The sequence below is a fragment of the Cololabis saira genome, chromosome 16 (genome assembly GCF_033807715.1).
Source record: "Cololabis saira isolate AMF1-May2022 chromosome 16, fColSai1.1, whole genome shotgun sequence".
NCBI classification, from domain to species: domain Eukaryota; kingdom Metazoa; phylum Chordata; class Actinopteri; order Beloniformes; family Belonidae; genus Cololabis; species Cololabis saira.
The window spans coordinates 30,329,051-30,872,623 of record NC_084602.1 but is presented as its reverse complement, the minus strand read 5'-3'; the positions used below and the strand labels follow the sequence as shown (position 1 = coordinate 30,872,623).

Here is a 543,573-nt window from a genome sequence, read left to right as displayed (position 1 = left end):
AGAATTTCGGTATGAGGTCGTGGTCTCGAAGCCCCAAACAGGAACTCAACCGAACAGACGACACTTCAGTCCCCGGACACCAACTGAACACAGCCGTTTGTTTGTGGGAATGTTTGTCTTTGTACCGGTAATTGTTTTTGTTTGTCAGACTTTGTCCCAAGCGTCTCAAGTTACCAAAATTTAAAAAGTAATATTGCTAGAAATGAGCAGAGCTGGGTAGAGTAGCCAAAAATTGTACTCAAGTAAAAGTACTGTTACTTCAGAATAATATGACTCAAGTAGAAGTAAAAAGTAGTCATCCAAATAATTACTTGAGTAAAAGTAAAAAAGTACCTGGTGAAAAAACTACTCAAGTACTGAGTAACTGTTGAATAACGTCTGATTTATTTTTTTAACACAACCATTCAAACAGACAAAAGTACAAAATTATCTTCAGGCAAATTAAATCAATAAAATAATAAAATAAATTAAAATGAATAAAGAATAAAAAATAGCTTAAATTAAAATAAGCTAAAAGTAAATTCAGGTACTTTAATAAATAATAAAATAAATAAAATAACAGAATAAAAAATAAATTAAGCACAAGTAGCACAAAATTTCAAGCCTTTGTACTTTTCTTTTTAAACCAGGCAGAACTAGAACAAGCCCATGAACTCATAGGAACTCTGTGTGTGTTTGAGTCTGTGTAAATGTGACAAAACATGCAGAAACAAACATTTTTCCCAAAGAATCACCCAGTGATGTCATGAGATTGACACGTACACGGATAAAAGGGATAAAAGAAAAGTAACGAGCTCAACGTAGCCTAATGTAGCGGAGTAAGAGTAACAGTTTCTTCTTCACAAATCTACTCAAGTAAAAGTAAAAAGTATAGTGATTCAAAACTACTCCTAAAAGTACAAAACTCGTTACTACCCACCTCTGGAAATGAGCAGTATATTGCCTTTTGGGATATTTTGGGAGCCTGCATATACATATTACTGTATATTATTACATTGACTTTTCACCTTTTCTTCTGTGAACGAATATCCGTAAAACAGACACATTCTCCAAAATAAACGAGGGGTGATGAGGGCAGGTCAAGAGGTGCTTTAATTTTCTTTTCCTTTTTCTAGGACTATGCTCTGATGTTGCTCCTGGACTCTGCTGGAGCTGCCCGCTCAGTTCAAGCAGGTCACAGTTCTGAGTGTTCCAGTTACCGCTTGCACCAATGTTGCTTTCCGTTCCACATCCTTTCTACCTCCTCTTTTGACCCATGTTTTTATTTATTTCACATTTCTTATCTACTTTCTGCTTGGTATTGCCATCACTTGAGGTGGGTACAGTTATAATAACAATACATCTTTATTTCTAAAGCACTTTTCAATCATAAAAAATGTAGCACAAAGTGCACATATTTAAACATATTTAAAAATAATACAAGTTTTTAAAAAAGCCCTCGCCGACTTACATGCACATAAATACGGAGTATTAGGGCCATGCAGGAGAAAAAATATTTGAGAGGGGAAGATTTTTTTTTATTGTGCACTTCGAGAAAAGAGTCGAAATGTTGAGAAAAAAGTTGAAATGTCGAGATTAATGTTGAAATACAATTTCAAGAATAAAGTCGAATTTTCGCCTTTTTTCTCAACATTTCGACTTTTTTCTCGAAATTGTACTTCAACATTATTCTCGACATTTCGACTTTTTTCTCCACATTTTCACTTTTTTCTCGAAGTGCATAATGAAAAAAAAATGTTCCTCCTCTAAAATATTATTTTTATTTTTCTCCTGACTGGCCCTAATAGTTTTCCGTACATATAACAAACACAAATTCAAATCCAACCCTACAATAAACTGATAATAACAAAGCTGAGCACGCATCAAATATATTTGAATAGAAAAATATTTTCATCCCTTCAGGAAAATTACAGAGTTGCTCTATAAAATATTGGGGAAAAATAAATTAAAGTAAAAGTTCAACGATATAAGAACAATAGAAATCAGTTTAGAAATTGTGAGAGAGCGACATCTTTGAAATCTTCATGGTCCCCAAGGATCGACAGGGCTCGTGTGTTTGCAGCCTGGCAACAACTCAGCTGATGATATCGTCAGGAAGGTAACCCTCTTAGATAACAGGGACAGAAACTCGGTTAACAGTTCTGTTTCTGCGGTGCACAGACGCTCCTTTACAGTGACGTATCCAGGAAGACGACATCTGCTGTAAACGGCCCTGTCTGTGTCTTCGTCTGCCAGTTGCCCGGCAACGATATTGAAAGAAGACGATGATGTGTTTCTGCGGTCGTGTCTCAGTGAAATGTTAAACACTTCCATCCTGGTAAATCCTCGTCAGCGCCTCAAAGTTTTCCCATTTTCTTTCATTTCTTCCATTTCCCTGACAGTCAAAGAAAGAAAGTCCTTCTCTGGCGCTGCTCTTTGCTCCTGCTCTCCTTCCTCAACATGTCTTCTTCGGCTCATCTAGATTTATCATCTTATTCCAAGCATTACCTAGTACTACTACTAATACTAATACTACTACTGTCATTTAGCAGACACTTTTATCCAAAGCAACTTACATCTGAGAGAACAAACTTACATCTGAGAGAACAAGCCCTCAGATGTAAGAACCTTAGCTTTGCAGGACTTCAACAGCTGATCCCACGTGTGAACAACTTTCTGTTGTCATGGTTACTCATCATAATGGACATCAAAAGCTTCAAGACTTACTGGCAGAAATCTCTTAAGTACCACAGAAATGTGAAGAAGATAGCAAGAAAAACACGATGCGACTACAGATTATTCTGCAGTTTTTCCTGTTTAGATTTCCACCAGAATAAAGATTTCAGACATATCAAACAAACGGGATGCAGCCAGCCGTAATATGGACGCAGCAAGAGACTGTTGCTGCTAAAAAGAGTCACAAATGTCATCCTCCAAAAAACGTCATAGATGTCTTTTAACACTTTTATAATCCTTAATTGTTTTCTAATATTATGAAGGAGAAAGTATTTGAAACACCTCTTCACTGAGTCGGGCTCATAATATTTTGGATATTCAGTGTGATAAAGCAACCTTATGCATTGCTGCAAAATTAATTAGTTAGTTAGTTAGTTTTATTTGGTCCATTAGTAAATCAAAACATGCACCACAGTAAAGCTGGATATATAAATAAATGAACCAAAAAAGGTGTAGACTGAAGCCGTAGCTTATATGATGCCTACCCTTTTTTTTACAATACATCACATCACAACAAATCAAAATAAAATGTATTACAGAGATCAATTACAACAAGAGCATGTGATATAGAGGATTTACAGGAGAAGCTGCTCTTGGTCATAGTTTATATTTATCAATTGCCCTAAGTTTAAATATTTTTTTGAATTTGCGGATAGAACTACACATTTTTAGCTCATCACAGAGACTATTCCACAAGTTTACCCCTTTAACAGAAACACATCTACTTTTAAAGTTTGTCCTTACCTTTATTTTTTTAAACATACAAGTTCCCCTGAGTTCATACCGACTTTTTCTGGGTGAAAACATTTCCTGAATGCAGTAAGGAAGTAGGTTGTTGTGTGCCTTATACATTATAAGAGAAGTATGCAATTGTACTGCTAGCTGTAAAGCTAAGGCTTAAATAAAGCCTCAGTGCAGTTTTGAGAAGGACTGCATGTAATAAACAATCCCCTAATGCAGAAATTCATTCTTCTGACTCTTCTGTGAATAGCAATAAAAGAAAAAGTCCCAGACGGAGCAGAGAGGAGACCTCTGGTCTACTTACGCGGCCACTTCATAAGGTTACAGACCAACCATGTCAGTAATAAATCCGGTCATTGTGGCAAACTGAATTGAACATATTTCTCTGCATCTCCAGATGGCTCCGGCAGCCCCAGAGTCTTCTTATTTACCGATCAGAGGCACTTATCAAAATCCCAAATCCTCCAGTGTGGGTCGATCTGTCCTGTGAATTCCGCAGAAGGAGATAGTGAGGGTCGCCACAGCGGATCCTCCCAGTCTTCTACAGCTTCCTCTCTCCCACAACCATCTGCATATTCTCTTTCACAACATCCAGACATGTCCTCTTCAGTCTTTCCCCTTTTGTTCTGCCAGCTAGGTCCTTCTCCAGCATCCTTCCAGACCATCGGAATCTCTCTTCTCTTGCTGGATCTCCAAAGCGCCAAAGCTCCAGATCTGGACCACGTTGAACCAGCTGCAGTTGTACACGTTTCCCTGCAGGTCACGGAGCGCTGCTATCCTCCACCAACTCAAAACCCATACAGAACACCTCGGATTTGTCTGATAGTAACAGCCCTTCATTTTCAACTGTCAGTGTTCACCTCTTTTCATAACAGCTGGTTTTATGGGATGGACTGAACCCCTCAACCCTTCTCCACCCCTATCTTCTGCCTTATTTAAGATGGTGAAACAGCTCTGACCTACGATAAAAAAAAGCAAATATAGATAAAGAAATACCCTCACTAACAATACTAGATTATTTCCATTTGAGAGAGCATGAAGTAACTCTCAGAACACACACACACACACTGAGCTCAGACAAAACCATACCAAACAGGCCGTAGACATTCTTATTTCCAATATAATCTTGTCACAAGTCACGCCTTGTGGACATTTCAAAGGTTATTGAAACACCACGAAGCAGCCGACATCAGAAATCGTTGGGATGATAAAACGCAATGAGATTCAAGGAATATGGAGGACTTTCAATGCATAAATGAAAAGGGCACGAGCCTGAGCTGGACTCCTCGTCGCTAATCCTCGCTGCGAGGCATCGAGAGCCCACTTGTCATCAATAACTGACATAACCAGGTGGTCACACAGGGATTTGGGGCCGGCCTGCCTGCAGTCCTGAGCTGTCCTCCACAGAGAACTTCAAAAAGTTCTCCGGTACTAAAACACAGCTGAAAACGTGTTTGCTGGAGGAATGTGGTTGTATTATTGTATATTGATTATGTATCCACCTGACTTGCTTTGGGTCTGCAGAGAGTATTTCTGTCTGTCACAATGGTAGTAGGAGTTAGGCCTGTGTTGAAAAAATGTATTTTCCGATTCTAAATCTATTCTCATATTAATTCCTACAAATCGATTCTTATGTCTAAAGATCGATTTTTTTTTTTTTTTTTTTTTTTTTTTTCATCATTTTCGCCAGGTGAACTTTAATCCCAGTAGTCGGACACACAGTTTGTCATGACACTTCTGAAAAATGCCAGGTGCTTCATGGCAATATGTGTGCGTGGTGACAGAATAAATTAGATAAGCTAAAATGATTTGTTTACTGCATGAACTGTTGCAATTTCTTTCTTTTTTGCACTTTAAATGGATATTGAAAGGCCTGTTTGACTTATTTATTTCTTAGTTATTTCACAATAATTATTGTGAAATTATTATTTCACTAGTTATTTTACAGTCATATAATTCAGGCAACAGCTCAAAAAACATTTTAAATAACACTAAGCCAAATCAATATCAAATCGGATCGAATCGAATCATGATAGCCTAATCGATTCTGAATATTAAGAATCGGAATCGAATCGATTCTTGACATTTGAATCGATACCCAGCCCTAGTAGGAGTAAATATAACCATTTTGACCATTGCTTGTTATATAGGGGCTATGCAGTCCTTTTTAACTCCAGGCAGTAAACGTATCCATCCCTGTGATGTGGAACAGCTTTACAGACACCAGTTCGGAGTCTGCATCCCTCAGGCTTTCGTCTCAAAAGTTAGTGATTTAGGAGCTCGGTGCTGTGTGAATCATCACTCCTGCTTCCGGCTCTCATGATAGAATCTCCCAATTCAGAAGAACAGAGGAACAGAGAAAAGTCAGGGAGCTGAAAACGCCTTTGCAGAGAGGTAAAGAGTGAAATTAAACCGTCAGCAGAAGCGCAAAGCATCTAAAAGGCAACTTTGCTCATTTGTTTTCACAGCTGTCGAAGCTTTTGTGATATGACTCTGGAGCATCGCAGGTAGAAGATTTCTCAAACTTCATCAAAGAAATGCTCCATATGGTGCATGTTTCCACCTGCTATCAGATTATAATACCTTTACAGCTGACGGATCAAAGGAAAGGGCCCCTTGTTATGCTGCTATACGTCAGTATTCTGTGGACGACTCACCAGTTTCCTCAGATCCCATTCAGGAACAGGCTTTGGGATTTTTTTCATTTATTTATTTATTCCTTTTATTGATCAAAAACTCTACAAATGCCAGTTTGAGTTAGTCTCTTGGCAGTCAGCTCAGAAGTAACATCAACATACCCCCATGTGAGCTCACAGGGCAGGACAGGATTGATTTGAACGTGTATTGATCAACTGGAAGATGAACACTGGGTTATCTCTCTCATCTGTGAGATCCAAGCGCTTCGGTGCTCTGTGCTCTTTAGCATTCAGTCTCTCAAAACATTAAAAATGACTTCAAGAAGCATTTGTACTACATTTCTAAGTGAAGGTTTGACATTTGTGTTGTTAACGTCGACTCTAACGGACGCCATCGCGAGGAGAAAGCACGGGGAAAACATTAGCTTCACAGGACCATTTAGTTAAGCTAATGGAGTCCGAGCATTATCTTTCTTGTGCCGTGTGTCTGTTTAATCACTACAAACCACTTTACCCTTTTCTCCTCCTCTTGCTAATTGAAAAAGTGACATTTAGTTTACATCCCATTAATTAACGGCACAAGCGTTTTCTCTTCAACAACAGCCGTCCTCAGGACCCGCACGCTGCTGATCATCTGTCTTATCGGCTGGCTAATTGCAGCTAATTGCATTCACCTGGCGTAGCAGGTGTCAATTAGTCCTGTTTTAGATGGCTGAAATAAAAAAACAAACAACAAAAAAACAGCAGGGAAACAGCCGTGGAAAGCCAACGCTGCGAAGATCTGAACAACAACAAAAATGATAAGGTAAAGGTTATTTTCTCTTTAAAGTAGAGGCTAAGTCAATTAATTTAAACCATTTCCAAACAGTTTCAAAATACGCAATCAATAGTTTCTCATTAATTTGAGCCTTGCGTTCATCTCACTTTCAAAGGCGAGGTTTCAAGCAGCAGGGTTCACACAAACCCGGGATAATTAGCGCAGCCCCTTGTGATGTTGCATGGTGTTTGCACCAGCAGTTATGTATTAAACCGGCTGGAAACAATAACCGCTCTGCGCTCACTGCGTCATTCATCTGTTGCAAACGAGCTCAGGAGATTCAGCAGGCACATTTATTAGTTGTCATCGGATTTCACTGCATTTTTGAACTGAGACCCTCGCAGCTCGCTGTTCCCCCACCCCACAGTCTGCTGGTATAACAGTGGCAGCGATGTGCAGTCATGTATTTCCAACTCTTCCTCAAACATTACCCTGGAAAACATCTGTCCAAGTGGCACTCGCTTCCTCTGAGTCTCTGATATCAGGCTGAGGTGGATGTTAGCATGCACGCTGTGCAGCCCGACCACAGAGCAAGTGGCAAAGTTTCAAAGTTCAAGGTTCAAGGTTCACTTTATTGTCATTCCAAAAGTCCAAGTACAAGTGGAACGAAATTTCGTTGCCACTGGCTCAAAGCAATAAAAAAAAGCTCAATAAAAACAATTAAAACACTAAAAACTCTAAACACTAAAAAATAAGGACACTAGGCTAAAAACTCAAACGTACTCAAAAGTGCATAAGGATAGAGTTCAAAGTGCTTGGTGCAGTACTAGACAGTTTGTGTTTCTGTAAAAGGTATCAGTTTATGGAAAAATCTGGATACAGAAGCCAAAGAATGCAAATCAAACATTACATTTAACAGAATAATAAAAGCCAGTTTGCAGTTTGATGAAGAAATATCATGATAATTGTTAAGTTAGGTGGGTTTTCTTTTTTTTCTCTCTCTCTTTTTAGCACCATTTTCATATTCTTTTTCTTTGAATCAAAAAAGAACACGACTATCTGTGTTTGACGACAGCTGTTTTTTTTTTTTTTTAATTAAGTTTATTGGAAAGTGTTTTTTTTATTGCGTAATTTGTAATTTTTGTAATTTTTTTATTATTACATTAATAATTTTTTTTTTTTAATATCTTTTTATTGTTTTATAATTATTTTATAATAGGAGCCCCAACAAGCATTGACAAAACAAAATGAGAAAAAAAAAAAACAAAAAAAAAAAAACATCCAAACACAGACAAAAAATAGACGCCGACAATGGTTAATAAATACAGAGAATATATATACAGTGAATACATGAGATAGCAGCAACTTTTTTTGACAAATGGTCAACTCAATTAGTGAGTCATGTCAGTCCATATTTTCTCCCCCTAATTGATTTAGGAGTGGAGACCACAGTTCATGGAACATTTGTTCTCGGCCGTATCCTTTGAGAGTTAGCCTCTCCAATGGGAGGAATTGTATTATTTGTTCTTTGAACATTTCAAAGGTGGGCAGCTGTTCCCCTTTCCAAAGTAGAAGAATACATTTTTTTGCGTAATATGTTATCATAATTAGCAGTCTGTATTTCTTATTAATTGAAATTTGATTTCTTAGTAAAAAGGGACAGATAAAATAAGCGTAGTCTTCTTTCTGTTCCCTTTCATTCAAGGAAAGAGATTTGTTGTAATTATATTGAACTGTTTTGTTTTTCTTTTAATGAATGAGATAAAGAATAAAATGAAAATGAAATGAAGTGCATCCCAAACACTCTGTTGCCTGGGCGCGTGTGGCCTCCTTCCATGTTTAAACTTATGTCAGACCTGGGGACGAGAATAGGAAGCTTGAGGGGGAGAGCTGGGGTTAATGGTAACCCAACTAAAGATGGAGAAACACTTCTTATATGAGCTCTCAGAGGAATTCCGAGCAGCCAAACATGTATGCACAATATGTCGCCTGAACAGTTCTCCAAAGTGGACTATGAAATGTGTAAATCATTTTATGAGCTCTTTGATACAGACATAAAGTCTAAGTATGGCTTTAAACTCTAATATACTGATCCCACTTCCCACTTCCACAGAATACTAATTCAGAGTAATGTACTATACGTGGGTTCACTTGGTAAAATGACTCCACCGTGACAAGTTAACGCAGCGCTGCATTTTCATTGTGCTGCTCATGTAACACAATTATGCCACGACAATAAAAGCAGAGGTTAAAGAGGGTATTGTAAAGATACTGCAAAAAAAAAAAAAAAAAAAAATGACAGTCTTTCAGCTTACGCAGCATAGAGCACAGTTCATCCTTCTAAAATACATCTAAAAGAAGTGAGTATCAGGCTGTCTGCCGCACCGTTGGGGATTACACAACTACAGGTGAGTACTACTGTTACAAAGACTTTGCCAACATTATTGCTTTTTTTTTTTAGAGACACAAAGATATAGCTGAGACTTCACGGTGGTTCAGCCCAAACCTTCAAACCCCTGACGGCTCATACTTCCATGACAACAGCAGCTGTCAGCAGGTGAGATAGTTTTGGTAGGAAATTAAAAGCTCTTGACATTTATGTGTTGGAAGTGCAAGGAAATTGACATAGAGATACAGTAACTGCCAAAAGTAGCGCAGGAGGAGTTAACCAGCCACTAGGAGCCAGAAAGAGAAGCCTTAACGCAAGCGAGGATGGACAGGTTTCAGAGCAGACAGTATCGTGCTTGATGTGTTTGGTATTATCTCACCACAGAGCAGTCAGAGCCCCTGCTAACCCTCGCTGACCCCTGCTGACCCCTGCTGACCCGTGTTGACCTGTGCTGACCCGTGCTGACCCGTGTCCACTGCTGAAAGAACCAACGATGTGCACATAAGCATCAGATTGGAAGAAAAGGATCTGGTCAGATGAATCAGATGAATCCTCCTTATTACGAGCCACAGCAGCTGGATTCATCCCTGTAAGAAGAGAAGATTCAGTTCTTGGTATTGGGGGCTTGTCCGGGAAAAGCACCTATAGAGGATACAGGAATACAACCTGTGTGGATACTACCTACCACACCTTTGCTGGAGACCACCAACAACCCTACATACGATCAATGTACCCATTGTTTGTTTATTCAGAAAGATAACAAAGACGTAAAGCACCATAAAAGGGCGTTGTTTTCATATAAATACATTTTCAAGTTGAAGTTAAAAAACAAAGAACAGAACGGATGTCAAACATAGATGTGTTTCAGTTTATGGGGTTAATTTGTGGAATGTTTTGGAAATGGAAATTAAAGAGTGCAGTACATACCAAATATTTAAAAAAATACAAGATGCTCATTAAATATGATTGCATTGTATGAGTGTTTATGTAAGTGTCAAAACTTAAATAGATAATAGGTTTATAGATTATAATGAATGTTTTCAATATACAAAAGTATATGAAATGTTTTTCTATTAATTGATTTACTGCTCTGTATCAGTATATGTAGGATCTGACAGAACTTGATTATAAAAGGGTAATAAGCTAAGCTTCAGCCTACACCTTTTTGGTCTTGTTTTGTTTATATATTCTGGTCTAATGCAATATTAACATTAACTTCCTGTTTATTTGTTGTTTTCTTTTCTTTCATTTCTTTTGTATTTGAATTCTTAATTTGGAAATGACCTGAATAAACAAACAACCAAACAAATAAACAAACAAGTAGGGTAAGAGTTATGCGGCCTCCTGTCCCTACCATCAGTATAAACCAGTGGTCTCGGTCGCTTCTTGTGACAACTGCTTCACAGCTCGGTGTCACACACGAACACTGATGAAACGAGCTTGCAGAGCTACAGTGGACATCGTGTCAGAAGCAATAAGAGATTCAAGAAACGTAAAGACAGAGGAGAAAATGAGAACCTCCACTGCTACGGGAGGACCTGGTGGGCTAAAAATGGCAAATGTTTCTTCCCGCTGCTGTAAAAGTGTTGATTTTCCGCTGATTTCAGTCCTGCTGGGCAACCGTGGGATGTGCTGTGAATGCAAGCGTGATCCGTAGGAGTCCTAATTAATAACTGACATGGGTTTGAAGATGTCAGTGTGAAGACATCGCCACCTTTAGAGGTCTCTATGAGAGCATGAGAGGTGTGTTGCCATCGCTCACACGTAACCTTTCGTTTGTAGATACATGTTCTCCCGTATGTGTCTGCCATTGCCTGAGCACACAGACGGTGTATTTTTGACATTTCCCTGGGGACGGGTATATCTTTGTACTTTGCCTTTCTGGAAAATATTAAATAATTGATTCGTTTGAACAAAATGTTTTATTTGTAATATGCATAGATCATTCTTTTAAGTTGCAGTTTGTGACAGAGACACGTGGACTAGCACAAGGGCTAACAGAGACATTGTACACACAGCTGGATTTGTTTGGCTCTTTATTTTGTCTGCTTTTGAAGCTTTGAGCACTTTGCAGTCACTCACTGGCTGTGCGTGCTGGGCTTGCGTTCACCCACCGATGCAGTCTGTGTCTATTCAACGCCCACCTCTGAGCTACTTGTCACTTTGTCACGGTTGCTATTTAATTCCCAAGCAAGAGAAATCGTGCACGACCGTATACCAGATCAGGCTGAGTGAATTGAAAGTACACAATAAAGAGGCTTTGTTTTTCGTTTAATTGCTCCTCCCAGGCATATACAGCACAAAATTATGCATGAGTTACATGAGTACAGCTGAAATTATAGAAAACTTTGGGCATAACTCTGGATAATGAGCAGTGCCAGTAATTAGGAATATTTGAGTTGCAACAAGGAAGGAAAGCTTAATAAAAGTTTATATTTACACCCATTTAAACACTGTCCGGAAAATACAAATTCATGAGGCAGACAAAACATTTTCCATTCATCATTGAGTTCTTATTAGGCTGAGTGCCTACTCCTTTATTATGACGTTAATAGCCTGTTTGTCACTTTGAGGTCTGAATCCTCATCCTGAGATTGTTGTCCCCAACCTCTCATACAGCCTGTTATTCAGCCCGGCTTCATTATGCGCCCATGCAGCCTAAAGTGCTCTTTTGTGTTCAAATGAGAATCAGGGTTAAAAATAAATTGAAAAAAGAGCAAAACAGATTCATGAATCAGTTATTGTAAAAGAAAAGATCGTGAGTTTTAATATAAAACTGTTCTAGGCTCTGTCTTATAGCCTAAGAGGAGATGGCATCCTGTATCCAAACACACTGCCGGTTCAGCAGGAGCCAGAGACGTAAAGGCTCTTCATCCTACTCTTCTCTTCCAAATTCAGGGATCAACAGTCAAGCTTTTGTTCTGGGAGCAAAGACGTCTGGTGGGCCAACGGAGAACAAGGAGGTCGTTCAAAAATGTAGTTGAGTCTTTTGTATCTTTTGTATTTGTAAAAAAGGCTTGACATTCAGTAATAATCAAACAATCCTAGTAATCTCAACCTAAAATTTAGGTTGAATTCATCAAGGAAGTATAGTTAACTGCAGTCCCTCAACTAACCACTAGGGGCAGTTCCCCCAGACTTCATCGGAGCTGGAGCCCGGCTCACCTGGAGCCGGGACCTCGGCCTCCCGGTCCGCAGCAGGACCCTCTACAAGCCTTTGCAGTGCGCATATTGGATCTTGCCAACGACATGACATTTGAAACAGGAGGTCCTGCCGGGGAACTCTGCCGGGAACTCCCTGATGAAGCTCCTGCACACTGCAGCGCTATGACTTAGCGTTAGTTTGAATGTCTCAATGCCATTTCTATTAGTTCTTGTTTTAACTTTAGCATTATTCATTTTAACTTTACGTTTGGTGGCAACATTAAAGATCAGGATTAATTGACAGATTTGATCAAACATATATTAAAGTAATATAAGTTATCACAGTTTAGCATGATCTAAGTAAAGCTAGCATAGGTAACTTGTAGTACTGAACTAGATTGATCTTACTTATTTTTGGTGTCAATGGCATAAAAATCTCTCAAGTGGTGAACAAGAGAGTGGATACATTTTCTGAGCAATTATGAAAAGCTTTTAATAAAGAGAATGTCAATTTCAGCATCAACTTAATTATAAAGGCGCAAGGCATTATAAGACGCAATATCAATGAACGGGTCTATTTTCATACACGAGACGAACCAGGTTATAAGGCGCATGATAAAACATTTATAAAGCGAAACAAAACAATCTGATGAGTCGAACTTTATTAAACTCATAATATTGTTCAGTTGTAACTAATAAAAAAGTGGCAGAGGTAAGCGTTGTACTACGTCCTGTTCTCTGATTGGTTCATCGTTGCCAGCGATAGCGGAAACCTGAGGTTAGTGTGAGGTTGGAACAATGTTATTATCCAACATTTGATTATAACTGGATTATGATATAGATTGTAAAATTGGGTTTACTCTAAAAACCTAACGTTGGCTTGACGTCTAATTACAGTTAGGTAACATGGACTAGATGTTGGATGTTGGTTGCCAGCCAGCACTACATAATTAGTTATCTAACATTGTCTGACGTTGCAACTCGTATCCAACCAAGGACCGACTCTAATGTGTCAGCTGAACGGTCCGACCATCAGTCAAGCGGAGCGGCTCCGTCGCTACCAAAGTCGCACTAAAACATTTTAACAGATTTGAGTGCAGTGTACCAAACAAAACTTGTTCGAGGTCAGTACGCACAACAAGAATTCATACATAAGGTCCACTGGATTATAGGGTGCACTGCTGATTTTTGAGAAAATGTAAGGATTTTAAGTGCGCCTTGTAGTGCAGAAAATATGGTAAGACTGGTTTTATGAATGTTCTAATAAGGGGGAAAAGATGAGTGTGAGGCTTACCAAAGATCTATGATTGTCTTTTGCTTTTATATTTGATTAAATTCTTGGACTGAGAAGAATTTGTAAATTACTCATGAACGTCACTCCTCCTGTTTGAGCAGGGTTATAAGTAAAGTGATGTTATCAGGGATCTGTATTTAATATTGTGGGAGTGGGCCGTAAGTCACTGCAGGACTGAGTGTTTACATGCCATTTTGAAAACTTGTACCAAGTTGATTAGTTAATGTTTTGCTGGGTGTGTGGCAGAGGTTATTAACGGCTAAATGATTTTGTTGCTCATGTTTAACACCCAGCCAGCTTGTTATTGTGAGAGGATGCTGGGTTCTCACTGCTCCCTCCTGACCAATTTACCTTCCACAACTCTATAAATGAGAAGAGGTTGTGCTGTTTTTTTCTTACAGAAGTCACAGAGTAGCTCGACTAGCGATACCTGTAAACACGCGTTCTCTCTTCAACCATCATGCAGCTCGTTTTCTAAATAGTTTATTATTCAAATGTAAATCCAACTTTTATATTTAAAGACTGTTTAGACATATCTGCATGTAAATACAAAATATGTTTCAGTTTTTGTTTTGTAGTCTGCTTGTCTCCCAAGGTTTCCAGAATCACAGGGGTGTATCAGGAAGTGAGAGAAATGGGTTGGTGAGCTCTGTCAAGTCTAAGACCAGGATTTCCAGTACCGCAGAGGTGGCTCTCTTTTAATCTGGCTGGATCACCATGGTAATTTATGTTGAGCTCCTAATCTGCTACTGCAGATTTTGTTCAGAGTTTCAGATTAAATGTTCCTTCAAATCTTTAACAGATTCTTTTTGGGATCATATCTCAGATACAACCATGCTGAAAAATCAGTACAATATCATCAGATGTTGTCTTAGATTTAATCCAAATACTTAGCTCTTGACTCGGTGTTGAATAAAAATCACATCGTCAAATGACTGACAGAGATTCAGTTAATCCACATGACATGTAAAAAAATCAATCAGCACCTTTACATGATGCTTTTTACAAGAAGCCAACACTAAAGGGAATTATAATATATGAAAATCCATTTAGCTGCACGTTATGCCTCCGAAGAAGTTTTGCATTATAGTTAAAGGTAGGTCTAAGGGATTTCTGGATGGTGTCATGTATGTCGATGTTTCAACAAAAATGTAAACAAAATACTGTGAGCTAGCCCCCCCCCCCCCCCCTCTTACTTCTCTCCTGTGCCCCTGAGAAAACACATTATCATGAACTCACCCAAGCCTCTCCCCACGTCCCACTCTGACAGCGGCTTCTTGTTCATTTTATTCGACCAGCAATGGCAGTGCAAAAGTCTGTTTGGTGATCCAACTCTGAGGTGCAGATGTTCATAAACCTGGTGCTGAGGAGAGAATTAAAAAGGGATCTAGACGGCGATAAGGAACGACCAGATCCACCAGGAGCTCTGTCACTTCATAGCTGCTTGCGGCTCCCAACGGACTTTTCAGCAGCGCCGAGACAAACTAAAAAAATTAAAAAGCATCGCCATTGGAAGCTTCTCTCTCTCTCATTTTTAACTTGATATCAAACACAAGCCACAGACCCAGCAGCACATATATCATCTCCTCCAGGTTCTACATCTTTAGTGTTGTTGTCTTCTCCGTTTAGATCACACAATCAAATACGTCACAGCAGCTTTGCTCCAACCCTCCTACTTCTGCTCCAGGTGCTGAATTGTTATGGAATAGAAACCAGGCCAAGTTGAGTAGAGCAGAGTAGGTACTAGTGGAAAAGTGCCATAAGAAGTGCAGGCCCTACTGGGCTTTCTTGTCCTTGATGTGTTTTAAGACCAACCGTTTCAGACATTTAGTGATAACTGGTGCAAATGCAACTGGGCGATAATCGCTAAGCCAGGCTGTGAAGGATTTCTTTGGTACCAGGGCTTTGGTTGGTCAGGCTGGCATGTACTAATATCTTGTCTTTTGTACATTTGACAGTGTGTTTGTGTCTCTCCTCTCTCTGTTCTTCATCCTCTCAAGTTTTCCTTGCCACTGTTTGGCTTAAGGTTTTTTTCCCACTAGGGGAGTTTTTACCTGACATTTTTTTGTAATAATTGCTCAGGGGTCATGTTCTGGGTCTCTGGAAACGCCTAGAGACAACTTCTGTCGTAATAGACGCTATAGAAATAAAATTGAATTGAATTACTTTCCCAGGAAGACCATCCAGTCCGGCTGCTTTCCTGGTGTTCACCCTGCTGAGTATCTTTGCCACATCCTGGTCCTACTCTCCAGTTAGGGGCTGGAGACTGAAGGCTGGTTGATGCAGGGCTGGAGTGGCTGCAGCCTGGTGGGGATGTGATCTCCAAGCGTGCAAAGTACAGGTTCAATTCTTCCACCAGTGCAGCACTTGAGTCCACTGCTGGGTTGGTCCGTCCCCTGAAGTGGGTCGGCTTCTGTGTCCCCTGCCACTGGTTATTGTTGGAGAGGTGGTTTTCGATGTTCCTCCTGTAGTCTCCTTTGGCTTTCTTGATGCGTTTCTTTAGTTCCGCTCTCGTGGACCCTGCACACTTATCTATCCCCCGACCTGAAAGCGGTGTTGCAGTTCCTGAGGAGTGTTCTCGTGTTTTTGACCACAGTGACCAGTTTCCATGCAGAACCTTATAGAACAGAGCACAGCCTCTGTGTAAGTAAACAGAACCTGGTGCTCTGTCACATGTCTAATAACAGTGTGACTGGCTTGGGTAATGTTTGTCATGGTTTGATCTGCTTCCATTTTGCACTGTTTCAAGTTTACAGAGCCAGGGCTGTTTATAAACACAGTTTTTTTTCAACTGTGTACTCATAAGATGGGCAGCTAGTAGATTTGAGGATATATTCACTGAATGCGACTAAACAGTTCCAGTTTTGAAATCACATAGAATTACTTACCCTACCTTTAAACTGTACACTATGTCATGTTAGTAAGGGAACCGTGACGGCAGAATAGGGTATGCTTTTATACTCCCATTCTGTTGACAAGTCCATTCTCAGTGGTTTATCAATAAAAAACATGATACCTAACACAGAGTAGAGAGTGACTTAGCAGGTCTATATGAGTCAATATTCAATCAATAATTTTCCATACCCTCATTAATCCTATTCATGATCATGGGGATTCCGGAGCCAATCAACCAATAGCAGATGAGATAATTCTGCTTTAAAGGTATAGTCTGTAATCGTATTCAAAAACATTTATTGTTATACTGGGTGAAATGGTCCTTCCATCCTGAGAGTAGCCAGTGAATAATGTGTTCCGAAAAGGGAAAGAAAAAAATCCGACCTCTCTGACAGCTTTAATCCTGTAAAAACTCTGACCAATCTGTTTTTTGCTGTCCGAATGGCACGGATTGGTCAGAGGACCAGAGGATTGGCAGGGAGGAAAGAACCAATCAGGCTTGCCTTCATTTTAAGTCCCGCCCACGCCCCCCTCTGTCCCATGCGCGCACTCCTCACGTCGAAAATCTTGCCGGAAAACTTCACACACTCGAGTCACGTTTGCTGAAGAATGGCGCAGAAAACGAGAAAACGCAGCCAAAAATCCTCCATCCCGGCGAGGGCGGAGAGCGCCGGTGCGGGTGGCGGTGCGCTGCGGTGCCATGCAGGCTCTGTTGCCACGGCTACGCCGTAACCTACGGCGTAGGGTACGCGGCGACGCGCAACATTCTGCGTTGGTGTAACGCAGAACCATAAATCAGCTTTCAGTGTGTGCGCTGTTCTGAACACTTCTCTGTTGTGCTTATTTTGCTGGGACGTTGGGTCCCTCCGCCGAGACACAACTTTTGCGGTATGCGTTCATTGTTCTGTCTAAAAATGATGCGCAGTGCCCACCCAATCAGAAACGGTACAGATATTCTGTGATATTTTTTTATATTTATAAAAAATAAAGTTATAAAAAAATAAAGGATCCCCATAACTTTGATTGGGTGGGCAGGACGCACGTTTGGGTGGGCACAGCCCACCCCTGCCCCCCCCTAAAACCGGCCTCGCTTACAGGTGAATGAGACATGGGGTAGTTTTGTTGAAAATGTGCTGTCCAAAATGTCCTGGAAAACTCGACTCCTGCAAATGCGCGTTCCCCAAAGTTTGTGGGGGTGTGACTTTGGACGGAGCACTGACAGAGGGGGGGGGGCTAAAAGGAGGTGCCACTTTCAAATCTTGCTAGCTCTCCAACATTACAGACTATACCTTTAACTGCAGCAGCATTATCATTTTTATTTTTCATACATTCCATTATTTTCCATTCACACAATCTGTGTTTTTTTATGAATTTAATGCCAGAAGATCCATGAATTTAGTCTGGAGTAGACTGATATGATTCGTCTTACACCACTTCTCATATGAGCTTCAAGCATAAAACTAGGTTTTAGAAAAATGTAGTTGATTATCCCCACCAAAGTCCCAATAATCGCTCATTTCCGCTTCTGCATTTCTATTCCACTCTCCCAAGGAAAGCCTGGCTTTGCTGCACATGCTTTGTAGTACATCTGCCTGATCTCTTCCTCTGCTTGACTTGTGTTTTAAATTTCAGCTTTGGGTTTCCTGCTGCTGCACCACCTTAGGTTTTGTTTGTTATATAAAGGTAATGTGGTTTTCTTCTGCTGCCCCCCAGCTGTTCATCCTCCTCCACATACTACACAATTCATGACACAAACACAATGTGGTGTCTACTTGCAACTTGAGAAGTGTGGTTGATCATATCCATATGGTCTTGTAAAGTCTGATAATGTGTGTAAACAGTATGTGTGATCATGTGGGTGACCTCAGGATAAGACTTCATCTAAGTTTATGGAAGTGAAAAAAGATGATTCCATTTGCTGACGATGGTAGAATAATCGAATGGTTCTGGCAGTTGTTTGAACACGCCCACATTGCCTCACCAAAGGATAACTATCTTAGCTTAGCTCATACTAACGTATGAGGCTTATGTTTTATTATAATCATTCTGTTAAAGTCTGTCCATTTATTGTCTCGGATTACACGACTGAAGAGTGAAACAAGGTGAAACGAGGACTGCTGGAACTCCAGCGGAGCTCCGCTGGGGCTGCATCAGTTCAACAATTAAAGCAGCACAATGTAACTTTCAGCTTTTGTTGAGTTTGGCAGCTCCTTTGGACAAAAGCGGTAGTGCTTTACCTGAAAGAACACTACGTTTCCCATGAGCACCAGCACGTACTGCCGGAAAGATCCTGTCCCCGTCGCGTGCAAGGACGGATTATCATGACCACGGGCCCTGGACACAAACTCGCTATGGGCCCCTACCTACAATAATATCCTACGTGCACGGTGCATGCCCTCCCCAATCACTCATTTTGGTCACACAATGGCACAGAGAATCCACAATCACACCGTGTGATTGTGATGGCGGAGTGGCGGAGCGTGGGTCTCAGTACAGAGGGGGCGGAGCATTCTCCATGGGCCCTTATGATAGTCATTTTAACGTTCAACAACACCTCATCCTACCCCTCAAACTACATTTATTCTCACTTTTATTGAGCCAAGCATATAGGCCTATGCTGCAGAAAGCAGAGTAAAGTCACAAACTTGTTCAGAAGCACACACACACACACACACACACACACACACACACACACACACACACACCGGCCTGACAGCTGTCAATCACACGCCGCTGACTCGGACTGACTCAGTTCCATCTTTGATACAGTTTAAATACAAAAAAAAAACATTACACATATTTAGAAAGATAGACACAGCGGTCTATAACATAATTTCTGAGCTCTATAATATAGTAATAATAATAGACTCGGCGGTCTCGTTGACAACAACACAAAGCTCATTCAAATAAGTAGGTGGTCAAGAATACCACAACTTTCTGATAAAGAAATTATTTATGAAGGTTACACTGACTCACCAATGGTAGTTGACTCTTCCATAAAACTTTGTACATGCTTAGTCCTCTTTTAAAGTTTAGCGCTCATCTCTTTCATGGCCGCAAATTTGCCGAGTCGGCAAATTGGCTCTAACTGTTAAGGCTGATTTATGGTTCCGCGTTACACCAACGCAGCGCCTACGGCGTAGGGTACGCGGCGATGCGCGGAGGCGATGCGTCGATTTAACGCGGAACCATAAACAGGCTTTACAGCAAATCAGCGTTTGCTCACGGCCCTGATGCGTTCAGGACAGTTGTAAAGTAAGAATTAGTCTACACCGACCGCACAATGCACATTTTATCGTAATAATAGCCTACAATTTACGATTATATATGAACGTATCACACAAAACGGGGCCCTATCATTGGGCCCTATGAGTTTGTAAATTTATTTTAATTTACACATAAAAAAAAAAAAAAAAAAAAATGTTTGAAAGCCGAGGGCCCCCATTGGCTCCAGGGCCCTGGGCACTCGCCCACTTTGCCCATGCGGTAATCCGTCTATGGTCGCGTGCATTTGTTTTGGTAGTGAATGAACGGGACAGACTTTCAAAACTACTTTTCTGTTTTCAGCGGTCGTTTGCAGGATGTATAGCGAAGAGGTAATGGATCTATTTTTGGCTAAACAAATATGATGATGTTGAAAATCACTAAGTTCAACTTGGTTTTATTAGTGAAGTCACCCCCGCCCCCCTGTCCTGTTTCAGTTGAGATAATGTGCCCCAAATTACTACTGCACCTTTTTCCTGTCACATTTTTTAGAGGGACTTCGTCATAAATTAGTAGTCCAACATACTTACTGACAAAATAAAAAAATACTTTATAACCTGTGAATAACTGAATGCCCATTCCCTATATTTTGCAGATCAGCCTCCTCCAATAAAACGTTTATTTTCTTCGGTTTTTTCGCTGCTTCGGCCATGATACCAGCTTCTCCTGAGCTCTGCGCTCCACGCCCCGCCCAGCTTTCGTCTCGACTACGAATCGGGACGGAGGGGGACGTGACGTATTCCGTAAAGCAGTCAAAGCCGTAAAAATGTGTAGTTTTTTAGTGTGGCAGGGTTCCTACCATGCACCTCAAAGTTACATAGTGCCAGTGAAGGCGACACAGACCCCCCAGACCATGACAGAGGTTCATTAAACCTGTTGGAAGTTGATGTACCATCACAATGACTCTGGAAATATGATATTAAGGTGGAAAAGTTACATAGTGCTGCTTTAACACCACAAAAGACCATATCATCTTTAGATTAAAGCTGATTAAGTGTTCATACCTCTTAATTCACAGCTCAGATGTCAAGTTCACCAATATGCTGAGCACTAAGAAGCAACAAAGGTGATTGCCACTGATGTGAACTCCAGCAACAGAGACCAAAACTAATTTTTGTACGAGGCTGTAAATAGATTTATTTTCGTTTGGACATTTGAGAATGGGGTTCAGCGGAGATGGAGCCAGTTCCTGGTGGTCATTTTATGACTTGGACTTATCTCATGTTCCCCAATGGCTTCAGCTTCACTTCTTCTACAAAACCATCACTGGCTCACTACTTAATTTCAAGATCAGTAATCAGAACCTATGTTCAAGCAGTTACATGAACCTGGTCATTCCAAAAGCCCGCACCTCCTTTGGCCATAATTAATTTCAGTTCGCTGCTGCTAGTTATTGGAATCATCTGCAGCAAACACTTAAACTTCACACATTCATCCCATTGTCCACCTTCAAAAATACACTCCCAACATTCATCTGTGATCATTGCACATGTTTGTAACTCTTCCGGACCAGCGCTGCCACTTTTTACTCATATTTTTTTTATGTGTTGTGTGTTTTTTATACATCGTGTTTGATTGTTTGTTTCACTGTGATTGTATGTGCTTGAGTCTTTGTGCTGCCTTTTGCCCAGGTAGTCATTGTAAATGAGAAACTGTTCTCAACTGACTTACCTAAAAATAAAAAGACAGCAACTGTAAAGGAATTCAGCATCACTAAAGCTCCTTCACTAACCCTTTTATAAGTTTTGATGTTGAATCCATCCATCCATCCATCCATCCATCCATCCATCCATCCATCCATCCATCCATCCCTGTTTTCTCTTGGTTTTTCCTTTCCAGGTCCAACTCCTCCATAATGAATCATCAAGGGAGAGCAGCAGACAAATTTAATGACTGTAAAAGTGATATTTAATTCATCTATTCATCCACCCACTCATCCATCCATCCATCCATCCATCCATCCATCCATCCATCCATCCATCCATCCATCCATCCATCCATCCATCCATCCATCCATCCATCCATCCATCCATCCATCCATCCATCCATCCATCCATCCATCCATCCATCATCTTATTCCTATTCGGGGTCACAGGGCTCTGCTGGAGTCTGAAGATTACGGGCGGTTTCTGTCCTGATTTTCTCCTTCCCGACCGACTCCCGATTATCTTAAGTCTTATAAAATAATCCTATCAGATTATCCTGTGGTCTGAGATGAGTTAAGAGTGAGTTTCTCCTGATAATCGGCTCCGAAACAGGAAGCCGATGATCGGGGCCAGCAATCACAAGTATTGAACTTGTTCAATATCTACAACAAAAAATCTTCCTGTGTGTGGGGGACAGCCGACAACGATGGGGACGTGGAACAGAATGTAGCTAATCGAGAGAGCGAGAGCTGGCCGGGCAACATAATACATACACAATACATACAACATAATACAAATGAACGGCATTAACACACTGAACATGCACGATAATAATAATAATAATAATAAACTTTATTTATATAGCACCTTTCATACGAAAGTCGCAGCTCAAGGTGCTTTACAGTAACAGTACAAATAAGAAACGACAACAGCAAATAAAAAAAAAACACAAATATTTAAATGCAGTGATCAATCAATCAATCAAATTTTATTTATATAGCACCTTTCGTCCAAGTACATGAAATACAAGGTGCTTTGACATTGTGATTGAAAAATAAGCATAATAAACAAATAAAAACTGGGAGACCAAAAAAGATAAAAACTGGGAGACCAATGCACCCTGACATACAATATAAAATATATAAAATTTATAAAAAGATAAAGGTTCAAGGATTAAGGCTAAAAAAAAAATAATCAGTCCACAACAATAAAAATAGTAAAAACATTATAAGAGATAGATAAATAAATAAAACAGATACCTTTAAAAAATTTTAAACGGAATAAAACTAAAACTATAAAATGTGATGCTACATAAAAGCCAGACCAAAGAGATGAGTTTTTAATCTACGTTTAAAAATGTCCACATTTCCAGCTCCTCTCAGATCCTCCGGCAGGCTGTTCCACAGTTTTGGAGCATAGTGGTTAAAAGCAGCATCACCAAATGTTTTAGTTCTACTCTGTGGAACAGCTAGAAAAGAAGAGCCAGAGGATCTGAGGGGCCTTCCTGGTTCATAGAATAAAAACATTTCTGTAATATACTCTGGCGCAAGCCCATGTAGCGCTTTATAAACTAATAAAAGAACTTTAAAATCAACACGAAAACTAACAGGTAGCCAGTGTAAGGTTTTTAAAATGGGCCTAATGTGTGCTCTCCTTCTGGTCTGAGTCAGAAGTCGTGCTGCAGCGTTTTGAACCAGTTGCAGCTTGTTGATGGTATTCTTGGGCAGACCAGTAAGGAGAGCATTACAGTAGTCTATCCTGCTAGTTATAAAGGCGTGCATTAGTCTCTCCGTGTTGCCCAGAGAGAGAAACGGCCTCACCTTAGAAATATTTTTTAAATGATAAAATGCTGTTTTTGTGACACAGCGTACGTGTGATTTGAAATTAAAATCTGAGTCAAATATGACTCCTAGGTTTCTTGCCTCTTTGCTCGGGTTTACTCCATATGTATTTAGTTTAGAGGCCAGTTTCTCTCTCTGGGCTTTTGAACCGACGATCAGTACTTCAGTTTTTTCCTGGTTTAGCTGTAAAAAATTCTGCGACATCCAGGCCTTAATATCTAAAATACAGTTAAAAAGTGAGTCAATCGGCCCAGTGTCATCAGGAGACACGGCCACATAGAGCTGTGTGTCATCAGCATAACTGTGGAAAGAGATGCCGTGTCTCCTGATGACACTGCCCAGGGGTAACATGTATAAATTAAAAAGTAATGGTCCTAAAATCGACCCTTGTGGTACTCCATAGGTAGCCTCATAGTGTTTGGAGACATTATTATCTATTGAGATGAAGAATTTTCTTCCACAAAGATATGAAGTGAACCACTTTAAAACAGTTTCAGCTAGGCCAACACGCTTGCTTAATCTATCTAAAAGAATTTGATGATCAATAGTATCAAAGGCAGCACTCAGGTCAAGTAGTACCAGAACCGAGGGTTTATTCTTGTCAAGGTTTGTTCTGATGTCATTTACTACTTTTAGCAGGGCTGTCTCTGTACTGTGATTTGTTCTAAAACCAGATTGAAACATTTCTAATGTAGCGTTTGAATTTAAATAGGCACTTAACTGAATAAAAACTAATTTCTCTAAAATTTTACTTAAAAATGGAAGATTAGAAATTGGTCTATAATTGCTGGGTGATAAAATGTCCAGGTTCCCTTTCTTTAAAATAGGTTTAACTAAAGCAGTTTTAAAATCAGTGGGGAAGACGCCTAGCTGTAGGGAATGGTTTACAATGGCCAGTATGTCTTCAGATAGTGAGTTAAAAATTGTTTTAAAAAGGGAGGTTGGGATTGGATCAAGGGAACACGTGGAGGATTTCAGTTCTGTTACTACTTTCCTCAGGGTGTCAGCATCAACCAGGTCAAAACATTCATACCTCACGTCACATTCCATACAGGATATTGGTAAAAGTGCAGCGTGCTTGTTTTGCTGGCAGATACCAGACCTGATGTTTATTATTTTCTCCCTGAAGTAGCCAGCAAACTCTTCACATTTAGAAGCTGGAAGCTTACAGCTATTATTTGTTTTTGGATTTAAAATATAATCTATTGTATTAAAAAGCAGTCTGGGGTTATGGATATTGGTATTAATCAAATTTGAAAAATAATCCTGGCGAGACTTTCGAATTTCTTTGTTGTAGTTTTTAAGTTTTTCAGTAAGTATGTTTTGATGAATTTCTAGTTTTGTTTTTCGCCATCTGCGCTCTGCAGCTCTACATTCTCTTTTTAACTTCATAGTAAGATTATTTTTCCATGGAACAACACTTTTTGTAGTTAGTTTCTTGATTTTAATAGGAGCGACTGCATCAAGTACTGTTTTCATTTTAAGATTAAAATCATGGACTAAAATTTCACAAGATGATGGTAGGACTGTATTTTTGCAAGCTATAACATGTGATGAGAAAGTTGTGGCTACTTGAGGGGTAATGTATCGTTTTCTAACAATGCGTTCTGTGGTGTTTTGTACAGCATGATAAAGACTATTAAAAAATACACAGCTGTGGTCAGAAAGAGCCAGATCTGTAACAGATGATATGTTGATGCTCAAACCATATGATATGACTAAATCTAATGTATGTCCATATTTGTGAGTAGGTACGTTTACATGCTGTTTAAAATCCATGTATTCCAATAATTCTAAGAAATCTTTGGCTCTGGTATCTGCCAGATTATCAATATGTATGTTAAAATCTCCAATTAAAATACAAGAGTTGTAACTCGTGTGAATGACAGACAATAGTTCTGAAAATTCTGTTAAAAAAGAAGGGATAGATAACTTAGGAGCTCTGTATATGGTAACTGCCAGGAAGCGAGGCTGAGAGTTTAAAATAGTTGCATTGTATTCAAATGTGTTAAAAGTGCCCAAATCCACATCCCTGCCCTTCAGTGCCTCTCTGTATATTGAGGCTGTGCCTCCACCTTTTTTCCCTTCTCTGCATGAGAAGGAAAAGGTGTAGCTGGGTGGACAGGCCTCTAGTAGTGTGGCAGGAGCATCTGCGCCCAGCCAAGTCTCAGTTAAAAAGAGGCAGTCAAGATTATTGTCACTGATGAGTTCATTTATGCAAAAAGATTTGTTTGCCAGTGCCCTTATGTTGAACAGAGCCATTTTAATTTCCGTCTGCCTTGAAAATGAAAATAAGTTTCTGTCAATGTTAACTGTAATCAAATTGTTTACAATTTTTCCTCTAGTAGCTCGTGTTGCAGTATTATGTCTAGTTGATATAATGGGTTTGATAAAACTAGCAGGGGTGGGTGGGGTATTAATTAGTCATGATGTAATGCAGTGCATTATGTTTTGTGCCAGTATCTGTGTGCCCCTATGGTTGGGGTGCAATCCATCCCGTTTAAAAAATGCAGGGCGGCCCCAGAAAAGGTCAAAATGGTCAATAAAAGTAAACTTAAAATTTTCACATGTCGTTTTTAGCCAAGAGTTTAAGTAGACAAGACGACTGAATCTTTCCATGCCTCTTTTGTAGGTAGGCAAGTGATATAAAACATAAACAACAAAATTCAGTTCCAAATTCCTCCACAGAACAACTACTAAGATAGGATAATATAAGGAAGGAAAAGAATATAAAAATTGAATATATGAATATAAAAAGGTAAAAATGCTGCACGAGTCTTAGGCATATGAAAAAAATAAAAATATAGAAATATCAACAAATAAGAGTACAAGATAAAAATGATCATATAAAAATATTTAAAAGTATAAAAGTAATGCAGACAGTAAAAATCAATGATATATAGATAAAAGGAAAGTGGCAACTAAAGCGCGGTTAACTTATGTTTAAGATTTCGCTCTTGATGTTGCCACATTTTTTTTATGCTAATGGAACCTGCAACTCACCTGACGCCCACTCAGTAGACTGCTCAGTAGTCCGTGTTTTTTCCAGTCTTTTCTTTTTTTTTTCCGGGACTTTTCCGAGCACAACAGTCCCAAGACTACCATCGTTTCCTCGTCTTCGTCCATCGTGTCGTAGCTTCCGGTTGTTATGGCTGTTGTTATGTTTTGTTCTTCCTTGTTTATCAGATCACATTTGATCACGCAAGATTTCTGGCTCGGAGGACGAGATTCTTGACCGGAGCACACCAGACACACAGAGAGATAAATGCCTGATTATTTTATCTTCATGCGTGGGGTCTCTGCAGAGAAAAGAAATCTCTTCAGATGTGAAAACAATCCTTATCTGTGTACTTGCTTATCCCAGCTCTTTTTAGGCAGTTGCCAGTTTTACAAGTAAACGCATTGTACAGTAGGTATACTGTACAGCTTTGCTGGACACAAATAACTAAATGAAACATATCAGTGCTCTCACCTTTAAAAAGTCACACTAGAGGGAAAGTAAATTTCCCTTTCTAAATGCCAAATGAAAAGACCATGGGCATATAGTTTTCTTCTAGACCCATTAAAACAGTTTCACATAAATCGTCAATATTCAGCAGCAATCTAAATGTCACTAACATTTGGCTTTTTACCAAAGTCATATGAAATCTCAAAATATGCCTCTGTTGTGTGTTTACTGTGGAACGTGACCTTTAAGTAGTGGCAAATCCCCACGCTGACTCAGCCCTGGGAAAGCAGCAGCGGCGTCGGCGGTGACAGAGCACATCAGCCCTGTCGTACGAGGCCTTACGTAACCCCGCTGTATTTCAGGAGATGACCAGGAGACCGAGCAGACGTCAGTGATCTCAGCTCTCAGTGGAGGGCAAATGGATCCGTGGAAAGAGGAAGGTTTATATAACTGTTCCACTTTGAAGCCTCAATACATGCAGTTTGTGAAGGATGTTGACAGTTTCAATAAGACCACAAGAGGGAGAATTAATATTCCAAGGTTTGTCTGTGGGAGGTGGGGATTGTTAGCAAAGACAGCTGTGATCTTGAGTGTTCTTACCAGAGTATATCTGTATATCTGTGCTCTGAGCACTCCATGACTGTGTTGTCCAGACAGCGCTGGATCATTCACAGCACTTTTAGCACGAAGTTAATGTTGTCTCAGAGACTCGGAGAAAAATTTTGCACCTCTTGTGATGATTGTTTCTGCCTGTGTGCACAACCCCTTCGTGAGGACGGATGTAAGTCAGATGCCTGTCACCCTTAGGCGCCACTGCCATCAAAGAAACAGTGTTGAGGAGGACGGGCCAGCCTCCACCGGTCTGCCACTTCACATCTTCATTACATCCTTTGCTTCTAAGCTGGTTTAGGTGTGAGGAGCAGCTACTACAGTTGTTTAGCAATAACTGAAGCCCGAAAATGTATTCAGTATACAACTATAAAGACCGAGCATACATACAGCACAATCATTTTGTGTTATGGGCCAAATACTAAAATCATAGCTACATTTTAAGTATTGTCACCCTTTTGAAATAATGACGTAAGTTACCTTTTTTTCAGAAAACATTTAAACAAAATATTTGTTTCCATTGTTTTTGTTTTTCAAAAAACCTGAAGATAATATGACTTAGTCCATTATTTTATTTGAATATATGGCAGCAGTAGTGGTGGAATAATTATAAAAAATTGTCATAGTGGAAAAATATACTGTTTATATTTTGTAATTATATATTTTTGACTTTTTATCCCTCTTTTGCTGCATGTGTGTGTTGTGTGCTGCTGCGCAAAGCGAATTTCCCCACTGTGGGATGAATAAAGGACAATCTAATCTAATCTAATCTAATCTAATCTGAATAAGAAGATATCCAAAACACAGAATCAAAGGCATACCAAGATGTATTTATTTTTTTGTTTTTTTAAACAGAGGCACAAAATGATTGTCATTAAAATACACTTGGTTGGAATTTGGCAAAATCATTTTTTATTTTTATTTTTATGAGGAACTAGGGGCTTTTTCAGGGTCCTTTTCTACACCCTTAATGTTTTCATTCAGCAGCTAGAGGTGAAAATATATTCATCAAGTATACCCAGCACACTCTTTCTGCCAAATTGTTAGTCCTAGGAGAAAGTAACCTAAAGTAAAATGATAGAAATGATGCATCTGCTCAAGATCTGCTCAAAAAGCTTGGATGTTGACATAGAAGAGTATCATTCCAAAAATAGTTTAGATGGTAAAACCTTCACATTTGACTTTTGTCCATTCATTCTTCACCCTTAGAACACATTGTGGCGTTAAGGATACCAAGAGGTGAAGCACTACAAGTGTTATTTTTGTCACATCCCTTCTGCGAACATCAGGTGCACAGCAATACAGGGCTGCCGTTGCATTTTTCATTGAGAGGTTCTCTGTTGGGGACAGGTCAGGGCTGCAGGCAGGACAGTTCAGGACCCGTACGCCCCTCTTCCTCACTACATGCCTCTGTACTGTGTGCCCGAATATGGTTTTGTCTTTTCTTGTTGAAAAATGCATGGTCGTCCCTGGATAATATGTCTCCTTGAATTCAACATGTGCTGCAATAAAATCTCATCTTTTCTTCGTTAATGCTGCCATCACAGACGCGTCAATCGTCTTTGCCAAGGGCGATGACACATTTTCCTACCATTGCAGAGCCTGGCTTCTGGACATGTTGCTGGTTACAGTCTGGAAGGATCCTTTTGAACAGTCAAAAAAACAACTAAAGTAGATACTGTATCGGTTTGTGTGCAATACACGTTTCTGCTGTGTGATGCTTCACCCATACAAACTCCAACCCAACGAGAATGTTGAAGGACGTTCTTATCTTTAAATACTTTAAAATTGAACAATCTGCAGGACGTAGGGGCTATTTATTGCTGGCTATTAAGGTTGCTGCAATTAAACCTTTACTTCAAATAAATGTGATCTGTGAGTGCAGGTCAAATGATGTGTTATATATGAATGACAGCCATAGACTGTATATAACGGGTGGGTGATGGCTGGGTTGACCGCAGTTGGTCTTCCACGGTGAAAAAGCACATTGAACTGATTACGACTGCCAGTATTATTCTGGCCTGTACATGCCTTCGTCTTCACTGTTTAGGAGTTCTACAACAAGATTTTGTGCTGACTCTTTCATATGTACTTTTTGCAACATCCATACGAAGATAATGCAATGCACAGAAAAACAAGATGGCGCAAGACTAGGTGATGATCGTCTCGTCAAGCCTTCTGTGTATATCTTGTCTTGTCTTTCCCTTGCTCCCTGCTGGTCCGCACTGTCTACCTTCCATGTGTCAGGTCAGGATTTTGTATTTTGGCATGTTCGTGTTCGTTTTTTTTTTTTTTTTTTGTAATCCTGCTTATCAGTGCTTTTTGTTTGCTTAAGTTTGGAATAAACATGTTTTTTTTGGAACTCCTGGACATCCTAGTCTCCTGCATCTGGGTCCTACTCAGCCACAACCCTGACAGTATTCAGATTTCATTCCATATCTATTACTAAATCAATCAAACTTTATTTATAAAGCACTTGTCGTACATGAATGTAGCACAAAGTGCTTTGCATGTTTTAAAAATTGTACAACTTAAAAACAGGGCCCACACCCCCAATCCTCGCATACACACAACAAACACATCATGATAATAAAAAATATATATATTAACCCTCCTGTTATGTTCCGGGTCAAATTGACCCGTTTTAAAGTTTGAAGATCTGGGAAAAATAGTTAAAAGTATTTTTTCAGTATGAAACTTCTTCTGCTTGCCTTAATTAGTGTAATCAACATATAATATGAAAATGGTTCATCTCACATATTTGCAACCCCCCCCTGCATGATTATATAACATAGATACTGTTCGGGTCAGTTTGACCCGGCAGTCAATCTGGAGGTAAAAGAGTGTCAGAAATGTCAGACTATTTCTTTCTTTGCAACTGTGAGACATGTTTCACCCCAATCTCTCTCTCTCTCTCTCTCTCTCTCTCTCTCTCTCTCTCTCTCTCTCTCTCTCACACACACACACACACACACACACACAGGTGCTACAAACATTCAGGTTTTCGCGGGAAAAATCCACAGACACACACACACACACACACACACACACACACACACACACACACAGAGGTGCTACAAACATTCAGGTTTTCGTGGGAAAAATCCACACACAGACACACACACACACACACACACACACACACACACACACACACACACACACACTGGATGTTCTCGCGGGAAAACTCCAGCCACACTCACTGGACACTCAACAGGGGAGGGGCAAAACATATAAAAGATTCTCTGCATGGGAATCCTACCAACATTACACTCAAAAACATGTCAAAAAATGGTGAAATACAGTGGTCGTCATCCCCAAATGTGCGTCAGGCAAAACTGTCTGCAGAAAACATAATAAAGACAGTGCCAGGGCCCACTAGGATGGCAGTGACTCGTGTGACTGACATCAAGTCAGCTTTTGAGCTGGTCATGCCAGATTCAATAAAGAAAATAATTCTGGAAATGACCAATCTAGAAGGGAGGCGTGTGTTGGGGGAGAAGTGGAAGGAGCTGGACAAAACACATTTCGATGCGTATTTGGGGGTCCTCATCCTGGCTGGTCTATAAGTCGAAGGATGAATCGACAGCCAGTCTTTGGGATGCTGAGACGGGCAGGGCTATATTTCGAGCGACAATGTCTCTGGAAACTTTTCACATTTTCTCCAGAGTAATCCGGTTTGATAATCGAGAGACAAGGGCTGGTAGACGGGAGAGAGACAAGCTGGCAGCTATTAGGACATTGTGGGACAAGTGGGTAGAGCAACTTCCACTACTCTATAACCCAGGCCCTAATATCACAGTGGATGAAAGGCTGGTGGCATTCAGAGGTCGCTGCCCATTTAGGCAATACATGCCTTCCAAACCAGCTAAATATGGCATCAAAATCTGGGCAGCATGTGATGCAAACTATTGTGTTTTATATGTTGGTCTTTCAAAAGTAATAAAGTGGTGAAACATTAAAAAAAAAGTTTAAACATGTATTTTTTATGAAAAACGAGTGAATCATATAATAATTGAACCATTACCTGTCAGAGGTAAGGAACACCATTGCACTAAATATTGATAGAATAGTTAGTAATGGAGTTAGTAATGACATATTAACAATGTTTGTTTGGATTTTTTTGGTTTCTGACATCTTTTGGGTATTTAAACATGCACCGGGTCAAATTGACCCGGGAACAGCATTGATGTACCTGAGAAACGAACATAACAGGAGGGTTAAATAGGGATATGCACAGAGGGACCAGAGAGGAAACCCCACCTTACGGAGCCATCTGGGGGTCTGGGGGTCTGTTGCTGAAAGAGCTTCTGCTCAAGGTTAGCACCCGGTGGAGAGGGTGAGCGTTGTTGTCCAGGATACTTTACGCACCATCCTCCTCTCAGACACCACCAAGGAGTCCAGCTGAACCCCTAGGATGTAACCAGCCTTCATGATGATCCTGCTCAACCTGCTGCCCCACCACACAACAGCAAAGAAAATGGTACTGGCTACCACCGCATGGTAGAACATTTTCAGCATGATGTTACAAACGTTGAATGACCGAAGCCTCCTCAGGAAATATATGACTCTGGCCCTTCTTGCACACAGCCTCAGTGTTCTTGGCCCAATTCAGTTTGTATTCCAGGCAAACTCCAAGGTGTTTGTAATCCTGGACAACATACAGTTACACTATTGATGGGGATGGGTTTGGGGACAGATTTCCTCCTGCAAAAATCCCCCAACGGCTCCTTTGTCTTGGTGGAATTTAGGTGCAGATGGTTTGTTGCACACAACTCAACGAAGGACTCCACAACACCCCTGTTCTCCTCATCCTTCCTCTCACTGACTGCATTTACATGCAGTCAATAACCCTTTTAAAACCCGAATATTGGCAATAACCCGAATTTGCACGGCCATGTAAACACCAATAACCCCTTTGATTATCCCGAATTTGCTCATATTCGGGTTTTTGAAAACCCGAATATGACCCCTGGGTTTCTGTTTTTAAAACCCGAATATTCGGTCATGTAAACGCCAAACGGAATAACCCGATCAAACGGAACATTAATTTTTTTTCTGTGCATGCTCTGTTTGCAAGGAATCCTGGTCTCTTGGGTCCAGGAAGTTCTTATAAACACAGGGAAACGCAAGACCACGCCACACTTTTGGAGTGAGGAGGAGACTAATCACTTCATAAATGTAATGAAGGATATGAACATTTTGGCATTTGTAGATGGTAGAAAGTTCGGGGATAGCGAGATTTAAAAGAAGGTGAGCGAAAAGTTGCGCGAAGCAGCATTTGTTTTGAATTTGGATACAGGAAGAAGAAGCGGAAATGATAGGATTGCGTCATCACATTCTCCGCGTGTCACTGGTTTGATCGAGATATCCCGAATGATTAATTACCATGTAAACGGAATATTCCGAATGTTTCAGTAACCGGAATATTAGCAATAACCCAAATTTTGACTGCACGTAAACGTAGTCACTGACACAGCCAACGATTGCAGAGTCGTCCAGTAACTTCTGCAGGTGGCAGGACTCAGAGCGGAACTGAAAGTCTGAGGTGTACAGGATGAACAGAAAGGGGGGCAGAACAGTTCCCTGTAGAGCCCCAGCACTGCTGGCCACAGTGTCAGACACACCGTCCGGCAGTCTGAAAAACTGGTACGGTAAGGTAACTTTATTGATACCCGAAGGTAGATTTGTTTGCAGGTAAAAAGTAGAAACTTACAACAACACCATACAGTACAGTGACACGAGACAAACAGGAGAATAACAAAACAACACATTGACGGACAAACAAAACAAATGCTCCAGATTGAATAAGCAATACAATAGATAAATAAATAAATAGACCTAGATGGAGGATGGGAAATCATGTCCTATTTAGGTCATTAATAGCTGAGGGGACAAGACTACATATATAGCTTCTAGTTTTGCACAAAGGCCTTTTAAACCTACGGCCAGAAGGGAGATACTGGAATTCACCAGAATAGTTCACCTCCACCAAGTATGAATGAGGAGGGGATGAATAATGTGACCATTGTGAGCACTTTGAGTGTCCTTAAAAAAAGCGTAATAAAAATCCAATCCATTATCGTTATTCTAAATATATTTTATTTTCCCGAACAGCTTGCCATGATATGGCAGACTGTTCATGAATATGTGCATGCATACAATATTCAAATCCTTTCCAAGATTTCCTTAAAGAACATTGCTTTTTAAACATTTCAATGGTTTTATCACAACTTTGTTAAGAAACTGGAGATCCTCTGCTCATTTTTCCTCCTTGGAGACTCAAACGTTCATGGATTTTAGATACTTGATTTCATGGGTCCTGCCTGTTGGCATCATCTTTGTCTAATTGCATTATTTTTCATGTATTGATTTTATTTCGTTTAATTTAATCACCTGATTTCTGGAAATAAATTACCACTTTTTTCAGTTTTTTGCAGGAATAGATGTGGATTAAATGAAAGTAATTATATCCATCTATCCATCCATCCATCCATCCATCCATCCATCCATCCATCCATCCATCCATCCATCCATCCATCCATCCATCCCTGTTTTCTCTTGGTTTTTCCTTTCCAGATCCAACTCCTCCATAATGAATCATCAAGGGAAACCAGCAGACAAATTTAATGACTGTAAAAGTGATATTTAATTCATAAAGCATGATTACTGCCATGTATTTGTGGTGATATCTGCGCTCTCAGATATGAAAGAAGAGCCTCACTCTTAAATTCAATTAGCATCTTCCTCATCTGACCTTTGGAGTAGCATTAAAAAAAAATGAATACATGAAAATAGAAATAAAAAATCATCTCTTGTGTGCTGCATTTCTGTTATTATTCAGAATGCAGATGCCTATGTTTCTAATTTTGCCTCAGTCATTATTTGCCTCCAAGTAAAGAGAACATTTGCTATTCAACCTCAGATGAACAACCTTCACATAACATTACACTGTGATCGTCATTTGTGTGTGCATATCTCATGATGGAATAGATTATAGATCCACCTTTAGCAGGAATAAATTGAATTAGTTGTTTGCAGTGTGACTTCATCAGTCCTAACATCATTGTGCCAAGGGAGGAACCGTGTCAATGCATCAGGAAGTTTGATAGAAATACATTAGAGGTATAGGACATGTATGAGCGCAGCACGACTTTGGTGAGGTGCGCAGTTGGAGAAACAGTGCAGACAGGAAAGAACCATGGGGTATGAGGGTTGGGGGGCAAATAAAACAGACTAGCCTGCAATTCACATATAAGCCGAACATGCATGTTTTAGGACTATGGGAAGAAACTGGAGCTGCAAACCAGAGGAAACCCACACAGGCGCCAGGTGAAGATCCCCCTCTTGTTCTCTACTGTAATTAACTTTCAAATGAGCCGAGCTGCTGATTTCAGATCAGTGCATGGAACCGTGAAGGACATCATGCTACGTTCTCATCTTAAGCGGTGAAATATGAATTATGAAGCAATTAAAAGACTAAAGGGCTGCAGACATTTCCCATTACACTTTATTTCTTCCTCAGCGTGGTTGCCGTAGGTGCCCGGACTGGTTTTATTCTCAGCTGCTTCTATTTTGGTATCTCTCTCCGTCCAACATGTCAGGCAGCGCAGGAGGGGACTGGCAATCCAGTCCTTCTCCACGGGGAGGGAAACGGAGAGCCGGCTTGTCTAGCCAGAACCCCGCGGAGACGTTAGCCCCACAGGTACATGGTAATGAAGACGGGGGAATCAATATTCCTGCCATCCTCCACACACACACACACACACACACACACACACACAGACACACACAGACACACACACACACACACACACACACACACACACACACACACACACACACACACACACACACACACACACACACACACACACACACACACACACACACACACACACACACACACACACACACGTCTGCATCCTTGTTTCTCATCTGTTAGATCTCGAGAGCCAACCTTAGATTGTTCATTACAACAAAATGATGCCTGTCAGGCTGATATTTTCTCTTAAGCTAGATTCTTTATGAACGTTGTAATTTAGTTATCGACTTTTTAAACATTTTTTTGGAACCTCTACAGCCACATGGATTTTTCTTTTAGTTCCTTGACACAAATGTAGACAGACTAAGTCTTTTTAAAAGAATAGCTTGACATTTTCTTGGCAGTCCGGGGGTGCACGTCGGACAAAGCATCACAACACAGTAGAATTTCAATACCTCAGAAATAGCAAATGCTGCACTCTTGTTGCTTGTATGAACTTCTTTCGGACTTTTGTGTCGTATTAATGCGGCATTTTAAGTTTTCTATTGTTTTTGAAATACCTGTGCTTGAATTTCATCTGAACATGTATTCAAATACACGTGCACAATGAGAGTTACAGTTGTGTGAAAGTTAGCACCCCCCATTAATCCTGTTTTAACACCTATTTAGTGTGGGTTTCAGGCCAGATGAATTCTGATGAATATTTTTTCACCATCCCATTATTTATTTAAAATAATAAATAAATAAATCTTTAGCAATGCTAAGTAACCCCATGGTCATAGTTTGTACATCAACCTTTGACAGCAATAACTCGAAGTACGTATTTCCCGCTTGACTTTATCAGCCTCCCACATTTTGCGGGAATTTTAATCTGTTCTGCTGTACGGCATACTGTAGCCAGTATTCCAGTTGAGGGGGGATGAGGGGGGATGGCATCCCCCCTGAAATAAAAACTGTCAAAATCCTCACCCCTGCAAAACTCCCATCCCCCCTTTCCATCCCTTATGTCATTTCATCAACGAATGTGGTTTTACTGCTATTTCAACATTTAGAGTCATCACCAGAAAAATAACACCAGAAAAATAACTTATTTGACAATTTTCACCTGTTTCAAGTAAATTTTCACTTGAAATAAGTAGAAAAATCTGCCAGTGGGACAAGATTTATCTTCTCATTACAAGCAAAAAACTCTTGTTCCACTGGCAGATTTTTCTACTTATTTCAAGTGAAAATCTACTTGAAACAGGTGAAAATTGATGTTTTTTCCAGTGATGAGTCTTGTTTTAAGTGTAATGAGATTTTTTTTACTAAAATGAGACATTTTAACTAGAAATAGGACAAATATTCTTATTTTTAGTTTTTGCAGTGATCCATTTTACTTATCCTGTGAAGGACAGAGTCATATTGATAAGTTCAGAAAACTGTATTTTATTATTTGATGTAAGCCCAGTGGATATTTAAAGCTTACAGAAGGCTGCATTTAACTGCTGCTATGTCATTCCTGCAGTATTTCTGCAGGTGTTTTGGTCACTGCTATTATTTGTAATATATATTATATTATTTGTAATCAGCACAAATTATCTGTCCCCTCATGATAAAATCCACCATCCCCCTGATTTTTTTTTACAAATCGAGTACTGACTGTAGCTTTAGTTCAGCGGGCTTCAGCCCCGGTGGTTTGAACCCCCTGTCTGGTGTGTTTTAGACGTCTGCCGGCCTCATAACACCCTGATACAAATCTCTGAAAGAATGAAAAGTGTCATCAGCAGACTTGACCATGATGACAAGCTGACGATGACCACTAACTAGAATCAAATGTGTTGATGCAGGGAACCATCTAAAACATGCAGGACAGGCGTCCTGAGCACCAGGATCGAAGGCCACTGATGTTTGCTCCTTCTGATTTTTGGAAACGTGATGATACACATTTCCTCGAAGGTTGCGTCACAGCACTTTAGGTGCGTCAAGTTCCAGATGCTGAGTAGGACATTCCAGCAGCTGGTGTGCTCATGAGCCTGTTAGATGTTCCAGTTTACACTGAACTTTAGCGAAAGAACATAAGCTTCATATTTGTCAAGAACACTCTGGAGTACGGAGTCGTTCCTGGTCAGCTCACTGACCGAAACCCAGGTGGTTTTGCTGCAACACAATCCCACTCCACCACCGCCGTGCTTACTGTAACAGCAGGTACGAAGATTTTCTGCTGAAAAGTTTCTGAAACGCATGAGACCAGGAGGCACAAGTAATCAACAACAATACAATACAACAATACAATAAATTGCTTTATTGTAAATTAAAACTGAGTCCGAAAACCAGGTAGAGAATGAAAATGTAAACTATGCTGACACACGTTTCTCTCACTTTTGAGCCTTATCGTGACCTATACTTTTAATTCCTATTTTTTCAGTAGAAGTTTTAATACTGTGCTAAACTTTATTTATAGATCACTTTTCTTTTCAAAACATCTTGCTGATAAAAGTATTATAAAATGAGGTACCAGAATTTCATTAAAACAAAAAGAACTACAACAGTACAACTGAAGTTAACAGCTTGAGTCGACTAGTAAAAATGGAAACAGAAGCTACAATCAGTACAATCAGGAACTGCTCCCTGATATATTTTAGGAAGAGATTTAAAAGAGGTCTCTGAATCTGCTGGCCTGATTTCCTCAGGCAGCCGACTCCACAGCTGAGGGGCTTTGATCGCAAACGCTTCGTCACCTCAGGTCTTCAGCCTCCACTCTGGAACAAGTGAAAGTCCTCCGCCTGAGGATCTCAGTCCACACACAGACTCGTGTGATAATAAAGTGTAGCTAAAAGGTGAGAGCCAAGCCAGTGGTAAGATCTCACAATCAGTGTAAAACATCCTTGGAGCCAGCCCAAGGGTGCTAAAACAGGTGTGAAGTGCTCATTTTTCTTGGTGTGGCTGTGAGCAGCGTGCTGCACCATCTGGAGCTAACGTATGTAAGAAAGGTAACAGCACTTTGAAACAGCAGCTGAGGAATCTCTTTCAAGGAAACAAACTGAAAGTAACCCGGCTGGCGTGCTGTGAGCTGGACTCTACCTTCCTCTTACCCCGCGTGGTCTAACAGTGGGTGCCGGCTGCGGCGTAATCAAACGCATTAAAGGAGAGCGTAGTGCCGAGGCCACTGTGATAAGGTTTTCTGTGTGCAACACAGACGGACCACTTCTCCTGGCTGTTTTCATTTTGTTCTGAAGCCTGAACCCACTTTGCTGCCTCACTAGAGACGGGAATTATCAGCACAATTTCAGCCAGTGTTTTGAAGTCGGGGGACATTTCTCCCGGGGACATTAACAAGGATCATGATTTACAGATTCTGCAAGTACTTACTTCAGTGGGAAGAAATCCCGTAGCGTGCATTCCGTCTGCACCAAGGGGGACGCTGCACCCTCTGTAGCCTACAGATGTCAAATGCGCCCAAAGGTCTCCACTCCATAGCGCTTCAAGCCTAAACAGGATTTTAAAAATCCTATGTAAGGTAAAAAAAAAAAAAAAAAAAACCTGTAGTACCATACGGAAGAGTATTTGGGCCAGGCAGGAGAAAAATAAATATAATATTTTAGAGGAAGAAGATTTTTTTTTTCATTATGCAATGTCGAGAAAAAAGTCGAAATGTCGAGAAAAAACTTGTGATTAATGTTGAAGTACAATTTCGAGAAAAAAGTCAAAATGTGGAGAAAAAAGTCGAAATGTCGAGAAAAAAGTCAAGATTAATGTTGAAGTACAATTTTGAGAAAAAAGTCGAAATTTCGTGAATAAAGTTGAAATGTTGAGAAAAAAGGCGAAATTTCGACTTTACGCACGAAATTTCGACTTTATTCTTGAAATTGTACTTCAACATTAATCTCAACATTTTGACTTTTTTCTCGACATTTCGACTTTTTTCTCGGAGTGCACAATAAAAAAAAATCTTCCCCTCTCAAATATTTTTTCTCCTGCATGGCGCTGATACTCTTTCGTATTTATGAGCTAAAAGAGAAAGAATGTCTTTGTTACTGAAGCCGATCCTGAAGTACAGTTTCACCAGTTCATCTATAGTAGGCATTTTGTAAAGACAGTCACATGCGCTGTTTGTTATAGTCTTAGAAGGTTGACTTTTTTCTCAACATTTCGAATTTATTCACGAAATTGTATTTCAACTTTATTCTCGCAATTTTGACTTTATTCACGAAATTTCGACTTTAATCACGAAATTGTATTTCAACTTTATTCACGATATTTCGACTTTATTCACAAAATTTCGACTTTTTTCTCGATGTGCACAATAAAAAGAAATCTTCCCTTCTCAAATATTTTTTTTCCTGCCTGGCCCTAATACTCTTCCGTAGTACCATGACATTTCATCTTGTTTTTTTCCTCTCAGATTTACCGGTGTTCTGGGTTTTGCATCCTATATTGATATTTCAATTAAATTCCATTCACTTCAGTTGTAATCAATTCAATTTCATAATATTTGGAGCCACCTTTAAGGTTTACAGCCTGACAAGAGGTGTAAGGACATCCTTAGAGCCTTAGTTAACTACCAAAATATTTCACATTATATTGCAACTTAACAAAAAGCCCAACAGTCATAAGCAGAAACACCTCCATATAATCATTAGGCTAAAATTAACCATTACCAAACTCTCAAAAGCTACATATGATGCATATGATCCATGATGGGGGGCAGTAAAACCACAGGCAAGTTGGTTAGACTGTGGAGAGGTCTTTACAGACAGGGTGCACAGAGAAGACGGATGGTAGAAACGAAGCAGTGGTTGAACATGGGGGAAACCAACTCTGTGACAAGATAGCGGGGAACATAAACCCGACCAAAACACAGGCGGGTGAAGACAACACCAAACAGCACACAGGAGTTTTCAAAAACTTCAGACTAAGCAACACATTTGTCATCCCTACATGACGAATGACGACTCAGGTAGATCGTTTTAGTGCTCAGTCGTTCATAAATCAGCGCGCTATGTGGGCTTCTTCTGCACTGCAAAGTCACACAAGTGCATCCAGTTAAGTCAAAATGATTTGTCCCATGGTCTCGGCTGGACAAAAATGGTTGTACCATTGGTATTAGGGGTTGCTCTGATAAGTTTTCTTATATTTGGGAACCTATTCTTTCTTTTGTTAATTCTTTGGCATCCTTGGAAGATTAATTTAATTTGATTTAATTTCATTATAGGGAAGTATGATATTGCTAACCATGTCTATTTTTTTAGGGTTCCTCTTATGTCTGTTTATTTTAATTTTTATTTATTAATCTTATTTCATTTTATGTATTTATTTATTTATTTATTTATTTATTTATTTATTTAATTTATTTTTTTGTTGTTGTTGTTTTGTGTGTCCTGTATTTTCTATTATTACTTTATTTTTCCTATTATTATTGTCTTCAGTCAGAGTTTGATTGGTAATTGGTACTTACTTTGGGACCTGTTTATAATTACGTATTTTACAGTGTGTGTGTTTTGGGGTGTTTGTTATGTTAAGTTTTGTGCCCTTATTTATTTTACTTTTTTTGTTTTTTTTTGTTTTGTGTGCATGTGGTAAAATATAAAACGGGGTATTCTGTCGAATCCTTTAAAAAATGTTTATTGTGTAATATGCATAACATCGACTACCCAATAAAGAAAAAAAGAAAAAAAAAATGGTTGTACCTTTTTTTAATAGCACCAAATTGTGTAGTTCTTCTGCTATGCTAATCAACTACTCTATAGGATTGAAATATATCAGAATGATTGAATTATCTTTTTTTATTTATCTAAATTTAAAACTAATCCAAAAAGCAGTTTTGGTAACATCTATGTCTTTGATAGTTTGTGAAACTGTTTAATTTGGTACAAAAAAACATCAGTTTCTCAGAAGCAACTCATAATAAGATCTCAGCCATGAACCTATTAAAAATGCATGAGACATGATTAGTTCTATCACTTGTTGGACTTGTGGTGCATCGACGCCTCCCTCCAATATCAACCAGTTAGTGGGAATGCAGCGTTATCTCTCACAGCAGTTTGTGAGACAGACATGAAATTGAGTCTATTGATTGGAGCCAGGCAACACGGCGCTGCGGCGGTAACACTTGTAGCTCTGCTCTGCAGGTGATGCCGGAGCGCTAGCATGCAGTGGCCATTTCAAAAGGGCATATACTCTCAAGAGGAATCATGGAAGTGAGCTTTGAAATGTTTTAAATGTTTTTGCATTTTGAGACTTAGCAAGTGGAGGCTAACATCTCTGTCTGAATCCTGAACCAAGCTGTGCGTGTTTTAAATGTTTCCCTGCTTGATGTTGTATGAATTCTTCATTATCCCGTGGTTAAATTACAGCTACGTACACCACTCTGGAAAGGTGGGGCTCAATTTAAGGAGCAAAACTAGGAAAACTTAAACAGTGAAACAGTCATAAAGAGATTTATTTATTACTATCTGATAAGATCCATGTAACTGACAAGGTTATTGTTCTATAAAAAGAGCCACAAAATCAAATCCTCCTCCTAGCAGGAAAGATTGGATCGGGGCCGCACACAAGCCAGATACTGATCTTATCATCACCGTGATACACTTATCTGGGACTGTCAACTGTGTCTTCCTCTCACATCATATTTTATTTGATTCAAAGGAAATAGATCAGAAAACTGATTCGCTCTGCTTTTGTATGGAGCCTTTAGTTGACACTGGAGTGATGTTTTCATCTAATTTCATGCAGGCAAAAGTAAATAGTGTCTCTTGTTTATTCCTCTTGTGTGGAGATTGAAAAATATTTTTTTCAAGGATTTCTAAGGAATATATATATATATATATATATATATATATATATATATATATATATATATATATATATATATATATATATATATATATATATATATATATATATATATATTCACATATACTGTATGTCTTAATGATGGAGATGCAAAAAGTTAGATCAATCAATTTCCCTTTGGGGATTGTTGTGGAAAAACCTGCCAAACGTCTCTCTCAAGACTTGAGAGATGATCCAGATTTCAGTAGATTTAATTAAACAATTGCATGCAAAAGGGTCAGAACATCCATCAGGCGTCTCCAGGCAGAATGACACTGAAACAGAGGAGTGTACTGATATCAAAGCGTAGAGGATTATATATACTATTAGAGAAAACATTGGTGTTTCACCGCTAATCTTTGTTTGGGCAGAGTACCGGTAGTAGTCTGAATCTGCATCCAAGTCTATACTCTGAGCTTCACAGCAGTTTTGTTTTCATCAAGTATGAGAAACACTTTTTTCCCATCACAGGGATTAGTAAAATATTTTGAATTGAATGGAATTGAAATGAGTCTCATTGTGGAGAATTTCATAATAGTCTGTGTAGAAACTAGTGGATAATAAGGAAACTGACATGGTGAACCCAAGTGCAGATACAATGAGACACAATGATATTCTTGGGTTATTTATTGAATGAACAAGTAGCCGATGTGTAAAGGGTGTCTGAACTGGGAGGCGAGCTGTGGGGGAGCAGAGCTGAGGGCAGGTCCGGAGGGGCCGGCTGGATGGGGAGGCTGGCTTAACAGGCAAGGGAGCAAGAAACAAGTAGTGGAGCTGCAAATAACAAGGCTGCCGGGGAGATATAACAGGGCTAGGTCAGAGCCAACAAACAGAATGCTGAAAAGCAGAGGAGGTGGTACGGTCATGTGAAAAAGGAAAACACACGCTTGCTCAAATCAAAAATGTTGTGTATCACTAAATAATAATACCCAAAAAAATCATCTGGTCATTACAAAGACTGAGAATTGGGTACATACAACTTCAGATGAGCAATAAAATATTATGTTTTGTATTGTCATCAAACTAAACCCAAATGTGCAAACAGTGTGTGAAAACTAAGTACACTCAATAATTCAGTAGATCGACAAGTAAACATCTTCTGGATCAATACCTCCAATGATCATTTTCTGTATCATTATGGTAACTTTGCTTTAGTCATTGAGATTTGAAGGCATAAATTCATTTAAAAAAGCTCTTTTAAGGTCCTCCCATAGCACTAAAATACTCTGGTGTACCGAGGAATTCATGATTGAGTGAGGGCTGTTGCACAAATACAAGAGATTGAGCCAGGATATGTCAGTTATCATGTGTGAACTTAACTTTGAAACAATTGCACCAAGGCAAGGCAAGGCAAAGCAATGCAAGGCAAGTTTATTTGTATAGCACAATTCAGCAACAAGGTGATTCAAAGTGCTTCACGAGGACATAAAAACATTGCATAGTAGAAATAAAAAGCACGAGGCGGGTGCAGATAAGTTACCGTAGAGAATTATTCTGCACAAATAGCCGTTGCTAGCTGTTCAGTGTGTTGTCAATGCCATCAGAAATAAATTGAACTGACAATTATCAATGATCGTCTGTGTGTATGATGAAAATAAACTGTTGCTCAAGTGCTTTAAGGTTGTTTTTCAAGGGCAGATTGGGATTTAATTATTGTTGCAGGCTTTTTTGTGTAAATTTTAAATCAAGCCAACACTCAAAGTTTATCATGTGTGAAGTGTTTAATGTTGTCTTACATTTCCATTATGAGCTGTTGATCGCTTGGTGAGACATAAGCAACACGTGTCTACATCAGTAAATCTGTGACCAATCGCTCGGTCTACTTGAAAAAGGCACGAACGCCCCTGTACTAGGATCAATCCAGCCTGGCTTGATGTAGCTGCACACTCTCATCCTGGCTGGGTGTTTGTTTAACACAGGGGTCGGCAACCCGTGGCTCTAGAGCCGCATGCGGCTCTTTAGCGCCGCCCTAGCGGCTCCTGGAGCTTTTTCAAAAAAGTTTGACCTTGTTTTTCCTTTTTCTTTTTTCTTCCTTTTTTTCTTCTTTTTTTCCTTTTTTTCTTCCTTTTTCCTTTCCTTTTTAATCTCGACATTTCGACTTTTGTCTCAACATTTCGACTTTTTTCTCGACATTTTGACTTTTTTCTCAACATTTCAACTTTTTTCTCGAGATTGTACTTCAACATTAATCTCGACATTTCGACTTTTTTCTCGACATTTCGACTTTTACCAGTTATAGCTAATATAGAAACATGCAGCATGTGTTGCCTTCATTCTAAGGCTTTTACAAGACTTTTCATTTTTTGCGGCTCCAGACATATTTGTTTCTTGTGTTTTTGGTCCAATATGGCTCTAAAACATTTTGGGTTGCCGACCCCTGGTTTAACAGAATAGGTCGGGATGAACTCAGTAGATATGTCAAGCCCTGCTTTCTCCGACATCCTGGATTTCTTCATTCTTCTTTTGAGCCAGGTCTCTTGCCAAGAAGAGGATAGGTTTTATGTTTTTTTTTTATTCTATTGTTTTATTTTATCATCTATGACTTAAAAGCATGGTCATTGAACAGTACATATTTTATCAGTGTCCTAGACACCCATCTTCACATTTATAATACAGACAGATAAGTCAAAGTATTGCATTCTGCTGCTAAATGTGTTGCCAGAAGACTGATATGACTGGATCTAAAAGTAGACAACAGAGGGGTCAAGGTTTGAAAGGCATTTATTTTTATTTTTTTTACTTTGGAACTTTTTGATCTGAGGAGGCGTAGTGACGATGTGACTGATGAGGGCATCTGCGCGGTGAGCTGGTGGGCAGGTGGTAGATGGACCAGAATCATGACAGTTGGTCTGAGACAGGAGGCAAAATGTTACTAGACTGGACTGACAACGATCTGGCAATGAGTGGTGAGAAGACCAGGGTAGATAGCTGTATAAAGGCACACACACACACACACACACACACACACACACACACACACACACACACACACACACACACACACACACACACACACACTGGGAAAGCAGAGAACCACACAATGATGACGCAGGACACAGAAACGTGGAGGGAAGAAACCCGACAGCCTGCAGACACGGTCAGGTTTTACATGACATTTATTTAACAGAGATACAGTAGATGTAGTTCAGCTTTACACAAATCTGTAATTAGTTGATCTGACCTTTTCACATTTTTTCTTTTGATTTTTCCATTTAGCGCCACATTTCCATCTTACCCTTTCTTCTGCACCTTCTTCTGTTATACCATGTCCTCTTTCACCTCATCTGGAAATCTCCTCTTTGGTCTTCTCACTTTTCTCCATCTTCTATCGAAGCAATCACCATCTCTGCTCTTCATTTGTCCAAACCATGTCAATCTATCCTCTCTTACTTTATGTCAAAGATCTCTAACTCTGGCTGTTCCTCTGCTTCTGTAATTTGATCATTATTCTTATTCCCATCCATCCTTATCTCTCCCAAAGGAAATCTTGATACTTTCAACTCTGCCACCTTGTGGCCATTATATCTGAGTCGTAATCTTCTGGTCTCACTCGCTTGTAAACTTTTCCCTTTATGCTCACTGCTACTCTTCTATCACAGATAAGTCCAGATACTCTTCTCCATCCACCCCATCCTCGCACTCTCTTCTTTAGCTTGTTTCCACACTTCCCCTTGCTCTGCACGGTTGAGCCCATGCATTTAAATTCTTGTGAATCCTTCACCACTGCGTTCTTACCGTTCTTCCTTCTTCCTTACGCACCTGCATTGTTCTTCCTGCATCTGACCTTCAATCATTTTCTCTCTACGTCTCCAGGTTTGTGCCCCATACTCTCACTAAATAAGGCAATCCCATATGCTAACATCAGCGGCATTAAATGTGTAGTGACCTAAGGGATGTGCCAGTAATCAAACTATGCACTTTAACAAACTTGGAATATGAAAGTAATATTCGAAAGCACATTATATCAACACCTTAACTGGAATACTGTTTCATTTAGAATAAAGTACTGTAGCAAGGCTAGTGCTACGGGGGTCGACCGACAGGACAGAGGACAGAGGACACAGGGTTTAGTGCAGGAACTCTTTATTCTCTTCTTTCACCAAAGACACGTGCCGTCACCTTCAGCAGCTTCCTCCAGCAGAGACCTTGCTAGTGTGCAGCTGCTCTTTATGAAGGCAGGCAGGGTGGAGAGGCTGATTGGGCACAGGTGTGCCCAATCAGCCTCTCCACCCTGCCACAAGTACACAATTACATTTTTGCTGTAAACATAATCAATGGGATGATTTACCCTGTTCTGCCATATTCATATGATGTGATATTTTAAGTATCGAGCCATTTTTGAATATATACATTGAATCAATGTCTTCAAAAATGTATTATTCACTGATGACCACAGCTGTCTTTTAGGCTGGCTTTACAGCAACAGTGGAGTCTGTCTTGAGTGGGTTGAACATGACTTTTATTTCAGCTCCTACAACAACAGGTTAGAGCATCCATACCTCACATCTCACACACTGTGAGAAGCAGAATCCCCCTGTTCAGGTTCTGTATATTTTTGGTGTGAAGGATAAGCCTCATGGAAACTGTTTTCAGAAAAACTAAGATGCATTTAGTGCCAATTAAAGACCGAAAAGTTACTTAGATGCGGACTACTAAATATATGATCTCTAAGCTCCAAGTCTCTATTAGTAAACAATCTAATTACCAACACCCGGAGTGATATTTTCTGTTTATCCGAAATGTGGCTACAGGAAGAAGAGTAGTTTAGATGAATCGACGCCGCCTGGTTACTTTAATTATATTCCCTGATGCGCGAGCCAAGGCGGAGGAGTAGCGGCTGTCTATAACTCCAGCCTTCAAATAATATCTAATGGGCATTTCACAAAAAGTAAACAAACCACCACACCGTTTTCATAATACCCTCGATCTCGTCCTCGCCTACAGTGTAGAACCCGATAATCTGTTAGTGTTGCCTGTAAACTCCTTCGTATCCGATCACTATTTGATAACGTTTGAATTTAACATTGTCGACATTAAAGCGCAAAGTAGAAGTAGAAGATGTTTATCCGATAAAAGCTATTGTTAAATTTAGGTAGGCCATCGCTTCTCATATTCCTACAGAGGACAGTGAAGCAGTTGAGGGCGTAATTTAGGTTCTACCTCTCCAGATGTTGATATCCTTGTCTGTCACAAAGCAGATTTGCTTCACTCAGCTTTAGACGCAGTTGCTCCTTTGAGAAAGAGTCCTCCCTGGTATAATTCACATATCCGCATGCTGAAACAAAAATTGCGTAAAATGGAAAGAAAGTAGATGGAAAGATGGTCTAATAGTATATAAAAAAGCCCTTCGCCAAGCTAGAACAGCTTATTATTCATTATTATTCATAGTTTTTAAAGGATAATAAAAAATTGATAAAGGATAATAAAAAATAACCAATGTTTTCTGTTCAGCACTGTAGCCGGGCGGACAGAGTCACAACTCTGTTGGATTCCTGCAGCTCTCAGTAGTGAAGACTTTATGAGCTACTTAAGCAGTTAAATCATAAGAACTGGAGAGGAAATCAACCAGGCCCACCCGGTAGCAGCTGTGGGCATTTCTTCAGCTGTAGCTTCCTTAGGCTCTAACTTGATTATAGACTGCCTTGTTCCTGTAGACCTCCCTGAGCTGACATCAGTCGTCAATAAAGCTAAATCATCCACAAGTCTGTTAGACCCCATCCTGACTTGACTACTCAATAATGTTTTTTCTCTTATTGGTACAACAATACTGGACCAGATCAACATATCCCTAAACTTAAGATATTTTTATTTTATTTTATTTATCCTTTATTTATACAGATAAAACACTTGAGTCCGAAGACTCATTTTCAAGTGTGACCTGTTCACATCCACACAGTTGCATAAAACATAAAAATGAGACATGACAAGATATGACAGGACATAACACTTGAAACTGATGCAGAGTGGAAATGACAATACACTATAACCGTTAAATAGCTGAAAAATAGAGATATCAGGTTAGTACACTAGCCCCAGACAAAAATAAAACTTGTAGAACACAGACTAGCTTATGTGCTTTAAATGCTTAGCTGCGGCAGAGGTCATCTAGTGCAAGTACAAGATAAAGATGCACTCTCCATGTCTCTAAGCAAAAGTTTAAAACTAGCAAGGGGAATCAGGTTCGTCAACTTCAGACTCTGTTGCAAGGAGTTCCAAGCGGACGGGGCTGCAAAAGAGAACGCCCTTTTGCCTTTCTCTGTGCGGACCAAGGGGATGGAGTAAGTAATGATATCCTGCGTACGGAGAGCGTATCTGGATTGCTTGCGTGAAAAGTAGACAGAGAGGTAGGGTGGGAGCAGACCAAGAATGGATTTGTAAATGAGAGTGTACCAGTGGAGGGTTCGGCGGATGGAAAGAGATGGCCAGTTAACCAGACAGTAAAGCACACAATGGTGTGTAAGTGGTTTACAACCGGTTATGAAGCGCAGCGCTCCATGGTACGCAGCATCCAGAAGTTGGAGACAGCTTGCAGATGCATTCATGTAGAGGACATCACCATAGTCCAAAAGAGGCAAGAAGGTGGCAGTAACCAGCCGTTTCCTAGCAAGAGCTGAAAAGCAGGACTTGTTTCTGAGGAAAAAGCTCAGTTTCAACTTTAGTTTCTTCAAGAGCATATTGATGTGAAGTTGGAAGGTGAGAGTGTCGTCAAGAACAACGCCAAGATATTTGTAGTTTGACACAATCTCAATAGGTGTACCCTGACGAGACACAATGCCAGGAAGTGCCGCTGACGCCTGCTTGCTGTTGGAGAAGAGCATGACCTTGGTCTTCCCTGCATTCACCACCAGTCTAAGCTGAGACAACTGGGACTGAAGGGTGTCAAAAGCAGTCTGTAGAGACTCCAAGGCACGGGAGATGGAAGAAGCAAAGCAGTACATAATTGTGTCATCCGCGTAAAGATGAACAGCAGCATTTGAGGTTGATCCTATTTCATTTATGTAAATGGTGAATAGGGTTGGCCCTAAGACCGAACCCTGTGGCACCCCATTAGAGGTAGTAAGCATGTTGGAGGACAGATCACCAAACTGCACAGCCTGTTTACGCTGAGACAGGTAGTTTGTAAACCAGCCAACAGCATGGGAGGAAAAACCAATGTCCGAGAGGCGCTGACATAAGATGGAGTGGTCGACGGTGTCGAATGCCTTTGACAAGTCGACAAAGAGTGCGGCACAGTGGTTCTTCCTGTCCAAGGCCTCGGTGATGTCGTTGACCACTTTAAGAGCAGCGGATACTGTGCTGTGCTGCTTCCTAAAACCAGACTGCAGGGGTGAAAGGATATTGTGTAAGTCCAGGAAGTCCTTGATCTGTACATTGATTAATTGCTCAAGAACCTTAGCAAGAATAGGAAGTTTGGAAATTGGCCTGTAGTTGTTCAAACATTTGGGGTCACCACCTTTCAGGAGTGGGACCACAAAGGCAGATTTCCATACCTCTGGGATCTCGTTGTTGGCGATGGATAAGTTAAAGATGTGCGAAACAGGTTCTGCAATGAAGTCTGCAGCAAGGCGCAGAAAGAAAGGGGGAAGATTATCAGGACCTGCTGATTTCCTATGGTCGAGCTTCCTCAGGACTTTCCAAACATCACCAACAGTGAGATGGCAGAACGAGAAGGAGTGATGCCCAGGGAGACTACCGGAGGCCATCCCCAAAGGAGGAGGAGAACTGGGGGGTGGAGAGTTGGCTCCTGGCAAGGAATCAAATAATGAACCAGAGGCTATAAAGTGTTTGTTGAAGCAATTTAGCATCTCTGATTTATCGAACACTGGTACTGAGTCATGGATGATATGAGGAGGTAGCTCAGCAGGGCCAGAGTTGGCAGAGAGAGACTTAACAGTCTTCCAAAATCTTCTAGGATCATTCAAACTGTCAGTAGAGCAGGAAAGATAGAAGTCATTTTTAGCTTTTTTGATGGAGGCAGTAAAGCTATTTCTAGCCTGCCGAAAAGAAAGCCAATCGGTTTCAGAGTCGGATTTCCTGGCAACAGCCCAAAGCCGGTTCCTTTCGTGAAGGAGAGAGGACAGCTCGCTAGAGAACCAGGGAGTGTTCCGACCTTTAATCCTGAAGCGCCGGAAAGGAGCGTGCTTGTTAATGAGATAGGTGAAAATGTCACAAAAGTAGTTCCAGGCAAGGTGAACATCACCAATCAGGAAAATGCGGTCCCATCGAAACTGCTGCAGGTCGTGGAGGAAAGCTTGCTCTGAGAAGTTCTTCAAATCTCTCTTGTGAACGATACGGGGCTTAGAACGGGGGATTTTACAATCCCTGATAGCTCCGATCACACAATGATCACTGAGATCATTAGCAAAAACACTGGATGCCGTGAATTTGTGAGGCCTGTTAGTGATGAGTAGGTCAAGAAGCGTTGATTTGTCCGGTCGTTTGGGATTAAGCCGAGTGGGACCTTCAATGATTTGAGTGAAATCAAAAGACAGGCAATGGGCTTTAAAGTCATCTGAAGCTGAGGAGAGCCAGTCCCAATTTAGGTCCCCTAGGAGGACCATTTCGTTAGAATGAAGCTGAGACAGGAGCTGCATTAAAGAAGACAGTGTGTCTGAGGGGGCTGATGGAGGCCTATAACAGCCAACAACAGTTAGGTGCTGACCTCCAGACAAATCTACATTCAAGGCTAACAGTTCAAATTGTTTACTAGCAGATGTAGAAAGCAGGACATGAGCAGCGAGAAATGATCTAACATAGATGGCCACGCCCCCCCCTCTACGAGGACGATCAGTGCGGTAGATATCAAACCCATCTATGGCAACATCCCTATCTAATATGGACTTTGAGAGCCAGGTTTCGGAGACAACAATAATATGTGCACCAGTCGATTCAGCCCAAATACGCATCATATCCATCTTAGGTTGGAGACTGCGTGCATTAATATGAATGAAGCGTAACCCATGCATGTTTTTAAAATCATCTGGCGTGTTACAAATGGTAGGACCAGACATGGGGCCAGGATTTGAGTGAATATTTCCAGAAATCAAAAGCATTAAAAGGACAAACAGTCTCTTTTTAGCCATGGATGGAGGGGTCAGTCGAGGTTTGGAGTCATTGAAGGTTATGACGTCCAGGAGAGTGTCCACAGAGGTGATTGTGCAGCAGTCTTTTAGGACAAGGAGGCTGAGAAGCTGCCGCCAACTTGCAAAGACTGCGTAGCTGAGAGTGTTAGGGACACAATGGAGTGGAGACTGGGATGGAACACCATAAACAAGGGTTTCACCCCTTGGAGTGACCAACTGGGACATTTCTTCTTTCAAGTCGTATGTCTGACAGTTGTCACTAGTAGTAGAGTCCCACCCAGTTAACAAAAGCATGACAAGAGCAAAGAACAACATTGTTCCTAAGCTAAGGCAATACTTAAAGCAAACAAGAGAGCAGCCACCAGGCAAGCCAAACTAACTCTGCATAGCCTACCAGCCCAGATGGAGAGCCGGATCACAGATGGAGTAGACTAGCAGGGTGGAGCAGGCTAGCTATTGCAGGTCGGGTAGAGGCCAGCTGGGGGGCTAGCTGCAGCAAGAATGGTAACTAGCTGCAGGGCTGGTTGCTAGCTCCTGTTAGCTAGTTGCTGCTGGTAGCTAGCTCCAGGTAGCTGGTTGCTGCAGGACTGATGCTAGCTCCAGCTAGTTGCTGCAGGACTGATGCTAGCTCCAGCTAGTTGCTGCAGAACTGATGCTAGCTCCAGCTAGTTGCTGCAGGACTGATGCTAGCTCCAGCTAGTTGCTGCAGGACTGATGCTAGCTCCAGCTAGTTGCTGCAGGACTGATGCTAGCTCCAGCTAGTTGCTGCAGGACTGATGCCAGCTCCAGCTAGTTGCTGCAGGACTGATGCTAGCTCCAGCTAGTTGCTGGAGGACTGTTGCTAGCTCCAGCTAGTTGCTGGAGGACTGGTGCTAGCTCCAGCTAGTTGCTGCAGGACTGATGCTAGCTCCAGCTAGTTGCTGCAGGACTGGTGCTAGCTCCAGCTAGATGCTACAGGGCAATGCTAGCTCCAGATAGCTAGTTTTTGCTGGCTGTTAGCTTCAAAAAGCTTAGTTAGGCTACTGCGGGTTGCTAGTTCCAGGATATGAGCACCCAAAAAACTCTCAAAACATTGGATGATATAGCCACGGAGGGTCTGGGCCAGTTTGCAACACGCCTCAGACCATCAGGATCAGAGTAGAGCAGAGCTGTACACAGGTGTAGCCCACACAGAGCTCACACATCCCCCCCCAAAAAAATTGATGTAGCTAGGAAAATCCCGGTTAAAGGCGAACCACACTTCCAGTGTTAAAAAAAAAATTGCGAACAGAGAAAACTGGGAAGACAAAAAGGCTAGGGGCAAGCCTATGGGGCTATCTCAGGGCTAGCTAGCTCAGGGCTATAGTCAATGGAGCTAGGCTAGTAGCCAAGCATGGAGAGCAGAGTGTCTTCTCAATTGGACAAAAATATGCACTGATCCACTGACCTTAGTGTAGATTTCCAGATTGTATCATGCAATGATAGCTCAGCAGCGCAGGCAACATAAAAGAAGCTGTTAAAAGTGAATAAAATCCAATAAAAACTGCCAAAAACCAACAAACATTTAGCAGAGAGACACTGGGCATGCTGTGCAACTCTTCTAAAGGTGAGACATGCATTTGTTAAGATATGTGCTACAGGTTTTTTTGCAGTAATTAAACCTTTAAAAACCTCTCTTATACAGACATTTTAGCTAATTATAGACCAATTTTCAACCTCCATTTGTATCTAAAATTCTGGAAAAGATGGTTGCAAGCCAGTCATGTGTCCATTTGTATATAAATGATCTGTTCAAAGTTTTTCAGTCAAGGTTCAGGATGCATCATAGCACAGAGACAGCACTGGTTTGAGTCATGAATTACCATCTTATAGCCTCAGATAAGGGATTAGTGTCCATACTAGTTCTGCTGGATCTCAGTGCTGCTTTTGACACTGTTGATCACAGCATTTTACTGCACTGGTAAGAGTATGTTGGTAGGATCAAAGGGACAGCTCTAGATTGGTTTTAATCATATCTATCTGGCAGATTCCAGTTTGTTCATGTTCATGAGTTTTCTTCAAAACAGAAGAGGGTCTAGTACGGTGTCCCGCAGGGTTCAGTGCTAGGACCAATCTTGTTCAGTTTATACATGGAGCCCTTGGGAAGTATTATCCAGAATCACAGCATTAATTTTCATTGCTATGCTGATGAAACACAGCTGAATTTTTCTAAGAAGCCAGATGAAACAGAACCATTAGCCAAACTTCAGGCATGTCTTAGGAACATCAAAGACTGGATATCCACTAATCTTTTAACCCTAAAAAATTTTTGTTTTTGGTCCCAAACACCTTAGGAAGGGATTTGATGGTGTTATGATGGCCCCCAGTACTACTGTGTGAAACCTTGGTGTTATTTTTGATTAGGATTTGTCGTTTAAGCAGCATATTAATCACGTTTGCATGACAGTGTTTTTCCATCTCAGTAATATTGCAGAGATTAGTTCCTAATCATTAGGAGCGACCTCTCCTGGAGTGATGTAGAAAAACTAATTCATGTGTTTGTATCTTCCAGACTATATTACTGTAATGTATTATTAGCAGGATGTCCAAGTAATTCTCTGAATATCTGAGGAGAGACCACGTCTCTCATGTGTTAACCTCCCTCCATTGGCTCCACATAAAACTCAGAATACAATTCAAAATTGTATTACTTGAGTATAAAGCCCAAAATGGCCTACTGTAGCTCTGCAATATTTGCAAGACTTAATAGTGCCTAATGTTCCTAATAGAACCAAACCAACATTTCTGTTTAGTAAAGCCAATAGTTAGTGTAAACTCTAGTGTGTTAGAGCCAGTATTCGCAGTTACAGCTACAGGACAACACAAAAGCTGTTCATCTTAAACATAGCTTTGTTGTAGATATGCTGCTATAGGCCTAAGATGCAGGGCAACACCAACATGATTCACTGAGCGGTGTCCATCACCCCTTCTTCTCTTTCCTTCCTTCAGATCAACCCTCAGTTATTCATAAGAAGTATCTCATCACCATAATTGTTCTTCCAGGCCAACACACGGCCAAAGTTCCGGGGGCCGTCCTCGGGACCGGGCAGACCGGCGAGACAGTTCCCGGGGGTCGCCCAAGAGACCGAGCAGACCAGCGAGACAACTCGGGGGGTCGTCCATGAGGCCTAGGCTTGGGCCTTGGCGTGGGGCTTGGACGACTTGGCGTGGGACTTGGACGACTTGGTGTGGGGCTTGAACCTTGACTTGGCGCGGGGCTTGAACCTTGACTTGGCGGGGAACCTTGACTTGGCGGGGAACTTGGACGACTTGGACGACTTGGCGGGGAACTTGGACGACTTGGCAGGGAACTTGGACGACTTGGCGGGGAACTTGGACGACTTGGCGGGGAACTTTGACTTGGCAGGGAACTTTGACTTGGCGGAGAACTTTGACTTGGCGGGGAACTTTGACTTGGCGGGGAACTTTGACTTGGCGGGGAGCACAGGATATGAGGAGCCGGCTGCGGGGGAAGCCGGGTCTGTGGCGCTGGCTGCGGGGGAAGCCGGGTCTGTGGCGCTGGCTGCGGGGGGTCCGGGACCATCACCGGAGCAGGGGCTGATGCGTCCGGGACCACCGCCGACGATGCGCCCAAGACCACCGCCAGAACAGCGGTTAGCTGGGGCCGGCGCCAACGCCGTCGACATCGTCACTCCAGAGCCTGAATGCTCCTGGGCCCACCCCGAGCCAGGCGTGTTCCCCGGAAGGGGGATTCCAGCTCCTCCGGGTGCCGCGAACCAGGAATAGAGAGTTCCGCCTCCCGGTACACGTAATCCCAGAAGGCGAAACTCTCTCCCGCTGGGTCCATACTGGTGGTTCTGTTCTGTCACGACGTGGTTGGTTGATGACCCAGATGCAGGAGAGCAAGAGGCAGGAGTTCAGCAAAAAGGTTTATTTAAAAAAAAGGCAAGAACCAAAAACGCTGCAGAGCAGGATTAACAAAAAACACTGGATCAAAAACCGAAAACTTGGCAGGACACATGGAGGAAGGAAACAGGACGGAACCACAAGGAGCAAGGGAAAGACAAGACCAGATATACACAAGGGGGTAACGAGACACAGGTGTGAACAATCAGGGCAGATGGAAGACAGGCGGGGCAAAACAAAAACACAAACTGGGGGAAATGTCAACCACTGACATCTGTGACGTCATGCGCTTCCCTCAATTGCTCAACACCCTTACGTATTTCAGCATATTAAATTATGCAATCTTTTAACCTAAGGAAAACTTGTAAAAATTATCAGGTGAGCGCTTATCAAAAATTAGTCTTTCTGTATAGGCCTACAACACATCTGAAAATTACATGGAAAGTCACTCAAAAGTTTAATCGTTCAGTTATCATTCTTTGGGGCACATGTGGAATCAGATTTTTTTTCTCTCTTTCTTTTTGTGTGTCTGCATGTCCTCTTGTCATCCAGGCATTGAAGGGAAGAAAAAAAACATCTGTTCATAATTATTATCAGTCACTCATCTCATTTTCTGTCTTTAAGCCTTGGTGTCACATCTTGTGAGGGGGTAATTTCTTAACCCCTTTCTTGGTTATTGCAGCTAATGTGGTCACATGATGCATTAGTCACACTATAGATGAGGGAAATGGCGCGTCATGGAACTTATTGAATGCTTTTACTTTGAAGGCATCCATCCTCTCAGCCCGCGGAGCCTCAGCTTGTGGCTTGACGCATCTCTGTCAGCATCTCTCTCTCTCCTCCTCCTCCTCCTCCTCCTCCTCCTCCTCCTCCTCCTCCTCCTCCTCCTCCTCCTCCTCCTCCTCCTCCTCCTCCTCCTCTGCGCGGGCCGACACCTCGTCAAACCCGGAGCCGCCGTCAGGAGGGATGAGCTGCCTTCAACCCAGAAACAGAACCACATAAAAAATATATCAGATAAAAAAGAAAAACTCAACTAACAAAACGATTTTTTTTTCATTATTTTTTTTTTTTTTTTTGCTGCGAATGTATCTTTTTTCTCCCTCTCTTGATGCAAGAGAAAGAGACTGAAGGGACACAAACTCAGAGAGAGGATTGCGTTCAGACTATAGTCAGGAGTGTGCGCGCCTCGGACTCCCGGTCTGCGACGCGGAGCTGGATTTTGGGATGTGGAGCGCCAGGTGAAAGGTAAGACTTCACCACTGGAATTCAACTGAAAATACACATTTGTTGAACATGAAGTTGTTTTTGCTGCCGCCGTTTTGAATCCTGTTGATCAGGAGGGGGTGAAAGTATTTTTTTTCCCCTCACGACTCACTCATTAACTGGTTTTTAACTCGCAGGAAAAAAAAAAACGTGTTGACGCTTGGTTTCATCAGCAGACTATAGGCGTTGTCCTTATCCGGGGATGAGGTGAGAGGATGCACGAGATTCAAAAGCATGAATGAATACATAAGAACATGAGACCTGATCCCCACGAGGTCTGTGGGGATGAATGAATGTGGATGAAAGCTCAGCCTCACAGTGGAAGAATGCAGGTGCTGCATTCAGTGCTTTATACAAAGACAAAAATGAGTCATTAAAGTGACATTGATTTTTGGAAAAAGATTAAAGATGTGGGAGAAAAATGGATTTGGTAATTGGATGAGGGGGATGTCTGTGGATTTGACTGTATTTATTTAATTCCACTTGAGCTTGTTGCGTCTGGATGACAGGGTGACACAAATCCGCTCCGCAGGGGGGTTAGATAAAACCCTGTGGGCTGCACAGCGGGAGACAACCCATGCACTGCGCGAAGTTGGCAGCTGGAGCGCTGCTGTGGGTCAAAGTGGCCCTGCAGTGGAGTAGCTTTTTTATTTTGTGCCACCACCCCACTATCCCTACCAGGCCCCCTGGACCTCTAAAAAGCCTGCAGGGGGAAGGCACAGTGCTGATATCCTTTCATGTGGACGAGTGCTTGCAAAAGAAACGAAGAATAAGAAAAACTTCACACACTCCTTTGCTTTCTTGACCTCAAGTACGAGAAATATGACTGAATTATAAATGAGTTATAGTCAAGCTAAGGGACTCTCCAGCTCCTGCCTCTCCTCTTTCTGACTTCCACAGGCATTAATTGAGTATGGCCTGGCAATGGTAATTGTGTGCAAATTCAATCTGGCCCCTCTTATCTACATAATGGGGATCAAAGTTCAGGGGAAATAGCCAGAAATGTTTTCTGTAAGCTACAGCTAAAAATAAAGAAGGCTTTGCTGGGGAACAATAAACTGGTGAGCACGCTGAGCAAATTCTTACATCTCACAGTAACACATTTGGAATGTATTTAAAAAAGATATTGAAGGGGAATTTCAGTGGGAAGTTTTCTCAGGATGAATGGATTCAGGTACAGGGAAGGTTCAACAGCACCTCTGGGTTTTGGGCAAGTGTTGCCGCTTGCCTTTCTCCAAGCGAGAGAGGGATGCTAATGGAGGGGAGGAGAGGATGCTGGCTTCACCGCTGCAAGATCGAGAGACGGAATGAGTGTGTGCCCACTGGAGAGTGTGTGCACGCGCGCGGGCATGAATGTGTATGTGTGGGTCTATGTGTCTGTGTGTGGCGTTTCCATGGCAACCCGTCAGGGGTGTGTTTGTTCCCTCGAGATGCCGAGGAAAGCAGGATGAGGGAGAGAGAGAGGAGAGAGATGAGAAGCGAGGAGAAAACTATCCCTCATTAAGAGAGTGTTTGTGAAGGGGAAGCAGAGGAAATAAGATAATAGAAGAGGGAAAGGTGGGACTGCCTCTGCTCCTCCTTCCTCTTCTGCACCTCCAACCCTTGACCCTTCCATCTTCATTTGCTTATTTGCTCCAATCTTGGCAATCCTGGCTTTTGATGGTGGTGGTCTTATTGATTTCTGCTAAATTGGATCAGGTCTGGATCTCCACACGCGTTTCGCAGCAGCCCATCCTTCCAGCTGATCCAATCTAGATTTAGTGCTTCCTGTCTCTTTTTCATCACTCGACTTGCTTGGAAGCAGCTCACGGAGCTTGTCATGCCTTTCTTGACTACATGTTTTCACTATGAAGTGAAGTAAAGTTTTGTTCTGAACATCATGCCACAGAAAGCTCTTTTGACTGATTTTCTTTTTGTCTTTTTTGGGTGTTAGTTGATGTAATTGACTGTTTAGCCACAGCAAGGCCTGTATCCCACCAACAGACTAATCCCTGGCGCATACCCCATTGTCTTGCGAGACAGAAGGAAGCCAATAAATAGTTGATGTAATTGTCACTTTGCATTCTAATTGTGAGTTAATTTTTGAGCTGTGCAACCTTGCTGATTTTTTTTCTTTAGCCTATAGCACCTTTGAAGCTGCACACAAGCCACCTGGTTTCTTCATGTCCACCTCCATTACCTTCAGCTGCTGGCACCAATGTAAACTGGAATGCCAGTCACAGGCGTAAATATTGGCGTTGCAACCGGTGCAACTGCACCGGGGCCCAGACCCGTCAAATAAAAGTTTTTGTGAATGGACTAGTCCAATCACCTTAAAGGAGCTTGAGGCTCCTTTTAAGAAATGAGACTCTCTAGTGCCACCCTTCACCACGACGGCCGTTGGGGGTACTGCAGCCAACAGTGAAGCCGGCACGGGAGAACGGGGAGAACGCACATGCAGCGTCATGTGACGTCACATCCGCAGCCCAGCGCGGGAAATTCGGGACCGAATTGCAGCACATTTTGCAGCACACAGCCTGTTCAAGGCAAAGGAGAGATACACTAGAGGACTCATTCTTTTGGGTTTGGAACGCTTCATCTGACATTATTACTAGAAAACTTAAAATGTATACGGATTTTTTTCATAAATCTTGCCACAATCCGGCCTCAAGCTCCTTTAATAGGCTACCTGTCAGTCATGTTAAGTGCATGATGATGACGTGACGTGACATGAGTCAGCAAGAAAAAAAATTAAACAAAAGAAAATACACAACAAAAATGGGGTAGCATCATGTTTAGCAAGCCCAAACAAAAAAGTGGCGCACAAAAGAGAAGAAAAAAAGAGCCAGGATTATGTTACAGCAAAAAATGACTTATATTTAAATTAGTTTTTTACTGGAACCAAGGATAAAACCAGCGTCCTGCCGGAGCGTAACTTACCAGCTACTTCCATAAATGAAACGGCATTGACCCGACCGCCGGGGGCCAGGAGGTGACCAGTCACAACGTTAGCCTACAGGGCGACAATAGCAGTTCTCTATAGTGGTTGTGTATGTGTGTCTTGTGTGCGCTTTTTTTTAGGGCAGGGGGCAATACAAAAATATTCGATGTCTGTCAGTGGTTGACATTTCCCCCAGTTTGTTTCTGTTTTGCCCCGCCTGTGTCCCATCTGCCCTGATTGTCTGCACCTGTGTCTCGTTATCCCCTGTGTATATCTGGTCTTGTCATTCCCTTGCTCCTTGTGGTTCCGTACTGTGCTTTCCTCCATGTGTCCTGCCAAGTTTTTCCTCCAGTTTTTTGATCACTGTTTCTGTGTTATTGATCCTGCTAAGCAGCGCTTTGATTTTTGGTCCTTACCCTTTTTGTGGAATAAACCCTTTTTTGTTGAACTCCTGCCTCTCGCTCTCCTGCATCTGGGTCCTCACCACACCAGTCGTGACAATGTCACGCCACTGATGCCAGTGATTTGAATTTATGCGCCGACTGTTAAAGGACACACATTATGATCCTTTTTTTTCAAAAGTTGGTCAAGTTTTCTGTGACGTGCCTTGAAAGTACCACAGAGATACAGTACAAGAGCTCCTTGTTCAACTATGACTTTACAGCTCTGCTCAAAGCAGTTGGTTTTGACGTGGCCCCATTCGAAATGATCATTACAGCTTTGTGATTCCCTTATTTAAAAGTAAAGCAAATGCATTAAAGGGAAAGTTTGTTTTTTTACAACCTGGACCTTATTTCTGGCATTTTTTATGTTCGTATACTCACCCAGGCAAGTTTGGTGTCATTTGGAGTCCTTCGGAAGATATTAGGGGTTTTTTTGCGAGCCGCTTCTCCATATAACGGTAGTGAACGGGGCACAGCGGGACACAGACGATGCAGCGTCTAAATAACACATGATTGCCGCGAAACTCGTTCATTTATTTTATGAATCACTAGATCACTAGACCTCTGAACTCAGTTCAGAGGTCTTGTTTACAAACTGATTTATTTGTTACACACACAGCCCCAGATGTAGACAACAGGTCCTGGAAGCAGATCTAGTGATTCATAAAATAAATGAACGAGTTTCGCGGCAATCATGTGTTATTTAGACGCTGCATCGTCTGTGTCCCGCTGTGCCCCGTTCACTACCGTTATATGGAGAAGCGGCTCGCAAAAAAACCCCTAATATCTTCCGAAGGACTCCAAATGACACCAAACTTGCCTGGGTGAGTATACGACCATAAAAATGCCAGAAATAAGGTCCAGGTTGTAAAAAACCAAACTTTCCCTTTAATGCATTTGCTTTACTTTTAAATAAGGGAATCACAAAGCTGTAATGATCATTTCAAATGGGGCCACGTCAAAACCAACTGCTTTGAGCAGAGCTGTAAAGTCATAGTTGAACAAGGAGCTCTTGTACTGTATCTCTGTGGTACTTTCAAGGCACGTCACAGAAAACTTGACCAACTTTTGAAAAAAAAGGATCATAATGTGTGTCCTTTAACAGTCGGCGCATAAATTCAAATCACTGGCATCAGTGGCGTGACATTGTCACGACTGGTGTGGTGAGGACCCAGATGCAGGAGAGCGAGAGGCAGGAGTTCAACAAAAAAGGGTTTATTCCACAAAAAGGGTAAGGACCAAAAATCAAAGCGCTGCTTAGCAGGATCAATAACACAGAAACAGTGATCAAAAAACTGGAGGAAAAACTTGGCAGGACACATGGAGGAAAGCACAGTACGGAACCACAAGGAGCAAGACCAGATATACACAGGGGATAACGAGACACAGGTGCAGACAATCAGGGCAGATGGGACACAGGCGGGGCAAAACAGAAACAAACTGGGGGAAATGTCAACCACTGACAGACATCGAATATTTTTGTATTGCCCCCTGCCCTAAACAAAAGCGCACACAAGACACACATACACAACCACTATAGAGAACTGCTATTGTCGCCCTGTAGGCTAACGTTGTGACTGGTCACCTCCTGGCCCCCGGCGGTCGGGTCAATGCCGTTTCATTTATTCTTCTAACTCTTCCAGTGATTTGGATCTGTGATTTCAGAGTACCCTGTATTGCTGAAAAACTGATTTAGGCAGCCTCAGACAACATGACAGGATTACGTGATGCCAGAGTTTTTCATTTAGTAGTCACTTAAAGCAGTTAAACATAAACCTTCAAAGACTTTTTACTTTATCCTTTCAATATACGTCCCCTCCAGGAGCTGTGTCAATTCTTTGGGTTTAATTTATTAGTGTAAAGCAGATTATATTATAAATCCAACTTGCTACAAAAGAAAAATATGGGCACAATCACACAAGCTCATGATCTGATTATGTAAAGGTATTACTGTAATAGGATAAATGCCACATTTTGCCGCAAACGTGAGAGCAAAAACACTTTGTTCTAATAAATCATAAGTGAGTTTGTGGTAAATATAACGTGTGGGATTAGAGGAAAAAGACAGGTGGAGACAGGGATTGAAATGATGAAGTGGCGGCAGCGTGCGGGCCCGGAAAACATATTTGTAGTAAAACTGGCACAGTTAATAGGAAGGGGAAAAGAAAACAGACATCTGGGATAGTCAGCACACCCCATGACCCTGAGTAGCACTGAAGTGAAATGAAAAATACCAAGGCAACGAGTGACCAATAGTGTCTTGGTTGATTGGGAGCAATTATTACTTCAAATAAATAACCTCAGTAATCATCTGGATCAAGTGTCTTGGATAGTTTGAAACATTGGTTATGTAACCCATAAGAGACAGGCCTGTACCTGTCATTGGCCTGTTACTCTTAAACAGTTTGACAAGTTACTTTAAGGTTTGTCATTTATCCTGTCCATAGGATGTACAGCACATTTTGTGACAAATGGGGAAAAAAAACAACAACAGTAATTATGAAACTTTAAATATAATACTGAAGGAATAGAAATGTGATTATAAAGCATTTTGATTTGCAACAGAAGTAAGAGCAAAAACCTACCTAAGTCTTCTATTTGTACGCTATCAGATTGCTGATGTTACGTGTATTTCTGACAAACAAAATGTAGAGCTTTTAAAATAAAAAAATATATGGTACCAACAGTAAGGTTAGCACATTTAATTAAGGAATTTTTGACTGACATTAAGTAGTTTGCAGCCACCTTCCACATTAGTGACTGGTTCACGTGCCTCTTCACCAGTTGTTCAGATCATCGAAACCCATCTGAAATGATTAGCAAAATACACCTACAGATACTCTGCATTCATATTAATAGCTGCCTTCTTCTACACTTCAGAATCACTAGAGAGTAACTAGATTGCTGCTACTAACAACAGTGAGCTGAATCATCAAACGTGACGGAGGTTCAAATCATTGTGGAGAAATATGAATGAGCCTGACCTGTTAACACATTAAAATTGTATTTGTTTCTTCCCGACTGTGAGTTATGAGGTGTTGGATGCGGACAGCAGCACACATTTTATACACAGTCCTCAATTTAAGAAAAAAAAAAGATAAAGTAGAAAGCAACAAATCAGATACAGCCTCATTACGTAGTTTATGAGCCGGGGTAAAGTTACAAGCTTTCCAAATATCCATGGTGTTAATGATGAATTTTGGAAGTAAATGTATGATCAGGCACATCAATTCTTAAAATTGTGTGGTTTGGCAACTTGGCAAGAAGAATCAAGTGTGAAACCCTCCTCACATTTAACTGGCTGTCCTGTAATCACCTTTTTAGAATAGCAATTAAACAGCAGATGGCTGCTTGATTAATGCAAGGGCTTGGCCAACTCACATAAAGAAACTTTAATTGTTTGTTAATTATTATATGACTTACATTTTTCTACAAGGTAAATAATGAATAAAATCCTTATCAGATGGTAGAGTTAAATCAATTTTCTGGAAACTCCTACCAAGAAAAAGCACCATACTTCAGTGTAAACCAGCATATCATGTTTTTACATTAAAGGATTAAGTGACTTCATGCTTGTACGATGACATAACACATGTTTCAAGTGTCTGCGGTTGAATTACAATGAGTTCATTCCTGTGCTTTTCTAAAATCCTATTTCAATGAACGGAATATGTGACCTGTATGACTCAAACGTGCAAAAACTTTTGAGTTTCAACACATGTTTTTTGCAATGCACTATTTAAGCGGGTTTCCATTAGCGTGGGGTCAAACCAAGGAGGCTTGAACTGTAAAAGCACCGACCTGCCCTCTCGATCTTTTTAGACATTTTGACTCCATTTTGCATGATGGACCTGTTAGGATCAACTGGTTTATCAAACTACCCCTCCATACCAGTTGGTGGCAGTAGTACACCACTTTCATGTTTACCAACCAGTAATAAATAAAAGGACAAGAAGAAGAAAATGGAAGAATAACTTCAGCCAGAGACGTTCAATAAACGAGACAGCCCACTCCGGTTGTGTTTCCTGTATAGTGTCAGGTGGGTTTCCCCACTGCCCCGCCCCTTTAGGAGACTAAAGCAGCTCCTGAGTCTATTGAGTCCTATGGGAAAAGTGAACGTGAGCACAGATTATTACCAATTCCTTCGCCCCATAGTAACCTAAGTAAATATGGGACCCATTTTTCAAGAGCCGCAAACCTTCTGAACATTCTGACACCAAAATGGCAATTTTCAGACCGACAGATTAGGAGAAAATTAACTTTGTTTGAGACCTGTCTCTGTCTGAGCAACACACTCTCGCGAGATCTGGCTCTCATAGCTCTCCTCAGAGTCGTCGGTCACTGCAGAACTGCCAAAGTCGTTTTCCCATCGGATAAAATAAAGTTTAAAACTAAAATAAAACTTGCTTCTTTGCTTAATAATACTGTTATTGTTATTATTAAAGTCTTTTTGGAAGGGAAAAAAAATATTAGACTTATCCGATAATTTTGTACTGGGTGGGCGACCATGCCCACTTAGGAGACAGGAAGTGTATACCATTTCATACCATTGGCAGTAATGGTAATGCGCTATCTTCTGTTTAGAGTATCTTTGCTTCAGGACAGGGGGAGCTGAGACAGTTGCAGTGTCTCTGTCTGCTGTTTGGATGAGATGGGATGTTGGCCATGAATGAGAGGAGGCGACTCGTTCTCGGAGGGGTCATTGAGAAGGCTAAGCAGCATCCTCTCCTGCCCACAGCAGATCCGGTCAGCAATGCATCAAGATTACTTCTAGAGAGCGTCGTGTTTCATACCTGCTACTGGCACAATCTTGGGACTCCTGTCCTGGCCGTCTGCATATTGCTTTATGATGCTGTGTCACTAATCAGTAATGATGAAATGAGCTCACAGAGCTACAGTGGACCTCATTATTAGAGGCAAGGAAGAGAGTCAACAAAGTAATAATGGAAGATAAAATAGGAGTGAGTGACCAAGCAAAGAGACCAAAGAAGAGTAAATCTTATGTCATAAAAGCCAATTTCCCTCTATTCCTATCAGGGGGATCACTGAGCTAAAAAAGATGCAAAAGTTGTATTGTGTGCTCCAGTCTGATACTGCCTAATCCTATTGGAAAGAAGATACTAATCTTTTTAACCTATTTACAGCCCTCAAGGCAAAACATAATATTAGGTTTTGAGTGGAAAATGTTTTATAAAAAAGATTTTCCTGAGCTTTTAGAGCCATATAAACTATTGAGCCAGCAGATATAAACATTGATTTAGAATATCCTCCCTTTTTTTGTGGAGCTGTCATTTACTCAATAAAACAGAAAGTGACAGCAACAGGTGGTTATCAGAAAAACAAAGATGTAACCATGAATACAGTGCACAAGAAACCAAGTTGTTCATTCTGTGCTTTGCAGAAATAGAATAAACCCTACGGATTTAAATGTTTTGGGGGAAAAAACAAAACAGCTTTGCACCAAAAATAATTGCCCTGCTGATCTCTTACTGATCTCTTATGGAAACTCAGGTAGAGATCGAGGACAAATGTAACTGTAAAGAAGAATGTGAAGCTTCACAGCATATTAGAAGAAGCTGATTCCAGTTAGTCTGCATCGCAGTCAGAGCGGCGGCTTACTGATCTGCACAGCCCTATTCTGAATACAGATTTGTCCAAAGTACCAGGACAGTGACGACTCCTTCTAAATGCAGCCCAGCAACACATTTAGGATTACTGGGTGCTCAGCTGTTGTTACAAACGTTATTTCTTTCTTCTTTCCTTATACAGTATGTAACTGGACAGGGAAGCCGGGGCTTGTGTTGCAGCAGGGCATGTTGCTAGAGTCTGATCAGATTTGCAGAAGCTGGTTTTTCTGTGGGCGTCAGTTTTAGCTAATATCCAGACTCCCCCCGTCCCCAGTATATGATTAAAACGTAACATGAGAGTGGGGGAAATTCACACGAACAGAATGATGTTGCTGCGTTCAAAAGAGCCTATTTTTTGCTCAGGTGTATGTTGCACCTCCTCCTCCTCTTCCATGCGCTCTCTCTCGCTCTCTCTCCTGAACATAGATACTCACCGGGGACTCGACCCACACACTTTTTCAGCGATGGAGCCCAAATAGTCTCCCGGCTGCCAACAGATATTATCTTTCCCAGGATTTTGAATATCAAAAATTAATGTGTGAATGTGGAGGAGGACGTTGCTGGAAATGAGACTGATGGAGAAAACAAATGAAAAGACAAAATCAATTGTGTCAGAAAGGGAATGTATCGCAGTCGGAGACACTCTCAGCCACGACTAAGATAACAATAACTATTGATATAATGTGATAATCATCATAGCTCATACATCGCAACACCACTGTGCAGTATTTCAGACTCCTGCAGTTAATAGCCTTCTCACAATAGCGTGGTATTGATCATTTTTAAATGAATTACTGTATGTGATTAATCAAACAGCATCATGTCAATTATAGTAGACCACAGAGAGAAGCTAAATCTTTATAAAAGCCTGTAGCATCAGGTCTATTTTACTGTATTGGTGTCTCTTTAATGTGTGTGCATAAGCAGCTATCCTTGTTTTACTGTCACTGTGGGGACATGACGTGGGGACCTGACTGTGGGGACCTCACTCTTATCTCCGTCATCAAAGTGAACGTCCATCCCCACCCGCAGAGACCACACACGTGAAGACTTGCAGACCACAAATACAGGGAGGAGTAATGGCTTCAAGTGCAGATGGGCTGCCAAGTTAAGGATGAGCTACATTTCTTACCGTGTAACGTGGTATCTGGAGATCCGGTTCCCGCCAGGCCCAGAACCAGTGTGGTTTGGCACAACCATCGCAGCCGCTGTTAAACATAGCCACTACTCAGAGAGCGGTCCCACCAGACGCCCCACGGCGCGCGGACAGAATTGGCCCGGCAATGACCCTCTGAGGAAAAAACAGCGTTTTACTGTTTCTCTCTCATAGAGAGCACAGGCACAGTTTAAAATAAAACACTGTGACTCCCACACCATAGGGGGAAGGCCTCAGGTAAACAAGTCAGAGTGTTTCAGGTGAGCTGCGGTTCATTTTGAATGTGGAAAATGCTGAGGATGAAAAAATAAAAGGCAGTAATCCAGTGCTTCTGTATCTGCTGGGGCCCAGGAGTAAGAGTTTCTTTTTTTAAATACATTTTTCATGGAATAAACTTTTATCTAGCAAGTCAATATACATGACTGTCTCAGAAAATTAGAATATTGTGATAAAGTTCTTTTTTTTCTGTAATGCAATTAAAAAAAAAAAAAAGTCATACATTCTGGATTCATTACAAATCAACTGAAATATTGCAAGCCTTTTATTATTTTAATATTGCTGATTATGGCTTACAGTTTAAGATTAAGATTCCCCAGAATATTCTGATTTTTTGAGATAGGATATTTGAGTTTTCTTAAGCTGTAAGCCATGATCAGCAATATTAAAATAATAAAAAGCTTGCAATATTTCAGTTGATTTGTAATGAATCCAGAATGTATGACATTTTTGCATTACAGAAAATAAAGGACTTTATCACAATATTCTAATTTTCTGAGACAGTCCTATACTTTGATTTACTTACTTCTCTCAGATATTTGTGCATTATTTATTGATATCTCTGAAATAAAATGCCATACTGAAAGGGCATGGACTGTACACAACAGCACTCATCATGATGCCACGCTGGTCCGTGGGCTTCCGTCTGAGACCTGGAGCCTCCAGTCATTAGGCTGTTGCTATCTTTGGTTTGTTTTGCCCGAGGCATGGACCTGACTAAGAACAGGAGTGTGTCTCACATGGCCAGTGGGCACACACTCATTCTAAAAGTGACTGCGTGTTATCCGTATCGTTATTGAAACACACTTAAGTCAGCGGGGGGTTGTCTGTCACCCCTGGTGCTTCAACACGGACCAGTATCCGGAGGTGAGCTACTGCAAGGGCACGTTTGAAAGTGCTTCATCGTTAGAATTTTCAAAGAACAGGCTTTTTTTTTACCAAGGACGGCGTAATTATGTCAGTTTCATCCCTGGCTTTTCAATCAGTAAGATCTGCAAGTTTGTGCCGCTTTGAAATCACTTTTCCTGTTCAAGAGCCAATTCATTATGCTTACCCTTGAAAGTTTGGGCTCGTCTGGCACCCACAGGACCTGGCTAATTTCCAGCTATTGAGCCAAGCATGTACTCCTCTGTATACCAAAGTATTTTAGAGGCAAATGCGAGGCCATCTGTCCGACAGCTCAAGCACCTGTGGAACCGGGTCATGCGACAGGACAGTGATCCCAAACATACCGGCAAGTTTACAACAGAATAAGTTAGAAAATAGAAAAAAAAGAGTCAAAGTGTTTCAATAGAAGAAACAGATAAAATAGAGCTGTTTGCAAAAATAATGTTACTGAAATGATCTCTGTCCGTAAATGTTTTAACACAATGAGCATTTAAAATATTTGTCCAGCTGCTCCCCATGTCAGTATGATTTACATGTAGACGGCTGCCCATTGGCTCTTATGATACAATACAATCTGATACAATAAAATGATAACTTCTGTTACAATAAATGAATGAAATGATGTGTAAAATGATAACATAACATAACACTGCATTTTGCCTCAGAGTTTGTTCAAATATTTCTCGTTTCTATAACTGATTGAGAGAAATAGGAGATTGGAGGTCTGCATTGACTAACACTCATGAAAAAGATTTTTGTAATTTTACTGTTTCATTACAGACACTTTAAAACCCTCCTTAATCACCCTGGTTGGGTTGAGGGTGTAAAAGACATCGGTTCATGGGTTAGATGTCACTATTGTTTCAGTGTGTTCTTATAATGTCTGGTAGGAGTTTTTGTGGCATTTTGTGACGCCAAATGACCCACAAGCAATTGCAAAATTAACATTCATCCCTCGGTGTCTACTAGCACATGTGTAACTCAAAATACAAAGCTGATGTTTTGCACCACACCCCTCACTGCAGTTGGTGCATCAGATCGTGGAGGGAACGTCAGATGAAAGGCAGGAGATGTAAGAGATGGCTCGACAGATTTCTGACTCAGTCTGGCAACAGTGATGTAAAGTATTAGGCCTGTTTGCGTCTCTTCTATAGAGGGCTTCCTTATGTGTTATACTAATATGAATATGGGGATTAAACCATTTTAGGAGAAGAAGAAGCCTTGAGTGACGTCTTGATGAGTCGCGGTTTTTGGGGTTTCTGCATCGGCTTCATTTCATACCTTCACTTGTTGCTGCTTGGCCTTCAGCCACTACTGTTACACACGGCATTCTTGTCATGATTCAAGTCATGTTTTTTTTTCTACACACCTAATTACTGTTTGACAGAATGTAGCGGAATGTAGCGTTTCCGATGTTGTGGTAAAGTCTAAATGTTTTTAAGCGTGAGTCACTCACGCAGCTATATATAAATGTACTCAGCTCTCAGCAATGTCAAGAGCACATAATGGCAAACATCCCTCCCATTAAGAGCTGGGAAAACATAGCAACAGGAAGGCCTCAGGAGAAAAAAAACAGCCTGTGACAGAAGTGAGTAAAACAGGTGAAGAGGCTCTCAGCTTCATCTGGCGTTAGCACAAACTTAGGAGAGGTGTTACATTAAAATCTCACATTTCTTGATCATTTATTAGCAACGGCTGCAGATAAAGGCAGCCCTTTACTTTTAAATGCATCTATTCATTAACAGAGTGAATGCAAGTTTCCTCCGTTGTGAACTTAGTTTCCTGAACCTAGCTGACGGAGAGCGTACGCTAATGAGCAGCATTAACGTGTAGTTTGTTTCCGCTTGATTAAAAGCTAAACATCAAAGAATATCACTACTTCACAACATGTGTAGCCCTTGGATTTGTTAGACGATAGGATTGTGACTTAATGTAGAGTAGGGATGGGCGGTATGGACTAAAAAATGTATCACGATCATTTCTGGCATTTATCCCGATAACGATAAAAATGACGATTAAAAAAATACCAATTCAACTCCATCTTTTTAACTATAAATCTATCACCACATTCAGTCTTTGGAGCCTCCAAAACACTGCTCTAAAAGAATACTAAATGCTACTAAACTACACCAATTAAATTGAATTAATAAAAACCAATTAAATTAGTACACCTGTACTGCAAAACTGTAATGACTCAAATGAAACAAGTTTGAAATGTAAGAACAGATTCAACATTTATTCAAACTGTATGGCTTAAACAGTGGGATAACAGTGCAAACAGCAAAAGTACCATTGTCCTTCAAGTTTTTTAGCTTATAAAATCACAAAGTAGAAAAAAATACAACCTGATAAATAAAGAAACAGTATTGCCATCCTTTGCACTCAGTGTTTTTTTGCACACTCTGCATGTAATAGATGATGTTTGCTCCTTGTCACTCCTTTTAAATCCAAACCAGTTCCGGATAACGGAGCTGGAGCCTCGTTTAACAACAAGCTCCTCGCTCTCAGATCCGCCTTCCGCCATGTTTGTTACACAAAAACGTCATCAACGGGAATTTATCGTTTTTACCGCGAGATGACAAATTCTTACCGTGGGGAATTTTTTTGACGGTATATTGTGAACGGTAAAATATCGCCCATTCCTAATGTAGAGTTTAAATGGCAATATCCAGGGTAACATAAGTGATAAAGTTGTCCCCAAAAACTGGCTGACAGCACATAGACAGGACAGCGACACAATCATGAACGATTTTCACAAAACTAAGGACAACAGGATAAACACCCGCATATTGTGTTGTATTATAATTTAATACCATGCATACAGCTCCGGCTAATCCATCAGTCAGTCCTTCTCCCCTTTTGCACCATCTCCCCTTTTTTCCGCCCGCACACATATGCAGGAGTTAAAGCCAGTTACCATGGTAACACTGCATTGTGTCTCATTTGCTCTGAAATGTTACTTCTCTGTTTTCATCTAATTTTTACAAGCTGGTGGTTGCTAAAGTTTCAGGATGGCCTAAGGATGACTGAAAATAGCCGGTTCAACACTGCTAAAACAGGTTCAGTGATTTAAATTCAAACATGGAAGTTTTTGAAAGGTAATCTCATGTATATTACTTGATTGTACTAATTTAATTGTGGTCTACTGCTAAGTTGTAACAAAATGGTTAGGCCTCTCTGAAAAGATTTAACACATAAAAGTATTTTTTTTAAATCATCATATATTTCCAAGTTGTACCCAGAAATTAACTTGACATTGGTTTATTTAATACCCAGGACCCTCCTCTGCAAATTATGTTTCTTTTCAAGTTTACCCCTTATATAATGATAACCAGACTGCCATCAGAGGAGTTATTTTTCCTTTTGTGACTCATTAAAAAGAAAAAGAGAAAAAAAAAACATTATGAAAGAGAGTGCTTATTGAATCCTGTTCCTCTCTTTAAGGATTTGTTCCCATTTTACAAGAGCCACAAAAGCATAATTGTATTCTGTATTTTTTTTTCTTTATGACTATAAAAAACCTCATTATTAAAAATATTCACAACTAAAAAAAAACAGCCTCGAGTTTTCTTGATCATTTTAATTTGAGTGTATTCAATATTTTACTTTTATCACAAGTTATATCACTACTAGGTTGCGACAAACAATATCTTTTTTTTCTTTATAAAACAGGATACCACCATGTGTAGCTGCCAAATTGATCCACAAGTAGTAATCCAACAAAAGTTCTTCAGCTGTTATTTTGATGTGATGTATTATCAAATGAAACTTTTTACGTCCCAGTTCAAACTGGAATCATGTTTTCTCAGGAACCCCAGTTTTTAACATTCATTGTGAACATCACAGAGTAACATGAACAGCTCTGAAAATGACATTATGGGAACCTGTAAAATGTGTTTTCAAGATTCCAATAAGTTGATATGGCTTCAGCTACGGTTGGAACCCAAAACATAAAACATAACCGTACGGGGGGGGAGAGAGCTCTGTCACTTCATAGCTGCTCGTGGCTCCAGCTGACTTGTCAGCAGCGTCAAAACGAGCTAAAATAAATTAAAAAGCGTCGCTGCTTGATGCTTCTTTCACTCTCATTTTTTAACTTGATATCGAACACAAGTCACAGACCCAGCAGCACATACAGGACTGTCTCAGAAAATTAGAATATTGTGATAAAGTTCTTTATTTTCTGTAATTTAGTTTATGTGATTTACTGAACCAAGCTGAGTGTTTTTCAAGGCTCAGGAAACCCTTGCTGCTGTTTCGAGTTAATTAGACAATTCAAATGATTAGTTGAATACCCCTACTAGTATACTTTTTCATGATATTCTAATATTTTTAGATAGGATATTTGAGTTTTCTTAAGCTGTAAGCCATAATCAGCAATATTAAAATAATAAAAGGCTTGCAATATTTCAGTTGATTTGTAATGAATCCAGAATGTATGACATTTTAGTTTTTTTTTAATTGCATAGAAAATAAAGAACTTTATCACAATATTCTAATTTTCTGAGACAGTCCTGTATATCATCTCCTCCAGGTTCTACATCTTTAGTGTTGTTGTCTTCTTCGTTCAGATCACACAAATACGTCACAGCAGCTTCGCTCCAACCTCCTACTTCTGCTCCAGCTGCTGGATTGTTATGGAAAAGAAACCGGGCCGAGTTGAGATGAGTATGGCAGAGTAGGTACTAGTGGAATAGTTTCCCTCTTGCAACCCTGGTTTGGGGTTCTTATAGCTTGCGCTCAACACTTCATTTGGGCAGAACCTTTTTTTTGCGTGTGGTGTCCAACAATTATGGATTGGTTCAACATTTAAAGGGGGCTACACCCTGTGAGGATTCCCTGCAGTTCTGCACTTGAGTTTCTTGTGAAGTATGAAATGTCCTAGCGAGACTTTGTTCTTGCTACCTCAAGAAAAACAAATGTATCTGCTCTTGTATGTACAACCCTTAATTCATAAGTGTGACTTCTTATCTTCTCTTCCCTTGTTCTTCTCTGTCCTGCTGTGTCCCATAAGCCTCAGTGTTTATATACATATGATCTCGCATTTCCTCCCTTCCCATCATTCTTTTCTATTGTCTGTTGTGTTTCTTTGCTTCCTGCCCCCTTTAAATGCTTTCGTAATTTGGATTTTTTTTGTCCAGTTTTGTACAATGTTATTGTTAATAAATGACTTTGAGTACTCCTGCCTCCTGGACTTGAGTCGTACTTCTCTAAACCTGACACTACTACATTCTAACGTAGCGCTTGTTCAAGCAATAATAAAGTAATCTGTCATGTGTCATTCAATTCATCAAATTAATTATTATTCAAATATATGTTTATTGATTTTCCAATTATATTTACATTAGAACTTGGTACCCCAGACCCATAAAATAAGTACAAATAAATGCAAACATCATGAAAATAAAACCGCAGCAATACATGCAAAAACTGATACAAAGTATGCATATGGTATGGCATGTAAAGACAATGTAATGTATAAAAACACATACCCATAAAGAAATGTAATCGAATAATCTATATGCATACATACAGACACACACAAAAAAAGGGGGGGGTACACTGTCAGAAATTTCTCTTCAAAATAAGATAAAAATAGCTTCCAAACTTTACAATATCTGTGCGTATCACCCCGTGCAGTGTACTTCAGTTGTTCCAGTTTAATTTATCAAATTAATGTTTTTTTTTCCAATAAAGTGAATCTTTGGGATGCAAAGAAGAAGGAAAAAAATACATGTGAATTATGTCCAGGTTTTGGCAGAGAGACAGAAAGTGGAGACCAAAAAATTAAACATGACATAAGCCAAGAGTCAGATTTGATATGAGAAGATCACCTGCTGGCCTTCCCGCCCTCACTTTCATCTCTTTCTATTCTCATATTTATTTCAACAGCGAGGTCCGTAACCCTCCATCTCCAGGAGTTCTGCCTTCATCTTGGCCCATATTCTATCATTAGCTCCTCCGACCCCTCCATCTCTGCTGCTCCGACCTCCCTCCATCTCTGCTACTGCAAATTTACTTTGGTCACATATACAGTGAAACTGATGGGAACGCATGTGAGCAAAGTAGATCCCGTCTCATGTAGGTGGTAGAAAAATAAAAGCCTACAGGGATGTTTGAAACGTGGGTAAAAGGAGACAAAACTGTACTGAAGTGATAGAGCAGGAATAATGTCAAAAGTCCACAGGGAGGGCTCTTTGTAATGTCCTCTCAGGTTCACTAATGGTGCAGTCTAAAGGAAATTGATCCTGCCGTTAAAAGTAAGTGTGCTACAATCTAATGTTTTGACTTAAATACATAATAAAGACAAAATAAATCTCCCGCTGGTCTGAATTTCCGGTTTCATAATTAAGGGGTGCCGATGTGAAAAGCATTGACGAGCCCCTTATTACTACCCCTCATATTTACTTTTCATTCCAATCTGAAATTAATGTCTGAAGCAGCAGCGTGGCTCAAATTGCTTTTTTTCTTTCTTTTCTTTTATGATTTACACCTGCAATAAAGATAAATGAAACACCACAGCGATGCATATACAACAGTTATTATTATGCAACATAAAGCATCATTCAGCAAAAGTAAAACCCTCTTATAAATAGACACAATCAAGCTTTCTGGCCTCGACAGGTGAAACAAATGACACCAGGTGATAGACCGACACGCATCAATATATCCTGATATCCTATGCAGGGTAATAAAATAGAAGAAGTGCTGATTGCCTCCCATCTGTGAGCAAGGGAACCAGGGTGCCTCTTACAGCTCATTTCAGGACAGATATTCCAACCTGAAATGGTTGAAATGTTTTTATTCACTTCTGCAGCAGGATGTCGGAGTGCTTTGCCAAAGTGCTCAGCAACACACAAATAAAAGCAGCGGGGATACAAACAGGTTGTTTGTTCAAGGATATCACGCCACACCGTTATAATGGCCCCGTCAATGCCGTTGGCTCTGAGAGCTGCCATCCTAATGCACTTGCCTTCTCGTCATTACAGAGCACTTCAAAGAACATGAAATCCTCAGAGCTGCGCTGGGTGTCCAGTTGTGGAGCCCGTGGCATCTCATCAGCCCTGTAGTGAGGATGCCAGCGCTCTGGCTGATCCCACGTCTGAGAGCACACTGCTTGCCATAGGGGACACATGGCTGGTTGACGGCCAAAGCTGCAGCTTCAGTAGCTTTTTACTGTAGGAGGACAATATAAGCACTGAATGCTTTGAAATGTCCTTTTGTGCATCTGAAATAGAGCTGATGTGCAGAGAGATCTTTGGTGGCTCTATATGCAATCATGTAAACCTGTATCCTCACCGTGGCTTAGCCTATGACAGATTACCTTTATCATCTAGAATGGTTTTCATTACCTCTGGAAAATAACTTGGGATGACTTATGCAATTATTTAGATACATAATCATAACGACAAATTTGTCTTCGTTCCTGTTATTGTGCCCTTCATTGTCTGCCGCATTGTTTCATATGGAGACTCTGTGGGGCCCGGGATGTCGTGCTGGAGAAAAAGTTATTTTTACTGATGTGGGTTTTATGCCTCAGTAAATCAAAGGTGGCAGACAAAACCACGAATGACTTTTCATCAATAACTTACACTTTACCTGACTGAGCAGAAAACCTATTTACAGCGTAAGACAGGCACAGTAGAAGATGACAAAAGAGCAGCAGAAGGAGAAATTAAATTCAAATTCCATTCACCGCAGTTTATATTGAGACGGCGGGAATCACAGCAGCACACATCTGCGATGTTCAACAAAAAAAAAGTGAGAATAGACAAGCAACACGGAGAATGTGAGCGTTGTAACCGTCAGAGAGATCAGAAGAGTCGTACTTGTAAGACTGGCCGGCAGGGAGGTCACGCCACTGTGACGCGCTCTGGAGACCACCAAACATCACTCCAGCAAGGTAAGATATTTTAGAGGTATTGGATTTACACTTGACAATATTTAGAACCACCTCGGGAACAGGAAGAGGTGCGTCCAGGACCCCCACTAGGACAGGCTGGGGCTGGTGCCGCCGTTTCTCCTGAAGCTGGAGACTTCTGGGCCCAACTTGAGCCAAGCGTGTTCCCCAGAAGGGGGGTAAGAGGCTGGGGTGCGTCCGAGACCACCTTGGGAACAGGAAGAGGTATGTCCAGGACCCCCACCAGGACAGGCTGGGGCTGGCGGCAGGTCCCTGTCCTCTTCACCATACGGTGGTAGAACGCCACTTGGTCACTGTAAAAGAACTCCCACAGATCCACGTTCTTTCCTGGTGGGTCCATGCTGGCTGGCCCGTTCTGTTGGGCCAGAGGGTGCGCTGGGTCCACGACTGGCCAGATCGTACTGTTACAAAGTGAGGTTTTGGACCCAAATGCAGCACACGGAGCACACGGTGGAATGCAAGACAAGGATCAGGCAGCAATCAGTGTCAAGTTCAGAGGACAATGTCAGGCAACGGAGAGCAGGAGAAAAGGCAGGATCCAGGAACAGGCAGGGTCAGGAACGGGAGGTCAAGACAGGGAATGCTGGAGGGTCTTGCATCTACAAACATACAGTGACGATCTGGCAGTGAGTGTGCAGGAGTGAGGAGCTTTTATGCTGTCCTGATTGTTGAGGAGCTGCAGCTGGGAGAGCAGGTGAAAGGAGTGAGTGACGAGGTGGGCGTGGCTGGCAGATGTAGTGAGCAGGAGAGAGGGGAGTGGAAAACCATTGAAAACTGGAGGACCAACCATGACAAAAGGAAGATATGCAAGGTGTTGTACTTCTACACCTAATAACTAAATATCCACGGTGCAAGGCTTTCTGTCAGGACTTCCAGTATTCATGTCGTTAAGTGAGGATCGAGGGGTCAGATTCTACGTGCTGAAGCCGTTTATGAGCTGTGGGAAACTGCAATAAAGCTGGTCTAAAAAATTTAGACCAGCTTTATTGCAGTTTCCCACAGCTCATACATTTTCAACTAAGCACCAATGAAGGATTGATCAGCTTCTACTTTGTACTTTGTGCTTTGTGTTTTTTTTTTTTTTTTTTTTTAATCTCCATGTATGTACAAATGTCATAGTTTGGCTTGTTCCATTGCTGACTATCAACAGGCATTGAGCACATTAATGAGGCGCCCCCGTCCCTCACAGGAAGCGCTTAAGACGGCAACCCATCGTTTTCTAGGAAGTTGTATCTCTTGTGACATTTTTCTTTATCGTTCTAAAGTAATTGTTAAGTATGTGGAGGTGCAAATTAGTACAGAATCAGTACAGAAACTCCCTAGAAAAAGACAAACGTGTCTGAAATGGCCACTAATGTCCATTTTCAAAACGGTCTGCTAACCTAAACCACCCCCTTGTAATATCGTATTTGTCTCTCTCAGTACCTAAGATGCCCCAACTCTCACCAAATGACAAGTGGGAGGGGCTTCATTATGAAGGTTTTCAGAAAAGTACCTCCCTCTGACATGGGAAATTTACCCACTATATCTCTGGGTGTATGGGTCATATCCCGGTGGTTAAAAGATTCTCATCATAACACAACATAACAAAAAACATTGACCTTTTATATTACATTTATATGACTTAATTGACTATGAATGGTAACTTGTAAATAACTACATATTGGAAGCAGAAATCATCTTCAGATCTGGAAGTATTACAAGTGTTGCCATGGTAGAACGGAGAAATGTTTTTTACCTTTATGGATTACAATGGCAAAACAGCTTTTCCAAACAAAAAGCAGTGTTTGAAAAATTGTATGACTCAGTCACGTACAGACGCAAACAAAAGAGAACAACAATGATCTCAAAGTGTTAAAAAAGGGAAAGTATTTTCAAATTCTTCTTTAAAAACCACCTTCTACCACAAGAGGGTTTTCTGAAAGCTATGTCATGATAGACATTTTTAAACCATTGAGGCATATAAAAACATGGACTTTAAAAAGAAAACATCTTTTTAAAATCTTAATTATTTACATTTGTCCTAATATATATCAGTTTACAAAATCTGGGTTTTTCACATGTATTTCATTCAGTCTTAGTGTGCCTAATGTGCCAGTTACTAAAGGATACTAAATCCAAACATTTGTCTTAAATTTCAGCTGCATTATTCAGACAAACTTCTCAGAAACAACAGCAGAAAAGTTGAGCTTTGTAAACTGAACACTGCGAACCCACATTGTGATTTAAACAGATGAAATGGCACAGTAACATCTTGGAGCTTTATTCCAGGCTCTGCAAATGATGCGTAATCTGTTCTTTATGCCTCTTTGGCAGAATAAGTGCATGCTCTCACATGCTTTAAGATTCTTTCAGCCCACTTGGCAAACACACTGGAATAAATCAGAGCATCCCAGTGTGTAATCTTGGAAGAGCACAGTGTCTGGCGAAAGACATGTTTCTGCAGAACAAATATTGCAGAACGAATGTCGCACTTTGGAGTGGCTGAGCCAACGCAGAACAGCTGCCGGGACGGTGACAATTTCACGAGAGAACGGGAGTTTGTTGCAGTTTTCTAATCTTTCGAACTCTGTGAGCGCTCCTTCTCGCTGTGTTGCTGCTTTGGGGATTAATTAGTATGGCTGAGTCGAAATGGATCCACTGCAGAAAAGGAGGAGGACCGTTTCTTATTTCGCTCCCTGTTAGTGTTTGAAATGGAGAGAACCCAGAAAATATTCAAATATGGGTTCGTCATCAGAATGCAGAGAGTTTCTCACATAACTCTGTGCATATACGTATAACACATCTTAACTAATATTCTGAGCCTTTCAGGTTGAAATAAATCAATGTTAAAAATGTTGGCTGTTAAGTGGAAAGCTGGTTGTCTAACATGAGGTGTAAAGTTCAAGCTTTGACATTAAAATTACACTTATTACTCTCCCTTTAAGCATGAAAATGTTTTATTGGTGAATGATTTGGTCTGGACAGCATGCTGACCAGTTAAACACCTGCACTCTTGTTACAGTACTTGGCATAAATTTCCCCAAATTAGGACTTTAGTGCGATTTTAGTGATCTCTCTATGCCCCGGGGCGATAATACTAAAAGTGGGGTTTAGCGTGTAATATCCTTAGATTTTGAGTGTCGTAAAACAGTGGATTAGGATCATGTTTTTAGTCATATATACAAACTCTCCCGACACCCATCATACCAACACATAAAAAATAAAGGAAAAAAATGTATTACAAATATCAACTTGTAGTACACAAAATATAAATGGTACATTATATATATTTTTATTTATTTATTTAGCACATATTAAAAAGTCAGTTATACAATTACCATAAAAAAAAAAATAGACAGCATATATGCAAGGAGGTCCAAAAAACCCTCTAGGGGCTTGACAAGAAGACTTCCTTAAATGAGCATAAAAATTATCATTATCATTATCATGGACATAAATGCATATCATACGCAGCACACACACACCACACACACACGCCACAAGCACATACACTCCCGCGCACAGCACGCTCACACACTGCACACTCGCACGCACACATAATACATCATATTATTAACCCTTGTGCTGTCTTCGGGTCAAGGAAGGAGGAATAGAAGAAGGGAGGAAAAAAGGAAGGAAGAAAAGAAGGGAGAAAAGAAGGAAGGAAGGAAGGAAGGAAGGAAGGAAGGAAGGAAGGAAGGAAGGAAGGAAGGAAGGAAGGAAGGAAGGAAGGAAGGAAGGAAGGAAGGAAGGAAGGAAGGAAGGAAGGAAAGAAGGAAGGGAGAAAACAAGGAAGGAAGGGAGAAAAGAGGAAGGGAAGAAGGAAGGAGAGAGCAGGAGGAAGGAAGGAAGGAAGGAAGGAAGGAAGGAAGGAAGGAAGGAAGGAAGGGAGAAAACAAGGGAAGAAGGACGGAAGGGAGAAAAGAGGAAGGGAAGAAGGAAGGAGAGAGCAGGAGGAAAGAAGGAAGGGAGGATGGAAACAAGGAAGGAAGGGAGAAAAGAGGAAAGGAAGAAGGAAGGAGAGAGCAGGAGGAAAGAAGGAAGGAAGGGAAAAAAGAAGGAATGAAGGAAGCAAGGAAGGAAGGAAGGAAGGGAGAAAAGAGGAAGGGAGAAGGAAGGAGAGAGCAGGAGGAAAGAAGGAAGGAGAATTAGGTCATTTTGACCCAAAGACAATACAAGGGTTAAGCTATTGATATAGCAAAGTATTTTTCACTGAGTTTTTAAAGTAATTGATGAGAAAGTTTGACAAGGTGGGGAGGAAGTGAATTCTATATCTTGGAACTTCTGTAAGAGATCTTAAATTGTGATGAAATAGTTTGCGATTGTGGGGGCCGAAGCTGGGATGCTTTACGGGTTGAATAATTATGAAATTCATTGTTCGGGGGGAAAGAAATACATACATTGCAGTGCAGGGATGACGAAACGGAGTCGTTAGTGGAGCTGCAGAGTCCACAGTATCAATGTGAAACTGTCACAGCAGACCAGAGTGAACCCACTCACACGTGTCTGTTTGTGGCGTAAGCTACAGCATTGGCTGACGACTTGGTAACAAGCCGTCACCCACTACTACAAAACCAACTGTCCGCATGCTGCCTGTCTATGTCCTCTGTTGTCCCACAGGTCATCTTAGCTCAGGTATGACCGCGCTGCCTTGTCACTGGAAGAGTTATCTCCCGCAGGAAGCGGTGTCCCGTATTGACTGTCCTGCTAATGCAGCGTTCTTGTCTGTGTTGGAGGCGATGCTTATTAAGCACACTTTTGACATGTGTGCCGCTACTTTAGTGCTCTGACCCGTGACCAGCATGTCATCTCTGTCGGCAAGTTTGTAAGCTTATATATCCTTTAACGATACAGAACGCAAAGTATGCATTTTTATGTGACCAGGAAAATGTTGCCGAGCCTCCATCCAGTCACCTCAAACAAATGACCGTCGTGGATCAGGGTAAGGCAAGGCAAGTTTATTTGTATAGCACAATTCAACACAAGGTAATTCAAAGTGCTTTACATCAACATTAAAAATGGCAGGACACAATTAAACAGTAAATAACAAATAAAATGAAATAAAATGATCAGAAAAGAGGTAAAATAATAAAAAGCACAAGTTGTTCAAAAGTAAGGGCAGTAGGGTTCAGCAGGTAAGTATTGAATTTAAGAGTACTGTACGCTTCAGTAAAAAGTAATGTTTTTAGGCCTGATTTAAAGGAGCTGACAATTTGAGTAGATCTCAGATCTACAGGAAGTTTGTTCCACCGGTGAGGAGCAGAATAACTGAACGCTGCCTCACCTTGCTTGGTTCTTGTTCTTGGGAATCACAACAAACCAGATCCAGATGAACCTCAGGGGTCTGGGAGCTTCATAGGGAACTAACAGATCAAGCATGTATTTTGGTCCAGGACCATTCAGGTCTTTGTAGACCAGCAGGAAGATTTTAAACTCTATCCTTTGACTTACTGGAAGCCAGTGTAGTGATTTCATGACCGGTGTAATGTGGTCCAGTTTCCTGGTGTTTGTAAGGACACTGGCGGCAGCGTTCTGGATCAGCTGCCTGATTGATTTCTTGTTAAGGCCTGTAAAGATGCCATTGCAATAATCCAACCCACTGAAAATGAAGCACGAATATGTTTTTTCCATGTCTTGTTTAGACAGAAACCTCTTAATTCTAGCAATGTGGATCAGGGTGCCCTCGACCAATCAGAAGGTTTGTGGTCACGGGGAGGTGTCCTTGGGCAAGACATTGACTTGCATGAGTACATGTATATCCATCCATCCATCGTCCGCCGCTTATCCGTTCCCGGGTCGCGGGGGCAGCAGCCTCAGCAGAGATGCCCAGACTTCCTTCACCCAAGACACTTCCCCCAGCTCTTCCGGGGGGAGTACGAGGCGTTCCCAGGCCAGCCGAGAGACATAGTCTCTCCAGCGTGTCCTGGGTCTCACCCCGGGTCTGCTCCCAGAGGGACATGCCTGGAACACCTCCCTAGGGAGGAGGGACATGCCTGGAACACCTCCCTAGGGAGGCGTCCAGGAGGATCCGGTACAGAAGCCCAAGCCACCTCAGCTGACTCCTCTCAATGTGAAGGAGCAGCGGCTCGACTCCGAGCTCCTCCCGGGTGACTGAACTCCTCACTCTATCTCTAAGGGACATGTACATGTATATGTATATATATAAAAAGGAGTGTTATATCAGTTTTTTGAGGGTTAATGGGTGAATGAACACACATTGTAAAGTGCTCTCTAGGACCTAGATGAAGTTAAAAGGTGCTATATAAGCGTGGGCCATTTACCGTTTATCTTCCTAACATTAGAGGGAGACAAAAGATCAAACCGCCAGGTTCAATACTGCAAATCCCAGACTTCTAAGAAGTAAGCATTTATCAATCAATGGGGGGGAAGAAAAGAGTTTTATTTGGTTGTTCCATTAGGGAAAAGAAAATTGATCAGCCCATGTAAATTCTGTTTAGCGAGTGAATGCAGCAGCTCTTCTTTTCCAGATTTTGCCCACTATTTTTTATAGGTCCATTGATTTCCATGCACCCAATTAGTGACCCAATCTTGGTCGGTAATTTCATCATGAGAGTGGACTGATGACGCAAACTGCTACGTCTATAGCTTAATAATTGACGGCCATAAATAGCAGCAAGACACAGCGGGCCAAAAAAGCACTCAGATATAATTGGAAGCCAAAGGGAACTTCAAGTTTCAGCATCATAACTTTGGTTTGTTGCTGTTGTTCTTCTTGAGAGAGTTGTGGATTGTCATGTTGGATTCTGAAAAACATTAAATACCAGGAAACATCAATAAATACCCCAATTAACCATTGCCAAACAGATCGTGTAAAACGTGGCGTGTAGAGTGGAAAATGGTATGGTAAATTCAAAAGGAAATTTGCGGCTAATTGCTCTTTGAGAAGTAAGAGTGCAGCATCTGTGAATGACTTAGAGGTTTAAACGGTTCCGGCCACTTGTCAGGGTTAATGGACAGCTAATGCAGATGGACCTAGCGAGGCGCGTTGTGGTTGCCAAGACATGTGCTAAAAGGCACTCAGCCTCTCTGCATTGACTCGTCTCAGTCAGTGAGCTTTGCTTTTCATTGGTTGATCATTTGCAGAGCTGCTCGTCTGCTTTTAAAACGATCAATGCTCATTTTGTTTTACAGCTACCTTTGGTGTGTGCAAGAATATTCACAGGATTTGGTGGTTTGGTGAAAAAAGCAGTCAAATGTGTAGCCCTTTCTTTAAGATTGGTCTATTTTGCTTGAGTAAGATCTGCTCTAGTAAAGTAGACATAATAAAAGCTGCAGCTTTTATGCCACTTATGTCACTTAAAGCCTCCTATTCTGAGTTATTTTTCTTCTTTACCTTTTAAAAAGCAGCACTTCCTGTCTGAGGTTGCGTGCACTGCGTCTACTTTGGGAGTTAGGACGCTGCCACAGGGAGAAGAAGAAATTGCAGTCCTCAAAAAGAAAGTCCCTTATCGTTGAGAGACAGGTGGATAGCTGAGTCTCAACCTGTGGCACCTGTTTTGTTTGTTCGTGTTTTTCATACTAATGTTATCAAGGTTGTTGTTCAGTAAAATGAGATTTATGCTTTGTACCTAGTAACTATGCAGATAGTCACTACGTAACTGTTTATTGTTGTTCCTTGTCATACAAGCAGGAGTAGCAGGACATATGTAGAAGGAAATAGAATACTACTAGCCAAAAGTAAAAGCATAATCACAAATCGGAGGCTCAGTGGACTGATCCGTGTCAAAACACTTTTAATGTTTGCCCTGAACCACGCAAACAACTTTTGTAGTGTGATGATTGTGGTTGATTCTGTTCTACTTTCATAGCGGCCGTGTTTATCCATCCTCTTTCGACACACCAACTAGGCATAAGCTTCCAGATCAAGAGGTGAATCATTCCTGCACAATATTCAGATGTTTTCAGAAATGTCTTTATTTTCCTGCCTGTCTCTTATCCACTGAAGCCACTCAGTGCTTCTCTTAAAGGGGACCTATTATGAAAAACACGTTTTTTCTTGTTTTAACATATATAAAGTGGTCTCCCCTCACCCTGCCAGCACAGGGGAGACAAAATACCATGGAATTCTGCAGGGTCTGCTCCCCCCCCTGACTGAGTCTTCCAGTGTCACGTGACCTTTTTTTGAGCCATTCTGAATCTGCGCCTATGGTGACGTCACCATAGGCGCTCATTTCCATAGGTTCAGCCTCCGCTGCTGAAACCACGCCCACAACCAGCTCTCTCTACAGGCTGGAGCGGTCCATCGTTGAGCCAGTCGGACGCGGCGCCACGGCGGAGCGGATCCGGGTTAAATCATCCAGGTTCCCGGGTGGTTTGGGAGCTGGGTCCTCGGAGGTCCGTCCCAGCTTCATCCTCCGAGATTTTCAGCCAAATCTGTCGGTTTGATCACCGGTAATGGGCGATGCGCCGCGGATGCGCTCCGGAGCCGATCCGTGCGCCATGCGCCTGCCGTGGGGTTGCGGCGCCCGTCGCGCAGCATCCGCCGGGCAGATCCGGCTGAAATTCCACTGGTCGGTCCCCGGGAGTCCCTGCTACCAGTCAAGGCCGGTTCCTGCGGTCCCGGCCGGTCGGAACCGGCCAGATTTCCCGGTTAAAGCCGCGGTGATGCGCGATGCGCCCCGGAGCCATGCTGGGCGCCCGGCGTGGCTCCGGGGCCAGCGTTCAGCATCCGCCGGGCAAATCCGGCTGAAATAGTGCATAAATGTTATGTATATACAACTCATATTTTATTTTTTTAACAATAAAGTTGCCATTTGTGAAAATTCAGTGTTGATTTATTTACAGGCTCGGGCTGCTCTGACGGAGCGAGGTTTATTCTCCTCCCCTGCTACACGTCATTCAGGGAGCCAATCAGCACAGAGCCTCATTATCATACCCCCCCCCCTTCCCTAAAAATGAGGCACAGAAAAAGAGGTTAGAAGCGGTAAAACTAGTGACATGGCCCACAGGGTGGATTTCTGATTTATGTAGAAAAAACAAGCTTTAGATTGTTTTTAAGACATTCAAGGCCTGTTTAAAATATACATTAAATGCCATAATAGGTCTCCTTTAAACACACTTAAGCATATGTATGTTGCTCTTTGCACTTGTCCTGCTTTTTCTTGCATCTGAAGCTTCGTCACCAGATGCGACGCTCAGAACATCAAAAGTTCAGCTGCTCCGTTTCTTGTCTGTTGACTTGTTTTTCTCTTGGAGGGCTTTATTCTCCTCCTGCAGCTGAGGTGTTTTAACCAGAGATGCTCTTGAAAAGAGAGAAAAGAGAGAAAAAGAGAAAAAGGATGAAGACAGAACAAAAGAGATGTTGGGGAGAAATTTGGAGAGGAGGAGGAGAGGAGGTGAAGTCGCTGAGCTACTGGTTCCCAGCAGCCTTCTCTCTGCTGGACTTTCTGAAAATCCGGCTGAGCAAACTTTTCTTCTTCACCACCTTTTCTTTCTTTTTGTTCTCTCCTCTTTCCATTTCTTTAAGATGTTCTTCATCTTTTTCTTTGATGTGATTCAATTCTTTCTGTACTTTTTCATCTCTTCTCTCCTCATCTGCCTTTTGTTTCTTGAAGATCTTTAAGAAACTTCTCCTCTTTTTCTCCTTTTTAACAATCTTCTCCTTCACCAGGATTCTGTCTTTCTTCTTTCTTTGGTTGTAATTCAGTAAAAATCATGTAGTGCAAACTACATGAAAACTGCTATATATGTTTTATCTAGGGCCCGCGCACTTACAGTGCGAAGGCCCTATTGTATCTGTAGGAAATGTTGTTGTTTTTTTTTTTCTCCTTCTTCCGACGAAATTAGGGCCTTTTTGCCCCCCTAAACGTACCCCAAAAGTCACCAAATTTTGCACGCAAGCCAGGCCTGGTGAAAAATTTGAATTTAATGGTTTGCAATAATGGGCGTGGCAAAATGGCTTAACAGCGCCCCCTAGAAAAATTTGTGCCTCAAGCCCCACAATACGGTTTGACGTACATGCACGAAAATTGGTACACACATGTATCATGTCGCAACTTAAAGAAAAGTCTCTTGGCGCCATGGCCTAAACCGAACAGGAAGTCGGCCATTTTGAATTAATCGTGTAATTTTGGCGCAATTTATGCCATTGCTTCGGCAGTTAATGTGGCCCGAACCCGAACTGTAACGTGCACCCAGGTGTGTTATACATCAAAATGTGCGTCTCGATTCTGCAACGATGTGCATTACTTTTCTCATTCAAAAGCGTTACCGTGGCGATGCTAGACGCCAAAAAGCGCGCCCTCCCTTCATCTGTTTGGTCCATATTTGATAGTTCCTACTTTCTGCCATAACTTTTGAATGGTTTTATATAAAGAGTCGTGGGTGGAGTCCTCGGACTCGGTTTTGACTCCTTGAACTGTAATTGGTGCAAATTAGCCCCGCCCCTTTTTCTGATTGGTCAATATTTGATAGTCCCTATTCTCTGCCATAACTTTTAAACAGGCTGTGATAAAAACATGTACTTGACCTTCATTGGCATGAATTATCCCCGCCCCTTTTTCTGATTGGTCGATATTTGATAGATCCTATTTTCTGCCATAACTTTTGAATGGTATGACATACAGAGTCGTGGGTGGTGTCATCGGACTCCGTTTTGACTCCTTCACCTTAATTGGTGCAAATTAGCCCCGCCCCTTCTTCTGATTGGTCGGTATGTGATAGTTTCGATTTTCTGCAATAACTTTTGAATGCTTTGACATAAAGACTTGTGGGTGTTGTCATCGGACATGGTTTTGAGTCATTGAACATAATTGCTGCAAATTAGCCCGCCCCTTCATCTGATTGGTCGATATCTGATAGTTCCTACTTTCTGCCATAACTTTTGAATGGTTTGATATAGAGAGTCGTGTGTGGTGTCATCCCCTAAATGTCCAGGCCTGAATAATCTACATGCAAGTCATACAAGCGTTTCCACTGCAGCACGCCTGAACGTGCACAAGCGTGTGAGGGCCCGTTCATCGCTGCTTGCAGCTTTAATTATTATTATTATTATAAAACACGAACAACCCTTAAAATTCCTCAATATTCAGAAGTCTTCACCGACCTGAAGAACCAAGAGAAGAAACTCAATTGATTTCTACTCAAGCTTTCTAAGAGTACGGCGCTTTTCCTCTAGTACTGTACCTACCCAACTTGCCTCGCCTCGGTTTGGTGCTTTCCCACTAGGGGTCTAACCGTGCCGAGTAGATACTTTTTCTGTAACTACTCTGTTGAGGTTCTAAGCGGCTGAGTCGGCTGTATCTGACGTCATCACACTACACGCCACCGAGTGGTCGGGGGGTTGGGAGTCAGACATCTGAGTCAGGAGGCGGAAATCACGGAAAGAGCAACTCTGACAGCTTCTTCTTCATTTTATTTGACAGGCAATGGCAGCGCAAAAGTCTGTTTGGTGATCCAACTCTGAGGTGCAGATGTTCATAAACCTGGAGAGGAGAATTAAAAAGGGATCTAGACGGGCAATAAGGAACGACCAGATCCACCAGGAGCTCTGTCACTTCATAGCTGCTCGCGGCTCCCAACGGACTTTTCAGCAGCTGCTTGAAGCTTCTCTCACTCTCATTTTTTAACTTGATATCGAACACAAGCCACAGACTCAGCAGCACATATATCATCTCCTCCATGTTCTACACCTTTAGTGCTGTTGTCTTCTTTGTTTAGATCACACAATCAAATACGTCACAGCAGCTTCTCTCCAACCTCCTACTTCTGCTCCACGTGCTGAATTGTTATGGAAAAGAAACCAGGCCGAGTTGACTCGAGCCGAGCTGATATGAGTAGAGCAGAGAGTAGGTACTAGTGGAAAAGCGCCATCAGAGTCCGGTAAGCTGTATGATAGAGGATCCAGACCGGCACAGAAATGTCCCTTTTTCTTTTCATCTTTGAAGTGGATCTCAGTCTTTCCACGGTGTTTCTGCAAATTCATGCATGGATGCGAGTACGAGTCATCTTGGTATTTAAGCACAGGAGTGGGCCACTTAAGTGGTCCGTTTCCCGGAAGAGTCTACGTTTCTCAGGCTGTGTTTGCAGACAACCAATTACGTGGCAGGTGCACAAGGCAGGTAAAATCTTGTGAAAGCATTCAATAAATTCACACACACACACGTTTTGGGCTCCTACATTAACTGCGTGGCTGCCAACGTTAGTTATTCACAGGAGAGGAGCGTCTGCTTCAGTCACAGAGAGCTTCAGGCTTTGTCACTATTGAGGCTATCAGTACTTTGACTGCAGGAATGGTTTCCTCTAAAAACACATCCACCCGGGAAATTAAGCAGGCTTTGGCTGTTAACGCTAGCCAGGATTAAGTGCAGCAGTACTGAGATGCAGATCTCCTGAGAAATCCTTGGACTTGCTAGTTATAATTTAAGTATTTAAAAATTCAGTTAATATCTTTGGATTTTATTCTGTCAGCTGGACAAAGCATATATGATAACATCACAGGTTTGGAAATATCATAAAACTATTCTTATGATCTTTTGCGTGTTAAATTTGCTATCGTTTAATGGTTCTCAGACCATGAGTATGTTTGAAGCAAAGTGTCATAATGCCAAATTTGCTCTTGCAGTTATTTGAATTGGGATGTTCTGCATCTTAGTTAACTTGGCTCCCTATCTGCCTCTAAAAGGATTTCTTCACCTGTGAAGCATCTGAGTTTAGCGTTCTGCCTCTACCAGATCCAGCCCTGCTTTGGGTTGATTTCAGCTTGGCTCGGTTCCCGCCACACACCTCTTTACCATTAGTCATCACCGCCCTCTGTATTTACTCTCCTTGGTTTTCCTGGTCCTCTGCCAGATCCTTGAAGTCGTCTCTGGGTTTCTCCTGTTCCCGCCGTGCCCGGGCGTCGGCCTCATTTTTATTCATGTTTGTCTTCTATTTTGCTTCCGTCTTTCCCGACTGCTGTAATTCAGAGCGAGATAAGTAGATTTGTGTGGTTTGTTGAATCTGAAGGATTTCCAGTGACACGAAGGTGACTCTCATTTTACCTTGCTTGATTGCCCAGGTGATTTCTGCTGCAAGCTTAACCCGGACCGCAGCAAGTTAGGCTCCCACATTTTTTTCTTAAATTGGCTTGCTGGAGTAGATTTTGCTCCAGGTAATAGCTAAATTTTCCCACAGCATAGTTCAATATCTTCATGCTTTTTGTTTTTTAAATAATAACAAAAAAGAGTTAAAGAAAATGATGACCTGTGCTCATGAATTGTGAGTAGTGACTGAAAGAGTGAGATTGTGAATACAAGCAGCTGGAATTGCTTTTTTTCTGCAGGGTGGACTCTTGCTTTGGGCAGTTCAGTCATCTGGGAGGGAGTCGATTCAGAGTTGCTGTTCCTCCACATCGAGAGGAGCCAATTGAGGGAATTTGAACACCTGGTTAGGATGCCTCAGGTGGTTTCCCCGGGGAGGTGTTTCAGGAATATCCAACTGGGAGAAGGCCTCTGGGCAGGCCCAGGACACGCTGGAGGGATTAGATTCCTCAGCCCACTTGGAAATGGCTCGCTGTTCTCCCGGAGGAGCTGGAGGGGATGATCTGGGAAGTCTGGGGCTCTCACAGAAATCCTGAGAAATCCTTATACTTCCATGCAAATTAGTCACATCTTTTAACTGAAAAACCTGAAGGATTATTCAGTAAAACCCTTATGAGGGTTGATTTGACCTCATATCTGCTCAGGACTCAGTCAGGGAGGTCTGGTCTGGTCAGGGAGGTAAGCAACAAGCCGACGATCAACATGAGTGAGAGCCAGAAGTCCTTTGTGGCGATGGGACAGCTCCACCAGCCAGGTCTTACTGGATGAGGAGCCAGATAAAAGCCATTTCCTACTAAAAGGCACATAAATGCCTGCTGGAAATATGCCAAACTTTCCTTTCGCCGCAGAATTTATCTCCCCGGTGTCTGGAGGAAATCAGACATCACATGGTGATGTCAGTATCATCCTGGCTGCCTCGTATATCATCTTCCCCACCTTTGATTTTCATGCGCAGGTCATGAAAGATATTAAGATTTGTTGATTTGTTGGTCTTTTTTGCTGGTTATTGTGACATAGCCACAAATCAGAGCAGAATAATCCTGCCTCCCCGTCTTTTACTGAAGTTCACATCACGCTGCATTCGCTCTTCACTCTGAAGTCAGCAGCACAAGGCTGTATGACAGATTGAGGTACAGTGTGTTGGGGAGAGAAGGGTTTAGTGGTTTTATCCTTGAAACCATCCTCTATGAAAGGGGTGGAGGGACGTGGCTGTAATGCGAGCCATTATGCTGCATCTCTGTTGTCCCAACTTTTTATATGGCATAATGTTGTCCGCTTCAAAATACTTTACTTTGAAATTTGTAAAAGAAGAAATTTGCTAAATATATTCTGATTGTCATAGCAGGGCAGTTTTCTATAGACCTCATGCCTCCTTGTTGCTGATGTTGCTGATGCAGGGATGTGAACAGATGGCTGAAGAAGACTTTGGCTGACGCCCCTCTGACAACCGGGATGAGGTGCAGGTGGGAAGGAAAATCCTGCAGAACGACAGAATAGCAATGCATTTTAAAGAACTGGGATCATTGATGATGCATGGGGCTAAAAAAAGAAAAGAAAAGTGAGGCTTTGTCCAGGTTCCAGGTTGACAGCAAATCTGAGATGAGTGCGGCAGCATAGAAAAGCCTCAGAGAATAAAAACAGGAATGTCCCACATTCCCACCTATTGATGCAGCCATGGGAGAACAGGTTTTTAATGATCCCAAAAAAAGAAAAGCTTCATGTCATAACCAGTACTGGAGTTGAGGGGGGATGAGGGGGGATGGCATCCCCCCCTGAAATAAAAACGGTCAAAATCATCCCCCTGTAAAACTGCCATCCCCCCTTTCCATCCCTTATGTCATTTCATCAATGAATGTGGTTTTACTGCTATTTCAACATTTAGTCATCACCAGAAAAATAAACCACCAGAAAAATAACTTATTTGACAATTTTCACCTGTTTCAAGTACATTTCCACTTTAATAAGTAGGAAAATCTGCCAGTGGGACAAGATTTATCTTCTCATTACAAGCAAAAAAATCTTGTTCCACTGGCAGATTTTTCTACTTATTTTAAGTGAAAATCGACTTGAAACAGGTGAAAATTGTTTTTTTTTCCAGTGATGAGTCTTGTTTTAAGTGTAATGAGATTTCTTTTACTAAAATGAGACATTTTAACTAGAAATAAGACAAATATTCTAGTTAAGATTTTGAGTTTTTGCAGTGATCCATTGTACTTATCCTGCGAAGGACAGAGTCATATTGATAAGTTCAGAAAACTGTTTTTTATTTTTGTGTTTTGATGTATTTGATGTAAGCCCAGTGGATATTTAAAGCTTACAGAAGGCTGCATTTAACTGCTGCTATGTCATTCCTGCAGTATTTCTGCAGGTGTTTTGGTCAGTGCTATTATTTGTAATATATTATATTATTTGTAATCAGCACAAATTATCTGTCCCCCCTGATTTTGTTTTACAACTCGAGTACTGTATATAACACATAAGGAGAGGGTGTTTTACTACAATGACTGTGAGTTTATAATATAACAACATGGAAAAAATGCTGCTGTGATACTGTTATCTAATTAATTTACTTTTTTAATTTTTGTTAAATGACCCATAAAAGGTTTTTTTAGGGGGAAAAAAAGGACAGCTGTAAATAATTTGTTGACAGTTCAAACTGCATTAATACAAACCACAGGAAGGGAGAGAGAGAGTGGCGCGGCTGGAGCTGCAGCAGCAGTTTTGGGTTGAACGAGTAAAAAGGCATCAGACTGGGCTCGGTGTGGTGAATGACGAGAGCAGCGTTCTGACAGGCTCTTCTGAGCCGCGCTTGAGGTTTGCCTTGTTCTCGTTGCCACTTGCTGAGCGGGAAGAGAAGAATATTTGACAACTTATGAAGGTTTAAATGTCTCAAAATGTGATAGTTAAACCTGCTTACTCAAAAAGAATAAATAGGTAAAGGATTTCTTCCTTCCACCCTTCCTCAGTTCCAGGAAGTACATACAGGACTGTCTCAGAAAATTAGAATATTGTGATAAAGTCCTTTATTTTCTGCAATGCAATAAAAAAAAAAAAAAATGTCATACATTCTGGATTCATTACAAATCAACTGAAATATTGCAAGCCTTTTATTATTTTAATATTGCTAATTACGGCTCAGAATATTCAAATTTTTTGAGATAGGATATTTGAGTTTTCTTAAGCTGTAAGCCATGATCAGCAATATTAAAATAATAAAAGGCCTGCAATATTATATAATAATGTATGACATTTTTGCATTACAGAAACACAGTCTTAGCATCAATGTCAATGGAAATGTCCACGGTTTTTAAATGATCAAAATACTCCTGTATACAATCTGTGGAAAACTGTGTTTAGGGAAAAAAAATATTATTATTTTTTTTTGGGGGGTTTTTTCATAAGGGTTTTACTGAATAATCCTTCAGAGCCTGAACTATATAAAAGTATGGAAGTCTATTGTTTTTGAATTTGGTAAAAGAGAAAAAAGATCTTTTCTCCCTCTACTGTATGTAAGCCCACCTGACGACTAACACCGACGTAATCACATTGTTCATGCACAGCTTGGTGCCAGACTCGGCCAGAAGGGGCTGACAAAAAGGTTCAATGTCACCTTGGCTGTCACGCTGACAGGAATTCCTTTGGAGTGCGAGCGAATTCTCACGGGTGACGATGCAGACTGCTAATCCGTCAGACTGATTTGGTGACTAGCACAAGTGCTAATCCTCACATGTTACTCGGTGCCAGTGAGGACTGCTCAGTGCTTTGTTGAGGGTTCGGTACTATAAAAAATGACATGAATGAACCATTACTCCTGGAAAAATCATCAGAAAGTCTGGGTGTATTTTGGTTTGATTTTTGAGACTCTTGTTCATGTTGTTGATCGACCGCAAAAGAAAACATTTTAAGGTATTCCAACTGGACTCACAGCAGTCTGACCAGCACTTATCCAGCTGTACCCTCATGTGTGATTTTGTGCTTGTGTTGTTCTATCAGATGTAAGTCGCTTTGGATAAAAGCGTCTGCTAAATGACAGTAGTAGTAGTAGTATTTAAACAAGGAAAGAGATTTTAGGATTTTGCCTTTTATATACCACTGCAAAGGATTTGATGCAAAGATGTGATCAAGAGTAGACTTCCGGCTTTGATTTGAAATGAAGCACCAAATGAAGCAGACAACAGGTCAAGAGTTGATATCAGGTCCTGAGTTGGCAGCTGTTTGACTGAAGGTCCCAATATGAAGTTCAATGAGAACAACATAAATCTGTCAAACAAAAGCCATACTGTAGGTGTTGACAAATCAACAGTTTGTTTTTTTCTTAAAGAGAAAGAAATCTGTGCTTAGTTCAACCACATCAAAAGGCCTGGAAGACCACAGAAAACAACTACAGGAGAATAACAGTAGCAGTACCCTTTCCTCTGTGAAAAAGACTCCTTCACGACATCAACACGGGTCAAGAACTCCAGAGGAAATAGTCATAGTAGTCGGTGCAAACCACCGGTAACGTTCAAGAATAAGAACGGCAGTCTAGCCTCTGTCAGAGGACATCTGAAGATGGAATCAGACTCTTTGAACAGATGAAACTAAGATCAATTTGAGTTGAGGATGGGAAGAGAACAGCATGGAGAAGGAAAGAAACAGCTCATGATCCAAAGCAGACTACCAGAGGTGTCAAGTAACAAAGTACAAATACTTCGTTACCTTACTTAAGTAGAAATTTTGGTTACCGGTATCTATACTTCACTGGAGTAATTATTTTTCAGACGACTTTTTACTTTTGCTCCTTACATTTTCACGCAATTATCTGTACTTTTTACTCCTTACATTTTAAAAACAGCCTTGTTACTCTATTTCATTTTGGCCTTTAAAACAAATCTATCCAGTTAAATTTCTCCATCCGGATAGGGTGAATTTGGTTGTGGTTGTTTCAGATGTTCTTGTCCAGTTTTGTTCTTACATCCGTTCCCTCAGATTCCTGCAACTAAACTTGGATGTACATTCCAATAAAGGTTAGGATAAATGATAACATGCCTCTGAAGTTTGACTTTTTGCACCATTACAATACTTATAGGCAACTAGTCACCATATCTTCTGCTCTCTGAAACACATGTTAATGCTCAATAGTACACATATATGGTTCTTTAATATATTTGCATTATACTAAGATGCATTCATTTTCAATGGCTTTTGTCCTTAATGGCTTTTTTCCCCCTTACATTACTTTTACTTTTATACTTTAAGTAGTTTTGAAACCAGTACTTTTATACTTTTACTTGAGTAAAAAACTTTAGTTGATACTTCAACTTCTACAGGAGTATTTTTAAACTCTAGTATCTATACTTCTACCTGAGTAATGAATGTGAATACTTTTGACACCTCTGATAAATTTGAGTTAGAAGGATGGGAAGAGAACAGCATGGAGAAGGAAAGAAACAGCTCATGATCCAAAGCAGACTACATCAGGAGTCACACACGGTGGAGGAACTGTTATGGTATGGGCAGGTTTGGCTCCCAGTGGGACGGGTCGTTGGTGTTTAATGATGTGACTGCTGACAGAAGCAGCGAGAGAATTCAGAGGTGTACAGGGCTGTACTCTCTCCTCTGAAACTGATGGGGCGGTGCTTCACAGTGCAGATGGGTTATGACCCTGAACATGCTGTGATAGCAGCTCAAGACCTTTTGAAAGCAAAGAAATGGACCAAGTTAGCCACCTGATCTCAAACTAACACCAGGCAAAACAGATGGCAGAAAGACCCACATACAAGTAGCATGGCAGGTTTTTACAGTGAAGTCCCTCACTGTAAAAACCTCCCATGCAACTATTAAACATTATTTTTAGGTGTACAATTAAGTCACTTTGGCCAAATGTTTTGGAGCCCCTGACGCCTGAGGTACTTTATGGGAGAATATTCATCAATAGGATCCAAAACATTTTGTGAGTTTTTAGCAAAGTACCTATCTTTTAAAACATCTTTTCCTCATGAAATCCCAAGTGTGTGATAAGCTCTGTAACAAAACTTTGACTAAAGTCAAAATAGACGTTTTAAAAAGACATCACTTTTTATGAGTGAAATTAGAAATAGATTCAAAGCATTGCTGGTGAATTGAGAGGCTCTTCTGCAGTTCAGTCGTCTCACTCCCAGCTTTCACACAAGCTGATCTAAAGCCCCGGAAAACCTATCACAGCTTCAGCGCTAACCAGCGACACAAGTTCAAACATCTCTCTGATAAACGAAATGCCCCCTGAGATTTACCCATGATTCATGGTTTAATCAGAATCATGTTGTAATAATTCCAAAGAGGCTAAAAAGAGAGAAAAAATGTCAGTTTGGATGCAAAAATACACTTTAAATAATATTTTTTTTTAAATTCATGGTACTGGAGAGGTTAAAGATTGGACTCCGGAGCAACTGAAAAAAAGTAACCCGCGGCTCCAGAGTCGCATGCAGCTCTTTAGCGCCGCCCTAGTGGCTCCCTGGAGCTTTTTCAAAAATGTTTGACCTTTTTTTTCCTTTTTTTCTCTATTTTCTCTTTTTTTCTTTTCTTTTTCTTCTTTTTTCTTTTTTTTCTTTTTTTCTTTTTTTCTTTTTTTCTTCTTTTTTTCTTTTTTTTTCTTCTTTTTTCTTTTTTTTCTTCTTTCTTCTTTTTTTCCTTTTCTCAACATTTTGACTTTTTTCTCGACATTTTCGACTTTTTTCTTGACATTTCGACTTTTTTCTCAACATTTTGAATATTTCCTCGACATTTCAACTTTTTTCTCAACATTTGACTTTTTTCTCGACATTTTGACTTTTTTCTCAACATTTCTACTTTTTTCTCGACATTTTGACTTTTTTCTCGACATTTTAACTTTTTTCTCTAAGTGCATAATGAAAAAAAAATCTTTCCCCAGTTATAACTAATATAGATACATGCAGCATGTGTTGACTTCATTCTAAGGCTTAGACAAGATTTTTTTGCGGTTCCAGACATATTTGTTTTTTGTGTTTTTGGTCCAATATGGCTCTTTCAACATTTTGGGTTGCCGACCCCTGGTCTAGATCTTTGCTGCTCCAGATGGATGGGGGCAGCAAATAAATGCACCCATCATGCCGAGGGGTAACAGTGCGAGCCTGTTGGGGCAGTATTATGATCTGGGATTACTTCATTTGGCCAGGTCTCAGTCCAGCATTATGAGGTCAGCTGACTTTCTGAGCATCCAGTATGACAAGGTTTTACCATCGATAGATTTTTCTTGTCTGCCGGAACAGGCATGATCCAAGAAAACAATATGAGGATTTATCAAGTTCAAAGTGTAAAAGAGCGGCTCAGGGAGCATGAAGACATCAATTTTTACTCATGGATTAGTCTCGGCAGAGTCTGGACCTTAACCCCATTGAGAATTTTTATACTTTATGGGAGATCAGTACAAGATCTTGATGAAAAATAAATGTTGCCACATTGCAAAGGATTATCTAAACAATGCCATAAGTGCAAGTGTGATGTAATCAAATCTCAAGGGGGGGAGGAATAGAGGGAGCAAATCTCCTCACAAACCCTGGGAATCACCTGTAAATTACAGTTTGTGTTAATTATAAAAGTGGCAGGAGAATGTTGATGCATTTCGAGGTAGCTAATGCAAATAGAGGTCATGATTTCTGTCAGATGAAATTATTTATTTCTATAAGGAATTGACAGAAATTGGTCACGCAGTCCTAGCTACTGCTTTTAATTACAGAAAGGAGAAGTTAGATGTGTTCAGACATTATCTTTGAACCCACGAGTCGGCTGGGAGAATCTTTTAAGATGCACATGTTAATCACCTAATTAATTGCCCTCTGATGTAACTACAGTATTCTCAAGTGTGAACCTCTCTTTCACGCAGATGAATCTTTTTTTTTTCTGACTGAGTGAACGGGCTGAATCTGGAAGGATGAACAGGCCTGAGAGAGCTGACATTAAAAAGAGTCTAAAATATATCCAAATGTACTGCAGGTGGTAGAAACGGAAGTAAAAATACGCCTGACATTTTGAGGAATAAGCTGTTTTGCCTTTTCTCCAGTTAGGTGAACGACTGTTTTAAATCCAGTATATATGTCAAACTTAACCCCTTTTCCTTTACCTTTTCACCCCTGAAGCTCACAAATGAGTAAGCTATGTTCTTTTTTTTTTTTAATTCATACAAAAGGGAGCGTGCTGAAATATTAATAAGAGGTTTCTGAGCAGTGACTTTGATACTAAATGTTGAAGCTGTGAACTACAGAAGTCTCCGTTCACTGACTTAACTTCTGCCTGGCACAATGCGGCACATTTCAGCAGTCCATCAAATATTCTTCCAAAATTAATTCAAACAAACAAAAAATCCAGTATTGTGTTGATGAATGAGATCCGTTACGTTTTAGCTGGCTGCTCTATTTTTTTTTATCTTTGGGGATAAAAAAGGGATGTCACAAAGTGTGACATCATGATTCATGAGCTGATGTCGAGAAGCCTCAAAATCCATGTTTTGCTCTCATCATCCTTATCTTTTGGAAATAAAAGTTGCAAAATGGCATAAGAAATGTTTGACCTAGCAGCCAATCAAGTAAGAGGGACAGGTATTTGTTTCCTCTCATAAACGTCCCTTGACCCGCCTCTGCTGGTCATTCATATAATGGACGTTTTGGCCCTTGTGTGTGGATGTAATGGGAGCCTTGGCACTGAGCGTGGAGGGTTGGATGAAGTCACTCTCCTCCAAATGTCATTTCAGCCAGCTCATTTGCTTTCATTGTCTACCCATGGCGTCTCATTTTTCTGAAAGTTCACTTCTGGGCAAACCCGAATTCACAGATAAAGACATTGGGACGTTTGCAGCTACATTTAAAAAGGACAAAGGAAAGCATTTTACATTTAGCAGTGATACTGGTCAAGTGTCATAACATCGGCGTTGTGGATGAAGCACCTATGTCAATCCAGCAAATGATGTCCAGCACAGCTGTGCTGTGACCTCCAGCGTGGCCCGGCGTGGCCCGGCGTGCACCGTCCCAGAACTGTAGAAACATATGGAGTCGATAGCAGCCACATCGAATGTGATTGGTCCACCTGGTAGCATTATTTTTTCCTCCTTATACAGTAGCTACTTCCAGCTGCGATTCCTTGTTCACAAAGACCACCACAAATGTTTCTGGTCCTTTTTGCATCCATACATCTACTCCTTCATAATTTAAAAAACTGGAACTACAGATGCAAAATGTACTGGTTCTCCACATTTACCAGTTTAATTTCGCATTAAATATATGGTTCTTTTTTTTTGTCTGCATATATGCATATATATTAATGGTGAATACAAAGTTGGTAAAAACCTAAGGCATATATATATATATATACACACATATACACACACACAATTCAATTCAATTTTATTTGTATAGCGTCTAATACAACAAAAGTTGTCTCTAGACGCTTTCCAGAGACCAGAACATGAACATAAACCCCTGAGCAGTTATTACATAAACAATGGCAGGTAAAAACTCCCCTAGTGGGAGAAAAGCCTTAACAGCCACACAACGGGCACACAAGCCTTTAAAATCTGTAAGAGTAAAAACCTAATATATGGTTCAATGGATCCACTGCCATGCCTCAGGTGAAGGAAGTAAACAGGAAGTGGAATACTGCAGGCTACAGCGCTACAGCGCTGCAATGCCCACTCCACTACTGTATAGTGACGTTTTATAGAACAGCACAAACAACAACAAATAAGGATAAACACCAACTATCAGATTTGGTTCCTGTATGAATGTCCATGTTTGCTACGTAGAAGCACAAATCACGCTTTGATCTCAGATTCCAGCGAGTATTTGATGACAGGGAAGATAAAAGAACTGAATGCTGCAGATCAATGAAGAAAAGCTTCTTCAGATCATGTTCTCCTTCCCCAGACTTCTCGCCCTCGGTGGTGAGGAACAGACAAATGGTTCCTCTCAAACAAAGTCAAAGCTGTTCCATCTTCTCACATGTGCCATCTGGCCTCGGATGATGATGATGATGATGATGGCTCATGGGCATCTTTGTTCGAAGATATCTTACTGTAAATTCAAGTATCAGTGTTATCCATTGATCCATTTTTACGAGTGTTCTACATTTGAGGGAAATGTATGACGGATTAGTAGTTTTATATACTTTGACACATTATGACACAGATATATGTTCACTGTCGAGCTCCAGTTTGTTTGAAAGTGTCTGGTAACAAGGTAAGTAAAACTACAAGAGCTGTAAGGTGGAAATTAGCCCACATTTCAAAGAGAGCGCGACTACCACTGTGTGCAAATTGCATATTGATTGTTGATGAAGGTAATTCTGGCTGAAAGGAAAAATTGCGAGACATGCTGTATTTTGGAGCCTCATAAAATAATCCAGATTAAAACAGTTTAGCTTCACAACAGGCAACAGATTATTACATCTTTTTTTTTTTTCTTTTAATCACAGCCCGCTTAACTCAGCAGACTGTAAGAACGTTTGCAGACTAACAGCGTGCTAACAGCTGTGTAGTTACTTTTATCAAAGCTCTTGCCCTTATGAATATAACTAATACGAGGGACTAATATTTCACTGCTTACTATATTAGTAAATGTCTCATTCATGCTGTTTCTTGCAGCCGTCAAAATGAAGTATCTCCCATAATTCTAATTTCCTCTGAAGTCCTAAGAAACATCTATTGAATCTTAAGACTTGGACTGAATCAATATTTAGAATCAATAAGCACAATGTAATTGCAGCAGGCTCCTATTAGAACAGTACAAATGCCTCCCAAGAGTTTTGTGGCTAGCATTAAGACATTGACAACAGCAGATGAGCTATATCTGCCAGCCACTTTTGCTCTTTTATTTTTAGAGAGAAAGAGCAGATGAAAGTTAACACTTGGCCTTTAAAGGATTAATGGTGCTACGTCGGTGTCATTTGGCGTCAACATTTTCCTCTCTTTTAGAAGACATATATAACATTGTGTGCTGCTTTCCTCCAATTGAGTGCAGCCTGTGTTATATGTGTTATATGTGGTGCTGTTGGATGACTTTAATATGTATCGTAAGCAGTACTGGAGTTGAGGGGGGATGAGGGGGGATCGCATCCCTCCTGAAATAAAAACGGTCCAAATCATCCCCCCCCTGTAAAACTGCCATCCCCCCTTTCCATCCCTTATGTCATTTCATCAATGAATGTGGTTTTACTGCTATTTCAACATTTAGAATCATCACCAGAAAAATAACACCAGAAAAATAACTTATTTGACAATTTTCACCTGTTACAAGTAAAATTTCACTTGAAATAAGTAGGAAAATCTGCCAGTGGGACAAGATTTATCTTCTCATTACAAGCAAAAAAATCTTGTTCCACTGGCAGATTTTTCTACTTATTTTAAGTGAAAATCTACTTGAAACAGGTGAAAATTGTTGTTTTTTCCAGTGATGACTCTTGTTTTAAGTGTAATGAGATTTTTTTTACTAAAATGAGACATTTTAACTAGAAATAGGACAAATATTCTTATTTTGAGTTTTTGCAGTGATCCATTTCACTTATCCTGTGAAGGACAGAATCATATTGATAAGTTCAGAAAAGTGTTTTTTATTGTTGTGTTTTGATGTATTTGATGTAAGCCCAGTGGATATTTAAAGCTTACAGAAGGCTGTATTTAACTGCTGCTATGTCATTCCTGCAGTATTTCTGCAGGTGTTTTGGTCAGTGATTTGTAATATATTATATTATTTGTAATCAGCACAAATGATCTGTCCCCATATGATAAAATCCACCATCCCCCCTGAATTCTTTTTACAACTCGAGTACTGCGTACAGTAGCTTACTTCTGACCCCTGTCCCGGCACCAGTAAGCCTGGGATGCAACGATGCAAACTGCTCAGTGATAAATGAGAGAGTTTGATACATAGGACAAGGAACTTTTTAGCAGAAAATATGATGCTCAAAATGTGGAACAAACTAGTGTAACATACTCCGACAAATCTTGTTTTTGGAGATTAAGGAGGACGCCTATGAATCGGTGTTGGTATACGTATACCATGAAAAATGCATGAGCTCTACCTCCTGAGACTAAAATTAGACCGAAACTGAATATGGTGAGTGCCCTTCAAGTATCACAGATCCACGAGCAAAAATAACAGGCAAAAGGAGAGGAGAGGAAAGGAGGAAAACCTGCCGCTCTGCCACACACTCGCTGAAACATGTAGGACAGGTTGGTCAACACTCGGAAGCAAATCCGATTATTCCTTTTGGTCCGGAGCGGAAGTCGTCACTGCAAAGAGTCGGCGGCAGCGTGATTGCCGTGACTGTCCTTCAACAACAAAGGCTCTGAGGTGGAATATAAAGCAGCGTAAAGACTGACTCACAGTGCAGCAGGAACACGGACGCACGCGTTACAGTCACCACAGATTTGAGCCTCTGAGTTCTCATTTAAAATAAACAGGAAAAAACGGAAGGCATCAGTTGGAAACATTTTGATAGCAGGCTGCTGCTTCCCGAGGGGATTCATTCATGAAGAAGGACCTGAGTGGACATGTCTGTCCCTTAAGCTCCTGAAAAAACAAAAAACTGCACTGTATAATTAGCAAAAAGCACCTATAAACAACGCCTTTACAATAAAAGCAGCAAGGTTAATGTCAGTTAAAAAGGCTTCAAAACTGCCTCTTATCTAATATTCACCACAGATTGAAATCATGACTGGATCTCAGCACTGTTATTGGAGTGTGTGTGTGTGTGTGTGTGTGTGTGTGTGTGTGTGTGTGTGTGTGTGTGTGTGTGTGTGTGTGTGTGTGTGTGTGTGTGTGTGTGTGTGATCTCTCTCTTTTAAGAATGAATTATTTCACGATTACAGGGGGAGTTTAGTAGGGGAGTGTTCCTGTTATACCAGGGGAGAGTCTTTGGGGTTAATGACTTATTATCCCAGTGACTAAATGGTTGTCAAATCACATTTGAAACTAATAATAAGAATAAGAATAAATATCACGTTTAAAACATAATAATGGCAGTTTACCTGCTCTTATCGGTCTGGTTCAAGGATGTTTTGGCAAGCGTTTTTGCAGCATCTTTTAGTACTTCACACCTAATGACTGAGAGCAGACAGGTGAGCGCTCATCCCTTGCTGATTTGCCTCTGATTAAGGATTCTTTTTGTCAGTAATCTTACCTAGACTCCCTTTTCTTGGTTCTTAAATACGTTTCATCTTCTATCAGGAGACGTTGCTCCACGATGAAATGAAGCGAGTGTTCGGGAGACGTTTCCACTTTTGAAGACCTGTTACCGTCGAGATGAAGGCCAAAGGTCGTCAAGAACCAATAAAAGCAGGTCCAGTCTCCTTGATTCAGAACTCGGAGAGCCATCGTGACCTGGATTACTGAGCGTCTCCACCAACGTTAGCAACTTGCAAATCAGACACTAAATCACATTGCGTGAAGGTGACTTTGGGTTGTTGGTTTAATAACTTTGTGAGTTACATATTGTGGCTAACAATTAAAAAAAAAAAAGGGAACAATTTCCAAGAAGTCCAGTTGAAAACAATACCAGTGATTACTGAATGAGATGGGACAAACACATTGAGCCCACCTGCTCATTGCCTGTCCACACAGGCAGGGAGGCTTTTAGCCCAATTGCAGGGCTTTGAGGACTCCTGCATTCACAATCAGGCAGCTGGCCTGTTTCTCTCAGTTTGGAGAAATGAGTCCGGCCTAACACAAGCTCACACTGTCACTCATGAATAAATTTACTCACTTCTATAGGCTGTTGTGTTGCTTTTTGCAACCAAATTCACCTTTTCAGCACCACCCTCACGCTCACCTGCATGTGGATTATAGTAATATTCGGTATTTACTTGTGAGTTTATATAATTTAGGGTGATTTAAATAAAGGATTCAGAGTGATTTACCTGCCTCAAAATGGCACAGTATGAGTATAAATTAAAGAAGAGGAGGTTGGATTTTTTTCCCCTTTGAAATGTATTTTTCTTAGTTTGTGTTGCATTTTAAATGCAAAAGATCAATAGTTGGGCCTGTTTTTCTCTAATCAGACGCCCTTGGTGAGGCGCTTGAGAAATACAAACTATAATAAAAGCAGAATCTGATTTTCTAGGTTAAATGATGTCAAATTAAAACTACACTGCAAGAATAAATAGTCGCTGATTTGTTTGTTTGTTTTGTACTGTTTTTTTGTTTTTTTTTTAGTGTTAGTTTTTGCAGGAAAGATCAGCTGGGAAAATCCTGGCTCCCAGTAAACCAACCTGATCTCACAAAAATCCGTGAAATGCCCACGACCTCTCACCACTATTTTCCGTGGTACCAACACGGAAACTGGTAAAATTACGTGTGGGCACCACGGATATTGTACCATGCAAAGTCAATGGGATCCGTGGTCGTGATATATACACGGATTATGACATTATTATTATTTATATATTATTCTTTGTTATAGTGGCTAAATTATGCGTTTTTGTCGCGCAAGGTACGGTTTTTTACTGTCAGTTTGTAAAAACATGTTTTTAACGCTGTTTTAGCAGTGTTTTAATGAGGTTTTAATCTGAGCACCACGGATATAGTACTATGCAAAGTCAATGGGGGCGTGGTCGTGATATATACACGAATTATGACATTATTATTATTTATATATTATTCTTTGTTATAGTGGCTAAATTATGCGTTTTTGGCGCGCAACGTACTGTTTTTTAATGTCAGTTTGTAAAAGCCCGTTTTTAACGCTGTTTTAGCAGTGTTTTAATGAGGTTTTAATCTGAGCACCACGGATATAGTACTATGCAAAGTCAATGGGGGCGTGGTCGTGATATATACACGAATTATGACATTATTATTATTTATATATTATTCTTTGTTATAGTGGCTAAATTATGCGTTTTTGTCGCGCAACGTACTGTTTTTTAATGTCAGTTTGTAAAAGCCCGTTTTTAACGCTGTTTTAGCAGTGTTTTAATGAGGTTTTAATCTGAGCACCACGGATATAGTACTATGCAAAGTCAATGGGGGCGTGGTCGTGATATATACACGAATTATGACATTATTATTATTTATATATTATTCTTTGTTATAGTGGCTAAATTATGCGTTTTTGTCGCGCAACGTACTGTTTTTTAATGTCAGTTTGTAAAAGCCCGTTTTTAACGCTGTTTTAGCAGTGTTTTAATGAGGTTTTAATCTGAGCACCACGGATATAGTACTATGCAAAGTCAATGGGGGCGTGGTCGTGATATATACACGAATTATGACATTATTATTATTTATATATTATTCTTTGTTATAGTGGCTAAATTATGCGTTTTTGTCGCGCAACGTACTGTTTTTTAATGTCAGTTTGTAAAAGCCCGTTTTTAACGCTGTTTTAGCAGTGTTTTAATGAGGTTTTAATCTGAGCACCACGGATATAGTACTATGCAAAGTCAATGGGGGCGTGGTCGTGATATATACACGAATTATGACATTATTATTATTTATATATTATTTTTTGTTATAGTGGCTAAATTATGCGTTTTTGTCGCGCAACGTACTGTTTTTTAATGTCAGTTTGTAAAAGCCCGTTTTTAACGCTGTTTTAGCAGTGTTTTTATGAGGTTTTAATCTGACCACCACGGATATAGTACTATGCAAAGTCAATGGGGGCGTGGTCGTGATATATACACGAATTATGACATTATTATTATTTATATATTATTCTTTGTTATAGTGGCTAAATTATGCGTTTTTGTCGCGCAACGTACTGTTTTTTAATGTCAGTTTGTAAAAGCCCGTTTTTAACGCTGTTTTAGCAGTGTTTTTATGAGGTTTTAATCTGACCACCACGGATATAGTAGCCTACTATGCAAAGCAACCTGATCTCACAAAAGTCTGGGAAATGCCCACGACCTATTTCCGTGGTACCAACACGGAAAGTGGTATAATTCCGTGTGACCACCACGATATAGTACTATGCAAAGTCAATGGGATCCATGGTCGTGATATACACACGGATAATGCCCACGACCTATTTTCCGTGGTACCAACACGGAAAGTGCTATAATTCCGTGTGACCAACACGGATATAGTACTGTGCAAAGTCAATGGGATCCGTGGTCGTGATATATACACGTTTTTTGACATTATTATTATTTATATATTATTCTTTGTTAAAGTGGCTAAATTATGCGTTTTTGTTGCGCAAGGTACGGTTTTTTACTGTCAGTTTGTAAAAACATGTTTTTAACGCTGTTTTAGCAGTGTTTTAATGAGGTTTTAATCTGACCACCACGGATATAGTACTATGCAAAGTCAATGGGAGGCGTGGTCGTGATATATACACGTTTTATGACATTATTATTATTTATATATTATTCTTTGTTATAGTGGCTAAATTATGCGTTTTTGGCGCGCAAGGTACGGTTTTTACTGCCAGTTTGTAAAAACATGTTTTTAACGCTGTTTTAAGAAGAGACAGGCGATATTTAAAGTTTCTCCCATTTCGTCAACCACAGGGGATTCCCTGGGCGTCCCCTCTACGTCATAGAGTGACGAGGGGGGATCCTGATCACGTGACGGATCCCCCCGAATAATAATGATAATGCTAATGATAATAGTAATATTAATAAGAAGAAGAAGAAGAAGAAGAAGAAGAAGAAGAAGAAGAAGAAGAAGAAGAAGAAGAAGAAGAAGAAGAAGAAGAAGAAGAAGAAGAAGAAGAAGAAGAAGAATGATAATAATAATAAGAATGATGATAATAATAATAATAATAATGCAGAAATTAATTAATTATTTATATTAATCATAATATTAATATTTAGTATAATAATAAATACACCTGTAGCACAAACCAGTGTTTATAGCAAACATTCAGAGACATTATCAGACAATGATTAATGACGCAACACAGTCTCACTCCGGAGGCATGTGCTTGTGCTCTTACAACGCCATATTAAAACAAATTATAAACCACATTAACACTTCATAAAAACAAAGATCGAGGGATGAGGTCTGAAAGATCTGTTTTGAAACGTGGCTTAATACGTTACGCCACTGAACGCAACCCTTCCTGTCGCCGAGATAGGCAGCAGGACAAAACGTTAAAATAGCACTAATAAATGCATATATTGATCTTGTCCATCACATACATCTACTCACGATATAAATATACATTTTATGGTCACACTTTGTCTGTTGAAAAATGAGCGGATATATTATTTCGGAACCCTAATGTCAACATCTGTTATGAGATTCTGTTATAGTGGGAGGCCCCGCCCCCTCCGGTGTTGTCATGGTAACGTTTTGCCCCGACTGTTAAACAGGAAGTGCTGTACAGCTGATGTCTCGAACGTTAACCGTTGAACGTTAATTAAAGCAGAGACGTTCAATAAACTGTATAGCGTATCTTTGATTAAAGTACTGCTGAAGTGATAGAAACGCTCCATGTCTCCTCTCCATTTATTGAACACAAACAACATCTTAACCCTAAACCGGAAGGAGGTTACCAGAACTTTTGAACTTTTTTTAAAAACATTTTTTAAGATGTGTTTGCATAACTTAAACACACAGAAATGTATTAGCACTATGATATATTATACATTTGATCATCCTTGATCATCCAGGATCATCCTGTCAGACTGGGGAAGCGGTTAAAGGGTCTCTAAATAGCCATGTTAAGTTAATGGGAAAATTTCAAAAGGTGAAACAATCAGTATTTAAAGGGGAAAATAAACTCAGAACTGGTCCAAATTGAATAGTATGACTGTGTATAATACTATCATCGATATCTTAAAGAAATCTGGCCACAAAATACTCGTTAAAAGATTTTGACTGATTGTTTCCAGCTCAGCCCCTTAAATAGGTCTCTGAATATACAAGTCAAACATCCATGATCTGTACCAACAAGAAAATCAAACTTTGTCGTAGGACAACAGTGAAGACATCGTTGGAAAGGTCTTAACCTCAGGAGCAACATATGTCAATATGAGATTTGTGGGCAATTCCTGCTCCCCAGGTGTGCCCTTTGAACCTTGTACCTGTGACACTTTTGAAGGCCTATAATTCAACAACAAAATATGCTAGAGACATGGGGTCAACAGTTTTGGAAAGCTCTGCACCTCTACTATCATGCCCGACAGTAGTCCAATAGGGGGCGCCACTGAATAGGGTCAAAACCTATAAAAAACATGATTTCACCCTCTTACCAATACAAAAGTCAAAATCAGACCGAACAGGCGTGCTTCCCACCCTTAAAAACATATAATAAGCTTGCAAAGTTCGTGATCACAGTTTTATATAAGCGCTAATTCATTGGAACTACAAAAGCTATGACGTAGCACAATGCTGTGTATTGTAACTTGGCGCAAATTGTAGTTCTGTAACCTCTTCCGGTTTAGGGTTAAGATGTTGACATTAGGGTTCCGAAATAATATATCCGCTCATTTTTCAACAGACAAAGTGTGACCATAAAATGTATATTTATATCGTGAGTAGATGTATGTGATGGAAAAGATCAATATATGCATTTATTAGTGCTATTTTAACGTTTTGTCCTGCTGCCTATCTCGGCGACAGGAAGGGTTGCGTTCAGTGGCGTAACGTATTAAACAACGTTTCAAGACCTCATCCCTCGATCTTTGTTTCTATGAAGTGTTAATGTGGTTTATAATTTGTTTTAATATGGCGTTGTAAGAGCACAAGCTGTTAAAAATAAGGGCAGTAGAATACAGCAGGTAAGTATTTAATTTAGGAGTGTCATCAAACCACACTTTTAAATTGAAGTACTGCTCTGATCGTCACATATAGACGGGATTACATTGGAAGTGTCATACAATTTGGTGTATTCTATTTGTGTCTGAAAATTTCTCGCTAGAAATGTCATCAAACCATCTTTTAAATTGAAGTATATGCATTTTTAAAAAAAAAGAGGAATGGGGAAGCCGCTCGCGGTGATCACCTGCTCCGAGCGTCAAATCTAGCCGCAGACGGGATTACATTGCAGCCAATAGGAGCCTATTTGCGCCTCCGGAGTGAGACTGTGTTGCGTCATTAATCATTGTCTGATAATGTCTCTGAATGTTTGCTATAAACACTGGTTTGTGCTACAGGTGTATTTATTATTATACTAAATATTAATATTATGATTAATATAAATAATTAATTAATTTCTGCATTATTATTATTATTATTATTATTATTATTATTATTAATATTAATATTATTATTATTATCATCATTGTTATTATTATTATTAGTATCATTATCATTATTATTATCATCATTCTTATTATTATTATCATTCTTCTTCTTCTTCTTCTTCTTCTTCTTCTTCTTCTTCTTCTTCTTCTTCTTCTTCTTCTTCTTCTTCTTCTTCTTCTTCTTCTTCTTCTTCTTCTTCTTCTTCTTCTTATTAATATTACTATTATCATTAGCATTATCATTATTATTCGGGGGGATCCGTCACGTGATCAGGATCCCCCCTCGTCACTCTATGACGTAGAGGGGACGCCCAGGGAATCCCCTGTGGTTGACGAAATGGGAGAAACTTTAAATATCGCCTGTCTCTTCTTAAAACAGCGTTAAAAACATGTTTTTACAAACTGGCAGTAAAAACCGTACCTTGCGCGCCAAAAACGCATAATTTAGCCACTATAACAAAGAATAATATATAAATAATAATAATGTCATAAAACGTGTATATATCACGACCACGCCTCCCATTGACTTTGCATAGTACTATATCCGTGGTGGTCAGATTAAAACCTCATTAAAACACTGCTAAAACAGCGTTAAAAACATGTTTTTACAAACTGACAGTAAAAAACCGTACCTTGCGCAACAAAAACGCATAATTTAGCCACTTTAACAAAGAATAATATATAAATAATAATAATGTCAAAAAACGTGTATATATCACGACCACGGATCCCATTGACTTTGCACAGTACTATATCCGTGTTGGTCACACGGAATTATAGCACTTTCCGTGTTGGTACCACGGAAAATAGGTCGTGGGCATTATCCGTGTGTATATCACGACCATGGATCCCATTGACTTTGCATAGTACTATATCGTGGTGGTCACACGGAATTATACCACTTTCCGTGTTGGTACCACGGAAATAGGTCGTGGGCATTTCCCAGACTTTTGTGAGATCAGGTTGCTTTGCATAGTAGGCTACTATATCCGTGGTGGTCAGATTAAAACCTCATAAAAACACTGCTAAAACAGCGTTAAAAACGGGCTTTTACAAACTGACATTAAAAAACAGTACGTTGCGCGACAAAAACGCATAATTTAGCCACTATAACAAAGAATAATATATAAATAATAATAATGTCATAATTCGTGTATATATCACGACCACGCCCCCATTGACTTTGCATAGTACTATATCCGTGGTGGTCAGATTAAAACCTCATAAAAACACTGCTAAAACAGCGTTAAAAACGGGCTTTTACAAACTGACATTAAAAAACAGTACGTTGCGCGACAAAAACGCATAATTTAGCCACTATAACAAAAAATAATATATAAATAATAATAATGTCATAATTCGTGTATATATCACGACCACGCCCCCATTGACTTTGCATAGTACTATATCCGTGGTGCTCAGATTAAAACCTCATTAAAACACTGCTAAAACAGCGTTAAAAACGGGCTTTTACAAACTGACATTAAAAAACAGTACGTTGCGCGACAAAAACGCATAATTTAGCCACTATAACAAAGAATAATATATAAATAATAATAATGTCATAATTCGTGTATATATCACGACCACGCCCCCATTGACTTTGCATAGTACTATATCCGTGGTGCTCAGATTAAAACCTCATTAAAACACTGCTAAAACAGCGTTAAAAACGGGCTTTTACAAACTGACATTAAAAAACAGTACGTTGCGCGACAAAAACGCATAATTTAGCCACTATAACAAAGAATAATATATAAATAATAATAATGTCATAATTCGTGTATATATCACGACCACGCCCCCATTGACTTTGCATAGTACTATATCCGTGGTGCTCAGATTAAAACCTCATTAAAACACTGCTAAAACAGCGTTAAAAACGGGCTTTTACAAACTGACATTAAAAAACAGTACGTTGCGCGACAAAAACGCATAATTTAGCCACTATAACAAAGAATAATATATAAATAATAATAATGTCATAATTCGTGTATATATCACGACCACGCCCCCATTGACTTTGCATAGTACTATATCCGTGGTGCTCAGATTAAAACCTCATTAAAACACTGCTAAAACAGCGTTAAAAACGGGCTTTTACAAACTGACATTAAAAAACAGTACGTTGCGCGCCAAAAACGCATAATTTAGCCACTATAACAAAGAATAATATATAAATAATAATAATGTCATAATTCGTGTATATATCACGACCACGCCCCCATTGACTTTGCATAGTACTATATCCGTGGTGCTCAGATTAAAACCTCATTAAAACACTGCTAAAACAGCGTTAAAAACATGTTTTTACAAACTGACAGTAAAAAACCGTACCTTGCGCGACAAAAACGCATAATTTAGCCACTATAACAAAGAATAATATATAAATAATAATAATGTCATAATCCGTGTATATATCACGACCACGGATCCCATTGACTTTGCATGGTACAATATCCGTGGTGCCCACACGTAATTTTACCAGTTTCCGTGTTGGTACCACGGAAAATAGTGGTGAGAGGTCGTGGGCATTTCACGGATTTTTGTGAGATCAGGTTGCAGTAAACCAACATGAAGCGTCAGGTGTGGGATCACAGCCAGATGTTTGCACAGCTTCCTGCAGCAGCAACAGGCAGGCTGTGTTTTATTTTGCTGCTTGTTATTTGAATAATACGATGATAACGCTTGTGCAGAGTTTAGATGTTGTAAATTAACTTTTTATATTAGTCAGTGCAGGGTTTGACTCACACTCTGTAGCATCAATTGACTATATCTTTTACTGTCTAAATTCATGAAGCTTTTATTTGCAGCTAGTGATTATGATGGTTAGCTGCAGTGGTACTTTGGCCACTGTGAAATAATTCTTCCTCCTTTTTGGAGTTTTCATCTGTGGGAAAGAGTTTAAATGACAGATGTGCTTTTAAAGTTTGAGCGAAAGGGTAGCTGCACTTAACAGCTTGCTGCTTTTCAACATTGACATTAAATGTGGCTGCAAGTTAAGCTAGAGCCGTCCCTGGAAAGAAACCTTTCATTATTTCAGGTCTCTCTGTCTGATCGACCCCGACCCTCTCCATCCCTTCCCTCTGCTATCTACTGCCTCTCCTTCCCAATCCACCCCACTATGCCCTCGCCTCTGAAGATGAAACAGAATTGTCGCAAGCAGAATTGCCACAGCGCAAATTTGTCTCTGTGTGACATGAGATGATTGATGTACAGTATGTACTCAAAGCAGCAGATGCAGGGAGGGAAAAGTGAGTTGTGGTGGTCGTACTGAAAATATGACTCAAGTGGAAAAGTAAAACCAAATTTAAGGAAGAACAGATTGCAAGTTGACTAATATTATTTTCTTTAAAAGCAGTGTATCGTGTTTTTGATTGTTTTTTATGACTTCATATTCACTGTGCATATTTTATGCAGGTGGAAGTTTATACTTCAAGCAATTCACATTGTTTTATAGCTCAGTAGGTCCCCCTATCGGCATGGAGGTAATACTGTTCGTTTTGTTTCAAGTCAAATTCAAACTGGTATTTTTAAATTAAAAATATCCCTTTCAGGGTTAATTTTACCGTGCCACTTTTCACATCGTTTTGTAAAAGTTTATGCACCAAAAATAAAAGCTCTTGGATTTTATTCAACCAATTACGTCACAGATGGTTCTAGGCGACAAACCATCTGGTTCAGCAGCTTGTAGCTTCTGTTTCTTCAAACCACACCTCAATAATGGGTTTTAATATTTATTTTAGAGCTTAGGCCTCAACACATCAAGAATGTGTGGCCCTTCTTTTGAATAAACTAGCATTTATTACTTTTTGGACATTTGGAGGAAGTGCTACTAATTGAAAAAAAAAAAAAAAAAAAACTCCGCCTGCCATATGATGACCTTTTCAGTTTGTGTTAATTCAGTCATGAAGCGCGTATTTCCCTCCTCTGAGTGTAATAGTTACGCCTGTGGAAACGATGATTCTTCGAAGGTCTGTAATTCTCCAAAATGTTCACACAACTTATAACGTACAGCTACAAGACCAAAATGAATGGATATTCTTTTAGCGAAGATGTCAGTAAACCAAACACGGTAGTTGTTTACTGTCAGTCTCTGTGTTTTTAACCTCGTTCTGCCACCGGCTTTATCTTGATCTGCTGACATTTGATTCAGATCCGTGTGCTCTTAAAAATAATACAAAAATGTGTCATGTTCTAATCCAGGAAGAAGCAGATACAAGTGTTGTAGGGGACTGTTTGTACACCTTTGGTAACATGAATATTTCAAACACAAATATATAATATGTTGTGGCTGTGTGTCAAGTGACACCTAAGTCTGTATATATTTTCTTAATTTAAAAGATTAATGTGTTTGCTGAAAACACTGAGACAACCATTTAAATATTCTTAAGTATGTCCCATGATTTTCTTCGCTGTTCCTCATCTTCTTCTCACCGGTTCATCTTTTTGGGTTTGTGTCTATCGTTCTGCTGGTCCTCCTTCCCCTGCGAGTCCATTGTCATTCTGCTTGTTGTGTTCACATGCTCCATGCTGTGCTTTCCCTGCATGCTTCTCTGTGCTGCAATCCTTCACTCCTTGTTTTTATTTTTTGGGATATCCTGCCTTGGTGGCGATTTCTGTTTCAATAAAACACTTTGTTTTGTATTCATGCCTCCTGGTCTGCCACATTTTGTGTCCCCTTCCCTGAAACTTTGTGTTAAAGAGTATCAATCCATCGTAGTATCATTGATCAATGCAAAGCAAATTTTAGTCCACATTTTTAACTTGACTTATTTCTTAAAATGTCTGTAGTTTATTGAGTGAGTAAAAATATTTGGGAAAGATTTATGGATTCTGGGGAAATTTCAAGTCAAATGCTAAAAACTGGCTAATGTACGTGATGTTTGAGCCCATTACAAAACACTGCGTGAGAAACTTTCAGGCCACATTGATATGACCAGAGCTCCTGGAGACCTAATCTCAGGTTTCATATTCAGACAGGTAAACGTTTCAGCCTGCTGACTGTGAAAATTAACATTTGGTTCCACCTGCCAAATGTAAGAGACTCGCACCTTATTTTTTATTTGCTTCCGTGACATGTTCCTCCGTAATTTTCGATGTAGCCGGGAAACTCCTCCTTCTGGGGTTATTTCCTCGCATTAATGGCTGCATGTGTGTTTAAAACTGTCAGTTTGTGTGGTGGATTTGGGAGAGAACATGTAGGTTGTACCATCCAGTGTTAGCACAGCCCAAATCAATATCAGAATTGGCGTTGACCTGTACTTACTGGCGTTGAACACTGGGGGGCACATCACGCATTTCATACAGATTGACAGAGGGCTAGCGGTAACAAGCTGTCATTTAATCTTTTATTAGCAACCTGCACAAAAGTCATCTTCTTTGACGGTATGGCTGTGCATCAGTGACCATGGCGTGATTGATTTGTATGTGTGTGAAGGAGCCATAAAGCAGAGCTGTGCATTTGATTTTTGTCTTAAATTTGTTTTATCATGTAACAATAAACCAGGCAAATGTATTTCTGAATCACTGTGCCTGATTTAGAAGCAAAACAGTTAAACAACACTGCCACCACAAGGCCAAAATGGACATAGCAGCATTGGCCACCTTTAGCTAATATCGTTATGCTGCGTGCTGTTATGAATAAAACTACTTCTTATAGGGAGAATGAGGAAGTACTTCAATGAGAGAGAGAGAAAACAGATACTTCAATAAGGGAATGTGATTTATAGCGTTGTGACTGCTCCATAGAGGCTGTCCAGGGCAACTTACAGCAATTGATGATCATCATCTGTTGCGCATGAGGATGTTCCAGGCTATTACATCTGGTTAATGTGCTTACTTGGCCACTTCCTTTTATCCACACTGCAGAACATTATTTTGCATTTGCTTTTTGAGGTCCCATCTGTTTCATATAGCCCTATCACATTTTATGTGCCAGTTTGTGACAGTCCTGTGTCCAAGTCAAGGTTTAATTTTGAATTAAACATTTTAGTGTGGTTAAAAAAAAGGTTGTCAGTGTTACATCCAGATGGTGTGGGAACAAAATGTGCTTATTATTTATGTGCACCATGTGGATACTGCATCACATAGCCGGTCAGTGTTGTGCTCTTTGCTTTCTGGTGTGAGGCTGCAGTACAGACGCCCTCCGCCATCCCTCCCCCTGCCTGTCAGCCTGAGCAAGCACTGACTAAGTATTAACGGAAGTTTATTGTTTTTTTTCTTCAAATCCAGACTCCAGGGTGAAGCAATGTCCCTTGTGAGCTTGCAGCATACCAGACATACGACAAGCCACATGCTAGAGGACTGGATACACTGGTGATGGCTCAAGAAGCTACCGCTTTAGAGGAAACGTGTCCAGTGAAGCAGAAAGGAGCTGTTTAATTGGCAGAGTTTGAATGCACAAAGCTCTAATTAGCCCAAAAGAACACGTCTCAACTTACGAATCCCAACAGCATTCTAAGAACTCTGCTGACATTTTGCACTCTGCAGGGTGGTCAGTGCAGTGATACCATTCCCAGAATAGAAGATGTATTTTGCTTGTTAGCATTTGTGGTGCATGCGCTGCAAATTATCATTAAGCAGAGCTCGCTTTTGCACGGTCCATATCTCAAATGTCTTAAGGCTTTTGTTTTTCTGTTTTCTCAGGAGCCTTTGTCAGTTTGCACTTGTCTGTTCATTGTTACATCAATGCAAAAAGTATTGTTTATGGCATGTCCTGTCTGGTTAATTACCACGCGGAGTATATTATACGTTTGTGCTGTGACCACAGTCTTCAACGCGTGAACTCTCTCATGTGAAACAGCTCCATCATTGTTGCCACTGTTATATCTGGAAATTAGCAGAGCAGTGCAGTTGGGAAAATGCTAAGATTTATCAATTATGTACACCATTTAGTCTCCAGTGGTCGAATGTTGTTTTTTTTTATTAAGCAAAACGGGCATAAAATGTGCCACGATTTCTTTTCTTTCTTTTTTTTTTTTACAGCGGTTGTAGTGAGAGAAAACAATAGTGGCTCTTTTCCAAAAAGCGAGATGTAAAATAATTGCCAGTCCCGCAAATGAATTCAAAGCTCACATTTGTATGCCTGGCAGAAGAGGCTGGGGGGATTTATTGTTTTGCACTTTAACTACAAAAAAAGACTTGCCTTTAATGCTGCACACACCTACCACCACTACCCTCATATTTTTTTCCGCTGACCTCATGAGCGTATGAGTTGCAATCGTGCAGAAACGTGTCAGACAAACACTCACAAAGTCTCATTTTGTCAATAAAATTCATGACCAGTTTGGACACACTTTACTGTCCTTTAGTGATGAAACTCATGACACTGTCCAAAATAAGCTCTCCTCTGCCAAAAACATGGCGTAAGACCACAGACTGGTGAAAACGAACACGTTGCTAATGTTCAACTTTACAGATTAGAATCAAAACGCGCACAAGTCATCGCTTCAGTATTTCTTGGAAGTGCTTCAATCAGTTTTTCAAGCTTCACTCTGTCAAGATCACATTAGAAGTCAGGGCCCACTCAAGAAAACAAGGGTTTAATCTAATCTTGGAGAGTGCGGCGCTCCTCATTTCCTCATTTCTGTTTTATCTTCTGCTCGTCTCTCTTATGTTTTCAAGTCACTCTCGCGGTGACTCATACATCCCCCTCCAGCTGCTTTTCAGCTGTCAGCTTTTCTAGTTTTGCTGCGTTTTAAGTCAATTCAGAACCAGGTCCAAAACTGCCACGCCCATGAGTTACCCTCGTCAGTGACCCCCACTCCATTTACCCAGAATCCTATAAGATCTTGAATGTTTCCTAAATCACCAACAATGCCAGTGAGTCCAAGTGTCTCTAAAAGTATGGTTAAACTGAAAAAGACTGAGGTGGTAGCTTCCAGAGATCTGTGATTGTGCCACTAAAGACATCCCAGCAGGAACAGACAATAGCACCAGGAGGCCACTCAAAGTGTGGAGCTCAATGCTGGAGAAGATTCAACCCAGTAAAAGCTCTTTTAACACATTTCGAAATGATAACATGTCATAAAAATCATCTTAACATTTTCATGTACAGTAGGTGGGTGAATAATAACTTAGGAAAGGTATTCCACTCCAGGCATAATAGTGTGTCTGGAAAAAAATTATAATAATAATAAAGTTGTTTTTCTCTCCTTAAGGCAGAGTAAGCAGTTTTACACAATTTCTAACCCAAGAAAATGTTTTGCTACATTCATTCTATCTTTCCTCACCTACCACTAGCTGCCCATCTCACGAGTGCACTATAAAAGATCTGGTCTTTTCTGCATGCTTACTAAGAAATCCCTCACCTGTTGCACCCCTCTCAGCGCATGCGTGCAGGCATGTCCGTCCACATTCATGCACACGACCACAAATTGGCTACACACCCAATCAAGGACATTAAAATGACACAATTCTAATATCACTCACTCACTCATCTTCTTCCGCTTTATCCGTTCCCGGGTCGCGGGGGCAGCAGCCTCAGCAGGGATGCCCAGACTTCCCTCACCCCAGACTCTTCCTCCAGCTCTCCGGGGGGAGTCCGAGGCGTTCCCAGGCCAGCCGAGAGACATAGTCTCTCCAGCGTGTCCTGGGTCTTCCCCGGGGTCTCCTCCCGGTGGGACATGCCCGGAACACCTCCCTAGGGAGGCGTCCAGGAGGATCCGGTACAGATGCCCAAGCCACCTAGGCTGACTCCTCTCAACGTGAAGGAGCAGCGGCTCGACTCCGAGCTCCTCCCGGGTGACCGAACTCCTCACCCTATCTCTAAGGGAGCGTCCAGCCACCCTGCGGAGGAAACTCATCTCGGCCGCTTGTATCCGCGATCTTGTCCTTTCGGTCACTACCCAAAGTTCATGACCATAGGTGAGAGTAGGTGCGTAGATTGACCGGTAAATCGAGAGCTTCGCCTTTCAACTCAGCTCCCTCTTCACCACGACGGTCCGGTACATCGACCGCATTCCTGCGGACGCTGCACCGATCCGTCTGTCAATCCCACGCTCCATCGTCCCCTCACTCGTGAACAAGATCCCGAGATACTTGAACTCCTCCACCTGAGGCAGGACTTCTCCACCCACCCGGAGAAGGCATGCCACCCTTTTCCGATGGAGAACCATGGCCTCGGATTTGGAGGTGCTGATTTTCTCATCCCTGCCGCGTCGCACTCGGCCTCAAACCGCCCCAGCACATGCTGAAGGTCCCGGTCCGATGAAGCCAACAGGACAACATCATCTGCAAAAAGCAGAGATGAAATCCTGTGGTTCCCAAACCGGATCCCCTCCTAGAAATCCTGTCCATAAAAATTATGAACAGGACCGGTGACAAAGGGCAGCCCTGCCGGAGTCCAACATGCACCGGGAACAAGTCTGACTTACTGCCGGCAATGCGAACCAGACTCCTGCTTCGATCATACAGAGACCGGACAGCCCTTAATAGAGGGCCCCGGACTCCATACTCACTCAGCACCCCCCACAGAATGGCACGAGGGACATGGTCAAATGCCTTCTCCAGATCCATGAAACACATTTAGACTGGTTGGGCAAATTCCCATGAACCCTCGACAATTCTCATATGAAAATCCAAATTGGTAATTGTGCCACATGCACAATATTGTGTGGATATGTAACTTCTGCAGCTTCTTAAATGATGTCTTGCACTGTGACGTAATTGTAGTAAAATATGTTTTTTTTTGTCATTTCATTTTATTCTTTTCTAGTCCAGAATAGTTTTGACTCCTAAACCTAACCCTGTTTGCCTAAAGTTGAAAGTTAAAGGTCCAAACTGAAACCTCCTGATTGGTATTTACAAGACCCTAACCCCCAACATCTCTGATGGAATTTTCTGCCCTCTTTGAAGAAAATGTTATACTTGTTTCAAGGTGCGAGGAGCCTGTATGGTTATTTAGACTGTAGCACGTGTTGTAAAATCCTTTGAACTCAACTGCTTCTTCTGTTTCGAACACCTGTCATTGCCAGAAACCCTTTTTCCCCCTCTGGAAAAAGGGAAATAAGCTGTTTGAGCTCTGAACAAAGTAGAACCTGGAGACACCCCAGTGTTAGCACAGTAATACTTTATTTTAATTATGCAACAGTTAAAGCAATCCGTTTCTTTTTTTTATATGAAAAAGTGTCAGGATAACATACCGTTCAAGCTTTTTCAATGACCCATTCGGTCATTCACTGCAGATGTCACCACCTTTTGAGAATGAAAGAGAAGATGTAAAGAAAAACAGAAGTCGGAGGATGGTGGACTCAGATATGGATCGGGACATCGGGCCACTGCTCCTCGGGGGAATCAAAGCTACATCATTTTTCAGGTTTATGCAGTGGTACAAGTGCTGAAATAGAATTTTAATTTAAGGACATGATTCACAGTCTTCGGGGGAAACGTCTTTATTCAATCAGCGTGTGCCGTCTGAATTGTACTGGTGGACACATCTACAATGTGACGAGATAAATGTCTTTAGGCAGCATTTTTTTTTTTTTTTTTTTTACTTGTCAAACATAAAAAGAAAGTGTTTCCACCTAAAACGGTGTTGTTAAAACAATATTTTTAAGGTTACACCGGCTGTGTGAGCCTGGCTGGAGACGACTCTCAGACACATCACCAGACCTGCTCCCCACTGCAGCAGGAGACAACTGGACTGTAATTATTGAACAGAGAGGCAGGGAGGAAGAGCTGCTGACAGGTGAAGGCAGGCTGATAAATACACAAAGACAGAGGCAGGTAAGGGGTGGATAATAAGGTAGAGAGACATGGATAGTTACCAGGGAATCAGATGGATGGGCAACAAGACAGGTAGACAAATAGCAAGAGTGTCAGAATGACAGCTTGGAAACACCTTAAACAAGATTCGGTTCTATCAACCAAACTAAATTTCTTGCAACATTTTCAGTTTATATGTCATCTCAGTGCAGTTTCATGACATGACTATAAAAAAGTCATCCCCTTTACTCTATTCCTTCCTTTATTCCATTCATTTTATTGGCACACTACACAGAGGAGATGGGAGTGAGGGTTTGTAGTTGCTGTGGCAACGGCCTGCTCTTTGTTAAGGGCTACATTCCTGGCATCTGATGTGTCTGCGCTGCGATCGATAAAAACCCCCAGCCTGCAGGGACTGATGAACGGACCGGGTCTTTTGCCTGGCCAGGCAGCAGGATCGGAGAGAGACAAGGAGTTAGGTGGAAGATGTGTGAACGGGAAGAAGGAGAGTTAAAAGAGGGATAGGAAGAGAAGCGAAAGGCTGGGAGGAATATGGAGACGCGTGCGGTGCAGCTGAGGAGCCGGGTGGAAGGGTAAGTGCTTGGGAAAGAGAGAGTGAGGGCGCGCGGCTCCTTTCGCCTCGTCTCAGCTATTTTCTGCGTGTCACTCACTTCACTATCAAAGTGAGGCGTGTGTCTTTGTGCTCATCATCTCTTTACCTTGACACTGCTCTGCTTTTCGAGCCCTGCAGAAGTCAAAAAGCTGTGTTTAAAAAAACACCTTTTGTGTTTCTAAGATGTTTTCTCTGCCTTTTTGATCGACTATTTCCATTCATCACAGATAGGTCTAGCATTGTACATTCTTATCTGGCAAAGATAGCCATGAGCAGAATGCATATTCGCCGGGTAATGAGGCGATTATGGTCAGCCTTGCTGTCTACACGGCCATCTGTCAATTCAACAACCTGTGGCTGTAGGAAGGGGTTCCAGTGCTAAGGTCCGTGTCTTTCTGTGTTGTGGAGAGGCTCGGCTTTTAACAACCGTAATGTTGTGAAATTGAACCCTGCATTAGTCTCCTCAGAACCAAATCGTTTTACTTTTTCCCCAACAAACCTCTTTTTTAATGGCTGAAAAAAGGAGCCAAATCTCACAGGGAAATGCATGATCATGACCAAAAAAATGACTACATATGAATCACCATATTTACATGTGAAGGGCTGTTATATTGTCATGAAAAGCAGAAAAATGCTGCCATTGTCTACTTTTTTTTTTTTTTATGTGATTATACCGTGCTGCATATCCAGTAACAACTGTATGGTGGCCTGCAGGCCATGTGTAGAATCAAATCAAATGAATTTAGCCTCAGATAAAACTTGTTGCTGAACCATGTTTTTGAGAAACAATAAACATAGTTAATTCATATTTAATGAGATCATTTCCAGGCTGTTAAAACATCTTCTCAGGAATAAACACAAATACTTGTATTTGTTATACAACAACATATAAGCCAATGAGATGCTTCAGTATGTTGTTGACTTATTAAGGAGTCTTATATATTATTAATCTTGATGGGGTTTATATTTGATAGCAAATGTGCAGTTAACTCATTTGCTTTTTTTAGTTTGTGTTTTAGTCTGCACACTTGCCACAAAAAACACTTTCCTCTTTAACTGTGGTGCAAAACTCACACATGTATTGCAACAGAAAAATCCACATGGGCATTTCGCCTCATTGCGCTTTAATGAGGGTCATTTCTTACCTTTAGAGTGAAACATCGTTGTCCTCGTAAAATACCGTCACTTAGCCTGCAACCTTTTGTTCTAACACAGCGATGAACATTCACATCTTTCTCCAGCTGATACAGTATTTCTATTTCTTGCCGTGGCTAACCCTGCTGTGAGTTTAATTCCATTATATCTACTTTGCTGAGGAAGAGGACAGCTCATTAAAAGGAGAAAAAGACTTGGCAGCTTAAGTAGACATAAAATGTAAGAGGTTGAAAATGTAAGATGGTGGATGGGGGAGATGCAGACAGCCTGAGTTGAGAGTTAACTAAATTCTTGTTCTTGTATCGTGTCTTGCAGGGCTTGTCCGTGATGCAGCTCTGTATGGGAAAGAAGCTGTGCCATGACAGAGGGCAACGTGGGTAAAGGAGACATGCAACACCCAGGCCGGCACAACCGCCACCTCTTTCTAGGCGGGGCCGTGCTGCTTCTCCTGGTCGGCTCAGCTCTCAGCTGCCCCGCTCGGTGTGAGTGTTCTGCCCAGACCAAGTCAGTCAGTTGCCACCGCAAGCGGCTGCCCAGCATCCCAGAAGGCATCCCCATTGAGACACGCGCTCTGGATCTCAGCAAGAACAAGCTACGCGTTATAACACCGGACAACTTCTCTTCATTTCACCAGCTAGAAGACCTGGATCTCAGCGACAACCTCATCACCGTGGTGGAGCCTGGCTCATTTCGCAATCAGCTGGCTCTCCACACACTCAACTTCCGGAGTAACTTGCTTCAGCTGGTTCCTGCCGGTGTGCTGTCTGGCCTCACCAACCTCACCCATCTTGATCTCAGCCACAACCGACTGGTGGTTCTCTTGGATCATGCCTTTCAAGACCTCCGCAAGTTGACATCCCTACAGGTGGGCGATAATGAATTGGTCTTCATCTCTCAGCGGGCCTTCACAGGATTACTTGGACTTCAGAGTCTTACCTTGGAGCGTTCTAATCTGACTGTGGTCCCAACCGATGCTTTAGCACATCTTCACAATCTAATTGAACTTCACATGCGCTCTCTGAGCATTAGCTTTCTCAAGGAATTCTCTTTTAAGAGATTATCTCGTCTTCGCCATCTAGAGATTGATTTCTGGCCCTGGCTGAACGCACTGCCACGCCATTCGCTGCACGGTCTCAACCTCACATCGCTGTTCATAACCAACACTAACCTGTCTGCCTTCCCTGGTGCAGCACTACGCAGTCTGCCCTACCTCACACACCTTAACCTGTCCTACTGCCGCATCCAGCACATCCATCAAGGAGAGCTAGGACAACTCCCGCACCTATTGGAGCTCCGTATCCAAGGCACTCAGCTGGTTTCCATAGAGCTCTTTGCTTTTGTGGGTCTTAAATCTCTGCAGTTACTGGATGTCTCACAAAACCACTTGGACTCTCTTGAGAGGGGCGTGTTTTCCTCACCAGAAAGCCTGCAAAGGCTTTGTCTGGGTGGAAATCCATTAGTGTGCGACTGCAGATTGCTATGGCTGCTCAATAGCCACAAGCCCCCTGCTCTGCAAATCATGGACATCCAGCCTGAATGCATCGCACCTGTCCACCTTCACGGGAAAACGCTTCGCGAGTTGAAGGAGCCCCTGGTGTCCAGGTACATGACCTGCACCAAGCCACGGATTGGACCCAACACCACACAGCTGCTGATGGCTGATGAGGGTCAGCCGGCCCGCCTGAGCTGCGTAGCAGAGGGAGCACCGCGGCCCGCTGTGGTCTGGATAACACCTCACAGACGCTATGTAACGAGCAAAAGCAGTGGTAGGGTGGAGGTAAAAGCAGATGGCACCCTGGAGATCAAAGCGGCAGAGCTTCACGACAGCGGGGTGTACTTGTGTGTTGCCAGTAACCCTGCTGGCAACGCTAGCCTGTCAGCATCCTTAGCTGTGAAGAGCCTGGGCATTGGGGACAGATCTTACTATAGCAACAGGAGCTCAAACTATCTGACAGACTCTAACAGCACATGGGGGAATGGAACTGTATTGTACAACATGACATACCCTATTGATATAAAAACTATCATTATATCTACAGCCATGGGCTGCCTGTCCTTTCTAGGTGTGGTCATCTTCTGCTTCCTTCTCCTGTTTGCCTGGAGCCGGGGGAAAGGACGACATAAGAGCAACTTTGATATCGAGTATGTCCCCCGTAAATCCAATGGGGCGGCTGCAGACGCGACAGAGACAAGCGGCCCACGGCGGGTCAACATGAAAATGATTTAAACTGGATGCAGACAGATGCAGGCAACAGCAACCACAACACAGGGCACACATATCAGCTGAAAAAATGTTCTGTTTTTTTAATGAAAAAGTGGATTTGTGACCAACAAAAGTGATGTACTACTATAGTGGATGTCGATATGACGGTGATATAGTGACAAAGTGGATCTGTGAATATAAAAGTGACATGAAACTGTGGACGTGTTTATATGAAATAATGTTCTCATACAGTACACTGAATATAATACTATAACCAACATATCAATATAGGAGTGATATAGTGTTGCACTAGGCATTTGATTCAGTGGTGACGTGATGAGTAATGATATTGTCGACTCACCGTGACATCAAGGTGAAGGAGGGAGCCAATGGACGTGACAAGGGGCATCTTTGAGTGGCAGTGCAGCTGTCACCTCTGCAACACGTCAGGACTAAATTGTCTAATACCCATCTTAGCTGCAGTGTGAAAGGCGTGTGTGTAGTGTTCGTGTGTGGATATGAGCGTGCACCGTGGTGCACGTGTTGCATTTGTGTGTGTTTCTTTGTGCATGTGCACGCATTGCCTTTCTCATGGGATGGGACACTGAAAGTGAATGATGGGGCCAAAAGTGTTTTTTCAGGGCCTTTGTTCATTTTTGGCTATTGTAACAACAGTAATGTCACTGTTGATTAAAACAGAGGATTATCTATGTTTGTATGCAAAATCGTAATTATTCTATTCTAAAGAAATGCTGCATAACTTTCGAAGTAGGTCGTTGTTCCCCTTGGAATCACTTCGACTGTAGATGGGGATTTTTATAAACTTAAGGACATGTTGTGAGGCCAGAGCTTTGTCTCTGCCTTAGAGCTCACGCTTCAGAAAAATATGTTTTTCCTGACAAAAAAACCCCAAAACACACTAGCCAATTGCGTTATTGGTCGTAAAGAGATTCCAGCCATAGAAAGGCCACGTTAAACCCATTTTATAATGTTATAAATCATGGGCAGATTTTGCTGCCAGACAAATCCCTTGATATGATATAAAAGTCAGTGGCCAGACACAATGGCAAAGATTTACCGGCCAGCCTCCTCTCTGGACGAGACAAAGTTGAGCTTCACTGATTTATGTGTTGAATTCCCCCTCCTCCTCCATTTCTTTTTGATCGCACCACTTAAAGTTAGCGTGTTTGAATTCTTCCCCGGGGGGCAGGGGGGTGTAACATGGGGTTCTGGGTATTTCTTAGATGGCAATTTTGAAAGTTGTAGTTGATTCTTGTATTGTTTTGAGCTTTTTTGGTTTTTGTTTAGTTTGTTTTTAATTGACAATGTTTTAAATGTTTAGAACAAAAGAAAAAACCCAACAAAACAGTAAAACAATTAAGGGCAATTCTTTATAACGCAGGGATGTGGGTGTTAATTTGTGTGATCCTATTGTGATAAAATGTTTGAGGTTGTATAGTCGTTTTCATATGACAAATTTATGGGTATATTTTCAAAACGAAATAAATCTTAACCATACCCCTAACACTGGAGTTTGTGCAGATGATTTTGTTAACTCACTTTGCAGCACATACATATTCACTTTTATGTCATATATAGTAATATAGAAAAAACAAGAAATAAGTACAAATAAAAGAAACAAAATGGAAATGCAAAAGTAAAAGTAAAAAGTGAAAAAAAGTAATTAAAAAACAGCGGTATGAAATTTAACGGCAAATGTTTTTACAGTCAATCAACTAAGAGTAAATCAACCTGTCGTAATGGACATGTAAAGGCATTCTATGCAGAGATACGACTCCGGACCAAAGTGGGGCAGTATCACAAGAAAGCTCATGAGCCAGCCTGGCTACACCCACACAAAACACAGCGGTTCAGCTGTTCAATCTACGATTTGCCCAAAATACGAGCAAAAACTGAAGGAAGAGTGGATTACCCCGTGCAGGCACTGGACTGTCTGTGTTACAGAGAGCAAAAAAGCTGATTAAAAAAAAGCCTTGTAAATAAAAAGTAACAACCTCTTTGATTTATCGTTTGGTGCATTGTGTGCATCCTTCTTGTTTAATCTTCCACTATTTGCGCTCTCATTGACTGCATCTCAAATGGTGATTTCCCTAATGTCTCCAGATCTATGGCAGTCAAAGATGGCTTGCTGGTGAGCATTGTTCACACTTTACGACCCTGTTCTGATAGGGACCTTCTGACTGCTCACTGATTTACCCCAGGCAATCTCGTAAGTTTGGTCTAAAAAACTATTCAGTTGCTATTTTTAACATGATTGATATCAGTCGTATAACCTCTTATTCAGCCTGAGTTCCTCTTTTTCGATTAAATGTATGAAGTTTGAACCGAACTACCGACCCAACGAAACACAATTCCAAGCCTGGACTGTATCCACCATGTGACCTTTTTTGTGAACGCAGTGGACCAATGTAACATGCTGTCAGAATGTTTTATTTAATTATGTGCTTCCATTCATGTGGTTGAATTGTATTTGTTCGTTCAAGTGTAAACATATCTTGCAGCTTCAGTAATACATAACTAGATAAATATCAAAGACAAAACAGGATAATGTTGCAGAGTAATTCATAACTTTAGATGGTAAACAAAAGAAAATGAGGCAGCTTTTAAACAAAGTAAATCAAAGTGCAACTGATATGCTCAGGCCCCCGTGCATCATCACTTTAGTCATTTAGAAACTCAGGGCAACTGAGGACGCAGGCCAAAGTCCATGAAGAGCTCTAGGCAAACCTCACGACTCATAAAAACTGAATCTAGAGTTAACTTATGCTAAGAAAAACTTCAGTATAGGCTACAACTAATGAATTCATGCAACCACTAATTATATGCACTATTTATATGCAGTGCCTTTAAATATAAGATGTAACCACATGCGTGCATATATTACTATTACTAAGTATATTTAGCTTTTGAGAGAAATATGCATAATATTTAACCAACACTAAAGAGTTTTTATTCATGTTAAAATACCAGTTTCAATTTTGTTTCAGGCCATGCGATGGAGCGGTGACTTGGCCAGGATGTTCCCTTTGCATCCGAGATGTCTTCACCCAAAGACATCTCGGAAAGACACCAGCAGATCCTCGTGATCCTCAGTATAGATAATGGATGCATGGAATTCCATTAGAAGGAATATCTTATTACTTTTAGCATTAGTCATTTAGCTCTTTCTATTTTGAGGGAAAAAAAATCACCCGCAAAATAAGTTTGTTCTCCTGTCCCGCTCGTAGCACTTTAAGGCACTATGTCACACATCAACAATGACATAACTAGCTCAGAGCTACAGTGGAGTCTGTGACAGAGAGAAAAAAAAAGTAAGGACTGAAGAAATGTAGTATAAAGAGACCAAACAAAGACCCGATTTTAGAGTTACTAGTCGTTTCAGCTGGAACATGTCTTTAGGTCAAAACTCCAGCTTGTAAATCCAAGAAACTTTTCCTAGCCCAACTTCAGAATCCAATATGGCTGCTATTTGAATCAAAAAGGAAATAGTAACAGTGCTCTCTTATTCTATCAATGTTAGTCAGGCATATACTTAGTACTGTTCACTTTTATCTGTGTACAGTATGTGTAGTTACACTGTTTGTATGTGTTACGTATCTGTACAGCATTGCTGTGACTTAGCATTGCTAACCATGGCTAGCAGTGCTAATGATTAGTCCAGCATCTGGAAAGGTTCATTATCCAACAGTATCCAAGCATCAATGTTTTTTCCAACTTTGCAACTTGAGCGCTATCAACTTCAGGGTGACATCATTCCTAGTTCAGACCTCTCGAGTAAAAGCCACAAACCTCCAAATATTTAGTGAGCTCTCTGAGCTAAAAGCTGAAAAAGTTCCTCTATTTAGCCTAAAATATAAAAAATGTACGTTTGATGTTTCAAAATACAGACAGTTGGAGCAAATTGTACTCCAGTGTGAAGCCAAAGCCCAGTGACTGAGAAGTGGCTGAAATAAGTTTCCCCTATATTCTAAGATTCTTCCTTCAAAGCAAAGTCAGTATACCGTATTTTCGCGACCATATGGCGCACTGTGTGGAAAGGCGCACCCTCAGTTTTGTGTGTCATTTTTGGTTTTAAAACATACATACGGCGCACCGACCCAAAAGGCGCCGTCTACGGAGACGGAGCTGCACACACGCGCGCTGCAGAACACACACGCGCTATAAATACAGCGGAAGCAAAACTTAGTTTGATATTTTATTTCACTTTTCACATCAATCAAACCCTTCAAAGGTTCATATTCTGTTTCTGCATTAAAGAATTTAAAAAAACCACCGGGTTGCTGCACATAAACCTGTCTCAGCCACTGATCATCTCCTCATCCATCCAGCCCTTTTCATTTCACTCTGGCTGGAAAAGTCTCTTTAGGGAACGCTTTTCTTTTAAAAATCCCGACCGCGGCGGTCCCGGGTCCCGCTCCCCGTCTGCTCCCTCGCGCTGGACCGGGTCCGCTCCCCGTCTGCTCCCCCGCGCTGGACCGGGTCCGCTCCCCGTCTGCTCCCCCGCGCTGGACCGGGTCCGCTCCCCGTCTGCTCCCTCGCGCTGGACCGGGTCCGCTCCCCGTCTGCTCCCCCGCGCTGGACCGGGTCCCGGGTCCCGGGTCCCGGTCCGCCCCCCCGCGCTGGTCCTGCGGCGGTCCCGGGTCCCGCGTCCCGGGACCGCCGCGCTGGACCCGCTCACAGGGGAGCCGGTACCGGGTTGTATGCGACAGGAGCTCCGTTAATTCAGCTGCGCCAGTCCGAATTTCCAGACCTGTCTCGGCTTCTTGATCATCATCCCTTCATCCAGCCACCCCTTTTCATTCACCCTTATAATGACTCCGGCTGGAAACGTCTTATGCAAAGTTTTTCTTTTAAAAATCACCATACAGTTTCTGTCCATCAGCTGCGCCAGGCAAGCGCCACATAAACCAGTAAGTGTGTGTCGCGCCGCGAACACACCCGCGCATGTCGGGACCCGGTACCGGGTTTGTAACCGACAGATTTGGCTGCAAATTTCGGAGGGTGAAGCTGATCTGACCTGAGACAGACCCCAGAAATCTCTGCTCCCAAAGCGGCCGGGAACCAGGTCGATCGGACCGCTTTGGGAACCAGGAAGTCGGGCTGCAGCAGCGCCCATCACCGCGGCTTTAACCGGGGAAAGTGACCGGTTCCGACCGACCGGGACCGGAGCAGCCCACATGGACTGGTAGAAGGGGTTCCCGGGGGAAGGGCACCGGCATTTCAGCCGGATCTGCAGCGGGGATGCGGCGATCGGACCCGCAAACCCACGGCAGGTGCTTCCTCGGTTCCGACATGCAAAACACACGCGTGCTGCAGAACACACACACACAAGTGTGCTTATTTAAATAGAGCGGAGCAAAACTTAGTTTGATTGTATTTTATTTCACTTTACACATCAAGCAAATCCTTAAAAGTTTTCATCATCTGTTTCGCATTAAACAGCTCAGTGGATGGTCTCATTCACGTCGCAACTCACGGGGGCTTCACCCGCCCCCTTCTCCCTTTACCGTTCTCATGGGGGCCGGCCTTACATTACCGTAATTCAGGTAATAGACACGGCGCACCGTTTCAAAAGGCGCCCGGGACATTTAAAAAAAAAAAAAAAAAAAAAATGTGCGCCTTATGGTCGCGAAAATACGGTAACCGTCCTTCGGGAGCGACTTGCGGAGTGAAATTGCTGCTCCTCCACATCTAGAGGAGCCAGCTGAGACTGTTCAGACACCTCGTGAGGATATCTGGACACCTCTCTGAGGAGGTGTTTAGGGCATCTCCAATGGGGAGGAGGCCCCGGGTCCTACCCGAGAAATGCAGGAGAGACTATATCTGGACCATCAGGGCCTCCCTGCTGCCCTCCGCAATCCAGATGCAGATATGTGATAGTTAAAGGACTGATGACTATACAGAACATTTAGGGTGACATTAGATTACAGCGTGATAACTATTTTCATATTAGTGAATCCGTTTTTGAAAGTAGATTTTTCCACCTTGAAACCATGGAAAAGTGATAAAGTGAGAAGACATGTTAAATTCACTTCCAGATGTTTTTATGTTAAAGCCTCTTTTTTTAATGAGAATGAAGTAATTGGAGATTAATTAGATTCCTGCTAAGATCATTGCTTACAATGAGATGAAACACAAGAAAAAAAATATGGTAATTACAGTCATTGTAGAGAAAACTACACAAACTATACTATACTATAAGGTACACATACCTAATAAGCTAAGAAATTACTTCACTATCTTATACTTATCTCATAAATGAGCTCTCACTGAGAGTGAAGGGGATGAAAAGGGAGAATAAAGACTAAATTAACCACCTTCCTTATGATTCCACTTCGCTTCTCTTATTGTTGATTGTTTTTGTGACACTGGGATAATAGTTTTTACATTTCATTTTGATTCTAATGAAGTCAAGTTTTGGATTAACACCTCCCGAAGAAGGTCTGACCAACTACAGCACCGTCCCTCAGTAGTCCGTGTCCAAGGCAACCGCCGCCCTACAACAAAGATAACCTCTGGAGAAACAGACAATGATGGAGTAAATTCACTGAAGGATGTTGATTCATTCATCACAGATGAGGTTGGTTGACTTGTCGAACACTCAGCATTGCCTAACGGAAGAATCCTAATCTAGATGAATGAGGTTTATGTGTATAGTTAGTAACTGTTAACGACACCTTCTGTACTTCTGTACTGAATATCCCCTTATTTTGTTACAGTATAGGTCATGGTTATCTACCTTTTTTATGTAAACATGTACGATTAACAGTGTCTTCATGTGTTATTTCCTGAAACATCATGTTCTGACTATCGGAGTAGCTCGTGGCTGATAACTTACCACTTCTGTCTGGACTGACTCTGCAGTGAATAAAAAGAAAAAAACATTATAATGTTGCATCTAGCGGGACTTCATTTATGCTTCTGACACTGAACGCCTCATGGAGCATTTGGAGACCAGTTACTTTGGAGCTAAGGCCATCTACATATTCTTGTCTGGCTCCAATAAACTCCAAATTAAACAATGTCATCTCATCTCACAAAATATTGCATCAATGAGTGCTTTACACAAAAATCCTTAGTATCATTAGCTAGATTAGGTTAGATTAGAGTCCCTATGATTCTTCTGAAAACGATTTATGCATTTCAAAAGTATTGAATGGCAAAGGAGTCACACTTGCATAGCACCCTTTAACCTGGTCAAGGTCCGACAAAAGGCGTGTTTCTCATTCACATGTCAAGCGCTTCTTCGATGTGGTCCATATGAAGTGGGGGGTTTTCCCCTGTACCGTCATACAAAGAAGAGCACATGGAATACATTTGAGGGCAATGTGGGATCAATATGCTTCTCAAGGATATTTGGACATGCATAGCAGATGGGGACTCAGACCCCCCCAATCTTATAACGGAGACAGGTGAGCCCAGGGGCCCTGTATTCAGATACTTTTGTCCAACTACCTTTAAATATGACTCTAGAGCCACCTACTTGTCCAAATGTGCTCAGCTATGATCCCAAAAAGAACAAGGAAGCAGTGAAATCATGACATCAGTTAATAGTTTTAACTTTTAACGCCCATCTTACTTTTCATATCTACGGTCAACTCAGAAGTCAACCGGGTTGGACCAGCTTTTGCATTCAGAATTGCCTTAATCCTTCGTGGCATAGATTCAACAAGGTGCTGGGAATATTCCTCAGAGAGTTTGGTCCATATTGCCATGATAGCATCACGCAGTTGCTGCAGATTTGTCGGCTGCACATCCATGAGGCCAATCTCCTGTTCCACGAGATCCCAAAGGTGTTTTATTGGATTGAGATCTGGTGACTGTGGAGGCCATTTGAGGAGTGAACTCATTGTCATGTTCAAGAAACCAGTCTGAGATCATTAGCGCTTTATGAAATAGCGCTTTATCCTGCTGGAATAGCCATCAGAATATGGTACATTGTGGTTGTAGCAAGGCTAGTGCTACGGGGGTCACCCGACAGGACAGAGGACACAGGGTTTAGTGCAGGAACTCCTTTATTTCACCCAGACACACGTGCACCAGCAGAACATTCAGCAGAGCCCTCTCCCAGCAGACCTCTTGCTGGTGTGCAGCTGCTCTTTATGAAGGCAGGCAGGGTGGAGAGGCTGATTGGGCACAGGTGTGCCCAATCAGCTGAGTGGCTGCTCCTCCACCCTGCCACATTGGTCATAAAGGGATGGACATGGTCAGCAGCAGTACTCACGTAGACTGTGCCGTTGACACGATGCTCAGTTGGTACCAATGGGCCCAAAGTGTGCAAAGCAATAACAGCAATAAGCATCCAGAAATAAGCATCTTTAAGCAAAAATACTTTAGCCAATGGGTAAGAAGGATTTTTTTGACTAGAATTCTTAAAACTGGAAAAATAGTTACAGATAGTCTTCTAATTTTCTTGAAACAAGCCTTTAAAGGGATTGTGACATGAAAAACACATTTTTCTTGATTTTTTGTGTTTAGTTGGGTGTCTTGACATCAATTACACCCAAAAAAAACGAACTTTTAACATTCAGTGTATTGTGTGCTTTCTGGGAATTTCCGCATAATTGTGCAAAAACGGCGCGTCTGGCTGGGTGGCGGACCGTTACGTAAAGGGCCGCTAAATCACCGCCCCCTCCACCCAGCTCCCTGCCCATCAGCGCTGAGCCGCGGGCTGGAGGGAGAGAGACGGCCACCGCCTCTCTCCTCTCCACCCGCGCTCTGCTTTTTTTTTCGCCTACGACCTCAGATCAGACGAGACAACCCGCTGCATAAGCATATTACTAAGCGGAGGAAAAAAAACTAACAAGGATTCTCTCAGTAGCGGCGAGCGAAGAGGGAAGAGCTCAGCGCCGAATCCCCGTCCGAGCGGCGGGTGTGGGAAATGTGGCGTACGGAAGACCGCTTGCCCGGTGTTGGTCGGGGGAGTCCTTCTGATCGAGGCTCAGCCCGTGGACGGTGTGCAAGACAAAATCACATACCATTGATCCACTGTCTGCTGTGTGCGGGGAGTTTGGGGGAGAGGAGGAGTGCAGGACGGGGGGGGGGGGGGGGGGGGGGGATTGGGAGGAGGAGCGGGGCAATGATTGACAGGAAAGGGGGAAAAGGACGCGTTTTTCACAGGCAAAAAACACAGTCATAAAAAAAGCCAGGCATGGAGTACTGGAGTGAAGTTTTTCTTGTTACACCTTTTTAGACACATTTGAGGGATATTGGCCAAGACTTTTAATAGTGTTAAAAGCATGTTAAAAATTATGTCACAATACCTTTAAGGACTTTCTTAGACATTAATTTTTGCAGTGTTAATTGTGTGCCTTTTCAACTTTGTTTCGTATGTGCTGTCGCCTATCTTGGCAAAAGAATCCTTTGAAATGAGGTTCTTGATCTCAGTGGTTTGTTCCTGATTACATAAATGTTACAATGACACCGAGCCATGTGACCCCACGGACCACAATGCAACTGTCACAACTAAAACAGCTTCCTTAATTATGCAAAAATTATGTGGTTTTACAAACATTTAGGTAATGAGGGACATAAAGATTCACCACATACAGCTAACATGTATGGAGAATACAGGTCTACAGAGCTTTTTGTAAAATATGTTTCTTTTGGGCTCAATGATCTTATTAAGAACTGCAGTGGAACTTCAACTTTTGATTCACTCCAGGTAAATGTCTGCATGCTGATTTTATTCAAGTTATAAAGAATAAAGAATAAAGCCACATTTTAAAAACACATTTTTAAATTGTTCATTTTCATTACATTTACAAGGTCAAACCTCATTTGGTGACTGAACAAACTTCAAACGTGTACTGCCATGTTGCTGTGACATCTGTTCACCCATCTTGGTGTGTATTTACCTAGCTTGAGTTTTCAAGCTAAAGTCCTGAGTTCAGGGCCGTTCTGTTGCGCTTCTGAGGCGGAGGTCGTTTTTTCCCCCAGCCCAGAGCACAACCGAACGCAGCATTAGGCAAAACGAGATTACCCAGAGTACTCACCCTTTCAGTCTTGTCTAATATCATCATGACTAATTTTCTCATTTTGGGAGAATATTTTAATTGAAAGTGATTTATATGACAAAATTGATGATTAAACTGATGATTAAACATGATTGTAATTTCTAAGCACTTGGCAGCTCCAATTAAGAGAATTAAAACTGAAATTGCTCAATGCGGAAAAATGTATCATACTCATACTATATTAAAATGTTCAATACAAGCATTATAGTCATGTTTTACCCCACCGTGTGAACAGAATGTTTCTGCATTAACTGCATGCTAACGCACTGTACCGATAATGTGCAAATGACATACAACTCGGTTTATGGACATATTGTATTGTAGAAAGTGCAATTGCACAGTTTAGTGAAGTCATTTGCATGTTTACGACCTCATTTGCACTCTATCATAACAGACCACCCGCTTAGGGCGAGTTATCGGCGGCGTGGAGTTAGTTTGCCTCTTCTTAATAAGTCACTAGCTTTTGTAAAAACATGATTTGTGAATTTTCTGGGAGGAAGCTATTTTGGCCGCGCCGTTTTATTTCTCAGGGCTCATGCATAAAATCAGCATTAGGGTGCACGACAGAAAGTGAACAGCCCTCCCATCTCTCTCCTCATCTTTCCCCACGTCTTGGAGATGCTCAGAGGAGCGCATGATTCATCTGTTTTCTTTGTTATTCACTTTGAGAGTCTGTGTGGTTGATACTGAAATTCAACAGTGTGGTTAGTATGGAAAGCAGGAAGTGCCGGAGCGCAACATTTTTCCTTTTGGACTTCTCTCACAAAGGCATTTACTTATAACACCTATATCTATATATTCATCATGAAGATGACAAATGTCACAACAGTCAGATTGGATTTTCCAACATATTTCAATGTGACCAAACCATATGCAGTTTACTTTTTACTGTTCACAGTAATCAGGGAATGTCAAAACTGGGCCACATGAAGTGGGACACATCGAGCATAAATAACATGCAAGCGAGCTAAATGTGACACATTCATCCACCTCATACCTCTTTTCCACCAAACCGGTTCCAGGGCTGGTTCTGGGCCAGTGCTGAGTTTGGAACCGGGCTTTCTGTTCCCACTGACAAAGAACTGGCTCCGGACCAGAAAAAGCGGTTCCAAGATAGCACCAACTGTTTGCTGTGCTAGAGGAAAGAACCGCTTACTTAAGCGGAAGGGGGTGGATTTATTAAGACCAATGGCAATAGCAAGACTGCGAGACGGTGACATTTTCAAATAAGAAATTAATATGGATGCATTGTGGAGGAGCAGCCTGTCTTTTAGCACTGTAGTCCTAGCAGGGTGCTACGCAGACCAAGTCCGTATTAGAGCAAATACTTTGTTGCTGCTTCAATTTTCGCGCCAATGCAAACGCAGCAACGTAACTGACGTTTGAGTTGACGTAATGTGGCTCCCCTTAGCACCCTAGCTATTGAAAGAAACATGTTCTTTTGTCTGGTGAATCAAGAAAGACTAGTGGAATAAAATCACAGGTTAACAACTTTTAATCATGTCAAGCACAAGGTTTTTACCGGTCGGAGATACAGTTGTCTCCGGCCGGGGTACACTTCTTCTCAGACCGCGTGGGTACGGAGAGAAATGCACGCAGTTTTCATGAGTCCTGTTGACTTTATAATCTAAAGGGGGTGTTCTTTGCAAGTGAATTTCATTGGTGGAGGGAAACTGTAAAAGACCCCCAAAAGGTGTCACTTCTATCTCCTTTGTTATTTCTCTCACCTGGGGTGCCACCCCAGGATGCAGATAAGACCCCAAATGCTAAACATCTGTTTCTCCCCCAATGTCTCCTCTCAACAATGGTATGTATATTGTACTCAACTTCGAGTCTACCCGTAACACCAGGAGGTGGCTCTGTGTCTTACTGCATACAAGGTTACTTTGAATATAAAGAGAAAGCCCACCAGTGTTGGAAAATGCTTTCAGCTTTTAACAATTTTCATGAAATCCTAACACTATGAAAAAGCAAACCAGTTCTCAGCTGGTTCACAAGTTGAACGAGTTGTGAACCAGCACCAGCTCTGGCCCAGAACCAGCTCTAGAATCAGTTTTGGTATCAAAGGTGACAAAGAATACACGGGTGACTTATGTAAAAGATCCCATCTGGGCTGCAGGCTTCACTATAAAACCAAGAAAACAAACAAAAGCGGCCTTCCTTTCCAGCCTCACCTAACGATCAGATAAAAGGATATGCTAATTTGAAGGAAAGCTGCTTTTTCAGTAAATACTTGGTGCTATTATGCTAATGAGGGGGACGGTTCTGTCGCTGTGTGTGAAGCTCACAGGGATTGTTCAGGAAGCTCCTGTGTTGTTTTGAGGACAAGATCAAAGTCACTCCAGTGGGATTTTCCTGTTTCCGCTTATCTTTTTACTAAAAGAGTAATGTAAGCAACAAAGAGAAAACAATCACTCACAATTCTCACCATTTTTGTCTCTTTGGGAAAAATTTCTAAAACAGAACTTTGATGAGCCGCTCATTCAGGAGCGGTTACGCATGTAATTTATATTACAATATCAAAGCTTTTTTCTTCTCAATAGGCTGTTAATGAAACACCATTTCATCAGCTTCAATTTAAAGACTATTAATAAAACTAGGTTCATATCTTACTGCAGGAAATCTCAGTCTTTGCATTTAACATAAATGATAACACTCAAGTGTTTGGTGTTGAGGCGCCACGCACCTTTTTCATAAATGAATGTTGCACATCATAAAGGATCTTCACAGGGAGTCTGTTACCACCCCACGGCTGCATCAAAGAGCAGGAATCAAAGGGAACCTGACGCCATTAGCCTCAGCTCTGCATCAGGGCCACTTTATTCTGCATGTTTAAGGCGTTTCGATGCACTTGGAGTTCAGATTTTCAAAAAATCTCATGTTTTACACATAAAGCCATAATAAAACTTCAATGCTACTTACTGGGTTCTTCACATTTTTCTTCACATTTAACTCAGTAAGTAAGTCAAATGTATTTATGTAACACTTACAGATTAGCATTTTAGTTTTTTTGTTTTGTACTTCTGTGTCAAAGACCTGGGTAAGAGGTGTTGAGCGTATCCAGAGCGTTTAGGCCAATGTCAGTCCAGTTTATCATTAACATTCAGAAATTAGCTGGATATTGTTGGAAATTTGTCTTAGTTTGATTCTTACAGGCACGTTAAAGCTAAGAATTAAACAATTTCATTGTTTTTAACATCATGTAAATGCAATGATTGAATCAACCATGAACTTAAACAACTAACACAGGCCAAAACTGATGATAACCAGGTTTGAGTTGGGTCATCCAGCAGGAAAATGAGCCCAAGCACACCGGCAATGTACCACAGAGTGTTTCAAAATGAAATGAATCAAAGGCTTACAAAGGACCACTCAACTTCCAGACCTCGACCTCATTGAATCACTATGCCACAAGATTTGTGCAAGAAAAAATACGCCTACAGACCTCCGAACTGCAGCAAAGGGGCACGGGCAGGGGCAGGGGAACGGGAAGGGAAGGGACAGGGGAAGGGGTACAGGAAGGGGCAGGGACAGGGACAGGGACAGGGGCAGGGACAGGGACAGGGGCAGGGACAGGGACAGGGACAGGGACAGGGGCAGGGACAGGGGCAGGGACTGGGGCAGGGACAGGGGCAGCAGGGGCAGGGGGAGGGGAAGGGGAAGGGACAGGGGCAGGGGAAGGGGTAGGGGTAGGGACAGGGACAGGGGCAAGGGTAGGGGTAGGGACAGGGGCAGGGGAAGGGGCAGGGACAGGGACAGGGGCAGGGGCAGGGACTGGGGAAGGGAAAGGGGCAGGGGCAGGGGCAGGGACTGGGGAAGGGAAAGGGACAGGGGCAGGGGCAGGGACTGGGGAAGGGAAAGGGACAGGGGCAGGGGCAGGGACTGGGGAAGGGGAAGGGGAAGGGGCAGGGGTAGGGTGTTCCTAAGTCTAGGGGCTACAGCCAGGAAGGACACGGCCCCCCGATTTTTAAAACGCGTTTCAGGGACGAGAAATGGAGAGACCAGAGAGAGCATTTGTAGCAAGGCTAGTGCTACGGGGGTGACCCGACAGGACAGAGGACACAGGGTTTAGTGCAGGAACTCTTTTATTCTTCCACCCAGCCACACGTGCACCAGCAGAACCTTCAGCACGGCTCCCAGCAGACCTCTTGCTGGTGTGCAGCTGCTCTTTATGAAGGCAGGCAGGGTGGAGAGCCTGATTGGGCACAGGTGTGCCCAATCAGCTGAGTGGCTGCTCCTCCACCCTGCCACAGAATTATGTACTGTATTGACAGGCCTGATCATGTTATGGTAGTGTTATAAATGTCAACAGACACATTTTTCATCAATTTAAAACTTGACTTGTAACAAGTAAGTAAAGATAAAAATTGATTGATGAGACTGTTTAAAGTCTTGCTGCAGCACTTTTAATGATCTGGAACTGAGCAAGAGTAAACTTGTTAAAACAAATAAAAACAGAATTAAGATAATTAAGCCAAGAAGAAATAAAAGCAAGAATAATCAATTCCAGATCAGCAACTGATAGCATTTTTCATAGCTGGGAAATGTTTCTCAAGTGATAAAAAAAACATTTTTGACCAACTGCCTCGAGCGAGAGACAATTAAGAGACATGGACTGATCAAACAGAACACCTGAGGCTGGACTGGACAGAGGAGTCCAGAGAACAGAGGTGCTGCTTGACTAAAGGAATTAAAGCAGTGTTTCTTGATTCCAGTCCTCTGGCAACGCTGTTCTGCATGTTTGTCAACAATGGAGTTTTGCAGACCATAAAGACAATATAATGAGGACCATTAATTACAATCAGGTGTGTTGCAAGGCATCATCTTGGACATGCAGGACAGGGGGGACCCGAGGAGTGGAATTGAGACACACTGTATTAAAGGGAGGGACCAGATTTTCAGCTTTGTTTGGATTAATCTGAAAATAGTTATTGTTTACCCAGTTGTTGACGGTTTCCAAACACTTTGAGAATATTAATAAAAGTAAAATTCTGAGTCATTGAAAGAACAGTAAAGTTGAACATCATTGGCATAAAATGGTAGGATACATTGTTAAAACAACAAATTGTCACACTGCGGTGAGAGATGTCCTGTTTTGGGGGTTTTTGTCTGGCAAACTTCCTGTTTTAACTCTCTTCACGTTCCAGGTCACTTGCACTTCCTCTTGTGTCACCAGTCTGCCATCTTCCCTGAGTGTTTCCACCTGGGTCACCCCTCCTCAAGTGTATTTAGTCCTTTGTCTTTCGTATTACCAAGTAACCTACTAGCCCGTCACAGTCTTAGATCAAGCCATCGATAGTCAAGTTAATATTTTCTTTCTTTGTTATTCCTCTGCAGAAGAGTGACCTGATTTTTGGGTAGAATTTTTAGTAGTTTCATTTCCACTTTTTTGTATCCTCCTTTTGGGAGCACTTTTGGTTCTTAGTATTTGATTAGTATAGTCTTTTGTGTTCTTATGTTCTTATGTTGTTTGGTCTAGAGACAGTGTCACTGAGGAAAAGACAGGAGGCAGAGCTGGAGGAAGCAGAGATGAAGATGCTGAGGTTTTATGGGAGTGACCAGATTGGATATGATCAGGAATGAGGACATCAGAGGGACAGCACATGTTAGAGGCTTTGGAGATAAAGTCAGTTAGGCCAGACTGAGATGGTTCGGACATGTCCAGAGGAGAGATAGTCAATATATTGGTAGAAGGATGCTGAGTTTTGAACTGCCAGGTAGGAGACCCAGAGGAAGACCAAAGAGGAGGTTTATAGATGTAGTGAAAGAGGACATGAAGGTAGTTGGGGTAAGAGAAAAGGATGCAGAAGACAGGCTCAGATGGAGGCAACTGATTCGCTGTGGCGACCCCTGAAGGGAAAAGCCAAAAGGAGAAGAAGTAGTCTTTTATGTTCTCTCTGTGAGAGTGGTTTTGTGTTCTTCACGTATTTAGTTATCACCCTATGGAGTATACAGAGACCATCTGAAACAAATCCTGTCAAATACTGTTCACTGATTGCATCTGAGTCCTCCTCACCACTCCATTCTGACACAAGTGATCTGGCCAAGTGGAGTTAAATACAACAATAATAAAATTGGACCAAAAACTGAGCCCTGTGGGACTCCACATTATAAAACAGATAACAGATATAAAACAATGAAACCAATGTAGGACAGACCCATGTTTCAGCTTTTTATACAAATATAGTGGGTACATAATTTACTCTTTTAATTACATTGTAAAAACCCTAAACGACATTAAAACCTCCACATATTGACCTCCCCATGCAATTTACAATAAGCAGTAAAAACCTTTTTTTACCAGATAGCTAACAGAGTGTATATCCAGAACATAATTTCATATTCCTAATGGTACAAGCTTGGACAAGTAAACAGATGGGGCCCCAGATTTATAATTATGTTTATGGCTCTTCTAGTAGGAGCTTGGTACTATTCACAGTGTAAAATGTTTTCATTTGAAGCATCACGTATCTGTGCAGCAGAGGATAGAAGAAGTTGGTGGAGGATTTTTCATTTTCATGGAGCTTATTCTGTAACTTTTGAAAGAAGAAATAATACATTTTGCTAAACACATGCAAATCAAATTAAATATAATCTATTTTTTACCATTGTTTGCCATTGGTTTGGCACCAAATAATGAGTATTTTATTGCATTTTTAGGAAGCCATTAAGATTTTCCGATTTTTTGACATTTTCTAAACTACAGCAATATTAGATGGTGCAAGTGAGTGCTCTGGTGTCACGGAGGAGTGTCTTCTTCATAAATCCCCCACATAGTTCACGTAAGGAGGATGGATGGGTGGGGATAGAGAAGCATTAGTGGCTGTTGCTCTTTAATATCTGATTTCAATGCAGAAACTTCATTTTTTACACATAGAGTTATAGTGAAGAGTTTAGATCACAACAACTCACTTGAATGTGGAACTTTTGACCAGCCTGGCCAGTATTCATTCACTTTGTGAAATATATCTCATACAGAGCCATTTCCACTGGTACAGAATGTACCAAACCAATTGCGATGAGGCAGGGTTAGGCTTTAAGTGATGACTCATACTGGAGTCCAAAACAACCAAGAATGCTGCAGATCTGCTAATAACACATCCATTCAACGCCATTTTGGATGTCTTTTGTTAGTACAAGTCTGGTTGTTGCTGGGTCAATGTCATATACTTCATTTCTCTCACTGGATGAATGCCTATCCAATGGTGCCAAGAGGCATTCTTCTGTGTCCGTTATTATTCCCTACTGAAAATCAAAGGTGAATAACTAACTCAAGTCCCGTCAAAGAGGAAAGAGTTAGGAAAGCTGGCCTAGCTAACTTTTGACTGACAACAGTACTTTTCCGACAACAGTACTCATTATTGTTTTGGTTTCACTCTCATGTTGGGTCAGGTTTAAACACCAAAACTACTTTGCATGAGAAAAAATAATCATGGATTGATTGAAAATACTGAAAAGCTAGCCCCACACCTTAAAATGCTAATTGACATTGAAAGAGTGCTTTGTTGCTTTGGTCCTGACAAACCATATTTTTTATAAACATTTGATTTATTTTGTTTTTCACTTTATTTTGTTTTATTTTTCACTTATTTTAGTTTGCTGTTTTTCCCAACTTTCTCCTGGAAGTCTGTGCCAACCATGCAAATATTAACTTTGAGCTACCTTGCTAACTTGGTGTTGTAAATGAATTTACCAAAGATTTTGGCCACCTTTGTACCATAAAGATTGCTAATTTGATACATATGCTATGAAAAAATGGATTTCCTTTATTGATTGAGGCAAACATTGTAGTAACAATGCATATTTTTTTAAATTGTGAAACTTGTCACTTCAGCATAGACAATTAAAAGTTCAAGTCATCTTTATTCGGTAAATTCAAGCACACCAACAGTCCATGTCAGCATTTCCTTCCATTCTTGTTCATCATCTTTATTCAGTCTCATCATAAATTTATTCCTGTGTCCACTGTTAGCAGTAAAATTAGCTCATTAGTGCAGTACTAATCTTTAGTCATTTTCCATAATGGCAGTTTTCCCCCACATATTCAGGAAATCATTAAAAGATAATCTCAATTAATTTGCATTTCTGCAAGTGGTAGTTTTTATATTGTTGATGATTTTTCTACATAATCTGCACTCCTCCATACTTCATATTTCCAACAGGACAATGAAAGTCATATACTGCATGCGCTTCTTGTTTTATAAATAAATGATTCTATCTTAGCTCAGTTTGGGGTTTTAATACTCCATAAACTTTTCACCTCAGCTTAGCTGACATCTTGACTCTCTAATATTTCCAGCACTTCCATTCATGATTCTTTAATGCGCAAACTAAAAATGCACATATGAGTCATTCTATAATTAGGGGTACATGTCATGTCCATGGGCTGTATTTATCAATTTTACTAAATATTCACTTAAAGCAATGATCAACTTTATATCAGGGCACATTTCTCTTTCATTTAATACAAAAATGTCAACAGATTCCATCATTTATTTAAAAAAAGATGCTTATTCTATACTGGATTTTATTGTTTTTGTGCTGTCCGATTTGCTAAATGTCAGGTTTTGCTCTTCAGATTAACACTAAAATAAATTTTTTTGTATTTAATTTCCATAATTATTTGTTCAAAATAATCATTAAAATATGAGAAAGGTGTTTTAAAAACTATTTGGTTCATGCATGTACATTAAATCCTCCACTTTGTGTGTGTCCGAGAAATCTCTGTCAACTGTGTTACCCATTGAAAAAACCCCTATAAATCAGCAATGGTTTGCTCCAAAGTCACATGTCCAAAATGATATGATGTCCCTTCCTTCAGGGAGGGAGATTTGAAGACAGTGTGGTAAATTTCTACTCCTCCTCTTCAATATTTCATCAATATTATTGTGTGCACATAGAGTGGGTTAATTGATCGTCAACTGTGTTATCAACATGGTCTTGTGAACTTGCTTTACATGTTATTTTTACAAAAATACAGAGAAACTGTATAAAAACATGAGTTGATCAAGGCCATGTAGTGACAGATCCATGGTCTGCAGTTAGCACAAGGCCCTAAAATGGCCGAAATGTCAACTGTGTTACCTGTCAACTGTGTTACCCACCTGTGTTACCCAACTGTAACACAGTTGACAGGGGATTAACACGGTTGACAATGTTGGCAGTTTATTGTAATTTTTTATGTTTATATTGAGTGTTGTTGATAAAAAAACATTCATGAACTATTGTTATAACACAGACATTACATAGTAATTACATAGGAGTTGCCTAATTACATAGTAATTTTTGCCTGTCAACTGTGTTATGAATGGTTTTTGTGTCATATATCTTTTAAATATTGACTAAACTGTAACAAAAAAGATGGGGGATATCTGTAGAGAGGGAGGTATTACATAAGATTGGTGAATAACTCTAAATTCAGTGTAATATGCATTTATTTTGAAAAAAATATGAATCCCTCTTGATAACATCCCATAGAATGTCCATTATGAAGCTCAAAATTCATATTTTTAAATCAGTTAGACAGGCAACCTTAAAACCCCTGGTGAATAGACTCAAAACCTTTCAAACAACTGTATTATCAAATGTGTAGTACCTAGTTCTTGTTGTATATGACACGACATTTGTCCGTAACACGGTTGACAAAATAATGAGTCCAATGTTTATTTTCATTAAAATATTTAATATGTAATTAGAGTTTAAGCTTGGCAATTAATGAATTTAGCACATTTAGGGGGTATATTATGGAAACAACTAGATTATTTATCAAAAAAGAAAAGTGATTTTGTCACTTTTGGTTGATATGAAATGTACCCCTAATTATAGAATGACTCATATATAACCATTGCTTTTAAAAAGATTAAAAAAAAAAAATGTAATTATGCTCCAAGAGCACAGTTTTCTCCTCTGATTATGAGTGACAGATAAACAGCTGTCCTGCTGTTTAAACCATCTCTGGTCAGATCAGAGCACATCTCCTCTCAACTCTGGAAACACCCCATTAAAACGCAGCTTGTGGCAAGTGTCAGCGAGCGGTGCAGTGTGAAAGATGAGCACAATAAGAAAAAAAAGAAGCACATCACAATGCATCAGTAGTTAAACCTCGGGGGCTGTTCAGCGAGGTGATGCGTCGCCTAAGGTTCTGGGGGGGTTGGGGGGGGACAAAGGCTCAGCATGATGTCGTTTTACTCACTGTATAAGTCCGGACAGGGAGCTTGTGAAGGTGCCATCTCTGCAGAACATAACAATTATGTCGAAAATTGCAGCTGGGTGTCTGGAGGCATGCAGTGTGATTTTTCTATGAGGTCGTAGAGAATGACTATTATACGTGTGAGATGCGCTCTGGGGGGCACTTGCAGCCATTGTGAACACTGACCCCTGAGTGTTTGAGTACTGCAATAAAACCCTGAGCAATAGGTTTATTTGAGAGATAAAGAACAGTGAAAAAACATGTCATCTACATACCGGCGTTCATTTCATCGGCAGAGTTCATTTTTTACATTTTTGCTGTTGCACCAGCGTTTTACAGCAAGATGAATGATTCTAATTCAGGAGTAAAGACTCCTTCTCCCGTTTTTCTTCTGCAGAAACTAAATCACAGAGGAAGCAAAGCAAAGCTAGGTGCTGATTAATTCAAACATTAATTCTGCTTCCAACAAGCCTCTCGGACAGCTTTAAATAGCCCCATTGTTTAACTGAAATTCGTTCTCACCAGACACAATTGTCTTTTCAAGCTAGTATTGCTTGTCAGTGAGTCACCAATTAATTTGTTGTATTCTGGAGGGCTGGCCAGTGGCAGTTAGTTTTGCACCGATCACTTTCATCACAAAGAAATGACCTTCATGTTGGCTGTATTGAATTTTCGCTACATACTAACAGCAGATGCAGTAATTATTCTGATTTGCTCGAGCAGAGTCTCTTCGTGGCTCAGCGTGGACTTTATTGTGATTGCACATGCTGGCCAGAGAAGGATCCGTCCTGTAGTCAGCGCCAGCTGCATGTCAGCCAGCAGACAAAGTGATGAGGCAGAAGTCAGCGCCTCGGCCAGAAGAAGAGGTCACAGCCAAAGCTTAGGCGTTCAGGAAAGCTAATTAAGTCGAATGAGTGACGGCCGACCTGAGGGGGTAAATGGAATTACTAACAGAATAAAACTGGATTTAAAATCAAATAGGAACCATATTACATAACAGATGAAGCTTGTGCATCATAGTTAGGTAAAGGGAGGAAAAACCTCAATTTCAACATCAAGAGATGTATGGAATACAAAAGCAACTACACATTTTCTCTCTTTCTGAATGAGATGCTGAGTTAAAAAGCTGTAGTGTGTAAGAGTGAAAAGGATCACCTGCAGCTAAATATACACACTCCCCCGTCTCAGCTGGTGCGGAGAGATGCCTTTAGCTGTCACTCGTACATGTCTGCAGAGAGAAGCAGCCAGAATAAGCACCATTGTCTGTTCAGCTCTTTCACAAAAAGTGAGAACTAAGCAGGCGAGCTGCTGTTGCTGCATGTTCATGTGGTCTGTTGGACTGTTTGATCCTAGGTAGGATACACGTGGGAAACCGAGGCGGCTGTCTCTGCCTGGCCTGCCTCCAAAAACAGCTGTCGTTGGAAGCAACTGGGAGCCCCTTAATGTCTTAGCAGTACATTGGAGGGATGTCTGGAGGAATTTGAATTTGCAGAAGATGAGGACTGACTCTTAACAGTGACTGTAGGCTCAGTGGTAATAAGAGCAACAGGGCATGAAGAAAGCTTTGAGAGCCAAAACCGTCATGTATGATAGCGTGTCAGATTCAAGAGTTTGTTTTGTGAATTATTCTGACATTCACGCAAAAGAAGATTACAGTAGTTAAATAATGGATTCTAATATGAGCACATGAAGCCTGTGAGACTGTGGAGTTTGTTAAATTACAGGGTTTAACGATGTGCAAACAGCCTTGACAGACTAGAAAAAGAAATACTGTTTAACACATATACAAATGAAAAGTTGTAAACCTTAAAATGTCTGTGTTGTGAGTTAATTATGCTAAAAGGTAGATAAGAAGGATAAGCAGTCAACTCAACTTTGACTATTTTAATATTCTTTCTTTGCTTTTTTCGATTGCCTCAATTTCTTTTTTTTAATAATAATTATTTTGTCACTAGGCCTTTATTTGAAAGTGGCCAGATAGGAAACTTGCAGGTAAGAGTCCCAGGCTGGGATTCAAACCTGCACGATAGCCTCTATGCTGCAGCTACTCAGCCAGCTGAGCTATCTGGCACCACGACTGTCTCACTTCCTGATTGCCTCTTGTAGACTTATACTTTTTTGAATTTCTGCTCCCCTGTTGCCGTTTATCAATATATCTTCCTGTCTGTTCTCATGTTCTTGTGTATCCAGTCAAGAAATTCTCGGATATTATATTGAAGATTCCTCCCATGTGGACTTGTGTAGACTATTCATGCCAAAGTATGCCACAATGCATTTCCCATCAACAAGTGGAAGAAATGGCAGTGGACGTGAGGTTACTGTACTTTGCTGTTGTGTAACTGAATTTCAAGTTTAAGATAGTTTCATGTGTGGTCATTGTGGTCAAGATATCAAGATAGTTATCAAGTTTGGGCCTTTCTGAAAATTTTCCGCCAACATTTTCACCCTCTGCAGAAGTTTACTTATAATACCATGCAAACACAAAAGATTAAAACCATCAAAAATGCACATCATACAAAGTAAGAGTTAAAAATACTTTTAAAAGGGGAGCTCCATTTTGAGTCTTATTAATGTTCAAAGAAGAGTTTTATTTTTTATGTACAATTAACCTATAAACATTTTTGAACATGTTAGCGTACACTGCCATTGCAATAGCAGAAACACCACATCCTTCTGTCCTCTGAAGTACTTTGTACGGTCTCCCAAGTATAAACTACCACGTCCAAACTTGGCATACTTAGTACTGAGAAAGAGCCTGTCTCTTGCACCTGAGTCCTCCTCTTTGCCTTCTTGTATCAGCAACAGTCAAAAACAGTCCAAATCTTTGACCATTTACAACCTGACTGAACCAGGTCCAATCAGCTTGTAGAATGGAAGCATTCAGATCTGGTTTTAGACAGCTGGACTAAAATCCATTCATCTACTGATTCAAAGACTGGTTTACTAATCCATCCATCCATCCATCCATCCATCCATCCATCCATCCATCCATCCATCCATCCATCCATCCATCCATCCATCCATCCATCCATCCATCCATCCATCCATCCATCCATCCATCCATCCATCCATCCATCCATCCATCCATCCATACCTGCTTATTCCTATACATGGGGGGATTCCCTTCAATTCAGTTCAATTCACGTCTTTTTATTAGTCCCAGAAGGAAAATTATATTGTTAGTCAGTGAGATCTTTTCATCTGTTGATGTCTGTTTTTAAATTATTTCCTCTTTTTTCTGTATTAATCATTCATTCATTCATTCATTCCTTTTTTATTGAGTTACTTTAACTCTCATAACTTATAATTCCCAGTTCCAAGTTCCCACATAAAGGGAACCTACCATTAATTAAGGAAACCTTTGACCACTTTATATTCACTGTAAACACTAACCAAAATCTGTTCCTGAGCACATCTGAGTTGAGAAATTCAGCACTATACTTTCACAATATCCATATATCACCTACAAGGTCTAAATGAAAAGTTTCTTTGGAATTGTGCAAGGTATAGTGGACTTCCTGTTTGGGTAACAAAATGGAGAGTGAAGAAGATTGTGTTTTTCAAATGAACACATACGTACAGCCTAGCTTTGACTTCTGAGGGAAGTAGCTCCACTCATTACCATGAAGTTCAGGGTTGGGGGAAACAAGTTCAAAGCGATCAGGGAAAATTTTCTCTTCACCATACAAAACCCACAACGTGCAAAGCATCAAACTTAGAGAACAGCAAATGTAAGAAGTCCCATTGTTTCAAGTAGATTCTGGAGCAGAGATTTACGATGGAAAGGGAACCCTTAGAGCAGAATGTGCCACAAGAGAACATACTCAATGACACATGAAAAAGAGACACATATAGCACTGTGCTGAGCTGCTTTAGGGCCTGTTGCTAGGAGGCTGTACGGACATGATTTAATGCCATGGAATTTTTCATACTATGGATTTACAGAACTTAGTTTCCATACAAACACATACTTACAAATTATAGTTGACTTCTTAATGGAAGTTTTACCCAAATGGTGTGATATGGGCAAAATGGTAACACAGAAGTAGGTGGCCGATGGACTCACAGCTGATGGCTTACAGCATGATGAGAACATATGAGGCATCACATCCCAGCTCAACATAAGCAATGGAAATGCAGGACAAATTATTAGATTTGCGATGGTGGGTAGGATATTTCTACCACTCAGTCCGCAAAGATTCGAGCCGGCTGTAGAAGGTGGTTGTAGAGTACCATTGTTGCAAACTTACTGCTGAAGTTTGATACTCATTAAGGAGTATTGATTTATCATCTCTTTTTTCAGCCGTGCTGCTTTCCATGGAGGGGGCATGTCATTTCAAAATAATATTTGTAATATTTTGATACGATGTCTCATCATTTCAGATTTTAAAAGTTCTGCCTGTAGCCAGCAGACATAACAGGGTTTGACATTGTATAGGTCCTCACAATTTATTGCTGTAAGACTTTGTGAGCGCATTTGAAATGGAAATTGATCAAAAGTGAAGCACTTAAATCAAATGGATACAGTGATAAAAACCCCAAAGCTCTTTAGCTCATCAGTGTAGCATAAAGCTTTTAATTATTGTCCTTGATACTCACCTGGGATGTTTTGGGGCTTTTATTTCATCCTGGAAGTCAACATTCAGAGGAGTTGTTATTGATTCTTTGTTCAAGGACTTTCTGATGATGGCCCTTACAACCCCAAACAGTGTCTGTTCATCTGGACCAACGTTTTAAAAGCTCGGGCAAAATTTAGGGAAATTCAACAACAGGAGTCACTCTAAGCTTTTTGTTTTTAATGTTTCTATGTTAGACATTCAAAACTAAGATTTTGCCAGCAAGTAACCTGTTTTCTGTTCTAAATCATCAAAAATCCTCTCATCTTTAAATAGTTTCTTAAATCCCTGTAGCATTTTCTCTTCAGAAATCTCTTTATCTCTAAACAATTGAGAGACTTCAGTTTTTGTCATATTTCTTTTGTAAACTGAAATGCCAAATCTTTCTCACTCGGAAGTAATTTCATCTTCCATTCAACAAAAAGTCTCTCAATACTGCAATTCAAATGACACAGCCCAGCTTTTAGCAGCTACAGCTTTAGCATCCATTATTCATATTCCTAAATGTTCTGTTATCTTTGTATATCTAAAAGGGGCTTGTTTGTTATTTCCTGATCTTGAGAGCATATGTATGGGTGTCTAACGTAATACCAAATTAAAAACTCAAATCTGAAAATCTGAAATTAGGTGAGCTTCACATGTTAGCAGTGTTCTGTAACATCACAGATGAGTAGAATTACCCAGCCTTCTCATCGTTTCCACCAAACTTCTTACCATGCAACTTATAGTTGGTTCAACAAAGTTTACCACCAGTTTTAGATGATGAATGCAATGGCTGAGTATGGTTTGTACTCGTACTTGTAGGGGGAGCTAAGCAGCAATTAAGGTGATTGCAAAGCAGAACAGATGTATCCACTGATTAATCACCATCATGTTTAAAAGCAATTGCAACTGGAGGCATGGGGGGAATACTGGGCTGCTTTTGACCCTTTTATGGGTGCTTGAACTCTGGAACGAGTTTTTCCTAATAAACTAGGTTGAGGAACCCAAGGAACAGCCCACAGATGAGAAGGGTGGAGTCACATCAAGTGACTGAATCCACCTTCTACAACCAGCTGCTATGAAGTGAGCTGCAAAAGCTATTTAATTTGCCAGAACCAAGGTGAGGTATTACTCCACCCTCATTGGCTCTCAACAGAACCACCCCAGGACACTGTTCTCCACCATCAATCGCCTGCTCCGCCCCCCTGCGGCCTCCCCTACCACTGATGACCCGGATCGCTGCTCCAGGTTTTTGGAGTTCTACACCATTCACCAGCAACTCCTCACACCTGCCCCTCCTTCCCCCGGCGGGTCCGGGCCACTAAGAAGTGCGCTCCTGGAGCTCATGGTTGTGGCCCCCAAGCCACTGCTCCAGAAGTTTGGAGATCTTCTCATCAGGGTGGACGGCTGCACCATCACACCATCCTCCGAGGTCCGTAACCTGGGCGTCATCTCGGACTCCACCCTCTTCTTCCAGTCGCACATTAAATCTGTCACCAAATCTGCCTTCTACCACCTCAGAAACATTGCACATCTCCGTCCCTCACTCTCTGACTCTGTGGCAGAAACACTCATCCATGTTTTCATCATCTCCCGACTGGACTATTGTGATGGAGTCCTTTCCGGGGTTCCAAGTAAAACCCTGGACAGGCTCCAGTACGTTCAGAACTCAGCTGCCAGGGTTCTCACCCACACCAAGCCCTGGCAGCACATCACCCCAACCGTCATCCACCTCCACTGGTTACCCGGCAAGTTCCGCACACTCTCGCCCCCCAGTACCTGTCTGACCTCCTTCATCATCACACTCCCTCCCGAAACCTGCGGTCTTCTGACGCTGGTCTGATTTCCATCCCCCGGACCAGACTGAAGACCTTTGGGGACAGAACCTTCAGTGTTGATGCCCCGACCCTCTGGAACTCTCTCCCTGCCGTAATCCGTGACTCCTCTTCTCTGGACAGTTTCAAAGCACAACTCAAAAACTCAACTTTTCACCCTGGCCTTTCCCCATTAAGTGGTTCCCTCCCCTGTTGTTTTGTCCCGGTTGGGCCAATCCACTGAAATGGCTTTGCTGTCTGTGACAGAGGCCCTAATAGCAGCAAGAGCAGTGGGTCAACCCTCTGTGCTAATCCTTATTGACCATTTAATGGCCTCTGATACATTTAACCACAACATACTGCTATCTACACTCTCAAACTTGGGCATCTCAGGTTCAACACATTCTTGTTTCCAATACTGCCATAACGGGACTCTTTTTAAAGTGTCATGGCAAGAGAAAACAGCTCCAATACTCTGTACAAGGGCTCCTTCTTTCTGCCATATACACAACCTCTCTGGCCCAGATTATTCAGCCACAAAGCTTCTCAAATCACTGCTATGCAGATGATACACAGCTCTACCTGTGATGGAGATGGATATTGACTGTAGGAAAAAAGGATTGGCTCAATATCTAACTCAACTCCTGCTACAGGCCATGGTTATATCCCACACTGATCACTGCAATGCATTCCTAGCTGGCCTTCCAATACAATGAAAATGAAGCGATGTGTCTGGTCTTCAATCAACCCCAAAGGGCAGACTTCAAACTGCTTTTCATTTACATTGGCTACCCATGGCTGCTCAAATAAAATACCAGTCCCTGACACTTGCCTACAAGGTGATCTTGAGGTCCACAAATGTGTATATGAATTTGATTGTAAAGGCTTACACCCCTTCCTGACCACTGTGCTCATCATAAGAACACCAGCTGACCTTGCCCTATCTTCACTTAAAGGGGACCTATTATGAAAAACACGTTTTTTCTTGATTTAACATATATAAAGTGGTCTCCCCTCAGCCTGCCAACTCAGAGAAGAAGGAAAGCAACCAAATTCTGCAGTGTCTGTACAGCCCGCCCGGATGAGCCTACTAGTGTCATGTGACTTCTACGAGCCGTTCAGATTCTGCTCCTGTCGTTATGTAAAGACAGAAGGGATGCGTGAAACCACGGCCACAACTAACTCCGCCGGCTGGAGGTTCCGCCAATTTTTCGTAGTGGTGTATCGCGTCATAGCGTCAGGCAGCCAATCGGCACAGTGCCTCATTATCATAGCCGCCCGCCCACTCAGAATCCAGTATAGAGAAGGAGGTTAGAAACTGGGAAGATAAAGACATGACTCAGAGGCTGAATTTCTAATTTATTTAGCAAAAACAATCAAAAGCTTGTTGTAACACGGCGTGTGCTACGGGGTCACAGAGACAGCAGACACCGGGATCTGTTAGGACTTTTTATTGTTTTTCCGTGCACCAACACCACGGTTCCTCCAGAGGATTGTCAGCCGAGCTGCTCTCTCCTCTGCTCCGCTTCTGTCCTTCTCCCGTCTCCAGAGCCCACACCCTACTGAAATACACAGAGAATGATTAGATTCACCTGTGTACCGTCAGCTGTTCCAGCCGCGTCACCTGTGCGCCACTCCCCCGCACTCCCTCTCTCCCCTGCAGACCACGCCCCAATCCTGCACCCTGCCACACTTGTTTTTAAGACATTCAAGGCCTGTTTAAAATAGGTATTAGATGCCATAATAGGTCCCCTTTAAAGCAATCGCAATCAAGACTGTTCTTCCATGTGGTTCCTCAATGATGGAACAAGTTACCAGTGGCCACAAGAGTGGAGCCGCGCCTCTCAGTGTTCAAAAGGGCCTTGAAAATGTTCCACAGTTTATAGATAAAGGTCATTTATGCATAGCTCATCAATAAATATATCTTTTCATTACTATGCGTTGAAGTTATATATGTAAATATACATACAGTATATGTATACATACAATCTTATACATACCTAAATAACCCCTTTTTCTAAGTTTAAAGCCATTTTGTTAAAAGTATCAAACAAAATAACTACAAAAAAAGTCAGCTTCCATCAAATGCATATTTGAGACATCGGCGCCGTTATTTACAATAAGGCTTTCTTGGTAATCCCTGGGTAACCAAAAAGTTTTATATCCTTAATAAAATTTGTTATTTTGTATTGCAGTACTATACGAACACAAATCAATGGAAAATTCCCATCATTATACTTAAATATAGCAACATAAACATGCATTAGTGCTCCGGGTTTTGATCATCACAACATCATGAACAGTCAGAGATGGTCCATACGCCAGTTTGTGCTGTGAGCCTGTTTAACTGTCTATCCCAGAGTTCTTTCTTTTATGCTCATTATAATGATTGGCCCAAGGCAGAAAGCCACAGTACAGCTGGGCAAGAAAAAAAGAGATTCTTTGAAGTTCCCTCCTTTGAATGGCAACATAGATCATTTTTGTTGTGCCTTGTTTAAACCTGGAGTCTGCTTTGAAACCATACAAAGGGATCAGGCTTATTATGGGCCAGTATCCTCTCCATATACTCTTTGGAACAATTGATGATTCCCTAGAAATGGCATCATCACCTTTACTGAGTATGACAGCTTGGATCTTCGTTATTGTACTTAGATGAGTCATTTGCATCATTTTTGTTCAGTGTTCTACAGTATTTGAATGTCTGTCATGGGTTTACGTTGTCTAATCTAACAGCCTTGCTTCTACTATTAAACTAATGTGTGGCATTTTCAAATCTAAAGCAGGTGTGTGTTATATCGCAAAGTGAGCACAGCTGGGTGGGTAAATGAAAGAAGCTTGGATTCATGAAGGCCCCAGGGGCTGCTGTCAGGGGAGTTTTGTCCCATTTCTCATGGCCATGTCAGCTGGTGGGGAAAGGAGTGATGTTAAACTAATCCTGATGGATGCTAGCAGTGGGCTTGGAGCTGCTGGCATAGACAGGACAAGCAACAGAAGCCTGTCTGATGTTAGACATAAAGATACACCGCTGTCACTACTCTCAATCACATCTCTCTAAGCAAAAACAGCGATGCAAATGAAGTGAAGCAGAGCCACAGACTCCACAACCTCAGAGCATTCAGAACAGATCACTTCTCTTTCATCCATTTGAGGTCTTTGTACTTAAAATACACAACTAACTGCATTAGCAATTCATAAGGTGTTTACAGTGCCAAACACGTTGAGGATCCATTTGAAATGACTTAATGAGATGCTGCAATGAGACTGTCTTCACAAGGGAATTAACTTTCTTACCTAAAAGCTCAGATACAGCAGCAGTCTGTCTTATAAATTAAATAACAGAGATAATAAAAAAGATCTTTGCATTATTTTTTTAGTGGTACAACAAAACCCCTGTAAAATAGGCTGCATTGTTTGTGTCAGACATGACACCATTATTGGCTGCACGAACTCGGTTATTTAGACATTGGTAATTTTCCTGTTATTGTTCCTCACAGTTTCATTCAAACACGCTTAGCAAACTGAAAAAGACAAGCATGATTCATCTGCAATATTTGACATTAGCGCATGACTGGACAGTAAATCAAGTGAAAGTTGTCATGGTATCACTGTCTCCTCCAACCCCCACCCTCCAAAAAAAGTTGTATGAAACAGTAAACAGTAGGTGACAAAGATAAGGTAAAGTCAGATTGACATCATTTGTGAGAATCTTTATTGCTGTATAATAACATTGTAGTCGATATCAACTTCATAAAAGCATGATCCTTAACTTCACCTGAAGGAAACCTCTCTATATTCTCCAAAACACTTAAGTCCTTCTAGTTGCAGTTTATCACACCAACTTGTTTTACCATTTAAAAATCGCAACTAGCTTCAAAAAACATTTTGTAAGAAAAAGTGGTGGACTGGAGTTATGAAAAACATTGACATACTACATGAGAGCAGGAGCGTCATTAAACTGTTTTCTCGACAGTTTTCAGTTGGCTCAGATGTAGCAACAGATAGCAACAGCTAGGTTTCTGCAGCTCTTTGCCAAACCATGGAGGAGGAAAATTTGGACGGCGCTGTTATTTATTTGCTTAGTAACATGATCTATTGGAATCTTCTGCCGAGCCGATCTGAAACCAAGAAAAACCCACCACTGCTGTGCATGTTGTGTTTGTTATTGTGGAGCAGAATGCAGCATACACACTGTATATGTTACCGTTTCCAGTCTCCTCGGATTGCTGTTTCAAATCAGTTAAACATCAGGGGTTGTGTCACACATGCCACCAACAGATTCTGCTGCCACCAGAATAGTAAACATCAGTACATCTGTGACTTTCCCCAGCAGTCTTTTGAGGTTAATGCTAATGTTACCAGTGTGCTAACATTTTCACAAAGACAATACTAACATTCTGTTTTGCAGATTTACTCTCTTTAACTTTTTTTTATTTTAGTATTGGCATTCTAACATTTTATAAAAACTGTTGAAGTCCCTATGAAATTGATATCTCAGTTCAATTTTCCATTTACTTTGTAAAAGCAGAAGTCAGTGCAGGCATGGCCCATGAGCACAGTCTGATTTGTTTGGTTAATAAAGCAGGCCTGATCGGACCCTGTTTATTCCACAAGAGATATAGATGTAAGCCTCGGAAGAAATATTTGGAAATATTTCGGTTTTGATGCAAAATTCATTCCGTCCACATCGTTGCACACTTCACTTTGTGTACACGTTCAAGTGAACGTAGCTGTTTCGGATGAGAGGAAAAGTGGAGGGAAAACGATCATGACTGTGTTGACCATGGACAATTTGATATTCAACATGTTTATCTGTGAATGGCTGCTCAATATATTGAGATATTGAGTTTTTGAAGACTTTATTTTTAGGTAAGAGGTAAAATTATGTTAATTAAGTGTAGTTTGCACAGGCCACGCCCTAATACTGAAAAAAATGTATATGTATTTTACAGAAGAAAACAGTAATATTTTGTCACTTCTTTATGTTTTTAAGGTGCTTTTATTTTAAATCTTCATTTTTTTCATTGATATTTTCAATGCAGTGAATGAAAGTTACAGTTGATAAACTAAAAGAAAAACCTGGAGATCATGAACGCCTTTTCAGTCTTGGTGAACCAAATGAAAGACATCCATGCATTACGTACTATTTATGGTGGATATTTATGATGTTTCATTTGTTGATGAATAGACACCTACACCTATATTATTTTACAGGCTCAATCACAGTCAGTGTTGAGTCGAACATTGCCAATCGCAATAAAACACATCATTAGTATTCCGGTCAGAGCCTGTGAATCGTTGGATGCACAATTCTGGTGCTAATAATGTGTGAAGCTGTGAAATGTGGGTTTCATATTTGTCTTTCATGAAAGGGTTTATTTAATTGACAACATACTTTTTTCTTCACACTCATCAAATTAGGCCGTGAGTGTAAAACAGCATCAAAGACACACTTGCCTCCCCATCATTAAAGCACATATGGATTGAAATGATAGGTGGAGACAATAGTGCTACTGTGCAAAATGTCTGCACTCCAAGTTTATCTAAGAGTCGTGACTTGAAAATTGACAGTTTTGAAGAAAAAATGAAAGACTAAAATGTTCTGAAGAATCAATTAATCAAATTATTTAATTTGCGATTTGAATGCCAAATTATTTTCCGGCATTGGTTGAAAACAATAGAATATACAAGAACATAAACACAAGTACGACCAAACAGAATTCAAATTAGAAAATAGTTGAACAAAATAACAAACTAACTTTTTAGTCCTCCTTCACAATTGTTAATGACCTTAGCTTACCAAAACCATGAGAAACAACAGTCTGTGGGCTATACAAAGACAGATGATCTGTCTCCATGGAAACAGTCAAAAATTACATTCTATTGTCTTTTTTTTCACCTCCTTGGAAAAAGAAGACCAGGGTTGATGGGAGAAAACATTAGTAGTGATGGCCGTGCAGCGTTAAATATGACAGGCTGTTACCGTCTGTGGGTCTGCAACTGTTCACAAGATGTTTCATATGAGGCACTTTAAGTATTTTGCCCATTATTTATCACATTCTTCCATTTAAGGGGAATTAAATATATATACATGTAAATGGTATTTTATCATAATGAAATAACATAAGAAATATTGAATTATTATGAAGGCTGGAAATGCAAAAAACTAAACTGAAGGATATTGTCACCAGCCACTCATTGATGCTTTGAAGTTAAATATTATGTATTGTTAGCGTGAGGTGAACTTACGATGGATTACTGCTGTATGGGTGTGTGCAGCTTCTGTACAGTTTTCTCTTAAATCCTGAGCTTCCTAGTACATTTTCACACAAAAATAGAAAAGAAAAGAAATACATGGGGAAGGCTAAAATAGCAATCCACAAATCAGTGGAGAACACAATAGTTACATCACCATGGTTGCATTGCTTTTTACAGTCATGTCTATGATTTGCGTCAGACACAGAACTGATCAGCTGTTGCAACAACCAAAAAAATCCTAAAACGGAACTACTGGAAGCTGAGCTGAAGGCCATCAGATTACTCTGAACCTGATTCGCTGATCCCTGGTTATTCTCAGTTAAGATTCCAGTCACCTTCTGAACAATCAGTGCATCCCTACTTGCTTAATCGCCTGAGAGGGGGGATAAAATATGCAAAGAGTGAGTTATTGTTGCATACTGTATCTTCCCAGATGTGTGAATTCGTGGCTGGAATAAAAGCAGCTGGGAAGTAAGACCTCTACTAGTGGCACATAAACATGCCCTTGATTATCCCAGACCGGGTCCTGGTGGAAGACGACCTGCAGGGGACAGAGTAATTTCATTACGGGGTGCCAGTAAACCGGTTATTGGTCAGTTCTGTTTTGATGTGGGGAGTGGAGCAGAACAATTGTATCCCTGTGTGGTTTGCAGCCACAGAGAGGAACAATAGATTTAATTTATGTGAGGTTTTTTTTGCCATCCTTATAGCAGTTATTTGAGGGCTGATAAGCAGTACGAAGAGTTGTGAAATGAACTTTACGGACCCAGAAATTATCAGCACTTTTGTGAGTGAAAAGAACAATGGTGGAGAGATTACCCTGAAGCTTTAAACAAAACTGAGCTTTAAACTTCACAAAGTCTTCTGCATCATAGGGCGACTAGAGGGTAGACAATTTAGGGTGGCTGCTGATGCTCACTGACCTTGAAGACGTCAGAAGAGGCAGTTTTTCTTCTTTTATTTCTTCCTTTCTTTTCTTTTTAATTCCATTTGGCTGCTGTCCGTGCATTAGCAGCGAGCTGCTGCCAAGCTCTTCAGCAAGGTGCCTCCAGTAGCTTATTGCTCAAGAATGTCATTGGTATTTAGTCAAAGACGGACTGGCAATAACGCCAACACCGACAGGAGTCAGAAATGATTGAGCAAAGAATTCCTCAAGATAGAAATGTTGTTAGCAGAGGCAAGGACAGAGGAAAGAAACACAAGAAGATATGCGAGAACGAATGTGAGCGTTTTCATACATAACAGTACTTTTACTCTGGGGTTATGAATAAAAGGAAAACAGAATGTTGCAGTCTTTACATATTTTAGCTCACCGTAATTAAAAGGTAATCGGAACTCACATTTTTTCAATCTTTTTGCACAAACATTTGACGTATTTTCATTTCTAAAGTTATAATGGGTCTGGTCCTCACTTATACGGACCTACGTCCTTCCATGCATTACGGGAATTTCGTGCTTTTGCTCTGAAGAATTATTTCTTTGGTGCATCTTTATTGAATGTGTTGCATTTGAATACACTATGCTGCTCACTTTATTTATAATCAGCTGCAAACTCACCACACAGAGCAATTCTTACTAAACAACTGTATCCAGGGTGCAGAGAGGCTCCTTCCAGGATTGTACCGTATGTTGTTAACAAGTACTGTAATCCCTCCTGCTTTACACTTCCTGCTCTGCTGCAGTCTCTTTCTGCCCGTAGCCTCCTCGGTTACCAGGCCTATTTTTCCTGCTTGACGTCTGAAATGACTTACCTAAAGTAAATGGGGTACATCTTCACAAGTATAAGGGCTGTATGGTACAATCTCGGTTTTAAAAGAACACTAAAACATGCTAGATTACTACAGGAGTGTCAGAATCAACATGTGTGTTTACTGTTTCAGAGTAAATTCATTTGGAACTCAGGAGAAATCTTGACTTTTTTATTTTGGTACATGTATGTTAGTATTGGTGCTTCCTAAGGTGGGCGTGGATTGCCAGTACCCAAAAACTCCCTCGCTCAGCTCCCGCTACAGGGGGCTGTGGTAAGTAAGCGGTTTCAAAATCTGGAACCTGGAAAGGCATTGGAATCTGTTTCTGCCGCCACGTCTCAGTGAAACACATAATTTCACTCCGGGTATTCGTCCTGCATCTTCATCAGCGCTCCATACTCATCTGTTTTATTTGCCTGTGTTTGGTTTGCTCGTGCCCAAAGTCACTGACATCTCAGTTTCACATCATGTGCATTTGGGTTTTTTTTGTGTCCCTGAAGTGAGCTGGGATAGGCTCCAGCAGAGCCCCGCGACCCTGAACTGGATTGAATTGAATTGAATTGAATTGAATTGAATTGAATTGAATTGAATTGAATTGAATTGAATTGAATTGAATTGAATTGAATTGAATTTAATTTAATTTAATTTAATTTAATTGGGTATAACAAATGGATGGATGGATGGTTACTTGTTCCTTTTTATGACATTTACAGTTATCTGGTTTTTTGCATTGTTATTTCCACATGTATTTTACCTTTTATATATTACCACAATAGATTTGACATAAAAGAATCACTTTGTGATCGACTCTCAGCTTTAATTCAAGTGGTTTCGTGAAAATATGGCATCTGCCATTTAGGAACTACAGCCAGGTAATTGGCGTAAAATTGTTGTATTTTCTAAATGGTGAATTCAACATTTTGGTGAAATCTCATGCAATAAAGCTGAGAGTCTACTCTTTATTTAAATCTTGACTCTTTAGTTTTTTTTTGTGGTGATGCAAAATTATAAGAAGTTCAATGTGAGGATACTTCTGAACCTACAGGGAGTCTGTGTGTGGGATGTGTTTTGTTTCTACTGACCTGAGCTGCTGTTTATCTTTGGTCGGACCCTTGCATTCCCCTGTGTTTCTCCAAAAACTAACTTTGTGAATGAAAACGGATTTGCAGTCAAGATGAAATGATTGATACCCAATTCTGAAACACTGACCAGCAACTCGTTGGCGTACTTCTGCATGAAGAAAAAACTCTTAAATTATTTTCATACATGAAACGCGATTCTGAAAGTTTGGGCACATATTTCAAACGGGCTGCATGAAAGAATTCCAATTTCCATATCAGACAGACCACATCTTTAAGAAAGTTTACCCAGCCATCTGTATAGTATTTTGTTTTGAAAAAATCTGAATAAATAAGATAGCAGGTAGTGCTTGTGTTTTTCTGGATGGCTGGCTTTTATTGCCGTTCCTGGCGTCACTGCAATCTGACTGTTGCATCTCCTATAAGAATTAGGAAAAGTTTGGTTTTAAAGGAGACATTGTATGCACTTGAAAGAAAAATGAATAAGTTACACATTTTGATGAGGTGTTAATGAAATGTCTGTGACATTTCTTTGGTCAAAATACCCTAAAATATATATCCAGCACAGCAGCTCATGCCTCGACTTGTTTTTGCATCCAGCTTTGGGGGGGCGGGGTCAGACAGTTCTTGTTTGATCTGAGACTGGGATGTCACAGTACCCTGCAAATCTATGTGGAATAATAAAAATATGACAAGATACAGGGTTGTTTTGATTTGATAGTCTCTTCAGATCCCCAAATACACACTCTCAACCAAAGCAGTAGATTGTTTTTTTCTGTCCCCCTTTAAGGGAAGAGTTCAGTACAGAATAAGTCAGCAGACAAATTAGAACAATAAAGAAACCTAATGATTGTGAAGCAGACGCAAATCAGCAATGAGCCACTATTCAATCAACTGTGGCTAATCAAAGTGTGCGCTTTGAGATCTGGCTGTGTCGTGGGAAACCACTCAGAGTAGAGGAGGCTTAGGTCTCAGGTATCAAGAAAGCCCAAAGATGGTGGCTGCTTGATATTTGCAGCCTGTCCATTAGGAGTTAAGTCACTAAGATTTGTAGCCCTATATTGCAACAGCCCACATGAGGCCTCAGAAGAAATTGAAGATGGAAGCCAAACATTGAAGAAGGAGAAGAGACACCACTTGTGGATGAATGTGAGGAAACAGGTATCAGTACAGAAACAGGTGGAAGAACAGTCCAGAAATGTGTTGTAGACTGTAATAATGGTGAGTGTGACATGTTAAGCTCATGATGTAATTGTGTTACATAAGTGAGAATGACTGTTTTGTTTGCATGACCTGTTCAATCTGAGCAATTCAGTCTGTGAATCGCTGATGAGCCATTTAGTGCCAGCAGCATCAGTCATCTTTTTAAAGACCATTAGGAACAATATCCCCGTGCTCAGTACAGAGCACAGGTGGGAGGCTGAATAAAAACACTTTACACCTGCTGCCATGTCAACACCTCTGTAAATGTGTAAAGGAAGGATATTTCTAGGATTTCTTCCTGTGGATGTAGCTGACCTTAATGTGAGTAATGAGCTGGTAATGAGCAACACTTATCCTTTTGAAATGAAACTGTTAAACATATTCACAAGAAAAAAGAATATGTGAACCATTGTTAAAGCACTCAAAGTTATTCTAGTGGAAGTCTGCATCTAAACGCTCTTGAGAGATATGACGCATTTTTATAGGAGCATAACTGAAGGGGGATAGGGGTGCAGCAGCTTACTGGACTAAAGTGAATGTCATTAATTCTGAGTTACACCACCCTCAGTACATAAAACTAGAAGGGAAACATAATATCTTGCCTGCAGATATATCTATTTGTTTTACCAGGCTTCATGTAAGTGAATTTAAGCATCTCGTTTTCTGCAGGTGACCGCTTTGAATAAAAATGACATCATTGAGTCGCTGTTCCCCGCTTGACCGCTAGGGGTCTCTGTTGCCGCTGCGGTTTGAGTGACGTCAGTGTGACGTATGCGGAAGTGGGTGGACCTGACAGCAACAACACTGCAGCTGCATTAAAGCCGCACGAAGCTCAAAAGTGATGATTTATCAGTGACATTTTTAACCTTCTCCCCTAGAAGCGCTGTTTTCTGGTGCTTAAAACACCAAACAAGTAAGTCGTAACGTTGTGATTCAATAGTTTTTTATTATTATAGCGGTTTAGCCCGAGTTAGCGCACGACCACTCATGCTATTTATAGTTACACTTATTATGTTACAAATATTTATTACATGGCTACTTTACGACAATGTAATACACGTCTATTTACACTTATCTTCTTTATTCGGTGAAGAAACAAAACAATACTGGTTCACATCAAGCAGGCATCACAATAGAACCATCTGAAGATGCTGCTGGTCTTATAGGGCTTAATATCTTAATATATTATATCTTAAGTGTGATTTAATAATAAAGGATAAAAAAAACAAAATGATAATAGTAAATATAAATAAATTATGTGGAAGATCAAAAGCTTTTTAAGGAAAGCTTCTTCTCATTAGTGCTTAGTGAAACTGTCATACTCGCATAAAGCATTACGATTTGTTTGGATGAATTTATCAGATACTACGACGGAGTATTAGGGCCAAACTAAGACAAAAAATAAAAAATAAAGTCATAATATTACGAGAATAAAGTCATAATATTAAATATATTATAAATATATAAATAGAACTTCACAAGATGGTCAATATTCCTCATTTTAACACAGGGAGAAGATGCTCTTCCTTTTAAGAGTTCTCCTAAATTATATTCTCATAAATTACGACTTTATTCTCGTAATATTACGACTTTATTCTCGTAATGTTACGACTTTATTCTCGTAATGTTACGGCTTTATTCTCGTTATATTACGACTTTATTCTATTACGACTTTATTCTCGTAATATTATGACTTTATTCTCGTAATTTCCTTTTTTTTTGTCTTAGTTTGGCCCTAATACTCCGTCGTAAGATACAGACCAGTGTGGGTTAACTAAAAATTGTCAGATGACTAGAGCAATACCTCAAACAAATCACTTTCATTTCCTCTTATAGGATTTATACGCGGAAATGATCAGATCAGTGTTTGTTTGTTTGTTTTTACCTTTTTTGTGTGTGTGTTTGCTTGTTTTTTTGAGGCAGTCACATGTTTATAGAGTAAAAACGTGACAGAGAACACCACAACCCATGGATGTTTAGTTTTTTCTTTCTTTACTTTCACTTCTTGCATGCATCAGGTTGTATTTAAGGAAGAACATTATTAGCCACCTAAAGAGATGGAAGAGTATTCATTTGCTTTGTCAGATGTGCTGTGAGGATTTATTCTATTTCACTTAAAACACTTAAAAGATTATTATTTAGTTACTGTTAATAATTTGCAGGAAGTGTCATAACTTTCAATCTCCCACAGTACACTAGTGTGCAGGGACACAGTTGAAGAAAAAGAAAATTGCATTTGATCACATGTCGTTGTTCCTGTTTATAATGCGTTTACTATTGGCAAATCACATTGTTCCCTGATGCTCAAGCATTGACATTATTCCTTTGCTTGTTGCACTTCTGACTGTTATTTTTCCTGTCTTTTTTTTATAAAGGAAGTTTATCATAACAAGCTGTTTCAGGGACATTTCTTGGCTTGTCCAATGTCTTCTGGCTGTCCACCACAATCACCAGCCGTGGCAAAGTCTGAGGTCGCTGTAGATGGAGAATGTCCCCTGCTGGCTGCCACCTTTGCCTACTGGGACAACATCCTGGGTCCACGCGTGCGCCACATCTGGTCACCAAAGGGCGACCAGCTGATGTTCCTCAGCGACGGAGAGGTCACCTTTTTAGCCAACCACACACTCAACGGGGAGATTTTACGAAGTGCTGAGTGCGGAGCTGTGGACGTGAAGTTTTTTGTCCTGGCAGAGAAGGGCGTCATCATCGTGTCTCTGATCTTTGATGGCGAGCTGAAGGGCGATAAGAACACATGTGCCTTGTCCATAATTCTACCTCAGGCAGAGCTGGCCTTCTACCTACCTCTGCACACCATCTGCGTGGAGAGACTGAAGCACGCTATCCGCAAAGGACGCATTTGGATGCAGAAGGTATGCTGCTAATCCTGCTTATCCGTCTGCATTTCCCTCCTGTACTCGGCATTCACAAAGGACCAGACAAATGGCTTACACATAATATTATTAAGTGGGTGTTGAATAATGCCTCACATTTGTTTCACCTGTTAAGAATTGCAGTAGCGTTGGGATTATAATAAAGTTGCATTTTCCCAGGCAGAGGAGAGTTAGTTCATTGGGTCCAAGTCGTCCTTCAGAGGAAATAACCGGCGTACACACAAAACTGAGAGATACGAGACTGATGAGCTCAAAGGGAATCCTTATTCTGGAGAGTGCTTCAATCATATAAACCTGCCTAACTTTATTGGTTTTTATACTGAATTCTTTAAAATACATTAATGGTTATGTGAAAAGTAATCCTCTTTCAGTTCAAAGATTTTATGAATCTGGCCACAAACCAAGTCTCAAAATGAGATAAGTGTAAGAAAAACAAAGGACATACAGTTTAACATTGTGTCATTGTTTATTTGACAAAACTAAGTGTGGGGAAAAAAAGTATATACCATAATTCAATGGCTAAGCTTAAAATAAAAATAGAATGATGGATAAGCGGAATAAAAGGTGATTGATTTTGTAGTTACAAAAATCTATATTTCTCTCTAAAAAAGTAATTAAGCCTTGACTGGTATTTAACTGTAGTGGCAAATCAAAACGCCTCCAGTGTAGGGTTGGAGTTAAAATGGTACAATGTAAAACTAATAAAACTGAAATAATCACTTGGACTCTAATCTCGAAATATTCAGAATCAATAAGCACCAGGGTGGTTGATAGGAAGTTCCAAACTCTTGAAGTGATGATTGATAACCTCCTTGACCTTTTCTTCTAATTTGGACATCTAATCTTATAATTAAAAGATTCTCTTAGTCATTTTGAGATAATGAGTCAAATTACAGAAAAGTTCCCCTGATATTTACTCTTTTTCAAATGCGAAAGGTTTTCTCCTCCGGGGGGCAATTTGTCACATTGTCCTTCCAGATATTAGAAAAATAATTGTGATTAAAATGTATCTGTCGATTCCTCTGCTTTGTGTGACATTTAATTAGAAATGTGATAAGACACGTGGTGGGGGGGGGGGGGCGGTTCTTTTATTACTCTGCGCTGATTGTGGACAAGGGCTGTCGTAATGTAACTGTAGCGTCTTTTATTGTTGCAGCCGTTTCTTCAACACAATCTCAACTGCCTGTAATTCAGAGAAGTAACACTAATGAGTCCTGAGATCCGGCAGTCTCAGCAGCTAATAATTATCGGCGGTTGCCTCGCCTCATCATCTGAGTCTCAAATTTATTTAAGATGGTAATTTCCTCCTTTCTGTTGTCTCCAGGGCTATAATATCATCTCAGTGCTGAGCTTGGAGATTGTCCCAATAATGGAGCTGCTGGCCTCGATGAAATCACACAGCGTGCCTGAAGATATAGACGTAAGCGGCATGCATGTCGGCGCACGAACACTGATTCAATCCTGTTTCTATGATAGTAATTGAGGGCAGCTTGAAAATAAAAGTGTGGAACATTAGTTGTGTTGCAATAAATTACTGCTGGGCATTGATGATGTTTCCACCTTAAATTTAAATGCTTTCAGCAGTAAACTAGGATGTCAGCGTGGAGGCTGAGTTGGTGCCCTGTCATCTCGACATCATGACTGAAAGTAATTGGAAAATATTTGCAGTTATAGCAGCAGCAAAACCCTTTGGAAATGTTTCATTTGTTTGTATTATTATCGTCCTTGTTTTTCAATTTCCAAGTAGTTTTAACGGAACTAGGCTCTGCTTGAATGAACGTGAAAAAAAAAAAAACAGAAGAAAAAATCCACATAAGGAAAATATAAAAAAAAAAAAAAAAACTACAACAAGAAGAAATGTGTGACGAGTGGTTAGAAGCCTATATAGGCTTATATGAAAACCACACCCAAACAATATACTAAAGTTAAGATATTAACAAATCACAATTGCATATTAAATGCAAAAACTGAACATTTCCTGTAAAGGAAAAAGTGAAAAAAAAAATAGGGGGTCCTATTCTAAATCAAATGATTTAGAGAGCAGAGCATTCTTAAGTTTCTTTTTGTACATGGAGAGTAACAAAGATAAATCAATTAAATGTACATAATTGTTCCACATGATAACTGCATGGTATTTAATAGAAAACGGACCACGGGATGTTTTATACAATGGAAGATGAAGTTTCTTAACCGGTAAATCATCAGTGTTATGATTCACTTTAAAGACAAATGTACAGATTTGAAGAATGTTGATGCCATGGATAGTCTAATTGCAATTTAAAGGGGAGCTATTATGGCATCTAATACCTATTTTAAACAGGCCTTGAATGTCTTAAAAACAAGCTTTCGATTGTTTTTGCTAAATAAATTAGAAATTCAGCCTCTGAGCCATGTCTCCAGCATCCCAGTCTCTAACCTCTTTATCTATGCGGGATTCTGAGTGGGCGGGGCTATGATAATGAGGCACTGTGCTGATTGGCTGCCTGAATGATGCGATACACCGCTATGAAAAAATGGCGGAAGCTCCGGCCAGCAGAGTTAGTTGTGGGCGTGGTTTCACGCATCGGAGGCCAACATATGTACTGTACAAACCGGATTCGGTTGAAGTTGGGAAATTGTGTAAAATGTAAATAAAAACAAAATACAATGATTTGACAATCCTTTTCAACCCATATTCAATTGAATACACTACAAAGACAACATATTTAATGCTCAAACTCATAAACTTTATTTTATTTTTCAAATAATAATTAACTTAGAATTTCATGGCTGCAACACATGCAGTAGAAGTTGGGAAAGGGCATGTTTACCACTTCGTTACATCACCTTTCCTTTTAATAACACTCAAACATTTTGGAAGAGAGGAGACTAATTCTCTTAGCTTGTCATGTGGAATTCTTTCCCATTCTTGCTTGATGAAGCGCTTCAGTTGTTCAACAGTCCGGGGTCTTCTGTTGTATTTTACGCTTCATAATGCGCCACACATTTTCAAAGGGAGACAGGTCTGGACTGCAAGCGGGCCAGGGGAGAACCTGGACTCTTTTACTTCGAAGCCACGCTGTTGTAACACGTGCAGAATGTGGCTTGGTATTGTCTTTCTGAAATAAGCAGCGGCGTCCATGAAAAAGACGTGGCTTGGATGGCAGCATATGTTGCTCCAAAATCTGTAGGCCTATGTACTTTTCAGTATTTATGTTGCCTTCACAGAAATGTAAGTCACCCACGCCATGGGAACTAATGCACCCCCAAACCATCACAGATGCTGCTTTGGAACTTTGCGTTGATAACAGTCCGGATGGTTCCGCTTCCTCTTTGGTCCGGAGGACACGACGTCCAGTGTTTCCAAAAACAATTTGAAAAGTGGATTCATCAGACCACAAAACACTTTTCCATTGTGCATCAGTCCATTTTACATGAGCTCAGGCCCAGATAACCCGGCGGCGTTTCTGGATGTTGTTCATAAACGGCTTTTTCTTTGCATGGTAGAGTTTTAACCCGCACTTACTGATGTAGTGACAAACTGTATTTATAGTGGTTTTCTGAAGTTTTCCTGAGCCCATTTGATGATATCCTACACACTCATGTCGGTTTTTAAGGCAGTGCCGTCTGAGGGATCGAAGGTCACGGTCATTCAGTCTTGGTTTCCGGCCGTGGCGCTTACGTGCAGGGATTTCACCAGATTCTCTGAACCTTTTCATGATATTATGGACCGTAGATGTTGAAATCCCTAAATTCCTTGCAATTTTTCTTTGAGAAATATTGTTCTTAAACTGTTCAACTATTTTCTCACGCAGTTGTGGACAAAGTGGTGACCCTCGCCCCATCCTTGCTTGTGAATGACTGAGCATGTTTGGGGAGGCTCCTTTTATACCCAATCATGGTACCCACCTGTTCCCAATTAGCCTGATCACATGTGGGATGTTCCAAATAGGTGTTTGATGAGCTTTTCTCAGTATTTTTTGCTACCTTTCCCAACTTCTACTGGACGTGTTGCAGCCATGAAATTCTAAGTTAATTATTATTTGGCAAAAAACAATTAAGTTTAGGGATGTCCCGATCAGGTTTTTTTGCCCCCGAGTCCGAGTCCGAGTCCTTTGATTTTGAGGACTTGCCGATACCGAGTCCCGATCCGATACTTTTATAAAACAGGCAGCTTGAACATTCTTAAGTCAGTATAAAAAAATGTTATTTTCTTTTTCTTTTTTTTTTTTTTTTTTTAAGCATAGGGCTGCTTCAGCTTCAAAACAAACAGGCGTGCTCTGCGCGCATGCGGTGTGCCGCTCCGAGCCCACTACTCCACGTGTGCGTTGATTTATGGTCCCGCGTCACACCAACGCAGAGCCTTCCGCGACGCGGAACCATAATGTCGGCACCGCAGCTCCGCTTCAGTCCATGGATGTATTATGCTTCAGTCCTGGGGCCTCATCTATAAAGCTTGCTTGCGCAGAAAAAGCGCCTGAAAGTTGCGGAAGCCACCATCTACGCAAAGCCTCGGATCTAAAAAGAAAAAACTAACCAATGGCTGCCGCTCCAAGCCCACTACTCCACGCCGAAGAGGAAAAAAAAAAGTGTTCTGATTAAAATAAGGAAAGTTGGACTACCGTATATAACAATTGCGTTCATAAGGATAAAGTTTTAAAAAAAAATAAAAATTAAAGAAATTGTCTCTTCTCCCCGTGTGTGTCTGCCTGTCATGCACGGGTACTTGGGCGCATGTTGTTTACTTTTAAGCCGGAATTATGGTTCTGCGTCACACCAACGCAGACCCTACGCCGTAGGGTCGGGCGTAGGGTGCGCGTCGCAGCGAACCCTACGCTGTACACTCTGCGTCGGTGCGACGCGGAACCATAAATCAACGCACACGTGGATGTCGGCGCCAGTGAGTATTTTCACCGGACATTTTGACCGGAGAGATTATAAAATACCGGACTTCGGCATATTTTACCGGACAAAGTCCGGCAATTACCGGACAACGGAAACCCTGATATATATATATCCGATTCCTGATCGGCTCATAACGTCCGAGTCCGGATCGAGTCTGCAATCACGTGATCGGCCCCGATTTCCGATCACGTGATCGGATCGGGACAACTCTAATTAAGTTTATCAGTTTGAACATTAAATATGTTGTCTTTGTAGTGTATTCAATTGAATATAGTTTGAGAAGGATTTTCAAATCGTTGTATTTTGTTTTTATTTACATTTTACACAATTTCCCAACTTCAACCGAATCCGGTTTGTAAATCGCATTTTCGTTACGTAACGAAAGGGAGCAGAATCTTATTGGCTCGTAGAAGCCACATCAGACTGGACGGCTCATCCGGGCGGCTGTACAGACACTGCAGAATTTGTTTGCTTTCCTCCTTCTCTGAGTTGGCAGGCTGAGGGGAGACCACTTTATATATGTTAAAGCAAGAGAAAACCTGTTTTTCATAATAGGTCCCCTTTAAAGAAGAGATGTGCACTTGATTCAACACGTTTGTTCCCATCCATCGATTAAATGCAGAAGTTCCCCTGAATATCTTTCTTTATTTTTATGTCCCCATGTCTCGTTTTCTTTGTATCACCGTCCAACGTGTCCTTCAGCTCTTTGTCGTTCTGTAGACTTTTGTTGTCCATCAGTGACTAATTTGTCCCTCTCGTGCTGCGAGCAGATAAAAGACACCGTGCTAAATGATGACGACATCGGCGACAGCTGCCACGAGGATTTCCTCCACAAGTAAGCGATGCAGTGCAGTCACATGCAGAGGGAGAGGATGAACAATGGCCGCTTAACACCCGTCAGCCTCCCGATGATGACTGATGGCTCTCTGTTTAGTCGAGCTTATCTCCTCAGAAAGCACCGGGCCTGAATCTCTCCGCAGTGCCGAGACTCTGGAAAGTCCATTGCGACTGTAAAGCTCCAAATTGCTCGGAGTTGAACAGGATTCGTTAGCGGTGACAATGACAAAGCATCTGGAAAACTAGATCTTGTAGACTTGCTGTGTATTACGCAAGAAAATGTAACTATCTTATTTAAAAGTATTGCTTTTTAAGTGGTTTTTCCAAGAATATACCAAGAGGGCCGGATCATGGTGCTGTGAGTTAAATATATATTTTAGCATTGCTACACCAGTTTACAGTATCTTTCCCCTTGCTTCTCTCTCTGATATGATCTCACGTTCTCTTCTGTGTACATCCTCCCAAATACGCTTCCCCTTGATTTCAGTAATGACTCCTAGAAGTTTAGATGATGCTGTTGAAACAAAGCGAGTCTAATCTGAATGTTTGTCTGCCGTAGAGCCGTCAGTTCTCACCTGCAGACGTGTGGCTGCTCCGTGGTGGTTGGAAGCAACCCAGACAAAGTAAACAAGGTACTTTTATTCAATTACTAGCATCATGCAGACATTTCTTTTGCAGCTATACGCTTTGATTTCTTTTTTTATTTAGTTTCTAATGCCTCGCTGATTGTGTTTAGTCGTCCCCACAAGGGCTTTTAAGTGTTTGCGAAGTGGTTCTGTTACTGGAAGCAGTTCCTGCTATTACTTTCTTGAGAAACGTACAAGTTGCACAGGAATGACAAATAAACTGTGAAAACATACAGGTTTCCTGATATAAGAGAAGATAAAGTTGCTGGTTGAAATTGAGTTTACCCTCTTTGCATCTTTTTCAGAGTGAAAATCAAAAGTTTTCTCTGAATTAATTTGCAGTCTTATTGGCTTGAAGCCTAATTTAAGCACCAAATAAATCATTTTTTCCCCCTCAAATTCGACAGCTCGCCTCCAGCTTAATGTCCGATTGAGAGCTTTAACCAGCAGTGTTTTCCCTGGTTTCTTTTGAAAAACTTTTGAGCTGAATCATTGCTTAGTTTTGTGCTGACTGTGTGACTGAGCTTGGAAAACACAGAGGGTTGTCGTGCACGCCGTCCTACATCTCCACGGGGCTTCAAATACCTTTGCAAATGTGGAAATGTAAACACCTAAACCCAGATGTCTGAACGCGCTCTTGCAGATTGTGCGGACGCTCTGCCTCTTCCTCACCCCGGCCGAGAGGAAGTGCTCTCGCCTCTGCAGGTCCAGCTCTTCCTTCAAATACGACACCGGCCTGTTCATTCAGGGTCTGCTCAAGGTTCGCTGTTCTACGTTCTAACAGTTTCTTTCTCAGATCAGGGACGACGGTGAGGTCTGGTTGTATTTTAGATTCAGACAATGCTGTTATATATTTTTATATATATATATATGTGTGTATACAGGACTGTCTTAGAAAATTTGAATATTGTGATAAAATTCTTTATTTTCTGTAATGCAATTCAAAAAACAAAAATGTCATACATTCTGGATTCATTACAAATCAACTGAAATATTGCAAGCCTTTTATTATTTTAATATTGCTGATTATGACTTACAGTTTAAGATTAAGATTCCCAGAATATTCAATTTTTTTGAGATAGGATATTTGAGTTTTCTTAAGCTGTAAGCCATGATCAGCAATATTAAAATAATAAAAGGCTTGCAATATTTCAGTTGATTTGTAATGAATCCAGAATGTATGACATTTTAGTTTTTTTAATTGCATTACAGAAATTCACAATATTCTAATTTTCTGAGACAGTCCTGTATATGTGTGTATATTTTTATATATATATATATATATATATAAAACCCATAATTGCCCAATGATTAATGTGATTAATGGGTATTAGCATTATAAACGGTGTAGCGTGTCTGAATAAAACGTTCATCCGGAGCTGAGTAAACGTTGGGTTGCCAGGTCTGATAATAATCCTCTCGGTTCTGTTCCTCAGGACTCCACAGGCAGCTTCGTTCTGCCGTTCCGCCAGGTGCTCTACTCGCCGTACCCCACCACGCACATCGACGTGGACATCAACACAGTCAAGCAGATGCCGCCGTGCCACGAGCACACGTACAACCAGCGGCGCTACATGCGCTCTGAGCTGAGCGCTCTCTGGAAGACGGACAGCGAGGACGACATCCCTCCGGACACGGTGATTCACACCGATGAAACCTTCACCCCCGACCTGTGAGCGTGGACCGCCGGCAGTTTTCTGTCACGTAGCCCTTTGTGTAATATTTAAGATGAGCCGTTCAAATTTAAAAATGCTGTTGATCATTCATTTTTCTTTTTTTCTTTTTAAATTTCAGGAATATATTCCAAGATGTCATGCATAGGGACACTTTGGTGAAGTGTTTTATTGATGAGGTGAGAATATAGAGACATTTCTGTTGTGTTTTGTATTGCATGCTTTGAGGAACAGTTATAATTAAAGCTGCAAGCAGCGATGAACGGGCCCTCGCACCCTTGTGCACGTTCAGGCGTGCTGCAGTGGAAGCTTGTATGACTTGCATGTAGATTCTTCAGGCCTGGACATTTAGCGGATGACACCAGTCACGACTCTATATCAAACCATTCAAAAGTTATGGCAGAAAGTAGGAACTATCACATATGGACCAATCAGATGAAGGGGGGTCGCGTTTTTTGGCATCTAGCGTCGCCACGGTAACGCTTTTGACTGAGAAAAGTAAAGCGCGTTGTCGCAGGATGGAGACGCACATTTTGATGTATAACAAACCTGGGTGCAAATTACGGTTCGGGCCGTGTTAACTGCCGAAGGAATGGCCTAAATTGCGCCAAAATTACACGATTAATTAAAAATAGCCGACTTCCTGTTCGGTTTCGGCCATGGCGCTAAGAGACTTTTCTTTAAGTTGCGCCATGATACAGGTGTGTACCGATTTCCGTGCATGTACTTGTACATCAAACCGTATTGTGGGGCTTGAGGCACAAAGTTTTCTAGGGGGCGCTGTTGAGCCATTTTGCCACGCCCATTGATGCAAACGATTAAATATCAAATTTTTCGCCAGGCCTGGCTTGCATGCAAAATTTGGTGACTTTTGGGGCATGTTTAGGGGGACAAAAAGGCTGTCCTTTCGTCAGAAAAACGAGAATAAAGAAGAATTCTGTAGGAAAAAATTCCTACGGATACAATAGGGCCTTCGCACTGTAAGTGCTCGGGCCCTAATTATCACTTAAAGGAGCTTGAGGCTCCTTTTAAGAAATGAGACTCTAGCGCCACCCTTCACCACGACGGCCGTTGGGGGTACTGCAGCCAACAGTGAAGCCGGCACGGGAGAACGGGGAGAACGGGGAGAACGCGCATGCAGCATCATGTGACGTCACATCCGCAGCCCAGCGCGGGAAATTCGGGACCGAATTGCAGCACATTTTGCAGCACACAGCCTGTTCAAGGCAAAGGAGAGATACACTAGAGGGCTCATTCTTTTGGGTTTGGAACGCTTCATCTGACATTATTACTAGAAAACTTAAAATGTATACGGATTTTTTTCATAAATCTTGCATCAATCCGGCCTCAAGCTCCTTTAAAGTTAAAAAAAATAGATAGGAATAGATAGAAATACACTGTTTTTAAGCATTAAAGTTGAACAACACCCACCAGGACCCTTAATGTTTCCAACAGCAGAGAACAAACGATAAATGAAGCTGACTTCATTTATTTTGACTTTAATTCAACTCAATTCAATTATATTATATTTATATAGCGTCTATTACAACAGAATTTGCCTCTAGGTGCTTTCCAGAGACTTAGAACATGACCCCCGAGCAATTATTACATAAACAATGGCAGGTAAAAACTCCCCTAGTGGGAGAAAAACCTTCAGCCAAACAGCGGCAGGAAAAACTGAGCAGAGCAGGAAAAGGGAGATCAGAAAAAGAGGATGAGGAACAGAGAGAGGAGAGACACAGACACTATGGCTGGCTGGTTCACTACAGGGATGACTATAGAAACAGATGTAGACAGCAGACACTGAGGTGATCACAGGGGGGACATCAGGTCAGGATGTCAGTAAGTATCCAACAGGGATCTATACAATTGACCTTTTCCCCCGGGCTCTGTCAGGGCTGCCCTTTATCCCCGATTCTGCTTTCATGGACCAAATCTCTAAGGTCAGCCGAGGGATGGAGGATTTCCAGTTGGTGGCATAAGGGTTGAATTTGTCCTTGTTACACAGAAAATAAAAATGTTCTCACCTGAGAGGTTCACAGCTGAGTGTGAAGTGACGGGGATGAAAATCAGCACCTCTAAATCTGAAACGATGGTGCTCTGCGTGGGAAAACAGTGGAATGCCCTCTGCAGGCTGGGAGTGAGGTTCTGTTTCTAATTACCGCTCACCCCGGTACTGGGCTCACCTGGGTTCATGAGCTGTAGGGAGGCCGAAAGGTCGAGATCACGGGTTCAAGGGGCTGGACTCATTCAGGAGAGACTTGGGAAAGAATCACTGCTCCTCCACACTGAGAGGAGCCAAATGGGGGATTCAGGGATCTGATTAGGATGATCGTGTCCCTGGGGGGGCAGGTTTCAGACATTTCCAGCAAGGAGAAGGTCTTGAGGGAGACCTCAGACACAATGGAAAGTGTATATTTCTCCGCCGGCCTGGGTACACCGTGGTGTCTTCCCGGAGGAGGTGGCTGGGGAGAAGGTTATCTGGGTCTCACTGCTAATTCTGTGTCCTCACGACACAAATAAGCGGATGTTAATGGACGGATTGAGGGATTCTAATTATCTGACTTCTTGGTCGGTTAGTCGTTATCTGATTTTTGACTCACAATTAAGTGCCAGTTGTGTTTTTTTAGTATCTGCAAACAGAAAAAAAAAACACAACACTATGATTTATATTCTTAAAATATAACTGTTACTGTTAAAACTCTTGAAAAAAAATCATGTTCTAATTACAAAAAAGTTATGTTCTAATTACAAACACCAGGAAGCTGGACCATATTACACCGGTCATGAAATCACTACACTGGCTTCCAGTGAGTCAAAGGATAGAGTTTAAAATCTTACTGCTGGTCTACAAAGACCTGAATGGTTTTGGACCAAAATCCATGCTGGATCTGTTAGTTCCTATGAAGCTCCCAGACCCCTGAGGTTCATCTGGATCTGGTTTGTTGTGGTTCCAGAACCAGAACCAAGCAAGGTGAGGCAGCGTTCAGTTATTCTGCTCCTCACCGGTGGAACAAACTTCCTGTAGACCTGAGGTCTGCTCCAACTGTCAGCTCCTTTAAATCAGGCCTAAAAACATTACTCTTTACTGAAGCGTACTCTTAAAATAAATACTTACCTGCTGTACTCTACTGCCCTTACTTTTAACAACTTGCGCTTTTTATTATTTTACCTCTTTTCTTATCATTTCATTTCATTTTATTTGTTATTTATTCAATTTTATTTCATTGTATTATTATTTCTTATGTCTATTACCCTTTTTAATTGACTTGTTTCTGTTTAATTGTGTCTTGCTGCTTTTAATGTTGATGTAAAGCACTTTGAATTACCGCCGCCCTAGTGGCTCCTGGAGCTTTTTCAAAAATGTTTGACCTTTTTTTTCCTTTTTTCTTTTTTTTCTTCTTTTTTCTTTTTTTTTCTCTTTTTCTTCATTTTTCCTTTCCTATTTTAATCTCGACATTTCAACTTTTTTCTCGAAATTTCCACTTTTTTCTCAACATTTCGACTTTTTTCTCGACATTTCGACTTTCTTCTCGACATTTCAAATTTTTTCTCGACATTTCACATTTTTTCTCGAGATTGTCCTTCAACATTAATCTCGACATTTCGACTTTTTTCTCGACATTTCGACTTTCTCGACATTTCAAATTTTTTCTCGAAGTGCATAATGAAAAATAAATCTTCCCCCAGTTATAACTAATATAGATACATGCAGCATGTGTTGCCTTCATTCTAAGGCTTATACAAGACTTCATTTTTTGCGGCTCCAGACATATTTGTTGTTTGTGTTTTTGGTCCAATATGGCTCTTTCAACATTTTGGGTTGCCGACCCCTGTGCTATACAAATAAACTTGCCTTGCCACGTGTAAGAATTTTTGTTCCTCTCAAGATAAACGCTATTTCTTTCCCCCCAGCCCGAACACTAATTGACTTCCTGTGCTGTTCCCCAGGTGTTCATGCTGAAGCCAGGACTGTCCCTGCGGAGCACCTACCTGGCCCAGTTCCTGCTGCTGCTCCACAGGAAGGCCCTCACGCTGCTCAAGTACATTGAGGACGAAACGTAAGAGACGTCGCTAAGACCTAAAGCCAAATGCCATGAAGTTATTGGCGATCAGAACACACTTCCAGTGCCTCACAAAAACTATGGGTAAATGTGAAGGCAAAAAGGACCGGAATTATCTGTTTTTCTGCATTTGTTATTGCTTTGAATTTGCGACTGCGTCATTGTCTCGCCATGAACACACAGCAAGAGGCACAAGCCTTGGAATCAACATACCCTTTGGTTTCTGCATGTCTTAATGATTTGACTTTTATTTGCAAACTTATGGAATGACTGGGACTTTGGAAACATGCGTTAGTGCTGGGCTGGACTAGGAACCAGTTAAAACAGACTTTAAACGCCACTGGACAAAGGTGCATTCAGATTCAGATTACTTTTATTTGCCATTTGTGTTAAAAACACATAGGAATTTGTCACGGTGGTGACAGTGTGCACGTTCAGTATATTATTTTCACATATAAATAAATAAATAACAGACACAAAAACACCACAGTGAGGGACTAAACAATAAGTACGGAAGAGTATTAGGGCCATGCAAGGGAAAAAATATTTGAGAGGGGAAGATTTTTTTTTATTGTGCACTTCAAGAGAAAATCGAAGTTTTGTGAATAAAGTCGAAATTTTGCCTTTTTTCTCAACATTTCGACTTTTTTCTCGAAATTGTACTTCAACGTTATTCTCGACATTACGCCTTTTTTCTCGACATTTCACCTTTTTTCTCAACATTTCGACTTTTTCTCGAAATTTTGACTTTTTTCTCGAAATTGTATTTCAACATTAATCTCAACATTTCGACTTTTTTCTCAACATTTCTTCTTTTTTCTCGAAATTTTGACTTTTTTCTCGACATTTCGACTTTTTTCTCGAAGTGCATAGTGAAAAAAAAATCTTCCTCCTCTAAAATATTATTTTTATTTTTCTCCTGCCTGGCCCTAATACTCTTCCGTAGATAAGGCATATATTTTAGTCCGGTTTTAGTTTTTTTTTAAGTGACACCGGTGACCAGTGCCAGTGTCACTTAGTAGTGGGAGGGGGGAGACCTGAGTCCTTGGTCAGCCTGGCGGCTGAGGGGAAGAAGCTGAGTCTGGCGGGCTTTGACAGCCTTAGGTAGTCTCAGCCTCCTACCAGAGGGGAGGACGGTGAAGAGGCCATGGCCAGGGTGAGAGGGATCGGCCATGATCTTCCTAGCCCCTTCTCAATGCCCTGGAGTCGTACAGGGACTTCAGGGAGGGCAAAGGGGCAGCCAATCATTCTCTCTGCAGAGCGTGTCACTCGCTGCAGCTTGTGGAGATCCCTTGCAGCTGTAGCGGGGAACCAGGTGATGATGGCGTGGGTAATAATGGATTCAATGATGGCCGTGTAAAACTGGGCCATCATGGTCCTTGGCAGCCTGAACTTCCTCAACTGACGGAGGAAGAACAGTCTTTTCTGGGTCTTTTTCAGGAGGGTCGTGGAGTTCAGTTCCCACTTCAAGACCCTGGTGATGTTGATTCCCAGAAAGCGGAAAGAGTCCACAGAGTCCACCAGTGTGTCTCCCAGCATGATGGGACGGGGAGGGGCTGCGTTCCTCCTGAAGTCCACCACCATCTCCACTGTCTTGCGGGTGTTAAGCTCCAGGTTGTTGTGGCAGCCGCTCAATCTCCCTCCTGTAAGGTCACACCTTGAGATGAGGTCCACCAGGGTGGTGTCGTCCGCAAACTTTAGGAGCTTGACCGAGGGGTGGAGGGAAACGCAGCTGTTGGTGTACAGGGAGAATAGGAGAGGGGACAGAATGCAGCCCTGCGAGGAGCCGGTACTGGTGGACCTGGGGCTGGAGATGCACTTCCCCAGCTTCACCCGTTGGGACCTGTTGGTAAAGAAGTCCATGATCCACCTCCTAGTGGAGACTGGGACCTGCAGCAGGGAGAGCTGGTTCTCCAGGACGGATGGGAGGATGGTGTTGAAGGCGCTGCTGAAGTCCACAAACAGGAAGCTGACGTGGTTGCCTACAATATCCAGATGTTCTAGTGCGTAGTGCAGAGCCATGTTCGCAGCATCCTGCATCGGGTCCAGCGCTCCAGGACCTTCATGACAACAGAGGTCAGGGTGACGGGTCTGTTGTCATTGAGGCCCGTAACCTTGGCCTTCTTGGAAACGGGAATGATGGTTGAGGCCTTGAAGCATGCTGGGACGTGACCGAGCACCAGCGAGGTGTTAAAGAGAAGTGTATGTTCTGACCCTTTTGCATGCAATTGCTTAATTAAATCTACTAAAATCTGGATAATTTATCAAGTCTTATTCTTGGTGACTTAGACACTCAGTTTCCGTCCAGATATTCACCTAGTTGGAAAAAACATATTAAAGAGCATTTAATGGGTTTTTCCACAACAGTAGCACCATAAATGTATCTCCTGTCAGATGGTACATAGGAATCTGATTCCAACACTCAATATTCCCATCACTCCTTTATGGCAGATGAGTAAGACATATTTAACAAATTAATAACGGCAACGTGACATGATCTAATGTTCTGTTATAAGCCATGCTGTGGGATCTCTGACGAAGAATAAGCTGTTTGTGATTGTTAAATACTTCACACCATCAGACTTTAATTAGATCCCTATCTTGTGCTTAAAGGAAGCTTTTGATGAGACAATGAAAAGATTTCCCTCTTTGCACGCTGTTCAAACGCATTTCTGCCCAACAATCCTATCATCCAATCCAATCCACTTTATTTATAAAGCACATTTTAAGAAAAATGTGCTATATAAATAATCTGCGTGTTTTGTTTTGTGTTTTGCTTTTAAAGCCACAGCATTTTTTTACATTTTATTTTTACAGTTTCACTAGAGAAAATAGCTGTGAAAATGTGAAGACATTTACACCTTTTGCAGGCATTTGGGGCTTTAGTGTATTGACAGCCAATTCATTTAAACTTCTTGAGAATTCATAACAAAAAGGGCTCTAGAGTGTGGCACTTGTCAAACTCGTGAGGAGCTGAATAGCAAAGAAATCTTTCAAAAACACTTCTCACATGAGAAGTGATAAACAAAATCAAAAAGGGGGGGGGGGGTGGGGGGGGGGTGGTGTATTCTGCAAACACACTGCAGTCGTTTTGAAAAGGGGATAATGTGCAGATGATTTATTAAGCTCTGCTCAGATCAATGTGCTATGAGCATAATTAATAGATACAGGAGGAAAGCAATTTCGCCCCTGATTTGTATGAGATGCGAGAAGGAAGTGGGAAGAGGGGCCCGGTGGTGCAGCTGCACCGGGTGATGAATTCTCCGCATCACCTCACAATGACAGCTTCCTCACTTTACAGCGCGAGAATATTGTCTTGAGCAGGAAACTGATAACGCAGTTTGTGCCATGTCCTTCACGAGAGCTCAATTAATGAGAGAAAATGAGTTAGGGGCATCACATGCCATGATGGTCATCATGGCATCATCAGAATACTGAATAGTGTTTTTATGACCATCCCGCAAGAACATCTGATTTCTCTGCCACGCGCTCACTCCTATACCCCTTTAAGTCAAGCTGCACTTGGAAAACGTTACACTCTCCACTTTTGAATTGAATTGAATTGAATTTAAATTTTATTTCGAACATGAAACAGTAGTGAAAACAAAACAAAACAATAATAATCAATAATCAATAAATGATAAATAAATGTAAATAAGAAAAAAAAAGACAAAAATATAATTAAAAACCTGCATCCATCATAATTAACATGCTCAAAAAGGAGTAGGAAGAAGTAAAAACGTATTAAATCCTGCCCCCTAAACTCTATTTCATTATAATCAAAATTAATTTAATATCTATACAAAAAAACAAAAGATATCTTTTGTTTTTTTATTAAATTTTTCCGCTAAATTGAATAAATCAATAATCCATAAATGATAAATAAATGTAAATAAGAAAAAAAAAAGACAAAAATATAAATAAAAACCTGCATCCATCATAATTAACATGCTCGAAAAGGAGTAGGAAGAAGTAAAAACTTATTAAATCCTACACCCTAAACTCTATTTCATTATAATCAAAATTTATTTAATTTCTATACAAAAAACAATAGATATCTTTTGTTTTTTAATTAAATTTTTCCGCTAAATTGAATAAAACTGCACATTTGATTTTATATTCATGCTTTTAGTCCCATCAAGGTTACAGTAGCCGCTTTCTGGCTTTGCTCCAGAACCACATTCATGAGCAATTTAAATTTTCTAGACTCTCTGGTCCCCCACATCCTCTGAACCTTTTTCTGCACCCCCCCCTGCAGCGACCGGGTCATGGCTCCATCTGGGCGTGACTCATCTCCTTCTGTGCTCCACAACAGCGTGCTGACCTTCCCCACCACTGATGCCTCCACAGATCCTTGCTGGGAGTTTTTTTTTATTGTTTTTCTTGTCCTCCAATAACGTGCTTGAAATTATTCCAGAATGGTAATTCTGCCACGTAGAAATGGTTTTCTGGGCAAATCTGAATTCTGAGATGAATTAAAAAATAACTTGTGTTAAAGCGGTGTTGTTTGTGTTCCTGCCAACAGCTAGAGGTCTAAGGGCATGCTATTTTACAGGTGCGTTGACAGGTTTGTTTATGCAAAGTTTGCATCCTGCAGCAGCATACATAATTCATCCCGGCGTGGCATTCCTGTGCACAGCTGTAACCCCGACTAAATGCTAATACAGGTGGTCTGACTCTGAGTTTAACAAGTTAGTAGCAGTTGCTCAGTAATGTGTTACCTCTATTCTTTTCTTTCATCAGGCAAAAAGGCAAGAAGCCATTCCGCTCACTGCGAAACTTGAAAACGGACCTGGACCTGGCAGCGGAAGGAGACCTGAACATCATCATGGCGTTGGCTGAGAAGCTGAGGGCCGGACTTCACTCGTTTGTGTTCGGGAAGCCGTTCTACACCAGCATGCAGGAGCGGGACGTTCTCATGAGCTTCTGACCTCCGTCGCTCCTTAACACTCTGCCTTTTGGACATTTTTGTTTTTAATTGTTACACTGAAAGCCTGCATGTTGATACAAGGCTACCATGAACCAGAGTCTGCGTTACTGCTTTCCTTGTTCCTTTTTTTAAAAAAAGATTCTCATTATTTCTGTATTTCAATTGATGGCAGATGCGATTTCACAGACTGATTGTTACTGCTGTTATGAGCCATCACAGCTGGATATATTTCCTTTATCAACAGGAAGCATAACGTTTTTAGAGCTTATTTGGAGCTGGATCATTTATTAATGTGTCGTAAACCTGGATTCAATATGAATAGAAATTGACTGAGGTGCCAACGGAAACCGTAACGGTTTAGTTTAAAGAGTATTAATCAGTGAGTTGTTGTTTCCTCCAGGGCCCGTGTTCCACAACGATCACAGCTGGCTTTTTAGCCTCTTAAACTTGTGGATAGTATTATTTATTTTTATTTTAAATAATTGGTGTGTGTTGAATGTTAATTGTGCAGCTTGCAGGCATCACAAGTAGGATGTGAGTAATCTCAAAGCACTTGGGCTTCACAGGCGATAAAAGAAAAAAAGCACTGTCAATTAAATCGTATCCCAACGCCCCCTGAAAAAGCACATCTGTGTGTTTATATGTCTGCATGTCATTTTCTTTGCTTAATGTTTTATTTCCACAGACTGCACCAACATCATTTTCAGCAAAATGCATGCACTTTTGGATTCTGATGGGATTTATGCCATTTTTACACGCTGTTTAAGATTCTAAAAGTTAAATAATTAATAATTAACACTACGCAAGTCGCATATCATTTTTGCATTGCTTTAGACTATTCTTTTATATATTACCAAAAATCTGAGGCATACTGTCTCAAAGTGATGTGGAAAAACTGTAATGACATCAAAGTTTGATCAGTGCCGCCAGGGGAGTTCACCTTTGAATTTATGCTTTTTATACCATTTTTATTAGCTTTTATTATTTGCCAGTTTAAATATGTTTGTGCTTTTTCTTGTTTTCCTCTGTAAAGTACTTTGCATTTCAATTGTGATTTGGAAAATGTGCTATTTAAATAAAACTGAATTGATCTGAAGATGAAAGCAGCTGATGAATATACATTTAAGTTTTCAAGATTTTGCTTTGATTGAAATAAAACTGTCAAGAAAGTGATCAAAGTGTAGACTTTCAGTTTTACATGAAGAGGTTGCAAAACAGTATCACATTCATCATTTGGGTTAGAGCCACTTTAGCAATGTACCTCCATTTTTAGGTGCTCAGAAGTATGTGGACAAATGACTGAAAAGAAGTGAATGTTGAATGATGAATGGAGCAGAGATCCAAAAGCAAGTGAAGGGACCTCATTAGGCTGAGAAAGATGACATAACTCTTTAAAAAAAAAATGGCCCAAATCAACAATTCGGCACATTCTCAATAAGAAAAAGAGGGCTTTAAGACCACAGAAGACAATAAAAGAACCACTTTCTTTGGTGCAGATGGACATTTCCACGCCTGCAGAAGTCAGGATAAATCCTGAATGTTAATGACGTTCAAACAATAACATTCAAGAACTAGAAAGCCAGAGCAGACCTTACCAGGAAACATCTAAAAAAAAGCCTGTCATCCATCAGATTCTTGGAACCACATGTGGGGCTTCAACCTGTTAGAGGATAGATTTCAATATAATTCAAGCGTCACACTTTGATCATGTTTTCCAGTTAGTGACGAAGTGAAAGTGGCAGCAGTGAAGGCCCGGCAAGACGTTTGCAGGGAAGAAACTCAGACTGGTCATGTCCAAACTTCAGGCAGTCATTGACTGCAAAGGATTTACCTCCATCTATTAAAAAGGAAGGTTATATTTACGGTAATGTCACTTCATCCAAACACTTTTGAGCCCCTGAGGGTGGTGTGGTGTTTCGTCATACTTTTTTAAGCCCCTCAGATTAAAGCTGAAATTGTACACTTTAATCATGTCTCGATGGTTTAAGTTTTAATGTTGTGGCCACGTATAAATCATTGTCTAAACCCTTTTGGGCCCATCTGTGGTTACAGCAAATCTAAAGCTGAAGGCCTCTGATCAGAAGGGTTTAGTCACCTTCAGATATCAGGCTAAACTCAGATTCAAGGTGAGTTATGGAGCCTGAGAGGCGACTAGGAGTCACCCTGTGTAGAGACTCGGGTATTTAAAGTTAGATCAGTTGAATAAGAACTGAAATGAATAATCACATAACTCATTACTGTAAAGCTCTTTTTAGTGAAATGTTAATTTCATATCTCTCCACACACTGTTGGGTGTTTCTGATAGGATAGACTGGATTCACCTGCTTTTATGTAAAAATGTTCTCTTCTTTCCTCACAAAGTCTTTTGTCAATCAAGATAAACAGGATCGAGCCATGTAAACGTAGTCGTTGTGACTGCGTTTACAGATGTAAATCGGTGTTCAGTAAATAAGCAGTTCACCCCGTTCGACTGGTGGAACCGGGTTAGGAAAAAACTACCTTGCTTTAAAATATTTGTGATTTTTTTTCTCCCTCTCACATGATTAACATTTTAAGTATGTAAACTCTATTTAGATTAAAGTTGGGACATTTTCTTAAATAAAAAAAAATAAAAAAATCTGTAATATGCTTGAAGAGAAATTATGAGAATTAGACTTGGCTTTATAAATAACTGTCCTGGAAGGTTCTTCGTTTGGCAGAATAATTTGTGACAGGTCAACGTGCAAGAAATGTACAGAAAAGTAAAACATCTTTAAAAGAAAATTGGAGTCATATCACATAAAAATGTGAAATATTAATGTTCTAACCATATATTTTTTACATTTGTACATCTTATCATGTTATTACAATATATCTTTCATATTTGAATAATATATCATTATGTAATTACAATATAAATATTTATCATGTTATGACAAAAAAAAAGTATTTTATTACAATATATGATATTTATATTGTAATAACGTGATCATATATTGTACAAATGTGAAAAACATATTGTAATTACTTAATAACATATTGTACAAACAATAAGTTTTCGCGTTATATGATAATGGCTGTATTTTTCTTTCACTGAGGTGGCAGCTCTACGCTTCCGTAGAAATGGTCTCACTACTTGCCAAGAAAATCAAAGATCGGTTGCAAAGAAAATGCAGGTCTTTCAAAATCTGTTGTGTAAATTGTTGTGAAAAAGATTCAGAGTTTGAGGAAATCTGATTGCAGAAAGGGTAAAGCAGGAAACCGCAGTTGGACGCACGTAACCTTTGATAAGCACAAGATATGGACTGTTTCTCCCTAAACCGGTCAACAGCTTGAACATCGTGGCTGATCGGCTGATGTCTTACTATTTGTATTGATAAAGATGATGGCAGTAATATTCAAAAAAGAGGATTACCTCTCACAAACATGTTAGAAAAATGCTGACATATGTTATTTTTGAACTTAAGGCTTACAGTCTGAATGGGTCGACTCCAGATACTGTCCACCAGGCCAGCTGACACGTTTTTGGTACCAAATTGGTAACAAACACCTCAACAGCATTCATTGTTCCCAGAAAAGAAATCCATTAACTTTTCCTTAATGACAAAAAGGAGATTTTCTTGACCAAAATATTTCTAAAGTGGTTGCAATGTGAAGTTTTATGGTGTTTCCCCCAAGCAGGATAAAAAGAAACGAACATTTGCTTGTAGTGACATTATAATAGTGTAACATTCAAAGTCAGTCAGCAGCTATATTTTTGAGCAAATTCCACGCATGCATGCATATCTGCTAATCGCCAATTGGCAACAACAATTTGGATTGAACAACAGGTGCAGGGGCGCCGCTAGGGATTTGGGACCCATGAAAAGAATCTTTACAGGGCCCCCAATACAGCAGTGACATTCTTTTATGCGAGTTTCTATATAATTATGTATTTGAATGGTATTTTTGACTATCATTACCATATTTGTGAAAGAAGAACAGGCTACCTGCAGCTGATCCAGTAAAGTTATTACCAGGACATTGAAAATAAAACATTTGTAATCATATATTAGTTATTGCCATTACTTTTTATATATATATATATATATATCATAATTTCATCATGATTAGGGGCCTCTCTGGGCCCCCCTCAATCATGGGCCCCTAGAATCTGTCTCCTTTACCCCCACTTTCCGGCGCCCCTGCACAGGTGTGGTCTACTACAAACACTAAAACGTTGCCAAAGTTATTCTGTAAATTTTCTTGATGGACAAGAATACAACTGCAAATTGTGTGTCACCTTTATAACATCATCTGATTTTCCAGATGTGTACAGCAGAAGCTGTTGGAGATGAGGTAACTCTACACGTGCTACGTGTTTGGCCAAAGCCTTCAATTCTTGAAGTAAAGACGTTCAACAAATGGAAGCGTGAACGTTTGACATTCTTGCATGAGTCATAATGGGAACAGAAGTCCTGTGAGATCGAGCAGAGCTCTTCAGTGGGCTATCGAGCACTGAGACTACGCCATAAAATACATCTGATCAATTATTGATCAGATGCATCAGATGCAGCTCATACTTTTTTTACATTGCAGTCTTAAAATTTAAAAGCAAAAGCTACAAGTAAAGTAAAGAGACCTTCACAAACTATGGTTGTCTGAAAAATGACAATATTCATGAAAACCTGCATTACTGCATGGAGAGAGGCCTGCTGAAGATCCAAGTCTGTCTGTAATTGCTTCAAGCAAGAATATGATTATCCGTCCTCTGGGGGGCCTTAAAGTGCTGCATATTTAAAACAAGACAAGAATGAAGGAAAAGTGAAGGAGCCATTAATTAATGGTAGAATTTCTAAAGACTACAGCGAGGACTTCCTTCAGGAATTAAGTTGAACAGGTACTCACAAGAAAGAAAAACAGTCCATGTTGGATGCAGATTCTGTCAAGGCCCTTAAACAAAATAGGCTGGTCTCAAGGGAAAGGCTGATTCGACAAGATCGATGTTTGGAAGCTATTCACACAATGAACTCTATTAGTTTAGCGGGGAGTCTTTGTTGTTGTAACTGGAGCATCAAACTCATAGTAAACAGTGCTCTCGAGTTCCTATTATAACAAGAGGAAAAAAGAGGTCTACATTGAACTTGTTCTAGTGTTTTGACAATAAATTGTTTTATAACTGTAAAATGTCTGCTCTGGATATCCAGGAGTACAGAATAGTGCTAAAAAGAATAAATCAATAAAATATTTACATATATCTTATGGTCACTGGATTACTTTTTAGGACCACGTTCTGTAGATAGCAATGCGTGTACAGTATTCTAGAAAAAAAGACAGTGGACCGTAAAAGCAGAAAAACACAATGATTTCCCTTAAGTGTAAGTGGTCATCATAGCGAACTACAAATGCACTTATGTGAAAAGTAATGTTTATTATATTGTTTATTATTGTTCATTTGTGAGGGGCACACACACACACACACACACTCACACAAAATGTAAATAACTGTATATAGCCTGGAGACCCTAAAACCATGAATGCATAATATTTTTTTCACCCAGTGATGTACTTTGGTGCATTAAATACATACATACATACATACATACATACATACATACATACATACATACATACATACATACATACATACATACATACATACATACATACATACATACATACATACATACATACATACATACATACATACATACATACATACATACATACATACATACATACATACATACATACATACATACATACATACATACATACATACAAATAAATCCAAGAAGTAAAACCTTTCTCTTAGCTTATGTATCTAACTAGTTTTTTTGTATTTTTATTTACCTATAAGAATAAGAATTTTATTCTTCAGAACTGTAACAACTCTTTTTTTTTGTTAAAGAGTCAAGACATTTTTTAATGTTCAATTTTTCAATGTTCAATGTTAGGCATTACAGGTGGGATCAGTAATTCTATGTGTTTTTTGTCCAGGAACACTTGTCATATTCAGTAAATATGTCCTCACTACCTGCTAGCTGCCAATCTCGTGAGTACACTATGGTAAAGACCTAGACTTCATACTCAATCCTGGCCCTGTAACTGGAAATAATCTGAAGTGGTGGTGTCCAGCTCCCCAAATCAGAACAAATGTTAGTCCCGTTTGGATTACACTGTTTACGGGGGGCTGTACTTCCATTGAACGGAGTGTAACTCTCCTAGTTTGCTCTCCATACCTTTGCATCTCTCCGTATCTCATCCTGTGAGACTTCCCTTCAAGATAATGAAAAATCAAATCTCGACTTTAAAGAAGAGGGATAAGAACATCTTTAGTCTTTCACAAATTATTGCGATTGCTGCTGTTGTGAAAAGTCAAAAAAGGACGGGGCCATCCAGAATGTTTTTTCCCTGCCTTTAATTCCATCTTCACTCTCTCTGTTAACAACAGCATTGAATCATGCTTAAATCTCATGAAACTGAAAGTCATGTTTTGACAGACTGTATGGATCTTTAAAAAAAAAGTATCTAAAAGTCACAATAGTTAAAATTAATGATTAATAAAGAGGTTATTATATTGGATCATTATATACATTGAGAAACTGTTCTCAATTGACTTACCTGGTTAAGGAAAACAAAGAATCCAAATCAAACATTACATTTAAAAGAACAATTAAAGCCAGTATGTTAAGGAAATATAATGAAATATGTTAGTTACGTTTGATTGACATACCCATTGTCATGAAAGGTATAAACATGGTTTGTTGTTGTTGAATGGTATTAACTGAATTGTAACTTGGGAACTAAAAAGGAATCTGACTGTCTGTGTTGGCCGGCGGCTATTTAATTTTAGTTTTTTATTTACTTTGTTTAATTTTTTAATTTACGTCCTTTATAAATTGATTTCTTGGGAAAAAGGGGCAGATTAAATAAGATTCTTCTTCTTTCTGCTCCCTTTCATTCACAATTTAGGAACGTTTGTGTTTATATGAAATTGTTTGTTGTTTTATTTTATCAATGAATGAAATAAAGAATAATTAAATAAATAAATAAATAAATAAATAAATAAATAAATAAATAAATAAATAAATAAATAAATAAATAAATAGATAAATAAATAAATAATGTTAAATAATTTTTTTTCATATAATCAATTGTTTTGTTTAATATACTCCATGTGGGCATTTTTCTTTTCTTTTTTTGTTGGTTTTTTTGTTTTTGTTTGTGTTTATATGAAATTGTTTGTTGTTTTATTTTATCAATGAATGAAATAAAGAATAAATAAATAAATACATAAATAAATAAATAAGTATATTTATTTTTTATTATTATTTTTTATTTTTTATTTTTTTTAATTATTTATATTTATATAAGTATATATATAATAAATATTGTATTTTTCATATAATCAATTGTTTTGTTTAATATACTCCATGTGGGCATTTTTCTTTTCTTTTTTGTTGTTTTTTTCCCACAGAAAATGACAGAATATAATTAAACAGTAGATCTAATTTGGTTAAAATGCTGAAATCTACCGCGACAAGAACCTTTTTGCTGTCGAGTAAAACCTGTCATTTGTGGGCGTGGTCTTAAATCTCCTGCCAGGTGATTGGTCAGTCTCTGACCTGTCGCTCTTCCTATTGGTCGATCCGGTGACGTCGACACCAGAACAGGAAGAGACGGCGACTGGCTGCGATGTAAATATTGAGCAGAGGATGCTAACCCTACCCACGTCAACTAAAGGACAGCAACTCCTCGTCAAGTGGAGCAAAGATGAAACCTGCCGCATTATCGGACATATTAAGGTATTCCCCACACAATAGCGGACTGGTTTTCACTGCGGGAGACCACAGAAGTGCCAGGGTGCGGCCCGCTGTCATTAGCTGGTTGGGTAACCCTAGCGCTAACATGGCAGCGACTTGTCTTCACAAGTCCATTCTAACTCATTAGAACGTCTTTAACCTGTACGCAGGGCTTGGTTTGGGGCAGCAGCCTTTTGTTGAACTAGTACAACCGCCTTAGGAACTAAACACGGTGACTAGGCGTCAGTTTCTCCTGCTGTCAGAGCTGAGGATAAAGCACAGACCTGGGACTTCAGACATGGGATTAGCCCAGAGTGGGAGAGTTTCGGTTGTGTTTCTGGATCCCAGCTAGGGCTGACAACCAGCCCTTGAAAAACAGAATCGTCTCGTATTAATAAACTAAAGTACGCGTCCAGTATTGAGCTGAAAAGGGACGCACTTTGTCCCTTATTACTGTGAGAGTCAAAAAATAATAAGTCATAAAATGCCAATGGGAAATGGCTTTGAGTTGTTGAGTTCATAAGTTATGTTTTTCTTGTTTTACTGCAACTGTAGCCTACAGTCATGGCCTTTGAGGCACAAATATGCAAAGATGTCAAAAGTATTCACATTCATTACTCAGGTAGAAGTATAAATACTAGAGTTTAAAAATACTCCTGTAGAAGTTGAAGTATCAACTCAAGTTTTTTACTCAAGTAAAAGTATAAAAGTATAAAACTACTTAAAAGTAAAAGTAATGTAAGGGAGGGGAAAGCCATTAAGGACAAAAGCCATTGAAAATGAATGCATCTTAGTATAATGGAAATATATTAAAGAACCATCTATACGTGTAGGCTGAGGGTTTCTGCTCCCACGTGCAGAGGTGTCAAAAGTATTCACATTCATTACTCAGGTAGAAGTATAGATACTACAGTTTAAAAATACTCCTTTTGAAGTATCAACTCAAGTTTTTTACTCAAGTAAAAGTATAAAAGTACTGGTTTCAAAACTACTTAAAGTATAAAAGTAATGTAAGGGGGACAAAAGCCATTGAAAATTAATAATCTTAATATAATGCAAATATATTAAAGAACCATATATGTGTACTATTGAGCATTAACATGTGTTTCAGAGAGCAGGAGATATGATGACTAGTTGCCTATAAGTATTGTAATGGTGCAAAAAAGTCAAACTTCAGAGTCTTGTTATCATTTATCCTAATGTTTATTGGAATGTACATCCAAGTTTAGTTGCAGGAATCTAGTTGACACCGTCCCATATTTATAAACTACAGTACCTTTCCAGTATTGAGCTGAAAAGGGACGCACTTTGTCCCGTATTACTGTGAGAGTCAAAAAATAGTAATAAAATAGTCCTAAAATGGCTTTTTTTTTACTCACAGGTGTCAAAAGTATTCACATTCATTACTCAGGTAGAAGTATAGATACTAGAGTTTAAAAATACTCCTGTAGAAGTTGAAGTATCAACTCAAGTTTTTTACTCAAGTAAAAGTATAAAAGTACTGGTTTCAAAACTACTTAAAAAGTAAAAGTAATGTAAGGGGAAAAAAGCCATTAAGGACAAAAGCCATTGAAAATGAATGTATCTTAGTATAATGCAAATATATTAAAGAACCATATATGTGTACTATTGAGCATTAACATGTGTTTCAGAGAGCAGGAGATATGATGACTAGTTGCCTATAAGTATTGTAATGGTGAAAAAAGTCAAACTTCAGAGTCTTGTTATCATTTATCCTAACCTTTATTGGAATGTACATCCAAGTTTAGTTGCAGGAATCTAGTTGACAACCGTCCCATATTTATAAACTAAAGTACGCGTCCAGTATTGAGCTGAAAAGGGACGCACTTTGTCCAGTATTACTGTGAGAGTAAAAAAATAATGTCATAAAATGCCAATGGAAAATGGCATTGAGCTGTTGAGTTCATAAGTTATGTTTTTCTTGTTTTACTGCAACTGTAGCCTACAGTCATGGCCTTTGAGGCACAAATATGCAAAGATGTCAAAAGTATTCACATTCATTACTCAGGTAGAAGTATAGATACTAGAGTTTAAAAATACTCCTGTAGAAGTTGAAGTATCAACTCAAGTTTTTTACTCAAGTAAAAGTATAAAAGTACTGGTTTCAAAACTACTTAAAGTATAAAAGTAAAAGTAATGTAAGGGGGAAAAAAGCCATTAAGGACAAAAGCCATTGAAAATGAATGCATCTTAGTATAATGCAAATATATTAAAGAACCATATAAGTGTACTATTGAGCATTAACATGTGTTTCAGAGAGCAGGAGATATGATGACTAGTTGCCTATAAGTATTGTAATGGTGCAAAAAGTCAAACTTCAGAGGCATGTTATCATTTATCCTAACCTTTATTGGAATGTACATCCAAGTTTAGTTGCAGGAATCTGAGGGAACGGATGTAAGAACAAAACTGGACAAGAACATCTGTGCCACAACCACAACCAAATTCACTCTATCTGGATGGAGCAATTTAACTGGATAGTTTTTTTTAAAGGCCGAAATGAAATGGAGTAACGAGGCTGTTTTTAAAATGTAAGGGGTAAAAAGTACAGATAATTGTGTGAAAATATAAGGAGTAAAAGTAAAAAGTCGTCAAAATAATTACTCCAGTGAAGTATAGATAACAAGAAGACAAAATTTCTACTTAAGTAAGGTAACAAAGTATTTGTACTTCGTTACTTGACACCTCTGGAAATATCTTTACGTTTTCTACAGACTTTCTGTTTGCACTTTTGTTATTGCACTAAAAATGTGCACTATTACAGAAAGGATGTTCTGCTTTCTTTCTATTGTTTTATATTAATGTGTAGAGTTGGGAACAAAAGAGCTTTAGAACGCTTTTTGTTTGTTAGTTAGTTAGTTAATATTTATTTCAGTCAATCACAAGCATAAAAATCAACAAACAAGATAACAAACATCCACAGGTTTTTCCCTGGTCAACATTGTGATTATTTTCACCGAAAAGGTCTGAGCTTGAAGCATAAAGCTTATCTTGCCCACCTTTTAACATAATAGAATATACAAAAAGAACAAATTAAGTATCATGAGGTTACACAAAATAATAATAATATTAATAATAATAATAATAATAATAATAGCTATAATAACTGTAATAATAGTAATAATAATGCTAATAATAATAATGATAGCTCTGAAAACAGAAAGTGAAAAGATGCTAAAGAAACCGACAAAACCAATTTTAGGTTGTCATTTCATCTCATGCATGAGTACATTCTTCTTTGTTTGCTTATTGTGCTTCTATATAGCCTATGTGTCCATTACCTTTGCTTTGAATAATATCTTGTATGCTTTTATTGAGTTTGCTAATTTAAGGTCGTTGTCTAATGAGTTCCACAGTTTTACTCCTAAAACGGATATACATCTGCCCTTTGTATTTGTTCTTACTGCTGTTGTCTCAAACATTGCTGTTTCCCTGAGCTCATGTTTGCCCTCTCTTGCCTTGAACAGTTCCTGCATGCAGCCCGGAAGTAAATTGCTATAAGCCTTATATATTATTTTGTGGACGAAGGAAAAACTTGTCTTGTTTATTTTAATCTCTCATTTCAACTGCCGTTAACGCACACCAACACTAACTGAAAAGTCATCACATTGTTAATAACGGCTAGATACTTGTGAATTGTAACCCACTGAAACTACACAGTGTCCTGCTAGTGAGTGGCCACTATAAATGTATACAATTTTAAGTTAATAAGGACAGGTTTCTGTTTAAGAAAGATACTTATTTTATTCAGTTCATTTTGTTATATTGTATTAAAGTGAATTGGTGGATAATAATTAGATTTCCATGTGTTCACGGCATTCAAACATATGCATCTAATTCAATTCAGGTTCGAGTCAAACAGTTAAAAAATTGTTTCACTCACAAAAAAAGGGGCTAAAAAAAATTCACCACCCAGGAAAGGTGAAGGCAATCGGGTGTGCCGGCCCTGCCGATGAGGTGTCCCTTATTTATTTTTCAGGGAGTTGGCAACCCTAATCCCAGGTGACATTTATGCTCAATGCAAATCTTGATTTAAAAAAAGAAAATCACCTGGTGCTCAATATTATCTCAACTAATGCATTTACTCAGTCCTACATAGCCGTCTAAGGCATAAACAAAGCTGAAGACTCGTCCTCATTGCCAATCAGAGCTACAATTACAGCTACTTTTGTTAAAGTGTTATTTCCTATTACATTCGGGAACCAACAAATTCATTATTTATAAATTGTCAAATGCTTAAATTTAATGAACTTGTTGATTTCAAAATATCACTGTTGATGTACAAGGCTTATTATAATCTGTTGCCACACTGTGTCCAGAAGCTGTTTCAGCAAAGACAAAGGGGATATGAACTGAGAGGAAGCTGTATGTTCACTAAAAGAAAAGAACAGAATGGATGTCAAACATAGATGTTTCAGTTTATGGGGTTAATCTGTGGAATGTTTTGGAAATGGAAATTAAAGAGTGCAGTACATACCAAATATTTAAAAAAAAATATTGAAGAACAAGATGCTCTTTAAGTATGATCATATTGTGTATGAGTGTTTATGTAAGTGTCAGAACTTAAATAGATAATAGGTCTATGCAGTATATTGAATGTTTTCAATACACAAAAAGTATATGAAATGTTTTTCTTTTAATTGATTTACTGCCCTGTATTGGTATATGTAGGAGCTGACAGAAATTGATTTATAAAAGAGTAGTAATAAGCTAAGCTTCAGCCTACACCTTTTCGGCCTTGTTTTGTTTATATATTTTGGTCTAATGCAATATTAGCATTAACTTCATGTTTATTTGTTGTTTTCTTTTTCTTTCATTTTTAAAAATTTGAATTCTTATTTTGGAAATGACCGAAATAAATAAACAAACAAACATTAGTTGACCATATTCCGTTATTGGTGGACAGATGTCTTTAACTGCAGCATTTTAACCTTTCCTCTTCAAATTTTGCCTTTGGCTTTATAACTTGTGTTGGAAGGTTGTTTGTCATTTAAATGTTTAGATCCAACAGTAGTGGCTCACATACGTTTATTTCTTTTTAATACAACTCATGCTGTGCTAGATCAAAACTCAAGTCATTGTGGTGATTTGTTTGCACATTGTATAAAACCTGAACTTCAGGTCATGGATATTTCTCTCTGTGGTGTCACTCAAATTCAGTAAATACCACATGTAACCAAAATTAAACAAGGATTTATTTCCCCTTTCTGCTGGCCAGAGTAACTTTCACAACCTGAGCATGTCGAATTACTGAAAGTGAAATCTAATAATAAACAGTGAAAGAAGTATTACGGGTGCAAAGGACAAATAAAAAAAAAAAATGGTGGATTCTGTAAGAACAAGTACAGGGTTTGGTCACAACTCAGTGGTTTTACAGCCAACGTCATTTAAGGTGGATTAGTTGAGGATTTGTGTTTGTGTGTGCACACAGTATTCAGGCTTTTCGCTCCTAAGCATGGGTCAACAGATCACAGCATACACTTGTAAAAGCGCATATCAGAGTTTCACCATCGCCCAAGTCTCACACAAACACCAATAAGGGGCTTTCAGTTCCTGGCTTGCCATGTAGCCTTCTTTTCAGCTCTTACAACAGATTTTTATGACGTTTAGGTCAGATGTCTGTGAAACATATGACAAGAGCTTCAGTTTTGAGTTCTTGTGGTTGTATATTGTGGGTTTTAGCGTGTGTTTAGGTTAGGGCTGGGCGATTTTGGACAAAAATAAAATCCAGATTTTTTTTCTCTGAAAACCCGATTTTCGATTTCGTTTTTTTTTTGGTAAAACTACAAAAGACAATGGAATAAATTGTTTCAAATATTTTATCTTTATTTTTAAAGAAAAAAAGCAAACAAATTTCCCTATTGGGAATGAAGTGCAATTGAAAGATACTGTAAATCCTCCTTGAATTTAGTAAAGTGACAACATTTACAATTTTCTTGACCAAACAAAGATGACTAGACGAGCTCTGTCTGTAATGCAGCCAGCTGCAAAAAAGGAAAATCGATTTTCCGATTTTCCTTTTTTTAACATCGTCTTGATTAATAAATCCGATTTAGATTTAAAATCGATTAATCGCACAGCCCTAGTTTAGGATCATTATCCCTTTTAAAAAAAAAAAAAGTCACCCTTCGTTGATTTTTAAAAAGGGTTAATTTTTTGCTCTCAGAATTTTATTGGCATTTCATTTATTCTTAAATCCATCAGTTAAACCTTTCCCTTTGTTCCAACTCAAGCCAAAAGCACGACCTCTTTATCCATATGCTTCACATTTTTAGAGGGGTTAGTTTGTTGAAAATGTTACTTCTTTTTTTCTTCATACTGTTGCTCAATATGACCGGAAAGTTGGTTTAAAGTTGCCTCACAGCAAGTCAGTTCCTAATTTAACAAACGTCTTACGGTCCAACATAGACACATCATGATGTAACCTGGGGTCATTAGGTGTTTTTGGTTTTTCAGCAACATATATTTTCGCCCCAGGAGACCCAGCCAGGAGTGACTATTCGTCTGCTTATGTCTAAGTAGCTTTTTTCTACTATGGATCACTCCTTTTGATCCACAGCCATCTTTATGCTTTTTCAACAGCATCTGTTATGTTTTTAATGGCTCTCTTGCTGTGCAATCCCCTGGTATCCAGCAGCATGAGGACTCTGTATGAGTGACTGGCTGACAAAATCTCTGCAGCCAACCTCGGTAGGATGGTTCCTAATCCCCCCCCCCCCCCAAGACATTTTGCTGTGAGCTCTTGGTATATGGTCTTTTTTTCCCCCTCTTAAACACCTCGTCCATCTAGTTCTCTGAGGGCACAGTCAGTTCCAACTAGATGATTCTGACACAACCGCTACGTTGGGTCTGAGGGTGGTCGTAGTTATAATGCCAGGGAATCTGAGCTGTGTCTCCATGTCGACTTTCAGCTGTAGGCAGAAGCTCCCCTGTGGGATGAATACAACTGTATATTATCTGTTCTTGCTCCCTACCCAGAGAGATTCCTGCCATCACGGTCTTCACTATTACCCTCGGTCCCTGGTTGTGGTGCAAGTGATAACAGCCCTCTCGAAGGGCTTTTGGACTGTTCTTTAGAATATGCTTCAGCAAGCATACAAGGGTTTCTAGCTTCAGGAGAACAGGCTGGCCGGGCTGGAGAGGAGTTTGTTGACCCACTGGATCAGGAATCGAATTGCCATATATCTCCAGCTCTTCATCTAAGATCTGTTTTTGATCCTTCATCAGTTTGTTTTTGATCGTTCATCAGTTTCATCAGTAGAGTGAATGTGAACAAACAGTAACAAACTCAACAATACAGACACTATTAATTTATTTTATAATTTTTTTCTCTGTTTTTACATGTTATAATAATAATAATCAATTTTATTTATATAGCGCTTTTAAAAGATCTCAAAGACGCTTCACAGACACAAAGATAAAACATCTAGAGCAAGAAAATTAAAGTTAAAAACTACAGGCTAAAAAAGATAAGAGATAAAGGATAAGAAACAAATATCAAACATCCCTCTTTTCAGCCGGGATCTCCATATACTTTTGGTTCATTACTTTTGGGTTAATCTTTTTCCTTGTTTATTAGCAATTTAAAAACAACAATCAATTAAATTTGATTTCAACCCTTGAAATTTTTTTGTGGCATCCTTAATATTTTGTGGTCTTATTGAGCCTAATTTCTTTACTTTTATGAGGCCGTAACAGGGGGGTTAAGAAGGTTTTTAACTTCTTTGTTGGTCTTTGTTTTTTTTTGGTCTTTTTATGTGGAATGTAAGCTAACATCTCTGTCTGGGGTAGTCTTTTTTTTTTCTCTCTCTCTCCCCTGTGACATGGAACATAATCTGACATCTGACTGTTTTCAGTTTTAGACATCAGAGTGAGAGCCTGTAGCCATGGAGGTTGGAGTTTCGACAAAAAACAATCAAAGCACCATCCCCACTGTCGAGGATTTGGATTCTTTTCTAAACAAGCACAATTCAAACTTCATCTGGCTGCTTGTTGGTAAGAAAAAGCAAATTCTATGTAAAAAACAATATACAGTTTCTTAAATGAATAACTATATGAGACCCGTTAGCACAGGTTCAGATAACATCTGTGATCCTGCAGGTACATCATTTCCTTTGGTATCTGTTGTGTATAAATACCACACCTCTAAGTTAATCCGGTAAATATTTTGTAAGGTGGTGCAAAAATTGACTTTGCACAGTGATTTGAGTCCCTCTAACATTTGATAAAGGAGCCCAAGTTCTGTTTACAACGTAAAAGATTTTCTGGGTTCCTCATATTCATCACAAATACACGAACTGACAGTTCATTTCCAGTTGATCGGCCATGTCTCCTCTGTTAATAAGGATAAATGGAAACGGTTTTAAAATCAGTTTAAAATAAGTTCTCTCATTTGTTACACTGAACTGCAAGGTGTCGAGATTGCTAAAAATGCAGTATTAGATTTTTTTTTTTCTGTGGTTGTTTAAGAATAATTTTGGTTTTTTTTTTAGTCAAGTTTGAAGCATAGTCTTTTAATTCCCTTGAATTTGAGTAAATGTTTTCCAGTTGGATGTCAGTGGTACAACAGCGTTGCACGTCTCAGGGAATGAGGCTGCTGTTTTCTTATAAATTCTGCACAGACTGATCCCATCATTCTTTCAAAACTAAAGACATTTTCAACTGCAATTCCTGTTATTTTATTGTGTGTCACTTATGGGGCTGACAGTAGGTTACTGCTGCAATAAAAAAAAAAAAGAAAACGTGAAAAAAATCTTGAACGACTGTTAAGAGTCTTCAGCAGCGCGGCTTCCTAGCGTTCAGCATTGTTGCCTCGCAGATTTGATCGTGATACTAAATTGACCTTAGGGATGTTTGAGAACATGCGTGGTATATGTGGCCAAGAGAGCCCAACCTTTATTTAGTCTTTTGCCTTTGATTGAGCCCATCTGACAACGGTGACTCTAAAGAGGAAGAAGCGAGTATAGATGATGATTTGTCAAGGATTTTTGATTTAAAAAGGAAACAAAAAAAGCCCTTCCACTAATATGACTTTTTTTTTTTATTATATTTTCAACTAAGATCATTTGTATCTTCTTTCCTTTCAGCCACCATTTTGTCCTGTGGATGGATCATCTATTTAACCTATTACAACTCCCGCAACATTGGCCTTATCCTCACCCTCATCATCAACAGACTCTACAAGGATGGCTACATTCACATCGGTGTGTTCATTGGCAGCTCTGCCATGCAGTGATGAATTTAAAGGGGGAAGGGGGGCGTTAACTCAATCTGCTGAATATTTCATGAGCCAAGTTCTCTCTGGGAATCGTCTGGACAGCAAAGTGCAACCGATACCAGTTTCTAATAGTGCCCTTAAATGACAAAGGAATTAATGAAAAAGAATCTTGACGCCATCAATCCAACAGTAACTCTGAATTATTCAGCATTTAATTACTTGCCACAACCATCTCTCTGTTAACGAGGACCTCTTGCTTCCACTGTGCAAAATCTACAGCTCTTACAGTGTGAAACTGAAAGTGATACAAAAGCTAAAATAGTCAGAGCACATTTGTTATGCATTATTTTAATGTTACATTCACAAATGAACACAGTCACAGTAATAAATGTGGACGTGAACCTAAACCTGACTGGCTGCACAAATAGTATGTGCAAACAGTATAGGATTTCTATGAACAAAGGGATGGGTTTGCTAATGCCACTCTGCCAGCATCTGTCTGGACGATGGGAGACAAACTCTCCGGATTCACCTAATGTCCCTAATGCCTAGGGGTTGATCCTCTGTAAAGCTTTGCAAGCGCATAAATAATCCGAAATATATAAATTTGTCTTTAGTGACACATGTCGTCACAGCGTTCAGCAGATGGGAACATGCCGGGAGGACCTCCGTGTCATTTCTCAATTAAAAATCCCTAGTACAGGAAGTCATCAGCCAGTACACGCTCCCTAGTTCTGACTCCTTGGTTTGAGTGACACATCCCATCATCTGTCAGTCAGCAGAAAGTAAAAAAAAAAAAAATCCAAACATGACAGCCTGTCAGCTGGGATTATTAAACACGAGGTGTTGCTGTTCTGTTGGTATGGAATAATTTTAACTAACTCAGACAGGTTACAAGCCCAAAAGAAATCAGCGAGTGGAAAGCCTGTTTATGTCAGTCTCTCCCGCTTTTACTTGTTCAATTAGATCCTAATTAAGATTTTCCTTTAGCATAAAAGAGAGTGATTGAATAACAAAGCAGCTGTCACTGTTTTATTTTTATCAGCGCTTACGTAAGTATGTTTATTAATGCTGTTGTTGAATTTCTAAACAGCTGGCTTGATTTGAATTGGAAAAGTAGTTTATTCCAGGCAGAATTCATGAAATAATGTTGGCTTTTTTTGCTCGTAGTAAAACCAAGACAACGCACTAACGCCGTCCGTCTGACCGTTTGTCCACAGGCTCGTTCTCCTTCTCTGTGCTGTCTGGGAAAGTCATGTTCAGAGATGTTTACTACATCAACCAAGACATGTCTATCAGGTACTCCGATCTCTGCTTCGTTGGTTGCTCGTTTTTTGACTTTTGTGGTTTTTATAGCTTTCTCACCCATATTTTTTCTTGCTGTGTTGTAGGATACAGGATGGATTTTTCATATTTCGCTGGTGGAAAATGTACAACCCAAAACAAAAGCAGCATGGTGAGCATTTGAGTTTACCACACGTTAGAGCTGCACCTTTGGAAACTGAAAATGGTCAGTCTGAGGTTGGACCATCACACACGAGTGTGAGTTTTAAGTTGCTTCCCTTCCACAGATCCCAAGGCAGAGACCAGGCTATACGTAACGGTCAACGGTTTTGAGTTCCACGTCTACAACCGGACGGAGCTCTACGCACGGCTGCAGGAAACATTCGGACTGGAGCCCACACTCCTAACGCCCAAGAAGGATGGAGAGAAGGGGCCAGAAGACGGAGAGAACACCCTGGGAAGGTACCGCTGATCTAGAGGGCTGCGTTGAGTTTGGGTCCCGCCAACTCAAATCTGGCGGGAGCGGGCAGTTTGAACATTGCTGCGGGCGGCTAGAAAAAAACACTGCTGGATTGGGATGTTGTCTAGCGACAAGATGGAAATCAATGACGTGGAAAAGAACCTCAAACAAGTTCTTTACAAAACAAAAACATAGCAAGGCAAGTCAGATATTTGGAGAAACTGCATTTACTGTCTGTGGGAGCATCGTGGAACAGAGACGTACGGGATCGGGACCGCAGTCGGTCAGCAGCATTCTCTTTTTCCACAGCAATGTAATGGCCAAGCGATTCAATTGTTAAATTAATTTGTTTTGTTCGTTATCTTTGTTTTATTTTATGTGATTTATTAGTGTTATTTGAGCCACTCACAGCCTACTCTAGTTGCTATAACCTCAATCACATAATTGATGCGTGGGCAAAAGGCGGAATAGCTTAAATTTGCATCTAACTTTCGGTCAGGTGACCTATGAACTGTCAATTATCCATCAAACTCTTAATGTTAACATTAAATCAGATAGATTTGTCTAGGACAGAGTTTTGCGGAAGCAGACAGGAGTGTAACACGCATGTTGCGGGCGGTAATGGTCAGAAATTCTGCAGGAGCGGGATGAAGAAAACAGTCCCGCGCAGGGCTCTACACTGATCATCAAACTCATCAAAATGCCTTTTTCTTTTTTTTTCTATTTTTGTCAGCAGGTGTGAAGTTTGTGGGAAAGTCAAATGTGATAAATGAAATATTGCTGAGTTGAAGTACTTTGAAAAGGTTAAGAACTGACAGCTGCTGCTTTGTGTGCTCAAAATATTTCTCTGCTGTAGCCATTTAAAACTGAAAACATGAAAGCTGTCAGGAAACGAGTCAGTTTTAAGCTGGACATCTCATTGTGTGCTGACACTGGGAGTCAGTCACTGAACAGTGTCTTAATATTTCCAAAGAGTACATTTTGTTGTGTTACGAAAAACATTAAGAAACGTGGGTGGTAATGACAAAGGTTGGTTTAAAAAGAAAAAAAAACTGCATAATGCACTTCCGTTTTTCATTGTTGTTGCCGATTTCAAATAGAGACGCGTAATTATAATTTCCTACAGATAAATGTATGTGCAGTGTGAGTGACTTGAATCTGAATGTCTTCTGGTTCTTCTCAAGTGTCAACATCAAAGCAGAAAGTCCGGACCCCACGTCTTCTTGGCGCTCTCTTATTCCTGTCGTTAAAGTCAACATCAGCACTGTAAGTATCCCAGAATTTCAAAAGAGAATCCTGCGTTTCTGCCTTTGCTGCTCCTTTTCACGCATATCTGCTCTCCTGAAGGGACGTTTGGCGTTTGGGAATCACTTCCTGCCCCAGACTCTTTGTGTGAACTTTGAAGACGCCTTCCTGACGTACGCCACCAAGCCTCCATCCAGCCACCTGGACCAGTACATGCACATCGTCAAAGGCTCGCTGGAGAATGTGCGGGTTATGCTGGTTCCCAGTCCGCGCTACGTGGGCCTGCAGAATGATGAGTGAGTTCAGGACGGGGGGATTGAGAAAAGAAAAACCAGACGAGAATCTCAGATTTTGATGGAATTCCTTGAAAAGGAAAGAATAATATGTAATTCATATTCATAATGAGTTCATTATAAACTTTACAGAACAGAACAGCAGTCAAATAGTTTTTCCCAAGGGATTTTCTTTTAACAAGAGATTAACAACAAGTCATTCAGTGCCGTTAATTTATCGCGTCATACTGACTTCAGAAAATGGGATAATCATGCAGCGCGCTTGTTACTACGGATCCTCAAATGTTTGTGTGTGTGAATGTTAAACACAGCCAAGAGGAGGAATTGCTCTGCTTTGGAATATTGAAAAGATAATCTGAAATTTGATTTAGATGAATTAACCCAGAATTGCTTTGTCTTTTGTCTTCCTTAAGCAAAATCGTTTTATGTAAATGGTTCGCTCATTAAACCCACTGAGTCTAAACAGCAGTAATGCTGAGAGTTAAGGAGGAGAATTGACCTTAATTTCAGACTGAATTTATAATTTTGCCTTTACCAGAGTAAGTGAGACACATTTCATTTTATTCTTTATTTCATTCAAAAAAATAAAACAATTCAATACAAATACAAATGTTCTTAAATTGTGAATAAAAAGGGAGCAGAAAGAAGAAGAATCTTATCTGATCTGCCCCTTTTTCCAAGAAATAACTTCACAAATAACATAATTTAAAAAACAACAACAACTAAGTGAAATAAAAAAACTAAAAAAAAAACTAAAATTACCGCCATCTATGGGTATGTCAATCAAACTTAACTAACATATTTCATTATATTTACTTAACATACAGGCTTTAATTGTTCTTTTGAATGTAATGTTTGATTTGGATTCTTTGTTTTCTTTATTCAGATTGTTCCATAAACTGATTCCTTTCACAGAAACACAACGTTCCATCAATTTTGTCCTGCATCTTGGTTTTTTAAAAATCTCTGTTCCTTTTAAGTTATACTTGCTTTCTCTTTTTTCAAATCTTTTCTGAATGTTGATTGGTAAAGTTTTTTTATGAGCTTTAAACATAATTTGCAGAATACTATAGTCTACTAATTCATGAAATTTCAACAATTTTAACTGAAGGAATAATGGATTTGTTGGATCTCTATATCGTTTTCTACTGATTATTCTTATGGCTCTTTTTTGCAGAATGAAAATTGATTGAATATATGTTTTACAGGCATTTCCCCAAACTTCAACACAGTAGGTCAGATATGGAACAATCAGAGTCCTTTTAGGTTTATTTGGAGTGCCACTTTTTCTGTAGGTGCTTGTCAGAATCAGCTGCTGGGATCCTAATGGCTGCCTGATATCCCTACTTTGTCTCTTATATGTGGCTTTGTGGATTTCCCATGTAGACCTCCCAGACTGATGGGTGAGGGCTTTGTGGTGATGCAGTCAAACGACGTTGACATCTACTATTACCAGGATGAACCCGGTATGTTCACGCGTGCACACATAAACTGTGAGACAGTCAATACTATTTGTACCATGTGCCAGCCAAAGAACTCTCTTAGAGTAGTCCAATAATACTTTTTTGTGTCATTTTAGCTTATTTTGTTGTCATTGCCAGGCTTTGACATCTGTTTGTGTGTACGTGTAGGTCTGGTCCCGGTGGAACAGGAGAGTGGGGATGCAGAGACGTGCACTGAGGGTGACAAGCTGCAGGACCTTCCTCCATGCTGGGGTCTTGACATTGTCTGTGGAAAAGGAACCGACTTCAACTATGGACCCTGGGCAGATCGCCAGAGGTGAGTAAACGGAGCACAAATCCATAAAGTCTGTCTTCATTCACATCAGAGCTCTAAGTTTGAGCGTTGGACAACTCCTTCAACCGAAAGGAGCTATTTTTGTGGGGGGGGGTTCCATTGTTAGGATGTCATAAAGGTGTATTCATGCTTTGACTTTCCAAGCTCGAAATGAACAAAAATCTCTTTTTTTCTCAGTTTTAAAATAGCTGTATGAAAGATATGATGGCTGGTTACAGCAACAGTTTTATAAACACTTTTAGTTGGCCACTAAGATGAACTGTTGTCAGGTGTAACTGCACTTACTTTTCTTGCCCTTATCCCCTCTACTGTCTGCTCTGTAGCTCTGCTTGCTAAGATTGCTCTTTCTTGTTTTGTATTTGATGTTGAATTTGGGGCTCCATTGTGTATGAATAAATGAAGCAGGTTTTCTCTCTATAAACTTTGGTGCTGCCAGAATCTGCCGAGGGGCATTTTCCAGAAGCGAGCTCCCCAAAAGCACAGCTGGTTTATAGGAGGATGAAGCTGGCAATGACGAGAGCCAAGGGCCAACATACAACAGATAAAAACAAACCTACAATAGATAACACTGGGGTGTAAATCATGCAGGAAATCAGGCAACTGCCTGGGACTCTGAGGGGAAAATATAGATATCAGAATCAATGAAACGACCAAATCCGTTCTAAAAGCGAATGTTTTTCTTCGCAGGGACTGTCTGTGGAAGTTCTTCCTGCCTGCGGACTACCAGACCATGAAGGTGACGGAGGTTTCCCAGCCAGGAAAGCCCCGACAGATCCAGGCCTTCGAGCTCCGCATGAACATCATTGCTGACGCCACCATTGATCTGCTTTTCACCAAAAACAGGGTGACTTTTCTCTCCCTGCCCTCTTTTCCTTCTTCTGCTTTTCTTCTTTCTTCACAGCGTCTTTGATCTTCTTTCCCTCTCTCTGCTGCGCCCCTCATCTTTGTCTTTATTCCTTGATACTGGTTCATGTTTAATGCCTTTTTAATTTTTAATTTTTTCCCCTTTGGAGCAGTGCAGGGATTTTCAACCTCAGTATGTGAAGGGCATAGTAAACAATTAGAATACTGCATGTTGAATAAAAATGAAAAATGAAATGCTCAAGTATTCAAGGATGGTCATTTTTATCACCTCTTTTGAAGCTGTTTTTGCTGCATATTATGTGACCGCTTTTCTTTTGGTTGTAAAAAGTCTTTAATACACAGGCAGCGTGTCTGATATGTCTCTTTGATTTGTCTCTCCTGCGCTCCATCTTCATCTGCGTTCCTAGGAAACCAATGCCATCCATGTGAATGTAGGTGCAGGTTCTTACCTGGAAGTTAACATCCCCATGACTGTTGGAGAGAATGGTAAGTAGGCATTCCAGTGGACCAAAATGTTCTTTCTCAGATCCGTACAGGCCTTTCACGCCCAAGTTTAAATCCTGAGAAGGTGGAATCGTCTGATTATCTGGTATTAATGCGTCCCACGGACTCCATGATGATGAGGTACTTCGTCAGAAGTCAGGACAAACCCTCTCACGAAGTTAGAAAAGGCTCAAACAACTGTGCAATGAGAGATGCTGCAAATTGCGCATAATACATTTTTATTTTTATTTAAGATGTGCTATGTTATAATAAAATTTGTCATTATAAGATAATTGCAACTTTATTTTAGCCCATGGGGCAGGCCGTTTTGAGATCTTGGTCTTAAAACATATAACTTTCTCTTAAAACCTGTGTCAACTCCACCAACTATAAAAGTTGGAAAACACCAAAAAGCAGACAAACAACTGAGAGAATCGTTTCTGGGCAAGGAGGAAAAAAAAAGTGCTCCTAGTCGTCCTTGGAGTCAAAGCAGAAGCAGTTTAGGAGTGGTAACCTACAGTACATTACCGCGTCCATGTTGTATTTGTCATAGCAGGCTTCAAGCAGCCTTAGGTTTTAATAATATCACATTACAATACAAATTATATCTTTTTGAATTTCAGCAGCTTCTACAAAAGCACACCTGAAACGACGGCAAGTTTGACGCGTCAGTTTCTAATGAAACAGGTTCTTCTCTTCCAGCTTTTTTAAAAGGTTACACAAGTATTTATTCGTAGTTTAAATCTTTATCTCCCTGGCAAAACAAACCCAGATAGCAGACTCTCATACCTGCACGTCACCACTCGTTTCATTCAGCCTCAGCCAAGTCTCCAGGCTCTGATCCAGCCACTCGGCCCGCCAGGACACAATAATGACGCACACCGCCAGGCAGTGGGCATTGAACCAGTACTCTCCTCTGAAAACTACTCGGCAGCTCCTTTTGATGTGCTCAGCAGCGCTCGGCCTCATTGCAATGCCCAACGTGAAAACTGTGATGCAGTCACTGTTGTCCCCCACTATCAATTTGCATATAGATTATATGGTAGCAAGACAGAGAAGGAGCCACATCTGGCTTCAACCTGCCGTAAAACAAGCCCGAGATCACAGTTGAGGGTTGCAGATCATTCCATCAAATGAAATGTATTTTGTTGACGCAAGGAAAGGGTTAGTAGAGACTCTGCAACCTGCATCAAACTCTGTTGTACATGAATTCATAGAACATCTAAATATATAACACTATGCACCTTTTACCTCCTCGTGGCCACAGTGGTATTATATCAAGATGTTTTAAATCATCCCAAACTAATATTTAGAGTCGTAACCAGAATAAATATGTTAAATCACAATGTCAACATACATAGTGATGATAAATCACAATGATTTATCATTGTGATAAATAGCCTTTACAGGCTGATAGTCTTAAGTTAGCCAGTCACTTTCTGCTTTTTTCTCTTCCCCCAGAAATGCGTTAAATGTGAATTCATGCATCGCTGGATGTAGGTTTTGTTTTTGACCAATCTTCACTCCTCCTGCTTCTGCTCTCAGGCTACTCCTCCACCATCAAAGGCCAGCTGCTTCACGTGGACACCACCAGCAGCATGCAGTACAGGACTCTCCTGGAGGCTGAGATGTTGGCTGTGAGTAGAACGGAGAAGAAGAAGAAAGGTCTTTTCTCTGAAATGTGGTGTACCACTGAAAGTAAAAAATGTGCCCTGGATTTGTCTTAGTTTCATGTGATAGCCAACTACCCTCGAGTGTGGAACATGCCCCAGTCATGGCAGTGTGAGATTGAGGTGTATAAGGCCACGTACCACTTCATCTACGCCCAGAAGAACTTCTTCACTGGTGAGTGATGCTGCCCTGAAACCAACCAGGCCAATGACTTTAAGTCTGACGAAGGTCTGAACAATAACTTTACTGTTGGAGAGATGTGTGAACTTTAGAGGGATTGTTCTTCCTGTCTTTGTAGACTTGATCCGGGACTGGGCGAGTGACAGTGCCCCTGATATCTACTCCTTTGTGCCCTATTCTTGGAAGTTCAAGATCTTGTTCCACCAGTTTGAGATGATTTGGGCTGCAAATCAGCACAATTGGATCGATTGTTCCACCAAACAGCAGGAGAATGGTAAGACTGTCGGATAAACTATCCAGAGGAGCGGTACCTGCTGAACAGGAAGTTCTGTCTGCATCACATCTTTCATACTTTTAAGGAAAAACATGAACACGAGGATTCTTACTCGTAATATCTCACAATGACCAGAGGTGCGTAGAGTAGCCAAAAATTGTACTCAAGTAAAAGTACTGTTACTTCAGAATAATATGACTCAAATAGAAGTAAAAAGTAGTCATCCAAATAATTACTTGAGTAAAAGTAAAAAAGTACTTGGTGAAAAAACTACTCAAGTACTGAGTAACTGTTGAGTAACGTCTGATTTTTTTTTTTTTTTTAACACAACCATTCAAACAGACAAAAGTACAAAATAATCATCTTCAGGCAAATTAAATCAAAAAATTAATAAAAAATATCTTAAATTAAAATAAGCTTAAAGTAAATTCAAGCACTTTAATAAATAATAAAATAAATAAAATAACAGAATAAAAAAATAAATTAAGCACAAGTAGCACAAAATTTCAAGTCTTTGTACTTTTCTTTTTTAACCAGGCAGAACTAGAACAAGCCCATAAACTCATATAAACTCTGTGTGTGTTTGAGTCTGTGTAAATGTGACAAAACATGCAAAAACAAACATTTTTCCCAAAGAATCACCCAGTGATGTCATGAGATTGACGCGTACGTGGATAAAAGGGATAAAAGAAAAGTAACAGCTCAACGTAGCCTAATGTAGCGGAGTAAGAGTAACAGTTTCTCTTTCACAAATCTACTCAAGTAAAAAGTATAGTGATTCAAAACTACTCCTAAAAGTACAAAATTTCCCAAAACGTACTCAAGTAAATGTAACGGAGTAAATGTAACTCGTTACTACCCACCTCTGACAATGACTCAGTGTTTAAAATAGAATCAGTTCAGTTCAATGATAATTTACTAATGCCTGAAAGGAAGTGATATGGAGCAGTAGCTGTCGTAGTTTCTCCAAAGACTCGTTGTAGATGGTTGTATCTGGGCAGGAAGGATCTCCTGCAGCACTTCTGAAGAAGCCTCTGACTGAAGACTGTTACTGGATCACTGTGTCGTGAAGAGGAGGCTCAGGGTTTTCTGTGTAACGTTCGGTATTGCTCCTGGAATTGTTTATCCTGATTCTGGCAGTTTACGCTGCCGATTATCACTCGGGACTCATGTTTACTGTTGGCGGTTTACACGTTCAGTTGTATGAGATTTCAGTAAATTAATTGAACGAAGCACTGATCCGGACGCAGTTGTAGCTGCACCCGTGAGACTATTTGCTTCCTTGCATGACGTTCCAATCGATCTATTTACTTCTGAGTTAAATTAAAAAGTCTGTTAAAACACCAGGGGACTAAAAGGTCTACAGTGGCAGTTAAACGCCCCACAAGGTCTAAAAAAGTGAGTCTTAACACTTTTTATTGCCATTATCTGCACAAATGAGTGGATGAAAACAGAATCAAACAGTAACGGTTCTGCTTTGTTGCAAGTGCAAAGAAAAGTTGGACTTGAGTACTGGAGGAATAAACCTGGAAGCAGTTTTGTGGAAAAACTATTTTAGGAACAACACACGTGGACAAACTGTACCTGTGTTTTTAGGCCACCACTTTTGTTTGCAAGCCAGTTTAATTAATTAGATTTGCCTCTAACATCAGAGCAGTCACTTTATTTAGCATTTTCACACTGAAGGTTACAGCGTCATGACTCCTGGGAAAAGTAATGGGGCTGGACGGGACTTTGAGGTGTGATTCTTCAGAGGCAAACTTCGGTTAGTTTTATAAGAGGTTTCCATGGTTACTATGGAGATTTGACATATAGTTCAGTAATGATGCTAGCTCAGCGTTAATGGAGGCTGCTTATGTTATACATACTAACTTCAGCATTCAGCCTTGTTGGTTTTAATCACACACATTCCAACTGGCAGTGGGAAAAGCTTTAATCGGCTTGCGTTTGGAAAAACATGCATCTACTTGCTAAGTTTGGGATAAAGAGCATGTATGAGATGACTTACTATCACTTCTTTTTATGCAAAAGTAATCTACCACAGCTCTTCCTGAAGGGGTGTCGCTCTGCAAGGGATGTTGTAACCACTTTACCTATCCTTGTGTGTTTCAAGGAGAAAGGGAACATGCAAAATGAAAAGAAAATAATTATTCTTAGAGAAGGGATTTAACTGGCCTTGGGCCACTTATGTGGAGCACCTGAAGACTGACATGGTGGAATAAAAGCACGATGCCTCACAATTTAAAAATCTGCTATCAAATATTGACAAAGACGAGGATTTTTTTTGCTTTTATTTTCTGCTTTTATTTTTATTTGAAATGAAAAACTACATATTGACCCTGACTATGACTCAGACATGAGCAGACAGGTACATGTTCTCTCTCTGTTCTTATTTCTCATCCCTTCTCTCTGCAAAATGTTACGGTACTAAATTTGACCTCTTTTAACAAAACTAAACCACACAAGGAGGTGCAGATAAGTCGCATCATGTGTCCTGGCACGACGAGCCTTCAGGTTCTCTGTTGTTCTGTATGTGCAGGACATGAAAAAAGAAAAGAAAAATGAATGAAAGAAAACCAAACACAGCTAGAAAGGCAGTCGATGCTTAAATGCCTTTTTACGACTTGAAGCTAATGTCCGCGACAGGATCCTTTAACTCTATTATGTCATGATATATTGTACAGTATACATACACGCCGTAATCCTCGATCTGGGAGACTAATCAAGTGCACCATTGATCGTTTTTCTAGTGTACCTGGCAGCCTGTGGGGAGACGCTCAATATAGATTTCACTCTGCCTTTCAATGAGTTTGTTCCAACCACCTGCCATACCCGCTTCAGCTTGAAGGTGAGTCCCGCTTTAAGTGAATGTTTTGTTGCAAAGTTAAAAAAGAGCCTGCAGAATCACAACTGCTCCTACTGTACATTTGACTTGTTTTCACATCAGTTAGAAAGAGATTCTTCACCCTGGCGAAAGGGCCTTTCTGTGTGGAGTTTGCATGTTCTCCCCGTGTTTCCTTGGGTAGCTAATACCCTCACAAAAACATGCACACAGTCCTGGGCTATACTGCCCCCTCTGGCCAACCGGGGCGCCAGATGGGGTGGGGAGGATCCGGCCGGAATAACGTGATCCTTCCACGCGCTACGTCCGGCCAGAGAAGCCCCACCCTGTCTGGTGAAAAGATGCGGCCTGCTCACTCCTCAGGTTAAGAAGGAGACCTGAGCTCAGTGCAGGGCCCTCCCGGGGTTGGTAGAGGGAGCAATGCCCAGGACTGTTACTTAGGTAGGAGCACTGGGTGATAAAATGGCGGGGGGGTAAAAATATTGAAGAAAAAAAAAGAAAGAGATTCTTCGCTCCTGCTGTGTTTCCCGTGCGCCCACAAACGTAAGCGTACGCATGGGACTTTGTTTGTTTTATTTAGGATCCCCATTAGCATTAGCAACAGCATTAGCTATTCTTCCTGGGGTCCGACACACAAGCAAATTAATACTTAATACATAACAGACATACATTATACATGACAAACAAATAATAGACACAACTTTAGTCACAAACAACACAGAGGACAACTAAATCACCATCATTCTCAGACATAAATACATAGAAATGAAATCAAAAACACCGTCATAAACAATACCTGCCTGAAATGAATTCTTGACCACTTTTCACCTTTATTGTGATAGGGTTTACACTACCTGTAATTCTATTCAAACTTCATTCTATTCCTTCCAAATGTCAAATCATAATTCATTACATTTTAAAAGATATTGTTTCAACTGAATCTTAAACCAATATTTGCTACCTACATGAGAAATATGAACTGGTATAGAGTTCCAGCCAACCATGGCTCTGTAAAAAAAAAAAGTTCTCTGTATCATACCTGTTCTCCCCCTTGGTAGTAGGGATGCTTACATGCTTTGTCCTCTGCAGGCAGAAGATACGGACATGCGACTGTCTCTACCGGAGTGCCACCCCAGCCGCTACCCCCTCCTCACCGTGGCCAAAGACTACCAGAACATCAAGCTGCCCCCGGACATGTTCATGTCGGGGGAGAGTCAGGCAGCTCCCCCTCCAAAACCCAGCAAGCCCCGATGGAGGAACATCACCCACGCAGAGTGAGAGAAGCCCTTTGAAGTGATTTCTGTTTTTCCTCTGTCTTTTTTGGGGGGGTTAAAAGTGAGCGTGTGAGCGAAGAGCAGCATGACTCATCATAACACTGGCGTCAGTGCTGAGGTAGAAGAAAAGGGTTGCCAAGGTTATGGGTGACAGCTTCAAGTAAAAGCAGCTTTGCTTTTCAGGCTTTAGCTCCTTCAGTAGTTTCTGCTTCTGTTTGGGGTTTTAGATAAGATGGAATAAACTCTTTTAACTGAGCTGGTTTTGAATGGTGTTATCTTAATCGTTTGTTTAATTTTTAAGTACCTATCAGCAGTAATTGTGAGATTTCTGTTCAGTTCGTCCGTTCTTAACTCGTTCTATGGAAGATGTCACGACTGTCAAATACTTGTCGTTTTTCTGCTCTGAGTTGTGAGTTTTGAACCCTCTGGAGCAGATTACTTCCTCTACTAAGATATGTTACATCTTGACATTTAATCATTTTCAATAATCTTCTTCCTGAACTTAAGGTTATGTTTTTATGGTTCACTTAAGATCACCTTTGGATCATTGCTTATGTGCTGGAAAAAATTATTTTAGTTTCATGTAAACGCATTGTATTTTACCTGTTTTAAGAAATGAGTTATTATATGGAGGGATTTTGGGTGTTTTGACTCGATCTGCAGCGTTTCTTTGTCGCCGGCTGCCACGCAGTCTCAAAGTGGGGAACTTCAGCAGCCTGTTTCTCCTTTTTTTCTTTTTTGAAAGAGCTAAAAGATTGCTTTATTCCCGTGCCTGCGTTTCCCCGGAGGTCTAAGGTATTGACTAGAAAAGCAAATTAAGTTCTTCTAGGAGTGTCGTGGCTGTCCTTCCAGCCAGAGAAGCCGATGCAGAAAATGAAACCAGGAAGTTGTCCTCATCTGAACTGAGTCCACATCTGTTCAGGTTGCACGTTTCAACAAGGGCTTGGGGATTTATACTCCTGCCTTTACATGATGCTGCCTACAGCAGCCCGAGAATAATGCTTCATTGTTCTGTCCTCTGTAAGAACAAGTCCTTTCTTCTTCGGATCCGTCCCCTCTTCCCTCCCTGGTAGAAACAAGTGAGCAAGTGCTCTTAAGCTGATTCATTTTGTTAATGTTAAACATTTTTACAGGATTTTATGGGTGTTTTTATTTTGAGATCCAGGTCCTTGGAATAGAGCCAGATATTGGTGTTTTAGTACTTTCTTGACATGTTTGGAACTCTCTCTCCTCATTCATCCCAGAGCTCTCTCGCTGCAAGAATCTGAGTTTGAATGTTGCATGTTCAAATGGTAACACTTTTGCCAGTGTAAACCTTAGAGTTACCATGTTTTATTAGCTGTTGATATTAAACCTGAGCTGACTAAGACAGAAAAGCGTAGATAAAGCACCTATATAAATGTTGAACAATGTAAAATCAACTTTAAAGGTTCAGAGTTATATGAAGACTTTTACTTCCTGACCAGGGTTGTTTATGGTTAGCATAACACTTCTATGGCTGAAACGCAGCTTATTTGTTTGATCGTTGTATTGTTCAACTTCAACGCAGATAAAGATGCACTCACTATGAATCAGGACTGAATAGCGTAAAAGTGCAGACACTTGAGCTTTAGGAGAACAGAGCTGAAGCCAGCTGCTTCTCTGCTACATAACAGTGTTGCTTTCTGTGTTTGTGGTCACCAAAGAGACTTTATCAAGATTTATAATTATTCCTAATGAACATCTCAATTAATGATAAAACCTGCAAGTACAGTTGCTAGAGTAACCACACTCACTTTTACATACACAGAGTTTTTATGTTAGGAAATTAATATTGACATTGTATTTATAGAAAGTCTTTTCTAATGACACGGACTGTACTAAATTTTTTCCACATCATCATTAGATTTGTGTGATTTGCCAGAAGTGACCTCTTTAAATGGGGCTTAACTACTAAAAGATGGCTTTTATCTTAATGGTTTTGTTTAAGGCTGCCACAGTTGTGACACTTGGATAATGATTTATTGTCACCGTGATATTCAGATGACAAATGTCTTTTTGTCTTCATTTTATGCCTTCATTGATTTTAAATTAGTGTTATTAGTCTCTTTGATTGACATCTTGCTTTTGAAAAATGACAGAGCACCTCCTTCTTTTATTAAGTTCTCCTCCTTCAATTTGCTTATTTAAAAAAAAAGAAAAATGCCCAGAGCAGTTCTTTGATAGTTGTAACTAATTACACTGTGGTAATGCTAAATGATGCTCATCAAAATGTTGAGTGTTAGCTATTAAGCTGAGATTAATAGTGAAATAGTACCATGAAAATACCAGACAAAGGTTGCACATACTGCAAACATGATATTTAGCTTGTTTTTATTCCAGATGTTGATGCAAACACTGCCAAAGATTATGCAAAGCGATGCTGGTCAGGGGATTTTAGCAGCACTTGTAACGCGTCTAATTGGAATCCAGTATGAGGAGGAAAAAAAAAAGTCCAATCAACTATTTACCTTATCTTGATTTTATACTCTACATTATCAGGGATACTAAGTAGATTAGTGAACATTTATAGATTCAGTGTGTGCGTGTTTATGTGTTTGTGTGTGTGAGTGATGGGTCAACTTTCAGTTCATTGATCTTGTGTACAGCCCTGAGGCGAACTATTCTGATAGAGCTCTGTAAACTACTCTTCCCTCCTGGGGGGATACAATCGAAGACTTTCTGGACCAGCACCCTGTGTGCTGTAGAGAAATTGGGCATGACCCTTTTTTTGTCAGTTGCCTCTGCCGAATGTCTTTCATTTGAACGGGTCATAAAGCAAATGACGAGGTGGGAAATCCACTTAAAATGACGATCTAGCTCTGTAACTCGCTGAGTGTGCATCTTTTTTTCTCCCTGCATCAGAGCCGGTTGGGTGGACTGCTGGAGCGTGCCAAACTTCTTGCTCATCATTGACTACACCTGGCATCCCATTTACCCCCAGAAGGCTGATGAGCAACTCAAACAGTCATGTGAGCTCACCGCTTTCATTATTTGTCCTTTTTTAAACCGTCGGACTGTGTTGAAGGAAGGAATTCAACTGTTTTCCATGTTTTGTATCCACTTTGGGCATTATTAGTGTCTGAGATGGAGGAGTCCATGCTATCAGCTTTGCGGCCCCCAGAGCAAACCGCAATGCCACAGAATGCCCCACCGCGCTACACCTTCACCTCTGCTCCGGCTGCACATAACCGGGCTCCCAGTGATCCTTCAGAGCTGCCGCCCGACAGGCTGCATGTGGAGATAGAAATGTCTCCAGATTCTCAGATCATTCTCTATGGGCCTCTGCTCCGAGCCCTGATCGCCATCAAGGTCTGGACAACTTTCACAGTGACCATATTTAAGATATTCCAATCCACTCAAGAGCTTTTTAAACTCTGTCTCCATTATTTTGACAGGAAAACTATTTCGGTGAGGATGACATGTACACAGACTTCGAGGAAGCCGTTTCCAGCCCCGTGATGTCCACGTCAACCTCCTCGGGTCTCGGCTGGTCTCCTTTGGGAGTGGACGACAATGAACAGAAGGAAAGCTCCATCCATCCCCTGGACCTGCGGCCCTGGGACATCACCGTGCTCATTAACCTCTACAAAGTCCACGGGCGACTGCCAGTGGTGAGACCGACCACTTCCTTTATCTTAATTTTATGCTTTATTTCTAAACTTGAGAGAAATCAGTGCTCTCTCAGGGTAAAGTATGAATGCAGATTAAAGCAAGTTTTTCACATCAAAAAGAAAATTTCTATTTGTCAGTCAGCCATGAAAGATTAAAACAATCAATAAATCAAGTGTATAGTTTGGCAGTTCTCTTATCAGCCTAAATGAGCGGCACTAGTAGGGCAATCAGAGTGGAATCAGTTTTAACTGAACCAAATTGTCTAGATTTGAAATGACAAATAAAAACTGCTGATATTAACTATACTTGCCGCCTTTTAGTCGCTTACAGACTACATGATTTGAAAGCCTTATTTGCATTTGGACAAACTGGCTAACTGGTAGACGGCAGTCACTGCTCGGTTGTTGTTTGTGAACGGCTCAGAAACTCATCAGCTGGTTGATGAGGTGGCGACGGCTGTCGAGCATACAAATATCAGGAGGTGTCGGGAACGGCCCACTCAAGCGACAGTCAGAGGGAGCAAGGCATGTTGGGGGTCAGTGTGAGGACGTGAAACCCATAAACCAACGATGATGTAAACATTCAGTGGGATTACCACAATACATGCAGGAATCTACTTTTCCATTATAAAAGATTTCTTTGTGCACCTTTAAACCTCTCTGTAGCACACGCGGAGTCCTTATGCCCATGTGTGCTAATCGATGCCTTTATCCATGCTCGTTTTCTTTTCTTTTTTCATTTTTGGTCTTAACAAATCATCGTACAAACAGCTTACACTATTCATTTTGGAACAGTTTAAAATAATTAACCTCATCTTTGTGCATGATTGAATCTAATTTCCTGCACGTATTGTCATGACAAATTGTGGTTTGGAGAGCAGTTGCATGACCGAGTTACTGCGTTCATCACCAGGACTTTAAGACGGTAGTCTGAAAAGCTCAAAAATCCGTGGACAGAGAAAGTTGTTTAGTATAAACGCCTTCTTTCTTACACGTGACTGCCATGTTCCAGTGGGATGTATGGGATTAATTCCCTTAGCGTCCACTCAGCTAGTCAGTTCTCTAACTTGTAACTTCTGGGTTCCTTACAAAATATAGATATATTTCTGTGATGAAGCCAGTCGTGCCAGCTAGTTGGTTGTGGCATACACAGTTAGATGGTGGGGTAGTCTGGGGCCGATGCTTTCTAAACCAATGTAATAACGTTGCAGTACTTTAAGTGTGGCTGTGTTCTTGCATGTTGGCTTCTAGCACTGCAGCAGTGAAGGTCCTGAAGGTCCATCCGGCTTCCTGGAACGCCTGTGTTTTGAGATGAAAAAGGGTTACAAGGAGACGATGCTTCAGATGCTGCTGTCACCCATTCACATCTTCGTCAGTGACAACTACCAGGTACTACACGCAACTACACGGCTGCCCGATGGGGCTCATTATAGCTCCAGACTGAGCCGACATTATTAGAGTCACAGTTAATTTGTATTTAAGCATATGCAGGAACTTACACACTACGCACTTCTTATATTGATTTAGTTTTTTGTTCAGGAGGAAATGGTACATTATAGAAGCACCAGCAAGACAATAATAAACAAATACTCATATTTCAACAGTAGATACACGACAACTGTGTTCTCTAGTCTACAAGGATGACTCAGTAGTAGGAAAACATCCTGAATAAAAGCTGCAGAGTTTTGCATAATGTGAAACACAGTTATAAGTAATATATTCTTGAAAAAGCAGCTGCATGTTGTATAACCTTATAGAATTTCAAATTTGTAGTCATAACCTGAATCCTCTTTATTGCTGAGAGAATAACTTCCCCCAATCCCTGAAAGAGGGTGCAGGCATCATTCCTCTTCACCATTTCCCTTCTCTTCAGAAGGCTTTTAGGAAGACTCAGCTTACACTTGATGTCTTTTGATGAATCCTTGTAGTTTTTGTGGGATATGTGATCTGCAAACGTTCATGTTTCTGCTCTGTGCCCCCCCCCCCCACAGCGTCCATCCACGGATGGGGTGTTGAGAGATGGACACCTGAGTTTGTCTGGGCTGCAGATGAGGGCTCACGCCATGTTCTCCGCTCAGGGGCTCCCTCTGGGGAGTGACACATTGGAGTACGCGTGGCTCATCGACATGCAGGCCGGCGGGCTCACCGGCAGGGTCACCGTCCCTCAGGTGGGTGACTTCCTTCCATTACAGTTAAATACCATGCAGGAGATACATGTGAACTGATCCCAAATCTTTATATCGGATCGGTGGGCAGTAAAGTTGCTTTCGTCAAAGAAAATTATGACTAAATATCGTCGTCAACAAACCTTTATCAGCTGAGGAAAACGAGATGAAACGCAACGAACATGCTGGTCATGTGACGATAACGATAATTAAATATATAATGCAATATCCTAGACGAATAAAAACGAGACTAAAATGTAAATTACAAAATAAAAACTATGCTTAAATATCTTTTCTTTTTCGTTGACCAAAATGAGACGAAGTGTTCTACCAAAGATCCTTAATCTCCATGTTTTCAGTAGTTTCCTCTGGTTTAGTTCTGCTGGGTGACGTTAGTCCTCAATCCCAGTCGCTGCAGCGGGGAATCAGATCCAGAAGATGTAGCAGAGTTAGAGGCTGATGCCGTTAACGTAGAGCTCTAGGTTCACGTCAATTAAAAACAAAGTTCAATAGAGAAACGCGGGTATCTTCTCTAGGGCTGGGAGAAGAATAAGAAACCATCTTTGGATACACTTTAAATAGATGTGGAAAAGAAAACCCAATGTGTCGTCGAAGAAGATGGGGAGAAATGCGGAAAAATAAATATGTTGTAAACTCAAATTAGAGTCTTCTGTATCTGGAATGAATGTATTCTTGAGTCTATAAGGTAACAATAATATAATAATAAGATAACCTTGTTTGAATTGTAAAATGGGTTTGGCTAAATACAATCTTTGACTAAAACTAGACTAAAATGTCATCAGTTTTCGTCGACTAAAACATTCATGGACAATTCTGACTAAAATAAGACTAAAATTGATCAGACTTTTAGTCGACTGAAACTGGACACGACCAAAAGGAGAATGAACGTGACTAAAACTAATAAAAACTAAAATGATAGCTTGACCCAAAGACTAGACTAAAACTAAAATTGAAACAAAAACAACACTTCTGGGCAGGATTGTGTGTTCAAATTCAAAATGTGTCCTCTAAAGAGCTCGCATTAACCGCTAAAATATTGGTATAAATATCACTTTTGCCAATTTGTAACAAGTCATGTTTCTAGTTTCTTATTCCATGCGTTAGTTTTTCAGATAATGATGAGACTGTTTGTTGTGACTGTTAGTTGGCCAACATGATGGAGTGGGGGGAGACGTTCCTCTTTCACGTGGTTTCTCGAGAGTTCCAGCTGGAGCAACCCAAGCCCTCTGTCATCTGCCAGCACGGCGTCGACCGTCGCATCTGCGATGCCAAGGTACGAGAACATGAAATGCAGAACCACGCACGAGCCGTACGTCTTCACAGCCTTTTCGTTTCCTCTGATGTCGCTTTAGTTTGTGCTAGTTAGCGGCCGTGCGTCTGCATCTCACGCTGGAAGTTCCTAAATTAGATCGTTATGGCCGAAGGCTGTTTTTGGATGTTGGATAGGTTTTTCTCATGTGTGGAATAAAATGTTCAGCTAAGATCAGATAATAGACACAGACCATTGTAAATCTTTCTGTAATGAAGCATGACTCAGAAAGGACACTTAGTTCAAAGTTTAAATAAAAAGCAGAAAACAGAGCACAGATCTATTGATCTGTTTCTTTAAACATTACTGAATATATCATTAATGTGTATACGTCTGTTTCTTAAGATGTCTTGCTTGTATGTGAATACTAACGAGGATATTTTTAAAAACTGTCCCCGAGAGCCGTCGTTAGTCTCTGACAGCTGAGCAGCCGTGGCCGCGGGCGGTGGAGGGAAATGTAGAAACTAAACAAGAGCTTGCTCTCTGAGGAAGCTCTGAAAAGTTTCTAAACAATGCTGTCTTCCAGCTGAGCTGCCTGCCCGGTCACTGCCGCACATCCGAGGAGCTGAAGTACACCATGACCCGGCTGGCCATGGATGGAGTCGACCTCTTCATCGTGGAGCACGGCTGCGCCGCCAATGTTAAGGTAACTGTCACAAAGCACTAATGAAGCGCGGAGAATCACTGCACGGCTTACCGTGTTTGACTCATTGCCAGTTTCATAAATATGTAATAGTTTTGATATTCGTGCTGATATTTAGTTGGGTTTTTTTCCCGTCTGCAGACAGGAATTGTACGTGTCGCCAACTGCAATCTGCACAACCAGGCGGTGGGAGAGGGCATCAGTGCCGTGGTGCAGGACGTAAACATCCGGCAGTACATCGAACAGCAGCAGAGCAGCGACGCCGCCAGGCTGCAGCTGGCCGGCCCGGGTCCAGGCCCGGGTCAAGGCCTCCAGCCCCCTTTACTCCGACGTTCTGTATGGCTGGAGGCCGGCACTGTCAACCTGAACCTCATCACCGCAGACATCGCCCTGGCTGCCGACCACCCAGCCAAATGTGAAGTTCAGAGACATTTCCTGGAACTCCATGACGCTCAGACCAAAAGGTAGAAAACAGCCATCTTTCATGTGTCGTTCATGTGTCTGTTTTCAGTTTAACCCCTTTTCTCTTTTTTTCTTTATGTAAATGGATGACTAATATGATCAGATTTGATTTTTTTTTTTTTCTTTTTAAGAAAAAAAATAGGAAGAGAAGGAGGAAAAAAAACAAAATAAATAAATATAGGGTGGGCTATGTATGAATTGAGTAGGATCAGATCATACAAATAAATAAACAATAATAATACTTAATTAGTAACTAATAAATAAAGTACAAGAAGGAGGTAATTGATTAAATAAATCATGTAAAATATAATAATAAATATCTATCGTCATCAACATCACAATCCTCTTTGAACATACAAACCAGTAATAATGGCAATCTATACAAAAATACACATTCATTCAGAAAAAAAAGGAAAATAAGTAACAATATTTGTTTTTTTTTTGATGATCAGATTTTTAAAATGAAATTAGTTAATTTTATTTCTAGCATTTATAGCTATATCAATTCAGGTGCATGATTATAAAACCCTCTGGTGTGGCAGTAAAACCTCATCGCTCAGTCATTTTTAGTCTGTATTTGGGCAAGATGCTTTATTGTAGCTAAATTTGAGTTGACTGAGAACCCAATACTCTGAATTTAGCCAAAGAAACATGTGACAGTTAATAGTGATCAAGTTTCATATCAACAAGGTCTTGTCTGCAACTCAAATTCTTCCAGGGATCTTGACATTTTTCTCCTCCAGCAGTGACCCCACCAGCTCAAATCCACCTCACTCTCCCCGTGTCCCCTTCTCTCCTCAGGCTGTGGTTCCTGTGGCCTGAAGAAGCCAGCGTTCGCAACAAGCGCAGCAGGAACCGCTGCGGATGCCTGGGCGGTTGCAGGTTCTTCGGCGGGACCAACATGGGCCTGGACTACTTCAGGCTGGAGGAGCTGACACCCTCCTCCTCATCGGCCTTCTCCTCCTCCAGCACCGAGTCCGACATGTGCTACGGCCAGTCCTTGCTGCAGCCCGGGGAGTGGATCATTACAAAGGAAACCCCCAAAGTGGATGGTATTTAGTTTAAAACATATACTTCCTGATATCTTTATTAAGTTATTCTTCCTTGGCTCCGCTTGAGGGCTTTCTTGTGGCTTCTCAGCCAAATGCTTTAATAAAACCATTACTCTGTCTTGTAAAGGTTTATTGCACGAGAGTAATTTACAAATATAGGACCTTGAGCTTTTATATTCAAATTAAGATCATTTAGAGTTAATATCATTAATAAAACACCCAGAGCCTGTAAGGTTTGTATTTTTCAGCGGATCTTGTTTCCGTGTTTCCTCAGGGAGGGTTGTAGGACTGAAAACAGACACGCACTCTCCTTGCCTGCCGCCTGAGCTGCCCGAGAGACGTGGTCAGCAGCAGCTCAGCCTCCAGGTGCCCCAACGCTCCCACAGCTCGGCCTCGTCCTCGGAGGAAAACAGCTCATCTAGTGCTGCTTTACCTCTGCTGGCTGGAGAGAGGGACACGCCTTCCCCGAGCACCGAGGAACGCATGTTCCCCGTGAACGGGAAAAGCCCCGCTGAGTGAGTAACAAGTGACGCCACCAGGGCTGGGGATCGATTCAAATGTCAAGAATCGATTTGATTCCATTTCTTAAGATTCAGAATCGATTATCAAGATTTGATCCTAGATCGATTTGGGTTAGTGTTAGTGTAAAACGGTTTTTGAAGCTGTTGCCTGAATTATATGACTGTGTAGTTATGCAACATATTAATACTGGTATTATATTGAGATTCAACAGCAAGTATTGGCAGCTAATGATGCTGTAAGGACCAATCAGCTCCCAGAATACTGATATAACTGCTTTCAGAAACATTGTGTGGGGCAGAATTATCAAACAGATCCAGGGCAGCAAACAGAGGCGTATGAAATCGCTTTTATTTTTAACACATTCAGTTAAAATTTTTGAGAATTAGTTTTTTTTAGCATTTTATGCAACTGTAACCCCAAGACAGTATATAAAGTAATGAAATATAGACAATTTATGCAATTATAACTGAAAACTTTAATGTTTTCATACCTTTAAACATATTTAAAGGCAAAAACACGGCACGAGTTATTCTTGTGTCCAACAAAACATCCTTTTTTGGGCATAAACAACAAAAAAAAATCCAAAATTGTAATGATGAAAAAAACAAAAAAAAAACAATTTTTAGACATACAAATCGATTTTTAGGATAATGTTTTTAACTCAAGAAATATTAAATTCATTACCGTTAATAGGAAGGATATGTTGGAAGCACAATGAGGCAGAAATGGGATTTTCAGCCAGCGTAGTAGTTGCTTATTGATTTTTTTTTTTAGCTTTCCTAGCTTCCTTGGGGGACCCATTCACTCTACCCACTTAATTCAATTGTATTATTATAACTATTATTATGGTATTGTGAATAAATTCAAACTTCAAAACTTCAAACTTGATCAAATTTTTCACAGTTCGTATTGCCTCTAAGCGTAGCAATCGTGCTTTTCACTTTGCAGGACCATAGGGGAGGTCTCACCCGTGTCACCCAACAGCTCCCAGGGCCGCTCCTCTGTGCGCTCACCCCTCTGCTCACCTCTGAAGCGACAGTCATCCGTGCAGTCCGGCCGGCTGGGCAGCACCAAGAGCCTGTCGGCCGCAGTCTTCACCGAGAAGCCGCCTCCGGTCCTCGCCGGAGGCGTCCAGTTCAGCACCGAGGTTTCCCGCAGCGACGAAAACGTCCTGGACTCTCCTCGTCAGCGGAGAAGCTACGGCTCATTTCCCTTCACGCCATCAGCGGACTCCAACACCTTCCATCAGTACCGCTCCGCCGACTCCAGCATGTCTGTGGCCGACAGCGAGGCCTACTTCTCTGCCGCCGAGGACTTTGAGCCAATCAGCAGCGCCGACGAGGGTCCGGGGACGTACCCGGGCCGCAAGAAGAAGAGGAGGCAGCAGACCCAGCAGCCACAGCAGCCTCCGTATCACATGGAGAACTACAGGTCAGATACTTGAGGGAAAAGCTCAAAAACATTCTCCATGAGTTAGAAGTTGGAGAGAGCGCAGAGTTATTGGTCAGATCAAGTAAAAGATAGAGATTCACAGCAGCCCACAGTAACATCAAAAGATCTGTAAGTGCAGATGAATTAATAATCTGTCTTTCAAAGTTCTTATCTTGCCAGAATTCCCAAAGTGTACCCTTTTTTAAAATAAAAAAACTGAAGAATTTTTCTTCAAAGCATTTGATAAATGCATAAATTGATTTAATGCAAATGTCTAACAAATGAGTGTATTGTGTCCCTTTTCTCCAATATCACGCAAATGTAATATTTATTGAACGTAGATACACATTCAAAAGAAACCCCTTAACATTTTAAAGACAAGGCTTTCAGCATAGTTTTTATTACAAAAAGTAAATAAATAAATACACGGCTGCATCAATGATCTCTTCCAGTGAAGTGTTTGCAGTCGGTTTAAAATATCTTGTAGGAACAATATGCAGGAATAGATTTAATTTTTTAATGTTTAATATCCTAAAAGTCATGAATTTCGTTGTAAATCTACTTCTCCCCAGGCTGAACACGTTTGCAGCTTCAGTCTGTTACTCTGATTTGATCATGGATGCACAGATGAGCATGATGTTGAGGGGTTTGGGCGAATAAGACGTTTGATCCGCGGGTCACCACTTAGTGCTGGAATGAGTTACAAATTGGATTTCCCTCTTGGTCTGCTGCCACCTCGTCATCCTTTTATTACCATAAATAGTTCTTGTATGGATTTCAGCATGCCAATTGATTGGTGCAGCGTGAACAAAAACAAGTGATCAATTTAGATTTCCCGAAGGGCTCAGCTGGAACACATGTGGCTCAGTTCAAGAGCGTAACATAATAAAATAAGATATCCTTAGATTTGTGTGCCACAGCAAAATGGTGAAATAGAACAAACTTAAAAAAGTAAATAAATTGTGAGGAGAGCTGGAGTCGCAGCGTCACATGAGACCCCCATAATTCATCAGTATGATCACTTTTTTTTTTTTTTACTTTGTTTTTATTGAAGAAAAACACATTCCTTGACAACATCACATAATATATGAGGGCATTAAAGACGGCAACAAAATGGGACCAGTTGGGTCTAGAAAGTTGAATAAAACTGATAAATGAAAAATAATAAATAAATAAATGAACACAAAAGAAAAATGCAGGCACTCTGGTGGCTTGAAAAAAGTTAAAAAACCTTTATTTGGACTGGGTTACATTCTAAAAAACACCAACGCAGAATGTTTAGATGGTAACCCAGTCCAAATAAAGTTTTTTTTTTTTAAACTTTTTTCAAGCCACCAGAGTGCCTGCATTTTTTCTTTTGAGTTCAATGTTGCACCCATTGCAAGAGCACCGTGGGTTGTGGGGACACCAGCAGCGCTCCTGTTATTCTGTTTTAAATAAATGGACAGTTGAGACATTCCACGTACCCCAGATTCTCCTCAGTTGGAAAGGTACATGGCAATAGGAAGCCATCTCCTCACAAAAACATCAGACCTTTATTGTAATCGAGCAGTTAAAGCCTCTATTCCATACACCTCCCGTAGCTTCTGTTTCCACTGGGCCACTGTAGGTGGCTGTGTATTCAACCACTTTATTGTCACCATTTTCCCAGCAGTCATCAAGTATATGTAGCAAGTACTCTTGGTCCCGTGTGTACATGCCTTCAGGAGTCGGATTGAAAAGACACTGACTTGGGGTGAATAGTATATTTATTCCCATAACTTTATCTATCTCACTCTTTAACCCCTTCCAAAAAGGCGATATCATTGGGCAATCCCAAAATATATGTGAGTGGTCGCCAATCCCTCCACATCGTCTCCAGCAGTATATTGCCGCTGGGTTACTTGTAAAATTAGAGACCACAGACGGCGTCTTGAAGAACCTAGTCTTCATCTTCCAGTCAAACTCCTTCCACATATTACTATTGATACCTTTATGACATCCGATGCACATTGTTTCCCACTTCCCATCTTCAATTATAATATTTAACTCCAGCTCCTATTTGTTTTTAATATAAAACGTGTTGTCTGATGTATCCAGTAGGAGATTTCTGTATATGTGGGAAAACTTGCTTCTTACTGGGTATTTTATGTTTAGTTAAAGGGGACCTATTATGAAAAACAGGTTTTTTCTTGGTTTATCATATATAAAGTGGTCTCCCCTCAGCCTGCCAACTCAGAGAAGGAGGAAAGCAACCAAATTCTGCAGTGTCTGTACAGCCGCCCGGATGAGCCATCCAGTGTCTGTCCATCTCCCTCCAGCCAGCTGACACTTTATTGAGGTTTTTGTAGTGAAATGAGGAGGAATCATAGAGATAACTTCTCGATAACCGTTTCCTACAGCGCTTTCAACTGGCTTTCAACGCGAGCGACAGGAAGAAAATAGAAGCAGGGTGTCCGACAAATGTTCAGCTCAAAACGGCGTCGCTGCGGCCAGTTAGGACAGTCCAATAGAAAATAAAGCAGCGGAATTGATTTTGTCGCTGACACTCGCTCGAATCGCATGCAGTTAGGACACGGTGTAACTCCGCCGGCCGGAGCTTCCGCCATTTTTTCGTAGCGGTGTATCGTGTCATTCAGGCAGCCAATCAGCACAGCGCCTCATTATCATAGCCCCGCCCACTCAGAATCCTGCATAGATAATGAGGTTAGAGAATGGGATGATAAAGACATGGATCAGAGGCTGAATTATCTAATTTATTTAGCAAAAACAATCAAAACCTTGTTTTTACGACATTCAAGGCCTGTTTAAAATAGACCATAGATACCATAATAGGTCCCCTTTAAATAAATAAAGTACATTTCCATGTTCATCGGAGCATTTTTGATTGTAGTTCGAGCACATTTTAAACCATTATTGGTTTGAATCCAACCGTGTCATATTAATTTGTTCACACTTGTATACAGCCGGAGTTCCATTTATCACAGCGTGGAGGGTCCCCTCACCTACGTCCTCAACGGGGAGCTGATCACGGAGCGACCTCTGCCCCCACCCCCGCTGCCCCCGCTGCCCCCGCAGCCGCTGCCCAGCCACATGTCCCAGGCCTCCTTCGTGTCGGCGCTGGCCCTGGAGGAGGAGAGCTCCGTGGAGGCGGAGAAGACGGCCGAGCCGGGGCCGGTGACGCGGCAGCCGCACGTCATGGCCTGCTACCAGAGCTACCTCGCCCACTACCAGGTGCTCTTTCTCCCAGTTCTTTATACTTCAACTTAAAACAACCGCATAGTTAGTTCTGTTATTTACGGAAGAGTATTAGGGCCAGGCAAGAGAAAAAAAAAATTGAGTGGAAGATTTTTTTTACTGTGCACTTCGAGAAAAAAGTCGAAATTTTGTGAATAAAGTCGAAATTTCGCCTTTTTTCCTCAACATTTCAACTTTTTTCTCGACATTTTGACTTTTTTCTCGAAATTGTACTTCAACATTAATCTCGACTTTTTTCTCGACATTTCCACTTTTCTCTCAACATTTCGACTTTTTTCTCAACATTTCGACTTTATTCACAAAATTTTGACTTTTTTCTCAAAATTTTGACTTTTTTCTCGACATTTCGACTTTTTTCTCAACATTTTGACTTTTTTCTCGACATTTCGACTTTTCTTTCAACATTTTGACTTTTTTTCTCAACATTTCGACTTTATTCACAAAATTTTGACTTTTTTCTCAACATTTTTGACTTTTTTCTCGACATTTCGACATTTCGACTTTTTTCTCGAAATTCTACTTCAACATTGATCTCGACTTTTCTACTTTTTTCTCGAATTTCGACTTTTTTCTCGACATTTCGACTTTTTTCTCAACATTTCGACTTTATTCACAAAATTTTGACTTTTTTCTCAACATTTTGACTTTTTTCTCGACATTTCGACATTTAGACTTTTTTCTCGAAATTCTACTTCAACATTAATCTCGACTTTTCGACTTTTTTCTTGAATTTCGACTTTTTTCTCGAACTGCATAATGAAAAAAAAATCTTCCTCCTCTAAAATATTATTTTTATTTTTCTCCTGCCTGGCCCTAATACTCTTCCGTAGTTATTCCTACTCTGTTTTCATGTTGTTTTGTTTTCGTCTCCACCTTTACCAGGTCTCAAATTGGTCTGTCAAGCAGCCCACCAATAAAAGGACGTCCAAGTCCTCGCTGCATCGTCCCCTGGATCTAGACACACCCACCAGTGAGGAGAGCTCTGGCTCCTTCGACCAGCTCTCTGTCCCCTGCTTTAAGGTCACTGACATCAACCTCATTCAGAATGAGTTCATGTGTGTCTGGTTAGCTGGTTCAGTCTGCATGTGACACTTCAGTTGGCACTGTCGTATTATCAGAGCTTTTACTGTGTTTCTAAACTGCTCATATGTCTCCATCACAGCTGGTGAGGCAGGGCCTTTCTGCCAGCTCGCTGTTGGATAGAGGAGTTCAGCTGATGGGGGACAACAACAGGTATTAAAACCCACTTTTGTTTTACTATCTTGCTTTGCCAAAAATACTGTATCATCCCTTAATATCATCCCTGTCTTTACAACCTGTCCTGCTTTTGAGCCTCGGTGTGATCGTCTCTCCTCTACAGTACGCCGTACACACCCCTGGATAAGAGAGCGATGGAGAACACGGACGAGGACACGACAACAGAGGACTGGAGTTTGGAGCAGCCGCTGGCTCAGACCAGAACCACTGCCATCGTGGAGGTGAAGGGAGCCATCAACGTGGTGCTCACGCCGCTGGTGGCCGAATCCCTGGACAGGTGACCAAACACACTTCCTCTATGGATCAAGCCAAATCTTTTTGATGAGATGTGAATGTGAAACAATGTTGCTTCTTGTTCAGCTTTTTAATTTATTAGTTTCACTCGAGGCTAAAATTTTAACTTTTAACTCAAACCTTTTATTAGATCCAAGATTAACATGCTAAAAGTGGTTCAGAGTCTGATCTCGTTCTTGATCACGGATGATGAATCGTTAGTTTGCCGGTGGCTAAAAGCACACAGTTATAAATGTTAAATTACAAGCACTCATCTCTCGACCAGCTCAGTTCATAATATGGACCAACATCCAAGTAAATACACAGTACTTGGTCAGATATCATTTGCATGTGTGAATTATTTTTTGCTTTGCAAATTTAAAGGGTTGTCTTACTACATTTAAACTGATAATACAGCTGCAAACAACCATTTGCAATGTGAAGCTAAGTAATGCTCTTGCTGGAGAGCACAGTCTCACATCCTCTGTGTGTTGTAATCACAGCTCATGTGAGTTCCTGCCACGCAGGACAAAACAAGCAAGTTTACAGGGTTTCTTCCTCTAAATAAAACAGACTTTTCAGCTAAAAGGCCTCCTACAGACAGATTGACTGGCTTCAAGTTGGGTTTTACTTTCAGTCCTTATAAGAGAACATAAATGATTGTGTGAAACATGTAGTGGGATTTATATAAATAAATGACTGAATAAAACATCTGGTGTTGTTCAGATACATCGAGTCCATGGTCCACTTCGCCAGTATTCGACACCCGGCCGCCATCCTGGACGACCTTCACGGCAAAGTTCTCACTGAAGCCTATCAAATAAGCAAATCCACAGTCACCGACTCTGTACGTAGAACACCTATGTCCTCACTTATTTTTAATTTACACCTTTTGAGACCGAATGTAATCGTCTTCTTAGTCCGAAAGTGAACTTAAGCAGATTTAATTGCCCAGAGACTGATGTGTCAGTGTTTCTGGGTTTGGGATCCACACAGAGCCAAACAGGCAAGCAGGAGCACAAGCTGTCCAAGACGGAGGGCACGACCCCGGGCTCGCTCAACATTTCCCAGGGCCAGACGGAGCTGTCTGTCAAACCGGATAATGTGAAAATCAAGGGCCTTCAGGCCAACGTCTCCATCCCCAAGGTGAGAGCCGTGACCCCAAATAATGAGAGGCCAGCAGTGCTGCTCGGCTCGTGCTCGGAGAGGTTGAGAAGCCGGCGCCGAATCATTAGCACTGCTACACAACATGTTGCAATCAATGGACATGAACTGTACTCTACATTTGTGTTTGTTTATATGTGAAAATATACTCTGAGCTGTCAACGCCGTTCAACTTGTGAGTAATGGCTGATGCACGCCATATTAAATGGTTGCTTTTAATTGTTGTAATGGCATTAAGTGTGCAAATAGCAGCTTTAAACAAAGAATTGACTTATATATTGTTACCGTATTTTCTGGACTATAAGCCGCTACTTTTTTCATAGGTTTTGAACCATGCAGCTTATACAAAGGTGCGGCTATTCTGTGGATTTTTCTTCCACCGCTCGGGGCGCTCTAACCGGAATTAGAATCAAAACTAAGACAAAATAAATGCAAAGAAGAATATGCTACTTCTTCTTTAGCAGATAGAAGTCGGTAGAAGCAGATTTCAAACAGATAAATAGATAAATAAATACCCGTTATTTTCTCTTGGTTCTGTCCCGTTTTAATCAGCAAAGTTGCTGCCGTGTTAAAAGACACTGTTAGGAAAGGATCTATTTAGGTACAAACATGTACATCATTTACAGTTCAAAATGGTTCCGTACATGTAGTAAATATCTAATCTCACAACATAAATATCTGCGGCTTGCATATCTTTTTTTTAAATAGAGCGGATGCGGCTTGTATGCAGGTGCGGCTTATAGTCCAAAAAAACGGTATATTCATCTTTGTAGCACAGAAGTCCGTCATTATTAGATCATTATTATGGATATATTTTGAGTTATCAAGTTACTTATTTCCACAAAAATTGTGTTTTCCAGCACAGTTAAGTTCTGCGTTCTTGTCTTTTGTTGTTGTTGTGCAGGTGAACCTTTGCCTCCTGCAGGCCTCCATAGAGGAAGTGTCGCCTTCTTGCTCCAGCAAGTGTGTCACACATGTGTCTCTGGTGGCGCTGTGCTTCGACAGGATCGCCACACAGTTCAGGATGAACAGGTACGGCGTCCATTGCTGCTCGTGGTGATTGGTCTGTGGCCGCGTTGGACAAACGTCCCTGTCGTCCACGACGACGGGGAACTGTGACGATGTCGGCAGTCAAATCTGGATGCAGTTTTCTCTTCTGTTTGATTCCAGGGGTATCGTGGAGGAGAATCCAAACACCACGGAACACGGCCGCCCCTCCGTGATGTTAGAGAAGTACGCTTCAGCCACCAAGATGCAGCCTCAGTCCTCCGGCTCACTGCGCTCCAACGCCGGCATCGAGAAGGGCAAAGAGATCGCTGCGAGGCTCAACATCCACCGTATCCACAGCCAGCTCCGCGGCCTGGACTCCACAGGTTCGGTTCTGAACTCTTAACCATATTTATCACATTGTGCTTAGAAAACCCAAGTGGGATTTAGTTTTTCCCGCTGAAGGTGAGATGAGAATATAATCCTCTCGGTGTTCTGCAGACATCGGGACGTGCGCCATCACAGCCATCCCTTTTGAAAAGTCCAAAGTGCTCTTTGGCCTGGAAGAAATAGAGGAGTTTACGATGGTGGATGAAACGGATGCCCAAGTAACCCCGGGTGATCTGGGCCGCGCCGCTCCTTCCCTCGAGAAATGGGGCTGGATCATGTTTGAATGTGGAATAGAGAACCTCACTGTCAAAGGTAAACGCATCCAGACGGTCAAAGCAGCAGCCATCCAACATTTATAACAGGAACTGCCACGGCCCTCGGGGGGAGACGAATGTGTGCAGATCTGTGATTGTGTTCCAATCTGTTTTCACAGGAGGGCGTCAGTCAGGGGCCATTCTTTACAACGCATTTGGGGTGATGGGTCGCTCCGATATCGGAGGGAAGACCGGTATGTCCAAGTCTAATGGCTCCACCGGCTCTCAGACAGGAAGCGGTTACAGCACTGACGTGTCCGATGACAACTTGCAGCACGACAACATGAGTCCTGCCTCCGATGTTAATGAGCACTCCGACTCAGACGAGCAGGTGAGACAGGATGTGTGTGTGCTCGTAAAGTTGCTGAGAAAAGGATCTGATTTAGCAGAATACCACATCTAGAACTCAATCTGTGCATTTTGATTATACATATTTCCCCAAAACAGACACTTCATGTCTTTTGCACTCAATTGTTATTAAGAAATACAAATGGAGATACTCTGGTGAGACACGTGTACTGTGAAATAACTAAGAATATTACAGACCAATCTTAACAAAGAATAATCGTATGAAATAGATGCCAGAGAAAAAGCTAAAACGCGAGCTTGTGTGTGAAATGATACACAATCACACTTGGAAGATAGTTTCATTAAGACATCCGATGTCATTGCTTCTTTGTGGCAGCAGAGTGACAGAGAAGAAGTCGTCATCCTGCATCGGCAGCTCAATAGAGATGTGATGGATGACAGGTGTTCCCAGACATGATGTCAAAACTTTTCTGCAGAAGAAAAATGAGACGCGGATTTGAACGCGAGTCGAGCCGTTTAAACTCTGCAGCACAAGTATTTATAGTTTAGAGAAGTCTTTTTTTTTTGTAATGGAAGACGAGGCATTAAAGGAGTCGAGTTACTCACATCCACACAGAAAGTGTGGTGCAGGATATTTCTCTATAAAAATGCAGTTTGCTCAACAAAGGGTGGAGTAAAAAAGGCTCAACAAAGGGTGCAGCCCCTAAATCCCTTCACAGATTTAGGGGCTGCATATCTTTGAAAGGACTTAATTGTGGTTTGTTTGGTGCAGATAAATTACAAACCCACACAGGCTCACGAGGAGACGCTTTATGTTACAAGCTGCAAAAGGGCCAAAGTCATACTGTGACTTTAGACTTCAGACTTTTTATTGTCAGTATACAGGGCACAACGAAATTAAACGCAGTACGGAGTGGTGTTTTCCTTCAAAAGAAAATTAAGTAAAAAAAGTATAAGTATAAGTATAAATAAAATAGAATAGTACAAAAATAAAATAGAATAGACTATGTAAAAAGAACAGTATATGTACAAAAATGTGCAACAGGCAAAAATGTGCAACAGTGACCTCAAGGGCAATTTTTGTGTGTGATCAATTTGCTATTAATACCACTGACGATAAATGATCCATTAAAAATCATTTATGCACACAAAGTAGGTCTAAAGAGCAAAGTGGGAGGGAAGAACGTCTGATGGACTAAGAGGCAGTCGGTCTGTCGGACTGAATCTTTTTATGTTCTGCACCGTAGGATGAAGGAGTGGAGTCTGACGACCTGAAGAAAGACCTCCCTCTCATGCCGCCGCCGCCCGACTCCAGCAGCATGAAGCTGACCATCAGGGAGATCTGGTTCAGCTTCGCCGCTCCCACTAACGTGCGCTCACCTTCACAGTCCATATCCAGGTAGGACTGCTCCACCTACTTTGTGGAAATACATGTGAACGTTATTCATTTCCACCGAAGCCTCTGAAACAAAGCCACCATGATCTCCTGAGTTATTGGATCGTAGTGTCAGCGGTTTTTCGGGCAATATGCGCCGAGATGAACAATTTTCCTCTGCTGGAATAGGTTTCTGTAAAAATCCTCTTCTGTCAGCAGTTGTGATCTGCTGTCAGCTTAGCTGCAGATATAAACCTGTCAGTCTCACAGGCCAGCGGACCCATCAAACCAGCAGGAGCTTTCTGAATGTGGAGTGTTATTATGAGTTCATGTAGAAGAGAAAAACACTTTTCTAACTCTGAACATTTCCTTGGGAAAGAAAACACGGCTGGTTTTTTGTTATATGAATTCATAAATGCATTAGCCACCATTAGCATAGAAGAACACAGTTTTGTTTATACTGACGAGTCGTTACTGAGATGCAGTGGTGTCAAAAGTATTTCATTCATTACTCAGGTAGAATTATAGATAATAGAGTTTAAAAATACTCCTGTAGAAGTTGAAGTATCAACTCAAGTTTTTTACTCAAGTAAAAGTATAAAAGTACTGGTTTCAAAACTACTTAAAGTATAAAAGTAAAAGTAATGTAAGGGGGAAAAAAGCCATTAAGGACAAAAGCCATTGAAAATGAATGCGTCTTAGTATAATGCAAATATATTAAAGAACCATATATGTGTACTATTGAGCATTAACATGTGTTTCGGAGAGCAGAAGATATGATGTCTAGTTGCCTATAAGTATTGTAATGGTGCAAAAAGTCAAACTTCAGAGGCATGTTATCATTTATCCTAACCTTTATTGGAATGTACATCCAAGTTTAGTTGCAGGAATCTGAGGGCAACGGATGTAAGAACAAAACTGGACAAGAACATCTGAAACAACCACAACCAAATTCACTCTATCCGGATGGAGAAATTTAACTGGATAGTTTTTTTTTTTAAAGGCCGAAATGAAATAGAGTAACGAGGCTGTTTTTAAAATGTAACGAGTAAAAAGTACAGATAATTGCGTGAAAATGTAAGGAGTAAAAGTAAAAAGTCGTCTGAAAAATAATTACTCCAGTGAAGTATAGATAACCAAAATTTCTACTTAAGTAAGGTAACGAAGTATTTGTACTTTGTTACTTGACACCTCTGCTGAGATGAAACAATGTCTTCTGCGTTTAGGCAGCTGAATCTGCTCAGCACAGCCACACCAGCTATTGGAGCCTGGCTGGTTCCCATCGACCAGCTGAAGTCTTCTCTCCGCAAGCTGGACATGGAGGGCACGCTGCGCGTGTGCGCCGTCATGGGCTGCATCATGACGGAGGCTCTCGAGGTGAGCAGAGATTATACAGTCTAACGTCTGCCTTTTTATTTGGTTAACCAGCTCAAATCGTCGTTTTCACCCAGAATACTTGAACCTTTCTCCTGTAAACAGAAGAAGAGCATCCACATCCCCATCCGCAGCAAATACAACCGCGTGACCAAGCGAGGTCGCTACCTGCATGAGAATCCCTCCTGTATGCTCTGCAACATCCTGCACCGCTACCTGCAGCAAGCCGACTACTCTGTGATCGAGGAGGCCACCATGGTCAGTTTGAGATTGTTTGGACTGTCGGTGACTGCCCAGTCCTTTTCTCTGCTTTCAATAATCCACGAGGAGATCTGATCAGCTCTTTTCTCGGCTCCTTTCCTCCTAGAACGACGGCGTCCCGGCTCTCGTGACCCTGAAGAAGGGTTTAGTGGCCTTGGCCAGACAATGGATGAAGTTCATCGTGGTGACTCAGGGTTTCAAGGCCATTGGTCTGATGAAACCCAACCAGTTGGGAAAGCCCAAGGAGACGCAGCCGAGCCTCGGTGACACCGGTCTGGGCCTGGACAACGGCGCTGCGCTGCAGAGCGACACCAGCGCCGACGGGGCCGAGTTTGAATTTGACGCAGGTGGGAACGTGCAGCTCTCAGAAATGACCACTCGTTAGATCTGAAGGTGGATTGTGGGTAGCAGGGTGTCGTGGTTTGTGAATCCTTTTTTTCATGAAAGTCCTTTTTATTTTTTTTGTCTTATTTTTTTTTTGTGAAGCCACAGTGAGTGAACACACCATGTTGCTGGAGGGAGCCTGCAGTCGCCCCCCGCCCAAAGAGGGCAACTCTGGTCCCGTCAGCGGAGTGGAGATCATGAGGAAGCTCTCCAAGTCCCACGCACACAGCGAGTCTGCGCTTAGAATAAAGGTACGGTGCTAGAATGTCTGAGCTGCATTCTTGTAACTAATGGCAGTGGCACTTTTCCACTAGTACCTACTTGGCTCAACTCATCTCAGCTCGGCTCGACTCAACTCGGCCTGGTTTCTTTTCAATAACAATTCAGCCCCTGAAGCAAAAGTAGGAGGGTTGGAGCGAAGCTGCTGTGACGTATTTGATTGTGTGTTCTAAACGAAGAAGACAACAACACTAAAGATGTAGAACCTGGAGGAGATGATAGATGTGCTGCTGGGTCTGTGACTTGTGTTCAATATCAAGTTAAAAAATGAGAGTGAGAGAAGCTTCAATCAGCGACGATTTTTATTTTTTTTTTTAAATTTGTCTCAGCGCTGCTGAAAAGTCAGTTGGAAGCCGAGAGCAGCTATGAAGAGACAGAGCTCCTGGTGGATCTGGTCGTTTTTTATCGCCCGTCTAGATCCCTTTTTAATTCTCTCCTCAGCCACCAGATTTATGAACATCTGCACCTCAGAGTTGGATCACCAAACAGACTTTTGCGCTGGTCGAATAAAATTAACCAGAAGCCGCCATCAGAGTCGCTCGTTCGCTGATGTCACATCCTGACTCAGACGTCTGTCTCCAACCCCCCGACCAATCGGTGGCCTGTAGTGTGATGACATCACAGCCCGACTCAGGCCGCTTAGAACCTTGGGAGAGTAGTTACAGAAAAAGTATCTACTCGGCACAGTTAGACCTCTACTGGGAAAGAACCAAACCGAGTGGAGGTGAGCCGAGCCAGACTGACTAGGTACTAGTGGAAAAGCGCCATTAGAGACCATATGTAACTTAAAAAAAAAAACCATCCACATTTACATGTTAATACAATTCTCATTGGGATATGAATAGTGTATGTGCTCATACTGCACACACCCCTCGCTCCCTGAACGTAATCAGAGCGTTCACCCAGCAGGAAGCTGTTTCAGGAGATCCATCCTGCTCATCCAGGGATGCACAGAAAACAATGAATAGGTGCCTCTGAGGCAGCCATAAATCTTGTTTTTTGGAGTCACATGCTGTCAAGTTACCAGGATTTATAAGCCAGGGTTATTTCACATTTTTCCCAAAAGTTAAATTAAAGGATACGACAAGTTATCCGATATTATTTCACCCTTCTTGGAGTCAGTGAGCTGTTGGAGCTAAAACTTTAGGAACTTTAACACCCTGGGGTATTGAGCTAATAAGATGTAGATCTGTTCTTTTAAGTTCCAATAAATGGGCAACAAGTTGTTTTGTTTTTTGAGCACTCTGAAATCCCTTCGCCAAAGTGACCTTCTTGAAAGGAAGTAGACATTTCACAGCAAACTGAGAGTAGAATCTGAAATGTGCCACGAAGGTGACTCCATCTTTTAAAGGCCTAAAGGATTAAGAGTTTACACTGGGTGACAAGATGACACTGTACTTACGCTGCCAAATTAAAGTGCAGAGTGTTTATACCATATTTATTGAACCGGCTCAGCTCTTTTGTCCTCATCTTTGACGTCAGCCTTCTCTGTAACGTTGCCAGACGCAATTTATCCCACCTGTCATTTAAATGAAATGCCGTCGGCAGCTGGTGAGAAATGACCGTGCGACTGTAACCTCCTCTCAGCAGTCCGTGCATTTGTCATACCCAGGGCTCGCACCCCTACCAGTCTCTGAGCTACACCAGCGGCGACACGGCGGCCGACTCGCCGGCGCACGTGAGCCGCGCCGGCCTGCCGGCCAAGGACAGCCCCAGGAAGGAGAGTCTCCTGAGCAACCTGACGGGCAGCTTCCGCAGCCTGCACAACCTGCTGGAGGGAACGCCTCAGAGGAACGAGCCGTCTGCGGCCACCACGGCCAAGAGCAGCTCCCTCACCCGCACAGGTACCACCCACGTCAGCCGCAGAACCAAGCAGCTGCTTAGGGCCCTGTGGCCACTAGGGGGCCCCCAAGAGTTAAAAAATAATAATTTAACTGCTATTTGATTTTTATTTTTATTTATTTGTACTTTTTTGTATTCTTTTTTATTTAACATGCATGTTTGAAATAAAAAAATAAAACAAAAAAAGTAAAAAAATAAAATACAAATGGGCAGACCTCACAGATCCACCAACATGTTCGAAACGGAGTAGGATTGAAGTAAACACTTATCGAGTCCTACCCCTGAAGCTTACATACAGTACATTCTTACATATAACAAGAGTTTCAATAAGCTTACTTATAAAACACACATAACCAAACACCCCTACTTTAATAACTATTCAATATAGTGATATAATACTCAATTATATGTATATATAAATATAGTCAAAAACAAAACCAATCGAAGCAAACAAAAAGAAAAGAAAACAACCGCCCAGCATTTAGTTGTGCTACTATGTATGTATGTAATAATAAAAGTAATTATAATGTATTGTATTACATTATCATTACTTTACAATAATACTACAATATAATAGAGAACAAATAGACAACAATGATATAACAATATACTTGAATAACTATATAAGAGTAGATATATATACTGGTTCATATATTTACCCCCAATTATATACATAAAAATTGCTATAAATCGACATGTCTACATATATCTATAAATCAATATATATTATATATATATTATATATACTATATATCAATATATAGATATATAAATACTGTATGTATAATATAACTCATATCTATATACATACCTACATATAACATATCTATATTCATAATATAAACCTATATATCTACATATATTAATAAATGTACATATCTACATGTTTATTCGCATCTGTATTTTGAAAAAAAACGTTTCTTTAATTTAACTGCTAGCTGTTCATGCTAAATAAAAACACCAGCGATAAAGGAACACTTCCTGGGGTTTCTTGTAGCTCCTGAATCTACCAGTCAAGGCTTGTCTGCACTAATTCTTCAGAGGCTTGAAGAATTGAACATCCCCTTTGAGGACTGTAGGGGACAATCATATAACAATGGTGCAAACGTGAAAGGTGCAAATAAAGGTGTGCAGGCTAGGCTTTTAAAAAAAAATCCATGTGCTTTTTATGTGCCTTGTGCCTTATGTGCCCATAGCTTAAATCTAGTGGTTTTAGATGCTGCTAAAGCGTCTGTGGATGCCACTTGCTTCTTTGGAAATGTGGAAAAAAATGTCCAACGTCTTCTCAGATTCCCCTGAAAGATGGACCATCTTGAAAAAGCATGTAAACATCAAGCTTCCATGGTCTTAATCTCTGTGGATTACAATCTAACTACAACAAAAAGTTCTTACATCTAGTTTTACAAGTGTATTTGTAATGACAGGGAAAAAACATGAAATAAGTTTATAGTGGGTGTGTGAATGATCAATAATCAGTATTATTGGCAGTAATAGAGGGCCCCAAAATCAAATTTTGCTTAGGGCCCCATGGAGGCTTGGGCCTGACCGCAGTCAACGGAAGCTCCCGGTAAACGCTGCTGACGAACTCCACATTTTTGCTCCAATAGTGACCTCTGCTGTTCAGAAGTCAACAGTCATGTTTTACTGCCAATAATCAAACAATATCGTAGCATCTTTCCTCAGCAAATCAAAAAGGTCCCAAATTGTACTGTTTTGACCTCCCTTCATATAGATCAGGCACCACACAGTTGTTTTATCGCAGGAATTTGGGGCTGCGTGGCCTTGGAGACGATGATTCTGCAGATGTAATCGATTCTTATGTGAAGAGTGCGCTTTTGAGAAAGATATTGCTGAAATTCCCGTATGCCTGCTCTTTTAAGCATTTATTTAACGTCTATTCAACTATGCACCTTGTTAAATGACGTTTACATGGACTGAAGACTCAGATTCATTCTATTTTTTTACCTTTTTGAAGAATTCAGGGGTGTCAAACGAAAAAATAAGTAGTTTTCTGTGTCCAAATTTGTCTAAATGTGTCAATTGTCATTTGATTTAGCTAATATTTAATCTTGAAGTATTAATTTCCATGGAGTACAGCTGGCTGAGGAGGCCAGATAGTTGCCATGTGATGTTCGGTTTCTGAATCAGTTTTCTCTGCGTCTGTGTCAGGAACCGACGTGCTGACTGAGCACCCGCTGCTCTCCGAGCCCTCACCCGTCAGTTTCTACAACTGGATGTCCAACGCTGTGGGGAACCGCACTGGAGCCACGACCCAGGAGTCTCCCGTTAACCGCTCGCTGCACAACAGCCTGCAGACAGGTGAGACCTGGGGCTGCTGGGAGTCGGAGGACAGTCGTCACCTTTATATCGTGCAACACATCGTATGGTTAAATCCACTCGGTGTATCAATACCACTACTGTCCACACACGAATACAGAACAATAAATATCCCTTTGTCAGCCTTCTGATTGGTCCCTGACTGACCAATCAGAAAAATAATTCTCCGTTGCTACATCCGGGCAGAATAACCATGGGGCCAAACAGCCGTCTCTCTCGTTCACATCAATAGAAAAAAAGCGTAGTTTTTACTTGCCTTGTATCCAAATTTGAATCACTGGATTATTTTTAAAACTTTGTATTAGTTAAAAAGGAGCACTTAGGAATACACTGCACATAGTGTGGTGAGGGTGCAGCATATTTTTTATCCCCATAATGGCGGAAAAACGATCCGTACTTCCAAAACAAAGTCTGCTCAGGAGCAGGCTACAACCCATAGCTACAACCGTTAAAACTTTTTATTTATTTATCTTAAAATGGTTAAGCGGTGTGCTTGGGGAGTCACAGGAATATATTTCATCCCAAAACCAACGGTAAATTACGAAAAATGTCTGCTTTGGATGAAGCTATGTGGACGGCCGCACCTTCCACCATGCTAAACTAATCAAAAGATCTAATTTTTGCCAAAAAACCTCAATTATTTTAAATTAACTACACAGTACCCGAAGTGGTCCTTTTTATTCATATCTAGTTGCTGTTGACCTACATTAATGTTCTTTGGTACAATAAGTTGAATTTCCGTCTAATATTGTCTCACTAGACTCTACGGATTGCAACAACTCCCACTACCAACCGCTACGAGTGAACAGCCCAGGAGGAGGTCAGGGACTGTAGAGTGTCGTGTTGGTGTCGTCGGTGGAATAATGATGTAGTTGTAGCAGTTAGCGTGTCACTCTCATTAGTGCAGTAGTCTCAAACCTGGGGACTGTAGGACGGTTTGTGTTCATGCAAGTCAATCACTAGAGGGGAATTGATTGTTTGCATTAACATAAATTCACAGATTGCAGGTTTATGCACATATATAGATGATCATGTGACTAATGGGATTAAACTGAGACCAAATGTCAGATTTTGGCACTTTATAAAACAGAGATCAGTTTGAATCTTAAGCATTCAGTGGAATTCATGTTAGATAAGATGTAAAACGTTTTTTTTAAATGAAAACCACCGGGATTTTCCCAGCTTTAGTTTCCAATGATTATTTAGTATTATCTATTTTGCCACATTACGTATCACAAGAATGCCCAATAATCTTATTAGCAGAGGCTTATATCACTAAACTCACAGTTCCCAGCAGGGCACCATGTGTTAGGTTGCTTTTTTAGTTTTCTATAAAGCACCTCGAGATTACTTACCTTTTGTGGATTGAAAACATTAAAACATACAAGTGGAATGAAATATTTACATTTTAAAGAATGTGAAATATTTTATTTATAAAGATATCAAAAGCCTAATTATCGTAGAGTGTTGTGAAATACCTGCAATTAGTGCAACTGATGGTGAGTGCTCATCCGTCAGGACCGGTGCTGTTTCCTCACTAAAAGCTTAAGCATCACACTAACCAGGGTATGTTGGTACGATCGTCCCTCACGTCATCGTGGTTGTCTCCCCCGTCTTTCAACCTTTAAGACACCAGCTGTACCTCTTTGGTTCCTTTTCCCTTAATAGCAGCATAATTATTTAGAATTACTCATGTAGATATACATCGTCTCCACAGCTGTGCGGAGCCCCGCTCTTCTGGGTGCAATTATATACGTGTAATGGATGAATTTGTGGCAGACGCGGTTAACTTTATTATCTGCTCGAGCAGGTGTGAACCGAAGACGGCACAGCAGATTAGCTGCTCGGGATTCTCACAAACACATTTAATGGCTGTTTGCTGTTTAGAATTGTGTGTAAAATGTAGTTAAAATGCTGTCTTAAAGATAAAACCTCATTATTTTTGCCCGTTAGCTCTGATCTGAGCGCATCCCGGAGTATTACTCGACACCTGTCCTAGGGCTGGGCGATATGGATCAAAAGTCATATCTCGATATTTTCTAGCTAAATGGCGATATTCAATATATATCGATATTTTTTCTGTGCCATAATTGGAGTTTCCCCCAAAGCATTATAGCATAGCATCTCTGTTAGCTTCATTTTTTTCTGAGGCAAACCCTTAAAAAACAGTCAGTTTTAATACAAAGCCTCTTGCCAAATGTCACACAGGTACCTTTATTAACAGAGGTCTGCACAATATCAAAATGTATAAAACAAATGAAATAAAAATAAACTGCCTGCATATATATAGAATAAAAATGCTTCTCGAATAAAATAAAACAAATATCCCTTTCCTGCATAACAATTAAATTAAAATACACTGTGCAATTAATACAATGTAGACAGTAACAGGCAGACTTTTCCACTGAGGTTGACAGTTGTGCAAATAACAAAACATTTGTGCAAATCTCATTCAAGTCAATTTGTCACAAAATAAGCTATATCAAAATCATTAAAAAAAAAAAAAAAAAAAAAATGTAATCGATATAAACGATATTGTCTCGTACCATATCGCGTTTGAAAATATATTGATATGTATTGAAATCTCGATATATCGCCCAGCCCTAACCTGTCCCCACCCTCTCTCTCAGGTGGGATGTGCAACCTGCCCACCATCCCTTCAGCGTCGGACTTCAACACGGTCCTGTCCAGCGACCAGAACACGCTGGACGGGACCCAGTCCCAGCATTCCCAGCACAGCACCAGCCAGGACGACCTGGTCGACATCGAGGAGGGAAACCAGTGTCCGGCTGCCGTACAGCTGGCCGACGCCCAGGTGCCGCCAGCACATCCCTCTCACTCCCTTTGATTTGTTTGCTTGTTGATGTTTGTTTTTAATTTTTCATCAGGTGGGCAATTTCTATGGCATCTGCCGCTCCCTGATAAGTGGTTATAGAGTGAAGCTGAAATTGGTTTTTAGATTAGGTTTTGTGTTGACTGCATGAAAACAGGGAAGATACTGATGCTTAATGTACTTTGATTGGAGAGCAGCTTTATTTATCCAGTGAAAGCCAAAAAAAACGTGTCTTCCTCTTCTGAGTCTCCATCCTGTGCTGATAGGAGCTGAAGGAATCGTTCTCTCTATCATACATGAGATTGTAAACGTGTTCAGTGATTGCATAGGCCGTGTCTTGCTTCACTTCGGCGTCATTACCTGGATTCCTTTTATTGACTGCTCAGATTCAACAAAAATCTGCCGTCTTCCTTCTGCTCATGAGCGGTTTTCATCCCTTCAGGTTGTTTTCAAGCCTTTGCTGAGCTACACCGGCATCCAGGCGCAAGATACCACCCCTCTCAGCTACAAGATGTACTTTGGGGAGCACTTGTCTTTTTCTGGCAACCTAGAGTGTCTAAGAGCAGACATCGTCGATTCTGACGCGTCCAAAGAGCGGAAAAACAAGCGCTCCAGGAGGTAAAGTGATCCTTATGTATAACGTGCACACATTAAACTGCAGATTGTGCAGCATAAACCTTAAACACAGATATCGATCATTGTGACATAGAATTGTCAAATTGGTTTAATTTACTGTACGAATTGTTACAGATTACTTTTGTAAGACACTATTTGACTCAGCCTTTATACGTTTTAACCGTATAGAAACACAAAGGTGGGTAGAGTAGCCAAAAATTGTACTCAAGTAAAAGTACTGTTACTTCAGAATAATATGACTCAAGTAGAAGTAAAATGTAGTCATCCAAATAATGACTTGAGTAAAACTACTCAAGTACTGAGTAACTGTTGAGTAACGTCTGAAGTACAAAATAATCATCTTCAGGCAAATTAAATCAATAAAATAAATAAAAAATAGCTAAATTAAATTAATCTTAAAGTAAATTCAAGTACTTTAATAAATAATAAAATAATAACAGAATTAAAAAAAAAATTCAGCACAAGTAGCACAAAATTTCAAGCCTTTGTACTTTTCTTTTTTAACCAGTCAGAACTAGAACAAGCCCATGAACTCATAGAAACTCTGTGTGTTTGAGTCTGTGTAAATGTGACAAAACATGCAAAAACAAACATTTTTCCCAAAGAATCACCCAGTGATGTCATGAAATTGACGCGTACGCGGATAAAAGGGATAAAAGAAAACTAACAGCTCAAGGTAGCCTAAAGTAGCGGAGTTAGAGTAACAGTTTCTTCTTCACAAATGTACTCAAGTAAAAGTAAAAAATATAGTGATTCAAAACTACTCCTAAAAGTACAAAATTTCCCAAAACGTACTCAAGTAAATGTAACGGAGTAAATGTAACTCGTTACTACCCACCTCTGTAGAAACGTAACTTTTGCCATTGACCTGGTCTTTGTACGTTTTAACCGTATAGAAACGTAATTCTTGCCATTTTAAGAATGAGATGTGTACCTGCTGTACTCTACTGCCCTTACTTTTTAACAACTTTTTAACATCCCTTGTACAGACAAGGGATGGTGAACCTTCCTCCACTGGAGTTCAAGCCGGCGCTGCTGATCGAGACGTTCAGCGTGAACGCGGTGGTGATGGAGAAGTCGGCCACCGCCCCCCAGGGCCCCACCGCGGCGCCGCTGTCCTTCCACGACCTCAACCGCCGCCACTACAACACCTTCCACTGCGACTTCACCACGGCCTGCCAGGCCATCAGCCAGCGCGTGGACATGGCCCTGGTTCGCCTCATCCACCAGTTCAGCACCATGATCAACGACATCAAGGCCACGCAGACGGACATCAAGCTGAGCCGCTACACCGCCGGCTCGGCCTCGCCCACGCCCACCTTCAGGGCGCGGCCGTACCGCCACTTCCGGTCCTCGGACTTCAGCCGCAGCTCCCGCGGGAGCCTGAACGGGGCGACGCGGAGCGCCACCCAGACTCTGAAGAGCAAGAGAGGGGTGGGCGGGGGGGGAGGGGCAGGCGGGGCCGGGATGCCTCCTAACGGACCTCCGTCAGGCATGGACACGCTGGGGAGGAGGGAGCCCAGGGGGCGCAGCACCCTGGGGCGTTCGGAGCGACGCACCTCCAAGGTAAGAACAGCAGTCGGTGCATGTGTAGGCTGAGGGTTTCAGCTCCCACGTGCAGGATTTCCGTGGCCAGCACTAGCTGTTCAGCTAAACCTGTGCTTGCATCAGTGCCTGAAAAATCTTTCTTAACTTCTTCTTTTTTTTTTTAAATGTTTTTATTGTAAAAGAACATAAGACAATTATAGTTGCTGAATTACAGTTTACATTTTTCCTGTTAAACATATACATACCGACAGAGGTGGGTAGAGTAGCCAAAAATTGTACTCAAGTAAAGTACTGTTACTTCAGAATAATATGACTCAAGTAGAAGTAAAAAGTAGTCATCCAAATAATTACTTGAGTAAAAGTAAAAAAGTACTTGGTGAAAAAACTACTCAAGTACTGAGTAACTGTTGAGTAACGTCTGATTTACTTTTTTAACACAACCTTTCAAACAGACAAAAGTACAAAATAATCATCTTCAGGCAAATTAGATCAATAAAATAAATTAAAATTAATAAAAAATAGCTTAAATTAAAATAATCTTAAAGCTTTGTTCTTGATCTTTGAGTCTGTTTCTTCTTCACAAATCTACTCAAATAAAAGTAAAAAGTATAGTGATTCAAAACTCCTCCTAAAAGTACAAAATTTCCCAAAACTTACTCAAGTAAATGTAACTCGTTACTACCCAACTCTGCATACCGGTATATGCATATGTACATATAGTATACCAGAAATATACAAACAAAATATACATACATACCGGTATACACACATGAAAACTTCAAATAAAAAGCAAATAGAATAGGAAATAATCCAGTTAAATTGTGAACAATGAACTAACAAACTACCCTCCCTCCCACCCCTCCTACCCCTCCCACGGCTCATCATGACAACAAATAATACCGGTTACTCATGCATTCTAAAGTACTGTACAACAACAACAACAACAACAGACAGACACACACTCAGTTGGGCAGTACCTCTAAATTTGTAAAATAAGAAATAAAGGGTTGCATTTGTGAAGAAACTTCTCCGTACATCCTCTCAATGCACACTTAATTTTCTCCAGTTTTAAGAAAAACATGGTGTCTTTAAGCCACCGGGAAATGGAAGGATATTTAGCCGATTTCCAATGCAACAGTAAATAACGTCTCGGTAGTAAGGATGTATAAGATATAATATCCTTTTGTAAAGAATTTAGTGCAAGTGAGGCATCAGGAATTCCAAAAATAGCAATCAACAGGCAAGGCTGCAGATTTACTTGAAGAACAGTGGACATAATGGAAAAATAGCCAGTCCAATTCAGCTCAGGGCAAAGAAAAAACATATGGCTAAGGTGACACTTGTCACATATGTCTTCTACTTCTGGATATATTTCAGAAAGTCTCGACTTGGAAAAATGGACCCTGTGTAGAACTTTAAATTGGACAAGTCCCAGACAAGCACAGGAAGTTGTAGACTGTATCCTACCTCTTAACTTCTGATGGGAGCAATGCTTCAGCTGTGACCCACAATTCATTTTAGCAGCGCGTGCATGTGAGCAGGGGGTTAAAAAGGGCAAAAGACACATTGAAATTAATTAATTAATTTAGCTCAAAGAAGCATCCCCGAGTTATCTGTCTATTATTAGATGACCAAAATAGTGAAATTGAAGCAATTCTGAGAGAACAGTGCACGTGCCGCACTATTTTAGTAAGTAAGTAAGTAAGTAAGTAAGTAAAGTTTATTTACAGGACTGTCTCAGAAAATTAGAATATTGTGATAAAGTCCTTTATTTTCTGTAATGCAATAAAAAAAAAAAATGTCATACATTCTGGATTCATTACAAATCAACTGAAATATTGCAAGCCTTTTATTATTTTAATATTGCTGATTATGGCTTACATTTTAAGATTAAGATTCCCAGAATATTCAAATTTTTTGAGATAGGATATTTTAAGTTTTCTTAAGCTGTAAGCCATGATCAGCAATATTAAAATAATAAAAGGCTTGCAGTATTTTAGTTGATTTGTAATGAATCCAGAATGTATGACATTTTTGCATTACAGAAAATAAAGGACTTTATCACAATATTCTAATTTTCTGAGACAGTCCTGTATATAGCACCTTTCACAGACAACGGAATGTCACAAGGTGCTTCACAAAAAATAAAACATCAATAATAACGCGAATAAAACACTACAATAAAAATAGGAATACGATTTTAAAAAAAACAAAAAAAAAAAACAAGACAATACCGATAAATAAACTTCTAGAATAAAAGTACATAAAATCAACATGGTGGTCATAAAACAACTGTCTCACCACTGATGTTTAAAACTGATGTTTAAATGCTTGGAGGAACAGGTGGGCTTTAAGTCCAGAGAACGTAGACAAAGCGGGAGATTGTTCCAGAGCCTCTGTGCGGCGGTCTAAACATCCAATTCCTGATCCAGCTCTATGGAGGCAGCGGCCACGAATACTCACAACGGTTTATCATTCAGCAGTCGACTTACGGCCTTTTAACCAAGTGAAAACTACAACAAGGTCTGCCTGCAGCTGATTCAGAAGGACTGAATCAAAACAGGCCAACTGACACCTACCTGGCTTCGTCAGTAGGGACCTTATCCACGCTTAGTGGAACATTTGCAGATATGTATTTATTCACACAGGTGCCAGCATGAATTCCTCTCAACAAACCCGGCGTTGGTTTAAATCTGAAATGTTCCTTTTAAATTGTCTGCTTGACGTATTCTTTGCTCTGCTTGAATTGGATTTAATGATAGTAAAGTCTTGCATGGTTGTAATATTTATACAATATGCCAAACGGTGCAGGAGCTGCTCTATTGTTTTGAAACCATACGGACTTGTTGTTTGCAGTCAATTTCTTCCCAAAAGATTTCTAATATAACAGGAAAGGAAAACTACCAAATGCATGAACATAGTTCCTTGGTACCATCACTGATGCATCGATGTGTTTAAATTGCAACCAAAAAAATCCCTAATTAGCCCTTATTTAGTTGTTAGTTTTGGCTTAATGTACAACTTTCAACAAGTCAAAGGATCTCTTATAAAAGAATTATGCAAGTAGTACCCCACTCTAGTAAAATTATAAAAAAATAAAACTGTAAGGGTGCCAACAAACATGACAGATTCCCACAAACTTATGATAATCTTTACACCAGCTGCCTCAGAAACCTCTCTGCCATGATATCTGTGTAAATATCCTGTTTGCCAATGTTTATTTCTCAAGTGTCTCATCAAGATGCCGTTGTAAAAGCGTACAATATACAGCGTTACAGTAAACAGCAGATCAGTAAAATCTTCTACATGATACGGTGCTTCTGCTTCTGCTTCATAACGTGGAAAACTGCGCCGCTTCTCCAGGTGTCGAGGAAGGGCTCCCGCGACGTGGCCGACCACATGGCAATCCAGATGGACGACTCGGACTCCATCACCGTGTCGGAGCAGAGCGAGCCTTCGGCAGAGTGTTGGCAGAACATGTACAAGCTGCTCAACTTCTACTCTCTCATCTCCGATCCCACTGGCATCCTGGAGAAAAGCTCCCCGGAGAACTGCCTTTCAGGTGGAAAACCAACCTCCGGCACTCCGAATATGGCTTTATTCAAACATTTGATTAACTCCAACCGCATGCTTTGCTCTTTCATCAATTTTCTTGTAGCATCTGAATAAGTGTCTTGCTTTGTTCTTGATCTTTGAGTCTGTTTTATGTTTACTTGGTCCACCCTGAAAGGATTTTATTATACACAAAAATCATTTATCTTTCTCCTGCTTCATACATCTTAATGTACCTCTTGGATTACCTTTTTTTTTATTTTTTTTTTATACTTTTTATTTTGTCTTTTTCAAGTTACACAAAAAGGAAAGAGGAAAAAAAATAATAATAAAAAAGAAAAATGATAGTAACAATCATAACATAACTACCTGGGGGAGTTTCTTTCCCTTCTTTAAGGGCATGGCTGGGATTTGACCTTAAATGTAGACCATATTTGCCACTTTTGAGCAAAATCCCTTCCTCTAATTCTCAAACAAAAAGTAAATTTTTCCATGGCGTATATTTCTTCAACAATGTTGAGCCATTGTCTCGATTACCTTTCATTTTAATTTTAGCTTGACATGACAGAGTATTTTCTAATAGTTAGATTTTTCTGTCTCTGACGTCTTTCGTCCTGTGTCTTGGTCAGAAGGCGGCCGCCGCCCCTCCGAGCCGTTCTGTAAGGTGATCTTTGAGAACGAGCAGGAGGAACCCACCTCCCCAAACAAGCCGCAGGGGGCCGGCGGCCGGCGCCGCAGCCTGGTGAGCTCCGAGCCCCAACACGTCACCCTCATCGTGTTCGGCATCGGCATGGTGAACCGCACGCACCTGGAGGCCGACATCGGCGGCCTCACCATGGAGGCAGAGCTGAAGAAGATCCACGGCAGTTTCACACTGAAAGAGAAAATGAAAGGTGAGACCATCCGTTCTGGCTAGGACTGCAAGTGTCCTTTTATGTCTTTTAGGAATAACTTAAAAGCAAATAGTGGTTGAAGGTGAAAGAGTGTGTGTTTGGTCTCATCTACCCTCTTGTGGTTGCTTCTCTGCAGACATCCTCCATCAGAAAATGACCGAGACGTGTGCGTCGGCTCACATAGGAGGGGTGAACATTGTTCTGCTGGAGGGGATAACGCCCGACATTCAGTAAGTCTCCTCCCTTCAGCCGATCAATAACATATTCTCACTCAACATTTTTAGGTATATTGATCCTGACTGTTTCTCTTTATTTATGGATTAAAGGTAGGGTAGGGAATTTTGCCTTTTAAAGTTTTTGATGTGTGGGTGGAGGTCTTTGCTAATGATAACCCTTTTCACGTGTACATAATGATTTTTTTTTTCGTGTGTTTTGATGAAGACTAAAAGATTATTGTAGTTTCTTCCTTTGTACAACTCAACTAATTGATATCTGGCAGATAATCAGCTGCAGTTTGGTTTGAATAATTCTTGCTGGAAGCTTTAAGTTCATATGGGTGTGCACTTTCTAAAACCCAGTGAAAAGCTGATGCAGTGTTTAATACGAGGAATAGCCAGAGCCACTAATGAGCTTTTTTTCCCCGGCCAGGTTATTTCAGCTGACTCTTTTAGTTGTAAACATCCTCCTCAAAGCTTAATAGTCTGGTTCCAGCTCATACGGTCATCTATGTTCCTGTACACTTATTACACAGCGAAGCATAATCAATGTGCTTCTGATCATGATTCTACCAGTGGCATGAAACTCTCATGTTCAGAATGCTGGTAGGTAACAAGCCCAGCGTGCAGGTGAATGTGTGGATATGTTGCTCGTCACTCTTCAGTAACTTCTGATGAGTAAATCTGATGGATAACCACTTGTAAAGTTGTAAATACCTCTTTATCCACTTCATACAAGTAAGTTTTGTATAGATACAGCATGCCAGGAGATAGTTACTGTGGATTCACACCGAAAGCGTCAAGTCTTCTCTATATTTCAGCGTTATTTCCACGTAGATAAGAGTGAGTTTGATGCTCCTTAACAAGGTTGGTCTGCGGATCAACAGCAACTATCGGGGAGCCGTTGGTCTGCAGTCTGTCTGCGGTGAACACTGACACACCGGTTCGTAGCGGATTTTATCATAATGTTTAAACTGTGTTTTGTGATTAATAAGCACTTTTTTTTATTATTATTTTGCGTTTGATCGATGTAGCAAATAAAATCGATCAGACCATCCAGCTCCTCAACCATCAGTTACGTGTTTCACATGAGCAGTTCAGGTAAAAACGGCAGTCAAATCAAAAAAAAGGTCAGTTTGCTGGGTAATATATATTAATTCCTTATAAAATAAGTTTGTTAGCGCAGAGCTATGCTCATGTGTGCATGTGAATGAGTGTACGTTTGTGTGTACACGAAAGTACAATCTGCATTGAGGCTTCTTGCTTTGGGAATCCCGGTCTGTGATTGGACGCTGCCTCGGCGTCACTGCTGCTCATTTGCATAAAGTTTAGATTCTCTCCACTTCAAATTGACGCTCTGGACGCCTCCAACGCCTCTTGCAGCAAGCTTTCATAGACAATGAATGGCAGCCGGACGCCTATGACGTGACACTTTTGGTGTGAATCCACGATTAGTCATGAAGAATTTAAACGGACATTAAGGCAAGTCTTACTATCAAGAGTTTAATTGTAAAATGTAAGTTCACTTCAGTCGAACAATAATTAGGATACATCATGTACGTGTCTGTTGCGATGGCTAAACTTACAAAAGTGAGGTATTTTCCTCATTATTTATCTCAACAGGAATTCTCATCACACTATATCACAGCTGTGTCACACTTAATTCTGACTTCCTCCACTTAACTCTCGGCTCTTTCTTTCTTTTTTCCCACCTTGCTTTCTCTGAAAACTGCTTGCATAGACTGGAGGATTTCCCAACATCTCCCACGAGCACTGCTAAGCAGGAGTTTCTGTATGTTACTGCTGTCATTCAGGGTTCACCCCCTAACCAGAACCACCAGTGTCCCCCGTCCTTGCGTCCTCCATTCGTCCCACTCATCTGTTTTCAGTGAACACTTTTTCAGGCCCCGCCCCCTCCGTTTGTGTGAATGAAGCCGCCGTCATTGATTACACGCCGAGTCTTCATTTCCATGTTGGTGTCATTAAACCAGAAAATGACTCGTGTTGGGTTTCTCTTTTCATTTGGATATTGATTGATTGCTGCTTATTTTCACATTTCACAGAAATTCTGTTTCTAAGACACGTTAAGAATCTTGTAAAATGGTGGAAAACAAGTCAAGGTATTTGTTAATTTCCTGCCTTTTTAGTGTGACTGCTCAACTCAGTGAGATGCAAAAGAGACCAGCTGAAGAATCTGAGAAGCTAAAGTCACCGCATGTTTCCCGTTTCTGAGTTTAATGAAGAAATAATCGCACAAGTGATTTATTTAATTATCAATCAGTCCAGGAATTTACTGACGGATTAATCAGCTGAGTCCTGCGGCTTTACTGTGGAGCTCATCTGTGCACACTAATCAGGCTGCTCCTCAGCCTTGGCAACCTGTGGAAATGTTCAGTAGTTTAGCTTTTTGGAAGGAGACATTATAGATTTAAGTCAGAAATGATCATTGTTTCATTGTCATGATCCGTCACTCCACCTTTTTCTTTCTTTTAAACCCCCAAAAGGCCTGCTGTCCTGATTCTGCATGATGTTTTCACAATGACGTGTTTGATGTCTTCTCACCTTCATTCATATGAACACGGAAAATTGTCTGAGTGGAAAAAAAAAAAAGAGGAAGGGATTAGCATTGTGAGCACATTGCTTATTCCACTGCACCTTGTCTTTCAGAACGGTTGTCAAGTGCAACATCGCCAAGTCTCAGGCTCTGTACAGCGCCCAGCGGGGCCTGAAGACCAACAACGCTGCCGTCTTCAAAGTGGGAGCGATCATGATCAACATCCCTCAACACCCGGCCACTCTGCACAGCATGATGGTGCGAAGTTCCCACCAGCTCTCCAAGCAGATCTCCGATCTCATCCGACAGCCCTCCAATGTGTACGCCAACCCTCATTTCTCTTCTTTTCTTCAAACGTGACTTTTTACTTCTTACATCCACATAATGGCACTTTTCCACTAGTACCTACTCAGCCCGACTCGACTCGCCTCCACTCGGTTCGGTGCCTTTCCACTAGGGGTCTAACCGTGCCGAGTAGATACTTTACTGTAACTACTCGAGTCGGCTGTATCTGACGTCGTCACACTACAGACCACCGATTGGTCGGGGGGTTGGGAGTCAGTCTGAGTCAGGATGTGACATTGTGGTGGCAAAAATTGTTGTTCAAAAAGAATGTCAGGACACCTCAGCTGTCTTTCTGATGCTTTAATGAAAAGAGGAAAAACATTCAATTGAATGGAGCCCCACAGTCCAACCGGTCACATGAACCGTCAGTCCTTAGTGAGCTGAACGTGTTTAGAGAAAAGTTATCTTATACTTGAGAAGCTGGGAAACTAGACAAAATATCACCCTGGCAACCGTGCCAGGCTCTGTGTCAAAGCGCGTGACCTCGGCATAGGAATGTTTACTTGAAAACAGGCAACAGACGGTGTTATACCAAAATTTTCCATTACAACATCAGAGAAAGAGCGACTCGCAGCATCTTGTTCATTTTTTTTCGAAGAACAATGGCGTTTTAAATTTATATCAAATAAATGCCACAGAACAAGCAGCAGATATATCAACTCATCAATGTTCTCCATCTTTGGCGCCTTTACTTCTTTGTTTGTGTTGCACAATCGAGTACGTCATAGCAGCTTCGCTCCAACCCCGCCTACTTCTGATCTTGGTATTGAAAAGAAACGAGGGGAAGGCGAGTCGAGTCGGGCTGAGTAGGTACTAGTGTAAAAGCGGTTGGTAAATTTGTATTAACTGGAAAGTAAGCCAGTATCGGAAAAACTCTGCGTAATATAACACTTAAAAAATAAAAGAAAAAGACTCCATGCATGCATTCAGAACAGTTAATTTTTGTATTTTTTTGTACCAGTCAACCTCCTAATCGGGAGGACACGCCCACTCCACAACCGTGCGACAAAGCTTCCAGCATCAATCAGACGCCCGTTGAGGCCAATGAGTTCCCCCAGCTTCCCGAAGGCCTGGAAAAGAAGCCAATTGTCCTCAAGTTCAGTGCCATGATGGATGGCATCACCATCGGAGCTGCCCTGCTGCCTTCGCTGAAGGCGGAATACAAAGTGGGCCGCATGAAGAGCCACGGCATGACAGGTTCGTGAATCAGTGGTTTCAGTGCTGACCAATGCTGTTTGAAGAAGAGTCTGCATTTCCTGCTGCGATGCTTCTACATGACTTTCTACGTGACTTTGGCAATAACTCTCCCCTTATATGTTCACTATTAGTCTAATGCATACAGAACCAGAACATTTAACGTTAAAAGCACCAATAATTAGGAAACTGTGACTGTTTTAACCTGCATCTGGTTGTAGTACACTGACATCACCACATGGGGGCAGTAACGTACCAAGTTTCTTCCTAACTTTCATTGTTAATCACAAGTATACCATATTACTGCTTTCCTGTAGTAAAACACGTGTTGCATTTGAGCTTAGATCCTAATTATGTACAAATAATCATAATGAGCCAAGGTCAAATTAGAGCTGTGTCGTGCTGAAAACATTATTGAAACCAAACCCTTATCTTCAGTATCAGTTCCTGAACAATGCTTTTTCCAATACTAGTGTATAAAAATCAATTTTAATATAATGGGAGTTACATTAGACACTATGCGGTGAAAAGATTGCTTGTTTTTGAAGTAGTTTCAGGTTTAATTTGAGCTTTTTCTACACACAACAAAACAAGCCCACAGTCCTAGCAATCTAGCAAAGGAAAAAGAAACCCACAATTCCAGTCCAGGTTATTCATTTAGATTGTCGGGCCAGGAGAATAAAGTCAAGACTCCAGGAGAGATTTCACGTTGGTCCTTCACAACCAGAAGAAAGAAAAACAATAATGTTTGCTGCCCTTGACTCCAGTATTTACACGGTAGCTCCTCGCTGTACCACAGTCAGCAGATATCAGCCAGATGGGGTTAGAATCTCCACAAATCAGATGACAGCAGTTGGGTGGAGTAACGATTCCTTCCATCCCGGGTAAATCCACCGCCAGGAGAAAAGAGAGATGCTCAGAGATGAAAGACACTTCAAACTCAACACGAACTCTCCGCCAGACTCAAACGCAACCGAGCACTGATTCCCATCTCAGGATTGGGTGATTGGAGGGGTGGGAGTGTAAAGCTTCACGGTACTATTGAACAGTACAGCAACAATGTTTCTACAGGGCATGAAAATTAGGAGCAGAATGACATGGTGTTATGATACTCACTGGTATCAACGCATTTCAGAGGGATACATACTTAAAATATAGTTGCTCTGGAATGATAATTAGAACGTTGAACTTTTTCACTGCTTCAAATTTGTATCACTCATTATTTTATTTTTTTAAACACTGTTTTTATTAAAGTTACAGTTGCAGTACAATTCCAGGCAATGATAACAATTAAACACTCCCACAGACAGAATGATCAGATATCTAAGTCATATGATCAGATAGATAAATAATAAAACAAAGAACAAAAACCAATCACACACACAAAAAAAAACTAGAAATAAAACAACTCACAAAACAGCTCTCAGACAAAATAAACTGCAATCAGGTTTTCCAAAAAATATTTGTGTCAGGGTACCCACACATCTTTAACAACAGAAATAAATGGTCCCCAAACCTTCTCAAACAAGTCCTGTCTCCCTTTCAGCATATATGTAACTTTTTCCAAAGGAAAGGCTGCCAACATCTGTCTAACCCATAATGTAACACTCTGCCTACTGGTTTTCTTCCGAAAAAAGTGCAATTGATTTTTTTTGCATGCAAAAGACACGTGTCTATAATTATTCTTTCACTTTGGGTGTATTTGTGACCCTTTGGGTAGGATCCCAGGATGAAAAAGGTAGGGTCCATTAAAAGGACCTTTTGAAATCATTTTTTCAACTATTTTCTTAGCTTCCACCCAAAAAGCCTTGATCTTACAACCAGTCATTATTTTTTTTTGTCGCCTTTCTGTGTTCAGGAGCCCAAACGAGCTTCACCTTTGAGTTGCCAAACCACAAGCTTTGCTTCCAGTCCAAAGTGTCTCCATCAGACATGTCCACCATGTCTCCGTCCGCCAGCCTCACGCTGCCCCCGGTCACCATGTCGGGAGAGTACATCATGGAGGAGCACGAGAGCCACTCGGACCAGGGCTGGGCGCCGGACGAGCTCCCGCTGAAGCAGGGAAACTACCTGCAGGGCAACTACCTGCGCTGTGTTGCTGAGGTAAAAGCATCAGAAAATCAAAATCCGACAGCACTCACTTGAAGTACAAAACTTTAATATATGGTTAAATCGCTGCACAGCAGCAGAAAATCGGACGTGTTTCAGCTTACAGCTGTCCTCAGCGATGAATGATTAAGTGGGTGTCTCCCATTTAACAGAAGCCAGCTGACTCTGATCAACACTAAACCAATCAGAATAAAAACCATACATCAATCATGGAAGAGCCATGAAAATATTTAAATACAATAGAGAAAATAGAAAATATGAGTACATCAAAGAAAAATAATAAATTGATCCAACTAGAAAGATATTTAAGTAAGCCACACAAACCCAAGAATTAACTAAAAAATACAAGATAATGTGCATAGATCCATAGTGGCATCGGGAATAGATATGTGACTGTACAATCACCATCTACAGAAAGCACGACAACACACATTCCTCATTCATACCTTTTGGATGTTCTGTCTGGCATCAGAAACATGTTTATTTGTTATGCAATTCAAATAGGAATGAGTTTCCAGGTTTGAAAGAATGCTTCAGTTGAATAATTACTAACTTCTTTTCTATGTCACAGATCGGTTCATTTGAGCACAACCTGACCACAGATCTGCTCAACCACCTGGTGTTCCTGCAGAAGGTGTTCATGAAGGAGGTCAATGAAGTCATACAGAAGGTTTCAGGTACTGCAAACATCAGCGGCGGCCCTCGGACCCGCTTATACGTAACAATCTAACGTTTTTACTGAATGACTTATGGAAAACAAATGTTCTTCAAAACCATTTCCTTTGCCGATGGAGTGCTTCATCTTTTCTAGTAGATGGATGAAGGCAATCTAATCTTAAGCATTAAGGTTCCCCACAGTGCTCTGGGATTTACAGCCACTGCTTAAGTCTTTGGGAAAAAGAAAAAAAGAAATGTTTCCAGTGCAAAACGTTGCTAAAGGCACATCTACGCGTCAACTCATGTTTATTTCTACAACAGTGTTGATATTCATGTTATAAATTGACTAATCTTGATGAAAATAATTGCCCCATAAGGAGAAAAGTGAGATATTGATCCCTTTTTAGGGTGGAGTAATAATTCTGCTGGCTTCAGTGTAAAGTCGTTTTCGTCAACGAAAATTATGACTAAATATCGTCGTCAACGAACCTTTATCGTCTGAGGAAAACGAGACGAGACGCAACGAAAATGATGGTCATGTGACGATAATTAAATGTATAATGCAATATTGTAGACGAATAAAAATGAGACTAAAATGTAGATTGCAAAATAAAAACTCTGCTAAAATGTTTCTTCTTTTTCGTTGACCAAAATGAGACGAGATGAAATGTTCTACCAAAGATCCTTAATCTCCATGTTTTCAGTAGTTTCCTCTGGTTTAGTTCTGCTGCTGGGTGACGTTAGTCCTCAATCCCAGTCGCTGCAGCGGGGAATCAGATCCAGAAGATGCAGCTGCAGAGTTAGAGGCTGATGCCGTTAACGCAGCTCTGGGTTCACGTCAATTAAAAACAAAGTTCAATAGAGAAAGGGGTCGATGGCCGGCCACGCGGGGATCTGCTCTGGGGCTGGGAGAAGAAGAAGATCCATCTTTGGATACACTTTCCTACATAGACGTGGAAAAGAAAACCCAATGTGTCGTTGAAAAAGAAAAAAATGGGGAGAAATGCGGAAAAATAAATATGTCGTAAACTCAAATTAGAGTCTTCTGTATCTGGAATGAATGTATTCTTGAGTCTATAAGATAATAATAAGATAACCTTGTTTGAATTGTAGAATATTGTTAGACTAAAACTAGACTTAAATGGTCCTAGGCAATTCTTACTAAAATAAGACTAAAATGCTCCGTTTCTACTGTTAGTCGACTGAAACTTGACACGACTAAAAGGAGAATGAACGTAACTAAAACTAATAAAAACTAAAATGAGAGCTTGACCCAAAGACAAAACTAAAATTGAAACAGGCTACAAAAACAACACTACTTCAGTGGAGTAATTTATTATCATTATTATTATTATTTACTCATGGATGGGACACCTCCGCTCCAACAGTCAACCTCAGGTGTTTTTAATCTGATGTGCAGGTGGAGAGCAGCCCATCCCGCTGTGGAACGAGCACGACACCTCCACGGATCCGGAAAAGCCCAAAATTCTGCTGTATTCCCTCAGCCTCATGTTCAAGGTATCCCGCTGAGATTGTTGAAAAAAGTTTCATCATCCGGTTTGATGGAAGCTGAAGTGTTTAATCTTTCCTTTGCCTTGAGTCTCTGAAATACTGAGGAGTTTTCTGGGTGACATCTTTGCGTTGCAGGGGATCCAGATGACAGCCACCACTCCCTCCATGCGGGCCGTGCGCTTTGAGACGGGCCTGATCGAGCTGGAGCTGTCCAACAGGATCCAGTGCAAGGCTCAGCCGGGAGGCAGCAGCAGCTACCTCAAACTGTTCGGCAAATGTCAGGTGGACCTCAACCTGGCCCTCGGACAGATAGTCAAGCACCAGGTACGGATGAGCCTCCGGGTATCAGCCGGGCTGCCCGGAGATGCAGATTCTCCTTCACCATTACCTGCCTCTCCTCTCACAGGTGTACGAGGAAGCCGGTTCCGACTTCCACCAGGTGGCGTACTTCCGGACTCGGATCGGTCTGCGGAATGCGCTGCAGGAAGAAATCAGTGGCTCTTCAGACAAGGAGGCGGTTCTCATAACACTCAACAGGCCCATTGTTTTCGCCCAGCCAGTGGCGTTCGATCGAGGTTCAGCTCAATTTTTCTCTACTTTTTATAAACAGCCCTGCAAAGCCATCAGTATAATAATAATAATAATTATTATTATAATTAATAATAATTAATAATAGTTAATAATGTATAACAGTGTGCTGTCTTCGGGTCAAAATGACCTAATTCTCCTTCCTTCTTCCCTTCCTCTTTTCTCTCTTCCTTCCTTCCTTCTTTCCTTGTTTTCTTCCTTCCTTCCTTCCTTCCTTCCTTCCTTCCTTCCTTCCTTCCTTCCTTCCTTCCTTCCTTCCTTCCTTCCTTCCTTCTTTCCTCCTGCTCTCTCCTTCCTTCTTCCCTTCCTATTTTCCCCCTGTCCTTCCTTCCTTCCTTCCTTCCTTCCTTCCTTCCTTCCTTCCTTCCTTCCTTCCTTCCTTCCTTCCTTCCTTCTTTCCTTGTTTTCTTCCTTCCTTCCTTCCTTCCTTCCTTCCTTCCTTCCTTCCTTCCTTCCTTCCTTCCTTCCTTCCTTCCTTCCTTCCTTCCTTCCTTCCATCTTTTTCCCTTCCTTCCTTCTTTCCTCCTGCTCTCTCCTTCCTTCTTCCCTTCCTATTTTCCCCCTGTCCTTCCTTCTTTCCTTCCTTCCTTCCTTCCTTCCTTCCTTCCTTCCTTCCTTCCTTCCTTCCTTCCTTCCTTCCTTCCTTCCTTCCTTCCTTCCTTCTTTTCTCCCTTCCTTCCTTCATTTCTCCCTTCCTTCCTTCCTTCCTTCCTTCCTTTCTCCATTCCTTCCTTCTTTCTTTCCTCCCTTCCTTCTTTTCTCCCTTCCTTCCTTCCTTCCTTCCATCCTTCTTTCCTCCCTTCTTTCTTTTCTTCCTTCCTTCCTTCCATCCTTCTTTCCTTCCTTCCTTCCTTCCTTCCTTCCTTCCTTACTTCCTTCCTTCCTTCCTTCCTTCCTTCCTTCCTTCCTTCTTTTCTCCCTTCCTTCCTTCTTTTCTCCCTTCCTTCCTTCATTTCTCCCTTCCTTCCTTCCTTCTAGGGATGGGTACCGAAACCCGGTTCCAATTTTGGAACCGGAACCGAAATCCAAAAATTCGATATTCGTTTAAAAATGCGCATTTCGAATCTTCATTTCGAATCCTGGGAGTTTTTTTTTTTTTTTCTCTCTCTCTCTCTCCCCCCGCCCCCCGCTCGCGCTTTGAGTATTACGTTTTTCTCTCTCTCTCTCTCCCCCCGCCCCCCGCGCCTGCTCTGAGTATTACGTCACATCCACGGCTGCGCTGCAAGTGGCGGGGCCTTCGTCCTGCGGCGTCCCCGCGTCGTCGGGCGGGGTTTTCGCGGGACGGTGTCCGGCACCGCGCGGAAGGCGGACCGGTGGGGGGGGGGGTCGGATACGGCGGTCGGTGGTCGGCGGCCGGCGGCGGCAACTCTGGACGCGCGCCGGGCCCTTCTCGCGGATCTCCCCCGCTGCGACGCCCGTCGGGGACCCGTTAACGCGGCCCCCGGCAGGTCGCCTCTAGGGTTACCACCTTTCAGAAATAGAAATAAGGAACGCCTGATTTCAGCAGTGCAGGCGCCAAAAAGGGACATCCCCAAAACTTCTAAACTGCATAGAAATGTATTTATTTTATATAAAAAAAACGAAATGCTTTGATTTAAAGTGCTTTAATAGCATTGAACTTGCACGACTGTACAGACAGACAGCCATATAGCAACTGAAATATCCTCTGCTGCTATCTGTACGTCCACATCAGCCCAGATGTAGAATATAGCTACAGGCAGTACTCGAGTAGAGGGGGGATGAGGGGGGGTGGCATCCCCCCTGAAATAAAAACGGTCAAAATCATCCCCCCTGAAATAAAAACGGTCCAAATCATCCCTCCTGAAATAAAAACGGTCCAAATCATCCCCCCTGTAAAACTTCCATCCCCCCTTTCCATCCATTAGTAATTTTACTGCTATTTCAACATTTAGAGTCATCAACAGAAAAATAACTTGACAATTTTCACTTGTTTCAAGTAAATTTTCACTTGAAATAAGTAGGAAAATCTGTCAGTGGGACAAGATTTATCTTCTTATTACAAGTAAAAAAATCTTGTTTTTTCTACTTATTTCAAGTGAAAATCTACTTGAAACTTGAAATTGTGGTTTTTTCCAATGATGAGTCTTGTTTTAAGTGTAATGGGATTTTTATTTACTAAAATGAGACATTTTAACTAGAAATAAGACAAATATTCTTGTTAAGATTTAGAGTGTTTGCAGTGATCCATTTTACTTATCCTGTGAAGGACAGAGTCATATTGATAAGTTCAGAAAAGTGTTTTTTATTGTTGTGTTTTGATGTATTTGATGTAAGCCCAGTGGATATTTAAAGCTTACAGAAGGCTGCATTTAACTGCTGCTATGTCATTCCTGCAGTATTTCTGCAGGTGTTTTGGTCACTGCTATTATTTGTAATATATTATATTATTTGTAATCAGCACAGGCAGGCTGAGGGGAGACCACTTTATATATGTTAAAGCAAGAAAAAACCTGGTTTTCACAATAAGTGCAGTGCATAGATGACGGGGGAATATGAACTGGCCTGAAAAAAAATTTTCAGTCAAAAATATTTTTTTTGCTTTAATCCCTGGTATCGGAATCGGTATTCGAAAAGAATCGGAATCGAAATGAGGATTCGAAATAGGAATCGGATTCGATGAAAATGCAAACGATACCCATCCCTACTTCCTTCCTTCCTTCCTTCCTTCCTTCCTTCCTTCCTTCCTTCCTTCCTTCCTTCCTTCCTTCCTTCCTTCCTTCCTTCCTTCCTTCCTTCCTTTCTCCATTCCTTCCTTCTTTCTTTTCTCCCTTCCTTCCTTCCTTCCTTCCATCCTTCTTTCCTCCCTTCTTTCTTTTCTTCCTTCCTTCCTTCCTACCTTCCTTTCTCCCTTCCCCCCTTCCTTCTTTTCTCCCTTCCTTCCTTCTTTCTTTTCTTCCTTCCTTCTTTCCTCCCTTCTTCTCTTCCTCCTTCCTTGACCCGAAGACAGCACATGGGTTAAACTGTATCACACTGAAGGCTGCTGTTAAAGAGTCTTTGTCTTTGATCTGCAAGATTCAAAGTAGAGCAGCAACATTCCAACTTCGAGGTTGAATCCAATGCAAAACTAAGAAAGGGTGCAGTTCCTTGACTTTGGTTTCAAAAACCAAGTCAATCGCTATTGGCCACCATGTTAAAAGGTCCAGATTTTTTAAAGAAATTAACATGTTTACAGCCTGTCTCAAAACAGATTGAATTTAAATAAATAATAATTAGCATCATGTTAGTATAAGCTCAGCCAACCAAGCTAAACGATTAACTGACTGAAATGAACAGTTTATTCTCCAGCGGGTTTCCGGGCCTGCTCGTTTCATCTATTTGCAACATGAAACTGTGCCTTCTAAGGAAAAAGAGCACTTTTCCCTGAACTTAACGTTGATGTCACAGAGGGTTTGTCTAGTTCTTCTTATACAGTCTGTTGTTGGCCCCGAAACAGTTTCGGTGGAAACCAGAGATCTTGTATCTCATTTAGATGGTTTTTGTATACCTTAATTTCCAACTTTTTTAGGAGGGTTAAGTGTCCATGATTAAATCACGCATGAAAAACAAGTGTTTTTGAGAATTGGGCCGGCAATTACAGCTCCAAGGCTACTCTGAACCTACATTTACGCTCTTTTCTGTGACTGCTGTCCCCTCCTGCAGCTGTGCTCTTCTGGCTGAATTACAAAGCAGCGTATGACAACTGGAATGAGCAGCGCCTGGCCCTCAACAAGGACATCCACATGGCCACCAAAGAGGTTGTGGACAAGCTGCCAGGCATCCAGCAGACGTCGGCCCAGGCCTTCAGCACGCTCTTCCTGCAGCTGACCGTCAACGACCTGGGTATATGCCTGCCTATTACCAACGCATCCCAGGTAAATGATTCACCTCGCTACGTGCTACATGCATTGTTTATTCACGGCTTGTTTAGACACTATAAGCAAAAGCAGGCTTGTGTGGTAATTTGTTTCAACTAAAAACAACCACAAAAAAATAACTTGATTGCACACTTTCTAAAATTTTATTTCAACATTTTTTTTTATTTCTTTTTGACTTGCATTTATAACATATATATATATATATATATATATATATATATATATATATATATATATATATATATATATATATATATATATATATATATATATATATATATACTGTATGTATGTATGTATATATATATAATTTGTTGATTGCCATAAAGGGAGTTCTTGTCATCAATTCTGATGATACTGTTTCTCTCAGCACTGAATTTCCCTCACAACGGTCTTCCTCTCACTCACCTCAACATTTAGCAAAGTTCAGTTTTGTTTCTGCTTGTTTTGGTTTTGTTTTATGTTTATGTTTTTATGTTTTGTCAGGACAGTTACTAGTTCCATCAGAGAAATATAAGTTCCTGCCGTTAGCAGCTCTGTGTCCGTACGGCTGATGCAAATCAGATACCGCCGCCTGACGTTCAGACATCTGTTGAAAACACGTGTTTTTATCTGTTATTGCTTGTTGGATGTTTGTACTGCATTTACAGGAACACAATTTGTCTTCAGTTTAAGTGTTTTTTTATCTTCGCTCTGTACTGTCGTCTGCCGTCTTTAAATACAAACAGGAACAGCGGAGAGGGAAACTAACACAACTTCAAGTGACATCAAAACAAATTCTCACATTTAGCTGACATTAAAGTTAAAATAGATGAAATATTTATTTACTTTTTATTTTTTTTAATGCACTACAACACAAATGTTCATCAGTACAAATAATTACTCTTAATTTCCAAATCAACAAATCTTGTGACATTTCTTTTTTTATAAATATGTTGAAATATACTTTTCTTTCTTTTTCTGTTTTAAAAAATAACTAAATAAAAGGCCTGAGCCTACTTTGATTGGTACTGCTGCTACAGACAAATTGAATTTACCTGAATTGCATTGAAGTGGGCCTCCAATTTTACTCCACTGGCCTTCTCATACCTGACCAAGCAAGAGAGAAAAATCCCACAAACACCTGGAAAATGGGGAAATGTAAGAGCCTATTGACTTCATTGCTAAAATAGGAGATATTAAGATGTTTCTTTTGATAAAAGATATTTACAAGCATCCGTGCAAACAGGCCCAGGAAACGCTTGATGTTAAAGGTAGGAAAACATCAATATAACCTGGAGAACCAAAACCACATCCCCACCCCCTCCCCCTGTCAGGCCGCCCCCGCTCTATTTGTTTACAGTTTATGGAGCCGGGGATGTGTATGGAGACCAGGTTTTTCTTACAGTTAACCCACAAGATGGGCAGCTATTGGATGGTGAGGGTATTCACTGGACGTGACAAAAAAAAAATGTTCTTCAGATAAAATTACATACTCTGCCTTTAATCAAAAAGTCTTTGTCAGTTTTTGTTATACTGACAGTTTACCAAGTCTGCAGAAAGAAGACATAAAAGCTTTTCTTTCACACTTATTTCCATAGAAAGGACAAGTACCTGTTGGGCAGGAGGCCAACAACTCTGCAGCTGAGGCCAGCACATCAGTGGGCCAAGAAAAAAATTCACGAAAAGTAACCTTAAGTTTATTACAACTCTTGCGATGGCTTGTTGTGTGACATATACTTACAGACACTCTTCTATACAACTTGTGACAAAGGTGCATCACAACTGATCTTGTTTTTAACCATTTTAAAATTCTTCCGCAAAGTTGGCTTGAAAAAACACCAAATCTTGATGTTGGGGTCTGAGGTGTGTTAAGAAGGTCATGCCGGTTGGTTTGCAGTGTGTTCTGAGGCGGTTCTGTGCATCGCTTTAGATTAAAGGTGCAGATGGCCGGCTCTGTCTCTTCTTGTACGCGGAAACATTTGGAAATGACTCAAATTTCTGCATTGATTACTCCTAATCTTGTGGTCTGATTTTCATCCAGCCAATGAAAGAAAAAGAGAAAAAAAAACCGACATAATTGGATTGTTTAGATAGTAGACAGGTTTTTACCTTCTAGTTGATTAATGGGATGATGATCAGATTGCTATTTTGGAGCATGTAATTGATTTAATATAGCCTCTTTATTTCAGAATTTGCAATTAAACTCAATTTAACAAGCTGAATAGTCGGTAACATTTCACTCAGACGTGTATCTAAATGAGCAGCACTTGTAATTTGTCCTTTCTAAAATCTCCTGTGGAGTAAAAGATTAAAAAGCACTATTTTCATTAAACAGCAACAGTGAGAGTCGAATGTTACCAGCTGTCTCACGCTCATTAAAACTCTTGGAAGTGGGTTCTTTTCGGTGCCGTCGTTTCCGTGTAGTGTCCCCCGTCCTCCGCCGGCGCCCGGTTAACCCCTCCACCTCCACCCCCCCCCAGGCCAACCACAGCATCGACTTCGACACCGGCTCGGCTCTGGTCCTGACCATCGAGAGCACGCTGATCACCGCCTGCTCCTCCGAGTCTCTTGTGAGCAAGGGACACTTCAAGAACTTCTGCATCCGCTTCGCCGAGGGCTTTGAGACCTCCTGGGACGACTGGAAGCCCGAGATCCGCGGAGACCTCGTCATGAATGCCTGTGAGTGACACAATATCTTTGAATTTCAGCACACTGAAGAGGAATTTCATTAGAATTTGTACAGAATTTGTACTCGGACCTAGGTCTTTTTAAATCAAGGCTTAAAACCTATTTATTTAAATGGCTTTTAATAGTGTTACTCTTTTCCTTTTATTCTATTTATTTTTTTGCTCTGTCTTATGATTCAATGTTGTATTTCTGTATGTTTTATTCTGTAAAGCACTTTGGCTCACCTAGAGGTGGCTGTAAAGGGCTATATAAATAAAGTACATTTACATTTACGAGCATGACGTGAGTGGTCAATAGAACATATTTGTAACATTTGTTATAGAAATTATTACTTTTGTATGCTTGAGTGTTGCAGAAAGTCTTTTCCTAATAAGCCTGTTATGTGTTTGATGACCTGACTTCCAGTTTGAGTGTATCTTCTCTGAATGGCTGTATCTTGTGCATGCAGGCATAGTCCCAGATGGTACATATGAAGTGTGTTCCAGGACTACGGGGCAATCCGCTGCAGGCAGGTTTCCTTAATTATGCAACAGTCCATAAAATATAGATCACCCCCTCGAGCTGCACAATAACAACGAGACGAGTGTCTTAAAATTCAGCTTTTTATTTCATTCATTTAATCCGCATAATCAAGCTTTTCTTGTTCCCGTCCTCTTCCTCCAAACAGAGAGCAGCAGCGCCGGCACCTGGACTCTGAACGTCCTCTGGAAAATGTGTGGAATCGACGTGCACATGGACCCCAACATCGGCAAGCGCCTCAACGCCCTGGGCAACACGCTGACGTCGCTGACAGGCGAGGAGGACGTGGACGACATCACCGACCTGAACTCCGTCAACATGGCCGACCTGTCGGATGAGGATGAGGCCGACACCATGTCGCCCACCGTCCACATGGTCAGGACTTACTCACTTCATTATTGCATTTTAGTCCAGATTGGGATGTTTTCTACGGAGCCCCTCTGGTGACATTTGAAAAAAATAAAATAATGTGTGGCCACGCATTAATAACTCGTGGCCACGAGTTAATATCTCGTGGCCACGAGATCATCAATGCGTGGCCACGAGTTATTTTATTTTTTTCAAATGTCACATGTTATTATTACACTCGCCATGACAATACTCTTGCTCTTTAATATAAATAGACTATAATCACTGTTATTAATGATGAATAACCATCCCACCAAGGAAGTTGCATCCACGAAGTCCAGACAGTAGGTTATAATGCCATCCACGAGTAAAATAATGCATGGGCACGAGATACATAATGCGTGGCCACGCATATTTTATTTTTTTCAAATGTCACCAGAGGGGCTCCGTAGTTTTCAACCATTGTTGGATTATTTTATTCATTTAAACTGAATTTTAGGATTAGTGTATTTTCCACACCATAAGGCGTATTATAAGGTGCACCTTCAATAAATGGCCTATTTTAAAACCCTTTTTCATATATAAGGCGCATGGAATATACGGTAAAATACCGTACTATAGTTGCTGGGGTTGAGTTACGTATCTACCTGATGGAGCCGCACTACAGGAAATGCTACAAAATGCTACAGCAAATGCAAAAAAAAATAAAATAAATAACAAGAAGAAAAGTACCGCAAGTCAAATTTTATTAACAAAATAAAAACCAGCTTCCTGAACTCCCAAAACAAATGCGGAGGGGAACTTTTCCAGTTCATCCCCGAATCCCTTGAAATCTTCTTCCTCCGTGTAGGAATAGAACAGCTAGGCGAGTGCAGCACCCACTGATCCCGGCTCCGCCTCGTCAGTCGCCATTATACGAGTCGGTATCGCTGCTGTTGTCTTGAACGCCGGGAATCGTCTGTGACGATTCCTGCCGGTTTTAGCGCCATTACTTCGGCGACACCGACTACAGTACCCACAATCCCCCTGATTACAGTAACAGAAATGACCGTAATGATCATATATAAGGCGCACTGAGATCTGTGTTTTTACTCTTGAGTTTTTTGACAGATTAAACAATTCATAATGTGAGGCTTTTTTATTTACATTTAAATGCCAAACCCTTGTCTGGCATATTTCTCAGCATCTAGTTTGAGCAGGAAAGCAAATGTGTGTTTTTAGAGATTGTGAGCCTTTTCATGTCTAATGAGGATGTGTGAAGTCCGACCTGGTTTACCTTGAACGAAGCGTCTGGGGATTTCTGACCCGAGTCGTCCGTTCTTCCACCTCTCCATCCATGTGTCCCCGCCGTTGTCTGCAGAGTCCAGAGAGCCTGTTCAGCCCCCGGCTGACCTTAAAGAAGCGTCTGGTAAACCACATCCTGGGCCTGAGCCCCAGGCCCCAGAGTGTGTCCGTCCCTGCGGACTACTTAAACTGTGCCACCCCTTGCCTGCAAGCGGGCCGAGCCAGGGCCCAAAGACCCCTCTCCTGGGCCTGTGTATGTAGCCACCACCTTAACTCACCTCTGGGCTGACGGAATCACTTGCAAGATCAAATCACCAGGGCTGCGGATCCCAGAATGCTGAGCAATGCCATTGATCTAAAAAAAAAAAGAGTGTTGCTTAGGATTTTGCTGTCACTGATTTTTTAATTAATTTTCAGTGGCCGGTGAATTGAAAAGAAATTACAGTTGCACAATTCCCTGTGGCAGTTTTGCTTTATTTCCCCCTATTTCTTTACATGGAGTGGTGATGGTGATGGTGTTGGTGGTGGTGTCTCCTGTTTCATGACATGTTCCCTGGTGTGTGCACCGATCAATAATAAAATCTTACAGAATCATCAGAACTGTACGGAAGAGTATTAGGGCCATGCAGGAGAAAAATATTTGAGAGGGGAAGTTTTTTTTTATTGTGCACTTGGAGAAAAAAGTCAAAATGTCGAGATTAATGTTGAAATACAATTTCAAGAATAAAGTTGAAATTTTGTGAATAAAGTTGAAATTTTGACAATAAAGTTGAAATACATTTCAACTTTTTTCTCAACATTTCGACTTTTTTCTCGAAGTGCATAATGAAAAAAGAATCTTCCTCCTCTAAAATATTATTTTTATTCTTCTCCTGCCTGGCCCTAATACTCTTCCGTAGAACTGGGAAAATACACATTTAATGAAACAAATTTGGGGAAAGGTGAGCAAATCAGCACATCTGTCAAAAGGCAGCCTTCAGTTTTCCAGGAGACGGGTGTTCTGTTCTGATCCGTGGCCTTGATTGAACAGGAGACGATCGACCCCCGGAGGCAGGCGTTGATGGGGAACCAGCTGATGGATGCTCGTGGGAGGAAGTTCACCAAGAGGGTGGTGGACATCCGCGAACTGAACGAACAGGCCAAAGTCATCGACGACCTCAAGTAAGCTTCACGCCAGAATGACATGAAGCATTTTTCGTGAAAAACAAAACAAAACAATCAACAATCCTTTCTCCTGATTCCAGAAAATTGGGAGCGAGTGAAGGCACCATCAACCAGGAGATCCAGCGCTACCAGCAGCTGGAGTCGGTGGCCGTCAACGACATCAGGAGAGACGTCAGGAAGAAGCTGCGTCGCTCCAGCATGAGAGTGAGTCCTCATTTATCTGCTTTCCCTTTCAACGTGAAATAGCAGTGGATTTATGCCTGATTGGTCGTCTATTTTTTTTATTTTTTTTTATTAAACTGCCTGTGATTGGTCATCTTTACTCAGGCGGCTTCTCTAAAGGATAAATGGGGTCTTGGCTACAAGCCGAGCTACAACCGCTCCAAAAGCATCTCCACAGCAGCCGGCCGGCCGCCTCTGAAGAGGATGGACAGACAAAGGTAAATAGCAGGGCCTCCGTCTCCGATGCTACTACTCCTCAGAATAGTCGCCAATAAGGGAGTTTTTAACGGTGCGTTTACTGCAACCGAACCACGTAACCCCTAATTAACATCACTAATGCTTATGGAAAGTTCTTGAAGCCCTTTTTCCCATTAACCCTCCTGAAAAAAGATGAGGTGAGTCACACCTGATGGTGGGTATAGAAGAGAGCAGCGGCTCGGTGCATCTCATGAATAATATAGGCTTGAATTTAAAACAGCCCCCCCCCCAGACCTTTAGCAGTGGACAGATGTTTTCTTTGAAGGAGAGTAAATAAGCAAAAAGAACTTCAAATAAACCTGATGAATGAATATGTGTGTGATTTTGTGGGCTTTTGGCCCTGTCTGTGTTCAGTTTTTCCATCTCACCAGAAGGTCCTGACCGAGTTGATTCAGGTCAAGACCACCAGTTTCTCGGGGTCTCGTGCACTTGTTTTCTGCCCCAAAGTACTATTACTATAAAGCAGGGATATTCAACTAGATTGGGCCGGGGGCCACATCTGCAAAAGGACTGTATGGAGAGGGCCGCACAATACAAAACATACATTTGTATTATACATTTGAATATATCTAGTTTACATATGAATTATGTATTAATTGTCTCCAGATTTAGTAATTGTGAATGTTAAATATAATATAATCAGATAAAGAAATATTATTTTGAATGCAAGTTCATTTTGAAACCATGCATTGTGCAAAACTTAATGAAATTGATATTGACCTACTTTTAATAAAACACCATAATGACAAAGCACAACTTTCCACCAAGATTTCCTTATTTGAATATTATATTAAGCATTGAGCACAACCATTTTAGTCCATAGTAGCCAGTTATAAAAATATTATTTATAAAAAAAAAAAAAAAATTCAACAAACACCCCCCTTTTTGAAATATGACCAGGGGCCACATAAAAGCTCCTGGCGGGCCGCATGTGGCCCGCGGGCCGCCAATTGAATATCCCTGCTATAAAGTGTTCCCATCAGATGAAGCGAACAGCACCAAGCAGGCAAACTAACTTGAGTTTTGTATTAAACTGTGAAAACCCTTGTTTTATGCTGTATAATCACATTTTTATAACTTTACTGTGGCTTTAGCTCCAGGATCGGAGATCCGGATGATTTCCCAGATATCCGCGTGGATGCATCCTCCCCTGGACCGCGAGTTACCTTCAACATCCAGGACTCGGTAAGCTCAGTTTAACATAAACATCCTTTATGTTACATGATCAGTGAGCAGGGGCAGCTAATGCATTGTAGCTTTGACTTTTAACTGTGTAGATAAGGCTCGTAGCTGAAGCCATGATTGATTGTGCTGTTTTATAAGGACCATCACCATCTCATCCTCCATTCCAGTGTTTGTTCGGCCGTGTGATTGGTCTACTTTTAGTGGTATTTGTGACTGTAGGGAGTTGCTTGTTTTAGATGAGCCTTTTTAACAACTCTTCTCTCCAATTGAAAATCGATAATCAGGCTGTGGATCCTGCACATTCCCCCGTCAGTCCAGGAGAGGTATTTAAGGTATCTGGTTTAATGCAAAAAAATTAATTAACAAATTAAAATTCTCAATCTGCTCCGCAAAGAAAAATTCCTCTGTTGCTTCTTCTCCTCCGTGATTACCTGCCAGGTGCTGATTGGATTTCAACTATGCAAATCAGAACAGGATGATGAGCTGGAACTTTGATATTTAAGTGTCATTTTGAACCTCTGTGTTCATTTGCCACAATATCATTCCAAAGTCGTGCCTTTGGGTCCTTATCTCTGACTTTTGTGAACAGATTTCCACACAGATGGATTTGAGTAGTTATATTTATCACTAATATTTTAGATAACCTCACCACAAGCGTGTTTTTATGAATGAATTTGCCTGAATAATAAAACGATTTGTCACCTCTTGGACGACAGCACGACGTCCTCTCATCCTGTCATGAAACTGCCGTATAAAATCCGTCAGCTTTTCTTTAACCTGAACATGTTGACTGATTTCTAACAACCGTGCACGTGAAGCTTCACTCGGCCCCGTCTCACACCTGCCACCTGACAAAAACTGAGACTATTCCCACAGCTCGCCTCACACGTGCTGAATTACACTAACACCATGAAGGAAATCCAAACTAATGCAAACGAAATCCAGACGTTAATCTCTTTCCTCGGCAACAACTTTACATCAAAGTACAGTTTGTGGCTCCAGTTGTTCAAAATAAGTTGAATTAGATTTCAGGTTATGTTTAGAAAAACATAAATATCTTAAGAAGTATGTTAATTTGCCTTCCTTTCAAGATGGGGATGGGTGCCGAGGACCGGTTATTTTTGGAGACTTTAGTTAATTGGGTCAGTACCCGTAGTACCAATAAGCTGCAGGAAAGACGGGGCAGTTAACAGATTTTACGTTGTTTAAGTACAAGATGTTTCTTCAGTTTTAAGCACCCTTGAATGATAATGTAGCGTGAGCGTCATCGTGCGTGTAAACGGTCAGTAATGGGTAAAACGCCTACCACTGTGGGCTCGCTTTAGTACCATTAGGAACAAAGTTAAATGCAATATATGTCAAAGCCTAGTGGCACACAGACATCACAAAACACATCCACATAAGACGCAGTGCCGACCTAAAGCATTGCCTGCTTTTAACTGCTTCACGGCTGCTACATCTTCACCAGCTGCAACTCGATCGGCTCAGTCTCTTCAAATGAAGATAAAGCACTCGTAATAGAGATGTCTCCAGTTGTTAGCTGATGAAACTGTATCCCCTTTCATTCCTAACATTAAAAATGGCTAATCACCCCACAAGGAACACCAGACAGGCTGCAACGGCAGCTCCAGATGTGCTGGTGGCCACCCGAGAGGTGATGCAGGAGGAGAAAACAGTTAGCTTCTGCAGAAACATTAAGCATGAAGGAGTAAAACATTTTTGTTCAGTGTTTTTCTCTTGAAAAGTTCAACTTTTGTTCCATATTACAAACACAGGTATCAATAAGTATCGGTATCAACAGCCGTCGTCGGTATCAGTGTCAATAAAATCCTGACGATACTCATCCATATTTCTAAAGTTCCATAAGAAGATCGTTATTATTCTCATTTGACTGGAATCAAGTAAAAACAGCCGGATACAACCTATAGAAATGACAACAAATCCACCTGACAGCCCCTCAAATATTACGTAACATAAAACAGAAACCAACGTTCTCCTTTGTTTGCTGCGTTCACAGTAAACAGTGAACGCAGCAGGAGCGTCATGACTCCTGCTGGTTCATTGTCGGGAACCATGACTTCTCATCCTCATCGTGCACTTTCAGACACTGCAGGAGCCTCAGACGATTCCTAAATACTTTCTGATGAGAATGTATTCATTAATTAAGAACTTACTTGTCACAGGAAAGGAAAAAAAGAAAGGGAGATTAATTAGCTCAGTGCCCTGGCTGGATGTTGATGAATCTTTCTGCACTTGTTTTCTTCCTCTGCTTTTGTGAGTCTTTTCACTGCCAAATCCTTCCCATAATCAATCTTTAATAGCGTTAAAAAAGTCAAAAATCACATGAATAACCAGTTAAAGCGGAATGTCGTCGTGGGTCTGATGATGCGAGGTCTTTCCCTGGTGTCGGACGCCGTCTGCTTATGTCAACGTCCGGCTTGGCGAGCTGCTGTTACCTCTGAGACGTGGGCTTTTCTCCAGCTGTTGTCGCGTGTCCAGGTCGTCCGCATTCCTGGATTTTCTTGGGTGTTTTTTCCCTGGACAGTGTGTTTTACCTTTTCCTCCTGTCGGGGTCCATCGTTCGTATTTTCCCACGGTATAACTCCTCCGTGCAGAAAGCACACGACTCAGCTCCTCGGTGAACTGTTGCAGGTGGTAGTTTTTCTGTCAGTGGACCTGCAGTAACGAACATACACTTCTCATCTGTGTTGATGAACTTCAGTGGGGCAAAAAAGTATTTAGTCACGAGTAACGAGTGGAGGACAGAGCAGCCTTAAAGAAGAAGTTACAGGGCTGTGAAAGCCAGAAATCTTGCTTCTTTTTTTTAATCAAAGTCTTTTTATTATTTTTTTTTATCATTATAACAGGACCATACAGTCGAACAAAAAAGAGAAACAAAAACAAGAAGAAAAAAAAACAAACAAGAAAAATAACCCCTAAAAATCTGACATAAAAAAAAAAAAAATAACTATTGCCAGATAATCATCAGACACAGGGCCTTTTCCTTATATTATCAGCATCCATTCCCTCCACAAAGTTCAGGAAAGGCTGCCAGATCCTATATAACGTCTCCCTAACAGTGGACCTGATCTTTTCCAGTGTGAGATGACCCATGACTTCCCTGATCCAGTGATTAGAGGATGGTGGAGCAGAGTCTTTCCATTTAAACAAAATCAGTCTCCTAGCCAGGAGGGAACAAAAGGCCATCATGTTGGTTTACGAAATCCTGCTTTTTTGTAGGTGACCAAATACTTATTTTACCGAGGAATTTACCAATTCATTCAGTAAAAGTCCTACAATGTGATGTCCTGGATTCTTTCCCCCCATTCTGTCTCTCATAGTTGAGATATACCAGTGATGAAAATTACAGGCCTCTATTATCTTTTTAAGTGGGAGAACTAGCACAACTGGTGTGTGACTAAATACTTTTCTGCCCCACTGTATTTCAAATGGTTTATTAATTTTTTTTTTCAATAAAGTTTGAATGCTCAGCATGGTCCAGTGTACAGAGCACTAACTCCTGCAAAGGATGTCTATTCCTTGGCTACATCTTCACCGTAAGACATGATCTACATGTCCATGAGAGCTGGAGTCCTGTTCTTTCTGCAGGAACACGTTGACTTTAGCATCCAGTGTCGTGAGTTTGACTCTCTGTCCTTCTCTTGAAGTTTCCTGAGGAGTCAGAGGTGGACCTGTTGTCAGTCACCACCGACGAACCATCCCATCTTCATCACCTTCACCTCCATTCTCCATCTGCGGAGGGCCGGCAGTCAGTGTTCAGTGCCCCCGCCACCCCCGCTGTCTTCTCACCCACACTTCCCTTCCAGCACGATGACATGAGGCGGGACGACCTGTCCTCTTCGTCCTCCGAGGACTCGGAGAAGGAGGACGAGTTTGAGCGCGAGAGACCGCCGAACATCCGCAGGCTCTTGTGAGTCCGCCTTGTTGTTTTGTTTTCCCTCTGCCCCGCAAGCGTTCGTGTCATGAATGTTAGATGAAAGGAAGCGCCGTTTATTGACGCGCTTCGGTTTTCAGTGTCTCTGTTTTGATGTAAATAAAACCTTGGAATGTCTGACATCATCAGAGCGACTCTTTTCCTTCCACATCTCAGCCAAACGCCTCACCGGAAGACCTCGGGCTTCTCTGCCGTGAGTCAGCTGTTCAGCGAGCGCTGGCCGGGAACGGCGGCCGGCCGCAGCTTCAGCGGCCCGGCCACGGAGAGAAACATCGACTTTGAGCTGGACGTCCGCGTGGAGATCGATAGCGGGAAGTGCGTCCTCCACCCCACGACCCAGCAGGTGGACCACGAGGACGTTTCCCTCAGGAGGTGCGAAGAAAGGCTTTCCCTTAAATTATGACATTTCCTTCTTTTTTAGTTTTTTTTTTTGTGTGTGATCAAATGTTTTTATTTATATTTCTTTTTTTTTCTTATTATTAGCGCTGGATTCCACAATGATGTCAAACAAACATTATACCCATATTTTTACCCCCTTCTAAGCCCACCCCTCGGACCTAAGCATTCGATGAAAACAATTAATAATAAGGAAAACAGAAAAAAAAGATAATACAACAATAAAAAACAAACAAACTAAATAAAACAAAGGCAAAACATACGGTAATAATATCAAAAACTGGACAAGGATAGCTGCGACAAGGTAGTCTATATCAATTTTAAATACATCTTTCAAGTTTGGCTTTAATTTGATCTGCTGCCATATACCAAAATAAAATATTTTGTTTTTTTGCATATTGGATTGGGGCTGTAGATATTTCCAGATGGATAATATCAAGAAAAGTCAAATACCAATGGGAGATGTTAAGCGTGTGTGGTGGTTTCCATCTCACTGCAATTATCTTTTTTGCTGCTGTTAGGCCAGCAAACAAAACTCGTTTTTGACATAGTGAAGCATTAATTGTGGATAAATTATTTAAAATATGTGTATGAGGGTTTACTGGAATAATCTGTACTGTTATCGAGGATAATGCAGGTGCAACCTGTTGCCAGAAGTTTGCAACATGTTGTCATTCCCAGACCATCTGCATGAAGGTTCCTGGTTTATTCTGAGAGCATAATGTACATAAAGAGCTAACCAGGATTTTCATATTTTCTTCATATATTTGAGTCATTTTTCAAGTAGCAGCAAGTTCCTCATAACATTTCAGTTTCAGTGAATGTGAACACCTTTGAGATTCTTCTGATATTAAGATAAGTAAATGGAGTAAATTGCACCGTCTGACGCCTCTGGTCCCTGTGGGTTTGGTAGGAGCTGCGAGCGCAGCCTCAAGAGTCTGGACCAGGAGTCCCCGCCCAAGAAGAAGAAGCTGCAGCCCAACTACACCTCCACCTCCACCACCCACCTCCTGGCTGGAAAGAAATGCCCCTCCTCCCTGCAGACCAAATCCAACGACATGGAGACCACAGTCTTTTACATTCCAGGGGTCGACGTCAAGGTCAGCTCCGCCCTCCTGGTGCAGGTCGTGCACACCTTTCTCCATGTTCAGTTCACGTTTGAAATGATAAAATGATCTTCTCCTGTAGCTGCACTACAACTCTAAGACCTTGAAGACCGAATCTCCCAACGCCTCCCGCGGATCCTCGCTTCCCCGCACTCTCTCCAAGGAGTCGAAGCTGTATGGTATGAAAGATAACGGCCCTACAAACCCCCCCAATGCAGTGCAAGGCAAGACTAACTCGCTCCTACCTCCCCCACCCCCACCTATTCCATCAGGTACTGAGCATTCCCTTGTTTTTAATTGCATGCCCGAGCACCATCCACAATCACCGACACTAAAACGCCTCGCGCCTTCAGTCTGGGGAAGCACAGGCGGACCCGCCCGATCACATGCATGCCCGAGCACCTTTGTTTTTCTGCATGAGTGTAGCAGGCGCCTTCGATCAAACGAGCTCGGGGAAACGGCGAAATAAGCTTGTGATTTTGTTCCAGTTTCAAAACTGATCTCTGAGAAATGCAGGCGAGAGATTGACTTTTAGTGTCCTGTGTTTCTGCAGCCAAAGGAAAGAGCAGTGGGGGGGTAAAGATGGCCAAACTGTACGCCTGGGTGGCCCTGCAGACCCTGCCCGAGGAGATGGTCATCAGCCCCTGTTTACTGGACTTCCTGGAAAAAGCCCTGGAGACCATTCCCATCACCCCCGTGGACAGGAACTACACCGGTGTGTTTCCTTACTTCTGCTCTCAGTTCCTTTAGTTTGCCGTGGACACCTGTGTGTTTATGGTTTATGGTAACCTAATATGTACTATGTTTGTGTGCATGCGAGCAGCTGTGGCCTCCCAGGAGGAGGACATGGGCCACTTCGATCCCGTAGAAAATCTGGAGGAATCCACAACCTCCCTGGTCTCCTCCTCCACATCGGCCTACTCCTCCTTCCCCGTAGACGTGGTCGTCTACGTCAGAGTCCAGGTACGGCTGTTCGGAAGTTTGAGTCAGAGCCCTGCGTGGGAACTTTTCTTGAGAAAAGAAATGTCCTAAACAAATCTATCTGATTTAATGTTAACTTGATAATTGTGGAGCTTGATGGATAATTGACAGTTCATATGCCACCTGACTAGGGCTGGGGATCGATTCAAATGTCAAGAATCGATTCGATTCCGATTCTTAAGATTCAGAATCGATTATCAAGATTTGATTCAATCCGATTCGTTTCGATTCCGATATTGATTTGGGTTAGTGTTATTAAAACTGTTTTTTTTTAGCTATTGCATGAATTATATGACTGTAGTTATGCAAAATATTACTACCAATATTATATTGAGATTAAACAGCAAGTATTGGCAGCTAATGATGCTGTAAGGACCAATCAGCACCCAGAATGCTGATAGAACTGCTTTCAGAAACATCATGTGGGTCAGAATTACCAAACAGATCCAGGGAGGAAACAGAGACGGATGAAATCGGTTTTATTTTTTCCCACATTCTGTTTTTATTTGTTCCATTTTTGGTCTATTTTGGTTTTTAATTTTTGAGAATTTGGTTTTTAGCATTTTTTGCAAATGTAACCCCAAGAAATAAGTAAAAGAAAAAAAAAAGAAAAAACCCCCCCCCCCCCCCCCCAAATTTTTTTTTTTAAATCGATCTTTAGACATATGAATCGATTTTTAGGAATTAATATGAGAATCGATTTAGAATTGGGAAATCGCTTTTCTTTAAACACAGGCCTACACCTGACCGAAAGTTAGGTGCATCATTGTCATCATCGCACAAGCTATTTCGCCTTTCGCGCATGCATCAATTATGGGATTGAGGTTACGGTCTCTTTTTCTAAGAGAGACCTGACCATTACATATCTGTCTGATCTCCTCCACGTCCACACTCCCTCCCGAGCCCTAAGATCCTCCTCCTCAATACAACTGTCTGTCCCCTCCGCCCGTCTCACCACCGTGGGGAGCAGAGCATTCAGCCGCTCTGCTCCTCGTCTCTGGAATTCACTACACCACAACTCAGAATTATTGACTCATTCACTCATTTCAAATCACAACTCAAAACGCATCTGTTCAAAAATGCCTACCTCACTTAATGCTCATTTCTCTGCCTCTTTCTGTTGTTTCTTTTTTTTTTTCTTTATTTTTACTGCTGCTGTTTTTAAATATTTTCTGATGTTTTTGAATGTGTTCTGCTGTTCTTCTTTAATATGTTGTGTACGGCGACCTTGAGTGCCAAGAAAGGCGCCTTTTAAATAAAATGTATTATTATTTTTACATTGCTGTGGAGGGAGAGAATGCTGCTGACCGACTGCGGTCCCAGTCCCGTGCGTCTCTCTTCCAAGAACCACCACAGACACTAAACGCAGTTTCTCCAAATATCTGACTGGCCTTGCTTTGTCTTGTTTGAGGTTCTTTTCCACGTCATTGATTTCCATCTTGTCGCTAGGCTACATCCCGATCCCGCAGTGTTTTTTTTCTAGCCGCCCGTTCCCGCCCGCAGCAAAGTTCAAACCGCCTGCTCCCGCGAGATTTGCATCGGGTCCCACGGGACCCGGTCCCAATGCAACCCTCTAGTTTGAGTCCCAATTCTTGTTGTTCAACCATAACTATTTTCATGCCATAGCTCTGCTCGAGACAGACGTATAAAAAGATCTGGAGTATCTGTTCACATCTTCCTGGTGTCACATTTGCCTCCAGCCTTCCCAGATCCGCTTCAGCTGCCTGCCAGGGTCCAGGGTGGAGTGTATGCTCAAGCTGCCCTCCCTAGACCTGGTCTTCTCCTCCAACCGCGGAGAACTGGAGACCCCGACGGGCGTGCACCCTCCGGACGGAGCTCACCCACCCTCCTCCACCCCACCCGGGCAACACGTCCCCAAAGTTCCTCCCAGCAAAGGTCTGTACAAGATGAATCACTGCGTTTTTTGGGGCGAGCTGTGAATTATATGGAGCACAAAGCATTAGCTGTTGCAGTCACTTAAAATCTGTCAGCATATGTATGAGCAGCCATTTCACGGTACGTGCCTGTGATTTAATGCTGCTCACAGCTTGTTACTGCGCTCTGCAGGCTTTCTTTTTGCAAGGCGATGCAAGGTCCGCTGTTCTTTTGTTGTGTTGTATTACATCTCAGCTCTTTATTTTTGCAATAACATCTCTGTTTAATTTATTTTCTCCGTTTTTAAAAGAGGTGGTGGACTGGATAGATAATTCATGCCTGCAACTGCTTATCATGTGTCTTTTGTGTTTTTCCACCCCCTCTTCCTTCCTTCCCTCCCTCCGTCCAGCTTCTCCGTTGTTGGGCAGCCCGCTGGGCCGGAGTCGCCACAGCAGCAGCCAGTCGGACCTCACCGGACCCCCGACCAACTCCTCGGGCCTCAGCTTCACCGCCTGCATGTCCGACTTCTCCCTCTTCGTCTTCCATCCCTACGGCGCTGGAAAGCAGAAATCAGCTGTTACAGGGTTGCCTCCCGGCCCGGGCCCGTTAGGTACGGACAAGCTCACAGGACACATGAACTGACAGCCAGTGACCAAAGTGCTTTGCTCAGCTGAACCACTTTTTCTTTTCGTTTATGCTTTTCTTTTAGAAGTTCTCTGAAATGAAGAAATTGTAAAAACAGAACATTAGAAGGGGTAGGACTAGAAAAGTTTTTTGAAACTTCATCCTGCACCCTTTCAAACAGGAAATATTTATCTACATATAGATTTGTCTCTTTAATTTGCTTTGTTTTGTTTATGGTTTTTTGTTTTTTTGTTTTTTCGGTATATACATTTTATGTATTCTGATTATTTTTTTGTTTTTGTTTTAACCTGTTTGAATAAATAATTAAATGAAAAAAAATGAAAAAATTTCTCCCTGATTCCACCGCAGGTTCAGTGGATGAGGAGCCCTCCTCGGTGACGGGAAGAAAGGACTCTCTGAGTATCAATCTGGAGTTCGTGAAAGTCAGCCTATCCAGGATCAGGCGCACCGGATACCCCACCTTCACCGAAAGTGCAATCCCCCTTAAAGGCGGCAAAATGGATACAACCCTCATCAACATCTCAGGTAGACCTTCCTCCCCAGTGCTTCTCTGTAAGACGTGACTTCAGGAAACGGCTGCTGGGCTCATTCTGGGAGTCCAGTGAGGGAGTTGAATGTGTTCCCAGCAGAGCTGATGCCAATCAAAGGCAACTAATGATGCTGAGGCGTGAGTGAGATGGGCAGGTTCCTGAGCCCAGACGTCTTTCACTGTGGATTTTAGTTTCATCGCACTTCTGCCCAGAAGAAATGCACGTTTCTTAACTTCAACCACACATTTATAATCTGTTTTCATTTGAGGGAATTCATATTGAAAGTGAGGGTAACCTCCAGGCTTCACTCATCTTTAATATTCAGAAGCTCTGGAGATTAAATTAAATCAATTTACAAGTGTATCTATTTGTTTTTGTCAGTTAAACACTTAAAAAGGTCTGACGTTGGTTCCAAATGTGGTGTTTGCTCTAAAACAATGTCACTCTGGTCGAGAATGAGTGAAGTGGAGCAAGTCCTCTTCAGGCCAGAAAGGGAAAAAGAAAAAGAGAGAGAGAGAAGGGAATGTGAGAGGTGATAGAAGCTTTAGTAGCGGCCAAATCACTGTTTGGTACAGTCTGAGCAAAAGCTCCCCTGGTGAGCTCTGCAACATGAAAGGAAGACAGATGATCAAAGGATCATTTCCATGGTAAAAGAACCTTCTCAACATCCTGCCAAGTGCAGAACAGGAGGAACTCGTGTTTCGTGTCCAAGTCTAGCATCAAGAAAAGGCCTCCGAGGAGTAAATACAGGGCATTCATCACAAGCTGCAAACACTTTTAAACATCAAAAATGAGAAGTAAAAAGAAAATGAATAAAAATCCACTCTTAGATGGTGTTATTTGGAGAGGCGGGACGCTCTGAGACGATACAGGACGGTCTGAGCTGCCGAAAAGCTCGCCGCCCGGAGCTACAGAGTCAGCTGTTGAACATCTGCAGGCAGCGTGGTGACACGAGCACGCGTGGCTTCAAAGGACATAAGTGTTTACCGATGACGCCACAAGTGATTTTGACAGAGGACCAAAGCAGATGGCTGAGTTCTGAAGTAGAACACGGGTTTGTTGTCAGCTCAGATTCCGTCAAACGCAACAAAGCTATTTCAACAGTGCTTCAGAGTACAGACACGCATGCTGAAGCAGAACCCGCTGCGAGAGCAGCCCAGGGGTGTTGGGGGGGCAGGCAGGTGCAGCGCTGAACTCTGGTACAGCCAGTTACCTGATCTCCCCTCTGAAGACCACAACCAACCCAAGGCAGCCGCAGTAAATGCCTGCAAAAGCCCGATAAAGGAGGAAATCAATCTTTGGAGATGTTCGCGAGGGACTTCAGACAGTTATTGGCTGCAAAGGATTCTGGACAAGCAGTCAGAAATATTTATTTATGGGGAAAGTCTGTTTGTGCAATTATAATTGAAGCAGTGAAAAATGGGGTGTTACATAGTAAAGAGCTGCATTTCTTTTTTCTGCCTCCAACTGAATTAGAATTGACTGCAGACTTGCTGTGGCAGGTAATTGCCTCGCTGCAGCAGCTGGATTCAAGATGTGATGAGAGGAAACGGATTTTAGGAGCGAACTTTAACAACCCGCTGGAGCTTGTTGCAGCCTGGTCTTCTGGCGCCGCGGTGCAGCGATTCAGCGTTCATATGTCCTGTTTATCAGCTCAGTGATCAAGTAAAGTTCTGTCCTCTTATGTGGAATTAGGTTCAGATATAATTAATGTGGAACAGAACTGAATATTTACAGAGCGGGATGGTTGGAGGATATGACGAGCGCTGGACGGAGACTTTGACTGCACCACTCCGTTTCCTCCACCAAAAACATTTGAATTATACATTTAACAGTGAGTGCATGAGCTGATGTTCATGGACATTTTACAAGCACATTAATGAGACCAGCGGGCTGCATGAAATGAAAAATGTATTTTTAATTTTTTTATTTTTTTTATTTTTGCGTGTCTTTTTCTTTTTTCCCTCGTCGAGATTTGATTTAATCGCTCTTGTGCTTCCGAATCGTTTTAATGGGTGAATTTCACAGATAAATGGGACATTTTCTCCTCAGCTGTGTGTGACATCGGCTCAGCGTCCTTCAAGTACGACATGAGACGACTGAGCGAGATCCTGGCGTTCCCCAAGGCTTGGTACCGCCGCAGCATCGCCAGGCGGCTCTTCCTGGGAGACCAGACCATCAACCTTCCAGGTGCCTGCTCAGTAACTCCACTCAGAGTTAAACATGTGTTTATTTTTCTTGAAACATGTCTTTATTAGATTTTCCACATAATACACAACAATACAAAAACCCCATTTGGCAGCACAACGCAAAAACACACAACCAAAAAGAAGACAAGGGCAAGACCATTAAAAAGAAAAGGAACACATTAACAAAATAAAAACAAGCTCATAACCGAAATCATAATAACAATAACAAACTAAATAGACTAAATAAAATAAAAATAAGAGGCATAGTTAAAATGTAAGTATTTATATACAGTATATATTATCTCCACGATGCCTCTTCAGGTCACCTCACCGTATATTCATGCTTACAAGGCCTCATCAATATCACAATTTTTAAGAAAAGCTAAGAACTTTCCCCATATACTGTATCATCAAATTCAAAGGGCTTTTTCTTGACACAGTAGGTGAGTTTTTCTAGAGCCAGGCATGATGTTAGATGTCTCAGCCAGAGGTCTAAGGTTGGACCCTTAACATTTTTCCAGCACAAGGCTATTGATCGTTTAGCTCAGGAGTCGGCTACCCGCGTCTCTAGAGCCGCATGCGGCTCTTTAGCGCCGCCCTAGTGGCTCCTGGAGCTTTTTCAAAAATGTTTGACCTTTTTTTCTCCTTTTTTCTTTTTTTTTTTTCTTTTTTCTTTTTTACTCTTTTTGTTCTTTTTTCTTTTTTTTCTTCTTTTTTTTCTTTTTTCCTTTTTTCTTTTTTCTCTTTTCTCTTTTTCCTTTCCTTTTTAATCTCGACATTTCGACTTTTTCACGAAATTTTGACTTCTTGACATTTCGACTTTTTTCTCTAAATTTTGAGTTTTTCCTCGACATTTCGACTTTTTTCTCGACATTTCAACTTTTTTCTCAAGATTGTACTTCAACATTAATCTTGACTTTTCGACTTTTTTCTCGAAATTTTGACTTTTTTCTCGACATTTTGACTTTTTTCTCGACATTTCGACTTTTTTCTTGACATTTTGACTTTTTTCTCGTTCAAGTGCATAATGAAAACAAAAATCTTCCCCCAGTTCTAATATAGAAACATGCAGCATGTGTTGCCTTCATTCTAAGGCTTATACATGACTTTTCATTTTTTGCGGCTCCAAACATTTTTGTTTTTTGTGTTTTTGGTCCAATATAGCTCTTTAACATTTTGGGTTGCCGACCCCTGGTCTAGCTTGTAGTAGGTATAGATCAACCATTTTTTTCCCTTATTGGACAAAGCGCAATTGTCCGGGTAGGCACTCAAACACGCAATTTAGGGCTTAGAGGAAGCGGGGCGTAAATAATTCCATCCTCCAAATTGTTTGGATTTCTTTACATTCCCATAGACAGTAAGATGTATTTATTTTTAGTTTTCTTTGTTTAAGTCTCATGTCCAAACCTTTACGCCGCTGCAGCCTCCGGCCCCGCCACCCCGGACTCTGCTGAAAACATCACCCAGCACCTCAGCCCCGAGTCCAGCCGGAAGGCTTACTGGAGGACGTGGGACGGCAGCACCGGCACGCAGCACATGCCCCAGTCTCCCAGCGTCTTCTCGGAGCACGCCGCCGGCAGCAACATGTCCCCCGGCCTGGGTCACCTCAAATCCCCGGCCCCCGGCCGCACCCGCAGCGTGTCCGACTCCTCCGCCCCCAGGAGAGGTGAATGGAAAAACTGCTTGTCACGCATTTGGATTTAAACGGACAAATCTAATTGTTTTTATTGGTCTAAACACAGATTCGGTGACGAGGACGTCCACTCCTACCCTCAGTAAGAATGGGAAGGCAGCCGGCCAGCAGGGGTCTCCCTGGGAGACGCTGGTGGTGTTCGCCATCAACCTGAAACAGCTCACCGTCCAAATGAACATGAGCAACGTCATGGGAAACAACACGTGAGTGGTCGCATCGGTAACTCCGAACACCGTCCAGTTAAACCCCAGCAGATGGGTCAGGTTCACCTCCGTCTCACTGTGGATTCACGACCGAAAGCGTCGGAGGCGATGGAGGCGTCGGGAACAGCGCGATGGAGGCGATGGAGGCGATGGAGGCTACCAGTGCATCAGTTAGAAGTTGAGAGAATCTCAACTTTATGCAAATGAGCAGCGGTGACGCTGAGGCAGTGTCCAATCACAGACCGGGATTCCCGAAGCAAGAAGCCTCAATGCAGATTGTACTTTCATGTACACACAAACGTACACTCATTCACATGCATACATGAGCATAGCTGTGCACACAAACAAATTTTATCAGGAATCAATATATTTTATCTAGCAAACTTGACATTTTTGCTGATTTGACTGCCGTTTTTACCTGAACTCTGCTCATATGAAACACCTAACTGATGGTTGAGGAGCTGGATGGTCTTTGTTATTTGCAATATCGATCCAATGCAAAATCATAAAAAAAAAAGTGCTTATTAATCAACAAACGCAGTTTAAACATCATGGCCAAATCTGCTACGACGCAGTGTGTCAGTGTTCACCGCTGACAGACTGCAGCTCCGCGGACCAACCTTGTTAAGGAGCATCAAACTCACTCTTGTCTATGCGGAAATAATGTAGAAATATAAAGAAGGCTTCCCAAAGTGTGATCCATGGAGAAAGAGGAAACCGGAGATGTGCACGGTGTGTATATAAATATATATATATATATATATATATATATATATATATATATATATATAAAAAGATATACAAGCCGCATCCCCTCTAGTTAAAAAAATATATATGCAAGCCGCAGATATTTATGTTGTTAGATTAGATATTTACTACATGTACAGAACAATTTTGAGCTATAAATGATGTACATGTTTGTACCTAAATAGTGTCTTTTAACACGGCAGCAACTTTGCTGATTAAAACGGGACAGAACCAAGAGGAAATAACCTGTATTTATCTATCTATTTGAAATCTGCCTCTACCTATAGATAGATAGATAGATAGATAGATATGTGTGTATATATATATATATGTGTATATATATATATATATATATATATATATATATATATATATATGTATATATATATAGGCTACAGTATATACTTTATCCCTCTAGTTGTGCAGCGGTGCTGAAAGCCCCGCCTACTGCAGGCGTCGGCACTTTCGGTGTGAATCCACAGCTAGGCAACTCACTAAAGTTGTTCAGATTTCTTTATGCATAAGCAGTTGTTTCTGCCGTTTACAAGGAAGAAACATGCGAGGGGGAACTTCCAAAAAAAATATAATTAAAAAGAAATAAGAGGGAACACTGAGTCATCATTAAAGGAGAAACACTAATTAAGTGGATGAAAGATATCTTTCATCCTCATGAGTGTCTGTGTATATTTGGCTGCCCCACTTTAACACTTGTCAGAAGGCACACAACAATGTAATCTCAGAACGAGGCTTGCCAGGAAGGCATCTAACTTCATATGTATTTTTCTGAACTCTGAACCCGCCTGTATTCATTACTTTCCTTTTTCACATCCTCGGCTCTGTAATCCTCCCAGAGAATCATTAACTCCACATGAATGAGCCTCTGCAGCCAATCACAACAAGTTTTCACTCATTTAATTCTTCTTTTCCCCCCACTTGATCCTGTTTGAAGATAAATATTCCGGGTCCTCTCTGCGAGCACTAACGTGTCTGAAGTGATAAGTTGTTGCAGCACTGGCTGGGAAACACGACTGATGTTCTCAGCAGGCGAGCAAAAAGGAGCAAAGAATATTAATGTCTTGCATTTGCTTCAAAATCGTACGTTGGTATGCAGATGCTTCTCTCAGGTATCTCCTGACGACCCTCCATCGTCCAGTCCTCCTTTCCCCGGGAGAGTTAGATAGTTTGACTACAGGATGTTGTTCTGTCGTTTCTACATCAGTGGCATTGCAACACGTACACAATTTAATTCTGTTTACCGCTGTTTTCCTGTTACCTGCATTTATCCGCTGGTAACTTTCTTGCGATGAGTCATTTCTGCTTCACAGAGAGTCCTCCTGCATTATTGAACGCCCTTCCGCTGCAACCCCGCTTGTGTTTGTCCCTGCAGCTGGACGACCAGCGGGCTGAAGAGTCAGGGCCGCCTGTCTGTGGGCTGCAACCGCGACCGGGAGATCAGCATGTCTGTGGGCCTCGGCCGCTCCAAACTGGACTCCAAGGGGGGAGTGGTGGGCGGCAATATCGACGTCAACACCCTGGAGATGGTCTGTGAGTAAACAACACGCGTCGGGGGCGGCGTCCCCCACATCCGGCCTCTTCTTCCCGGCAGAGAGCCGATTTTAGATGCAGAGCCGAGGCGGAGCTGAATTTTTTATTTTTTTTTGTACAAGCAATAAAAAAAACACTCATTTTGTACAGTCCTTGAACATTTTCTCATTTAATTTAATTTATAGATACATTACCACACTGCTTTACATTCAACTGACTTGCTTTAAAAACGACTTGAGCATATAAATGCGTTCAGTCTGTTCACACTAATCAGCAATTCACACCTTTTTTAATCTAAGAGGATGGAAACGAGCATATTCAGCAGAGTGCAGTCTTTATTTTTGATAGTTTGTTTTACATGGGACGTTTTCAAACAGACTTGTTGTCACGTTTTCAGTTTCTTTTTTACTGTATTTTATTTTGTATTTTTCATACTTTTTCTTTGTGATCAACTGTTTTTTTTATTATTTTGTTGATGCATACAATTAAATCAAACAATTATGCATGCAATTGTATGGCAAAAACCTTTAAATCACCCGTCCCCCCACTCACCCTGTAGCGATCCAACAAGACAACAATAACACAACAACAGGACAAAACAAGAAAGACAATGATAATTAGATAAATGTTCAGTCAATATTCAGTTCTTTCAGTTTTTCAATGGCATTTGTCCATATTTTTAATGTCCCGCAACATGAATTCTTGCCACTGAAAGTTCCATATGTTAAATGTCCATAAGCAAAAAGCCATATTTTTCATACTTATAATTTATCTTTATCGTTTTATTTAGTCTGAGTTCATGTTGTCCGACTTTGAGCTGCTTTAGCACCTGAATTTCCCCTCTGGGGATCAATAAAGGACTATTTTACCTTATCTTATCTTATCTTATGTTATGTGTAGTTAACTTTAACTCTGCTTTTCAGCCCACATCTCGGAACACCCGAACCAGCAGCCCAACCACAAGATCCAGATCACCATGGGCTCCACGGAGGCGCGAGTGGACTACATGGGCTCCAGCATCCTGATGGGCGTGTTCAGCAACGCCGACCTGCAGCTGCAGGACGAGTGGAAGGTCAACCTGTGCACCTCCGACAACAGCCCATCAGAGAAAAGGTATTTTAATCCGGGCTTGTTTATGTGAGGCTCCTTTAGATGCATGCGTGTTTCCTAACTCTGTTTCCTTCCTGGATCCGAGTGGAAACTCTCGTTGACGGATAATAGACCTGGAGTCAGGTTTTTGTTGTGACGTGAGGAGACAGAAAGCGTTTCGGATCACAGAAAATAGTTTGAGGCAGCAAGTTTTATGAAGAAAAACAGAGCCTCATTTTAAAATGCTGGCATAACGAGAGGACGTCTGGGCCGAAGGGCGCGATTCTATCTGTTATGAGCGTAAGAAGGGTGAAATTACACTTCATCAAGTCTAGTGCGTGTGCAATTCTCTTTTATCTTCTAGCCTTTTCTACCTTTTATTTGTTTTCTGCTGCTTTTTCAATCAAATGCCCCCCCCTTCCCCCGTTCTCTTCCCATCCTCTTCCCTTCCAGTGAGATCTTTGTCCATGGGGACTTGCAGTGGGACATTTTCCAGGTGATCATTTCACGCTCCACCACACCAGACCTCATCAAGATCGGCATGAAGCTGCAGGAGTTTTTCACTCAGCAGTTCGACACCAGCAAGCGGGCCCTGTCCACGTGGGGTCCGGGCCCCTACCTGCCCCCCAAAACCCCCGTCATAAACACTGATAAAGGATCTACTGAACTCTGTGAGTACACCCACCGCCGGGTTACTCGCTTAACGTGGATCCTTTCATAAAAACGCACCGACACCGAGAGTCTCAGGCAGTCGTGCTGGTTACAGGAAGTGAAATGATTTGTAATTCTAATAAGCTTGATTTGTGTATCCCTTTTTCAAACTGCTGACATGGTTATTCAAGCAGCTGAATGTAATCACGAATGGTAATCAGAAATAAACTTGCAGCAGAGTAAATGTTCAGAGCTTAAAGGTTACAGGAAGGTAGAAACAACAGGATGCTCCCGGCCGCAGGTCTGCTGCCGTCTCTCACTCTGTCTCCGTCACACAGACATGGACGCGGCCCATCACCGCCACTGGCCCGGGGTGCTGAAGGTTATCGCCGGCTGCCACATCTCCCTCTTCCAGATGCCTCTGCCCGAGGACACGATCCAGCTGGGGGGGTGGATGAGCCTCCACGGCAACCACATGACGCTGGCCTGCTTCCACGGGCCCAACTTCCGCTCCAAGTCCTGGGCTTTGTTCCACCTGGAAGAGCCCAACATCGCCTTCTGGACCGAAGCGCAGAAGATCTGGGAGGACGGTGAGGCCGACTGTTCATTTCAAGGCTGCCTCTTGTTTTGAGTTACTGGCCTAAAGAAATGTCTACAAATATTTTATGATTATTATTATAACCTTTATATAACCATGAAAAAAATGAGAGTCCTGGCCAAGACAGGCTCCAGCACAAACACAAAGTTGCCCAAACAATAAAAAAACGGTTAAAAACAAATCAGAAATACAGATTACAAAGAAAATCAGCAGTCAAAGCATCTACAGCCAGTTGTACTTGCTTCCAAGTCTTTCAGAAGAACCTTAAAAGTATCAAGTGACACCAAATTATTCAATTTTAAGATTTTCTGCAACTCATTCCAAGCAGAGGGGGCATCATAGCTGAAAGCCCTACTACCTTATAATGTATAATAATATACATTATACATAATATAAATGTGTCTATTATTTCTTTGCACTTATTTGTGTTTCTGCTCCATTCAGGCACCAAAGATGGTTCGACCTACATCGTCCAGAGGTTGGACTTTCATCTCGGCCACAACACCATGGTGACGAAACCTTGCGGCGCCCTCGAGAGCCCAATGGCCACAATAACCAAAATCACTCGGCGCCGACACGAAAACCCTCCTCACGGCGTCGCTACGGTCAAGGAATGGTTCAACTACGTCACTGCCATGAGGAACGAAGGTAAGATAGCGTTGAGTCAGATTCAGGTTAAGCTACATGCCGTGTTTATTACGCTACATGCACATTTACCGTACATGCACATTCTCAGAAATCGTTGCCGTCTACTTTGCATATATTATTAATCGTTTTGCACTATTTCCTTAAAAAGACTGTAGCTTCAGTGTCCTGAGGCTGAACCGAGGGCTACGTTCATGAGCCGCGCAAGTGAACGCAAGACTAAACTCACTTTTGCATCATGCAGATATGCGAGATGTTTATTTTGAAACGTATGATCCCATTAAGATGAAATGGATGATAAACTAGGGAATACTTTATTGTTGGGGGGCTTCAAGACGGAGAAGCTCTAGGGGAACCAACGAGCCCATGGTTTGTGGAGTTGAACAGTTGAACAGGGAAATGGTGAAAACAGAACATTTCAGTTTCAGTAAATGTTTAATCTGAATTAGTTTTAGTTGGTTATTTCTAACTTTGAACTTCCCTCCATTTGGGACAGACAGGCTTTCTCTCAGCCCTCGCAGCGGCAGCCTGTTATCTCAAATGCAAAATAGGTGCAGATAGCATTTCGACCCGGGAGAGACGGGCGAACATGACCTTAAACTCAAAGTTACAGCCCGTTTTATCTCTGGTTTCAGAGCTTAACTTGCTCAGGAACGTGGAAGCCAACAACCAGGAGAGCGGAGTGGCGGCCAAAAGCTCCAGTCTGCTGAGCAGCTTCCGCAGCTCCTCCAGCTACAACCATGAGACAGAGACCATCTTCGCACTTCCCAGAATGCAGCTGGACTTTAAGTCCATTCACGTTCAGGATCCAGATGAGCCAATTCTAACAGGTAACTGTATCTAACTGCATCAAACTTTATTTATATAGCGCTTTTCATGCATATGCAACACAAAGTGCTTTACATAAAACGATAAACATAAAACCTATTACTTATTATTAAAATACACACTAAAAGAGTATACAAGTATTACATAAAATCCTAAAAGTAGGTCTAGAAAGCAAGACATTAAAAACTGAGAGAATAAAACAATATAATGTATAAAACAGACCATAAATAATGCCTAAAATGTTTAAATATAACATTGAGATAAAACAATGAGATAATAAAACAGGATAAACTACACTAAAAATTAATATACAACAGAGTAGTAAGATCAAGTAAAAATAGAGGTGAGCATAAAAAATTATAAAGAGTTAAATGAGTCAGTTATATAAACCGTTAAGCTGTAAATGTTAGCCAGCACATGTCAGGTGAGGCTTTGACCTCGACTTACACGCTGTCATATTCCTTCTTCTTCTTCTTCATGAAGAAGATTTTACATAGTGATGTCAGTTTACGACAAAATGATCCAGGAAACGGTTGTTATCGGTTGTTTTATCCCCGGAAAGCTGTTTCACAGCGAGTTCTAATTTTCACCACAGAGTACACCACTTACCCTGCTTACATTTAGCTGGCAGTGATGGATGTAAGACACTGCAGCAAAGAAGAAGCTCTGATTTTCCACATCAAAGTGCTTCGCAGATCTGTGGGAGTTCTGTGCACATGTGGAAAAATCTTCCACTCTTCCAGCCTTTTGTAGCTGCAGAAGAAGCTGTGCCTCAAGTGATGTCACCCTGTGATCACGTTGCCATCAGAGTTCTTCACGTGCATCTTTAAGTTGCACTTCTAAGGAGATTATTGGAAGTGGGAAACACTTGGGGGGGGGGGGTGAATTTCACAGAAATTAAGGGTTCTTGTCTCCTTGTTTTGTTTGAGAAAGAGTTGATGCACATGGAGGTAGACGGATGTGACGGATATGAATCTGCATGTAACAGATCACATGAGCCATCAGCTGTTTTTCCTTTTTCATAAACATGACCAGTGCCTTTTGACGTTGAAGCGTATTATATCCAGTTAAACTATTTCACTTTAGAAAAAAGACAGGAAGTCGGCTGTTGGGAGTTGATGTGGGTTAATGTTTGGATGAGGCAGCAGAATGCCTCTTTTTAAGTTTGTTCAAATATCCATTTCCATACTTTCCACACCTTTTGTAAAATGAAAACGTGCCCTAAATAAGGATTGTTCAGTCTTTGGATTCATCTTGTCTCCGGTTTTATTTTACTTGTTTAGTTTTTTTTTCTCCATCTGGCAAGGCAGCTGGGTTTTTGTGAAATCGGCTACAAAACAGTTGCTACTTGAGAAAAGCAAAGGCTGCCAGTCAGGCGAGTGTGTAGAAGACATCACAACAGTATGTTCCTAATGCTCTGATATTCTGTTTGAAAGCAGAGCGATGGATAATCATTTCATGAGCGTTGTGCGGACCAATAACTGTCAGGAGCTTTTGCTTTTGATTTGCTGGAGAGAAAAGAAGTTGGGAATTGGACGCGTTTCCGTTAAGCTGTTCGAAGCAAATGAGGAGAATGGCGTGGTTTTGTCAGAAGGTTGGAGCGTAGGCGGCGGTCTGCCTGTTTCAGGAAGCGGAGCAGAAGGTGTGGTGGGTGAAAACACAAGAGGAGAATAGAGAACCTTCCTTCAGACTCTGAGATCATTGTAGTGGTGAAGGTGCAATCGTTAGCACCCGTTGGCGTCTTTTAATCCTCCTTTTCTTGTTAAAATAAGATAATAATGACATTTTCATAATGGCTCTTAGCAACACAGCCTCATCCAAAACAGATTACTTTTTTTCAGTGTTATTTATTGAACAAAAAATGAAGCAAATCATTGTTTGAGTTGATTGAAGCGGTCGCTTCGCTCAGGTCCCTTCAGATTCCACTGCAGCATCTTCATTTTACATTACATTTGGTATTAAACAGGTTATTTTTGTAAAAAATTATATATATTTATTTATACAAATTAGTGTATAGTATAAAACGTAAATACAGGCATATAATTTATGTTTAGTTGTGGAAAGGGGGTGGGATTAAATAAGTTTATACTTCCTCCCACTCCTTTTCGAACATGTAACTGAAATATGTTTTTTGATTTTTTTTTTTTTCTTTATGTGGTGGAATGCCCACCTGTATTTGTTTCTCTTATCTTTTTTTTTTTTATATGAGAAATAAATAAAAATGAACGAACAAATTTTACTGAAAACTGGACTTTGACGGGACCCTAAACCCATGGTGATGTTTTTATTTGAACGCAGCTGATCTTGGACCTGCTACGTGACATTTTCAGCCGAGTTTTAGCAGACATTTTCCCCGAGAGCGTTCTAGTGTAGTTCACATTGTTTTTTACTTCTCTGCTCGGTTTATGTTAAACACATGATGACATAGTCGGGGAAAATAAATATTTAGTTGTTCAGCTCAGGCTGCATTTGTCTACTAAGAGCGGTGAGTCTTATTGTACATTTACATACGGCTGATGGAGACCTTGAAGATCCTTTTCTGCTTGATATTGAGCATAAAAGCACTGATGAAAGCAGTTATTGACATCTCTGATTCATTGCTCGGTTCCTAACTTCTGATAAGTCTGAGAATATGACTAATTGCAGTGCCGAGGGATTTTTGTAACTTTTTAACGCCTGTTTAGTTCACACGTTGACTTATTTGTGTTCATTTTTCTCTCAGATGCCGACAGCAAACCCAAGGTGGAGTGCAGCGTCGTGACGGAGTTCACCGACCACATCTGCGTCACCATGGACGCCGAGCTGATCATGTTCCTGCACGACCTGGTGTCGGCCTACCTGAAGGAGAAGGAGAAAGGTTTCCCAGAAAACACACTAACTTATTCATTTCACCTCCACACAAACTCATGACTCTTCGAACCCCGACAGCGCACCGTACTCATGTAAAGAATGTGACTCATCCTGCAAATGCAATAAGCAAATGACGAGACGGCGCACGTGTCTGCGCCTGTACCTGTCCTGGTGTTTGTGTGGAGGTTTTGGAGAGCAGCTTGAAACGAGCAAAGCTGAGTGTTATTTCCACACACAGCGGGGAGTTGGGGCGGCCCGCCACAGCCCGCCGCAGCCCGCCGCAGGCAGCATTTTAATAGGTTTTACGGGGACACAAAGGAGCAAATGAGCTCAAATTCTGGCTGATTATTACGGAGCCGAACCTCCGCGCTGCCGATTCTGTATCTGGGCAGAAAGAGACCAGAGCTTTTTAATCCATGTTTGATTAAACCTGAGTGATTGAGTTGCAACAAACAGTGAATCGAATGTGAGCTGAGCTCTTCCGGAAAGGCGTCGACTGTGTTTTCTGCAAAATTAATAAAAACGTGCTGCTGTCGTCGTCGTCGTCTGGGAAACGTCTCAGCGGTTTTGAAAAGCAAACAGGAGAGCAGAGGAGTGTGTTCAAGCAATGACCTGCTTTTCCTCCCTCCCTCAGCCCTCTTTGCCCCGCGGATGTCCGCTGTTCGACCGGGTCAGAAAAGCCCAACGGCCCTCAACGACAACGGCTCCGACGACAAGGACAAGGACGACGGCATCAACTACACCACGGTGGACTGGAGGGAGTTCATATGCAACACCTGGCACTTGGAGCCCACGCTCAGGTCAGCCGGTTCCTGTCCTCTGTTTGGCTTTTCTCTCCTAAAACCACGTACAAAAGGAAACTTTGGTCACAGGCAAAGTGTCACTTTCCAGAATGATCAAAAACCTAAATCCGCTCTTGACCAAATGCACATTTAAAGCATCAGTTGGTCGTCTTTGTGTTGTTTTTGTAGCTTAAAACTCAGGAAACTACAGTCTTAGAACAACAACCGCTCCTTCTGACTCAGTTTAACCCTTGTGCTGTCTTCGGGTCAAAATGACCTAATTCTCCTTCCTTCCTTCCTTCCTTCCTTCCTTCCTTCCTTCCTTCCTTCCTTCCTTCCTTCCTTCCTTCCTTCCTTCCTTCCTTCCTTCCTTCCTTCCTTCCTTCCTTCCTTCCTTCCTTCCTTCCTTCCTTCCTTCCTTCCTTCCTTCCTTCCTTCCTTCCTTCCTTCCTTCCTTCCTTCCTTCCTTCCTTCTTTTCTCCCTTCCTTCCTTCTTTTCTCCCTTCCATCCATCCTTCTTTTCTCCCTTCCTTCTTTCCTTCCTTCCTTCCTTCTTTTCTCCCTTCCATCCTTCCTTCCTTCCTTCCTTCTTTTTATTCTTCCTTCCTCCCTTATTTCTTTCATTCTTTCTTTCTTTCTTTCTTTCTTTCTTTCTTTCCTTCCTGCCTTCTTTCCTTCCTTCCTTCCTTCCTTCTTTTCATTCTTCCTTCCTTCTTTCTTTCTTTCTTTTCTTTCTTTCTTTCTTTCTTTCTTTCTTTCTTTCTTTCTTTTCTTTCTTTCTTTCTTTCTTTCTTTCTTTCTTTCTTTCTTTCTTTCTTTCTTTCTTTCTTTCTTTCTTTCTTTCTTTCTTTCTTTCTTTCTTTCTTTCTTTCTTTCTTTCTTTCTTTCTTTCCTCCCTCCCTCCCTCCCTCCCTCCCTCCCTCCCTCCCTCCCTCCCTCCCTCCCTCCCTCCCTCCCCTCCCTCCCTCCCTCCCTCCCTCCCTCCTTCCCTCCCTTCCTTCCTTCCTTCTTCGACCCAAAGACAGCACAAGGGTTAAAGAACTTTGAAAAAACAATAATAATAATGATTCATCTTATTTTTGATTGATTTGATTTTCAGTCTTTTCATCTGCTTTAGTCATTTTGGGAAAAGTAAAAATTGTCATAAAATAAATTGTCTTAAAATTCAAATTTAAAAGTGAAATAAGTGGCTCCCTTCGATGTTATGCTTTTTTTTATCCCTACTCATAACATTAAAGGGATAATTCAGTCTTTTTAAGTGATTCTCTCAGCAGTCGTCACACTCTGTTTGGAGTCGGGATAAGAGACGTGGACGAGTCCATTTCCAGCATCTAGAACCACTCAGACTTAAAAACTTTCATCGCAGTTCAAGTTGAAGCAAAACGCTGTTTGGACTGTATTTTCTCGACATTAAGACATTTGTGTTGCTACAGACGTGTTCACACGATCCAGCCAAGCCAAGGCTTAAGCGCCGTAATCACCCCTGGCCTCAATTCACAGGCAGGAAAACCCTCCTTTCCCCACCGTGGGGCTGTTAGCCTGCTGGGCTATTAGCCTGCTGTGCTGCCCCCCCGTCCTGCCCTCAGCGCTGCAGACCGGGGGAAGCATCACGCTGCCAAGTGCTTTAATCAGGCCCAGCAAGGCCAAGAGTGATGCCCAACTGTAGAGGAGAGGGGGGTACATAACTTAAACAAGTAATCTTCCCCAGCATCACTGAGGAAACTTGTAAAGTGTAAAGACTTATCATAGGAGTCTGGTGTTTGTCAGCTACAGCTGCTGGAGGGGGAGGAGCATGAGCTGAAAGCGAAGGAAAACCTTAGAGAGCAGGACCAGTACGAGCTTTAAAGCAAAGGCCACCGTCTCCAGCTCTGTTCTGAAGACGTCTCCTCCAGGATGAAGACTGGATTAGATGTGACATTCGTAGTTGAAGACGGTTCAGTTTCTGATCCTGTTCAGTCTCTGATCCTGTTCAGTTTCTGATCCTGTTCAGTCTCTGATCCAATCCAGTTTAATCTTTTCCACTGACTTTGGCTTGGTCACGTTGGCCAACACAGCAGAAATAACAGCATTGACCGACCGCCCGTCGAGTCACTTCTCAGAGTTTAGGTGCACCAGGTTTGGACTTGTTCATACTTGACAAGTTAGACTGAATGTACCTTGTGTGAGAAAAGGCAGCGAATGATATCGCAAAGTTAAGGCAAGGCAAGTTTATTTATATAGCACAATTCAACACAAGCTAATTCAAAGTGCTTTACATCAACATTAAAAGCAGCAAGACACAATTAAACAGTAAATAACAAGTAAAATTAAATAAAATGATAAGAAAGAGGTAAAATAATTGTTAAAAATAAGGACAGTAGAATACAGCAGGTAAGTTTAATTTAAGAGTACGCTTCAGTAAACAGTAAAGTTTTTAACCCTGATTTAAAGGATCTACAGTTGGAGCAGACCTCAGGTCTACAGGAAGTTTGTTCCACCGGTGAGGAGCAGAATAACTGAACGCTGCCTCACCTTGCTTGGTTCTGGTTCTTGGGACACACAACAAACCAGATCCAGATGACCTAGGGGGTCATGTATTTTTAAGAAAATGGGTGTACGGACCAATACGAAGAGCAACTGTGTATCAATAAAGGGGGTCCAGCTATGGAATAATTTAGAAAATGAACTAAAACTATGCACTACTGTAACCAAATTCAAAAATAAGTTTAAAAATAAAATATTAAATAAATATAAAACATTGATATAATAATATTATAATAAATACCATGATAGTAGCATATTGAAGCAAGTGTTTGCACGACTGCTCTCCCGCGGCCGTTTAGCCGAGGAGTTGGTGAAGCAGCACCACATCATACCAGGTGCCCTGTAAGCCACTTGGTATGTTATTTTTTTAATTTTTTTTATTACACACACCCTACTCTTAACCTCTGCTCTCCGTGCTGTACAGTCTCTAGTCAAGAACCACTTAATTTATCACTCCTTGCAATTTATAGTATGTTTTTTGTTTTGTTTTCATCTTTGTTTTTTTTGTCTTTGCTTGTTTGCATGTTACTTGTCCAATATATCCATTCTTTTTCAATGTTTGAACCCAAATTATTAGTTTTGTTTTGTATAAAACCTCCTGAGTCGAGGTTCATAAAAGGGTAGGTATAATAAGCCTTGGCTTCAGCCTATACCTTTTTGGTGCCATTTAATATATTGGACCTTTTTTTTTTATGTTGTTTTGTGTTGTATCTAAATGGACCGAAATAAAAAAATCTAAATCAAAAACCTAAGGGGTCTTAAGGATAAATAAAAAATACCTCCAAGGCAAGGCAAATTTATTTATATTGCACAATTCAACACAAGGTAATTCAAAGTGCTTTACATTGACATTAAAAGCGGCAAGACATAATAACAAATAGGTAAGAATAAGGGATTGTCCACATGCTTGAACGTTAGAGTCCTGACACTGACGCTGACGCTTGGTCCAATCACAGGCTCATCTCCTGGACGGGGCGGAAGATCGACCCCGTGGGCGTGGACTACATCCTGCAGAAACTGGGCTTCCACCACGCCAGGACCACCATCCCCAAGTGGCTGCAGAGGGGCGTGATGGACCCGCTGGACAAGGTGCTGTCCGTGCTCATCAAGAAGCTGGGCACGGCCCTGCAGGACGAGAAGGACAGGAAAGGTCGGGACAAGGAGGAGCACTGAGGAACAACCCAACACTGGAATCAAAGCTGAGCACTGGATCACCGTACCTTTACCCTTACGTCTTACAAGCTAAACCCTGTGAGTTCCTGCGTAGCTGTTTACCGTGGAGCTCGCCACCCGCAGCTCCAACCAGAGCATTTTGCACCGATTTTACTTTCTGTACATTTTGAGCCGAGTAGCCGTTGTTAGTATTGTTGAGCTGCTAAACAGCGCGGCGTGTCCTACCTGTTGTAAACGACCTCACCGAAACCACTTGAACGTTTTAATTTAAAGCTTACCGGTAGTTCATGAGACATGACTTCCTAAACCATTGCCTTGTCTTTGTTTCCCATGGAACACACGCTAGGTATGCTTTCTGTAAGTAACAGCGTAGCTTTCTGATATTTAAGAACAGTTCGGTGACTGCGTTTTTTTTATTTTTTGGGAGTGTTTTTATTTTGTTTTTGTTTTTTTTTTCCGACATGAACAATAAGATGCTTGGGAGACGGCGGGATGTCGCCCGCTCAGAAACCAGGACGCTTGTAATTATCATTTGAACAAAGACGATTATTTATGCCTATGTGGAATGAAAAGTCAGTACGATGTTGTAGCTTGGTGTGTCAAGCTTCTTTTCTTTTCTTTATTTTTTTTGTCTTTTTTAATCCACAAAGTAGAACCGATGTACATAGTTAAATTTCTTAAATGTGTTGATTTCTTAACTTAATAAAACTGTTTCCATTCAGTTTTAAACAAGTGTGAAAGTGTGACGATCTGAACATCCTAAGAAATGATAGAGGTGAAGACCAGCTGGTTGACACTTTTTATTTTTAATTGAGGCTTTTTGAAGCGGTAAACAAATGGTGAACGGCTGCTGCAAAAAAGGCTCAAAGAAAACGACTTTTATGGATCGTACAACGGCCAGTTTCCGCTGTTTTTGTTCCCTCCAAACACCTTCCCAGTTGTCTTTATAGTTCAAACTGGAATGCAGAGAAAGCGTCAGGATGAAAGCTGTGTTCATATTTTGCTGACTCCAAAAGAAACTCAAAAAAGAAAAAAAAAAAAAAAGCACAGACACAAAAAGAAAACTGGTTTGAAGGGTTTTGTGTTGTATGAATGCTTTTTTAATTAGAAACATTCTGGCATTTGCACCATAAATCAATACAGAGCCACAAACAAAGGAGGAACTGGGAATGTAATCAACATCTCTGCAGGGAGGGAGAAAGGAAACGTACAAAAGATCTGCATCCTTTGCAACCTTTCTGTGCAAGATTGGAAAATCAAAACAAGCTCATGTCAAAACGGCGATATTTCTTTTAAGCTGTTTGTTCTTGTCATGCTGCTGCCGTTGGAGCTGGTAAAGAGCCGTTTTGTTCTGAGGCGCCACGTTTTTGTGCCACAAATGTGTCAAATGTGAGGAGGATGTCTGTATTAATGCACGTCCGCGCTCAGGAGTCACGTGATCCGGGTTTAGGCGCGTACATGGCTAGGACTGGGGATCCATTCAAATGTCAAGAATTGATTCAATTCCAATTCTTAAGATTCAGAATCAATTATCACGCTTTGATTCGATTCAATTCTCGATTTTGGTTAGTTTTATTAAAACTGTTTTTTCAGCTGTTGCATGAATTATATGACTGTAGTTATGTAACATATTCATACTAGTATTATATTGAGATTCAACAGCAAGTATTAGCAGCTAATGATGCTGTAAGGACCAATCAGCTCCCAGAATGCTGATAGAACTGCTTTCAGAAACATCGTGGGGCAGAATTACCAAACAGAGATGTATGAAATTGGTTTAGTTTTTTCCCATTTATGAGAATTTGGTTTTTAGCATTTTATGCAAATGTAAACCCAAGACGGTATATAAAGCAAAGAAATATAGACAATTTATGCAATTATAACTGAAAACTTTAGTGTTTTCATACCTTTAGCACCAGTTATTCTCATGTCCAACAAAACATTCCTTTTTTGGGCATAAACAAAAAAATACCAAAAGCTGTAATGATGAAAAACAACAACAGCAACAAAAAATCGATCTGTATACATAAGAATCGATTTATAGGAATTAATATGAAAATCGATTTAGAATCGGAAAATCGATCTTTTCAACACAGGCCTATTCATGGCGGCATTTGTCGGCGGGAAACCTCCTGCTGACCTCTTCCCGGGTTTTTTTGTAAATCTGCTCTGGTTTCTGGTTTCTGGTTTCTGGTTTTCTGTTCCTTCCCCCCGCCGGGTGGGTGAGGCGGGTCGGTGGAGGTGAAGGGTCAACGCCAGGTCTGCTGAGGAGACGCGGGCGGAGACGGGGAGACGCTCCGTCCCGCCCGCGCCGGACACTCTGTTTGATTCCTCGTCTGCCAGCTGGACCGGCTCCCCTTTGAAGTGTTTCCTCATTTCCATATCAGCAGAGCAATATCACTTTTATTTCCTTCACTTCCCGGAGCTCCACTTGACTCGTGTTTGTAAACATAAAGAGGGAATGACCAGCAGATGGAGTCCAAAGCCAGCCGGGCAGCACGCTGACCTCCTCTCTACTGATGCATCTGCCCATCACCTTCCTCTGAATTACACCCGGAAACCGGACTTTGAAAAGAAAAGCTCATTAGTTGTTTGGAGACAACTTAAAGCCCCTCCGTCTGCCCTCCGTTGGCCTTGCAGCCTTTTCCAGAGAGATCTCTCCTGCAGGAGCTGCAGGGAGACCAGCATGTTACTTTCTGATTACACATCCTTAAAAGTGGTTTAAAAATCAACATCTTGTCAATCGGCTCCAAGAATACAAATTCTACTGTTAAGGAATGTCATTTGCAGGTGATAAGCTCCATTTATTGAGAGAGATTTCCTCCGAAGGAGCATTCCTGCCACGATGGCTTCACCGTCTGCCTTTTTTCCTTCCACAGTGTGAAATATCACAACGATTCCTGTGATCTGGAGGAATTTCGGTGCTTAAAGGCCAACAAAGCCAGGTTCATCTCTGTCCTCTCAAACCGCGCAGCGTCAAGAATTAATCTATCTTTGCTGGTCCTGCTTCCTGGCTTCGGCCTCTGCTCCCCCTCTTGCCCCCCCTACACGATTCATACGCACATAGGCGAAAGGCGGGGGGTCCGGGTCGTGGGGGGCACTGTCCCGCGGGGCCTGGCACTCCCCGCCTCACGGTTTTAACAGCAAAATAGACACTGCACATTCAACACTTAATAAATACATTTGACAAGGACACGTAGTTCGGGAGGGGGGGGGGTCTGTGTCAATCGATACTTGGCCCTCCCTCCTCCCTGTTTTTATGGCATTAATCACATGCACTCAACACAAGGGGCGGGAGGGGGTCCCACATCACCCGCGTTCCCTCACCGGCCTGGGCCTGGGACGGGTGGGTCGGGTTACCCGGGCCTGGCGGGGCCCGCCGTGCAGCCTGGGGTGCCTTCTGGCGGTGCTGGATCCCCCCGGGGAGGGGGAAACGGTGCGTGATTGTATGTCTGTGTCGGTGAGAATGCGGTATGGAAGGGTCCTGCCATGGAGGATTTGAGCCTCCATTGGCAGGACATCAAAAACTTAATAATTTATCAATATTATATTATACAAAGATGGTTATTATTATTATTATTATTAGTATTATTATTAGTATTATTATTATTATTATGTATAGTATATTATATTATTATTAGTATAGGTATCGGATAGGTGAATGGATGAATGAATGGGATGCCTGGGTCTGGGGCCCTCCGTTGCCGTCTCCGGTCCCCCCCGCTGCCTCTACGGCGGGGCGCCCCTCTGGTCTTGGAGGGCCACTTTCGTGGGGGACGGGTGCGCCTGCCCGCGTCGGCGGCCGGGGCGGCTCTGTCTCTCCGGGCGGGCTGGCCCCCTGCCAGGTGGGGGTCGCTGGCCTGAAGGGTGAGGGCCTCCTGGCCGCGTGTCCGGCCCGGACCGGGTGGCCGGGGATTGCCTGGGTCGCGGTCCGCCGCCGCGGGATCCCTGGCTGCTTCTTTCCGCGCCGTGGGGGCCCCGCCCGCGGGCCCCCTCGGCCGCCGCCGGGTGGGGGGGGGGGGCCTCGCAGGCGGTGGGTTGCCTCCCTCCTACTTCTCCCCTCTGTGGGGTTGCCGGTGGCCTGGGTTCCGGGCTCTTCCTTGTCGGCCTCTGGTCTCACGGGTGGCGGGGTTGCTCCCCCCCCTCCCCCACTATAGATACACTTCAGGTGGAGCTTTGTTTGGTTCATTACACACACACACACACACACACACACACACACACACATATAGTAATTTAGTCACACGCATACACACACACACACACACACATGCATGATCATATACATACACACACACACACATAGACATACACACTGGCTTGTTCACCTGCATGCTGGCTCTCTAGTTTTTGGGTTTAGGTAGCGGTAGCGATAGCTTAGCTCAGACTGCGATCAGATCTCAAGATTTAGGTCGATTGCTGTTCGTGTTTTGGATGGCTCCGTGCCGGTTTCGTGCTTTGTTTGTGGTTTTTTTTGTTGCAGATTTCCAGTGCTTGACGTGTGTCTCCGTGTGTTCCTGCTTCCTGGATTGGCAGTGGATGTCGTCACCACCCCCCCCCACCCCCTCCCCCCCCAAAAAAAAAAAAAAAAAAAAAAAAAAACACTGGGTTTGTATGTGTATATTTATGTATGTGTACGCATATGTGTGTGTATATATATGTATATATTACATATAGTAATAATGCACATATATACACTTTTGGTTTCTACCGTCATGGTATCAATCAATAATATGTGTGCAGACAAGGTAAAAAAAAAAAAAAAAAAAAAAAAAAAAAGAATGAATCTATTCGTACATCGGCACAAGCAAAGGGATCACATGAGGAAACCTTCGTCAAGCATCATCATACAAAGGTCGTCTCCTGTTTAACATAACGCGTCTTTTATTAATTTTTTTGTTGACCTCATCCAAATGTGGTGTAATGTATCCGGGCTCGGAGGCGTCTGGGATGAACCGTCACAGCTGAAAGGTGCACTCTGGTCAGACTAATCATCTTAGGAATAAATGGATGTCGTGCACTGAGGAGCAGAGATGGAATGGACCGTCCAGACTGCTGTCAGCAACAGATCCCTGAGAATGCTGGTCCTGCAATGGTGTGGCGCTCGTATCGCTGCCTTTGGCAAAGGTCACACAAGGCAAGGCAAGTTTATTTGTATAGCCCAATTCAACACAAGGTAATTCAAAGTGTTTTACATCAACATTAAAAGTTACAAGACACAATTAAACAGTAAATAACAAATAAAATGATAGGAAAAGAGGTAAAATAATAAAAAGCTCAAGTTGTTGAAAAGTAAGGGCAGTAGAATACAGCAGGTACTGGAGTTGAGGAGGGATGAGGGGGGATGGCATCCCCCCCTGAAATAAAAACAGTCCAAATAATCCCCCCTTTAAAACTGCCATCCCCCCTTTCCATCCCTTATGTCATTTCATCAATGAATGTGGTTTTACTGCTATTTCAACATTTAGAGTCATCACCAGAAAAATGTGACAATTTTCACCTGTTTCATGTACATTTTCACTTGAAATAAGTAGGAAAATCTGCCAGTGGGACAAGATATATCTTCTTATTACAAGCAAAAAAATCTTGTTCCACTGGCAGATTTTTCTACTTATTTCAAGTGAAAATCTACTTGAAACAGGTGAAAATTGTTGTTTTTTCCAGTGATGAGTCTTGTTTTAAGTGTAATGAGTTTTTTTTACTAAAATGAGACATTTTAACTAGAAATAAGACAAATATTCTTGTTAAGATTTTGAGTTTTTGCAGTGATCCATTTTACTTATCCTGTGAAGGACAGAGTCATATTGATAAGTTCAGAAAACTGTTTTTATTGTTGTGTTTTGATGTATTTGATGTAAGCCCATGGATATTTAAAGCTTACAGAAGGCGGCATTTAACTGCTGCTATTGTCATTCCTGCAGTATTTCTGCAGGTGTTTTGGTTACAACTCGAGTACTGAGTACAGCAGGTACACATCTCATTCTTAAAACAGCAAGAATTACGTTTCTATACGGTCAAAACGTACAAAGACCGGGTCAAATACAGTATTACAAAAGTAATCTGTAACAATTTGCACGGTGAATTAAACCAATTTGACAATTCTATGCCACAATGCATGTTTCCAGGTCTTATTTCACACAATTGACGAGAATTACGTTTCTATACGGTCAAAACGTACAAAGACCGGGTCAAATACAGTATTACAAAAGTAATTGCGCCGATTTGTGCAGTGAATCAGACCAATTTGACAAGTATTTAATCTAAGAGTACGCTTAAATAACAAATAAAATGATAAGAAAAGAGGTAAAATAATAAAAAGCACCATTTGTTAAAACGTAAGGGCAGTAGAGTACAGCAGTTAAGTATTTAAAAGACTAGGATTCAGTAAACAGTAATGTTTTTAGGCCTGATTTAAAGGAGCTGACAGTTTGAGCAGACCTCAGGTCTACACACCTGGTGTGACGGCTGCGTTAATGCAGGACGAGCACATGGAGCTTTCCCAGCCATGTTACAAAGACAGAGAAACAAAGAACCGATGGTTTCCTGTTTCACAAGAAGTGTGTAGCAGGAAGAATAGGACGAGCAATGCTCGGCATGTTTTCTGATATAAAAACATCTGACAAGGTATGAATGACCTGCAACGTTACTGACCGGTAAAGAAGTTAATGCTGCATCCTTCTTTTCTTGGAATGGCTACAAATACTGGAATGGATATATATGAAGATGTGGAATGAAATTAAGGAAAGGAAATATGAAACATCGTGGGCTCATGCCGTCTATGATGAAATGAAAGTCAGTCAGTAGAGAAACGCTCCGTTATAATTGCATTTTCCCTTACGCAACTTTCCTGATCCAAGGTTCTAATTACAGTAATATTTATATTATGCTGAACTCTGTCATTTTGTGAACAATTGTTCTTAAATATTTATTTTTTTTAATTAATTTTTCAATATTTCTGCCAGTATGCGGAGGACGATAACAATGACCTTCCTTTCTTATGGGGACTTTCGATCGATTTGTTACCGCTGGCAACATTAATTCAAATATGAGATTTAACATGTATTTCTTAATGGAATAAACAATGAATTTGGTTTTAACTGCACGATAGCTAGATGCAGACGACAGAAAGAAAAAATCAACAGACTCCAGATAAGAGGTTGGTTTTATTTTCGTCTTGGAGGCCGTAATTGTCCTCATCGGACCGCTTTGAATGCCGTCCACACTCCTCTGCCAGTTCACATCCATGCACGATGCAAAGCACGCCGCTGACTGTGGTTCTTCAAAAAACATTAAGTTAACAGGCCAAAATCATTCCTGTTTTTTCAGCCTTTACAGAAAATTGCCTGCAGGTAGAAGAACATTTTCACATCTTTCTCTTTCTTTATATATATATATATATATATATATATATATATATATATATATATATATATATGAGCTACAAGTAATGAAAGTCCTCATTAGTCTAATGACTGACACCAAGAGACAAAGGACGAGGTGTCTTTCAGAGTCTGAAACCCGTTCAGAGGTCTCTGTAATCCGTGCACAACGCGTGCACGCTTGGGCAGGCTCTGCTGTGACGTACGGCAACTCTGATATTTTTATGCAAATAAGCAGCCTGAGATTTGAGCTACTTCCTGAGCGAGTCTCTAATTGCTTGTTCCACTTCATCAGCCGTACCTCAAATTAATAATTCATTGTAACAATATGGCTTAAAAGGCCGGAAAAGTCTGCTTTCCTGCCAGAAGGCACCTGTTTTCTTAAGTGCTCGTTTAGTTTCTTCTCTTTTCAGCGAGGGATTGAAACAGGGAGTTGGTGATCAGCGTTCAGCCTCTACGCCCCGGGGAACTACCTTTGGGTCAGTGGGACCCCGGGTAGAGATGCTCTTGTAGCTTCCTCCCTGGTCCTCCATCTTTGGAGCCATTCTTCTCTGAAAGCTCAGCGAGTCGACATTGACGTCACACTGGATGGACTTCTGAAAGCCCTGCATTTTGTCTTTGTTCCACGCAAAAATGGCCGGTGTTATGGTGTCCCTGAGCTGTAAGCACAACAACAAACCCGTAAACAAACAAATCTTTTCACGCGGTGGCATTTCATGTCACGGCGAGCGGCAGCAAAGCGGAAGACGTTAAATACTCTGTGAAATGTGTTTATGCTGAATTTCTGCTCATCGATTTATTGTGTTTTTTTGTAATACGGCCATGTTTTGTTATTCAGGTGTTTCTGAGAAAGAGAAAAAGAAATCAGTTAATGATTGGTGCGATATGAGAGCTTAGAGGCCGCATGAACACATCAGACATCATCATGCTGTCAGGCTGACTGCTGTCTTGGTGGGGATATTGAGCCGGGGCTTAAGTTACCAAAGGGCCGTACCGTTGCAAAAGGGATCTGGTAATATTTCCGTTGTCGGCTATTTCCTTTGGTACAAAACGTACCAAACCCATTACAATAGGTTTTTTGTAATGACCCATACAGGTACTTCCATACGGAAGAGTATTAGTACGACGGAGGATTAGGGCCAAACTAAGACAAAAAAAGGAAATTACGAGAATAAAGTCATAAAATTACGAGAATAAAGTCGTAATATTTTGAGAATAAAGTTGTAATATTAAATATATTATTAATATAACTTCACAAGATGCTCAATGTTCCTCATTTTAACACAGGGAGAAGATGCTCTTCCTGTTAGAGTTCTCATATTTATATTCTCATAATATTACGACTTCATTCTCGTAATATTACGACTTTATTCTCGTAATATTACGACTTTATACTCGTAATGTTGCGACTTTATACTCGTAATGTTACGACTTTATACTCGTAATGTTACGACTTTATACTCGTAATGTTACGACTTTATTCTCGTAATGTTACGACTTTATTCTCGTAATGTTACGACTTTATTCTCGTAATGTTACGACTTTATTATCGTAATGTTACGACTTTATTCTCGTAATGTTACGACTTTATACTCGTAATATTACGACTTTAGTGTCATAATATTACGACTTTATTCTATTACGACTTTATTCTCGTAATTGTACGACTTTATTCTCATTAAATTATGACTTTATTCTTGTAATTTTCAATTTTTTTTTGTCTTAGTTTGGCCCCAATACTCCGTCGTATATTAGGGCCAGGCAGGAGAAAAATAAAAATAATATTTTAGAGGAGGAAGATTTTTTTTTCACTATGCACTTCGAGAAAAAAGTTGAAATGTCGAGAAAAAAGTCAATTGGCTTTACGATATTGATTTGAAACACATATCACACATATGCAGTTGCATAACTTCAGAAACGTCCCCTTAACGTTCCACTCCAAGGATGTAAGTTAGTTACTAAGTTACGGCTGCTGCTGCATAACTGTCAGTCGCTCTCCTAACTGGATTTGATGGGCCAGAAGAGACATTTCGACTTTATTCCCGAAATTGTATTTCAACATTAATCTCGACATTTCGACTTTTTTCTCGAAGTGTACAATAAAAAAAAACAACTTTTCCCTCTCAAATATCTTTTCTTCTGCATGGCCCTTCTGAACTTCCAAGAGCTTGCTCTGATTGGTTGTCATGCCTACATTATGGCATCCAGACTCTTTTTTTTTTTTTTTTTTTCTGCCTCCCTTGGTGTTGGCGCCCAGAAACCAGAGCTGGACCCGAGGAACCAGATGGGCGAGAAGCAGCCAGGCTATGAAGATGTTTACATGAGTGGCACGTATCAAAATAACATCTATGTAAATGCCGGGAAGCAAATTTTCAGAAACTAATTTTAAAAGTGTTTCCCCTATTTATTTCAACTCTTCTTGTGCTTCTTTGTTGCTGTAACTTGGCACCGCCGGCCTCCAGGAGTTTGCTGGCCGTCACCTCTGCTTTTCAGCTGGATCACCAAATTCTTCACCTCTGTCTGCGTCGTCCATCTTTACTTTAGGACTTCTGATTCATTCACCACATTCCTGCACACCTTCATTTGCTTGATTGACTGCATTTACACCCTCGTGTCATTTGCTTACGCAGATTCAATCCATCATCCCCAGTCACCCTAATCTTTGCCGTCCTTTTCAGCTTCTTCTGATTTCCATCTCTTCAGAGACTGACGCTTCTGCTGCCGTCACACGACTCTCGCAGGTGACAGGCGACTACTGGATGTTTTCAGAAACACACTCATAAACCGGTGGTTACGAGTATTTGACAAACCTGCGGTAAACCGATGCTCTGAAACGCTCTCAGTTCATTCAGGAACCGGCGCTGCTTCGCCACCGGGAGCCGTGTCACGCCGCTGGCCGCTCTCTCCTGTGGCTCTTGTCAAACTGGTCTCTGCTAGCGAGAGATAAAGTTTGCTGTTTCCTCCAAACAACCCACAGACAACACTGACACAGCTTCATCACCACAGAGACGAACACACACACACACACACACACATTGCTTTGCACTGTTGCCTGCAAAAACCAATTTCACTCAAGTTCACCAGGGTGAAAAAAATTTGCAAATGTCTTGTATGTTTAAGTCGACGGCTGAATCCATTCAGGCCGGCGAGCGTTTTCTCAAGGCTCGATGAGAAGGTTCCTGCGGTCCCGCCGCTCGCTCGGTGACCCACGATTATTCAGATTTATGTAAACAAGAAAGTGAGGTGTTTCATCCTCGGACCATTTGCATGCAGAGCCTGACGGGGTAATCGCCGCGGAAACGGCGATGAGAATCCACGACACGTAAGTGACGGAACTAAAAGTGCTTCCGTCCGCCTCTCTGATGTCCTGAAATGAATTAGCCACACCTGACGTGGACTCGCCTCGGCTTCCTGACGTTCCCCCGGACGCAGAGACAAAAGAGTAACCGCGGCAACGAGGTTGTTCCGTACGAGTTCTTTTAGAGGTGTAGTCATGAAACTTTAATGGCCCCCTTAATGGACTCGGCGGAGGCCGATCCCAGATCCATCTGATGCAACTTTGTCCACAGTATTTTGGAAGAGCGAGGCCTCGGTTGCAGGTTTGCAGTTCTACCCTTCAGTCTGCACGTAGAGAGGAAGAGAAAGCACCTGTCGGGGGTAAGTAACCATGTCAGCAAACATCCAAACATCTAAACTCACACAGGTCTGGCTTGAGGAGGGCTTATGTTTTGGTAAACCAACCTGAATGTTTTGTGCGACACGTCTTCAGAGAGAAGCAGATAATGATTTACTTGCAACTTATTCATGCCCTGATTTCCATATATATTGTTCATTTTCTTACTGTTTGATTTGAACTTTTCTGTCGCCCAACGACTCTCACCACAGCTGGATCTCCCACGTTCCAGTTCAGGAGCCACTTCCAGTTTACATGTGACAGGATAGGAAATTAACACTGCAAAATATAGATGAATAGAAGCTCATTAAGAAGGTCATTCATTACATAAAACCCAGAGAAAGAGCTTCTAGGAATGTATCCATCCATTATTAATACCTGCGCCTTCCTACCCGGGGTCCCGAGGGTCTGCTGGAGACTTTTGGAGTGTATTTACTTCTGGCTCTGATGATGAAAGTTAATAAATAAATGAAACGGTGTATTGTTTGTGAGGAGCTCCAGGTGTGAAGGGGTTTGGGTGGAAGGTGAGCACGAGGCCACGCGTTGTGTAACCCAACACTTCAGGACAGCTACAGGGCTAAAAGAATGACTTTTAAAAGCCAATCTCTTCTCCAAAATTGGAGAATAGAGAGACGGGTCGTCCTCTCTGCTCTCAGGGGTCGTAGAGAACTCGGGGGAAGCTATGTCCACACAAGTGGCACCTCACCTGCAACTAGGCTTGCCACCCGTCCCGTAAAATACGGAATTGTCCTTTATTTGAGAAAAAAATGTTGCATCCCGTATTGAATTAATATGGGACACGATTTGTACCGTATTTTCCTTAACTTTTACACCATATTCTAGTTGAATTATTGAAATAAATTAACTTTTACATCATATTCTAGTTGAATTATTGAAATAAATTAACTTTTACACCATATTATAGTTGAATTATTGAAATAAGTTAACTTTTACACCATATTCTAGTTGAATTATTGAAATAAATTAACTTTTACACCATATTCTAGTTGAATTATTGAAATAAATTAACTTTTACACCATATTCTAGTTGAATTATTGAAATAAGTTAACTTTTACACCATATTATAGTTGAATTATTGAAATAAGTTAACTTTTACACCATATTCTAGTTGAATTATTGAAATAAATTAACTTTTACACCATATTCTAGTTGAATTATTGAAATAAATTAACTTTTACACCATATTCTAGTTGAATTATTGAAATAAATTAACTTTTACACCATATTCTTCACCTGTAGGCTATATTACATCTGGGCTGATGTGGACATAGGAGGATATTTCAGCTGCTAGTATGGTTGTCTGTCTGTACAGTCATGCAAGTTCAATGCTATTAAAGCACTTTAAACTTTAAATCAAAGCGTTTTTTCATATAAAATAAACACATTTTTATTCAGTTTAGAAGTTTTGGGGCTTTTTTTTTGGCTCCTGCGCTGCTGAAATCAGGGCGTCCCTTATTTCTATTTCTGAAAGGTGGCAACCCTACCTGCAACTGTACTTCTGAGGTATTTGTCAGGTTTGACTCAAATCTACGACAGCAGCAAAGCTAGTGGGGGAAAAGCTGAGTTACCCCGTTTGGTCCAGGTTGAGATTTCAACTTTGGGGGTCTCCAGTTACCACTGACTGATGATCTGCCACTGCAAAAACTAATTTCCAAGTAAGTAAACGTTCCTCGTAAGCAGAGGTGGGTAGTAACGAGTAACATTTACTCTGTTACATTTACTTGAGTAAGTTTTGGGAAATGTTGTACTTTTAGGAGTAGTTTTGAATCACTATACTTTTTACTTTTACTTGAGTAGATTTGTGAAGAAGAAACTGTTACTCTTCCTCCGCTACATTAGGCTACGTTGAGCTGTTACTTTTCTTTTATCCCTTTTATCTGCGTACGCGTCAATCTCATGACATCACTGAGTGATTCTTTGGGAAAAATGTTTGTTTTTGCATGTTTTGTCACATTTACACAGACTCAAACACACACAGAGTTTCTATGAGTTCATGGGCTTGTTCTAGTTCTGCCTCCGGAGAAAAGTACAAAGGCTTGAAATTTTGTGCTACTTGTGCTTAATTTATTCATTTTATTTATTAAAGTACTTGAATATACTTTAACATTATTTTAATTTACAGTTTTTCACAATTGTTTAAACACATTTCCTGATAGACTACCTCACTTTCTCAAAACTCTAAACACAAATGACAAAACTCGCACACAAAATGCTAAATCCTACACTTCTCTTGCAAAAGCACACTCTACCCTCAAAACAGTGTTAACTCTTCACTAAATGGTATTTCCTTCTCAAATGCCAAACACATACATCATTTGAGTAGACATTTCTAAGCACCCACTGAACACTGATGTGCAGAATGGAAGACACTATAGTATGAATGGAAAACATATGAATGCCTCAGTAGAATCAGCTGTTGGATGTAATATATCACCATATAGTATTCTTATGTATAGGCTACTCAAATAGAAAACAACACACAATTCTTTACTGTAACAAGAAATACGTAATATTTTACTGTATGAGTAGGAATGCTAGAAGAAGTGCAGTGTTGTCGGGGCCAAGGGTGGCATGGTGATGGAGGACGCCGTGGGGATTGATGGCAGTATATATATGTGTGTGTGTGTGTGTGTGTGTATATATATATATTTTTTTTTTTTTCTCATGTAGTTATTTTGTTTAGTTTTTCAAATCTTGCACTATAGTGGTTACATTGTGTTACTGTAAAAGGGTAGACAAAATAAGCTTTGGCTTCAGTCTACACCTTTTGGTCCTTGTTTGATATACATGCAAAAAAACAACTTTGTATTGACTACCGACTTCTATAACGTGACCAAATAAACATATCAAATCAAATCAATCAACTTGATGGCAGCACACATTGTTATGTTCCCTCCAGGTTGGCCAGGGACCTCTGTGACGGCACGCTGGCCAATGATATTCCTCCCTCGGCGCCTTCTTTTTACAAGGTTGAACCCCGCTTCATCAATGAATATGAATTCAATGGCATATTGCTGATTGCATATTGCACAACCGCCTTTGGAGTTTAGAAATGTGATTGACTGTGTGTTCTGTGTGAACATCAAGAGAGGGAATTCAGGAAGAGTGTGCAGGGTATTGGGAATTGTGTGTAGTGTTGTGAGAAATGTGTGGTATGGAATGGGAATTTGAGTCTAGAGCAGTAAACGTGCTTGGAGTTCAGCAGGATTGGTTCAGCCACCTGAATCATGAGTTTCAGGTTGTGCACATTGTGTCTGATGTTCCAATAAATGTGTTTAAACAATTGTGAAAAACTGTAAGCAATTTTTTATTAATTTTAATTTATTTTATAATTTTACTGATTTAATTTGCCTGAAGATGATTATTTTGTACTTGTGGCAGGGTTAGGGTTAGGGTTGCCACCTTTCAGAAATAGAAATAAGGGACGCCCTGATTTCAGCAGCGCAGGAGCCAAAAAAAAAGCCCTAAAACTTCTAAACTGAATAAAAATGTGTTTATTTTATATGAAAAACAAAATGCTTTGATTTAAAGTTTAAAATGCTTTAATAGCATTGAACTTGCATGACTGCACAGACAGCCAACCATATAGCAACTGAAATAGCCTCCTATGCTACGTATGTCCACATCAGCCCAGATGTATAATATACATACAGGTGAAGAATATGGTGTAAAAGTTAATTTATTTCAATAATTCAACTAGAATATGGTGTAAAAGTTAATTTATTTCAACAATTCAACTAGAATATGGTGTAAAAGTTCATTTATTTCAATAATTCAACTAGAATATGGTGTAAAAGTTAATTTATTTCAATAATTCAACTAGAATATGGTGTAAAAGTTAATTTATTTCAACAATTCAACTAGAATATGGTGTAAAAGTTAATTTATTTCAATAATTCAACTAGAATATGGTGTAAAAGTTAATTTATTTCAATAATTCAACTAGAATATGGTGTAAAAGTTATTTTATTTCAATAATTCAACTAGAATATGGTGTAAAAGTTAATTTATTTCAATAATTCAACTAGAATATGGTGTAAAAGTTAATTTATTTCAATAATTCAACTAGAATATGGTGTAAAAATTAATGAAAATACGGGACAAATCGCGCCCCATATTAGTTCAATACGGGACGCAACATTTTTTTGATTGGGAACACCTGTGCCCTAATCAACCTAAGTGGCTGCACCTCCACCCTGCCGCAGTACTTTTGTCTGTTTGAATGGTTGTATTAAAAAAATAAATCAGACGTTACTCAACAGTTACTCAGTACTTGAGTAGTTTTTTCACCAAGTACTTTTTTACTTTTACTCAAGTAATTATTTGGATGACTACTTTTTACTTCTACTTGAGTCATATTATTCTGAAGGACTAGTACTTTTACTTGAGTACAATTTTTGGCTGCTCTACCCAGCTCTGCTCGTAAGTAAACCGACCTCGTTTCAAGAACGTTATAAGCCTGTTTTAAACGATTTAGCTAGTTTTAAGAGTCCTAGTCAAGAAAAAACGTTCTTGCCTGGACAAACCCTGGTCTGTGACTCTTTGCTACGTCTTCCCCTTCTCTCTACCCCAAGCTTCCCGTCCGGCCACTAGAACCACAAAAAAATCTGAACATTTTCTTTATTGAGATACAAACAGAAAAAAACCTTTGATATCAGTGGTGAACATCAAGTAGTTTGGCTAATTGCTCACCATTTTTTTATTAATCGGCATTAGGGCTGTTCGATTTTGCCCAAAAATAAAATCTCGATTTTTTTTTTTCTCTCAAAATCCGATTTTCGATTACGATTATTTTGTGAATTGACAAAAGGCAAAGAAATGATTTCAAATATGCAGTTTTTTTATTGAACATTTTACCCATTGGGCTTTAAGTGCAAACTTTGCTCTTATTAAACCAAAAATGAATGAATAAAGTGCAAAACTCTGTAAAATAAGTTGAAAAAAAGTTTAAAAAAATATAATAAAATATAAAGTTTTATCTCTGAAAAAAAAAATCAGCAAATCAGTACTTGCAAACATACAGTAAGTTATATTTCCAATTAAATAAAACAAGACATTTTCTAATTAAACTAAACTGGGTCTTTGCATGCGAAATAATAATGCAACCCATGAAGGAGGTAGAGGTGTGTAATGTCAGTCATTACATTTGCTATTCACATTTGCAAGTTTTTTGCAAGGAACACGAGCCGGTCTACCGCATCTGGCTTGAGGGATGCCCGGTGGCATGTTACAACGCCCCCTCCTACACTAAAGAGCCTCTCCGGTGGGGCACTTGTCGCAGGTATTGAGAGGTATTTCCATCAATCATTAATATGGTATCAATCATTCATATGTGTGCAGACAAGGTTAAAAAAAAAAAAAAAAAAAAAAAGTGAAAAATCGATTTTACGATTTTCACGTTTTAACATCGTTCTAATTACATAATCGCGATTACGATTTAAAATCGATTAATCGAACAGCCCTAATCGGCATAGCCCATAAAAAAAATGTTCAGAGCAAAATTATTCTACAAGCGAAAGCCAGTCCTCCTCTCACAAGACCAAGCAGGTTTGATTTTTAGTAAGGAAATGCTCTCATCGCACATATATTTACAGTTTTTCACAATTGTTTAAACACATTTATTGGAACATCAGACAGTGCACACACAGTGCACAACCTGAAACTCATGTTTCAGGTGGCTGAACCAATCCTGCTGAACTCCAAGCACATTTACTGCTCTAGACTCAAATTCCCATTCCATACCACACATTTCTCACAACACTACACACAATTCCCAATATCCTGCACACTCTTCCTGAATTCCCTCTCTTGCTGTTCACACAGAACACACAGTCAATCACATTTCTAAACTCCAAAGGCTGTTGTGCAATATTCAATCAGCAATTTGTCATAAAAGGGTCACAGGTGAGCTGCTGGTTTGTCTGGAGAACAATGGATGGTGGTGATATTGAGAGAGGTGAGCAGCAAGTCAGAGGAGTGAGAGTAAGAGGAGGAGGGATCTTACACATTTTGAGTCCAAATACAGTAAAATATTACTGTATTTGTTGTTACAGTAAAGAATTGTGTGTTTTATATTTGAGTAGCCTATACATAAGAAATGAAATATTCCATCCAACAGCTGAAGGTGTAACACTGAACATAAATGCATGATTCTACTGAGGCATTCATTCATTCATTCATATAGTGTTTTCCATTCATACTATAGTGTCTTCCATTCTGCACATCAGTGTTCAGTGGGTGCTTAGAAATGTCTACTCAAATGATGTATGTGTTTGGCATTTGAGAAGGAAATACCATTTAGTGAAGAGTTAACACTGTTTTGAGGGTAGAGTGTGCTTTTGCAAGAGAAGTGTAGGATTTTGCATTTCGTGTGTGAGTTTTGTAATTTGCGTTTAGAGTTTTGAGAAAGTGAGGTAGTCAATCAGGAAATGTGTTTAAACAATTGTGGAAAAACTGTATTAGTTTGTTAATTACTTACTGTTTAGGTGTAAGAGAGCTAGGTTCCTGTTGTTTTCTAATTGTATCAAGACTGAATGTAATTAAAGCTTTGATGAAACAACAAGTTAAAAAAGAAAAAAAACCTTCTTACCCCATTGGCAAATATATTTCTGCTCAAAATAAGACAATTCTGACTAGATTTATGGAATATTCGGCCTGATTTTAGCGGGTCTGTTGTTGTAGTGTAGCTGCACATGTTCATTCACCCTCCACATGAATAACAATCAGTCCTTATATTTTATCCTGCACGACCATCTGGCTTAAGTTTCATGTTGGGTACAACCTCAGGTGTTCTTTGTGTCTGGATTAGCAGACTTCACATTACATTTACATGAACGCTGTTGGTCATGAAGATTAAGCTTCTCTGCACATTGAACTCTAGCTGTGACCTTTCCTCCTGCCCTGGAGAGACTCCAAAGTCTGTCTTCCACCTCACGTTACCAGAGTTTCTTTGAGTGAATGAATTCTTTCTAACTCCTAAACATTTGTTTAAATAATAAAATTCAATTTGATGGGGAGAACAAGCAAACTGTGCACGGAAAGGCTCCTGCTGCGAGTCGGAGCAGGAAGCGCCTCGCTGTGAGTTAACAGGGATAACCGCCAGACCACAGCGCTGCCTGGGAGCACATTTATATCAAAACACACAAGACAACATTCGGATTCCGGCGTTTAGGAGGCGAAAGCCTTTATCATATTCACAACCTTGAAAGCACGGAACACTACACTATAAATGTGTGGACTCTTGTTGTACTCTCACTGAAGTGCAGCTAGAATAGAATAGAAAACCTTTATTATCATTATAATGATACAATGAGATTAGGCAGCAGCTCCATAAAAGTGCACACATGTAAAGACTATGTAAAAAAACTAAATAAGCATGAAAAAAAATATATATATACACTATGAAAATGAGTGAATGAGAGAAAATTGCAAAGACTATGTAAAAAAACAAAATAAGAAACAGGAAACATAAATGAATGAGAGAATATTGCACATGAATGGATGAGAGAATATTGTAAAGACTATGTATAAAAACAAAATAAGAAACAGGAAATATATATACACTATGAAAATGAGAGAATATTGCACATGAATGGATGAAAGAATAGTGTCCTCAAGCAGCAGGCTCATGCAATATCTGTCAGGAAATACTGCAAAAACACTGGATTTAAATAGAAAATAATAAGACTGAACTGAATTTGTAATTGTACTTTTACTAATGTTTTCTTTCTCTGTAAAGTAGCCTGATATGACTTTTGTTGTAAACTGGGACCAGACATTTGAACTGGACTGAATTGAGTTGAAATAAATTGAAGAACATAACATATTTTAGGAATGTTTTATTCAGATTAAAGGTTCATCAGCACCAACATCATGTAAATGAGTCTGTGTCAGTCATGCTGCGGCACCATATTTCTAGAGGGCCAGAAGAGACGAATCCCAAAGGGATGCTTCACTATTTTTTTTTCAGCCTTGGTAATTCATGGCATACCTCGAGAGGAGAGGATGAAACTTTACCAGCCCATGTCCCTGGACCTTACAGTTTCAGTTTCATGCCAAAGTTGCGCCTCGATTTGAATGAAAGCAACTCACAGCACAGACGTAGATCCTCTGTGGGATTCCCTTGATGATTCTCGCTCCTCTGCAGCTTCGGATCCTTTCAGGAAGCGTGGCGCCATCCTTGAGAGACGAGCTATTAGAAAATAAACTCCAGCAAGTCTCCCAGGTCACATGAACATTTTTATGTAAATATATGCTATGCCTGTTTTCTACGCTTCTTGGACCGAGAGAATCAAACTGTGACAATGTGAACAGGGTTTGTTTCTTTCAAACTCTGCCTTGCTACAGACAAGCGTGTAGTTCTATAGTTTAGCTGCTACATCAAAGTGGTGCAGTGTCCTGCGGTTTCTAAGGGCTCCCCATAAACAAGAGTAGCTGTATTCACATTTTGTATCATCACCATCATTATAGCATCTGGACAAACTGCTGCATTTTAGCATTACAACTGAAACAGACGCTGCCTTTTTACTCCCAACCTTTTGTGGATACCTTTTTTATAATGAATAAATTTACTCAATCACAATTAAACCAATCAAATAAAAATCCCAGACAATAATAAACGGCCCAGTTGTCTTTCTAAAGAAAGGCTACTTCAACAAAGGCTGGCTTTAATTCAGCGCGCCGAGTGACCGGAGTTTTTAAACCCCAGAGCACAAATGAGTCCAGGAGAAACTGTCTGATTACAAGAAAGTATAGAAGCTGGAGGTGAAAGCTGAACTTTGAGGAACCCGCCACCGTTATTGTCAGCGTAAGATTACTCGCTGATGAGTTTCCCATTCAAACCGAAAAGGTTGCCCAGAAAAGAAAGATAGAAGCTTGAACCAATTTACAAGTGACTCCTTAATGCCTAAGTAAGGAATTCAGACACACAAAGGCTCGGCTAAGATATGGGTGAATTAAAAATTGGTCTTTGACCTCAAATCACTTGAAATGTAACAGTGGATCATTCAATCGGGACAGCTCCCTGTTCAGGGTTTTGTTCAAAAACCTGATTGGAAAAGTTCCTACGAGGACCTGCTCGCCAAAATACACCTCCCACAATTCACTGGGGGAAAACTTTCAAACTTTACAGACAATATCCTCTGAAAGAAGCTCAACGTTCACACTTAGAGACTCATATGAGCAAGGAAACCAAGAGGCAAAACAAGCACATGAAAAACAAGGGCCCCCTCATCGGCAGGGCCGGCCGACCCGATTGCCAGCACCCTTCCTGGGTTTTTTAGCCCCTTTTTTTGTGAGTGAAACGATTTGAGTTAAATGAGTTAAACTGTTTGACTCGAACATGAATTGAATTAGATGCATATTTTTGAAAGTGCCATGAACACATGGAAAATTATTATCCAGCAATTCACTTTAATACAAAATAACAAAATGAACTGAATAAAATAAGTATCTTTCTTAAACAGAAACCTGTCCTGCTTAACTTAAAATTGTATATTTCTTATCTTTTTTATCCTGTAGTTTTTAATTTTAATTTTCTTGCTCTCTATGTTTTATCTTTGTGTCTGTGAAGCATCTTTAAGATATTTTAAAAGCGCTCTATAAATAAAATTATTCTTATTATAAATTAATATAAAACAATAGAAAGAAAGCAGAACATCCATTCTGTAATGGTGCACTTTTTTTTGTGCAATAACAAAAGTGCAAACAGAAAGTCTGTAGAAAAAGGCCATGACTGTAGGCTACAGTTGTAGTAAAACATAAAAAAATAACTTATGAACTCAACAGCTCAATGCCATTTACCATTGGCATTTTATGACTTATTATTTTTTGACTCTCACAGTAATACGGGACAAAGTGTGTCCCTTTGCAGCTCAATACTGGACGCGTACTTTAGTTTATAAATACGGGACGATTCCGTTTTTCAAGGGGCGGTTTCCAACCCTACCTACGACTCCTGAGTCTGTTCAGTAGATCGGTGATTATCACTCACTGGAGGTTTAGGTTCAACGCCAAATTCCTTTACGCTATGATTTAAAATGGAACACAATATGTGTTTTAAGGGTTAAGGGGCAGGCGGCCAGGTTAAAGCTTTAATCAAATTTTTCAAAGCCTCACAGAAGTTAAGCTGTAAGGAAGACTTCCCACAATGAGACTCAAGTCATCGCACTAGAAACTGAAATGGCCTTTATGACAGAGCAGCTCTGTAGGTTTGCTTTCAACTTTCAAATATGTCTGGTATGTGTTTTCTCTCGGAGGACATCAATATTCACCGGATCAGCGCTATCAAACGCAGCCGGCAGGCTGTTTTTCTACTGTAAACACAACGTCGAGAAAATGAAGAGATTTCAGAGAGCGATGCAGGAATGTATCTTTGTACTGGTCTCTCGGTCTGAGTTACAGTATTAGACTTCCTTTTGTTCCTTTGCAGCTCCGCTTTGCCTGAAGAAATGTTTAAGTCAAACTCAAGGCTGAGCGTTGAATTCCACGAGGCCTGCTGCACGCTTCTTTGCTTTAATCCACTGTGGACCTCAAACATCATCTCATCAGATTTGGGAGGATGCACAGAGATGCTTGCCGTTTCAGAACGCCGTAGCGGCAGCTTTCCTAACAATCAAACCCCTTCCAGCCCCTCGATAACACTCTGGTATGCTCTCTGATGACGGAGCGCTGCAGTAATATTTTGTATTGTCGAGCTCCGTCATTGTTACCCCAGCAGATTCACATAAAGCTCTAATCCTGAACATGAAAAACACAAAGCACATCCTGTCACTGATTATGGGGCTGTAACCACACAAAATGAATCTCTCTTGTGCCGTGTGCACGTAGGTAGTTGGGAGTCTATTTATAACCTCGGTTGCTCCTTACAGAGTTAGTGATATTAGAGGAAGCTTCATACTTGGTGTAGAAGCATCCCTGTAAGATCCAAGCTGAGTCCTATACCATCATGTCTCCACCGAGAAAGTGAGTAACTGATTGAGGTCCCCAAAATGTCCACCGAAGTTTGTTCGTTGTAGTTTGCTAAGACATGCTGGGGGAAGTAGGCACATTTCACCAGAAGGAACAATTAATAGACAGAGCTTTTTGCAATGTATCTTTGGTGAAGATACATTTGACAGATTGCAGAGTAGAGTAGTCCATACCTGTCAAGTCTCCCGTTTTGGCCCGTTTTGGCCGGGAAACTACCGTACTTCACCCCTCTTTCCCCCCGTGCTCCCGTATTATTTTTTTTCTGGAAATTTTCCGTTTTATAATATAATAATTTTTAAACTGCAAACTGAATCACCACTAACATCGCGAGAACTGCCCCCCTGCTGTGCCCTAGATGGCAGTTCTTGCGAGGTTAGTGGCGACAACGGGAGCAAACTCGGAACAACCAATCAGAGATGGATGGATTTAACGAGAGAGAAAACATTTCTGCACAAAAAGTGAAGACTTCGTGTTAATATCTCTAAAAATGGGAAACCAAATTTACTTTCCTAAAGATGAGCAGGACGTGGCTCAGAAACATGCATCTGTGTCATCAGTCAGTGAATGCCAGAGAGCCACATGAGTGAAAATGACAACTTAAAAGAAAATAATGTTTCACACAATCAATGTGCATATAAACTGAAAATATTTAAAATAAATTAATGTGTTTAATTCCCCTTTGTGTTTTCCTTGAGGTTCTATTATAGGAACTACATACATAGGTTCACCCCCGATCTCCGTCCCTTGAAAGCCAAAGGTTGGCAACTGCAACGCCTCCATAAAAAAACTGGTCTTACTATCCATAAGGAAATGTACAATAATCACTTATTATGTTATAAGGACGCCATTGTCAGCACCAAAACCCACTACTACTCCGATATAATCACTGCCAGTAAAGGAAACATCAAGTCACTCTTCTCCCTACTCAACAATATGACCCAAACCCCAGGACTCTCTCCCCTCCCACTTCCACACAACCTCCTTCTGCAATTCCATCATGTCATTTTTCAATGATAAAATCAAGATCATCCACGAGCACCTCGGATCAATCACTCACCTAAGCTCCTCAGCCGACTTTCATACGTCCACACACCCATTCTCCTCCTTCCATCTCCCCACTCTCTCAGAAATCACAGAACTCATCTAGAAATCCAAGCCATCCACTTTCCAACTGGACCCCCTCCCCACACAACTTTTTAAAGCCTGCTCCCCCTCCCTGGTCCCCCTTATCTCTGCCATCATCCACTCCTCTCTCACCACTGGAACTGTCCCTGCATCCTTCAAAACTGCTGCCATTACTCCAATCTTGAAAAAACCCGGTGCCGACCTCTCCAACTTCAACAACTTCCGTCCGATATCCAATCTACCCTTCATCTCCAGAATTCTTGAACAAACAGTTGCTTCCCAACTCCATTCTCACCTATCCCATAACAACTTGTATGAACAGTTCCAGTCCGGTTTCCGCCCACTTCACAGCACCGAAACAGCACTCATCAAAATCACCAACGACCTTCTCATGGCAGCTGATTCTGGACTCCTCACCATCTTCATCCTCCTTGACCTGAGTGCGGCCTTCGATACCATCCGTCACACCACTCTCCTCAACAGGTTTTCTTCCATCGGCATCACCCACACTCCATTGGACTGGTTCACATCATACTGTACCTCTCTGGCCGCACTCAGTTCATTCAACTCAAGTCCCTGAAATCCATCCCCTCCTCCTTCACTTCTGGTGTGCCCCAGGGCTCTGTCCTGGGGCCCCTACTCTTCATCATCTACCTCCTTCTCCTCGGCAATATCTTCTGCAAATTCAACATTCATTTCCATTGCTATGCTGATGACACCCAGCTCTACCTCACCACCAAACCCTCGTCCTCTCTCCCGCCCACCTCCCTTACTGACTGCATTTCTGAAATAAAAACCTGGTTCACCCAAAACTTCCTTAAATTACACAGTAATAAAACAGAGGTTTTCCTCATTTGCACCAAACCCACTTTATCCAAAACCGACAGCTTTTCTCTCACTATCGACAACTCCACTGTTTCACCCTCCCCCTGAGCTAAGAGCCTGGGTGTCATCCTGGACAGCACACTATCTTTTCAATCCCACATCAATAACATTACCCGGTCTGCCTACTTCCATCTACGTAACATCAATCGCCTCCGCCCCTCCCTTACCCCCCCTCACTGCCGCCATCCTTGTTCACAGCCTAGTCACTTCCCGCTTTGACTCTTGCAACTCTCTCCTCTTTGGCCTCCCTCACAAATCCCTCCATAAACTCCAACTGGTCCAGAATTCAGCTGCCCGCATCATAACTCCATCCATCACATCACTCTTGTCCTCCAACAGCTCCACTGGCTACCGGTTCAGTTCCGCATCCAATTCAAGGTCCTCCTGTTCGCATTCAAGGCCATCCACAACCTCGCCCCCCCATATCTGTCTGATCTCCTCCACGTCCACACTCCCTCCAGAGCCCTAAGATCCTCCTCCTCCATACAACTGTCTGTCCCCTCCGCCCGTCTCACCACCATGGGGAGCAGAGCATTCAGCCGCTCTGCTCCTCGTCTCTGGAACTCTTTACCACCCCAACTCAGGAACACTGACTCATTCCCTCTTTTCAAATCACAACTCAAAACTCATCTGTTCAAGACTGCCTAGCTCATTTAATGTTCATCTTTTCTAATGTTCTTACCTCTGCTGTTTTTAAATGCTTTTGATGTTTTTTTTTTTAAATATATTCTGCGGGCTCTATTTTCTTAACATGTTGTGTACGGCGACCTTGAGTGCCTAGAAAGGCACCTTTAGAAATAAAATTTATTATTATTATTATTATTATTATTATTAGGAAGTACGCAGCATTTCAGTGTCAACAAAGGTAGAACTATTAGATTCTGGGTACATAATTATAGATTGTAAGTGGTTGTAATTTTAGATTTCTCCTAAGTCTGTCTTATAATGTAAGACACTGGACCTCGGTCGGGCCGGTGGGACAGCGGCGGGAAAATTTCGCCTATTTTTAAATCCCAAACTTGCCAGGTATGCAGAGCCGGCACAAGGCATAAGCGAACTAAGAGGCTGCTTATGGCCCCGTGACCACTAGGGGGCCCCCAAGAGTAAAAAAAAAAAAAAAAAAAAATGTTTTATGTCTGAGTGATGATTCATACATTATCAAAGATGTTATTGTACAAAAACACAATAATTAATATTATTACATAAACAACTACAACATAAGCAACTGTGCGGCGCTTTGACCTTTTATCTATTGCTTCTCTGTGTGGCCAGTAGGGGCAGTTGCTGACTTTACAGAAAAATCTTTCAATTAATATTTTGCAAGTTTGTTAATCTGTTGTCTGCTTTCATGGTCTTAATCACTGTGGATAACAATCTAACTCAAAGTCGGCCATTTTGAATTAATCATGTAATTTTGGCGCAATTTATGCCATTTCCTCGGCCGTTAATGCGGCCCGAACCGTAACGTGCACTCAGGTGTGTTATACATCAAAATGTGCGTCTCGATCCTGCGACGATGCATCACTTTTCTAAAAGCGTTACCGTGGCGATGATAAACGCCAAAAATCGCGCCCCCCCTTCATCTGAATGGTCCATATTTGATAGTTCCTACTTTCTGCCATAACTTTTGAATGGTATGACATACAGAGTCGTGGGTGGTGTCATCGGAATCGGTTTTGAGTCCTTGAACATAATTGGGGCAAATTAGCCCCGCCCCTTCTTCTGATTGGTCGATATTTGATAATCCCTATTTTCTGCCATAACTTTTGAATGGTTTGACATAAAGAGTCGTGGGTGGTGTCATCGGACATGGTTTTGAGTCCTTGACCTTTATTGGTGAAAATTGCACGTGAGGGCCCATTCATCGCTGCTTGCAGCTTATAGTGGGTGTGTGAATTATCAATAATCAGTATTATTGGCAGTAATAGATGGCCCCAAAATGACATTTTTGCTTAGGGGCCCCCATGGAGGTTTGGGCCGGCCCTGCAGGTATAATGGCTTGGGCCGCTGGTGGACGACGGGGGCGCGCCGCGCGCCGCCGCAGGTGGGGAGTCCTGCGCGCTGCCGCGCGGAGCCGCGGCAGCGCGCAGGACTCCCCACCTGCGGCGGCAGAGACGCGGACACACAGACGGCAGCGCTTCTCTTCTCTCCCGCTGCAGATCCAGCTGCTGGAGATACAGCTGCTGGAGATACAGCTGCTGCAGATACAGCTGCTGCTGCTGCTGCTGCAAATACAGCAGATCCAGCTGCTGCTGCTGAGCTGCTTCCAGGATGCGCGCAGCCCCGCTGGATACATGACTTGAGAAACTCCGGGGGAAGAAGTGAGAGCGGGCGAAGAAAAGCTGCTGCTGGCCGGGAGATGAATGTGGCCGGGAAACAGCAACCTGAGCTGATCGAGCGACCCGCCAGCCTCCCGCTTCCAACTTCGGCAAGTCATACCCTCTGATTTAATTTAATTTTCTTCCAGACATGAATCTATATGAATATGAGCGCATCTCTCTTTGCATGCGGACGCGGCTGGTTGGCGTCGGTGCGCACTTAGAGGAACGGGGATGAAGAGAAATCAGACGTCCCTTAACAAAATTGACTTTTTTGTGTTTTCTCACCTCTAAACTAGTAGGATTATATTTATCATTGATATATGAACAATTTTCCCAACCCGTTCGAGCTGCTGCCCATTTCGGCTTTAACATTAAGCCAACTATTGCGCACGCAACTCAGTCAAACGTGCAACATTTCATAAACAGCGCATCTCTTTGAACGTTTCATGGTTAGAAAAATAAAAAAAAATATGCTACAAGTTGAATTTCAGAAGGAAGCCTGTTAAAATGCGATGCTCAGTCCTCAGTCAGATTTGTTGAACTGCTTTGGATGTGGATCTGAAAGCAGCTGTGACACATGAGATGAACAAGATGATGATGTTTTGGTGACTTCATGTCGGACCTGTTCATCTGAAGGCTGTTTTTTCTCTGTGTCTCTGGTCAATATGTCATTAAGTACCACAGTGATGCCTGGTTCCTCTCCTGTATCTGTGTGATGGCCATTGTTACCGTCACGCACTGGACTGTTAAGCCTAAATTATGGTACCGCGTTAAACTGACGCAGAGCTCTGCGTTGTTGTAACGCGGAACCATAAATCAGCTTTAGACACATCCACGGAACTGCTTCATGAAGAGCCATAAAAGTAGTTGGATGTTGTTTTTTGGGGCTGTTTGAACAAGAAGGCAAAATGATCTCTGCTTTTCTAAACAATGCCTCATAATCAGTATGTTGGATGCTTTAAAAAAAAAACATATGTCATTTTTTATCACCAAATCAAACCAGTAAAGGAGTATATCCCCACTTTTATACTCATAATGCTTGATATATAGGTGATATTCATGTTTCCGGATACCTTTCTTTAACTGTCAGTTGTGTGCATTCATGTCAATTTGAAGTACTTGTTTTACTTAATATTGTAGCCTGTGTTTTTATTTCCATTTCCCTTCTAGTCTTCATAGTTGGCACTTGTACAACATTAAGTGTTGTACGCCCATTCATTTTGTTTATTCTCATATTTTCCACTCTCTCTAAATGTCTAATGGGTGAAATGATGCCAAAAGTGTTGTTTTTACAGCGAACAAAAAAAAAAAAACTTGACAACTCCTGCCAACATCTTGCTTTTGAGTGCCGTAAGAAACTGTTTAAGTGGCGTTCAGCCCCCCCAGCCATGACTCTGCAGAACACAACACCTGACGGCGAATGCAAACGTTCAGGGAGGGTTCAGCCCTCAGGCATGCAACGCCGGGCACAGCTCACTCTTTAGTTACAGCCCCCAACATTTACAGATTGTAACGTTACACCTGAAGGCTCTGAAACTGACAACAACTAGTTGCAGACAAAAAAAGAGACGAGATGGAATTTCTCTCTCTCCCTCCTTTTTTTTTCTTTTAAATAGCTGGGAGCTAATTCCAGTTACAAATTATAAACTGGCCTAATTATCTCAGAGCTGTACTTGTTGTTGCACCGCCAGCAGCTTACAGTGCAATAACATCCATTTATAGATCAGAGCTTACAGTTTCTTCTTCTGGGAGGTAGAGTTGGTTGGCGGATGCAACATTAGTCCTGGGGTTGAAACCTGCAGCAACCTGCGGTTAAACATGCTCCCGCTGGCAATGATGGGAAACAAGTGGTGGCCCAGGGATAGCTGGGAACTGGGACAGGCTCCAGTCTCTGTTGAGATTGGGGTTTCCTCCTTCTGGGAATTTATTTACAGTAGTTGGAAACTTTCCATGAGATGAACCAGATTATATGGAGATTGTTGGGAATAATCTGAATGTTTGGCAGAATGCAACCCGAGCCAGTAAAAGGGAGCTTTCATTTAGTCGGGGTGAAGAGATGTATGTTTTAGTGTCATCTTGGTTAAAAAAAGATCAGATTTAATGCTAAATATGTTGCATTTATGCAGCATTCCTCCATCACAAGCCCAGAAAACCTTTCAGTCAACATGTTTCAGCCCAGGAACTGTATCCAGGCCAGCTGAGCTTTATAGACGGTACATGTATAATAACCCTCACAGCCTTGATGCGGCTTCTTTTGTCAGTCAGTTTGCTGTCATTGAACAAGAAGATTGTTTTTTTGATTCAGAATGCTGATTGAGTTAGTCATGGCAAACCCGGGGCTTCCTGGCCAAGTCTGGCCCAACCACCTGATTCTATCTGGCCCCCAAGCGCCTGGAAGGATAATTATGTCCTTGGCGTACAGCTCTGTACTGTTGTAGAGATGTACACGGACCATAATGACATGTCTTAAGATGCATCTTTATTTGGCCATCTGTGTCGTCTGGCATCTACACCGTGGACAGCAGGATCTCAATCTGAGCTATTTCTTACAACAGTAACCGACCAATCCATGTTTGCATAGCCCCTTTCACATAACCTGTGCATCAAAAACGGCTTTGTATCGCACAAGTGTTGACAGTAACTCAAAAATTTACAAAAAAAATGTGAAAGAAAAGAAAAACCTTGTGAGGGGGGTAGGCAATTAGAATAAAGAAGGGAAATAAATACATGTTTCTGCCTAAAGCCAGAGCTTTCCATTAATAGTTAAATGCAGGTAATTGTATGTAATATAATAAAGAAGAAGCACGTAAGTCCTGCAGCTGCTGTAAAAGTTTTGCAGCTGCTGGCTCTTTGATACCAACGATATTGCTGATGTTTAGGGGTCTGATACCCCTGTCTGGTACCCCAGTCTGGTACCCCAGTCTGGTACCCCGGTCTGGTACCCCGGTCTGGTACCCCGGTCTGGTACCCCGGTCTGATGCTCTGGTCTGATATTCTGGTCTGTCCCTAGTCTGGGCTGTGTTTTATTATTCTTTGCTAAATGTAAAAATATTGATTTAATCAAATTTGAATTGATTTCATTTAAATTTTGCAATATGGATTCATAGGTCATGAGATCGGAGTACACAACAAGAGAAACTGAGGGAGTTACTAACATTGCCAGCCAGTTCTCGCCTTGTGCCTTGCAAAGCAGCACCTTTGTGTCCCAGGGACCATATGGCGTCAGGGAAGGTGTTTTCTACTGCGGGCGATGTTGTTACTGCTAAAACGAGCTGCCGAACCCCAGATCATGTCGGTTATCTCCTCTTCCTGCACTAGAATATCCAAATTAGTGAGAAGACTTGAGACTTGAGAGCTTTGTTTACAGTTCAAGTTGAAGCTGTCCAGTTTACAAGCTTGCACCTAAAACCTGTTATTTATGGTGAAGAGAAATATAAAGTATTTTGTAACACAGTCAGCCCATTTTAATTATTTAAAACCAGACTGGATTGAATCAAATCAAATTGAGATTAATTGATTCAGAACGTAATGAATCAAAATCGATTTAGGGAATTGACCACAAAACCTTAAAGGGCACCTACACTTCAAAAGTGGAATATTTGCAAATTGTTCGCCAACTTCCCATAGATAATTTCATTAGTCTCCAGAGAGCCTGGAAATTATATGTCCATTTACAACTCGGTCCTGACTGGGGGTGGGATCGACGTAGGCATAGAAAATTGAATTTTATCCATTAAATTTCCAGTGGTGTGTGTTTTTCCTTGACACAACGATGCTAATGTTGGACTTCAAACGCACACAAATGCCTGGGATATGAGTGATTGGCAGTCACAGATAAATTAGATGGAAGGACTAAAGGGACACCTCTTCCGTTTTAATTATCCCGGGGAACGCTTGGTGCATACCAACAACCATTCCATGGTTTCTGATGGCCAGACGTCTCGGCAGTGATTATCGTGAAGTCTTTTGTGAAACAGCAGATAGGTAAATGAGGTCTGAGTGTTTGAGCAGTCACAGCGGAGGCTCGCTCCTTCCTCCTTGTCTAAACACCGGCAGCATTGTGCCAAACATGTGTGTGTATTAGTTTAGCCGTGTTTGAATTGTATGTCGGAGTGTATTAGTCCTGTGATGGACAAGTGCGATATTTGCCTGCCACTGCATTCTGGGCTGGACGCCATCCCCGACGTACAGTAGCTCCCGCAGCACCATTCTGGTGGCGAGGACTTGGAGAAAAAAGCAGTCTCGGAGACGTTCGCGCCTCAAAATATCTACAAAGTCCCTAGAAATTTGTAGATTAATGTCCAGATCATTTTCACAATAAAAAAAAGGAAAAAGGAAGCTAATATTATAACTAATATTACTTGATCTACATGGGAACAGTGTGCCAGCCTTTCTTTTAGCGCACCGTGCGACTGCCTTGTACTATTTCATATTCAGATTTTGTAATCCTGTCCCTCAAAACTCTCCACTTCATGCTCTGCTCACCTGAACACTGCATTTATTTATCACTCGCATTCACGGCTGCTTGGACAAACGTCTTACCCTGATTTATATATATATATATATATATATATATATATATATATATATATATGTTATATATGTTGTGCCACAGCGTGTGTGTGTGTTTTTTGCTTTTCTCCTCCCACTCTGGCAGTTTTGGCACACTTGTAAAACTTTTTTCACTGTCGAATTATACAAGGATATAATCCAAGAGCGGTATATGATGCTAAAATCTCTGCTTCCGTGTGAACTGGTTCACTTTATGTCCCTTTCCCATTCTTACTGGTGCATCTGGTTCAGTGGATCACGCACCAGCACGGATCACCCAAACCAGTCTAATTACATGCAGAATAAAATCAACATGCTCAGAAATGAAGGAGCGAACCCAGAACACGTGACGTCGGCATGACGCCTGCTGCTCTGTTGGCTGTTATTTTCGACTGGGCTGTTTCATAGCAGTTCAAGAGGGAAAAAGCAAAACGTCCACGGGTTAAAGAAGCCCGAGTGGAAGGAAAAGGGCTCAAATTGGAGAGCTGGTCATTTGTACGAGCAGCAGTGAATCTGAGGTGGAGTGCAGCATCTTGGATACGGGGGAGGAGTTTTGGAGAGAGAACAGTGCAATATTTCAGTGTGAAAACAAGACAGTCTGCTTTTAATAAGAAATAAAAGCTCCAGATAAAAGGAGTGAGAGGCTACCAGCGGGGAAACTGCACCATCACGCATCCCTGTCACTTTGTTAGGGGCCACATGCAGCAGGTCTGGAGATAAATCTTTCAGTGAGCCGTTCAGATTTGCAGGCGGATTGGATCACGACTCTGTGACCTCCCTTTACTTATCTCATTTAGGAAAAGAACTGAAGTGGAAAGTTAAAACTCATCAAAAGAAAAAGCAACTTGGGTGTTTTTCAAGGTTAAAAATTCTCATCAGGAGTTAATATAATTCACCTAGCAGAAAAACTGAGCTGCTAAATCTCCACCAGTACCTTTATCCATGTTTTATCAGAACGTGGATGAAAACCAAACAAACAAAAAGAAAAACTGTTCATCTTGTAAGCATCCACTTCTGAGGAATAATGTAAAAAGCCTACGTCAGGGTTGGCAAACTTTACGAGTTGCTGATCTGAAAATCCCACTTCTGCTGTTTTTCAACTTGATCCTTTTTGTTCCCCAATTAAAAGTGGAAAGTTGAGGTTGAATGTGTCTTTAGGAGGAATACCGAGCAGCACCTATCCTTGTGCTGACTCCCTGCCTTATAGGGTATAATGAGCCCAGCAAATATACTTTATTTTGGGGGGGATTGTTCCAGATAGCAAGTTGATAGTTGGAACCAAACTCCTTTTCTTCTTACTTTGGACTTGTGTTATCGTTGTGGCTAAAAGAAGGCCCAGTAGAATCTGTCCATGGCCCAACCACAGATGAGATCGTTAGTTAGTGACATCATTCTTCAACTTTTGAATTGTGTCAGGGGAAAAAGAAACGTCTCCTTTATGGTCAGTTATTTGACTTCGTCAAGAATTATCTTAAATTCAATGTTTTTTTTTTTTTTTTAAACTTTTACCATTATCCAGTTGTTTAGCTGCCTGGCACTTGTGTGTTTCACGTCTGGATCTTGGAGTTATCCTTGTTTGTTGGGTTGTCTCTGGACCTCAGGTGTTGCAATTGTTGTAGGAGGAGACTGATGTGGGAGTCCAGAATTACTTTGACTGGCTTTTGTGGGAACGGGAGCTCTTGAAAGCTAGAAAACTCTTCCTGAAAGGGAACGCTCATTTCTCCAAACGAAACTGAAACTGCAACTGCAACTTAACAAGGAAAAAATATTTTCTGTCATGCTTTAAAGGGATTGTGACATGAAAAACACATTTTTCTTGATTTTTTTGTGTTTTGTTGGGTGTCTGTACATCAATTACACCCAAAAAACAACGAACTTTTAACATTCAGTGTATTGTGTGCTTTCTGGGATTTTCCGCATAACTATGCAAAAACGGCGCATCTGGTTTGGTGGCGGGCCGTTACGTAACGATCCGCTAAATCACCGCCCCCTCCACCCAGCTCCCTGTCTCCTCTCCTCTCCAGCGCACCATAAAGGCTGATTTATGGTTCCGCGTTACACCGACGCAGAGCCTACGGCGTAGGGTTACGCGGCGACGCGCAACATACGCTGAACCCTACGGCGTAGTCTCTGCGTCGATTTAACGCGGAACCATAAATGAGGCTTAACACGGAGCTGTTTAGAGCCTCTTTTGTTCTAATCACCGGAGGAAAACTGCTAAGAAGACCCGCGGCCACTGACTGGACTTAAGATAAGGGGACACTGCTGCTTGCATGCCTTTATTTTTATGATTGTTTGCTGTGGTTCGCCCTCCTGCTTTTCCGTGCATGCTTCGCCTGTCGCTCCCGGCTTAACTCTCCGACGCCGCTGTGAGCGTATGGCTGGAGGAGGAGGAGGTTTGGAGGAGGAGCGGAGCAATGATTGACAGGAAAGGGGGGAAAGGAAGCATTTTTCACGGCGCAAAAAAACACTGTAATAAAAAGCCAGGAAAAGAGTACTAGAGTGAAGTTTTTCTTGTTACACTCTTTTAGACACATTTGAGGGATGTTGGCCAAGACTTTTAATAGTGTTAAAAGCATGTTAAAAATGATGTCACAATACCTTTAAAGGAGCATGAGGCTCCTTTTAAGAAATGAGACTCATTAGCGCCACCCTTCACCACGACAGCCGTTGGGGGTACTGCAGCCAACAGCGAAGCCGGCACGAGAGAACGGGGAGAACGCACATGCAGGGTCATGTGACGTCACATCCGCAGGACAGCGCGGGAAATTCCGGTCACAATTGCAGCACATTTTGCAGCACACAGCCTGTTCAAGGCAACGGAGAGATACACTAGAGGGCTCATTATTTTTGGTTTGGAACGCTTCATCTGACATTATTACTAGAAAACTTAAAACATATACGCATTTATTTCATAAATCCTGCCTCAAGTTCCTTTTAAAGTGCTTATATCCTCACGCAGAAGAGGATGGAGTTCAGTGTGTTGACTGATAATATCAGTTAAAACAGAGGAGAACGAGCACTACGCTTTTGAATAGTTACCTGCTGATTGCATTTGTGTTTTTGATTGCATAACATGTGTGTTTGTGCGTGCAATGAGCTGGGACAGGCTCCAGCAGACCCTGTGACCCTGTAGCAGCGGACTCATGCCTGGTCCTCGAGACCCATGGTCCTGCACGTTTTAGATGATTCTAATTATGGTCATCACCAACTTGTCATCAAGGTCTACACACCTCTATTTATAGTTATGACCGATACAGTCATCTGTATCAGGGTAAAGCAGGAAAACATGGAACACATGCTCGACGGTGGCTCTCAAGGACCAGGAGTGAAGACGGATGGACGGATGGATGGATGGATGGACGGATGGATGGATGGATGGATGGATGGATGGATGGATGGCGACCTTGTGGGGGTCACAATTTACATATCTACAACTACATTATATAAAAAAATAGTTAGGGGAAAGCAACGTTCCTATTGGATATTGTCCACTCGGTTCATAGAACAACACAGTTTGTGTAAGATAAGAGTTATATTATTAAACATACTTGACTTTTGTCACAACACCTGGGGCCTCATGTACTAAGAGTGCGTGGATTTCAACGTGAAACCGTGCATGAAATTTACACGTACGCAAAAAAAAAATTCAGATGTTCAAAACTGTGCGTACGCCCAAATCCAAGCAGGTTGCTCTGTACATCACAAGCAGAGATCCAGAAGGATCCTCTTGGTACCTGAACCAGCAGATGGTCTAGTCTTAGTCCTGGACCAGCAGATCCGTCTGGTCCCTGAAGACTCACTCCCGATCCTGCCATCAGCAGGTTCCTCTAACGGAGCCAAAGATCCATCGGGATTTGCGGGTTCCATCGTTGAGCTCCTGCCTTTAGTTGTTTGTTCAGATCATGTGGTTGATTGTGAGATTGTTGCAGCTCCACTCTTGTGTAACTTATCTGGTGATTTGGGGCTCGATCAGGTTTTTCTGGCCCCGATCCGATTCAGAGTCATTTGATTTTGAGTATCTACCGATACCGAGTCCCGATCCGATACTTTTGTAACACAATGCATGTAACAAATGCAAAAAAAACAAAACAGATCCAGTCACCATATTTTATCATTTAGCACTTAAACAGAGAAGTTCTCTTTAAGGTAACTTGAACAATCAAGTAATAATAGTGCAACTATTAACTGGTAAAAAATAGTGCAAATTTAAACATAAATTTCAATGAAATAAAAACAGCAGCTCAACTTAAAATATCCAGCAGGCATGTAAACACATAAGCCAATAAACGTGCAACAGTGTCATAAAGTAAGGCCAGCAATGTGCTTTTTAGACTGTAGTCTTATTTCTTACTGTCCCTAAGAAATAAAATGTTTGTGTTTTATGTGACCGTCAATCTTCCTCGCGGTCTCCAGGGTGTCCATCAAGCTGCCCTCGTGCATGCAAAGTCCGCTTTCAGTCACCGTTGTAACTTAACTTTTATTTATCTGCCTCCGCTGTAACGCTGCTGTGAACATGCATAGACAACCACAAACAACTTTATTGATCTCACCTTACTTGACACAGTCCACACTCCGCACCCCCACCTCACCCACAGCTTTCTTCATATTAGCAGCATTGTCGCGCAAAATTAGTTGCTTGCTGATACACCAGTTGTTTAGCATCGTTTGTTTGATGCGCTGATCAAAATAATGAGAATAAAATATATATCCGATCCCTGATCGGGATGCAATGTCCGATTTCTAGCAAGTCTTGAATGGATCGGAACGGGACATCAGTATTCATGATCTCTCTTTTTTTGTTCGTGGTGATGAATTGATGTTGCTGACATGCTCACAGTGTCAGTGCAGGTGGAGATTGCATTGCAGCTTGAGTGGGGAATTAGGTAGAGTTGGGCCGGTCCCTGGAAGCCGTACAGTACATCAGTTTACCTGCAAACACAGGCAAGCTTCTTGCATCACTGGGACTGCAGATACTAATTCCTGTTAGTGCGTGTAGGTGTTAAAACATGGCACGGAAGTTACGCCGAAAAGCGTAACTTCCGTGAAAAATCTCGACAAGGTGACTATTGTGTTGTGCTGTTACTGGTTCTCACGCTGCCATCAGGAATCTTTTACCAGGCTTCAGTTCAGGAACGTATCGGGCTGCTGTTTCTCTTTCTCCCACCAACAACTCGGGGTCATGTTAGCGGGAGAAAGCCAAATGTCAACTTTGAACTACAGTAGTTGCCCCTCTCCTGGGAAGCACAAATGAAGGCTTCCTTGATCAACACAATGCCGGCAAATCTATGAAATATTGACTGTCCTGAATTTTCAACGATTTAATAATTATTCACATGCAGTCTCACAAGATTGCACTGATTGTTTTAGATATTGATTTGCTGCTCGACATGACCTTTAGAGGTAAAAGCTTGCAAGGACGTCTAAAAACTGGATAAGTGCAAATGGGACTGAAAGACAGCGATGCTTTTATTATCATCAGACAATCAAATCCCAGCTCTTCTCTTTCTAAAGCCGTTTGAAAACCCCGGACAGTTCTGAGCGCGGCGTGTAAAACCCCAACCCCATGTGGTCGACCCATCCTGATTCACTTGGCAGGCGCCGCCGCGAAGGCATAATCGCATCCAAGTAGGGTGTGAAAGTCCATTCGTTTATATTTAGCTATACATCATATTTGAACCGAACCACATGAGCCCTTGGTCTAACTTTTCCATTTTCCCATCACTACTTAGGTAATTGGAAACAACTTGCAACAAGCAGACTTCATACCATTAAAATTAAAAAGGATATATTTAGTCTGGTGCTCAGTTTTCTTCCCGCTGCTGCAGTGGCTCTTCAGAACGAGTGGTGTAATTTAGTGAAACGAGACACGCTGACATGTGGCGCATGTCGGACTCCTTCAAGCATTTCCTCCGCGTGCTGCATTAAAGGTTTAGTGATTCTGTACAGAATGATTATATCATAGATATGTTTCCCTGTTGGATGGCTCCACTTTTTCACGCTCTTCTTCTTCTCGTGGCGGAGGAGAGGAACATGCAGAACCCATGAGAGCTGTGAGTCAGGCCAAAGGGCAGACTTTGGCATTGCATCATAAATTAGTCTTTTTTGGGGGGAATGGGGGGGGTTGTAATTGGTCCCTTAAGGAAATGAGAAAACACATATATAATGCATCGTATGCATCGTGTGCATGGTCTATATTCCATTATTCAAGTTACTAAACAAGCTGGTAGTTGTTAAATCATAGTCTTAATTAGGTTAGATGGTACAGTAACTTCTGAAGCCGTCTACATCCTGGTACAGTACAGCGAGTGTCGGTGATGGTTTATGCCATCTTCAAAACAAACAAAAGGAAACTCGATCTGTGCTGCACACCCACACTACTGCATTAGCATTTCTTCCTGTATTTCTGCAAGGAAGTAAACGTGCACGTTTTCATGCCCTCATTCATGTCTGAGTGAGTCTTACAGATATGTAGACACATATGGAACTCTTGACTCACAACTACGAGAAAAGCACACTTCACAAATGGTGTAAAATAGTAGTGCTGCATCTGACAGTTGTCCTTAAAGATGGAAAGGTGCTGTATGACAGTCTCGTAGCAAACGTGTTCCCCAAAACACCCCTAAATTATTCCTCATCCTGTTTCATCATGACAGACACCTCCATGCTTGACGTCTTGGCTTCATTAAGAATTTACTGTATTTGTCTTAGTCTGCGCTCTAAAGGAGAGAGGGAGAAATCAGACACAATTTCTCTTCACACCCAAGAGTCATTTCCTAAGATCTGAAAAAACCTTTAGTGTAATTTCTGTCGTCGTTTTTTTTAAAGCGCACTTAGACTGGACTGAAACTGTTTAAAGCTTTCGATCGTGTTGTTTGTCCAATAAAGCTCTGCGAGATGAGCCTGTTCAAACAAAGTGTGTGCCAGAGAGAGGAGGTGCGTCACGTCGGTCCGATTCCCCGCAGAGTGGCTCCGTGCGGAGGAATGAACGAGGATGATTGCAGCGCAGCAATCTTGTCAGCTCCTTTCATTTGCAGAAAGCTCGTTCGTGGGGGGAGTTTATTGACCTTCCATGTTATCGGGACACAGTGTGGTGCTATGTGCACCGGACGCACTCGCGCATGGATACATGCTTTTAATTAGCCTGATTCACCTAAAAAAAGCCATTTAAAAGATTTCTGAAATGACACTTTTTGCGATTTGCAGTGAAAACCAGTCAATACAGACTCAGTTGCTCTCTGAAAATAGTAACCCTAGTTACTATTTTCAGACTTTTGATACAAATGTCTCAATCAAATAAAAATAAAAATAATTTGACATTTTGAAAAACATTCAGTTGCTCCCCGGCCGAGAGCTGGAATAACGTCCGTCATGCTTCTGGAGCTGAAGCTCGGGGCAGCTGAGCTACGCTCAAAACTGAAAATGCTCAATTTTTTGAGTTATTCTGTTTGACAGATTCTGGTTTCCTTAAGTCTGACCTGCCAATTTGAACTCTGGCCGATCCAATCTTCCAGGGACGACGAGGAGCTGTGAAGTGGAAGCTCTCACTCTTAACCCCCCCTGACCCCTCACAGACATTACTGATATTATTTGAGCCACCTGCTTGTGGGAGATGAATTCTTTTCTTCTGGGGATCCATCCGAGGACACTTCAGTGTGCGAGTCCACAGATGGGTCTCTTTGTGCGTAAAATACAATGCTGGGGTCTTTTGCCGTTACATCAAATGCACCACTGTCTGATCCAATCACCCCGTTATCATGGAATCAAGTATCCCTTAAGATGCAGACGAGTCAAACTCTTTAAGCCTCATCAGAAATGACCTCAGCCGTAATTTTATATGCGAGAAGGAAACAGCAACAAGACAAACAAGGGCAACAAAAGAAAAGAGGGCGTGACCCACCTGTCAAATCTGACAGGTGGGTCACACCCCCTTTTAACATTAGCTGATAAATGGCGGGTCACACACACAATCTTGTGACTGATGAAGGTGAAAAGAATCGCCGAAACATGTCAGGTATTTAAAAAACTAAATATTCTTGTCCGACAGAGAGAATCAGCAAGTTAAAGCTGCGGGGGGGGGGGGGGGTGACACCCGCTGCTAGTCTGAAACGAGAAAAACACAGATAAATGCGCAACGGGCACACAAGTCTTTGAAATCTTGTTACAACCAAAAACGTAATAATGGCCAATAACGTAATAACTGCCAATAACGTAATAATTTTGGCCATTTCAAATGTTATAAAGCCAATAGTGTAATAATGTGCCAATAATGTAATAAAACTTTTGAGCCAATAACGTAATAACTTTTTGCCGATAATGTAATAAGGCATTACATTATTGGCTGGTTATTACGTTATTGGCCTGGTATTAAAAAATTATTACAAAATTATTACATTATCGGCAAAAAGTTATTACATTATTGACTCAAAAGTTTTATTACATTATTGGCACATTATTACATTATTGGCTTTATTACATTTGAAATGGCCAAAATTATTACATTATTGGCAGTTATTACGTTATTGGCCGTTATTACGTTTTTGGTTGTAACAAATCTGTAAGAGAAAAAACAAACAAACAGACACAAGAACAGGCAGAGACACAAACAGCAACCATTCCAGGTCCCTGAGACTTAATCAAAACTAGGCTACTGCCATTATCTGTCCCCCAAAGCTGCAGAGTGAGCATGCAGGTGAGTGAGCAGGTGTGTATGTCTGTGTAACTGTGTGTGTGTAAAGTCTGAAGCCTGAACTGTAACTATAGTGGAGGAGGGAGGGCAAAACCCCGCCACCCGAGAGACCAGAAGCCGACAAGGAAGAAGTAGCAATAAGTAGCAATAAGAAGTAGCATTCCAGTGACAGTCTCCTCTAGTTGTATTCTCTCCTCTCAGCCTTGGTTATGTTCAGCAGGGTGATGCTCCTTTAGCTGCTGGGCTGAGTTTGTTTGTCTCACATATTTTGCTTGTGGACCAGTTGGCCAAAGCCGGGACAGATTGCTGGCTGAGGGTTTCTGTCCTCTGTTTCTGTGAGTACTTTGTCAGGATGCACTTGAACTGGGGTTTCTCGCGTTTACTGACCCCCTCCCACATGAACACAACTATCTATCCATTCATTTCAAAGGAAAAAACAAATCCCACCAATGTCAGCTGATGGCTGATCTACTTAGAAGTCAAAAATGAGCTTCCGATCTCCAGCTGAGAGGTTTGTGCACCTCGGGTACGAGCGTGCTGCACGGCTGTCAGGAGCGGCTGTACCTTCATCCAGCAAGTCTGAGTCATAAGCTGCAGTTTTAAAAGATGATTTAAATGCCCGTACAGACAGGCCCCTGCTATAATGAATATAATCAATCACTGTCAATTAAATAACTTCTCTGAATAGAAGTTCTGAGGAAGAAAAGTCTGTACTCCGGTACTGAAGGATGACCTGCCAGAAGCCATGTGTGGACAAACGAGTGCTGCTTTCAGATTTAAAATGTCCGATTACATTCAGCATTTCAGCTGCATCCCTGGGTCGTATACTTATTGATCTCTTTACTTATTTATTTTTTTTGCTGAAAAAGGCCTTCAATAATTTTAACCTTTTCTCTCCTGCAAAGCTGCAAGGCACCCGTGCATGTTAGTGTTTGCACACAAGAGAGAACTCGGATGCAGCCTGGCCTGTTTCTTACATGTGTAGGATGGTGAAAATGCAAAGTAAGACATGGAATACAGTATATTTGCTTGCACATTAACTGTGGAAATCAGGGTCTGCATATTAATCGTTGCAGATTAATGATAATACGCCCTTCAAAGCCGGCATTAAAGCGCTGCCTCTTTTGGCGTCTGTGCTTGGATTCTTATTTATTTTTGATTCCTTCGTTACTCCCAGTCATCCACGTGGACCTCCCAGCTCACACAGCCTCTGGGTAGTTTTGGTTGACCTTAAAAAACGAAGAAGAGCAAGCTGAAAAGAGCAGAGAGGTTTTCCTTTCATCTTCCGTTCCAGATATGAGCCCGATTTTTAAAATGTGAAGATCTGTAAAGGATCTGGATGCTGACGCATCTCCTTTTCACATGGAGAGAGTTTCTGACTGGTTGAAAAAAGAGATGTTTTTGTGCAGATGAGGCTTTGTGTCGCCCCCCCTGGGCATTAATCTGAATGTATTTAAGATGTGGCTAAAGTCTGTAGAAGGATGTCACCAGACCAGCCCTGCAGACGCTTGCTCTCCCTGCCTCACGTCCCTCTGCCTCGCCCTGCATGTGAACCAACATATAAATACACCCTAAAGCAAAACACAGACACTGCCAAAAGCAATTTTTTTTAGATGGAATTGTATTTGGGAAACATAAACATGGGAGAAAACAAAAAAGGTTGTCCTCTTTGGTATGATGGAGTGATAATATGATGCTGCAGTTTCTGATGGATTGTGCTGTGCGTTTCGCTACATTATACATTTCATGTACAGGTTGTAATGACTGACGAAGGCTTCCTGTGATTGAGCTGGGCCGAGAAAGAAATGTGCACTTAGGTATTTTTTTGTGTCTGAGACTTGACAGTTGTGGTTCATGTCAAGGTTATCAGTGTCTGGAAAGTTTAGCTTCCTCTGGAGCCGGAGCAAACTCAAATGTCATCTCCTCGTCTGACGGAGAGATCGAGGTGACAGAAATGTCTCCGAGATGTGCAGATAAACTCTTCATGAAATCAAATATTGGACCTCGACGTGTTCAGTGTTTTGCATGCAAAGAGCCTGAAGTGTCAATCAAAGTGATCGCGATAAAGTCAATCTTGATCTTTTTAAATCAGCTTTGTCTGCTCCGGCGGAGTAGTTGACCCTGTTGACTGTGGTTTTAAATATGATTTATCTGAATATATTAAATCAAACTTAGATGAGCGTATTAAAAGGACAGCTGGTTTCAGTAGAATCCTGCACTTAACCCGAGTACGCCCTTATATATATGGAGCTACTGAAGAAGGGGAGCTTTATACGTTGTGAGGTCCATCCACGTTTCATTTTCCTTTTTTTTTTCCAGACTTTGCCTTAATCTTCTTGTCCCTGCCAGAATTTATATCCTTATAACTTTAATCGTCTTTCTCTGCCGTCGCCTCCTCTAGCACCGCCGTGAGATTTACAGTTCAGAGCAAAATATCTTAAACATTTTAACTGGAGTATCATGGTATTTGCACGCATTCGGCGTCCCCAGAGATTTTTAATAAGTTTGACTGCCTGACTTATCATCTGGAGCCATCTGCAGTTGCTGCCAGGTTATTTATTGTTGCCAGGTCACATGCTTGTTGCAAAGCATCTTTTTCTCTCTCGACGTCATTAAAACCAGCTCAACTTTCACCACCGAACTCACACTAACATGTCAGGCCGCATTTATAAAAATGCTCTTTTATTCCATGATAAATGACTTCTACATAAATATCTGTGCTCAAATGGATATTTCCTGGGAATGTTTTAAAGGTGTACAAAGGGAAAGATTGGAAATGGCAACATCTAAAAAGTCCTCAATGGAGTTTCATATTTGAGGTGTTTTTTTTTTTTCTCATTTTCCTTTTTTGAAAGAAATCTTTCAGTATGATAAGCTGAAAGGTTTAATGAGAAGTTATGATATGGGTTTATTTGATCTGCATAAATGGTTAAGTTGTTTCTGCTCGCAGAGAACAAACATGACCAATAATTGCTGATGTGGAGCAATTAGACATTTTCCCACTGATGAGTTTCTACAGATGTCTACATTATTTATATCAAAAGCAGCTTCTTTTGTGTCTTCCCTTTTCTTGTTTCCTCTGAGTAACGTTCCCACAGCTTATCGCAGCCATATGCAAAATGAGGACAAAGCTTAATTTACTCGCTCCAATTCAGTTCATGAAAATGAATCTGATGTGTAATTTCTATGAATTGAAATATCAAAAGTTTAAATTGGATCTGCAACTGTTGACTATCCACAACTGACACAGAGGTTGTGCCTGTGCTTGAGTCATTTAACCTATAGGTATTTGGAAATGTAGATATGGTTGGATTCAGGAGTATTTTTATTGTAGTTTTTAGGATTTTTGCCTTTTTTTTTATGCAGCACATCAAGGGATTTTTCTCAATAATACAGCATTTAACATGCATCAAAAGTGTTACAGCCATGTCGAGCACAGAACCCCCGTGTATTATTCTGTGGAGTACATCCACAACTTCAGAAGTGTGTTGCAGAAGGGAAACTGCAGCCGACATTAAAAGTAAGTGATTGACAAACACAAGATCGTGGCTCTGGGAATTACGTTCTCCTTTAATTTTGAAGCCCTTCTTCATTAAGCTGATTCAAAGTTCACCAGAGACTTGTGCACGCTTCTGCACCCCATACATATGCAACAGGAAAATGCATTTCAAGCCAAGACTTTGGGAGGAGAAAGTAACATTACATAAAGAGCTATTTAGTCATGATCTTCTGCTCAAGTCAGACTTTAGACTCTTCAAAATGGGCTATTATATAATACATCTGAATTATGTGTATTCCCTCACTGGGATGCTTCAAATTAGTTTATTCAACCCTGTGAAAAAGTTGTGCAGTGCCAGGTAAATTGCACAAAATGTGTCAACATTTCCTGTTTTGAGCTGCAGGATTTGGGAGTATTTAGAATTCAACTAACCCGAATCTGATCCCAGATCGAAACTGAACCTTTGAAAGTCTGAATAATTTTCTGCTGTTAGGCCACGACTCCTTTATGACCGGCCTTAAAGTGGGGATACACATAAAAGCTACAGATTAGTTTTAGATGTGTAAATGTTACATCTTCACAGGGAGAATGTGCTCTGCTCTGAAGTTCAGGCGTTCATGGTTTCGCTTCATTTTCTGAACCGGGAAAAGTCCCACGTGACAAAAGCGGCTCTTAGCTTCACTTTTTTTCTTTGTTCGTTAGTGTCTGTCCGTCCGTCCGTCCGTCCGTCCGTCCGTACAAAATAATTAATGGATACATCATGAAGTTGAGGGATTTGGACCTTCCTCCCTAAATTGTGCTTTGCTAAAGTAAGTTCTCACTCTGCCGCCTCCTTAAACTGTAAAAATGTTCCCACTGCCACTGGAGCCACAGCTGTGATCCTTTAGTAACACTAAACACTGATCATCAGAGCAAATGGTTTGGGCTGTTTGCAGCCACTGTTTCACACAATTTAGAGGCACAAATTATATATCAATAGAATGTATTGTTTTTCATTTCATTTCCTGCTGTAGTAATACGGTTGGGGTGAGTGGAACAAGCGTCCCGACTGTTTCACAAATGTGTCATTTCTTTCTGCTCTAAGTTGTTGTCTGTTAGACATCAAAGGCAATAAAAGAAGCTGTTCTGAAAAGATCTGGTCATGTGACCACTTCTGAACTGGCAATTCAGTGGTTTCAGAGAAGAACGGTTTTGTCTTCCTCTCGATTATTTCCATTTCTGATGAAATAGTGTAATCTTAGTGATCAGAATATGACAAGAGGGTAAAATAACTGTCACGCCTAACGGTATGCTGCGCTGTTGAAAGGCGGAAGATGGTCATTGATGGACTCAAATTGCCATTCATTTGCAAACTCCGTTTTAGGTTGCAGAAGATATGCAAATATGAAACACAATTGCTTGTAGTTTATGTAAAGATTCAGACATGATGGGAAGAATATGTTCAGGACGGCGTCAATGGAGTCAAAGGCACTAATGAAAGATGAATCGTTTCAAAATAAGGTCAAAATATACAATTAGGTTTTGTGTTTTTTGTTTCCTTGTGAATGCAGTTATAATCAATAGCATTGAATTTAAATGAATTGGGTTATAAATGTATTATGATGTGTTTTGATGGAGCTGAATTATGAATGGACTGAATTGGTCCACACTTGTATTGAGCTTGTTTGCTTTCTCTATAAAAGTTGTTCTGAGTATTTAGCTACTCATCCTTCCAGCTCGTAACTCATTGCCATTTTCCTGTCTACGATTTGACTCGTCTGCTCTTTAAAAGATGATTTTATTTTCAGTAAGTGATCCATGTGATCTCAAAGGTGAACCCAGCTATAGAAAGAGAGTTGACCAGGTGCTCGTTAGGGTGTGACCGCTGTAAAATGGTGCTCTTGGATCGGACCCGGGAGACAATGTGGAAAAATAGAAGCTAAAGATCCAGGCACTCGAGACGAGGTGGATAAAAAGATAAAAAAGCCTTTATTAGAAAAGGGCTTCCAACATGTTTCGGCCTATCGGGCCTTCATCAGGGCAAAAGCAATACAGAGAAAAGGAACCCATATAAATAACCACAGGTGTGGTAATGAGCACAGGTGAAAACAATCACTCATCAAGGCCAAAACACACGTGAACCATATAGTGACATTTTAAGATGGGGAGTTAAACTCATCACAACCAATAATCATTGGAATAAAACATCCATATAGTACACAAAGAAACCGCCGTACATATGAGCAAAACATGTGTACAACCTGTGTAAAGACAGGTCTGAAAAAGAAAAAAACACTACACAATATGAAACCAAAATCAAAAGGAAAGAACATGACAAGCCGACAAAGGATGGCATATAATTAAAATAGGCTACAGTAGTCATGACCACAAGGTGAAGGCTGCATAGCAAGCAAGACTATACCAATGACAGAGAAGCGGTAGGCTACATTATACAGTCAGATGTACCAATAGACATATAAACCAAAACGACCTTTACACCAAGATTCATAGGAAACAAATGAAATCAATATCTTCGTTAAGGCCAGGCTCATTCAGGGCATCTAGACGATGGATCCAGAAAGTCTCTCTCTGGTTCACCACCTCTAGTGAACCCAGCTATGCTTGCTTGCAGGTGAGACGTGGAGGTCAGTGGAAGGGGGTTCCATTGGTAGCTGGTTAGTTGTTGGGGGCTGTAAGCATGTACTGAAAAAGACTTATCAAGCTGGACATTAGAAGCCTGTTTTTAAGTGTAATGTGTGAGTAAAGGTTCGACATTAATGAGGAAGAAGTCTCCCCAAGCACCCCACTGGTGAAAGCTTACTAAAAGGGACTGAACTCCTGGACATCGTAGTGTCCAGCTGGACTAATGCTGATGCTGAAGCTCCGCTGGGGCAGCAGAAGGGATCAGGCGTCTCATTTGTCACTGCTGGCTGCTCCGTGACCAGCGCCGACTTATCATTGAATAGATCAGTAGATGTGCTCTGGCAGAGATACAGTTTCCAATTACAAGTGTGTATAGCATCTGCTGACTTCACAATAGTCTGAGTTTGGTCCCTTTTACTGTGCCGTACAGTCGTGTGTTGTCGTCTGCTGAAGTGTTCACAGCCACTCATCCAGCCGGCCGGACCACCCTGGCTGATCACTAGCTATCAGGTCAAAGTGCACTCCTTTCTTCTTCTTTTTTTCTTTGTTAAAGGTTGAGTACGATCAAATGTGCACAAAACAAACAAACAAAAAAAAAAACTCTGCTTCAAACGAGTTCAGAGGTGTCCTCAGCGGGCGATCTAAGGGTTTCATCTGTTCTTGAACACAATCAATGCCTCCTGCTGAAAATATGAACCGTCATGTTCTTGATAATAACTGAACTTTAGACACTTCATTTAAATATTTCCATTTGGCGGGTGATGTAAAATTGTTATTTTGCCTTCTGGACACCAGGACATTAATTGCAAACTTTTTATAATTCATGTTTTTTACATCGACATTTAATGATGAGATGTTCTGAAATATTATTCATTAATTATAATGTCATGGAGGGACTTAAGACATCAAGCAAAACTTTGCTCGGTGTCTTTAATCTGGGAATTTGCTCTCCTGCTGTGTCTGTGATGATGTCCTTCCTCTAAATGAATCCCGCCCTTAGCACAGTTTTAGTTGAGATGCCAGCACTTTTATATGCCTTTTCTCTCATTATTGGTCACTTCCTTCTCTTTACTGCTGAGGATGTGGTAAACTTATGAAACGCATCACAACCTCATGGAAATCTTTGTAGATGACAAAATGCATAAACCACTGGCAGTAACTGGTCAAACTTTTGGACAAAAAAACAACAACAGAACAAACGAATAAACAAAAAACAAAACAACACATTTTCTTATGAGCTGAAATTTGGATGAAATGCAAAATTCTTTTTTGGAAACTTTGTCTGAACGTGAAATGAGTTTCAGTAATCAGAGAAACTTATTTTGTTCCCACGAGATTCCCAGCACCACTGAGTAATAATTAACGATGTATAATAAATGTAACTATTATAACAATTATTCAATGTCGCTGCATATGTAGTCAGCATAGAGGAGGGTTGGAATTGTTAAATTGTAACAAATTGTGACCAAAATAACCCAAAAATGTAGTTCTAAACATATTTAAGGTGCTTTTTAACTCAATTTTTTTCCAGTAACTGCAATTTTCTTTATTTTTTTAATTCTGTATTGGCAGAGCTGTGCTTTGTGTGTATTTTACACAGGAAACATTCGTAAAAGCCTGTGCTAGTTTGGACATAGTTATTAATGTATTAATAGTGATAAAATATTTGTAAATAAACTTGTAACAGCCTGAGAAATTAACAGCTTTTTGCCAAACAGTTCTCTCAACTCTAAAGTTTTCTTTAAAGCAATGGAAAAATATCGTCTCATCTTGTTTTTGTGTTTTCGTGAGTTAAGTGTATCGTCACACTCCTATCAGGTAGCGTAGTGTTTTCGCTGCATTGATAGCCACGTGTTTTATCCATCAAGTCACGTTAGACATGTAAGCTACCTGAATACCTGAAAGATGTGGACGACTGCTGAATCCCTGTTACTTTGTTTAACTTCACAGATGAGACTGCAGTTGTGGTCTTTGTGCATGAGCACTTCAGAAATACACTGTTTAGTTATGTTGTAACTCTGAATGGCATTTCTTTTGCATCTAGTACTATTGGGTGGTATCTGGGAGTCATTTTTGAGGTCTAGTGCTGACTTTCGACTTCCTCCCTCCTGCCGATCCATCGATGCTACATTAACGAATGATGAATAATAATAATACGGAAGTGGCTACCAGAGGAGTGGGAATGCCATGTTTTTTTGTTTTTCAGCTGTTAGCCCAGCTCCCCATCAGAGAACCTCCCTGATCCTCCAATCTGACTGCTGGTTGCTGCGTATAAGACACTGTGTACTTCACTGCAGCCCTACTTCAAAGAGAGGGGAAAAGAAGAAATGAGTAATAAAAAAGAATCATTCCTTCCCTTCTTCCGAACACTACATATCAATCGATGGCTGATTTTAAATTTAAGATGAACACCTAGAGAGAAGAAGCAGAGCAGATTTTCTCACACAGAACACAGCCTCCATAGACACCAAAGGAAAAGAGAAAAACTGCTGCTGCTTCCCTCCGGCACCCACTGGGCAGAGTTGAAGTGAGGAGAAATGTTTCTGCAGTAAAGGGAAGGGACACAGAACTTGTAGGGTAAGAAGTGTCCCCAAAGTTAAGGTTGTCGCGGGGTCTTCTGAAAACTGTCTCTGAAAAGTTAATACATTTGTCAGAAAAATCCTGAAGTTGGCAACTCTATGTCCACATCGTGTTGCATGATATCTGCACAAACCCATGTCCAAAAAAGTTGGGAATGAAATATAAATAAAATGTAATGCAGTTTCTTAAACTCTGAGGACCATCTTAACCTCCCAAGACCTGGTGCAACCTTTGTTCTTGTTGCTTCAGGCCCCCATTAAGAAATGGAGTATTATAACATAGACGATAAAAGCTGTGATGTCCACATATGTGTACGGCAGGTCGTAGGAGGTTAACTTAAATATAAGATAATTTTAAATGTTAACCCGTGACAACAGTCCACTTACGTCTTGGAACTGAACAAACTAAATGCTGGAGTTTTGAGGGAGGAATGTTGATTTCACACTTGACTGAGCCAACCAAGGTAAACCATGGATTACAAAAGGTCTGCAAAGGGCATGTAATAAGAAAAATCAACTGTACAAAAGGTTTTTACAGCAGAGAACTAGTGATAGTGAGGAAAAATATAAGCGCTATAAGAACAAACTAACCACCATTATGAGGATTCAAAAGAAGGAATACTATAGTAAAATATTGGCGGACAGTAAAAATAACATACAAAAAACTTGGAAGGTAATCAATCATATTATTCAGAATAAAAGTAATAACTCAGAACTTCCAGATTGTTTTATAAATAAAGTTAATAATAAAGTGGATGATTTAAAAAATATTGTTGACGAGTTCAATGACTACTTCGTAGATGTTGGAGCTTCGCTGGCAAAACAGATTACTGTATCCGATGACAATAAAAATATGTTTAATTTGATCAACACTAATGTCAGTTCTATGTTTCTAAGTGGAATACATGAAACTGATATTATTGAAATTGTAAGAAAATTAAAATATAAGAGATCACTTGACATACACTCCATTGATACAGTAATTATTAAAGATGTTATTGATTATATTGTCAGACCTTTGACCTATGTTTGTAATCTTTCTTTCCAAAAAGGAATTTTTCCAAACAACTTGAAGTTAGCAAAGGTGATCCCAATTCATAAAAATGGAGATAAACACTGTATGGAAAATTACAGACCAATATCACTTTTACCGCAATTTTCAAAAATTTTAGAGAAATTGTTTGTGAAACAACTAAATCGGTTCATTAATAAAAATAAATTATTAAGTGAAAATCAATATGGATTCAGAGAAAGTAGAACTACTGCTTTTGCAGTAATGCAAATGGTAGAAGAAATAGCAAATGCAAATTAAAATAACGAGTGTTCTATTGGACTGTATATTGATCTGCAGAAAGCTTTTGATACCATAGATCACAAACAGCTATTGAAGAAATTAAAGATGTATGGAATACGAGGGGTTGCTCATTCTTGGCTGGAAAGTTATTTAGGTAATAGACAACAGTGTGTACAAATTAATGATACTATGTCCGCCTTTAGAAATATTACTTGTGGTGTACCTCAAGGATCAGTGATTGGTCCAATACTGTTTATTCTTTATATTAATGACATCTGCAATGTAACTGATTTTTTTAGATATGTTTTATTTGCCGATGATACCAATTTGTTTTGCTCTGGTACGAATTTAAGGGAACTTTTGTGTTGTGTAGAAAGGGAGCTGGAAAATCTCAAGACTTGGTTTGATGTCAATAAATTATCTCTAAATATTAAGAAAACAAAATTCATGGTTTTTGGGAATCAAAATGAAAGTGATGGTAATATTAAATTAAAAATATGTAATGTTGATATTGAAAGGGTTTTTGAGACTAAATTCCTTGGGGTTGTCATCGACCAAATGTTAACATGGAAACAACACATTGAATATATTAAAGGGAAAATTTCAAAATCACTCGCAATCCTGTATAAATCCACTTTTTCTAAATTCTCATGTTATTAAATTTTATGATTTGTTTTATTTTAAAATCATGCAAATTATGTTTAAAGCAAAATCAAAAATGCTCCCTGACCCAATACAGAGGTTCTTTTCAATTCAGGAGACTCGTTACAATCTTAGAGGTGTCTGTAATTTCACAGTACAAATGGCTAAAAAAGGTATGAAAAGGAGATGTGTCTCCATCACTGGAGTTAAATTCTGGAATGATGCCAACATAAATTTAAAAACATGTCATTCTTTTGTTGTATTTAAGAAAATGGTTTGTAAAGCTATTTTTGAAGCTTATAAGTGCAATTGACCATCTGTTAATGTTTCTTTGCTTTTCTATTGTTTCTTTGCCTTTTGTTGTTTCTTTGCTTTTCTGTTGTTTCTTTGCTTTTCTATTCTCTTTTTGGTTTTCTGGAGGTTGGTAGCCAAAAATAGAAAGTTGGTACTATAGGATAGGCTTTTATAAGCAGTTTGCTTCTGCCTATGCCTTTTCAGTTATTGTTCAACACATTTTTTTGGTTTTGTATGAAAAGTTAATGCTGTGTACAATGTTTTTTTGGTGTTGTTTTGTGTTGCAATGACTGAATAAACTTCATTCATTCATTGATTCAACTGTTTGTTTTCGTAATGGAAACAGTACACAGTTCAGTATAGTCTTGCTGAAATATGCAAGGTTTTCCTTGAAAGAATGGATAATCTTGCTCTAAAAATGTGTATACACCCTTCAGCTCTGATGTTTCCTTTTCAGATATACAAGCTTCCCGTTCCCGTCCCGCATTAATTCACTCCCATACGATCAGAGATGCAGGCCTTTGAACTTCATGCAGCTAACAAGTCAGAAAGTTCCTGTCCTTTTTTAGTTAAGAGGATGTAGCATTTATGGATTCCAAAAATAATGTCTGTGTTTCAGATTGCAGACCTTTGCACATACACCTGCTCTTTTGCGTGAACAAGTTCATTTACACCGACAAGTCTGTCTAGGAAAAGTAGATTGGAAGTACCAGATGTTCCATTAAAAAGGGTTGGGAAATTGAGGGTGTAACACTGTACACTTTGTGGACTCAATGATCACCATCTTTTTGATGTTGTGGGAATGGTGCGACCTTCGTTTCCTTTTGCAGTGATCTGTCTTTGGTGACGATAATGAGGCAGCCTTAAGCCCGGGACACACCAACCCGACGGCCGACCGTCTGCAAAAAGGACTTAAAGTCGGCTCCCCTCTCCCCAAGTTGGTCAAAAATACCCCCGAGCACACCAACCTGACGCCGACTAGAGCGTACATTCTGCGTGTGCGCGAGGCGTAATACGTCTCCATAATGGCAGGTGGCGCTAATCGGTGATTTCGCCCAGAAAGAAAAGGAAAGAACAACCGAAAATGACGGATCGCTCTAGTCTAGCATTCTGCACGGAGCCCGCTGTCACCAGTCAGTGTTTTCACTTGTGATAGAAGTCAAGAAGGATCGCAAATACGATGCTAATACTGAAAATATACTGGCGTTCACAACACAGTCAAACAAAATCCAAACCGATGCTATGTTAGTGTAGCGTCTGTACCCCCGCTGTCTATCGAGTATGTTTACCATCATCATTTCTGGTGAACTCTGATTCGCTAGTTAAGGATTAGCACTCCACCAATCAGATTTGATCATGGAGGCCGACAGCGAGTGGCCGATTCTACTTGTCGAATCGGCCAAAATGAACGCTGATGGACGGCTGCATGGGACACACCAATCCGAGCCTGACGTCGCCAGGCGTTTGGCATTTACTATTAACGTAAAGTGACATCTTGGTGGGTAACATTGTTGTAACTTGAGTAATGAAGCTGAACAAGAAAGTTCACTATCTTCAGTTCCCATTAGAGCACCTTTACATATGGACAGTGTTGGACCACACCCAGTGATCATGTGGACTGTTATAAAGGTTTATGAACATTTTGTGAATGTATACCGTATTCAAACTCTGAAACCCTGGTCAACCCCCCCCCGGCCTGAAACTGGCTTTAATGTGCCTCATAAAATGGCCGCCGTGCCATGAACTACAATCCCAGCATGCCTTGCGGGATGGGGCGGCGCCTGAGAGCGACGCGCACCCAATCCCGAGCGAGGCACTGATGACGTCATCGCAGCGCGCGGAAATACAAAACTCTGTGCTGCACCGAGACTTTCTCTCTTCTCTTCTCTTCAGCCAACGATCCGGGACGCGCGTTGCTGTCCAGCAGCTTTTAAGAGCTGTGGGGGGAGGGGTTTCAAGGAGCCGTCGAGGCCCGCACTGACCGGGCGCAAGGTCCGAGCCCAGAGCGCTGCGCTCTGGACTCTGTCTCCCTGCCTTAACTCCTTTCTTTTTCTCCGAGCCCTGTCTTCCATTCAGGACGACCGCTCCGGGAGCCAAAACCCGCCCGGAGCTCCAGCCTTTGGACCGCGAGGCCCTTGCGCAGCCCGGCGACACAACACGGGACGAGCCGACGTTCTGAAGGGAGGAACCGGCCCCGTGCGCAGCGAGGCGGTGCGTTGAGGACGCGGTCAGGACCAGAGCGAGCCGGTGTGAGGTTTCTCCAGCCACTGTTCACTTTTTCTGTGGAGTTAGGAGAGGAGAGAGACCGAGCGGCCGCAGAAACTGAGGATCCCCCGCCAGGAACCCCCCCCTTGCAGGACCGAGCCGCAGGCGACGGAGCCTGCAGCCTCAGGTCCGGACTCCCGAGGACGCGTGAGCTGCGGTCTGGGCGATCAGTCACTGGTGTAGACCTGAATTTATGTTTAATGAAATTACTGTGTGCATATTACGGTTATTTGTTCATTTGGTGGCGCCGTTTCGCCAGTTGATCACGGTTTAAAACACCGGGAGTAACACCCGGTCTAGATTTGCACGGGACTGGTTCCACCATCTTTAAAATACCACAGGAGCCCGGCTCCTTTAAACACTGCAGACACGTTTGAACTGTAGAGGCTCTGTGTCATCTTTTATTATCGCTTTGATTTCTCTTTTTCATTCCATGCATTTAACTTTCATTTCATTTTTATTGATTGTTGTTTTTCTAGTTAATTAATTGTTTTATAATAAGTAGTGTGCCATCAGAATTATTTGGGGTGTTCCGTTTACCATCTTTTGACACCTATATGTAAATAAATTCTGATTGATTTTTAATGAGTGGTTGTCGTTATTTCATGCAGATTTTGGTCACAATTGATTTGTTTGACAGAGCCTAGTGTTCGGATCTCACTCCTTCAATTATATTATAGGCTACTATACTTAAACCATAATCATATGAGACTGATTTTCTGCTGTTTAGTTATCATTTTTCTCCGGAGTAAGGCCCCGGAGTGGTGCCCCTACGAGAATTATTATCATTTTGGTAATACAATTTGATAAATAGTCAACTTTATTAATTATTAATAATTATTAATAATATTCATTAATAGCCTTCGATAACTGGACAGCCAAGCTACCTGAGTTGCACAACAGCACTCATTTGTACACTGCATAAAAAATATATATATACACTGTGTATATATATATATATATATATATATATATATATATATATATATATATATATATATATATATATATATATATATATATATATATATATATACACACGTGAAAAACTGCATTCTAAGGTAATGATTTCCAGAAGTCTTTCTCAGCCCATGAAGTGGTTTTCCATTTTCAACAGACGTGTTTTTAAAGCAGTGCCACCTGAAGGCCCTGAGATCGTTGCATCCACTATAGATTTTTGCCCTTTTCTCTTGTGCAGAAGATTTCCACTGATTCTCACATTCTTTCGATGATATGATGTGCTCCTTGATAAGCTATTCAAAGTGTTGCCATTTTACACTGAGAAACATCCATCCATCCATCCATTTTCCGCCGCTTATCCGGAACCGGGTCGCAGGGGCAGCAGTCTCAACAGAGATGCCCAGACTTCCTTCACCCCAGACACTTCCTCCAGCTCTTCCTCCAGCTCTTCCTCCAGCTCTTCCTCCAGCTCTTCCTCCAGCTCTTCCGCCAGCTCTTCCTCCAGCTCTTCCGCCAGCTCTTCCGCCAGCTCTTCCGGGGGAGTCTGAGACGTTCCCAGGACAGCCGAGAGACAGTCTCTCCAGCCTGTCCTGGGTCTTCCCCGGGGTCTCCTCCCGGAGGGACATGTCTGGAACACCTCCCTAGGGGAGGCGTCCAGGAGGATCCGGTACAGATGCCCAAGCCACCTCAGCTGACTCCTCTCAATGTGAAAGAGCAGCGGCTCGACTCCGAGCTCCTCCCGGGTGACTGAACTCCTCACCCTATCTCTAAGGGAGCGTCCAGCCACCCTGCGGAGGAAACTCATCTCGGCCGCTTGTATCCGCGATCTTGTCCTTTCGGTCACTACCCAAAGTTCATGACTATAGGGGAGGGTAGGTGCGTAGATTGACCGGTAAATCGAGAGCTTCATCCTTCGACTCAGCTCCTTCTTCACCACGACGGTCCGGTACACCGACCGCATAACTGCGGACGCTGCACCGATCCGTCTGTCAATCTCACGCTCCATCATTCCTTCACTCGTGAACAAGACCCCGAGATACTTGACCCCAAGATACTTGAACTCCTCCACCTGAAACAGGACCTCTCCACCCACACTGAGAAACATTATTCTGAAATTATTTCACAATTTGTCTGTGGAGTTTTCTTCCCATCTTCACTTCTGAGGGACTCTTGGTTTCTCTGTTGGTCTTTTTATACCCAATCATGTCACTTGTTGCCAATTAACCTAATTTGTTGTAAAATGTTCCTTCAGGGGTTTCTATTTAGTACTGCTTACTTCTCAGGCTTTTGTTGCTCATGTCCTTCGTGTAATTAGCACTTGCCTGTGGTAATGTTGCTGCCGTCAAATTCAAAAATGACCTTAATTTTTTCTCAAGATGGCACATTTTCTCTTAAGTGCATCTTCTATGATATGGTTCACATTTACAAAGTCCCACCATTTTTGGGAATGAGATTGTACTTGGGTATCCATTCACAATGTCATCTGTTGGTGGACAGATGACATCGTCATCATTGTTATGACACTTTTTGAACAGATTTAGTGGCTTTCTTAGTCCTCACCATAGCTTGGATGTAGAAATTAGTGTTTCACACTTTGTTTTATCTGGCATCGCATAGATGTGGCAGTTATGCAACATAATTAAAACCAAAAAGAGTAATGGTCAAAGTGAAAGTACCCCGGCCTTAACAAAGTTTGGGGAAGATCATGGATTAATTATCAGAAAGAACTCAGATGAGAAATGCTTAATTTCTCAAGAGATTCACTTGGTTATATGGACCATTGTTTATTTCTCCAAGGTAGGATAAGACCTTTTTCCAAACATTGTGCCTAGATATTACTTAATTTTTGCTGTCGAAATGATTCTTAATGAAAACAAAAAAATAAAATTAAATAAAAGAAATGCTTGATAGTTGAAAAGGAATATCAAAAGGATCCAAATTTAATAAAAGGCTATTAAACCTCAGGCAGGCTGTGATTGGATGGGCCTTAATCTTAGGAAATAAGACACTTTCTGACATCCTTATTTTGAGATGAGAAGCTGATATGGTTGTGCTTTCGCAAATGTAATTTCCTCACCTTTTTGACGGCTCTTCACTGCAGCACTTTAAATGTAAATGCTTTTCAAACTGCTGTGGTCTATCATCCTTTTTCTTCAAAAAAGAAAATCATAAAACTATAAAGAGGCACTTATGTCATATGTACAGACACAAAGGTTGCCATATCAACCAGAGTGTGTCACCTAAACAAAGCTTGCTCACCTTGTTCTCATCAGCGACGGGATTTATTACAGGGCTCTTGTGCCAGATTTGCATTAAATTGCCTGATTCATGCCAACATTTTCAATGCAGACGTAAAGGGAATCCAGTCTGAGCGCTGTCTGCATGATGAGTTAGATGGTGCAAACTCATGCAGGTCTGCAATCACTGTATCCCACAGTGTCCCACAGAGACGCTTTAAACCGATTTGTTGTTTCACCTTACACCAGTACTGTAAATCAAGATGTAAAAAAGCATTACTGCCAACGACATGTTCTTTTTTGAGGGGGTATTACCAACACTGGACTGTGAATACATTTGGGAAAGTGGCAAAACTGTGTTACCTTAAACAGAGCGCTTATTAAATGACAGGGTTTTCTTTGAACTGTATTTTTCTTTTCATGAGCGTGATTCTCCTCGTTCTCTCTCTGTACCTCCATAACACGCGTGACCTCCGTTTCTGGTCCTTTGAGACTTCTCTTTAAAATGAAGATGATCTCAACTTTGAAGAAGATGGATGGAAACATCTTTAGTTTTGAATTATTGCAAGTGTCACTACAGCTGCTGCGAACATAATTCACCAAAGAGGAAGGCAGTGGATGATCATTTAAATAACTATTCAAAGGCAAAGCCCTTATGTCAGGCATAATGATTAAGTAATGATTTAGAATACATTTATTGTATAAATGAGGCCAGAAAAGCTGGTAACTGATTTATTTATTTTTTTAATATCTTTTTATTTCACAAAAGAAATACAATCAGATACATCCTTAATGACGGTAGGTCTCACCCCCACCCAAAAAATAAATAAAAATAAACTGGGGCAAAAAAAAAAAGGGAGTGAATAAAAATATGGAAAATAACACCAGCAAATAACAATAGGGGCATCAAAACTCAAATACCTACAGATACATAAGATACATAAAGTAAATGACAGCAATAATACAGCAATCAGCGTACAATGACATTCTCTAAACCAGAGAATAATGGGAACCAAAATTCTGGAAAAAGATGGCCACCATTATATTTTTCCAAGGTTAGTTTTTCTAATGGTAGAAATGCTGAGTCGATCTACGAAAGTCTTATAAGATGGAGGGGAATCGTTCTTCCAAAATAAAAATATATATTTCTTTGCAAAGTAAGTGATCAAAATTCATATCCTGCATTTTTTATTATCTAGTTGTAAATTATATGTGTCATTTAATAAATATAAACTACTGCTTATATAATTTTTTTTGTCCAGGACTAATTGTGTAAGGGAATTAATTGAATTCCAATAACTTTGTAAACGGTTGCATTCCCAGAACATATGCATGAATGTCCCCTCCATCTTTTTACATCTGGGACACTTTGACAAAATATCCTTTGATATTTTATGCATTTTTATTGGAGTTAAGTAGAATTTGTGGATGAATTTAAAATTAGCTTCCTTAATTTTATTACTTGCAAATGGAAAATGTACTCTTTCACAAATATTTAACCAGGCATTTTTTTCCAAGGTTCTGCCTAATTCCTTCTCCCAAATCTTTTGTAATAACTGAAAAGTGGAACGACCTTCTCCTGATAGGATGTTGTTGACTTCACTAATCTTTCCTTTTGTTGTGTCTGAAGATAACAAAGTTTCTTCAATTTCAGATAACCCAAGCCGAAATTTCCTTTTTTGAATAAGTGAATGAGTAATGCTACGAATTTGTAAATATTTTAAAAAGTGTCTGTTAGGAATATTATATTCTGATTTTAGGTCAATAAATGATTTTACCTGCATGTTCAAATTCAACATATCTTTTTAAATGTGTTACATTGGAGCTGATATTAACCATTGTGATTTAAGTGTTGAAGTCTGGATTTTGAAAAATTGGAGAATAAATAGATGTACAGGGAGTGATCGCACTTTTTTTTCTACAGTCTTTCCACGTTTGCAGAGTATTGAAAACAGAAAAACATTTGTCCATGTTTTTTATCTTTTCAAAATGATTCAGGAATAGGAGGGAGATGAGGGACAGAGGTTCGAAGATTTTGCTTCCATCTGAACCCACAAGGATTCCTGTCTTGCCATAGACCATGATATCAGATTCCTTAATTGGGCTGCCCAAAAGTAATATTGAAGATTAGGGAAACCAAGACCTCCCATTGATTCAGGCTTCATGAGAGTTGTTAGATTGATCCGAGTTTTTTTATTATTCCAAATAAATCTTGATAGACAGCTATTTATTGATTAAAAAAATTCCACAGATAAAAAAACATGGAAGCATCTAGAAAAGACAATTAAATCATGGAAGAACATTCATTTTAATTACGTTTATTCTCCCTAAAAGTGACAGTGGCAAGGAAGACCACTTTAACAGGTCTGATTTGATCTTGAATATGAGAGGGATATAATTTTCCATAAACAATTTATCCAGATTTGGAGTAATGTGTATACCCAAATACTTAAAGCCCTTTGGTGTAGAGTTAAAACCATAAGATGAAAGCGTTTTTTTCCGTTGGTGTCATGTGTAAGAAAACAGCACTAGACTTATTAAAATTGATCTTGTATCCTGAATAACTTCCAAATTGTTTAATTGTATATTGCAGGTAAAATATAGATTTCTCAGGGTCAGTGATATATAAAAGAATGTCATCAGCATACAAGGAAATCTTATGTTCGTTGTTATCAGTCTTTAAACCTTGAATGTTAGTGCTATCTCTTACACATGCTTCCAGAGGTTCAATTGCCAAAGCAAAGAGCAATGAAGACAGAGGGCACCCCTGCCTTGTCCCTCTAGTTAAGGAAAAAAAATCTGAACAATGGCCATTGGTTATGACTGCAGCTTTAGGCGTTGTGGCAGGGTGGAGGAGCAGCCACTCAGCTGATTGAGCACAGGTGTGCCCAATCAGCCTCTCCACCCAGCCTGCCTTCATAAAGAGCAGCTGCACAGCAGCAAGAGGTCTGCTGGGAGGAAGCTGCTGAAGGTGCTGGCACGTGTGTCTGGGTGAAAGAGGAGTAAATAAACCGTTTCCTGCACAAAACCCTGTGTCCTCTGTCCTGTCGGGTGACCCCCGTAGCACGAACCTTGCTACAGGCGTCTTATAAATTGCTTTAATCCAATCAATAAAATTTGTGCAGAACAGAGAACAAAGAATTCCACTTAACGCTATCAAAAGCCTTCTCTGCATCTAATGATAGCAAGAGAGAGGGCTTCTGTTGGTTGTTGATCAAATTTACTATGTTCAGGGTTCTCCTTATATTGTCAGCTGCATATCGCCACTTTATAAAACCTGACTGGTCTGGGTTGATCAACTTAGGTAGGACGGACTCCAGCTTTCTTGCTAAAAGTTTAGTGATAATCTTATAGTCATGATCTAAGAAACTTATGGGTCTGTATGATGAGGGCTCCAAGGGGTCTTTACCACTCTTGTGTAATATACGGTACTAATATGAGCCAAGTTCATTGTCTGAGGGAGTACTTTTTTTTTTTTTACAAAAGTTTATTCACCATTGCCATAAAGATGGGTTGAATCTCAGGGCAAAATTCTTTATAAAACTCGACTGGGAACCCATCTGGTCCTGGGCTCTTATCTAAAGACAATGAATTAATTGTGGCTAAGATTTCTGTTTGTGTAAATGGTGAATTTAAAAAGTGTTGTTCCTGATTAGAGACTTCAGGTAGCTTGATGTTACTGAGATAATTATCCAATTCTTCCTGTGAGTATCCCCCTTGCGATTTATAAAGACTATTGTAAAAATCGAAGAATGTTTGGTTTATCTCTTTTGGGTGATAGGTAATCTTATTTTCTCTCAAGTGAATTGCTTTAATAGTTTTTTCAGCTTGCTCCTTCTTTATTTGATGAGCTAATAATTTACCTGGTTTATTTCCAAATTCGTATTCTTTTTGTCGAGTATAATTCATTTTTTTGTATGATCTCGTCTGATATCATGATATTTAATTTTGCTTTGACAGCAGTTAATTGTCTCCAGTTGTCCTCTGTGGGTGCATTTTTGTGAAGATTTTCACATTGTGTTACTTCTGTCTCTAGTTTGTTTCTTTTAACATATTTTTCATTATTTAAATGAGGCATAGGAAATAAGAAGACCTCTTAATGTAGCTTTTGCTGCTTCCCAAATAATGTCGGGCTCTAAGGAGGGGTCATTGTTTTCTTTAATATAGTTTGTAATCCACACCTGCATTTTTGATTTAAATGCATTATCTTTAAGAAGAGAACAGTTAAATTTCCATCGTTTAGAGATAAAACTTTTCTGATCAACTTGAATCGTTAGGTGGATTCTAGAACGATCTGAGAGGATGATTGGATTTATTCTACACTTAGATATCTTGTACATGTAATTTGAAGGAGCAAAAAAGTAATCTAATCGGGAGTAGGAATTGTGGACATTTGAAAAAAAAGTATAATCTCTAACACCTGGGTTTAACTCCTGCCAAACATCAGTTAGACCACAGTCCTTACATAGTTCGTGGAGGACCTTAGCAGATTTAGGGTCGGATGCCTTTGCTTGGGAGGATTTATCTCCTGAACACAGTGTTAAATTAAAGTCTCCTCCCAGGACACCCAGCCCTTTACAGTTTTCATTGAACAGTAGTACCATGTCTGATATGAATGATGGCTCATCTAAATTAGGAGCATAAATGGTAACTAGATTTTGATGATTGAAGATTTGGGACTACGTCAAGTTTGAGCAACTTTAGACATTTTTTTAATTTGTTTATTATTCTAGGCATTTCTATTTCTGGTTTTCATTTGTGATATTTAGGTTTTGCGTCATTCTTGTGGAGATGGAAACTCACTCATGATTTTCATTCCCAGGTACTTCAGTTTCACATGAATGATCTGGAAGAAGTTAAGAAATTGTTTTTGCCACTAGGGGACTTTCCTTAAATTTCCGCTTTAAAACTTGATTAACACTTTGGTAAGTTCTTCGACTATGCTCTCCTTTCATTCATATTTTCATTTGCTTCAACTCCAGCATAAGTACTTTTTTTTTATTTAATTTAATTTTTCCTCTTTAAAAGTTTGGACAATTTAGGTTTTTCCAAGAAAGGTGTTAGTTGTGGTGTTGTAGTTGTATGTTGTGTCTATTAGCAACACCATCATTGAAGACCCACAGCCCCTGAACTGTGACATTACTGTTACAAGATGAGGAAAAGTTCTCACACAATGAAACTGAATATGCCAAATGTATTATTTTAGTCATTTTACACGTGAAAATCTGGACTATGACTTGGTTCTTGATGACTTGCTGGAATAACACATGATTGTTTGCCACACTACCTCGTTCAGTCAAACAAGCTCATGTGCCTAGGCACCTTACATAGCACCGTGGACTCACAGTGAAATACTTTGTGTATATTAATTTGCCTCTTGCAGCTTACAGATTGCTTCTTGCACACGAGTGCTGTGTTCTTCCGGTTTAAATGATCAATATCTATCTGGTTTTCAAGGGTTTAAAAATGTAGACTTTTCAAATCAACATCAGCTGGCCATGCCTACACATGGATCTGAAGTCCAGAATTAAGTGACTGTAGCTGGTTCATTAGCTGGCTCATTTATCAAACTGTAAAGATGTAAAAAAGATATAAAAAAGTGTAAATATGTGAATGCATAAAATGTCATCTCAGATTAATGCCATCTCTGCAGCTCTTACAAATGTAGTTATTCAAGTTATTCAGTGTTGCATGGCACACCGTTTTCAGCTGTACTCCCAAACACCTTAAAGATTTGCTTCAATGAAATTACAACATTTTTCTCAAATAAGTATACTTGATATTTTATTTTAATTACTTTCATTTATTTTTTTTTTGTAAAGTACACAAGCTTATTCAGTGATCAGCCAAATGCGTGTAAATTAGCTTTTGTCCCTGGTGCAGTAAACCTCTTTGACACAAGATTGTAGAAGTTTATGGCTGTGCAACAGTTTTAAACGTCAAATGTAATTTACTGTTGACCTGACTCAAGACAGGGGTTATTATTCAGAGTGAATAGCTCCTTTATTTGTCAAGAAATGAGGGGATACACAGGGGAACTGTGCAAGGGGTTTTGGCAGTGGCAAAGTGTAGTTTAATGCAAGTGGAGACTGGTTTCCTTTATTCATTTCATGCACTAACACTTGATTGTTGTGTGCTTTGTGTGTCACAAAATTGTTTGGCTTGTTTCGTGTCCCCTGAATGTTGCCACCGTGTTACTGTCGCAGCCACATTTCAACAAAGTCTTAATTTATCCTCTGTCTTGTTTGGTGAGAACAGAGCACAACCTTCATTCCCAAGTGTCTTAAAAGAGAATTGCCTGACCGGGCTCTCATACAGATTGTGACCTTTCTCAAACATCCTGATCCCTCAAGAACACATCAATGGAAAAGTGTATCACCTACTATTCTTCAGAAAACTAAGGAATGCTTCAGAAGAAAAGTCAGTGAACTGCAATCACTTTTCAGTTTTGACCTTCTTAAGTTAGTAAAAAAGTACTTTTCGTATACTCTTGTGTAATGCTATTTAGTTATATATTTTATATATTTTAACAGGAAAAAGAGTCTCGTTGGGATTAAAAATCTCTTTTACAAGAGAGTCTTGGCCAAGACAGGCAGCAGCACAAACACAAAGTTGCAAAAACCAACAATAACAAAACAGTTAAAAACAAATCAGAAATACAAATCACAAACAAAATCAGCAGTCGAAGCATCTACAGCCAGTTGTACTTGCTTCTTTCAGAAGTCTTTCAGAAGAACCTTAAAGGCATCAAGTGAGACCAGATTATTCAATTTTAAGAAATTGAATGGGGTCAAATATCAATATGGTCAATATTGGGAAAATACCTTCATTCTTAATCGTTTTTTTATGGTTCACCAATTAATTTTTCTTTTTTTTCTGTTAGAATATGTTAAAATATTTGTTTCAATTTCATTTTAGGACTGTATTTGTGTTTTTAGGGTGCATTGCTTAGCTCTCGTTCCTACTATTGGCAAAAACGACCCAAGTGACTTATCTCTCAAGTACTAGTATTTATGGCCTGATGTCATGAATAAAACATTTTTCAGAACTAGAGTGAGCATCATGCCATAGGGAATTAAGAGACTTGAGACATGAGACGGTGACAAAAAAGGCAAAACGTGATCAAACAAGACTAAATCTCAGACAGCCTCGTAAAAGTGACTTCGGCTCCACGTCCATAGGGGACACTTTCGTGTTAAACATTTGTACCACTTAAAGATGAGTTTTTTTGTTACTGTAATGTCATAGCCTTTTTCAGAAGGTTTGGTTCAACAGGGATCTATGCTTGGACCATGATTTTTCTCTTTATAATGCTTCTCTTAAAATAATATCATTAATCAGACACTATGAATTATGATTACTGTGCAAATTTGAATCAATTGTTTGATGTAGCAAACATTTTCCCTCTGATGCTTTGTTGTGCATAACTTCCAGTTTTGGTAGTTCCTCTCTTCCCGTTTTAGACTCATTACAGTCACGAGGTTAAATCTGGACTGATGTGGATTGTCTTGTCTGTTTTCACATGCTTTTGTGTCAGAGTGACAGCGATGCTTTCATGCTTTCATGTAATCGTACTTCCGTAAGCTTGTGCCTTACAAATTCAAAACAGAAACTTGCTTTAAACAAAGCACATTTCATGAAATATTTACTTCCTTTTCATTGCTATTCATGTTCAGTGATGCGTATGTGACATACATCTTTGGGGTTTATGAAAGACTTCTTACATTTAGTAAAATTCATTACATTTTGTGAAATAACTGATTTAATTTTATTATATTCATGCATGTGTTGTATTTAAATTGCTTTGCTTACAAATGGAAACATCTTCATTCTCATCACCTTCTTTGATTCTGTGCTGTAAAACTGAATAAATTCAACCGTATCCTGATGAAAAAAAAAAACAAGGGAAAAAAAACAGAAGGTTTGGTTCGTTTGGCAAAGTGCAGTGTGAAAGGAAACTCGAACCAGCCGAATGATGTTATCCCAATGAACCCAAGTCCCCAATCACGCCAAGTTCCCTGGGTTATTAGTCTCAAAACGGCCTAAGAGGTGAAGGGAGGAAGCCGTGTCTTACCCCACTTCCCAAAAACCAGTGACCCCAGCTGTTCAGACGGGGTCAGGAAGGGTGCAGTGGTGCAGCCTTCCAATGCTTTAAACCTCGTGAGCAGACAAACTGCTTTAGCTGTGCTATGCTTGTGTGGGCGTTTTACTCATTCATATGTAGTTTGCCCACACAGGGAAATTTGAGGTCCTTAGGTTATAATAAAATGGCTTCAGTTCCACTTGCAATTGTTTTTCCATCAAAAACAGACAGGTGCTTTTACATTTGTTGAGATGTCATCCATCAAAGTTGACTGGTGTGGCAGGATTCTGATGAAACACAGGAAAGTAATGGAAGTGGCCACATAAAGTCAGCCTTTCTCAAGCAACCAATATAAGAGGGGAGGGAAGATAATGGTTTGTCTGTGTGATATTTTAGCCATCACAGTTCTATTAAGACGGGGTCCAGGGGACAAATCCACCACCTTGCTTTGCTTTCTTCACAACAAAGTTAGCCTGTAATGATAAAACTTTTCTTGTTTGTTCTACATAAAAGCTGAAGGATTCATGTGGACTTCACCATGGGACAGTGATTAACTCGCCTAAGTTGTTTTTGAAACAAGAAATTGGTGCTCACAAGAATAAGGATGCTAACACAATGATAAGCAGAGCTTTTAGTGATTAGCGTGTAATTGATTTTTTTAAACCTAGAACTTGGTGACTTTTAATGTATAGCAAAAATAAACCATATAAACATAGAAAAACAACCATACAAACATTTAATAAACATATTATGATGCTTAAATATCACCCTGATGAACTTGCCCACTTTGGCAAAGCTAACAAAGACAAAGTGGCGGTATTGTTCATCTCAGATTATTGAATTTTGTCTTTTAATTGGAAATCTTGCTTCAATTCACATTATTGGATTGATTATCGATTGATCATCTGACAGTGACTCGGTTGGCTGACTGCTTTCTAAAAGCGTCTCTTGTCAACCAAACTCACACAGGAAATGTTTCCTAACTGCTGGGAAAGGTGAATGGTCTCGGGTAAGAAACAGGTGGTGAAAGCTGTTTGTGATTTGTTCAGAAAACAAAGGAAACGGAAAAGGACAGAACCTGGGCAAAGGAATAGATGAATGCATGTGGGTGGCAGAGGTTATCTGTGAAAAAGAGAGAAAATTGGTTGTAGCTGGAATTGGGATTCTTCAGTGGCTCCAGATATTTGGCCATCGGCAACGGTTCAGCAATCCATCAGGGAGGACCTTGAACAAGTTTTTAAACACCTAATGATCGAGTGCCAACTCCTGACCACCTACTGATTTGCCACTGATGCATTGGTGATCTCTGACTATAAATCACAGAAAAAGTAGTAGCCTGATGCAGTTTTTTTTTTCATTAATTAAATGCATAACTATAATTGAATTAAAAAAGATTTTGCATGTGGTCAATCATAGTTGGTCAACAGAAAATTTGCAATAAAGCAAAGTCTCAGTTTGCAGGTAAAGAAAACTGATCGATAGTAATTACATAAAAGTTCAGTTTCTTCCAACCATGAATGTTTGATGGTATCTGTTGCTGCCTTATTAAATCCTCACGCCTGCAGATTGTCTTTGGATGACTTCACACTATTTATTTGTTTCTATTTTTTTTTACAAATTAAGGTTTATCCAATACTGAATGAAATCCAAGTTGCATTTTAATCCCATCTAGTTTTTAAATAAATGATCAGATACCAGGATTAAAATAAAACTAATGCTTGACTGTCAGATTTCTACAGTCAGCATTGATCTTCTGTCCTTCCAAGGCTGCTAGCATGGTAATTCATGTAATGAACGGTGTCAAATAGCACAACTGACATCCTGTTTGAACGCCTATGTAGAAGTGTTTTTGTTTAAACTGGCATTTCCAATAATGACCAGAGAGTGAAGATTAGAGGATAAAAATTCAATTTGCAGGACAAAATTGATCATACTGCTCAAATTGTTTACACATTTAAGTGTTGAAAAATTAGCTGTCAATGGCATTTCCGTCCTCAGAGATTAATTGGCATGTAAGGTTTCCTGAAATTTTCTGTCACTCGTTCACTCATTAGAATTGAAAGCACAAGAGCTCTTTTTTTTTTTTTTTTTTTTCTGACGCAAGGAATTACCACTGCAAAGTATACTGTAATGAATTACCCAAAACAAGACCTAAAGAAGAGCGGACATAAATAACATGTTGAGGAAAGATTAAAATGCTCGTTATGCGTGTCATTGCTCTGCTCGCCAAATGTTAATGCTCTTTTCAATTCCAACAGACAAAATCTGGAATTGCTCTGCTGTACAATGAGAAGACCAACAATACCTATGACGTCTGCCTGAAACTGAGCAAAGACGCGTTGACCATACAGAAGCTGGATGTGGTTTGCACAAACGGAAAAGAATCCCAAGTAAATGTAAGTGCACACGAGAACTTGACACTTGCATTGTAATTCATGCTGCATAAGTCCAGAATACTGTTTCTATGTTCACAATATCCCTTTGCCAATAAGAAACTCCCACTTTCTAAAGCACAGAACTGTTGTACTGCGAAGACAAGCGACTGGCGGTCTGGGCTTAAGCATCAAAGTAAGCAGACACGATCTCATTTCACAGAGACTACAGTGGAGATTAAAACACTTTTGGGCAGCAGAGATGGATGGCTGTTTTGTTTAGAGAACAGTGTTTTGGAAAGAAGTTTACAACCCAGTTTTAACACTATTCATCTTCCTCTCTGCATTTTCAGGGAGGTGCCGAGCACAACGTGCCAGTGGTTATTTCAAAGATTTTTAAAGATCAAGTAGGTAAGAACAACTCTTGTAGCTCTTTTATGGATTCATATTATTGCATTGTTGACTTTTATTCCAACATTTAATGAAAGAAAAGACAAAAATAAAAGAAAAATGTTCCCCCACTTTAAGTCAATATCAATTTCCTTGGTTTATCACGCTTTTAAAGCTCCATACCCCAGTTTGGAAGGGAGATGGTGTTTTAAGTATAGTTTCCCTTGGTTGAGTTTCTTTTCATACAGACAAATATCTAAGTGTACCTCAAATACGAATATCCCGACCATTTGCACAGTAAAATCACCAGACTTTCAGAGTGAAATTAATTCATTTTTCATTAATTCGCCATGGTAAATGTAACACTGCAGGAAAGCATGCCATACTCAAAATATAAACTAAAACATTATCAATTCCACTCTGAACATTTTACTTTTACACTAAACGGTGTTAAAATAACAGTAAAAAGAGTGGTCACATACGGACACTGTCTCGTGTTGATTTAACACTTCTGATTTTGCTGTGTGCTGGTGAAATATGGATACAATTTGTTACAATTTACGCAGTTTACAATGTAGTCTTTCAGACATCAAAACTTCAAGAAACAATTACAAAACAGCCTATTTAGAAAAACAACATGACACACGGTTAAAGAGGCCTTAAGGCTGGGAAAAATGAATTTACACCACATTGTCTTCAAAACGGTGATGATGAGCGATTAATTTCATTACCTGTGAATATTCCTGAAGGCATTGTTTTAAAGTTTCAAGATTGGTGTTTAGTTGACGCCGTCTTTTGGGATCAAGGGAGTTTATAAGAACAAGAAGACAGACCTTAAAAATTATACTTAAAACCCGATGGAAGGGGGGAAAAAAATTATCCGTGAAACTTATTATGCAAGTAATTGTTTTTAACCAATGCACTCTCCAGAAATGAGCTTTTGAGCAAAGTTTATGGTTTTATGGGACCTTTTGGAGCTAGAATCAGTAGTATTCCACTTGAAAGCTCTTCTGTACTGGCTTCACCTGATACGAACTACATCTGTGTTTCTAAGGCCTCTGTATGCTCGCTGCCGTTCACCAAGCAAGATCGAACATTGCCGTTAATCTTTTCCCGGACATGAGACATCTTTTTGTGGCTATGGTGTTTCCTTAGTCTGAACAGAAAGGCATGCTGGGACAGACTCAGGGACCGCCAAGCGGGACTCATTTTAATCATGCACACAAATGTCTTTGTCATGCCATTCACCTTCGTCTTGGTGTTTGTGGCATGTGTTTGGAGGTAAAGTGTGCCTGTTCATTTGCATATAGAGCAGGAAGGTCAGATGTGATCACTTGGAGACACGTCACCCATTTTAATGGCGGGTATTAATGCGCATGTACGCGGCACCGGCCACTTGTGGGGCGACTTCTCAGGATGCATGTTAATGCAAGGTCTGAACGGCGCCTCTAAGGCATTCCTTTAAATCCTTTTTTTTGATTGTTTGACGTATTTATGCAGTTGATGCAACACAGAAGATAAGCAGTTACAACTTTCAAAACATTGACCGTTAATTAGATGTCCAATGGGAAAGTTATTCATGATGACTGACTAATACCCAGAGCGGAGAAAACAATACAGCGTGCTAATGTCTCGAGGGAAGAGAGGCTTCTTTAATCATTTTTGTCAGGGAAACTGTAATAACTGATGACCTCTTGGTATTCAGTTTTGATATTGGACCATCATAAGTGAATAATATCCCTGTAATTTGTGTTTTGTCCACATGTCTCTCAATATCTTTGGATGCAATAAATTCATGTCTTCATATCCCAATGACATTAAGGTTCCTTTTCCCAGAGCTTGACAAATCTTTTCATGACAGAGTTTCTATTGTTTCTCCTTGCGCCGCTGCTAATGAGTTTATATCCTGATTAGTTCTGAATTTCATGCTTTCCTGTCCTCATTCGGGGCTGTAGGATGTTGCCTGAGATTAGTCCGACAGAGACACTGATTGCTATTTCCACCACATTACCATGTAAGAAATGAGCAATTATTTTCTAATGTTTTCATTAACCTCTGTAAATTTACGCCGGCAGCTGATCAGACGGGGAAGTTGTTCGTCGGGGACGCAGTGCTGCAGGTTGGTACAGCCGTCTGTGATCTTTGCTCCAAGAGCCATTCGGGTCACAGCCAGAGGAGGCAATTTGTACAACATAGTAATCTTTTATTTGTAACTGTTTGACTAGGGGAACAAAAACAAAAATGGATTTTAATATTCTGATAATTGAACTGTATTAATGGAGTCATTTGATATGTCATTGCTCCTTTAAATGTTTGTGCTGTTGGCAAAACCCCCCACAAACTTCTGATTACACGAGTTAATTTTAGATAAACAAGTACCTCATATGCTGTGGTTTAATGTTGAAAAGGTCACCGGTAAACAATACCAAATATTACAACTTAAAATGTTAATACAAATACAATGAAATTATTTGCAAATCTCATAAATGCATTTGACAACAGAGCATTACAGACATTTACCATTTCATGAAATATATTAGCTGATTTGTAATGATACAAAATGCAGTTCAGTATTGCCTTGCTGAAAGCTGTAAGACTTTCTCTGGGGGGGAAACTGCTGGATTGGTGGGAGCATATTTTGCTCTAAGGTCTGTATTTACCTCTCGGGACTTTCCTTTCCTTTCCTTTCCTTTCCTTTCCTTTACAGACCTGCTAGGTGTCCATTCCGTAGACACAAATACACCTTTATACCAACTGTAGCGACTTTCCTGGCAACCAATTAGCCTCTCGCCTGGGTGCAGACTTGTTTTGACACACTCAGTTGGTTGTCCACCATCGGGCGAGGTTCCCATTTATTTATCCCACATCCAGGATATGTTTTACCTCGTGGAAACGCGATCAATGCGAGATAGGTGGTTTTGGTTGGTAAACAATGGTGTCTCATAGAGCGGCCTCCCCGTCTCCCGTGCCATGGGAGACGGGGTCATGACCCAAATCACCACCCTTACCTGCCCTGCCACCCAGTGACAACTAGAAATACACAAACAGTGTAAATAACCAGGCAAATAATGGCTCCTACACCATCGGTAATCCTTTTATAAGTTCTAAGGATGCAGCACAAGAATTGTAATTTAGATGCGTCTAACTGTGGGACATCTCCCACTTTGCATCGGTTCATTGTAAATGAGCTTTTGTCCAGAGAAGACCCAGCATTTCTGCCTCAAGTTCATGTTTGGCTTTTCTTTGTGTAGCAGAGCTCTAAGCTCTGTTTGTGAATGGCAAGATGAACTGTGTTAGATGGAGATTTCCAAAAGCGCTTTGACGGTGAAGCACGATCAAAGGATCATGCTCAGTGTGAACCTGGTGCCATCTAAAGCTGGGCATACACTGTGCAATATTTTAAATCGTTTGATTCAGCCCCATCTCACACTGCACGACTAGATCGCTGAGTTCAAAAGTTCACAGCCCACGATTTATGTTCTCACACTGTACGAGCCGATGCTCTGATGCGACCCGTCTGCTCACACTATACGATCATAATCCTTATGTCGGACTTCTGTGTACTGGAACTCGAGGACGGTTTTGGGGCAGGGGTGGGCTGTTCCAACCCAAACGTGCGTCCTGCCCACCCAATCAAAGGTTATGGGGATCCTTTATTTTTTTAGAATTTAATTTTTTTATATATATATATAAAAAAAAATCACAAAATATGTGTACCTTTTCTGATTGGGTGGGCACTGCGCATCATTTTTAGACGCAACAATGAACCCATACCGCAAAAGTTGTGTCTTGGCAGAGGGACCCGGCGTCCCAGCAAAATGAGCACAACAGTGTTGTGTTCAGAACAGCGCACAGAGCACACACTGAAGGTTGATTTATGGTTCTGCGTTACACCAACGCAGAGCCTACGGCATAGGGTACGCAGCGACGCGCCCCGTACGGTGCATTGGTGTAACGCGGAACCATAAATCAGCCTTTAGCAATTAGACATTAGACAACGCCGTGATTGGACAAGGAATTGGCTGGGCAGACGTGGGAAATGCTGTCTTTTTTTTCTGCTATTAAAATATGATTTGTAATGTGAATTTGCAACACTTTCAACTACAAATAATAGTTTTTGACGTGACATCAGAGATTGCGCATGCTCTCTGCGAAAGGATGAGGCAGATTTCAAACACGCTTGATTTTCTTGCGAGCACACGATTCGTGATCGGGAGCTCGTTGTGAGGTGTTAATCTCTCGTCGTTACCCCACGTACACTGCATGAGGCACGACCAACGATTGGGTCGAAATCCGGCCCGATCCAAAAAATAGTCGCACGACTGGAAAATCGGCTCAAAACGAGCCGATAATCGCACAGTGTATACCTGGCTTAAAGGCCCGAAAATCAGGAGCACCCAGAAATGATTGCTAGTCTCGTCTCATGCACACAGAGATTTCTTCCGATTCTTAGTCTGTTGTTATTTTGGTGAGTGGATGATGTGATATTAAAAATCTGTGCTCCTTTTACAGGGAGAAGTATAGATTTTAAACTTCTTTTTCATGAATTTGTAGTTGAATCTATCCGTGAATGGCAAACCTGAGCACGTTTACTTCTGAGAGGTTCTACAGTTATGTTCCAAGTTACATATTTTCATTAGTACGCTCCTACACGATGTACTTTGTATGACTTGCATGCAAAGCACGTGAATGAGTGCTGTTCCATTTTTAAAGTGCAGCTGTGCTCTTCCTTAGTTTGGCTGCTTTAGCCGCATTGCCGTGATGTTCTGCCACTTCAGATTTGTCAACAACACAACATTTTCCTTGCGGAGTGTTGTCAAACGAGCGCGCTCACACACTCATTAAAGAAAGTGAAAGTGCATCAGTACGCTATTTGGATCACAGCTTGCGGCTCAAAAATGCTCTTCTCATGCCGTCATGTCACTGACGTTATAGTTGACCTTGGCTGCAAATGTTCCTCCAGGAGTTTCTTTTTAGTACCACGTACCTGTCCAGCTTAAATTTGCGGCCCGTGTTCCAGCTGTTTCACCATCCAACTCACTTTTAACATTTTAACTATTTCCTAGTTTCTGTTGTGAATAAAATACAGATTTATGAGGTTTGCAGGTCATTGAATTGTCTCTTTTTTTTATATGTTCACAAACTGTGTCAAAAGACGTCTAGTTTTTTTGTATATATATATATATATATATATATATATATATATATATATATATATATATATATATATATATATATAATATAGATTCAATCAGTGTATCATTAAAAGTATTAAAAGTTCATTTTAGTCTGATTTGTTCATTATAATTTTGGTTACTAGATTGTCACATTGAATGCGATCGCTATGCTGCAGTCTGAGGATAACTGGGGACCTGCCCTTTGTCATTATCATGTTTTATTCAGTTCAGTAGCTTTTTGGGGGGATTTTTATTTCACTTGCTTGTTTTCAGTCTTTCTCCAGTCACTTTCTTGTGTTTATACATCATTTCAATGCAGTTGTGCTGAATCTCCTTGTAATTTGATAGTTATTTGTATTGGGTGCTAAAAATGTTTTTCCTTTATACTATTCAGTCATATTTTGCCTTTGGATTCATTTTGTGGATCTCTTTTGCAACACACGTCCATGGCTTGATCCAGATGTTCAGAGCCCGGAAGGCGTGTGTGGTTCGGACCAATCCGCGCTCTGGACCTGTAAAGACTAAATGAGTTATTCCTTTATCCAATATATATTCACCTCCGTCTCTTTTCCTCCTCAGGTCAATGGCATAAATGTAGAGCATTGCACTCATGAGGAAGTTGTGAGTATCTTTAAATTTTTTTTTTAAATCCCAGAACTTTTCTCCCTCCATCTATTAGTTCTTGGTTAACCTCCCCCACCTGGGTTTGGCACCAAATGCCATTGTTCATCAACAAAGAGGTTCACCTCTGCATTTCTCATCTTTGCAGGAGCCTCTTTGTCTTTTGCTTGACACTGTGACAAATTGAAAAGACTGAAAATGAGCTGATGAATATCAGAAGCAGCACCAAAATTGAGAATGCTAATATTTGAGCTCCCGCGTAGACTCCAGCTGCTTTCTTTTTATCTGCTTAAGTTCTCTCTCCAATTTAGCTCCTGCTTTTTGTTATAAATCCCTTTTATTGTCTGCCATCATCTCCCACACATCTCCCTGCCTGTCGTCTGCCTCCTCGTGCAGCTCAGCACAGCTGTTCGCTGCAATCACCTACAAACCATCACAATATATAATGAGCAAGAACAAAATCCAGAGTTTGCAGCGGCAGCCGTCTCACTGTCAGCGCTGACAGCTGCTCCGGCTGAAGCAACAAAGGTTACCGCAGACGGTAGGAGCAGACAGGGAGGGAAATGACACCATGTGTGTGTTTGGAGGAGCAGAAGTTACCTTAAATGCTGCCTGCACTCACACGGCTCGCTTTTCTTTTCACTGTCTCCTTCATCTGATACGACTATAGACAGATTTGATATTTCATCATGTTAATTCTAAACGTACAGGAATGCCTCTTAGACTGGCTGTCGACTTTTTTGGGTACATATTTTCCATCATTTAGACATCAAAAACCTGACATTTGCAGCACATTACTTTGTGGAGTCAGCTGTCACATACCAGCTTTCCACTTCTGTCCTTTTGATGAGTGAAGCGAAACCACTCCAGTCAGGCTTTACATTCTGATTAAATATTCTTCCCTCATCTCCTGCAGCATTTTGTTTGCTCAGGCAGTGTGCAGATTGGCACGAGTGTGGCTTGTTTCATTTATGAGATCAATTTTGATCATTCTGCATCCCTCACAGTCTCTCTCTGCCATCTATATGGATCTCTCACCGCCAGGTTCACCTCCTACGCACCGCAGGGGACGAGGTCACCATCAGCGTTCGCTACTTGCGAGAAGTTCCTTCGTTTCTAAAACTGCCTCTAGGTAAGAATCCACCATCCAACAATACATTTAATTTCTCCAAAATAGAGAAGCAAAATCCTGTTCAGAGCAGAATGTTGTGTTTTTCTTTTTTTTCTTCTTTTTTGGCGCCTCAACTTACGCTTTAAAGCGTTTCAATAGATGAGCGTTCATTTCAGAGTTACAAACTGTCACGCTCTGTGGCCCGAGGTGGGCAATAATGGCAGAAAAGGAGATACCCACAGCAGCTGGAAAAGATGAAAACGGAGACATTAAAATCGTTGGAGTGGAGCTGATAAGAGGTGAAGGATGTGGGTGAGAGAAAACAATCGTGGGCAAGAGAAGAAGAATGTGGAGTTTTAAAAGCGAAAGCAGGTGACAGATTTGGCAATTTTCTGGATTGTGCAAATTTTTCATATTAAGTGGGACTCCATTGTCCTTTATAAATGAAAAGAGGAGCGATAAAGAGCTGCACCGAAGTGGGAGGCAAAATAGCTCTCGAAATCACACAAAATAATAATGAAAATGATTCTAAAAAAACAAACAATCATTTTGATTTTTACAGTGCATACGTGTCCCTTCATCTTGTGTATTGCTTTCCATTTCATCCAGCATTTGTGTTGTTTTTAGGTAAGGTTTTCTTTTTGTCATCCTTTTTCTTTTTCCAAAGAAGCATTTTCATTCTTTTTTTCCCCCCATTGTGGAACAACACTGAAGCCATTAAAGCTTTGCAGTCCACCTGTGGAAGTGTGCAGCAACCCAGAAAACGGAAACCCGAAGCCGACTTTTCTTTCAAATACAGCAGCTTTGATCTCTAAATAAAAGTTTAAACGTGTACCGTCAAGTTTTTCAGAAAACCTTTGGGTTATAGGATGGCCTTTTTTAAAAACCGAGAACAGAAAACTCAAAAGATTTGTCAGAAACTCCTTTCCCCCTCATCTGCTTTGCTTGCGCTTTCTTCATCGGTCGACATGGTCTCCGTGGCTTTCTCCACCACCAAACTCCATTGTGAGGATAAGGATGTCCAGGAGGCTTCCTGGCTCATCTTACCGTTTGCCAGTTAGAAGATAATGCTAGAGCTAACTTTATCAGTTCAAATTTGCAATATAACCTCACGTGTGGGAGTTGCGGTACGGTCCAGAAACAAGAAGTGGACTCCATGAAGCTCTGCAGGGAAGAGGATTTTTCAGAACATCTCTGAAAGGTAATTTATTATCATTAGCATGCCCTCTAATTGTTAATAGCCTTTCTGTTAGCCGTGCAACGTTAACTTCCAACATTTCCTTCTGCTGCTAGGTTTAATGTTGGGAATGCACCAGCATGGCAGCGGGAGGGGAAAACCACTGCTGCCAATAACTCAAGGTAATGTAACAAACATAAATCATGTCATGTGTGGTGACCGAGCCGACCACCGAAGACCAACTAATGCTGTCAGTAACATACTTCCTTGTATGTAGCTGGAAATATTTTGAAATTGAGGCTTGTAACAGGACATGGATACTTCAACCTGCAGAGTTAAGGCTGAATTATGCTTCTGCGTCAAAATGACGCCGTGCCTACGGCGTGTGGTTTTTGGACACGCAGAGGACACGCCGTCACATGCGCCGTCACTGACGTGCACCTCCTGAAAATTGTAACTACGCGTCGAGGAGACGCCGTCCACACGCAGACCGAGAGGGCTGTGATTGGTTCGTTTGAAAGCGAAGCATTTCCGGTTTCCGGTTTGAATCAGTAGTGAACTTCCAGGGCTCTTTTCTTCATTTATATGTGATTTTTTTTGTTTTTGTTTTTTGCACAATAGTTGTCCTTATCTCTTTGATTTACTGTGACCGGAAAAAGTCGGATAAACCATTCAGAAAAAGATCGCTAACTAGTGGCCGCGGGGGGTACTGCACCGCGACCAAATGAAGAGACGGAGAAGTCCGAAGGGTTCAGCACGGCGTCACGGCTGCGGCGTGTGCTCTGCGTTGGTGTGACGCAGAAGCATATTTCAGCCTGTAGGCTTTGTCTTACATCATCAAGTAACATTAAATATTCATGATTTAATGATAACAAACCCTGTCACGCAACGTTATACAATGACTGCTTTATTCCTGAAGTTTCACAAAAATGTTTCTTTCCTTTTCACATTCTCAACAGGTTTAAAGAAGAATCAGTCCAGAGCCGAGTCTTTCAACCATACGGGCCTCCAGTCCAACTGTTTAAACCCATAAACTGTACAAATAAGTAACACATGCAGAGTAGACGATGCCTATGTTTTTTGTTTTTTTTTCCTTACCTTGAATTAAAAGTTGTTACATACCAAGTGATTCATTCCTTAGTTTTTTCAAGTGTTACAGGTTTTGTGTAATTCATTAATAATGCCAAACTAGTTTTTGGCCATTTGGCCATATTTAACAGATATAATAAATGTTTTTGGGAACAACTGAATGTTGAATATAAACTTCTGAAGCATAATGCTTCACTCCTAACACGTGAGCTGGGCCAAACCCCGATGGAACAGCGCTGTCTGCAGGATCTATTCTAGCATACAGCTCCCTGAAAAGTGTCCATATGAAGATGATTTTGGGTAATAGTTAAAGGACTTACCCCCCCCCCCCCCCAAAAAAAAACAAAAAACAAAAAAAACAAAACCCAAAATAAAAACAAAATAACCCAACAAAAGCTTGGAAAATCAGTGTATTTAAAGTTGACCAAAATTCCCCCACAAAGATTATGTGCGTCTGCAGCTAAGGCACGAAAAGCTTTGTTCAGTTTGTTTTGAAACCAGTCAGCTAAACCAGGATGGGGAGGCAGTTATCTGCACCAGCCACCAGAAATGAAGGAGGTCAGTTGTCCAGCCCTCAAGAGGATTCACGGTCGTGTCTCATAAACCCAAAAGGCACCGAGCATCTGTGAGGCCACTTCATGTCTCCAAATAAAGAACTCTAATCTTATGTTGCAGGACTTTGCTCCTCCAATTGAACAGAAATCATGTTTATATTCATGTGAGGACTCATGTCCACGTAGCTTTTCCTCAGTATCAACACTGAGCTTCTCAACGACATTTGTATATCAGACCTTGCGAGAGAAAAATGTCTGACCTTTTGTTGTCACAAAATGTGTCTGGGTCTGACTTGAATTGTTTTTCACGTGTTTTTGGAAACAAAATCTCCGTTATTAACGTGGGAGGGGCAAGTCTCCAATGTCTCTGTGGAGAGGCCGTTTATCTGCCTCTGCTGCGTACCCATTCTCTCGGGGTGGTCGTTGCACTTGACATATGGACCAGAATTTACGTTTGTAGCGGTGTGAGATGAAGGAGCTTATTGGAAGTCAGAAAAGCACTTTGGGCACCTAAAGGCTCCTGTTGCACTTGGGTTGGGCTACACTTGACAGTATGGATCGATTTGCACAAACAGAAGTAAGGAGTTGCCCACACCGTAACTGTTGAGTATTTCAAAATATGCATGTGGTTATATCATCCAGATGCTGCACAAGTGATCACTGTTGGATGAACTAATAGCTCGGTGTTAGATTGTTGAAACAATAGACTGGTAAAAAGTAATTAACTCTTTAAACAGCTTAAATACACTAAGTGTTGAAAGTAATACTGTGAATCGCTCAACTGTCTTCTGTTGTCTCCAGGGTTTTCTGAGCAAATGCTTGCAGACACCATTTAACGGCTCTGGGCCATGTAATAACAAGTGTGTGTGTGTGTGTGTGTGTGTGTGTGTGTGTGTGTGTGTGTGTGTGTGTGTGTGTGTGTGTGTGTGTGTGTGTGTGTGTGTGTGTGTGTGTGTGTGTGTGTGTGTGTGTGTGTGTGTGTGTGTGTGTGTGTGTGTGTGTGTGTGTGTGTGTGTGTGTGTGCGCGCGCGCCAATTTGAGGTGTTTAGTAATTGGATTACATTTTAATGAATGTTGTAAATTTAATTCTTTGGAAGTTGTTGTTTTTATTAATATCTGAGTAAATGGAGGACAATGTTCCTTCGTGGGGATGAAGTGGTTTCGTTTTGTTTTTTTTTAGTTTAAAGTTTATTTAAAAACACAAATACAGATAATAATCAATCGAGGTTTGTAAAATGGGACTCCCCAGAAGCTACTGTAGCTTATGAATAGGGGCCCAGTCACACAGCAAAACAACTATAAATTACACATATAATACATATACATACAGTATAATAACCTTATAACCTAAATAAGAAGAACACACACAAATAAATTAAAAAAAAAAAACAAAAAAAAAGCCCTAAGACCTCCTCAGATTTCCTAGATACAAATATATTCTTATACAAATAATACATGAGGTATTGGTACATAAAAAATTTAATAAGAGACATAATTTAATAACAATTTTTGTTTTAGTCTTTTTTTTTAAATTGAGAGAGATCCAGACTCTTTTGTAGCACTACCAAGCTCATTCCAAATTTTTGGACCTTTGCAGGTTACACTGAAACATTTCAGTTTCCTTTTCATTCCCTTTAAAAGTTGTTTTCCCCTTGTGGTGTGTTCATGAGGCTGGACAGAGTGCAAAAAGGCAGTCCGTGTTCACACAAGAGGAGACGCTTTGCTGTTAATAGTATCAACGGAGCAGCTGAACTAGCCGTGGGTCAGCGTGCACGGATGGGGCTCGGCTAACCTGCAGGCAGCCTGTGCTAATCAGGCCTGGGCCAAACGGCTCCAGCCTGGCAGTTCCCCGGGGTTCCTCCCAGCCGGGCTTCAGCTCCCCCAGGTAGGCTCTCAGTTTGGGTCCTCCGAGACCCCGCTGAGCTGAGCCCTCGGGGGACGGCAGGCCCGCCATCATTTAGTGTCGGCTCGCTCAGAGTCCAGTTGTGCAGATCCTCTTACGCAGTCTTTGACCCAGAATGTTCTGATCTGTGTTGATGGTGGATTGAACTCTTATCAGAGGAGGAGCAGTAGCTACTCCTTTCACCTTCAAACATGTCACTGCAGGGAACACCCACAACACTGGGACGTGCCCGTCTCACCACGCACTCACCATGCTGTGACGTTAGACGGGTTTTGTACTTATTGCTTACAATAGTTCTTTTTTCCTCTTTACTGGTACTCGAGTATGAATAATGTTCCTTGATTGTAAGTGGAGAACAATTTAAATCCTTTAATGTCTGACTCATGAAATAACAAAAAAATCCAGTTACAGTATATATATGAAATCAAAAACCCTTCCAACTTTGTATTTAACAATTTTTAAATAATTACTTTTCTTATGCTAAAAACATTTAGATCGGGGGTCGGCAACCCGCGGCTCTAAGCCCGCCCCTAGTGGCTCCCTGGAGGTTTTTCAAAAATGTTTGACCTTTTTTTTTTTCCGTTTTTTCTTATTTTTTCTCTTTTTTTCCTTTTTTTCTTCTTTTTCTTCTTTTTTTTCTTTTTTCTTCCTTTTTTCTCTTATTTTCTTCCTTTTTCCTTTCCTTTTTAATCTCGACATTTTTACTTTTTTCACAAAAATTGGAATATTTTCTCGACATTTCGACTTTTTTCTCGACATTTCAACTTTTTCTCAACATTTCGACTTTTTCTCAACATTTCGACTTTTTTCTCAACATTTCGACTTTTTTCTCGACATTTCGACTTTTTTCTCAAGATTGTACTTCATTAACATTAATCTTGAAATTTCGACTTTTTTTCAACATTTCGACTTTTTTCTCGAAGTGCATAATGAAAAAAAATCTTCCCCCAGTTATACAGGTAACTAATATAGATACATACAGCATGTGTTGTCTTCATTGTAAGGCTTATACAAGACTTGGAATCTTTTGCGGCTCCAGACATTTTTTGTGTTTTTGGTCCAATACGGCTCTTTCAACATTTTGGGTTGCCGACCCCTGATTTAGATAAATATGTCTTTTTATGTATTTGTGTGATATCAACATTTATTAACACGTGGGTCTCAACTTTAGATAAAAATTAAGTTTTTAACTTAAGGAAAACTGATTTTAAGTAAGCTAAACCAAAAACTTGGGCGTAGCTTTGTCCAGGGGCAGGAAAATCTGCCTCATCTGGCACAAAGATACAATAAAAGGTGAATGAGTCCCTTTTTTTTCGTTACATCTGGGGCTTTAGATGTCTAGTCATTCACTGGAAACAAACATCCACCCTGCTGAGGTGCCACTAATTGTTGTCTCATTAATTCACTCGAAACAAAAAGGAATGAATAATCTCTATTTAAATAAATTCAGTCTCCACCAGCAAGCACAATGACTACGCTTATGTGTATTTCACCTAATTAAGACGTGCACACAGATGTAGGGAAATTCATGAATATTTAAATCTCACTCATTGAACCATTACGTTCTCCAGCCTTGCCATCTTGTGGGGAAGTTAACAATCACAAGTTCGCTTCAGTGTTCTCGTCGTGTGGCCTGGCGCGCCGTGGTTTCTCCGCCTTCGAGTGGAGAGGTTCAAGTGTTGTTCTCTCAGAGGCATCGCTTTGTTGTGCCGGTGGCACACGCGGCGGGCGCGAGAGGCCTGGAACGGCTTCCCACACTTTGCAGAGTGTGACCGGATCAGAAACCAGTTACTCCGCTGCCAAACTAATATCATCAAAAAGCAGCATCCGTCTCTTTTAGATGCTGCCTGTGATCTACAGAGCATGGCTTAGAGGCAGGGCAGCAGAATAAAGCCCATAATAAACCCTCACATTTAACACCGTGAACTTGGCTGCACTGTTTTTGAGGATTATGTCAGCTTCTGTCATGTTGTATTTGTTTCTGAGGGAATTAAGCAGTGGCAAAGATGGCACCAAGTTGGACTAGAATTTCTGCAGGATTTCTTTCGATCTGTTTTGCAAAGAACGGGAATCTTAGCATCTCTCTCTCTCTCTCTTTTAAATTGTCTCAGGTTCTCCAGGGCTGGATCACAGTCGTGTATCCTCTCCACTCTTCGACAGCGGCTTGCATTTAAATGGAAATGGGAATAACGCGGTAAGAAAGAGCTCTTTGATATTCCATGAATGTTGATTGGATTGAATTAAATGGATTATATGAGTAGATTCGGTGTAGCAAACTATCCCAAGGCCTCATTCTCTGCAATTATTAACACCTTCTCAATAATGTGGTAGATTGAAAGTGTAATGGATTTACTTCTTCTGCTTTTGTTTTAAAGTAGCCCTGCCGCTTTTGTGTTTATAAATGTGTTTAATCAGCATAAATTGATATTTTGAGTTTGTCAGGAGTTTACGTTAACAAATCCTCCCTTTTGTAGTGAAGTGGGGCAGACCGTTCAAGAACAATGGTCAATGCAGAGCACCAAACTTTCTAGAACAAAATGTTGTATAACTATCAAAATATGCAGGTCTACTCTGCAAAACTAAAATAACCAATGAATTGGATTAGACTAAGCAATAAACGATGTTAATATAAGACAGAGATACAATTAAGTAAATAAATGGGGTGGCTTTGCAGAGGAAAAGTGAAGACACCCTGCTCAACTAGGATCAAAAGCCAGCAGTGTTGAAATGATCAGGCGTCTTGGCAGCTCTGATGTGGAAGGATAGGCTGTTGCACAGATTAGGGTCTGCACTGAAAAGGCTCTGTCACGTCTGTTTCTGACCCTCAATCTAGGAATAAGCAACAGTAATTGCTTGGTGGACCTTTAGTGTACTGGCTGGAGAGTGGGGATATAAAAGCTCAGGCGAGTATAGTGGTGCTGTGCGGTTAGGACTTGAGTAAAATATACGTCTTTTTGAACTGGATATTGGGAAATGGGAACCGGCGTGAAAGGCAAGTGCACAAGTGATGTGGTCACACCAATCCTTTCTTGTCTGAAAGCAGATGTCTGCAGTTTTGTACATCCTGCAGGGTAAAAGGGATGACTAATAAAGACCAGCATACAAAGACTTACAATAATCTAAAAGAGACATAATGAAGGCATGAAATACACTCTTGAAGTACATTGGATGGAGGTTGCCTTCAACTTATGCATGAGCCTCTTCACAGCAGACCTTATCTATTATCTAGTTTGAAGCTATAGTAACAAAAAACACACCAAGGATCCTCGCAAGCAGCAACATGTATGTATGAAATAATAATGGATTTGATTTATATCCGCTCTTCTTGGGCACTCAAAGGACTACAATTATTCATCCCCTCCTCATTCATACTTGCTGGTGGTAAACTAATGTACATGTGCAGCCACAGCTGCCCTGAGGCAGACTGACCACCACTGGAACATTCATACAACACTCACACACCAGCGGGAAACTCACTTGCCCTAGGCAAGGCGAGGCAAGTTTATTTGTATAGCACAATAAACAGTAAATAACAAATAAAATGAAATAAAATGAGAGGAAAATAGGTAAAATAATAAAAAGCACAAGTTGTTAAAAAGTAAGGGCAGTAGAGTACAACAGGTACATATCTCATTCTTAAAATGGGAAGAATTAAGTTTCTATACGGTCAAAACGTACAAAGACCGGGTCAAATACAGTATTACAAAAATAATCTGTAACAATTCGTACAGTGAATTAAGCCAATTTGACAATTATATGCCACAATGCCTGTTTCCAGGTCTTATTTCACACAACTGACGAGAATTAAGTTTATTTACGGTCAAAACGTACAAAGACCGGGTCAAATACAGTATTACAAAAGTAATCTGTGCCGATTCGTGCGGTGAATCAGACCAATTTGACAATTCTATGTCACAATGCCTGCATTCAGGGGTTATCCATAACTTATCGCTTATCCGCGGTTTTCGAAAATCATAAGTACTTAATTTAAGAGTATGCTTAAATAACAAATAACATGATAAGAAAAGAGGTAACATAATAAAAAAGGACACAACAGATGACTGGGGGAGCGGGATTCGAACCGCCAATCCTTAAATTATTGAATGACCCACTCTACCTGAGCCACTTTCGCTCCCAGGTCAGGATGACCAAATAAAGTAGACAGTTTAGTAGTACTAGATACTTGAATTTAATTTAAATTTGACTTTCTGCAAAACCCAAGAGCCTTAGGGGAAACATATATAACGAAAAGAAACTGTGGCCCAACATGGAACCTTGAGGTACCACACAACTCGGAGACGCAGCAGAACAAATATTGTCCTAAATGGATGGAGAGACGTCTGTTCTCAAGGTGGAAAATCTGTGATCCGAGTACTTTAGTGTGTCTGGGATGTAACATTTTGTTATCTAGTAACTGGAGCAGCTGCACACACGTCATCCGAAGCCACAGTCTTATTATTTCAGCAGGGAAATGTTTTGTTATAGACAATAGTGGATATATGTGCTAGGTTCTTCTTCTAATTCATTGCAACAAACCTTTGTCAGAGCAGATGGGGAATGGCTAAAACAAATCTTTGAAGTGATTGCAAACTGATGGGATGTCGGGATTTTTGTGAGCTTTCCAAGGACCTTGTAATAGAAATTTCAAAAGTGGGTTGTGGCAGCAGCAACAGTGATGCGTTTGTTGGTCATCCGAGTGTCAAAAGCCCTGGGAATCATTGTCACACACGCCAGCAGAGGGATGCAGTCTGAACGTGTGAACAGTTTTTACAAACACCAACTCTTAAGCCGGGCATACACTGTGCGATATTTTGAATCGTATGAGACTGCCCCATCTCACACTGCACGACTAGATCGCGGAGGTTAAAAGTTCACACTCCACCATTTATGTTCTCACACTGTACGAGCCGATGCTCTGATGCGACCCGTCTGCTCACACTATACGATCATAATCCTCCCGCACTGCGCATCATTTTTAGACATAACAATGAACGCATACCGCAAAAGTTGTGTCTCGCGGAGGAACCCGGTGTCCCAGCAAAATGAGAAGAGAAAAAAGAGTTGTTCCGAACAGTACAGCACAATGATAAAAACGAAATCACAATATGGGCGATTTTTATTATTTCACTTTAGTTTATAATTCATCTTCATTGTGGCATCATATAACACTGTTTTAGTCATTTTTGTGCACTTTTCGGCTCATTATATTGTATTTTTCTACATATTTGGGAAGACGAGGTTGCGCCAACATTGTATGACGTCAGGTTTGTTTACATCAGGGGCCGCTGTTATTGGTCCAGCGCGATCACGTGACACGTCCGAAGCGCTCCTCGACACAGGCGCCGCTGGAAATAGTCCCGCTATTAAAATAACGATCTTGGAAATACTTCCCAAAAATCCGAGTTCAAACTTTTATCCTATGCTTAACATAAATAGCTCTTTTTTTTTAAAGTGAAAAGAATTTACACGCAGGAGGTGGGAACGAGATGAAACGAAAAGGTGGGTGACCTGACGGCCTACAGCAGACAGCGCACACACTAAAGGCTGATTTATGGTTCCGCGTTAAACCAACGCAGAGCCTACGGCGTAGGGTACGTGGCGACCCGCACCGTACGTGGAAATGCGGTCTTTTTTTTGCTATTAAAACATGATTTGTAATGTGAATTTGCAACACTTAAACTACAAATAATAGTTTTTGAGGTAACATCAGAGATTGCGCATGCTCTCTGTGAAAGGATGAGGTAAATCGGGTCGCAGCTGCTTCAACTGTGCGGTTCCTTCACGAGGAGGGACCAGGATTTCAAACACGCTTGATTTTCTTGCGACCTCACGATTTGTGATCGGGAGCTCGTCGTGAGGTGTTAATCTCTCGTCGTTACCCCACGTACACTGCACGAGGCACGAGCAACGATTGGGTCAAAATCGGGCCCGATCAAAAAAAAGTCGCACGACTGGAAAATCGGCTCAAAACGAGCCGATAATCGCACAGTGTATGCCCGGCTTTAGAAAGGATGAATATTAATAATGGCGTACAAATCCAGTATGTGTTGGACTGGAGGTGTCAGCAGGTTTAAAGCCATGTCTTTCAGACTTGTGATTAAGGAAGTACACTCTTTCAAGTTTTTACTTATAAGAACATTAAAAAATTCTGTTTCGGAGTCCTTTAATTAGGCAAATACAACCTGAGGTGTGCAGCAAAAGATGATGAGCTTATTAAATCAAAACTCTGCCTTTTCTCTTTGGCATTGTGAATGCTCCCAAACTCCCAGATCTTCTGCTTTGATGCAGGTGGTCACACTAGGTATGGATTAGTTAATGATAAGTAACATCTGGCTGCTTTTTAGTTGCTGCCCAGTAAATTAAGGGACTCTGTGACCCATCGTTGTTGTTGATCGTCTGAAAATAATGTATTTTTCGCACTACAAGGCGCACTTAAAATCCTTACATTTTCTCAAAAATCATCAGTGCATTGTATAATCCGAGGCACCTTATGTATGAATTCTTGTTGTGCGTACTGACCTCGGACCAGTTTTATCTGGTACACTGCGCTCACAAATCTGTGAAAATGTTTCAGTGCGACATTGGTGCCGACGGAGCTGTTCTGCTTGTTTGATGGTCTGTCCGTTCAGCTGACACGTTAAAGTCGGTCCTCGGTTGGATACGGGTTGCAACGTCAGACAATGTTAGATAACTAATTATGAAGCGCTGGCAAGCAGCCATCATCCAACATCTAGTCCATGTTACCTTACTGTAATTAGATGTCGAGCTAACGCCAGGTTTTTAGAGTAAACCCAATTTTCAAATCTATATCATAATCCAGTTATAATCAAATGTTGGAATATAACGTTGTTCCAACCTCACACTAACCTCAGGTGTCGGCTATCGCTGGCAACGATGAACCAATCAGAGAACAGAACGTAGTACGACGCTTGCCTCCTCCACTTTTTATTGGTGGAAGATGAATGATTTAAAATCTATTTTTCTGTATTAGTTAAAATTGAACGATATTGTGAGTTATTGTGAATGATTTGAATAAAGTTCAACTCACCAGACTGTTTTGTTTCCTTTTATATATGTTTTATCATGCGCCTTATGTACTAAAATAGACCAGTTCATTGATATTGTGCCTTATAATGCGCTGCGGCTAATGGTCCGAAAAATACTGTGATATTTACCCACTTTATGACCACAAAAGGATCAGATGATTTTTTTTTCTTTTATAAACTTGAAATGAGAAGAGTTAGTTCTTTTTCACATGACTGTATATAATGTTTGTCTTTAGAAAAATACCTTTCATCATCCCAGATGTTAATCCATTACTGCAGGTGACCACTAGGGTGGATTTGTAGCGTGAGCATCGCTGCTGTGAAAGGAATGATTTAACTTTAGGTAATAAAACGTGTGCAACGTCTTCACACTTGTCTGAAGCGAAAAAAATGATCGAAAGTCTCCAGTTTTGAGAATAATTTGAATATAAAATGAAATTATTATTGCAGTTCTGTGTTTGGTGGTGAAGCTCATCGTACTTCTGAGACGCACAAATGCATCCTGCTGCTGGATCCTGCGATCGCCAAAGTGGAGGCAGCAGGAGGCAGTTACATCCTGCAATAAAGCCTGACGATAGCACCCAATTTAGTGCCGAAAACCATTCAGTTTGAACAATAACTCACTTTGCCTTCATCACAGCACAGTTCTGTTTTAGAAACAGTTTAGCTTGTGATATGAAATTGAAGAGAAAAGTGGAAGTAATACAACTTTTTTTCTGTCCTCGGTACCCGCCTTGAAGGTATGCAGAACATTTTCTGTCATCGAGACCCCTGCTGACGTGGAAGTGTGTGGAAAGCTTGATCTTCACATTTTCCCTGTGAACAGAGGACCCCATGTGAAAGTATTTTCATGAAAGATTGGCATGTGATTAGTTGGGGCTTTGGAGCGTTAAACAAATCCTGAGAGCAGGTGTGTCACTTCACACCACTGTGTCCACAGCCTGCAGATATTTTTGTCAGTGGTTTAACAATGTGGTTGTCATTATTACATTTTGGTCAAAATATTTGTGACTAATCCAATTCAATGTACAAAAAGGGGAAAATACGACTAGCCGGCTACCTATTGGCAGTGTTGTGCAAGTTCATACTTCTCATGAACTAGTTTAAAGTTCAGTTCACATAGTTTAAAAATGAATAGTTCACGTTCATAGTTCACCATTTTCATATTGAACTGGTTCAAATTCAGTTCATTTCAATATTTTTAAGTGAGAAGTATGAATGAAACACCACCCTATCCTAAAACTGTTCACTGTATACAACCATGTATTGTCCTAGTGCAGGGGTCGGCAACCCAACATAATGAAAGAGCCATATTGGACCAAAAACACAAAAAACAAATATGTCTGGAGCCGCAAAAAATGAAAAGTCTTGTATAAGCCTTAGAATGAAGGCAACACATGCTGCATGTTTCTATATTAGTTAGAACTGGGGGGAGATTTATTTTCATTATGCACTTTGAGAAAAAAGTCGAAATGTTGGGAAAAAATTCAAAATTTCGAGAAAAAAGGCAGAAATCGCGAGAAAAAAGTCAAAATTTCATGAAAAAAGTCAAAATTTTGAGAAAAAGGTTGAAATGTCGAGAAAAAAAGGCGGAAATGTCGAGAAGAAAGTCAAAATTTTGAGAGAAAAAAGGCGTAAATGTCGAGAAAAAAGTCAGAATTTGGTGAAAAAAGTCTAAATGTTGAGAAAAAAGTTGAAATGTCGCGAAAAAATTTGAAATGTCAAGAAAAGTCGAAATTTCGACAAAAAAGTCGAAATGTCGAGATTAATGTTGAAGTACAATCTCGAGAAAAAAGTCTAAATATCGAGAAAAAAATCAGAATGTCAAGAAAAAAAGTCAAAATTTTGAGAAAAAAAGAAGAAAAAAGGAAAAAAAGTGAAGAAAAAAAGGAAAAAAAAAGAAAAAAAGACGAAAAAAAGGAAAAAAAAGGTCAAACATTTTTGAAAAAGCTCCAGGAGCCACTAGGGCAGCGCTAAGGAGCCGCATGGGGCTCTAGAGCCGCGGGTTGCCGACCCCTGTCCTAGTGGCTTTTCAACTTTACTCAGAGGTTGGTAATCCCCAACATTTTAGTCCATTATCAGTTTGTCTACCTGTTGCTGGAAATCAACCCCCTGAAGGTGCAGCAGGGGGACTGGGGTCGTTTGGGGCTGTTGGGTCTTCTTGGTCTTTCCTGATGCCTTTTTTTGATTGTCAAGGACTTGCAGATATTTTCTCACACTGGACGGATGCTTTAACTCCACATGACGTTTCAAATTTGAAGTTGAGGAGGCCGACGTTGGGACTTGTTTTCTCAGAGCAGGTGGACATAATTTGCACAGAAATGTTAGATTTTTACCGTCGGACTCTTTGGGAGACAATGTGTAAAATTCCCAGAGATATTCATAAGCGTATTCCATAATAATTTGACCTAAACAGTGAAGTTGAAACTCACATAATCTGAACAGTTCAAATTCCAGTTCGTTTTCTGGAGATCTGAACAAGTTCACATTCAAGTTCTTTATTTGCAAATATGTTGCATTCAGTTCAACGTTCTCACAGAAAATTAACGTGCTCAATGAACGCGTTCATTTGAACTCATTCATGCACAACACTGTCTATTGGCTGTTTTACTTTAGATTAATTCTGGTCCTAACTAGCTGTAACAATCAATAAATAGTTGAACATTAAAATTCTTAGCCTAGTTGATAAAAGTTACCAGAGAGCTTGGCAGTGTGAGATGTAATACTTTGTTGCAGAACAACTGGCTCCAGATCAGCGGTGAATCACAGCGGTAGCCTCGTCGAAACTCTGAAGATCAGGGGTCCGTTTCACAAAGCAGGTTCAACTAAACTCTGAGTCTAATCCTGAACTCTTAAGCCGGGCATACACTGTGCGATTATCGGCTCGTTTTGAGCCGATTTTCCAGTCGTGCGACTTTTTTTTTGATCGGGCCCGATTTTGACCCAATCGTTGCTCGTGCCTCGTGCAGTGTACGTGAGGTAACGACGAGAGATTAACACCTCACGACGAGCTCCCGATCACAAATCGTGAGGTCGCAAGAAAATCAAGCATGTTTGAAATCCTGGTCGCTCCTCGTGAAGGCATCGCACAGTTGAAGCCGCTACGACCCGACTGGACTCATCCTTTCACAGAGAGCATGCGCAATCTCTGATGTCACCTCAAAAACTATTATTTGTAGTTTAAGTGTTGCAAATTCACATTACAAATCATGTTTTAATAGCAAAAAAAAGACAGCAATTCCACGTACGGTGCGCGTCGCCGCGTACCCTACGCCGTAGGCTCTGCGTTGGTGTAACGCGGAACCATAAATCAGCCTTCAGTGTGTGCGCTGTCTGCTGTAGGCCGTCAGGTCACCCACCTTTTCGTTTCATCTCGTTCCCACCTCCTGCGTGTAAATTCTTTTCACTTTAAAAAATGAGCTATTTATGTTAAGCATAAGATAAAAGTTTGAACTCGGATTTTTGGGAAGTATTTTCAAGATCGTTATTTTAATAGCGGGACTATTTCCAGCGGCGCCTGTGTCGAGGAGCGCTTCGGACGCGTCACGTGATCGCGCTGGACCACTAACAGCGGCCCCTGATGTAAACAAACCTGACGTCTAACAATGTTGGCGCAACCTCGTCTTCCCAAATATGTAGAAAAATACAATATAATGAGCCGAAAAGTGCACAGAAATGACTAAAACAGTGTTATATGATGCCACAATGAAGATGAATTATAAACTAAAGTGAAATAATAAAAATCGCCCATAATGTGATTTCGTTTTTATCATTGTGCTGTACTGTTCGGAACAACTCTTTTTTCTCTTCTCATTTTGCTGGGACGTCGGGTTCCTCCGCGAGACACAACTTTTGCGGTATGCGTTCATTGTTATGTCTAAAAATGATGCGCAGTGCCCACCCAATCAGAAACGGTACAGATATTTTATTATATATTATATTTCCAGTACACAGAGGTCCGACGGGAGGATAATGATCGTATAGTGTGAGCAGACGGGTCGCATCCGAGCATCGGCTCGTACAGTGTGAGAACATAAATCGTGGGCTCTGAACTTTTGAACTCCGCGATCTAGTCGTGCAGTGTGAGATGGGGCAGTCTCATACGATTTAAAATATCGCACAGTGTATGCCCGGCTTTAGTTGATCTTCTCTGAGATCGGAAACACTGAGTTTTCGGTTCCAGAACAGCGGTTTGAGTTAATTTACTCAACTCTAAGTAGTTTCACCTGGAGTTAAGCGCGTGCGCCACAACTATCAAAAGCCAGTATCTATGGAGCCCTGATACAACGATTCACCATGGCAACCGGCGACAACAAAAGATCCACATTCTTTTTCTTTTTTAAACTTTATTTAACATTTCAATTAACAAAATCCCTTTAAGGAAAAATTTGTTTGCATCTGAAGATCCACATACTTCACGCCACTGGAGTTAGAAGTGTTAATACATGCGTATGGCGAGTATGAGAGCATATTTCGGAAAAAAAAAACACATTGTAATTGCCACACACCGTAATTGGGAATTAAAAGTTGCGTTCCGTATTGAACCAATACAGACACATATTATGATCTTATTTATTTATGTAATAATATACAGATGGAGGTCAGAAAATTGGAATATATTGCAAAACTTCATTCGTAGTAAATTCAACTATTATAATGTAATGTATTATCTTGGTGAGAACTTTGAATAAGCCCATTTAGGGCTTCCTTTCTCACCTGCACATATTTTCATGCTTTTATATTCATTTTAACTTTGTACCGTTTTCATGTTGTGCAAATAAATAAATCAAATCAAATCAAATAAAACTTAAAGTGAAACAAATATTATTTCCCACTACATGCAAAGTAAGATATTTCAAGCCTTTATTTGTTATAATTTCGATGATTACGGCTCACAGTTTATAAAAACCCCAAATAAAAAATCTCAAAAAATTTGAATATATTATGAAATCAATAAACAATTCAATCATCAAAATTATAACAAATAAAGGATTAACATATATTGCTTTGCCTGTAATGAGACTATGTAATAAAGCCTACATGTATAATGTGGTCTGATAACCATCTCCCGACGAATATTTAATTCTCTGCGCATTAATGCTGCACCTTCATCAATTGTGTCTTCATCAAAAGGACATACCGTGTTAGTGACAATGGACTTCTAATATATATACTGACTCTGTTTTTAATGACAGACGGCAGAACTTCGCCAAAACTCGCCTGCTGACTGAATGAATGAGGAAATCAAATGTGCGTGTGGCTCTGAAAGAGGGCGGAGACGCAGAGAAACTCCAGGTTCATTCATATAAACCTGGTCCACGACCAGGTTAGGTTCAGAGAGTGTGTTACTACGGTAACTGACCGAGAGCTTAAGTTACCTCTCTTTGTGAAATGGAAAACTCAGAGTTTCCCTCATTTCAGGGTTAACAGATTCAGAGTTTTCATTAAACCTGCTTTGTGAAACGGACCCCAGGAGGAGAAATGGACTGTTGAACATATAAGTTCATGCAAAGTATTTACTGGGGGTTTGGCTTTCAACCTGTAACGTTTGCTTTGGAAATGGATGCTTTTTTTAGTGAGAGCCATTGTGTTCTCCCTCCTCCAGCGCATCAAACTGAAACCAGCAGTCTGTGGTGAAATGACTGTATTATTGAATGGTGCTACCCTTGAAGGGACCAGGAGGGAAAGTCAGCTCCGTTTAGCTGTGGTGGGGTGTCAGTATTTATCCCTCCAGATAGCCCCGTAGTGCTGACCGCACTAGCCAGGCAGAGGCAGATATCAGCTGCAGGCTGAGTCGTCGTCTTTCTGGACGATGGCTCATCCAAATCCACTTTGACATGTTATTAAAAGGGAAGTAATCCATAATGTCCTCTACACATGTATGGGAAGGCATTTAGCCTCCTGAAATGTGGGTTGTAACACTTACATCCGACTTGTGTTGCTGGTAACCCAGCAGGCGGAGGAAGTTTAACCAAATCCCTTTTGTCCCAGTGGGTGAGATCAGGTGAGGTGACGGCCTCACTGTTGTTCAGTCACAATATCATACCTCTCCATTGTCCTGCGCCATGGTTGGAATGAGAAATATTAAATCTGTCATTCATTTGATAGCTATAGATGCTTAATCAATGTGTGACAGCTGCACATTTATAAACCGGGCGGCGGTTCAGTCGATGGAGGCGGTTTTTGCTGGTTGCAAAGGAGCAGCAGCCGAAATCAGTGGCTCCTCTTCCATCTAATCCAGCAAAACATTTATTGGTTTCTCGGCCCTGTTCGATCGTGCGGTGATGATGGTGTCATTTATAATGGCGACACAGAAATGATCAGCAGGAGTTGTTTCTCGATGACAGCCTTCTGTTTCAGGGCCATGTTTCAATTTTACCCGAAGCTTGCTGATCCCGTCGGCTACAGCCTTACTTTTGTTAACATCTGTTAAAATACCTGTACAGCCTCACTTATAGAGGGAGGTTTCATGTACAAATTTAATAAATAACATCTAGTATAAATATACATTTTCATTTTCTCCCTAAAGTCAATATTTCGGTTTTTAATGAGGCCTCCTAAAATTGCATATTAATATGGTAATCTAAAATGAAGAAGTAGCCTCGGAGACTGCATTTCAGGCTTGTCATTGCACATAAATTATTCAGAGAAGCAATGAAGGACAGCAGGTGGGCACTTAAACCTTTCACAGATAATCCAGAGTGTTTCCATTTTAATCCCTAGCAGGCAAAAACATCCAGGATGGTCTGCAATACTTTAAATTCTGTTAATATGCACATGGTTTTCCCGGGGTAAACAGTGCAGCCCGGCACATGCCCACCTGTGGAAAAGCAAATAGCTTACATGATATGATCTCATTTGACAAAACAATTCAGATGGCTGTGGCAGGTTGGGGCTCAGGGGTAACGTGACGGCTGAGCAACGGGAAATGGCAAAAAATGGGAGTCTGGAGGGTTTTGAGTGATGTCACAAATGATTCTTCTAAGCTTACGTGGATGTTAGCTATAAGCTTAAGTGCTTTTTGTGTTGGATTATTTTCCAGCGCTGTGTAGGGTTTGAGTTAACTTTAATGATTGTAGCTTTTTAAAAAGGCACATTCGTATATTTCATACAGTACTGGTTAACTATTTTTTTCTCAAAAAGGAGAAAAAACGGATTACTCGCATACTGTTAAGTAACTTTAAGTTATATGAAGAAGTGTGTTTTCAAATGGTTGATGAAGCTAGAAGTTAATCATTAATTGAATCAGCTTTAACACATTTTCTATCATAAAACTGATGAACTTCATCTCCTCAAAAAATAATGGACAAACACTTTTTAAAAGTGTTAGCCTCTCTCAGCTCATGATTTTGGTTTGAAAGTCTCCAACTTGAATCACTTAGGTTGACTGTTTCTGCCCTCAAGTGTTGTGTAAAAGCCGAGTGAACTAGTTAAACGCCGCTCTACGGCAAACGTGTTTGCGGCACAGTTATGGAGGTAACCGGCTTTCTAACTGCGTTCACAGAATAAACAAGTGACCGACCACCTCTGCCACAAGCAGGGGCATTTTACACACATCCACAAAGATAAAAACAGAATGTGTTACTATGCAGTCGCACGTACTTATTTCTGACTCACACTAAGCGTAGAAAATGTTGAAAGTTACACACATGATCATTTCATGAAAAATATGAGCTGATTTTGAAATTGAGGGAAGCATCATCTCTGTGGTACCGAGTGTTGTGATGTTAGTGATGTGACCGGATGAAGAAAATCAGCAGAGAAACAGAGTTACTCCCAAATAACAATGGGGAGACGTCACCACTCTGCAAAGTAACTCAGACTGATGTTCCTCAGTGTAACTTTGTAAAGACCTTGAATATATCGACATCTACTGCACATAATATCAAAATAAGATAATTTTAGAGAGATCTTTGTACGCTTGGGACAAAGCCAAAAATCCCTCAGGAGACATTAGAAACAGGAATGATTCTGTAATAGAAATCACTGTCTGGACTTAGGAACACTGTCATGTGGAAAACTGTCAATTAGTCATCAGTGCTTATCAAAAGGGGGGTTTACACATTTGAAAAGGAAACTTTGATTTTGCTTTTCATCCTGCTGTTTCACAACGTTTGGAATGAAAGTTGCATTCAGGTGTCTGTTTCGATGCTGGTGCTAATTTTCCGTCCTGTACGTTTTAATGTCTGAACAATTATTTGAAGGCAATGTGCTTTTAACCGGGTCATGTGTTAAAATATTGTTAAGCCTTTCCTGCTTCGGCCTCCCTCCTTGTTAACCCTTGTGCTGTCTTTGGGTCAAGGGAGGGTGAAGGGAGAAAAGAAGGAATGAAGTAAGGGAGAAAAGATGGAAGGAAGGAAAGAAGGAAGTGAGGAAGAAAGGAGAAAAGAAGGAAAGAAGGAAGGAAGTAGGAAAGGGAGTAAGGAAGAAAGAAAAGATTGAAGGAAGGAAAGAAGGAAGTGAGGAAGGAAGGAAGTAGGAAAGGGAGTAAGGAAGGGAGAAAAGATGGAAGGAAGGGAAAAGGGAGAAAAGAAGGAAAGAAGAAAGGAAGTAGGAAAGGGAGTAAGGAAGGGAGAAAAGATGGAAGGAAGGGAGAAAGGAGAAAAGAAGGAAAGAAGGAAGGAAGGAGAGAGCAGGAGGAAAGAAGGATAGAAGAATTGGGTCATTTTGACCCAAAGACAGAACAAGGGTTAAGGTGATGGCACATAAAATAACATTCTCGGTCTTCTCCGGCTGCCGTCCCCTTCATTCATTCCCCGGCACGTAACGACACACCATCTCTCTCACTCTCTCTCTCTCTCTCATTCATAACGCTTGCGCTCACACACCGAGCTGCCTGGACTATTAAAACCAAGACACATCCCTTAACAGTATCCATGAACCTTTTCCCTCCTCAGAATCACTATCAATATCGACAGATGAGATGGTAAACCTTAATTTATTTGCCACATCCTTTGGTAGTAACACGCCAATAAGTTATTGATATATATTCCATCAGTCATATGGCCTGGTCGTAGGCTAAATACCAAGCCCAAAACTGTGCTTGAACATTTTTACTGCCCTTATTATTGACGCGTGATGTCAACCATTAAAGACAGAAGCAAAACCCCCTTGAGACATTTGAACAGTTCTACAAATGCACAAGCAGTTTCAGTTACTTTTCCTAAAACAGCTAAACTTTAACAGTCCAACGCATTAACAGGAGATGCTTGATCTGATGCGAGCCCCTCAGACGTGTGAGAAAAGGCTTTTTTCCAGACTTGCCATTTTTCATTAATGCTCAAAAATCACACGGGGAGAAATGGTTGGGGGAGGAAGAGACTGCAATTTCTCTGCTGACAGCAGACCCAATAAACCCAAATGCAGCAGAGCCGCAAGGGGCGCGATGGGTTGAGGTGCATGACGCTCTCATTTTCTTGACAGAAAAGACATTGCTTTTTTTGAGTTTCATATCGAGCTCCATACCAGTACATTAAACGGCTGCGCGCTGAAAGGCCGGCCCAGTTCACTGGGGGATGTCAAGGCGCATTGTGGAAATGAGGAGAGAGTCAAAACAGAGGAGGGAAGCTGAGTGAAGGATGGGAGAGCCGCAAGGAAAATTGCCATTCCTGCAATGCATGACGGAAAATGCACCACTTTTTTGTTGTGACAATTTCAATGCGGCGCTTATTGAGAGATATTAATTTATTCATTCTGATATGTTGTTATTACAAGACGGAGGTCTGAGACACAACAACGCAGGTGGAGTAAAAGCCACTAGTGTAGTGTTTTTCATTACAGAAGGTTAGTTTCCAGGGACTCGGTCCAAACACAACTAACAAATCCGAAGGGTTCGCTGCACAGGAAGTCAGATTAACACTAGCAACCGGTTCAGACAGAGGCTTAGCTGACGGCACAAACCATATAACATGCAGATTTAAAATACAACGGTGAAGCACAAAGAGTAACCGCTGGAACGCCGGCGTGGCTTAGCCGATCTGGCACTGGGAGATGGGAGAGTGCAGCTTTATAAGCTGAGCAGGAGCAATCAGTTGCAGGTGTGGGTAATCGGTGTGGCTGAACCAAACAAGCAGGAGGAGCTGGATCTGGGGGAGGAGGATAACAGAGCCAGGGCCAAAGAAGAAAATAAGGCAGGACGTGTGAGATTTTGGGAGGGAGAAAAGAAACAACAAGGTTTGGACATCACAGAAGGAGCTGGTAATTCCCAATTATAGGCAAACAGTTGATATGCAGGTAAAATCCAGCTAATTATTAAACACACAGCTTTACTGTATACATTTAGAAAACAATCCTTCTATGCTTTCATGTGTTTTGGGAGACTTTTTGTGTTTTTTTTAACTTTATTTTTTATTTTCAGACATAATAGAAAAACAACAACAAAAAAACAGGTATACAACGATACAAGAAAACAAGGGGGGGACACTAATGTCTTATATAATAATGCCATTTTGTCCATCTTGCTAAGTAAATCTTTGTTTTAAGTCGTAGGCTGTAGGTAATTTGTTCCATTGGTCGTATTTCTTCTACAATGTCCAACTATTGGCTCCGTCCAGGTGACTCCATCTTCAGCCAATTTATTGTAATGGCTTTCTTAGATAGAATTTAAAAAAATGTATATGTCCTCTTTATTTATTACTTCCTCTGGTATCAGTCCTAAGTAAATAACTCAGGGATCTTTAGGAATCCCATATCCCAAAACTTTCTCCATGGCTCTCAGGATCCCAAAATGCTTGTGTTTTCTTACATGACCAGAAAATGTGAGAGTGGTTGGCACTCAATTGCCCACACTGTCTCCAGCAATATTGTTGCTCACCCAGTTGTTTATTTTTAATTTTTGGAATAATAAAAAAAAATGAATTACATTTTTCCAACCAAATTCCCTCCATCTTTTGGAGCTGGTTGAGGTGTGTTGGGTCTTATTCATGGAGTGCCAATCCCCCTCTGTCAACTCTGTTTCATTCTTTTGCCCATTTCACTTTTATGTACATTGTATTTTTCCCCTGTTGCTTCAGTAAACCTCCATACAGTTTGGAGACAATTCTTAATGGGATTTGCTTATAAGCACCTGTCCAAACTTCAATCACATCATTCCCTTCCAGTGAAATTTCCTGTGTCATAAAAGTGTCTCAGTTGTAAATAGACTTTTTGTGTTTTGGTTCTTGAAATTAAAAAAATCAATCATCCAGACAGAAACATCTGAGCAACTCACACTCTGTCTTATGGCACTTTTACACTAGTACCTACTCAGCCTGACTCGACTCGCCACGGCCCGGTTTTGTGCTTCTCCACTAGGGGTGGAGGCCGGTGGAGGCGTGCCGAGTAGATATTCTGTATGTATTCTGCCGAAGTTCTAAGCAGCTAAGTTGGCTGCATCTGACGTCATCACACTACACACCACCGATTGGTTGGGAGTCAGATGTCTGAGTCAGGATGTGGAAATCAGCGAAAGACCGACTCGCAGCTTCTTGTTCATTTTATTTGATAAGCAATGGCAGCGCAAAATGTTTCATGATCCAACTCTGAGGTGCAGATGTTCATAAACCTGGTGGCTGAGGAGAGAATTAAAAAGGGATCTAGACGGCCATAAGGAACGACCAGATCTACCAGGAGCTTGGTCACTTCATAGCTGCTCACGGCTCCCAGCGGACTTTTCAGCAACACTGAGACAAACAAAAAAAAACAAAAAAGCGTTGTCGCTTGAAGCTTCTCTCACTCTCATTTTTTAACTTGATATCGAATACAAGTCACAGACCCAGCAGCACATATATCATCTCCTCCAGGTTCTACATCTTTAGTTTTGTTGTCTTCTTTGTTTAGATCACACAATCAAATTTGTCACAGCAGCTTCGCTCCAACCCGACTACTTCTCATCTGGGTGTCTAAAAAAGAACGAGGGCAAGGCGAGTGGAGTTGTGCTGAGTAGGTCCTAGTATAAGAGCGCCATTAGACTGTTGTCCAAAACCAGTCTGAAGTCAAATGCTTTATTTCAGCATTGGCAAGTTGAACAATAGCTGCAAAATTACTTTCGTCAAAGTTCCCTGAGTTGGAAAAGTTTGGAAAAGTTTCACTTATGTCAAATGTCAGGAGCCCAGAAAAACATGCTCGTAAGCAAGATACATCATCCTCTCGGACAAATTGATCACTTGCGGTTGCAGAATTAAGCTGCCCAAGAGCAAAAAAAGAAAAAAAGGAAAGAGCAGCAACCGCATCCAATGGGATCTGCCCCCCATGTGAGAGCCCTCTCCGCGAAGTTTCAGCCTGACCACTGCTGCAAGGCTCTTGAACCCTCTCATGTTCTCTCTGTCTGCCCCTGAAGCTGCTTTTTGCTCCACTAACCAAACAGGATTTTGGCCATTTCAGGGGTGGAAATCAGCGAGGGCAGCCACTAATTCATGATTAGTTTCCACTGCTGCTTATCCTTCAAAACACGCTGCATCTGTGGACGATATCTGTAAGTTATCACACTTAAAATGATCAGTCAGTGAATTCCTTAATGATTTCCATCTCCAACTTGTGAAAAAGTGAAAAATGAACTTGAAGAACATGATTGCACAAGAATGGCACAAATGCCTTCCAGTGGTGGTCAGGAAGAGTCTTTTGAACAAATAGAGAGTTTGCTTTTGCCTGTAATGAGCTGGGATAGGCTCCAGCAGACCCCTTCACCCTGTACAGGGTTAAGCAGGTGTAGAAAATAAATAAGTGAATGAATATATTTGGGCCTTTATACGGAAGAGTATTACGGCCATGCAGGAGAAAAAATATTTTGAGAGGCGAAGATTTTTTTTTATTGTGCACTTTGAGAAAAAAGTCAAAAAGTCGAGAAAAAAGTCGAAATGTCAAGATTAATGTTGAAATACAATTTTGAGAAAAAAGTAGAAATTTCGTGAATAAAGTCGAAATTTCGCCTTTTTTCTCGACATTTCGACTTTTTTCTCGAAATTGTACTTCAACATTAATCTTGACTTTTCGACATTTTCCTCGACATTTTGACTTTTTTCTCAGCATTTCGACTTTTTTCTCGAAATTATACTTCAACAATATTCTCGACATTTCAACTTTTTTCTTAAAATTTCGACTTTATTCACGAAATTTTTACTTTTTTCTCAACATTGACTTTTTTCTCGACATTTCGACTTTTTTTTCAACATTTCGACTTTATTCACGAAATTTTTACTTTTTTCCCAACATTTCGACTTTTTTCTCGAAATTGTATTTCAACATTAATCTCTGCATTTCGCCTTTTTTTCGGCATTTCGACTTTTTTCTCGAAGTGCATAATGAAAAAAAAAATCTTGCTCCTAAAATATTATTTTTATTTTTCTCCTGCCCGGCCCTAATAATCCTCCGTACCTTTAATTCTGCAACCACAAAAAATGAAAATTTCAGGGAAAATCCCAGTTGCGTCATAAAGAGAAGAAGATGCCTGGATGTTGAGGGATGAGATGAGGGATTTTATTTACAAGAAATTAAAGAATAACAAAACCAAAGTAAAACTGGGAGAAACAAACAAACTAACACAAATCACACACTCAGCTAAGCTCTCAGGAAAAGAGTTCAGGGGGCGAGTCGTCCGTATAACAGCTGCCCGCGAATGACAGCGTTTGTCACTGATTGGAATCAGGTGGTGAAGGCACGGGACGGCATCGAATCACGTTGCACCAACAGAGGCGGGGGGAGCCAATCGGGAGCCAGCGCTGAAACATCTGCTTTGAATGGCCAGCAGCCGTGACGCAGACTGAGAGAGTCCTGAGGGTCTAAACCAAGTTTATATAAACAAAAACAGTGCAACATAGACAAACATAATAAATCATACTTGCATCTGCAAACACATTCTCTGATCCTTTCATATGACCAATCTCTAAGTTATAATCTGTGACCAGCAGAGCCCACCGCTGTCTTTGACTGTATAGATGTGTGACAGAAATGTAAGCGGGTTGTGATCGGTGTGAGACCGGAACCCAGATACACATCAAAGTGTCGGAGTGCAAACAGCACGGCCCAAACTTCCTTCTCTGTGGTGAAATATTTGGCTAGATGTTTGTTAGACTTTGGAGAGAAGTAACGGAGAGGATGCTCAACCTCATTTCCGTCCTCCTGCAGCAGCCGCAGCACCGCCAGCCCTGGCACTGCCCTCCAGTCTGAAAGGCTGGGAGAGATCAGGCGCAGCGAGCACCGGCGCATGACAGAGAAGCAATTCTGCACTGCCAAACGCATGCTGGCATGCATGTGACCACTGAAAATCAGAACTTGGACTAAATAGATCTGTTAATGGTTGGAAAACAGAGGAGAAGTTACGGCAACCATTCCTTAACACCGACACAACTCCTGTCTTGTGGGCACTGGGAATTTGGTAGACTGGGGTACACCACGATCAATATCCTTCTGATAACTCTTCAGTTTGATATTCTCTATTAATATCGCTTTTTTCTTTTCTTCATTTGCTGTTGTATGAAGCTTATTTATTTATTTTTTATTCAACCTTTATTTACCCAGGCAAGCAATTTAAGAACAAATTCTTATTTGCAAATGCAGCCTGAACAAAGAGCATAAGCACTTTGAGAGGAGAGGGGAAGGGGAGTGCTAGAAATAAAAAACAACGTTGTGTAAAATTGAATAAAATCAGTACAATAAATATAAATACAATAACCTTGAAAAACAATAAGAAAATGGGATGTGGCAAGTCGGCCTGATCAACAGGTGCAAGAGTGAAACTAAATCATCTTTCCTTAATGAGACTATTTGGTATTTCTCTGAAAACACTGGGAATGAGGCGCGATACATTTTTGAACCAAACAACTCTGATTTAGAAATCCTTGTCTAACATGTATATTTAATATACATTTGATAATTACATAATATTTATTGAACTTTATTTGCTGTGACGTTTTAAACACATTCATGTTGTCCTCGGCACGAGCCGTGACTTTTTTTAAATATTGTAATCACTGCGCACACAGCGACGCTAGAATTTAACCGAGGGAATTGGTATTCATAGCTTTGTCCTGAGCAGGCTTTCAAATAATTATTCTTGGTTCCTGTCACGTCTGAAACAACAGTAGAGACGAAGGAGTGGCTGATGTCAAGAGCAGCACTATGGCTTAAGTTCCCGTGTTGCAGCTCCACAGAGGCAGGTGCTCCGTCACTCTAATCCACTCTGACAGCCTGATAGTGCTCCGTTTCTTGCCGCCCCACCTACTCTCTGAAGACCTCCACTTGAGAGTTAACTAAAACATTTTGTTCTGAGTTTGACATAATTGGGGCAAGGGATGATAATTTCCTTAGAAATGCAGTTATGAGTTCTGCGAAGCTGACAGGGGTCTGCGTGCGGCACTCTGGAGCTCGCTGGTGTTGCAGACGTGTGCACTTTTTCTCCCTTAACTGCGCTCCCTAGGATGTCTTAAGGTACCGATCAAATGTTTAGTGGAATATAAAAGCAGGTGATTTGGTATTTTTGTTGTAAACACACACCTTCGTGTACCGTGTCTTTAATGATAATGGACATTAACCACATTATTTTGGGTTTTTTTTCTTGGTCCATGATTAATTTGCCGTGTCATGCTCACTCAGCTTTTTTCTAGGGGTTTTTAACCTTGTATCTGATGGGAAATGCGTAGTGCATCTGTCATTCTTTAAGAGAGGGGCTTGATTTCCTTTTAAATGCAAAATACTGTGGGGAAAACTGCAGTATTTTGCCTTTGTTGCCAACTTGTAACTGAAGACTTGAAAATACTTGGTAATGTTGTGCAACCGTCTCCTTAAACTTCATTAAACTTTAATTTGACAAGTTTCTGTTACAAATCTCACTGCTACGCCACAATGCTCGTAATGATACTAACTGTAAAAGATTAGATATCTCTATTAATTCGTAGGGAATAAACTTGTTTCTCCTACACGCATTTCTGGTAACTGGGATTGATTTTAGACAATGACTGCTTGTTAAAAGTAAAGTCTCTACGTGCCTCCGTTATTGTGCTGAGAAAACTTTATTTCTTACTATCACTTAGCAAAGAAATGGGTTTAATCTTCCTGCGGTGCCCAAACTCAGCCCATGTTGAAGTTTCGGTTTGTCCAGTGTAGAAAATCAATAAAATGCCATTTATTCAGATATCATGCACTATAAGGATGCAGACAGTTCTCTTGGAAGCTAAAAATGTTGAGTCCCCCAGGGATCAATACTTGGTTCTTTTTTTCCTTCCTTGTCCACTCTGCATTCAAAAGACAAACATTTTTGGATAACAAAATACAGAGCTAGAGGCAAATGTTGAATATGTGAAAGGGAAACAAAGATGCAATTAGTAGTAGTATCTGTGTGTAAATATAGAAAAAAAAATTGGAAAGGAGAAAGAAAAAAGTGTATAATGCATGTGATTTTCAGACTTTTGGACAGCCCTGCTTCAAAACAAACAGAATTAAGACAAAAGATAAAATGATAATGCACACTTGGATAAGGCATCAGGAAATAGAACTAAACATCTTAACAAAAGCCCCTTTACTATGTTCTGGACGGTTCTGCAACTTTTGTTTTGTGTGTGAGGTGAAAATGCAACACTGTGGAAACCTGGCCCATATCCCCACTTTTCTTTAATAGAGTTCTTGTGTGGGTCTTCAGTGGATACTCCAGCTTCTCTCCACAGTTAGAAAAACAAACAAACAACAAAACCATGGAGTTGACTGGAGATTCTACGTTGCATGTACTGTAGGTGTGAGTGTGAGCACGCATTAGTCGTCTCGGTTGTGTCTGTGTGGTGTGCAGATCTGTCCAGGGTGCACCCTGCTTCTCTCTGGGTTGTACAGGGATAAGCTGCACCCTCAGTGACCCTGAACGGGATGGTGTGGATATGAAGACGGGAAGAATGAATGGATGGCTTATTAAGTGGAGTATTCATTTCTTTCAATTGAAAAGAGTTTCCATGATCTGTGGATCATTACGTTCTGTTTTTATTCCCAGCATTTCGCCAAGCTGACCTGCACCCCTGCAGCCCCTTCAAGTCCAACATGTATATGATGGATCATCCCAGCAGATCTCATCATTAGACATTAGACTATTTATTTTAAGATTTCTAAATCTGAAATAAGCCTGTTTTCTCTCTGCCCTCAATGAAGCTATCCTCCCCTGCTTCGGCTACATGTGAGTAGTTTAGATATGCTAAGTTTAGAAGTTTACTAGCAACCTTTAGTGCATTCAGACCAAAACTTAGCATCCGCTAAATTTGACCTTACAAATACATGTGACACCAGTTTAGTCACTAATTCAACCAGCTGAACTTTAATATCAATCATAGATATGCTATCAATCATATCTATGGAAACATTGGTATGGGCGCCTTTTAAGACTTTCATGAATAAGAGTATGGTTTTATGTGTTTATGTAGTTGTTGTGTATTTTTTATGTTGTATGTCTTGCTATTGGGTCTAGAGCCCGTAGTAAAGTTTATATTTAATGCATCACTGGATGAGACAATGTCATAAGATTTCAGGGTGCAGAAAATGTGGTGCCGGATTTTAACTTAAATGAGGGAGAATTGACTTTTTATGGAATAATGTAAATGTATTGACACTTCAGTCCTCATGACGTTTTTCTTAGTAAATAGCACTCTTTTTAAATTTCTTTCCCCCTACACTTGTCATAAACAAAACTTTACCATACATGATACACATCAACACTGCTATTTTCAACAAGAATATTTACAATAGTGAACTGCAATGTGCAGTTTAAAGTAAGTTGAATTCTGCCCCGCTGGACTGTTAACACCACTAACATCTAATTGTCAACAATAAAAGCTCTTACCCTGCCACATTAACGGATTATATTCTGGTTGTGAATGTGGCTTTTTAATCAGCACTTAGTTTTTTTTCATAATGCTATCTTCTATGAAAATAGAAATGCGCCAATGTTTTGCTACATCACTCACATGGACAAAAAAAAAAGCTCTCTATAAATTATGTTTGGGTTCCGTCCCCTTTCATTCATCTAGTGCTTTTTTTTCTGCAACAAAACCTGTATTTATTCTTGAGGCGATAAAAATAAACTCCTTTGTTGACTCTTTGTTCCATTTCCAGTGGAAAAAGGCACTACATTTTTATGAATATCAAATAAGGTGAATTAGTATTATTCATTACATGTGAAGTGTCTTAACAGGTTTGCGAAACTCCTTTGGTCTTAAGCCTTTTTTCTCTTTTTGAATAATTTCTCTCTACTTAAATAGCTGAAGTTGTTTTTTCCCGGAGACCCTGCAAGGATGAGCAGTTTCTCTGGCAGGCTTCCCTTCCTATCACTCCTGCCAGAGCTCAAGGTTTCACCAGTCCAACACGACCGAGGAATCCAATTTTTAATTGTATACAGAAACGTGACAAAACCCACTCACCTTAAGGCGTTTTCATACCTGGTTTGTTTAGTCCAGCTGAATGGGATTCTGGTCAGCGCTGCTCCGTCTGTGGATTTCCTCGGCCACATTTGCATACTGCCGTCATACTTCATTGCGGACAAAAACAACACGGCCAAGAACAAGGATCATCTAGAGGAGCTGCTCTCGGTTCTTTCTCAAACGTGGATCTGTGTGCATCCTTGTCCCGACACAACCCCAGGCCAGACTCTGCAGGTCTTGGATAAGGATATGTTCCCATTTTCTTTGCATATGACAAATCTCAGCATCATAATTGTTGCCGGTACTGAGGCAAAGGCGGTAGACAGATTGTATTTTTTTTTTTAAATCAATAAAAGGGGAAAAAAACATCCAAACTGAATAACTTGCTTATTTTAAGTGCAATTGTGTTTTTTAAATAGCTTTTGAATGGGGGCTAATTGCAAAAAACAACACAATTCATAGGGAAGGAGTTATTGAATGTGCAAAAAAGTAATTTAATGTTTGAAATGAGTTTTGTTGTAATGAAACTCAAATCTTAAAGGAAAGGAAAGGAAAGGAAAACGTATTTTATCTATTGAACCAGGTCCCATGTTTGAAAATAACTTCTGGTGCAATCAAGACTCGCAAACAGTTCTTTGTTTTAGCAGTTCAGTCTCTCTGCCAAATGTGAAACGGTCACCAAAGGACTGTTGTATCACGACTAACAGGCGGTAGAAAAAGGAGAATTGCCAAGTAAAGCGTATACAACATATGAAATGTACGGCACTGTTAAGCTGTCCAATTCAACAAGGTACCAATTTGCTGCCAGCTAAATGGTTTGTCAGTTGTTTTTGTGTGTGAAGTAATGGCTCGGCAAGAAAAAAAATCCAATAGTAACAAGTTGAAATGGAGTAAATGTCCCCGTGTTCTAGCAGAGCCAGATAAGTCAATACCAATCCATTCCCGTCCAGCGCTTCCATTGTCCGTGACAGACAGCGGCCCGTTTAAAAAGTGTGTATGTAAATCTTTGAAGTGTAGAATCATTAATCTGCTTTGGCTTCCAGTCCCACGTCCCCCAGGTGGGAGAAATACTCCTAACCAGTATATCAATATCAAACAGTCCTCATTTAAAAGTGTTTAGACTTAATTACGCTCTTCCCACCACTGCAGGCTTTTAATTTAGAGTTTCTGTCAGTGGTCAAGATAAATGTGGTCTTACGATGCTCTTATCCAAGTTAAATTGGATAATTAGACTCATAGGAGAAACAGTGCTTGTGTTTATGGGATGTTTTAAAGACCGGCTGGAGTCTGTGGACTCAGCTGAGACGAGTCGGCGGCGCGAGGTACTGAGGTCAGAGCTCCTCTGTACTCCACTGCAAAATAATGATGTTTCTACACCATAGAGCTGATTAACCCGGGTCAAGAAGGGAATTCTTTGTGCATGTAAATGGGCCAAGCGGAGCATGCCGGCCACATCCTCAATGATCAAAAGGACTTTGCAGCTCATTGCGTTGCTCATGTATTCCACACAGGCCCCATCGCCTCCTTCGCCCTCAGCTAATGAACCAAAGTACGAGAAGCGCTGGCTGGATGCCGTCCGCCTGCCCTTGTTGATGGCCAGAGTCTCAAGATACAAAGCTGGCACAGATAAATTAAGGTAAGGGTAATCCAGCATGATATAATTCACCTCTAAGGTACACAGTTCACTAAGCGCAGCTGTTGGCTTATGCAGCACTTTCCATTTAAGTGCGAGGATGTTAATGCCAATATCTATGCACGGGCATAAACGGCTTAAAAGGTCGCCGCGCGGTGAGACCGCCGCTCGGGAGGTGCGACTCTGACAACGCATTCCCCTCCAACTCGGGAATGCTCTTTGATATCCCTCCTTCTTTTGCTGTTGATCTCTACAGGTACTGTAGTTTCACCAAAGTTTTTTGTTTTGTTTTCATTTCACTCAACACTAGAACCAAATAAACCCCCCGTTGCAGTTTGTTCGATGTTGTTTAACGTTTCAGACACAGATCTCAGTTCCAGTGGAGTCGATAAACAAGCTATAATCACATTTATCTGCGCTCACAGTTTCGGCCTCCCTTTGTCCTCGTGATTAATTTTCTGATCGTGCATTTTTGTTATTTTTCACTAATCTGCCTTAAGCTTTTGTAAGCTTTTGTCAGGTACAAATATAGTCAACTTCACTGCTGTTGTGTTCTCAGTACAAGCCAATGTAAACAACTTAAGTGATTAACTTCACAAAAAAATGTTCTTTCCGGTGTTTTATATTTGTCAGAGATATGCAAATCGGTGCTTATAAAAGTAATTGGTGCTTACACGCTGATTGGAACAGGGTCCTCTGTAATTTAAGCTATTAACCACAGTTCAGTGATGTTTATATTAGAAATGGTATCAAGAACAAGTGCTGAGGAAGCCAGTTGATTAGATACAAAGAAAATGTGCTTCATTCTAATTGTTTTTCATTTAAAAAGATTATTGACCTTTTTAGTTTTCAGTTGTTTCTTTGACAGAGTCTAACCACGGGTTTCTTACTCTATAAGATGTGTAAACATGTAGAAATTAAAAAAACCCTGCAGGTTCCTAATGATAAATAAAAGATGGAGTCCTGCTCTGCACAGTTAATTAAAAATGTTTATTCAACTTGTTTACTGGACAGCATTCTGCATTATCCAGTTTCAAGCCTTTGGCAGCTGTCAGTAATTAGAAAGTTGCACATATTCACAATTTTATTTAAGTTTTTTTCCCTACACATTAAAAAAAGAAAATCTGTCAGCTCAGGGCATGATCAGAAGTATTTTATATTTTGAGAATAATGTCCTAAAACAAAGTTGTGAGAACACTTTCTCTTCTGAGCCAACTTCAGTCAGCAGGAAGATGAAAGTTTCTTTTGAAAGACAATTATTTATTCACTGACAAAACAAATGGAGGGGGGGAAAGAGCTTAAAGTGATGAGGAGGAGCACACATTTACACAACCACATCTGAAAGATGAAAGAAAAGAAGAATCAATTCACTTTCATTTATAAAGCATCCAATCACAACAAAGAGTTATCTCGGGGCTTCTTAACCAGGGAAAAAACAAAAAAACTCAACAGTTCACTTTGGGCAGCATTTGATGCATAGAAAGAGACGGGGACACATAGAGAGATGAACACAAGTTAACGGCTTTGTTTGAGATGAACCGCGCCTCTTCATGAAAGGAGTTGAGACGCCCAACAGCTGCGTTTGGAAACTAAAAGCTGCAGCAGAAAGTTCCCAGCAGCCTTTAGTCCATGCACAAATTAATTGAAACACTCTGGTCCTGTGAGACCTGGTTCAATACATTATTATATAGATTATTATACGAGCTCCAGTTTCTTTAATTTTTACCTCAATTTTACATGAATCATCATTTAGGTGATGTCCAGTCAGCTGAACACCTCCTTGTCAAGTAGGCTGAATAAACTGAGAGCATTGAAAATTCGTTGAATGATTAGGATGGAAATACAAAACAGCAACTTTCAGGACTGAGGTTTCAGTCTGACGGTTTTCCACAAGTGCAGATTTTAAAGTGCAAACACAGGCCACTAAGATTTTAATTTGTTAGTGAATCAGTCAAATATAAAGGCAAGAAATGAACATGGGAATGGTTACATTTCCAAAAACCATCCTTATTGTTGAACCAACATTGGCCTCATCATCCGTTTGATTAGCTTCCATCAATCCTTGAGGCAGAGCAGTCGGCTGAGAGCGACAACATTGTTAGGCTTCAAAACTTTAGCTGGCTGGGTCCCATGATGTTTGACGACATCCGTGTTTTTGTGATATGGTAGCGAGTCGGGATGGAGTCAGATGCAGATGCAGCTGCGTTTGACACCAGTCCCTGACTGATTCTGCGTCTATTTGACTCATCCTGATTAGGCCCAATGACCTGCGGCGTTGACGTCCAAATGACTGAACCCAAACTCGGAGCTGGATCTCACATGAGAGGAGCCTGTTCAGAATTTTTTTTTTTCTCTATTTTTAGATACTGAACCACAAGGAAGCCCGTTGTCTGAAATCGAAGTACACTATTAGGATAATATGGAACTTTAAACCCTTTTAATATTGAACTGAAATTGGCTCCCAGTCATTTTTTTGTGGATAATACAGGGAAACAATAAAGAAACGCTAAAACTAAAGTAGTATGATCTCTTACCAACTGTCGCAGGAACTCTCACTGCACAATGTTGGATCAGCCGAAGGCTTTTCAGAGACCTACTTGATAATGAGGAGTTGCAATAGTTCAGCCTAGAAGCAATAAGCACCTACTGTAGATGAGTTATTTTGTAAGCAGGAAGTTCCTAGTTTTGACAGTAAGAGGTAAGGGAGTGGATCCAGAAACTTGCTTGATGAGCAAGTAAAATGTAACCCCGGTTTGGTTGTGTGTCCTGCTGTGAATCCCAATCAGTCCATCTCTTTCCCTGTCCTCTCCAATTCCTCTTCACATGGCTTCATTTAAACAGTCACGCAGGTAGCATTACTAATTCTCCTTTTAAATGTTTAGCCCAATCAAGGGTTTTGATGACTGCTTAATGTTTGTGAAATATTGAAGAAACGCACGAAAGAGGTTTGAAACTCAGTCACACTAAACCTTAATAACTCTGCACTGAATCCAAAATAGCAGAGTTCAGTCAATAAAGGGCCCTGGAGGCAGAGAGCACATCAATATCAGAGTTTACTCTACAAAATATGGCTCATGTGGGGATATTAGAATGCACAAACACAGATGATATCGGTGAGGATGTTAGACGTGAACAGATGAGAATCTGACAGCGTCTCAAAGGAAGGCTGTCATTGCACGGTTGAAAAAATTATCCACGTCCTTGTACGTCCCCCTTGTCGCCTCGCTATGATCTGCAGACATGAACTGCAGCCAGAAACATTTTTGATTACATTTTTACAAAACCAAACAAAGCTTCTGAATAAAACACATATTTTCATGTGATATTTAATATAATGTATAAAAATACATTATATTGAATATATTAAAACTTATCTCACCACCTGTAGTAAGATTACCTATGCAATTATCGATTTAAGTATTTATTCAAAACTTAAAACCATGTCTTTCACAGTTAGTTAACATGAGTTTTAGTTGCACGTTTTCTAAACAGACTTTTTGATATTTTCAAACTAGTTATTAAGGAAAACACTGTTTTCTCAGCGAAGTCAGTAGTTTCAGTGAGATTCAAGATGTTCTTCTAAACTCCAGCTGTTTTTTATTTCTCTTAGGTGAGCTCACCTGGACACTCTTTCATCTGGTAGTGTATTTTGCTTTTCTCGTCAGCCGGCCGCGCTTCACACTGCAGAATGTTGAACAGAGTGTCCTTGAGGAGCTTCTGAGTTTAGCTAAAGGTTTTTTTTAACTACAAGCAAGATAGTACAGTATAGGGATGTAACTTCACTCCTGTTTAACAAAAATATTGGATGCCGTCCAAGAAAAAAAAAATGCAAACAAAAATTTTGACTGCAGTTAAAAACAACGGTTAAGCGGTTTGGTGCTGTAGGTCAGGGCAGCAAAAACTCCTTGTTTTGTATCAAAATGCATGAAATGTTTCCATGGTGACTAGTCTGAACTGCAAACAGGCCACCTAAGCACCCTGGGTCACTATGGAGCATCTGATGGATATACAATTGATCGGCTGTACAGTTTTTTCCAGGGTCCTTTTTTTTCTCATAAAAAGAAGAAGGTGGTGGTTTAATTTTATTATTTTGAAAATGTTTTAATAATCCAGCTTCAATCTAAACATAGTAATGAAGTGTGCTCAGTGACAACAGTTTTCAGACATAATTTGGACAATATTCAGTCACTTCCACAACATAATCATGGTCATGAATGTAGTTTTGCATCAAACGGCCCGCTGGATCAGGAGTATTCAGTGTTGTTTTTTTATGCAAATTAAATTTCAAAGGATAATTTCTATCTTTTAATGATATTATGGCCTGTAGATGATGAATACAAGCTAATCATTCTGTGTTGACTTGCACCAATCAGGGATAGACCGGCACATTTGATGTTTTATTTATATTATTTTATTCAATTTATTTAAATTTTTCTTTTTCTTTGGCTGCAGATTGCAGCGCTGGGGCGGTGGGTAAACGACCGGGCCCTTTAAACCCAAATGATAACATTATTTTACCACACATACATACACATGCACGCAACACAAGCTTCAGCACCACGGACAGACCGAAGGAACAACACAAACTTTAGGCTACATGGTCACTAATGATAAACAACACTAATTGAAGTGCGGGTGAGGAGGGGGGCTGCTGGTCAGGCACCAGGTCTGGCTCCAGGTGGAGACCCTGGACCACCAACAGTTTTCCAACTAAGGCCCCGTTTACATGGAGCAAAAACGGTGGCGGTTTTCGTGCGTTTTGGCCGTTCGTTTACACGAAAACGAAACTCAAAGTCACCAAAAACGATCATTTCTGAAAACTCCGGCCAAAGTGGAGATTTTCAAAAACTCAGTTTTCACGTTTGCTTGTAAACGGAGGGAAACGGAGATTTAGGCTTCAGAACGTCACATTATGCAACAGAAACGTCACCAGCATCATTTGTGCGACCTGTGTTTACAATTTGTTTGGCCACCGTCAATATTTTCTTGTATTTTAGTTTTATATTCTAAAGTCACACTTAAAAGTAACTCCACTTCTCTGTCACTCCAAATGAAAGACTCTTGTTCATCTTGGAAGTAACTGGCATTGAAGGCTGATTTATGGTTCCGCGTTACACCAACGCAGAGCCTACGGCGTAGGGAACGCGGCGACGCGCACCGTACGTAGGCTACGCCGTCGATTTAACGCGGAACCATATTATTCAGGCTTCACACGTGTCGTTTGTTGACGTTTTTTTCCAGGATTCTGATTGGCTAGCATGACTTTACGCTTCTCGTTACACTGCCCCCTGCAGGTTTGGATGCTCATAGCACCTTAACAGCGTATTTATGCGGCTTCGTGTAAACGAGGATATTTTTCAAAACGTAGAGGGGGAAATATCGTTTTTGTAAATACCCGGCTATGGGTAAACGTGGCCTAACTCACACATTGTGTATAGTAATTGTTAGAATTGCTACCTGTAATTAACCTGGCTGTGCTGCTGGTTTTGGCGGGCCTGAATTGCTGCCAACAAAAAAGTCAGGTTTATCTCCAGGACGACGAACAAGATTTGTTTCCACTTTTATGCTTATATGAAGTGCCTCTCATGCTAACTTAAAAATGCTCCACCCAGTTTGCTGACAGGTGGCAGATGAAGATGTTGGTGACACCCAAAATACACTTGGAAACAATATCGGCGATCCACTTGTAAATTTGCACATCATAAAGTCAAATGCTTGCGTGGGTTCCCTCCGGGTTCTCCGGCTTCCTCCCACAGTCCAGAAACGTGCATAGTAGGTTAATTGATGTTTTGAAATTGCCCGTAGGTGTGAGTGTGAGTGTGCATGGTTGTCTGTCTGTATATGTGGCCCTGCGATAAACTGGTGACCTGTCCAGGGTGTAGCCCCTGCCTCTCACCTGTAATGAGCTGGGATAGGCTCCAGCAGACCCCCGTGACCCTGCAAAGGATAAGGTGGGTATACAAAATGGATGGATGGATACAGTTAAATGTGAGAGTGAAAATAAAGGCAGTAGGCAACATTTGATTCAATATATTACTGCCTCACTAAAGTCAGTCAGTGTTGTAAAGATTTTAGCAATCGTGACTCAATCGGACTGGGCCAACCTATGTAACTCCTGTATGATCTGCATCACAGGTGCTGTAGATAGACTGTGCTCATATTCTGGGTCTTTTTAGGCACAAATTATCGGAGGCTTGTCTTTCTCAGCTCACTTGAGTCGAGATAGAGCACCTACCCTACCTATCCTAGGCAGGTCGCCCCCCAGCGCCCACGAAGGCCCTGCCTGTAAATCCTTCCTTTTGTAATTAATGTAATTGAAATTCCCCTGGATAGTTTACAAGCATCATATTTAAAGTATCCAAAAACATATAGCGTGTTAGACACATGTTGTTCTGAAAGGTGTACAGGCCAACGGGTTCCTTCACTTTGGGTTCCAGCGTGACGAGCTTAAGTGACTCTTGACAGGAAGGTGCTGTGCTCTCATGTTCTTATTTTTATCAAATGGGATTCTGCACAGTGTGCTCTTATTGTGTCAGTAAGGTTATACAATATTCTAGAGATCCTTGTTGACACTTGAAGTTGGCATCTAAAACAGTTTCTTTTCAATGCTTTCCCTTTGATTACTGAATTTAAATTCACAAAAAAAAGACAGCAAGGCCAAATGCGTGCCTGACGGAGAAGAGGCCAGAAGTAGAAGCTTTTATTTTCCAACAAGACTAAGCTGCCGGAGCTGCTCCTCAGTCTCACACCGAGGTATTTCAGCCTTTTGTTTAAACTGTCAGAACTGATATATTTGAAAGAGCGGGAAACCTCTCGTCTACCACTTTGTGGTAGATGGAGCTGCCAGGCAGGACGAAAACAGGGAAGACTAAAGACAAGCTATCCGGGATGTGGTGAAAGAGGATATGAAGTCAGTTGGTGTGACAGGGGAAGGGGCTGAAGATGGAGGAAGATACAAACGGGTGATCTGCTGTGGTGACGCCTTAAGGGGTAAAGCCCAAAGAAGAAGATTGATGATATGTGAAAACCAAAAGGTTGACCAGTTATAACTTGATATAGGGGATTAAAGAAAATCGTCCTTGTAGCCAATAATGACGCACTGTATATTTAATGTCTTTGCAAATTACACACTGTAAGTTGGATCTGATGTGAGGTCAGCATAAAGGCCAGGGAACATTTCAGCTGTATGTTTTGCTGAGGAGCATGATATTTATCTCACCATTTATCTCAAACTCTGCAGAGATGAGCGCAGAGGCGCCTGAGCCACGGCTGAGGTTTGTCACACGGCCGGCGTGGATCCTCTCATCAGTTAAGAGAAATGAAAACCTGAAATCTTCATGTAGTGTTGAGCCGTAAACCAGCCTTACCATTGGCCAGAAGTGAATTTACCATATCTTAAACAGATTAGGTTTAATATCAGCTCATGATTTGTTGTTTTATTTTATTTTTTAAAGGAGCATGAGGCAGGATTGAGGCAGGATTTATGAAAAAAATTCGTATACATTTTAAGTTTTCTAGTAATAATGTCAGATGAAGCGTTCCAAACCCAAAAGAATGAGCCCTCTAGTGTATCTCTCCGTTGCCTTGAACAGGCTGTGTGCTGCAAAATGCGCTGCAATTCTGGACCCGAATTTCCCGCGCTGTCCTGCGGATGTGACGTCACATGACGCTGCATGCACGTTCTCCCCGTTCTCCCGTGCCGGCTTCGCTGTTGGCTGCAGTACCCCCAACGGCCGTCATGGTGAAGGGTGGCGCTAGAGAGTCTCATTTCTTAAAAGGAGCCTCCTTTAAAGGGGACCTATTATGAAAAACACGTTTTTTCTTGTTTTAACATATATAAAGTGGTCTCCCCTCAGCCTTCCAACTGAGAGAAGGAGGAAAGCAACCAAATTCTGCAGTGTCTGTACAGCCGCCCGGATGAGCCATCCAGTGTGATGTGGCTTCTACGAGCCGTTCAGATTCTGATTCTGATACATAGGTTGGTCTTCGATGGGTGAAACCACGCCCACAACCAACTCCACCGGCCGGAGCTTTGTCTCCGCCATTTTTTCATAGCGGTGTATCGCGTCATTCAGGCAGCCAATCAGCACAGAGCCTCATTATCATAGCCCCGCCCACTCAGAATCCTGCATAGATAATAAGGTTAGAGAATGGGAAGATAAAGACATGGCTCAGAGGCTGAATTTCTAATTTATTTAGCAAAAACAATCAAAAGTTTGTTTTTAAGACATTCAAGGCCTGTTTAAAATAGGTATTAGTAGACCCATAATAAGTCCCCTTTAACAAACTAATTGCTTTTCATCTTTAGTTTGTTGATTTTTCATCGAAGTCACTCTTACGCTTTCATGGATCATCCTGAGGGTGTGAACCTGCTTTGGTATCATAATTCAGCTAAAGACTGACTCTTCAAACAGTTCAGTTTATTTTAGTTCACTTCATTTTAAGAGAGTACTGATTTTGTGCATGAATAAAGCTGCCTTAAGCTTGACGGCAGACTGGAGAGTGCAGATGCTGTTTAGTTACTAAATGTTCCAAAAAATACTGAATATATAAAAAAAGGTTTGATACATAGTCTTATATACATAAAATGATCCATCTGTTGCAAAGCAAACACTTGTGAACTTAGATTAAAAAATATGGTGGAAAATGTATTTATGATACAAAAACCTTCCTCCTGCTGCAGGAATAAAGTTTGGATTAAAATATTCATAAAGTTGCTGTGAGATAAAAGCACTCTGAAGAGTCATTTTTATAAAAGTATATCATCTTTACTTCATCTGAACAGCTGGACAAGCATACAGTATATTACGTGTTGTGTAAGAAGGCAGTTCTCCAGCCTCTGCTGTGATTCAGCTTCTGTTGTTTTGGCAGTAAAGTATACACTTTAAATAAAGGCCTCTTCAATGTGTGGCTTTAACGTGGCATTTTGTGTTGGTCATGAATCTGGAGGTTTAACTTGTTCTGTTTATTATAAGAGGAGAGGAGTCTCAGATGGCTCCTCCCTGAAAACAAACACTCGTCCTCGCTGGAGACTGGTCTGCGTGGATTTCCTGCTGAATTTCTCAGCGCTCCACATTGATTTCCAACTCCAAAATCGAAAACAAAGAGCCTCTATCCACCGACAATCTCAGAAACCAACAGTGTCTGATCCATCTCTGGCTACCTTTCAGGCATTTCTTGACTTGCTGTATGTTTCGCAACCTCAGACTTTTATTTTGAAAGGTTACCTAAGTGTTGTCATATGACAATGTACAGTATGTACAGTACGTAGAGCTTTGCTTCTGCATTCTCACCCTCGGGAACATATCGGGGGTGGACAGAGCAACGACTTAATTTAAAAGATATTTAAAATTAATAGTCCACTCTAAGATTCTTATTCAAGCCGTGCGTTTGATCAGTGTGTCAGATTCAGAGTTGAACATGCACCTGTGCACTTGGTAAAAATTGAAAGCAGAGGTATTTTCTCATTCATTATGCTGGAATGAAATGCCCTAAAGCCTCCTCCCTGCTCCACTAATCAGCAGCCGTGGCATATTTTCCCTCCCATTGCCATTTACGAAATAGTAAAACTAATACTTGGATTCCTCCCAGAAACATTGTTTTTGTCCTCTCACATTCTCATGTTTTATCCCGCATGTTGACTGAGTCATCCGTGCATGCGCCGTCTCCGTGGATTTCTTTCTGCCTAGTCAGAAGGCAAGGCAACAATAATTTGTGCCTTTGGGAACGGCTCCGACGTACGAAAGACTGGAACTCTCGGTAGAGCCCTTCTCTCAGTGAGGATTCCAGTCCTGCTCCTGGAAGGTGGAAAGGCTTCAGCGGCTCCTCCCGATGGGGCCCCGTTCTTCTGACATTGATCCGCTAGCTGTTCGTTCCTTGATTAATCTCTGAGTTTTGGACCTCTTCATTTATTGCAGTTCGATCCTTTTTTATTTTTGTCTTCCTCCTTCCTTGTACAGCCAAGGGTTTTGCAGAAATTAGCCGATCTAGTACACTATAACTATACGTTTTGTGTTTTAATGTATTTAATAGTTTGTAGGCAAAATCTTTGGATTATTCTAATTTTATAAGCATAAAGCATTTCTTGGCTACATCTCAGAGGGACAAAAGAAAAAAATCCAGTTCAGTCCAAATCCCCCCTGGAGAGTCAGCGGGTCAGTACACATGCAGCAGAACATAAGATTTTAACAAGCCTGTTGCAGATACGGTTTGGAAGTCATATCCACCCAAGAATTTATTAAGAGTGCTGACTTTTTAACATCTAACCTCGAGGAGCTGCTGTTTGGTTTTGGTGGTGTTTTTGAAGATATCCCTCACACTTGGCGCTGGAAGTCTTGTTTCATTACTGTTTAATAGTCTCCACCTCACAGACTTTGACAACATCTCTCTGCCTCTGCTCAATGTTTCTCTCCCCGATAGATTTTTCTTTTTCCCCTAATGTTGCAGATTCTTCTCCAATGCCCGGGACTGTTTAACCATCATACAACCTCTATGCTCAGAGGTTTTTCTTGACAATTATCTCAGAGGTCATAAGTGTCAGCAGCGAGCAAATGCGCGGAAATTAAATGTCAGAAAGCATCGCATTTTGCTGATGTGTGATCCCTCTCAGATGACCTCATCAACACCCCAACAAAAGTTACATTTAAGTTTGTAAAGTTTGAACTTAAGATGAACTTAAACCTCATGAAGAGCCGAAGGAAAGATTAAGAATTATTTATTTATATTCCCAAATTAAGCCACACATGCACAGATTTTAGGTTAATATTCTATTTCTTTCCTGTTTTTTTCTTGCTTATAGTTTTTGATGGGATGCTTGCTTAAACTCAGCTGCTTCTGCTTACTGTAGTTTTATATTTACACAACTGTGTTGATGGCATTTCCATCTGGGCGTGGTACTTTCTGGAAATATCTGCACTAGTGAGCTCTGCAACAGGTTCATGAAAGAAAACTGAAGCGAGTGATTTCAAGCCATTTCTATGGTGAAAAAAAACGGCAGACGTACCCAGTACTTTACCAAGTATAAGGATAAGTTTTTTTTTATTTATACTAAAAAAACAAACAAGACAAACAGTCAAACGAAACAGTACAAAACAACAAAGTCAATGTTTTTGCACAGATTATAAAGAAAAGATTTGACGGGAGCAAATCCAGAGGGTTCACTAAAAAGTGTAGACATTGGCAGCAAGAATAGAAAGGCCAGATTAATCTTATTAGATGAATCAAAACCTGCGTGAAAAAGTTCTGAAAGGCCACTTTGTAAAGAGATGAAACCAAGTTAACATCTTACTGTATAGCTGGGAGAATTAGATGACTTCTGAACACTTGGGGAAAAGAAATCAAACATGTATACGTGTATATATACACACACACACACACACACACACACACACACACACACACACACACACACACACATACACACACACACACACACACACACACGGTATATACAGTATATCTGAACCATCTGTGATGTGCGGGGATTCCAGCTGTACCGGCCACTGTAGCTTGTATCGATGATGTGACACGAGACGGAAGCAGCGGTAAATTATGAAGGGTTTTGGGATAAACTGCTCGCTAGGATTCTGACAAATGCAGCAGCGCTAATTGGACAGCACTTCACAGTGCAGATGGAACCGGAACGTACTGTGAAAGCAGTCCAGGAGTTTAAGGAAGTGGACTGTACATCCCTGCCAGTGTCAGGTTGCATTATTGGATTTTGCCTCATTATATTAAAGATTTCTAAAAATAAAGAGGGTCAACATATAACTGTGGCTGAAACATGTGTTTTGGTAGATTCTGTTAGGTAGAAGTAGGAGTACATAGGTGCTGTTAGCTTTTAGAAGTACATCCATACCGGTTCCTCCTCCAAGAAATAGTTGTTCCCGATTCGTCCATCTCAACGGTAGATCCTACGCGGAGCGGTCCAGCTGGCAGTACAGCCTGATGGGCCGTCTAACTCGCTGCTAGGAACTGCGTCGGTAATCCTAGCTGAGCTCTGTTATTCAGATTCATGTCGACACAAACAGAACCAGCAGTGTTTAGGGTAGGGTTTCTATATCAACGAGACATTTTCACTAATCCATGGAAGATGCCATACATGAGGGAGTGATGGACAACTCAGCGCTGAGGAAAAGCTAACCAGCTTCATAAACTCATCCTTCTCTGTTTTTGTCTGCGTTTGACTCCGAAGCTCCTCCAGGTCCAACTGTTTTGAGGTCTTTTCCTCGGATGGAACGAGCAGCAGTATCCTCCAGTTCTGCACAGCAGCGGAGAGCACGGACTGGCTCCAAGCTATATCTACAAATATCACCGACTTGACACAGGAGAACGTAAGTCCATCCCTCAACTTTAATGTGACATGAACCTGAGCGTCTTGGATATTTTACACTTTTATAACCTATAATAAATTCATTTTGTTTGACTTTTATCTCCTTTTCCCTTTTCACATAAAGAACCTACAAGATAAAACAACAGTAATGAAACTCAGCCGCATTTATTTGAGCTGTGTGACGAGCAGCCCTGCGCTCAGATCCCCCCTCCCCTCTCTCTCTCTCTCCTAATTAATAACTGCTAAGTAGTCATTCAGCACGTGCTCCTTTCTCTCTCATTTCCTCCTATTTCACTTTGATTACCACACTGACGACGCAGAGCGTCTTTGTTGAGGATGCAGTTGTACTCGACACCCTTTCTGTCGACTGCACAGCTGACTTTTAAAAACGATGATTAATTCATGGCTGTGTCGCCTGATTACAGACGTCGGATCCAATTGTGTTCCCGTCTTTGAGACTGAGTGGAACTTTAGTTTTCATGAACTACAACCTTTAAACAGACTGTTGCAGTCCATTGTGAGTACATTGTGGATGTTTGTCGTCTCCCAGTCCAGATGGTCATGTGACGTGTGCGATGGAGCCGCCAGTTCATGGCATATGCAGAGGCACGAGATGGGAGGCTGCAACAACATACAATAGAACAAAATCCTGTTTGATATTTACTTCTTGCTATCTGATCAACTAATCTGGAGACAATATCAGTAGTTTTTCTGAATTAAATGAAGCAGTACATTTAGTTAAACTTTGGGACGTCGTGTTGGGGTGAGGGGCCTGACCACAGATTTAAATATTCTCTATTTTTTGTGTCTCCTCAATGTGGTCTGATGTAATAAAAGTGCAGGATAGCTTTTCGTAACCGTATACTTTTCCTTCTATGTCTCTTACAGATAAAAGTGGCCAACAAATACTGCTCCTCAGATGATCAGGTATGCAACGCTACACCATTTCCACACACCAGCCCTAGTTATCTTTTTACCCAACTGAGGTACCTGCTGCTGAGTGTGACTTAACTCCAGCATTCAAAGAGTACAAACAAAAAAAACAGACACAAAACAATGATAAGAAGGTGATGGTTAAGCAAAGTTATGTATTGCACATTGATGATATAACTGAGATCCCGTGGGTGATGCCGGAAGACGAGACAATAAATTGCCAGAAGTTGCTCTGACTTAATAGCAAGGCACCAAAGAGGAGAAAAGAAAACAGCAATTCCGACTCCAAATACAAAAGCAACAGCACTGCTTCTGACGCATGTAACGAGGAATGACTGTGGCGGAGTATCCTGGCCCAGTTTCCAGGCAGGAAAATCAGCAGCTCAGAGCAAATGATCAAAGCTTAAAGCTACGAACACCGCTGGAAAATTGGAGGCAGAACACACGAGCACAACAACGAACCACGAGGACACAGAAAAGCACAAAGCTACAAGTGAACGCGTCCTTACAGAACATACCAAGAAGGCATGTTTTCCTCAATGAGTGATTACGGGTACAAAAGGCAAACTACTCCGTTTTAAGCCACAGCTGACCTCACTGCACCTTTGAAACAGTGGAAGAGCGTGCGTTTTTGATTGGAGCAGAGGACCAGACCGGTCAGAGAGTGCAAAGACCAGGGGCCTCATCTATAAAGCTTGCTTGCGCAGAAAAAATGCCTGAAAGTTGCGGAAGCCGGCATCTACGCAAAGCCTCGGATCTAAAAAGAAAAAACTAACCGAAAAATCTGCTTATCTTTACGGCAACTTGGACCCTCCCGTAAGTATTTACTTAAGACACGGGGAACTGGCGAGGCAGGCTGTGAGGTGGTGAAATGAAGCCAGATTCATGTCATACTCTTAATAATGTCATCACATATCACAACATATATCAGACTTAAAATAATAAAATAAAATAAAATAGCGCTGATCGTGTCCCTCTGTGTGTGAAGCTCAGTCAGTCAGGACTCGCGGGGAACCTCCTCACACCCCCTGCTTTAGGACAGAACAAATGAGGGGCTGCGTTTAGGGAGCCCCACGGAGCCCCTAAAGGGACTCAGATTTTTTTTCATATATATGAGTTTTATGCGCCCGAAACCTTTACGTGCGGGTGTATGGTGCCTAAATTAGGTTCCCGCGTTAAAACGACGCAGAGCCTACGGCGCAGGGTACGCGGCGACGCGCACCTACGCCGTAGGCTCTACGTTGGCGTAACGCAGAACCATAAACCCGCCCTGAGCAGCTCTGAGGGGAGACGGGAGAGGAGGAGGGGGAGCAGGGGGTGAAGCGGGGCTGCGGGGCCGTTTTCGTATCGCTTTCATACAGTGTCTTGATAATTTGCAATTTAAGGCTGAGCCTAGCGTTAGTTTTTAAACTGTAAAAAGTAAAGGGAAAAAAAAACATCTTTTTGAAAAGACGGGGGGACGTGTGTCCCCCTGTTGCGCCGAGGAACTCAAGGCGTTTAGCGCAGCAACGGCGTGCTGCCACTCACTCGCTTTATTTTATTGTATACTATTTATATACTTATTCTAACTTTTACTGTGACCACCAAATAATGTGGTTTTCCTGTCCTCCACATAATCTACAACATCTAGGTCTCCGTGAAAGTCAGTCACGGTGGCGGGACACATAGACATCATATAGAACACGGTGTTCTATGATGTCTATGGCGGGACACCCTTTCATTCATCCTGACGCCTAACAGGCTGCAGGAAGCCACTGCGCATGCTCAGTAGGCTCATCCATATGCATTTATGGGCGTGTAGAGGGCGGGATATGAGGCGGATTCAGCTGCGCAGCCTTCCAGCTGGTCTGTGATTCATAAAGGAACGTTGCATGCAAATCTGCGTGCACATGGTTTTATTGATCCAGATTTTTTTTTTCGCCCGGCATTTTCGGCTTTCGGCACTTTTAGTATGACTCCTACGCAGTCCATTTTAAATGAGGCCCCAGGTCCTCATCGGAAGCATGAACGCATTTTCCCTTAAATAAAATGATGACAAAGACGGGAGAGTCCAAAGCCTATAATCTTTGCAGTAGTGATGTTAAATACACATTTTTTCCTTCACAACAATCCATGACTCTCACAAACTTTTGATTGATACACTCTGGTTTGACCAATTATTTTGTTTCCGTGGGCCCTTGTCTGAAATGTCTGGATCAGGTAAGAGCTTTGTCATCTTCAAAGCAGAATATCGCTGGTGTGGTTCCTTCCACCTCAAAGCATAGAACCATCTTTGGGCAAAACAATGAACCCTTAAATTGCTCCCTAGATGTTAATTGTAGAAGCGAAAAAAGCTTATGAGGAGCTCAGTGAAAAAGCTCTTTGGAGAATTTATTTATATAGCCCTTTATAGCCACTTCTAGGTGAGCCAAAGTGCTTTACAGAATAAAACATACAACATACAATCATAAGACAGAGCAAAAAAAATTAGAAGAAAAGAAAAAGAGTAAAAAGTGTCACCACACTACTGGGTATTAAAAGCCATTCTAAATAAATAGGTTTTAAGCCTTGATTTAAAAAGGCCCAGGTCAGAGATGTTGCAGGGGAGCTTGTTCCAGAGTCCGGGGGGGGGGGGGGGCAATTGAAAAGGCTCGGTCAACCCAGCGCTTGAACTTCCAACAACAGTTGCTTAAAAGCTCCGATAAACAGGGTGGGGCAAGGCCGTTGAGGGCTTTAAAAACAAACATTAAAAGTTTAAAATCAATTCTAAAATGGACAGGAAGCCAATGGAGTGAGAAGAGGGCCGGAGTAATGTGCTCAGGTCTTTTAGTGTTAGTTAAAAGACGGGCAGCTGCATTCTGCACTAGTTGAAGGCGGCTAATAGAGGACTTGGAGATGCCAACATATAGTGCATTACAATAGTCTAATCTGGAGCTGATTAGAGCGTGAACAGCTTTCTCCAGGTCGCGACGATTTAAAAAAGATTTCACTTTGGCTAGGAGTAACTGATAAAAACTTGTCCTAACAACATTATCAACTTGTCTGTCAAATTTGAAAAAACTATCAAAAATCACACCCAGATTTCTGACATAAGGACAAGGCGCCAAAGCTAGTCGTCACAGTTTCCCCAAACACAATGCTCTCAGATGTCAGATGGAGATGTTGGTTAGCTGCCAGGACCTGAAAAGAGTTTCAGGTTTTTATTTAACACACATTTTCTTAACTATTTTGCGTAGATTTAGCTGGCTGGGCACAAGTGGATTGACATTGTCGGGATGGAGTCAAAACCGGTTTGTCAAAATCAATGAGCTTTGATGATGGCGGGGTTTAGAGGTGTAACGGCTGGAACGGTGTAGGTCAGACGTTTCTCCGCGCTCCTCTGCTCAGATGAGAGCAGACTTGAGCGGCTCAAGTTGATCTGGTCTAGATCAAAGGTAAATCACTGCAGTCCAGCTGAGACTGAAGGGCCGCTGTACTGTTGGGGATCTCTTCTAATACATCACTTCCAAGCTTGTTGTTGCTGTTTCATTCATTGACTTTGGCGGCACTTACTTTACTATTCTGGTCTGTTGACTGAGCAGGAACAATTTTTTATTCATTGTTTTTCATACATTTTTAATCAAATAGTGAAATTGTGTAAATGTCATCTCTGCAGATTGTTCACGTGGGCTGGGCATGTGAAAGTCCAGAGGACGGCGCCGCTGGTCGAGCTTCAGGATTCAAGTTCCTGGCACTGAAAGGACCATGTTTTTATATCTTCAAAAGTCCCCCGGTAATTGGTCTCTCTTCACTTTCTGAATCGAGATGTTTCTCAGCTGATCAATTCATATTTCAATAGAAATGAAAAGATGTAAATGATGCTAATTTGAACTGATTCTTTCTAAAATGATATATCTCGCTGGCCCGAATGCCTCGCAATCAGAAATCTGTTCCAGATGATTAATTAATACTCAGGAGTCAGAATTGTTCTGCGTCTGTTTGAATTTGTCATTACACATCCCAAGTCTGGTGACTGCTCACTGATCTTTGATTGTTCCTCCCTCTGCTGCATCTTTTAGAAACTGGTTGGCAGCATGTGTGAAGCATCACATGCCTCAGTAATTAATGATTAAGTGAGGACACGCCTGCTGTATCTGCTTATGAATTTATCGTTGCTGTAATTTGGGCCGACTGTGAAGTCGCGGTGGAATGAGCTCCGTCATGGTCTGCAGATCTGTTGTATTCTCTTTTTTTTTCTTTTTTTGGATCAGGATATTAATCAGACGGTTCTGTGTCATTTTCCTGTGAAATCAGTAGTTTTTATTCTAGATTAATGCCTCATATCCCATCCCTTCCCAAAGAATGGGGAAAAAAAGTTAATATTTCCTTTGAAATTTTGAACATAAGTTTTGATTTAAAGATCAATGCCCCCCCCCCCACTAATTCCTGATAATAGACCCAGTGAAGAGCATCATTCCAATTATTATGTTATGGTCTCTCGCTCTGAAATAAAAAGATGAGATCATTGATTTATCCACAGCCCTATGAAGCACAATGTGAAAACAACTCAAGTATTGGGACTAAACTGTTACTGTTACGCCTCGGATACGGACCAAATGTCACGTGGACTGACGAGTCCAGATTCATGTTATCCCGGAGCGATGGCCGCATCTCAGCAAGAACAGTGGCAGAAGAAGTGATGACCCCATCAGGCCTAGTGGCATGATCAGGATCTGAGGTTGTGTCATGAGCCCATTAAATAAGGTCATCTGTTTTTTCGTTTTCACTCGTGGATTGGCCATCAGAGACCCGAGTGCTGCGTGGTTTCATCTGCACGCCAAAGTAACAAAACAGATGTGAGGTGATATTAAATATGATGCTAAAGATCAAGAAACTTCAACATTACAGTTGTCATACTGACAAGTTGAGAGGAAAAGGTGCTGAAGAACAGCTCCGCTCATTTAGCTCCTGTGTCAAGTAGTCTCTTATTTGTTGTCAACTTCTTACCTTCTCATCCTCCACTTTAGCTGGTGTACTTGATGTACAAATGGATTTTGTTTTTTAAAAGCCTTTTACAGGTTTAAAGAACTCTGCACTGTTAATTTGACACAATCCTGGTATCTGGTTGATGGCTGAAGTGCTTGTTAAAGTGTTTCGGTGTGTAGGGGGAAGAAAAAAAAACATCTTTCTGTTTATTTGTATAGTCACAGGGGTTTTGACCTTTCCAATTTTCCATTTCAACTCCTCTGCTCCACATTTCCAGGGTTTCACACGAGACACTAAACCCCCAAAGAGCAGGACCACCACAGCAGCCGTTCATTTATCACAGACACACCAGTAACACTTCACCATGGTTTGTATTTCTTTCAGCAGAGATTGTAGCTCCCGAGCCAGGGATGCCACTGAACCATAGTTTATTTCTTCCTGTGCGGATGCCAGGAGTGCACTGAAGGATCGACTCACTTCAGATTAGTGCACATATGGTGGTTTTCACGAAAGGTCCAAGCGTGACAGCGGCAACACGGCACCGTCGGGGCCAGATAGTGAACATTTGCATCATCGATGTGCCCAGAGTCACACCAGGTGACGCCGCACAAAAATGTAGAATTTACCATTTTGTCTTCATAAAAGATTTGTATAAAATACATGAGTTTAGTTTTGAGTTTTAAATGCGGATGATTCTGGGCTGAGGACTTCAGTATCATCATCACTTTTGACCACTTGAGAAACATGAGCTCCCTGTTGACGAGAGGAAAATCTATGCAGGTTTTGATCTTTGAAAGTACAACTTAGACCTATTGATTTCTCTTTACTGTTATCAGATTTCTGTAATACTGCATCATTTGCTCACCTTAAGAAAGCTTTTCTGGAATAAACTGAATTTGAACATGAATACTCTGATGGAACAGGAAAATACACTGCTACATATTGTACACCAGGTTTTATTGATGTTTGGTATCTAGTAGTATAACAAAATGCACCAGCTTTAGTGCCAGGACGTGGCTTATTTTATTGTCTCTGTTTGGAACATGACAAACACCTTTTTGTCATTGTAATGACAAATACTGCAGCTCAAAAAGTGTCTGGACGCTGTGCTTTTGCTGAACGATGAGAGGTTCAGTTGCCAATTAACCTTCCCTTTTATTATCCTTTTACACCTTGACAAGTTATTGTGGCTGGCTGTTATGAAAGCCCCCCTGGCTGAATTTCGAGTGCATCATTTCTCTTTTAAAGTCCAGACTGTGGCAGGTTTTCAATCTTGTCCTATCCTGCAGATTGAGCACTTTTCAGGCTGTGTTTGAAACCTTTAAACAACTTGGGAATGTTTCCAGGTGATCTGTGGTTGCATAAACCCCACCACCCTAAGGACCTTGTATTTGAGGAATCTTTTAGGACACAGAACATGAATGTATGAGGCTTTTACATTGACATGTGCTTTGAGAGTAACTTTTTAAGTGTAGAATTCTTTTCAATTGTTGAAATGTTCTAAAATAGAGATCAGCTTTCAACATTCACACATTAAAAATGTATATCTAACATTTTTATGGAGCTTTAAGAGAAGCGAAGGCCAGCCGTGTGTAGGGGAAGAGTTTTTTTCAATACAATTTCCTGTTAAAGCAAAAAGAAAAGCTGCTAGACTTAAAAAGATCGGTCACCAGATTTCCAGTGAGTTATCGTTAACTGTCAGGCCTGTAGCACAAAAGGCATAGACATCAGTCTGCAGGGTTTTTTTGTTTTTTTTTCAAAAACTGCAGTCCTCTGGTCCGTTAGTAGCTCCTTATTACAAACACTGGATAACATCTCAAACACAGCAGACCAAAATAAGATGTGCATGACTCTGAGTCACACGATACGAAGTCATGAGAAGCGGAGCAGGTCTGAGCTAACCCCAGGACATCCTCAGCAGGTCACCTTGGCTGCTGAGTTCTTTATATTTTACTTTTAATACTGTTTACTGCTGCAGATGTCCGTATTTTAACGGCCCGAGGAGATTACTTGAGTCTTTCTGGAGAAAGTGCTTAGAAGTAGGGCAGCAGGTTCAATGCTGCTCACACGCCCACTTCACAGCAGACAATGTGAAACTCAAAGAAGACGGGGCATTATGCAAACTGTATCCAGTTTTTGTTTTCAGCACACCAAAACTGACAGACGAGTTTCCAATGATGACCTAAAATGAGGTCAAGACCCTGGGGAGTTACTCCCCCTTTGAAAAATCCAGGGGTCTGGATGCTGCAGCACCACAACTTTCAGTTTTACCAACAAATCAAATAGGTTTTGAGTTGTTTATGCTATAATTAATGTACTTCGTCAACCTGGGCTCCGTATTTTCAATCATGTGTATTTGGACTCGGATTATTGGCATTCTACAATTCATTTCAAGACTTCAGCATGAAACTCTCTCTTGTGCAAAACATCAGTAGATTCTTTTCACAATGTTCCCAGACACTGATAAGAGTCTGACAGCTGCACACACAAGCACTTTCATCAAATCACAGCATTCTTGCTTGGCATGAGTCAGATTTTTTTGCCAAACAATATATTGCAACCAAACAAGAGAATAAATCAGGTCCCGGTTTAATAATCCCAGAATTTTCTTTTAATATGGCATTCACTCATGAGTTATGAGACATCCCATAAAGTACTCTTATATAACCACAGTTCCATTAGAAGTCTCTGAGAACTCTGCCAACCCTTAAAATTCACATCCCTACCTACATCTAGCTTTTTGTAGCTTTTATCACTTCATATGGCTTAAGGAGACATGCTTCACGTGTCTGCTGGAGTCCATCCACCATCTATCCACCAACTCTCACATCTGAATCCATGTGGCAGGGAGAGCAGCCTAAGTTCAGAGTGGAGGAGAACAGACACGACTCAGAGTTCCTCCGGACCGGCAGAACTCCTCACCCTTCATCTCTCAGGGAGATTGTCCAGCCATCTTGTGGAGGAAACTCTCTCCAGCAGGATGTGTCCAGGATCTCACTCTCCCAGTCATCAACCACAGTTTACGACCACCAATGAGGGTTGGAATCGAGTCCAACTCTTTTTTTGTTTATTTCAAACGTGTAAAAAAAACAAGAAAAAAGACAGGAAAACAAATACAGGTGGGCATTGCACCACATAAAGAAAAAAAAACAACATAAAAACACATATTTCAAGTTACATGTTCGAAAAGGAGTGGGAGGAAGTATGAATCCCACCCCCTTTCCACAACTAAACAGAAATTATATGTATGTACTGTATTTATTTTTTATACTATATACTAATTTGTATACATATAATTTTTTTTACAAAAATAGCCTGTTTAATACAAGATGTAAGCTTTATCATAAATATAATATAAGTATGATATAAATATAATACGTATATCTACGTATATAAATATACAAAGACAACATGACAAAATACCAGAACACACACAGCTGGTGATCTTTAAACACAGTCTTCACTTTTGTACCTCAAATAAACCATTTCTTTATATTTCTCATTAAATTGTTTTATGTTTGTAACTCCAAATTCAAACCATTCCACAGTTTAATTCCACAAACTGATACACAAAAACTTATTTTTGTTGTACGCACAAATAAAGACTTGAAGTTTAGGTTTCCCCTTAAATTATAAGCCCCTTCCCTCCCAATGAATAATTTCTGAATGTTATCTGGTAGCGAATGATTTTTTGCTTTAAACATTACTTGTGCATATTTAAATGCCATTAGATGGGACATCCCAAGCTTTTCTGACTGCGAACCAGGATCTCAGATTTGGATGTGCAGATTCCCTCTCCTGCTGCTCCACGATGGCCAGTGTGAGTTGAAGATTACGACTCGATGAGGCCAACAGGCCGTCATCATCTGATGATCAAAGAGCAGAGATGAACTCCCGATGCTACCAAACTATTTTGAGCAATTACCCCCCTTCTCTGTCTTCCTCTGCTGCCCTAGCAGCTCGTGTTACATCATTTCATGGGTGGTAAGATGAGCAGTGGTGGTCTTTTATGCGACAGGGGGGCGATGATTTGACTTTAAGCAGTGACTCGAACCAGGCTTGCTGGTTTGAAACAGGCCTTCGTTATTAGAGGACGTTTGCTCTCTCGGGGGAAGCATTACATCAAAGAAAGGATGTCAGATTTTATGGCGACATTGTGGGTGACACTCAGATTTTCTCATTAGACCATGATTATAAATGCTTTCTACAAAAGCTTTCAAACTTGTTTGATTTGCAAGATCATTTACTCAATATGCTAACTAATGTGCAATCACTCATAAGTCATCTACTTTGCTGAATATTGCTCCTTTCATCAACCTTCTGCAGAGACGTTTGTTGAATGGCCCTAATGAACCAGATATGATTCAAAGCAACTTCTTTCAAACGTTGCAGGGAACATCACTGAAGTCTTCCTTATAAGGCACATGTAACAGGGGAAGGAACAGTCTGCCTGAAGTCTGGACAGAAAAACAACCTTTTGCAGCCATCATTGATCCTTTAAAGAAAATAAGTAGTAACTACAACCAGGGAGCAAGTGAGGTCAGCTGTTAACTTTGTGGATTTGTGTTTTTCAGGTTTACTGCTGAGACTCAGAACAACTTAAGTTGATGATTTTGGTGAGAAGAGCTGCCTGCCAGGATTTAAATGAATTGCATTTATTGTTGGGGTATTGGACTCGTGGTTCTGTAAAGGAAGGGTTTGCGTAGCTGGTGGGTTGTGAGAGACTCTGGCTTTTATTGGAATATGCCAATTGTCAATATCCCTGAGGAAGAGAAGGCTTGAATGTGGAATAGTAAAGTACTAGCGTGTGCGGTGCTGCAATCAAACAAACCCTGGAAAATGAAATCTACTGAGAAGCTGCTTGTCGGTGTCAGCGTGCATCAAAGGAGCGCTTGCTGCCCATGAATCATGGTGAAAACACCACTGAGCCAAGGATCCAGATGAGCAGCAGCTGTGATGTCACAGTAACCCGTTTCTGCAGCCCTTTGGATCCAACCAGGAAACACTCACAAACTGCTAAACTCCACAGGAGAAAGCGGGTGGAGTGAAGATGCTAACGCCACCCCCCTTAACAAGCTGCTGCTGTATGAATTGAGCCAAAAAAGAGGTGGTCACCAAGGGTTTTATACTGTGTTTCAGTGATATTCTGCTAAAATCATGTCTCAAACATTTCAAAAAGGGTCCTTGAATCTCTCTCACCTTTTGCAAAAAATAAAATAAGGGAAAATATGTATTTTTCAAACTGTTGTGGCGTCACATCAGCAGGACAGCGTGTGCTGCTTTGGAATGAGGGAACCTGTCAGTCAGCTGCATGCTGTAGAAACCAAAAACCTACAGGGTGTCAGGTCTTGGCTGTGGAGATACAACAACTAATCCAAACTCCTCTGGCTTGTTTCCCTAAAGATCCATATATGAGTAGATGCACAAGTGTTGCCTAATAACATTAATAAGTCTTCTGATCTGTTCAAGTCTCTCACAGTGGGTGGCACTCATAATGCCGCATAAAACTGGAGCAGCGACATGAAATTGAGTCGTCATTTATTTGATTTGATTAGATTTTTTTTGTGCATCTCTGTCTCCTTGAGCTGCACTTCTCTTTATTCCCCGATCTTTGTGCTGAAACAAAACCTATTGTGTATTTATAACCACAGCCTTCGTGGGTAATGTGAGCGTTGAATTCAACATGCAAATTCTCTTCCCAAGCAGAGTGTAACAGGATGAATCCGTCCTGATCCCTGACACTGGCAGCCATCCAGGCATGCACACATACCTAAGCTACCTGCATAACTTTCATTTGCATTTAGTACTTGGATTAGAGGGTGCTGCTAATGAGTGCAGAAAAGCTTGTTTTGATGTGCTGCATCATCATCAAACTCTTCTTGATGTTTACTTCCCAGATCAGTGCCGCTGACTGGGGACAAGCTGACACGACGTATAACCTCTGTGAGGTTCTTTTCAAGGTTCATAAGGTACGTTAAGAAGAGGTTGCTACTGCTGTGTGCTTCGCTGAAGTGATTTCAGCATTTATTTTGTAACGATGACAGTAATGATAGTAGTAATTATTTAGTACAATTTTTTTTTAAAAACCTGAAGGGCTTGTACAGAGTTCCATCCCATCAACAACTGTGATGAAATAACAAAGATAATGTACAACAAATTAAAAAAAATTAAAAATATAAACGTAGAAAAGAGAACATGGATACAAGGTCTGGATTACATTAAAGATAAAGACATTGAAGATTAAGAGCATAAGATATATTTTTTAATAACTTTCTGAAGTAGTTAAAAGATAACGTTGACTTCAGCGACACATTCAAGTCATTCCAGAGTTTTGGACCTGTAAATCAGATGAAAAAGTAAAAAACTGCTGGAAAGTGACAGGAAGATCTTGTTTTCTATTGAAAACTTATGCACAAACAAGCATGAGTGAAAAACATTAAAGGGGACCTATTATGGCACCTATTTCAAACAGGCCTTGAATGTCTTAAAAACAAGCTTTTGATTGTTTTTGCTAAATAAATTAAAAATTCAGCCATGTCTTTATCTTCCCATTCTCTAACCTCATTATCTATGAGGGATTCTGAGTGGGCGGGGCTATGATAATGAGGCACTGTGCTGATTGGCTGCCTGACGCGAATGACTCGATACACCGCTACAAAAAAAATGGCAGAAGCTCCAGCTGGCGGAGTTAATTGTGGGCGTGGTTTCACACATCAGAGGCCAACCGATGTAAATCAGAATCTGAAGGGCTCGTAGAAGCCACATCACACTGGATGGCTCATCCGGGCGGCTGTACAGACACTGCAGAATTTGGTTGCTTTCCTCCTTCTCTGAGTTGGCAGGCTGAGGGGAGACCACTTTATATATGTTAAAGCAAGAAAAAACGTGTTTTTCATAATAGGTCCCCTTTTAGTGAATGGATAATAATTAATATTTCATAAAAAGAGGTGCAGATGGTTCGTGTCTACCAGACTGAGATATCTTCTAAAGAATCTTTTTTGGATTATCAGTAATTTGTTGAGAAAAGTTGGATAAGTTGCAGACCAGACAATATGGCAGTAATTCATATATGGAAATACAAAACTATAATAGAGTGAGCAGAGGGATGGATCAAGGGACAAACCTTTTTCAGAATGCCAAGCATTTTCCTTTTATGTAGAAGTTCAGAGAAATTGCACAAACTGACTTCAGCATCCGTAGTTAATGCGAGGTCGTCCCGAACGCAGAGTAAAGGGGATTTTCGTTGCAGCTGTGGATGGCTGAGGACTGCTGGCTCCAGGCGCGGCTCTACTTGGGGCTGGAACATTCACCTGAACAGCAGGACAACGAGCTCCTGTGCTTCAGCATCCTGGTGGGCCACGGCCACAGCCACACCTTCAGGGTGGAGCTAGCCAGCGACCTGGCCATGTGGGAGAAGTCCTTCCAAAGAGCCGTCTTCTTGGAAGTTCAGCGAATAAGGGTACGTCTCTCCATGTCCGACTCCAACTCAAACACAGCTTTTTCCATTGCACTTGCCAAAATATATCTCCAGGCAGCACACAGCACAGCGTTTTCCTCTCATCTGGGGGCAAATTCACCGTATACAGTTATGTGAAAAACAAAGTAAATTAGTCTCCAAGGTTGTTAATGTCAGGACTTAAGATATCATCTGGTCCTTATATAGGGAGGAAATGCAACCTTGGAACAATAAGAGTTCACATGTTGCAAATTATTCTTTATTTTACAATAACTAAGACAAAATGCAAATGTAGTTTGTAAGAAAAATAAAATAGCTCATAGAACCACTTTTAGCAACAAGAACAAGAGGTGATCATCTTCTATAAGACATTATCATTGCCATTTATCTTCTGTTCATCGAGGTTGGCGAGAAACTGTTGATACACAGTCCACTTCAGCTTTTATTTACATTTGGGTTGAGATCTGGACTTTCAGAACCTTGTTTCTTTTCATTTTCAGCCGTCATGCTGTAGATCTTTAGCCATATTTGGGATGATTGTCCTGCAGCTTGATCTTATTTTGAGTTAATGATTTTCTGAACTAGCCTTAAATCAGCCCCCTGCCACAACCATGTTTAACCATTGATATCAGGAGCTTTTGCTTTTTCAAAGATGTGCTGCCCTTTTCTTGAACATTTCTCTGGGCAACACTCATGAGCCTCACTGCCACAGCCACTTTCTAATTACATTGTAATAACCCAAAGCTTTGAAGCCTATAGAGCCTATAGAGAAGTAGCTCGCAGGTATTTTTTTTTTAAAACTGAACATCTACAGTTCAACCTCGGTGTGAATTTCCTGGGACATCCACTCCCGGGAAGATTGGCAGCTGTCATGCATTTTTTCCATTTTGGATCTTCCCAGAATTTACAGCAACAATTGCTTGTCTCACAGCGTTGCTGATGTATGTCCTTATTGTCGTTTTGTTTACACACACCTGAATGCTCCAGAGCAGCAAACTGAAAACTTTAGCTTTCTTTGTGGAGTTGCTGACGATTAGTTTTTTAAAATGGATTTGACTTGCAGCACATTGTAGCAGGAAACAGTATCTTTAAAGTAAAAATCAAACTTAATTTGTTTGCTTTTCATGGTTGAGCTGGAGATTTTCCTCTGCACCATCCTGCACACATCTGCTCGTTCAAAGTACTGTCATCATACACTGCAATTGGTTAGTCTCAACCGATTTCGTTAGAAAGTAGGCGCTGGAAGAAATTAAACTCACTGCAGTACTGTGGAAAACTCAGCAAAAGTTTTTCCTCTGCAGCAGCAGAAAAGGTTTTGGAGTGAAGGTTGGCTCTTTGTACTTGTGATTTCTGACAATATCAAGCGGCGAATGCAGTCATCACTTTTAAACACGGAGCTGCGGGCCGCATTCATGCACAGCCACTACTGGCCCAACTGCAGTGAATAACCATCCATACCGCTCTTTTCTAAAGCCTCCTGACTTTCTTCAATTCGCAGATATTTTCAGTGTTTCTATAATAAAAAGTAAGGTCACTGTTGTTTTGTTTGCATCTTCTTATTTAAGGGTGTATTGTATCTACAACAATCTGTTAGACCTGATTCACACTCTTTTGTTATAACGTTTTCTCTGTAATACAATTGGAAAGATGTAAATCTCAATAATTGTTTTGGTTCCAGATACATGGTATCAGATAGTTGGAACTAAAATACATAGGGTCTCAGAAATAATAAAAAAAAAGGCAGACATGCCAAGAATCGTTCATAATTTGGTGTATGTAATATGTAATATGACAATGTCCAGCCTTGACATTAAAACTTAAAAACAAACATACAACACTAGTTTCCATTAAACTTTTGCATAAAAGAAAATCACATCTCTGAATTTGCATTAAAGGCAGCGCTGCATGGTGTTTCCATTGAACAGTGTTTTTCGAATAGGTGTAATTCTCATAACTTTCTCTATCGTCCTGTGAGATTCTTTTCAAAAAAAGGAGAAAGAAAATCTCATTGTTGAAGAAGATGGATGAAAACATCTTCAGTCTTTGAGAAATTATTGTGCTTGCCGCTGTGGGAAAATAGTCAGATGATGACGGCAGCAGATGATGATCATCCATCCATCCATCCATCCATCCATCCATCCATCCATCCATCCATCCATCCATCCATCCATCCATCCATCCATCCATCCATCCATCCATCCATCCATCCATCCATCCATCCATCCATCCATCCATCCATCCATCCATCCATCCATCCATCCATCCATCCATCCATCCATCCATCCATCCATCCATCCATCCATCCATCCATCCATCCATCCATCCATCCATCCATCCATCCATCCATCCATCCATCCATCCATCCATCCATCCATCCATCCATCCATCCATTTTCTGCTGCTTATCCGGAACCGGGTCGCGGGGGCTGCAGCCTCAGCAGAGATGCCCAGACTTCCTTCACCCCAGACACTTCCTCCAGCTCTTCCGGGGGGAGTCCGAGACGTTCCCAGGCCAGCCGAGAGACATAGTCTCTCCAGCGTGTCCTGGGTCTTCCCCGGGGTCTCCTCCCGGAGGGACATGCCTGGAACACCTCCCTAGGGAGGCGTCCAGGAGGATCCGGTACAGATGCCCAAGCCACCTCAGCTGACTCCTCTCAATGTAAAAAGAGCAGCGGCTCGACTCCGAGCTCCTCCCGGGTGACCGAACTCCTCACCCTATCTCTAAGGGAGCGTCCAGCCACCCTGCAGAGGAAACTCATCTCGGCCGCTTGTATCTGCGATCTTGTCCTTTCGGTCACTACCCAAAGTTCATGACCATAGGTGAGGGTAGGTGCGTAGATTGACCGGTAAATCGAGATCTTTGCCTTTCGACTCAGCTCCTTCTTCACCACGACGGTCCGGTACATCGACCGCATAACTGCGGACGCTGCACCGATCTGTCTGTCGATCTCACACTCCATCTTTCCCTCACTCGTGAACAAGACCCCGAGATACTTGAACTCCTCCACCTGAGGCAGGACTTCTCCAACCACCCAGATTTCGTACATAAACCAAAGCAAAAGTGTCTTAGGGCATCTTTTGGTTTATTCAGAACAATTTTGGGGGTTTTCCAGGGTGTTTTTATGCTGTCTTGTCCAGATTGCAGTGAGCGTGTCATAAGTCTCCCACCTATTTTAAGATACTATAACAAATTAGTGACGCCACTGACAGAGATTCTAGACAAACACGACAGAGGACAGCGGTTTGCACAATTCTCTCACTCAGCTGCATGTTTCTGGTTTTAATGAGAGGATGAATCAGACCAGGATAGACGCGCTTCACCGCAGACGCCGGTTTGCACGACATCAGACGCCACAAACAAGAGCCAATATCAGGCAACATCACATTTGTTTTCTGAGAGGTGCCATAACCGACCGAAGTGGAATTCTGATCATCATAAACCAACTCTAATTGATCAATAAAATCGATGAATCGCCCAAAGCCCTAATAATCATCTCCGTGCATTTCCTTCACACAGACATATGTTATATTCCTGGTTCATAGTAAGTCATCAACACGTGTCGCATCACTGACCAGCAGGAAGTTACAGTTTGAAATAATGTATGAATCTATCCTGGGAGGAGCTTTTGGTTCATCACAGAAACATTCCTCCATGTCTGTGGAATCATTGTTACTGACGAATACATGAAAACGATTTACGGCCCCAAACATCATCCGACCCAACGACAAGGAGAGCAACAATTCTGCAGCGTGTCAGTTGGTACAAATGTGAATATTAGACGTGTTAAAGAATTAAAGCCGTGAATTTACTGCTCTTGAAGTATGTCAGATATTTCCGAACTTTTATTTCAAAACGACGAGACAAAAGTAGAGCTGGTATTTCATCTTCTTCATGTGCGCATTCTTCATCTTCAAAGAAAGACAAGAATGTTGAAGTAAATAAAAATGATAAAGTCAAACATTGATTGGCGATGACTTAGAGAATCCGGGCTTTACTGGTATGAACTACATGATTGGAATGTTCCGGAGATTCTCGATGCTGCCTCGGAGCAGGTGCTTCAGCAGATGTTTGTTACAGAGGCTTTCTGTTTCAAAACTTGTTTACAATCAGCAAAACTTTCATTAGGGTTAAAGTATTGTATTGATCTTGACTAGTATAACAGTACCCTGCTTTCATGGCTGCTCATTAAAGCCAAGTCTTTGGATTCCTGCTGTTAAGTGGTTTGCATCTTGCAGTTCAGCTTCCGTCGCTGTAGTGCCGGAGTCGTGCACACCCTTGTGATGAGTGTTGTCTTGGCTGGCGCTGACGTCTTTGTTGCTTTACTGTTCTCCTGCGTAGCTCCAAGGCGTTCTCCGTCATCAGCGATGCCAGACCTGTTTTTGAAGTCCACTAGTGGCTTCCTTTACTTTTCTTTACAACTTTTCCACACATCTGTTCTTTAGATGTCCCTTCCCTTTATGTGCCACATTTTTTCACCGGTCACATTGAAGTTCTGACAATCTCAGCAGATGAAAAGGAAACACCGGAGAAGAGTTACAGCTGACCTACGGTTATGCAGAAGTTCCACCTGTTTTAACATAATAAAGAGAAATACAAAAAACCAAACTCTAAATTTCAGATCTTACACCCCTCACTGAAATAGTTCATTGCTAAAGGTCTGGATAGTATTATTAACAGATAACTGAAAGATATGATGTGTTTGATGAGCACTACCGAGGTTTGAAGGGCTCCTGGTATGATGGGCTGTGGACAGATTAGACTAAAGTGGACTTGTTTAGCCTTAATTCCCACCACAATGTTGGTCCAAAAGTAAACCCAGTATTCCGACTGAAAGGCCTCATTGACAACGTCAAACACAGCAGTGGAGGGGTTGTTTTGCAGTCAAAGGTCTGTGATCCAGCCATGTACTCCTCCGTACACCAGTGTTGTAGAGACGGACATGAGACAATCTGGCCTTCAGAGGAAGTTCTGCCACAACCAAATATCATGAATTGTCTGAGTCTTGGCTGAACCTTGAGAGAGCTGTGCATAGCTGCATGTCCAAACCTCATGACATGAACCAGTAATGTGAAGCGATCGCTGCTAAAGGATCCACAAGCTGTTGAATCACAGGGGGACTGAGTACTGTCCACATTTGTTTTTGTTATTGTGGTTTTTATGTTGTTTTTTTTTTACCATTTTCCCTTTGTTTGTCAAACAAATAATGGCACAGTGACAAACATTATGACTCGTCTGAGGTTATATTTGCTCAACTCTATGACTTATCATTTACAGCAGATTTCTACTATATTTTACACCCACACAAAACAACTTTGTGTTAAAAGAGAGGATACCAGCTTTTAAACACGGCTATACTTCAGTACCCGCCACAGCTACTGGTTACCAGGAAAATGAGGGCGAGAGGAAGGGATCCAACCCATGACTGTGAGGATCTTCACATGCAAACACTCTGGGACACAAACTGAACACGACATCGCCCCCGGAGCGTCCATTGGTGCGTGATTGTGTCTTCTATGGAAAATGGACTGCGTAGACGTAGAAAAGAAATCTGCATAGATCTCTATTCATCAGACGCGTGCCTGGTGAGCGTGATTATAAAGTACTTTGAGACAGTCAGTCCACCACATACCAAGCTGATGATCGCGTGTTTAGCTGTAAATGTTTTAGCAACATTTAAAAAAAAAAAAAAAACAGATTTCATCTGTTTTAAATACGTATGTATTATAGTTTCTCACATTATGCGTAAAACTGAGAATTATATAAGAACAACACAATAGAGCTCTGGTCAACAATTGGTTTACAGTTATTCTTCACAATATTCAAATTCTGTCTCCTCCAATTTAATGCTTCAGCGGCGAGCAGTGATTTGCATGTCTGTTGGTGCATTATCCTCTGCCAATTCTCTTCTGACGAATACGTTAATTGCATTTAAAACTGAAAGGTTAGCTGCAGCTCAGTTTTCCATGACTGTTATTGTTACTCCGAATGCATTTAGCATGAGAAACTTTAAGAATTAATCCCCACATCAATGAGCCATTAAATTGCCTCTTAAGCAAATATAGTTGAAGTTTAAAGCTTTGTGAAGAGTACCATGTCAAGCAAATCTCTGCGGTGACTGTCTCATGTCCTTCAGAAGACTCATTTAGTGGACAAGTCGAGAGGTACAGAGAGTCTTATTGCGTTATGTCTTTGTGTGATGAATAACTGCTTGACATCGGTGAGCAACAGTTTTTTTAACGCAACATTATCTAATGCTGAATCTTTCGCCAACACAAGTGAAAACAGCACTGACTTCAAATTTGAATCATAGTAGTAGCGACTATAAAATGTGAGTATCAACAGGCACATGGGCTGATTTGCAGTGTTTGTGCTCCTACATTTCTGTTTCATGCGTCGGCGTAGGTTTGTGATTGTAGCGTGATGTCCAGCAGCACGTTTCTATACCACAGCCGCTGGAAATCTTGATCCGATGGGCCTGATTGGCAGCGTGTGTGGACGCCTTAGTGCTACCATTTGGCAATACAAACGATTAGCATCAGTGTTAAATCCCCGGGAAGAGTGATAACGGAACCTCTCCAACCGCTCACAGAAAAGACCGACAGATCAGTTCAAAATCCCGACTGTAGTTTTGGAACGTATCGCTGTGAATCCGGGAGTTCAAGTGGAGGAGGAACAGGGACTAAGAGAAAGTAAATAAAGTTAAGTGCAAAGTGAGGCTGAATTTGTTGGACGGCTGCAGGGGAAAGGAGGCTCAGAGAGGAAAAAAATAAAAACGAAGCATTTTCTGGTGACTCAAGGGCAACCGGTCAAGGTGCCACATACTCTGTAAACAAACAATGGCATCCAGAAAGCAGATGATGCTGGCTTGTTCTCAGCTGGAGTGACGACGAATGAAACCATCAGAACTGATGCTTGATGCTCTGGCGTCTTCACTAGTTCGATAGAACAGTAATGGGAGATCTGCATTTACTAAATTACACAGAGTGACCGTCTCAGTATCCTTCCTTATCAGCAAGACACGCAGTTGTGAAGACGTTCTCTTTTAGTGGATGTTTATTAGCAAAAAAAACAAGAATAAGATAAACATTTTATGGATGTTTATTCCTTTTTCCTTCTCCTACCAACTGGTCACATGCTCCACATTTTCTGTAATAATGAAGGAAGTTTATGCTTAAATTATCAAAAATAATATTATTCAAATTTAATAGAGCAAAGCCAATTTTAAGCAACAGACAGAAAAGCTTTTGAATATTTAGGGAAAAACAAACTTTTTCTTTCATAATTAGCTGAGAATTTTGATAACAATAAATTATCAGTATTCAATTCAACCTACAAGTCTGAATAATGTCATTTTATGAGCACTGTGTGATCGTTTTTCCATCTGAACAAAATTTCTAAACAGAAACCCTCAGACCGTTTTTCTTTCATTGGAGTTTTCTGTGATGCTTGAAAATAGGATTGAATTTGATTCATCTGCTGTAAATCTTTCTCAGCAGAGTTGTGATGTTCCAGCTCTGGCTGAAAGCATAACTTCGCTCATCCCTGTCTACTGTATCATGGCTTTCTAACTGAGCTGGAAAAGCTTCTGCACAACTATGATCACACATTGTACTCAGGAATTAAAAGAATCAGCCACATGTTCAGTCAGACTCTTCTAGAAACGGCCAGCGGTTCTTTTTTCCCCCTCAATTCTCCCCATTCCCGACCTCTCATCCTTCCAGCGCAGCCAACCAAAGAAAAGGCTGAAAAAGCTCTGCCGCCTGAGGGCTTTGGTGATTGGTACCCTGGAGCAGGGACCTTTTTATAAATATTACAAAGCAGAGAACCTGTCAGGACATGTTTAAATCACACACATCCTTTGCAGGTCAGCATGGGAGTCAGATGCAATCAGATGCCTTCTTATTTCAGCAGTGGGACAGCATGAATATAGGAGTTTTATACCAGGAAAAACATTCATCTGAAAGTCTTAACGATCCGTATATAAATACTGCACGGTTTGGACAGCTTATGTGGAATTCCAGTCAGCTCAGTTTCATCTATGTCTTCATTCAGAGCGAACTGAATAGCATATTTATAACACTGGCATTTTCATTTTTTCCACAAGTTAAATCTATGAAGATGAAGTTGGTGATATCTCAAACCCTCAAACTACTGTATGTTATGACCAGTTAATGTTACTCTTGGTCACAGGTATTTTGTTCAAGCAGGTACAAATCTTCCCTCTTATGGAAGATGTCTGGGTTTCTACTGTGGTCTAAAATCCTGCAACAATAAGAAAAAAAGGACCTGCTGACATATGAAGAAACATCTCTCCTCTGGCCTCTTATCACAGAGAGCAGCAAGGCTGCAGCGTAAACAAGTAAGGGACACCAAATCAGGAACACGGGTTGATTTTTCTGAAGAAAAAAGAAGTTACTACAGACACTTAAGTATTTTGTGAATCCTTAAAAACCCACAATAAATGTTTTTGCTTTTGGATAGTTAGTCCAAAACCACAATAAAAAAGTCATGTGGTCCATCTTTATCCAAGGTAGATTACAAATGTGCATGGTGATGGGTGAACTGTCCCACTTTAGATACTGACATTTACACAGAACCAGCTGATGGCAGGTTAAGTGCTCGTGACCCGGAGCACTTAGTCACATTGAGTAAATATCTCCTCACCGTCCTCTGGCTGCTCATCTGTAAAAGTGGGGGAAGCCTGCCCCCAGAAGCGGAACAAGCATTGCTCCAGCCCGTCACATATGGGAGGACTTTTGCTTGTGAGAATTCTGGATGGGATAGCTTTCATCAGGATACCCATCTTTAAAAAGGGGATACATCAAATTATTTTGGAAAAAAAACATGGATAAATGACTGATTACATGATTGAAATTTGCATTTAACTAAAAAAAAAGACTTGTTAGGGAGAAAATCTTGCCAGGTGTTGCGTGCGGCCAACCTATTATTGAATAAGCTACATTTCTATTTACACCGACTTTACAGCAACATCTCTGTTTGTGCATTATATTGGATCCAACGTCAGCATGCTTGTCTGGTAAAAACCTGATCGGAGCTTTTCTTCTTCGCTCCTAAGTGCGGCTTTTATTTGGCCCATTTAAATGTACGATTGTAAAGTGAGCCACTGCTTCAAGATGGCCCGTTTGTTATCATAAAGACTTTATATCAGCAACAAAATGCCATTCATAGTCCGTCATTAAAACCATTTTTCCTCCAGTGTTACTGCCTTTCCTTTTATTTTGTGACCAGTCTGCCTCAGGACTGGTTTAAGGTGTTAAACCCCCACTCAGCCAGGAGCAGGGGCAAAAGCATCAAACCAGTCTTTTATTGTGGAAAAACAACAAACTTCATCATGTACCATCAACAGGCAAACGGGCCTCAGGTTGTCAACAAAGATGAGGACAAGCCTGGAGCACAAGCCAAGACTCTCTTTACACCTTAAACTAAAGTTAACGCCCAGGAAGTATCTGAGAAAGTGGATTTTATCACGTACCTGGTTAGGTAAACTCAGTAAGATGTAAACCTATGTTTTTGGTTAGACCAAGCAAAAGGTATGAAAACATAACCTGGTGTCGAGGGGCTTTGTTCCGGTCACGTTGAATATTTAAGTCAACTTTCAGCAAGGCTGCGGCCCGATCACAGTATTTTTTATTTCACACTGTGGAGCTGCCCCACATTAGAGGTCTGGACCAGGGGTCTGGACCAGAGGTCTGGACCAGGGGTCTGGATCAGAGGTCTGGACCAGGGGTCTGGACCAGGGGTCTGGATCAGAGGTTCTGTATCAGGGGTCTGGACCAGGGGTCTGGACCAGAGGTCTGGACCAGGGGTCTGGACCAGAGGTCTGGACCAGGGGTCTGGATCAGAGGTCTGGACCAGGGGTCTGGACCAGGGGTCTGGATCAGAGGTTCTGTATCAGGGGTCTGGACCAGGGGTCTGGATCAGAGGTTCTGTATCAGGGGTCTGGATCAGGGGTCTGGATCAGAGGTTCTGTATCAGGGGTCTGGACCAGGGGTCTGGACCAGGGGTCTGGATCAGAGGTTCTGTATCAGGGGTCTGGACCAGGGGTCTGGACCAGGGGTCTGGATCAGAGGTTCTGTATCAGGGGTCTGGATCAGGGGTCTGGATCAGAGGTTCTGTATCAGGGGTCTGGATCAGGGGTCTGGATCAGAGGTTCTGTATCAGAGGTCTGGACCAGGGGTCTGGATCAGTGGTCTGGACCAGAGGTCTGGACCAGGGGTCTGGATCAGTGGTCTGGACCAGGGGTCTGGATCAGAGGTTCTGTATCAGGGGTCTGGATCAGGGGTCTGGATCAGAGGTTCTGTATCAGGGGTCTGGACCAGGGGTCTGGACCAGGGGTCTGGATCAGAGGTTCTGTATCAGGGGTCTGGACCAGTGGTCTGGACCAGAGGTCTGGACCAGGGGTCTGGACCAGGGGTCTGGATCAGTGGTCTGGACCAGAGGTCTGGACCAGGGGTCTGGACCAGGGGTCTGGACCAGGGGTCTGGACCAGAGGTCTGGACCAGGGGTCTGGATCAGAGGTTCTGTATCAGAGGTCTGGACCAGGGGTCTGGACCAGGGGTCTGGATCAGAGGTTCTGTATCAGGGGTCTGGATCAGGGGTCTGGATCAGAGGTTCTGTATCAGGGGTCTGGATCAGGGGTCTGGATCAGGGGTCTGGATCAGGGGTTCTGGATCAGAGGTCTGGATCAGGGGTCTGGATCAGGGGTCTGGATCAGGGGTCTGGATCAGGGGTTCTGGACCACAGGTCTGGATCAGGGGTTCTGGACCACAGGTCTGGATCAGGGGTCTGGATCAGAGGTTCTGTATCAGAGGTCTGGATCAGGGGTCTGGATCAGAGGTTCTGTATCAGAGGTCTGGATCAGGGGTCTGGACCAGGTTCTTTAGCTCCGATCCTTGAGGTCGGCTGTCCCGCATGTTTTCATGGTGATTCAAATGAATGGATCACTATCAACTATCAGTGGGATCTGCGGCACCGCAGTAATGACCCATTCGTTTGAAGGAGGTGTGTTGGAGCAGGGAAGCATCTAAAGCCCTGGGGGGCTGCAATTAAATACCCCTGATCTATACAAACACCTCATTGCTCTGTTTTTTTTTTGCCACCAACAGTTATTTGTACTGTGTCTGGGATGCAGAAGATGTTAGCAAGTCCAGTATTTGTCAGTCAGTGCACAGTTTTGCACACTGAGGAAATGGGCCTTGGATGGAAGGAGGATATTCATTAGGAACGGTAATCATATCGGCCCAAAATACGTCTACTGCACTAATGTGCCGATATCCCGGGATTGCTGGCCTGGAGGACGTGCCCCCAGTTATTCCATCCATAATGGGCCGTTCCTCTGTTGATGCTGAGAGCCAGCACTGCCACGGGGGAGAGAGGGGAGGGCTGGTCCCCCATCTGCTGGCTTTCTCTCCATCGCCTTTAAAATGAAGGCTGCTGAAAGAGGCAATGAATGATCCATTATCTGATAGAAACCAGGCTAAACTGCATATAGGTATATGATTGTAAGGAAATTCTTACCAGTTTGAATTATATTTTTTTGATTTCATTTTCACTTGTTGCTGGGACCTTTTAGAGGCCTTTGGATTTCAGCTACGAGAGCCACTAAAAACACACCGTAAAACTAAATTCCAAAGTCGACGAATAATCATTTAATGAAATAAAGAATAATTATGCATTAGGTAATCCTTTTTTAAGTCAAACTTCAGTCCTTGGTAGATGTAAAAGTATTGTTATCAATATAATTATTGTTGTCATACTCAGTACTCGAGTTGTAAAAAAAAATCAGGGGGGATGGTGGACTTTATCATATGGGGAAAGATAATTTGTGCTGATTACAAATAATATTATATATTATAAATAATAGCACTGACCAAAACACCTGCAGCAATACTGCAGGAATGACATAGCAGCAGTTAAATGCAGCCTTCTGTAAGCTTTAAATAACTGGGCTTACATCAAGAACATCAAAACACGAACATAAAAAACAGTTTTCTGAACTTATCAATATGCCTCTGTCCTTCACAGGATAAGTAAAATGGATCACTGCAAAAACTAAAAATCTTAACAAGAATATTTGTCTTATTTCTAGTTAAAATGTCTCATTTTAGTAAAAAAAAACTCATTACACTTAAAACAAGAGTCATCACTGGAAAAAACAACAATTTTCACCTGTTTCAAGTAGATTTTAACTTAAAATAAGTAGAAAAATCTGCCAGTGGAACAAGATTTTTTTGCTTGTAATGAGAAGATAAATCTTGTCCCACTGGCAGATTTTCCTACGTATTTCAAGTGAAAATGTACTTGAAACAGGTGAAAATTGTCAAATAAGTTATTTTTCTGGTGATGACTCTAAATGTTGAAATAACAGTAAAATCACATTCATTGATGAAATGACATAAGGGATGGAAAGGGGGGGTGGCGGTTTTACAGGGGGGATGATTTGGACCTTTTTTAGGTCAGGGGGGGATGCCATCCCCCCTCAACTCGAGTACTGGTTATACTTTCTCACCTTAGTAAGGCTCTAGTAGGATTTTTTGGTCTAATTCTGAAATGTATGTTGCATTTTTTCTATCACTGAATTGTCCTGTGGACACTCCATGGGTGATATCTCTAGACATTTGCCATGAACACACACACACACACATACACGCATACACACATCATCTCAAGGGAGCTCCTGGTAAAATAGAGGTTGAATAAATAAATGTGAGGAGACACGCCTAGCTTCTGACGGGCTTGTGACGGGCGTTAGCCACTGCTTCCTCCAGCCTCAGCAGTCGGCCGAGTGGCCAGCGGATCAGGGACTGAGCTGGTGCCCATTACTGGCAGCTCTCCTCAGGGAACCTGGTACAGGCTAAGATATGGTTTAGTGTCTTGGATAACAGGATACATGGATCTGTTGATTTCCTTTGGCTAAAGCGAAATATTAGAACTTGTACTTCCTACGATAACATTGACCACCAAACCTTTTGAGAAGAACTGGAAAAATCCAATGGCCATACCTTTAGACTTGAATTGCAGGTTTATAATGTGATTGCAGATTTATGCAGGGCAAAGCACACAACTCCATAAAAGTGAATCATAATCACATTTCCAAATTCATCTTGTAATTGGCTCCATGTTGAGTGTTGTCCAGGTCAAGCTGCGAGGCAGAGAGAAGGCCCGTTTGGCCAACAAGAGCTTTCTTTTCCAGCCAGACTGAAACTTCTTTTCACTTGAAGAAAGTGTTGTGTTTTTTTTTTACATGAATCACCCTGAAAGCTCTGCAGTTTCTTCTCTCAGTCCCTTAGCAGCTGTCTGGTAGAAAAGGGGAACTTCTGTGATCCTCTGAGCATCAACGGAGTCAAGCTCTGTTTTTAGGCAGGATACATCTGTCGCTGCCCGGTCGCAGAAAACAGCCTCCCTGTTATTCCCCTAAAGTTCCCTATTATCCCTTCCACAACTCCAATCACTTTGAGTTCAGGCCGGGGGTCTCCAACGCTGGTCCTGGGCGCCACTGTCCTGCATGTTTTCGATGTTTCCCTGCGACAGTGCGTCCTGAGAGACAGATGTAAGACGGTCGACTGTCAGTGTTGCATTAACTTTGAAATCACTTTCTCTGAAAAGTTCTGCCTCACTCTCCTTTGTTAAACCAATAATGAGTATTTTCATTTCTTTGCCTTATTTAGAAAACACTTTAACTCTACCATAACAATGATGCCGTCTGCTGCTTCCGTATGTGTGCTTTTCCTTCCCACTCAGAAAAGTGACTTTCTAACTTCTCAGTTTTTGTGCTTTTGACAGTAAAAGATTTGATCTTTTATTCACTTCAAAAATGATTCTCAGTCACCTTGTAACTTTCTTCACATCATTTCTCCATCAATAGGAGTGTAGACTCAATAGAAGAAGTCGTTTATGTACTTCAGTACGGTGTGTTTCAGTTTTACAAGAGCAAATGGGATTTAAAGATGAGGAGGAGATGGATGCTTTGGCAAATCTCTGCAGCGCATAAAGCTGAGCTTTTCAGCGGGAAGCGCCCGGACGAGCCGCTGGTACGCAGAACGAGGCGGATCCAAGTAGGACGAAGCCTCCATTTAAAGCTCATGGAAGCTGACAGCATTAATGTGTGCCGCTGAGTAACGAGCAAGATATACGGTTAGGAATAAATATGCCGGCCTCATGCTCTTGGCTTGTTTTCATACATTACTCCGCAAACTCAACAGCATCAATAATTCGGCGAGCCTGAATTTGGTGGCCATTCACATGTGTGCTGTTAACATACCTGTGGCCCCCAGCTGCTGCCACCGTAACGGGAAAAACCAAATATTTAATTCATGCGTTTGACTCGGCAGGCGCTGCTTGGAAACCGGAGCAGAGCTTATGCCGGGCTCCGAGGGACGCTTCACCCATCAACCAGGGAATGCATTAACTCCACGTTTATAAGTCCCTATTACCTTCACTATTCTAGACTTTGGAAGTGTATCCCACTCTTCTTGACAAAGAAAAAAAAGTTCCTCCAAACAGCGAGGGGGGTCTCATGTGTACGGCTATTTTTACGTCATTCCGGGGGGGTTGATGGGATTGAGATCCGGACTCTGACTTGGCCATTCCAACACATTGATTTTCCTTTTTCTAAGCCATGTCTTGACTCTGGGTCACTGTTGTGTTGGAATGTGAAACTTTTCTTCATTTTCAGCTGTTATCTCTGAAAGCAGCGTGCACGTCAGAAAATAGCTGCTGATAAACTATTCCTAGAAAGAGACTTTAGGGTTGTAAATTTATATTTTGCTTTCATAACTGTATGTTACTGTAAGTACAAGTGCAGCAATGCCTGATCCTGTCTGCGGTGGTTATTGATTGATCCCTGTTCCATTTTCATTCATCATTTTCTAGGTTAATTGGAAGTCAGTGCAGTAAAATGAACATTAGAATGTCATCTATATGCCTCCCGGAGATGAGAAGTTAGGATCTTTATTGGAAGCCACAGATTCAAATAATTGAATCAAGAAACTGAAATGTGTTCAGTAGTGAGGACTTTCTTCTGATGCATGAGTGATATCTGAGTGGTTCCTGTCATGTGAACTGCGCTACATGAAGGAGGCTTCATAAGCAGAACAGGCGCCTCAACCGGACTCAGCTGGACCGCCACTTCTCTCCCAAAGTAGGATCACAGCTTTCTTTATAAGCTCACTTTTTAAGGTTTTTGGCAGAATATTCATTGAAAACTTCCCAACTTGGATAATATTGTAGTAAGGGCGGTCTGGAATCACCTGACATCCGGAGGTCTGGCCCCTCGAGTGTCTTCACAAATCCTCGGCGCTGGTCTTGTCACCACATTGCTTCATGGAAGAATGGATTGACATTTTGGGGCTCATAATTATTACGTGCACTTCTGTGAAACCAGACTGTCATACACGGTTAGCCCGGCAGCCGATAGAGCAGGTGTCGCTAATAGCTTGCTTGTACCAATTTACCATTTATAAACACAATCGTAGCTAAGTGTGCTTTTAATAATAATAATGATAATAATTTTTCCTTTAGTAATCCCACAGTGGGGAAATTCTTCCTCTGCATTTAACCCATCTCTAGTCAAACTAGGAGCAGAAGGCTGCCGTTTTTGTAAAGTGCCCGGGTTAAGGGCCCTGCTCAGTGGCCCAAAGTGGTTGACCTCAGTTGCAATCCAGGGGCTTGAACCTGGATCCTCCAGACCCCAGCCCTTCTCTGTAACAAGTAGGCTACCACTCCCCCAAAGAAGGCATTTAATGTACATTTATGTGCTCAAATGAGGATTTCAGGTAGAATTGCTTGTGTGGTGGTAGCTGGCTGTCTGCTGTGTTAACTTAGTCACTTAAAGGTTGTCTTTAGCCACATTTGAAGGGGAAGTGATGAGGACGTGCAAGAAGGTGTCATACTTAAGGTTATGCCTGAAGAGAGGATGCTGACTTGAACCTTTAACAACACATCATTAACTGGACTCTTTCAGCACATTAGGTACAGGGTCATTATTACATGTCATGCTTCTGTTCTTCCTTCTTGCCTTGCAGTATATTCCAGTTGTAAAAGCGGCTGGGCGCTGCTTCTTCTCTGTTTGACATCTCCGTTACCATGACGAGAGAGCAGGCTCTGTTTAGTCCACAAGTCTGAGCGGATCCGTGACCCGTAGACTTGGCCCAAACATGAATACACTGTCTCAGTTCTGTCTGCAGTACTTCAGTAAAGTTATTGTTCCTGCCCCCGACCATCTGAGTCAGTTGCTTGTTCTGAGTTCACAACACTTACAGATGAATATGATGATGGAAAAAAAGAAAGGAAACTTACTTCCTCTTCCCTCTCTGCTGTGCTTCAGACAAAGAGAGAGGGAGAAAAAGAGACACAGGCTGGTAACCATGGCAACTACAGAACTCCCAGTGACTGACAGAAGCAAAGGACTCTTCCTGCTTCTGTATGGTTGCTTCCCCTCAGGCCCGGTGGATTCTTGCAAATCACATTCTAGGCACTAAGATGTGCCTTCTTCCCCAAAGATGATCCTTTACTGCTCTCATGACATTGTGACGGTTTTCAATAAATACTCTTGATGTGATATCAGTCAGCAGTGTCTCAAACCTACGCAGGTGGTCCGACGCTCGCCCTCGTTGTGACAGGATGATGTGCCAGTTGTCCTTACAGATCGTGTTCCAGATTGATTCAGAACAAATGAGTTTAGTTTGTAGTTTATTCAGCGAGTGACTCAGCTCCACAACAAGTCAAGGCTCCATGGACAGTCCAGAGGCTCCTCGCCGATCTTGGTGTGAAAGCAAAGGCTGTGAAATATGGTGGTGATTTTCTTTTCACACTTTAATGATGCAAATGTGGGGCACCATCCTTTGGGAATCTTCTGAAACTGATGAGGGCTCTTAAATTGCTTGTGATTCTCTGTTCTCTAGCCAATTAGGCCGGCCCCCTGTGGCTCCTGAGGAGCTCTCCGCAGCGTCCGGCCTGGGCTAGCCTTGGAATTCACTGAATGGAGGCATTATATAAACATTGCTGATGTGGGGGAAGTGGGAGGTATAAAACAAAACTGTCTAACTGTCATTTTTTCCTTTTTTTCTTCCCCCTCTCATTTTTATGTCAGGGTTGTGGGGTGAGATGATGGTGAAGCCCAACGAGGCATTGATGGGCTGTTTTAGTGCACAGCAGGCAATCCCGCATGCTGGATGACCTTTAATCTGCAACAAACTAAAATTTAACAGCTGACATTATTTGCTGTTTTTGACACTTATTTTTTCAGTTCATGTTTTGACTTGTACAAGTAAAATCTGCCTGGAGCTGAACGCTGGACTGTAGGAAGTAGGATGCTGTAGCCTCGGCTTCATGACGACTATTCTCATAAGCTGCCCGTGCAAATCGATTTAACCGACTGCAAATAAAAATCTACGAACCCACTGAGGCGATGTGGTTTCGTCTGGACGGGAATTAATTTGTGGCAGTAGGATAATAAGTTCTCCATAATTAGAAGAGTTTTGATGTTGGTATAGCAGTTTTGACGTACTGTAGTGTTCATTTTTGTAGCTAATGTTGATTTTGTTTCATGACAAAAGTTGATATTTATTACCTGATGTAATCTACGATTACACACAAGCTCTTTCGACCACAGCATAAAAGTTCAAGCCCCTCCCCCATCGTGGTAATGACTAAAACACTTTTCATGCTTTATGGTTGAGGTAACCAAAAAAGGTTTTGCTTCAAAAAAAAAAAATGGCTTGGCTAGAGTTTACAAAGATCATTGTTGGAGTTGAATGCAACATTTTATATCGCTATCTGTCTCATTAATGACTGTTATTTTTGTCTGTGTGCAGACAAGGTAAAAAAAAAAAAAAAAAAAAAAAAATGACTGTTATTTTGACACTTTACGTGCAGAGGCTGTCAGGGCTGTTATTCTCAATTCTTCTTGATTCTCCAGCTCCCGGCACAAAGAACTGGCCCACAAGCAGGTTTTAGTAGAACCAATGGTTGTGATGTTACGAACATGTCAAAGAGCCATTTCTGTCACCAATAAACCAATTTCAAGGGAGCGGAGAAGTAAAAATGAACTGGCTGTAGTTCGTTTTCTTTTCTTTATTAGAACCTTTTATATTAACCCATAAATTCGTCACAGCAACGTTTGATGGTGGGTGTTTCTGACCGGCCTTCATTGTACCAATATTGACGGCTGGGCTTTCTGCTAGGTGCACACATAAACTGGATATTTTGACATGGTGCCATGCCTAAATATTATTTTATTGGAACACACCCTCATGTGAATCAATGTTAGCCAGCTCCCAACTCCTTCAGTCGATCCGCTCTGGAGGAGCTGAGGAATTGCTGGCAAATATTTGCAGTAGAATATCCCACTTCACATGTCACTTCGGTGGAAAAATGAGAAAAGACCACTGCAGAATGTGGTCTGCATGCTAGAGGGCTGCATTGGGATTGGGTCCTGCCGGGTCCCGCGAGACCCAAGGCAAATCCCGCGGGAGCGGGCGTTTGAACTCTGCTGCGGGCGGCTAAAAAAAAAACTGCAGGATCGGGATGTAGACTAGCGACAAGATAGAAATCAATGACGTGGAAAATAACCTCAAACAAGGTCTTTACAAAACAAAGACAAAGCAAGGACAGTCAGATATTTGGAGAAACTGCGTTTAGTGTCTGTGGGCGCATTTTGGAAGAGAGACGCACGGGATTGGGACCGCAGTCGGTCAGCAGCATTTTCTCCCTCCACAGCAATGTAATGGTCAAGTAGGGCTGGGCGATTATACGATCTCGATTTGTGATCGCGATCAAATTAAGTTCGATCACGGTGATCAGCTGTGGGTCTACTTTCTCGATCACGTGCAAAACATGCTGCAGCAAAGTGCACGACAACCAATCACAACCCGCTTTCCTGGCACCGCGATGTCTGCATTAATTGATCATGCGCATGACATGCCGCGGCAAGTTGCATGACCATAAACTAAACTAGTCACATCTGCCTCCCCTGCACCTGTGGGAGCAAGCGTGACCAGAGAGAATAAAACTACAAGACAACAACCGCAGGCTAGCGTTAGCTTAGCTTCGAGCCGACCGGGACTCACGGTTTGCGGTTATTTATTTATTTATTTCGCCGGACAACTTCTTCCGAGCGTACAGGAGGAGGGTGTGATGGATTCACAAAATGCCCTTCGTGATGGATGTATTGTGTATTCGAACCGCACTCATTAAAGTTGTGATTCGCTCTGCTTGTACCACAAATTACTCTGATCACCACCGACTTCAGAAACTCCGCGGCCCCGACATGGGTGTGTGCGTGCGTGTGTGTGTGTGTGTGTGTGTGTGTGCGTGCGCTCAGCGGAGTGAATGTGTCGGAACGCGGAGGCAACAAGCAGAGCTCAGCATGATGACGCCGTAGGCTCTGCGTTGGTGTAACGCGGGACCATAAATCAGCCTTAAGTCCCTTTAGGCTAATACTGTGAGAAATAACCTCTCATAATAGCGGTACTACAGTTAATAAATGTAATAAAACTGCCGTTTCTGCTGACTACTGAGTCCCGTAAGTGGCGAGTGAGTTTTAACTCCTTAATTACCAACCAGCGTCAGAGTCACGCACAGTACACAATCTGTGATGTTAGAGAGCCACCTGTTGGTCAATTTAAGCAACAGCATCGCCAGCTGCTTGACAGTGGCTCAACTCATTAGTTTACTGTTTTTGTTGTTAATAATGTCATTGCAATTTTATCTATGCAATTGTGAAAAAAATGGCAAAATAAATGAAAAACTGTGAACAACCGCATTCCGTAGGCTATTCAGTACTCAGTATTCAGCCAAGTCTTTAAATTTTATTCCGCTTCAGTTTCGGCCTCAAATTTTCATTTCGGTGCGTCCCTAGTTTTTTCGGTGGGTACCACTGGTAGCATTCTGGATTCTTGTTAAAATATGCTATTTGCTATATTTGTTAATAAAAAAAAAAAATCTCTGGTTTCTTTCTATTTTATTCCAGAAGGGAGGGGGGATCTTCTGATTTTAAAAAATCGTGATTAAAAATCGAGATCATTCAATATGGGAAAAAAAATCGTGATCACTTTTTTTGCCATATCGCCCAGCCCTATGGTCAAGTGATTCATTTGTTAAATGAATTTGTTTCATTCGTTAACGTTGTTTATTTTATGTTATTTATTAGTGTTATTTGAGCCACTTACAGCCTACTCTCGTTGCTATAACCTCAATCACATAATTGATGTGTGTGCGAAAGGCGAAATAGCTTGTGCGATGGTGACAATGATGGATTTGCATCTAGCTTTCGGTCAGGTGACCTATGAACTGTCAATTATCCATCAAGCTCCACAATGATCATGTTAACATTAAATCAGATTTGTCCAGGACATTTCTCTTGCGGGACGGGAGAAGACACAAAATCAATGCATCTCTATTATTGTGCGGACATGAATTCTCAGAGTTTTGCGGATGCAGGCAGGAGTGTAACACACACATTGCGGGTGCGGGCGGTAATGGTCAGAAAATCAGCGTGAGCAGGATGAAGAAAACAGTCCCGCGCAGGGCTCTACTGCATGCATAAAACTGCTGGCTTGTTAGCTAAGCCTCGTAACAAACCAATATAACTAGCCATTCTGGTCGTCTGACTCAATTTTGGAGCCGACCCCACTGGTCAGATAAGGAACTGCAACTGTCCTTATTTTTTAAATGGGTTCAAGCCTGATGTCAGAATGATGACCTTCACTTCCACCACGATGCAGCGACCCACAAATGTGGGGCTCTGCTGAGCTGAGCCGGTTCTGCGTAGTCTGAAGATTGATTTAGTCAACAATTCAAAAGTTGAACATTTTGGTATATAATAATTTTAAAGGATTGGGATTTTAACGTTGATATTGAATGTTTTGACGTTGACCTCTTTATGAAAAAAAAAAGATTTTACATAAATAATGGCACTGTTAGTAAGACGGCCACTAATGACTATTTTGGTAGTTGATTAAAAACGTATTAACTAGTCAGATGATGCTGGCATGTAGTGGCACCTGTGTATCAGAGCTTACACATGCACCTCACCACTAGCGCACGGATCGTGGAGCATACGTGGCAGAAGACGTCAGATGTAGCCGGTTCTGCTAACCCTTAGAGCCACACGGCTGCTGCAGAGCTGCAAGACATCTGCCCCTTAGCGACACTGCTCGTTTACCTCCACCAATGAGCTACGCTGAAGCGACACTCCCCCGTTGCACCTCCTGTACAGCAATACTATAACAAATGAGCGTTCCTCTGAATGGTAACAGACCTGTTCCTGCATGGCATTAATATCTTTTTATGAGATGCATCAATGCTAAAAATTCCTATTTATGACCTTTGTGACCAAACAGACCCCCCACACACTTGTATTTCACCTGTCCTCTGCTTCTCATACGGTGTAGAGATAGCTTTAGACACACATACAGTTCCTTCCTTCTGTCAGACAGATTTCCTTTAAAAATATATATTTATGTTCATAATTCCCCCAGGAAAATCCTTTCCAATTAGTGAAGTGCGGTTCCTCCTCAACATGTCACAGCAGTTCCATACTGGTGACAGAAGCTAGCATCTGGCCTGCTGCTGTTTTTGTTTATTTTTTTTTATTTGTCTGTCCCCCGTCACAGCTGAATTCTTACGCCGCTAAAGACGGACAGAGGTCGAGGTCTTTGAGGAGAAAAGACTTTCAGTAGAAGGGCTGTACAGTCCCATGCCACAATCCCTGCATGCTGCACTCTATAATTAAAATCACCATGCCCCCGCGATGCGTGGAGGCAGAAAAAAGGGGGTTGAAATACATTGAAAACAGAACACAAGAAGAAATATCAGAATGCACTTCTTGATATTCCAAATGAGTTGGATGACACAATCTCAACATGAAGTCATGAGGCAGGAAAAGCCTTCAGAGACACGACGCCCCGCCCGCGGAGGCTGAGGAGCTTACAAATCAGAGCTTTCAAAAGAGCCGTGAAAAGAAATGACCCATGCTTGTTTGCGGCACAGCTGTAAAATGAAGGTTAAAGATTTATAACTTCTGGAACAGATTCCTTGCGTCATGTATGTTTACAGTGTCACGCAGTAACTCAGGATGCTGTGTGCTGCAACAGGGAAGAAGGAAGATCACCAGACTCGCTTTGGTTGTAAGATATTCAGAGCCCAATGCTGCATGAGAGCAAGGAGGCATGGTGAGAGTGAAACTAGTTTCTTTTTAAAGAAGAATGAATGAATGGAGAAAAAAAAACGTCCAGCTCTTTGTACGCCCTCCACAATACAATGTTGCTTAATGCACATGTGTAACAACACTGGGGGCCGGATGAAAGAGAAGAGAGACGTTACGTGTTTAATGAAGCCCTTTTTGAGCTGCATTGTGATGTGTTGAGACACCGAGGAGCTTGACATCTGTGCTTTCTGAGTAAAGAAAGAAAAAAAGAAAGATACATCACGGATCAGAAACAAGGTTTTAGCAGGATTTGTAGCCACTGCGAGATGCTAGCCAGCAAAGACGAAGCTTAAGGTAGTCAGTCACAATTCTCTCGAGTGCATTCTTCTGCTCTTGGAGTTTTGCTTTTATGTTGGTAATTCAAGTCCGTCAAAGGAACTTTGTCAAGAACTCCAGCCAGCCAGTGGGCCACATGTGATGTAGATGTGATTACCTATTTATGGCATTCGTGTTACTTCACATCGTCCTCTCCGATGTGTTATTTCAGTGGAGAATAATTTCCCTTTCTCTGAGTTTCTTTCATCGTTAGAGCTCCATCCGGTAGGATCCTTATTAGGGTTGTAGATGGAGGGGGTCAGGATGGATGGATGGATGGGTCCCACCTTCATGATTACATCCTGTAATCAGGACCATTCAATACCTTTCAATGGTTGTTTATAATTGTCATTATTCCAGAAATATCTGCTACAGACCTAATTGCAAGGAGATGCAGAAACGCCTGCACTATTTTCAGTTAGGGTTGTCATAACACAAACATTGTAGGCAGCGATTATCTGTCATACATATAAATCTGTATGTATTCATTTTTTTGTGCCACCGTTATAAAGCTTGTGTTATATGATTAAAGCCCAGACTTGAGCGGGCGCCATCCTTCATTCCACCTTATCTCTGCTGCTGCTTTTAGGCACGTTAAACTTGACGCAGTAAAAATCTCCCTCAAAGTGTTGCTAGCACGTATTTTAGTAAGATTAGCCACCGCTGACTCGTCGTGGCAGAATATGACATGACTTGAACATGTTTTTACTCCCTGGTCCTGATGTCACTGACAGTTTGGTTGATCAATAAAGCTGAAAAAAAGAACTTTGAAAACTTTTTTTTTTTTAAGGAATAGAAGCTGTTTACTTTAATAACTAACTAAATGAACTTAAACCGAGTCATTTAACACGATTATTCTGAGAGCAGCTTTAGGATTCAAGAAAATATCGTCAGATATCCGCAGGTTTTTCTGAACACTTTATTAAAATACTGTATTTTCAGTAACAGCCACATTCCCTTCAAGTGTTGACATGAAAGTGAACATGAGCAGGGTTCAAAAACAAATCTCCTTTATTTTGAAGAAGTGCAAATTCATCTCCTGTAAAGGTTGGCTTCAGGCTGCTATTTTTAACTTCCTGCTCTGGTTTTTGTATGTGGCTGCTGTCTTGGAGGCTTATTTAGAGAAACGCTCCACAGTTTTACAGTATCTGCACGGCATGCTGTTGCAAAAATACGTCTGACGAACTGAAAATGGATATCACTTTCTGTCTCTGTCTCCCATCAGTCCAAAAGCTACATGTGCAGCAGCCAAGGGAACGTCATGTGCTTCACCATAGATTTTGGATCGGGCTTCACCTGCTCCGAAGGCTCCTCAAAGGTAAAACAACAACAACAACAGCTCCTGTATACACTCAGCAGCCACTTTACTAGGTGTGCCGGGTTTACCTGATAAAGTGTTTGGTCAGTGTCTCATGCTCTTATTCTCATGTCAAAGTCTTGAGTCACCTGTGTACTAAGTCACTGCAAGAATGTGGCAGAACTTTTTCAAGGTCATAATTGTTATTTCTCTTTAAAATGACAGTTGTTCAAATACTAATGCAAATTAAAATGCCACTTCCTGATCATGCAGGTCTTTTTTGTATTAAAACCATGACGTTTGAACTGTTGTACTCATTAAAACCTCTTTTTCTTTTTTAAATAATGTCTCTCGTACCTCGAAGACTGTCCTGTGGAGATATAAGTTCTCTCAGCTTAAAGGCTCCTCCGACGATGGGAAAACCAGGGTAAAACTTCTTTTCAAGAACTCCGAAAGCAACCAAATCGAAATGAAGGTAAAACTGTCTTTTTTCTTTTTTTTTTCTTTGTCAGAATTAGCGCCATTTCTGGAGGACATGTATTAAGCTGTCGGGGGAAAAAAGAAGAAAATCACAGATAGAAACTTTTATTCAACAGCTGAACATTCATGCATTCCAACTTTGTTGCATCTCTTTTGGCTTTTTGGAAAAATTAAACTTCAGAGTTGAAGAAAAACACTACTCTCCATCAGTTTGAAGACAACTTTTTCCTAGTAATTGACTTTTTAGCTTTGCACTAGCTTTGCTCCATCTATCAAGCTGTCGTACTTGAGGTTGGAATAAAAAGTACAAAGACTAAATTTTTTTGTCATTTTAAATTGTAAACATTCTTGTGATTGACTCATCTTTTGATGTTGGCTTGTGTTTTTCAGGAACTAGAGTTCGCTAATCTGACAGCTGTCCTCCACTGTATACATTCTTTTATTGCTGCCAAAGTGGCCTCCATGGACCCTCTATATATGTGCAGTCAAAGCTTCCCTGGACATTTCATGAACAGTTAAGAAGATACGACCACGCTGAGTGTTCTGGAGAGGGGGACCAAAGGAAGGGAAAAAAAATCACCTGTATTTTATGGACAGAGCCAATTGATATGTATATCTTGTCCTTGTTATTTTTGTATGAGCTACTGAAAAATAAATATTTGTAAAAGACTGTGGATGTCACTATGAGCCAGTGATGGAGGGACGATTTTAGTTACTCTTGGACACAGTCGGAGAAGATATACAGTACAGTTCGTCCATTTCTTTAAAAATGTCTTTGTTCACTTCATTGTTGACGATAAATCCTCCCAAAAAGTAGCACCTGTGATATCAGATGGTCTTTACCATATATTTGAAACAATTACATTAAATATAACAGCTCCCAGTGTGTTTAACGGATAATCAATGGCGGGTTTAGAATCTGCCCGTCTACAGTACATCTGGTGAACACCTGACTCACTAAATGACAAAGGTGAAATGCCGACTTATTGTGTGAAAGAGCCTATGAAAAAGAAAAAAAAACTTTCATTTTCATTCAGTTGAATACTAAAGAAAACACCCCATTCTTTGTCTGATTTTATTTAGTTTTCTCATTTGTGAAGACGATGAAAATAAGAGAAACATTTAATAAGGCTTCAAAAAAGCGCTGAGCTGAGCCGCTGTAGCTCTGATTTAGGCACAACTAAACTGAAACGTAAGACTCCTCTCAAAGGCAGCGTTTGTCTCTGGCTTGGAGTAAACTGTAAGGTGTTTGTAATGCTGTCTCCATATTTTGTAAGTAATAAATTGAAAAAGATTGACTTTTACGTTTCTCTGGCCAGTGAGAACATTTCAGCCTCAGAATACTGTCAGACCAATTTTTATGGATTCTCACTCGAATCCAGTAAATGTCTTTGGTTGCTTTATGTTTCAGTGTCAAATTACATATTTGCTGTATTTTCAATAAATTGCTTACAAAGAACATGTGTTTTTATCACATATATCACTGTTCCCTGTGGTTTATACAGTGTGGATCCTCTATACTGTTCATCTGCTGTCCCTCTCTTAGCGGTGTATTTGCTGCTAAACATAAGTTATACACGGCTTTGATCTGGCCATTTCAAAACATCTATTTTATTCCTCTCTAAACCTTCTTTGGTCAAGCCTTTTTTGCTGCATGACTCACCTTCTCCACTTTTAATTCAGACAGATGTCTTAAAAATTTAAATGATTGTGGTATAATTCAGTAAAGTGAGAGCTGAAAGCACTTGATTTGGTGAGGTCATTATCTCCAAAAGTCAAACAGGAACCACAATTTGTGTTGTTTTTCATTCAAATAAAATTAGTTTTATTTGCTTTTTACCTTGCTTGTGTTTTGCTGAATTGCTAGCGCTTCTCGACTCATTGAATATCTTAAACTCCTTCTCCTGATGACACATAACGCCCAGGAACACTATGTTTATGTACAGTATTTCCATTCATTTGCATTTAGTCTTTTTACAGATTTGGTGTCCAGGTTGTCTGAATTTCCAGCAAAACTCTGCACACAGCAAAGCTCTGTTGAAAAACCACCCTGAGCAAGCCGCTTCTTTTTTGGTTATTGTGGGTTTACCTAATCTAGCTAATCCTGTCTCCCAGAGGACCCTGAGCAGTGTCTTTCACAAGATGCTAATATTGATGACAGTCATCTTGTCTAAAGTCAGATATTCCAATAACATATAGGAATTGTCTTTCTAAAGTTAGAACTACCAATCACTAACAGAGGAGCCCCAGGTTACCTCTGCTGAGCCATGTGTTTCTGCATTAGCATCTTCAAATATAATTTTGTTTCTATGACAGAACTCTATCTGATGAACCACCAAGAATAACAGTTTTGAAACTTTTGTTGAACCTGATTTGTGGCAAGAGCATTTCTATCTTGAATTCTTTGAGCTCACAGCTTCAGCTGAACCATCAACTTATTCTAATTAAGGCCACCATGTTGGTTCTGCTCAGTCTGTTTCCATTGACAGGCTGTACACATCCCGAGGCCCCTGAGGAAGCGTCTTCTTCTTCTTCTTCATCCATTAGGTAATGTCATCAGGCAGCACGGCGTAAATTTCTATCATTATGCAGATGATAATCAACATTTATCTATAAAACCAGCTGAAATCAGGCAAATGGCAACAAACATGCCAATGACTTAAATGAACAGTTGAATTACTACTAAACTCTGATGAGACTGAAGTTGTGAATAGATGTCTTTCTGTGTATTTTAGATTACTGTACTTATTTATTTACAGGATTTGCCCTTAAACTCCCTAGGTGTAAGGTATTTAATACTGTACTATGGTTTATATTTTTGACTCAACATTTACTGAGAAAAAAGTTTAATATTCCTGAAATCCAGAGAGGCAGTATTTGTTGCACTGGATGTCAAAAGCTTGGTTCTAAACCGATTCATTTGGACGGGCATTTAGGCTTGAACAGTTGTTGCGTCAGAAGATAAACTAGCCACCGTGACAACAAGGGGGGTTCTTTAACTCTCTGTTGAAGTCACTGCCACACACAACATCATGAGCTTGCATCAGCACCACGTCAAGCATGAATTTCAAGTACTCTGCACAACTATCAATGGGCCATGACTCTCACAGTTGGCTCCACCGGCGGCTTTGGAAACTGCTCACTAAAGTATCTGTGATGAGATGTTTCCAAGGTAACCGCCGCTGTGGCCTCTCTCTTTGTGGATATGCACATAGAGTTCCATGAAGCATTTTAAAAGACTTCATACTTTGTTGAAACAGTGAACATTTGCCTTCATTTAGTTTTAACTTTCTAATGTTAATTTGTTAGAAAATCTTTGATGACTCCTAGAATCGAGATTTTAGACTGGGCCCTACAAACAGACGGATGTGAAGGCAGCAGCTTTCTTTTGACAACATGATGAATGCAGTCAAATTACTAAAATAACTGGTGCGACCAAGTGGAAGAGTTGGAGCAGCAATGTATCTGAGCATATCACAACTGTGGCGAGGATGGTGCAGATGTGACCACTCTTGGGAACCATGGACTCTGCACAGATGGTGACAACAAAGCTTATGGTCTCATCACGCAAGCAATTTAATCAGGGGGAAACGTTCTGATTTACTGTAGTGGTTTAATTCCAATTAAACACAAGCATTCAGTGGATATGCTTGCAGGGCTGAAGTCGGTTGGTGTCAGAGAATCCAAAACGAGACTGATGTATTTAAAGATGCGGAGTTATGTGGAGTTATTTAAAGTCAAACTAAGATTTTACTTATTTTTATTTGCCTTCAAGAAAGAGAAGGATAAGACCAGTGTCCATATAGTTTTAGCTTAGTATGACAAAGATCTACAAGGTGTTTGAAGAGCTCTACGGGAGGAAGTGATGTAATGGGGAGACACACACAACACATGCCACAGTTAAACTGACAGCTCCTTCTTTCTTTTTTTCATAACAAAAGGTTTTTTGTACTCACCTTCAACTCTTTTTGTGGCACAGACATTTTCTAAGTACTAATCCAGCCCTTTATCCATGTTCTTTGTCTTTTCTATTTTCATTTGTTTTCTGAATAAATCGCAGTGCAAACATCTTACACTTCTTATTTCTTCTCTCAGACCATTTCAAACTTGTGATTTGTGAATGGCCGTACCTCAGTCCTTGTAAGCGTGTTTTGTTGATCGATGATTGAGTGACCGAGTCACTGTCAGATCGTGTAGTGTGTGGCCTGCCGTTGGTGATCAATCACAAAAACACTAAATGACCTTGAGACTTCAAATTCTACAGTGACTCCTGTAATCAGAACAGATTAGCAATCTGCAGACTTTGATAGTCGAATAGTCTGAAACTGGTCTTTTAAATAAAATGATTCAATATTTAAATACACAGAAGAAGCCTTCCCTCCATACACTGCATTCGTTTTGTTCATCGTCTTGCACATGATCTAGGTGCCTACTAATAAGACGAACCAGAGCAATGCTGAGTCAATCGTTAAACCACATGCATGAAAAGAAATAAATGCAATTAAAAACCTTGAGTGCTTTTGTGAGTTCTGCTCGTTTTGTACTGAGTCTGAGCTGCTTTTCAGTGCCACCCAGTGGGATCCCGTAATTCATGTATCACTCATTTTAAAAGTGGAGATTTTGATTGTTATTCTTTTCACAGTATGGATGAATCAATCTGTACTGTCATGGTTTCCATGACAATGTGCCGCTGAGGTTCGGGAACTGTAATTTATCCAAAATGGCCAAAACAATACAAGGTAAAAAAAAAAGAAAAAGTTAAACCAGTCATCTGCGTTGAAGAGAAGCTCTGGGTTCATCAAGTGTGACCTGGTTTGGATGGTGCATATATAAGAACCAGTCTCCTGGTGTCTTGCACTTAAAAACTGTGCAACCGCTACTTTACATGGTCCTCAAAAATGGCTGATTTGAGTTTAGTTTTTCTTACAACTTTGGCCTGCATTGTGCTGCCAACCCTTTCAACTCCTGAAGCCAGAGCTTTCAACTGTGAGTAGAGAGATTTATTTTTTCTTCATATATTTATTCTTTTATACTGTATCTAAAAATGCAAATGTGTGTGGTCAGTTAAAAATAACTACGTTATCAGTGAAAGAACTAAATGGTCTGATTTTTCATGAATATTGTGAAATGTAGCCTGAAAAAGTCCTTTTTTAGCTTTTCTATGTCTGAAATACTTTTACACATTTGTTACTGGATAAGTCATGCACCCTTGGAGATTCAGCACGCCTAACAGTTTTTGTTCATGAAAAATGTGAGCCAACCATCTGAGACCGCCAGTAGGGACACTTGTGTTTTCATTTGCTCTTCGTTCAACAATTTTGACTTGAGCTGCATACAGTATGTGAAAATTATTCTAACTTAAATTAAAGCTGCATGAACTCAAACTGTGCTATAAAAGTCTGATCTGACCAAACTCCAAAGAGCTTCTTGATGTCACAGAAGTTCAGCTGTCTGTAGTCTTTAAGTACCTCTTAAAAGTTCAGTGGTTTTGAGGTCAGATGGCAGAGGGAAGAAGTCCATGACAGTCAGCAGCTTTCTGTGGTTCATTGTCCTTCCGCAGCGTGAATCCCTTTCCTGGGAAGACCTCATGGGGCGGGGGTGTTTGTAAAAAATGAAGTAGGAGCCCTTAATAGTCAGAGTTGAGTCATTCTCCAGACTTTAATATTCCTGCCAGCATGTTTCACTAATCTTTAAAATGTCTCATTCAGATTGATCTTTAAAAAGGAGTTTGCTGTGAAATGAATGTGAATCTTAGCAAGACATTTGGTCTTGATCCTGCTTGTAAAATATGGTTTAGTGTTGCTGCTCGTCTTCAGAGATTCCTACTCATTATATTTTGACTCATGTTTCTGCCTCTCTGTGACCTCTTCTTGATGTATTGATCTTTTAATTAAGGACAGTTTCTGACTGTTCCTGCTTTGGTGATCCTTTCCTCACAATGTGGAGTCATGTGCTTTTCGACAGACCTCCACTTCAGTGACTGACATTGAGACACTTCTTTTGTGAAGAATGTGACATGCCATACTCTCATGTGGTTACTCTCTTTAACTCTTACTTGCAACAGATGAACAATGGCTGCGGGAATATTGCCAACCCTAACCCTGAAAAGATTGGGACGCCTTGTAAAAAATATCGACCAATATTTAATTCACAGTTTATTGTAGAAAACATATTATGTTTGAAGTGAAACATGACAATTTTATAAAAACACTGAGTCATTTTGAATTTGATGGCAGAAATATTTTAAAAAGAAATCAGGAACATGGATAGGAAAAGGCTGGAAACATAAGCTGTGCTAAAAATAAGATAGCTGGTAGGAGTTTCCATGACAAGGTATGAAAACAGGATCTTAGAGAGGGAAAGTTTCTCGGAAGTAGAGGAGTGTGAGGAAAACTATTTATGCAAACTCAGAATAATTCTGTGTAAGACTGTGAGGACTTTAAATATCTCATCATTTACGGGATGAAATACCCTCAAAACATTCTCAGAATCTGGAGAAATCTCCGAGCAAATGGCACAAGGCTGAAAATCTACACTTGATGCTGGTGGTCGCTCGGGCCTCTCGGGCAGCAGAACATGAAAATCAGACATTATTTTATGATGAAATCACCGCATGGGCTCAGGATCATTGTCTAAGCCTGTGAAATAGTGTGTTTGGTTTTCCTTTTGTTATGGTTTCTCTAGATGCATCTTTGCCAACTTCAGTTGTGCCTCCATGTTTTTTAGACAAAAGAGCTCCTCTCCTGGCAACTCTTCCAAACAAATGCTTACCTACTCTTCTTCTAATGGCTTCAAAAAGGTTTTATAACCCTCTCCAAATCAATACACAGCAACAACTGTCCCTTTAGGACCTTTTACTCTTGGCATTGGATTCACAAACATCTGAAGCCAAGTCAAAGCTTATTAAAACACATTTAAACAACAAAAGCTGCCAAAGTGCTGTAAAAATTGCACAGATAAACAAAGCAATACACATAAAGATGCAAAGCTAAAACGATAACACTTAATGCAATGAAATAATCTCAGTAATAATTAAAATGAAAATAAATTAAAAGCTCAATAAAAACAGTATGTTTTCAAGGGAGTTGTAAAACGATCAAGGGTGTTAAGAGCTCTGATATCGAGAGGGAAACCATTACACAGTCTGGGGGCCGCCACTGAAAATGTTCTATCACGTCTGTTTTTCAGTCTGGATCTGGGAACTTCCAGGAGTAACTGATTTGTAAACTTCAGGTTTCAGAAACTCACAGATAAGGTGGTGCTCTGGCACTAAGCATCTTAAACACAAACGATAACATCTTAAAATGGATCCCAAAACGGACAAGAAGCCAGTGCAAACAGGCTCTTTTCTACCTGTCAGAAGGCCCGCTGCTGCGTTCTGTACAGCCAGTAGATGGTAAAGTGACCACTGATCAAGACCATTGTAGCTGCAATAATCTAAACGAGATGCAATAAAAGCATGAATAAATCCTCGAAGTCCTGCGAGGGGCGGTAGGACCTTGCCTTAATTAAGTCTCTTTAACGAAAGAAACTGGTCTTCACTACTGAACTAACCTGTTTTTCTACATTTAAACTCACCATAAAAATTTACACAAATGTGTCTTGCAATCTTGTGGCAGTAAGAATCCAACAGGCCAATAACACTGTCATACTCATCTAGAAGGTTCGACTTTCCAAATACAATACTTTCTATCTAATTCTTTTTAAGATGTAAGAAATTTGATTCCATCCATGACTGCACATCACCAAGACAGTTTAATACAGCCTGAATGTTATGAATCAGAATCAGAATCACGTTTATTTGGCCAGGTCAGGTCAGACAAGACATAGAATTTGAATTGGTTATTTTTGCTCACTCTACAGTAAATAGGTAATAGACCTATGACAGCTCTTATTAACATATATACAATTTAAAAAAAGTGAAAGGTGCAGCAGTATGTGGTAGAGGTGCATGACCTTTATGAGTTTTATTGGTGGATATAGTAGATCTGACGATCATCTGCAAAACAATGAAATGAGATGTGGTTTTTATACATGGACCCCAAAGGTAGGCTATATATACAAAGAAGACCCAAGGCCCAATATGGCGTCCTGGGGAACCCCATAAGTAAATAGAGACACAGTTGAAGAAGACTGGTCTAACTTAAAAGAAAAACTGCTATCAGAAGGTTAAGATTAGAAACATTTAAAGACTACTTGAAAAAAAAAAAAAGTTGCAGACAAGTCCAACAGCAGGAAGGACCCCAGGGCTGAATCCACAGTTAAGAGCAGGAGGCTCATTTATAAAGCTTGCTTGCGCACAAAACAGGGCTTGAAAGATGCGCAAGCCACCTTCTACGCAAAGGTTGAGATTAAAAAAAAAAAAAAAAACGAACCGAAAAATCTGCGTATCCCTACGCCAACCATGACCCTCCCGTAGGAACATACTTAAGATATGGGGAACTGGTGACGCAGGCAGTGCGGTGGTGAAATGAAGCCAGATTCATGTCATGCTCTTAATAATGTCATCACATATCAGACTTATAATATAATAGCGCTGATCGTGTCCCTCTGTGTTTGAAGCGCAGCGTCAGTCAGGACGCTCAGCTGCTGCTGGAGCTGCAGCCGCGGTGAGTGGGTTTGCCACCCGTCCCTTGAAATACGGAATTGTTACGTAATTGGGAATTAAAAGTTGCGTTCCGTGTTAAAACAATACGGAACGCAGTTTATTCCGTATTTCACAATTGTCACATGCACGTCTGTCACACACGCACACACTAGTTAAGCCTAATTATGCCTAAATTATGGTTCCACAATAAATCGACGCAGAGCCTACGCCGTAGGTTACACGGCGCCGCGCACTGTACGGTGCGCGTCGCCACGTAAACTACGCCGTATGCTCTGCGTCGATTTAACGCAGAACCATAAATCAGCTTTGAGCAGCACTGAGGGGAGAGGGGAGGGGAGGAGGGGGAGCGGGGCTCCGTCCCGTCTTCGCACAGTGTCTTGATGATTTGCAATTACAGGCTGAGCCTACCGTTAGTTCTTAAACTGTAAAAAGTGGGGGGAACAAATACATGAGTTTGAAAAGTGGGGGGGACATGTCCCCCCTGTTCCCAGTGGAAATTGCGCCCTTGCGCCTCACGGCGTTTTATTTTCAAACTTTATTTTATACTATTTATATACTATTTATACTTTCTACTGTGACGACCAAATAATGTAGTTTTCCTGGCCTCCACCTCATCCACAACATCTCGTTCTCAGTCTCCGTGAAGTTTAGTAGCATGGTGTCTCATTCATCCTGACGCCCAAACAGGCTGCAGGAAGCCACTGCACATGCAGGCTCATTCATATGCAAATACTACTTTGCATTGCCCATTTATGGTAAAAAGTGGGCGTGTAGAGGGCGGGATATGAGCCGAATTCAGCTGCGCAACCTTCCAGCTGGACTGTGATTTATAAAGCGAACACTGCGTGCAAGTGTGCGTGCACACGATTTTATAAATCCGGATTTTTTTTTGCGCCCGCCATTTTCGGCTTTTGGGTTTATGTGCACTTTTAGTATGGATCCTACGCACTCTTTTATAAATGAGGCCCCAGGTCTTTAAAAAAAGGGCTTCTGCCCTAGACTTTGCAAATTGTCAAAACATCTGCTTTCACAGAGGTCTGCACACTTGCTAATGTTAAATTCAGGAAGAAAGATTAAAAATAAAAAAACTTTAAAAAATCACTGAAATTGTTGTCAGAGAAACTGAGGGGCAAGAAAGGATAAATTACGTTTACAACAAGAGGAGCAAGCTTCAAAAATTATACAACTACAATGGTTAACATAAAAGTTTGATTTTATGAGGTAATGTGGTAGGACCCACGTGCAGGAGTACAAAGAAAGTCCTTTATTATAACACAAAGCAGTTCTCATGCAGGAATCCAGAAAAAAAAAACAAAAAAAAACAAAAAAAAAACACACATAAAAAAACAAATAATGAAGAACATACACAGATTTGGAGGATCACTGCCAGGAAGCTAAACAGACCAGCAGGGAGGAGTGGGGAGACAAGTCCAGATATACTCAGAGGGCTGAAGAGACACCAGTGCAAACAACCAGGGAGATGAGGCCAAGCAAAAGGGAAACGAGAAAAAGATGGACCTTCAAAATAAAACAGGAACTGAAGTTAACAGAAACAGACAAGACCCAAGAACACCAACATAAACTGAACCCAAATCCTAACAGAAAACACCAAGACTAAACAACTACATTCGATGAAAGTATGACAAAGTCAAAACCCAACCACGCTAACCCTACACCATAACACTAAAAGTCTTACCCAAGTAAAAGTAATGTATTGTAGGAATTAGTACATGTGGATCAGCGTGAGCAGTATTTCAAGCTCCTGTCCTTTGCCAATGACTTGCACTGTAGTTTATGTCCTATTGTAAGGATGATGGTGGCATCAAGGACGCCTTCTGTATAATGGATTTCAGCCGTCAGAATCATACTGTCAAACCAGCATTTATCTGTGTAAAAAAAAAACAAAAAAAACTAACATGCGTCAACACGTTCCAACATTATACAAAATGTGAAAAAAAATATTTAAAATCAGCAGCATTGAACCAACTATTTAGCTAAATGAAACAAGTGAAAACAATGGCAGACCCAGACAACGGGACAGCGTTCCCTACAAGACAATGCTTCTTTATGTGTTACTTTTATGTCCTCACTTTCTATAAACTGAATGCTTGAATAAGTGCAGAAGAAATTTTCTCTTAGCCCATCACCAAGGCAACCTTGAAAATGCTGTGTCACAATGTGACATAAAGGTTTAAGCCCAGACGGATTATTCTGTAAGTCCAACTTTTCACGGCTGCTGTGCCACGGTGCTCGTTCTCGTTTGCAGATGTTTATCTGGTTAACAGTAAAGTTACTGAGGCATTAGCATGGGTGGCTTATTAATGTAAGTTTCAGAAATGTGTTTCTTTTAAATCTTCACAATGCAAAGCTGTGAAAATTAGAAAAGGTGTTTGTGATCTCTGCATTTTGTTACATTGTAGGATTATAATATTTGAATAGTTGCTGCAGAGACACTAAAGAGTGCACTTTTATCAGCTTTCCCCCACACAATAAATACCAAATTAACTGCTGCGTGAAGCTGAATAGAAAACCGCTCCCTAATTACGTACTCGCGATAGCTAAACCCGAGGTCGCAGTGCATAAAACCAAACAAGAATAAAACCAGCTTTTGCCTTATTGTTTCAAATTTAAATCTCTTGTTTCCAAGCATGCATGACTGCCCTTGTCCCGACTTCCCCACAGACCTGCACTCACATTACTCCGGTCTGAATCATGCAATTTCCACTCAATCATATGTCATCACTTTGCTACATTAAGCTCATATTTGCTGCAAAAAAAATATTATATAAAGGGACTGGGGCCAGTTTTTCTGGTCACATACAGCACTGGCGTTTTTGGATTTCTGCTATGTTGTTGAATGTTTGTTGCTGCATCTTCACATCATGCACACGCTGCGTTCACCCCCTCCTCCACGTGCATGTGCAACCATCCATTCATCCGTTAACCTCTGCTTATCCAAAATTGGAGCAGCAGCCTAAGCAGAGAGGCCCAGACCTCTCTCTCCCTGGTCACCTGCTCCAGCTCCTCCGGAGGAATACCAAGATGTCCCCAAACCAGCTGAGAGACATAATCTGTCCGGCGTGTCCTGGGTCTGCCCTGCGGCCTCCTCCCGTTTGGACATGCCTGAAACACCTCCCAAGGGGGGCACGCAGGGGGTATACCCCCCCTTTCCCTGCGGTCCCCCTATTAGTGTTGCTTGTACTTACTGTTCAAGGTTTAGAAAAAACTTTTTTTTTTTTAATTATTTTTATTATACAGTTTTTAAATTATACATGTCCAGTGCAGTATATATACTGTACAAAAAATGTGAAATATGTAGCAGATCCAGAATACATACACAGCAATGATTCCTAAGGCCCTCAGTGAATTTCACGCAGTTCCCAGTTACTTTGCCAAATTTTGCTGTAAAAAGGCACCTCTGACCACTAATTCCAAATCTCAGTCTTTCCAAAGAAATATAGTCCGCTATCAGCGACTTCCACAAATGTGTTAGTCGTAATAGCCTTTCGGCCCAACATAAGTAAAAACAATAAAGTGTTTTTATGTCGTCTTAGTGATTCAGGAATATCCCAATAGACATAGTAGTGGGTTAGGCTGTAATTGCTGTTCGATTATCACACTAACCTCATCACATACAATTTGCCAGAAATGTTGAATGTTTTCACATTCCCAAAGATGGTGCAATCTTGATCCTAAAGTAGTCTTACATTTTTGACAATTTGGAGAGGCCCCTGCTGTATATTTACTATGCATATATGGAGATATAAAGACATTCTGTAGAATATTATATTGCATACAAAGATGGTTATTATTATTATTATTATTATTATTATTATTATTATTATTAGTATTATTAGCATTATTATTATGTATAGTATATCATATTATTATTAGTATAGATATCGGATAGGTGAATGGATGAATGAATGGGATGCCTGGGTCTGGGGCCCTCCGTTGTCGGGCCTGCACGGGTGTCGCCTTGTTGGGGGGTTCCCCCTCTCCGGGCCCGTCTCCGGTCCCCCCCGCTGCCTCTGCGGCGGGGCGCCCCTCTGGTCTTGGAGGGCCACTTCGTGGGGGGCGGGTGTGCCTGCCCGCGTCGGCGGCCGGAGCGGCTCTGTCTCTCCGGGCGGGCTGGCCCCCTGCCGGGTGGGGGTCGTTGGCCTGAAGGGTGAGGGCCTCCTGGCCGCGTGTCCGGCCCGGACCGGGTGGCCGGGGATTGCCTGGGTCGCGGTCCGCCGCTGCGGGATCCCTGGCTGCTTCTTCCCGCGCTGTGGGGGCCCCGCCCGCGGGCCCCCTCGGCCGCCGCCGGGGGGGGGGGGGGTCCTCGCAGGCGGTGGGTTGCCTCCCTCCTACTTCTCCCCTCTGTGGGGTTGCCGGTGGCCTGGGTTCCGGGCTCTTCCGTGTCGGCCTCTGGTCTCGCGGGTGGCGGGGTTGCTCCCCCCCCTCCCCCACTATAGATACACTTCAGGTGGAGCTTTGTTTGGTTTATTACACACACACACACACACACACACACACGCACACACACACACACACACACACACACACACACACACACACATAGTCACTTAGTCACTTAGTCACACGCATATACACACACACACACACACACACACACACACACACACACACACATGATCATATACATACACACACACACACATAGACATACACACTGGCTTGTTCACCTGCATGCTGGCTCTCTAGTTTTTGGGTTTAGGTAGCGGTAGCGATAGCTTAGCTCAGACTGCAATCAGATCTTAAGATTTAGGTCGATTGCTGTTATTGTTTTGGTTGGCTCCGTGCCGGTTTCGTGCTTTGTTTGTGGTTTTTTGTTGCAGATTTCCAGTGCTTGACGTGTGTTTCCGTGTGTTCCTGCTTCCTGGATTGGCAGTGGATGTCGTCACCCCCCCCCCCCCCCCCCCAAAAAAAAAAACAAACAAAAAAAAAAAAAAATCACTGGGTTTGTATGTGTATATTTATGTATGTGTACGCATATGTATGCGTATATATATGTATATAATATATATATATATTAAATATAGTAATAATGCACATATATATACTTTTGGTTTCTACCATCATGGTATCAATCATTAATATGTGTGCAGACAAGGGAAAAAAAAAAAAAAAAGAATATTATATTGCATTTCTCTGAGTCTGTTGCATATGGATATTTTCGAAGGTAAGAGTAAAATTTCCTCCCGTGTATCACTGTCTTTTGTTGTTTTCAACTGAGTCTCCCATGATTTCCGTAAGAATGACAGTCTGCCTGTAGTCCAGTGTTACAGCTTGGAATAGAATACAAACGTACTGTTTTATTGATTACTTCTGTGGGACTCCATATCTTATAGCACTAAATTATAGGATCTGGGTCGTATTATAAACTGCATGAACAAAGTAGATATAATGTAATTTAGGCTGGAAGACTGGCTGAAAACATGGGTAGGTCATGTGTCACACTTTTTTCTTCTCTTTCTCCATTAGATGAATCTCTTTTTGCATAAAAACTACACAGAAATACAGCACTTGAGTGCATGTACATGTGTTTTAAACCACAGTATAAAATGTATATTCTGGCAAAAGAATGAGTATGAAATGTCATTTAAACTGATTTCCATGCCGTTATGACATTGTGTATTTTCCAGCCTCGTCCATCAGAGAATTGCTAATCTCATCTCATCATGAAAGCCTTCAAATTGTGGATGACGCCCTACACCGCTCTAGACAAAGGTAATTCACTCTGAAATAAACTGGAAGCAAATAAATTTGATAATTTAACAGAAAAACAGCTCGTCCAATAAAGAACAGGGGCCTCATCTATAAAGCTTGCTTGCGCAGAAAAAGCGCCTGAAAGTTGCGTAAGCCGCCTTCTACGCAAATCCTCGGATCTAAAAAGAAAAAACTAACCGAAAAATCTGCTTATCTTTACGGCAACCAGGACCCTCCCGTAAGAATTTACTTAAGACACGGGGAGCTGGCGACGCAGGGTTTGAGGTGGTGAAATGAAGCCAGATTCATGTCATACTCTTAATAATGTCATCACATATCACAAAATATATCAGACTTAAAATAATAAAATAATAAAATAAAATAATATAGCGCTGATCGTGTTCCTCTGTGTGTGAAGCTGTCAGTCAGGACTCTGGTGCTGCTGGAGCTGCAGCCGCGGTGCAGGACACGCCGGGAACCTCCTTCACCGCTTTAGGACAGAACAAATGAGGGGCTGCGTTTAGGGAGCCCCACGGAGCCCCTCATTTCTTCCCTAAAGGGACTCAGATTTGTTTTCATATATATGAGTTTTACGGGCGCGTGAAACCTTTACGTGCGGGTGTATGGTGCCTAAATTATGGCCCCGCGTTAAAACGACGCAGAGCCTACGGCGTAGGGTACGCGGCGACGCGCACCTACGTCGTAGGCTCTGCGTTGGTGACGCAGAACCATAAACCCGCCCTGAGCCGCTCTGAGGGGAGACGGGAGAGGAGGAGGGGGGGGGGGGGGGGCTGCGGGGCCGTTCTCGTATCGCTTTCATACAGTGTCTTGATCATTTGCAATTTAAGGCTGAGCCTACCGTTAGTTTTTAAACTGTAAAAAGTAAGGGGGAAATAAACATGATTTTGAAAAGACGGGGGGACGTGTGTCCCCCTGTTGCACCGGGGAACTCACGGCTTTCCGCGCAGCAACGGCGTGCTGCCACTCACTCGCTTTATTTTATACTATTTATTTTTCTACTTTTACTGTGACCACAAAATAATGTGGTTTTCCTGTCCTCCTCCTCATCAACAACATCTAGATCTCAGATCTCAGTGAAATTCAGTGGCACGGTGGCTCGACACGTTCATTCATTCATTCTGAAGCCAAACAGGTTGCAGGAAGCCACTGCGCATGCTCAGCAGGCTCATTCATATGCAAAATGATTCCATTTTCGGTAGAAAGTGGGCGTGTTGAGGGCGGGATACCAGGCGGATTCACGTGCGCAGCCTTCCAGCTGGACTGTGATTTATAAAGAGAACCTTACGTGGAAGTCTGCGTGCACGCGGTTTTATAGATCCGGATTTTTTTTTGCGCCCGGCATTTTCGGCTTTTGAGCGTACGTGCACTTTTAGTATGACTCCTACGCACTCCATTTTAAATGAGGCCCCAGGAGAGAAACCGAGTGTCATGTTCTGTCCCCAGACGGAGCATTTCTTCATTTTCCAAGCATGGGTTTACATTCCGGTTGCAAGCTGAGCCTGAGACCCGGGAGATTTCCCGAGCTGGAGAGGTTTTTCACACAGCCCTGTATGTCCTCAAGAACAAAGCAGAACAGAAATATAAAAGGAAAGTCGCAGCATCAGGTAGATGTGCTCTCTTTTATTAAATGCTGTCTCCAGACTGACTGGTATCAATCAGAGACATATCTACAATCTTTGCAACAGGGGAGTCCTTTCAGATGTGAAATGCTTGTAAAACCTTCTCCTGCATGTATTCTGTCTCGTGTTAACTGGACTGCGTCGCTACAGAGCTGTTGTCATGGGAGGAGGTGGAGCTGCTTGCAGAGCTGTCACAGTGCCCCACTGCAACGCACCGGGACACCTGCGAGCAGAGTCATCGCAGCAAATACCGCACCGTTTCAGGAGTCTGCAACAACAGGTGGCTCGCTGAACGTCGTTTTAGAGGACCGAGATTACGCTCATATTAAAGCGGATATCAGACGGCCATTTCCAGCTACTTTGGTCTTTTGTCTTCCTTAGCTTTGCACCTGCCATGCCTCCAGGTTGGAATTACTTGAGGTCAATAACTCACAAGCAATACCACTTCCCTTCGTTGGGTTGATTATCTTCAGTGTGTTTGAATTTCTGTGAGCTCTCCGTGAGCAGCAATGGCGTCTCGCAAACATTACAGCCACCAGCTTAGAGATGGAGCGAAGCTCCAAACCAGACTATGATGAATGGATCTTTCAGAGATTACTCACGTTTTCAGCAATAACAAACTACAGTACAGAACTATATATTTTTCAAAGGCTAAACATGTATTTCTTCTTATTGTTTCCTTCATTAAATGCCTCATTGTAAACATACAGTATGACTTTCAACCGACAGTCTCAGCCTCAAAACTAGCAAATATAAATAGAGAAGCAGGAATATCTAAATATTTGTCAGTTACCTCATGTGTAACTCCTGACGAGGAGGCTGAAGGCGTTTATACAGAGCTCGGTTTATCTGGTTCTGCTGCACGTCAACGAGCTAACAATGTGATTAGCATGAATAGTATGTGCTTTAAACCCTTTCAAACCCCTTTGGAAGAAACTGCAGAAATGGCATATGCCGTTGTTGCATTACTGTTTTGTTTTTTTGTTTCTCTGTTTTATTTTTTTTTATTTTTGACTTGCTTCATAACTCTTTTGTGTCAGACAAAATCCTCTCTGGGGAGCAGCCAACACTGCCTTGGTCAGATGGCTTCCAGCTGAATATGAGGATGGGGAGGGAGAACCCAAGGGTTGGAACCGAGAACGGCTCCATAATGGATTCCAACTACCCCTGGTAATCTTCAAAATGCTGCTCCGACGGGCACAAAAGTCTCGGTTGGAAAAATTACAGCAGGAAGGATGTGAGCTCACCCTGCAAGTCCACTTTTTTTCTAACCCTTTTTAAAGCAGATACAGTCCCCAGTTACTTAGAAACCTTTGTAAGTGAGAGAAAATGATCACTTGTGTTATAATTTCTCACAATGTATGAGAGACGTCGCAGATTACCCGCTGCCCCAAACATAAACTACTACAGCTTTCCAGGTGTGTGTATAATAAACATTGTTTATTTGAAAGAGCGAGGAAGTGCTTTTTGTTCTTACAGGGTATTTATATCATAATTTATGAATTTGTAACAGAGTGGGTTCTGTTAGTGGGATATTGTATCTATCCCACTGTTTCCCTCCACAAATGAGAGCTGTAATTTAGTGTTTTTGATAATTAGTCATCTTTGATCCTCACTGCTCCACTTTTTGGAAACTGAGGTTGAGTAAATCATGTCATGGATACTTAATGTGTTGCATAACTTGTTTTAGTCAGTTGCCAAGCTTATTTTTGTCCCAGAAATTAGAACAAGCACATCTTTTTTGTTGAGCTAAAGCTATTTATTTATCTATTTATAACATGTTTTGAGGGACTAAAGAACAAACTAATTAGAACCTGCAGAAACATATCTTTATTTCTGTTTGTGATGGTATCATAAAAATACTTGTAGGTCTAAAAGTCGAGCCATCCATTGTCATAAAAATGTAAAATTGGCAAAAAAACATCTCCTTTTCCAGCCTCGGAGGGTCAGCGAGGAAATAATAAGGAGCTCCTGTAAATGGAGAGAGGACGACTACTCTCAGCTGCTGGTGGACTGGGGTCAGTACATCGACCATGACATAACCTTTACCCCTCAAAGCGCCAGCAGCGCTGCTTTTTGGACAGATGTGGACTGTCACCAGACGTGTGAAAATGTGCACCCCTGCTTCCCCATCAAGGTAAAATGAAAACATCTCAGTCTTCCTGCTTCCTGCTTCCTCCCACCTGCACATTTCACTTCCTCTTACTTTAGTCCTGTGTGTTAACACCATGACCCCTAAGTGGCTTTGAGGCATGGCTAAAACAGACTTATACAAAGACTTGTGACTTTCAGATTAGACACAGCATCATACCAAAGTCCAAAGCTTAACCTGACTACAAATGCACTGAAGTACAGAAAATATGGACTTTCCACTTGACCATTTAAGAACCCAAATTTTGCTAAAACGGCTTTTCTCTTCTTATAGTGGAGGGGAAAAATAGTTCTGATGGTGGGAAGCATTTTTATATAATTTTTCCCACTAGAGGTAGATTTTATAGAGGTGTCTTGACATGCTGCCCCTGTTCGGTATTGTTACATGGCGTTCATTTAAATCGGGGGTTTTCCAGTCCTGTCCTCGAGGTCCACTGTCCTGCATGTCTTTGATGCATGTTTTGTTTCTGATTTAAATGAATGGGTCTTTACCACACTGATGGTGATCGATTCAGACCTCAAAGACCAGACCTGAAGGCCGCTGCTGTAAATGAAACTTGAACCAGCAACTTCAGCTGAGCTTGAGATTGCCGCATGGCCTGCTGAGACGTGTGGAAACATTTCACCGCCCAAAACAGTCAAGATCAGTAAGGAGCAGTTTTATCGTCATGGTGGAGTGTTTCCGCCTCGGTCGTCTCAGGTATGGTCCTCACCACCACACTTAAACCGTATAGTTTAAGAAATACACAGCAGAAACCCCAAACCTTCACTGAACCAATCATGTCTATTTCAGTGAGAGGTACTGAGCAGAATTGAAAGGGAAAGTGTAATTGTGAGAACAAAGTTGTGATTCAGACATAAAAATATATTCTGATAACTCACACCTCAGACAAAAAACTGAGTTAAAAAAAAAAACAAATCAGAGTTGATATACTGTAAGATGGGAAACTCAAGAGTTTCCACCTTAAAATAAGTATTTGTACGTTTAGCGAGTATGTTGAAGGGGAGAGTCAGGGTCAATTTTCTTACAGCGCTGAATATCTTTCTCTTTCTAGTAGGCTACGTTCAGGATCCGTCATTACGCAGAAAAGCATTGATAGCAAAGAAACGTCTCACATTTCTCACATGTCGTAATGAAGGGATGAAGGGTTAGACTATCGCTGTGTTTCCTCGCCCTCATAAAGTTCACCAACAAACGCAATATAAAGCTGCACATCCACTAAACCAAAAGGAAAGTTGCATGTAGACTCATTGCTTGGATACTCTGTTGCATAAAGATGTTGACTTAAGGAGAAAGTTTCAGTTTTGTATTGTATTGAAGGCAAAGATGAAGGACAACAGCGTCTGCTTTGATTGCATTAATTTAAATAAAATCAGGCTGAGCTCAACTCTTTATGCGCTGCCTTCCCAAGATGTGTTGCACGGGTGTTGATCTGACCTATTCTCCTTAAAATCAACCAGATCCGTGCAATCTGATTAAATTGTTGCATGAAGTGGGCTCCGACCGTAGGCTCATGTTTCTTTTTTCTTTGTTTTTTTTTTCCAAATTTATTGAAGTAAAGAATTAAACAAAGTCTTTTGTTTGTTTTCTGTTTTGGATTTTAAACAAATAAAGGAGCAGATGGATACCATTTTTAATTTTCTCATCTGGCTTTTCCCTTTTGGTTATGAAACTATAAAAAGAAATAAATAGCATGTTTGTTTTTCTAATTGAAAAAAAAATGGTTTTGTAAAAGAAAAGTGAGATGTTCTCTAATTTAGAGTTTGTTTTAAATGGCTGTGAAGAGTGCTGGTGAACAACTTGGACTGAAGTCCTCTGCAGGTATTCGAGTGGGTAGAACGAAGGTCAGAGCGTCGGATTCACTTGGCTTTGAAACTCTTCGGATTGTTTTGAAATGTGATTCCTCCCTTCAATGCCATATGAAAGCATAATCGGCATGAAAGAGACATTCATTGACTCCAGCTTGATGTAAAAGCAATAGCTATGAAAGAGGAAATCAGGTTTGCAGAACAGAAATGTGAATTACTCCTGTAGGTGTGCATTGAGTCACAATAATCCATGCATTTGATGGGTGGAAGGTATTTGACTTTCCGATGGATTTTCGTCTTCCCCACAGACTGATGATTCTCTCTGCATGCCTTTTCATCGCTCCAGCCCAGACTGCGGCATCAGTTTTGACTCTGATGTACGACAAGCCCTACAACGACAACAGCTGAACGCCATCACATCGTACATGGACGCGTCGCTCGTGTATGGGCACACGCCACAACTACAGAGCTTCCTTCGCGACCTCCCAGGCCTCAATGGAAAACTTGCCGTCAACACCAGATTCAAAGATCCACGCGGAAGAGCTTACCTTCCTTTTGTAGCCAAGACGCCGTCAGCGTGCCGCACTGATCAGCAAGGCGAGGGGGTGGAGTGTTTCAGTGCCGGAGACAGTCGGGTCAACGAGGGTCTGCCACTGATCGCTTTGCATACGCTGTGGCTCAGGGAACACAATCGAATTGCCGAAGCACTGAAGCACATCAATGAGCACTGGAACCCTGAGACTGTATACCAAGAAACCCGCAAGATCGTTGGGGCTCTGCACCAGGTATCAGACCACTCACTCTAATACTTTTGCTGGCAAAGTGTCAGAATAGTTGCCAAAACTGTCCCTTTCCCAGAATTGAGGTTGACAAATTTGAAGAAATATAAAACAAGCCATATCTCTATATGTGCTTGATTTAGATAAGCCTAGAGGCAAGATATGAGAGTGCAATTATTTTGAACCCTCCTGACTGCACAAACATTATTAATTCCCTGTTACTGTTGGATAATCTCAGTGAAGGTGGAACGCCCAGATGTATGAAGGAGAAAAGCTAATGTGATGGGTTTTAGAGGCTCTTGAGAAAAACAAATGATGCCTGAGGGGAAACAAACTAATCTAGCGTTCATGGGATTGGTGATTTTAGCAGATGCCTAGAGCACAATCGTGTTTCAATTACATGCTATCAAAGAAGGACACACTGATATGAGAGACCGTGACAGAAATGATGTAAAACAAGATTCTTTTTAATGTGAACTGAAAAACCAGCAGTGATTTAGAAAAAAAAAAAAAAAAAACTAAACAATGAGCCAATAGTTCTGTTGGTGCCCTGTGTTTTAATGTAGTTGTGTCATTTGTTAATATTTGAGGTTTTGGTTTTGTTGGTTAGTCATCATGTTTGTGACATTCTGTGCCGTGATTTCTAAAGCAGTCCTGTGTCCTGTTGTTTTCAGACGGTTTGATTCGTTTTTGCGTTGTGTACTTCAAGGTCAATTATATTCTATCCCACATTTTTTACACAAACATAATATTCACATTAAAGGCCATTGGATTCTGCGAGCTTCCACAGAATTCATCACATGAGATTAAGAAGTCAGCTAGGCGGTCAGCATGAACTGGTTTCCCTTTTTCCTCATCTAAAATGCAAATGCTTCAAGATGTACCGTACAGATTTGAAATGTTAACGTGCACTCTTTATGGCTAAGTTGTTCTCCAAATTTTCCACCCGTCTTCTTTGGAGTAACTTTCATCATAGACCTTTGTCTGGGTTTCAAGAGTGCAGCAGTGTGACTCTTCAACAACTACCACCGTGATTGGCTGAAAGCGCTCCTCTGGAGCCGCACACCATGTGTCTCTCTTTCTGTTTAATGTTTCAGTATTATTCCCTCAAAATGGCCTTAATTAAACAGTGGTTACAAAGGATAAATAAATGATTGAAAAGAAGCTCATGCAAAATACATTTCCCTTTTAACTGAGACAAAGATACAGTAGTATTTCAAAGAGAGTTTTCCAAGAATCATACATGCATACAGTGTATTTGCAAAGGACAAATAGGATTAGTGATGCTTTTCTTCTCAGCTGGTTTAAGCCAGACCAGAGCTATTGTTGTTCCCATACAATACTCTTTGTTTCTTTAGGGAAATGAAATAATTGACTGCATAACTGTCATAACTGCCTTTTCATAACAAATGTTACACTTTTATCTCATCTTAAAGCGGAAATAACTTGAAATATGTGACCTTCAATGGTTCATTGCTGTTTGCAGACGTCTAAGTTAAACAAGATTTCTGCAAATGTGTATTTGTCTTCCTCAGAAATCCAGAGAGCCCAAACACCACGTCTGCCTAAAAAGGCAACCAGGCTTTTCACAACACAGCAGCTGTTTAGAGCCAGACAGAGAAAGTGATAAACTCTGACAAGTCAGAGCTCTTCTTCACATGAACTGTCTGAGCAGATGCACTTACATACTTAAAAGCTGACAAAACATGCATTCATCCATCCTGTTAAGAATGTATGAATTATTTCTAAAAAAAAAAAAAATCACATCCACGTTTTCAAAAATAAAATAAAATCTGAAACACTTAAAATGTTAATGGCAAAGACTGCAGTAGCATCATTATTTATACAAGAGCTTGACATGAACCTTCAATCTGAAATGCCAAATTTACATCTCCAAATGGATATCAGTGGGTAGTGTTAAAAAAGGCCACTAAAAAAGGCCACTATTATGATAAAATAAGATCATAAATGGATATTTGTATAAAACCGGACTTTAAAAAAGACGGATTGATGTCAGCAAGGATATGCCTTTTCTTTTTATCATTCACTTTATGACCAAAATAAAGTGAAAGGTATCTAAGCTGCTAAGTTAGATCTTTATCAATTTAGTAAATAGTTTTTTCTGCTAATTTCAAGTTTAATCTATTGTATGCTATAAAAATAGAAAAAAAAACGTGGAATTTAGCTTTATTCTGTACCCTATACAGAAAAGATTTGTTTTAAACTATTTTAAAGTTAAGGGAAAAGCCATTTAGCCACTCTTCTTGTTAGAAAGCAATTACTTGGCCTTTCATCCCACTCTCAGAATCCTCTTTCTTTTTGTGTAAAAACACTTTAAAAATCCTCTTATTGTTGCATGTCTTCATACTACAGTAATACAACTTTAGACAAACAACATTCTTAATTTAAAAAAGAAGAATTAAATAAAGGGAAAAACATCATGTGTCATTATGATGTGATAGCTTGTAGATAAATTGTTTGCAGCACTAACTTGAAGAAACTCTTTTTCTTGTGGCTTAAAGTCTTTCACATTTTTGTGGAGGACTTTTTTGGCCCATTCTTTAGAATGTTACTTCAGTTTATTGACTTTTTGACATTCACGTAGGCTCGGCTGTCTTAATGCCCCATCACAGCCTTTAAATTAGATTGAGGTCTGGACATTGTCTATGCCATTCCAAAACCTTGATTCTTTTATCTTTTTCAGTCCTTCTCTTGTAGCTCGTGTGCTTTGCATCACTGCTGTGTTGCATAATTCAGTTGCAATCAAGCTTTGGATGGCAGACAGATGGCCTCACATTTTCCTTTAAAGTACTCAGGATGTTGGATATACAGAGGAGCCGTCTGACCGAGGTGGCTGCAAAACAAGCTAAAACCATCATGCTTTGCTTTGTTTTTGCTCAACACGGCACATGACTACTATCCATCCATCCATTTTCTATACCCGTTTTATCCTTTGCAGGGTCAGATGGGTCTCGATTTCAACTGTGACATTCAAATGGTAGGGTCAGAATTTGGCATGAATACCATGAATCCATGCTGTCTTGTGTCAACGGTTCAGGCTGCTGCTGGTGGTGTAATCGCATGGGATATATTTACTCGGCACACTATGGGCCCCTTAGTACCAACTGAGCATTATTTAAATGCACCTTGTTCTGAGTATTGTTGCTGACCATGTACATCCTTTTATGACGACAGTGTACCCACCCACTGATTTCTACTTCCAGCAGGATAATGCACCATGTCACAGATAACACCTCATCTCAAAACAATTACTTCACTGTACTCCAAAGTACTCTAAGATGTGCAGATGACAAATCAGCAGCACCTGTGTGAAACTGTGATATTCATGTAGACCAAAATTTCTGAGGAACGTTTCCAAGACCTTGTCGAATCCATGCATATATAAGAGAAGGCAGATGTTAAATAAAATATTTTGATCTCTCTCTGGCACATGGAACATTTAACTGGTAGAAGAAATAATCGGTTAGACTAAAACTCTAAAAAGAAAATATCAGCTGCAGATGATAACAGTAAATGTTGCAATAGATGCACATGAATCTGAAAGGATGTTAAGTTCAATTAAATTCCAAAATACTTTATGAATCCACAAAGAGAAATTAATTGTGGTAGTAGTCATTTCAGTCTCTTCAAAGAGTCATTATACAGGGTTATTGCTGTGGGCAGGAAGGGTCTCCTGCAGCGGCTTGTGCAGCAGATCTAAAGAAGTCTCTAACTGAAGAGGCAGCTAAGGGCTGCCCATGGTCTTCACCATTTTATGAAGTATCGTCCTTCGCACAATCGGCTCCAGAGGCTCCAGAACAGAACCAGCTTTTTTCTTCATCGGTTTATTCAGTTTCCTTAAGTCACTCACTCCGCTGCTGCTGCCCCAACAGATGTGACAACAGTCTTATAGAAGAAATCCAACATATTGCTGGAAACATTGTAGGACTTAAGCTTCTTTGGTGTTGCATCTCCAGTCCAGTCTGCTGTCCAGGGGAGCACCGAGGTGTTTATATTCCTCCACCACCTCCACTTCTTCTCCCATGATGGAAAAACTATTTGACTTAATCTTGTCTTTTAAATGAAATTCACCCGCATGATGACAAAGAAAAAAACTGTGATACTCAAGGAAGGTATCACAACTGATCATGTTCCCAAACATGGTTGAACTGTTTGCATTTAAGAAAGTAAACTTTTTTGTGTTTTACAGTAGTTTCGTAGCCATTTAAAGTAACAGAAGGATTACACATAAATATTGCATGTCATGGTACTGGTTCTAATCAGTTACAATAAATGACCCGGGCAAGGATTGAGCCTTTCTGTACAATAATGAAATTGGAACTGGTTCGAAATGAAACGTTACAACAATAAAGTTAGAAACATTTCACAATTTCTTTTGCACCACTAGGATTTGCTTATAAGTCAGAAAAACCAATAAATTCAGGTACAATATAGCAGTGTTCCTGCACAATATATTTTTATATCAACATTGAAATTCTTGCCTGAAAAGTGACACGTTAGCCACTTATCTTATCCCACTGGGAAAAGGATCCAAAGGCAACCGTTTGCAGCGTTCAGCAGCTGTCAGCTCATTGCTGTAGTTTTAGTTCCATATGGTTGAATCCCAGCACCCCCCCACACACACACTCACACACTCCTTCTATTTAAATCCACCAGCAGCAGTTCCCAACAAACAATCGCTTATAAAGTTACTTTTTTTTTTATTATTTTCAAATTAGCATCCAAAAGTCCAATTGAAACATGACCCGTAAATGTGTTTTCTTAAGTTGATGAAGTGAAGTGATACCAGATGTGTACCTATGCGGTGTGTTACCTTGTAACTCTCTGCATCTTTATTTGGATGTGAGGTGAGAAGATGGCTACATAGGTTAACCTCGCACTGAAACTTTGCATTGTGGGTTTTATTTTAGAGTCAGCTAAAAACGTTGTGTTGTTATGTGAGTTATCACAAATCATCCATCTATAAAAAGTAACTCGACACTGCAGCTCTATCGGAGGGAGAAACAAGTGGAGGAGCAGGCTGGTGAAACTCAAACTCTATTTTCAGCAGACTGTCAATAGGCATCCTCCTGAACAAATCACTCCAAATAAGAAAATACAAATGGAGAGGTCAGACGCCAATTCAGAAGGGGATTTAAAGCCCATTACTTAGAGAAAACTAAAAGCATCTGGTTTTATTTCAGCTTGCTTTTCGGTCATGGTGTGCAGTTGCATAGGCTGTTGTTTTGCCCTGACTGAAATGTAGAAGCAATATCATCATTTCTAATAATAATAATAATACATTTTATTCATTCATTCAGTCATTTAGCAGACGCTTTTATCCAAAGCGACTTACATCTGAGAGAACAAACACGGGGAACAATTAGGGTTAAGGGCCTTGCTCAGGGGCACAAGGTGGTTCATCTTGGTTGCCATTCTGGGGCTTGAACCTTGAGCCCACCTCTGTAGCCACTAGACTACCACTCCCCCTTCTATTTGTCTTTAAATAAGCAGCAAAATATAATAAAGTTTTATTAAATCATAAAGCCAGAGTACTTTGGTTAGTCTCTCAATTCACTATAGAAGACCCTTGACTGATAAACAGCATCACATTTTATGAGCAAAGCTGATAGTTAAATCCAGTTAAGTGACCAAAAATGAACACAGGGAAAAGAGCAAGACATGCGCGCTCTGCCACTGTATGAAAAAGACACAGTAGAAATGCTATTTTGCATCATGGGGTTTGTGAACAGACATGCCACCAAAGGTTTGAATGCCCTGGCTTTAAACAAACTTGTTCCGTCAGTGTTATAATCCATGACACAGTGCAATGACGCCTTTTTGAGCTGTAATTCTCTCCACTGTATTTTGAGTCATGTGATAAAGAAATTAGACAATCTATTAGATCCTACGTTTTAATTATCAGAGCCTCATGAAAATGAAGACAAAATCAAGTGAATATAGCCTCAGAACCATGCATTTCCCTATAGATTTTTGCTGATGTGTTTGGGATCATTGTCCTGCTGCCTGACATGCCTGCCTGTCAAGCTTGGACAGGCATCCTCACATTTGAGTTTGCAGGCCAGTTCATATTTGGCTCAATAAATACAAAGCGCTCGCGTTCTGTGGCTTAAAAAAAGTCCAAATCATTACCCCTCCTAGGGCCCGATTTACTAAGATCCTAAATAAAGAGTACTAAATTGCGTGTGCACTGAAAAAGTTTGCGCGTGCTGTTTGCGTGTGGTTTGCGGGTGATCAACTAAGATTGCGTGCGCAATTGATAACAGGTGCAAACAGCAGTATTTAAATGAGGTGTTGCGTGTCTTACGGTTTGCGAGCGCAAACTCTGCGCCATGGAGAGTGGATGGAATGCACAGTCACAAGTCACAAGCGCAAAATGAAATTTGACAAGTTGGAGTTAGAGATATTAGTGGAAGAGGCAAATAAACACATTCATGAACTACAGCAAAGAAATTTAAACATTACCAAAAGAAACGCAATATCGGAGAAAACCTGCGATAGAATAAATGCAGTTGGTAACACAAAAAACGGAAAAACGTCTGGTTTTTCATATTTCAATTTTAGGCACAGATCAAAAATACGAAATAGAAAAACGGGCCACAGGACTGAATTTGATTTTAATATTTAATTGGTCGGGTTTACGTGACCCGGCGGTGCTCGGCATGATCTGAGGAGAAAAAGACAATACACAGAGCTGGAGAGCGCTTTGATTCAATCTATTTATGAGTTAAGTTTTTATTCAGATGTCCACAGTATATTGCAAATATTATATATTATATAGCAAACACTGACAGTAAATGTGTGACAGACGGGACCATCATATGGCCGTCGATTTAACGCAGAACCATAATTCAGGCGAAGCTGCAGTCTCTGCGCTGATACTGACACAGCGGGTCGGAGCGGATTTGGTCATGATGTTTAACCTGTGTTTTGTAATTAATAAGCACGGGTTTTAATTAAATGTAATTTACGAAGGATGATTTCACGTTCAATAAGATAAGTAATCAATAAAATACAAAGTTTTGGCACAAAGGCTTGGCCTGCTTGTGGGCGAGTGGAGGGGGGCACATTAAGAGAAGGTGGCAAGATATAAGGCGGAGAACTAAAGAAAAAGTGGCCTTTAATAAAACTTGTGCAACCATTTTTAAAATAGCATGCAGCAGAATAAAGACTCTCTCTATGCGTATTCTTTGATTTTGGATGTCGCCTCCTTGCCACAATAACAGCAGCAGCAGATTAGCACCTTCCTTTCAAACGTATTAAATACAGACGCAATCACAATACGCGCAATTACTTTCAGGCTTGGTAAATCTCATTGCGCGTGGTAAATGGACCAATTTGCATCTTCCCCTCCCAGTATTTAGGATTTCTGTCGGGTACGCCCCATATTGATTATTCATCAGGGCAAAAGTACTAAATGGATTGCGTGTGCAATTTTGCGCATTTCAGAGACGCAGTCGTCTTTGCACGCTGTTAGTAGATCAGCTCGCACATTGGTTTGCGGGTTCTGTCAAGTTTGCACACGTTTTTACGCACGCAAACCTTTAGTAAATCGGGCCCCTAGTGTCATGTTTAACATCTGATATGATGTGTTTGTGCTGCAACGTTGTGTATGGCTTGCTTTGTCTAAGCGATATCGTTCATATATCTTGTGGTTTGTTCAGATGGAACAAATCGGTGCTGTGCTGCCATGTCCTATCTAGAGGAAGGACTCTCTCTACTGGCAAGCCTTGCAAACATGGGAAACATTTGCTTCTTTTTCTGTTGGTACCATCACACACATTAGCATAACAGAACAAAATTGAAACTGTAAATTCTAGGATTAATCTTCTCTCTCGTGCCTGCATCATCTGATGTTAGTGTGAACTTTTTGGCAGTTATTTTCCACTTGTGAATTATCGGCGACGTGTTCAATGCTAAATGTTACTTTGTGAGGAAATGGCTTTAAGAAAAACTGCTTCTCTGAGATCATTGCTGTTGTCTTCTCTCACTGGCATTGTGTTTACACAGACCTGAAAACTTCAGTCGAGAGAATTGATCAACCTTTTTTTTCTCCCCCAAGATGAACATATACTTATACTGCAACTGTAATTCATTAGATTACATAACTCATTTGTACTTGGTGGGTAAAATATCTGCAAAGCTAATAAAAACAAAGTAGGAAACCATCTGTGAACCTGCTCTGCGCATCATACACTAGTCCAAGGGATGAAAACCACACTGCTCCTCCTGTATCCAAGGTTCGAGTAGCAGACGGATCTTCCTTTCCAGTACCCCTAAATAGACCTTACCAGGGAGGCTTAGGAGTGAAATCCCTCTGTAGTTGGAGCACACCCACCCGTCCCCCTTCTTAAAGAGAGGAACCACCACCCCAGTCTGCCAAAGCAGCCCCAATGTCCCCTAATGTCCAGGCAATGTTGCACAACCAAGTAAAACTTGTAACAGTTGTTTAAGTCAATGCACCTAATGAAGTTAAACACCCATCTCTCCAACCATTAAACAGATCTCCAGACTAGGTAAAATGAGTTTATAACCTACCGGTTGTTAAAAACCAAATGAGAATGTCCTAATGCACCTTGGTATTTGTATACATTTGTGTTTGTAAGTGATTCAGGTGTTGAGCTGAGGCTTTTATAAATAGTGACGCTGACAGATGAAATCTGCAGGGGTGGACACAGTCGGAGCAAATGTGATATGTGCAATCTGAAATACTCATTTCACAAGGCATTCATATGACTGAATACATATTTACAGCACAAAAATCCTTTTCGATGCTGTATTTGTTAGAAATATTCAAACTCACTGTAATGTATAATCTGGAACTCATCTGAAGTGAGACATTTTAATCACCTTTTTATTCCCCCCATCTCTTCTTTTCCTTTTTACTCCCAGATCATAACCATGAGAGATTATGTCCCAAAAATTATTGGGCCAGAGTCCTTCAAGCGTTACATTGGCTCCTACAAGGGATACGATCCGGCTGTGGACGCCTCGGCCTCCAATGTGTTTGCCACGGCCGCGTTCAGGTTCGGCCATGCTGCCATCCCGCCAATCCTCAGCAGACTTAACCAGAGCTTCCAGGAGCATGAATACTTCCCCCACTTGAGACTTCACAAATCTTTTTTCAGTCCCTGGAGAATAGTCAAAGAAGGTCAGTGCACTCTTATGAAGGCTGCCATATGGAACAAATATCATATTACCCTGCAATAAAAAAAGGAGGGAGGGGAGAATTTGGGTCAGCTACAGTGTCCAGAGTCAGTCCTGCTGTAATAATTGGTTGCATACATATCTGGTGAGGCACATGAGCAAGAACACTCCCACATTTGTGTCTACAGAGTGTGAAAACCTCCACCAATATGTCATACCAAGTACACGACCTTTACAATGTGCACCATGTCACAGCAGACACATTACGCAAGATATAATAATCTATTTTACAGGCTGCAGGGACCTTTTCCATTTATCATCACTACATTAATTATTTATTTCTTATTACTTACTGATATAGCCTATAATATTGGTCACAAGCAAATGAAAAACTGTTAAATGAATGTCTGAATTTGACATATCTAAGAAATAGTCAAGCATCCATGGAATTTAAATTGATTAAAGCTACAGGAATTCAAACAAAAGTACATAAATATACCTTACATTTTCAGAATTTGGTACATTAAAGGAGCATGAGGCTCCTTTACAGAAATGAGACTCTCTAGCGCCACCCTTCACCACGACGGCCGTTGGGGGTACTGCAGCCAACAGTGAAGCCGGCACGGGAGAACGGGGAGAACGCGCATGCAGCGTCATGTGACGTCACATCCGCAGGACAGCGCGGGAAATTCGGCCTCCGAATTGCAGCACATTTTGCATCACACAGCCTGTTCAAGGCAACGGACAGATACGCTAGAGGGCTCATTCTTTTTGGTTTGGAACGCTTCATCTGACATTATTACTAGAAAACTTAAAACGTATATGATTTTTTTTCATAAATCCTGCCTCAATCCTGCCTCATGCTTCTTTAAAAGGTTTTTAAGGAGAACCCCTTTAAAACTCCCCTGTGCACAATTTACACACAACCAATAAATCAAACAAATAGAAAAAGTTTTTATAGGAACTTATTCACAGCCAGTAATAACAAATAATGTAACCAGGTTACATCTGTGTATCATCAAAGAGCAACTTGACTACAGTTCATTTACCCAGCCAGCTCAGCATGGAACAAATCTTTGACGATCATTTCTATCTGGCTGAATTATTTGGTGTCTCCTGTGCTGTTTTCTGTCCCGTGGGATATGGTGACAAAAACTTAATCATTCAGCTTTCATGCCAACATTTTACATCTTGCCTGGCTCTGCCAGACCTACACACAATAAACTGTTTAACCGCACCTCATTAGCGCTTCTTCAACTTTGAACAGCAGATAATCTACAGAATGATGAGGATTATCAGGACTTTATTGATGATTGCCCCCGCCAAAAAAAAAGTTCTGTAAGAAAACTCAACTTGTCGCATGTACTCTTCCTCATGTGTAATTTGAGGTGTATGAACCAGTTTTGAGGTAATTTTCTCATTATTAGGGCCCGAGCACCTTCAGTGCGAAGGCCCTATTGTATTTGCAGGAATTTTTATTATTATTATTATTATTATTATTATTTTCCTGACAAAGTGAAGGCCTTTTTGCCCCCCTTAACATGCCCAAAAAGTCACCAAATTTTGCACCCTAGTCAGGCCTGGCGAAAAATTTGATATTTAAAGGTTTGCATTAATGGGCGTGGCAAAATGGCTCAACAGCGCCCCCTTGAAAACTTTGTGCCTCAAGCCCCACGATACGGTTTGATGTACATGCACGAAAATCGGTACACACCTGTATCATGGGACAACTTAAACAAAAGTCTCTTGGGGTCATGCCCGAAACCGAACAGGATGTCGGCCATTTTGAATTAGTCGTGTCATTTTGGCGAAATTTATGCCATTCCTTCGAAAGTTAATTCAGCCCGAACCGTAACGTGCCCCCAAGTGTGTTATACAACAAAATGTGCGTCTCCATCCTGCGACAACACGCATTACTTTTCTCTTTCAAAAGCGTTACCGTGGCGACGCTAGACGCCAAAAAGCGCGCCCACCCTTCATCTGATTGGTTCGACAGAAAAAACTTTGTGCCTCAAGCCCCATAATACGGTTTGACGTACATGAACGAAAATCGGTACACACCTGTATCATGTCGCAACTAAAAGAAATGTCTCTTGGCGCCATGGCCGAAACCGAACAGGAAGTCGGCCATTTTGAACATTCTGAATTAATTGCGTAATTTTGGAGCAATATATGCCATTCCTTCGAGAGTTAATTCAGCCCGAACCGTATCGTGAACCCAGATGTGTTATACATCAAAATGTGCGTCTCCATCCTGCGACTACACGCATTACTTTTCTCTTTCAAAAGTGTTACCGTGGCGACGCTAGACGCCAACAAGCGCACCCCCCCTTCATCTGATTGGTCCATATTTGATAGTTCCCCAAAAGGCACCAAATTTGGCATGCAAACCAGGCCTGGCGATAAATTTGATATTTCATGGTTTGCATTAATGGGGGTGGCAAAATGGCTCAACAGCGCCCCCCGGAAAACTTTGTGCCTCAAGCCCCACAATACGGTTTGACGTAAATGCACGAAAATCGCTACACACCTGTATCATGGCACAACTTAAAGAAAAGTCTCTTGGAGCCATGGCCGAAACCGAACAGGAAGTCAGCCATTTTGAATTAATTGTGTAATTTTGGCGCGATTTATGCCATTCCTTCGGCAGTTAATTCAGCCCGAACCGTAACGTGCACCCAGGTGTGTTATACACCAAAATGTGCGTCTCCATCGTGCGACACCACGCATTACTTTTCTCTTTCAAAAGTGTTACCGTGGCGACGCTAGACGCGAAAAAGCGCACCCACCCTTCATCTGATTGGTCCATATTTGATAGTTCTCCAAAAGTCACCAAAATTTGCATGCAAGCCAGGCCTGGCGATAAATGTGATATTTCATGGTTTGCATTAATGGGCGTGGACTAACGGCTCAACAGCGCCCCCTAGAATACTTTTCTCTGCCATAACTTTTGAATGGTTTCACATAGAGAGTCGTGGGTGGTGTCATGGGACTCTGTAATGAGTCCTTAAGCTTCGTTGGCCTTAATTAGCCCCGCCCCTTCTTCTGATTGGTTGTCCCGATTTTCTGCTATAACCTTTGAATGGTTTGACATAGAGAGTCGTGGGTGGTGTCATCAGATTCTTTATGGAATCCTTGACCTTCATTGGCCTGAATTAGCCCCGCCCCTTCTTCTGATTGGTTGTCCTTTTTTTATAATAAAATTGCCGCGAGCCGCCAGTCGCTCTCGCGCTGACTCTCGCTTCCTGATTCAAACGTCTGCCGGCCCCGCCCCCTGACCAATCAGTGGCGAGTAGGGTGATGGCGGCCCCGCCCCCCGACCAATCAGTGGAGAGTAGGGTGATGACGGCGCCGCCCCCCGACCAATCAGTGGCGAGTAGGGTGATGACGGCCCCGCCCCCCGACCAATCAGCTCCCTGTAATGTGGTGACTTCAGAAATATTCCCGGCTCAGCCCGGTTACAACCTTGGCAGAATGGTTACAGAAAAAGTAATAATTTAAATAGTAGGGTTTTACTAATATTTATAACTTACAAATATTTAAAAAATTAGGAAAAAAAAAGTTCCAGACATTTTATCGCTATGTTGGTCTGTCCTAAGCCAGTAGGTCATATAAAAGGAATAGTTGAGACTTAGCTCAGCCAGATTATTGCGGTCTTTGCTGCCAGAGGTCGAGAGTTCAAGCCTGGCTTGATATCCCAAAATTTTTGTCAGCAATTTTTGTGTTTTTTTTACATCAAAATGTTCGTCTCTGTCCTGTGACGACGCACATTACTTTTCTCTTTCCCCTTCTTCTGATTGGTTGTCCCGATTTTCTGCCATAACTTTTGAATTTGAGTGGAGTTTGCGCGCGCAGCTCCCGCAGGGGGAGGGGCTGATGTTCAGCGCGGCCGCCATCTTGGTCGAGGCGCCGCATTGACTGCCTGAGAACGTCGGGCGTGGCCGCCATCTTGGATCGGTATCGCTTTAACTCTAGAGCGTTCACTTCTATTGTGGAAGGAGGTGTCTGCATAAGTAAAATAACTATAACTCACTTGATTTTCAACCGATTTTCACGCGGTTTGCTTTGTTACAAACGGCAGACATGTAGCTATGATACAGGATGCTTGATGTACGTTAAATATGCAAGCTTTCATGCTAAAATACGTTCTGCAGGTAGTCACACTTCAGGTATACACACACACACACACACATATATATATATATATATACACACACACACACACACACACACACACACACACACACACACACACACACACACACACACACACACACAATATACAAAATACAGTATAGCATATTAATGAATGTATTAATATATTTGAATAGCAGACATAACAAGCTTAAAAACAAAAAACATAACGGATGACAGCATACAATTGTCATAATGGAGAAAAAAAAGAAACATTTGGAAGGAGTGTGTGTGTGAGGAATTGTATATTAGTGTTATAAATTGAAATTATATAATAATGCAATCGCTATGATATATAATTTTACAATATAGTACAGTCAAAAATATATGAAATGAAGCAACATACAATGCAATAATACAATATGCTATATTACTGGGTACGCTAATATGAAATAACAACATGTAATATAAAATGGTATAATAGATTAATATAATATCATACATTCTGGACCATGAGATACAGCTGTACTGTATGATCGTCGTTCATTTCAGTGATCAGATTTTTTTTTTCATGGTTTGCATTAATGGGCGTGTCCTCACGGCTCAACAGCGCCCCCTAGAATACTTTTTTCTGCCATAACTTTTGAAAGGTTTGACATAGAGAGTCGTGGGTGGTGTCATGGGACTCGGCATTGAGTCCTTGACCATAATTGGTGACAATTAGCCCAGTCCCTTTTTCTGATTGGTTGTCCCTATTTTCTGCTATAACTTTTGAATGTTTTGACATAGAGAGTCGTGGGTGGTGTCATGGGACTCTGTAATGAGTCCTTGATCTTCTTTGCCCTGAATTAGCCCCGCCCCTTCTTCTGACTGGTCGTCCCTTTTTTCTGCTATAACTTTTGAAGGGTTTGACATAGGAAGTCGTGGGTGGTGTCATTTCTGATATGCTTATGGGGGGCGGTTGACGTGAGTGCGAGGGCCCGTTCATTGCTGCTTGCAGCTTTAATTATTATTATTATTTTTCTTCTGACAAAGTGATGGCCTTTTTGCCCCCCTTAACATGCCCAAAAAGTCACCAAATTTTGCACCCAAGTCAGGCCTGGCGAAAAATTTGATATTTAATGGTTTGCATTAATGGGCGTGGCAAAATGGCTCAACAGCGCCCTCTTGAAAACTTTGTGCCTCAAGCCCCACGATACGGTTTGACGTACTTGCACGAAAATCGGTACACACCTGTATCATGGGACAGCTTAAAGAAAAGTCTCTTGGGGTCATGCCCGAAACCGAACAGGATGTCGGCCATTTTGAATTAGTCGTGTCATTTTGGCGAAATTTATGCCATTCCTTCGAAAGTTAATTCAGCCCGAACCGTAACGTGCCCCCAAGTGTGTTATACATCAAAATGTGCGTCTCCCTCCTGCGACCACACGCATTACTTTTCTCTTTCAAAAGCGTTACCGTGGCGACGCTAGACGCCAAAAAGCGCGCCCACCCTTCATCTCGTTGCTTCAGACAGAAAAAACTTTGCGCCTCAAGCCCCATAATACGGTTTGACGTACATGAACGAAAATCGGTACACTCCTGTATCATGTCGCAACTAAAAGAAAAGTCTCTTGGCGCCATGGCCGAAACCGAACAGGAAGTCGGCCATTTTGAACATTCTGAATTAATCGCGTAATTTTGGAGCAATATATGCCATTCCTTCGAGAATTAATTCAGCCCGAACCGTATCGTGAACCCAGATGTGTTATACATCAAAATGTGCGTCTCCATCCTGCGACTACACGCATTACTTTTCTCTTTGAAAAGTGTTACCGTGGCGACGCTAGACGCCAACAAGCGCACCCCCCCTTCATCTGATTGGTCCATATTTGATAGTTCCCCAAAAGGCACCAAATTTGGCATGCAAGCCAGGCCTGGCGATAAATTTGATATTTCATGGTTTGCATTAATGGGCGTGGCAAAATGGCTCAACAGCGCCCCCCGGAAAACTTTGTGCCTCAAGCCCCACAATACGGTTTGACGTACATGCACGAAAATCGCTACACACCTGTATCATGGCACAACTTAAAGAAAAGTCTCTTGGAGCCATGGCCGAAACCGAACAGGATGTCGGCCATTTTGAATAAATTGTGTCATTTTGGCGAAATTTATGCCATTCCTTCGGCAGTTAATTCAGCCCGAACCGTAACGTGCACCCAGGTGTGTTATACATCAAAATGTGCGTCTACATCCTGCGACACCACGCATTACTTTTCTCTTTCAAAAGTGTTACCGTGGCGACGCTAGACGCCAAAAGGCGCGCGCCCCCTTCATGTGATTGGTCCATATTTGATAGTTCTCCAAAAGTCACCAAATTTTGCATGCAAGCCAGACTTGGTGATAAATTTGATATTTCATGGTTTGCATTAATGGGCGTGGCCTAACGGCTCAACAGCGCCCCCTAGAATACTTTTATCTGCCATAACTTTTGAATGGTTTGACATAGGAAGTCGTGGTTGGTGTCATGGGACTCTGTAATGAGTTCTTAAGCTTCGTTGGGCTTAATTAGCCCCGCCCCTTCTTCTGATTGGTTGTCCCGATTTTCTGCTATAACTTTGGAATGGTTTGACATAGAGAGTCCCGCTTCCTGATTCAAACGTCTGCCGGCCCCGCCCCCCGACCAATCAGTGGCGAGTAGGGTGATGACGGCCCCGCCCCCCGACCAATCAGTGGCGAGTAGGGTGATGACGGCCCCGCCCCCCGACCAATCAGCTCCCTGTAATGTGGTGACTTCAGAAATATTCCCGGCTCAGCCCGGTTACAACCTTGGCAGAATGGTTACAGAAAAAGTAATAATTTAAATAGTAGGGTTTTACTAATATTTATAACTTACAAATATTTAAAAAATTAGGAAAAAAACTTCCAGACATTTTATCGCTATGTTGGTCTGTCCTAAGCCAGTAGGTCAATTAAAAGGAATAGCTGAGACTTAGCTCAGCCAGATTATTGCGGTCTTTGCTGCAAGAGGTCGAGAGTTCAAGCCTGGCTTGATATGCCAAAATTTTTGTCAGCAATTTTTGTGTTTTTTTTACATCAAAATGTTCGTCTCTGTCCTGTGACGACGCACATTACTTTTCTCTTTCCCCTTCTTCTGATTGGTTGTCCCGATTTTCTGCCATAACTTTTGAATTTGAGTGGAGTTTGCGCGCGCAGCTCCCGCGGGGGGAGGGGCTGATGTTCAGCGCGGCCGCCATCTTGGTTGAGGCGCCGCATTGACTGCCTGAGAACGTCGGGCGTGGCCGCCATCTTGGATCGGTATCGCTTTAACTCTAGAGCGTTCACTTCTATTGTGGAAGGAGGTGTCTGCATAAGTAAAATAACTATAACTCACTTGATTTTCAACCGATTTTCACGCGGTTTGCTTTGTTACAAACGGCAGACATGTAGCTATGATACAGGATGCTTGATGTACGTTAAATATGCAAGCTTTCATGCTAAAATACGTTCTGCAGGTAGTCACACTTCAGGTATACACACACACACACACACACATATATATATATATATATATATATATATATATATATATATATATATATATATATATATATATATACACACACACACACACACACACACACACACACACAATATACACAATACAAAATACAGTATAGCATATTAATGAATGTATTAATATATTTGAATAACAGACATAACAAGCTTAAAAACAAAAAACATAACGGATGACAGCATAGAATTGTCATAATGGAGAAAAAAAAGAAACATTTGGAAGGAGTGTGTGTGTGAGGAATTGTATATTAGTGTTATAAATTGAAATTGTATAATAATGCAATCGCTATGATATATAATTTTACAATATAATACAGTCAAAAATATATGAAATGAAGCAACATACAATGCAATAATACAATATGCTATATTACTGGGTACGCTAATATGAAATAACAACATGTAATATAATATGGTATAATAGATTAATATAATATCATACATTCTGGACCATGAGATACAGCTGTACTGTATGATCGTCGTTCATTTCAGTGATCTGATTTTTTTTTTCATGGTTTGCATTAATGGGCGTGTCCTCACGGCTCAACAGCGCCCCCTAGAATACTTTTTTCTGCCAAAACTTTTGAAAGGTTTGACATAGACAGTCGTGGGTGGTGTCATGGGACTCGGCATTGAGTCCTTGACCATAATTGGTGACAATTAGCCCAGTCCCTTTTTCTGATTGGTTGTCCCTATTTTCTGCTATAACTTTTGAATGTTTTGACATAGAGAGTCGTGGGTGGTGTCATGGGACTCTGTAATGAGTCCTTGATCTTCTTTGCCCTGAATTAGCCCCGCCCCTTCTTCTGACTGGTCGTCCCTTTTTTCTGCTATAACTTTTGAAGGGTTTGACATAGGAAGTCGTGGGTGGTGTCATTTCTGATATGCTTATGGGGGGCGGTTGACGTGAGTGCGAGGGCCCGTTCATTGCTGCTTGCAGCTTTAATCTTCAACTTTTTTTTCTTTTTTTTGCAGCCAATGTTATGTGTGCTTTCAGAATTTCTCTGTATTTCACTGAATCCCTTCTCCCCTCTATCAATGACATGCCCGCTCTGCCACTCCAGTCCACCCCTGTACCTAAAAGCTGGTGAGGTTTTGTTTCCAGGGGAACACTGCACTTAATTTGCACCAAACATATAGCGCATTCGCTCACACTAGCCAAAGGGTTACATAGGTCAAACTGAGACATGTAACATGTAGCAGAACTGTTCAGATGTTCATCGCAAACTTCTGACACTGAATTTTGGGAGGATTTTCAACCGATGACTACACAGAGATTCCATCAGTCCTGTTAAATGTATTTTCTTTATTATGTTGCAAACTGAAAAAAAAAACCCAGTTACAGTGAAAAAGTTGGGCTATTTCTCGTGTCATTCTCAGTTATTTCAATATTCACACTGGTGGGCAGCACTTTGAGAAGCCTGTGATTCTTAACTTAAGCTTGAAGAGTCACAGCATATATACAACTTTGAAAAGTGCATCTCCTAGACTTTCTTGAAAGTAATGCTGAAAAAGCTTTTGGCCTAAAAAACTAATCACACAATAAGATTTCTTTTTTTTTTGTTAGCGTTTGTTTTCTTAACCAAGGTGTATTTTCCCTCAGAAAGATCCTTGGAGCTGGGACTCATATGATTGAGAATGCTATAACCAGAAAATGCAACATGGCTGGGATGTAATAGAGTAAGCAATCATGACTGATGTGACTTCCACTTGGAAATAAATCAACACCAGGAGTTCTTCTGTGTCTGCAGATATGTGTAAAATAAATGGTTAGAATCTGAGTAGGAACATCACATACACATGTGCATATTCTATGCAAATAGGAGGCACTAAGAGTGATGACACAAGTACAACATAACTGCAACTTAAGTATAATGTAAACCACAAGGTCAGCCACAGTTCAGTGAGAATGTCGAAACACTTATAATGAACGCCTTGACCTTTTGGTTGCACATAGAAGAACGTTTTACTGCTTAGTTAAGATACATATCTTGGATCTGATTTTGAAGACTTTACAGCAGTGAATATTTCACTCAAAAGGGAAGAGGAAATAGGGCCCGGGATGAAATGTCCTAGATGTTTTTCCTGAACAGCTGAGTCTTTAATGTAAAGTTAATTGAAGGCTCAATCTTTTAGGGTGCCCAAACTTTTGCATGGTGCATATTTTCCCCCACTATTTTTCTATTATGTATGAAACACAAGCAATTCCCTCGCATACAGAAATAACTATCTTCTAAAACCCCAATTGTGAGTAAGTTGTTATGCTGTGTGAGATGTAAATAAAAACAGACGGCATTTATTTGCAACTCTCTTTAATCTACATATTTTGTTTCAACACAACATATCCATTTCACATCCATTTCTCACAGTTATGAAAATGGGCCATTTGAAGGGAAATGGAAAGACAAGTTTGAATTTAATGACAGGAAAATGGCTAGAAAAATCAGGATGTAAAAAAAAAGGCTAGAAAAAAAAATGGTAGTATTAACAAGAAACACAAATTATGTTAGTTGGCAACAGAGCAGTGACATGATTGGGCTTAAAACAGGTATCTAAGGCTGGTAGAGTTTCTTAGAAGTAAATATGGGCCATTCTGCGAAAAGGACTACTGTATACAGATTGTGAAACAATTTCCAAATAATTTTTGTCTGTAAAATTGTGAGACATTAAATTACTTACAGTAAATAATAGAATAGAATAGAATAGAATAGAATCTGGAAAAATCTCTGTAAACAAGAGCCCAGGCTGAAAAAGTGGTATTGAATGACCTGGATTTTTGGGAACTAAGGTGACAATGTATTAAGACCAAAAATAGTTATTTGACAGAAATCATTGAATGGTTCCAGAAATCATGAATCGTAGTTCACCATCCCACCTACAAATGAAGGTTAAAGCTCTATCATGAAAAGGAAAAGGCACATGTGACCATAATCCCAAAACGCTGCCGCCGCTTCCATTGTACTTCACAATGGATTGACGCATACTGGAAAAAGTGTTGTGTTGCAGATGAAATACAACATTTAAAATAATTTTTGAATAATTCATCTCCTCATATCGTCTCCTTCGTGCTAAAAAGAAAAAGCACCACCTGGAGCTCAAAAGCCTACATCTCTGATTGGTACAGTACTTGGAGTACGCAACTAGTGCAGGTGGAAAATAAATGTCAGTGCTGAAAGTAAATGTTTCAGGGCAACATATGTTCCCATCCAGACAACCTAATTTTTTTTTTTTATATATATTTTTATCCCCGATTTTTTTCCCCATTTTTCATCACCCAGTGCTCTACCTAAGTGACAGTCCTGGGCATTGCTCCCCTCTACCAACCCCGGGAGGGCCCTGCACTGAGCTCAGGTCTCCTTCTTACTTTAGGAGTGAGCAGGCCGCTTCTTTTCACCAGACAGGGTGGGGTTTCTCCGGCCGGACGTAGCGCGTGGAAGGATCAGTTATTCCGGCCAGATCTTCCCCACCCCATCTGGCGCCCCGGCTGGCCAGAGAGGGCCTGTATAGCCCAGGACTGTGTACATGTTTTTGTGAGAGTAGCTCACATTACTACCCAAGGGAACACGGGGAGAACATGCAAACTCCACACAGAAAGTAGAGTTGTCCCGATCCGATCACGTGATCGGAAATCGGGGCCGATCACGTGATTGCAGACTCGATCCGGACTCGGACGTTATGAGCCGATCAGGAATCGGATATATATATATATATATATATATATATATCAGGGTTTCTGTTGTCCGGTAATTGCCGGACTTTGTCCGGTAAAATATGCCGAAGTCCGGTATTTTATAATCTCTCCGGTCAAAATGTCCGGTGAAAATACTCACTGGCGCCGACATCCACGTGTGCGTTGATTTATGGTTCCGCGTCGCACCGACGCAGAGTCTACAGCGTAGGGTTCGCGGCGACGCGCACCCTACGCCAGACCCTACGGCGACGCTCTGCGTTGGTGTGACGCAGAACCATAATTCCGGCTTAAAAGCCACATGCGCCCAAGTACCCGTGCATGACAGGCAGACACACACGGGGAGAAGAATCAATTTCTTTAATTTTTATTTTTTTTTAAAACTTTATCCTTATGAACGCAATTGTTATATATGGTAGTCCAACTTTCCTTATTTTAATCAGAACACTTTCTTTTTTCCTCTTCGGCGTGGAGTAGTGGGCTTGGAGCGGCAGCCATCGGTTAGTTTTTTCTTTTTAGATCCGAGGCTTTGCGTAGATGGTGGCTTCCGCAACTTTCAGGCGCCTTTTCTGCGCAAGCAAGCTTTATAGATGAGGCCCCAGGACTGAAGCGGAGCTGCGGCGCCGACATTATGGTTCCGCGTCGCGGAAGGCTCTGCGTTGGTGTGACGCGGGACCATAAATCAACGCACACGTGGAGTAGTGGGCTCGGAGCGGCAGCCATACTCCGCATGCGCGCAGAGCACGCCTGTTTGTTTTGAAGCTGAAGCAGCCCTATGCTAAAAAAAAAGAAAAAGAAAAGAACATTTTTTTATACTGACTTAACAATGTTCAAGCTGCCTACCTCCTATGTGCTCAGTTTACAGTACACATGTTAAAATATAATAAAAGGGTCATCCTGCATAATTTTCTTTTCTCTTCTTCATTTTTTATTGTTTTATAAAAGTATCGGATCGGGACTCGGTATCGGCAAGTCCTCAAAATCAAAGGACTCGGACTCGGACGCAAAAAAACCTGATCGGGACATCCCTAACAGAAAGGCCCTTTCGCCAACCCCACCCAGGGTGTGGGCACCGAAGTCATGGGGGAACTTAACACGCACTTCAGTGCCCACAGCGTCCCCGGCGGGAATCGAACCCAGGACCTTCTTGCTGTGAGACGGCTGCACTACCAGCTGTGCTGGTAGCGGTTAACGGAAGGCCTTGCATCCTTCAGCAAGACGATGATAAATTGCATATGTATCAAAGTAAGGTTTTGCAGTAGAAGAGTGTGGGAGCTGGGCTCGTCCGCTTGGAGCCAAAATCTTTCACCAAATGTAAACATTTGGTTCTACATGAACTTAAGTACAACGCAGAAGACTCAGGACTGTGGAACAGCTCGAATCCGATATTTGATAAGAATGGGACAAAATCCCAAGTATGGATTGTTGTTAAAAGTGTGACACAGTGATAAACATCACCTGGTCCCAACTATCCCTTTTTTATTCTTCAGAAAAATTTTACATTTCTGCAGTTTTAAACATATTATGTGTTCCATGTTCTATTGTAAATAAAACAGAATTTTGGGTGGGGGTGTGGTGCGGTGCTGGCAGCAGGTGACAAACCTTTACATAGCACTGCTGAATGCTGTTCATTTTCAACTTTGTTGAGTTCAACTTTAAGCCAGTTATGCTTGCTTGAACGGCAGCTGAACACCAGCCGGGACGATGTTCCATGGTTTGAGCAGTAACAACGCAATGTTTTGCACGCGAGCGCCATGTGCATTACCTTTAGAAAATGTTTCTTTATTATGATAAATTGGGCATTCATTCCTATCGTCCATTCATTGTGTTTTCTGAAATGAAGTGTTTTGGACAGCTGCAAGCACAGAAGAGCCCAGGATTGATGATTCATTACATTGTTTTCCTGATTAGACTAAAGCAAGTTTTGCATCTAGAGGCAACAGTGCTCACCAAACATATGTTGCATATTTTTGATTTGGCTGAGTCCCTGATTGACAGAGCTGGTAACAATGGATGAATTTTTGGCAGTTCTGTCGCGTTATGTGGATGACTTTTTAGTTTTAAAGAGAAAAGATAAAGGAAATGCAAAGCTGTGTCCTGAACGAAATCTCACATAACTTTGAAAATAAATAAATAAAAACACATTTCAGAATGCAAGTCAATAATCCTGATTCTGTGTCCAGGTGGGATTGAACCAACACTGAGAGGTATGATTGGAACTGCAGCACCAGCTGTAAGGGCAGACACACTCCTGGTAGAGGAGGTCACAGAGAGGCTGGTCGTCCTCGATACACCTCAGCACATGGACCTGGCTGCCCTGAACCTGCAGAGAGGACGTGACCACGGACTGCCAGGTCAGACTGAGTTCAGGCTCTGCTAAATGATCATGACAATCACCAATCAACCTGAAAATCAGTTCCAATATTTCTGTCCTACTTCAAACTTAGGCGAAGTTGCAAACACCCTGCACCACTTCAGGAAAAGTTCCTGAAAGCCATCTTACCACATGCAAGGCAGTATTGAAATATCACAAATCTATTCTTTAAGAGCTATGTTTGATAAAGCAACTATTTTCAACGTTGGCTTTTTATGTCTCGCATAGATTTTCCAGCCAGCTCTCTTGTGAAATATCTGGAAGGTCACAAAGCAAGACAATCTATGAATGTAGCAAATTATCTACAGGGACATTTCCTTCATATGTAAAAAATATGTTAAGTGACACTTATATTATTATGCCTATTTAGTATTAGTACTGGTAGTGGTAGTTTGTTTATTTCGGTCATTTCCAAAATAAGAATTCAAATACAAAAAAAATGAAAAAAAAATAACAACAAATAAACATGAAGTTAATGCTAATATTGCAGTAGACTAAAATATATAAACAAAACAAGCATTTAAGCAAAGTAAGGCCAATTTCCCTGTTATCGGCATCTGAGGGCATGCTGACATGCCGCACCACCTATGTCACTGTAGCGCTGCACACTTTCTCAAACGATGCCTATTCAGGTTTTTACTCCCACTGAAATGAATAAAGTTAGCAATACTAGCAATACTTGGCTACGTTCAATCAATAGTGTGAACTGAATTAGTGCCTCTAAATGTTATAAATGAGGGGGAGAGACCACAACTAGTAACAACCTCTAGTGCAAACAGCTGTTACACAGAAATGTTGTGCTTTAGCTGAGCTCCTAATGACCATAAATATGTGTCAACATTTACAGTCATAGTTTTGGGACCTAAACAATGGCCTCCAAAATCAATGTTGTCTCTAGTACGAGGAAAGGGCAATGGTAAATGTTCAAAAAAGAATAAGATAGCCTCCATGTGCGATGACCTCAATTACTAAACTTTATATCTGTAACTTAGAACCAACTGAGGCGATACAGAAGCTTTTCTCTGCTTTTTCGGTGTCGTTTACAGACACGCTCCTCAGTTTTTTGGGGCAATTTAAGTTATCCAAAGTTTAGATTTTTTTTCAAACATAAAATTAATACATTATTACCAATATTATTGCTTTAGCGATAGGGTTATCTATCCGAATACGTTCAAATGCTGAAGGAGGCCTAGTGTGATTTAAACCCTTTAAGACATGCTGAGTCTGAAACAAAGTAGAAATGCCAAACGTCATTGGGACCAGATTAAATGGTTACGTTTCTGTGCCACTGACACAAACATGTCCCGCAATCCATCAGGACAATCATTTGGAAACCAAAGACTGTGAAAAAAGAGAAAAACTCCAGGACACTGGAACAACTACAAAATAGGGGGAACTGTTGGCGGCGTCTACGGAAAACAGATTTTTATCAGCATAGTAGCAACGCTCTGTGGGACGCAGTCAATGATGATAATAATTGATCTGGTAAAACAGTACATCTGTGGAGCGTAAAGGGATTGATACATTGAAATACATTGGAAAAAGAAATGAATAATCACGACATCAATGGTTATCATCGCTGGCGTAGTTTAGAGTTTCAAATGCCGTAACAACTGCCTGCCAATCTGACAGCTTTTGTGAGCTGTGGAAAGAGCCTTCAATCTAACTGGATGGGAACCGTGGGAGTGGGTCAAGTCAGTGAATGCTGCTGACCGTTGCGGGAAGTTCCACCAGTAATCATCAGAAGAAAGCAATGGGTGGATTCTGTCTCGCTCTCATGACTGAGAGGCAGGAAAGCAGAGGGAGAGAGTATTGGACATGCATTTTTTTTTTTTTTATATGCATATATAGGCAGTTCCACAATGGGCAATAGCCAGTTTGCAAGTCCTGCAGCTCTTGTGAGCAGTTTAGACAGATAATCAGGACTAAAGACACAGGTGACAGATCAGCCAGCCGGCTTTGGCCCAGAGCCCAGAGCTTCCACAGTATCCCATTAAGTGCAAATGAGCCTGAGAGATGGCTAGCGTTGTTTAAATGGTGTTTAAAGGTCACTTTTGAAATGTTCACAGTCACACTTTTTCTCACTTGCTGTGTTGCAAAGTGTTAAACAGATTTTGTGTCTGAAAGCAACATGTGTGGCATTTGATGACAAATGCCTCTGTCAAGACACTCATTATGGTAATCGAAGAGAGCAGGTTTAACTCCTTCCTTCTAAGTATTCATTCCCTGGAGGTACATATTGAGGTTGGCTTATTTAGAAAAATCTAAATAAGCTACGCGTAACCATTTATTACATTGGCATGGCCAGAACGTCATAACTTTAAAAAAGAGTAAGTATTAAAGGTCTTTGTCTTTGTGTCTTTTGTTGGTCTGTTGATGTGTTTATTTTCAGCAAGTTAGACTGTTATGATGGTGTTCTCACAGTTTTCCGTTAAAAGTCACCCAGATGGCCGTAACTTATCCAGAATATTGCTGCCAGACTTCTTACTAACACAGAATGGTGAATATCAGAAAATCAATACTGAATAAATAATAATGACAATAATAACATACAGTACTACAATGCATTATATATTTATATTATATTTAACAAAACCTAAATGTAAGGCAGAAACACTAAATAAACAAGTAATGTACGCTGCGTGTGATTAACTCAATTGCAGAATGTCAGAGTGGACACATCAGTAAGCAAACAAATGTATTTTGAAAAATAGAAATTGCACAGTTTATAATAAATTGTGCACCAATCACATAAAATACTTTGGTATACAAAGGAGGTTTTAGCTGACTCAGTGATTGAAAGGTCCTGTAGTAGCAAAGCAAGCTTTAATCATCACCCCACTACAACCATGCTTGATGGTGCTGGTTTTCTCCAAATGTACATCTGAACTGTGGCTACACATCTTCGTCTTGGTCTCATATTTCATGATGTTCAAGTCTACCAGCTTGTTCTGGTGCGAGTTTTCAAACCTAAGCTTTACTGCCATACTTTTGGCGATCCTTCCAAACAAGTCATATTTGTTTAATATTAATTTTTAAATAGTACTTCTCAAATGTTCAAGGCTGTCGAGTCAAAATACGAAAGCTAATGCAGCTGTTATTATGCTTCAATCCAATCTTTCTTAATAGTTAATGTGTTTATATTACAGTTTAAAATATATGTTTTGTGTTTTTTCTATTCCTCTTTGAAGCACTTTGAATCGTGTTAAAATGGTGCTATGTAAATAACCTAGCCTTGTCTGGTTTAAACTCCAAAGATTTTACAAATCACAGCCTATTAACAAATCTTTTTGAGTATCATTTCATACGTTTGAAAAGCTTTTTGGGTCTCAAATGGGAGCCATATCAAACCTAATGTGAAGATTACTCATGTGAAAATAGAAGATTTAGGTGTGTGGAGCTAGAAAGGGGCCCACTGTGGCAAGGTACTCAATGTAAAATAATCTGCTACGCTGCTGCGTATTGAATAAGTCTGTGGTCAAGGTAAGCCTTGTTAGACTCACTTTCAATGTTTACTACAACAAAAATGATGCGATAAATAATTTCTTCAACCTCATATTTATAGATGTGGGTTCATTCTATCTGAAGAGAATCTAAAAGACCTGATTTTCAGCGGTACCCCCCCATACTCAAATGTTTGAATACTGTAGACAGTATGTTATTGTAGCATAACTGACATATCACCACAGATGTCTACTTTTATTTTGGTGACACTGCAGTTGATGATGGTGACATTATTGAATTTTGTTGATGATAAGATTGTCCATAAATCTGCACCCGTCTGCCATCTGACTGTTGTAGTTTCATCGGTGGGAGACAACTGTCAACCGTAGCGATTTTGGTGACACAACAGTTGGTGGTAGTGAAGTTATTGAACATTTTCATATGGGGACCTCAATTTGCAGATTGTCCCTAAATTAGCGTCAACCATTTGCATACTGTTTCATTGGATGGACAGAGGCAACATGCTTTTACATCTCTTTATTTAGGAGTTATTGACCGCAGAAGTTGGAATCTGTGAATATATGTCCAACCTTACCAGACCCTCTGCTTCTGATTCTCCTCATATCATGCCGAGCACAGAACCTTTTGATGCTCATTTCCGAGGTTTGCAGGATAACCATCTGCTGCAACATGCAGGAGATTTCGGCATGTGTGTCAAACCGTTGTTGAATAAGTCCTCGATCAAACTAGTATTTGATTCCATTGCCACCCGGACTACAGTTCTACCCGGACTGCTGTGCATAAAGCCATCTCCAGGTCACATAAACCTGACCAATATTAGAATCAAAATCAGTCTTGTGGCCCGTTTTTTCATTTTGTATTTTTGATCTAAAGTCTGAGTCTAAAATTAAAATATAAAAAAAAACAGGCATCTTTTTTAGTTTTTTGTATTGGATTAAAAAACGATAAACACAATAAAACGTCTTTTTTATGTATTTATTTTAATTTTTGATGAAAAATTCAAATAGAAAGAACGAATGATACACATATTGTAGTGGTCAAAATACGTTACAAATGTAATCTACTTGAAATTACTTTAAAATCTATTGAAATTGTGTACACCAAAGGATTTTAGTGATATATTATTGTTACCGAGACGTGCTGCTGAAATGCACGTAGAACATGGTTTTATGTTGTCTTGGTTAAGTAAACAAGGATTGACAAAGATTTGGTCTGCAAGGTGTGTTGCTCCAACTTTTATTTACAGCATGTTTTATCTTCAAGGGGCCTCCACAAATATTATCTTGCCTTCTTCTTATGCACCCTCTAACTGGATGCTGATAAAAATCCAGATTACATCTCTTCTTAGATGCAATGTCCTTGAATTTTAAAATTGGATCTCAAAATGGAATTCAATGAGTCAGAAAAAGGTTTTCCATCTTAAATGAGAAGGTGGCAGCAGTTCTTGAGCTTTTGCTGTGTCATGATATCTGCATTTTTTTCAATGCATACCAGAGTAGGCATAGAAAATAGTGTGTTCCTATAAAAACAAGTGTTCCTGAGCCCAGGCTGTTTTTTCCCTTTGTAATGTTTTTTTATTTTATTTTCAGTGGCGAGTAAGGACTTAAATGTCTGAAATTTTCAATGTTTTTTTTTTTTTAATACTTCTTATGTCAACAGTATTGTTGTTGCTAGAAATATTATCCAGAAAACTTCAATAGCAAATGTTAAGCTAATATGCTTTCTGTATTGCTTTTAAATGAATAAACATTAATGGTGCTCTTATGATCAAAATCATTTGTGAACTGTTTTGAAATACAATATTTTTAGAAGTTCATAAGACCAGCAAACATCAGCTGAACAATAAAACTAAAAATAACTTTGCTACTCAGTTGACAGCAATGTTGGTTATGGCATGCAACTATGAATTCAGGTAAACCGAGAAATATATTGGTCTTTCTATGCATGAGAAAACATGGCTGCAAAACCCCACATTAACAGGTTCTCCACCTGAAATCCTTTTTAAATTGTGGCAAGACCTGACACCAAACATTGATAATCTTCCAGTTTCTGTTATGAATCCAAAAAACAAGATAAATGTCGTTGATAAAACAGTGTTGTCGGGCGGCTTTCATTCAGGTAACTAGCACGCTGCTAATCCTTGTTTCTAGCAGAGCTAAGCAAACAACTTCACTACACAAATCTGGTATAATTCACCTCATCTAATTCTTGAGAGGAAAGCAATAAGTGAAGGACACAGTGAAACCACAATGTGCTGAAATTACTTTTCAGGATACAACAAATGGCGGGAATTCTGTGGACTACCGCACATTGAAACACTGGATGATCTGACAGAGGTCGTGAGAGAAGGAAGGGTTGCTGAGATGATACAGAATTTGTACAAGCATCCCAACAATATTGATGTGTGGCTCGGAGGGCTTGTTGAAACATTCTTGCCTGGCTCAAGAACTGGACCGCTCTTCGCTTGTCTGATTGGGAAGCAAATGAGAGCGCTCCGTGATGGTGACAGGTACGGTACATTTTCAAAAATTAAGATCAAATGAAATAAAATTAATAAAAGTAGACCTAATCACATTAGTTTCTTTTTTCTTTTTAGGTTTTGGTGGGAAGCTGAGGGTATTTTCACGCAACAACAGAGAGATGAACTTCTAAAAAGTTCTCTGTCTCGTGTCATCTGTGACAACAGCGATATACATGAAGTCCCTGCTGACTCCTTCAGATTTGGGAAATATCCTGCTGGTTTTGTCAACTGTAATAATATCCCATCAATGAAGCTTGAAGCTTGGAGAGAAGAGAAAAGCCATGGTGAGTCATAACAATGTTGGGTGAAAATTATTAGAAAAACAACATTCCTTTGAATTTTCCTAATATTAAAGTCATCTTCTTTTTTAACCTCAATTCCACATCTAAAAGGGTGTGGCTCTCCAAGACAGATAAAGGATGGGGATTATACACTGACCGCTAAATCTGGAAAACTGATTGCTCTGTACTCCTGTTACCATGGTTTCAAATTAGAGGGTGCTGTTGAAATAGCCTGCGAGGGAAATCAGTGGTCTGGTGAGCCCCCTCACTGCACAGGTAAGGTAATTGCTTTTGACAGGGATTTGCAGTGATTTCGGTTTGAAGCAGCTTAACATAAACAAAAGATTTCACTGTTTCCTCATTAATATTATATATTGGTGCTGCAGTGCAGGATAAATTCAATAAAGTAGATCGTAGGAGCTCAGCACAGACTTCCCTCAGCTTCCAGCTCCGCTGTCCCGTATGGAGCTTTACTGCTATCTGCTGGTCTAATGTAGAAAGGAAACTTTTCTACCTTGCTAAAGTGATCATATTGAACCATTCAGACACTGGTCACTTTTCTGTTAATGTTCCGCACGCTTCATTCAGAAATGCCTCATGGGGCATGCATGACATTTGCCATTTCTCCAAAACTAGCCAGCAAATTCAGTGCGATGTTTTTATAAAGTCACCATTTTCACATAATAAATTTGAAATCTTTTTAATTTGAATTCTTTCAGTAAAAATGCTCTTTATGAAATGTATCTAGAGGCTGACATAGGGGTTTTTCTATAGCTGATTATGCTGATTATCAAACAGTGGCCAGTAATGCGCCAACACAATAGTTGGCCTTATATTATCAGTCTTTTTCTGATGTTGTCTTAATAAAGGGACTAAAAATAAAACAGGATGCTAATTTAAACTTTAATAAAACAATAATAGTAGGCTTGACTATGATTTTTAACAGCTGTGGAAGAGTCATTCAGACATGACACCAACACCTTCATTTGCCACAAGATGGATAGAATAAAGAACTTGTGTAAAAGAGCTTTACTGTACATAACTCTAAAGCTGACAGATAGAAGAGCTGAACCTACAGGATAGTCTAGATAGAACATAACCTTAAAAAAACAATTGTCACTGCTACACAGTGACGTTTGTATAGACAAAAGAGAGAAAATAAGAACTTGAGTGCTGCAATCAGCCTTCTCATCCACCTCTCTGCATAAAAACAAGCTAAAGCACAGCTTCAGTTAAATTGGCTCCAGACTGGGATCCATTATATTAAAAAGAGCTTAATGTATTTAAAACATGAGAGCAAGAGACAATGTTATGCTTTTATATCCTGTTAAAGTGATAAGTAGGGCCCGAGCACTGACAGTGCGAAGGCCCTATTGTATCTGAAGGAATTTTCCTTTTTTTTTTTCAGACGAAATGAGGGCCTTTTTGCCCCCAAAAGTCACCAAATTTTGCACGCAAGCCAGGCCTGGCGAATAATGTGATATTTAATGGTTTACATTAATGGGCGTGGCAAGGGTGCGAGGGCCCGTTCATCGCTGCTTGCAGCTTTAATTTGACTTGTCTTTCAAATGTAAAACACACTTGAATTTTAAGTATATTGTAGCAGAAAAACTTAGTTGTTTGTTGCTTGTTAACAGCATTTATAGGCAGAAGAAACCTGCTGGTCAAAACATTAAAAAAATAAAGAAAGACGTATCAAAATTTTAAATCAACAATAATTGCATTACTTCTAATAAATATCCCGGTATTCAATCATTAATAGTCAAGAGCATCAATTAAAACATTCTTAATTAAATTATCAATAATTAATTAATTTCCCATTAGATGTTGGCACTGTTGTGCTAGTGGAAAAAAATAAAATAATAAAATCAAAAAAGAAATCATGTTTTATAAGGTAAACAGAGACCATCAATCAAAAAGAAACAAAGTTGGGCGGTAACACAAGCGCTGCACCTGATAATATAGAAAGTATTCAGGTGACGACAGAAGGCTTTTTGTGGTATGGTACAACAGATTGTGATTGGCTGGTTTTATTTTGATGTGACATTCAATCAACCATGCCCTTTTTGTCTTGTTTTTCCCACAGAGACATCACTAAGTTGTTAACAACAGAGCAGGTGGAGATGCGTCATACCTTGTAACAGAGCGTCAGGAAACATCACCATCAATATCATTGTTTTCTGTTTTTTACTAATTCAGTTGATTTAAAATCTGTCTTGAAATAAAAAAAATACTTGGAATTTGATAATTACATATTTCACATCCTGTAATTTCCTCAGTGTTTGATTTTAATCCTTCATAACTGTAACTTCTATCCTTTTTAATAAAAATTTGGATTAAATTTCAATCATTCTATTCACATTTAAAAACACTTTATTGATCCCCAAAGAGCAATGATCATACTCTCATTTGATGACTTTTTTGGAACCATTATAGACATAGTTTTCTCAAATAATATTGACATTATTTACATCACTGGGTCTTTCATTTCTCAAATAAAGTCAAACCCCCATCAACACCACGACTGCAAACTGACCAGTATGTACAGTAGTTTACAGTGATTTCTCCTACAATCATATATTTAGTCCCTGTGAGAAAAAGCATTAGTAAAACTGAGGCCAAAACACTAGCTGGCTGTTTTGAAATAGCATACCCACACAAGAGCAGATGGTACTTTTCCACTTTGAAACACTGCCAAATTACTCACATAACACCTCTCCGAACAAAGGGGGAAACACATTTAGATTGTGTGAATGCTGGTGTTTACCGGTCTGTCTTGTAGTGTAACCCAGGAGTTAATTAAAACACACCCAATGGTATGTTGGGCAGGTAGGTACATCTGATAGATGCCAAATGAATGTCACTTTTGAATACCTCTGTTTATTACTTTCTCTCAAGGTTTACAAAATAAGGGAAAGTATAATCATCTTTGTGTGAGACATCTGTCTTTCATGTTTTGCACTTGCTCACTCCGGACTGGGAAACAACATAAAGCCCTTACATAGTAGCTTTTCTTTGCACAACATCGTTTTCCTGGTCTCGGTGCCTGCACGTAAGAGCTGCTTTCTGGAAAGGCATAAAATCTGATCAACTCTTTTTTTTTTCACCTCCCAGGGGTAGATTAGAAGACGTAAAAAAGGAGAGACCAGTTGTGTATGAAAGGACCCATCCCATAACAGAGTGAAAAATGTTAGAATTCTGTAACTATTATTACATAATATATATCACTTTCTATAACTTTCTATAACTTTCGCTGCACCTTCACAGGGGAGGAGGAGACATTTTTGTCTGCATGCGCATCATTATTTCTATTCACTTGGCCAGAAACCTGCGCTGAGACGCGACACTGAAAAGAGCCTTGCAAATTTGAAGTCTCTTCAGATTTGAAAAAATGCAGAAAGTAGTTTTAGAGTATTAGATGAGGTGGCTATGCTAGAGGGTTTGGTTCAGTTGCCTGATTGATGTCCAGCCCCATCATGTGCTAAATGTCCCCGGGTAAGGCAGTGAAACCCAATGGCCTCTCATAGTGCTGGTCCAATCCCAAGAAAAATGGGAAGGGTTGTGCCAGGAGGTAAGACAGATGAATTTGATGATCTGTTGTAGCAACATCTACAAAAAAATAAATGAAAAAGAAGCAGGAAGCTGTTTTAGAAAAGAGATCCAAAGAGGCTGCTTGAGAACAGTAAGAAAGCATTGCTTTATCAGGCAACACTGCACTGCACTATATGCCTACAAAGTGACCATCCATACAACGCATTCAAGAAACACAAGTTTACAAAAAACGGTGAATAAAATGATCCTAATGGGTGGTTGAACTGTCAACATTTCATCAATGTCAGAATATAGCTTTTGGACTGACTTTTTCAATTCGTCAATGTCAAAGATCATCTTGTCAGTTTCAATCCCTTGGCCCAAATGATGTGTGATCGCTATTTCAACACGGTTTTTCCCCCTGATATCATAGCATTAAAGGCGTATCTCATCTTATATTGTCTTAAGTACTAACACCTTTTAAAAGCAACACAACTTGAACTAAGAAGATAAACCCCCTACGGCAGGTTCTGTGCTTAGACTAGGTTAATATGATACACTGATGAGGTGGAAAGAGAGTGACCCTGATAATTTTAACGTTTGGAAAAACTTGTTCCTCTGTGGTACACCCCTCAGGTGTGCAAATGCTTTAAGCCTGCTAAAAACATTGTAAGCAAATCAAGATTGCCAAAATACCATTCCAGTTGGCACGCTGTTGTGCATGATCAGCAAAAATGCTAACTTAATTATCTTGCTATTTTATCTCATCCACCTGCTCACGAAACAGATTGACCAGTTTTGCTGAACTAGGTTATCACAACACTTCACAGAAATGTTTTGTTTGGTGTGGCAATTATATGTAGAGCCTGCAATGAAAACATGCTGAATATCTTTTGAATTCCAAGACGTAACACAAGATGCTGAAAATCAAGTGCAGCAAGTTTCACGACTGGCGGTTACCCTCAGTCAGTTTTGTAGGATCTTCCCTTTAATGTGCCTAAATATTAAGCCACTCAAAGGTCTCAAACCCAAATTAGCATGATATTAGGATGATATGACACAACCACTACTGTTTCCCCACTTTGTATTTCCAGTGTAGAAAAACGATTAGTTCACAAATACTTAAAATCTGGGAACAGCTGTCAAGGACAGTTTTTATCCATGTTGAATAAAAGTCACACATCTGAGGTGACTTGTCCGTTACAAGTGTTCATCCACAGTCTGAATGCTCAGCTGGTCATAACTACCATCACCTGCTCGCTCGATTTAGTGCAATGCTATATAATATTAAATGTATTTACCTTAAGTCGAGCTTACATTCACCAAAGGTAAGTGAATGGTGTGACTTTTTCAGACATCACATGACTCAATCTAGAGTCTTCTGGTCATAATTTGATTTAAAATAGATTATGTACAAAACTAAATGTATGATCTTGTGTGAAATTAAATCCCAATTGCAGTGTTGAATGTTCATCTACATTTTAGTGCTGCCAGTCTAACTTTATTTTTAACATGCATGAACACTTCCAGAATAGTGCTACTCAAGTGGCAGCATGTTTCATCTTTCTTCATCTCCTTTAGCGAATCTGAAGAAACCCAACTGAAGACTGTATTGTTGAATGACAATCATTTGAAGAGGATACTCAGTGTTCTCCGTGATGTTTCTCATTTTATGAAGAACAGTCAGCCTTCTTTATCTTTCTTTTTTTTTGTCACTGGCTTAATGTCGATGAGTTAAAGAGGATAAGATAAAGAGCAGGTAAAAAATGTAACGCAAAAAGTTTTTTTTTTCATTTTCTTTTGTTTTTGTTTTTAAATTACAGGGGGAGTTGATGATCCCTGTGAGGTGGGATGGATTAGCATTTTTTGGATTTCAATATCTCCTAACATGGATTTTGGACAACACAGATGGACAAAAGACCTCAGACAGAATAAGAAGTGTGGGAGTGCCTGAAGTGTGTGCTATTATTAGATTGTGTAATCCTGGGCATGTGGCTCTGAAGGAACACCTCTGCACCCCAGACGGTGAACTGTTAGCTCTGACTTTCCATGCATGCATATTACCGAGAGAATAAACCTGTGACACCTGCCGGTGCTGCATGTGATGCTAGGCGATAAAGACAATACTCTAATGCCTTCATGAGTAACTCTTGCAGTGGCGATTCCTCTAAGACTGCAAGGGAAGCTCAGCTTCTTCTAAAATGTCAAAAAATAAGTGGTCAAATATGTACCGTTGTGTTTACATTTCATTGACTATATATATGCGCTGGAACGCGATCGCCTCTAGTTCAGAATCAGCCTCTTATCACAGGACACAGACGCGACTTTCCTCTCATTCATTTCTGCAGCTTCACAGTAACAGTGCAGAAGCTCAGCGTCCATGGGAAGCATGGAGTGGGTTGTTCCACTGCAGCCAAACAGACCGTCATTGGATAAATGCTCGGTTTTGTCCTGCCCATCTGAAGCTCAGCGTCTCTGGGGGTCTATGGGGCAGTGGGCGTGGCCTCGGCTGACCTGGACGCTGCATGATGATTGGATGATTTGTCTGAGGCTGAATCCCTTTCTGATTGACAGCGAAATGAGTGAATCAACGATCTTGATATATAAACACTGCCGGAGAAGTTTTGTAGCTTCATTCCGTCATTCCGAGTTGATCTGGAGAGTTTGGAAATCCTCGTAGTGACTTTTGTCTTTGTTAAAACGATAAGCGACACATTCAACTTGTTTCTGGTGTTTGGAGAATGTACTGGTGTTATTGGAGACTCTGACTTCTGTTGCTCTACAGTTATTGTCCCGTAGAGCAGCGGGTGCTGGTGTGAGCCGCTCCACCGTTGCAAAGCATTCACAGCCGGTCAAACTAGCCTCACACAGCAGCCCCGGCTAGAGAGCGAGTGAGCTGCACATACAGTAATGGCAGACAATTTGAACATTGTCGACCAGATTTTGGCGACCCCTTTTGAAAGTCTTCCTTAGGAGAAACTGAAAGTTAAACAGCAGGGCAGATCAACACCTAAAGTTAATTTGGTGCAAAGAGTGGGGAAAAGTAACAGATCTTTTCAGCAGTCCTGGTATGACAAAGTAAGCTGGCTGACTGGAAGTGCTGTGACAAATAAAATGTACTGTTGGCCATGCCTCTTGATGAAACCATCTCAGGGATGTGTTGTCTGGTCAAAAGTGGGTTTTGTTGAAAAGGAACGGAGGGTAGAATTCACATAAACTGACACAATTTATGATACAAGGCTTCCCCTCCTTAAAAGACCAGCAGCCGCCACTGAACTCTTGCAATAATTGAATATCTCTTTGGGATTAAAAAAGTATTATTCAATTCATTTCTGGTAAATTCCTTCAATTCATATTGGCTGAACGGAATTCACTGAATAATCAACTTTTACCCATTTGGAAAATGTATATATTACCTTTTTATATATTACATATTATATATTTTATATATTACCATTTTTATATATTACCATTTAATTAATTAAATCATTGTTTTCTAGTTCATATTAGTACATGCTATGGATCTAATAGGCACCTGAACCTGTAGCCAAATGTTTCAGACCTGTGTATTACACTCACAGATGGGTGCTCGCACTATGGTTAATCTCATAGTGACTAAACTGCTGTTGTCAAATCCTTAGAGCCAGTTTTCTTTATCAGCTTCATAGCTTGAGGTTTTTGGTTTATCATATTATGTTTTATCTTATTGTATTTCACAAAAATGGAAAAAATGTAATATGAAAATCGAAAATTCTAGGAACAGAAAAGAAAAAAGACAATTCTGCGGTGAACAACAAGGCTTATAATAACCACTCCCCCACCCAACGTGCACTCAAAAGTGATATCTCGGCTAGACCCCTTGTGACAATAGGTTGGAGGAAGTGTAAAAAGCTGACCGATAGACACAATCAACAAAGTACTATGATTACTGAATCAACCTTGTGCTTCTCTGACAATACCGACTACAGCTGGGCTAGTACATCATTACATCCACATCATCCCCATATGGATATGTGGGGAAGTTATCACACATGGTGGTTTCAAGTAACGTGTTGTCTAATAATACCCATCTTTGAGGTCAATGTTGTTGTTTTTTTATAGACAACTGTAAAGTCTTATAACTAATGCTGTCAAGTGATTAGAATTTTTTTGCGATTCAAAAATTAAGATATGTAATTTATTTATCTAATTAATCTCTTTTTTAATCACACCTAAAAATTGCAGAGAAAAGCAGTCACGCCCAAACATAGTGACAGGCAATCAATGTCCACTTCAAGGTGGGACTGACCATTGTTTTCCACCCTTAACCACTCAAGCACAAACACAGATTTCATAATAAAGGCAACTCGCAAACTGGAAAAGTAAAGTTATGGATTAAAAAAATAGATTTATCGATTTAAAAACATAACGCGCTAAATATGCCTGTAATTACCTAATCGCAATTAACCCGCTAATTTTACACCCCTACTTATAACTGCACTTAGCATGGATTAAAAAGAAAATCTCTGTATAAACAGATCAACATTTGCCTTAAAGAGAACACCAGAGAACACTCATTAAAAAATTACTGCTGCTGCTGCAGATCTATTGTTAAGGTGTGTGCCACACCATATGAGTCAGAGGCATACATGGGTGTGTTCACTTTTACCCAGCAGGTGACCTGTTGATTGAGTATTTTCTTTTTCACAAAGAGGTGTCATTGTTGTTTTTTTCTTCACAGGCTGCTTTATGCTTTGCTAAAATAACAAAAAGAACGTACATATAAAAACATATATGAACAGAGAGTACTTTGTTTTGAAAAAGATGCATACTTTAGACAAAACACAAAGTCAATGTTCCCAGCATAATTCAAGTACATTTCCTATAAAAGAATTTCAGGCGAGAGGCAGTGGTACATCCTGGACAGGTCGCCAGTCCATCGCAGTGCAAAGATTCAGTTCAGTTTGATTCAAAATACTTTTTTTAAGATCAATAGTTGCAGGAGTTCAGATTTAAGACTCTTCAAAGATTTATTGTAGAGCTGTATTGCAGTCCCCGGAACAGAACCAGCCTTCTTTATCAGTTTTTTCAGTTTCTTTAAGTCTTTGGCCCTTACGCCGCACCTCCAACAGATGACTGCAGGATGTGATTGCACTCTCCATGACAGACTTATAGAAAATATTCAAAATCTTTCAGCAAATGCTAAAGGCCTTAAGCTTTCTTAAGAAGTAAAGCCTGCTTTGTTCCTTCTTATAACCAGCATTAGTATTGCATCTCCAGTCCGGTCTGTTGGTCAGGCGAAAACTTAAAGTATTTCTACTCCTCACCCACCTCCACTTCTTCTCCCATGATGGAAAAACTATTCAACTTAATCTTTGCTCTCCTAAAAAAAAAAATATGAATGATTTCTTTATTGTTTGTTTGTTTATTTGTTTTATTGTTTGCACTTGTAAAAAGGAACATTACACAGAGGAAAAAAGTTAAGAAAAGATGTGCAGGAGAGGTCATAAAAATGAGAAAGCTGAATGATTTCTTTATGGATAGATAATAATACATATTTCGACTGGAATGTTGTGTAACATGTTTAGCATCATTTGCATTCTTTTGTTTAAGCGTCATATTTATTGATTGAATGAGAATTTGTCGGCTCCACCCAATGCATACCTACTCCACCTTTTAGCTTTGGACCTCAGTTGTCTCTAACGAGGGTAAAGGAGTTAGACAGGTAAGCTCGACCTGCTGTACATCTTTCTTTAGCTTGTACCACTTTCTGACATACTGTGCAATTAGCTTACACAAGTTGTGCAGAAATAGTAAGTGCATTTTCATCCTTTTTTCAAAATGCTGTAGTAATTTACGTAATGTAATGAAAAGAAAATGTTTTAGAACATTGTTTTTTTTTTTAATCAACAGATTTGGATGAGTTTACCTGCATTGTCTGTAAAATAAATGCATCAGTATAGTAGTATAGCATCAGTGGGAGCAAATGTGTATTTTAGACAGAAAAGAAATGCCACTTTTTTGCTATTTAACTGATTCAAAGACATTTAACCCTTATGCTTCTCTCAGGCCACCTGACACATTTTTTTTATTCTTCTTTCTTGATCTGGTGACTATTATGGTGGTGTTACAGCATATGAAATGATGTTAGGCTATTTCCCTCTTTTTTGACATACTTTTCAAATTTAATGACAGTTACTCTTATCAATCCATTATATCCAGTCGTCGAGTTGTAAAAAGAAATCAGGGGGGGATGGTGGATTTTATCATATGGGGACAGATAATTTGTGCTGATTACAAATAATATAATATATTACAAATAATAGCACTGACCAAAAACACCTGCAGAAATACTGCAGGAATGACATAGCAGCAGTTAAATGCAGCCTTATGTAAGCTTTAAATATCCACTGGGCTTACATCAAATACATCAAAACACAACAATAAAAAACAGTTTTCTGAACTTAATATGCCTCTGTCCTTCACAGGATAAGTAAAATGGATCACTGCAAAAACTCAAAATCTTAAGAGGAATATTGTTATACTTATTTCTAGAAAAACAACAATTTTCACCTGTTTCAAGTAGATTTTAACTTAAAATAAGTAGAAAAATCTGCCAGTGGAACAAGATTTTTTGGCTTGTAATGAGAAGATAAATATCCTAATTTTTCTCCTTATTTAAAGTGAAAATGTACTTGAAACAGATGAAAATTGTCAAATAAGTTATTTTTCTGGTGTTATTTTTCTGGTGATGACTCTAAATGTTGAAAAAGCAGTAAAACCACATTCATTGATGAAATGACATAAGGGATGGAAAGGGGGGATGGCAGTTTTACAGGGGGGATGATTTTGACCGTTTTTTATTTCAGGGGGGATGCCATCCCCACTCATCCCCCCTCAACTCCAGTACTGTGTATATCCTAGTAAAACTTGAACTTTCTCTGGGTCATTAAGCCAAAAATGTAAATGCAAATCAAAATAAACTCCTATAAAATCTATAGCCCCTTTCACACAGCCAGTTCGAGGCGGGAACGTTGCGCCTTTAAGCCGCCTCGCTGTTCTGTCTGAAAGTCACGGAGGCGGAATGGGGGGGCCAAGTGGCCCCACCAATAAGCCGGCAGCGGAGGTAGTCACAGAGCCGTCACAGAGACGAAACGGGGTCTGTGTGAATGACACAGCCGGCATGCCGCTGACATGACGGTCGGACTGACGCTGTCGTCACGCCTCTGATTGCGGAACGCCGGCATGCTGTGTGAATTTACAGACGGGAGCGGCGTTATGCCGGCGTTGTATGGTTCTGTGTGAACCAACAAAGGCGGCGTATTGGCAGGACTTCTTTACACCAATATTGCGGAATCTCTGTGTGAAAGGGGCTTATCTCTCTCTTTCTCTCTCTCTCTCTCTCTCTCTCTCTCTCTCTCTCTCTCTCTCTCTCTCTCTCTCTCTCTCTCTCTTTCTCTAAGCATGATTAATCGTATGTTGGCCATAGTTTAGTTAACTCGCGATTAATCGCATATTAATCGCACATTTATTCACACATTTTTTGCTGATCTAAATTACCTTAAGGTATTTTTTAAAATGTTTTTAATACTGTTAACAACCTGAGAAAGGGCAAATATGCTGCTTTATGCCAATGTTTATTCAACTTTCCACAAAAAAAAGCTTTTGACCTGAATGTAACGTTCCTTCATAAATACAAACACAATGTAGTCCCCAACTTTACACTTGTAAAGACTAACTTAAAATTCCTTGTTTTTTTAACCAGCTCAATGTAAAACAATGAACCATATGCATTGGTCAGTTCAATTTTCCATGTAATTAATTGTCTGCTTTTGACGGAGGGGGGGGGGTGCGCTCTCTGCATCGGTCGTGACTCGACGTACTTTGATGGTAATTAATTTCAAAATGACAGTAGATGCAAATAACTTTAGTCTTATCCAGCGAACCATCTGGCATCTTTTTGAAAGTGAACTTGTCGTTCAAAAGTCCCTTTCCATTCTCCATCTTTCCCTGCTTTTCAAAAAAGTTCACGCAGTAGTCCACCATACCTTTCCTCAAGCTACGGGTGCAGTCGACAGCCAGAAATTATATAATGCGCGTTTTTTGTTTTTTTTATCCTGTGCGTTAATCGTGCGTTAAAAAAATTGTCGGCGTTAAGAGGACGTTAAGTTAAAGTGTTATTAACGCGTTAACTTTGACAGCCCTAATATATATACATACATATACTGTAAATGATGGTGATAAAATATATATTGTACCTTTTTTCTGCATAAATCTCTTAAACCACTCAGCTCTGCTGGTGCTGGTGATGAAAGTCTTGGATATGTTGAAAAATAACATCAACATTGAATTTCACTGCATCATTATTTTTCATGTGGTGTCAGACTTAAACTGTTGTATGCTCTGTTTACCCTTGATCCAATCATGTTCCAAAACTAAAGCGCAAAAACCTCTACTGTAGCAAAATCAATGTTATTGCTATTATCTGATATATCAAGAAAAAAACAAACAATGCCACATCCTTCCACTATGAAATATATGCAAAATATCCCATCTTCTGTGTTTTTTTTAAATAAAACAAGTGGCATTTTAAAACGTTTGTCATTTTAAATTCCGAAAAGTATTGCATATTCGGTAGTTTTGATCAGCGCTTAATCGGTTTATCAGATTTTTGAAGAAAAAAAAAGTGTGATTATTAGCAATTTTCTTTTTTTTTTTTTTTTGCATGTGCAGGTGTAAAATTAGGGTTATATTTTTTTTTGATGAGAATAAATTATTAAAAGAGACCAAAAAGATACCTGCAAAATGTTACATGATATCTCAAAAGTTTCTCTTTTGCTTAGAATCTCAAACCATTGTTCTTGGTATAAAATGATAAACTGACGATCATTAAGTGGATCAGCGCTTCTTTTCTCACAATGGGTGGGCCCAGCACTTCAGTGAAAGTTCTACCGCTCATAGTGCTCGGAATTGGTAAGTATCCCTCAGGAGGAGGGTAATCAATTTAATTTTCATATGCCTGAATACTTGGGGAATATTTGGATATTTTCTTATTTTTATTTTTTAATCCCTTCAGCATCACTTTCATCCCTGGCCACAGCAATCGTAAGTCTCATCACGAAAACTGTTTTACAATACACAAAGATATTTGTTAGATATATTATTAATATTTTTGCACTCTTAATTTCTTTTCTTTTAGCCCTACACACAAGGTAATGAAACAAAACTTTCTTAAGGTACAGTATATACAATTTCTTTAATAAACTCATTGAAAGAATTAATGCTGTTTCTTGCGGTTTTATTAACAACTGTAGGTCCAGGTTTACTGACAACTGAAAACAGGTCTGCATACAAATTCATGATAAATGTTTTACTTACTTTTACCAAACACATGTCTGAACGGGATGGTTGTTATTTCAATGATAATTTATTGATTTTTGTTTTGTGTGTGTGCGTGGGTTTTGTTTTTTTATTTTTAAAGAGTTGCTTCCACTCCACGCAAAGACTTCCAGAAAACTTGCCAAGCAGTGAATCTACAAGATACCAGTCAACGTGTAAGCATTTTGAATTCGTGGTTGCAATAAATGATAAATTACCCCTTTTCGGACAATCAGTGAAAGTTGTGTCCAGGATGTGTTGATCAATGTCACCCCCTTGTGTTCAGCTGGTGAAACGTGGACTTTCCTGCCTCTGTCATTGTTCTCTTCAGATATCTGAAGCTGTGGACACACTGGTTGGGGAGCTGTCCTGTAAAAGCGGCAAAAATGCGAGTCTATCAGTGGAATTGTCCAGGGAGGTGGAACAGAACCTAAGATGGATTGTAGAGTCAACTCTAAAAGTCTTGTTGGACTTGGTACTGAAGGTTTTTAGTTTTTAAAATAAAAAACACATTTGTGCAATTCACAATTACTACAGATCAGTTTGATGAAAGCTGAAAAGATTTTTAAGTTATCACATACCAGTAAAATGTCAGTGCTACAGGAATTAAATAGGCTGCAGTTGGGTTATAATTATGAGCTAAAATCAGTTACAATTCCTTAGTTTTACTGTTAAATGCTGGATACGTGCTAATAATGTTGAGCAGACCTTTTTTAAATAACATTAATAATGCATTCATATGGCAAAATGTGCTAACTACAGCTTGTTTCAGGGTTTAACTGCAACTGTGTATTATAACAGGGCACCAATGAATCTCAGTTAAATGTTCTGGATGTATTTGGAGTCCTGGACAGTCTGAATATGGGCGACTACAATGATCTGACATTCATCAGACTGTGGTTCTCACTAAAGATGGCTCCTTTTTTGCCCTACGTCAATCAAAGATTCCTAAATCAACTGGGAAATATGAATTTCACCTGCACTTCTTTCCAACAACTGTAAGTGAATAAGTTGACTGGTGCCAATTGCTTGTTAATATTAAAATATTCACATGATGCTTTTCACTTCCCTAAAAATTCCAGTCCGAATCTACATGTAGTTTTCTCACATAAGTATAACTATCAATTAATTCAAAATGTTGTTACTCGAGTCTCTTTAACAGAAAGAGGTTAACTGACTCTATAGTCAACAAAATAATGGTTTCAATGTGATCTTTTATAATTACTGTTGGTATATTGATTTCTGGTTACTCCATCAGCCTCGTGTTTGACTTGCAAATCCGACCTGTGACATTTTTAAACCCTCAGCATCAGAGGGGGCAAGCCTTCCATGTCAATTTGTGTTACTACCTTTAAAATATTGGAGCAATACCAAAGTAGCACCCCCGCACTACCCAACACACACACACACAAAGATGCGCACACATATACACACACACGAAAAAAATGTATTAAATAAAATCAGAATATCAAAAAAAAACATTTTTAAACTTTATTGTTTATTTTAGTGATGTTATGTACTACTTGTATTTGTACCTTCCCGCCTGGCAACTGCCGTCTCAATATGGATATCGGCCTGTCTTTCTGATATCTTTGCATTGATTAAATACCGCCACCTTCAGCTAAATATGTCCAAGACTGAGCTTATTGTCTGTCCAGCCAGTCATTCATTACCTCCTCAGATAAGCGTGCAGCTGGATCAAGGCGCATTTATGCATTTAGTTAACTTCTCATCAGAATGAGTTGGAGATTTGTCCAGCTCTCTGCATGACTCTGCACTGAGAAGGCTGCATGCACTCATGCCAAGATGATATTATGATGGAGAATTTATGTACCTAGTTCTGCTGTATGAAGACTGTTGTGTTGGGTGGGAAGGGGGAAAAGAAATAATCTATCATTAGCATGCCAGCACATGTCTCCAACTGGACTCACAGCAGACTGACCAGCACTGATCCATGCTGTACTCTCTATGTCATTTCTTGCTTGTGTTGTTTTCTCAGATATAAGTCGCTTTGGATAAAAGCGTCTGCTAAGTTACAGTAGTCGTAGTAGTAGTAGTATTTTTATTCACCTGTACAGTATTTTGATTGCTTAAGGCACTTTATAGATAAAGTTCTAATTGATTGATATAGAAAATTAAAATCTCTTTCTCAAGGGTAAATTCAATGAGTGAAAAACTTAAGACGTCTCAAACGAAGGAGATGGAAATGATCTACAAGGACTTCATTCGAGTGTATCTGTCAAGACAGCATATTGCAGGTAAAAAAACTGAGTAAATGATGGAAAAAATATTTAATAAAGAAGCAAGAAAAGTAAATATCCGCAAATATTTGCAATTTGGATGTTTTATACAGCGTGTTTATCTGTGCATGTTCCCAGAACCTGGATGCAAACAAAATGTGAATGGAAGCGAAGACTGGCTGGAGAGAAACTTGGGAATATTTTCAGTCTTTGCAACAATTGAGGAACTAAAGAACATGAACAATGAGTTTGATGCAGTGAGTCATATATTAGGCCATGAAAAAAAAAAAGAATTAAACAAAAATTAAGTTATTCAATCTACTTCATCCAAAGCTAGTGTACAGGTTACTTGAAGCTAAATTACTTTCATTTTTATTGCAGAAATATGTCCTCGAAAAGTTATCACCACAACAGAAGGCTGAGCTCATACTGGATTCAGACAGCGGTGCATTGGAGAATCCCACTCTCGTAAGAGTGGTGCTAACAAACCTTACCCAGTCCGGCAATAACAGGACACTCAATCAGTTTTTCCAGGCTTTTACAGAAAACATCAAGCAGGTGAATGCTTCTCTCTAACTTTTATTTATTTATTTTTTTTCTGTTAATAAAAGAAAAAAAAAACAAAAGAATGTTTGACAAAAAGGACATGCGTAGCATAGCCTGGACTCAAAGGGTTTTTTCAGCAGCCATGATTGAACTCAAATAACGTATTGCTTACACGATACATGACTGAATCCTTGACATTTTTGCCCAAATTCTGGCCATTGTTATACAGTACATACTGTTACATTACAAACGTGTACCATCAGTGTTGCAATACTTTTCAAATGATTTCACAGGTATTAAAAATGTCCTGCTAAACTATAAATTGAATTCTTCTGCTTTCAGAAAAACATTACTTTCATCACAAATCCAGCTGTACAAGACATCATCTTAAACCTGACGCTTACTGCCCTTGCGCCTGAATTTGAAGACTTTAGGCCTGAAGAGTTTCAGCTGTGGTTCCAGATCTATTTGGTTCCTGTGATACCAAGCCTCCATCCAGACAATCTGCGGGTGATTCCCAGGAGCATCACTTGTGAATCCTATACAGCTATGTAAGAGACATTTCTCTGCACAAGAATGATATATTCTGTCTTTTCACTTTGCCATTAAGGAAAATCACAATAATGACTTCTTTTCTTCAGCCTAATTGGTCTTAAGGAAAGTTTGGAATTCTTGCCACTGGACCTTTCAATGGGTGTGAGATCAAGCATCAGATTCCTAAAGAACAGCTTCCCTCGTAAGTGGAAAGACTCTTTTGGTACCATTATCTTTTAGCAAAGCCAAATGTCACCTGTGTGACAACAACATATTAATAACAACTTGCACATTTTCCTCTCTAACAGGTTGCTCAGTACCAGATTCCTTCATGGTAAGTTCAATTTTGGGGGGTTATTTTCAGTGAATTAAACAATATTTGATGAAAATGTACAAGAGAAAAACATGGGGAATAAACTTTGCAATAGCGGTTATGGAGAGATACTACATTTCATCGAGTTATTTCTAAAACACTAATATATATATTGCTTCATTTGTTTGTAGTGCAAAGAGACACCCGTTGATGGTAAGTCTGCCAAAAATCAATTGTAACCGCGTTAATGTACCAACTTCATTTTGAAGTACCAGCATCTCAAACACTAATGTGTATTAACTTTTTTTCCCCATGCTACAGAGGACCTCATCTGTGCTGCTGTGAATAGGTGGGTGACTTGCTCTTTTACCTGATGGTGATTTTGCACATTATCTAGCACAGTGTAACTAAGGCCACAATGTGTTTCTTATCATTTTGCTCAGATCACAACTCCAGCAAGCACTGGCAATTGACAATTCATCTTCAGTCTTGTGCAATTTCACCATCACTCAACATGCCTGTTCCTTGGTAAGACTGATGAAGCAAATGTGAATTCAAAAAAGCATATTACACTTTTGCTAAATTACAATTACCAGACAAGTGTTTGTTTTTAAATTCTGACAAATATCCTATATTTCCTGTAAATCCCTCACCCTAAAGGCCACAAATCTCACACAAAATAAGTTGGCCACATTATTGAAATGCTCACTGGAAAGCCAAACGACATACCCAGTTGAGGTCTGGAAGCTTTTCTTCCAAAGAACTTCTCCTGCTCTGGACCGGGCCCTTGAGACATTCACCACCACGGTAAATCCAATCATAGGCCAAACATTATACTGATTATTTTTCTGTGCAAATTGTATATCTAACCATTTTCTTCCCAAATCCCAGGCCCCCAACAACAGCAGCCCAGCTTTGTCAAATGCTCTCGAGGCTCTAGGAGAGGTGAAACTTGCCAACTTCAGCCAGGCACAACTACAGAATGAGGATTTCATCAGCAATTGGTTCCAGAAAACGATCCGGCCCTTCCTATCGTCTCCATCCACAAACTTCCTATTCTGTCTTAGCACCAAAAACTTCAGTTGCCTCACGTACCAGATTGTGTAAGTACATATATGATATACTACTCCACTCTCAACTGTTTTGCAGCACTCAATGTGCAGATGCCTAAAGTCTCTCCTCAATTTTTAGCGTCAAGGAATTCAGCAATCAAAGGCCATTCATGGACAGCAACAGACAGCAAACAGTCTTCACTCATCTCATCCAACCATTCCTCTCAAGAAATGATTCATCAGGTAAAAGCAGCCTCTTGGGCTCAGTTTGCTTATGTCTTCATAGCTCTTGCAATATGAGCACCCACCCAATGTATGTCCTATCTTCTCTTACTCAGATCCAGGCTGCATCTCATCTGTCAATGGGAGTCAAGAATGGCTACAAAAGAACCTTGGCATCTTCTCTACCTTTGCATCTCTAGAGGATTTGGAAGCACTCTATCCAAACTTCTCCGCTGTGAGTGCCTATTGGCGTTTTGTTTCAAACTATCATCTTTTGCCCTGCCACTTTGAAATGAGTTATGGCTGACTTTGTATTTATTTCGTTTTTGTAGAATCTATCTTTGTCAGAGCTCACTCCCTCTCAGGTGGCACAGTTAACACTAAGCTCCGGGTCCTCCAATGACACGGAACTAATCGATCGAGTGTTTGAGCGACTTGAGGAAGGCGACGCTCTGGAAAATGTGGATGAATTCCTCACACAGCTCCCATTAAACGGACAGGTAATCCACACTTTCAACTGCAGCAATGAGGATAATTCCAGTCTTAAAACACATCATTCTTAGTAATCACGAGAATCTCAGGCTTTCCATCATTCTTACCCAACTACTTTAAAACATAATTTTCAGTTCAATGATTTCATACTTCATATTATGCTCTACATACAACATCAACAAATTGAAACCTTACATGTCATGTTTTGACAGATCCCACAATTCCAACCTGTGGTGAGAGATGTTATCATGAACAGAACCTTCCTCATCATCAGTACCCGTTTCCCAACTTTCAACCAACGGGACTTTTACGTTTGGTTCAATGTCAAACTGGCCTCCATCCTTGCAAGTTTCACTCCACAGATGCTCATGATTGCCACCTCAAGTGTAAACTGCACAACCTACCATGTTGTGTGAGTTGCATTTTGACAACAACTAAGACGCCAATGCATCAAAGTACAAAGTACTTTCAAAGGACTGTGTTACAAAACTATGTTTTTCCAATTTTTGCAGTGTGAGTGGCCTGGCCCGTGTTTTCCCTGACATACCCTTACATAGACAACGAGGAATCACAGACGCTCTTCTGGACTACCTGACATCATCTGCCAGTGTCATCAACAAGCCAGGTAGGACTGACACAGTCAGAGTGTGGTCACTTGTCCATTTCATTCAATTTGACGATAAAAATCTGCTTGAATACCAATGAGAAGAAACATAGGTTTTCAAATGTTTTCATCAATGAAAAAAGCTACTTATCGATTTGGGACTGTTCTAACATCTCTTTAAATATATCTTAGATTGCAGGCAGGGAATGCAGACTGATGCCGAATGGCTTGAAACAAACCTTGGCCCATTTGCTCAATACGTATCCTACACTGATCTCAAAATCTTCAACCTTTCCCAGGTAAGCCAGACCTTTCACTACCAATCCTCTGTGAAATAGGGAGCACCACATCAACAACATGGAAGTTGTACACTTGGGTCCTTCTGCCATGTTGATGAGGAAAGTCGTTCAATCTTCTTTTTGCTTTGCATCAACAGGAGACAGTTGTGGATGTCCTGACACCACAACAGAAGGCTGAGCTCATACTGGATCCAGACAGCGGTGCATTGGAGAATCCCACTCTCGTAAGAGTGGTGCTAACAAACCTTACCCAGTCCGGCAATAACAGGACACTCAATCAGTTTTTCCAGGCTTTTACAGAAAACATCAAACAGGTGAATGCTTCTCTCTAACTTTTATTTATTTATTTTTTCTGTTAATAAAAGCAAAAAAAAAAAAAAAAGAATGTTTGACAAAAAAGACATGCATAGCATAGCCTGGACTCAAAAGGTTTTTTCAGCAGCCATGATTGAACTCAAATAACGTATTGCTTACACGATACATGACTGAATCCTTGACATTTTTGCCCAAATGCTGGCCACAGTTATACAGTACATACTGTTACATTACAAACGTGTACCATCAGTGTTGCAATACTGTTCAAATGATTTCACAGGTATTAAAAATGTCCTGCTAAACTATAAATTGAATTCTTCTGCTTTCAGAAAAACATTACTTTCATCACAAATCCAGCTGTACAAGACATCATCTTAAACCTGACGCTTACTGCCCTTGCGCCTGAATTTGAAGACTTTAGGCCTGAAGAGTTTCAGCTGTGGTTCCAGATCTATTTGGTTCCTGTGATACCAAGCCTCCATCCAGACAATCTGCGGGTGATTCCCAGGAGCATCACTTGTGAATCCTATACAGCTATGTAAGAGACATTTCTCTGCACAAGAATGATATATTCTGTCTTTTCACTTTGCCATTAAGGAAAATCACAATAATGACTTCTTTTCTTCAGCCTAATTGGTCTTAAGGAAAGTTTGGAATTCTTGCCACTGGACCTTTCAATGGGTGTGAGATCAAGCATCAGATTCCTAAAGAACAGCTTCCCTCGTAAGTGGAAAGACTCTTTTGGTACCATTATCTTTTAGCAAAGCCAAATGTCACCTGTGTGACAACAACATATTAATAACAACTTGCACATTTTCCTCTCTAACAGGTTGCTCAGTACCAGATTCCTTCATGGTAAGTTCAATTTTGGGGGGTTATTTTCAGTGAATTAAACAATATTTGATGAAAATGTACAAGAGAAAAACATGGGGAATAAACTTTGCAATAGCGGTTATGGAGAGATACTACATTTCATCGAGTTATTTCTAAAACACTAATATATATATTGCTTCATTTGTTTGTAGTGCAAAGAGACACCCGTTGATGGTAAGTCTGCCAAAAATAAATTGTAACCGCGTTAATGTACCAACTTCATTTTGAAGTACCAGCATCTCAAACACTAATGTGTATTAACTTTTTTTCCCCATGCTACAGAGGACCTCATCTGTGCTGCTGTGAATAGGTGGGTAGCTTGCTCTTTTACCTGATGGTGAGTTTGCACATTATCTAGCACAGTGTAACTAAGGCCACAATGTGTTTCTTATCATTTTGCTCAGATCACAACTCCAGCAAGCACTGGCAATTGACAATTCATCTTCAGTCTTGTGCAATTTCACCATCACTCAACATGCCTGTTCCTTGGTAAGACTGATGAAGCAAATGTGAATTCAAAAAAGCATATTACACTTTTGCTAAATTACAATTACCAGACAAGTGTTTGTTTTTAAATTCTGACAAATATCCTATATTTCCTGTAAATCCCTCACCCTAAAGGCCACAAATCTCACACAAAATAAGTTGGCCACATTATTGAAATGCTCACTGGAAAGCCAAACGACATACCCAGTTGAGGTCTGGAAGCTTTTCTTCCAAAGAACTTCTCCTGCTCTGGACCGGGCCCTTGAGACATTCACCACCACGGTAAATCCAATCATAGGCCAAACATTATACTGATTATTTTTCTGTGCAAATTGTATATCTAACCATTTTCTTCCCAAATCCCAGGCCCCCAACAACAGCAGCCCAGCTTTGTCAAATGCTCTCGAGGCTCTAGGAGAGGTGAAACTTGCCAACTTCAGCCAGGCACAACTACAGAATGAGGATTTCATCAGCAATTGGTTCCAGAAAACGATCCGGCCCTTCCTATCGTCTCCATCCACAAACTTCCTATTCTGTCTTAGCACCAAAAACTTCAGTTGCCTCACGTACCAGATTGTGTAAGTACATATATGATATACTACTCCACTCTCAACTGTTTTGCAGCACTCAATGTGCAGATGCCTAAAGTCTCTCCTCAATTTTTAGCGTCAAGGAATTCAGCAATCAAAGGCCATTCATGGACAGAAACAGACAGCAAACAGTCTTCACTCATCTCATCCAACCATTCCTCTCAAGAAATGATTCATCAGGTAAAAGCAGCCTCTTGGGCTCAGTTTGCTTATGTCTTCATAGCTCTTGCAATATGAGCACCCACCCAATATATGTCCTATCTTCTCTTACTCAGATCCAGGCTGCATCTCATCTGTCAATGGGAGTCAAGAATGGCTACAAAAGAACCTTGGCATCTTCTCTACCTTTGCATCTCTAGAGGATTTGGAAGCACTCTATCCAAACTTCTCCGCTGTGAGTGCCTATTGGCGTTTTGTTTCAAACTATCATCTTTTGCCCTGCCACTTTGAAATGAGTTATGGCTGACTTTGTATTTATTTCGTTTTTGTAGAATCTATCTTTGTCAGAGCTCACTCCCTCTCAGGTGGCACAGTTAACACTAAGCTCCGGGTCCTCCAATGACACGGAACTAATCGATCGAGTGTTTGAGCGACTTGAGGAAGGCGACGCTCTGGAAAATGTGGATGAATTCCTCACACAGCTCCCATTAAACGGACAGGTAATCTACACTTTCAACTGCAGCAATGAGGATAATTCCAGTCTTAAAACACATCATTCTTAGTAATCACGAGAATCTCAGGCTTTCCATCATTCTTACCCAACTACTTTAAAACATAATATTCAGTTCAATGATTTCATACTTCATATTATGCTCTACATACAACATCAACAAATTGAAACCTTACATGTCATGTTTTGACAGATCCCACAATTCCAACCTGTGGTGAGAGATGTTATCATGAACAGAACCTTCCTCATCATCAGTACCCGTTTCCCAACTTTCAACCAACGGGACTTTTACGTTTGGTTCAATGTCAAACTGGCCTCCATCCTTGCAAGTTTCACTCCACAGATGCTCATGATTGCCACCTCAAGTGTAAACTGCACAACCTACCATGTTGTGTGAGTTGCATTTTGACAACAACTAAGACGCCAATGCATCAAAGTACAAAGTACTTTCAAAGGACTGTGTTACAAAACTATGTTTTTCCAATTTTTGCAGTGTGAGTGGCCTGGCCCGTGTTTTCCCTGACATACCCTTACATAGACAACGAGGAATCACAGACGCTCTTCTGGACTACCTGACATCATCTGCCAGTGTCATCAACAAGCCAGGTAGGACTGACACAGTCAGAGTGTGGTCACTTGTCCATTTCATTCAATTTGACGATAAAAATCTGCTTGAATACCAATGAGAAGAAACATAGGTTTTCAAATGTTTTCATCAATGAAAAAAGCTACTTATCGATTTGGGACTGTTCTAACATCTCTTTAAATATATCTTAGATTGCAGGCAGGGAATGCAGACTGATGCCGAATGGCTTGAAACAAACCTTGGCCCATTTGCTCAATACGTATCCTACACTGATCTCAAAATCTTCAACCTTTCCCAGGTAAGCCAGACCTTTCACTACCAATCGTCTGTGAAATAGGGAGCACCACATCAACAACATGGAAGTTGTACACTTGGGTCCTTCTGCCATGTTGATGAGGAAAGTCGTTCAATCTTCTTTTTGCTTTGCATCAACAGGAGACAGTTGTGGATGTCCTGACACCACAACAGAAGGCTGAGCTCATACTGGATCCAGACAGCGGTGCATTGGAGAATCCCACTCTCGTAAGAGTGGTGCTAACAAACCTTACCCAGTCCGGCAATAACAGGACACTCAATCAGTTTTTCCAGGCTTTTACAGAAAACATCAAGCAGGTGAATGCTTCTCTCTAACTTTTATTTATTTATTTTTTCTGTTAATAAAAGCAAAAAAAAAAAAAAAAGAATGTTTGACAAAAAAGACATGCATAGCATAGCCTGGACTCAAAAGGTTTTTTCAGCAGCCATGATTGAACTCAAATAACGTATTGCTTACACGATACATGACTGAATCCTTGACATTTTTGCCCAAATGCTGGCCACAGTTATACAGTACATACTGTTACATTACAAACGTGTACCATCAGTGTTGCAATACTGTTCAAATGATTTCACAGGTATTAAAAATGTCCTGCTAAACTATAAATTGAATTCTTCTGCTTTCAGAAAAACATTACTTTCATCACAAATCCAGCTGTACAAGACATCATCTTAAATTTGACGCTTACTGCCCTTGCGCCTGAATTTGAAGACTTTAGGCCTGAAGAGTTTCAGCTGTGGTTCCAGATCTATTTGGTTCCTGTGATACCAAGCCTCCATCCAGACAATCTGCGGGTGATTCCCAGGAGCATCACTTGTGAATCCTATACAGCTATGTAAGAGACATTTCTCTGCACAAGAATGATATATTCTGTCTTTTCACTTTGCCATTAAGGAAAATCACAATAATGACTTCTTTTCTTCAGCCTAATTGGTCTTAAGGAAAGTTTGGAATTCTTGCCACTGGACCTTTCAATGGGTGTGAGATCAAGCATCAGATTCCTAAAGAACAGCTTCCCTCGTAAGTGGAAAGACTCTTTTGGTACCATTATCTTTTAGCAAAGCCAAATGTCACCTGTGTGACAACAACATATTAATAACAACTTGCACATTTTCCTCTCTAACAGGTTGCTCAGTACCAGATTCCTTCATGGTAAGTTCAATTTTGGGGGGTTATTTTCAGTGAATTAAACAATATTTGATGAAAATGTACAAGAGAAAAACATGGGGAATAAACTTTGCAATAGCGGTTATGGAGAGATACTACATTTCATCGAGTTATTTCTAAAACACTAATATATATATTGCTTCATTTGTTTGTAGTGCAAAGAGACACCCGTTGATGGTAAGTCTGCCAAAAATCAATTGTAACCGCGTTAATGTACCAACTTCATTTTGAAGTACCAGCATCTCAAACACTAATGTGTATTAACTTTTTTTCCCCATGCTACAGAGGACCTCATCTGTGCTGCTGTGAATAGGTGGGTAGCTTGCTCTTTTACCTGATGGTGAGTTTGCACATTATCTAGCACAGTGTAACTAAGGCCACAATGTGTTTCTTATCATTTTGCTCAGATCACAACTCCAGCAAGCACTGGCAATTGACAATTCATCTTCAGTCTTGTGCAATTTCACCATCACTCAACATGCCTGTTCCTTGGTAAGACTGATGAAGCAAATGTGAATTCAAAAAAGCATATTACACTTTTGCTAAATTACAATTACCAGACAAGTGTTTGTTTTTAAATTCTGACAAATATCCTATATTTCCTGTAAATCCCTCACCCTAAAGGCCACAAATCTCACACAAAATAAGTTGGCCACATTATTGAAATGCTCACTGGAAAGCCAAACGACATACCCAGTTGAGGTCTGGAAGCTTTTCTTCCAAAGAACTTCTCCTGCTCTGGACCGGGCCCTTGAGACATTCACCACCACGGTAAATCCAATCATAGGCCAAACATTATACTGATTATTTTTCTGTGCAAATTGTATATCTAACCATTTTCTTCCCAAATCCCAGGCCCCCAACAACAGCAGCCCAGCTTTGTCAAATGCTCTCGAGGCTCTAGGAGAGGTGAAACTTGCCAACTTCAGCCAGGCACAACTACAGAATGAGGATTTCATCAGCAATTGGTTCCAGAAAACGATCCGGCCCTTCCTATCGTCTCCATCCACAAACTTCCTATTCTGTCTTAGCACCAAAAACTTCAGTTGCCTCACGTACCAGATTGTGTAAGTACATATATGATATACTACTCCACTCTCAACTGTTTTGCAGCACTCAATGTGCAGATGCCTAAAGTCTCTCCTCAATTTTTAGCGTCAAGGAATTCAGCAATCAAAGGCCATTCATGGACAGCAACAGACAGCAAACAGTCTTCACTCATCTCATCCAACCATTCCTCTCAAGAAATGATTCATCAGGTAAAAGCAGCCTCTTGGGCTCAGTTTGCTTATGTCTTCATAGCTCTTGCAATATGAGCACCCACCCAATGTATGTCCTATCTTCTCTTACTCAGATCCAGGCTGCATCTCATCTGTCAATGGGAGTCAAGAATGGCTACAAAAGAACCTTGGCATCTTCTCTACCTTTGCATCTCTAGAGGATTTGGAAGCACTCTATCCAAACTTCTCCGCTGTGAGTGCCTATTGGCGTTTTGTTTCAAACTATCATCTTTTGCCCTGCCACTTTGAAATGAGTTATGGCTGACTTTGTATTTATTTCGTTTTTGTAGAATCTATCTTTGTCAGAGCTCACTCCCTCTCAGGTGGCACAGTTAACACTAAGCTCCGGGTCCTCCAATGACACGGAACTAATCGATCGAGTGTTTGAGCGACTTGAGGAAGGCGACGCTCTGGAAAATGTGGATGAATTCCTCACACAGCTCCCATTAAACGGACAGGTAATCCACACTTTCAACTGCAGCAATGAGGATAATTCCAGTCTTAAAACACATCATTCTTAGTAATCACGAGAATCTCAGGCTTTCCATCATTCTTACCCAACTACTTTAAAACATAATATTCAGTTCAATGATTTCATACTTCATATTATGCTCTACATACAACATCAACAAATTGAAACCTTACATGTCATGTTTTGACAGATCCCACAATTCCAACCTGTTGTGAGAGATGTTATCATGAACAGAACCTTCCTCATCATCAGTACCCGTTTCCCAACTTTCAACCAACGGGACTTTTACGTTTGGTTCAATGTCAAACTGGCCTCCATCCTTGCAAGTTTCACTCCACAGATGCTCATGATTGCCACCTCAAGTGTAAACTGCACAACCTACCATGTTGTGTGAGTTGCATTTTGACAACAACTAAGACGCCAATGCATCAAAGTACAAAGTACTTTCAAAGGACTGTGTTACAAAACTATGTTTTTCCAATTTTTGCAGTGTGAGTGGCCTGGCCCGTGTTTTCCCTGACATACCCTTACATAGACAACGAGGAATCACAGACGCTCTTCTGGACTACCTGACATCATCTGCCAGTGTCATCAACAAGCCAGGTAGGACTGACACAGTCAGAGTGTGGTCACTTGTCCATTTCATTCAATTTGACGATAAAAATCTGCTTGAATACCAATGAGAAGAAACATAGGTTTTCAAATGTTTTCATCAATGAAAAAAGCTACTTATCGATTTGGGACTGTTCTAACATCTCTTTAAATATATCTTAGATTGCAGGCAGGGAATGCAGACTGATGCCGAATGGCTTGAAACAAACCTTGGCCCATTTGCTCAATACGTATCCTACACTGATCTCAAAATCTTCAACCTTTCCCAGGTAAGCCAGACCTTTCACTACCAATCGTCTGTGAAATAGGGAGCACCACATCAACAACATGGAAGTTGTACACTTGGGTCCTTCTGCCATGTTGATGAGGAAAGTCGTTCAATCTTCTTTTTGCTTTGCATCAACAGGAGACAGTTGTGGATGTCCTGACACCACAACAGAAGGCTGAGCTCATACTGGATCCAGACAGCGGTGCATTGGAGAATCCCACTCTCGTAAGAGTGGTGCTAACAAACCTTACCCAGTCCGGCAATAACAGGACACTCAATCAGTTTTTCCAGGCTTTTACAGAAAACATCAAGCAGGTGAATGCTTCTCTCTAACTTTTATTTATTTATTTTTTCTGTTAATAAAAGCAAAAAAAAAAAAAAAAGAATGTTTGACAAAAAAGACATGCATAGCATAGCCTGGACTCAAAAGGTTTTTTCAGCAGCCATGATTGAACTCAAATAACGTATTGCTTACACGATACATGACTGAATCCTTGACATTTTTGCCCAAATGCTGGCCACAGTTATACAGTACATACTGTTACATTACAAACGTGTACCATCAGTGTTGCAATACTGTTCAAATGATTTCACAGGTATTAAAAATGTCCTGCTAAACTATAAATTGAATTCTTCTGCTTTCAGAAAAACATTACTTTCATCACAAATCCAGCTGTACAAGACATCATCTTAAATTTGACGCTTACTGCCCTTGCGCCTGAATTTGAAGACTTTAGGCCTGAAGAGTTTCAGCTGTGGTTCCAGATCTATTTGGTTCCTGTGATACCAAGCCTCCATCCAGACAATCTGCGGGTGATTCCCAGGAGCATCACTTGTGAATCCTATACAGCTATGTAAGAGACATTTCTCTGCACAAGAATGATATATTCTGTCTTTTCACTTTGCCATTAAGGAAAATCACAATAATGACTTCTTTTCTTCAGCCTAATTGGTCTTAAGGAAAGTTTGGAATTCTTGCCACTGGACCTTTCAATGGGTGTGAGATCAAGCATCAGATTCCTAAAGAACAGCTTCCCTCGTAAGTGGAAAGACTCTTTTGGTACCATTATCTTTTAGCAAAGCCAAATGTCACCTGTGTGACAACAACATATTAATAACAACTTGCACATTTTCCTCTCTAACAGGTTGCTCAGTACCAGATTCCTTCATGGTAAGTTCAATTTTGGGGGGTTATTTTCAGTGAATTAAACAATATTTGATGAAAATGTACAAGAGAAAAACATGGGGAATAAACTTTGCAATAGCGGTTATGGAGAGATACTACATTTCATTGAGTTATTTCTAAAACACTAATATATATATTGCTTCATTTGTTTGTAGTGCAAAGAGACACCCGTTGATGGTAAGTCTGCCAAAAATCAATTGTAACCGCGTTAATGTACCAACTTCATTTTGAAGTACCAGCATCTCAAACACTAATGTGTATTAACTTTTTTTCCCCATGCTACAGAGGACCTCATCTGTGCTGCTGTGAATAGGTGGGTAGCTTGCTCTTTTACCTGATGGTGAGTTTGCACATTATCTAGCACAGTGTAACTAAGGCCACAATGTGTTTCTTATCATTTTGCTCAGATCACAACTCCAGCAAGCACTGGCAATTGACAATTCATCTTCAGTCTTGTGCAATTTCACCATCACTCAACATGCCTGTTCCTTGGTAAGACTGATGAAGCAAATGTGAATTCAAAAAAGCATATTACACTTTTGCTAAATTACAATTACCAGACAAGTGTTTGTTTTTAAATTCTGACAAATATCCTATATTTCCTGTAAATCCCTCACCCTAAAGGCCACAAATCTCACACAAAATAAGTTGGCCACATTATTGAAATGCTCACTGGAAAGCCAAACGACATACCCAGTTGAGGTCTGGAAGCTTTTCTTCCAAAGAACTTCTCCTGCTCTGGACCGGGCCCTTGAGACATTCACCACCACGGTAAATCCAATCATAGGCCAAACATTATACTGATTATTTTTCTGTGCAAATTGTATATCTAACCATTTTCTTCCCAAATCCCAGGCCCCCAACAACAGCAGCCCAGCTTTGTCAAATGCTCTCGAGGCTCTAGGAGAGGTGAAACTTGCCAACTTCAGCCAGGCACAACTACAGAATGAGGATTTCATCAGCAATTGGTTCCAGAAAACGATCCGGCCCTTCCTATCGTCTCCATCCACAAACTTCCTATTCTGTCTTAGCACCAAAAACTTCAGTTGCCTCACGTACCAGATTGTGTAAGTACATATATGATATACTACTCCACTCTCAACTGTTTTGCAGCACTCAATGTGCAGATGCCTAAAGTCTCTCCTCAATTTTTAGCGTCAAGGAATTCAGCAATCAAAGGCCATTCATGGACAGCAACAGACAGCAAACAGTCTTCACTCATCTCATCCAACCATTCCTCTCAAGAAATGATTCATCAGGTAAAAGCAGCCTCTTGGGCTCAGTTTGCTTATGTCTTCATAGCTCTTGCAATATGAGCACCCACCCAATGTATGTCCTATCTTCTCTTACTCAGATCCAGGCTGCATCTCATCTGTCAATGGGAGTCAAGAATGGCTACAAAAGAACCTTGGCATCTTCTCTACCTTTGCATCTCTAGAGGATTTGGAAGCACTCTATCCAAACTTCTCCGCTGTGAGTGCCTATTGGCGTTTTGTTTCAAACTATCATCTTTTGCCCTGCCACTTTGAAATGAGTTATGGCTGACTTTGTATTTATTTCGTTTTTGTAGAATCTATCTTTGTCAGAGCTCACTCCCTCTCAGGTGGCACAGTTAACACTAAGCTCCGGGTCCTCCAATGACACGGAACTAATCGATCGAGTGTTTGAGCGACTTGAGGAAGGCGACGCTCTGGAAAATGTGGATGAATTCCTCACACAGCTCCCATTAAACGGACAGGTAATCCACACTTTCAACTGCAGCAATGAGGATAATTCCAGTCTTAAAACACATCATTCTTAGTAATCACGAGAATCTCAGGCTTTCCATCATTCTTACCCAACTACTTTAAAACATAATATTCAGTTCAATGATTTCATACTTCATATTATGCTCTACATACAACATCAACAAATTGAAACCTTACATGTCATGTTTTGACAGATCCCACAATTCCAACCTGTTGTGAGAGATGTTATCATGAACAGAACCTTCCTCATCATCAGTACCCGTTTCCCAACTTTCAACCAACGGGACTTTTACGTTTGGTTCAATGTCAAACTGGCCTCCATCCTTGCAAGTTTCACTCCACAGATGCTCATGATTGCCACCTCAAGTGTAAACTGCACAACCTACCATGTTGTGTGAGTTGCATTTTGACAACAACTAAGACGCCAATGCATCAAAGTACAAAGTACTTTCAAAGGACTGTGTTACAAAACTATGTTTTTCCAATTTTTGCAGTGTGAGTGGCCTGGCCCGTGTTTTCCCTGACATACCCTTACATAGACAACGAGGAATCACAGACGCTCTTCTGGACTACCTGACATCATCTGCCAGTGTCATCAACAAGCCAGGTAGGACTGACACAGTCAGAGTGTGGTCACTTGTCCATTTCATTCAATTTGACGATAAAAATCTGCTTGAATACCAATGAGAAGAAACATAGGTTTTCAAATGTTTTCATCAATGAAAAAAGCTACTTATCGATTTGGGACTGTTCTAACATCTCTTTAAATATATCTTAGATTGCAGGCAGGGAATGCAGACTGATGCCGAATGGCTTGAAACAAACCTTGGCCCATTTGCTCAATACGTATCCTACACTGATCTCAAAATCTTCAACCTTTCCCAGGTAAGCCAGACCTTTCACTACCAATCCTCTGTGAAATAGGGAGCACCACATCAACAACATGGAAGTTGTACACTTGGGTCCTTCTGCCATGTTGATGAGGAAAGTCGTTCAATCTTCTTTTTGCTTTGCATCAACAGGAGACAGTTGTGGATGTCCTGACACCACAACAGAAGGCTGAGCTCATACTGGATCCAGACAGCGGTGCATTGGAGAATCCCACTCTCGTAAGAGTGGTGCTAACAAACCTTACCCAGTCCGGCAATAACAGGACACTCAATCAGTTTTTCCAGGCTTTTACAGAAAACATCAAGCAGGTGAATGCTTCTCTCTAACTTTTATTTATTTATTTTTTCTGTTAATAAAAGCAAAAAAAAAAAAAAAAGAATGTTTGACAAAAAAGACATGCATAGCATAGCCTGGACTCAAAAGGTTTTTTCAGCAGCCATGATTGAACTCAAATAACGTATTGCTTACACGATACATGACTGAATCCTTGACATTTTTGCCCAAATGCTGGCCACAGTTATACAGTACATACTGTTACATTACAAACGTGTACCATCAGTGTTGCAATACTGTTCAAATGATTTCACAGGTATTAAAAATGTCCTGCTAAACTATAAATTGAATTCTTCTGCTTTCAGAAAAACATTACTTTCATCACAAATCCAGCTGTACAAGACATCATCTTAAACCTGACGCTTACTGCCCTTGCGCCTGAATTTGAAGACTTTAGGCCTGAAGAGTTTCAGCTGTGGTTCCAGATCTATTTGGTTCCTGTGATACCAAGCCTCCATCCAGACAATCTGCGGGTGATTCCCAGGAGCATCACTTGTGAATCCTATACAGCTATGTAAGAGACATTTCTCTGCACAAGAATGATATATTCTGTCTTTTCACTTTGCCATTAAGGAAAATCACAATAATGACTTCTTTTCTTCAGCCTAATTGGTCTTAAGGAAAGTTTGGAATTCTTGCCACTGGACCTTTCAATGGGTGTGAGATCAAGCATCAGATTCCTAAAGAACAGCTTCCCTCGTAAGTGGAAAGACTCTTTTGGTACCATTATCTTTTAGCAAAGCCAAATGTCACCTGTGTGACAACAACATATTAATAACAACTTGCACATTTTCCTCTCTAACAGGTTGCTCAGTACCAGATTCCTTCATGGTAAGTTCAATTTTGGGGGGTTATTTTCAGTGAATTAAACAATATTTGATGAAAATGTACAAGAGAAAAACATGGGGAATAAACTTTGCAATAGCGGTTATGGAGAGATACTACATTTCATCGAGTTATTTCTAAAACACTAATATATATATTGCTTCATTTGTTTGTAGTGCAAAGAGACACCCGTTGATGGTAAGTCTGCCAAAAATCAATTGTAACCGCGTTAATGTACCAACTTCATTTTGAAGTACCAGCATCTCAAACACTAATGTGTATTAACTTTTTTTCCCCATGCTACAGAGGACCTCATCTGTGCTGCTGTGAATAGGTGGGTAGCTTGCTCTTTTACCTGATGGTGAGTTTGCACATTATCTAGCACAGTGTAACTAAGGCCACAATGTGTTTCTTATCATTTTGCTCAGATCACAACTCCAGCAAGCACTGGCAATTGACAATTCATCTTCAGTCTTGTGCAATTTCACCATCACTCAACATGCCTGTTCCTTGGTAAGACTGATGAAGCAAATGTGAATTCAAAAAAGCATATTACACTTTTGCTAAATTACAATTACCAGACAAGTGTTTGTTTTTAAATTCTGACAAATATCCTATATTTCCTGTAAATCCCTCACCCTAAAGGCCACAAATCTCACACAAAATAAGTTGGCCACATTATTGAAATGCTCACTGGAAAGCCAAACGACATACCCAGTTGAGGTCTGGAAGCTTTTCTTCCAAAGAACTTCTCCTGCTCTGGACCGGGCCCTTGAGACATTCACCACCACGGTAAATCCAATCATAGGCCAAACATTATACTGATTATTTTTCTGTGCAAATTGTATATCTAACCATTTTCTTCCCAAATCCCAGGCCCCCAACAACAGCAGCCCAGCTTTGTCAAATGCTCTCGAGGCTCTAGGAGAGGTGAAACTTGCCAACTTCAGCCAGGCACAACTACAGAATGAGGATTTCATCAGCAATTGGTTCCAGAAAACGATTCGGCCCTTCCTATCGTCTCCATCCACAAACTTCCTATTCTGTCTTAGCACCAAAAACTTCAGTTGCCTCACGTACCAGATTGTGTAAGTACATATATGATATACTACTCCACTCTCAACTGTTTTGCAGCACTCAATGTGCAGATGCCTAAAGTCTCTCCTCAATTTTTAGCGTCAAGGAATTCAGCAATCAAAGGCCATTCATGGACAGCAACAGACAGCAAACAGTCTTCACTCATCTCATCCAACCATTCCTCTCAAGAAATGATTCATCAGGTAAAAGCAGCCTCTTGGGCTCAGTTTGCTTATGTCTTCATAGCTCTTGCAATATGAGCACCCACCCAATGTATGTCCTATCTTCTCTTACTCAGATCCAGGCTGCATCTCATCTGTCAATGGGAGTCAAGAATGGCTACAAAAGAACCTTGGCATCTTCTCTACCTTTGCATCTCTAGAGGATTTGGAAGCACTCTATCCAAACTTCTCCGCTGTGAGTGCCTATTGGCGTTTTGTTTCAAACTATCATCTTTTGCCCTGCCACTTTGAAATTAGTTATGGCTGACTTTGTATTTATTTCGTTTTTGTAGAATCTATCTTTGTCAGAGCTCACTCCCTCTCAGGTGGCACAGTTAACACTAAGCTCCGGGTCCTCCAATGACACGGAACTAATCGATCGAGTGTTTGAGCGACTTGAGGAAGGCGACGCTCTGGAAAATGTGGATGAATTCCTCACACAGCTCCCATTAAACGGACAGGTAATCCACACTTTCAACTGCAGCAATGAGGATAATTCCAGTCTTAAAACACATCATTCTTAGTAATCACGAGAATCTCAGGCTTTCCATCATTCTTACCCAACTACTTTAAAACATAATATTCAGTTCAATGATTTCATACTTCATATTATGCTCTACATACAACATCAACAAATTGAAACCTTACATGTCATGTTTTGACAGATCCCACAATTCCAACCTGTGGTGAGAGATGTTATCATGAACAGAACCTTCCTCATCATCAGTACCCGTTTCCCAACTTTCAACCAACGGGACTTTTACGTTTGGTTCAATGTCAAACTGGCCTCCATCCTTGCAAGTTTCACTCCACAGATGCTCATGATTGCCACCTCAAGTGTAAACTGCACAACCTACCATGTTGTGTGAGTTGCATTTTGACAACAACTAAGACGCCAATGCATCAAAGTACAAAGTACTTTCAAAGGACTGTGTTACAAAACTATGTTTTTCCAATTTTTGCAGTGTGAGTGGCCTGGCCCGTGTTTTCCCTGACATACCCTTACATAGACAACGAGGAATCACAGACGCTCTTCTGGACTACCTGACATCATCTGCCAGTGTCATCAACAAGCCAGGTAGGACTGACACAGTCAGAGTGTGGTCACTTGTCCATTTCATTCAATTTGACGATAAAAATCTGCTTGAATACCAATGAGAAGAAACATAGGTTTTCAAATGTTTTCATCAATGAAAAAAGCTACTTATCGATTTGGGACTGTTCTAACATCTCTTTAAATATATCTTAGATTGCAGGCAGGGAATGCAGACTGATGCCGAATGGCTTGAAACAAACCTTGGCCCATTTGCTCAATACGTATCCTACACTGATCTCAAAATCTTCAACCTTTCCCAGGTAAGCCAGACCTTTCACTACCAATCCTCTGTGAAATAGGGAGCACCACATCAACAACATGGAAGTTGTACACTTGGGTCCTTCTGCCATGTTGATGAGGAAAGTCGTTCAATCTTCTTTTTGCTTTGCATCAACAGGAGACAGTTGTGGATGTCCTGACACCACAACAGAAGGCTGAGCTCATACTGGATCCAGACAGCGGTGCATTGGAGAATCCCACTCTCGTAAGAGTGGTGCTAACAAACCTTACCCAGTCCGGCAATAACAGGACACTCAATCAGTTTTTCCAGGCTTTTACAGAAAACATCAAGCAGGTGAATGCTTCTCTCTAACTTTTATTTATTTATTTTTTCTGTTAATAAAAGCAAAAAAAAAAAAAAAAGAATGTTTCACAAAAAAGACATGCATAGCATAGCCTGGACTCAAAAGGTTTTTTTCAGCAGCCATGATTGAACTCAAATAACGTATTGCTTACACGATGCATGACTGAATCCTTGACATTTTTGCCCAAATGCTGGCCACAGTTATACAGTACATACTGTTACATTACAAACGTGTACCATCAGTGTTGCAATACTGTTCAAATGATTTCACAGGTATTAAAAATGTCCTGCTAAACTATAAATTGAATTCTTCTGCTTTCAGAAAAACATTACTTTCATCACAAATCCAGCTGTACAAGACATCATCTTAAACCTGACGCTTACTGCCCTTGCGCCTGAATTTGAAGACTTTAGGCCTGAAGAGTTTCAGCTGTGGTTCCAGATCTATTTGGTTCCTGTGATACCAAGCCTCCATCCAGACAATCTGCGGGTGATTCCCAGGAGCATCACTTGTGAATCCTATACAGCTATGTAAGAGACATTTCTCTGCACAAGAATGATATATTCTGTCTTTTCACTTTGCCATTAAGGAAAATCACAATAATGACTTCTTTTCTTCAGCCTAATTGGTCTTAAGGAAAGTTTGGAATTCTTGCCACTGGACCTTTCAATGGGTGTGAGATCAAGCATCAGATTCCTAAAGAACAGCTTCCCTCGTAAGTGGAAAGACTCTTTTGGTACCATTATCTTTTAGCAAAGCCAAATGTCACCTGTGTGACAACAACATATTAATAACAACTTGCACATTTTCCTCTCTAACAGGTTGCTCAGTACCAGATTCCTTCATGGTAAGTTCAATTTTGGGGGGTTATTTTCAGTGAATTAAACAATATTTGATGAAAATGTACAAGAGAAAAACATGGGGAATAAACTTTGCAATAGCGGTTATGGAGAGATACTACATTTCATCGAGTTATTTCTAAAACACTAATATATATATTGCTTCATTTGTTTGTAGTGCAAAGAGACACCCGTTGATGGTAAGTCTGCCAAAAATCAATTGTAACCGCGTTAATGTACCAACTTCATTTTGAAGTACCAGCATCTCAAACACTAATGTGTATTAACTTTTTTTCCCCATGCTACAGAGGACCTCATCTGTGCTGCTGTGAATAGGTGGGTAGCTTGCTCTTTTACCTGATGGTGAGTTTGCACATTATCTAGCACAGTGTAACTAAGGCCACAATGTGTTTCTTATCATTTTGCTCAGATCACAACTCCAGCAAGCACTGGCAATTGACAATTCATCTTCAGTCTTGTGCAATTTCACCATCACTCAACATGCCTGTTCCTTGGTAAGACTGATGAAGCAAATGTGAATTCAAAAAAGCATATTACACTTTTGCTAAATTACAATTACCAGACAAGTGTTTGTTTTTAAATTCTGACAAATATCCTATATTTCCTGTAAATCCCTCACCCTAAAGGCCACAAATCTCACACAAAATAAGTTGGCCACATTATTGAAATGCTCACTGGAAAGCCAAACGACATACCCAGTTGAGGTCTGGAAGCTTTTCTTCCAAAGAACTTCTCCTGCTCTGGACCGGGCCCTTGAGACATTCACCACCACGGTAAATCCAATCATAGGCCAAACATTATACTGATTATTTTTCTGTGCAAATTGTATATCTAACCATTTTCTTCCCAAATCCCAGGCCCCCAACAACAGCAGCCCAGCTTTGTCAAATGCTCTCGAGGCTCTAGGAGAGGTGAAACTTGCCAACTTCAGCCAGGCACAACTACAGAATGAGGATTTCATCAGCAATTGGTTCCAGAAAACGATCCGGCCCTTCCTATCGTCTCCATCCACAAACTTCCTATTCTGTCTTAGCACCAAAAACTTCAGTTGCCTCACGTACCAGATTGTGTAAGTACATATATGATATACTACTCCACTCTCAACTGTTTTGCAGCACTCAATGTGCAGATGCCTAAAGTCTCTCCTCAATTTTTAGCGTCAAGGAATTCAGCAATCAAAGGCCATTCATGGACAGCAACAGACAGCAAACAGTCTTCACTCATCTCATCCAACCATTCCTCTCAAGAAATGATTCATCAGGTAAAAGCAGCCTCTTGGGCTCAGTTTGCTTATGTCTTCATAGCTCTTGCAATATGAGCACCCACCCAATGTATGTCCTATCTTCTCTTACTCAGATCCAGGCTGCATCTCATCTGTCAATGGGAGTCAAGAATGGCTACAAAAGAACCTTGGCATCTTCTCTACCTTTGCATCTCTAGAGGATTTGGAAGCACTCTATCCAAACTTCTCCGCTGTGAGTGCCTATTGGCGTTTTGTTTCAAACTATCATCTTTTGCCCTGCCACTTTGAAATGAGTTATGGCTGACTTTGTATTTATTTCGTTTTTGTAGAATCTATCTTTGTCAGAGCTCACTCCCTCTCAGGTGGCACAGTTAACACTAAGCTCCGGGTCCTCCAATGACACGGAACTAATCGATCGAGTGTTTGAGCGACTTGAGGAAGGCGACGCTCTGGAAAATGTGGATGAATTCCTCACACAGCTCCCATTAAACGGACAGGTAATCCACACTTTCAACTGCAGCAATGAGGATAATTCCAGTCTTAAAACACATCATTCTTAGTAATCACGAGAATCTCAGGCTTTCCATCATTCTTACCCAACTACTTTAAAACATAATATTCAGTTCAATGATTTCATACTTCATATTATGCTCTACATACAACATCAACAAATTGAAACCTTACATGTCATGTTTTGACAGATCCCACAATTCCAACCTGTGGTGAGAGATGTTATCATGAACAGAACCTTCCTCATCATCAGTACCCGTTTCCCAACTTTCAACCAACGGGACTTTTACGTTTGGTTCAATGTCAAACTGGCCTCCATCCTTGCAAGTTTCACTCCACAGATGCTCATGATTGCCACCTCAAGTGTAAACTGCACAACCTACCATGTTGTGTGAGTTGCATTTTGACAACAACTAAGACGCCAATGCATCAAAGTACAAAGTACTTTCAAAGGACTGTGTTACAAAACTATGTTTTTCCAATTTTTGCAGTGTGAGTGGCCTGGCCCGTGTTTTCCCTGACATACCCTTACATAGACAACGAGGAATCACAGACGCTCTTCTGGACTACCTGACATCATCTGCCAGTGTCATCAACAAGCCAGGTAGGACTGACACAGTCAGAGTGTGGTCACTTGTCCATTTCATTCAATTTGACGATAAAAATCTGCTTGAATACCAATGAGAAGAAACATAGGTTTTCAAATGTTTTCATCAATGAAAAAAGCTACTTATCGATTTGGGACTGTTCTAACATCTCTTTAAATATATCTTAGATTGCAGGCAGGGAATGCAGACTGATGCCGAATGGCTTGAAACAAACCTTGGCCCATTTGCTCAATACGTATCCTACACTGATCTCAAAATCTTCAACCTTTCCCAGGTAAGCCGGACCTTTCACTACCAATCCTCTGTGAAATAGGGAGCACCACATCAACAACATGGAAGTTGTACACTTGGGTCCTTCTGCCATGTTGATGAGGAAAGTCGTTCAATCTTCTTTTTGCTTTGCATCAACAGGAGACAGTTGTGGATGTCCTGACACCACAACAGAAGGCTGAGCTCATACTGGATCCAGACAGCGGTGCATTGGAGAATCCCACTCTCGTAAGAGTGGTGCTAACAAACCTTACCCAGTCCGGCAATAACAGGACACTCAATCAGTTTTTCCAGGCTTTTACAGAAAACATCAAGCAGGTGAATGCTTCTCTCTAACTTTTATTTATTTATTTTTTCTGTTAATAAAAGCAAAAAAAAAAAAAAAAGAATGTTTCACAAAAAAGACATGCATAGCATAGCCTGGACTCAAAAGGTTTTTTCAGCAGCCATGATTGAACTCAAATAACGTATTGCTTACACGATACATGACTGAATCCTTGACATTTTTGCCCAAATGCTGGCCACAGTTATACAGTACATACTGTTACATTACAAACGTGTACCATCAGTGTTGCAATACTGTTCAAATGATTTCACAGGTATTAAAAATGTCCTGCTAAACTATAAATTGAATTCTTCTGCTTTCAGAAAAACATTACTTTCATCACAAATCCAGCTGTACAAGACATCATCTTAAACCTGACGCTTACTGCCCTTGCGCCTGAATTTGAAGACTTTAGGCCTGAAGAGTTTCAGCTGTGGTTCCAGATCTATTTGGTTCCTGTGATACCAAGCCTCCATCCAGACAATCTGCGGGTGATTCCCAGGAGCATCACTTGTGAATCCTATACAGCTATGTAAGAGACATTTCTCTGCACAAGAATGATATATTCTGTCTTTTCACTTTGCCATTAAGGAAAATCACAATAATGACTTCTTTTCTTCAGCCTAATTGGTCTTAAGGAAAGTTTGGAATTCTTGCCACTGGACCTTTCAATGGGTGTGAGATCAAGCATCAGATTCCTAAAGAACAGCTTCCCTCGTAAGTGGAAAGACTCTTTTGGTACCATTATCTTTTAGCAAAGCCAAATGTCACCTGTGGGACAACAACATATTAATAACAACTTGCACATTTTCCTCTCTAACAGGTTGCTCAGTACCAGATTCCTTCATGGTAAGTTCAATTTTGGGGGGTTATTTTCAGTGAATTAAACAATATTTGATGAAAATGTACAAGAGAAAAACATGGGGAATAAACTTTGCAATAGCGGTTATGGAGAGATACTACATTTCATCGAGTTATTTCTAAAACACTAATATATATATTGCTTCATTTGTTTGTAGTGCAAAGAGACACCCGTTGATGGTAAGTCTGCCAAAAATCAATTGTAACCGCGTTAATGTACCAACTTCATTTTGAAGTACCAGCATCTCAAACACTAATGTGTATTAACTTTTTTTCCCCATGCTACAGAGGACCTCATCTGTGCTGCTGTGAATAGGTGGGTAGCTTGCTCTTTTACCTGATGGTGAGTTTGCACATTATCTAGCACAGTGTAACTAAGGCCACAATGTGTTTCTTATCATTTTGCTCAGATCACAACTCCAGCAAGCACTGGCAATTGACAATTCATCTTCAGTCTTGTGCAATTTCACCATCACTCAACATGCCTGTTCCTTGGTAAGACTGATGAAGCAAATGTGAATTCAAAAAAGCATATTACACTTTTGCTAAATTACAATTACCAGACAAGTGTTTGTTTTTAAATTCTGACAAATATCCTATATTTCCTGTAAATCCCTCACCCTAAAGGCCACAAATCTCACACAAAATAAGTTGGCCACATTATTGAAATGCTCACTGGAAAGCCAAACGACATACCCAGTTGAGGTCTGGAAGCTTTTCTTCCAAAGAACTTCTCCTGCTCTGGACCGGGCCCTTGAGACATTCACCACCACGGTAAATCCAATCATAGGCCAAACATTATACTGATTATTTTTCTGTGCAAATTGTATATCTAACCATTTTCTTCCCAAATCCCAGGCCCCCAACAACAGCAGCCCAGCTTTGTCAAATGCTCTCGAGGCTCTAGGAGAGGTGAAACTTGCCAACTTCAGCCAGGCACAACTACAGAATGAGGATTTCATCAGCAATTGGTTCCAGAAAACGATCCGGCCCTTCCTATCGTCTCCATCCACAAACTTCCTATTCTGTCTTAGCACCAAAAACTTCAGTTGCCTCACGTACCAGATTGTGTAAGTACATATATGATATACTACTCCACTCTCAACTGTTTTGCAGCACTCAATGTGCAGATGCCTAAAGTCTCTCCTCAATTTTTAGCGTCAAGGAATTCAGCAATCAAAGGCCATTCATGGACAGCAACAGACAGCAAACAGTCTTCACTCATCTCATCCAACCATTCCTCTCAAGAAATGATTCATCAGGTAAAAGCAGCCTCTTGGGCTCAGTTTGCTTATGTCTTCATAGCTCTTGCAATATGAGCACCCACCCAATGTATGTCCTATCTTCTCTTACTCAGATCCAGGCTGCATCTCATCTGTCAATGGGAGTCAAGAATGGCTACAAAAGAACCTTGGCATCTTCTCTACCTTTGCATCTCTAGAGGATTTGGAAGCACTCTATCCAAACTTCTCCGCTGTGAGTGCCTATTGGCGTTTTGTTTCAAACTATCATCTTTTGCCCTGCCACTTTGAAATGAGTTATGGCTGACTTTGTATTTATTTCGTTTTTGTAGAATCTATCTTTGTCAGAGCTCACTCCCTCTCAGGTGGCACAGTTAACACTAAGCTCCGGGTCCTCCAATGACACGGAACTAATCGATCGAGTGTTTGAGCGACTTGAGGAAGGCGACGCTCTGGAAAATGTGGATGAATTCCTCACACAGCTCCCATTAAACGGACAGGTAATCCACACTTTCAACTGCAGCAATGAGGATAATTCCAGTCTTAAAACACATCATTCTTAGTAATCACGAGAATCTCAGGCTTTCCATCATTCTTACCCAACTACTTTAAAACATAATTTTCAGTTCAATGATTTCATACTTCATATTATGCTCTACATACAACATCAACAAATTGAAACCTTACATGTCATGTTTTGACAGATCCCACAATTCCAACCTGTGGTGAGAGATGTTATCATGAACAGAACCTTCCTCATCATCAGTACCCGTTTCCCAACTTTCAACCAACGGGACTTTTACGTTTGGTTCAATGTCAAACTGGCCTCCATCCTTGCAAGTTTCACTCCACAGATGCTCATGATTGCCACCTCAAGTGTAAACTGCACAACCTACCATGTTGTGTGAGTTGCATTTTGACAACAACTAAGACGCCAATGCATCAAAGTACAAAGTACTTTCAAAGGACTGTGTTACAAAACTATGTTTTTCCAATTTTTGCAGTGTGAGTGGCCTGGCCCGTGTTTTCCCTGACATACCCTTACATAGACAACGAGGAATCACAGACGCTCTTCTGGACTACCTGACATCATCTGCCAGTGTCATCAACAAGCCAGGTAGGACTGACACAGTCAGAGTGTGGTCACTTGTCCATTTCATTCAATTTGACGATAAAAATCTGCTTGAATACCAATGAGAAGAAACATAGGTTTTCAAATGTTTTCATCAATGAAAAAAGCTACTTATCGATTTGGGACTGTTCTAACATCTCTTTAAATATATCTTAGATTGCAGGCAGGGAATGCAGACTGATGCCGAATGGCTTGAAACAAACCTTGGCCCATTTGCTCAATACGTATCCTACACTGATCTCAAAATCTTCAACCTTTCCCAGGTAAGCCAGACCTTTCACTACCAATCCTCTGTGAAATAGGGAGCACCACATCAACAACATGGAAGTTGTACACTTGGGTCCTTCTGCCATGTTGATGAGGAAAGTCGTTCAATCTTCTTTTTGCTTTGCATCAACAGGAGACAGTTGTGGATGTCCTGACACCACAACAGAAGGCTGAGCTCATACTGGATCCAGACAGCGGTGCATTGGAGAATCCCACTCTCGTAAGAGTGGTGCTAACAAACCTTACCCAGTCCGGCAATAACAGGACACTCAATCAGTTTTTCCAGGCTTTTACAGAAAACATCAAGCAGGTGAATGCTTCTCTCTAACTTTTATTTATTTATTTTTTCTGTTAATAAAAGCAAAAAAAAAAAAAAAAGAATGTTTCACAAAAAAGACATGCATAGCATAGCCTGGACTCAAAAGGTTTTTTCAGCAGCCATGATTGAACTCAAATAACGTATTGCTTACACGATACATGACTGAATCCTTGACATTTTTGCCCAAATGCTGGCCACAGTTATACAGTACATACTGTTACATTACAAACGTGTACCATCAGTGTTGCAATACTGTTCAAATGATTTCACAGGTATTAAAAATGTCCTGCTAAACTATAAATTGAATTCTTCTGCTTTCAGAAAAACATTACTTTCATCACAAATCCAGCTGTACAAGACATCATCTTAAACCTGACGCTTACTGCCCTTGCGCCTGAATTTGAAGACTTTAGGCCTGAAGAGTTTCAGCTGTGGTTCCAGATCTATTTGGTTCCTGTGATACCAAGCCTCCATCCAGACAATCTGCGGGTGATTCCCAGGAGCATCACTTGTGAATCCTATACAGCTATGTAAGAGACATTTCTCTGCACAAGAATGATATATTCTGTCTTTTCACTTTGCCATTAAGGAAAATCACAATAATGACTTCTTTTCTTCAGCCTAATTGGTCTTAAGGAAAGTTTGGAATTCTTGCCACTGGACCTTTCAATGGGTGTGAGATCAAGCATCAGATTCCTAAAGAACAGCTTCCCTCGTAAGTGGAAAGACTCTTTTGGTACCATTATCTTTTAGCAAAGCCAAATGTCACCTGTGTGACAACAACATATTAATAACAACTTGCACATTTTCCTCTCTAACAGGTTGCTCAGTACCAGATTCCTTCATGGTAAGTTCAATTTTGGGGGGTTATTTTCAGTGAATTAAACAATATTTGATGAAAATGTACAAGAGAAAAACATGGGGAATAAACTTTGCAATAGCGGTTATGGAGAGATACTACATTTCATCGAGTTATTTCTAAAACACTAATATATATATTGCTTCATTTGTTTGTAGTGCAAAGAGACACCCGTTGATGGTAAGTCTGCCAAAAATCAATTGTAACCGCGTTAATGTACCAACTTCATTTTGAAGTACCAGCATCTCAAACACTAATGTGTATTAACTTTTTTTCCCCATGCTACAGAGGACCTCATCTGTGCTGCTGTGAATAGGTGGGTAGCTTGCTCTTTTACCTGATGGTGAGTTTGCACATTATCTAGCACAGTGTAACTAAGGCCACAATGTGTTTCTTATCATTTTGCTCAGATCACAACTCCAGCAAGCACTGGCAATTGACAATTCATCTTCAGTCTTGTGCAATTTCACCATCACTCAACATGCCTGTTCCTTGGTAAGACTGATGAAGCAAATGTGAATTCAAAAAAGCATATTACACTTTTGCTAAATTACAATTACCAGACAAGTGTTTGTTTTTAAATTCTGACAAATATCCTATATTTCCTGTAAATCCCTCACCCTAAAGGCCACAAATCTCACACAAAATAAGTTGGCCACATTATTGAAATGCTCACTGGAAAGCCAAACGACATACCCAGTTGAGGTCTGGAAGCTTTTCTTCCAAAGAACTTCTCCTGCTCTGGACCGGGCCCTTGAGACATTCACCACCACGGTAAATCCAATCATAGGCCAAACATTATACTGATTATTTTTCTGTGCAAATTGTATATCTAACCATTTTCTTCCCAAATCCCAGGCCCCCAACAACAGCAGCCCAGCTTTGTCAAATGCTCTCGAGGCTCTAGGAGAGGTGAAACTTGCCAACTTCAGCCAGGCACAACTACAGAATGAGGATTTCATCAGCAATTGGTTCCAGAAAACGATCCGGCCCTTCCTATCGTCTCCATCCACAAACTTCCTATTCTGTCTTAGCACCAAAAACTTCAGTTGCCTCACGTACCAGATTGTGTAAGTACATATATGATATACTACTCCACTCTCAACTGTTTTGCAGCACTCAATGTGCAGATGCCTAAAGTCTCTCCTCAATTTTTAGCGTCAAGGAATTCAGCAATCAAAGGCCATTCATGGACAGCAACAGACAGCAAACAGTCTTCACTCATCTCATCCAACCATTCCTCTCAAGAAATGATTCATCAGGTAAAAGCAGCCTCTTGGGCTCAGTTTGCTTATGTCTTCATAGCTCTTGCAATATGAGCACCCACCCAATGTATGTCCTATCTTCTCTTACTCAGATCCAGGCTGCATCTCATCTGTCAATGGGAGTCAAGAATGGCTACAAAAGAACCTTGGCATCTTCTCTACCTTTGCATCTCTAGAGGATTTGGAAGCACTCTATCCAAACTTCTCCGCTGTGAGTGCCTATTGGCGTTTTGTTTCAAACTATCATCTTTTGCCCTGCCACTTTGAAATGAGTTATGGCTGACTTTGTATTTATTTCGTTTTTGTAGAATCTATCTTTGTCAGAGCTCACTCCCTCTCAGGTGGCACAGTTAACACTAAGCTCCGGGTCCTCCAATGACACGGAACTAATCGATCGAGTGTTTGAGCGACTTGAGGAAGGCGACGCTCTGGAAAATGTGGATGAATTCCTCACACAGCTCCCATTAAACGGACAGGTAATCCACACTTTCAACTGCAGCAATGAGGATAATTCCAGTCTTAAAACACATCATTCTTAGTAATCACGAGAATCTCAGGCTTTCCATCATTCTTACCCAACTACTTTAAAACATAATATTCAGTTCAATGATTTCATACTTCATATTATGCTCTACATACAACATCAACAAATTGAAACCTTACATGTCATGTTTTGACAGAT

The 543,573-nt window shown here is 40.8% G+C and overlaps 10 protein-coding genes across 20 annotated transcripts; all 10 read left to right on the top strand.

Annotated features, from left to right (window-relative positions):
• Positions 1-55,855: 55,855 nt before the first annotated feature.
• Positions 55,856-123,772, top strand: lingo2b (leucine rich repeat and Ig domain containing 2b). Of its 2 annotated transcripts, none has more exons than XM_061743091.1 (2): positions 55,856-56,170; positions 120,382-123,772. In XM_061743091.1, exon 2 carries the CDS (start codon positions 120,425-120,427, stop codon positions 122,291-122,293), a length of 1,869 nt encoding a protein of 622 aa, XP_061599075.1. In that variant the 5' UTR covers positions 55,856-56,170; positions 120,382-120,424; the 3' UTR covers positions 122,294-123,772. The 2 variants fall into 2 exon arrangements, with proteins under 2 accessions (XP_061599075.1, XP_061599076.1); XM_061743092.1 differs by lacking the exon at positions 55,856-56,170 and adding an exon at positions 118,756-118,891.
• A 36,131-nt stretch (positions 123,773-159,903) lies between these two features.
• On the top strand, positions 159,904-180,259 carry c9orf72 (C9orf72-SMCR8 complex subunit). Its single transcript, XM_061743038.1, has 10 exons — positions 159,904-160,105; positions 161,568-162,062; positions 163,408-163,503; positions 167,738-167,802; positions 168,364-168,436; positions 169,074-169,190; positions 169,867-170,102; positions 170,225-170,282; positions 174,055-174,164; positions 178,911-180,259. Exons 2-10 carry the CDS (start codon positions 161,616-161,618, stop codon positions 179,095-179,097), a joined length of 1,389 nt encoding a protein of 462 aa, XP_061599022.1. The 5' UTR covers positions 159,904-160,105; positions 161,568-161,615; the 3' UTR covers positions 179,098-180,259.
• Positions 180,260-186,730: 6,471 nt separating this feature from the next.
• On the top strand, positions 186,731-293,655 carry kiaa1109 (KIAA1109 ortholog). 9 transcript variants are annotated; one of them, XM_061744034.1, is made up of 91 exons: positions 186,731-186,863; positions 194,738-194,876; positions 195,968-196,084; positions 197,319-197,397; positions 197,490-197,554; positions 197,670-197,844; positions 199,027-199,108; positions 199,190-199,383; positions 200,767-200,846; positions 201,012-201,159; positions 201,865-202,021; positions 202,449-202,527; positions 204,070-204,161; positions 204,252-204,369; positions 204,494-204,649; positions 207,400-207,497; positions 208,581-208,765; positions 211,649-211,755; positions 211,863-212,095; positions 212,182-212,397; positions 213,649-213,786; positions 214,389-214,565; positions 215,728-215,856; positions 216,419-216,538; positions 216,677-216,999; positions 217,799-218,049; positions 218,324-218,564; positions 219,520-220,002; positions 222,948-223,215; positions 224,122-224,259; positions 224,402-224,472; positions 224,600-224,773; positions 225,496-225,616; positions 225,766-225,915; positions 226,838-226,965; positions 227,104-227,306; positions 227,422-227,622; positions 227,744-227,955; positions 229,181-229,332; positions 230,535-230,685; positions 230,788-230,940; positions 231,050-231,290; positions 231,436-231,578; positions 233,219-233,450; positions 235,618-235,767; positions 238,416-238,600; positions 239,061-239,236; positions 240,244-240,820; positions 244,166-244,364; positions 244,984-245,247; positions 245,384-245,477; positions 247,204-247,254; positions 248,130-248,336; positions 249,323-249,558; positions 251,414-251,658; positions 252,236-252,341; positions 253,742-253,839; positions 253,969-254,157; positions 254,240-254,408; positions 258,082-258,293; positions 259,877-259,963; positions 260,759-260,957; positions 261,415-261,474; positions 261,634-261,860; positions 263,194-263,370; positions 264,148-264,278; positions 264,362-264,485; positions 264,609-264,721; positions 265,856-265,946; positions 266,231-266,278; positions 269,615-269,877; positions 270,058-270,273; positions 271,211-271,397; positions 271,486-271,675; positions 271,957-272,118; positions 272,227-272,366; positions 274,085-274,280; positions 274,669-274,869; positions 275,253-275,429; positions 277,487-277,624; positions 279,047-279,289; positions 279,366-279,519; positions 281,654-281,811; positions 282,735-282,924; positions 283,354-283,571; positions 283,890-284,141; positions 284,594-284,797; positions 285,430-285,624; positions 288,345-288,479; positions 289,107-289,272; positions 292,734-293,655. In XM_061744034.1, the coding sequence occupies exons 2-91, from the start codon at positions 194,768-194,770 to the stop codon at positions 292,948-292,950; spliced, it is 15,507 nt and encodes a 5,168-aa protein (XP_061600018.1). In that variant the 5' UTR covers positions 186,731-186,863; positions 194,738-194,767; the 3' UTR covers positions 292,951-293,655. The 9 variants fall into 9 exon arrangements, with proteins under 9 accessions (XP_061600018.1, XP_061600021.1, XP_061600017.1 ...); XM_061744037.1 differs by having other exon boundaries at positions 231,430-231,578; positions 271,486-271,582; XM_061744033.1 differs by having other exon boundaries at positions 231,430-231,578.
• Positions 293,656-319,133: 25,478 nt separating this feature from the next.
• sntg2 (syntrophin, gamma 2) lies at positions 319,134-449,903 on the top strand. 2 transcript variants are annotated; one of them, XM_061743581.1, is made up of 17 exons: positions 319,134-319,430; positions 359,297-359,434; positions 359,550-359,606; positions 359,764-359,821; positions 361,876-361,919; positions 365,557-365,598; positions 366,643-366,730; positions 373,544-373,626; positions 398,355-398,479; positions 410,670-410,808; positions 411,696-411,734; positions 415,375-415,491; positions 422,582-422,653; positions 423,934-424,143; positions 447,909-448,001; positions 448,345-448,455; positions 448,851-449,903. In XM_061743581.1, exons 1-17 carry the CDS (start codon positions 319,362-319,364, stop codon positions 448,977-448,979), a joined length of 1,614 nt encoding a protein of 537 aa, XP_061599565.1. In that variant the 5' UTR covers positions 319,134-319,361; the 3' UTR covers positions 448,980-449,903. The 2 variants fall into 2 exon arrangements, with proteins under 2 accessions (XP_061599565.1, XP_061599566.1); XM_061743582.1 differs by lacking the exon at positions 415,375-415,491.
• A 3,437-nt stretch (positions 449,904-453,340) lies between these two features.
• On the top strand, positions 453,341-516,218 carry LOC133462180 (thyroid peroxidase-like). Its single transcript, XM_061743322.1, has 19 exons — positions 453,341-453,446; positions 462,717-462,801; positions 464,245-464,405; positions 464,571-464,700; positions 465,461-465,590; positions 466,357-466,557; positions 468,689-469,165; positions 478,073-478,331; positions 491,888-492,058; positions 497,815-498,052; positions 498,140-498,348; positions 498,448-498,626; positions 511,565-511,625; positions 515,188-515,215; positions 515,310-515,394; positions 515,527-515,673; positions 515,758-515,969; positions 516,058-516,161; positions 516,205-516,218. The coding sequence occupies exons 1-19, from the start codon at positions 453,359-453,361 to the stop codon at positions 516,216-516,218; spliced, it is 2,979 nt and encodes a 992-aa protein (XP_061599306.1). The 5' UTR covers positions 453,341-453,358.
• A 4,480-nt stretch (positions 516,219-520,698) lies between these two features.
• Positions 520,699-523,854, top strand: LOC133462179 (uncharacterized). Its single transcript, XM_061743321.1, has 8 exons — positions 520,699-520,862; positions 520,963-521,075; positions 522,824-522,851; positions 522,946-523,030; positions 523,163-523,309; positions 523,394-523,605; positions 523,694-523,797; positions 523,841-523,854. The coding sequence occupies exons 1-8, from the start codon at positions 520,699-520,701 to the stop codon at positions 523,852-523,854; spliced, it is 867 nt and encodes a 288-aa protein (XP_061599305.1).
• A 662-nt stretch (positions 523,855-524,516) lies between these two features.
• LOC133462178 (uncharacterized) lies at positions 524,517-527,672 on the top strand. Its single transcript, XM_061743320.1, has 8 exons — positions 524,517-524,680; positions 524,781-524,893; positions 526,642-526,669; positions 526,764-526,848; positions 526,981-527,127; positions 527,212-527,423; positions 527,512-527,615; positions 527,659-527,672. The coding sequence occupies exons 1-8, from the start codon at positions 524,517-524,519 to the stop codon at positions 527,670-527,672; spliced, it is 867 nt and encodes a 288-aa protein (XP_061599304.1).
• Positions 527,673-532,152: 4,480 nt separating this feature from the next.
• LOC133462177 (uncharacterized) lies at positions 532,153-535,309 on the top strand. The gene is made up of 8 exons (XM_061743319.1): positions 532,153-532,316; positions 532,417-532,529; positions 534,279-534,306; positions 534,401-534,485; positions 534,618-534,764; positions 534,849-535,060; positions 535,149-535,252; positions 535,296-535,309. Exons 1-8 carry the CDS (start codon positions 532,153-532,155, stop codon positions 535,307-535,309), a joined length of 867 nt encoding a protein of 288 aa, XP_061599303.1.
• Positions 535,310-535,971: 662 nt separating this feature from the next.
• On the top strand, positions 535,972-539,127 carry LOC133462176 (uncharacterized). Its single transcript, XM_061743318.1, has 8 exons — positions 535,972-536,135; positions 536,236-536,348; positions 538,097-538,124; positions 538,219-538,303; positions 538,436-538,582; positions 538,667-538,878; positions 538,967-539,070; positions 539,114-539,127. Exons 1-8 carry the CDS (start codon positions 535,972-535,974, stop codon positions 539,125-539,127), a joined length of 867 nt encoding a protein of 288 aa, XP_061599302.1.
• A 662-nt stretch (positions 539,128-539,789) lies between these two features.
• On the top strand, positions 539,790-542,945 carry LOC133462175 (uncharacterized). Its single transcript, XM_061743316.1, has 8 exons — positions 539,790-539,953; positions 540,054-540,166; positions 541,915-541,942; positions 542,037-542,121; positions 542,254-542,400; positions 542,485-542,696; positions 542,785-542,888; positions 542,932-542,945. The coding sequence occupies exons 1-8, from the start codon at positions 539,790-539,792 to the stop codon at positions 542,943-542,945; spliced, it is 867 nt and encodes a 288-aa protein (XP_061599300.1).
• Positions 542,946-543,573: the final 628 nt, after the last annotated feature.

Excerpts from the sequence above, each read along its gene's own strand:
- sntg2 (XM_061743581.1), top strand. The coding sequence starts at position 319,362 with ATGAATGTGGCCGGGAAACAGCAACCTGAGCTGATCGAGCGACCCGCC. Across the intron at positions 410,809-411,695 it reads CCGACTTGACACAGGAGAAC|ATAAAAGTGGCCAACAAATA; the intron begins GTAAGTCCATCC and ends TGTCTCTTACAG. Across the intron at positions 422,654-423,933 it reads TTCTTTTCAAGGTTCATAAG|CTGTGGATGGCTGAGGACTG; the intron begins GTACGTTAAGAA and ends TTTTCGTTGCAG.
- LOC133462176 (XM_061743318.1), top strand. The coding sequence starts at position 535,972 with ATGAACAGAACCTTCCTCATCATCAGTACCCGTTTCCCAACTTTCAAC. Across the intron at positions 538,583-538,666 it reads TTGAGACATTCACCACCACG|GCCCCCAACAACAGCAGCCC; the intron begins GTAAATCCAATC and ends CCCAAATCCCAG. Across the intron at positions 538,879-538,966 it reads TGCCTCACGTACCAGATTGT|CGTCAAGGAATTCAGCAATC; the intron begins GTAAGTACATAT and ends CTCAATTTTTAG.
- kiaa1109 (XM_061744033.1), top strand. The coding sequence starts at position 194,768 with ATGGAGGTTGGAGTTTCGACAAAAAACAATCAAAGCACCATCCCCACT. Across the intron at positions 260,958-261,414 it reads AGACCTCGTCATGAATGCCT|GCATAGTCCCAGATGGTACA; the intron begins GTGAGTGACACA and ends TTGTGCATGCAG. Across the intron at positions 265,947-266,230 it reads CCTTCAACATCCAGGACTCG|GCTGTGGATCCTGCACATTC; the intron begins GTAAGCTCAGTT and ends ATCGATAATCAG.
- c9orf72 (XM_061743038.1), top strand. The coding sequence starts at position 161,616 with ATGTCTTCTGGCTGTCCACCACAATCACCAGCCGTGGCAAAGTCTGAG. Across the intron at positions 163,504-167,737 it reads GCGTGCCTGAAGATATAGAC|ATAAAAGACACCGTGCTAAA; the intron begins GTAAGCGGCATG and ends TGCTGCGAGCAG. Across the intron at positions 174,165-178,910 it reads AAGTACATTGAGGACGAAAC|GCAAAAAGGCAAGAAGCCAT; the intron begins GTAAGAGACGTC and ends TTCTTTCATCAG.
- LOC133462180 (XM_061743322.1), top strand. The coding sequence starts at position 453,359 with ATGGCTGATTTGAGTTTAGTTTTTCTTACAACTTTGGCCTGCATTGTG. Across the intron at positions 465,591-466,356 it reads ATGGATTCCAACTACCCCTG|CCTCGGAGGGTCAGCGAGGA; the intron begins GTAATCTTCAAA and ends CTCCTTTTCCAG. Across the intron at positions 498,053-498,139 it reads GCGCTCCGTGATGGTGACAG|GTTTTGGTGGGAAGCTGAGG; the intron begins GTACGGTACATT and ends TTTTCTTTTTAG.
- LOC133462179 (XM_061743321.1), top strand. The coding sequence starts at position 520,699 with ATGAACAGAACCTTCCTCATCATCAGTACCCGTTTCCCAACTTTCAAC. Across the intron at positions 521,076-522,823 it reads CAGTGTCATCAACAAGCCAG|AGGACCTCATCTGTGCTGCT; the intron begins GTAGGACTGACA and ends CCCATGCTACAG. Across the intron at positions 523,606-523,693 it reads TGCCTCACGTACCAGATTGT|CGTCAAGGAATTCAGCAATC; the intron begins GTAAGTACATAT and ends CTCAATTTTTAG.
- LOC133462175 (XM_061743316.1), top strand. The coding sequence starts at position 539,790 with ATGAACAGAACCTTCCTCATCATCAGTACCCGTTTCCCAACTTTCAAC. Across the intron at positions 542,401-542,484 it reads TTGAGACATTCACCACCACG|GCCCCCAACAACAGCAGCCC; the intron begins GTAAATCCAATC and ends CCCAAATCCCAG. Across the intron at positions 542,697-542,784 it reads TGCCTCACGTACCAGATTGT|CGTCAAGGAATTCAGCAATC; the intron begins GTAAGTACATAT and ends CTCAATTTTTAG.
- lingo2b (XM_061743091.1), top strand. The coding sequence starts at position 120,425 with ATGACAGAGGGCAACGTGGGTAAAGGAGACATGCAACACCCAGGCCGG.
- LOC133462177 (XM_061743319.1), top strand. The coding sequence starts at position 532,153 with ATGAACAGAACCTTCCTCATCATCAGTACCCGTTTCCCAACTTTCAAC. Across the intron at positions 534,307-534,400 it reads ATCTGTGCTGCTGTGAATAG|ATCACAACTCCAGCAAGCAC; the intron begins GTGGGTAGCTTG and ends CATTTTGCTCAG. Across the intron at positions 534,765-534,848 it reads TTGAGACATTCACCACCACG|GCCCCCAACAACAGCAGCCC; the intron begins GTAAATCCAATC and ends CCCAAATCCCAG.
- LOC133462178 (XM_061743320.1), top strand. The coding sequence starts at position 524,517 with ATGAACAGAACCTTCCTCATCATCAGTACCCGTTTCCCAACTTTCAAC. Across the intron at positions 524,894-526,641 it reads CAGTGTCATCAACAAGCCAG|AGGACCTCATCTGTGCTGCT; the intron begins GTAGGACTGACA and ends CCCATGCTACAG. Across the intron at positions 527,424-527,511 it reads TGCCTCACGTACCAGATTGT|CGTCAAGGAATTCAGCAATC; the intron begins GTAAGTACATAT and ends CTCAATTTTTAG.